Source organism: Rhinolophus sinicus, chromosome 2, assembly GCF_057876585.1.
Source record: "Rhinolophus sinicus isolate RSI-liver-muscle chromosome 2, RSI-T2T, whole genome shotgun sequence".
NCBI classification, from domain to species: Eukaryota; Metazoa; Chordata; class Mammalia; order Chiroptera; family Rhinolophidae; genus Rhinolophus; species Rhinolophus sinicus.
This window is the reverse complement of record NC_142502.1, coordinates 140,598,169-141,106,555: the sequence shown is the minus strand read 5'-3', so window position 1 is coordinate 141,106,555 and position 508,387 is coordinate 140,598,169. Positions and strand designations below refer to the sequence as shown.

Below are 508,387 nucleotides of genomic sequence, written 5' to 3'. Positions count from 1 at the left end.
TATTCATGGCAGACTTTGAAGTTTGTGTTGTAACTGCATTTCTCCAAAGAGGATTTATGTTTGCGTCTTCCAAATATCTGAAATCGTTAGCAACACAGAACTATTTTAAGATAAATTTTGACCTAAAGTTACTTAGAATCATGAAGGTAATGTAAATGTGGGTACAAACTTGAAGAAAGGCCAGCTTATTGTTGAGACTTCTCAAAAGAAAATGTTCTCCCTTAACCGAGTATTGACAGCAAGCTTCCTTGCTATTTCTATCTGTAAGGCAGAGTATTTTTTTAGTTCATTCACGTGTTGACTATGTTGCCTTTTAGGAGTCCCAGCTCCTTACCTGGGTTTTGTCTCCTATTCACTCTACCAACATGTGATCATCAAAATGAAAGCTGGTCCTTGAATAAGTGACTGATTCCAGGGTTGAGACACAAAAAATACAAGTTGAGACTGAAATATTTAGTTATATCAGAAAGTAAGAAATTGCTCAGAAAAAAAAGATGTCAAAAAACAAAGGAGCCAGAATGAAGGGATTCCCACTCCCACACCTGGTAAAATTTAGCTACATCATAAATAGTGATAGTGATAGAATATAATCCATGGAAAGAAATAAGAATCCATGACTCCATAACTGAGATAGATAGATAGATGATAGATAGATAGATAGATAGATAGATAGATAGATAGATAGATATAAATGATAGATGATGATAGATAGATAGATGACAATAGATGATAGAAATAGATTAAAAAAGAAAAAAATCTTCCTTACAATAGAATGTTCATAAATAAATACCAACTACAGAAAGAATGACATAATTAGATAATCTCCATTTGGCAACCACAATAGTAATGATTATATCAAGCAATAATGATAAGTACATATTGAAACCAATGGGCCAAAGGATGATGAGAAACAGGACATTTACAAAGTCTCAAAATATTATATCTCACTAGAGATACGTATTAATTCCAGAAAAAAATATATATAGTGTTTTCATAAGGGAGAAACTTATGCATAAGGGAGAAACTTATGCACCTTCAGCAAATAATCACACACAACAAATTGAAATCTTGTGCTTCTGCGTATGCGACACTGAGAAGAACACGACATCACTTCCAGGATGTTTTTGCCAAAAGTGTATAAGCTAAATCTAATCATGAGGAAACATCAGAAAAACACAATTGAGAGATTTTCTATAAAATTGCTGACCTATGCTCTTCAGAAATCTTCAAAACATGGAAAGACAAAGAGAAACTATAGAACTGTTCTAGATTAAAGGTAACTAATAAGACAAGAAAAATAAATGCAGCCTGTGATCCTGGGATACTGGATCAGGAGATTTTTATTGTGCTAATTGCTATAAAGGACATTATTAGGACAACTGGAAAAATTTGAATGAGGTCTATAGATTAAATAATAGTATTGCAATTCATGTTAACTATAATTTTGATTATTGCACTGTAGTTATATAAGAGAATGTTTCTATTTGAGGGGATATATATATATATATATATGCATATATATAAAGACAGACATAGGTAATAGATATAAATACAAGCATATACAGAGGTAGGTGTAAGCATAGATACAGAGAAGGGGACGAGGGAATAAAGCAAAGCAGTAAGATGTTAACCACGTGAGCATATGGGTATCTGGGTGAAGAATATATTGCAGGAATCTTTGTACCATTGCACTATTTGGAACATTTCCGTAAGTCTAAAATGAATTCAAAATAAAAAGTTAAAGAAATGAAAGCTGATTGGAACAGAGTCGAGAACCAGGATTGAAGTCAAGACCTGAACAAGCCCTAGTCTCCACTCTTGCCCATCTCCCAGAGTGAGGCTGTGCTAGAGTAGATGGAGGCTAAGGACAACCTGAATTTAAAGGATTCAGAATCCTTTAAATCAATGGAAGTGGGGAATGATGCTGTAGACTGAGTGAATTATGAGGCAAAGGACAACAACAGGAGATGCAGGCAGATGCACCAGTAATACTCATCAACACCAACAAAATCACAAGGATTTTGTAGTCAGCTTAGTAGCTGACTGCTACTAAGAACAGATGAACAGAAGCTCCTGGAGAAACAATACCTACACAATAGGTTCCAAACTACCCAGTTTCTTATATTAACTTCAGATTTGGGAAAAGGAAGAGCAAATAAATTAGTTGCAATTTAACATGAACTTGTTTGATTTATTAAGACTTGTTGACACTCTCTCAACACATATTGATATAAATCCTCCAGAACTGTGCTATCCAATACATTAGTCATTAACCCTGTGACGCTATTCTGATTTAAATTATTAAAAATTACATACAATTTAAAATTCAGTTCTTAGTTACACTAGCCACATTTCAAGTGACCAATAGCCACATGTGGCTAATGGCTAATAGGTACAACTCTGCACATAGATCTAAAACACTTCCATCATTGTAGAAAACTCCAAACATTCTGGAATTCTACAGAAAACATTATACATCACTGTCCTAGAACGGAAGAACTCTGTTCTGGAACTGAAGAGCTCATCATTGATGAAATAGTCATAATTTTTTTTAATTTTTTTCTTTGATTCATGGAAAATATCAGGCAAAACTTAGGAAGTAACCTTCAATAAAGCTCAAACCTTCCACTTCCTGTTGGATTCAATACCAGGAGAATTCTCTGTGCCAAATGGAGACACTCATCGAAAAGAAAAGGAGTATAAAGAGCCTGAATGTTGTAAACATTGTCGAGAAGCTTCTGACTGACACTCCCATGTCCTCTGACTTCTTAGTTGAGCCACCTTCCCCCCACCCTTCACCACAACACTTCCCTGTGGAAAATATCGTTCATGTTTCATTGGTTTGGCAAGAAAGACTTGACGAAGACCAACTTCCAATAATAAAGCATATGATATTAACCAAAGAAGTCAGGAAATTGACCTAAACCTCCAAATTAGAAGCTAAGGAGTTAGAGCTCTGAGTTATCAGAACTGGAAGGGGATTGTGAGATATTTAACTTTCAGAGCCTATGATCTCTTCATGTCAGAGTTGACTAAGGCTGATAGTTCCATGCAAGCTAAAATTAATATTGTCTGCAACCTCCAATGGATAGCTTAAATATACTCAAATGAAATTTAAAAAAATACAGTTTGATACCATTTATGCAACACTTGAAAGCATGCAAAATTATACTATGGATTGTCTTTTAATATGGTATATATAATAAAAGTATAAATACATGCATGGTAGTAATAAACACCAACTTCAAATAGTGGTTACCTCTAAAGAGAGAAGGAGGGAGAAAACATCAAGAAGAGAGACATGGAGAGCTTCAATTATGATGTTAATAGTTTCTTGAAAAAATCAGATACAGAGATGGCTTAACGCTAGAGTCTCAAGGTATCAGATATGTTATTCTTGGAATGTTTCTGTTTGTTTGAAATATTTCATAACAAAAGTTTAATAAAATAAATTCTACATCTTCCACATAGTATTTGTGTGATCTTGAGCTTATTTATTTATTTATTTATTTATTTATTTATTTATTTATTTTTGGTTGCAAATAAGACTAATATAAAACCTACTACATGGGCTGTTGTGAAAAGTCCAAGAGACACTAGACACCCATCAAGACACCTGCATGGCGTCTGGAAGAAGGCTTCAGGAGTGGCCAGGCATGGAACGTGTTGTGGTCTAAACCAGCCAATTGGACATGAGGAATACAGTCATGATGCCCTGCTCGAAAAGGAGAGGCCAGAGATGGCCCATTTTCCTTCGGACTGGAATGGATTGGAGGAGTGAAGCTAGGTCCGGATGCTCCAGTTAAAACAGAAAGGTTTGGATTTGTAAGGCTTTCTGCTTCCTTCGACTGACCAGGCTGACTGTTTCCACATCTGTCCTCAGGTCAGTGAAAGCCAAATATGTAGACACAAATGTACACAGTAGTTATTGCACACAGCACTTCAGGATCCCAAAGTCAACCCTGAACTGAAGATCTGCAGGGCTGACCACCACCTGTAGCAACGGGCAGCCTCCTGAGCAGACTGGTGATGGGAAACAGCTGACAGAAGAGAATCCAGTTTGAAATGTCTCCTGCCCCTCCCTCATCCACTCTGTATGGTGCCTTTGGTCACGCAACTCATGGTCAAGTGTCCTCTCTCCACCTCCAACACTTCTGACTGCTATCCTCCCTGCCACGTTTTTCCCCTACTCCCCCTGGAGTCCTCATTTCTGGGTAAACTTCTTTCTCTGTCTGTTTCACCATGGGCCTCCTCCTCCTGCCCTTCAGAGACCTGGCTTTCCCCTGAGGACACGTCCCTTATAGCCCTCGGCCCCACAAATCACAGGGCTCAGAGGCAGTTCTAGAATCTTCCTAACTTCTCCCACCACCCCCACCTCTCTCTTTTCAAGGATGTTATCAAACAACTTTTAAGACACGGTCCTCAGCAATTCTGATGCTTCCCAGAACTCTGACCTGGGCAATCTTTATACCATATATTGTCTTCATATCCAATCCCATGATTTCAATTTTCCTTATGAGCAAGTGACTCCCAAATCTGTACCTCCAACACAGATGTCTCCCCAGCATTCCAGAGCCATCTTTCCAAGCAGCTCTGGACATGACTACCCGGATATTGTACAGTTGCCTCCATTACACCATGTTCAACACTGATTCATCCTCTTTTTCTCCCCTATCCCAAGCATACTCATCTTCTACTCCCAGATATAACAAACAAGCCACCTATGCTCAGCCACTGAATCTTGACCCATCTTCTCCTGACTCCCACATCTAGTCAGTAACCAGGTTCCTTTGATTCTGCCTCTGAACAACTTTCATAATAGCCTCCTCCCTTTGCAGCCCCATTTTCCTTCTAAATCCATTATCCATTGCCTGATTCATGGCACAGTCATCCCCTGACTTGCTTTCTGGGCTCTCTGACTCTGGCCTAACATGCTTCCAATTGTGGCTCCAGAGTTATGTCCCTAAAACACAATACTGCTCATGCCACTAGCTTAAAGCCTGTTTGTAGAAACAAGCCCAAACTCCTTAACAACACCCTTGATCATCTAACACTTGAACAAAAAGGATGAGCTCTAGAGCCAGTCTGCTAGGGATCAAACCCCATCTCCCCCACTTATTAACTGAGGGAACTCAAGGTCATGTGAGTGTGTGCCTCAGTTTCCTCATCTATAAATGTGTATAGTAATTATACATATGAAACATGTTAGCTGCCATTGTTAACTTTCTGGTCTCACTTCTCATCATTCTTCCACAAGCACCCATGCTCTATCCAGGTATGTGGAATTATTACACGTTTTCTGAAAGCACCGAGCTCTCCATGCTTAGTTAGGGACATGCTTGTCCGTCTGCCCAGACTGCTTTCCCTCTCCCTTGTCAATCTAGAGAACCCTTATTTAAGCTTGAATATTAATTCCTCTGTGAAACCTTCCATGATTTTACCTTCCTCTATTCTGGTACATCACGTGTTATAGATCTCTATCATAGCATTCACCATAAAATCTTATTCTTTTGTCTCTATCCAACCCTCACCCCAACTATCTGACAGGAAAAGACTGTGACTATTTCATCTTTGTTTCTCCAGCATTTAACACAAAACCACATACATGGTAAATGCTCAATTGTGTGAATGACTTAAGTGAGGAACCTGGGCCTCAGAAAAGTGAATTGCTTATCCCACTCCGCGCAGTGCTTCTCCAATCTTCCGTATAACAGTAATGCCACAGCTAGAAGGGATGCATGGGCATAAAAATATATTGAACTACATCACTAGAATCCATCGCTGTCATCGAACCCAAGATCTTCCTATTACACCTATCAAAACTAACAGAGTTTCTAATTCAAGATAGCAAACTGCTAATTGTCTCTCCCTTATAAAACCTCATTAAAGTGACAGTAAAAATATTTAGAAGTCCAACACAGTAAAAAGAGTGGGAGTATCCATCAAGGGACAATGGATTTCAATGTTCTGAAAGACAGAAAACAGTACACAAGGAGCTAGCAAGAGATAAAACAGGGTGGAGAATGCTACAACCTATAGGACTCATGGAGGGGATGCAGCTAAAGAGGGAGACCTCTGCCCTGAACAGCCCCAGGGAGGCCCCAGGTGTAAGAGAATTGGGAGTAAAATGAAGGACCAAAAACAAGGAGATTAATGGAAAGTCTGTATGTAGAACTGTTGCCCCCCAACTTACCTCCTGCCTCCACCTCATGCAGAATTCCTAGCAACCTGGTATTCTCTAGTCACCCGCTCCCTGCTCCAAATAAACAAAACAGAGTGCTCTCTTTTAAGAGTGGAAAAGCTGGAAAAAACTAGGTGGCCAGAGTAGGGCATGTGGAGTCTCCTTGGTGGGGCCCAACTTCCTGCCCACTCTCCTGAAAGCAAAGCCTACTCGTAGACAAGCTCTGCCCCCAAACACAGGCCTCTCAATCACCTTGCTCCTTTTTTGGAGGTATTTGTTATTCTCCTCTTTTTATAATAGTTTTTAATAAACTTTAATATAATTTACATACCCTAAACCTCTTCCCTTTTAAGTGGGTTTTAGTATATTTACCAAGTTGTGCAACCATCACCACAATCTAATTTTAGGTCATTTTCACCATCCCTAAAAGAAATATGTACTGCTGTTTTAATAACAAGCCTTGTAGAACTATTTCACTCATTAAACCATAATAAATAAAATAAAAATTAAATTTAAAAAAGAAGGCAACAATTAAGGGTGGTTTTCTCTACGAAGCAGGACTCGTAGTGAGTGGCGATGGCATGAGAGACCAGAGCTTTTCATTGTCAACCAGAATTTCTGTAACATTGTCTGTTCGGTTTTTTCTTTTTTTTTTAACTGTGTGCGTGTATTGATCTTATGTTATCATTTTCTTTAAAAGTTACAGTAATTCTTTAAGCATGAACTTAATGGAAAGTGAGAGAGGTTGACTTTGAGGCAGTCTTTGTAAAAGCCCATCAGAAGCTCTTTAGAGGAGAGAATTGTCATTCCAGTACCACAGCCAATTTGAGTGGTAGGCAGCCTAACACCTGAGGGAGGCTTTGGACTCAAACTGGAAGATGGAGCTGTCCCCACAACAGAGATGCTTATTAGAGTTCCCTGTGGCATAGGGCCTGAGTGAGTCAGTCTTTGGGGTGGAAGAGGCAAAGGACCACGCCCCGGAACACATGAATGGCGTACGACCACCGTCAGAGTACAAGGCCAGGGCTTGTGTTGCGCAAAGGTGAGCATCCATGACCCAGGAGGAAAGAGAAATGTGGCATCTGTCATCTCAGCCACAATCTTATCTCCCCAAAGTGTATTTCTACTCCTTTTGAGTCTTGGTCCTTTTTAAATTCTGCATTTTCCCTCACTTAAAAAAAAACATGACCCCAAGTTGGACAGACTTTTTTTTTTAAGGCTAAAAAACAGTGTTGGCCACATAAGTGGTGTTCTCGCCTCTGCCTTAAGCTCTGTTTCTCATCTGGCTGTCAAAAGAAGCGGCCATTATTCTGCCAACTGTCTCAGGGAAGAAAAGAATGGAAAATGTGAGGAAATTTCCTTCCAAAATCCCAATGAATCCTCGCCTGAGCATAACTAATGAGAATTAGCTGCACAATGAACCACACTGGAAAAAAAAAAAAAGAAAAACGGAGTCATAATTCCTCAGTGCTTGATAGTATTCAAATTTATAGCAAGATGTCTCTTCCTGGAACCCAAAGATGTCGTCATGTGGTGGGGAGGGCTTCTCAAATGGAACTGAAAAAGTGAGTCTCATGGGTGAAGACCCCTGTTACAAGGCCTTGATGGAGAGAGTGGACTAGTCACGCCGGAAACTAAGAGGAATTTGAAGATTTGGACTTGAGACTAGAGGTGGTAAACTGTTCTCAACCTCCAAACCATGACCAAACCTGCCCAGTCATAACTGTCTCTCACTTATCCCTAAGTGTAAACCCCACTCTCCCTATTTCCAGGCTGTCAGAGCTGCAGCCTTTGGGAACCCACTGGGGCTACAACACATATGCTCCAGCAAAGCTTATCTCATTGATTTTTTTTTTTTAACCAGGACACCAGGGTGAGAACTTTGCTATAAGAATGGGACATAGGACAACTAAATAGGAGACCTTACTAGAAAGGAAGCCCTGGGAAGGAGATGTGAGTCCTGGCATTGGACAATACTAAATGGAACAAATAGCAAAAAGGAAAATGGAGCATAAGTGATACAATGCAATAAATAAATTATAGGGAAAATAAGAGACAAGTAAAATGATGCAATGATCTAGCTTATTTTTTCAGAATTTCACTTCAATCATTAATAGCCATTTTATCTTAAATATGTTACTTGAAAATCAGAAAATTTGTATATGATGCAAATATGCAACTGAAGTACTAAGAACAATTTTCAGAACATTCTTGTACATAAATAACCAGGTGAACCTCTTCTTCTAAACGGTGTCTTAAAATATGAATGTCTCTCTTCTGTTTTCTTTAGATGATAAACAAATACAGTGCAGAAATTTCGGGATCCGTATATCAGGGTTAAAGTCCTGGCTCTGCCATTCGTCAGCTATCTGACCTTCGGAAAGTCACTTCACCTCTGTGTCAGTTTCTCCATCTGACTTATGGTAGTAGTAACAAGAGTTAACACTTTATTGATCATTTTCTATGTATCAATGTTCTACACTCTACATGTATCAACTGTTTTTCATCTTCATGACAAATTCTTGTATATAATGTTATAAGTTGAATTGTGTCCCCCAAAATTCACATGTTGGAGAAGTCCTACCCCCAGTTCCTCAGAATGTGACCTTATTTGGAAACAGGGTCATTGTAGATGTAATTAGCTAAAATGAGGTCATACTGGAGTAGGATGGACATCTAATCTAACATAGCTGATGTCCTTATAAAATGGGACATTTGGACACAGAGACATGCTTACAGGGAGAATGCCATGTAAAGACTGGCATTATGCTGCCACAAGCCAAGGACCTACCAGAAGCGAGGAGAGAAGTCTGGAACAGGTCTTTCCCTAGAAGGAGTATCAGAAAGAGCATGGTGCTGCTAACACCTTGATCTCAGATTTCTAGCCTACAGAACTGTGAAACACTTCTGTTTAAGTCACTCAGTTTGTGGTGCTTTGTTACAGCAGCACTAACAAACTAATAAATATATACTATTATTATGTTTCCATTTTACAAATAAGAAAACCAAAACACAAGATCTGAAGTTCACACAGTAAGTAGCTGAGCTGGGATTTGAACCCAATCAAAACCTTTACTTTAACCTTAAGTACCTTAAGTACTAGTACTTAACTTCCAAGGATTGTCATAAGGACCAGGTGAGATAATTCATGTAAAATATTTAGCTCTGTGACTAGCACATATTAAGTACCTAATGAATTTAGCTATTTTGTTTATTATGATTGCTCCATGTTCAGAATTATACATTTAATACTCATCACAAATTCTTCACTTTAGATATCATTATCCCCATATAAAGGCACTAAGACAGAATCAGTGACTTGAGTGGGATTTCAAAACCAGTTCTATCTTGCTCCAAAACCCATACTAAACCATCTCTATTTTCTAATTATCAATCTCTATCTAACTCTATTCCAGAAAAGAATTTCAATAAGCCTTTGTTGGAAAAACTCTAACTAAGCTCCCTGATTAATCATGGTAATTCTTTTGGAGAATTGTGATGAGACAGGTCAAGATGGCTCTCCACCCTTAAGATGAAATGGGTCTGGCAGGCCATGAAGCTGCTTGAGTCTCTGCAGGCCTAAGTAATAGTTTACATGGGTTAGAAGAGAACCAGAGCTGGCCAGAAAACCCTACCAGAGGATATAAACTAAAACCCATTATGCCACTAAAAATAAACTGCCAGAATTGAGTAAGAAATAAATCCTTCCATTACAGGGCTTGATGAAAAAGTTCTTAAATAAGACCCAAAGGGCACAAACAATAAAGGAAAAGATTAATAAATTTCACTCAATTAGAATTTTAAAAATTATTTAAGCAGCGTAAACAGTATCAAAGAGAAAAGCCTACAAGATGCATTAGCAATGAATATACCCAACAAGAACTGGTACCCAGAAAACATTTTTAAAACTTCTAAAAATCAGTGAGAGAGAGAGAGAGAGAAAGAGAGAGAGAGAGAGAGAGAGAGAGAGAGAGAGAGAGAGAGAGAGAGAAACAGCCTATCAGGAAGAACTGGGACCAGACTTTGAGATCTCTGTCAGAACTATAAGATACAGGAAGGTTTGCATTTCACATTCTGTGACCCAAGAAGTGTGTAGCGTTAACCAAGTGGTGAGTGGGCCTACCCTTCATCCCAGCTATAGAAGCTCCTAAGTATGCTCCAGAGACATGAACTAGAATGTTGTCTGAAATATTATTTGTAATAGTGAAAAATGAAAACAATGCAGATGGATAAAAAATGTTGGCACGTTCATAAAAATGAACTAGGGCTAGTAGTATCAATGTGGTTGAATCTCATAAGACATGATATTGAGTGAGGGAAACAAGTTGTAGGGGGATACATTATGCCCCCATTTCTATAATGTTTATAAACATGTAAAATAATTCTATGTATTGTTTAGAGGAAAAAAGTGTATGTAATAAATCTATGAACATATTCAGGTGCTTCATAAATACCAGCCTCAGAACTAGAGCGAGGGGTGAGTAATGGGAAGCAGAGGAGGACACAGGTAATTTCAAATGCATTTTTTTATTTCATAAGCTAGATGATGTGTATATGAGTGGCCATTAAATTATTCTCTAAACATTTAGTAAATCTGATATGTTTCATTTAAAAATAATGTGAATTTTTCCTAGTAAGAATCCTAAGGGATTAAATTATCAAGATGGCCAAATAAGAAGTCCCTTGCTTGCATCTCTCTCTCAACAATAATTTGGCCTCCATCCACAGACAAAAGTGCTTTTGTGGGACATGTGGGATCCAGCATCATACTCCAAGGGACCCAAGAGGAGTCTCATCTACCTGTGTGTTGAGACTGTGTGTTGGGTAGACATACAGATGTCAGTCCTATCTGTGGACCCTACAGAGACCTGGGAACTGGCCCTAGCCTCCCTTGGCCATGATCCAGGAACCCCTAGAGAACACTGTCTTAGATAATTACCCACAAATGAGAGAGCTCTTGTGGAAGACCAGGAGTCCCATGGAGAAGTTCCAGCACACTATTAAATAAAAGAAATATATGAGTTTGGACACATTGGAAAGATTGGTCAGTCAGTAAAGTGTGGAAGAGGTGACTCTACTTCAAATGTGAAGACAACAACACAAGACTTCAAAGAACATGAAAAATAAAGGAAATTTGACACCATCAAAAGATCATAATAATCTTCCAGTAACCAACCTCAAAGACATGGAAATCCGCAACTTATCCAATAAAGATTTTTAAATAGCTATTCTAAGAAAACTCAAAAACACAGAAGAAAACATAGAAATAAAATACAACAAAACCAGGTAAATAATGTGTAAAATGAGAAGTTTAAGAAAAAGAAAACAGAAATTCTGGAGCTGAAGAACACAATAAAGTAAATGAAAAGTGCAATAGAGAGCATCAACATCACAATGGATTAAGTAGAAGAAAACATCTGTGAATTAGAAGACAGGAACTTTGAAATTATCCAGAGGAGAACGAAGAAAAAAGAATGGAAAAGATTGGGAAAACCCTATGTGATCTATGGGCCACCATCAAAAGAAACGATCTAAATTATTGGAGTCCCAGAAGGAGAAGAGAGGGAGAAGGTAGTGGCAAAGTTATTTTTAAAAATAATTGCTCAGTATTTCCCAAATCTGGAGATAGATTTGGACATACAAGTTCATGAAGATAATAGGTCCCCAAACAAACTCAGTGAAAAGATATACTGTCCGAGGCACATTATAATGAATTGTGAAAAATCAAAAACAGAGATAATCTTAAAAGTAGCAAAAGAAGTTTGTAACTTACAAAGGAGCCCCTATAGACTATCAGCATACTTCTCAGCAGAAACTCAAAAGTGGGGCAATATATTCAAAGTGCTGAAAGAAAAAAAAAGCAGTCAAGAATACTATATGTCAACATTGTCTTTCGAAAATGAAGGAGAAATAAAGACTTTCCCAGAAAAACAAAAGCTGAGGGTGTTCACCACTACAAGACCTGTCTTAAAGAAATGCAAAGGAGTTCTTCAAGCTGAAATGAAAGGACAGAACATATGATAGGTCACAAAACAAGTCTTTGCAAATTTAAGACTTAAATCATTCCAATTATGGTATGTGGATGGAAAAGTCTAATCCCAACAGTATGAAACTAGAAATCAATAACAGGAGAAGTGGAACATTCACAAATATGTGAAATTAAACAATATATTTCTGAACAACCAATGTCAAAGAAGGAACAAAACGGAAAATCAAAACATATCTTGAAACAAATGGAAACACAGCATACAAAACTTATAAGATGCAGCAAAAGTACCTCCAAGAGAGAGCTTTTATAGTGATAAACACCTACATTAAGAAAAAAGAGAGCGGCCGGATGGCTCAGTCGGTTAGAGCACGAGCTCTGAGCAACGGGGTTGCAGGTTTGATTCCCACATGGGCCAGTGAGCTGTTCCCTCCACAACTAGACTGAAGACAACGAGCTGCCACTGAGCTGCCGGAGGCGAACCCGGATGGCTCAATTGGTTAGAGTGAGAGCTCTCAACAACAAGTTTGCTGGTTCAATTCCCGCATGGGATGGTGGACTGCGCCCACTACAATTAAAGATTGAAAACGGTAACTGGATCTGGAGCTGAGCTGTGCCCTCCACAACTAGACTGAAGGACAATGACTTGGAGCTGATGGGCCCTGGAGAAACTCACTGTTCCCCAATATTCCCCAATAAATTTTTTTTTTTTAAATTTATAAAGAAAGGAAAGAAAAAAGAAAGATTTCAAATAAACAATTTAACTGTAAACCTGGAGGAACTAGAAAAAGAAGAAAGAAAAAAGAAAGATTTCAAATAAACAATTTAACTTTAAACCTGAAGGAACTAGAAAAAGAAGAACAAACTAAGCCCAAAGTTAGTAGAAGGAAGGAAATAACAAAGATCAGAGCCGAAATAAATGAAATAGGGACCAGAAAAACAATAGATAAGATCAGTGGAAATAAGAGCTGGTGTTATGAAAAGATAAACAAGATTGACAAACCTTTAGATAAGCTAAGAAAAAAGAGATGAGTCAAATAAAATCAGAAATGAAACAGGAGACATTACAACTGATACCACAGAAATACAAAGGATCATAATGAAGTACTATGAACAATTATACACCAACAAATTGGACAACCTAAAAGAAATGGATAAATTCAAAGAAAGGTGCAATCTACCAAGCCTGAATCATGAAAAACTAGAAACTATGAACAGACCAATAATGACTAAGGAGACTGAATTAGTAATCAAAAATCTCCCAACAAAGAAAAGCACAGGACCAGATGGTTTCCCTATGAATTCTATGGAACATTTAAAGAAAAATTAATGCCAATTCTCCAACTTTTCCAAAAATTTAAGAGGAGAAAATACTCTGAAACTCATTTTACAAGGTCAGCATTACCCTGAAACCAAAGCTAGATAAGGACACTACTAGAAAAGAAAACTACAGGCCATTAGCCTTGATGAATATAGATGGAACAATCCTTAACAAAATACTAGAAAACTGAATCCAACAGCACATTAAAAAGATTAAATAAACACCATGATCAACGCTATGATTTAACCCTGGGAAGTAAGGATGTTTCAACATACACAAATCAATAAATGTGATTCATCACATTAAAAGAATGAAGGATAAAAAGCATATGATCATATCAATACATGTAGAAAAAGCATCATCAATATATAACACAATTTCATGATAAAAACTATCAACAAATTGGGTATAGAAAGAATATATCTCAACATAATGAAGACCACCATATACGACAAGCCCACAGCCTACATTATAGTCAACAGTAAAAGGTAAAAATCTTTTCTTCTAGGATCAGGAATAAGACAAGTGTGCCCGCTCTCACCACTTGTATTCAACATAGAACTAAAAATCTTTCCCAGAGCAATTAGTTAGCAAAAAGAAATAAGTCATCCAAATCAGAAAGGAAGAAATAAAATTGTCTCTGCAAGTGATATGACCTTATGTATAGAAAATTCTAAAATTTCCACCAAAAAACTGTTAAAACTAAACAAATTCAGGAAAGTCACAAACAACAAAATCAACATACAAAAGTCAAGTGTATTTCTATATGCTAATAATGAAACATCTGACAAAAAAAATAAAGAAAATCCCATTCACAATAGCATCAACAACAATAAAATACTGAGGATAAATTTAACCAAGAATGTAAAAGATCTGTAAAGTGAAAACTATGAGCCTTTGATGAAAGAAATTGAAGAAGACACAAATACATGGAAAGATATTATCTGTTTATGAATCAGAAGAACTAATATTGTTAAAATGTCCTACTACCACAAGCCATCCCTAGATTCAATGCAATCCCTATCAAAATTCCAATGGCATTTTTATAGCAATTGATAAAATAATCCTAAAATTTGTATAGAACAAAAAATGACCCTGAATAGCAAAAGTAACCTTAAGAAAAACAAAGCTGGAGGTATCACATCACTTCCTTATTTCAAACTATATTACAAAGCTATAGCATTCAAAACTGTATGGTACTGGCATAAAAACAGACATTTAGAACAATGGAATAGAATCAAGACCCCAGAAATATACCTTCACATATACAGTAAACTAATATTTGACAAGGGAACCAAACATACTCAATGGAGAAAGGTTAGTCCTTCAATAAATAGTGTTGGGAAAACTGAATAATCATATGCAAAAAAATGAAATCTGACCCCTATCTTATACCACCCACAAAAATTAACTCAAAATGGATGAAAGGCTTAAAAAGACCTGAAACCATAAAACCTCTGGAAGAAAACATAGGGAAAGCTCCTTGACATTGTTCTTAGCAATATTTTTTAAAATCTGACACCAAAAGCACAGCAACAAAAGCAAAAAATAAATAAGTGAAACTACATTAAACTAAAGAGTTTCTGCACAGAAAAAGAAACAATCAACAAGATAAGAAAGCAACCTACAGAATATAAGAAAATATTTGCAAGGCATTTATTTAATAAGGAAGTCATATGCAAAATATATTAGGAACTCATAGCAAAAGGCAAACAACACAATTTAAAAATGGGCAGAGGAACTGAATACACATTTTTCCAAAGAAGACATACATACAAATGGCCAACAGGTACATACATGAAAAGATACTCAACATCACTAATCATTAGGGAGATGCAAATCAAAACCACAATAAGATATAACCTCCCACCTGTTAAAATGGCTATTACCAAAAAGACAAGAGACAATATGTGTTGGTGAGGAGGAGGAGTAAAGGGAACCCTTGTGCACAGTTGGCAGAAATATAAACTGGTTCAGCCTATGGAAAACAATATGGAAGTTCCTCAAAAAATGAAAAATAGAACTACCAAATGATCCAACACTCCCACTTCTCAGTATGTATCTAAAGGAAATAAAGTCAGAATCTCGAAGAGTTATCGGCACTCCCATGTTCATCACAGCATTACTCACAATAGCCAAGACATAGAAACAATCTAAATGTTCACCTGCAAATGAATTGCATAAAGAAGATGTGGTACAAAATAAACACAAAATATTATTCAAGAAAGAAGGAAGTCCGGCCACTTGCAACAACTTGGATGGAACTTGAGGGCATTATGCTAAATGAAATGTCAAACAGAGAAAGGCAAATCCTGTATGTTATCACTTATATGTGGAATCTAAAAGAGCTGAACTCATAGGAACAGTGAGTAGAATGATGATTGCCAGGGGCTGGAGGTTGGCGGAAACAGGGAGATACCAGTCAAAGGGTACAGACTTCTAGTTATAAGACAAAAAAATTCTGGGGATCTATTGTACAGCATGATAACTATAGTTAATATTGTATTATATACTTGAAAGTTGCTAAGAGAGTAGATCCTAAATGTTCTCACCAAAAAAAAAAATGGTAATTACGTGAGGTGATGGAGAAATCAACTAACCCTACTGTGGTAAACATTTCACAATATATGAGTGTATCAAATCATCACATTTGACACCTTAAACTTACACAATGTTATATGTCAATTATACCTCAATAATGCTGGGGAAAGAAAAAAAAAAGGAACTCCAGGGCCAGAGTTCCAGTGGGATCCTGGGAAAAGAATGTTAAGTAAAAGCAAGTAGTAACTTTTCCCTGTAGCAGGGCTATAGGCCCTGCCTAATACAGGGAGCTGAAGAAGGTGATGAAAAGTGTAAGACCCAAACGGCTTATGATCTAATGGAGAAGAGTAAAATCCGTGCCAACACTGGCCAGCAGTGAAGTAACAGCAGTGAAGCCACATCAACACGTGACAGTTGCCTGCCTGGACCACCTCACTGGCAGAGAGCTTCCTGGGATTTATGGCCACAGAGAAATGAACACAATGTTTTCCTTTGTAGCAAGCCCCTCACAGCCATCTGAGTCTCCCTTCCCCACCCACATCCCCATGCCTTTTATTGTTGGTCAAATTTTATTGAAGTTTTTTTTTGTAAAACATTTCAAACATATGGAAAAGTACAGATAATACTATACTGGATTCCCATATCTACCCTAGACTTAACAGATAATAACACTACTTGCATTTTTGTTTCAGATATATTTTGTAATGTATCAACATAGATGGAGTGAAATCTTCACTCCCTACCCTATGTCTTCCTCTTCCCTCCCACTTCAGGGCTAACTACTATGCTAACACCGGTATTTATCACTCCCGTGCATACCGTGGGATCTACAAACATATCATATTGTTTTGAATTTTTGATGTATGTGAAAAGTGGCTTTCAGACTTTTCTACCATACTCAGTGTAAGAGATACATTTTATATTTTCACCTTTCTGCACTCTGGCTGGGTTTAACGGAGAGAAGAGCTTGACTCTTCCACTTGTTCATGCTTCACTCCAGTAATGCTACAGAGATCATAGAGCCCACTTCTCGTTGGTACCCAGAGCTGGGCTGAGATTATTGTGGCCGTATAAAAAAGAAGATTGGAAAGGAAAAATGAAAACTGTCATTATTGGAGATGGTATAGTGGCCAACATGGAACATCTATGAGACTCTGTAGGCAGCATATTAGAAACAGTAAGAGTTTAGACAGGTTATCTTGACTGAAAAATAATATCAACGAGGTATTTCATCACCAAAAAAAGATTTATTCAGGAAAAAGAAAAAGAAAAGCTCATGCAGACATGGCAAGCCATGTGAACATTCTGACCAAGATGGAGGGATATTTAAGGAAGAGAAAAAGGAGGTTGGAACCATAGAGTTTTATGAAAAAAGAAGCTAAAACCTTAGAGCTTTGTTATAAAGGAAGCTAGAACCATAGAGTTCTTCCTGTAGGGTTCTCATGTGAATTTCCACAAGCCCTAGCTCCTCCCATAGACTCCCCTTCCGGATCATGTTTCCTTCAAGTTCCAGTTCATCTTTATCAGTTACTGTAAACAAGATCAATATACAAAATCAAAGCAGTGACAAAATTTAGAAAATGCAATTAAAAACACTAATTACAATAACAATAGCAACAAAAAAAACAATGAACTCAGAAATAAATATAATAAAAATGTGTAACATCATTATGGAAAAAGAAAATCAAACAATTTATTAAAAGATACAAAATAAGACCTACTGTGTTTCCCTGAAACTAAGACCCAGCTGGACAATTAGCTCTTAATATGTCTTTTGGAGCAAAAATTAATATAAGACCCGGTCTTATTTTACTATAAGACTGGGTTTTCTATAATATAAGACAAGATGGGGTCTTATATTAATTTTTGCTCCAAAAGACACATTAAGGCTCAGTGTCCAGGTAGGTCTTATTTTCGGGGAAACATGGTGAGTAGTTGGAGACAACATTGATTCATTACATTGATGGTGGCCGATGGTCAGGTATCCACTACCCATGTTCTCTACCACGTATGCCTGGGTTATACAATTATACAATTTTTTAAACTGCCTTTTTCCATCTCATGACTCCACTCAAATTCCTCATTCATTCTCTCCACTGTATGATCTTAAGGGGTTGCTCACAGGACCTCTGGGTCCAGTATTTCCAATTCTTTCCATTATCATGTCATTATAATAGAAAGATTATTTTGATGTTCTAGGCTGCCAAGTTGAGTGCCTCCCTTCTTATCCTCGTGATAACACTAGCTTGTATATTTTACAAGTGTGTATAAACCATACTAAGCTTCAGTGGGTTGAAATATGCAAGGACAAAGTGTGGGCTTCCCAATGTTCTCTTTCCAAGGTCTGGTTTTTGGAGTGTTTTTGTACTTTGGGGCTTTGGGGGAGGGGGATTATTGTTGGATTTTGTTGTTTGGTTGGTTGGTTGGTTGCCACCTGTTTTCCTCAGTTTGTCTACTTATTTTTATATCTGAATATGAACACAAATGTTTTATTATCAGTGTTCTCCCATTCTCTTTCATTATGTGTTATTCTTTCATTATGTCTCCTACTTTCTCTTTTCATCTGTTTAACCATTTAAACATCTCTATATTTATACTCTTTTTCAGAATGTTTTTCTATGATCTCAAGTTCGGGGTTATTGGCTCTCCCACTTATTGTGTCTCTAAAGTCTTGTTCATGGCAGATCTTCCCACCAGGTGTCTTGTATTTCTTTTACTGGAAACTCATCTTCAAACTGAGCTTGATTTTTCAATGTGAATCTCCTATGACCACAGTGATTTCCCATCTGCTTCTGCATGTGTCCGAGCAGTAACATAACTAGAACCATGCTTTATGTGCCTTTCTTAATTGGGTGTCCACAACTCACAGACGCATACATTCTGTCTCCAGAACCCCTCAAAGCTTAAGCTCGGAATTTCACTTTTTCACAAAAAGCATTTAATTTTTTCACCCAGAACCCAGGTGGAGGCAAAGATTCTTGGCCTCTTCTTGATTCAATGGCTGGATTTTTGCGGGTTTTTTTTTTTTTTTTTTTTTTTTAGTCCTCCTTTTTTAGGGAGTTCAGCTCTGCAACTACTCCATCTTTTTGCTTTCCTGTGCAGGCCCCTAGAGCGCTGGCCCAAGGCCTTAACGCTCATCTGCGCATGGGCCCAATCCCAGCCTAATAAGAGCACAGACACCCACACCCCTGGCTTGCTGCTCACCGCTCACCACTTCCGGCTGTTTTTCCATTCCCTCTTCAGTTCCAGTAACGAAACTAATTTGGTTTTCATTTTCATCCTGCATTTCTATGTATTTGTAGTAGGATGAGTTCCACGTTACTCCACTCCTTCCAAGTCCCCTTTTCCTTTACAGAGACCCTCGAAACCAACCAGGCTTTAAAACCTCTTAAAGGAGCCAGAAGCAGATGCCTGTGGAGTCTAAATCCTACCTGCAGAAAACATCTCTAGAATTTGGCCAAAATCTTTGTGAGAAGAAGGGACTAGGCCTGTCTGATTACTGACTGAATAATTTCTGCTTAAGAACCACTTTTCTGTTCTTGTGTTGGGATGGAATTGGAATGCTTCTTCCCTGCCAATTCCAGTGGGTGAGATCATCCTGACAAAGTCCTTGGGGAAACATTAAGTCAGGAATCGTTTACAAAAAAATGTATGTGGCATGTGAGACTCGATGGACTGTCTCCTTGAGAAACAGACCCAGTGGGGTCTCCATGTTGGTGTTATTGTTGCTTTGGGAAGAAGATTTTCCAGATTTTTGTTTTTATTTATTTATTTATTTTTTTTCAAGAAAAATAGCAAGAAGCCTGGGAGCTTGGCGCTTTATGGAGAGAACGCATACCTTCAGCGGCAGCAGGCTGAGGGGTCACAGCTGAGCATTCTGACAGTATTCCAACTTGTCTCTCTCAAATAGGATCGGTGTGGAAAGGAAAGAGGAGAGTCAGCAAGTGTCTCGGGAAAGGTGAGTCATGGAAAACAGAGGCCAGATTTTAAAGTACCTGACAGAGACAAGGCCCTGCCAGACATTCCAGGTGATGGCTTTCTTCTACATGGAAATGTGTGAAGCCCAGTAGGCACCACATCTATGCACCCAGACTTGAGAATAATCAACCCAAGACTAAATGTATAGAAAGCTCTTTATAGAATTCCTGGCCTATTGACTTACTGACATCTTCTTTCCATGGTATTTCCTTCATTGCTGTTCTTCAAAACTCAACACCCATCTTAGAATCTTCACCGGTTCTGAGGAAACCTTTGAGTAATCGGTTATCCACACCTCGGTGCGAATTTAACCCAATGTATTATCTGTCCAGAGATGTTGTCTCTTGAAAATTATAATCTCAGTGAGATAAAGATTTGTGTGAAATTATATGGTGCAGAGGAAAGACTCAAATAAGACCCTCCAACTCTAAATCTCAAGCTCTTTGCAAACCTCACCACTGTATCTTAGAAAGAGTAGGCTACAGCTTCTTCTCTGGGCTGCCAGGCCCAGCCAGGCCTGTGACCTTGAGCTTTCTCTGGCGAAGGGCACGGCAGCTCCCGGCAGGTATCAGTGATGAACATGCCCAGGTTCTATTTCCACCACCTCAGCCTCTGAATTACATCCCCACCAGTCAGATCTGCCTGCTGGGTCATAAAGAAAATAGGAATGATGCAAAAACTCACTTCTTTTTCTCTTAGGGAGTTCCACCTCATGGTGAAGTATCTTTGGGGAGCCATTAGCTAATTCCTTGCTATCCCTTAAGGAGAATTCAGCATCCCAGAGAAATAATCAAAGGAATTTTCCTGAAATAATTTCATTCACATCAATCCAAAGCCCTGTGTACTGAAGTCTTTTGAGGGCATTAATCTTATTAAGAGAGTCTCTTATATAAAGCTGTTCAAATACCATCCACAATTTCTGCTGAAGGATGGGTGTGTGGGTCCATGTTTGTAACACATGACCCCACACCCTGGCCACAACTAACTGATACCTGAGTGGAAACCTGGCTCAGGAGAAACCAACCCAGTGTTTGGGCTAAACCAATCCCATTCTCCCTTTCAAAAGAGGCCCAGAGGATAAGATGGAGATAGGCACTGGATCTGAAATTCCGGATCAGGCCAGAGTTGTGCCACGGGGAGCTGAGCCAAATGCAAGGTGCAGACAGATGCCCATAGACCTGAGAAGGGGGGCTGCATGCTCAACCTGAGGTCAGCCAGAGCCAGCAAGCAAAATTTATGAGGACTCATGTACTTCACCCTGTACCTAGATACCATATTGGAACAGAGAAGGGAGAGAGGAGAAATGCTGAAAGACAAGTACTTACCCCACAAAGGTAAGACACCTCACAATTGCAATGCATTTAATGTTGAATGCTGTGGCAGAAGCAGCTGTGCGTGGGGAGAGAATGGGCAGAAACATAAAGGGTAGCCCACCCGCTGAGAGAAATTAGGGACCACAAAACACCAAAAAAGGCCTTCTGGTTGCTACCTCTCCTTTCATTTTTTCTCTAGATGTTTCTGGTTTCCCTCCTTACTGCAGCTTTTTCTAAACCTATTCTACCCCTCACCCCTTCACTTTCAAGTGGAGATCTGCCTCCTCCGTCAATAAAATGATTAAAGCACCCAAGAGGAGGTCTGTTGATACTCTCCACTCTTCCACAAACTTCTTGTTTCATTACCCACCCATCCTTCTTGTTATCTGTTACGGAGGAAACATGTCTCCTCCTTTACAAAGCCAAGTCTTCCACATCTTGTGTTGATACTAAGACCTCGGCCCGCTGGGACCCCTCCATCAATGACCCACTCTCTTCAGCATCTCCAGTCTCTCCTTCTCTGATAGCACCTTCCTGTGCCCCAGGCTCTCCAACCCTACAATCCCCTTCCTCCACCCCAGTATTCTCTCCAGCTACTGCCCTTGTTCCCTCATTCTCTTCCTAGCTAAGCTTTTTGAAGGATTAGTCTACACTTCCTCAAGTCTCATTCGCCCCTGAACTCACTATGGCCATCATGTCTGGGAAATGACTCTGGGCGAACAAGGAGAGTTCTCAATTACAACATCTTATGTCCTGATTCCAGTATCCTCTTGCAATATTTCACACTGCTGACCATCCCCTCTCTATTGGTCATGGTCCAAACAGGATACAGATGGCACAGACAAACTTGCTTGCTTTTCCCAAACAGTCTCACAGCTCTATAAATAGTCCCTTGATTCACAAGGGATCTTGCAGTATACTGGGGACAGCAACAGAGAGAAGAGCTACAAGAAACAGAGTGAGCTCTGTGGAGAGGGTCGCCCAGCAGAAGCAAGGTCCTGTGGTGGAGGAAAACAGCCCAGGAAATACACACCCCAACTCACTCTGCTTCTTTTCTCCAACCTTTTGCCAGCACTCCCATCAGCTTAAACTCAACCAGAGTCCAGAAGGCAAGAAAGCCCGATGCTGCAATGCGCAGGGCAAAATGAGAAGAGTTGAGGGTAGAGGATATGGGCCCAGAAGAACCCAGCGCTCCCCCTTCCTCCTCCGACTCTCTTCTCGCTTGGTTTCTGTCACCCTCACTCTTCTAGTTGTTCTCCTAATGTTCTAACCACACCTTGTCAGTTTCTTCACTGGTCTCTCTTCTTCCGCCACCATCTTTAATGTCTTGTCCGAGACCCTAAGCCCTATTTTTCTTTCTTCTCTTCAGAAACTCCATTTCTCGTTCTTTCTCTCTCCTTTAGCAGTTTCATTCCCCTCAGGCACCCACTCTAACCTCCAAGGCAGTGATGAGCCAGGTCCGCACCTTCTCTGACCTCTCACTCATTGAACTCTAACCCCACTAGTCATTACCACACAGTTTCCCGTGAGAAAAATTTGCGTGCTTCACATGCAACATGTCCGAAATAAAACTCAGTCTCTTCTCCTTCAGACTCTTGTCCATGGTTCCCTCCTTCATGAACCGCAGGCACCTTTGACTTCATTTCCTTTACAGTCTTGCTATTCAAAGGACGGTCCAAACCCTGCAGTATGGACAGCTCCTGGGAGTGCATTGGAAAAGCAGAATTTCAGGCCCTACCCAGACCTACTGAATCAGAATCTGCATGTTTAACAGGATTCCCAGGTGGCCCATATACACAGTAAAAATTTGGAACTGCTAGTTTACAGCATAAAGCACAACCATTCCTCTTTCCATTTAACACTGTGTTATCACGTACCAGACTTAGAGGCTTAACATTAAAACAGAAAGAAGTAAACTCGACTGCAGACAGGACGCCTGTGGAATTCCCCTCTGCCTCCCATTCGCTGCTTTGGGCTTTGTCTTACGGAAGTGGCCTTAAGGAGCGTGGTGTGCTTGTAGACTCCTTACGGTTTTAAGAGACTCCTTAGCTGTTCCCTCAATCCTTCTTGCTTATACTCTGGGAGGATATCTGTCATACCTGACTGTGTGTTTTCAGGGTCCACCACCCCAAAGCCTGGAGCACAGTGGGTGCCCAGTAAAGACTGGTTATAAATGCTGCTTACAGGAGAACCTGAGGAACACTGCTCCCCTATCCCAGCTTATCCCCCAGAATCAGTTGTAGTCACAGGATCCCCAACACTCACAGGAGACACGAGCTCTACCAGAAGGACCACACCACGTCCTATTTCTGGTGGCAAACTGAGGCACCAGGATACTTTGGGCCTTGTCCTTTGAGTTGGAACTGCAGAGGTGAGGATACAATCTACTATATGATCCTTGCCAGAGGCCAGTTACACTGTCTGCACCCAGACTGCCTGGTCCAGCACCTGCGCCGTGCAGGGAGGCTCCCGAGCGATGGCCAAGCTCCTCCCTGCGGTTCTCACACACATTTTCCGTCTACTTCCTTCAAAGCAGAAAAACAACTGCCCTTTCCAAAAGGCAGGAATGTTAGGGAGGAGGAGGAGGTTGCTTGCCTTGAAATAAAGATCCAGATTCCCTTTCCCCAGTCAGAGAGATTTCTCCAGACTGGGCATCACCACGCAAGCAGCCCCAGGAGCTCAAGTCTGATGAGATGCCCTGTGAGTGCCAGCATCACGCGGACCTGTGAGTGAAAGGGACAAGGACGTGTGACAGGAACCTAGAGGGGGATGTAGGTGGAAGTGAGTCTGTCCACTGCACGCTGCCTGCAGGAAGAGGCCGTCATCCTCTCCATCACCCCCTCTCTAACAGGCTTCATCTGTGCAAATGCACGGACACCAACCTCAACTTTACTGATTTAAGGAATGCCTGCCATGCACAGGCACTGTGCAGGGAGCTTGGGGAGGCTCAACTGAAAAGACCTGACTGGGAGTCTGTCCTCAACTCTCAGTGAGCTCTGCCCTGGGCTGGGTACCACAGTGAGTCTGAAGGAACTGGACAACAGCTCTTGCCCTGGAGAAGCTCACATCTCATTGGAGGCAAGGCATAAGGCCCGTACACGGGAAATAAAGAACCCCGTGAGGCAGGATGTGGTCAGGAGCTAAACTGAGTGGCACAGATGTTAGCTGCTCTCACACTTCAGAGAAGAAAGGGAAGAGCTATATAGACAGGAATAGTCGGGAAGGCTCCGGAAGGGGCACCTGGGAGGCTGGGTCACTGAGGTAGGGAGGACAATTCAGAAGGGAAGCAGCACATGCCCAGGCATGGAGTGTGATTTGTTATGGCGCAAAGACATGGATGTCTGCTCGTTAGTTGCTTAATGGCTTATTTTGACTGATGATTCACTTTGAAAGCAGCCTGCCAGAGCTCCATGTGGCCTAGGAGCCTGGCAAGGTTAAGTCATCTTTCTTGCCCAGTTGTGTAAACAAACCACAGAGCAAAGCCAAACCATGGGGAGCTAGTCAGGCCAGGAAACGAAAGGCAGCCTTGGGAACCAGCATCCTCTCCTTCTTAAAAGTCCAAGGAGAAAACCTGGTCCTTCAATCTGTCTGCAACTTCACCAGCTGTGCTTAAAAACACTGAAATTGATGCTAGTGGAAAACACAGCTACAGACAAGAGAGGTGGGGGAACTACTCAAAGATTTGTCAGCTAATTTATCCATCTCTTAACTTGATTGATTTGACTGAATGATCAAAGTTCCCTGTAAGATGAAGTATCCTAAACCCAAAGAGAACTCTGGGGGGTGGCTCTTAAAATGGCTCCCAGAGACCCCCACCTCCTGGTATGCGTGTGCTGGTGTAGTGCCCTCCCCGTGAGAGTGGGCTGGACCTAGAGAAATACTTCAAATTAGGAGAATAGAGTCAAAAAGTGATGGGATGTCACTGAGATTAGATTATAAGACTCTTGACTTGTGCCTTGCTTGCAGTTTCTCTCCCTTTGGTTCCTCTAGATTGCTCGCTGTGATGAAGCCAGCTGCCATGTTGTGAGCTGCCCTATGGAGAGATCCACATGGCAAGTAACTAAGGGTGGCCTCTGGCCAACAGCCATCAACGAACTGAATCCTGCCAACAACTACTGAGTGCACTTGGAAGAGTTTCCTGCCCCGCTGAGCGTAGAAGTGACTGTGGCCCTGGCTGAGACCTTGATTGCAGCTCATGCTATCCTGAGCCCAAGGACCCAATCAAGCCATTCCTGACCCACAGCAATAGACAACAAATACACTCTCCAGTCAGGCTTTCGGGGGTAATAAATGGTATCCTATGTGTGTCTGAGCTAATGACCGATACAACCAGAAATTTCCCCCGAATCCAAATCTTTTCTCTCATCCTGTTAATTAGTGTGTCTCCAAGTTAGTTTAGTACACACATTGTTATCTTTGAGAATTACTTTAATTTGTATGTGTAGAAGTGCTGGGTGAAGCAGAAACGTTTACAGTATACCAGACTCTTTCTTCTGTAGGCAGACACTGTAAGTCCCTTTGGAGAAAGTCTTCTCATAGGAGTCAGTGGACCACCTGTTTGCAGCGAGTAGGCACCCACAGTCTTAGGCTGTGGTATTATTCAACATGTTTAATAACAGGTGTGGGTGTGAGAGCTGACCAGGACAGACATTGGCTGATCTGTCACACCCCAGGTAAGCCTGGTTCTGAGGACGGGGTGTGCCAGAACTCTGAGAGGCTCGAGAAGGCTTTCCCCTCTCTGAGTTCTTGTCACAGGCAGTGTTCTGGAAAAGGGCAATGCTGTGTGCCAAAGGAGAGCCTCGCCACATAGGCCAACCTGGTAACATGGACAAGATGGTCTCCACGGAAGATCAAATCAGGAAAGGACAACAAGGCTCCAAAGAGGAAGTCACCAGGAGGAAAAGAGGAAGCAGTTGTCACCTTGCTTGCTTGTTTGTTGGAGGGGAGATGATCTGGACTGGCCCCAAGGAGCTGAGGGTCACGGAGAAGGCTGGTTCCCATGGCCTCCTCTTCCAGAACCTCCTATCCTGGCACCACGCGAAGCTTTGCAGAACAGTGACTAAGCTTGTGAATGTGATCTCAGAGGGCTAAAACGAGGGCCCAGTGTGAACTTCCTGAGTTCAGTCTGAGCATAGCGTGTTGGAGGTAAGATACCCAGATTAAAATGTTCAGCATCTGAATCAACAGGTCTTGAAATCATGGGCACTCGACACTGAAGATATGGATTTCTTTTATTCTGGTAAGACACATAACACAAAATTTACCATTTTAACCATTTTTAAGTGGACAGTGCAGTAACCTTAAATACATTCACATTGTTGTGCCCCCATCACCAGAGTCTATCCATCCCCAGAACTCTTTTCATCTTGCAGAGCTGAGACTCTGTACCCGTTAAATGGTAACCACCTCTCCCTCCAGCCCTTGGTAACTTCAAGTCTGCTTTCTCTCTCTATGAATTTGCCTCTTCTAGGATCCTCCTAGAGTGGAATCATAAAGTATTTGTCCTTTTGTGGGGGTTATTTCACTTAGCCTACGGTCTTCAAGGTTTATTCATGTTGTAGTATGATCAGAAACTTCATTCCTTTTTAATATTTACTACTATTCCATTTACATATATACCACATTTTAGTCATCGATCAGTGGACACGGGTTGCGTCCACCTGTTGGCTATTGTGAATAGTGCTGCTATGAACATGGTTGTACAAATGTCTCTGAGTCCCTGTTTTCAATTCCTTTAGGTGCATACCTAGACTTGGAAGTGCTGGGTCATATGGTAATACTATATTTAATTTTTTAAGTAACTGCCATACTGTTTTCCACAATAGCTGCACCATTTTACATCCCACCAGGAATGCACAAGAGTTCCAATTTCTCCACATCCTCAGCAACACTTGTTTTCATTTGTTTGTTTGTTTGTTTGTTTGTTTTTCGTCATAGCCCTACTAATGGGTATGAGGTGGTATCTCCCTGTGGTTTTTATTTGTATTTTCCTGATGATTAAGTGATATTTAGGACAATTTCGTGTGCTTATTGGTCATTTGCATAGAAGATATGGATTTCTGAATTATCAACAGACAGATGCTGAAGTCATGGGTGGTTCCCACTGCTGCTTTCCCACCCAGTATTCTTCTCCTTCTTTCTTAGTAATACTCCCAGTTTTGTTCAGGTCTGCATTGTGCTTGGCTAGATTACTCACTTTCCACGACACTCTCATAGCTAGGAGAGGACATGGGACCTTGTTCGGAAATAGGAGTACTGGAGAGACGTGTGAGATCGCTTTTATGAAATGTCTCAGACTTAGTCAGCATCCTCCTTTGGGCTTTGCTTTTTTTCCCTTCTCCTTCCTCCTGCCTGGAATGTTGATATGATGCCTGAAGATGTGGTAGCCATATTGCACCAGGGAAAAGAGTCACACCCAAAGGCTGGCAAAGCAAGCCTATGAAAGGAGCCCTGTCAGCCCTAGACTGCCCCCAAACTCCATTACATGACAAAGATCCGCCTCTTGCTTATATTGGCCACCATCTGTTGGGTTTCTGTTACATGCAGCCGAAATGATTTATCACAGGTGTGCATCTGCTCAGAAAATTGTATAGAAAAGAGGACAAAAGAGAGCAGTACCCTGAGAAATGTTGAGGGATCACAGAAGGCAGCGGAAGATCCATTCAAAGCAGGGACTGACTAAGAATGATGAAGTGAATGCAGAAAACATGAAGTGACGATAGCAACTGAAAGAAGGAAAGGGAGCATTCAAGAGAGAATGTCACTGTGCTAGAAGCTGAAGAAACATCTAGTAAGGGAAGCTCTGGAAAGCCTGAATTCAACAAAAATGAGACCATGGGTCTCAGAGGAATGTTGGGGGAGAATCACATCGCCCGGGTTGAGGAGTGAATAGGAGTGAGGAAGTCTTTCCATATCGCGATTATGTAAATGAATATACAGTTGTTCAGAATTACCAAAATCCTCAAATGTAAAATGGATGAATTATATTGAATGTAAATAACACTATGCTAAATAATTAAAATAAAAATGTGCTCCTTCCTTTATAAAAATAATGAGAGTGAAAATTAGTTGTCATTTTTCAAGACCTATTTTGTAAAATAAAAATGTGGCAACCTTATGTGGATCCACAGATTTTTCCAAAGTTTTCAGGACTGAAAAATGGACAAGTCTCAGAGCTGTTGTATTAGTTATCTATCACTGTGTAATGAATTACTCCAAAATTTAGCAGTTTAAAATAAAAACCATTTATTACTTCACCGTTCCTGTGAGTCAGGAATCTGGATGGACTTAGTGGGGTCTTCTGGCTCAGGGTCTCTCACGAGGCTGCAGTCAGGGTGTTGGCCGGGGCTGCAGGCTCATTTGAAGGCTCGACTGAGAGAGGGTTCACTCCCAAGCTCACTTCCATGGTTCTTAGCAGGATTCAGTTCCTCACAGGCTGTGGGACAGAGGAAATCAGTTCCTTGCTGTCTGTTGGCCCAAGGCCTCCCTCAGTTCCTTGCTTCATGGGCCTCTGCATAGGGCAGCTCACAACATGGCAGCTGGCTTCCAGCAGTGTGAACAAGTGAAGGATCAAGAGAGGCAAGCATGACAGAACCAGAGTCTTTTTAGAGGCTGCCTTCCACAGCCACAAATCTGAATATGGGAGAGCCAGGGATAGCAGGGTGAGAGCCTTCGCGAATGTGACAGGAGGCAAGAAGAAGAGGAGGGAGCCGCCACACTTGCCTGCGTAATGTTGCTGGAAGCTAGCTGGGAGTGGGGAGGCAAATTGCTGGTTCTATTTTCTCCCCAAATTAGGGCAGCTGCCCAAAATGGGGGGCAGGTGGTAGGGTAGGAAGTTTGAGGGAGATGGAGCTACACGTCAAGGCTCCAAGCAGTTCACGTCCATAAGGAAAAGTGGACACTTATATTCACTCCCAAGGCAGATTTGCCCTTTTCTGAGAAAACTCCCTTGAGTGCAGCAAATCCCATGTGTGATCCCTGAGTGGAATTGTGCGGCCACTAGAAACGTGAATGTGTATGTTCTGAGCAGACAAGAGCTTCACTTGATGCTGACAGACTGATGCATCAGCCTCCATGTATGGATGAGGGCCAAACTCTCTGGGCTGCCTGTGCAGTAACTCTGTGATGCAGTCTGCAGCCCAGAGGGCAGCACTACCCTAACGGTCAGGCTGCTGTCCCTGCTGGGACTCGATGAACAACCCCACAGTCAGATGTCTTAGGAAGGGCAGATCCTGGGACAGGAAATGAGAGGATCTGAGCCTGGGCTGTGGTGAAAAGGCATTTCCTCTTCTCTCTGGGCCTGGGGACAAAGTAAAGTCTGTCCCAAAGGTGAACTCAAGTCTCTACCCTCTCTCCTGCTTGAAGGCCTCGGTGTGGGAAATGCAAATAGAGACCTCTCTTTGACGAGAGATGATGGCAGTTAGAACTCTGCAGGGGGACCCATATCCTCCTTGAGGAAGGATGGGCCTGGGTTCCTAAAAGCCACCACATCTGGTAAGTGGATACCCAGGACCCTCTGCATGTCACTGCCTGTCACTTGTCCAAGCCTCCAGTACGGTCCTGTTCAAAATGTCACCCTGACCTCAGCAGCACGAAGGGACATTAAGAGAAAAGCTTACCCATCCCTTTGCATGGAATAGCAGACAGGAGACCAATGGCCCTTTTCTCAGGCCAAGGCAGCCACATGCTGACGTGACATAGAGGCCACAGCCAAGACCACACATAACTGGCTCTTATATGACAGCACGCTGACGGAGGTTTGAGACAGTTGAGGCATACTTGGGGTGGGGGTGGAGGTGAGAGTCCTGCTGGGCAGTGGGCTGTGAAGTTGACCGAATGTGGGTTTATACCAGCAGGTAACTGCTGAGAATCACACACACCACTCAGGCATTTCAGGGGTGGACCCATCGGCACCTACAGTTGGGTGTGTTTAGTGCTCCTGACCCCCATCTCCTAGCACAGGTTCTTCCAGACAAGCTCTCAGCCAGACCTCAGACAAGCTGCTCCCTCCAAACCCAATGATGAGCTGGCCCTTTAAGCCATTCTCCACCAGGGCCATTGCTCATGGAGCAAGAAGGAGGCACTAAGTGGGACCTAGAGTTTCAAAGCTACCTCGATACCCAGGAATTCAGACTTGCTTTGAATAACCAAATCCAACTTTCAAATCAAGGCAAAAATCCCACTCACCTTGGACCCTCATTTCAGCTACAACCAGAGATAAAATTGCCCTGGTTACACCTCAGCTGGGACTCCGAGGCAGACAGCACGTTTACCTTCATGATACCAACATGCATTTCTGGTCTCTCCTCTGCTGTGGACTGAGAAATATCCCAGCCTCGCGAACCTCAGCTGTTTTTCTTGCGCCAAAAAAGGGAAGCAGCCAAAGAAAAAAAAAGAGGCATGAGAGAACAAATTTTAAAGAGAAAGGTATTTACAGATAGATTCACTTTGTTGCTTTCAACACCTGAACTACAGAGCCTGGAAAGCTGCAATTTTTAATCAAAAGTCAGACACGTAAGCTTCTGGCTTAGGAATGTAATTGTGTCAGCTGCCTGAATTCTCAAAACCAGCTCTGTGGCGATTTAAAATGATGGGTATGAGATGGGCTTTAGCTACCAACGAGTAAGAAAGAGGGCATAAGCCTTTGCAGAACTGTAGGAGGGCTTTTTGTGTGTAAGTCCAGCACCTAATTCAACACCCAGGGTGGTCATCCATCAGCCAGGAACCCCACTTCTAGGCTGCTGTTCTTTACACAGGAAGCCAGGACTGCGAGCTCAGCTCTCCCAGTCAACAGCCATTTCCTGGATCCAGTTAAGGAGACAGAAAGAAGCCACAGAAATCTAAACGACAGAGACAAACTCAGTTTTCGGTCTAGAGAAGGATGCCCAACAGACACCAGCTCATTTATTCCTGCCCTGACCCTGGATGGGAGACAGATAGCCACTTCTTGCAAGTGAATATTTATTTCCCTATTCAGAGCACTCTTGGGAATTTTCTGAGCAAGTGGGAGGAGGGAGCGGGTCCAAAGAACTGCCATGCTTGCCCAATCTCTGTGAGGTACTGTGGCCCCAGAGAATTACAGTTTGGTCTCTGGCATCACCGCTCCTTTAGCGTCTACCTATCACTGCCCCCCTGTGGTCACTACGCGCCCCTGCAGCTCCTGTTGCTTGGCACCATTCTCCGTTATCCTAGCCACACCCGGGGCTGCAGGAGGCAAAAAGATATGACAAGGCTGAGGCCCTTTGTCACACGTCCTTCCAAAGGCAGGTCTAGGTCGACTGCAGGATCTTTTGCCTGGCCAGGCGCGTCTGGAGCTCCAGGCACAGGTGGAGGTGGGAGGAGCTGAGGGAGACCTCTGCCTCTCCCCTCCAGAACCTGAGTTCCAGAACGGCAGGTTCACGCAGGGCCTAGAAAAGTGCCTCCAGCACAGTGGCTGCTCACCACGTATTTGTGAAAGAGGAGGGCGGGGAGGCAGAGGTGCGGGAGAGCAGCGGTGAGATGAAGGACTTCGCAGGCGGCTCGCCCAGTGCCTCCAGGTCTGCAGCTCGAGATGCTCCCTAGGGTGGCTCTTTGGTTTTGCTCTAGACGCAGCTCTGAACGCACCACCACCCCCAGCCTCCCAGAGCAATCACTCCCCCGCAGAGCGGGGGTGGGAGGAGGAAAAGAAAGAAGGATAAAGGTCGTGCCTAGTGGCTATATTTCTTTTCTTCCACCGACTCCCGCGGGATTTTGTCGTTTTGGACCGGCAGAGTAGGGCGGCACTGCCCTCTGGTGGCCTCCGCTCATCACAGCAACTGTTTTAATCCGGGGCACCAACCTCTCCGTTTTCGTAAGAGATTTTATTCTGTGAAAACTTGGCTGCTCTGTCCATTGAGTGACCCTCTTCCCGGTCACCCCCACCTCGGGATGGGTACAAGAGGGTCACAATAACAGTACAAAATCGCACTTTTCTGGTTCAGCCCCACCTGCAGAATTGTGGATACCGTGGACCCCACAAGTTGCAACCAGCTAGATCAACAAATCCCAGAAGATCTGGACCATTCTGTGACATTGAGTATATTCTCTTGCTAAGGTGATCCTGTCTCCGGCCATTGCTCTCCCTCTTTTCCCAGTACTCTCAGTTCTGAGCTCCATTATGGCCCCTGCCTGAGGCTCCGTCCCTCCAACCCCTTAAACTCTGCTTCCCTCAAAGTTGCCCTTGTCCTCTGACCATAAGCCACTGTCTTCAGAGTAAGTCGGCACTGTCTTCAGATGCGCTCCTTCCTTACAGCCCTGGCGCAATAGCCCGTCAGTATTATTCCACTGCCCTTCCCCAAGGTTCTCCAATTAGAATCTCAAAACTAAACCCCCTGCTATTTGCAAGGTGCCACTTTTTATAAAAAAAAAAAAAAGAACATTTTAAATCAACAGTTCTCTCAGATTGCCTCCAAGGGAGGCAATTCTCTCAGACAGCTCAGAGAAATTTTTAATTGGTCATAAAGGGGAAAGCAGAGAATGAGGTCACCTACCAGCTCTGTGACCCTGGAGGTAGTTGTGCCTATTAAAACAGCAAGGGATGAGTAGGAGAAGCCTGGAAGGGTAGGGCCTGTGGTATTCACGGTGGGAGGGGAGCAGAGGGCCTTGAAAGAGAAGAAACTTGAAACAGAGACAGTGGAGCAAAGGATGAGAGAGAGGACGTCATGGGGTGTTTTCACAGCCTCACCCACTCCAGGAACTGAGCCCTGTATCTCAAGGATCTGAGATTTGGGGTGACCAGAGAAAGCTTGTGGAAGCCACAGATGTGGCCAAAGACATGAATGGATTTGTTCCCAAAACACAGAGCAAAACTGCTGAGGACTTTCAGAAATGCCTGTCACTCAGGGTGATGGCAGACAACAAGTTGCAAGGGGCCTTGGTTGTGGGGGTAATGGAGCCAGCGGGTGGACCCCAGATCGGCTGCTCCTGGAGATACCAGGGGACATAATCGGGGTTCGTCTGGATCACTGGAGTCCCGGTGCCCTGGCATATGCATGCGTACGTCACGCACTTTGGGTGTCCTTGGAACAGAACCAGTTTATTCCTTAGGGAAATGCTGGAAGGGGCATCAGTGGAGAATTCTGGGGCTCACAGCTGGATGCAGACCCTTAGTGCTCCCTGTGGTTTTGGAGACCTCAGATAGCAGAGATGAGACAACTAAGAGACCCCTTTAGGCTGTTCTGAGCCTCTGGGCAAGTCTAGAGATTTGTCCAGATGTTCGGGAGAAAGAAAAATGCAAACGGCTTTACCCAAGCTTATGGAAATTCCTGATCACTCCATGTTCCTGGGAAAAGGAGGACTGAAAGCACTCTTTAAGTTCCTTAATGTGCCAGAATCTGGGACCCTGTGGAGATATGGGCATGTAAGATTCCTGAGGACAGAACTACCCCTGCTTTTCCAGTTATTAATGCATGATCCAATAAATCCCCTTTTGTGTTTCAGTTCAAGAGACCAGGGTTTTTCATTACTCAACCAAATGAGTCCTCCTGCAATACAGGAGCTTGACAGATAATGGGTTAACATCTCAAATGATCAGATAAAGGGGTGACCAAGGGGGCAGCATCTCAGGCAATGGCAGTATGAAGTGTGTTTGGTTGGGAGGGCTCTTAAGGGAGAGAAGTTAGTTAGTTGGAGTACGAGTTTTGTCGGGCGTGTGAACGGAATCAAAATGGCAGTCTATACTTCTGAATGCTCAGTGTGGGCTGCTCCAATAGACTTTCGATTCATGAATAAAGCCCGCTTTACATTTTCATATTGCAGGTTAACCTCTCTTCCCATCACTAAACACCTCTGCCCTTGCACTTCAAGATATCAGTACTTAACACTTAATTTTGAAGTGTACTAGGTGCCTGAAAACAACCACACACAATGATAAAATTCTATCCAAGTCCATATGGCATGAACTAGCTACACACAAAGAGAAGAGGCCCCTGTGGATTGAGTATTATTAAATATGAAGTATGTTTGTCAGGAAAAACCTTTGTTTATATAAACAGTAGAAGCGCCACCATGGTAACCCCCGCTTGGTTTGCTCTGCAGACCATAAAGACCTCCCAGCCAAATTCCCTCCTCCTTTTTCACTGCTAGCCTACATTTTTTAAAAACATCTCCAGCCAAAATTCCATGATCTGCCTACTTGGTTTCCAGGCTCAGAAAATATCATTTTAAAAGTGCTGGGGAACCAGTTGAAACCACTGCCAACGGTTCTAAATGAAAGCTCATTTCTCACACACAAAGACACATTTTGTTTGCCAACTACAGTATGCTTTTCCTTTTTTTTATGTAACCCAAGTTTCCTTGGGCTCCACCAGCCTGCAGGGCCAATGAAATCACATCCACATATGACCAGCAGTAACCCATATTTGCTCTGGGTTCTCCCACCTGTTCACAAAGGCCTTTCGCCTCCTAGCAAGTGCTCCCAGGTATTGGAGAGGGCATACTTAGATGTATGTGCTCCTGAATAAATCCACTGCTAGGCGCGGTGCAGCCTGTCCCTTCAGCTGTTTCCACAGGGTCCATCCCCTACCTCACCCCCCAAACCTCTGCACTCTCCCTGGAAGTCAGCGCACTTGGTGGTGTGGTGAAGCTATGGAGAACCCCTCACTTCCCTTTATGTTACATGCAATAAACACATCTCAAACCAGGCTGCGGTGCCCATACTATCTTATTGACATTTGTAGTGGAAGATTCCTGTGCCATCCAAAGAACCCAGCTGCCTAGCCAAGGACTGGTTCAACGGGTAGCACCTGGCTCTTCTCAGGAGCACCGTCCCATCCAGGAGCTAAGGTCAAAGTCATCCTTTCTCATCAGCAAGAGGCTGCTCAGGCCCTCATCCAAGGAGACCTCTGGGGGATGCAGCCCACCTGTTCAGACACATCCAAACATGTCTGGCCCCACTTATTCCCAAGCAGGGATCCCTGACCCAGCCACAAGAATGCAGCAGTGCCAGCCACCCCCTCCTTCTGCCTGCCTGAGGCAGATGATCTCGGCCCAACCACTGGGGAAAGGGTTGCTCTACTTCCAAGAGAAAAGTAAATTGACATCAGATTATTTTCCTACAGCTTTTCCCACTTCTTAACATTTGCCACATTGCATCCCGCATTCCAATTTTCAAAAGGACAGGAGCATTAATAATATAAAAGAAAGAAGTAAACTTAACTGGAGTCAGAACTTTATTACTTCCAAGTATATAAAGCATGAGATTTACGGCTGCGCATCATGTATGGCTTTTACCTGAAATGTTCTCCTTGAGACACCAGGGAAACCAGACCTGCAGATACAGCGCTGTTGCAATAATTCGAGTTCAAGTTATTTATTCAATTTGGTCAAATTTTGGATTTTCCTCTCTTTTTAAAACTTGCTTGCTTACTTTTAGCTTTGCTTACTTTTTAAAAGCTTTTAAGATTCTTAACAGAGAATTAGTAATACCTCCTCTCTCCTTTACGTACTTCCCGTCCACCATTTCTGATTCGCCGATTCTTAGGTGACCCGGGGCTTTCCAAAAGTTGCCTCATTCACATAACAAAAACAACTTTATGATGCTCACCACTTAGGCAATTCGAAGGGTTTTAGGAGTTCTGCGCCAGAAACCAGATAAAGACCAGATATATATTTCTTATTATTATAAATCACATTACCACAATACGCAAAGTACTTTTGCTCATATGACTTCACTCAGATTTGGATCTACGGGGCCACCGGGTGCTCCCTCCCATTCCAGGGTCCAAACAATAGACTTAAGTCGGTTGGCCCATAAATATAAAAAAGTAAATGATTACTGAACATTGTAATAAGCATTTTCTCCACTAAGGAGGCAGAGCGCATGGCTCACACACACTCTTGCCTGAGTTTGTACGATGGACCCAATGAAGCTATAACATCTAAAGATGATGTTTCTTAACGTGGGGACCTCTACAATCTACATCCAGATCATCTCTGGTGATTAAAAAGGCAAATTACTGGGCTGCAAATCTACCCAGTGAATCATAGTCTCTGCCGTTGTCCTGAGAATCTGTGCTTTTTAACAGGCTCCTCAGGCACATTACCATGTGAGAGCTACCTCCCAAGGCCTAAAAGGAGAGACGTCTCTAAGGAAGACCTGGTTTCTCTTATAGCAAAATTGCACTCTGCTTGGAAACAAAGCTGACCTGGGTACCAGTCAGACCCTTTATGAGCTAAAATCCTGCAGATTTAACTCCTAACTTGACAGCACCTGATAGCGCGAAGTCTCAACCGTGAATGTAGACAGCGGTTCTGGACCAGCAGAGCCATAGGCACCTAACAGAAATAAATGTGAATCCTCTCTGAAGGAAAGCACTTTCAACCTAGGCCTCAAAGAATTTCCAAAAATAACTCTCTGAGGAACTCACGGTGGAAATGAACAAAGCATGCAAAGAAACAAGGCACCAGGTGAGAACGATGGCAGAAACAAGACAAAACAGATATTGGAAATACCAGGTATAGACTCAAAATAACTCTGTATATCATGTTCAAAAAAGAGAACAACCAGGTTGAAAATATCTTTAAGGCAAAGAAAATAAATAGCGGCCAAAGTTGAAAAATAACCAGAAGAAACTTCCAAGCCTTTCTGCCTCTCTCTCTCTCTCTCTCTCTCTCTCTCTCTCTCTCTCTCTCTCTCTCTCTCTCCCTCTGCCTCTCCCTTTCCCTCCCTCCCCCGTCCCTCCCTCTCATTGAAATTTGAAAGTCAGTGGATTGACTATAATCAGGTACAAAAGAACTTTCTGGAGAAATGGACATGTTCTACAACTGGATTGTGGTGATTATTGCACAACTCTATAAATTCACTAAAATGTATTGAAATGTACAGTGAAAATGGATAAAGTTTACGGTACTTAAAGTATTCCTCAATACTTTAACAACTATTGTCAAAAAAAAAAAAAAAAAGCCTCAAAGAATTGCTTTATCAACAAATTTGACACAGCTAAGGGTAAACTAGTGAACTAGAAATTGCCAGGAATGATGCACAGAGAGACAAAAAGATGAAAAATATGCATGAGAGGTTGAGAGGCATGGAGGAAAAGGTGAGATGGTCTAACACACGTCTAATCAGGTTCCCAGGAGAGAGACTGAATAGGAATGTGACAATATGCAAAGAGTTACTAGATGAGAATTTTCCAATGGAATATCCATAAAGTCAAGTTCAGTGAATCCCAAGTAGGGTAAATAAAAGAAACCCACATGGAGAAACAGAGTAAAGCAGCAGAATACCAAAAGCCAGGAGGAGATCCTAAAAAGCACCATAGAGAAATGACAGATTGCTTCGAAGAGCAATAGTCTGACATCTCAACAGCCACCATGGAAGCTAGATGATATGCTGAAAGAAAATAATTGCCAACCTAGAATTCTGTGCTGGGCAAAATACATATTCAGACACGTAAGATCAGAGAGAGTCTGCCTCCAAAAGCCTATCACCAAAGGAAGTGACCCCAGACACAAGGCAAGAATCAGGAAAAATGAGACTAAATTTAAATGAACATTATATAAAACAATAATAATGTCTTATTAAAATATTGTTAATAACACAAGACTATTTAAGACTTTTATATCAAGGGAAATTGTGATTAAGGAAGAGGAATGAACATCACACAGAAATAGAGAGATTTGTGAAACTTATCTCCTCTTTGTGTGAAGAGAGTCTGTCTGTATTTCAATAGGGATAGTTGCTGTATGTTGGCCAGAATCATGATACTCTTTTTGTTCTTCTTTGGAAATTTAAATATGGATACAAAGGTGAGTATAGATGCCAGGTATTCCAAAGGGTGAACCATGCTAAACAATGTTTGTTGACTATTCTGTACTATCCACACCCTTCTAAGTACTTATCCACAGGGATCCATTTAGATATCCACCAATGAGAGCCATTTGTACACAATTTGGAAAAGTAGAAATAAATGTTCACCAGTGGTAACTGCAAATAGACTAATGGGTGTTTTACAGCTAATGTGGGGTTTCTCAATAGCTTCCAAGCATCTTTGGCAATCACCCACCCTGGTGCTATAGGTAGCTGACATCACCAGCAGTAGTCTCCTGCAATTCCTACAACTGGCAGATTTCACAATGGCCTCCCTGACCTGCGTTTCCCCAGACTTCTAATGCCTCTATATGCCCAAGCCCCCATATTAAATCCTTTTCTACTGGAATTGCCAGTAGTGATTTATGATATCTTGACCAAACTCCAACTCAGCAAGTAAAGGCACTGAAAGAAAAAATAAGAAGAACTATCTGGAGTATAACTTAAGTCAGCAGGCATTTTACTCAGCAACTGCTAAGCCCTTGAGCTCAGGCACTGAGAACCACGCATGTTGTTTAATCAGAGTCTTTGTCTACAGTCCTCCTCATATGATCTGTGTACCTGAACAGCACAAGAAAAGAGAGGAAGAACAAGAGTAGCCTGTTAAGTTCTGTCAAGGGATTATCCATTTCTATAATGACCCAAGTTTTGAGGCATCCTATGTGGGCACAAGCCAAGCCATGACAGATTATTTAATTATAAAAGTAACACTAAAAATCATCCCTATCTTCTGATTGTCAACATTCTCAGAGCCACCCTTACTTAGTTTCAGTATATGGAACCCAAACAGGTGAGAACCATTACCCTAGGAACACTACTCTTTGGGAAGGTCAAGTCAAGGAGACCGATGCATCTGCAAGTCAGCTAGCTTTTCTCTGTTCCGGGCAACTCGAGTTACTGTCCTTCATTTGTGTACTGTCACAGGAAAAACAGATTTGCAAACAAACAAACAAATTTGTCTCTACTGAGAAAACTGAAAGCACTTAGTTACTAATGCATCAGTAAAATCAATTCTGCATTCCGAGGCCAGAATGTTTTCCTACTTCACTTAAAGCATAAAAACAAAAGACTACATATATGATGAAGTTTCAAAATTATTTGTTTCTTTCAAAGAAATGTTTTGAATTTTAGTAACAACACATGAGTCCAAGTTTATAACCAAGAACATAAGAAAGAAATCCTATTAATATTTCTGACAGTGCCTAGGTTTCTACATAACAGCAGTAAAAGTAAATTCAATATTGGTTTTACATTTTTTTCAGAGGATAAATAGGAAATTAAGAAAGCAAGAGATAAAATTCAAAGAAAACATGCTCGGTATTTCAAAACATGTCTACCTACAAAGTCAACAGAAAGAAAAAAAAAACATAAATCAAACTGGCTAGATACATTAATGTCTAAAAGAAACAAATTTAACGCAATTTTGCTTGCCTGGAAACTAAAAAGCCTTTATTGTCTCAGATAATCTCCATCGCATTAGGGGCATTAATTGAAGACAAAATTTCCTAATGAGCCTATCTCACATTGCACTTGCCATAGTAAAACATCTATGAGTGGTGCCACATCGGCTTTTCTTAACGAGGACAACTGTCACCTGGAAGGAGCTGACAGCAGAAACAAACTGTAGTGATCCCAATACATCTAGATCGTTGCAGCCTGGATATTGTGTGATAATCTAAAATGAATGGACATCAGCCTTTAGAGCTCACAGATAAAGGATGTATTAGTTAAAATATAAGGAATTATTGGCCCTGTAGGTATAGTGGATCTAGAATTCTCAATATTACATGCTTTGGAAAATTTTTGGCAATTTTCCTTCTATTACTACTGTTTCCCCGAAAATAAGACTGGGTCTTATGTTAATTTTTGCTCCAAAAGATGCATTAGGGCATATTTTCCGGGCATGTCTTATTTTTTTCATGTACAACAATCTACATTTATTCAAATACAGTCATGTCATCATCTCCTGGAACATTGTCATAACGTACTAAATGTGTCTGTCTGGCTGACTATCTTAACTGGGGCTTATTTTGGGGGTAGGTCTTAGTTTTGGGGAAACACAGTAGACATCACCATATTTATCTCCATTTCAAAATGTACAAAGCTGAGTGACAGAGACAAATATTAACCCCTAAAGATGTGCAATGCCTGTGAGTTCCATGATATACCTTATTTGGTGGCTCTGGTTTTTGGATTATTGGATGCTTCTAAATCACTTGTTATATTGAAGAAATCTAAAGCATATAAAAACATGTCAATTGCTTTCATTCTAAGAGGCATACTGTCTTTTTAATTTTATATAAACATACAAATAGGCAGACTGATAAATAAGTGGAAATAACTATAATTTTATCCATAGAGCATTTCTCCCATTGTTTATAAGCTCTATTTTTTAATTAAATTTATTGGGGTGACAGTGGTTAATAAAATTATGTTTCAAGTGTACAATTCTATAATACATCATCTATATATTGTATTGTGTGTTCATCACCCAAAGTCAAATCTTTTTCAAATCACTGTATATTTGACACCCTTTACCCTTTTCTACCGCCCCCCTCCCCTTTCCCTCTGGTAACCACTAAACTGTTGTCTATAAATTTTTGTCTTGTTTTTTGCTTTCAGTTCTATATCCCACACATGAGTGAAATCATATGGTTCTCTACTTTTTTTGTCGGCCACTTATTTCGCTTAGCATAGTAATCTCAAGATCCATTCATGTTGTCACACATGGCAGTATCTCATCTTTTTATGGCTGAGTAATATTTCATTGTATATATGTACCACATCTTCTTTATCCAATCATCAAAAGACACTTCAGTTATTTCCATGTCTTAGCCACTGTGCATAATGCTGCAATGAACATAAGGGTACATACATCTTTACAAATGCTTTCAAATGTTAGGGGTAGATACCCAGAAGAGGGATTGCTGGGTCAGATAGTAATTCTTAATTTTTTGAGGAACCTCCATAATGTCTTCATAGAGGCTGCACCAATTTCCATTCCCACCAGCAGTGTATGAGGGTTCCTTTTTCTGCACAGCCTCTCCAACACTTATTACTTGTCTTGTTGATAATAGCCATTCTAATAGGTCTGAGGTGGTAGCTCATTATGGTTTTGATTTGCATTTCCCTAATAGCTAGTGAAGTTGAGCATCTTTTCATATATCTGTTGGCCATTTGTATGCCTTCTTGGGAGAAGTGCCTGTTCAGGTTCTCTGCCCATTTTTTAATTGGACTGTTTTTGTTGTTGTTGAGTTGTAGGAGTTCTTTATATATTTTGGATATTAGCCCTTTATGAGGGCGTTGTTTGCAAACATCTCCCATTCAATTGGTTGCCTCTTTATTTTGTTGATGGTTTCTTTTGCTGTGCAGAAGCTTTTTAGTTTGATATAGTCCCATTTATTTATTTTTGTCTTTACCTCCCTTGCCTTTGGGGTCAGTTCATAAAACCCTCTCTGAACCCAAGGTCCGTAAATTTAGTACCTATGTTTTCTTCTATGCATTTTATTTCAGGTCTTACATTTAGGTCTTTGATCCATTTTGAGTTAATTTTTGTGTATGGTAACAAATAGCAGTCTAGTTTCATTCTTTTGCCCATGGGTTTCCAATTTTCCCAAGACCATTTATTGAAGCTTTTTCTTTCTCCGTTGTACATTTTGGTTTCTTTGTCAAAAATTATTTACCTATATATGTAGGTTTATTTCTGAATTTTCAATTCTGTTACATTGGTCTGTGTGTCTGCTTTTCTGCTAACACCATGTTGTTTTGATTATTGTTGCTTTGTAGTATTATTTGCAGTTAGGAGTGTGATACCTCTAGCCTTGTTTTTTTCTTAGGATCGCTTTGGCCTTTGGGGTCTTTCTTGATTCCATACAAATCTGACGATTTTTTTGTTCTGTTTCTTTTAAAAATGCCATTGGGATTTTGATGGGGATTGCATTAAGTCTGTATGTTGCTTTGGGTAATATAGCCATTTTAACTATGTTGCGTCTTCCAATCCATGAATACAACGTCTTTCCATTTCTTTGTGTCTTCTTCAATTTATTTTAATAATGTCTTATAGTTTTCAGTGTCTAGTTTCTTCACAATCTTTGTTAAGTTTATTCCTAGTTATTTTTTCTTTTTGCTGCAATTGCAAAACGAATTTTTTTCCTGAAATTTAATTATTAGTATAGAAGATGCAAGCTCCATTTTTTATTCCACATTTTCAATCACACAGCCACACCTTATGTTAAAAAAAAATGTTTTAAAATATAAAAAGAAAAATATGGCTACATAACAGCATTCTCTATGAGAAAATATATAAGTGCAACAAAATCTGAGTCAATGAACCATGTTAATATGAAGTTCATAAATATGACTTTTCAACTTTGGACAATCTCTTGTATACATGCTAACCAAAAAAAGAAAATTAATTTATCTCATTACGTATATACAGAGGGTGCCCCAAAAAATGTATACACATTTTTAAAAAGAAAAAAACTATTAAAATTACACTGACGGTAACCACTTTGAGCACCTCTTGTAATTGCATTAGTCAAATGTGACTTATATTCATCTTTTGTTATCGGTATAGAGTATTACAATTTTAATCGTTTTTTCCTTTCTTAAAATGTGTATACATTTTTTTTGGCACCCTCTGTTATTTCCTGGGAAGGGGTCTGGTTAAATAACCTATAACCTGGCAACTTCTCTGTATATTACCACAAGATCAGTTTATAGCTCCAGGATGCTTGTTAAGCTAATAAAGCCCTACATCATTTTTAAAAGTGAGGGAGAACTACTTACCTTCAGATTAATGAGAGAAACTTAATAAGGACTTCTTCCCTCATCCAAAGAAAAAAATGAAAGAATTTGTTTTTCCTTAAATGTCACTCCAATGAAAAGTGGCCTCTTAACTCTTAGGGAAATTATTTCTTGGCACACAGTTTACTAATAGCCAACTGAGAATTTAAAGAAAATTGTTCACTAGGAGTAAAGCTGAATTTTACATAAAAAATGTGGCCTGTGGAAAAAATGATCCCTGCTGGTGTGGCAGTCCCAGGCTTTGCTGCAGAGCAACACAGAGTGAAAGAGAGTGGAGAGACTGAGCTCAGTTCTCCGGGCAGGCAAAACAGCACATCTATTCATTCAAACCACCCTAGTATTAGTTCTGTCTCCTGCAAAACATAGCAAGTGCTGTAATCACTAAGGACAGAGACTCTAGCTTGCTGTTTATAACAGGATCCTGTAAAAGGAATCTTTGTTCTATAATTAACAAATTGCCAGATACTACAGAAACTTTAAGTTTGGAGTATAGTTGACCCTTAAACAACGTGGGGGTTAGGGATGCCAACACCCCACACACAGTCAAAACTCTGCATATAACTTTTAATTCCCAAAAAAACTTAACTGCTAATAGCCTACTGTTGACCAGAAGCCTTACTGGTAATAGAAAGTCAATTAACACATATTTTATATGTTTTATGGATTATATACTGTATTCTTACAATAAAGGAAACTAGAGAAAAGTTATGAAGAAAATAATAAAGGAGAGAAAACGCATTTACAGTATTTATTGAAAAAAATCTACATAAAAGTGGACCCATGTAGTTCACACCTGTGTTGTTCAAGGTCAATTGTACATGCTGTCTTGCTACTCACCCACCTTAAACATCCTCCTTTGCAACTATCAATTCACTTAAAGTTACTAATCACACGGTGTACCCCGGAAATTTGCTATAAGCAACACATCATTGCAAAAAATTTTAAAAGACTCGAGAAAGTCTATGTATGGAGTATGACATCATAAGAGTAGAGCCTTTATCTAATAATCCTTTGTAAAACAACTTGGAAGTTGGAGTGCAGACATGTGGCTTTTGATTATATTTATGCAAGTATTTCATCTTTTTAAAAGTAACAATAATGAATAAACTTTTAACATCAGAAATTTTTACTAACAACTAAAGTAAACACTGGCTACATTCTTAGTACTATACAATCTTTGACACAACTACAATCATGTATACATTTCAAATATTGGCAAATTGCTTCAAAATGCAATTCTCACCAAGATCTTGGTAATTTATTCACAGTTCAGGATTAGAATTGCTGGACTTACAAAGCATGAGGAAGAAATTATGAAATGGCTCAGTTAACTAAACATTCATTTTAAGGAACAGAAAACTGAAGCAAAGCAAGGACTGTAAAATTTCCAACTCATGAGAAATACACACAAATACCAAAAGTTTTATTTAAACAACAAAAAAAATTTCAATCACAGAACATCTAAAAAGCTAACAGGATCATTTCTATATTCATTCTGAAAACTAGTGTAGTAAGAAAGGTAATTCAAGATTTTCCTAAAATGTTCTCATTAGCCATTATTTATGGTATATTCTATAGCATTGATATCAGGCTATTACAGACCTACAAGCATATATGGCATAACTTTACAGTTTTACTAGTTAACTATGATTTTTTTTTAACCCTGGGTATTAATTGGTTTGAAGCTAGCATTATCAGTCCTATTAAGTCACAGATATGAAGAATGTGGTCAAATTAATCAAGCTAGGGAAATACTGATATATTAACAATCCTTAAATATTATGGGAGAAAACTAATTTAAGGGTTCAAACTTTCAAACCTGAGCCTTGAACACTAAAAACAAAGTAATCTGAAATATGCTTTCATGAGTAAAACACTCTGATATCCTGGTATACAAAATACATGGATGTAAGACTAAAATACTTTTCTTTACCATTGCCTTCAATTTCTTTGGCCTTTACAGATTCAATGGAAGCATGAGTTATTTTTTCAAAACACACTTTTCAATGGCATTGTGCTTTTTAGAAAATTAAGTTGTAGGATACCCCAGATAACATTAATATGTCCCTTTTATTGCTATAGTATATTCTAATTTAAAAAATGAGAGGCATTCAATTATCAGGATAGACTGGGGAGGGGATTATCACTGTGTAAGGGGTGTAAATGTCTATTACATTGTTTTATACGCCTGAAACTTAAACAAAAAGAAGTTAAAAAATAAGAGGGCAGATCCAAGATGGCAGAGTAGATAAATACCATGCCTGCTTCCTTCCATGAACAAATAAAAATTACAACTAAGTTATAGAACAGTCAACCTGGAGAATCATCTGAAGTCTGGCTAAACAGAAGTTTTATAACTAAGGATATAAAGAAGCCACATCAAGACTGGTAGGAGGGGTGGAGACACATAACTGGCTAACACCAAACCTCCGTGTGGCAGCTAAGAACCGGAAGGGATATCTCAGCTGCAGAGGTTCCCCCCAGAGGAGCAAGGAACCCCAGCCCCACACTGTCCTCCCCAGCCCTGAGTACTGGTGCTGGAAAGAGGAGCCCCCCCCCCCACCCCAACATCTGGCTGTGAAAAACAGTGGGGATTCTGATCACCCAGGTGGTGATCAGAAGGGGACGGAAGGAAGCGGGGAAACCCAGATGTCCTCGTAAATGACCCGCACAGACTCACTCGCAGGCACTCACCTTGGGTTCCAGCGGAGACTGTAACTCAGGGGGTGTCAGAGACATATGGGGGGAAACTGAGTTGTGTGGTTTCAGAGAGGCTGGAAGACAGTTGGCATATTTCCTGGGAGGGGCTGGCGCCATCTTTCCTGTGTTAAGCCTGTCTCCTATGCTTACAGCCAAATTGAATCTGGCTGGTCTGGTGAGCGCCGAAGCTCCACCCTGCTGACTCAGCTGGGACCTCACCCCCACCCAACTCCTCCAACACCTGAAGCACTTTCTCCATGAGCAGCCAGCCCTGCCTGCGTTGCACGCTTTGGAAAACTATCGAGTCCAACAGACCCCAGGCAGGCGGCGAGTGGGCTCTGTGTGCTCTGAGACTTCTGAAGAGTAGCTTTAGACTCAGCACTGGCACAAGCCAGAATCTACACTAACCTGGTGACCACAACTCTTCCCACTCTGGTGACTCCGAGACCCTGCCTCACCCAATTTGCTTACTGCACAAAGCTTTGTCAGTGGCTGAACCTTAAGGGAGCTAGCAGATGGCAGCCAGCCTCGGGGTATCCTGGCATTTTGTGGAGCTACCCCAGACCCGATACTGGTGGCAGACATCCTAGGTTTGCAGCCTGGCCTCTCCCACAGGCCTCCAAGGTTAGTAGAGGCAGTGAAGCCATAGATCCCTTTGTAGGAATTAAGAAATACAAATTGGTTGTTACACAGTAGTCATGGGGATGTAGGGTATAGCATAAGGAATATAGATAACGATATTGTAATAATTATATATGGTGTCATATGGTACTAGATTTGTTGGGGGTGATGGATGGGAGGGGGTTGGGGGCAGGGTGTAAAAGGCGAAGGGATTAAAAAGTACAAATTGGTAGTTACAAAAGTCACGGGGATGTAAAGCAAAGCATAGGGAATCTAGTCAGTAATATGGTAATAACTGTGTATAGTGCCAGGGGGATATTAAAGTAGTCAGGGGATCATTTCTTAAATTATATAAATGTCTAACTACAATGCTGTACACCTGAAATTAATATAAAATAATATTGAATGTGAACTGTAATTGAAAATATTGAAAAGGGGGGAAAGGTGAAGGGAAATAAGAGGTTCAAATCTCCAGGTATAAAATAAGTAAGTCATGAGGATGTAATGGACAGCATGGGGAATAGTCAATAATATTGAGATTACTGGTATGGTGTCAGATGGTTGCTGGACTTATCATGGTGACCACTTCTTTACTTACACAAATGTTGAATAACATGGTGTGCCCCTGAAACTAATATAATACTGTATGTTAGCTATATTTTAATAAAAATCTTTAAAAAAATGAAATTAGAAAAAAGAGGAAAAAACTGACCCCAAAGGACTTTTTAAACTGTTTGTTAAACTTTTCAGCTGGTTTTCCTTCTTTGAAGAGTTAATAGAAGTAAGTGTCAAAAGCATATTATTACCAAGGAGCAAAAACATGGCTCCTTTCCTCCCATCCTCATAATTAACTCAGGCCAAGGGACAGATCTTCAAAAGGATAAGACAATACCATCTCAGAAACAACTTTATAAGAAACTGAAGAGAAAATCTGGACTGGCTCCCTTACCCAACAGCCCCATCTGCGTATCACCCTGTGTCAGTTCCCTTAGCAGTACTGATGCGTAATTGTTTTTCAGCTTTGCATTTAATGAGTGCCATTCCTTAGAATACCACAGATATATAGATCTACAGCCTGCGATAACAGCTTACTCTACAAAATGTGTCTCACCTTTTATGAACATGGCACATCCCCAAACTTGGACCAATATTTAAGTGAACAACTCCAATCACAACATTTAACCACCCAGCTCCATTCCATTTTTCCACTCTCTCTCACCCTGTCCCCTTCAATGACCCGTCTTCACTAGTGATGATGAGTCCACCTGGGGAGAAGTGGACTTTGCTTTAGACAACATGTGTTTTTTAGTTCCTAGTACAGCAACTTGCCCATAATAGGCTGACATAGTTATAACAAACTAAAAACAGTTAACATTAATTTTTTTCTTATCATTTATTCTTGTGGCATATGTGATTTAAAAAAGATCGAAAAGCGACTCCAAAGTAATAATAATTTACTGGGCCATGTGTTAAATGCTCCACATGACTCCCAGACTAAAATGGGTTAATGGCCTGAGGTAAGAAACTCTAAGTTATATACAAGTGAATTTAAACTTGAAATGTACAAGAAAGAACTTTTTATATAAAGAAATGCTTTTGTAAAATATCTTTCTTGAAAATCAGCTTTTCTTATCCTACATTACCTTGATTTTAACTGGGCAAGCACACTTATTAGCAGTTCGCCTCACTATGGTATCCTTTTTGTGCTCATAATTCATAAAACCATTGAAAAATCACTATATTAAATAGGGCAGGAAGAAAAAGGGACAGGGAAGAGAAACCACGTTTGGACAATATCACCTTTTTTTTTTTTTTACTATTGGCTTTGATATTTGGTTTTGAACTTAACCTAGCTTGAAGTGTGTTAGAGAAAGAGAGAGAAAAGAGAGAGAAGAGAGAAATTGATTGAAAACTGATTTCACGTACTAGTTTTCATTTAGAATGCTAACAAACTTCAGATCATTAAGAAATGCTACAAACACACACAAATCATTGCATAAAATGCTAATATAACAAACAAGAAATGACATTATGCATACACTAAAACTAGCAGGCCTAAACAAAATAATCTTAGAAACAATTAAAACACATAAATATAGCTATAGCAGCTATAGATGATGCAAACAGTAACCCTATATTATTTTTAAACACAATAAGGTTTCTGGTCTCCATCTATGAGAATCCTTCCAAATTACTACAAAACGTGCCAATTCTTTCTCTAATACACAAGCAGAATTCTGTAATTTTCTTGCAGCAATAGCTATTAGAAAATCTTAACCTCATCAAGAAGTTCACAGAACATGGAAAAGACTGAGCTTACTTAATTATGGTAAATATCTTACCTTCACAATTTAAAAGTAAAAACTTTTCAAAAGACTTGACCAAAACATAAACATGCTGTTCTATATCCCTCATGATTCGGCCAAAAAAGCTCAGTGAAGAAATTACAACTTTTTGAGTATCACACTCATAGTCTACTCTAAATATTTTAATCTAAATTATTAATTTCTATTTCTGACACTAACCATCTGAAGGCACCTCAATATCACTTTATATGTTCTTCATTCCTAAGGAAGTTTCAGGGGTAGAACACAGAAAATACAGAGAGGAAAAGATGTAGGAAGTAATACAGGCATACCTCGTTTTATTGCACTTTATTTTATTATGCTTCACAGATGGTGCGTTTTTTACAAATTGAAGGCAAGACCTTCCACCAGCAAAAAGATTACGACTCACTTTATTGTGATACTCACTTTATTATGGAGGTCTGGAACCAAACCCGCAATATCCCCAAGGTATGCCTGTACTAAATTTGATGCAATCCTTCATTAATTTCAGTGTAAAGCGTATATAGCTTTTTCTAAGCCTAGCCCACCATATACATTTAGAGTCAAGTGATTAGTCAAAAGACTTACAATATCTTCCAAACAGTTGCAAAGAACTTCCAAACTGGCACAAAGGTACTAGTTTTATACAAACAAGGCAGTGAAGGGAAGTTAAAATTAACTACAGGAAATTCTTTGGGACAAAGTTGAAGAGAATTCTGAATATATCAGTATTGATTTGAGATATGTGATAGCAACTATGTGTGGGGATTTCCAAGAACAAGATAAAATATGCCATTCAGCAGAGACACACACACACACAACTGCAGACACACGAAAATAAAAACCACTTTCAGGAGATGAAAAAACAAAGAATAGGACTATCCAACAGGTATATAACCCATCTTCAAATTTAAATCATATTGTCAGTTGTCCAAAGCAACTCAAATTTGAAGTCTGTGCTACGAAATTGTACAAATATTTTGTTGAAGGCTGGAGAAAACCAATGCACTAGTATACTATTTAGCTTCCTAAGCTGCCTTGCCCTACAAATAACAAGCAACAAGTTTGAGAGACTAAGGTTAACCTAACTTAGGTAGAAATCCCACCAAGAAATGTTTTCAGGTTTTAGTACACAAATTTCAAAATAAAGCATAGTAGCTTTATATATAACTTAACAAAACCTTAACTAAACGCCCAAGTACATTGCCACTGGCTTTAGATCTTCCAATTAAATGCACTACTCTTTTATTGGTCTGAATGGAATAGAATCATGGTAAAACAAATACCAATTACTTTTAAAACACACAGTCCTCTCAGATTGAAGTGAAGGGTCCAGAAATCCAACACCCAGCATCCCTTAAAGTAAATCAGAGCTAAATCTATTTCTGATACTGACTTGAATATAGATTCTATTTTCAAACTCCCCCACAAATTACTGTAAAAATATGAGGCAATTTCACAAAAATCACAAATTGAGTGGAATAATTATAACTGATATATAAATAAGGATTTACTTTAAAGAAAAGGCTTAAAGGAGTGATATTCTAAATCAAAGTTTTAAATACAAAAGGTGTCTTGTGTTGCTTTATTGCCCAGAGTGTCAGATGCTCCTTATTCTACAGTTACAGATTTGGCAAGATTCCGGGGGAAATCAACCTGCAAAAAAAGAGCAAGATTAAAGAGAATGTACAGACTGGGTGCGGGGGGAAAGGGGTTCCTACAAGCAAATTATTTTTGTTTATAAAAACAGTAAACATGTTTATTAACCACCTTTGTTATAGACTACAAAGAATTAAATTAGAAAATATAGTCGCATAACGTGTCTTGAAAAGACTTGAACTCAGTTAGGAAAAAGAATTCTAAAGGAGCCAGTTCAGCACACAAAGAGCTCCCATGGTCCTCTATCGAGGTGGCAGTCTTGTGCGGGGACAGTAGAAATGCGTAAGAACAGGATGTCGTGGTAGTCATTCTTGGACCTAGAATTCTAAAAGTCCTACACTGTGAAGTCCTAATGTGTGTGACAGTCCCAGTAGCTATCCCATTAGGAAATACAGAAAGAAAACAGGTGGAAATTTCCCAAGGAGGTAATCTCTAATAGTGGAGGTAATCGCCAAGACTTCTTTAAATTCTCTGGGTAAGAAAATGTTACAATGTAATCTACAAATTGGGCCATGCAAATATAACAGGTGACAGATACCAGATGGATTTCTCAAATGCTACTGTTCAATAGTTAGAAGGACAACTATCAGAGTGTACCCAGGTAAAAAGCCAGCCCAAGATCACAGCAATGGTCCATCACTTACGTCATAGCCTCTCAGCACAGCAAGGTGGAAAGCCAGCAACTGTAAGGGGATCACGCTGAGAATACCCTGCAAGCAGTCCACTGAGTGGGGCACCTTGATTGTTCTTTTTGTGTTCTTAATAGTCTCCGTATCTTCCTTATCACAAATCACCACAGGGCGTCCCTGGGAAAAGCACACACACAGTTACTGGTAAGCAAAAGGCAGGACTGTGGCAAGTGAAATGTGCACATTTTGTACTCCGCAATTTACATGTGGCCTCAGTGACACAGGCTTTATTTAAACTCACGATCCTATGTGGTCAATCAGACTGATCTCACTTACAGTCAAGGAAACGGAGGCTTTGCGGGAGTCAGTAATTTGTTTCAACTCACACATCTAAGAAATACCAGGCTCAGTACAGCTACTCTTGAGTTACAGTGAGGTTCTGGCCCAATAAATCCATCGTAAATTGAAAATATCATTAAGCTGGAAGTGCATTTAATCCACCTAACCTACTGAGCGTCATAGTTTAGCCTAAACATGCTCAGAACACTCACATTAGCCTACAACTGGGCAAAATCATCTGACACAAAGCCTATTTTATAGTAAAGTGTCGAATAGCTCATGTAATTTATTATACATATTGCTTTCACACCACTGTAAAGTTGAAAAATCTTAAGTCAAACCATCATAAGTCAGGGACCATCTGTACTTGAATCCAGGTCTGCCTGCCTTCAAAGTCCAAGTTCATAAGTATACATTGTGACTAGAGATTAATATCTTTGAGGATTTATAAATAAGGCCAAATTATATGAAAAAAAAACTCAATTAAGCACAGCACCCATAGCATGCATGTAAAATCCAGCTCCTCCTGAAATGTACACTTAAGAACATTAAATTAAAAGGGAGCCAGCATACCCTAATTGAGGAAGACAGGATTTGGAGACCAAGATCTCATTTTGGGTCTTGGTTTTGCCTATTATGAGATCTATGAGCTGGGTCCTGTCAAAACCCTTGAGAATTTCAAATTCCTCACATATAAATTTAAACATGTCTTACAAGTTACCTACTGGGCACTGGTCTATCCCGTTAAATGTAATTAAATCCAAATAAGCTTTAGTGACCCAACGCTTCGACTCTCAAGGTGTCCTCACAGCAGTCTCTGACTTACCTGCCTAGCAACCACCTGCTGAAAAGCATTCTGACACTTGGCGTAAGTGTGATCTCTCATGATGATCATGATGACAGGCATCAACTTATCCACCAAAGCCAGGGGGCCGTGTTTCAATTCACCAGCGAGGATGCCTTCAGAATGCATGTAAGTGATTTCTTTGATTTTCTAATAGGGAAGAACTAGATTAGTATTCAGTCTGTTTTTCAAAAATCCATTCTTAAGTAAATATTACACAAAACATCTGATGCCTAAAGTCACTGTCTATTCACCTAAAAGTATTAAAGGACCACTGATCTGTAAATATAACCAACAGGCTAATAGATCATTATTCCTATAATATCAACAAGTGATTAGAAGTTTTAAAACCTCATAAGAACTTTTCAAGATTTTAGAGTATCGTGAACGTCCTCATATTTCTTTGTAACTGTTCTCCTACTTGCTTCATGTGTGACCTGAATTAAATCCCACACCTAGAAAACTTAATCTTTATTTTATTCATCTGGACAACAAATTAACCCAAATTACTTGCTAAACCCAAGTTATCATGCTAAAATGTACTCTTCTTGATTTTCCCTTTTGAATTAAGTATCAATTAAGTGTTACACTTTCTCAAGGTAAACAAATCAGAATGCATAAAAACAAAGGCACTTTTAAAAGTTCCACCTATTTCATTCAATCTAAAAGTACGACTCTGTGCCAGGTTCACAAGTCAACAGACTGAAATTGTACGTTAGAAGACTTACTAGTGCCCCTTCAAGACAAGTGGCATAATGATAGCCACGTCCCATTATCAGGACCGACTTTTGATGATACAGTTCTGTTGCAAGATTCTGAATTTCATCGTCGATGCTCAGTACTTCCTTAATCAAATCTGTTAAAAAGTAACATTAACAAAATCTATGAAAAAAATAAACTGAACCGATATAATAACAACATATTGGTAGCAACTGACAAAAGACCGCTGTTTCTATTTTTCTCTGTGATATCAGTGAGGGATGTTTAAAAACACAGGTGCAAAAGTAGAAAGATTTGTTGACTAAAGTAAACAGCTACAAGCCACAGCTTCGAGGATAAGAAAAGAATTTCACCCATTACCAACTCCCTTGGACAACAAAAGTATAGTATGAGAGTATTTATACCAGGCAGCCGCTTCAATCCAAGCATGATCTCTTTGCGTCTCTCTTGCATGGAGATCCTGTCATCACACATCATAAGGGCGAACATCACAAGGGAAACAAACTGGCTGGTATAAGCCTGAAACACCACAAACAAGCACAGGAATTAGCTGCAGTTGCATTTTAAGAACTTGGAATTTTTCATTTAAAAAAAAGATGAAAATACACAGAAAATTCCTACTGGTTTTATAAGTATATATTGTCCATTATTTTTAAAAACAGCATTAGAAACAGTGGACTGAACCAGAGCCAAGGAAATCTATCACTATTCTCCTTTTCTGAATTTGAACAAATACATATTTCCAGATACAAAATAAAAGTTCCTTACAATGCACTGGATGCTCATGAAATCCCTAATACCCTGGAGAAGGGAAGGAAGAGAAACACGCCAAAGAAAGTGAGTAGAGAGTGAATCTGTTTGTGCATAACCAAAGTAAGTTTTTGATGTAAGTCAAAAGCAAGGGTCTGAAGGACTCTCTTTGACATACTTGCATTCATTTTGTTGGATTTTTTTAAAAATTGCTCTTCGATTTTTCACCTGTGCCTATTGCCTTTTCCTCACTCCCACCTTTTTTTTTTTTTTAAGTTTGGCTAAAACTTTTTGGCTAAAAAGTTCAACTGTATAAGAGTAAATAAAAACAGAAATAATCCTCATTCTTATTCCAGGAATACTTACATTAATAACATGCTATTAATAATATTTGTGAATACTGCCTTCTCTTGACTGTTTTTCTTTTTTTATATTGTTAAGAAAATTAGATTTTGTAACTTTTATTCTTAATTAACATAATACTTTCCCAGGATAGAATGCTTTCTTTCTTGCTTATTAGTGTATAAAAATCTCAAGCAGTTTTTTCATTTCTTTAGACCTCAGATGGCTCATCTGTTAAAGGTACACAATACTTACAAGATAATCATGAGATTTAAATGAAGTAAGTGTAAAGCATTCAGCATAATGCCTGACATATAGGCTAAAAACAAACTTTTTATTGATGAACTAAAAAACTTATGTAGTTCAAAAAAGATTTTCCTGGGGCCGGCCCGGTGGCTCAGGCAGTTGGAGCTCCGTGCTCCTAACTCCAAAGGCTGCCGGTTCGATTGCCACATGGGCCAGTGGGCTCTCAACCACAAGGTTGCCAGTTCAATTACTCGAGTCCCACAAGGGATGGTGGGGAGCGCCCCCTGCAACTAGCAACGGCAACTGGACCTGGAGCTGAGCTGCGCCCTCCACAACTAAGACTGAAAGGACAACAACTTGAAGCTGAACAGCACCCTCCACAACTAAGACTGAAAGGACAACAACTTGACTTGGAAAAAAGTCCTGTTCCCCTTCCCCAATAAAAAAAAATTTAAAAAAATAAAATTAAAAGATTTTCCTAAACTATAGAATTGTGGCTATTTTAAAACTTGCAGTCAAGCTGCCAAGACTTTTTTCATTTCCATTAGCTGTATGTAAATTTAAGATATGACTGTTTTGTCACATTCTCTGCATATTGAGAATTATCCTTTTAACAAATTTTTACCAATTTGACTGCTGGACAATGAACTTTACCATATCCTGAATCTGAAAAATTGAAATTTTATTCATGCTTGTTAGCCATTTAAGTTTTCTCTTGACAATTAACTTCACTGTTCTTCACTTGTTTTTCAACTTGGGTTTTGTTTTGTTTTTAAGTTGGTCTTAAAGAAGGTCTTTACTGTTACATTTCAAATGTTTTTTCCCAATTTGAGTTAACTTTTTATATTTATTGACACAGAAGTTTCATTTTTTTAACTTTTATTTAGTACTTTTAAGTTTAGACAGTCCTTCCATCCTAACATCAGTTAAGTATTATTAAATTTTCTTAATTATGTTGTTTTCATTATCCCTTGACTTTTTCTTTACATTTTCCCTTTTAGTTCATCTGAAATTTTAGTGCAAGGTGTTAATTTCTGTTTTTTACTTTTATAAATACCCAATTTTCCCTCCATTTCATCCCACCCTTTCTCTACTGGTTTGTGACATTTTCTATAGTTTAAGTGCTTTGATGTACCAGAGTTATGTTGTAGGACTATTGATTCTGTCTCACAAATCTGTCATTTCTTTACAAAACAATCTTCCTATCCAGAAATATGGTATTCCATTAATTTGTGTTAGGAATTTAAAAGTCTATGAAATTATATAATTATCATCTATTCAACAAATACTTATGGAGCACCTTACACATTTCTTGGTAAAGTTTTTCTAAGTATTTCTTCATAGCTATTGAAAATAGAATCCCCCTCCAAACACACAAACGCATATCTTTTCTAAGTAGTCCCTGTCAGTTTATAGAGAAAATATTTTTGTACATATTTCATATAAAGCACCTTATATGAATTCTTACTCATTCTAAGAAGTCTTTTATTTGATGTTCTTAAGCTCTACAGGTGGTCAATCATATCATTTGCAACCAAGGAGAATTTTGTTTCCTCCTTTCCCATTGTTTTACTTATTTTTTCCTATTAAACTCGATAGAACTAGAGCTGGGACAGCAAACATGTTTCATAGAGTGCCAATCCTAACTCATTTGTAGTCACAGTGAAACATCATGTTGAGAAAGATTCTAAGGCCACCTTTTTTACTTCACAGTAACATAGATAAAAATTTTAGGAAGGTTCCAGAAGAACAGCTAAGGCCCTCCAAAAGGAAGGTCCTAAGGCCTTCTGTTTTGCAGTTCATTCATTCATTTTTCTCTGTTATTTGCCTCTTCCTGCTTTACTGAGTTTCCTTTTTCTAATTTTTTGAGTTAAATGATTAATTTTCTTTTTGAAGATAAAGCATTTAATGCTATGAATTTACCTCTAATTATCACTTTGGCCACACACTCTAAATCTCTAAATTTTTACCCATATTGTTGATGGTCGTTATTTTTTCAAAGTCTTTTTTAATAGTAGTTCTGATATCCTTTTAACTCAACAGTTATTTAGAGGAACATTTTTACGTTTCAGGCATTTGAGGTTTTTATTCACTTTTATTACTAAATCACTAAGATTATTGTGATATGGTCAGCTACTGTGTGATGTATAACTTTAACTTTAGGAAACTTATTCTGAGTTGTGTGTGTGTGTCTATTATATGCTGACTCTCTATTACTCTTCTCTGGATAAGGGATCACTTCATTAGTGAATATTTTCCTGTCATAATGTAGATAATGAGCCTCCTGTATAATAAAACCACAGGCAGCTAATGCTCCTTACTTTCCCAATAGTTAAATGAGACTCCCTATTTCCTCTTACTGGACCTCCCAGCTATCAGGTGCTCAGACATTCCTCTACAGACGGTACCAGCCCATGTGTTCCACCTGCAGACAGGGATTTTTTTTTCCCATGGCACTGAAGTGGATTTTGGAGTCCTTTGCTTGCAGTCTAATAAGCGTAACTCTATTATAAGTCTACCTATTCCTAGTGAAATTTACTTTTCAATAAACCAATTAATCACAAAATATACTATCAGGACACAGGGAGAGACCCAGTATCTTGGACCCCTGAGATACCCAAACTGTTTCCAATCCAAACTGATCAGATAGTGAGTATTCCAGTTCCTCCAGCCCATAACTAAAAAAGTTATTCTACAGAGTAATGTTTCTTTGTTTGGACTTTAAAAAATCTCAACACTCGTTTTCAAGTATAGATATTAATCAGAGTAACCTTAATGCACACATTTTTCCATTGCATTCCTATTACAGCTTAATTTCATGTTTTTTATTTCATCAATGCATACCAGGAAACCAATTATGAGAAAAATAAGTTATACCTCCCATTTTGAATTTACTGAGGTTTGAAAGAATTTACCAGGAAAACGTTGACTCTGAACTTTTACACTTGGTTTTACTTTTTATTCAGCCAAAAATAAAGTTATATTGGTTTATTTTTAAAAATCAACAAAAGTCAGTACTGTGGTGAAATTCTAAACACCTGCAATAACATACAAAAATTACTGAACCTGCACATTTATACCCATCAATTCCTACAGCAATATCAAATTGTCTATGGTCTGATATTATGAGAAACTTATCTCTCTAACCCTGACACAGTTTTTCAGGCAAAGTTGGGAATTTGTAATCAAGACTGTAGAATTCTTGTGCTAGCTCCATCATGGGCCCAGAGATCAGGATCAATGATGAACTTCTTTGATCACCTATTAACATATAAACTTTATTTGCCAGAAACGGTCTATGACTAAACATCCCAAAACTTTTCCAGATTGTCTAAGGCTGTTGAAGAAAACAAAATTACTTTAGAATCCAAGAAAAAGTAAAGACTAAATTACCATACTCACTAAAATTTTTAAGGGAGGCATTTTTTAAAAGAAATTAAAGTATGTACTGTTAGAAGATACTTTTCTTATGCAAGATGTAACCATTAGGGAAAACGGGTGAAGAGTACATGGACTTCTCTGCACTATTTTTGCAACTTTCAATAAATTTATAGTTATTTCAAAATAAAAAGACTGTTTTTTTAAAAAGGATTTACAAAAAAAAAGAACTACTGATACAAATAACAACATGAATAAACCTCAAAAACTTCATGTTAAGTGGAAGAAGCCAGACACAAAAGACAGGCATTATACACTTCCATTTATAAGAAATGTCTAGAAAATGATATAACAAGAGGAGGTAATAGTAGCTGGCAGAGAAGTAGGAGTGAGGATTGACTATAAAGGAGCACAAAGAAACTTTTTAAAGTGAATAAGTCTTTTAAAACTGGATTCTAATGATAGTTACACAACTAAATTTACTAAGAGTATACACTTAAAAATTGGTGAAAGTTATGGTATAAAAATTATACCTCGATAAAGCTATAGAAGAAAGGTTAACAGTACAATCTAGGTGATGGGTATATGGGTATTCATGTAAAATTCTTTTAACTCTCCTGTATGTTTGAAAACTATAATAAAATGTTTTCATAAACTATAGAACTAGAAATCAAAAAAGTTGTATTTCCCCAGCAACTCACAGTTCAAGCAAGGTTTAAAAAAAAGGGAAGTCAACAGCATCCTCTCGGTTGGTGGGTGTACATAAACCACGTTGAAGCCCTTGTTTCACAATGTGTAGTGAATAAAGGGGCCCTGGATTCCAACCCCCAATCAAAGCTGTCTTTCTGGACACTGTTCCAAACATCCACAAGCTGCTGCTTAGGGCAGCTGGTTATTTATTCAGGCACAGAATAAAAACCCAAGCACAAACATCTTACATGTTTTAATTACCACATGGAGAAAATTCAGGTTTTAGCTTTCTGTAAATTACAGTGTTAGCAATATCAAAGTAACCAAGGAACAAAAACCTCACTCAGTTTTTACATAAGAATCACAAACTTTCCACAAAAAAGAAATTCTCCATGAGGTTCTTAAAAAGGAAAAAATATTCCAACGTGGTTATATACATGTTAATATCATCTTCCACGTGCCTTTAATTAGAATCAAATCCACCAATATCTAAGCATCTTATCAGACAATCAGCAAGAAATATTAGACTTACGCAGAAAAACAGACAACTGAAATTTTGTAATCGTAAAGTATACACATTTGTGGAGAGAGAACATCTTTTCATTTACACAGCTTTCTAAGATTCCTATTTTTATTGCTGTATTTATGCATATCCCAATTTCAAAGCATAAAGCAGTCTCACCAGGCCTTAAATAAAAATAAAGGTGCTTTTATAAATCTCCACAGATGTATTATAGTATCTAAAGAGAAACAGATATTGTCCTATAATACTCTTTTTTTTCAATTGCCAAATTCTATACCAAAGATGTAATCCTCTTTACAAACTTTCAAAGGTAATATGCATATTTGGGCATATTTATTAGAAACTATGAATACGTAAATTAAAATGTCAAAAATTATTAGAATTAAACTGCATGTTTCCAATTTGTTATTTTTCTAATTCCCTACTATATATAATAAAAGAAGGGAACGTTATGTATCCCACTGTGGCAGGCAGGAGGAATATAAGTGATGAAGGGGAACAGCCAGCAGAGACCTTTTGAAAATGGACTTAGGTATATACGTTTGTCCTTTTTTCAAATTTTTCAAATGGGGGGTGAGGGAGGGAACAACTAGTGTTTTATCTATTACTGACCCTTAAGTCTTCCAACAATTATAATGATTAGTAAACTATATGAGTTCTGTAAGTGTTAACAAATGAAACATAAGGTGCGGATTAGTCTGCTTCACCAACACTATGATGAAATAATCACGTGAGAACTAAGTCAAGAATTCACCTTGGTGCTGGCCACGCCGATCTCGGGCCCCGCATTAATGTGAACTCCACAGTCTGTCTCCCTGGATATGGAACTGCCGACTGTGTTTGTGATCCCCACAGTTAAAGCTCCTCTCTCCTTGCAGTACCGGAGTGCCATCAGGGTGTCTGCTGTCTCGCCTGTGGAGAAAGGAAGACCTGGAGCAGTTACCATATGCTGTTTCTTAGATGCAAAAACAAAACCTTGACTGTACTTTGAACAATACCATCTATTTTAAATATAATTTAAAGCATGTACTTAAAACAATTAGTAAAACTTAATAGAATTTTACTTTTTAGGGTTTCCTATCCTTTCTCTGAAAATTCAGTTATTTGAGTGTAAAACGTTTTAATTTTACTAATTCATAAAGAATTACATAAGATCAAAATACATGCCTATTTGTGAAGTCATCGGCAATACCATTTTATCTTTAAATAGCAGTTTTGCCAAGATAATTAGAAAGAATGGCTTTCTTTTCCTTCTCGTCTTTAAAATTAGCATACCTGACTGACTAATGAAAAAGCAAACATCATCTCGAAAAACTGGCGTGTTTCTATCCAGGAAATCACTGGCTAGCTCCACCATAACAGGCAACTCAGTCAGCTCTTCGAGAACTTGACGTGTCTGCAAAGAAAAGATGACTTGGTCAAACAACTTTACTTCAAATATTATTTTTCACTGACTTCTTTGGACTCAATGTATAGTTTTCACTTGTCCTAATTATAAAAAAAGGATATACGCACATTGTTAGAAAATATAAACACAGATTAAAGCATAAAAATAATCAAAATCCCCAGGAGATAAGCACTGTTAATGTTTTAGTACAAGTCTCTTTAGACAATTATCAATGCATGTATTCTTATAAGCAAATACACCCATGCGTATAAAATACTTTGAGAAGTGGAAAAAGCACTGTTCTAGGTTAGCGCCTGTGTTATCTCCAACTTCCCAATTCTTAATCTTGAAATGACAATTCATATAACTCCAAGTTACTGAGAGATTTCAAATAAGATAACAAGATATAAAAGACCCAGGGGAAAAACTGAACACTTCAAAAGTACTATGTATTCACAAATACCACTGTTCCAAAAAACAGTCAATACACTTTAGAAATCTTGTTAAAAAAAACTCACTACTTTCAAAGTTTGTAGTATGGAGGGTAAAGTAGGGGGCAGTATGCTTCAGCTCAAAGGGCACCTTAACGTTCATTTTACCAAATTTCCATTCTAATGAAATTCCTTCTACTCTAACATCAGAAAATTAAAAACAGTCCAAAATAAACTTTTAGGCAGCAAAAATTTTAAGCCCTATAGTTGCATACATTTAGCTGTTTCAATAACTGTGGAGACCACCTGCTTCTTGAAGCAAGTGGCCCTGCCCATCTCCTGCCCCCATCTCTGCGTTCCTCCTTCACAGAAGTAAAGGACTGCAAAGGTTTCCTTACTTCATATCCCTTTAACCTTTTTGCCACAAATGTATAACAAATCGTTTTGTTGTATAACTTTGGCTTGGCACTTTTTAACAATGTTATAACATCATGTACAGAAAGTCTTCAAAGATAAAATGTTCCTATTTTTAACTAACCTTTTGAATTGAGGTATTTTATTTACTAATTACACAAAATAAGTTACTGACACTAAAACGCTAAATGTTTTTCCTCAAACAAATGTAAATCATGGCTCTCCACCCCAAGTTTACACTATAAAAGTTACTGAAATTACATTCTTCAAAATAAAGAGTAATATACAAATCTAGCAACTTACCAGATATTTAAAAATAATATACCCCAAAAACATAATCTCAAGATATATCTGTGCTAAGGAATAGTTTGTTCTTTCAGTGGAAGCAACTCTTTATAAATAGACAGAATGACATATTTTCATCGTAAGAGGCTAATTTAATGTTAAATTCCATTGCCTGCCACTGTAAAACCCAAAGACAATTAAGAGTTTGAAAAGCAAGCTATGCTTAGAATGATTTCAGTTGATTGTTATTGTTCAGGATACAGAATATATACTTAAAAAAGTAAGTTATACAAATATGTCATTCACATTTGATCCCACCAAATAAAACTAAAAACTAGATAGAATAGAATTAATGACACTATTTAATTAAAGATAAACCACGAGGGGATTTCTAATGTTTGTTAACTATAGTAGCCTTGGCACCCACCAAAAACAAATAAACAAACCACCTTATATCTTCTCAAATTTCAAAATTAGAAAATTCTAACAAAACATATAACTTCTGCCCCAAAATTCAGACTTAGCATTAGATAAGACATTTAATCATTTTTTTTTATTTCTGAATAAAGGGCTCATTCAGTAATAGATCTAAACCACCATTAAATTAGCCAATCCTTAATTTACACTAATGTCTTTAATTCATTCTTTTTTCCCATGCTCAAAATCATCACTTTTTTACAACTCTTCCCTACAATATTCACAGACTTTCCCCCATAGGACCATGTAATTTTTTGGGCGGTTGGGGTTGGGGGGTTGGAGGGATGCTTTAAAGAGTAAAGCCTGTTGAGATGCAACAGCTGGGTGACCAGGTAGTTCCACTCACTAGTTAAATGACTGATTCCCACAAGTGTAGATAATATTTATGCCCCAGCGAATAAAAAATTACTATGTCATGAACTTTGGGAATCATCCTAAAAGTAGCAACTGAGTGTGTCAGGGTCTTCTGTACTTACAGGAGTTGACATCGGCAGCACATAAACTGTCTCTTTATAAGGAAACTATACGTGGATGTGATTTATGGGACTAAAAGACCATTATATCCATATGCTTCGGCACTGACAACCAACACACGTCTCTGATACAGAATTTCAACTTCCAAAATAATTTAAAAAACAAAGCCTGGCAAAAAGCAAACCTCCATTCTCTGCGGAAATGTGCCGACCAAGTAAACTCCTGTTAAGGTTCACACATGGTTCCAGCCATCTGTCTGGGGCCAGTGAACAAGAAGCAGAACCCAATGACTGCTCTTGTAGGAGGAGGCACATGCCCTGGAAACAAGGGTGGGATGGCAAGAAAAATTTTCCACTCTTTGCCTTTCATGAAACCAGCTGCAGGAGGTCTGCCTGGAGATCTAAGGACCTTTCTAAAGCAGATCTTCCACTAATAAATCATTCCACGCAGCTATTAAAATTTCTCCCCCCAACCTTCTTGATTTTTGTCATGGCAACATGAAAAGATAACATGATGTTTTCCTAAGGATATTTACATGGTGTGTTACTGGAAGCACTATGTGTCTGCAGAAATCTTCTAATATCCAACATAACACAAAGTTTTAAGAAGCCACTTACTGCCACCCCAGCATGATAACTTGTTCCACAAGCAATAAGAATGAGACGTCGGCACCGCTGGATCTCCTTAATGTGATCTTTCAAACCGCCCAAATTCACTGAAAAGAAAGTTCATGCATATAATTATTTAGGAAAGAACCATATGAAATAGGTAGTCACTTTTCATGGGTATCCACCACCAATCTGGGAAACAACACTGCTGTCTTAAAGAATTCACATTCCTCTTAGAAAGCAGACTTCTCCATAGCTTTGAAAAGTAAACTAAACAAGTTTGGGGAGACTTAACTGTAAGTCCCCAAACCTGTAACTAACCTTACTTAACACCCACCCCCAGTCCCACACCATTACACTATTTATCATACTCTAACTTGTTTGGTTATTTTTTTATTCCTTCCTTTAGATTAAAAGTTATCTTAAAGGCAAAACTATGGAGCGACGGACAGCACATCAGTAGATGCCAAAGTCTGGAGGTGGGGAAGGGGCCGATGACAAAGGGGCACAGGCATTTTCATGCTGATGGAACTGTGCTGCCGTCACTGTCGTAGAGGTTAGCATTATGACCCTGCTGTGGACGGTTGTGAAACTCACTGAATTATACATTAAGACTGGTGAATTCTATTGTATCTAATTACATCTCAATAAGCCTGCGTGGGGGAAGAAATGGTCTTAGTTAAGTTCATTTCCCCTCCGGGAGGCACCCAGCACAGAGCTCTCCACACAACAGAAACCCTCTCTCCTCAGTTCTTCCCACCTCAGTACACGCCATCGCCATTCACCTAAGGGCAGAACCCCTTGTTGCTCCCGCCCCTCCTTCATATCCACTCCGCAAGCAAGTCCTGGGGGCTCCACCTTCAATCGCACCTCTACTGCCATCACCGGAGCCCACTGGAGCTCATCCGCCTTCAGCAGCGCCCCCTCCACACACACACACACACACACACACAGAGGCAGATGCAGACCCTGGCTCAGACTGCTCCTGCTCCCCTCCTGGTCCCCACTGCCCTCCCTTTCCCTGTCGATTTACCCAGACAGGGCAACATCCTAACTGGCAACTGCATCTCAGCCACTCGCTCCTCCAGTGCACACTGCAGACTGGTACCCAGTTCACCTCAGTAAAGTTCTCATCACCCCTGGCTCCTAAGTCTCTCCTAAGTTTCCTAAAAGCTGTGCAATTTCTGAAAAAAGGAGGTACCCCCACACGCCCTCCACGTCATCTTAGAATGCGTTCATGGCCCTCCTTGACAGCTCCTCTCACCTTCTTTCCTAGACTTACTGTTCTTCACTGCTCTTCAAGTACTAGATGGGGCAGACAAACGAGGCTACATGTTATTCCACAGAGCTTGGTGGTGTTCCACTACATCCCCTTGGCTAATACTGTTCCACCCAACTGCAATGGCTGCATCTCATCTTCACCTATTTAACTCTTCCTTAGACCCACACCTGCCTACTTCGTGAAGCCTTCCTAGCCCCAAAGCCCCATCCACAAACAGCTTCATTCTCTTTCTCTAAATTCAACATTAACCTTTAAATATTTCAACATTAAACTTTATGTCTAATGCCATTTACCCTATTTTACCTTTGCTTAAATAATTACATATTCACTCCCCTTCTAGATTAGAAGAACCTCAAGGAGGAGACATCAGAAAAAACTCTCCTAAACTCTCCTACAGTCCTGGGTACGTTCAGCATGGCCCTCTGCACACAGATGCTCAATCCGTAACTCAGCCTTCAACAAATCCCTCCTACTGGAAGAAAGTCTGATGCTGCTCAGAAAAGAAAAAGGTAGAAAGACGGCATTTATTCAGAGAAATCACCCTCTATCAATTAGCAGGACGTGACATGAAAGACACTTAATACCATACATATGACACAGATTCAGAAAAAGACTTTTGCGTACCTGTTACTATTTCTCAAAACCTAATTCCTAACACTGAGAAGCTTAGCCCAAAGCTTATTTGTTAAAATGCTTATTAAACTTGCCATGATAATTGAGTAGTGTGCCAAAAACCTTACAGCAATAAATAGTTATGGACACCTTGTGACCACAGAATGTCGATCTTGCTTGGGCATCCCAGCAAGGTGCCCACATTCCTGTGACACAAGATAGACAATTTCCACACATAAGACCAGGGTTGCACTCTCACCTCTACCTTAAACACAAAGAAAGGTACAGGCTAACCCATAAGGCATTAGGCAAACACCTGGAAAACCCTCTGGGTAAGTTCAGACCTTTACTCATTTATAAATGAAAGAGAAAACCCAGACTAAGCAGATACGTGTAAGCTTCCCAGTGAGGGGACCAGTCTCATTCTTAAAATTCTCAGTACCCAGGACAGTCCCTGAGACACAGTGGGGCCCAACCAAGGTTTGTTGAACTGAAAAGAAGTTAAATGTGTTCAATGGCACACCGAAGGACTTTTCCTTCCCCAGGAAACTCACCCTAATACCCCTACAACTCACAATAATTTTCAAATGTGACTTTTTAGCCATTTTTATGACCACTTTATTGAGATATGTATGTCGCAGCCCATTAAGTCACCCTTTTAAAGTGTATGGCTAGTGGTTTTTAGTATATTCAGAGTTGTACAACCATTACCACGATCTAATTTTAGAACATGTTCATCATCCCCCCCAAAAACCCCAAATCCATTAGCAGTCACTCTGTTTTCCCCCTTCCCTCAGCTCCCGGCAACCATTAGTTATTATTCACTTCTTCTTAATCATGGTAAAATATACAGAACATGAAATTTACCATTTTAACCATTTTTAAGTGTACAGTTCAGTGGCATTAAGCACCCTCTGTTGTGCAACCATCACCACCATCCATCTCCAGCACTTTTGTATCTTCCCAGAATCAAACTCTGTACCTACTAAGTAATAACTCCCCAGCCTCCCTTCTCCCCAGGGACTGGTAACCACCAATCAACCTTCTGTCTCTATGAATCTGACTCTTCCAGGTACACCTCATATCAGGAATAACACACTGAGGACTTTTAAAAGATGACTGGGCCCACTGGTGGCTGGCAGCCACAGCTGCTCTATACGGCTCTCAAGGACAATGCTGCCAGGCTGTCAATGTCCACCCCCACAGGAGACTTGGAAATAATAAAATAATGCATGTGTCATTACCAGTATAATCATCGAAGTTGACTCTTCCTCTCATTGTGTTCACAACTGACTCTGGCTGCTCAAAAATCTCCTTCTGCATAAATGAACTGAAGTTACCTAAAGTAATATAAATTATATCATTAAAACAAAACTATGCCAAAGAATAAGAAATTTGTACAAAACTGAAAGTACACCTCCTTTAATATAATCTTAGTAAATAAAATGAAACAAAAGGTTATGCAGGCGAGAATAATATTCATATATGACATTTTACCTGATATGAAAAAAAATGAGTAAGGAGGAAACATCACATTTATTAACTTCATACCTAAAATATGCAGTTATAGAAAAACGGGAGTGGGACAAGCTTAAGTTTTGGAGTCAGATTTAGGTTGAAATCAAGCTATCTTTACTAGCTAAGTGGCTCTGAGGAAATTTCTTAAAATAAGAACAGCAGCTACCTCACCGCATTGGAGTGTGGATTCATACAGCAAAGACATGACATATAGCAGTTACATGGTAAACATTAGCTTTTATTCCCACCACAACCTCACCAGAAAGGAGAAAAACCATCACCACAGTAATCATAATAGTTAATAGCAGCAAACATTATGTAGGGCTCACTAAGTGTGTCAGGCACCGTTTTAAGGGCTTTACATATATTAGCTCTCTCCATCCTCAAAATGGCCTAATGAAGTAGGTCCTATCGTTCCCATTTCATATATGAGAAAATGCAAGCGTAGCGAGAACGAGAGGAATAAAGAACAGAATACAGACTGTGTTGATAAAGCATCTTAAAAATACCATGTACTATTTAAATAATCAATCTCTTTTTTAATGTTAGAAACAATAAACCATTAATTAGTTTGAAGGAGAACTACTGTAAAACTAGCAGATCAATTCTCCAAAGAACCATCCCTTTTCCTGGAGTTATCCCTTCACTAATCACGGGAAAGATTTCCTCACAGTGCGTTGTCAGGTTCCTACACTAGGACAGGAAGCAGAATGCATCCTTTCCGTTTGACCCCAAGCCGTAACAGACAAAAGCTCGCACCCTTCATGATCTGCTGGAGTTCCATCTGCAGAGAATGCACAGCTCTCCCAGGGTGATCCCCCGCAGTGCGTTTAATCCGATGGATGGAAAGCCGGCCGTCCACCACAGCTGCTACATCATCATCCTCAAGAAAGATGACGCGATTGGTGTATTCTATGACAGCACTGTACAACATTCAAGAAGATATCACAATCAATAATCAAGGATGACTGTTACAAATAAAACTACCATAAAGACACAAGGACCAAATTTAAGTACAAACTCTATCCTCCTGCACTATCACTGACAGCGTTCTGGTTATCAACGCCATTCCCCACAGGGCAGTAGGGCTGAGGGCGGTCACCGTGGACAATGAATAAAAGGATCTCTTTGCAGCAACATACACAGAATTAGATTACATCAAAAAGAAGCATGGTTGTTTCTTCCTCATTCTAGCCATCACTAAGTCCTTCGATTTTAACTCCTAAATATTTCTCAAAGCTTCTGTGTCCACCACCACAAGCCAGTGCAAGCTACCATCAGCTCTTGGCTGGACTGCTACAGCAACCTCCTACCGTGTCCACCCACACTCCCTTTACTCTCCCTCCATCCATTCATTCTCCATTTCTGCCAAAACGGTTACAAAAGGCAACTCTAGTCAGCATTTCTCCTTCACCCAACAAACCACCTGGCAGCTTCCCTCTGGCTCTTAGGAAAACAATAAAAGGCCTTACTGTGATCCCCTATCTCCTCCTCTAGCCTTACCTCCCACCAAACTTCCTCTCTGGTCCAGTCCTACTCCTGCCCATCCCAAGCTCTCACAGGCTGATCCATCTGCAGAGAATGAATGTTCTTTCCTCCACCTCTTCACTAAATTAACTCCTAATATCTCAACTCTCAATTCAAGTATCATTCCTTTAAAGAAATGTACCCATAGGAGAGTAAGTCACCCTATTAATTAACATTCTGTAGCTCTTGTCACAGCTGGAATTCTACACTTGTGTGACTACTGATTAAGATGTCTCCTCCATTAAGGAAGCGCTCCTTAAGGACAAGTAATATTTTTATTTTTATTCACCATTAACTCCTGAGCCCAGCACATGGCTTTGCTGGAGTGTTCAATACGAAGGTACGAGTGACTGAAAAATGTCTGAGATGCTCCTGCAACTTCCAGTTTATTTAAGCCATAACTGTCAACTCTGTAACAAACCTACTTAATGACAGTAATAACATATCTTAGCACTGACTACACACTTTATACATCTGTAAACATTAGAAAACACTAAAGCTTGTTTTCTCACGGAGATATTACATTCCCTGCAGTCCTAAACTGCATCATTTTTAGATCCCCTTAAATGAATGACTCAAATACTTGTTGACAATTTGAGTGATTCCATTTTATCCTCATTACTCTTAGCATTTATAAATACAACTTTTATTTATTATAATACATCATTTATTATTTACAAATACATCTAAGCATCCCACTGCATTTCCTCTCAAAATCTCTTCATCTAGTACTACTTCCTTTGCGAAAGTGATTATGCTGCCAATTACTTCTAAATTGAAAAGATAAGTGTCTACGTTAGACTAAAAGTACAATGGTTTAGCAACTATACTATAATTGGTGAAATACTAGCCATTCTACTCTCCTCCCTCTAAAAGCCTCTCCTCCCTCCAAAACCTGGGTAAAACTCCTAAAATAACAGAAAAAAAAAATACAAGCACTCAGAGTAAACACAATGGAACAAGTCTCAAGGACAATTATCTATCTGTATCTACCTTTGTAAACTGACCTATGTGCTTTGAATTGAGAGAAAAAGTGTTTGTCGAATCCCATCTCCAAAAGGTCACCTTCACTTCCTTTAATTAACAAAGTTCTCCTATACAGCATGACTAGATTTATACAAAATGACTTTCTGGTTTCCTGTAGCATGAGAAGTTTTATTAAAAATTCTCTTTGAATCAACTGAAGAAGCTTACCTTGCATCAGAAGCAAAGTAATACTCCACCGCTTTCTCTTCAACGGGGAAAAGGCAAGTTGTGCTGTCCACACGAGAGAGATTGCAGCTTCCTTTCTTATCTTTGCCTAGAGCACAGAGTTAACAGAATTGGCAAACATGTAGAAAACCACGGCCAGTATATAAATACACATAACTTTCTACAAAAATCAACAGAAAACCATAGCAAGACAAAATAATTTCAGCAACTTTTAAATGCCAGGTAAATCACCTTATTTCCATGCAATAAGTCAAGAACAACAGAGAAAAAGTGTAGTGAAATGGCAACTATCAAAGATGGCGTGGCAGATAACAGTGCTACATTATTAATATTTTTAATATAACACTTCTTTTCCAAGTAAAAGGCAGATAATTCATTAATATCACTAACTTTTGTTCAATCCAAACTATGTATAATCTAATCACAATTTAACTATATAAAATGTGATGGAATTAATACAAATTTGTATTTAATATAAGTTTAATATAAGTTTGTATACCTAAACTTATCATAAAAATTACATTTAAAATATCAAAATTGTGCAATGAAAAATAAAATGCAGACTACTGGCATAGCAATTTTTATCATCTCACAACAAAATTTCTCTAGATTTTAACAGTAAATCGGTATAACAAATCAAGATGTAGTCTACACTAATTATAATTCAAAAAAAAAACTAAGATACTTATAACTCTTTAACCACGCTATATCATATGTGGCACCTACCAATTAGGAGTGAAAATATTATAAACCCGTAACCTCTCCTTTCTTAAAATTGAGTTTTCTAACATTTCTTATAAGTCAAGATAAAGTATGGTCCTTTTGCAACGATAACATCCTTTCAATTGTAGCACTTTAGAATCCTGGCATCTCTACTTAATTCATCAAGTCACTAATAAAGATTTTTTTTTCCTTTTTGCTCATTCACAACTAAAGTCAACACTGGAAAGCATACTGAAGTTTGACAAATTAGCCAAACATAGAAAAAAAAATCTATTAATTGAAGACAAAAAAGCATCTTTCTCCAAGATTAGGACATAGACTTTATTTATAATCTACGGACAAAATGGCCAGAGAATACCATAAATACACTTGTAAAAACTCATATTGTGTCAATCCTTTAAAATGCATGTCTATAAAGACTTGGAAATAACTATTCTTAGAAACATACATCTAAAGTTCTCCACAATCCATTATTATTTGGTGTGGTTTCGGCATGAAAATAAAATAGCTCTTCCCATCCAAATTCAACAGCAAAAAAGATAACACATTTAAAAATATAAGTATAAGGTAACATCCTAGAAAAGATAATACTCGAGAAAGATAAAATAGATGAGTGTTTGCCAGGAGCTCGGAATGGGGACGAGGGTTGACAACAAAGTAGCAGCTGGAGGGAACTTTTTAGGGGATGGAATTTTTCTGAATCTTAATTGTGGTGGAGGTTACACAACTGCCTGTGTTTGAAAGAACTCGATAAATTGTACATCAAATAAAGTGAACTTTTTCCCATCCTCTAGTTTTCTTCCTGGAATATAGATGTGGTGTATGGAGCTCTGGTTGCCACCTTGGAACATGAGGATAAACAACACACTCCTGGGATGACAGCATGATGGATTGGAAGGAGCCTGGATTCCTAAAGGTTTTGTGGAGCTGCCATACCAATCCTGCACTGCCTTTGTGACAGAGGAATAAACTTTTGTCTTTTAAAAAAAGAATGAACTTTACTGTACATAAAAAGTGAATTAAAAACTAGGTAAAAGGATAGCCCAGCATCTACATTTTTTAAATCAATACAACCAGCTTTGGTTGTAAAATGCCCTAATGGAACTGCATTTCACTACATTCTTTCTCCAAATATATGTTATTTCATTCTTCAAGTGACAAGGGGTATTTACTTACAGTATTTAGAAGAATATGAGGTATCATTGCCAATTTAAACAAAAAGGATATTACTACTTGACATTTATAACTCTTACAATCTATAAAATGTCTTTCCATATATTGATTATCTCATCTGGTTTGATTTAAGTGGAATACAATTATTATCATCCACTTTACTTGGTCACCTGGAGAAAATACAATAGTAAAACACTGAAAGCCAGTCTAGGGTTCTCCCCTCTACATAGCCTCTTCAGTAAGAGGCCAGACTTTTTAAATTAAACTCTGCTGAGCTGCACACACTATGTACCTACTAGGAGCTAGAGAGATAAATGTCACTAAAACACAAACTCTGATCTCAAAGAGATCTGTCTTATGATAAATTTTTCTTCCAACTTCCTAAGACCTTAATCAATGTTTTTCTAAAAGCAGCCTAACATAATGTACAAAGTAACATATAGGTAATGTATACACGAGCAGAATTATTAACAGAAATCTGGAATTCTGAATCTAAAATCTGTACTCTCACTGGTAGACTTGTTTTTCTCTTGAAAAGGGAGTGAGGGGGATGAGAAAGATAAAAAATTCTAACATCTCAGGATTGAAGGTTATTTAAAAAAGTAACTTTCTGCTACAGATAAAATAGTGAAAGTAGCCACTATCTAAAAATGAATAGGTTTAGAATACTTTGCTAATTTTTTTTTTCAAGAAACCAAGAATTATACATTAATAATACGGGTTCCTATTTCCTGAATTTACCACTCCCTGTCTTACATAGAAAGCTTTTAGTAATAAGTAAATGGAAAGAGCATATTGTGGGGGTTTTGTCTGATTATATCAATAAAATGATCCAGAGTTTGCATAGCTGAAAGCTCTATAAAAAAATAAACTTCAAACATAAACAAAAAAAGAACAATAATTCCAAATTCAAAGAAAGCCAATCAAGATATTGAATGTAAATCTAAAAGTAAAATACCATGCATAAAATAAAATAAAACATTTAAACCTATGTCAGTTAAAAGTTAGGCTGAATTATTCAAACTACCACTAAGTTCAATCTGTAATAGCCTACCAAACAATGTTCTTTCCCTAATCTTAGCATCTTATTTATAATAATGTATCCTACCTGATTTTAATTTAAAGCAAAGGAAAAAAACTTTACAATTTCAATTACTTTTTCAAATCTCAGGAACTTTAAAGAAACAAATTACTAAAAGCAGTTTTCTAAATGCCAAAAGCAGACAGACAAAATATACTCTGCAAATTAGAAAAATGTCAAAATATGTTTCCCCATAAAATAAGCACATTTTTAGAGGCGCAGCACATTCATTCACTCCAAGAACAAAGAATTAGTAAAGAACGAACAAAAGAGGATAAGATTCCTCCCCATCCATGCAGAGTGCATTTCCCACCTCTTTCTCCCTGTGATCCCCACCGTGTGAATTTTGATCCAATCTGAGTCCTAGCTACGGATATACAACAGAAAAAAATTCTGCTCATCAGAGAAATCACAAAACAAATCTTTTTCATATCTAGACAGAACTATATGTAAGAGTGAACCTGACCAGAGGCATTTATTTCAATTTAAGGAAAACAATTCTTTGTGTCTACTGCAATTTATACATTTTCCCCATGGTATGATATAGGAAGTGTTTTTACCTGTTCTGTAGAGTATTGGAATGTGATCAGTAGACAGTTTGTGTTCACTTCGTACACCAATCAACAGAGGGCTGCCTCGTCTATTAGCACCAAATTAAACAGAATTAAACCATTTTTACAAATACTGCATTAATGATATAAAATTTAAATTGATGACAGAACACTCTTCAAATAAAAGTTCAAATTCTCCCTCCAAGCTCAACTTCAGATATTAACAAAATGACATAAACAGAATTTTAAAAAAATATTCAATAACAGAGGTTGGCAAACTATGACCAACAAGGCAGGTTTGTCTATTTTTACTGGAACACAGCCATGCCCTTTCTTTTACATATTTTCCACAGCTTTTACACTAAAAAAGTAAAACCGGGTAGTTGCTACAGAGGCCACATGGCCCAGATCGAAAATATTTACGATCTGTCCAGTTACAGAAAAGATTTGCCAATCCCTATTCTATAACAATACGCTTGAAAATTTTTTCCCTTTTCATGTTAAATGCAAACTTTCTTTCGATATATGAACAATATAGGAACATTTAGTGCCTTTTACTTAGTCACCCTGCCTTCAGAGGTAACTGTCTCTTATCACATCACGGGACTCTTCACTGTTCTAAACCAGACTTCATGATTAGGCTTAACTATCCCAGGAAAAGCAGTGCTGGTACAATTACCTAGGACTCTGTCTAGCATACTTCAAAAAAATATGGATAAAGTTAATGTTTTGAGCCTTAAAGTAGAGAATATGCAATATGCAAATTCACAAAGTAATGGTGGTGCCCCACTACAAACAAAAGGCCAGTTATAAATGCCAAAATGTATTTGATTTATTAAGGGATTCTGTTAAATGGAAAAGTGGTAAAACAACTGACAAGAAAGAGTATATAAAAATACGCTCACATGACTATCTCTAAGAAAGGGCAAAGCCTTTATAGTGAAGGGTCATTTATAGTGTACAGAGAATAAACTCATAATTCAAAAATTTCAAAGTACATATAATCATTAGTCATTACTAAATCTATATATACCTTGTGCCAACTGCTTGGCCAGGAAAATGAACACTTTTAAATACAAGGGCAAAAGCACCTTCCTATGGAGGGAAAATAAATGCATTAGTAATATATATTATAATCAATTATCAAATGTGAAATGCCTAAAACATACTGCCTTTAGCACAGGAATTTTTTGTTTACACAACTGCTCTTTTGCACTAGTGTATAAACGAGTATAAGTTTTAGATAGACACTTCCTCCTGAGTTTTGGTGTATCCAAGACCCACTTTTTAACCAAGCCTACTCTTGAAATAGGCTCAATAGATAATAGGCCCCAAACAGACCATTTTAAAAGTCACCATTGTACACGGTACCAACCTTTCTCAACAGATACATCATACCTTCTGTTCTATCCGTTAGTAAGGGGAGGACAGAATTGGGAAAGGTCCCAAGTCGGATCAAAACTCATTTTCTGGCCCAGTAATTTTTTACCAGTTAACTTACACTCTCTTTTTGACCTTGATATTGCAGATAAATATAAACAATCGTAATTATTAACATGCACAGCATACCACCTCCTCAACCCAACCTCCTCAGGTACAGGGACTAAAGAAATCAAGAATGAATAGAGGAGGAACGTGAGGTAGGAGAGGGAAGGAACCACCATAGAACACAAACTGGTTTATACTATGAGTAGAAACAAGAAAAGGCTGGGAAGGCACACTACTCTCCCTTGAGTAAAGGAATGAAGCAGGGCTCTATTTTCTCCATCTTCCTGTCTCTTCCTTCACTGCAGACATCATATGATTGGGTGGAAGTGGGACGTGAGGGTCGGACCTTCATAGAAAAGTAAAGGGCTTTTAAATGGGAAAGCTAGAGTTATGAGTGGGAAAGGGGGTGGAAATCACTATGCATTTAGACTTTTGTAGATCTTTGATTATCCTTCATTTTTAATTAGGGCAACTGGTATGGAATCAAAAAGAATACCACTTTTCTCTGGGGCTGGGAAATAATTTTCTATAGTGGCACAGAACCATGGAGAAGTCCCCATAAGGAAAAATATGGAGTTCATTATACGGGCTCAGAGACACGCAGATGTTATCCCAGAATAAAAAATGTGCGTTTCACTGAAGCTCCCCTTGTGCTAAGTTATTGACTGGAATAAGTAGGAAGCAAGAAAGTGATGAGTCCTCGACTGTGTGGACTGTGTGCATATTGTGTGTGGCATGTATGGGTGTGCGTGTGTGTGTGTGTATGTGTGTATACATAGTTTTGGGACAAACTGTTTGATTTTTAGATTACTTTTAATTCCCATGACACTAAGCTACAGTGAAAGAAATAAAATGTTTAGTGTGTATGGGAAAGGAGAGGTCAATCAGTCAAACAACACTCTCAAGTATTCAAATTGAATAGTTACATACATGGGAAACAAAAGTCAAAAATATTTAAAAATGAGCACAGTTCCTGCTTCTCAAACTTAACTTTAAGAGTTATTGTGATTAATGTTGGCAATAATTATTTTTAATAGTATGATTTAATACCAATTGTTGGATAACTCTCTCCACCAAGGTAGTAAAACTGGTATCTTGACTTTCCCGATTATCATACATGTACTTAACGAGCTTGGCAATTGTCTCTGTGTCTGTTTCAGATTCAAAGTCATAGCCTTTGCTTTCCTGTAATTAGAAGGAAAAAAATTGATACATTTGAGGAAGTACACAACATATCCAAATCTCTACAGAACTTTTTCCCCAAATCTCAATAACCAATTTCTAATCTTTTTTTACCACACTACCCCATTACCCACTGTTCAAAATTAAGGTCACCATTTAATTATAGTGAACCCAAAACAGTGAGGTATTCTGTGTAACTGAACATACACTTATAATTACATAAATCTATATATGCCACAATGAATTAAATACATTTTAAATAATTAAAATATAATGAAATATACAATACTCACAAAATACAAATTCCATAATGAATATGATGAGTCTTTATTTAGTAATGATATTATACTGTCCAATACAATAGCCATTAGGTATATGTGGCCATTTAAATTTAAATTGATTAATGTGAAATAAAATTTCAAGTTTAGTTCCTCAGTCATACTAGCTCAATAACCATATATGGAGAGTATGGAGAGTGATTACTACATTGGAAAGTACAGCTATAGGTATCCATCACTGCAGAGAGTTCAATTGGACAAAGGAAGGAAGGAAAGAAGGGAGGGAGGGAGGGAGGGAGGGAGGGAGGGAGGGAGGGAGGGAGGGAGGGAGGGAGGAAGTTAATTGTCAAAGATCAGTGTCTTTTTAGGTCACTTTACTTACCAAAAACTTTTTCAAGTCTTTGTAGTTGGTGATGATTCCATTGTGAATAACAATAAATTCTAAAAGAAATAAAGGTATTGATGACAAAATATTACAGGTCTAGTAAACATTATAATCATTACTGTTACGAGATTTTTCTCAAGTCAAAAATGTGTCACATGCTATACTTCAAGGTATAATCAAGTATTATTGACTTTTCGTTATCTGATTATCCTGAGGTAGATCAACAGCACAATTTATGTGGCTTAGGAAAGCACGCAATGTCAGGCAGATGGGTATAGTGGGGAAATACAATAAACTAGTGTCTAGAGACATCAATTTCAGTTGTGGCTAAACTACTAACCCAATGTCACCATGTGAAAGGAGCAAGTTCCCTGGGTCTGTTTTCTCATTTGCAAAATGAGAGAGTTGAACTAAATAACTATTATTTTCACTTCTTTGTTCATTCGTTTTATGCATATGACATTCCTAAGTTTAAAGAGAAAAACTTTCAAACTTAAACAACCTGATTTACACTAAATGCGTTTAAGAACCACAGCTTACAAAGTTAAAGAAGTACAAATTGGCAGGCACAAAATAGTCATGGGGATGTAAAGTACAGCATAGGGAATATAGTCAATAATATAGTAATAAAAATGTATGGTGTCAAGGGAGCTAGTGGAGGGATCACTTCATAAGTTATACAAATGTCTAACCACTATGCTGTACACCTGAAACTAATATAATATTGAATGTCAACTGTAATTGGGGGGAAAAGAACTAAAGTTAAAGAAGTTAATAAGAAAAACAAGTTATTCAGTTCTATAATTAAATTTATTTATCTGAGGTCCAGACAAATAAATCCTGGAATGTCAGATAAATAAATGTTAAAACAGCATTCCAAGATCAAATATATATGATAGTGGGATATTTTCATCTTTTTCGATTAAATAATTTTGGAAAATATAAGAATGGATAATCAAGAGTTGACAATATTATTTGTAGCTACTGACAGTATACATAAAGACTACTAATATGAATTTATTATTTAAAGTTCATGTAAGTGAGGAGAGAAGTTACCACTAAACTCAATTTTGTATTACATTATAAAAATGTTTTTAAAATACTTAACGATCTGACATTTTGTTCTGACATTAAATGAGCTTAGACTGAATGCATTCATTACAAACCAAGTAACAAAAATTTTCACTAGATCTTTAAGAAAGAAAAGATGATACCACAAAATAATACTACAAAAGTAAATCTTTTAAAAAAATGTTTGGGGGCAGCTGTTTGGCTCAGTTGGTTAGAGCGCTGTGCTCATAACACCAAGGTCAAGTGGTTCAATTCCCACATGGGCCAGTGAGCTGTGCCCTCCACAACTAGATTGAAAATGACTTGACTTGGAGCTGATGGGTCCTGGAAAAACACACTGTTCCCCAATATTCCCCAATAAAAAAAAAATTATATATATATATATAATGTTTAATGCTAGAACGTAAGAGAACTATAAATAGCTGATAGCTAACATAAAGCCTTAAATTTAAAGCCAAATTCTCAAAATATAATCTAGCTGTAAGTTTTCAGGAATCTTTTATAAAGACCTTGTCAGAATTAAAAGTTTGCGCTATTGTTAGCATTCTAATCCAATTCAATAATAATCCTGTGAAGCTCAGAAACCTAAAAAGGTAGCTTCTGAATTAAACTGTAAAATCTTATCTCAAAAAGGATACATACATACATACACAAACATATACATATGCTATATACTTGTAAGTATTTGCTTATTTTTAAAAACAGGAGACACTAAAAAAATTTGTTAAATTATTGTCTCCAGGGAGAGAAGGTATAAGGAAACTGAGATAGAAAGTAGACTTATTTTAATACGCTTTTTTTTAAAGGTGTGACCTCAGAACTATGCAAATATTTTAAATAGTTGTAAATAAAATTGGTTTTTAAAGAAAAATCAATCCCTAACACTCAAAATAAAGTAAAACATATTATAATAATGCTGTATCCAGCTGGTAGCACAACCACATACAGAAGGATTATTTATTAATTTGATTGTACAGCCCTAGAGAAAGATACCGTAAGGACAAAAAAATGAGTAAGAAAAATTAACAAACAACAGTAAATATACTGCTATGCTAGTGTTGGTTATTATTCTGTTTTATGTATATCATGTGACAGACAAATAAGTATGTTGCTAGTGTTAAGACCTATGTTTTTAGGTGTGATTGAAAGGAGATACAAAGATCAATGAGGCTAAGTAAAAGCCTTATAGCCCTGGATTTGAATTGGAAGTGTTAGTTTAAAATTATGTTGTGTTTTACCTTTAAATTTAAATGTGCACATGTGCACACAGAGGTACATGTATTTTCTAGCTCTGCCCACTGAAAAGGTCTAAGTGCGATGACCTGGCTTATAGTCTTTAAGTATCATTTCCACTAAAAGGAACTAGGCTGCCTTAGAGAAATGGTTGATTCCAGATCTGGGGCAGGAGTAGATGAGCATAGGACATCTTGGTCTACCAGAAAATAATGCAGACTTTTGAGCCTACTAGGGTCACATCAAAAGGACTCGGGAACCAACCTGAATAAGCTCCCAATGGCCAAAGATGGGAAAAGCTGTGCATCAATATGGATAATTACTTCAGCGTTTGAAACAGATGAAATATTTTAAATCCTTGAGTTTATAACAATTTGAAAAGGAACTCATTGTTCATGTTAGAACATTTGAACCACTTCATTTTGGAAGAATGGTAAATAAAGAGGAAATAAATCAAACATTTATCCTGCCTTTCCTATATACCCTGTACTTCAGGGTAACCACACAGTTGATTTAGAGAAGTTTCTCTTTATACAAGTATTTGAGACAATAAATGAAGGAATGATAGCATTAGACTACCACCAGAGGGTGGGAAGAAGAGACACGGAGGGTTCATCAGTTATCAGAGGCACAGGCAGAAACCAACAGACTGCTCACATTCCTGAACATATGTTGAAACTTTGACTCAACTTCTAGAGGGTTATTTCAGCTCTTATCCACAGAGAATAGCCAACCACCAGACACCACTGCATCCTGCTTATGCATGAACTTTCCAGGCTGTTGGCCACAACCAATCCAAAAGCAACAAACATTTCTTCCTTACCATACACCTATCCCAGAACTAGCCCCGCTTCACCTATTCCCGCCTTCCTTATCTATAGCCAATGTAAATTCTTCCAAATCAACTTACATCTTTTTTCTCCAAACTCACTGATAAAAGAGCCCCGTCAATCTCAGGATGGAAGACATGTTTGTCTTCTCCTAGTCTAGCCCTGCTGCCAGCGGTTTAGACTGTACATTTTAGGACCTGGTCCTTTTTCTGGCTAGCAGATGGCTCAATAAAGCCTTTTTCAGAAAACTTTCAACCTTGAAGGTTACTGTTTAACAACTGTATACCTCCAGATGTAAACAAACACCATACCAATTTATAATAAATAGAAGGGACAGAGAGACAAGTTAAATGACCCATGTAAGTAATTAACAAGATCTAAACTGTAGAAAACTCTATAGGATAAACAATAGCGTAAACTGCAAGGAAAAGGAAAGAAAGGGAGAAGTCTCTTAAGAGACTTCAGAGACACATCAATCTACTGAGTCCTTACCTTTTAGAAATACACATTTAATATTTACAAATTAAATGCTACAATAACTAGTTACCTGTGATACAGTTATCTATATGATATCTACTGGTTTCCAAAATAATCTGGAGGGGTATAGATAAACATGACTTATCATGTATTGATGTATGTTGAAGCTGGATTCAACAGGTTCTGTATATTCTCTACTTCCGAACATGTTTGAAATTTTCCACATTAAAATCATGAAAACATAAGTGCTTCCATTCTTCTCCCATTTCTGGCCCTCTACAATCATTCCACAGCATGCACAATCTGTCCGTACCATTATTTTTATCAGAGCGCTGGGGATGGCTATTGACAGGATTGGGTTCGCCATGTGTTGCCCAACGGGTATGAGCTATTCCAAGATGTACATCAAATTCTATATCCAAATCCATATCCTGTTGTTCTGAAGAAGATAAAATGAAAAATTCCAATATTAAATCATGCTGTAGAGATAACGCTATAAGCTATATTTAAATATAATTATTACAGTGCTGCTCACCTGGAATATACAATTATTGAAACTGAAGATCAGGCATATTCAAAATAGTAATTAAAAGACTTAGAAGAAAAAATTAGACATATAAAAGTAAATTTATTTTCTCAATGACACACAACCTTATGACAACAATTTCTTTGGTCCCCAGTAAACGTATCACATAATATAAACTGCAATTATGGAGAGCATCCAAAGTCAAAGAATAGGTCCCTGTGAAGAGAGCAACGCTATAAAAATATGGGGTTATAGACTAATGCTCCTTGATCTTGTAAAGCAGCTATCCTAATTCCTTTTCCCTATGAGCCATCTCTTCTTTCTTAAAAAAAAAAAAAAAAAGACGGTTGTAGTTATTTAATAGTAATGTCCTCCTTCTAATTTCCTAAACACAGAATTCATCTGGCTAAGATAAAGCTAATCAGATAACAAAGCTTATCAGAATTAGGTCTAAATTAAGAACAAACTTCTGAATAGGAAATTCCAAGCACTTTATCAGTCTTTGTGGTTTTTATACTGGCTAACCAGAGGTCATTCTAAAACACAAATCTGATCAAGGAATTAAAATCCTTGGATAGACTTCCATTGCTTAAAAAAGTGGCTTGCATCGGTGCCTACAGGACTCATTCTAAACCCAATCACAAGGCTTTGCCAAAAGATCCTCAAATTCTAACATACAGCCAGAGAACCATTTTCTCAAGATAAAGCCCTACCACCTTTTCACAGCATACAGGTACTTCACTATCTGTTCCCCATCTACCTTTCCATCCTCATCTCCCACACCTCTCCAATTATCCCGCAAAGCTCTCAACACACCTTTTACCAATACCAGCCAATATTTACTGAGAATTTCGTGCTAGGTTCTACCACTGTGACCCACGCCACCATCATCGCTCACCTGAACCACTTTACTTCAACAGAATTTTAACGGGTTTCCCTGAGTCCAATCTCCCATCTGTACAATCTAGTCTTTGCACACCAACCAAAGTGATCCTTTCAAAACGAGAGTTAGATCATGTCACTCCCCTACACAAAATTTTCTAACGGCTTCCCATGACACACACAGTAAAATCCTTCGTCCTTCAGTTCCTACGTGACCTAGCCCTCAGCCACCTCTCCAGCTTCATCTCCCGCCACTCTCCCCCTCACTTATGGCACTCTAGCCCCACTGACTTTCAGCTGTAAGCAGACCAAGCCCATACAGGGTCTTGGCACTTGGTGTTCCCTCTACCTAGAATTCCCTCGTTCAGACAATCACATGGTCTGTGTTCAAATGTCACCTCTACCATACTTTTTCTCCATAGCACTAATTACTACCGAACATTATCCATTTATTATCTGGCCCTCTCTAAAACAGTAAGTTCCATCAGGGCAGGGGGTTTGCCTATCTGGTTCTCTGTTTTGTCCCCAGGGCCTAGACCAATGGCTGGTATATAACAGGTACTCAACAAATATTCATTTGGTTATTGAATCCTCACAATATTCTGTGAGGTGGGTACTACTGTCTCCATTTTACAGAAAAAGAAACTGTGGCTCAAAGAGGTCACAGAATCTGCCTGCCATAGGTCATAGTGAATAGGAAATAGAGACAGGATCTGAACCCAAATCTGGTTGATTCCAGAGCCTAAGATTAAAACCACAATGGTAAACTCTGCTGTACTATTACATTTGTGACATGTTGCCAACCTGGTTTCCACCAGAATTTGAATACTACAAAAGCAACAGCTTGCCTTGTTACCTTTAAACCCTAAGCATTAATAGCTACATAGGGTAGATATTCAAATCTTTGTTGGATGGCTCAATCAATGAGTAGAAATAATCATCAATGTATTCTTTCCTAGCTTACCTGTGTTCTGAATAATTAAGGTGACCAAATAAATGACCTCCAGAAAAGTAAAGGACAGTTTATCACTGTTTTACAAGCTAATGTAAGCAATGAAAATATCTGACTAGGTTTTTAGACTGACTATAATTACAGTAGTATACCCCCCCACACATGTGGGCAAGCAACATTGGAGCAACAAGTCTGTAAATTGAGTCCATTCAAGTTCATGGTAACTACCAAACCTACTTATTTCACTGTTGCCATTTAAGAAACATGTACCTATGTTACCTATTCATTAAACTGATAGTTCATTCAATTTCCCAACAGTTCACGACATCTTTTCTATTCTCCTTAAGCCTCAATCCTACCTATAGTCCCTCAAGTTCCTCTTTACTCAGCTTTTCCCCCTCACCTCATAATTCTGTTTGAGTTGGCTTTTCTTTTACCTTTCACTCCTACGAAGGCTAACTCCCTACCTGGCCCTTCACCCTTCTGAGCGGTAATCCTTCAATAATTTCCTTGTTTGCATCTTCTATCTTCCCACCACCGCACACCCAAGGCTTGTCCTCTGCATACCTTTTCTCAGATGTCATCCTTCTCTTTTTTTTAATAGTTCAAACATTTAAATTTGCTGGCAATAGTAAAGCCTCAAATACCTACACCCAGAGATAACAAATGTCAACATATAGTCATTTGTGCTTTTTATCTTTTTGAAGATAGAAACTGTAAAAAATGCAGTTGATGCCTACTTTATACCCCATTCCTTCCGAGAGGATTCTCAAGTTGATGGAGAACCTTCCCCACTCTGCCTTCAAATTTCTATTATGCTAATAGATGTCCATAAATCATAGTATTCTTCTGTGTTTTGTAAATGGTCCTTACACTTTACATATCCTACAGCAGGTTGCTTTTTTCACCCAACATTAAGTTCCCAATAATTATCCATGCCCCTACACCCTACACGCAAAACCAGATTTAGTGCCTGCCTTTCAAAAGTTACATACGGTCATTCCCTATCATTACAATGTTATTTTCCCATTCCCTTACTGGTAAACATATAGGTTATTTCTAAATTTTGCTGCAATGAATCTTCTTGTCATGTCTCCTTGTCTATCGTGTTTCTTTCAAGTATATGCCCAAGAGTGGAAGTGCTTGGTCACAGGGTGTAGGCACCTCCCACCCAGACATTGCCAGATTGCTCTTCAAAGTGATTTATCAGTTAAGAATTCACCACCAATGTCTGTGAGTGCCCATTTCTCCATCACTTCCTGACTTTCCTGTAGGAAAGGAGGAAATGTTTCAATGTTGACATTCAAAGATGGTGATTCTGGTCACAATCTGCCTTTTGGCCTCCCACATTCATCTACCAATAAAGTAAATAAAAAGGACTACGTACTATTCCATCAACAAACTTCCTTCCCTGTTATTATCTTTACTCAAGCGATTTTCCTCAGAAGGTTCTCCCTTCTGACCTTCACTGTCCAGATATAATCAGCAGCCATTCCTTATGCATCCCTAGACTCACCAACTTGTGCGAACTCTCCCCTGAATCTTACAGCAATTGGTTTATTCTCTCCTGGAAAACTTATACTCAGCCTGGTATATGAGATATTTATACTACAGCTTCTGAAGTGTACTTGTTTAGGTGCCTGCTCTAGCCCTAGTTAATTTCACCCATAATACACACAAAATTAGTACTGATGTAATTTTTTAACAGGTACTACAAAGCTAAATGTTTAGTTTATGTGAAAAAAAATGACTAAATCCATCATTTTCCTCTTCTACCTGTACTCCTTTTACAAGGATTCTGATGGTATCCATTTGAGCAGGTACATAAAAAAAAATGAGGTTTCCTTGGTTTTGTGGAGGATTTTTTAGTTAATGTTTTTTCAATCAATTTACTTCAAAGTTTTTATTTTTAAGTTTCCTGTGAAAAAATAAAATGCATAAGCATAATATTATGTGTAGTCACACAACAGCCTAGCCAACTGTCCCCCCTGTGTCTTTCCTTAAGGAAAGAAGAGTCTGTGAGACTGTGCCTTTCTGGGACTCTGTTCCATCCTTGTGTTTACACCTTATGTCTCTCTATCTGATCTCCAAAAGATGGTTTGCAGCCAAAGACAGGTAAGATATCTCACGGGAAATACAACCCAAGTCAGGCGGAACCTAGTGGAGACCCCCAATGTGATGCCTTAGAAAAATATGGGAAGGGGCCTTGCCTCCCCTTCCCCCTGCCTAGGAAAAGCCACTGCTGGCTCTGGCTTTTCTCTCACACCTGATTGTGAGAGAAGTCGTGAGGACAATAAAGATCAGTTCTCTCCACTTATCTCAACGGAACTGTTACAATATAAGAGACTTGACCCTGAGAGGGTACATACCGTAATTAAGACATCATGGGACCTTGTGCTTCGACTGTTTACAAAGGGTGATTGGAACAAACACTTTTCTGCTATGATGTATGAGTCTCACAGACCGTGTAAGAAACAATGTTACTTTCTTATATTTGTATACTTACCAATAAAAACCTCCAGTGGGCTTTATTCTGGGCTCCAGTCCTCTGAGACTGTGAGGCCCCCTGGCCTTCGGAGAGATTTAACTACATTAAGTCTCTGTTTCTTTCTTTCTTAAAAACTTAACCCAAAGCCGCCCCTTCTCGTTTCCTCACTGGCTGTGTTGCACAGGACGCGACAATTATGAACTATATACTGAGAAGTACATCCTGTTTAATGGAGTGTGTATTCCTAGGCAATTACTTTATGCCAGGGAAGTAAAGAAATCGTGAGGACAAACGTGATACTGACCTGATCATATCAGACCTACTAAAAGGTGCAACATCCAGACTTACTATACATCCAAACGCGGTTTTTAGTCCAAACTAAAGATGATCACCAAGTGAAAACACATGAATAAGGGCAGCACTAAAAGTATCTAACTCATTTCCTTCCCTAATTAATATGATCATTTTTGAAACTCAGGTACATTTTAAAACCAATACAGACAATAACAAAACTACTTTTCTTCCCTGCCTTCAACTTTAAGAATCACCAAATGGCCCCCAAAGTATGGGAAGAAAGGTAATTTGGTAGGGAAGGGAGAAGGAAGAGAGGGGATGGGGGGGGGGACAAAAAACAAACTAAGTACATTACTGTGAACTTCTTCATCCAGTGCTTTGACTTTCCCTTTCTTCTTAATGAGCTGGATTTTGCAGGCATTGGCTTCCCAATCTTTGTCATTGCCTCCATCAAATCCCACACCTAAATCATCAAGAGGTAGAATAGCAAGATTTAAAAACTGGTTATTACTTAAGATTATCATTATGAGGCAAAATTTTTAATTAAAATCTTTTTCGTCTAATTAATTCATTTATTTATCAACTCAACACTTACTAAACACCTATTATACATCAAGAACCAAGACAGCTACTAGAGACAAAAATGCAAATAACTTAGTTCCTGTTCTCAAATTTCTAAAAGTCTATTAAGAAGACAGGCAAGGAAAGCATAATTGCAATACAGTGTGGTTTCAGGTTATAATAAAAGTACTATCGGTTGCAACTGGAGTACAGTGGAGAGACACAGAACGTGAGCACTCACCTCAGAAGTAGGATAGAAGGAATAAGGAAGTAGCAGGAAATACTCTCTTGAGATTCTACTTAATTTCCTAAGGAATTTGAAAAAGTTACCCTAAAGGTACTGGACAAACAGTGAGAAGTTTCAAGAAGAAAAATCACATGGCAAAAAGTTGAGAAAACTCTCTTTGGGAACAGTATAGAGGATAGACTGGAGGAAGAGAAACATGAAGAAGAAACCAGCTCTCAGAAGTTTCAGCTATAGCAAAGCACAAAGGAGGAGGGCCTGAACTAAACAGTGGTAATGAAGACAGATATGGGTGATATTGGGAAATAGAAATGAATGGATGTAACGTGAGAAAGTGAGAGAAGTCTGGGACACCTCCTTAAGGCTCACAGGACTTGAATGATTGTTGATAGAAAAGGAACACAGCAAGAACAGAGAGGGGAGTGGGTTGAGAACTCGAGTGTATTCAGTGAAGTCTGAACATGCACAGTTTATATTGTATTTTATTCAGGAGGCAGTGGAACACACAGGTCTGCAGCTTGGGACAAACATCTGGATTTTAAGTCGCCAATATATAGGAGGTTAATGAAGTCAGAGCTCACCCATGAACATACAAAGTAAGAAGATACAAAGTAAGAAACGTTAACATTTAAGCAATAGGTGGAAGAAAAGGAGCCCCCACAGCAGACGGAAATCATCACCATGTAAGGAAGAGAATGAGATGTGTTGTCAGAGAAGCTAAGGAAGGAGAGAATTTTAAGAACAAAGGAATTGACAAATTGACTTTCCATTAACTGAGGAAAAGTCATGGAAGATAAATGCCCATTACAACCGGCAATGTTAAGTGTACAGAAAAGAGTGAACATAGTAGGCCTGACACTACTATCCTTAGAAATGCCTGATTACAAAGTTGCCTTGGCTGGTACCTGGGAACTTGGATTTCAGGAGGATTCCCACCCCCCTAACTGATTAAGGGCTCACTGCACCTAAACTGCTGGTGTAACAACATGGCTTATGCTGAACATCCGCTTCCTTTCTAGGAGTCAGAAATTTTGGTACATGATAGACAGAGGGTGCCTATGTGACCAGCCCCCAATGAAAAACTTGGGCACCAGAGTGGCTAATGAGCTTCCTGGGGGAGACAGCTTACACCTGTTGTCACAATTTGCAGGGGCAATTAAGCACATCCTGTTGTGACCCCATTAGGAGAGGACTCTGAGCTTAACCTGGTCTCCTCCAGACTTCACCCCATGTGCCTTTTCCCTTTGCTGATCTTGCTTTGTATTCTTTTGTTGTAATAAATCATAGTCATGAGCACAACTATATGCGGAATCCTTCTAGGAAATCACCAAATCTGAGGGTGGTCTTAGGGAATCCCATTGTAGTTAAGGGAAAGAGCTAGAGCAGAACATAAAGTTGACAGAAAGTTATTTTTATTTGCTTTGCTATTTATTTAAGGTCGAAGACTCTTAGGCAAGTTTATATGCCAAAAGCCTGGAATCGATGGAGAAAAAAAATTAAAGTTACAGGAAAGAAAAAAGATACTTTATAAAGTAAGGCCTTTAAAAACTTTGTTCAACCAACAATGAAAATGCCCTAGATGATTTGTTTTTACAGCAACATTCTTTACAAAAGAAGATACCTATAAGAAGCAATGCTGTACATAAATGGTAATACTGTTGAAATTACATGAACAAACCCTTTAAAAAGGGAAAAATTCTTCATATTTTAGATTTACCCAAAACATAACAGACATTAATAAGGAATCTAGTCACCTAAAACAAACGAACAAAAAGAAAAACATCTCTATTTAGATGCAAGAATCATGCAAAACCCATTAATATTTTTTTTAAAGTAAATACCAGCAGAATCATATCCTCTGTACTCCAGTCTCTGAAGGCCTTTGATTAGGGTCTCCAAGATTTCCCGTCTTGTGCGAGGGACATGGTAGTTTAAGTACGCAAATATACCTGCAAATAAACAAATATTTAATAGAAAATTCTGTCTAAAAGATACAAATTAAATAATTATGACAAATTCCTCATTTGCATAATTATGTCTAAGATGTACAAAAATGTGAAGCTCGAGTCCATCTTTAAAAAAAATAAATAAATCCTCTCTTCAAACTGCCTGAAGGCAGTGAAACTTTTCCAAAGAGGAATTTCTCATTTATAAAAGACAGAAGCAAATATGTCAAAATAAATGTGTTTGTTTTTTTTCAAAGCAGCTGGTCATTTATCTGCTATTATTGCCATTTTGTCAAGTGAAATTTAATTTTTTAAAAACTAACCAATCAACAAATTTATGGTTTATGTTCTAAATACTGAACATTGTTTAAAGGAGAGCATTTCCTGAAATAAGTTTTCAAGCATCATATGGGCCCTATAAAACTATACAAATGAAATTATTTTTCTTACTTCCAATGACCATGTTATCAATAACATTTAGGAATAAATAAATATCAGTGATGTGAAAAACACAACCTGAATAATCTAATAATAGGGGAAAATGGACAAAAATATAGTCTTAAAGAAAATGGCTTAAATCACTTGTTCACCAGATACTAGCTAATGACAAATAATTGCAATACGTTTACAAACTCTTGTGAATTCATAGAAAAGGAGCAGTAATTTGGAAATGCAAAACTAGAAATTAAAGAACTAGTACATGTGAACTGAGTCAGAAAAGCAAAGTACAGGTAGTAAGCAGAACATAGGTAAAGAAAATCCACATCTTAGGAACAGCAGGATGGAAATTATCTGCGATCTTCCATGATTGTGCTTTGGCCATGATGGATATAGCTCCAGAAAAACTGAAGTGCAAAATATGAGGAAATATAAGTTCAAGTTGCCTATTTATGAAAGAACTTTCCTTTTTCTTAACTATATTACCCTATAATGCCACTGTTTCATTAGAGGATTAAATGAATTCTGTGGAGAACTCCAAAATGACTAGTCTTTATTTCTATTTGAAAAGATGTCTTTAGTTCTCTAAATAGATTGGTCCTACGGAAGCATTTTAGCATACAGAAATACCGCACTGTTAATATCCAACAACGAAGCCATCATACATGTATGCTGCCACCACGACCAGTACATTACGACTGTTTTCAAATAAACTATCATACCCTTCAAAAAAACAAAGGAAATCCACATTTTAAAACTAAAAGCCAAAATAACCTGAAACAACTGTTTGAACTTTCCAAAAAAAAGTAGTATAAGGCCAAGGACTTACAGAAATCCTGTATTTCATTCACATTAAAAAGAAAAAACTTTACAATTGTAAAGAATTTTTAAGTTATCACGTGTCATACAAGCATCTCACTTTCACAGCACTAGAACCTTGCATGAGATCTGGAGCTTTTTCTGTTACTGCTGTTCCTTCATAAAGTATCTTTAATATGAACAAACTAAACCATTTGATTGTAAATCCAACTTTTATGTGTTCTACATTTATTTCCCCCTATGGGTCACTGACCTTTGCTAAAAATTACATTGCACACAGAAAACCGAGTCTCAAGTATTTTTTTCCCCTTTTTCTGCCTCCCCCACCCCACTCCGGTTCAAGCAGCTGTATGTCAGCCTAGTTGTGTAGGACACAGCTCCCTGGCCCATGCTGGTATTATGCACCTTGCGCTTTCCCTGGCTGAGGCAGTCGGTCGCCCGAGGTTGGTAGGCGGCTCACAGCAGTTCTCGCCGGCTGCAGGCGGCAAGGCACGGGGTAGCCCCCGGCAGCTCACGCCAACCTCCCGCTGCTGAGGGCAGCCCAGCTCCAGGGAGAGCTGTTATTCACAATCTTAGCTGTAGAGGGCGCTGCTCACTGGCCCATGTGGGAATCGAACTGGCCACCTCTCAGTGTTAGGAGGAGCATGGCGCTTCAACCACCTGAGCCACCGGGCCGGCCCCAAGTAAGTTTTTTTTTATTAGATTATTAAAGGACAATACATAGAATATAAATCTTTTCCCAAAATGTTACTTAAATATAAATGTACTAAAGAATATTGATTCTCGATTAGTCTACTCTCCACGATTGTGACTAGCATCAGCTAAACAATCTGCTAAAGGAGGATACAACCTAGCTCATCTGAAGGTCATTAATTAATAAAACATATTGCACTGTCAAGACTTGTCTGTAATCTGAGGCACTCTGGAAAGTCCAGTGCTGCCAAATCCCAATTACTCAGCACAACCAGAAAATATCACTACTAAATCATCTATTTTTTTAAGAAATGTAATTATGATGGTAAAGTAATGCATCTAGAGAATTAAAGATTACACATAATCAAATACCAATGAAAAAATGTTAAACGTGAATGATATAAAACTGGCTGTATTTAACACAAGTTAAATACTCAATACTTTTTTTTAAATTTCAGAGTAATTCACATGTAATATTAAATTCAGTGTTTTCAATACATGTGACTTAACTGCATTCAAATTTGATATTTCTAACTTCAGCCTCCTTGGTTTCCACTCGCTTATTGTGTCAATCTTAAAATCTTGCGTACAATTTCATAGGAAAAGGGATCTTCTCAACCAATACCCACTTCCAAACAAACTTTAAAAATTGTGACTGTTTGATAAATAAAATTCACACTCAACATTTGTTAGCTCATAATAAAGCACTCCTGGAAAAAAAAAAGTACTCTTTTGTTAAAGAAACCTGCGAATTCTTTGAACTCATGTATATCCCCAAAAGTTTCCAGTATACCTGCCTCTGCTTCCCCTTCTGTTAAATGAAAGGTTTGACTGAGAGATGCTAAAATAGTTTTCATAGCAAGTGCTAACAAGTTACTAACTGGTAGTGGCTGTGGAAATCACCCACTAAAAACGATTCAGTGGCCTAATTTCCTAAACAGGAAAGAAAGCCATGGATGATTAGCAACATCTATTACCTAGGGAGTGACAGCATATGGGCCACATATTTCTTACCTCTGTCACTTAAGGACATCTATGGTCCCCTCCTACTAGATGGTCTATGATTTCTGAGAATTCTTCTCTGATTGCTTTAGAGACATTCCTGATGATTTTGACATTTTTTAGTACCTTTACAGACAGGACTTCTCTCCTCATTTGTTTGTTATGACATTTACATGATTTTGTTCTGTGTACACAATAGCTACCAAATTAAAACAGGAAACCTGGTGAGGGCCCTTATTATTTTCGGAATCAAGCAGCTCCTCAAACATTGTTTCGTTCAACATCCTTTCGTTTTAACACTGATGAGAAAACACTGTTTCCCAGTTGGGACCATTAACTGTGCGGAGTTCGCACGTTCTCCCCAAGTCTGCGTGGGTTTTCTCCGGGGACTTTGGTTTCCTCCCACACCCCAAAGATGTGCATATGAGGTAAACTGATGTGTCTACACTGTCCCAGTCTGAGTATCAGTGTGAGTGGCCCTGTGACAGAAAAGCATCCTGTCCAGGGCTGTTTCATGTCTTTCTCCCTGAGCTGCCGGGATAGGCTCTGGCCATGAGTGACCTTGAACTGGAATAAGCACGTTGGCAACTCATTCTTACTTGTTTTTATTCATCTTTCTTAAGCGTATGTATAGCTCATATTTATTTCAATGTTTAATATTAGAAATGTTTTGGGTCTTTATTTAGAAGGTTGGTGATGTTTTTGTGATCAAAAATATGCCATAGGATATAAACCCTTGTTTATATCAATTAGCCTACCATAAAATTGGTTTCGTTATTCATCTTTTCACTTAAAGTCGCAGTTTCCAAGAACCTATCCATGATATTAAATGAGGACTTACGGTATATTGTTAAACATTAAAAGTAAAACAACATATAAAATATGAGGACATGTTTCTACAAAACCATATTATTGCACCTAAGAAGATAAAGCTCTAATATTCCCTAATATGTTATTCAAATTTTCCATATTATCAAAAAAGTCTTTTATGGCTGATTTGTTCATTCTAGGATATAATAAAGGATCATACCTCACATTTAATTATTATGTCTTATTAGTCTCTTTGAATCCAGAACGATCCCCCTGAATGCCCTGTTTTCTCCAAGACAGTGACTTACTGACAAACCAAGGCCAAATTTCTTGCTGAATGTCTCACCTTCTGACTGTGTCTAATTGTTTCCACGTAGTGTGGTCTAACCAGTTCCTCTATTCCTTGTATTTCCTGTAAACTGGAAGGTAGACCTAAATACTTGATTGAGTTAGATTAAAAATTGGAGACAAGAATTATTCACAAGTATGTATGTATTTTATATTGTCTGTTGGTCCCCTATTAATGATGCTAAGATTCATCACTGGTTTAAGGTAAAGAGAGTCAGATCACTTACCCTATGATATTCTGAAACCATCTGCAAAATATTTTCTAGGTCTTTAGATATTAAGAATTTCAATTTTGATTTTAAGACATTCGTATTTTCTTTCTTTATGGTCCATATAATAATGACGCATTTCCCAATAGGTGGCATCATCATAAGTGAAACACCATATATCAAATTCCAATTCCAGTTCCGTTGCCCAAGATGCCGAAAGGGAAGGAGGCTAAGGGGAAGAAGGTGGCGCCAGCCCCTGCTGTCGTGAAGAAGCAGGAGGCCAAGAAGGTGGTAAATCCTCTGTTTGAGAAAAGGCCCAAGAATTTTGGCATTGGACAGGACATCCAGCCCAAAAGGGACCTCACCCGCTTTGTCAAATGGCCCCAGTACATTCCGCTGCAGCAGCAAAGAGCTATTCTCTATAAGTGTCTGAAAGTGCCTCCTGCCATTAACCAGTTCACCCAGGCCTTGGACCGCCAGACAACTACTCAACTGCTTAAGCTGGCTCACAAGTACAGACCAGAGACAAAGCAAGAAAAGAAGCAGAGGTTGTTGGCTCGGGCTGAGAAAAAAGCTGCTGGCAAGGGGGATGTTCCCACTAAGAGGCCACCTGTCCTTCGAGCAGGGGTTAATACTGTCACCACTTTGGTGGAGAACAAGAAGGCTCAGCTGGTGATGATTGCCCATGACGTGGATCCCATCGAGCTGGTGGTCTTCCTGCCTGCCCTGTGCCGTAAGATGGGGGTTCCCTACTGCATTCTCAAGGGGAAGGCCAGGCTGGGGCGTCTAGTCCACAGGAAGCCCTGCACTACCATCGCCTTCACACAGGTTAACTCGGAAGACAAAGGAGCGCTGGCTAAGCTGGTGGAAGCTCTCCAGAACAATTACAACGACAGATACGATGAGATCCGCCGTCACTGGGGAGGCAACGTCCTGGGCCCCAAGTCGGTGGCTCGCATTGCCAAGCTGGAAAAGGCAAAGGCTAAAGAACTGGCAACCAAGCTGGGCTGAGTGTACCCTGTTGGCGTTTTCTGTACATAAAAGTAATAAAAAGTCTCCTTTAAAATAAAATAAAAAAATTCCAATTCCAAACCTGCCTCTGTTTTTAAGACAGGAAGCACTACTATTACCAATAATCATTATTATCATTTTTGGGTTCACTATTGAAACGACAAAAAGGAAAAGACGAGGAATAGAGGAAGAAGTAGGAGCAGAATTTCTCCTTACATAACTGAGCAGGAACTAAAAGCAAGAAAAGGATGACACACATAGAGAAATTTTCTAAGACCAAAGTATGGTAACAGAGCTGGGAGAAGGAAGAAAGGGGATTAACCTAAATCATTCCTGGTTAGGAAAATGGGATATAACGGTGTTGAATCTGCCAGTTTTACACGCCAGCCCCTTGACAGTACTGTTGGCCCAAGACAGTCCACCTGTTAGGGTTAATGGGTTACCTGTAATCTTGAGGTAAACAGGAAAATATAATGGCAAATAACCAGCCTATCAGGCATGCAGAGCATGTGTACAAGGGAAGCAGTCATACCTCAAAATGGTGCTGAGTAGAGTAGAAATCACTAGATTGACCCCTTTTCCAGGTTTTTCAATTGTCTTATCTAACCTCCCAATAAACAGTTCCGCTTAAGGTAACTAAGTTTAAACATCAACTCTCCACTGCTCTTTGGTAATTGCTCCAATACCACACACAGTAGTTGTATGCAGCAGAGGAGATTTTCTACTCCCAAATCAACATGTGCTCCTGAAGCTCCTAAAGCACATGTTGGAGTAAGTATGTCCCTAACTGAAGCAGATGCTCGCACCTACAGGCATCATTCTCAGAAAACGGCAGCTTCAATTCAATGACATGAAAGCACTTACGAGTACCTTGCTTAACAAAATGTTCACACACCACCTGATCACAGACTTGACATACTTGGTTGAAAGCAATTTAGTTGTAAGTCGAGACTATTAAACCTGATTAAAATGAAAACTGAATGCAATTAGCTGATTAATCAAATTATTCAAGTTCCTATGCCTCGTTGAATTTATGTCCCGATGAATAAGAAATTTTACTTATATTTTTTCACTTGACAACTTCAATATTTTCAGACCCTAAACATCAGAATTTATAAGTGTTAAGTGTTCAGATTCATTATCTAAGTTTTATACTTTCCGAATTAAAATCCATCTACAATGCCATCTACGACAACTCAGTTTCATTTAAAAAGTTCTTCTTATATATAACACAAGTTTACTACTTAATTCATCATCATCGTGAAAGACCAAATTACACAAATGCTACAGAATGAATTTTGAAAATCTCCTCTTTCTACCTCCACACAGGGAAGATAAATAACGACCATTAATTCTATACACATTGTCCCAATCCTTCAGCTATGAATTTTTCTACACATATGAACCTAGAAATATATAGCTTTAGAGGGCTTTCTTTAAAACACATACATTTGATGACATTACATATATACCATTCTGTGCTTTTTTCTCTTAAGATGTTGAGATCATTCTCTGTCAGCATAACACATCTTCTCTATTCTATGTAATGGCTTTATATTAGTCCATAATAGTCATATTGTACCTAACCATTTCCCTATTAACTGAGGTTTTTCTACCTTTTTGTAGTTACGAACAATGCTGCAACTAAAGTTATACACATCAACTAAATATGTGCAATAAAACACAGTGAGTGCTACTATAATAAGGGAGGTACATTCTAGGTAAGATTCCTTTACAAGATGAAACATTAAAATAACATTTTCTACATTCCAAAAACACAAAGCAAAAACTATATGGAGTGACACAACAAGGAATTTCAATTATTTATGTGTTTTTTAAATTATTTAAAAAAAAATTTTCCCATTTACAAAATGCTGGTTCAAAGTCCCTTACTTTGTTGTAAGTAGATTCTGCCACCAGAAGGAGCTCCACAGCTCCCCTCTTGCTCGTTAACACTCTGGAACTCAAAGCGCTGTGTAAACCCTGAATATCTGTAGTTATACACACCCTCCCAGGCTTCCGACATCACCATCTTTCCTGAGAAAAAGCATGCACTTCCTTCTCACAAACCCTCTTCTCCAACAGTCCATCTCTCCCACTTCTCTCGGATCAATCACATCAGACCACAATTTTTCATCATCCTCACAAGCCAGTTCTTACTCCTGCATCCCGAGCAGGGATGCATTTCCAGTGAGGTCCATCCATTTCAGGTCCATTCACCCATTTCAGGTCCACTTTCATAACAGCCCTCCCAACTGATGACCAATCATGTTAACTCATAGTTTGTCTAACTTTCCAACTTTCCCCAGATATTATTCTAAAGTCTAGGCTACTCTCAAATCCCTATTTCTTCCTTTCCACCTTCTTTCTCAGTTTCAGTAGTCTCACTTTATAGTACTGAAGTCTTCATCTTCGTCCTAACAGTATAATAGCATACATACCTCTTATCCTTCTTTATAAGCTCCAAAAAGAGAAACGTATTCTACATACTACTCCCTGAACCAGGCTGTCCTACTCATAACTGTTGGTAAGCTATGAAGAAAAGGCTGTCCCATGACGTGACTGCCATCTGTCCCACAATCAGGACCCGGGCCAGAACAGAAGTTGCTTTCCACAAACCCCCCTTATTGATCGTAACTGATGTTCATTCTGACATAAATCAGTATCTCTCCTTTGCCTCCTGCCATGTGCTGGTTCCTAGAATGGATTATTGTCCTGATTTCGTCAATATAATTTCCATACCTGGTAGCACTCACGTACTAGTACCTGTGACTGTCCACCCTCTTTTACCCTATATAATTCTCTGGCGTCTGCCAAGTGACACAGGGATCCATTTCGTCCTACAGTCGCCCAAGACATGCCTTGTATGTATGTTTCCCTTAGTAAATTCTATTAATTACCAGATTGGAGTGGCCAGACTCTTCAGTCTTTCCTTGCCCCTCCACCCCCTCACGGAGGTAGATTTTTCAGTCTTGGGGCCTTTCCCTGGGTCTGTGTCTATTAATATTCCCGGTCAGACAATTAAGTTCACAAACTCATCCTAGAAAAAGTGCTAGATCCCTCATTGCTGAATATCACTACAGTCACCTTCAAAGTACTCCCCTGGGGAAGTTATGCACCGACGCCAGCGCCTAGTCCTCCCTTCAAAGCAATTTGGAACTCTTTTTCTGGAATGGCCATCAGAGCTGTCGTCATATTACCCTTGATGTCCCGAATGTCATCAAAATGTCTTCCTTTCAATATTTCCTTTATCTTAAGGTAAAGAAAGAAGTCATTGGGGACCAGATCAGGTGAGCAGGGAGGATGTACCAATACAGTTGTTTGTTTACTGGCTCAAAACTCCCTCACAGACAGTGCCCTGTGAGCTGGTGCGTTGCCATGATGTAAAAGCCATGAATTCTTGGCGAAAAGCTCAGGTCGTCTAACTTTTTCACGCAGCCTTTTCAGCACTTCCCAATAGTAAACTTGGTTAACTGTTTGTCCAGTCGGTACAAATTCGTAATGAATAATCCCTCTGATATCAAAAAAGGTTAGCAACATCAGTGCAACAAGTTTGGGAACTTTAGTTGTCAGACCTTGTAAGTGATTTCTCAACTTTGTAAATACAGAACTTTTTGTTAACATCAAAATATTCTGAGGATCCTACACAACATTGGGTTGAATTTTTATTATCCAACTTTCATCCAATTTACAGACAATGCTTAGAATATGAATCAATCAATGGATACCCTGTAATAACAACTTTATGGTTCATAGGTCTGGGACCACAGCTCTAGAACTCAACTTTTCAACTCTATCAGGGCCCTCAGTTCCCCAACTCTCCCTGCTTTGTTGGTATCCTTACCCCGCCTCCTCAACACAAACTCATATATGCAGCCTCTCTAAGGACATCGTTCTAGCCCAATGTAATGAACTTCTCTCGGCGGAATTAAACATGAATGACCTTTTTCTACCTTGGCAGACTCTGTCCAAGGCAATAGACTACGTTGGAACTCTTCTGCCTCTAACACTGTTCCTTGGCCTCATTTCCTGGCACTTCTATTTCTTTTTTCAAACCCGCTGGCAGTACTTCTCAATTAATTTCTGACTCCGCTCACTGTTGGGTAACATATGCCATCAATGATATCTTTCACAGGGCACTAGCTCTCTCCCAGCTGGCACTATTCCTCAACATAAAAGTCCTGCCCGATCATCCACAATGTTCCTGGCCTAACCAGTTTCTGAACTTCTGTTCATTCCACTTGTGGGCTATAACATGGCAATGAAAAAGGACTGTCTATTATTACCTACACCTGTTACATGTGTATTCACTGTTTCCTCAAATCAGACAGCAATTCTTAAAGGCAATTCCTTTGCTTTAATCATCTCTCCAGCGGGCAGAGTGCCAAGTATAAAGGCATCACCTCAAATATCTTCTAAATGTGAAGTCAAAAATCCCCAAACCACAGAGAGAGAACACTATTTGTAGAATGCTAAGTAGGGATGAGGTTCCATAATAAAAGATGTAAGAAATACTGGGTTAAACAAAGTTAAAAGGTTTATTTGTAGGTCTTCCTAGAATCTTTAATCTTGCTAATTGCAAATCTCCAAAAGCAGAATTTCCCAAACTTTTGTGTTAATAAAACTCTTTCCCACCTTCTACTGCTCATTATCAGCACCTATTAACTTCTCCCTTTCCGGGGAACACATTTGAGGAAATGCTTATTAAGCAATTAATTATTGTCTTTTACAACTACTTTATATCCAGCATGATCTTTAAGGATATGTTAATAGTACCATTTTATGACTTATCCTAGCAGCAAGTCTCAGCATCCCTCAATTACTCCCAAAGCCATTAGACAGTATAATTACAAAAAACTTTTTTAAGAATTCATTTCAGGATACTTTTAAATTGCAGCTCCCTCACTGCTTTTAAATATAATCTCATTTACAAAAACTCTATGTACGCTAACACTTATTTAAAAAAAAAAAAAAAAGCAAAATCTGTTTAAAAAATGTGGGTACCTGAAGCAACTTGACATTCTCTCACCAAAGGCAAAGGTAAAACAATTAAAAAAGAACTAGTATAATTTCAAAGGATCAAGAATAAGAGGAAGATAAAATAAATTTGGAAAGCGGACACACTATTAGTCTCTGGGAGGTTCACAACACTTATTAGCACATTAAATGTTCTATTAAGTCCTCCAATTAAAGAAACCAATTCAACATTGTTTAATCTGTTGCTCCCAAATTTACCTGACCATAGAATCTTTTTTTGTCTGATTAACACTTATTAACATCCCAATTCAACCTGGTAAACATTGTAACAGTTTAATCAGTGTATCAGATTGAAAAAAAGGCAGATCTCAGAACGGGCTAGCCCTCATTATTCTGCTTTAACATTCTGCAATGTTGAAACAAAAAAATCTTTTAGAAAAACCTGAATAGGCAGCAGGTAACCAGAAGTTAAATCTCTAAATTTTCCTATTGAATCTCATTCCCCACTCAATTTCTCTGCCTAGAAATTTTAATGATTAAAGATGTGGGAGGAAAACAAAGGCAAACTCTTGTCTTCACAGTTAACCTTCAGAATTTACATTAGTTCAGGATATAAATTAGTTCAGGACCATATTCCAGGAATCATGAAAAACTCCAGTCTGAGTTAAATGCAGGACCTCAGAAATGCCTCAAATACTAGTTCTTTCTTTAGTATTTATAACCTGTCTGTTTTCTCAGCAATAAAACTCTGTGGCATGGGGGTGTTGGCTAAGTGAAAACTCTCAACATCTAGTCTCCATCCTGCAAGCCCGACTCTACTCTGCACCTTTTCCAAACCAGATCAGATATTTTCTTTTATAGTACTTTGATTTCCTTTTTCCTGGAACAAGATGAAGAAATGACCTGAAAGCCAGGTATTTAACCAGGCACACACCTCATGATTCAGGAACAGTTAATTACCAAATGTAGCAAACAAGAGTAAACAGTTTGCAAATTCACTACTTCACAGCTCCAAATCATATTACCTGTTTTGTAAAACCACTCTACTAACTGGACATAGCAAAAATACAGTATATCTGATTCTAAAGTGAGCAACACTAATAATTTCAGCAAGCTGTTCATAGGTGTTTCTGTTTCTGCTTTTTAACCTACTCTAAATTTAAACCTGCTCCTCCTTTTCAGAAGCTGAAATTAGCATAATGTTAAATACAGGAAAAATATACACTGAGAACAAGGCACCTCCAGCTCAGTTCTTTTGCAAAAGGCTACAAAGAATAAGTTTCCCAGAGAGTTTAAATTCTACTAAAGTCATTATTTCCCTTTAAAAAGTGTTTTTTATTCTTCCAGGAGTAAGGTCAGTTGTAAATTTCATTAAGGTAAGAATAGAATTCTTTATACTGACAATGGCCAAGTTAATACCAATTTTAGTGCATATCAAGTCATTCCAAATATATTTCTGACAATCCCTTTTAGCTAACACTTTTAGGTAATATTGAAACAACTAAGTCTCAAAACAAGAGCCTAAACTTTATGTTTTAACTGTTCTAGGTAAAACATTCATTAAATGTAGACCAATATTTTTCCTAGGGAAGTCTTTTTAAGTGGGTGCACATGCGAGTGATCAATGATGTATGATCTATCGCCACAGTCACCTCTGGCGGCTTCCACAGAGGATCAGGTCTAAGCCCATTCACCAAGTTATTGATTGGCAATGGTTTCTGTTGAGACAGGGTGGAAGAAATAAGATCATGTGTAATGCCATTGTCTTAGCTCTAGTTATATTTCTGTTTTCTATTGGGCCTGACCGAAAGAAAGCAACTAAAAATAAATTAATTTTAGAAAGGTAAATACTAGAAGAATACAAGATAAGTCCAAGAGTCCTCACCTGATGTTCCACAGGTTGCCTCACCTGGTAGACTCTTGTGAAGACACCTCCCTCCACAACACCTCAATTCCCTCAACCAATACAATCCCCTTTCCCGATACAAACATTTCCCTTTTCTCTTGGTTCCCTTCTTCGCGCAAAACCGCCCCTTGCGGCCCCCCAGGTCCTCTATAGGGCCCGCCCTCCTCTCAGGTGCCTTCCTAAATCCACCACCCACCTCCAGCTCGTAGAGACCGGCCCCCACCCCCAGTACCAGCAGCCACCCCGGGACGCTCCCCGCCCATCATCAGACTTCGCACCCTCCACAGTCCCGCTCCCTCCCGTGCCTCAGGCCTCAGCGGCGCCCGCACCGCACCCCAGCACCACCCGGCAACACGCCCCCCGCCCGCGGCCCCTTACCGCACATGATGCAGGAGGCCCAGTCCGCAAGGCGAGTGGCGAACGGCTGGCAAGATCGGAAGCGCACACGAGCCTGTGGGGCGATCGGCGGGGGTTGGAGGCCAGCGGGGCGCCGACGAGATTCCCTCCGGGATGCGACAGCCTGAGTAACGACTGCCTCCTCGGCCTCCCGGGCTCGCCAGCAACTGCCTCCTGGCCCCGCCCCTCAGCGCGCACCGCGCCGCCGCCGCCTCCGTCCGCAGATCTCATTGGGTCACGTCCGCGCTGCTCACGCGCAGATCCCGCCTCCCCGCACCGCCCCGCCCCGCCCTTCCCCGGAGCCCACGCAGGCGCTGGCCTGCTGGCTGCGAAGACGTGGCAGCGGCTCGTGGCTGCATCCGCTTGGGGTTCCTGGAGCCGCCCAGCCCTTGGGCGAGCAGCGGGAGGTATAGCGCCGCGGGGGAGGAAGAAACTAGGTGGCTGGCAGGGAATGTCGGAAAGATAAGGAAAGAGTAGAATGGAATTGTTAACAAAGCAAATAGCGTTGGGGCGCGCGCCTAGTGCCGTCCAAGGCCCCAAGGTCCGGCACCCCACGAAGCGGGGAAAGAGGAGGAAGAAAGCAGGAGGCCTGATAAGAGGATCCTGAGGCACAACAAATCAGAGTGGGAAAGGGACATAGGCCGAAGGGGAAAATGCAAAGAATTGAGATGAGGAGAGACCAAAATTCTTGATTGCAAAATTCCATGCAGGTTCGGTCAGTCTTTCTTGTGATAGGCAATTCAGTTCTGGACTTAGCCTCTATTGTAATATAGTTGGCTTCTAGAATCCCTCGGGCACCCGATCCGCACCCCCATCCATTGCCTCCCTAACCCCCAGTTTTGTTTTTTTTGTTTGTTTTTTGGTGTTTTTTGGGGGGTTTTTTCCAGTTTTGTTTTTTGCCGAGGGGCAGGAGGGGAGACTTCTGCTCCCCCACCTGAGAGGACTGTAGGAATTGCCTAGATTTGACAGCCTGACGTTTGACTCATGAACGATTAATCAATTCTATTAATGTACCATTCCTGCCAAAAGAAACTTAATCAAAGAGAGATGATGTTTCTGAGAATTTATTACCTGAGCATTTGCTTTAGGAAGATTTAAATGGTTTCTTTTGTCAAATATAGGTGGTTACTGTAGCTCTATTAATGATTCTAGGATAGAATCAAGTAAAAACTTGTATGGCACACAGAACGTGGCATGGACTTCTGACCCCAGATATCTCATCTTAGCTCACACTACTGCTGTCTTCCTACCCCAACTTCCATCCCTTTACACTCCAATAACGCTCAACAGATAGTTTGAGAATTGGGCGAACATTCTCAAGTCTTTTGCACACATTGGTTACACTTAATGGAATCCCTACCCATCTCTACTTTAATGCTACCTCCTAGGGAAAACCTTTTTTTTTTTTTTATCTCCCCCAGACAGACTTAAGGACATGCATTAACTTCTCATTCTTTGAGCTTCCCCCTTTAAAGTAATATGCTTTGATATTTTATTATTTTTTGTACATTTCCCTATTAGGCTAAGTTTCTTAGGCTAGAACAAGTCTTAGCAACCCAACACCTAGTATAAACCTTACTAACATAAAGTAAGGGATCAAAAATGCTTTTGAGTGAGTGGAGAAAAGTCAAATGTTCTTAGCAGAATTGACTTCTATGGCTAGTTATATGATCAAATGAGCAAAGGACTTTTCAGTTTTTTCTTAGAGGGAAAAAAATGCATTTTTACCACTGGCCTCAAAAAGAGGCCAGAAAATGTCACATTTAACTAATAAAAGTATTTCAAAAATTTAAGTCCTTTAATATTTCAGGACCTTAAACATGTTCTTAAATCACCCAGAGCAAAGTTTAAAAACAAAACAAAACAAAACAAAAAAAAAACACTGAGCTGTTAGATAATAGACAACATGTTTCTTAATTCAAGAGGCAAAGTCTCTGTGGATATACATCTGAACCTCAAAACCCTCATCTAAGAGTTTCTGGTAAGACCTCAGTGATATTGCCAAAGAGTCAAAGTATGAGTCCAATGTTTGAGCAATACCTTTGTGCACTGCCAGAAAACCTGTCAATGCTACAAAGAAAATGCCAGCAGTACTACCAAAGTTATCGTGCTCAAACTATAATAACCTATTGTACTCCTGGCTTTCCTCTTCTGCTTGTTACTACTCCATCATGACTGTCAGTTTGTCTTGTCCATCTCCATGCTACAGCTATTTTGGAAGGTGCTTATGCACCAGTTGAGAGGAAGAAACTTTGAAGGCTCATATTCCCCAACAGTTAGTAGACACAGACCAAGGGAGAAGTCCCAAGACTGAAAATCTACCTCCATAAGCAGAGGGCAGGGAAAGACTGAAGAAAGGCTGGCCACTCCAGTCTGGCAATTAATAGAATTTATTAAGGGAAACTTACATACAAGGCATGTCTTGGGTGGCTGCAAGACAAAATGGATCCCCACGCCGCTTGGCAGGTGCCAGAGAATTCTATAGGGTAAAAAGGTGAAATAGTCGTGGGTACTAGTGCGTGAATGCTAGCAGGTACTGGAAATTACATGCTTGACCGGTACAGGACAATAACCTGTTCCGGAAACCAGCACATGGCAGGAGGCAAGGGCAGGGTGCTGACTTATGCCAGAATGAACATCAGTTACAATCAGACAGTCTGTAAGAGGGGTTTAAGGAAAGCAACTCTGTTCTGGCCTGGGTCCAGCTTGCGGTACAGTGGCACATCGCACAACAGTCTCCCCTCCACACTCCACCCCTCATGACCAGCTCTTATAATCTCATACGCCTCTCCCCCCATTCCAGGAAGAGCCCTGAGTGGTCAGTGAGGAACTTCAGTAGCAGGGAAGTAGCTTGCTTACTTGCCCATTGACTGCATTGGAGATACAGTTGGCAGCACATACAAAAAGACATTAAAAGAAGCAGTCTAGGTATGAGTAACAATTATTTCCAACCTGCCTCCCACCCCCACCCCCGAGGGCCCAAACCAGTGGGTTACTGGGTCATCTAGGCTTGGGGCCAGATCATTTAACACATTTACTTGAGTTTTCATATATGCTAACAAAGAAGAAATATTAACAGATTCATCTAGTAGAAAAACAGAACATTTAGTTTGGATGATGACACAGGTTCCCTTCCCCACTCCCGGAACTGGATGCACAGGAACAACAGAAGTCTAAGATCAGAAAGATAAATATTTGGTAGGGACTTAATTGGGAGATCGTCTCCTTTGGTGAGAATTACATTTGCAGCCTGATCCTTAGATGGTAATGCGGCCGTAGTCTGTGGAACCTGGCCAGGCTGTGTAAACCATATTTGTTGGCCAGGAGGAAGTGGTGCTCTCTGGCCTAAGGAGGTGAATAGGAAGGGAGTGTATCAGACTAGGACTGCTACCATCCCCTCTTCCAATGGTGCATGTACCGGTCCACATACGAGTATATAGCATGTCTCCATGGGTCCTGACCGCATTAGGCTGACAAGGTCCCCCGGGGACTGAGCAGTTCTTCCCCACCCAGGGCCATGAACTAACGGACCCATCCCACCAGAAAATCCCAATGCAGATTCCAGTAAATGGTCCCTGTTCCAGGGAATAGGGATTGGTGCCCTCATTGTCATAGGTTGGTTCATGGCAAGCGTTGGGACTATTGCTGTCCTTTGTTCTCCATACCTTTACCACACTGGGTGCCTCAGCCTGAGTTCCCAGCCTGGCATAGGGAGCAATAGGCCTCATGGGTTGGTCATTTAAATGTATTAACACTGGGAAAGCACCTTCGTCCACCTAGTCAAAGTAGGTTTTCCAATCAATACCTTGTCTATTGTTTAAGGACAGCATTTTTCCAATTCCACCAACCCAGCTGCCTGTGGGTTTATATGGGACATGAAAACTCCACTCAGTAACTACATTTACCAGATCACTATATTTTAAAGCCAGCTCTGCCTCCTTAGCTGTGCACCATCCTACTTGGACACTATGGTACCCACTCTTCCGGTGTACCCAATCTGTAGTGCCAACGGAGGGGTCAGTTGCTAAAGCACCTATTTTTCCCAGGGCATCTTCTCCCTGGTTACCTGGAGCTGTAGATGCCTTATGGGCAGAGACATGGAAAACATCAAGATCGGTCTCGGGCTTTTGTAAGCGAACCCAAATATCTTTCCACATCTCTTGTTCCCATAAAGATTTGTTCATAATCAGTCAACTCTTCATGTTCATTGTCGAAGCCATAGTCAATCCCTTTAAAATGGCCCAACTGTCAGTACACAGGACAGTAGACACGGTTTATATGTGATTATAAACCCACTGACCACTGTGATTTGTTCCTGTTCCCATGCAGATGGTATCAGGGGATGATTGGATTACAACTGCCATACAGGTGAGCGATTGCCCCACCTAGCACCATCAGTATACCAAGCTCTAGACAGAACTTTCCATTTCTTCTTGCAGGTTGTAGGGAATGACACAGGGAAAGGAGCAGGAGCATTTGGAGGGTCTGTATATTCAACAGGGTCTAGTAATTGTTGCATCTCTGAAGACAGGACTCTTTGACAGAGTACTCCTCTGCTGTAGGTAGGCATGCCTCTTAGTCTGGGCCATGGCAGAGGCATATTGGTGGAACATGCTGTCTATCCGCCCCTTGATGAGAAGGGAAGTTCTTACTGTAACTGCCTGCTCTTTGGCAAGACTCCACCTGCAGGAGCGCTGCATAAGCTACCAATAATGGCTGTTCCATCGGGGTGTATCTGATATCTGCCCCCTTCCATAATTGGGATCAAAATCTAAGGGGCACTCCTTTTGCTGTTTTTTGCCCTTATACCTAGCCCATGCCTTCCAGGGTTACTGAAACATCTAATTCAAATGGCAACTCCACCTGGGAGATTCCAAGGGCTTTAATCTGTTTACTCTCTCCTCCACATCAACCCAACCTTGAACAACTTCACCAACTCACTGTAACAAAGGAACCCTTTGTAATCATATGCCAGTCAAGACACTGAAACGGAAGAACTTTGGTCTGACCCGCATGTATACAGTGCTTTGTCTTAGCAAGACCTTTGGGAATAGGCCTGGAGGAGAAGAAAATAAATGATCTATTAAAGAAAAGGGACATCTGGGTCTAATTCAAACATCTGAGGAAATGGAAAGGATTTTCTCTCCTGACGAAAAGTTCTGAACTGGGGAAAAAACCAAAAAGCAGTGCTGGTTAGGGTGTGTCACTCATCATCTCTTTCTGCAAGCCCATTTCCCTGTCACAGATTAGTCCTGTCAAATCTACTGGCGCTCATTCTCCTCCTTGCCACGTAGCCTGTGTTTGCAATATAAACACATAATGAATCATCATCTTATACCCCTAAAATTAATATAGTGTTTTATGTCAACTATAACTCAATTTTTTCTTCTTTTTGGATAGCAAGAATATGGGGAACAGGGGCACATATGTTCTGGTTTTTAGGGAGTTTTGTGGAGAAATATACCCCATGGACAAAGAAGATGGTAGTATCAAAAAAAAAAAAAAAAAAAAAAAAAAAAAAAGCAGGTTGAGCCACTAAGGCCTGTGAGAAGGAAGTAATGAACATAAGAATAAAAGGCACCAGTAAGGGCCTTCACACCAGAGTGACCTTTCAAAAACACAAATCTGATCCTGTTTCTTTCTATTTCCAATTCAGTGGGTACCCTTTACCTATAGGGTTAAGTCCAGACCCCTATGCATACACATATGGTTCTTAAGGATCTCATTCCTGCCAGTTTTATCAGTATCATCTCCCACCCCTCTATTCAAGCATCTTATCATCTAGCTATACTGACTACTGCCAGGTCCCTAAAAATGAATACCACCTCAAACTTTTGCCTATTTGCACTTGCCCTTTTTTGAAAGGAAGCATTAAAAAGGGAACCAGATGTTAAATAGTTAGGGCCTGACTACAGAGGACTAGTCATCCACAGAAATGTGATTATAAAGGGACCAGAAAGTTCCCTTGTCCCAAACTACCTCTTCTCCTTGCCTATCACATGCCTAAAGTCCACTTGGACATATATATTTAATGCAGAACATCTCCGTACCCCATGAGATTTACATTAAATCATTGCCATCTATTAATACTGGAGAGTGAAACTATTTATAGGATTACTTTTCATTTCAGTATCAGGTGTGAAAAGGTCACTCAGGAAATGTAAGTTTTGATGGGGATAAAGTAAAGATAACTCTGAAATTAGAAGGCAGGCAGACCTGGACAGATTATCTCGGTTGATGACACTAGGCCAGAAAGGGCCAATATAAAGGCATGTGGAATTGAGTATGGTAATGCAGAGAGGGGGCTAAGATACGGAAGACAGAATTAGAAGTTGGTGATGAAAGGAAACTTTATCCACTGTGATGGTTAGTTTTGTGTGCGAATTTGCCTCAGCTACAGTGCTCAGATAACTGGTCAAACATTCTGGATGTGTCTGTGAGGGTGTTTTTGGATAGATTGACATTTAAATTGGTGGACTTTGAGTAAAGCACATTGCCCTCCATAATGTGGGTGGACCTAATAAAATCAGTTGAAGGCCTGAACAGAACAACAGACTGGCCTCCCAAGAGCGAGGAATGTGCCAGAACTGAACTTGGACCAACATCAGCTCTTCCCTGTGTCTGCATACTGACAGCACACACTCCTGATTTTGGACTTGCCAGCCTCCATGACTGCATGAGTCAATTCCTTAAAATAAATGAATCTCAGTATCTCTCTCATGTGATATATATCTTATTATATATATCCCATTAGTTCAGTTTCCCTAGAGAACCCTAAAACACACACTTAATGTTGATCTTATTGATCTCTTCAATGTTGAATATACTTATGTTGTCTTAGATTTCTAGAGAATAAAGCTTTCGATAACAAACCATAGAAAGCCACTCAAACTAACTGAAGCAAGGGATTTATTGGCTAATGGAATTGGAAAGGACAGGGATACAAACAGCTTCAGGCACATCTATACCCAGGGACACAATGTTGTCAGAACTCTCTTTGATTCTCCCTCTCTCTGACCTCATGGACAAGGAATGACCCTCAAACAGTTCTGGAATATCTTTACAGCTCTCGGTCCAAGGGGAGAGAGGCTATTCCTCCATCCGCATTTTTTATTTTTTCATCAAGGATTCTGATGGGACCATGTGAGTCACATGCCCACTCCTGTTGCAAAGAGAGCAGGACAGTTCCACAGAGCCACATGGTCAGCAGGAGGTAGTAGTTCTTCAAAGGAAAGTTCAGGAAGGTGTTGCTAAATGAATGAGGGACACCAAATAGACAAACAAAAGATGTCCATTGTATCGGGTGAACACGGCCTTGATTTGCCCTACCAGGAAACCTCCGGCTTGGGAACAAAGGGTACTGACTCCAACTTGAATACATTCCCCAATCCTCTCCAGGATGGCTTCAAATTTTCCCAGTAGGCAGAAGCTGGGGCAATTTTCTAACTCTGCCAGAAACTCATTCTACTGCCAAGAAATTGTCAACAAATTGGAAAGCATGAGATTAACTGGTTCTATCTACTGTTTCTGTCCTGTAGGATGTGATCAGAGCCGAATGGAGGTGGGCCATTTGGGGAGCTGCCTAGAGCTGGAAGATCACTAGAAATGTCAGGTGACAGAGAAAATGCTTTCTTTTAGGGGATATAAAAGTCAATGGTGCACAGCCTGCAGGCACCCTGTAGAGGCATCATAGATAAGGATGAGGAGTTATAACGCTGGCATTTCCCAAACGGATGTCCATTCCCACTGGATTGGAGAGCAGCCGGCTGCGGATTCTTGCATAAAAAATTGCCACACACGCAGTGCTTTGGCCCACGATGGTGTGGAACAAGTAAAAGGTGGAAAAGACTTTTGCCCACTAGAAGGTAGCACCTATGAAGACAAGGAAAGCTTCTCTCCTCCCTCAGGAAGGCATACTCGGGAATATGTAGGTCCAATTCCCTTAGGGCAAACAGGTAGTAGTGATCTGTACAGGCTCCGCAGCCAGAATGCCAGGGTTCATGTTCCTGGCTTTTCCATCTCAGTTGTTTGGCAATGGAACATGTACTTCTCTGTGTGCCTTATAGGGACATTCGTAATTACCAATCTAATAGAATGAAATGACTCCATAGATGTCAGGTGCTTACAAGAGTCACATAGTGAATGCTCAATAAAGTTTACTGTTTTCATATATGTTGCTCCTTACTGTTTTGGATAGCGCTGCATCCTAATTTTGGTAGTAAAAACTCCTCCAAGTGCGTGGCTTATTCTTGGCCAATAACCTTCATTTCAAATACCTATTGAAATGTCCCATATTTATAAAATGTTTTCAATAATACTTCATGTAAAAAGATTTTATATATTTGGGGGGTTAATTTTTACTTTTGTTTTGGCTAAACACAACTAATAGTGAATGATTACTTTCTTTGGGACTATGTAGGAGGAAATTATATATAATTTAAACATTCAAAAATAAAAGCCTTATTAAAATATACTTTCTAAATTAATCTTTGATTGAAAAAGTAGTTCAATTAATTTAAAAATGTTAGTTTTCATTTTAAGGTCAACATTTGGCACTGTTTGATACAAATAAAAACCAGTAAAATTATTTACCAAGTCCTCCATGATTTACCAGGCTCTTTGTTAGAAGGCAATCAGTTTCAGGTGACAGAATATCTAACAGAAGCTATAATAAAAAAATTAAAAAAACAAACACAAAAAAAACCTTTTATCCCATGTGATCCTCTGAAAATGGGTGGTTCCAGGGCTGGCTCAAAGGTCAATAATGTCCTCAAGGATCCAGGCCCTTTTTTTCCTTTCTCTTTGCCGTTCTCAGTGGACTAGCTTTTCAATATCACGAGTTCACTGTCAAAGCCTTAGACATCAAGTCTTCAGACTACAGTGTACAGAGCAGTAATAGAAATGGATAGGAAAAGTGATTTCTTTAATGCAGACTTACTCTCTCTCAAAGAAGAAAATCTTTCCAGAACTCACCAATAGACTTTGGCCAGAGCTGGGTCATATGTTCACACCTGGACTAATTTCTGGGAGGGAGGGAGGGAGGGAGGGAGGGAGGGAGGGAGGGAGGGAGGGAGGGAGGGAGGGAGGGGGGGGAGGGAGGGGGGGAGGGAGGGAGGGAGGGAGGGAGGGAGGGAGAAAATGACTGGTTTAGACCAGTTAGAATTTAACCCCTGGGATTGAGGTGGGACCTACCTTCACTGGGCACATCACAACCAAATGATAACTGAGTGGGTTCTTCTCAGTAAGAAGTCGGGGTATATGCTGGGTAGGCAACCAAAAGTTTCTCCAGCACTCTCCAAGCTGCCCACATCTTGCTTTTGTACCATTTCCAGCTAAGCACTTCCACTTTCCACTCAAGCCATTCTTAGTTTCTTAGTTTCCAAATACATTTCACAGCTTCCAGATTCTGATTACACTAGTCTGTGTGATGACAATATTCTTCCCCACATTTTCTCCTTGTTCTTCATGGCTGATTCCTTTTGTAGAAAACGTTTTCAATGCCTTGGCCTCTCAGTTCTATGATTTCCTCCCTTCCAATACTCTAATCCATCACCCACCTCAGCCACTTATTACAGGGCCAGACCTAAGACTTGTCATTAACTGCATCTCCTCCATAATCTGAAGTTCCTTTAGCTTCATCTAAAGGGCAGGTTACAAAGCAATTCCCAGAGCTTAAGATGAATTCATCTGTAATAGCTCAGAAAACAAATTATCCAATCCTACTATCTGGTTCTGTGAACCAAAGAACAAAAATTAAAACTTCAATTCTTGGCATTCACAACTAGTGCAGTTCTTCCTGTATCCATCCCTATCTTAACCTCCATAATTTTGGGAGCCAGAATTCCAGAGATGCAGTATATCCGTCTTTCCTTTCCTGATATTATCTGTGAACTGTTGTCTCTAAATTACTATAGGAAAATAAGAAAGGAGGATAATTTGCTGTCTAGGCTACCTACAAAAGCAGTACCCCTATGGCAGAAAGTTAACTGTCCAAATTTCTGGCATGGCACACATTATAGATCTCTGAGCCAAGAGAAGCCAGTAGAAGAAGGACGAAAGCAATTTCTCATCTTCTTTAAAGAGAGATTCTGCTTCATATGGTAAAACCTAGGCATGCTAAGGCAGTTTTCTTCACTTCAGCCTGCACTCTTAAAATTAATGGAAATTTTGTCTACATTCTAGAACCTGGTTCTTTATCAGTTTTCAGCATTATGATTTGTTTTTTTGAGTTTGTTTTTTTTTTGTCTCTTAAGGAAAAGTTATATGTTACTACATTTGGGGCTACTAGCTAGATGCCATTTTTAAAGCAGAATTGTTTTGTTTGTTTGTTTGTTTAGTTTCAGCTGTGTTTTGTTAACAAGGTATAAATTCAGTAAGAATAGTTTCAAACATCTCACGAAAAACTAAGCCATTCTAGAACATTTTAAAAAGCAATCTCCTTATGTACGTCTGTATAAAAATAAATACAAAGAATTAACCATGAGGAATGAAGAACAAAAATAAAAATATCCCTGGTTAATATCCACGTGTACAGAAGATAATTCCGGATGTTATAAATAACTCATATGAGGTAAAGCAAACATGCAATATTTATATATCATTCTATGACGAACAGGCATATTTTATTAATCCAAAAGTTCCTTAGCAGATTAATAATAAAAGTTTGGTATACATTATCAACAAGTCCGACTGCTGGGCCCAAAGAAAACTCAAAATTATTTTAAGGTGAGTTTGCTTCTTTTTCATCTGATTCATCATCCATAACCTAAAACCAAAAAACAAAGAGAATTTAAGAATTAAGAAAAGAATTAGAAATTGTTATTTTCCTGACTTAACAGTACTTGATTACCTGAAATACTCTATAACAATGCATATCAATCCAATAAGAACAAATCTACCAACAGCCCCAAAGCACAAGGTTTGCATCATAACCTGGTATCCTAACAATATAAAAGCAAACCGAATATTAGCAAATTAATTAAAAGCACTGGTCTCTCTTCCTTGTCTCAAAAGAGGCTTCTAATAGCAGAGTCTCAGCTAGATAGAGAAGATTATAATGATTAATTAATTGGTATTTCCTAGCCATAGACTAATGTAATTGACTTTTTTTGTTGTTTTTTCCCAAAGCATTTTATTTACTTAAATATATTCTGGGGAGCTATGCCAAACTGTTATTGCAAAAATATATATTAGAAAAAATGAATCCTTAAAAAAAAATAAACAAAATATCACATTGGCAACTAATTACTTTGGTCTTAGATAAGCATTCATTTGAAACCTTCGAAAAATGTGAAGACTTTCATTTCTGGTAAGTTAATAAAAATACTAATGAATACTTAAAGAAAAAAATGAAAAGATTAATACTCTTTTCATGAGTTAGTATATTACTCAGATAATGAAGAACAACTCCTTTGGTGAGGAAAAGAGTTATATAAACCTAAGAATTTTTTTTCTCTTCACCACACCTACTACAATTAAATGCCAATCCAAGTTTATAATCTCACTGCCAACTCATCACCCCACCCTGGACAAGCGAATAAACATGTTCCTTTGTCAATCCACTAAACTGTCTCCTAATGTAATTTTTTTAAAGCTTACAGAGAGAGGATAATGGCATAAAAATAAGTTTAAAAAACAATCTAGATGAATCTGGATCTGATCTGAGACAATCAATGGAAAAACAATTCTCTTAATTTCTCTTTTGGATTCAGTAAAATGGATATCTACTTCCAAGGATTGGATACTTTATACCCAATCTCAGCGACACCCAATCCAAAGAATTTCATCAATCAACTCCTATTTTAGGCAGAATATTCCTAATTTTGGAATATTTCCAAATATTTAATACAAACTACGTAAGAATATGTATAACACACAGGGCTAAGCGTTACAGAAGAACACAAAGACCTAGCTATGACTATAAGTCTCTCAAGGAACTTACCCATAGATACAAAGCTGAAACACACAGAAAGAGACTTTGGAACAAAGTAGAGCTTAATTCCAAGGAGGACTGATAAGGACTTCAAAGAAGAGATGGCATATATCTTTGGTGTGTGTGTGTGTGTGTGTGTGTGTGTGTGTGTGTACACACACACACATATATATGTATATATGTATATACATATATATGTATGTGTGTGTATATATATGTATGTGTGTGTATATATATGTATGTGTGTATATATATATATATACACACACATACATATATATACACACTAAAAGGACATATTTTTATACTATCCTGAGATGAGTGATTCTCAAAGGAGCTAAGAGATGCCCTCTCTTTAAAGGCACAGAGTTACCTGAAGAATTTTTTCAAATTTCTAATTTCCACACATTCTTTTCCCTTCTTGATACTCTCTCCATAAGGCCATGCTTCCTGATTGAGAATCACTGTGTATTACTGCTGTGAAAATGCTGTGCTATATTCCTTAGGTATCTTGGGGCGGGAAAAATGCTGACATCAGGCTATAGATAAAGCTCTATGACTCTACTTAGTACTCGTTTTAACTGTACAACCAAGTATGATTTCTCAATGAGTTTCTTGCCTGCACATTTAAGAACAAGGAGTGGATAAATGTAAGAACACAAAGTGGGTTAAGTATGATGTAGTGGAGCTGTTCCACTTCTAGATCTCATCCATAAAATTCTATGTTTTGAATCCTCTTTTCCTAATTTTTCTATAACTAGAGCAGCAGTATGCCCTCTGAGTCTCAATTTCCTATGCACAAAATGGAAATGACTCACTTAGCACACTGTATTGTTAGAAGATTAAATGAGGGAATATCTGTAAAAATGCCTGGCACACAGTAGGTATTCATAACACTAAAGTTAATTCTAAACTAAGGAGTCTTCAAGTCTGATAATAATTGTAACACAAAAACCCAGCCCTTGAAGAAAATGTCAGGTCATAAATTTCTTTTCTTCTCAAATGTTTGTTTATATTAAATCTAAATTGTCACATAATATTGGCATACCTGTTCGACGCCTTCTACTTCCGGAATATAAAACTGCAGCATGTTCTGAATTCCATTTTTCAGAGTAATGATTGAACTGGGGCAGCTGGTACAAGAACCTTGGAGTTTCAGTTGTACGATGCCATCTTCAAAGCCCTTATAGATTACATCTCCTCCATCTTCCTGCACAGTTGGGCTGTGGTCACATATATTTGTGATATATTCAAGAGAATAGAAGTTTTTGTCAAAGATTTTCAATACAACTCAAGGCTTAGATTTAATATTGGTAAAATTCACAGTTAGAGCTACTTTTACAATAGAGAAAATAACTGTGGCTAGTCTCATCTGTAATTTTAATTCTGTCAAAATTCATTCACACAAATATTTGCTGTATTTATTGCATTTTAATCTTGCTAATTAATAATCTTTTTTAAGCATTTAAGGTTTCAAATTTCTTAAAAATTATAGTGATTGTCTAAGATATACTCATTCACTTCTTTTGAGTGAACAGAGGGAGACTGACACATACTAGTTTTCTTCTTCAGGTAAACTTTTCATTGAAATATTACATTAATATAGAAAAATACATATCATGTACAATCAATTAAATTAATTTTTACAAAGTGAGCAAACATTTGTCCCAGACCAAGAAACAGAACACTAGCACCCCAGGAGTGCCCCTTGTGCTGGCTTCTAATCACTCCTCCCAACCAACGTAACCATTTTCCTAATTGCTAGCACCATTGCTCAGTTTTGCCTGTTTTTTAACTTTAAAATTTGTAAATATAAATTCCATTTAGAAAACATATAGTATTTACTCTTTTGTATCTGGCTTCTTTTGCTCCTGTGAGATTCACCCACATTGTTGCATGTAGTAGTAATTCACTCAATCTCACTGCAGCATGGTATCCCACTAAGTGAGTATTTGTCCGTTCTACTACTGATAGACATCTATCTGGGTTAATAATTGTCTGGGGCTTTTACAAATGATGCAGCTATGAAGATTCTTGCAAGTCTTTTAGTACACACATATATCACTACTGGGAATATACCTGAGAGTGGAATTGCTGGATCAAGAATATGCGTATGTTCAGATTTAGTAGATAATGCTAAACAGTTTTCCAAAGTTAGAAAAATTTACATCTCCACCAGCAGTACATGAGAGTTCCTGTTACTCCACATCCTCACCAACAACTGGTGTTGTCAATCTTAATGATTTTAACCATTCTAGTGGATTTGCAGTGATAGTTCTTTGTGGTTTTAATTTAAATATTCGTGACTAACAAGGTTGAGCACTTTTTCATGTTTAGTGGCCATATGATTACTGTCTTTTGTGGGTTGCTCCAGTGCTTTTGTGAAGAGGCTGCTCCAGTATCTATTTGATTTTCTGTCTTTTTCTTAACAAAGTATAGGTGTTTTGAAATATATTCTGTCATATATGTATTATAAATATATTCTACTCTGTGCTTTGCTTTTCATTGTAAATGGTGTCTTTTGATGAAAAGAAAGTCAGAATTTCATTGTAGTCCAATCTGTATGTCTTTTCCTTGATTTTTCTTCTGTCCTGTCGAAAAAAATATTTGCCAACCCAAAGGTCATACAGATATTCTCCTAGTTTATATTGCCTTTGTGATTTCTTTGTTGACCCTGGTCTTCCTCTGGTGTGCCCCCATTTCAAGGGTAAGTCCTCTAGAGATCCCAACAGAGACTCTGGATGTTTCTCGAGGCCCCACCTGCCTTAACAGTTCCTTAAGTCCAATTTTTGTCAGCCCCCCTCCGCTCCCCACCGCCCCAGCACCATGAGACTGCTAAAACTCAGTTTAGCTTTCCAACTGCTTTTTGTTTGACTTCTTAGTCTCTTCCCCTACACAGCTAAAACTAAGCAAGTGCCTTGTCAGGAGAACCTGAATGTTAGGCTTACTTTTTCTTAATCTCTCTCTAGGATCTTGGCCCTTGAAGTCAAAGCTTCATTGGTAACCCAGAATTTTAACTTTTGTCTTCCCATCTCAATGAATTTACTGAAAGCTAACATTTCTCTGATTCTTAGCAGTTGCCCCTGACCAGCTTCTCATACTCTAGCCTCACACCAAAACTCAGCAAGTGCCTCAAGGAAAGCTTCCATGTGCTTTCCTTCTCTACAGGATCTTATGTGCTCTGGCAGCTATCTAATGCCTTCACATACAACATTTTTTTTAATTGTATTTTGTCTAGCTTTTCTGGGACTTCTCACGGGAACCATTGGTCTGCTATAAGCAAAAAGTACAAGCCTGCAGTGCTATTATTCTTTATGGGCAATAGCCTAAAAATAGGTCCTCCTCTCCTCACAATCCTCCCAAATACTATGTCTTTTTTTTTTCTAAGAAATTTCGCATTATAGCAGTATCAAACCTAAATGGCGATGGTGAAAGATAAATTCCTTTATTGACTCTGTTTAGATAGATTGTTTTAAAATTTGAAATGAATATAGAGAATGTACAGGCTTTACATTCAGCTGTCATGGTTACCTACGGTGGTTTACATTAACCTATACCTATTTTGGAACTCTACTACAATCTCACAGACTACCAAAAGTACATGCTATAAAGAAAATTGGTTCTGCAGCATATCTGATCTCAAGTGGAAAGACCAGCACATACCGTATTCTAGTGTCTAACAATTCTTTAATCATTGCCACAACTTCATCATCTTCTTCAGATCCTAGAAACAGTTACAAATAAAACATTATCAACAGTAGATATTTCATATCCATGCAAGTACAAGTATTAAAACAGGATGATTTTAACTTAATGCCTCATTAAAAAAATAAAAGCACAGAACATGTAACTTGGTATGGTGATAAAGTAATTTGGGGGAAATGGAAAGATTATTCCTTTGATTCTCTGAAAAAAGATTAAGAAGCACTGATCCACTCAATATTTAGTAATAAAGATGAGTATATGGAAATAGCTTGATCCATAATACTAACAATGGTGAGGTTTGAATTTTTTGACCAATAAATTTGTAATCTTTCCTCGTTCTTAAGGATTGAAAAGAGGCAGAAAAAAAGAGATTGTCTTTTTGGAAACTTTGAGACAAAAAGGCATACTTTTGAAGTTATATCTTCAATTTCTTAGTTTTGTGGTTTTCAAAATGCAAATTATACTAAATATAGACGTGAAGAGCCTTATGGTAATTTCCAAAATGTTCTACAAATCTGAGCAAAAAGATGTTTTTTAATATTGCTTCATTTTTGTTTTTCTTTTACTTTTAAGGTTATACTGATTTTTACCAATGTTTTTTTATGGGCTTAAAAATATTTTTTGAGAAATTTATTTACGTTCAGAACTAAAAATGCAGATAATTCAAGTTACACTATAACAAACACTAGAGTTCTGGCAACAACATAAATAACTATCAGTGTTAAGTTATATTAAGTCTTTTTTAAAAAAAGAAGTAAAATATAATAAAGCTAAAATTCTCTAACATCAGCAAACCTAAGTTCCATTCCCCACCGTCACTTCTATAGGTAACCACCATCACAAGTTCAGTGTATATCCTGCTAGTACATGTTTACATACACAAGTGTACATTTACACAGATGAGATCACACTATATACACTGTTCTACACCTAGTTTTTTTTCTATTTAATATATCTTAAAGGTCGTTCCTTATCAGCATCTACAGATGTGCCTCAATTTTTAAAATAGGTACATACAAATTTTTGTATGGATTTGTCTTCATTTACCTAATTTCTTGATTATTTCAGTTGTTTCTAGTTTGCTATTTCTAACAATCCTGCAGCATACATGCTTGTTAAAGTATGTATCAGTGTACTTTTACAAATATATCTATGAGATAAATTCCTACTGGTGAGACATTTGGGTCAACAGACTTGTGTATTTTTTAATTTGGTAGATGTGGTCAAATGGCTCTCAAAATTTTGTATCAATTTTATGTATATACCCATCAAGAACACAAATAGCTGTTTCATGTACGTATTATTTAAAATCTGCATAAATGGTACATATGTAAGAGTATATAAATAAACATACCCTTCACTTTTCCTTTATCACTTAAAATTTTCTTTTATATCTTTTCACATTGATATCTCCCAAGCTAATTGCTGATATATTTTTAAAATATTTCAATGAATATGCTTCCACACATTGTCTTGTGTACATTTCTAAGACTCATTTATGGTATATATCTAGACGGGGAACTCTATCATCTATAGGCCATTGTGTGTGTGTGTGTGTGTGTGTGTGTGTGTGTGACACACACACAATACCTTTATGACATTGGAGAAAGGACAAACTTCATCAACAACAAATATAACAATCACAGCTAATATTTGAGCTCCATGTGCAGTTCTCTTCTAAGTGTTACACAAAATAACTTATTTAAAACAAGGTACAAAAAGCACAAACCACAGAGGAAAAGATGAATGTATGTGACTACATTAAAAAAACAAACAAAACTGTGCTTGCTTCGGCAACACACAACCACTAAAACTGGAATGATACAGCGATTAGCATGGCCCCAAGCAAAGATGACACACCAATTCATGAAACGTTCCAATTTTAAAAACAAAAAGAAAAACTTCTTAATGACAAAAGGCATCCTAAACATAGTGAAAAAGTAACACATGGTTAGGGAGAAGATATCTGCTATGAAAAAACTAACAAAAAATTAACATTCAAAATACTTTTTAAAAACCTGCTAAAATCAATACAAAAAAAGACATACAATGCAAATTTTTAAAAATGGGCCAAGATCATGAACAGGAAATATACTGATAAGGAAAATAATGACCAGAAAAAATATGAATTCAGTCTCAGTGTTATACTATCAAGGAAATGCAATTGAAACAAAATACCATTCTACACTTAACATATTGGTTAAAAAAAAAAAGTAATAAACACTAAGTGATGATAAAGATATCAGAAAGTCAAAATTTTTATACACTGCTAATTTGCATGTAAATTAGAACAATTTATGATACAGCAATTCTGCTTTTAGGAATACACTCTAAAGAAATTCTCCACATATGCATGAAGAGAGTGTACTAAAGATGCCCACTGCAGCAACATTTGTAATAGAAATTAGTACAAACAATTCACTTAAGCATAAGTAAAGGAACAAATTAATTAACTGTAGTTTACTCATATAATGATTATTCAGCTCTTAAAATAAACAAAACAGAACTGCATTTTTTTCCCAAAATGAATGCATCTTAAAATAAGCTCAGTGAAAAAAAGGAAAGTTAAAAATAACACGTTATTTAAATTTTAAAAACAAAAACTGCTATATATTCCCTAGAGAGACTTGTATTTGTAGTAAACATTTAAAAACCAACAAAGTTTACATATATATCTGGAAGTAGAAAGGGAAGAAGGATGGGGGTTGTAGGGCTTTGGCTGGATCTTTAATATTTTATTTAAAAATAGGTCTAAAGAAATTATAGCCAAAAATTAACATTTGTTAAATCTGAGAGGAGGGCAAATTGGTGAACTTCCTTTTCTGTATGTTTGAAATTTTTTTATAATTGAAAATTTTAGTTTTGTATAACAGATTCAATTTATACACAAGTTTTCAAAAACGATGGGCAAAACTAGTATATATAAAGTTTTGTTTCCTCTGGAATTGGTTCCAGGGCTAAACATAATACCATGATAAAAATCTGTATTTCCATGACGTCTGAAATCAAGACAAATGTGAAGAAAGTAAAACATTTTTTAAAAAAGATAAATATTAATTACCCAACACTTTACCTGTTTCTCCTGAAGATGTTTCCTCAGTGACTAAGGGTAAGCCAGATGCAAAGAAATCCATGATTGTTGCATAAATATCTGGTTTCAGTATATTCCAGTCTAACTCTTCACTTTCCTGTAAATATTTGAAGGAAAATGCTAATTTTCACCCAAGGGCACAGACAAATATAAAACAATACTTTGTATCTTTTAAGAATCTTTTCCTATACATATATCCTGTACTATGCAACAGTACCCATTTCTGAGAATACATGTCAGTTTCAGTTCTTAAAGGATCTGGCTTATAATGACTTTCAGAAGATACAATCTTAGAACATCTCTCATTTATTCATTCATCAAACTTGTATTAAGTGTGCTGTATGCACTATGCCCTGTATAGGGGATAGCAAAATGCTTAAAAGGTCTTTTTTCATGAGGTAAAGAGAGTTAAAATACTGAATGGATTCTCTGTGTTTAAAGATGACAAAGAGATTTCCCATTCTTTTAAATAAAATAGGATATAATTGCTTGATCAAATATATAGGATATCCCACACTATTAACACGTTGCGTACGGCAGGGTTTAAATCCCTTGTGAAGATTCTCGTGATCCGTACGCAACGTGTTAAAAGACCTCAACTTACATATATTAATTACTTAAGAGTATTGAAGAAATCCAATGACACAACTGTAGAACCAAAACATACAATGTGTTTTATCTATGGCTACTGGGCTGGAGGACTTGTAAACTGTCGACAAGACTGATATCCTTAAGAAAGAATCCATAACTATTTCTCCTCTATATCTGGCCAACCAGTTGATTCCACAATTCTTAAATGCTTAAATAGTACCAACATCTAAAAACAACAAGGCAGGATATATTGTTCTAGCTTTCTAAAGGAGAGCTCCTTAGGAGAAAAACACTATTAGATCCAGTCTATTTAGACTCTCAGGAAGCTGTTAGCTAGGGTCAATGCTTGAATGCTATTAAAAATTGAGTCTACATGCAAAAAGAAACTATTTTTGTCATGGATTAAGAACCAATTTAAAAACAGTACACAGAAGGGAAGAAAAATGGGGACTGCTATGGATACAAGAGCAAAACAAGCGAGATGCCTTCGTGATTGGGAATGGAAACTAGCTCTAGGTATCATTTCTTTTAATTTTTATTTTGTTCAATTACAGTTGACACTCAATATGATATTAGTGTTAGGTGTACAGCATAGTGGTTAGACATTTATATCACTTATGAAATGACCCCCCTGATAAGTCTAGTACCCACTTGGCACCATACATAGTTATTACAATTATTACTGACTATATTCCCTATGCTGTACTTTATATCTCTGTGACTATTTTGTAACTACCAATTTGTATTCTTAATCCCTTCATCTTTTTCGCCCAGCACCCCCATTCTAGGTAACATTTTAATAAATTATTTGGAAGATGGATCAGAGGGCTACCTCAAATCTTCAGTAAACAGTGGGCTCTACTGAGTAGGGAAATACTGGTAATAAAAATAAAAAATAAATTCTGAAGTTGTCTGAATGAATAAAAAGGGCAGCATATAAGCTGCAAATACACCTACACGTTTAGAAAACACCGCATAAAGAAGCCTCTGAATTATCAATTACAAATCAGAAAGGGAAACAGGCAATTGCCGAAGATACCAGGTAAATGGGACAGTCCACGATGAGGAAGGTAACTGAAAGAAAACAAATCAAATCTGCTATTCTACCTATTAAATATCAATGTGTGCCCTCACTTGGAATATTATTTATTAGTTATGTCATTTCATAAAGAAAAAATAGTGGAGCTGAAGAATTTTTTTAAAGGGTAACTAAATTATGAAGGGAAAGAAAAATAAAAGATGACTTACCAAAATGAATTTTTAAAAAAAGGAAAAATACCCTGTAAGATATAATCACGTTTTCATCTAAAAATTTTTTTATATAACATAGGCTGTATGTAAAAGAACTAAATAAAAATGTCTTAAATACAAAATTTCCTGTTTATAAAATGAAGACAAAAACTGGTTGTAAGAATTAACTTAGATAATATATGTAAAGCAGTAGTGCCATATCAAATATGTTGGATATATTAAACAAATGCTGGTGCGTTTTTCTCCCTCAAAAAATATCAGAGAAAGAAAATGAAGAATAATAAAGATAGGCCAGATGTCTCTAAAGTGGGAACGACTGGGGATCACTTAACACACCTTTGCTCACCATGATCCTACATTTGGGGGAGATCACTTGAAGCCTGAAAATTCAATTTAGAAAATTTTACGTCATTGTTTCCTTCTACAAAAGTCTGAGTGCATACTATGTACTAGGCATTGTTCTAGGTGAACTTAACAAGATGAACAATGTTTACCTTCATGGCATTTACATTCTAGTACAGAAATGACAGGTATAAAAACAAACAAACAAAATACAATTAAGTGATAAGTGCAATGAAGAAAATAAATAAGGTGAATGACCTCCTAGATGAAGTGCCACTTTTACCAATATGGTCACGAAAGGGCTTTCTGAGAATTTAGGACAAATAATACTTAAACAACAGGGGAAAACATTTTATAATTGGATATTTGTAAGAACAACCATAGCCACTGGGATTGCCACCAAGGAGGCAAATCATAATTCTCCTCCACACATAAATAGCTATAAGAGAATACTGGACTAGATGCAACATGTCACTAACACAGTATGGCCACTTTTATGGTGTACCAAGAACTCAGAGTAATCCTTTCTAATTGCTTAAGAGGAGTTGAATGAATATTTTTTATTTTGATGCAAAACTTGACACGTGATTAAGTTCAGTGCATACATGTCAATTAACAGGACACACAGTTCAAATTTAAATAGTTCATTTCTCATTAATCTAATAGACTTAAAAAGAAACAGCCTCTTCTAACAGGTATCACCTCAGCTGTTGGAATGGGTAGCATATTTAGCTTCGATTTTTGACATTTAGAGGTTAACCAAGCGCTGAGCACTGCACAGTCTACTGCTCTTATCTGTGAAGCTCTGAAGTGTTATTGCAGGATGGTAGAATGGGTCAGATGTCATGTATAAGTGCCCACTTTGAATGGAGATATTTATTCAATCATTCTGTTGGTGATATATATATGTGTGTGTGTATATGTATATATATGTGTGTGTGTGTGTGTATATATATATATGAGTGTGTGTGTGTGTGTGTATATATACACACACACATATATATATGATATGTGTGATATGATATATATATATATACACACACACATATATATGATACGTATATCAACAGGTAATATATATACATACATATATATACACACACATATATATGTATATATATTACCTGTTGATATACATATCATTCTGTTGTTGAGATATATAGACACATATATATATGTATATAAACATATACATACGTATGTATATATGGTGTGTGTGATTATTTATTTGCTTCTCTTTTTACTCTATTAATTTAAACTAAGAATTAGTAAAAATAATAACTTGGAAGCCTAAATTCTAGTCCTGCCAAGGTTGAGTCTTGGCTATGCTGTAGGCTGGGTATATAATCTTGGACACTACATTTAACCCCCTGAAGCTTAAGTTTATCTCTTTTGAAAAATGAGGGATATGGACTATAGCAAATTTCAAAGTGAAAATTCTACTAAATAATTAAGAAATGTGAGAAGTAAACTTAACTTGAGATTTTTAAAATAATGGTATGCATAAAATACATTAAGAATGGAACTCTGGAGAGGAGCATTTGACTTCAAAAACCTCAAAGTGCTTCACATCTTATATCATCTTATATTTACTTTTGTGACAGTGATGAAATCTGGTCCAAAGAAGACACTTTTCACTCCTTCAATCCTAAATAACTGCCTGTGGGGGAAAAGAGAGATAATAAATTGTTTTATTATGAAAAGTTTACAGATAAGCAAAGCAGAGAGAAAAATACAAGAACCTCCATGCACCTATCATCAGCTTCAACAACTGTCGACTCATGGACAATCCTGTTTTATCCTCTTATCCTACAATCAAACAATCCCATTCTTCGATATTTACCCAAGAGAAATGAAAACATATGTTCCACAAACACCTGCACATGAATCTTTATAGCAGCTTTATCTATTATAGCCAAAAAAAATCTGGAAATGTCCATTAACCAGGCAATGACTAAACAGCCTGTGAATATCCATATAACATAGTACTACTCAGTGATAAAGAGGAATGAACTACGGATACAAACAAGGATAGCTCTCAGAAGCATTCCGCTAAATGAAAGAAGCCAAACACAAGACTCTATGGTTCCATTTATAGAAACTCTAGAAAAGGAAAAACAGTAGTGGCATAAAGAAAATCAATAGTTACCAGGGTAATAGATGTGTTAACTAACCTTACTGTTGTAATCATATATACATATATATTCAAATATATACACATAGCAAGTCATCACATTGTACACAATATTTTACACAATACATAATTACACAATGTTTTATGTCAATTATATCTCAACAAAGGTGGAAAAACATTTTTTAAATAAAAATAAAAGTCATCGCTATTAAAAAAGTTACCAGAATGTGATGGCGAAGCAAGAGGACTGGATGCAAAGGGAAATGAAGGATCTTTTGCAGCAATAAAAAAGTTCTATATTTTTATTTTGGTGGTGGGTACACAACTGTATGTTTTATCAAAACTCACTAAACTATACACTTAAAATTTGGTGAATTTTATTGTATGTAAATTATACCTCAGTAAAGCTAATTTTTAGAAACCTGTGAGAGAAGGGGCACATTATAATTTGAAAAACCCTGTAAGACATTTTGAAGTGCACCTTTTTCCCCCAATCACTGATGTATATACTATACCTAATATATACACTCTAGAGCAGTTTCTTTTTTTAAACCTGAGGAATAAAAGCTGACGTACTCCAAAAAATGTTACAGTTTTCCTTTACTTAGTCTACCATTGCAGGAGAACTATCGGAATTACTGTTTTGATATTATTTAGGAATTTGTCTGAAACAATGTAATGGGTCATTTACACAACCCTTCAATATTAAATATACAAGTAGTCACAAGGTTCTAGGTTGGAACTTATGACCCAATAAACCCAAGCACAGACCTTTAATTAGGTCCCTTGATTGTCTCTGTACATCTGCACTGTTAGAAGAGCCTTTATTTCCAAGTTAAAGGAACATGTGAAGGGGACTGCTTTTGATCTATGGGCCATGTCATGGGCACTTGCTTTAGGTAAGAGTTCATAGTTTCTGGCCCTAAAAGAAAGAAAAAGCTGAAACAGGAGTTTCAAACATTATTATACATGCTTTGCCATTTAGGTTACTTTCCTTGGGACAACTTCACCTTGACAACGTCAAAAATAAAATATGATATCCAGAATTGAACACAATATCCCAAGTATAGTCTGACTTGTTAAAAGTACAAAGACTTTTGACCTGGACACTATGACTCTGTTAAAGTTTGATTGACTTTTTTGAGCACTACATCATATCCAAATGGATAAACAAAAAGGTCAGATCCTTCTACTCCATGATTGTGCTCCTCATTTAAAAAATTTAAATATGAGGCTTAATATTTGTTCCTGTTACATTTTATCTTATTTGTTTTAACCTACCATTCCAGACTAATGAAACTTCTTGAATTTCTCTGAATTTTGCCATCCAATACGTAAGCAATTCCTCCCATCTGAAAAACTAATAATTATATCTTTATTGTTGCTGATTAAAAAAAAGTATTGAATAAACGTGCCAACTACAGAGATACACAGCCCTTTTACATGTCACTAGAGACAGATTTACACTCTGCTTATATTTATTTGTCTTTTCCATAAGGACAGGAAGAAACAAGTCAAATGCCTCCCTAAAGTAAGATATACTACCGTCTACTCATTCATTCAATCAGTTACTCATTCATTCAACAAATATTTGAACACTTGCTGAGCACCAGACACTGCTAAGCACTAGAGATGAGCAACACAGACTGGTCTCTGTCCTCATGAAGCTTACATTCCAGCTTACAGCAAAAAAAGTCTCTGCTACAACAAAAACATTTTGCTTAACTGAAGATAACATAAATTCTGTGAATCCACAAAATGGGCCACTTTCAAAAGATTAATTTGAAAAAGGGCTTTTGCCAACTGATTATCTGTCAGAAATACTCTCCAACTAATCTGTAACTGAATTGATCAGGGCCATTTTACTTTTACATTTTTTAAAATACAAAATATGTGAACTCATACTTGACGTAAACATTTCAAACTATAAAGTGAAAATGCCTGTTTGAACGTCCCTCCCAAATCTACTGTTATCAGCTTGGTGTGCATTCTTCCAGACCTTTTTTGTCGGTGCATTTTTGTTTTGTTTTGTTTTTTTGTACTTATACACATAATAATCATATTGTACTCACTGTTCTGAAACTCGCTTTCTTCACTTAACAGTATGTCTCAGAGGTCACTCTATGACAGTAAATATGGGTCCTCCTCATTCTTTTTAGTATCTGCACACTATGGATGAACCAAGTTTATCTAACTCTTCCTATTGATGGATATTTAGGTTGTTTCTAACTTGTTACCATTACCAACAAGGTGATAATGAACCTCCTTGCACAAAACTTGTGTATATATGTGTTCTGTACAGTAGGGTTTTTTTTCCAATAAGTTGTGAAATTGATACACAATGATCAGAATTTTATCTAATAAAATAAAACAGAACAGAATAAAAGAACAAGAAAGGAAATATAAGAATGCATTACACATTGTAAGAGTGAATAATGTCCCATCAAACACTTGTCTCATACACATATGTATGTGTGTATATATACATATATATCAGTGTGTGTATATATACACATATGTATGTATATCTGTGCATGTGTGTGTGTGTGTGGTGTCTACTGGGTTGTAATATAAGACATTTCTTACTCTGGCTTGTATCAAAAAGTGTCAAAAACAAATGCTCTAAGGTATATTCTGAGAAGTAGCATGTTTAGATCAAGGAAATGTACATTTTTATTAATTAGATATTTTTAAAAACCATTCCTGAGATAAGCATATTTCTGGCTCCCCTAATGAAACATAAAAAGGCTGGATATAAAGAAATAGTTATCCAAGCTTTATTTTCCAACTATGCTTGGCAATTAGTATCAGGCTTAGGTTACCAAAAATTTCAATTGATAGTGACTGATTCTAATATTTCTTATTACAAATAATTTCTTCAGCTCTCAGTTAAAAAGAGTTTCATTCTAATAATTTTATTGTCTGTGCTTTATATTGATATATATTTAACATGTCTCTATCTAGTGAATTTGAAAACTGTCTCCACTAAGCAGTTTTTAAAAAAATCATTCCATATCTCATAATTATTATCATTTACAGTTTTAAGTGGAATATTTTGCAATGACTCCATTTTGAAACATCTAGAAATTCAGCTATCCTTAAAAAGAAAATGAGCAAGTTTTCATTGCTTATTAAAAACAGTTTTAAAGATTTAGAATGGAAATTTACTATATTATCATTTTGATGGATTATTTTTAAGTAAAAATACAAATTTTTATTTAGTCAGGTTACAGATCTCTCAAATACATCACTTTTCAGGACAAGGGTTTCCTACTATCAACTCTCAGTTTTCTTTATCTCTTACCCCAAAATAAAATAAAAGAACGTATTCTTTATACTGAAAAAATGTAATGCACATAAAAATGCAATAGTGAAATAAAGGTGCCTTAACTCCAAAGTCAGTTATTTGTGTGTGTCTTGGTGAAAGCAAATGAAGAACAATAATATACCTAGCCAGAGGGGAGCGAAATGCTGTAGCTGGTGTGGGAAAATCCATGGTCCTTGTCTCAAGAACTGGTCTTCCTGGAATAAACTTTAGACTGTTGGGATTTGGGGTATCTTGTGTTTGAATAAACATGTATCTCACTAAAAGAGAAAAAAGGAGAAAGAATGTTATTCTAGAAAAAAAATAGTATTTAATAATTTATGAACTATAAAGGGCTCACTTTCAGAGAACCAAAATAAGAAAAATTAGAAAAGAGAAAATAAGGATTTATTACCCAAGCTCACATGGTAAGAATTTTTAAAGACAAGAAAGAAATTTATCAATATATTTAGGATAACTATATTGAATCTTACATTAATTTTGATTAGATAGTTTTGTTACTCAACGGATTCTAGGAATATCTTACACTTAAGTAGGAAGACACGTAATTTAGGAGTCTTATATATGTATTCTATTTGGTGACTTAGTACCAACGGCTACCATAATCATAAATCATCATCACTGTGATATTATCACAGTAAAATGTTACATTTTTCTTCTTTCCAAAGTGCTAACATTCTTTTAAAGACAAATAAATTTATAATAATAACAACAAATATTTATGTGTGCTTACTATTTTACACGCGAGGGACAGGATCAAGTGCTTTAAATGTATTTAAACTTTTAACAACCTTCTGAAGAAGGTACTATTATTCTCATTCTACAAATGAAGAAACTGAGGCTTAGAGATAACTAACTTAAGTTACATAGAGTTAAGTAACTTGCCCAGTGGTATAGAGTTAGTGACATTACATATTATCACGTAAGGGGGAATTGATGTGACTTACTTTCTGGAATATTTTAAAATTATCTTTACAGTTTCTTTTCTTATCTCTTTCTCCTAAGGCCATGATTAGATTGAGAATGGATTCATTAAAGCAGTGAAGAAAGAACAGAATCTTAAATTTTGTACCTTGCTGTTATGACAATAGTTTATAGAACAAAAGGATAGTACTGGGTTTTACTAGCTTTAAAACTATTAAACAGGCTTTTATTATTTATTATGAAAATAAAACTTCTGATTAAAAAAACACCAATTCTGATCTTAGAGCGGTATACTGAAGTAGGTTAATTTATTGGGTGTTTAACATGTGCTGGGCATGGTGCTAAGCACTCCACGTGAATTATATCATCTAATCCTTACATCTTGCCAAGGAGGCACTGTTTTTATCCTATTTTATAAATGAGGAAACTAAAGCTCAAATTCACTCAGCTAGTTAAGTGACAGTGAGGCAGGACATGTAGTCTAGGAGATTTGACAACCCCCTCCAGAGTACAAGGGGAGGTATTTCACTGGTTACACCAGTAAGGAATTTAAAGTGTCCAATATCTGTAACTGGAGAAAACAAGAACCAGTTTCTTCCAGCTAGGATGATCCCCATGACCAGGACCTGACCTTTAGCTAATCATAATGTCATTATAATCTCATTTGCATTGCAACCCCCACATGCATCTGCCACGATGCCAGTTCTGGAGAAACCAAATAAGGAAGAAAAAGCAGGAAACAGAGGGTCCCCCGCAGGGGAGGAGATGAATGAACCACGTCAATGGGGACGTCACCAATTCCTGCCACAGGAAGGATAGAAACTCCCGATCATGACTTCTTCAGTATGACTCATTCTCAGAGTTGGCCCACATTTTCCTCTTAAGTGTGTACTTTCATTTTTTTTTTTTCTTCTTGGGGAATATTGGGGAACAGTGCATTTTTCCAGCACCCATCAGTTCCAAGTCATTGTTTTCAATCTAGTTGCGGAGGGCACAGCCTATTGGCTCATGTGGGAATCGAACCAGTGACCTTGGTATTATGAGCACTGTGCTCTAACCAACTGATGCAACCAGCTGCCATGTACTTTCATTTTCAATAAATCACTTTCGCTTTCCTACATCTCTTTCGCTTTGGATTCTTTCTTGTGCCGACAGAATAACCCAGTCACCGCAGCTCCAGGTTGAGTCCTCTTCTGTACATCCCGTGAGCCTCTGGTGACGACACAACCAGAATTCAAGCCCCGCCAATTTTCTAGCACTGACTTGCTTAACCACTGTGCATAATGCCACTCCACACTTATTACTGCCAAGCATAACAGGAAAATATAGTTAAAATCACTCTTCCTATCTTATAATGATCCTCATACCATGTATCTTAGGGAAGACAGTAAAGTATCAAAAAGCAACAGTTTTATTTTAAATTAGAGATTAAATCTGGCAAAACAAATGGTTGTTATGGAAGTGCTTTTCTAACCATTAAAAGAGAAAATACTAATTTGACAACTGAGAATTGTTTTTGCACCTTGTCGTGCAGTTCCAGCTAACTGTGGTTGAGTGATTTCCTTGGTAAAGTAGAAATTGAAACTAAACTCCCACGCATTTTCCTTAAATCACTGTCCTATAAAGGTATGGGTGACCAGGTAAATCCTGAAAAAGAGAAAAATTTCAAATGATAACCTCAATGTCCAAGTACTTGGTTTAAAATATTTATATCTGTAACCAATAAATGCCTCTGGGAATCTGTGTTACAAGGGAATAATTTTTCAGATGGAACATTAAAGAAAGAACTGTCACCACTTTCTGTAAATATAAACAAGATTCTTTTAACCCTGGTTCTGACTAATCATTTCCTGTAAACTTTCTTAATAGTTTATGGGTAACCAAAATCTCTGCACACATTAGGCACATTACCAATATTTGAAGAATTAAATCTGACTTTTTTCCAATCAATCCATTTGTGTAAAACTATACATGCAAGAAAAAAAAATTAGAAATATTTGAAGGTAAGAACTATAAGTATAAAATTTTTTTAAGAGAGCATAATCTATATACACTGTCTGAAGTACAATATATGGTATCACTACATAAACTTTCTCTTGACATGAACAAAGCTATTGCAAAAGGATAATCTGACCAGGTGTTAACAAAATCATTACATTTATAGTCTAAATTGGATTTAATTTGGTATTTCAAAAATGACTCCTGGGTCCATCATCCAGAAAGATGCCCTTGAAAGTATCATAAGGGTGATACGAGAATAGAAAGACTGATCTAAAATAATTTTTCCTATTATGCTTGGTGTTCATATATAAATAGGTAGGCATAAGTTCCCCCAAACAATACATTAGTACTGCTTAAGGTCAGTACCAGAGACTAAAATCAGCAGCTCTCCAAGTTGAAAAGCCTAGATGACCACAATTCCAGTCCTACAAAAATTTAAAGTCCAATTAAAGTAGCTTACCATGCTGAGTTACTCAATATTCATACCTAAATTATTCTGTTATTCAAGAAGACAGGCCAGGCACTCCTGTTCTTGCCCTAGTACACAGGGGAGGTAAATCTACCCTAATCCTACTCGTGCCATTAGCCAGAGTCAGCCACCTTCCAAAGTACCGCCACAGGAGGTATTCAAGGTAGTGATGGAAATGGACATGAGCCAAGAGCTGAATCATTAAGCAGAAGGTAGGCACGAACGACAGGAGCGGGTAGGCAATCATGTAACCCCAGGGACCACCGAGGTCCAACCGTGGGGGAATAATTTTGTGGTTACAACATCCTGAAAAGAGGGAAGTAAAATCCATCTAGAATTATCTGGTTTTTGACGCCTGCGCAGAACGTTAAAGCTTATCCTTGGTTTAACCTTGGCCTCATTATATAATAGTTACAATAAATTAGCATTGCGGTTTTAACCCTGACCCCTCCCAGTGTGTTTTTCTGTATGCATTATGGGTAAGGGCATGTGCTGAAAGGAATGGGTTATATAACCTACACATGTCAATCAAATGACCCAAGTCTATACATCACACGCAGAGCTGGCCTAGGGCCAACAATATAAAGCTCAAGCCCCAAACCCTGCTGGGCCACTGTCTCTCTTGACTTGGCCCATTCTTCCCATAGAAGGTATCCTAATGAACTTTCCTTTCTTTATACCTTCATGTTTGCTGATTCGTAATTCTTTACTGCAACGGCAACAGGACCAAGCAGTTACTCCGATAACAAATCCAATCTCTTACAGCTCTATAAGCACACATAAATAGGTATTTACACACAGACATATACACCCTCTTCCCAAGGTTTCCTAACCACATTACATAATAGTGGTCATATTTCAGTACTTTTCAAATCCTATCTTCATACCTATTGCCAATATTAAAGAAAATAAAAGCATGCAACATCAACAAGATTGTCAAAAAAAACAGTGATTCTGACAAAAAAGATAGAATTACATTCAAAATACTATGTTGTACAGTCTGGATGAAGGCTAGAAATTTATTGATTTTAGAGGTATTCTTATCAAAATGAGGGCAATAGCTTAAAACACATGATTCTCTGAAACACAAACTCATTTGTCATTTCTTTTTACCATGTTTTCACTTCAGAAATCATTTATTGAGCAACTCTTATGTTCCAGAGGATGTGTTGTACAACATCCTGAGATTTCATAGATCTATTATTAGACACTGTACTCAGGAGTCTTGAAATTTAATGCCAATGATATGTGTAAGCAAATAATGACAGTCAAGTGTGATGTTATGATAGAAAAAAATGCTGTGTTCTTTTCATAGGCATCTGAATAGAAAACTGAGAAATCTCTTCTTTTATGACCCACAAAATTTCATTCAAGCACAGTTTTATTAGCTTCTGAAACACTTTCTCTGAGAGGTAAAATTTTACCTGTGTTACATAAGGTTGCAGGTAGTGGGAAAAGTGGTCTTTGTACAAACTGATGCAGGGGCTGCTTCTTAACAGTGTATGGATTCATCATATGACAAAATCTGCATATGAAAACAAATAAAATGACATTTTAAGAGAGAATCTTTTAAGCTCAGTTTCTACTTCTCATACATAAAAAAACCATAATGAAAATAATAACAAAGCTCAATTTTCATTTTCCATCCATAACATTATTTCCACTTCCTTAGGCAAGCAATATCTACAAACCATTTTAAAAAGTTCAAGGGAAAATTTATAACCTTGATAACTGAGTGTACAGAGGATAGTGCAATATCTAGTGTAAAAAACAGAAATGCATATATCTGCAATAGTGATTTATAATCTGGAGGCCCACATTCTTAGCTATGCATGAAGGAGGCAAAAAACTACAAACTGTTTTTCCCCTCTTTTGAAAGTTTTAAAAACTAGGTAAAGAGTCACATGGTTTCAAATTTAAAGGGTGAAAATAAAATACTGTTTCTACCACCATGTTTCCCTGGAAAGAGATAACCTATGCTATCTGGATTGAAAGGTATTTCAATACTTCAAAAAATGTAGTAGAAAGTGTACTATTTTCCTACAAACTGCTAAAGAAGCCAATAATCTATATATGCTTTTTGATTGGAAACATATTAGTATTGTAACTTTGGTTATTTCTCTCTGATAGAGGAAGTACTGATTAGCTCTTTTTTCATGCCTTTTACATTAAAAACAAAGGGAAAGGAAAAAAAAAACAAGTATTACTGGAAAAGGAAATAAGACTTCTGTAGTGAAAATGTTTAGAAATCTGATGCAAGTTCCTTCAAAATCCAGTTTACTTTAAAATACTAGTTATCCATTACAATTTTCATTTCACAGGAGTCACTGAGGAATTTTAAGCATACATACGATTGCCTTTATTTTTTTAACATTGCTGATTCTTTTCATCTACAAACGCATTAAGGGGATTATCTTCATTTCTATGTCTCTAGCAGGTAGCACAACAGTCTCAGTTCCCCATTTCTAAAATGAAGTTAGTATTCATAGCTACCTCATAAAGACTGGGGCAAAGATGGATCCAGATAATCCATGTAAAGCACTTAAATCAATGCTAGGCCATGTAGTGTTCAATATACATTAACTACCACTGTTACGTGATTGGTGCCCAATAATTATTTATTGAATGAAGTTCAAGGTTTGGGGTGAAACATTTTTATCTAGAGCCCACTGCCTAAATCCTGAACACCTTGGAATATGGATAGACACTGGAAAATCAGTATTCTTGTCCCTTAAGCCCAGGGAAAAGGCAGCAAAATGGATAAATATTCTGAACAGAGATGGGTTTCAAGTAATAAAATAGTTAAGGCAAGTTAAATTATTCCAGGAAGACATTATTCAAACATAAGAAAGGCAGACAGGAGATGACTACTAAATAATCGTTATACAAACTTAAGAAATGCATTTAAACGTCCAGAGCATCATTAGCATTAAAACTCCTACAATGAAATCAAACCCTGTTAAGTCCTTTCCTCTTTTTGTTCCAGAAGCAAAATTGGGGTACAATACCTAACCAATATTGACAGATATCAAAGGCAGGGCGCATGGAAGGGGGAAAATCAAGGGAAAGCAGTAGGTTTAAGTGGTGGGGAGGAAACCTAGGGGTCTGGATTCTCATCCGAGTTCCATCATTTAGATGCTGTGTGACCTCAGTCAAGTCACGTCCCCTTTCTGGGCCTCACTGAGAAAAATGAAAAACATGAGACGAGGTCTTCTTCATTCGACATGGCATTCTGATTTTGTGTTTAAAAGGCAGAGAAAATGCACGTGGTCTAAAGGCTGGAGGGGACCACACGATTTAAAAACAGCTCTTCCGCTGGATCTCTACAGCCAGTGTCTGCGAGCCTCCCCACCGCAGGAACCCAGGCACAGGGCCTCCCAGCCAGGGGCGAGGCAGGACACAGTCCGCCCGAACTGGGGGCGAGGAGATGCCTCAGTGATAGACGCGCACCTCAGGGCTCAACCCCCAACTGCGGCGACCCGGGCGGGGCCAAAGGCTCAGTCAGACGCACTTCTCCCCACAGCGTTTGGGGGAGTGGGCGGGGCGGCTACCACGCTGAGGGCTAAGCCTAGCGACACCCCTACACGGAGCTCAGAGCCCGTCACCTACCGCCTGCGCAACTCTGCGGCAGCAGCCACAGCTCCCCGGCCCAGCCTGGCCGCAGCCGCCATCTTAGCCTGAGCCCTGATGCGTGGGACCGGTCTGTTCCTTCGCCGAGACGCGGAAGCCCCGCGCAAGCGCAGCAGCGGGCACAGACCGACCGGAGGAGTTGGACAAGGACCGCGGAGAGCGCCCTCTACCGGTCATAGGCGGCGCCGCTGAGGATGTGTTGGGCAGCCTTGCGCCCTGCTGTTTGCAGCCATTGCTTAACTACTGCGTCAGCCTGGACAAGGTGGGGAAAAAAGAATTCCCTCGGTAAGGCGTAAGGCACGCAGGACTGTGCACGCATGCGCGGAGCCGTTACATTGCTTTTCCTACTTGTTGGGTGCTGCTTTTGCACCGACAGATCCTGTGGTTGGAATGCTGTTCCCCATCTCTAAACCTGCTCCATTGCCATTTTGTAGGATCCAGCTCTCCTCCAGGCTCAGCTCAATGACTGCCTCAAAAGACTCCCCGGAGCATCCCCTCTGAAGGTTCTTGCCTTCCGCCAGCGAGCTGCTTTCCCTTCAATCAATTACCGGGTTGATGTGGACCTCTTTGTCTTACCCTCCCATTAGGCTGGGTTTGTGGACTTGGTCATCTTGGACCAACACACACACAGGACTCACCTAGTGCAGGGCTGCCCTTTGCTACATAAATACGAGTATTGACTGGTTTCCAAAGTATAAAGCCCATTAAGTATTCTTCCAGGACCTCACGGGTATTTGGCTTTCTCTAGGACAGCGGTTCTCAAAGTGTGGACTGGGTGCAGTAACAGCATGAAAACATGTTGGAGATGCAGTTATCAGGCCCCACCTTAGACTACTGAATCACAGTCTCTGAAGGTGTGGTCTAATAATTGTTTTAAGAAGGTCTGCAGGCTAAAGTTTGAGAACCACTGCTCTAGAGGATACACAGAGTACTGGTTTCTGGAAGAGTAACAACACACCTGTTGTTGGACAGGTTGAGGCCACACCCAAGACAAACCTGGTGGTTTCTATGGCCGGTGAAGCATCAAAGAGGGTGGGTGGATGGGGCTTCAGACTTGCAGCTGGCCTGAGCCTGGACACTGTGAGCTGGCTCTGCTTCCTCTCAGTGCAGTTTGCATTCTCAAGGCTGCAGTTTGGCTTCCAACCACTGTCTTTCTTCCATGACCCATTTTACCTCAATGCCATCCAAGGTTTGTCCTCTTGCTCTCTTCTAGACCCTGAATAAATGTGGTTCTTCTACCCAATAACAGGCCCCAGCCAGGGAACGATCTGTCTTCAACTTCTCCCTCTTACGGGTTCCTTCCCATGAGAAAAATCCTTCTTTGCTCCAAATCTCCTTCAAACCACCATTCTCTTTTCTTCCAAGTCAAATGGCATAAAAGAGTTGTCTTTGAACTCTAGAGAGTAATTTTAGAGACTGGATTAGTTTCCTATTGCTGCTATAACAAATTATTGCAAATTTAGTGGCTTAAAACAACAAATTTATTCTCTTACAGTCTGGGTATCAGAAGTTTAAAATCATTTTCACTCGGTTAAAGTCAAGGTGTCAGCAGGCTTTTTTCCTTCTAGAGGCTCTGAAGGAAGAATCTGTTTCCTTTTTTTTTTCACATTCTAGTGGCTGCCTGTATTCCTTGGCTTCCTCCATTTCAAAGTATCTCTTCAATCTTTGCTTCTGTCATCACATTGCCTTTTTCTCTGACTTCTGCATCTCTCTTAAAGGATGCTGTGATTATGTTAGGACCTCCTGGATAATCCAGGATAATCTCCCCGTGGCAAGATCCTTAATTTAATCACGCCTGCTAAATCCCTTTTGCCATATAAGGTATCATTCACAGGTCCTGGTGATTAGGACATGGATATATTAGAAGAGCAGGGAGGCATCATTCAGCCTGTTACAGTGACACAATTTCTTGTATGTGTTTTTTTTAATTCACTAACACTATAGTGTAATAATTCTCCTTGGGCAGCTGGATGGCTCAGTTGGTTGCCGGTTTGATTCCCACATGGGCCAGTAAGCTGTTCCCTCCACAACTAGATTGAAGACAAAAAGCTGCCACTGAGCTTCTGGAGGGGTGGCCAGATGGCTCAGTTGGTTAGAGTGAGAGCTCTCAACAACAAGGTTGCCGGTTCAATTCCCACATGATATGGTGGGCTGCGCCCCCTGCAACTAAAGATTGAAAACAGCAACTGGACTTGGAGTTGAGCTGTGCCCTCCACAACTAGATTGAAGGACAACTACTTGGAGCTGATGGACCCTGGAGAAACACACTGTCCCCCAATATTCCCCAATAAAATTTATTTTTAAAAAAATTCTCCTTTTCGTCCTAAGAAATGCCATCTAAACATTTGTTCAGTGATGTTATTAGTAAGAGAACTGGAGGGGGAAAAAATCAAATCAATAATATTGGGATGCAAGTTAGATATAATAAGACTTGGATAAGGCTGTTTATTTAAAAACGATAAATCTTCTAAGAAAAAAATCACCAGATTAAATCAACAATTTAGAAGATAACGTAGCAGAAAATACCCAATCAGAACAGCAAAAAGAAAAAAGAATAAAAAATGATGAGGATACTTTAAGGGGCCTCTGGGACAACATCAAGCATACCAATATTCACATCATAGGGGTACCAGAAGGAGAAGAGACAGAACAAGGAGTTGAAAACCGATTTGAAGAAATGATGGGAAACTTCCCTAACCTGGTGAAGGAAATAGACATACAAGTCCAGGAAGCACAGAGAGTCCCAAACAAGATGAACCTAAAGAGGCCCACTCCAAGACACATCATAATTAAAATGCCAAAGGTTGACCGAGCTTCGCAGAGAAGGGAGAGCTGTTCGATGTTGTGTGGGGGCTGTTCGTTAACAAAAGTATTCATGGAGAACACTGAAAACTCAGTGGATTCAAAATCCATTAAAAATTCAGAAACAAAGATTTTACATGGAAGCAAATCAATGAACTCTGGAATATCCTTGGACAATAGTTACAAAATGGATTATCCCGAAATGGGTTTATGTATAATAATCAATAATAAGAATTTTCATAAAAGTACTGGAATGGCAGCTCGGTCTGGTACAGATGTAGATGCAGCAAATCTCAGGGAAACATTCATGAAATTGAAATACGAAGTCAGGAATAAAAATGATCTCACATGTGAAGAAATTGTAGATTTGATGCACAATGTTTCTAAAGAAGATCATGGCAAAAGGAGCAGTTTTATTTGTGTGCTTCTAAGCCATGGTGATGAAGGAAGAATTTTTGGAACAAATGGACCTGTTGACCTGAGAATATTAGCAAGTTTTTTCAGAGGGGATTGTTGTAGAAGTCTAACTGGAAAACCCAAACTTTTCATTATTCAGGCCTGCCGAGGTACAGAATTAGACTGTGGTATTGAGACGGACAGTGTTGAGGAAGACATGGCATGTCAGAAAATACCAGTGGAGGCAGACTTCTTGTATGCGTACTCTACAGCACCTGGTTACTATTCGTGGCGAAATTCAAAGGATGGATCCTGGTTCATCCAGTCGCTTTGTGCTATGCTGAAAGAGCACGCTCAAAAGCTTGAGCTTATGCACATTCTTACTCGGGTTAACAGAATGGTAGCAACAGAATTTGAGTCCTTTTCCTTTGACTCTACTTTTCATGCAAAGAAACAGATTCCTTGTGTTGTGTCTATGCTCACAAAAGAACTGTATTTTTATCACTGAAGAAATGGATGATTTCTTTTTAATTTGTGTGTCTAGTAAGGAATTAATGTAACTGATCGCTGTATTTTCCCCTCATCTAAATTTAATCCAATACTGCAGGTAGAACTTTGAAACATGCCACTTTCATAGCAATAGAATTACTATGAAACTACCTCAAACTCAGAATCAGGCAGTTGAAATTGAATTTAGTTAGGAATAAATAAATGGATAGTAGTACAATCATGAGAGGAAGTGATTGTAAATTAACAGCTCTCATAATTAGCAAGTTTTAGTGATGCTATGCTATGAATTTTCAAGTAATTACGGAAAAAATTAAGCATTGTAGTAACGAATTTCAGTGATATTGATACGTCATCATTGAAGAATATGCATTCTAGTTTTCGTGAGCCTATGGAAATAATGATATGGAATAATGTATCCTAGACTTTAGGGATCCATGTGCATGACGAAGGGTTTGAAGACTTTGATTTTAGAATTTGGAGATAAATCAACTGTATTTTTAGATCATTTATCTGAGTGTGTGGTTTTGTGTATGAGTGCTGAGCATGTCTTTGTTGTAAAAAATCATGTTTAATATTGAAAAAAGAAACTAAATATTGTCCTTGAAAATGTGAGCAAACTCAGTTGACTCCTTTAAGGCAAAGTGGAAGATTAACACAGGGAGACGGAGTTAGAACTATGAGGTACTGAAAGGCAGTTTCACCCACCAGCAGATGACATCCTGTTGTTTGTCCCTATGTGAGCTGCTGAGCCTCACACACCAGCAACATACCTGAGGTTTTGTGAGGTAAAAACCTCAAACTGTCAAATTGATAGCATTGTGAATTTAAAAACTTCTGTAGGGACATACTGAAATACAACTTACAGATAAACGGTGAAATGGAAGGAAGAAATAGTAAATCAGCTAACTGGGCACGCCGTATTAGATGGGGGTTGGAGCTTGAGCAGGTACACAGCACAGCGTACGTGATGAAGGCACCACCCTGGACCACAGCTTCCGGAAAAGGACTGCTAAGTTCTTCCTATCTTCTGGTGTGCATGGACGATGTCCCCAAGGCAGGAATCTCCAAGAAAGTGAACCAAATTAGAAACTTCTGAAATGGAAACTTTCCAAAGATGGTGAGAGCCACAATAAAAACCATCGTACCCTTTGTAGTGAAATTTTGGAACATGTTACTTTCTCTTGAAGTTTATGAGCAAAGAAAAATGATACTGTTATAATAATACACGGTTCTCTGCAATGAAACGACCGTGACAGACAGGACTTTAGAAATCATCCAGTCTTCCCTTGGTGCACAGGGAAAGTGAAGACCAGAGAGGAGAAGCACCGCAGCACCCAGCATGTAAGGCCAGGCGCCATGCCTCCTCCCTCAGGGAGGTGGTGAGCCATCATTGTGGTGGTTTCTCACTGGTGTTCAGTCTCACATTTTACATGAGCTTTCTTTTGCTCAGAGAAAGAAACTCACGTTTATAAAAGAAACTCACTATTTGTTTTGACTATATCTAACCTTTCCTAAGTAAATGAGGCATGTAACGTTATCTTAAGGTGTATACCTGTGTGACAATTTTGTTAAGAATTGTTATTATGAATTTTTATTTCAAAATATAAATTCTAACCTAAAATTACAAAAAAAAAAAAAATGCCAAAGGTTAAAGACAAAGAGAGAATCTTAAAAGCAGCAAGAGAAAAGCAGTTACCTATAAAGGAACTCCCATAAAACTGTCAGCTGATTTCTCAACAGAAACTTTGCAGGCCAGAAGGGATTTGTATGAAATATTCAAAATGATGAAAAGCAAGGATCTACAACCAAGATGACTCTACCCAGCAAAGCTATCATTTAGCATCAAAGGACAAATAAGAGCTTCCCAGACAAGAAAAAGCTAAAGGAGTTCATTGCCACTATTACAAGAAATATTAGAGGGATTTTTTTAAGAAGAAAAAGAAAGGTCAAAAATATGAATTACTAAATGGCAATAATTACATTTCTATCAACAATTACTTTCAAGGTAACTGGATTAAGTACTCCAATCAAAACATAGCGTGGCTGAATGGATAAAAAAACTAAGACCCTTACATATGCTGCTTCCAAGAGACTCACTTCTGGTCAAAAGACACAAACAGACTGAATATAAAGGGATGGAAAAGATATTTTGTGAAAATGGAAACAAACTAACAAAAAAGGCTGGGGTAGCAATTCTTATACCAGGCAAAATAGACTTTAGAACAAAGGCTATAACAAGAGATAAGAAGGGGTATTTATCCAAAGAAACCCAAAACACTATTTCAAAGGGACATGTGCATCCATATGTTCATTGCAGCATTATTTACAATAGTCAAGATATGGAGGCAGCCTGTGTGTCCATCAATGGATGAATGGATAAAGAAGAGATGGCACATATATACAATGGAATATTACTCAGCCATAAAAAAGAATGAAAAATGTTTTCATTATTATGTTTTAGGTGTACAAAACAACATAATGATTAGACATTTACACACCTCAAAGTGATAACCCCAATAAGTCTTCTACCCATCTGACACCGTACATAGCCATTACAATACCATTGACTATATTCACTATGCTGTACTATTATATCTTGTGAATATATATATATATATATATATATATATATATATATATATGTGTCTATATATATGTGTGTGTGTGTGTGTGTGTATATATATATATATATATATATATATATATATATATATATATATATAAATTACAGTAAAAAAATGAAATCTGACATCTGGGACAACATGGGTAGACCTAGATGGTATTGTGCTGAGTGGAGTAAGTCAGACAAAGAAAGACAAATGCCATATGATTTCACTTATATGTGTAATCTAAAGAACAAAATAAACAAACAAAAGAGAAGCAAACTCATAGATACAGAGAACATTTGGATAGTTGCCAGATGGGAGGAAGGCTGGGGGCAGGTGAAAAACGGAAGGAACTAAGAAGTACAAATTGGTAGTTACAAAATAGTCGTGGGGATGTAAAGTATAGCATAAGGAATATAGTCAATAATATTGTGATAACTATGTATGGTGTCAGATAGGTAGTAGATTTATCAGGGTAATCACTTCATAAGTTATATAAATGTCGAATCACTATGTTGTACACCTGAAACTAATATAATATTGTATGTCAACTGTAATTAAAAAATTATTAAAGAAAAAAACTCCATAAAATGTAACAAAAAAATGGGGATCAGTTTGGTGTTTTGGGGGAAGGATCGGTGCAGCTGTAGTGTGCCCTAAATTGTGGATTAATCAAGGTCTTTGTATACAATGAAAACACCCTGTCCTTTAAAATGTATCCTTTACACGCTGCCCCCACCACTTTACTAAAATTGCTCATGCTGAGGTCATCAATAGCCTCCTGACAAATCCAATGAACACTTTTCTGTGTCATTTGATCACTCTGTGACATACACTACTGACCACTGCTCATTCTTGACACTGTTTTTCCGCCCTTAGCTTTGTCGTGACCCTTCTCTTTTTCCGCCCATGTTTGTGGCTCAGTTTTGTCCGTGGCTTTTTCTCTATCCATCCATTAAATATTGATGTTTCCAAAGGGTGTTTTAAATCCTCATTTCCTCACGCTTCATTCTCCTTCATTGATCTTGTGTATCCAGACATTCAAATACCACTCACTGATGATTTCCCTCTGTCAGAAGTCAATACTTCTCTCCCGATCCATCCAGCTAATGGGCATCTGGACGTCACTATGCTAGCCCATGAACAGGCACATGACATTTTGAACCACTGTGGCTGTTTCGCCCAATATTTTTGAATATAGATATTTTAACCGAACTAATATTGATGAATTTTCATGAAGAAATTCCATTAAGCCAATTTAACATTTGGATCACTTTACTGTGCAATGCATTCCCCCTTTTTTTTTTTGGTAATCATTTTCATTGGGATCCAGTTTTTCTATACATTTACAATAGAGATTTTTTCGTCAAATTTTGGTTCACTTCAAATTTTACGAATGGTATCTTTTGCTACTGAGTTCTCTTGTGGCCACTGTATCTGCTGAATTCAAATTTCCCGAGCCAAAATTTTGACTTAAATTTTGTCAAGATTTCATCAATTTTTAACCATGTGCAGTGTAAGCTATCTTGAATTTTACTTGAACTTATTATTTCTACTGTTAATATTCATGATAAACTAACTGAAAAAAGGAAGAGAGGTTATATTTAATTTTTGATTAGTTTATGAGAAAACTGTGATCAAGTCCCCTCAGGTAACCTAAGGTTTCTCTAAAGAGTGAAAACAAAAGTACGTCCTTGGGATCTAAAGGTCCTGTTCAAAAACAGGATGAGGATTATCTGATAAAACTATTAATTTCATTATATCTGACTCTAGGAATTCCATATTTCGCGATGATCATGGTCCCAAATCTTCAGCACTGGAGAATTGGGTTGCCTTCTGAAGGAAATACTATGATTCCTTTTGGGCCTCTAAGCTAAGCTTACATAAAAGTAAGTGGAAGAATTACTTGGGTCTCCTTCCAGGTAAGCTGACAGCTCAACTTAAGCCATCTAGATCTTACTACTCCAACAGAAGGAAAGATAAACTCAAGGAAAAATACATAAGGGGAAAAGATCTTTGTCTCTAAATTCAAACAGGTCAAAATCATCTGCTCATGGCTTTTTTCCTGGTTCTCACCCTGGTTCCTTCCATGGGGTTCTCAATTAGGGGGCAATATAAGGGCACCTCCTCCCTTGCTGGTCTCTTACCAACCCGTCTCAGGGCTGGCAAAAATGAGGGTGCTCACCCTGTGGGAGCTGGAACTTCCACCTCTGGCTTTCCCTACAAGAAAGGCAGCACTGAGACAGGTGAGCTCTGTCCACTTTGCAGAAGGTGGACTTCTGCACCTCAGTGGGAGTGATGCATCTGAAAGGGCTTCCCCCAAGTAGCCCGATTCACAGATAAAGAAGACTCTACGTTTGGTTAATGACAATTTGAAATAGAAAAAGTATAAGAACTTTACATTATAGAACTAGGTGGGCATATATTTATAAAGACAGTTCCATCAAATCTTCAATAAATCTTCAGAAAAAGTAGTCAACTTTAGTTTCACTCATGCATATTATACCAAAACTCTTTGGATCCCTAGATCTTCTTTGAATGCCATCTCTGTGAACTCAGCTCATCACCAATTCTCCCTGAATCATGGATGTCAAGTTTATTAAAGTTCAAATATTACTGTTATTTTCTCAAATTTGGAGAGGAAACAGGCAGGCAGGTTCTTCCTCACAGTATAATCCATTTCCTCCCAAGACGTTTGTTTTTAGTTTCTTATGTTAATGCTGGTCTCTCTCATATATAACATAGATATGTATATATATATATATTCATATATATTATATATGACATATGTCATATTAATGCAGCTCACATTCATATAACAGATACATTAGAACCTCACAGGAAAGTGCATAGCAGGGAGGTCTGTGGATTTCCCAGCTGTCTTTATGGCCCCATTATCTTGTATTATTTCATTTATGTCTCCACATAACATCTGGAAGAGAAAGTAGGTCTCAGAAAATGACAGCATTGGAAAGAAACCAACCAACCAACCAACCAACCAAAAGTTGTTCTCTGAAACTTAAAACTCTTAGGATGACCTGACGTAAGAAATAAAACAAAGTGTAAATCATTTATTTTAATTAGGTCCATTTTAATAAAGTGTATAGGAGTTTACAACTCAAACAATTATTCATAAAAACTATCAGATACATAAAATAGATCACACGAAGAGTGCAGTAACATAATCCAATAGTCTGCAAATCAGAGGTATTGCAAAAACTGTTAAGATTGACTTTATAAATGTCCTTTCCCATGTTCACAGCCCTTGAGATTGCATGCACATATTGTTCTTGAAGTCTGATGACCTCAATACTCCTTACAGCTAGGTCGACCTCCTCATTCAGTCAACTCAAAATCCAATCAGCAGAGGGAGCTCACCTCTTCTCCATGGAATGAGCATGGTCCTTGGCCTGTATTTGGTTTCTATCCCCTAAAAAATGACATTAAACGTTCCCTCTTTCAAAGCAACATCTCGCAGGCCTTGTGGTGTTCTGGTCACTGCTGCCCTCCCAACACTACATGTGAGCCAAGGATTCAGGACAAACCGCAGTGGGTTTCATCCTTGTGGATGAGAAGAGCATACTTACTGTAGAAATGAGGCTAAGGCAATGGCTGATTTCCCCCCAACCTTTATCTAGAATAACTTTAGTTTTTACTCAGAGAGCTGTTGGCAAAGGGAACCAAATTTACTCATGCCAAATCCCTACTGTCACCTTTGGTATTCTTTGGGTGCCTTTATTAGGAGGTCTTGTTAGCATCATGGCAGAAAACATGATACACACACACACACACACACACACACACACATACACTCCATTCACACTCCCCAAACAGGAGTTTTTGGTAGACTCAAGAGTACAACTGACTTGCCATTTCAGAGTGAAAAGGCTACATTGTCTTTTACTCCCAAAGTGTTTTTAACTAACATTGGGAAAAACCATTTCTGCAATTCCTTACCAAAATGAATCAAATAGATCCCTTTAAAGTGCATATAAGGTTCTATTATAATGCAATGCAGATTTCATTTACTTGATTTCAAGAAAATATTGTTACTATAAACTCAAAACACTGTCACACATATTGAAATTGCTGGGAAGTAGCTCAGACTAAATTTCTAATGTAATTTACAAGTTACGGGAATACTGGACTAAGCCACCAGTGTGCTGGTCAACATTTAGTCATTTTTATAAGCTATTCTCGAGTCCCTTCACACATAAACTTGCCCTGGGCCCTTGTTACATCAAGGTGAGGAGATGCCTTTGGGTTGTGTTTCCAGAGTAAGGCGGGGGTTCTGCCACCCTTCCTTCATCCTTTCTTCTAGTCCGTAAGAAATGGGGAAGGTGAGCCATTTCATTCTTATTTTGCATTATTCCAGTGTGGTGAGCTTATCACAGGCTAGGCTAAAATTTTTTATTGTAAACTGTTTACAATAGAAAGAGAGGCAAATAAAAATTAACATGATCATTCACTCATACCTCTCATCATCCACTTACTGGTATGGTCCTAATAGGGGCACGTCGTATGAGGAAATAAAGTGGGAACAAGAACAAGGAAGATGAGCCAGGAAGACTTGCAGGGATAAAGAGCAGGAAAGAGCTATGTTTGGAAGTGTTTAATGACGGTGTCTTGGGCACCACACATAGAGGCCTATTTCCTAATAAAAGTCAAGATGCAAATGAGGCAGGTAGGACCAGAAGTCTAGAGAACAAGGTGGCATTCTGGGAATCAAGACACTGCTAGTGTGGATTCCCACATTTGAGCTAAGCCAGCTTGTTGTTTTCAGCAACCTAGCGAATTTGTTTTGTAGCAAAAGGACACCAAAACAAGTCCCAATCAGATACTTTTTATTTTCAAGCATTTTGAAATCCCTCAAGTGAACTTCACAAGTCACAAGTTTGCAAATGTTCTGGTGGTTAAAAACAAAAAAGAACAACAACAAAAAAACCAAACAAGTTGTACTTGACAAAGGCATTGGAAAAACTAAGAATTTAAATTACATGATTTCACTTAAAATCTTCATGTTTACTCCATCAGGCAGGACTGGAGGATTAGAACTCAGAGGCGGTTACAGCGTTTACAGGTGCACCTGCCTCCTTAGAAGCTGTGGTTCTTTCAGCGGCTTTCCTATGTATCTTTCATCAAAGTAATCTGGGTTCCATATTTCTCAGTAATTTTGCAGTTTTCTCAAAAACTGCATCTGTGTGACCATCCCACAGTCAACTGGCTTATGTTCTCCAATTTCAATTCCAAAGACATAGCAGAGAATAACATATTTATTAAAGGGATCTAAGTGACTCCATTTTACGTTGTATACTTCCTACTACCCTTCTCTAGTTTCCTATATGATAGTTTCCTATTTGATGTAACACATACATAAAACCAGGATCTATGTTTTGATGACTTTTCTTTATGGAAGCCAAGTACAGCATAATTCAATTTCTATTGTCAGATCACTCTGGTGATTACACTTACTTTAAATAAAACTGAAATCTGCTAGTACTTCATGAGTGAAATGTCCACCAAACAACTAAAAACACTGATACACATGTATTCTAAAACTTAATAAGTAATGGGCCAATAAGATACTGGTATTTTTCCTGGAAGTTTAAAAGAAATCTTGGTTGCCACATGAAATTCGTATCTAATATGGGCACGTAAACACATACTCATTAGCCTACACATATGAAATTTTCAACTCAACAATGAGTGGGCCCAAAATGAAAGAAAGTTTCCCTTAAGTCCTGGCAAGCCTCTGCTTCAGCATAAAATTTTGTTCATTCCATTTTTCAGTCTAACAAGAATTTGGAGCTAAAGGGCTGAATGTGAGCCCAAAAAACAGATGTTAAATATTTTTTCACCAACATAAGGCAATTCATTAATTCAATAGTGCCTGTTAGTCAATTAATGTGGATTCTTTAAGAGTTCATCTGTGTATGTTGCAATTCAATGCTTTATTCTAAACATATTCTGGTTCATTGAGCTCCACTGAAATGAAAAGTCACAAATTCCTGCATTCCCTATCAAATGCGTAAAGCAAATAACACATAACAAACTAAAATAAGAAGTGCAGTATTTTGTTGACCATATATTTTCTTTTTCTCTTTAATTTTATCCGATTGCAGTATAGTTGTTGGAAACATGCATTTACTACTAATTCAAAGCACCCTGAGCACTCCCGATTCCCTTAAAACTAAATTTTCCAGATCTCCAGATTCAGGATGGCCTCTGGCAAGTACATTTTATCTTTCAATGATACATTTACCCTATATGATCCACAGAAGATCACTGCAGAATTCACTAGTTATTAGCTAATAATTAATGTAATCCAATAGTCAAAAAAGTTTCATGTAATCACTAAGAATACAAAAATAATCTGTGTTTATATTCATTTCCTATTCAAAGAAGGTATTTAGAGTCTCCAACCATCATAACTCTCCAGTGAGAATAAAAAAAGGTTACAAGCCCATGCTTGACAAATGATACAACTACATAATAAAAATCACCATGATTTTATTGATTTTATCTTGAGAACTAAAATGGCGACTTGATTAGGAGGGAGTGATCAAATAACCAAAGGAAAGACATTTTGCAAGGCTGTTATAGAGGTAATTCTGAATATTTGAAAGAGTGAATCAGAATGACCTTCCACTTTTACGGAGTTTCTGATTTGGGGTGAGAACTCTCCCTGAATATTCCTATCCTCTTAGCTCCTGCCTTTGAGGGCTTTAATTGATAATGACGAAAGGAAGAGTTTGGGGTGCCATATGCATTAGCCGAAACTATTCATTCAACTGGAAAGATAATTTTGCATACACTGTTACATAGGAAAATCAGAAATGATCACTGAGAGAAAGCAAACTCCTAGAATAAACATATAGCATTTAATAAAGTGAAAGACATTTGTTTCTGGCACAATGAAACCTCAGTTGGAGCACCACTGCTGGTAGCTCTGATCCAGTGCCAATTGTTTATTTTTTAACCTGGACATTCGAAATAGGTGGAGACAAAACAAAACTAGAAAAAGTCTTGAAGCAGCTGTTCATATTTTACTGCCAAGATCCCTGAACTTCAAATTTAAAGACTATCACACCTTATCAACTGCAATAGAGTTTGGCATCCACACTTGATTCTTGGATGAATTTCCAGGAATTCTTAAATCATTAATCTGGTTTGGTAAGCAACATTCCCAATTTCTCTAGCTAATGGGGAAAAAAAAATCACTAAAAATCACAGGAAGCTTTCAACTTGAAACATGGTGTAGCAACTCTTTCCATTAAGTTGAATTTAGTCTGAAGTCTTCCCATTGGGACATAAGTTTCATTTTAAGGCACTAATAATAAAGGGTATGAAAACAGCTAAGAATGAAATGGATATTTCCAGAAAGAGAAGACATTTCAAAAACACAAGTCAGTCATCTATCTGGCTTACTTCAACTTCTAAAGAGTAGGGAGAATTGAAAGGTTTTCATGGCTAACTGATTCAGCTCTTTTTCATTTCATTTCCCAAACTTATTTACAAGTTTAAGATTTCTATTTCCTCAAGAGGCAGTAGTGAAAGATGGCAAGGATTTGGAACAATCAAACAAGCAAGCAAACCTAGTTTGTAGCCTAGTCTCATGATTAATGAATTCCATAATGACAGCATGGAGTGTTGAGACCTAAGGTCTTTAAAAGACCACATACCCAGTGGCTGGAACTGTAACGAGGTGCTCTTTCCTATTGTCCTGAGGGGTAAATGTATAAGGATAATTAATTTTTCATGACCAGGCAAATGGAATTTGTTAACTACAAATAGCAAATTCTGGACAAAAATAAATCTATTCAGAAACCGTAGTTTCAGCGGGTTTGAAACTACACCTTCCAATGAATTCAATTTTGCCATGAGAAAAGAACTAAATAAAATAGGGTTCAAGTCAGTTAGTTCAGGAGACAAATGCCACTAAATGATTGACTGTGGAGGTAGGCATGCTGGGACAGGATTATCCTAAAGGAAGAACGCTTCCTGTACACACACACACGCCACACCCATACCTGTGCACTCATACTAATCTATAAAGTGGCGCGGACGTGGGGAAGACTCAACACTATGAGACATGAGCACAGATATCCCATCTGTTTGCATTTCTACAGAGGAGAAGGTCAGGCACACATTAAACAAGCACAGACACGCGTGCATGAGGGTCAGCCTGGCTGGCGCAGACTCAAACAGGTGCAGACTCCTTCTAGAGCTGCTGGTTTTACAGGAATGATTAGTATCTGCAGGATGACACTTCCTATGGATGTGCAGGATTTTCATCTTGCATTTCTTTCCAGAAATATCTCCTTTTCAAGAGTATTAAATCAAGTCCTGGAAGGACTAATCTTGATTCCTCAATGATGCCGAACAGGTCTGCAGGAATTAAAACTAATAACAATACGGCCCCTTTGGGGTTGGGGTGAAGTATTTCAAAAAAGCAGAGTTCTGGGTAGAGGTGGAGATGCCTGCAAGTCCAGAAATCGATATAAACAAAAAGAAATAGGCATAACTTAAAGGGGTTTTAACTAAGTATCACTGCTACTGAGTTTGTTGACTGAAGTTCTGCTCTGGTCCATAGAGCTGATAGACAATAACTGACAATAATTGATATATTTCTTCTTAGGAAGGCTCAGCTGGGAGTGGGGTGGTGGGTTATTGAGGGTGGGGCAGACAGAGGCCCAAGGCTCAGGTATTGCTCCTAAGGTTTCTGCTTGCCTGATTTTGAAGGAAAGGGTGCTAAAGCAAAAGGATCAGCAGCTGGCAGCTCCATAGTCCTGGAGGAAAGGGATGTGATGGAAACAGAGCCAGCTATGGACTGCTTGTTGGTTTGCGAAACAATTTTGTAGGCAGCAATGGGCTGGGCTTCCGGACTTGGCTCATCTTCTGGGCTATAGTGACGAGAGTATTTGGATAAAGACTGGGGGCGGAATGGTTTGCCAGCCATGGGGACTGAGACAGCTTCTTTCTGGGGCTGAGGTCCTTTGTTTCTGTCATTAGGATGGCCCCCCGATTCTAGGGAGGATCCCCTGGGTAAGACGCTGTCAAGATGGTCTGCTGCTTGTACGGAATGGGAGGGGAGGGTGGACTGTTGGGCGAAACCAGCCATGGAATACTGAGATGGGACAGAGGCATATACTGCTCTGTCAAGGCCTGAGAGCAGAGCGACATCATCTGTCTGGCTGAGGAGACTGGTCTGCGCAGGCAATTCCTGGGAGGTGCTCGGGGCAACTGTTAACTCCTCCATACTTTTCTTCTTGGTAAAAGGAGCTCTCAAGAACACGTCCTCTGGCTGGGAAGGAGCCACACTGCCCTTGGAGACAAATGGGGCTTTGGAGAAAATGTCCACATCATCAGCGGGAACCCTTGAGCTCCTGAAGGGGGCGGTGGCAAAAACATCTGGCTCCCCGAGACCATCAGTGGTTGGTTGTGGGAGGACTTGAAATTGATTCTTTCTTCCACCCTGCGCTGCCTTTGCTTGCTCAGTAGAGACTTCTGGCTGAGTGAATGGAAGGGCCCCTCCCAGCTTCCCCTGCGGAGGCTTGCAGCTTTCGTCCTCTTCTTCAGATTCCATGAGGAGAGGTCGAGACCCACTGCAGTCTAGCATGTCACCCTCGAGGTCAGTCCCTTCCTCTTCACTGCTGTGGAACGAGCTGTTGCTTGAGGGGCCATCCCTGGCCAAGTAGTCAGATTCTAAATTGTTCTGAGTTTTCATGTCAGGTATTCTGGAGGGGTCTGGATACAGGGGAAGGCCTTTAACACCCGCTGATTCTTTAAAGTGCTCTACAGTTATTACAGGACGGGGGTTGGGCTCTCTCTGGAGACCTAGAAAAGCACAAAATGCAGAATTAATGCGTAGGTCAGTTCAACTCTCCTTGAAACATTTAATGGTCAACCCGCGGCAGAAATATTGTGGGACCAAATAATAGATGTTGGAAATGGAAAAGGAAAAACAGAAAATAAAAGTCAGGCAAGGAAACTGCACACAAACTGGAACACAACCAATCACCGTTTCACATTTTAGAGCATGATAAGCACGATGCACAGGAAAGGAGATGGTGTTAGGCAGACATTGGGCATCACTACGCAATGCTCCTCCGCGCGGGGCTACGCACTGACTCCTGCTTTGCCTGGCAGTGGCTCATGACGGGATGAAAGCAAACCCAGTCACTATCTCCTCACATACCATGATGGCTCTGGATTAGGGAGAAATACTGTCTGGGGACAAACTCAACTCAGTATTTGACGTGGTCGTCTGCTCCACACCGCTGGTATCTAAGGACACCCCCCACTCCCGACCCTGACCAGTAGCAGGACGTGGCTGCTTGAGAAATGCAGGTTCACTGGATGATTTACATCACGGGCACTACTCAAATGCACGCCAGTGCTCCAAATACAAGTACTGAAGGCATTTTCTCGGGGCAGGAGACATACTCAAAATCATGTTAATTAAATCACCTTCAGCTGGAGCTTCCCTGGCATTTTTTTTTTTTTTCAGTCTTCTAAGTTTGGCAAAGATCTCCTCTGCTTAAATGAATCCATTATAAAGTTCTTGAACGACAAGGAATATGCATGGGAAATCACACAAGTATTTGCAAACTAATATGCTAGTCTATTTCTATCTAGGTAGAGGTGCCTCAGGGTATTCTGGCTTTTAAAATCAAATAGACAATTATCAGAATGCAAGACAGCTTACCTTCCAAGAAATATTAGCAGGTTAGAAGTATGTCATTGGGCACATGTTAGCAAGAGGGCAGGAAAAAGGCATATGTAACTAAGCAAGAAGAATCCAGAGAAAGGGTGGTTGGGGGTAAAAAGGTATCATTTCATCATGGGTTTCCCAACCCACCAGGATAAGAACATTTGGTGCAATGATTTGGATTCTCTAGATGACTTGGAACCTCTATACAGAGGTAATTCAATCATCACCTCCCCACATCACCCTCTCCCCTTCTATGCAAACCATTAGCTGTAGAAACTTCTGCTACATAACAATTATCCCGTTAAAGTTTCAGCTTGAATTAAGCACACAAAACACAGCAGAAGCAGCATCAAAATCAGTTTATTGGGAAACCAGTCATTAGAGACATTACATTGTAAAGAGATGTAGAGAGCTGAACATCTTAGAAGATACTGTACAAAAATACTATGCTTTTCTGAATCCTACAACTTTTTAGCAGTGCTTCTTTTTAAATAGTTGACCTTAAATATTGTTTCCAGAAGCAAAACAGGTGGGTTTCCCCCCATTTTTATTTCCCTAACATTGGAACGCATTTAGTGAATTCCAAATTAGGGTCTTTAAGTTAAATACTGTACTGGTGTCACATGGCTTTCTGAATAGTATTTGAATATGATTTGAAGAGGATAAATTTTTCCTTGCATTACAACTTTAATATATGTACCTGCATGGTGATACGAAAGCATTAGCGGATAGGAAATAAATGAAATACCTTATCCTTGCAATCTATGTGGAAAGACATAATCCTAACCTCTCAGGCAAGTATATTGATATTAGATCTGTCAGTGATTCCCAGATGATGATTTCTGGGAAGAAATTCAAATGACAGGGGGAAGATAAGTTTTCCAAAATAACATTTACCAAGCAGAGTGGTATGAAAGGCCCCCAAAATTCCTTGAACCACTTTCTAACATAGCATCAGCTGGACAAAGTTTTCAGTTGCTAAACTAAGGCACAATTTCTCATCTTCCAAAACTACCCTGAAAGTTGATGTTATTAAGCTGATTCTGTGGATGAGCAAAATATCTCTTGGGAAAAAATGGTAAATTTAGTTAAGCCAATGACCAACTCTGGCATTATACAGATCAATAATGGAAATGAACATGAGTTCGACTGGCGCTAGTGTTTATGGGAAATTTAAATTGATTTCAGTGAAATCAATTTGTGCGCAGAGATTGTTAAAAAGCAGCTACCTATAGAATCTGGGGCACTTTGGATGCCTGCAGTGTTAGATTACATTTTGAAAACTATAAAGTACCCAGCAGAGGTACCCATACCTCGAGTTGGACAGGATGGAAGAACATGCCTAATTTATCAAAATTACGTCTGTTAAAAAGTGGGTTCTTGGTCAAGTCAACTGGAAGCCTGCTAACTCAGAGCATTCTATAACCCTTCATGGTGAGCAACTTACAACTTTTAAAATTCGCAGTCACAAAAATACTGTAACATTGAGTTTGAAGGGAAAATTAGTCTCTTGTCTTTCAAAACAAAGCCAGGCCTATTTCCTATCTCTTTCAGCATGAATATGCTTATAGGTCTGGAAAAATACATTTAAAAAATCCTCCTGAGAAGGCCAAGTCTCTCAACCTGTCCATTCCTTTTTAGAAGAGGTACAGTGTGATGGAGGCAGAGTGCAACCACCCTCTGCTAGTCTCCAAGCCTGGCATTCTGGAGACCAAAGAAATTCTGGTAGATATGGAAAAGCGCAGCTATCCACATTCCCTCCGGGAATTTTGGTGGTGGCAGCACAAGAAACAAAGTAGTCAGGAGAAGGAGAGATTCTAAATAACTGTAAACAGAAGATAGATATTAAATATTGCTGGGAGTTAGAGGTCTTTTTTGGAACATGAGTGTGTTCTTGTGGGGAAAACACATGTCTTTAGGGTCAATAGTCCTTGTATATGAAGATAGTCTGGTATTATCAGGAAAATGTGTTTGAAGTAGTCTGCCAACTAGCAATATAGGATTTCCAGTCATTTAACCTCATGCTTTGGCCCAGTTCCTTTTGTACGATGGTGTGCATAGCAGATGCCCTGTGACCAGAGCTCACTAAATCTAGCCAGCTGCTCCTGTAGGGGAACGAGGGGGCTTAAGCCCAGGACTAGGCCTCACAGTCTGCAAAACGGTCTTCCTTATCATGAAGCCTAAGTAGGGCATTTTTCTAATTCCCCCAAATTTGGTCATATCTCCTTTTATTTTGGTTTAGCACATTAAATTAAGGAAGTAGTCAAAACATTTCTTTTTCTTGCTCTGATGTAGAGTGTGTGCCAGGTTAAGGTTAAACACAGTTTTTGACACTTCCACTAGGGATAACTCCATTTTTGAGGCTCCAAATTATACACCTTTCAGGAAGAGCTCACATGCTTCAGAGAGTAGGGAAGGAGTCCCAGAAAGAGATGACCAGGCAACTATCCTCACTAACTCCCGACTAACTTTCAAAGCAACAAAAAGTGCTGAGTGATTTGGGATAAGTTTACCCTGGGAATTCTACAGGATGGACATAGTGAGGGTCATCAGAGTGCTTTCTAGAACATCAAAATCAGAAGAACTAAATTTCAGGCTGGATATTCCTTAGTGCAATATATCATGTACAACCAGAATTTTTACTCTCCCCTATATTAAAAATTGAAATAACCATTACAGGGAGTATCAAAGACATATTTCTTGCCCAAAACTGAAAACAAAGACTTGGAGTATTGAGACACCTTCTCACATAGTTGACAAGTAGAAAGCAAAATAACCTTTCAGAAGAACTTGAGAAATGCAGCACCAACTGAAATTCACATTCTTGGAGCCAAAACAGGGAATCAGGAGATGTACATCAAACTAATAATTTCCATGACCTTTTGGCTTAGATGATAAAATTAAGCATTTGGTTCTACCATATGCTGTGCAGTTGCATTAAAACCCACGACTGGGGAATAAGGGATCTGAAGGGAGCCAACATTGGCTGGTGCTGTTGTGCCTCTCAAGCCAGTGGAGCAATTAAATGAGAGATTTCTCCCTGGGCATAAAACTGCTGTTGCCAACATAAAATGTTTAATTAAATTGGCCTGGGTATATCGAAGATTAAATTAGAGGAGGATAGCTGCAAATCTGTGCCCCACTTTACAACCCCTGTGTCTGGTTATATCAAATGCAGGCTCACAAGGGTTTCATTCTCCCTGACCACAAGATGGATGACTCATTAAAATGTCCTCGGCATGTCTCTCACCCGTGTCTGCACTTCCCTAGTGCACAGGTACTTATTGTTACTCAACAATGTGTTTAAAACTTTTTTGTAAAAGTGAGTTTTCAGCTGAGGAAAACAGCAGCTATTTTAAGTTTATTTATATCTCTGAACATCAATGCTCCTGTTTGAACAGGTAAAAGTCTTTATTCCCCTGTATGTTTACATAAGAAATTTGTTTACAGATTTGTTTTTTTATACAATACTTGCGTAGCAATGTTCAAATTTCACATTTACTGCATAAGGTAGCTTCATGTACCTCTGTTTGCTTTGTCTTCTTGGGGAGGACAGGATAAAGACCTGTGGTAAACATACATCCACATGACGAGGGCTGTGCAATAGCAGAGTCGAATGCTCGTAGGAAAAGAGTACATTCAGGACACTACCAGCAAGTGGGAACCAAGGGATTGTCTTCTAGTCTAGCAACTACCACCATTTGGTAACCTTGCATTACCCAAAGGACCTTTCTCCCCGACCTCAGTGAAAGGAAACCTTGGAGAAACAAAACAGTATCTTGTTACAGACTATTTGAAATGGAAGCCATCCAGGATTCATTGTGACTCAAAAAACCCAAGCACATCCGGGAACATTACTAGCAGGGAAAAGGAAAAGGCTAACTCTATGTTGGTAAAAATGATAGTCTCTAGAGAGGAATAAAAGATAACAGCTTTGTAATATCTGGAGTGTTTCAGGAAAGATTCTTTTTAAACATCCATGCGACAGTTTTCTCTGTTCTGCTTGGCAGCCTCTAATTTGCTTAATTCCTGTCTTTTTTTTTTTAATTGAGGCAATGTTGTCATTTTTATCTCCAAACTCGAAGTCAGTGGCTACAGGATCCTGGTAATCTATTATAGACTGAGAAAGTTAAAAACTCCTGCGGATTACAGACAAACTTCATCATAGGAACTTAATTTTGGCCCAAGGAATCTACAGCGTGCATGTATTTCAGATCCCTCCATACCTCTGGGCTCAGGTCAGCCCTAAAGGTCTGCTGCTTCCCATAGCACTGCTGAAAGCAAACCGTTCCTGACTCGGGAAGGCTGGGCTGGTTTGAATCAAAATGATCAACTATCTGTCAGGAGAGTGGGAAAAGGTATTACAAACAAAACTAGTATTTCATCTTGGGAAAAATAGGTTCCTTTTTTGGTTTGTTCCTCTATAATTACTAGCAATCCAAGTTCTATAGTTCTAATTCAGGAAAAGCCAAGTTCAGTATCAAATGACACAAAGTGACAACCTGTTTCAGAGGTATTTTAGAACACTTATCTTTCAATTTCTAAACTATGCTAAAGACAGGTAAATCACAGAATTCCCTTAGTCCGAATATTAAGGAAATTATGATCATTGTCACTTTCCATTGTAAGTTTCTCTCTGGGAATTTTCTATGGATTATTCTTTTTACTATCTTCAGTAGTAACCACTCTACATCTTAGGGTGGTGATTTTGCTTTTGGAAATAGTTAAATGTTACTCAGAACCAAGAGTGGTGGAAAAAGTAGGTCAAGAAAAAAACATACTTTCGGATGCTGAAAGCGATACCAATTAGATAATAACTCATTTTCTTATACCTTATTACCTTCCTTGATGTTGTTTCTAAGAAGAGGAGTTTCAAAAATAACTTAAATGATGGCAGCATCATTAGAATAAGTATCAGCTTCCCAAGTAAAACCAGATGTCTTTGAAGGGAACAACACTCAATTAGATGTCAAAATTCTGATATATCTGGTAAAGTAATCATTAATTATAATCATATTTATAAGTGTCCATTTAAATCTTATCGACTCTGAGGCCCGTGTTTTTAAAAACACTGGGACTTGAATTTGGCAATCTAGCTATTTGAATGCTCTAAAGGGGAAAAAAAAAAACAATTTATGATTTTTTTAAATATAGTTACTACTCCTGCACAGTTGGAATAAAAGCAAATCAGAAACATATGCTTACAGTATTTGCCCATTTTTAAATAGCAGATCATTGATTATACATTTTTAAAAGAATTGAAATCTGATATTGTTTTGTTGTATGCTGTGTGTGTGTGTGTGTGTGTGTGTGTGTGTGTGTGTCTGTGTGTATGTGTAATATTAAAAAAAGGAACATCTATATCCAAAACTCTGTGACGATTTAGGCTTCTATTTGGATAACCAAGAAAGAGCAACCCAGGTTAGTAAAAGTCCATAAAGTCTGTTATAATTCTCTAAAATGTCAATACTGCTATATAATAGAACTACATTAGATACTTGAAGAACATCAGGATATATAAATCCTTCATAGTCCTCTCAAAGCATAATAATATATACTTAGAACCCTAGAATCCCATACTCTTCAAGGTCATCTAGTCCAAATCCACCATTATAAAAACAAGAACAGCAGCTCTGAGAAGTGATGGTGCCTGCTGAAGGTCACACAGACGTGAGTGGCAAAGGTCAGGGTGAGATCCCTATCCTGCCCGCCCAGGCCTCTTCTCCCACCACCCTGCCTCAGATGCTACACCTGTCAAATGAACTGGATGGACTAGAGGATGGGCTCTAAGGTCCCTCTTATAGCTCAGTCTATAGTTCCACAGGTCTATCAACTATCAGCACACTACACTCATCTCAAATAAACGCTTTTAGCACAGGGATGATGCTTTATACCGAAAGGCCCCATTTACCAAGTCACTCACTTGTATTCCTTAATAGAAAAACAGTTCTCCCCTTTGAGGCCCTACTCCTACAGAATTTCATTCATTATTTCCCTCAGGCTTCTCCATCCAGTCTCTGGCTTCTCGTCGGTTCTTTTCATTAACAATCTCCAATAAGCTTTACTGAGCCAGAAAACTGGATAATGTATCTCAATGTAATTACGGGTAATTACACAAAAGGAACAATTTAGAGACACCTAATTTCTAAAGTGTATACTTCAAGGTTTCGAGAAACTGGATATTTAATTATATTTCTAACAGGTATGCATGGAAAAATCAAATTGGAAAACATAGGCATAAAACATTATTCTTATTTAAAAATAAACATTTCCTTCATTAGTTTATACATTCTTTCTATGTCAAGGAAAAAGAATACACTTTTGATCTTCAATAATATTCCTGTCCACAAAGGGGCAAACCAAGTCCCATTTTCATGCTATCCAATCACGGAGAGCTCTTCAAGGATGTCTTTTTTTATCCTTAGCAGGAAGGCTGTGCCTCCCTCAATTCTGGAAATGATCCATTATCCTCACAGAGGCCTTTACTTAGCTCATCTAGTTTCAGCTGGCACGGGAAGTATTTAAAGGAAGAAGGAAGACTGAAAGATTCAGACTTTTCCTCTGGTGCCTTTCAAAGGCGGCTGTCACATTGCTGGGGTCAAAGCTTGACCTCCCAAGTGCAGTGTTTTGCAGACTGTTGTAGCTGTTCAGCTCCCCCCCGCCGCCCCTTAAAGTGCAAACATGAGGAAGAAGAAACAAAAGTACTAGATAGAGAAACAAGCAAATGGACTTGGAATTTTATTTGTACAAATCTTATTAACTGTTTCCCTTCCGATCATGGAAAATGGCACTCAAGGAAGGGAACCACAATGGGCTTTTCCGTGCTCACCTTTTTTCAAAAGGGCGATTTTCTAAAACTGCTTTCCACGTAAGGAAAAAAATATATACTTCAGTGAGTAAGGACATATACAGAGGGTGACATGAGGCATGTTGTCATGTCATCGCAGGGCCCTTTATTTACTTTATGAACAATAGTCTAAGGTTAGTGAGGAACTATGCTTTGTTTTGTTTTTTTAATCTAGGAAGCCAAGGAAAACCAACTGAACATATTTCATTGGCTGCATCCTTCAATTCAAACATCAGCGAGAAAGAAAGGTAAGTAGCCAGAGTCAAGTTGTGCCCAGCTTGTCAGCATACTTATTTTTGATTATCTGAAAATAAACAACATGCTTAATCTACAAAGACAGAGGACCTGTTGAAAGCTTATAGCAATGCACAAGTCTATTCAAAATGATTCCATATGTTACACTGTAGGACTGCTGTGTAGTTATACAAGGGAAGGAGATCAAAACCCTGTACAGACACCTGATATCAGACTTGAAACGCCAAGTGGAAACAGAACTATTCAGCGTCTTTTATACACAATTTACAATATTTGATTCAAAATAAAAATCACAAGAAAAATACATCTGTTTCTGCTACAATTCCTTCCCCTCCCTCATCCACCCCCCAGTGAAAAGTCTTCTAATAAAAGGTATCATATTACCACCATTGTCTTGTTTTGGTCTAATTCTGAGATCCCGGCTTGGGATAGTTAACATGAAAAGGAATGGCAATACTTGGGATTTATGTAACGTACACATTTTATCCAAGGATCTCAAGCACTTGCAGTCACGTCTCCAGATCTGAGAATCACGGTTCAATGGAAGCCAGAGTGCTGGACGGATGCTGGACAGGTTGCATGGGGTGTAAAATCCCTTGGCTAAGTCAAGGTCAAAGTTGGTTAGCTAGAAGCTGGACATACTTTCTCTTTTCAAACATATACCATCAGTCAGTCAATTTTACCCTCTCTTAAACCACACACCCATCTCTGGGCTACTACCTAGAGTTAAGACCAACTGAAGAAGCCACGTCTTCATAATGCAGCAGGATAAAAAGCAAAAACAGAGAAACACATTCATCAGCATCTGGCCAAAGGAGACCGGGGCTGGGAGGATTGACTTGGGAGGCCATTCCTAGCGAGAATGAGGCAAAGGTATCAATTCACTAGTTTCAGTTACAGTTAAGCTTTTGGTGGAGTCGATTCCAGCAGAGGTGAAGCTCATGGCATCTAGTGCTTGATTTAAGATAATGCTGTTGAAGAAGGGTAATGAGAAAACACAGCAAACTAACAGGGAGGAGCTGGCCAAGGAGTATCTGGAGGGCCAAAGTGATTTTCTTTCCTTATCATTTCTATAGGAGAAGGCAAGGGGTAGGAGATAAGGGCTAGGGGGCCCCTTATTTGCAGATTTTTTAAAAAAATCATTTTTCTTATAATTCCGTAACGAAAATGTGTATTACGGTTATGAAGGTTACAGAACTGCATCTGCTACTGGGTCACGGCTACAGGTCTATGAGCTGATCCACCAGCAGTAAAGACCTGGCTAGGTTGGGAAGACTGGACTCAGAGCTCCCACTGCTGTTTCTAGAGTGCCCACCTGGAAGTGGAGAGATAGGAATTCAGTACAAAACACAGAGGGTTAAGGTTTAGATGTGCAGAGCAAGCAAAGGAGAAAAAAACCAAGACAAAACCCTGGAGAAGCAACAATTTACATTTGCAAACTCTTACACGTTGATTTTTAAACATATAAATAGGCATCCACCACCTCCCGCCAAAAGTTCTGGCATTGTGTGCACACCATACTATGAGCAGGACACCTTGCAAAGAAGATGGTATTTTCAAAAGAATATATATGCGTATTTTGCCTGAGAACTGCTGGCTGTACGCTAATTTCTTGATAACATTGAGTCATCTCCCTGATACAGTAAAAATCAATAATTTTTTCTTTGGGGAGAAATTAGTTAAGAACACTGCAATCAACACATGCTTTAAACAAATATGTAGATGGCACTACGCAATTCAGTGTTTTGTTAGCATGTTCAAATGATTTTAATCCATCAAAGAGGAAAAAGTATGCTCCACAAATGTCCAAAAGATGCAAATGATATCAAAGCACCATTGTTAATCTCTTTGGGAAGAATATTTATTCCAGATGGTTCTAATCATGATTTTTGAAATGGTTAGTACTTTTTTTTTTTTATTTGACACATGCCTTCAGGCTTCTACTGATTGAAGATCACTTTGTTTTTTGGCTTGAGTTACAAAAACCAGCTTTTAGTCCAACTATTACTTTTCCTCTCCCTAAAGAAACAACGTGGTAAGGCTTTAAGATACTTGCATCAGTATATCTGTTTGCATCTCTTATCTAAACTGGTCCAGCCCACAATGATTGTCATTACCCCCAATTTCCTTCATTAAATGTTGCTTTTTTTCCCCCTTGTAGATTAGATACACTACTATTTTGTAGAGAGCTGATGTCAAACTCTTCTCTTTTCCCCATGCTCTCTTTCTTACCTTGTGGGTTTTTGGTTATCAATACAGGAATAGGGTCAAACTCATCTTCTGCCACCTTGTCCGAGCCCTCAGGGACATCGAAACCTGAGAGGAGATTACTATCTTCCGCAGCTTAATACAGAACGCAAGTACACAAGCAGAAACAACAGAGGCAGAGATTAGCAAATGAGAGAACATGTCAGAAGCACCAAGTTCTCAACTGCACAATCATTGCAGTTTTTAAAGATGAAAATGTTTGTTTTCCTGAGTTGAAATAAAAGTTAAAAGTAGCAAAATCGGAAAACTTAGGGAAATAGAAAAAAATGCTGTAGAGCTGGCTATGTTAAGACTCTCATAAATGATTAGGAAAACGAATTAAAGGATGAATTCTCTCTACCATTTTAAGACCATTAATTGTAGTTATTATGAGGTATTTCTTCAATGTCAGTGATTCACAAAGGCACAAGAATTAGTCATTTATCTTACTTATTGAGCAAACAGAGGCCTGACTAACAATTTATTCGAAAAACTCAAAACCAGGGGCAGGGATAGGTCATCAGTCACTCTTCAGGAATCAAATGCTACATACAACATAAACAAAATGCTTCTGAAAGGACTCACTGCCCTGCAAAAGGGAAAAAAGGCTTTCAAACAACTCTGATGCCTCAGAGAATGTGGGGGCAGGAGATCACATGTGCTATTTCAAGCACAAGTCTGTCAGTGTTCTCCCTCCTGAGTAAGGCTACCCTACCAGCCAAGTGCTAGCTGAGCAGCTATTTTGCACGTACTGCTCCTCTGTAATTATACATTGCTGCTGACATTCTCCGGTCAGACATACTTGGTTAAAAAGATAACTTCTTTTTACATGCTCTATAAAAGCATAACCATTTTAATGCTATAAAGGGTAAAAACAAAGGCTCAGCTATTACCACTGCAAACCACAGGCTAATTTTTTTCAGTCATCTTGGGGAGGCTTCATGACTTTCCTTCAGAAAGGACTTAATCTGTTCCTTTTCTATGTATGTGCTAGTTCCAGAAAACGACTGCCACTACCCAAGCGCAGAAAGAAGCTCGGAAAGAAGCTTAGTGAATGCCTGCATACAATACGCTAGATGTCATGTCTAGCATTTTCACCAACTACTCACTGAATAGGACTCAATTTAAACTACCTCTGTCCAGCAGAATTTCAAACCAGTGTTAACCTAAGACTAAGACGTGAAAATGGTAGATTAGAAAGAGAAACCCAGTAATCAATCATGACTCAAAGGTTAACCAAAATTCAAAGCTTTCATAAACTCCATCTCTGAGGACTAACTTTTGAGAAATGATGCCTGTTTATCACTCTCCAAAAACTTTACATCAGATTTGATGAAACAATTTTGAATTCTAAGGCCAATCAGTCTCATATCAATAATTTGAGTCAGTCAGTGGCTAGTAGGTTCAGCCATCCCCTTGAGCTGAAGAATGTGCTTTGTCTTCACTAGATCACATGGATTATCTGTACTCCGGGTAACTTCCAGAAAGCAAAACCTCCACCAATCTGTTGTCTAAGTTTTATTAAATATTCATACTTAGAGGGACTGTAACACAGTGGCTGAGAATACCAACTCCAGTTTTCCACTTAAGGAGGGGGTTAAAACACTTCACTAGCAAAGACTTGTGGTAAGGAAAAATTTCAGTTGTTCATGTTTCCTCTCAGGATACATGTGGGCTCAACAAGAGGAAAGCATTTACCTTTATGGGCTGGAGCAGAGATCGCTATGGGGGCAAACTCTTCCAGAAGGTCAGTTGTAGGGTTAGAAAGCAGAGAGCAATCGATGAGGGAATCTTCCCCAGTGAGAGAATCTGACTCCACGTGAACGGCATCCCAGGTCAGTGATGGCATTAAATGGCACATACAACAATATCATGAGATTAGACCTTAGTCTTTAAGTCACTGCATTTACATGTTATATACACAAGCCAAGGCAGGAGAAAGAAGACCAAAAGAAATATGTTAAGCACTCTGGATTTCATCTATAGAAACATATATTTCTAGATTTCTTCGTAACACTAATATGTAAATAGTAAAGCATTTTTTTGCTCAGAGGTTGCTGGTTAAGCAAGTATGTGATTTAGATGCCAATAAAACTTGAACAATTCAGTTCTCAGCAAATGCCATTTGAGAAAAAGGACTTCACAACTAAAGAGTTTCACTTAAACTTGCCCTAAACATTCATGGAAAAAAGTTACTATAGGATGAGATATCTAAGCTGATTAGAAGGGGCTGTCCCTGGCTTATTATTAGCAGAATATGACATGATTAAACAGTACTTTCTAAAACTCAACCAGATTCCTATTCAAAATAGAACGATCTTGCCTCTTACTAGTGTCTTTAACTTTGAATTGCCCCTTTGAAAACATAATTTTGCTTTTAGTTGAAGAGCAGAAACAAGACAAAATTCAGAGTTCAAGTATTTTAACACATGAATTATTTTCTGTAAAGTTTTCTAGGAGAAAACAACGAAGTAAGCACAAGGAAAAGAAACCATATTGTCTTCTGTGTTCATTTTCTTTTTACCTGGATGAGTTAATAGTCATACTTCCTAGACTACTAATTGTTTCTGTTCCAAGGTAGGAAATCTGACCCTTTTATCAGGTAATTATGGACTTAACGAAAATGAAGGTTATCAAATCTGTATTTATGGGCGGTTAGGGAATTCTACTAAGAGCGAACTTTGATATTAGGGTGAAAGCAATGCTGGAACCAGGGGAGATTTCAACTTCGCCCACAATTTAACAGCAAATCACCTACGTATGTATGATTAAAGCTCTGTGCTGGCAACAGAATGTCCACATAGAGCATGAGCTCCAGGGATAGCACTGACGTTGTTAGATAATCTAGGAACAACTGCTCAGTAACTGGGCATCCTTACAGCTCAGCAGAGTTCTTTAATTAAGGAGATAGAACTTGCTACCAACGAAAAAAATCTTGACTAAAGACTGTAACCAGAGAAAGCCCAGGGATCCCTCCACAAAGAACCTGGCTCCAAAAAGTACTCTGCTTTTTAGCGAAGAAACACATCGCTCAGCATCTAGAATCTGGGGCTGTGACAATTCCGAGCATCCCATCTAGGAGGAACTAACCAGGCTGCAAAAACAAGCCCAGGACCACCAGCGGTGGGTGGCACACTGGCTCTGGGGGCTCCCCACATGGACCAGTCCCCGCAGCTGCACAGACTCCTGACTGACCTGTGCGGTTCGAGGTCACAGAGTCCGTCTGAGATGGGAGGCGCTGGGGCACCGGGGGCTCCAGTCCTGGTATCAAACTCTCAACAGCAACATCAGCTTTTTCTTTTGTAACAGAGCATTAAGAGAGGAGAATAAAGGGTAAGGGAAAGGCAGTCACAGGTTCCGTGGCCAGTTCTGTGCAGGCTTTCTTGTACAGGTCTCTAAGATGCCGGTTTCAGGCAAGATGGAAAGCGCAGTAAGTTACTGTATTCTGCAGCTTTGAGTGTCTGGGCTTCTCTGATTAAGCACACCTGTGTATTATGGCTCATCTCGGTGAGTCTCACTGTTTACAGATGAATGCAGAATGAGAGCCACCCAGGAGATCTCTTCACTGTCAGAAGAGATAGACTAAAAGACACTTTACTATCTTCTGGTAGTTTTGCTTTTCTTAAAGGAAAAACTTAGCCATCCCGTGATGTACCTGGGAGGTATCCTGCAGCTATGACATTCCCCAGCGAGAGGCGCATCTCCCTGTGGTGTAATGGCCTTTCTGAATTCTAGGACTCTGTGCCCCTGCAGTACAGGGGCCCTGGACCTTTGGTAGGTCTCGCCTGCCTTGTGGTTGGAGCACAGGGAAATGTAAGGGCAAGAAGACCAAGCCCTGTCCTGATTCTACTCCTGGTGCTTCCCCACCAACCGTGTGTTTTCTCAGTTACTGATACTTGGCACATAGAGAGGCCTTCTAAAGAAGAATCTGCTAAAGGTAAGGTCTAGCTCGAAACCAACTTTTTTCATGAAGCTTTGGTAACTAAATGTGAATTTTCCCAGAATTCTCTTCATTCATAAGAAATCACTTTAGAAATCTTGGGGTATCAAGAAAGGAAAAATAACAGTGTTGTGCTATTATTTTTATGAAGTTATGAAGACAGAAAACATTTCATTTGGGGTGATACCGTGTTTCCCCGAAAATAAGACCTAGCTGGACCATCGGCTCTCATGCATCTTTTGGAGCAAAAATTAATATAAGACTCAGCAGTATAGTATAGTATAGTATAGTATAGTATAGTATAGTATAGTATAGTATAGTATAGTATAGTATAGTATAGTATTAGTATAGTATTAGTATAGTATAATGTAGTACATAAGACCCCATCTTATAGTAAAGCGAGATTAAATAGCCTTGGCTTCTGCGTTAGCACAAGGCATTGCTCCAACACCAGGAGGCTTGGTGGCATTTCCTCACTGGGGCTAATCACTAGGGACCTGTTAACTGGTTAGTTATTCTTGAAACAGACACACACATCATGCACGACTGAAGAAACAGAGATGATGACTTTACCAATTACAGCATCGGAAGTGCTACCGAAAGGATCTGTCATAGGCAAGAGATCAGGGAGCAGAAGAGAAGTGTCAGGAGATTTGAGTCCCTCAATTAGTTTCTCTAGGTTGGGTAGAGAGGTAAAAAGAAAAGCAAAAATGCAATGAGATATTAAAACAAGCTGATCATTTTCTGTTTTCTATACAAATACATTCTAGGGATCAAAATTTTATACGGATTCATCATTAAAATGAATGTTAGTATCTTGTTAAAAATAGATTTTTAAAGTTTGCAGTTTAAAAATGATTATTTCCCTAATTGAAGTAGTCACTTAGTGAAGCATTCAAGATGCTGGTCTGGTTTTGTTTCTTTTTATTTTTATTACTATTATTATTTTAATTTTTATTTAAGAGTTTATTTGAAACAAACTGACATGCTGGGGAGCAAGATCTCAAATGCTCCTGTTTGTTTTTAATTTTGAGGCATAATTTACACTGAATAAAAGTCACTGATTTTAAGTGTACAATTTGATGAATTTTAACAAATGTCCACATTCATATAAGCACCAGTGAAATAATGATGGAGAATATCTCCATCGACCCCCAAAATACCCTTGTACCTCTTTCCAGTCAATGACTTCCTCTCACCCCGAGACCCTGGCAACGACTGATCTGATCTGCTTTCTGTTCGTACAGTTTGCCTGTTCTAGGATTTCTTGTAAATGGAACCATACAGTACGCAGTCCTTTCTGTCTGGTGTCAATCATTTACCGTAACGCCTTTGAGATTCCTCCGTGTTGTGGCATGTATCAGTAGTTTGTTCTGTTTTATTGCTGAGTAGAGTTTCACTGTACGAATGTACATTGTATTGATTCATTCACTAGTTGATGGACATTTGGTTTTTTCCAGTTTTTAGCTATTAAAAATAAAGCTGCCATAAACATATGCATATAAGGCTTTGTGTATGAGTTTTGAATCTTTTTTACTTGCATTTAGAAATGGTTTATAACTCACCCAAAGAATATATTAAACCATGCCTAAGTTAACTTCAACAATCCTTTATTGTTTGCCAACTGAGAATCTGTGATATGCTGGTACTCTAATTATTCTAAAGTCAAATCTCACAAGTCACTTAAGCCTGCTGATAAAAATTACTTCTGATATCTTTTAGCTAAGAAACAAAAGGACATCAGAAGCCACCAGATTTGTCACACCTGATAAGTTAATGTGTGATAATGTATACGTATTAAGATTCCTTCCGGAACAGTTCCTTTAGCCCTGGTCCATTAACAACTCTCCATTTACTTTTAACTTATTAAAGATAGAACATTAATTGAAACAAAATAATAAATCCGAGAATCCTATAGAAAGAAGGGAATTAAGAGATCATACCTCCTTTTACTTACAAGGAGACTGAGACCACATAAAATTCAGTAACTTGCCAAATGAAAGGCCTAGCAACAAACTTTTTTCTATCACAAATAAAATGCCATTAAGATAAACTGAAAGTAAAATGTTTGAGAAAAAGAAGTGACTGAGGTTCAAGTATGTGTATATATGGAACAATTTTAAAGAATCTGTAGTTTTGTAGGCCATCAGGAATCGAAATAAGGCAAAAGTGATATTCATTGAGGGACAGAAACCAAATTTTAGGTGATCTGTAATTTATAACTACTCAGATGAAACAAAATAATGGATTTTAGTGTCTTGGAAGCATGATTTGCTTTGGTACAATTAACACACTGCAGAAAAAGACATTTTAATATATGAAACCAATTTATCATCTTTGGAGTATATGGCACGTGTGATACCTTTGAATTTAATGCTACATTTCTCATTTATACCTGATTTATATTGAAGAAAGGAAGGAAACAAGAAGCTTCTCAACAGCTGGGAGAAAAACCCAGTGTACTAGCCAAGTATACAGTGTAATCACACTAGCATTAATCTGGCACTGTAAATATATCTTTGACAATTTTCAGTATAGTGGCAAAAATTAAGATGGTTTTCCCCAAAAGTCTCATTTTTCATTATTCTGAATACTAGTTTTTGTTTTATTCCTTCCAAAAGCTTCTCTCACTTAAAAAATAATTTGCCTCTTTCACTTTTAGCAATCACATTTGTAATCTTGTAAAACAATGGATAAAAAGACCCAAAGAGGTTCTGTGGCACTTTGTGCAAATTCCTCTCTTTCTCTGGATCTAAGTTTTCTTACTGATACCATGAAGATAAACTTAAAGGTACTATCCACTTCTAGATGTCAATCATCCAACATGAACGGAAAAGTAGGAAGTAGGATCTGGTTACCCACGTGATGGGCTGTTTAGAGATGAAACTGGAGATCTGAACTGGTAATAACTGCAGGGAAGGACACTTGGAGGGCACCATGGCAATACAGAAAGGAGGAAAGATGACTGGCCCCAAGGTAGCAGGTTAGGGAAAATACAGAGCTGACTAAACATGGTGTTCAACAAGCAAACTCAGCCCAGACAGGTACAGCCAGCAGAACAGCTTGAGGAGGTGGGGGAAAATCTAAACTCGTTCCTCGTTTGAAAAAAGAACCAGCTTTTATGGTTTAATTCCTTATTTAAAAAGTAATACATGTTTATTGTGGAAAATTTGGGAAATCCAAATAAGCCAAAGGATAAAAGTAAAAACTACCCATAATCTCATTTCTAGGGATAACTCACTATGAAGAGTTTTCAATGAATACTCTTCTAATCTTTTCCTATAAATTCTAGTCATTTGATAAATATTTAAGCATACTTATCTTTTCTTAGAATAATTTTTAAGAAAAGAATTGCTAAGTCAAAGAGAAAGTAAACTCTTAAAGGCTTTTGCTATAAACTGCCAAACTATGTTCCCCAAAGTTAGACTAATTGATATTCCCACTAACAGGATCTGAACGTGTCTGTTTTCTTATACCTTCACCAAGCCTGAGGTGGTGGGTTATTTTTCATCTTTACCAATCTGATAGCAGAAGTTGTAGCATCTCATCATTTAATAATTGGCTCTTCTTGGATTCATGATGATGATGAGCTTTCTAAAACATGTATTTACTGGTCATTTATATTTCGTCTTTTATGAATTGTCTGCTTATGTTTTTTTGTTGGTGGTGTTTTCTTATCACCACCATTATTCCCATTAGTATACTCAGTTCTATCTCAAGTCTCTAGGGTTTCCAAGTAAAAATGAGTCAGATTAAGAGTTTGGGGAAGCACTGAAATCATGGTTAAGGGACTGAGAAGGTGGACCCCTGAAGAAAAGTACATGCAGAATTAGTTAGCCTGCCCAATGAAAGTTGAGAGTGCTTTTAGAGGACAGGAATGTTCTACTTTAAAATTAAGGAGGGAGGTAAGAGAAAGCACCTTCCCCTCTTCTCTTAAGCGTAAGTGGTGTTGGGGTTTAGGGGAAGAGAGAAGGAAATAGTTGTTAGAGTTGGAGGTAGGAATGAATCCATTTCAGATTCTTCTTTTATACTTCTTCTCTCAAGACTTAGCTATTAAAAATACCAACTACAAGGCAAGAAGATAAGTTCTTCATAAACCAGTCTAAGCTTAAATAATCAAAACCATTTCCTAGCATGACACTGGGATATACTGAAAGTTGGGAGCTTTCTGTCTTTTAAAATGTCAAGAGAGGATGGGTATCTACTTATATAGGCAAATTAAGACTAAGAGCTTGCTTAAGGCCCATTCCAAGCCTAATTAGGAATACAGACATGAGGAAGGAAGCAGGATGAACTAACCAATATGGAAGAGCTTGATGTGAGCCCCATCAAAAAGGATGCTTTGGCTGCTACAGCTTGGTGGCTTTGGAAATTCATGTCTTCTCTGACTTGGGGTGTAAGCCCTGAAGTTTTGTGATGACAGATGCTATTTCTAAAATCTAGCCATTCTAAATAGTTCCTAGCACTGAGAAACCAGACCCTAAACCATCTGTCACAGCTGCAAGTTAGAAGCAGAAGTCAACCGCCATGCTCCATTCCAAGTCAATTCTAGAGACTTGAATTTGCAGGAAGATAAACTTTCCAGAGTAAAGACACGTATTATGATCAACCTTGGACTTTTTAATGTCACAAGACAGAAGCATAGAACTGAGGAAGGTGCCAGGCAAACAGCTGAGAGGAATGCCTATCTTTTTTTTTTTAATACTTAATATTTTTTTAAATTAAAGTTTATCGGGGTGACAATTGTTAGTAAAGTTATATAGATTTCAGGTGTACAGTTCTGTATCACATCATCTATAAATCACGTTGTGTGTTCACCATCCAGGGTCAGTTCTCCTTCCATCACCATATATTTGATCCCCTTTACCCTTATCTACCACCCCCCAGGAATGCCTATCTTGACAACAAACCACTAAGAAAACACAGCTCCTTTTGCTTACTTTTCAAGAGGCATTTTTTTTAAAGTTTTTATTTCTAGGAAGAGGCACTTATGGGACAACTACGCATTCTTGCTTAGTCTTGTAGAACACTGATGTTGAGAGGTTAGCATTAGGAGCTGCTACAAAAATCTTTTCCTCAAACTCTTGCGCACTGCTGATGGGAATGTAAGAAAAGTGCAATCACTATGGAAAACAGTATGGCAGTTCCTCAAAAAATTAAAAACAGAATTATCATAGCATCCAGCAATGACATTTCTGGGTACATACGCCAAATAATCTTGGGTCTTGAAGGGACCCAAGGGTCTTGAACACACTCATGTGCAATGAAGTATTATTCACAACAGCCAAAAGATGGAAGCAACCCAAGTGTCCACTGACAGATGAATAAACAAAATGTGGTATACATGCATAATGACATATTATTCAGTCTTAAAAAGAAAGGAAATTCTGACACATGCTATAGCGGATGAACCTTGAGGACATTATGTTAAGTGAAATGAGCCAGTCACAAAAAGACAAATACTGTATGATTCCACTTATCTAAGGTACCTAGAGTTGTCAAATTCATAGAAACACAAAGTAGAATGAAGGTTGCCAGGGGCTGGAGGGAGGGAGAAACTGGAGAGTTACTGTTTAATAAGTACAGAGTTTCAGTTTTGCAAGATGGAAAAACATTCTGTGTATGGATGGATGGTGGTGATGGTTGCAGAACAATGTGATTGTACTTCACGCCACCGAATCATCCACTTTAAAATGACAAATTTTGTATTATGTATATTTTACCACAATTAAAAAAGTATGAGTAAATCTTTCTACCAATTTTCAGAGAAAATGTCTCAATTCTTTCTACCGTATCTTAAAACTTTGGTACCCCTTATAGCTTATCTGTTCTGTTCTCTAATGCAAATAGAAGGCAAAAGAAACGAACACACAGCGTCTGAGCATCAGTGAAGTACTGTGAGATTCACTAGAGCTAGGCTTCATTTGGCAGCTTTGTGAGCACACAAATGCTCACGGTTGTGATTTTTTTTACACCAGATTTTCTAAGAAAATTTGTTTCATGATGCTTTGGAAAATAAAATGCTCCTTTAAAAAACAAGCAAATCCAATTATCCAGTGCCCCTTCACCCAGAGTTTACCAATCATTGTATCACGGAAGGTCAAAGTTTTAATTTAGAGCAAGTGTAACTTTTATAAGAGAAGAAATAACATTGTCCTAAGACTTTATGATAACTAGGACTGCCCCACTGGGAATCAGGATGCAGAACCCAAGTTGTTACAACATTTTCTATCTTTTTACTGATTTCAAGTTTACCAAGCAATTTCAAATACATGACTTCACCTGAACCTCATGAGCCGCTCCATTAAGATAGGTTTTCAAATCACCAATTTTAAAGAGGAGGACACAGAGTTTAAGTGATTTAACCAAAATCACCTAGCTACTGAGAGGCTAGAACCCAGGTCTTACAAGCTCAAAATCCACTTTTATATTTCCCTAAACCTTAAATTTAGCTCTCTAGTCAAAGGCTTTATTGACCCAGGAATCGACCCAAAGACAAAGAACCACTCCATGCTGGGGGCTACGGGCCCTGAAAAGGAGTGTGTGCAACAGTACGGGGACGATAGCACGAAGGCCTCACTCACTCCCTCACCGCCCTGGAAAATGAGGTCTGACTCAACATACCCACCAGTCAGTATCATTTGTGGGATCAAAGTAAATTACATGTAAAAATGTCTTAAAAGCATAAGATACTCAGTCATTAAAAGGCATATGTTCGAAAGGAGACGAAGATTTCATGATTCTTATTATTAGGAAGGGTGGCGGTGGAAGGTAAGCATGTATGCAAAACCAACCAATCGGCCAACCAAAACCCCTGACTGGTGTCCATTATGAGCTGGAGGTGACCAACTGGTTGCTTTGGGTGGGGGAAGGGGGTGAGGGGAAGGACGAACTTGCAGTTTGCAGATGTACCAGAGACCCTAACTCTCAGCCCTTTCCTCGCTCAGGCATTTAAAGATGCTAAGGAAGGATATTGGGACCTTAAAGAAACTATATAAATGAATGGCGCTATAGGTTGAACATTAAAATAAAATAAGCAAAGATACAGTGGTAACATGCCAGACTTCTCCCAGAGAGGTACCATGAAAGGCTGGAGGTGACGAATCTGCTGAGCCGAGATACTACACTCATTCTAGGGTTTGGCAGCTTCCTGACATTGTCGGCTGTGCCTTCATTTATACACCCTCAGGCAGTGGGTGGGACGCCTGGCTAGGGCATGGCAGAGGCACAGATGGAAGGCTATGAAGCCAGTGGTCTGCTGTTTGGGAACTGGGACAGAAATAGAGAGTAATGGGGTCACCGAAAGCCTGCAGCCTCAGGTTTTACTTGATTCATTTACTCGATCTGCAAATATCTACTGAGTGCCAACTCTCCCCAGCAGTGTTCTCAACACTGGCAATACAGTGGTAATTAAGACAGCATGGTCCCTCCCTCAGGACACCCTCATTCTGCGGGAGAGTCAGACAATGAACAAATGGAAATAAACAAGGTCATAATAAATGCTATGAAGAAAAGAGCCAGAGAGTGTGAATGAGAGTGCCTGTGGGACCACCTTGGGCCTTTCTGAGAAGAGGGCATTTAAGCCGAGACCTAAATGTCAAATGACAAGAAGGAACAGCAGCAAGTGCAAAGGCCCTGAGGTGAGAACAAGCTTAGTCTGTTAGAAGAAAGACTGAGGGAAAGAATGCTATAAGCTCAAGTTAGAGGAGTAGCCAAGGGCCAGATTAGTTAGGGCCTTCTGGGTTGTGGAAAAAATTCTGGATTTTCTGCTCAGTGATATGGGAATTAACTGGAGCGCAAAGCAGTGACACTTATGTTCTGATCTATGTTTTCAACAGATGAGTCTGGTCTGAGAGATCAGAAAGCAAATAAAAGACACTCCTGGAATTCTCTATTAGAATGTTCCATTTTAATGGATTTTTCCATTAAAACCCAGGATGGGGTCATTACTTAATTGGTATTAAAGTGTATACCAGGTATTAAAGTTTAGCAGGAATCCACAAGCATGAGAGAAATATGAAGGATCAGGGGATGGGAAAGATGACAGTAAGGAACAGGATGGCAGCCAGATGGCTCTAGTGGCCCCCAGGTTCATCTTCACTACCCTTCAAAACATATCTCTACAACCAGGAATTGATATCCGGGGACACGTGGTGCCTGTGCCTGGCCCTTCACCCCTAACCCAGACGGCTCCTGTGACCGCGGCAGAGGATGGCCTGTGGGCTTTCAGCCTCTGGCCTGTGCCAAGAGGCCACCCTCCAGCTTCCGCAGCCCATGGGCTATCTAGGAAAGAGCAACGCAAGGACCGGATGGGGTGTCAAAAGAAGAATGCCTCAATCATCCCTTTTCCTTGCCTAATCTTATGACTGTCACCACTGGGAGGAAAAAGAGGTCAGTGGGCCCCAGCTGAGTTTGCAGCCCATACCTTTCCAGCCTCTTGCTTGAAACTGGCCTAAGGTCCTGCAGGCATACCTGAGGATGCAACAGAGATTTGATGCCTTTCTTCCCTTTTCCTTACCTAACCTATACTGAATCATTCGCGGTGGTTTTAGGTATTTTTGACCCACATCCAGGTCCAGCAAGCGATAATGTTGCACCATCCTACCTTATCAAGGCAAGTTTTTGCTTCCTCTTCAGAAGGGTCAACAAACTGCCTAAAGAAAGAAAAATTGTCTTTGTACCCTAGCGACAGTCTGTCCTCGTAGGGAGAGGGTCTGAATACCACAATCACTTTCAATACTGAGGCAGTCGATCAAATACCTTTGACATTTTGGGAAAGAAGAAGACCCAAGCAGAGCCTATCGGTTTAAGACCAAGGAACAGCAGGGGTAAGAATGGCCGAAGGGAAACGCTCAGAAGCACAATGACCACCAGATGCTTCTAAGGAGCTGGATATAGTTCCTTTTTCAGGGAGCCTGACAGAGATGAGAAAGGGCAGCTCCTGTTACTCATGTCAAAAGGATGGGGAAGGGAGCAGGAAGAGAAATCCTTGGCATTCATGAACTCCAAACGGAAAGCTTCCAATTTCGTTTCAAAAGCTGTTTCAGTCAGAACCCACTTATCATTTCTTACGTTTTTAGACTGCTTACTTAAAAACCAGGATATGGGAGACCTAAAGGGATATTCAAGTTCATGCAGTCCAACTTACTTCACTGATGAAGAGTCAAACCCAGAAGGTTTTCAGGTAGTGGAAGAGCCCAGGCAGGAAACCCAGGTCTCCTGACTCCTATTTCCAATGAACTTTTATTATGTATTTCTATATTATTAAATAAAAGCATATTATAGGAAAATAGGAGGTGGATAGGAAGTCACCCATTATCCAATCATCATACCATAACCACTATTAGCATTTTGTCCCTTCTATCACATGCTGATACGTGTCCCCCCATATCGCTATAATCACATTGGACTAACAATGGAATTCAGATCCTTTTTATGGAGTGTCGAAAATAACTCTCAAGAGGCCCTAAGGAACGTTAAGAATCAAACTGCTTAACCTCAGATCAGTTCTATTTACCTACCTGGTGCATCAGGTACCTGAAGAGGAATGAAAGGATCAGATACGCTTAGAAGTGGGAGGCTAGAATCCACCGTCTGCCCACCCTTCCTTTTTTCAGCTGGAGATGGTTGGAGGGGAAGGAAGAGTCAAGGAAAGAAAAAGAGAAAAGCAGAAAATATCAAATAAATCTAGATGAATTCACCATCTATCAACCCAACAGCTCACATTATAGAATAAGTCTATACCAGAGGCAGAATAAAGTGGGATGAGTGGATATAATCCAGTGTAACAGCAAAGTACACATGGGACATATAACCTGGCTCTTGCAACATACTCTAAGATGTAATTAACGATAAAACTACGATATTCCTACAACTGAAATTCCACTTCTTGCTTAGAAGGTGATCCTCAGAATTCCTCTAGCAATTACTGTCCATATCACACATTTTGGCATGTAAACAAACATTGTCTTTTTTGTAATCTAGCACATATGAGTTATGCATATATTTCCTATGTACCCATTACCCTCTTGAGATCATTTTATCACCAAATGTCCAATATAATGCTACAAAGACAGACAGGAAGAGACAGAAATAGACTTCTTTCCTCCTGCTTGGTTAGACAAGCCCTAACCTCTGGACTACATCTAATATCCTGCTGGCATTCATTCTATATCTGGAAAACTGACAGATTTACACAAATCCATACACCCTATGGGATATCAGAGCCAGAAGGGATCTTAGGATGTTCCAGCACAATGTTCTTATTTTCCTGAAAATAAAGCCCAGAAGTTAAGAGATAAGCCAGCGGTCCACCAGCACACCTAGGATAAGAACCCAGGTCTCCTGGTTTCTACTTTACCATTCTTTATGTTGCATTTTAATATTCAGTTTGTTCATTAATTAAAATCACATTCTGCTTTCTATGAAGTGGATTTAAAAAAATTTATTTTCAAATAAGTATGGAAGTAAAGGAATTTGCTATACATAGAATCCTGTGAACCATCCAGACAGCTTCCCTCCATGGTGAGATCGTCTACAGCTGTAGTACAGTAGCATAGACACTGGCATAATACTGTTAACTAGACTTTATTCAGTTTTCACATGTACTCACTTGTGTGTGTGTGTATGTGTGTGTACATACAGTTCCTTGCAATTGGATCCTACGTACAGATCAGCATAAGCACCACCACCACCACCACACAGAACCGGTCCATCAAACAAAAGAACGAGTTCCTAGTTATACTCCTTTAGAGTCACACCCATTCCTTACTCCTGTCCTTGTCCCTAGGAATCCACCAGTCTGATCTTAAGCTCCTAATTTTGTCATTTAGAGAATATTTATTAAAGTGGGTTTTTAGCTAAATTTCTTCAAAAGCAGATGGAGGAAGATAAAGGTAAAATCACTGCTCTTAAGTCTCTGAAATATTTTTAAATAGGACACACTGAAATATATTAAAAGAAAAAGAACAAAGTATGAAACTGAATATATAGTAAAATTCATTTTTGAAAACAGTATATATACAGAAATAAAATTATGGACATAAATATAAAATGTCAGCAATGCATTCTTCTTGAGGTGGGGTCATGAGTTCCTTTATCTTGCTTCTTTGTTTTTTTTTGTCATTTTTCCCAAAATTTCACAAATAAATGTGTATAATAACTTAGCAACAGAAAACTATTTAAAATAAAGACGCACAAGGTCAAGTTTCAAACGTCTGTCTCCAGGGTGTGGATATAATTCATCAACAATTTTTCAGATTTCCTGATTATTTCTTCCTTTGGTCGGTCAGAAGGTTTAAAATTAGTGAACAGTCTCACCTTGATTAGGAGGAAACTTACAGAAAATGGTGTGATCCTGTACAAATGAGGACACATTAATTTATGGGATTTAGATATAATTTTCTTTCATTTGTAAAGCATGAAGGTGTCACAAAAAAAATTTGCACTTAAATAAAGATAAATACCAAATGTTCAATTCAAAAGGCTGGATAAAATGACAAAAATGTGAAGATGTTTTATAATGGTTGCAAAAGCTTAGTGTCACTGATTTACAAGATTCTTGAGATGCGATTATGACTATAGCTTCTGAGGTGGCTGCCAGATACAAATCTCTATTCTGCCATTCTCCAGCTGTGGCTTGGGGCAGGTCACTTAACCTTTGTGGGCTGTTGTGAGGATCACCTGAGATAATGTTAATGTGCAAAAAGCAGTTATCTGGTGGGTTTCGCCTATAGCATGTACTTAATATATGTCTGCTATTATTACTGTCATAACTTTACTCAAATACATGTTTTCACAGCTGCTATATAAAGTCCCTTAAAAAAATTCCTGCCATTTACAGCCTTCAAAATAAGCATTAAGGGGAAAAAAGGCAAAAGTAAAAACAAAAACTCTTTAAAAAACAGTTCATACACATATACAACAAAGCATAATCATGGGTGGTAAGTAAGAATTAGGCATTCAAGCTGGGAAGGGATGGAAAACGATTAGGGACTTCTGTCATTAACACCGGTGAATCCAAGCTCCTGGCTGTTGGCAAAAAGCAACCTTTTTCATTCATTCACCAAATCTGTGCCTAAGCAAACACTAAACATTGGGGTTCAGCAGTAAACAAGACTCTTCTAGAGCTTATTCTATGACCCCCGTTCCCTACCCAGTACCATACTAGGTCATCACAGTGATGTTCTATCTCAATGCTTTATACATTTGGTACATTTAGGCAACTGTGTGCCATTTCAAATGTTAAGCACTTGAAACCAGACCAAAATATCGAGAAATTTTAAAAATTATATGGACCAGACAACAAAGCTGAAAATGAAAAATAACACATAAAAAATTCAATATAATATTAAAAAGCATACCTCTCAAATAACTCCAACGCCTACTCCCAAATAATAACAATGAGAATATCATGTGACGACTTACAGGATATGGTTAAAACATCAGTTTTTTTTCTTACAAGGGAAGCACGCATGTATTAGAAAGCACTCTCAATAAACAGTGTAATCCTCAAAGGTTGGGGTTAGATAGGCAATTGGAAGGAAAAGGAGAACAGAGAATACTGGAATGTCTATGAAAAAGTCTTCCTGGAAATTGTACTTAGCCTCCTTCCTCATTCTCACACTGGTTGAAAATCACTGTTCCATTGGGAGAAAAATTCTACATACTTCATTTTTTAAAAAAGAACTCTTAAAAATTTTACTATATGCTCCTGTTGCTATTGACAAAGCAAATCTAAGAAAAACAGGGAAGTGCAATCAAAAAGATAAAAGGAAAAAGTAAAGACTTAGAAGACAGAAAAACAGTACATTTAAAAAATCTAAGAGTTGTCTTTGAAAGATAATAAAACAGCAAATTTCTAGCTAGAGTTACCAAGAAAAAGAGAAACACAAATACACACAATTAAAATTGATATATACAAAGAAAATATTAAAATATTATAAAAGATTTAAATGTATTGTTCTATTTTATTTTAAAAACTATTAAACTACATATGACTTTTCTAAGAAAATATTACTAAATTCGCCTCATTTTTTGGCAGACAACCTGAGAGAAGAAGTTCTGGAGCCAGACAGTTGGTGTCCCAGCCCTGCCACTTGACTAGCTACGTGATCCTAGAAAAGAGACTAGTCTGTGTTCCATTAGTTCAAGTGTAAGTGATACAGGGATGACGAACCAACCTCGAAGGGCTCTTTGTTGAGAGGGTCAGATAAGATAGTACTCACGAAGGACAAATGACAAATTGGGGAAAATGTTTGTAATACATGACATATGAAGAGCTCTTACAAAGTAATAAGAACAAAATGAACACAGAAAAAAGAAAAAAAGTCAAAGGACACAAACAATACAAATCCCCAAAAAAACAAAAATGGCCAATAACAATGTCTTCTGTCTACAACCTCTGATCTGGGTTCGTAAATGTAAAGAAAATTACTGTCATTCACTGTTGATAGAAATAAAAATTGTATAGCATTTTTGGGGGGTAGTATGGAAATAGGTACCGAAAGCCTTAAATACACAATATCCTTGAATATCTTTTGATTTAGCAAATAATCTCCTAAAAGTTATCTTAAAGAAACTGTAAAGGATATAAACAAAAATTTAGCTTCGAGAATATTTACATGGTGAAAAATTAGTAACAACCTAAATATTCATCAAAAGAGATGTTAAGCATAATGTTACTATTCCTCTATAAAGAATCATGTTGTAGATTAGTATATATTGACATGGAAAACCACTAATTACCATAGAATGTTTATATAATGAATAAGAAACTGGATGACGGAAAGTCCCTCCATAATACCCCAAAGCAAACACAGCACAGGCCATATTATCACAAGCAGTTAAAATATATCCAAAGTAACTGTGGGGGTAAAGAAGAAATCAAAACTGCAATTTAAAAACATCCATAAAACAATGAGAGTAAGAGAGCATTACATATCAAACATTATGGAATGACAGCTAAAGTTTGAATCAGAAGTAAATTTATGACATTAGAAAAATTACTAACACCCAAAGAAAGTAAGAACATATAAGGTTAAAAGCAGAAATTAATTAATATAATTAAAAAGATCAATTTTAGAAGTATATCAAATTCCATATCCTACAAAGAATATATTCAAAATCTCACATCCATTGCTGAGGAATTTATAACACTAAAACACGGACATCAAATTAATGTTTCAAAAAGGGGTACTTGGTTAAATACATTAGGATATATCCATACAAAGTAATTTAATGCAAGTATTTTAAAAGTTATATTTTAGGAACTTCTGTAATGACGTTGGGGGAGACATGCCAGATTTATTAAGTGAAAAAGTAGGTTTTAAAATATGACTATAAAGATGTACATTAGAGTCTTAAGTTGAGGTCTAAACCTGTGCACAAAATTATGATCACCTGTATTTTTGTGAGTTGGAAGATCTGTAAGTTTCATGAAATTCACAAAGATATCTGTGACTCTGAAAAGGTTAAATGCCATTAATAGACATCAAAATGGTATCCCAGTGCTAATTTCTCAGTGGTGAGTTCATAGGGATTTTAACTTTCTTCTCTATGCTTTTCTATAAATGACTAACTTTTACATAATAAATATGTATAATTTTTATTAATAAAGAGGAAAATTCATTTTTTATTATTGCTTCTATAACTTAAAAAAAGTCTCATTTAAAAAGCTCTGTCCTCTCTCCGTAAGCATGTACACACACACAAAAACACAGCTCAGCAGAGTCTCAGATAGAGGATAGAATATCTAATTCTTAGAATTTTTCAAGTCATTCCAAAGAACCTAAGCAATTACAAGAGACTAACAGAGTAATGTTCCTCAAATTTAGAAATATTTACTTAAAACATGTTCGTGGACTAGACAGAACAAATCCTGTATATTACTGCCAGATCATCCTGCCATTTCAATTAAAAGTGATTCTAGATCTTTCTTTATCCCTCTTTTTTTATTGGAAATCTTTTGGATAAAGGAAAATATAAGTTACCACCAGGATTTGGGTATCACTGCCATGCTCGAGTTATCTGTGGAGTGGAAAACAGTGTGAGGGTAACAACAGTGAGTTGTGTTTCAGGTGTTTGCCATACTTACCAGTTCCAGCAGAAAATGAGGAAGCGGCAAAAGCATCACCTTGGGTTGTTTGAAAGCCTGGGATCAAACTCTCTGCTGAGCCTCCAAGCTTCTCAGGATGTTTGCCTGGAGGGACAAATAGCACTCAGTTCATTCCAGCAGAATCCCATGACGCATCCCCAGGGCATTCTCTGAAATGCCTTCTAGACTTGACTCCTTTTTTTTACTGCATGATGGCCACACCTCAGCTATTCATAGGTCCTTGTCTAGTCACTGCAATAACTGAGAGAACAGCTCAGAGTCAAGAGACAGCACATCAGTTCTGCAAGAGGAAGAGTTCTGGAGATTGGCTACACAACAATGTGAATGGAATTGACACTACTGAACTGTACGCTTGAAATGGTTAAGACGGTGACTTTTATGTTATGTGTATTTTACCACAATTTAAAATAAATAACAGCAAAAGAGATAGCTAGAGCCAAAGCCCAAAGCTGCAGCACATTACTCAGAGCAGAATGCCTCCAGCCCTCACCCAATCTATTTATTTTTATATAATTCTAATGAGTTTGATGATTTGTTTTCCATGTTGGAAGCAGTGCAGGATAGCAAGTGAGAAGAGGGAGTGGTGAAGACGGCAGTAGTGAGAGGCTATGAGGGACAGGCACATGGGGAACGCCAAGTGCTGAACAAGAAGAGAGGCAAGAAATGATTCAAAACAGACACAAGAATTTAAAAAACTTGGGAGGGTCACTTAATTGAGTGCAAAAACACTCCAGTTTTCAATAGTCCTAAAGGTACTTCTTTTATATTCTAGAACAATAATTGGCACACATAACAAAGAAATAATTTGACAATGAGTCGAATTAAATCCTATGCTTTACCTTACATTTAAAAAGGCAAGAAAACAATACGAATTTTTAAAAAATATCTATAAAGTAATAGTAAAAGCTAAAATGTGTGGTCAAAGTTCATACAATTCACGCGGTTCTGCGCTCTTGTCTACACAGATACTCTTTTTGAGTATCTTACAGTAACAATTTCCCAGGGTGTGTGCTGTTGTTTTCGTGTGTGTGTGTGTGTGTGTGTGTGTGTGTGTGTTCTGCCTTCCAAATCAGACTGTGGGTTTGCGGGTAGAAATGACATCTTTTGATTTGATCTCCTCTCCATGGTCAGTCAATATAGAATTCGGATCACAGCGTCCACGTGAGGGCACACTCTCATGGTGAGCAGTTACAACTTTCTGGGACAGTGAACCCACCTAGGATGAGGGAATCAGCAGAGCCCTCCAAGAAGTGACCATGCTTGATATTATCATCCCCATCTATGCCACCCAACCTGCCCTAACAGTTTCCCATTCTCCTTGCCACCATCCACAACAGATTTGACTTCCTGAGAATGAAAAGACTTCAGTGCTCTGGTAAAAATACAAATTGATTTGGCATTCATACTTCAAAGTCAAGTCTTTGAGGGGAAGATAGACCCAAGCCCACATTTTCATACGCATACCCCTCTAGAGTTAATGTTCAAGAATTACAAAAAGACAGCAATTACTTACCTTCCCCCAGCTTGGCAAAATCCTTGTTTAGCAGTTCTTCAGCTGTGAGTTTGGAGAAATTGTCATCATCGAAGGGATTCCATGTAGAACCTTCAGAAGGATTATAAACGTTTTGCTGGGAGGTGCGAGGAGAGCCTGATGGAGTGGTAGTTGCAGACCTAGGTTGGTTCCCATCCCCATGAAATAAAAAGACATAAAAGTTGAAAAGGGTCAACCTATTTTCTCTTTGTTTTAAGATCAAATTCTTTTCTCAATCACACCATTACTTTCCACAGTGATTTTCTACAGGGCTTTCCACAAAGCAATCAGACAGTTTCCACAGATACCCTTTCCACTGTTTGCAATAAATGTCTTCCTTTTCTTCATGATTCACTACTTCTCTAATCCCTTACTTAGATTTTTGGTCTCATCTCCTTTCAATTCAGGATCCCAAGGCAACTTGTTCTTAGGCCTGTGGATCCTGAGGTGTCCACCATGACACCCATCGCTAACCCTGGGGGGGCTGGGACTGATGCCCATGCAGACTGCCTTGCATCTGTCAGGATCTAACATGTGTAGAACTAAGAGCCACCATCAACGGTCACCACCAGTTATAGAAATAAAGACGGTTACCACGATCGTGTGCTTCTAGGTATCATTACCTAATTTTATTCTAAAGTTTCTCTCTCTCTTCTTTTTTAAAGACTTTATTGGGAAAGGGGAACAGGACTTTATTGGGGAACTGTGTGTATTTTTCCAGGATTTTTTCCAAGTTGTTGTCCTTTCAATCTTAGTTGTGGAGGGTGCCATTCAGTTTCAAGTTGTTGTCCTTTCGGTCTTAGTTGTGGAGGGCACAGCTCAGCTCCAGGTCCAGTTGCTGTTGCTAGTTGTAGGGGACGCAGCTCACCATCCCTTGCGGGAGTCGAACCGGCAACCTTGTGGTTGAGAGCCTGCGCTCCAACCAACTGAGCCATCAGGGAGCTCAGTGGCAGCTCAGCTCAAGGTGCCGTGTTCGATCATTAGCTGCAGGGGGCGCTGCCCACCATCCCTTGCGGAAAATCGAACTTGGCAACCTTGTGGATGAGAGCCCACTGGCCCATGTGGGAATCGAACCAGTAGCCTTTGGAGTTAGGAGCACGGAGCTCCAACCGCCTGAGCCACCAGGCCGGCCCTCTTTCTTCTTTTTTTAAAGTTTATTGGGGTGAGAATTGTTAGTAAAGTTATATAGATTTCAGGTGTACAATTCTGTAATACATTATCCATACCTCACATTGTGTTCACTACCCAGAATCAGTTCTCTTTCTATCACCATATATTAGACTCTAAAGTTTCTCTTGATGCCCTTTGCACTTAGTTAATGACTTGAAGATTTTTAATTTTAGAGTGATGGTTCCAAGAAAGCTGAGCACTCATTGCAACCTTCTTTATATCAGGCACAGAGCTGTCACCAGATTTAAAAGGGTTGATTAAGAATGATCCTTGTCTTGGAGGAACTCTCAGGTTGGGTCAGCTAGACATACTCACACAGACATACACCTAAATAATGATAATGCAATGTGATACACGCTCAAAGAAACGTTCAGGGAAAAGTGCATATGATACGAGAGAAAGGGTCAAAGAAAAGGTAACCTCTGACATGGGTCTCAATGAATAAATAAGCACTTTCTTGGTGGATACGGAAGAATAGTGCAGTTAAGGGAGATGAACAAAGTGCTTGTGAAGATGGAGAATGGCACGTCCACCAATGCGATACAACAGGCCTTGGTCTGTTAGCCAGTGAGTTCAGATATCATCCCACAGACAATGGGAAGCTAATGAAAGATTTTCAGCATGGAGGCTTGGTTCGATTAAGAGTTTAGAAAATACTCTGAGAAAAAAAAAAAAAAAAGAAGAAGAAAAAAAAAAAAAAGAAAATACTCTGTAGAGCATGGAATGGACGAGAGAATAGAAACAGTGAGGCCAAGTAGGAAATTATTTCTGAAGATCAGTATGGTTTATGCACTACAGGCAAATTCGGTTTCTTATTAAACACAGACACACACTGCTACATACACATCTACACACATATGCAAAGACTCACACAGTAACCGCCCACGGCAGACTGTGCCCACGAAGTAAGAAGGATAAAAGGGAAGCATCACATACTTGGACTTATTGAGACTGGCCTCAGCTGCAGCTGCCTGGAGCAGCTGGGTTGATTTGCTGGCAGGGACCCCAAAGACTGCACTGTGGGTCACGTCACTGAGAATCCGCCTGTGCCCGGCACGTTGGGTCTTGGGGGATGATGGAGGAGTGAGAGATCCGAGTTTCTGCCCCTGGGTGGCAGGAGGTGGGGTTGTCTGAACCTTTGGCTGTTGTCTTACTGGGGCCTGAATCTGCTAGGAAGATAGATGAAAAATATTCCAAAAAAAAAAAAAAGGAAAAACAGATAAGCATAACCAAAAATACCACATGAGAGACAACATAGAACTCAAATGGCTGAGTTTATCAGTCACACCCAGAAAGAAAGAAAAACTAGGCTTTGACCATCTGAACTATAACTTTGGGACTGATACCAACATGGTGCTTCTCTGGTACTTATACATAAATTTCAATTTTCATCACCAACAAGATACAGGGCAACCATATGTTATTCAGTCCAGAGCATACGACTACAGAAGCTATTCCTAGCTCTAAAGATCTAGAACATATCCTTAAGGACCACTTTCTGCCTCACATAGAAACTTATTCAGCATGCCTCCAAATGGCAGACAGTAAGCATTCTACAACCACAGTCAGAAGCCAACGAAAGCATACCTCCAGCTAAAACACATTTGAGCTAAATGAGTTCTGCTAAGAGAAAACTGACTAATATAGTTCAGACTATTAGTTAGGAATAAGTTAGGTAGAATTCCACTGTGATTATAAATGGTAGTGCTTTTTTTGTTCTGTTGTTAACACTCTCTATGTCATTGATAGGATGGATCTACAAGACTCTTTCTGTGGCAACCACTGAGAAAATGTATAGCATTGGGACAGTGGCATTTTGTTCCGATTGTCAGTTTAGAAATGGCATTAAAGAAAGAGAGAATATAGTAAGAAGGAAGAAAAATGTAAAAGCCCTTGATGATTACTGAATGTCAACTGTAATTGAAAGATTTTTAAAAAAGAAAGTAAAATAAAAAAAGAGCCCTTGATGATAACTGAGAACACTGTGGACCATTTTCAGAAGGCGGGACAAAATGTCACCACAGAAAAACAAACAGTTTGGAATATCCTTGTGACCATATGGTTAGCCTTTCAGCATAACTCACGATCTACAAAGTGCTATGTTAAGAAAATGAACAAAAAATAATGTTCAAAAGGCCATCTAACACTTTTCATTAATTCTATCAATCCAGAGATAAAAAGACTTAGAATATGAAATGCCTCGGGTATGTACTCCTCCCCTCCAGTCTCTGATCTCAGAGTAGAGCTGCCCCTCCATGCTGCAGCTCAGTTCCCACATTTTGTGTCACCAAGGCGCTCAGAGAAATTAGGGAAACCGGAGTGTCCAGCTACTTAGGCCAGGATGCTGACAGCCTGCGATTTTCTGTCCTTCTATTTACTCAGACTTTGAGGTTTGTTGAGACAGGCTATGTGCATGTGTGAGTACAGTCATTTCACCAATGGGCTGAATGATACACTATAAGGTTCCAGTATCGATCAAACCACGCTCAGAGCATAAGGCGGCTGACGGCATCTCTGAGGGAGAGGCAGAGTGCTCCACGAAGAAGACCGGAGCTCCAGCTCCACACCTTCCTTCAGGGGTCAGGGTTCCAAGGCCAGCCTAAAGCAAGACCTACAGGGACCAGAGAAGCTTAAAGGACAGAACTAAATTTGCTTACTTCTTGGAGTTGAAGACATTCATTCCTTTGAAAAGGGTACTTAACTCTTGAGTCACTTAATTTCAAGAGTCCAGACTACCTGGAGAACATTTCCCATCCTCTTACCTAGAAGAGGTACCTGTGAGCGGCACCCTGAGGAACAGATGCTTCCATCATGAGGACACCTTACCCTGTCACAGCAATCGACTAAAACAAGCGGCTCCAACGTGTTCGCTACTCCTCACAACATGTCAGGCAGAGAGTTTCTTTCTATTTAGAATCTAAGAACGTGAGAGTTGAAAGGGACCTTAGGGAACTTGGATTCCACTCCCTCTCTTTACAGGAGACAGACCAAGGCCCCCCGAAGCTAAGTGCCCACACAAGGTCACAGGGTCAATTGGGGACCGAATTCATGTTTCTTGACGGCAGGTTAGGACTCTCTTTTCTGCCTCCTCATCCAAAGATGGAGTTAGGAAGGGGGAGGAGGGAGACAGACCACAGGGGAAGGAGAAGCAAGGCAGACGCAGATGTTCGTCTTGGTGAAGATTTGTTCCCAAAACAAAATACATAATTGTAAAAGGAGTATAATCACATCAAGGAATGTAAGGCTATAGACAAGAGGGGGGAAAACTACCCAGACTTCCATTCACCACTCTAACACAACTGGTCTTACCTTTTTGGTATCTTATATTTAAGTGTCTTTTCAATTACCTACTTTTCCCATAATTTCACATCTCTTCTAACATTATCTCATAAGTGTTTTCATTCTGTTGTACAAACTTTATAACCATGATTTTTAACGGCTGCAGTTGGGTTCTTGAATGGTTTAGGTTGCTTCCATTCTTTTGGCTACTACTAATAAGGTGACATCTGTGGCATGCGGCCACTTTCCTTTACAGATTATTGCTTTAAGATGGCAGTGTATACTTTACATTCATCCCCTTGCTTCTCTAGGTAAGTCCTGCCAAGGGTCACCAAGCAAAAGGCTAGTCAAAGGTGGGAAGCTCTTGGGCTCCTGGCACAAGCACGGTCTGCTCCTGTTCCCTCACTGTCCTCTCAACCAACTACCCTTGAGCAAAGTGCTCAAAGTAATTTTTTTCACCCAAGGAACATGGAGAAGGTTCCTAATTCATTCCCAAGAGTGGGAAAGCAGAGGGAGCTTTGTAAGTATGAAGTGCAGGAAGCGGCAGCTGATCATTTCATCCCCCAGGATGAGCATTTGTTACAAACCTTGAACACAGACCAGGACTCTCTGTTCTTGTCCCAGCTCTGCTCCTATCAGTCTGTGTGTCCTGGGTAGTGACTTTCTAGCCTGGGCCTTAGTTTCCAATTCCATTAAAGGAGGGGACTGGACTAGATAATTAGTATCTCAACTAGCACCAATAATTTTTTTAAAAATCCATTTTCCCTTAACAAGAGGAACTTAATCTCTTGCTAAAAATAGAGTAGCTGTCTATCACACGCCTGCAGGAAGGTTGAGTTGTTTCGGAAACGAAGGTGTGAAGACACTGTACACACACTTAGCTGAGACTTAAAGAAGGCAATCTATTTACGGCACTGCTTCCTTTTGAAGGGATGTAGGTTTTCTGGTTTAAGATGGGCGACAAAACTCTATTAGAAATCAGTCCTCAGAAAGATGGTTTCTTACTTTTCCTTCATTCGTCTAGTAGTTGGACTTCCCTGGGAAAAAGAGAGTAGCTGTAATACTCCATTGGCTGGGTATGTAAAATGTCTTTTTCTATCACCAGAAACTGATCAATCACTACCACTCAGAAATCAATGAGTACAGAATTAGGGGCACTTATTAAAGCCAAAACACGATGTGCACGAGGATGCTGAAACAAGAGGGGTCAATCAGGAGAGGATGTTGGGGGTCTGATGCTATACTCAGCCAACAGTTAAAAGTGGACATGCCCAACTTCTAAACTGACAAGATGATTCAAAAGTACTCAGATACTCTGGTGACCAGAGGGATTAGGCCACGGCAAATGGTCCCCAGCAAGCAGACCCTTCAAGGGTGCTGTGTGGCAGACATACGAGTAATTGAGGTCCAAGACAGAATAAATACAACACTGTCAGTACTCGGGGTAAACGTGGGGGCTCACATGAACCTCCAGAGACTGAAAGGGCCACAGTGGTCAAACTGCCCCTTGAAGAAGGGAAAGGAATTAACTCTCATCCTACTAAGGTCCTTCACTTTTCAACACAAGCGACAATAAACAGCTCTTTCCACCAGCCTACTTTCAAAGTGATAAATAAGAATGTTCATCTTCATCGGTAGCCTAGAACCATGTTTTCTAAAACCTCTCCCACCTACAGAATACCTCATGCTACGTAGGGTACATCAACAAAAGGGCAAATATTTTAACTGCAGGATGGGAAGCCGCGTGGCCCCAGTCCAGAGGCCACCACACCATCTGCTACTGCCTCTTTCCCACGGCCTCGCTGCGTGCTTGTCTCCTGCTTTTGCGCTCTGAGCCCTGGTTGGTCCTTACCGCTGGCTCCTGGGCAGGGGGCGGCTGCGCGGCTGCGGCCGGCTGTGCCTGGGGCTGCTGCACTGCCGCCACGGCCGGCTTCTGCTGCAAGGCAGCCTGCTGAGTCAGCAGCTGCTGCTGGTGCAGGGCTGTGGCCGGTGGCGGCTGCTGAGGCTGCTGCTGTGGCGGCTGCTGGTAGAAGTTCTGTATCAGCTGCTGTTGGGAGCCTCCTTGGGACACCACAGGGAACTGGGCAACTGCTGGTTGCTGAGTTGCTGGGTGTACTGCCTGAAACTGAGCAGAACAAAGTGACAAGAAATAACTAACCCATTAGCAAATGAGTATCCCTAGCACCAAGACTGTGGTCTCCAAATATCACTTCCATGAGAAGGAAACAGAGTTCCTTAGAGAAATGGCTGATTCCAGGTCAAGGGCAGCCTGAGCCTGGAACCCCCCGTTACACCAAATAGCAAGGAAACCATAAAGACTACTGGAGTCATAGCCAAAGGACCCAGGAGTCAATCTGAAGAGACTTCCCCTGGCCAAAGTTGGGGCAATTTGAGCATCAAAATAAACAAAATTTTTAAAACTACAATGTATGGAAACACATCAAATATGCTAAGATCTATGAGCTCATAATAATACTAAAATAAAACAAAACCCTCACTGTCTACCTTTGGATGATAACTAGGAACAAATTCATTCTGAAAACTGGTCAACACGGAGAAAGAATCACACATTTTTCTTGCCGTTTCTGTATAAACAGTACCTCGTGATAATCAAATACTTGATGAAAAAAGTTCCTCATAAAAAAATCCTAGCCCCTAAATGAAGAGGGAATGCTAGAATATCACCATTTTTCCATCGCTAAGGAATTAATGGACTTAGGAAATGATCAGCAATGGCTGCTAAGCTGATGGGGAACATTCATGGATCTTAATATTATTAAAAGAGAGGACAACAGACGCTATACATGCCTCTGGTGTGAGATAACCAGAAAAACAAAGAACAATCAAACTGAACTGAATACTGAGCAAGCCTCAGGAAATTACCAGTTTACACAGGGGATGGAGAAACATATTAAAGAGAACCACAGGGATGCCGTCAGCCAGATCCAGAATATGGAAAATTCTATGGACAAGTGACCCAGTTACTTCAAAAAAAAAAAAAAAAATGATAAAGGGGGGAAAAGAGAGGAAGAGGGTACCTATGGTTAGAAGGGAACTTAAAAGATAAAAGATATATTCATCATTATAAAATGAGTATGTTCATAGTAAAAAACATGAAAAAAGTATCAAGATAATGAGAGGAAAAAAGTATATAACAACTAAATACAACGTGTGGACCTTGTTTGGATACTGATTTAAAGAAGCAAACTTCAATTATGAGACACGAGAAAGAGTTAAACACTAATAGACATTTGATGATGAGAAATTGTTTTTTTCCTCCAGTATATGATAATGGTATTGTAATTATGTTAGAAAAAGAAAAACAAGGAGTCCTTAAAAATAAGCTCCCTCCCTGAGGTCCCTTAGTGAGGTAAAGAATTCTCATGGCCTGAGAAGAAAGGTGAAAGGGAAGTGATCCAGACTGCTCCATCACGCAATGCTTCATGGTACCTGCATGTGGGAGCAGCACTGATGTGATGGTTAATGGCTGTCTTCCCCAGGCAGGCTCCTGTACCTCGTGGGCCTTTCCACAGTGACAGCTCTGATATGCAAAGCGTGCGTCAGACTCTGACCACCTTACCTGTGGAGCCTGGGCCTGCTGTGGTGGCTGGTACAACGTGCCTGCTGGCGGCTGTGGCTGTGGCTGTGCTTGTGGCTGCGGCGGCTGCTGTGGCTGCGGCTGCGGCTGCTGCTTGAGGAAGAGCTGCTGCTGGTGCTGGGGTGTGGCCTGGGCCTGAGTGGGCAGGCCCTGGGCTGGAGTGGAAGGTGTCTGCTGTGGGGTGGGCGGAGCCTGTGGCTGCTTGGGCTGAGATTGTGGTAGAGGTTGGCTGGCTGGGGGCTGGGTTTTTGGTTGGGGAACAGTAGCTAAAAGGCCAGGCTGATTGCTGGATCCTGCAAGGAGAATGAACTCTATATAAGGGTGCAGAACTCTTCTGGACAAAACTGGCTTTCTTTCTTGCCAAAGCAAGAAACCAGGTGATAAGTGGACGGATCATCTTACGATCCATGTGCTCCTCACTGTCTTTGTACCTGGAAGGTCTTTCCTTCTTGCTAATCTGTGTGCTTGATATTTTTCAAAACCAGATTCAATACTTGCCTCCTTCAGAAAGTCTTCCCTTATTCACCATCCCATTTAGTCAATTACTCCTTTAGTCAGCATCCTGAGTATCTACAAATTCAGTTGGCCTTTGATGCTATTGTATATAAACACAATCTTTGCACTTTGCTGGCATGCCGCAGAATAAAAGCATCCTTTGATGTTTTGCATGCAGGTTACAAAACCTCAGTCTGGATGCCTGGCTATAAGTAGACGGCCACCAAATTCACCAAAAGCAGTGAATTGAGTTCAGTTACTTGATACTTTGGGTCAATCCGCTTTATGGAATTATACTCAGTCACCTCATTAGAAACAGAATACCAAAACATGGAGCGGTGACAGGTAATTCAAGAGACAGCATCACAGAAACAATTCTTCTATGTCAAAAAGAGGTGAGTCTTGCTTCTTTAAAGGCAAAGAGAAGTATATGAAATAAATAGGTAGGTATGGGATAAGTGGACCAAGCCACAACATCAGGGCCAAGACTAGAAAAAAAACAGAGACAGCAGGCTTCAGTGGTCTTGGAGATCCCCCACCGATTTCAATGACAGGCCTCCCCTTTTGCTGTCCTCTTGCTGTATGATTTCAATGGCAGCTCACCTTTTGTTCCTCAAGGAAAACTGTTATACTTTATGTGCCTCTCTGCATCCTACCCCTGAAGCAAAACCAGGCTTTCTAAGACTTCTCTATTGTCCAGGATAACAAGGAGGTAGACCAAATTTCAAACTACCCGAACTGACCTCCAGCCTGAGGTGGGGGCTGAACCGTGGCCCTCTTTCGAGGTGTCAGGGCCGGCTGGATGGGAAGGATTCCTGGGTTCGGCTGAGTCTGCCCGGCTTTAGGCCTCTGGCGGGGCGCAATAGAAGTCTCTGTGGTGGGAATGGGATCTGTCAGTCTAGACAAGAAAAAACAAAGATTGTGTTAAAGTGTGGGAAAATGGGGGAGGGGCAGAAAGAGTACAAGATTAGCTTTCCTGTCCACACTCATCCAAACCTTCCACGTCTGCTTAATCAACATTTCCCAGAGGATGTTATGTGTTATTAGACGTTACGAATACAGACTTCATGGGTAAATAACTTGTAACATACTGATTAAAACATTGAGCAGATTTCTTTCCAGCAGAACTTTTCCTGTGTGAATATGTACGGAAAACCTCAAAGAGGACACTGTACAAAATACAGTGTTTCTCAAACTTATTTGACCTTGGGACACTTTTACCTAGTACTTTCTAGGATTTCCCAGAATACACTCGGGTGATGATACAAAAAGGATGGTTTTCAGATGTAGAGGGAACTCAAACATGATTAGAACTAGCTGTCAAAATGGTCTCTCTACAATAAAAAGTATGTAAATGAGCTAATCCAATAAGACAACCATAAGGAATAATAATTCAAGATAATGGATTTGGGGAGTGTGACAAATATTCACATTTGCTTTTTTCCATGGTAATGTAATATTTATTTACCTGGGCATAGGGTCAACCAGAGTAAAAATCCCACTGCCCAGTCTCTCCTGCTATCAGATGCGGCCATGTGTCTAAGTTCTAGCCTTACATGGGATATAAACAGATTCTTATGTGGCAGTTTCTGCAAACCTTAAGAAACACCTGGTGCATGCCCTTTGTCTCTCTTCTTCTTTGGCCATTCCTTGATCCTGCTGCTTGGAGCAGGATGCTACCATATTGGTTCATGAGGTCATGGCCACACTGTAGGGATGGTAGACTGGTGGGGGCCTGGGGTTTGGGGGGAACAGAACTGCCCTTCCAGCACTGGACTACTTACTTCCAGACTTTGTTTACTTGAGAGAGAAAAAATAACCATCTATCTTATATAAGCCATTGTCGTTGTGGGCTTTCTGTGACTCACAGCCAAATCTAATCCAAGCTAGCACAGGGAGGAATGCGGAGTGCTCTGCTTGCTCCTTGTGATGCTGCTGAAGCCTGGGTGGTGATTCCCATTCATCTAGAGCAGTCCAGGCAGCTGGCCACTACCTAACACAGATCACCGTGGTCATCCTTTGAAAATGCACTTTAGGGAGTACAGCTGAGGTTACGGCCAAAACAAACCAGCTTCAGGAAAATTTCCAAACTATGTCAGACACAGCCTCCATGAAATGCAAAACAGGAAGCAGAGCAACTGGCCGCATGTCCCTCCCTGTGACACACCTCCAAGGTATGTCCACCCTGGCCCCTGAGACTTTGTTTTCATTGGCACCCTGCTAGACGGATGCTCCAATGCTAGGTGACGGACGGATAATGTCAAAGCTACCACATTGGGGGAAGCTGCAACCTGGGGAGGGAGGTGGGAAGGGAAATGGGGCAGATGCTGAGAAAGGTGTTAGAAAGATAAAGCCAAGGGTAGGAGAGGTGAACAGACTTCTGTAGAAAACCCAATGCTGAAAACTTCCACACTGGAATTCTTCTAAGGGTAACATCGTAAAGACATTGGGATTTGGAGCCAAAGAAAACTCTATTTGAACTCTAGCTCCCTACCTACTAACTGCGTGATAAAGGGCACGTCATGTAATCTCTTTTAGCCTTGGTCCCTTACGTGTAAAATGCAGAAATAATCCCTACATCATGGGGTGGATGTGAACATCAAATACATCAATGACTATGAAACACTTACAAAATGAAGAGCGGTCAAATGTCCGTTTGCATGGGCATCAACATGCTGTGAGGAAATACCTGAAGCCAGGATGTCTGGTTCTAAGTTGTCCTATCTGTGTGATCTGGGGTGAATCACTTAACGTACAGAGTAGAAAGCGTGGATACTGTGAGTTTGGTTCTTTCACTAAGTGCACATCAACTAACGAACTACCTTGGGCAACTTACAATTTTGAGTCTGTTTACTCATCTGTAAAATGAAAATAACCTCATAAAAGTTTTGTTTTAAGGGGAAAAAAGTCATTTATATAAAGGATCTAGTATGGTATCTGATATATATGATACCTCAGTAAATAGTGGCTACTTCAAGAATAAAGTGAAAAGGGCCGGCACAGTGGCTCAGGTGGTTGGAGCTCCGTGCTCCTAACTTGGAAGGCTGCCGGTTCAATTCCCATATGGGCCAGTGAGCTCTCGACCACAAGGTTGCCAGTTCAATTCCTCGAGTCCTGCAAGGGATGGTGGGCTCCGCCCCCTGCAACTAAGATTGAACATGGAACCTTGAGCTGAGCTGAGCTGCCTCCCTGATGGCTCAGTTGGTTGGAGCGCAGGCTCTTAACCACAAGGTTGCTGGTTCAACTCCCACAAGGGATGGTGGGCTGCACCCCCTGCAACTAGCAACGGCAACTGGACCTGGAGCTGAGCTGCGCCCTCCACAACTAAGACTGAAAGGACAACAGGTTGACTTGGAAAAAAGTCCTGGAAGTACACACTGCTCCCCAATAAAGTCCTGTTCCCCTTCCCCAATAATAATAATAAAAAAAGAATAGAATGAAAAAGAAAAACCCACCTGTCAGGATTGGGGAGCAAATATGATAACACAAATGAATCAATGTAAATTATAGCTAGGACGACTTAGATCCAAATCTCTTGGCTGTAAGGTCTGTGTATTCTGGCAGCATTATTGAGGTCCATACAAACTAACACTTTGGGCACTCCACAGTTTATAAAAAAGTTTCACAGTCATTGATGCTTTTGGTATTCACACCTATCTTATGATGTAGGTATTATTTTCTCCATTTTACACAATAGAGGACCAAATGTTAGCTGTTACTATGATTTTTATAAATGTATGTGCTTTGTGGGAATGGATCCTTGCTTAGCCTCCAGTATATACCATGTTTAGGCATAGTACAAATGGCCATAAACCCCAAATATTAAGCTATTAAATCAGCCCCAAAAGCCATTCCCAGAGGGGAGCACGGCAGGCTTATATAAGAAATAAACAGTTTACAAAGTAACAACGTGGATATAGTTTGCTAAATTTGTTAAAAACCAAAGTCTCATTACTTTCGAGCCAATCAGCATTCATTGTATAAATATTCAAGGTTTTCTTTGTTGTTTTTTTAAATGTAGAAGTTACTTTACTATTCTATTAAAATTCACATAATCCCATCTAGGGTATATTGTTGATAGTTTGCTGCTAATGTTTCCTTGCCATGGGAGTGTGGAGAAAAGAGGGGTATAAATGTTTCCGGAATTACCCTCAGAATCTGCCATTTGGAAGGCGTGGCAGCCATGAGGATGTGTCCCGAAGAACCTCAATTGTAAAGAGTGTAAAAGACCAAGTGACCCAAGGGCTGCACTCCTGAAATCCAGTGCTGTGCTTGCCACACTTCCCGTGGGCTGCTTCCAGCCTTACCATCCACAGGGATAATAAGGCAGGTCGGGTCCTGGGAGCCACGGAACTCTGCTAGCTGACTTTGGCTCGAGGACTCCCTGACACCTTAGGGAACCTTCCTAAATTGTATGGCAATTCCTAGGTTATTTCCACCCAACTTTCTCCTTCCTCTCTTTGGGTCAGACTTACGTTGCCTCCTGATGGCTCTCCCAGCTCTTCTGGTCTCCCTCCCTATTTTCTCTCCGTATTTACAGGTGCATTTCCCCAAGTAAAATCCTAGCTTCTATAATCCTCTTAGCATCTGCTTCTTGGAAGACCTTATGTTACACAGAATGTGATCAGCTCAGATCCACAGGCTCTTCTGCTGTTCATGGACTCAGTGCTTTGACCTTACATTCCTAACGTGGCCAGGGCCACAGAAAGTAAGGAAAAGGAGGTGGAGGCTTAGGGTGCTGAAGGAGGCTAAACAAAGGCCAGGACACCTGTTTAGGACACTCCTGTATTAGTAATATCTAAAGTCTGCTGTTGCCTCATCTCTGAATGCCCCTGCGCCTACTCCCAAGCAAAGGAAACAGCTGTGGAGTTCTTGATTCTCTTTCACATGTAGATCACTGTATTTCATTATATTCCTCCTTGTACTGCCAAAGAACAGCTTTTGCCTAGAGGAGACAGCTTGCTTTCTAGTTCTGTGCAGCCTCTGACCGTGGTATGAGAAGACCTGAGAGATACAAGGCACGCCCCCTCTCCCCCACCTGCTACCAAGCATGAGCACTAAGGCATTTCTTACCTGGCCTTTGGCTGGGTCTTCTTTGCAGCTGCCTCACTGGCTTTCACGGGTTCAGGAAGCTTTGCAGGAATAGGAGAGTTCTGTAGAATTGAAAGGGAAAATTTTTAAAAAGGACATCACAGATTTTTTGTGAAAGAATAACCAGCATAACTGGGCTGATGGGAAAATGTGTCGGGGTCTTCTAGAGTGGTTTCCTGACCCTGATCTCTGGTAGAGGGGAGGGAAGTTAACCAAAAGCATATCCCACAGGACTCAGCCCCAGTGAGGGAGGCAAATATCTGAGAAGAGGACAGATCAGCCCGAGTACAGCACACTCTTCCGCCATCATTCTCAACCTTCTGTACCGGCTAAGGTCACTGGGGCTTGTTCTCAGTTCCCTTTTCTTCCTACTGCACAGCTTAGAAGTTATGTTTTAAAAGGAATGGAAAGAAACGTCTATAACCTATATTACTATTTAAGCTCTCAGCTAGATCTTAGAGAAGTCAGAGCTGACTAGTGTGTCAAATCAGGGTGTGTTCAGTCTTCCAGGTAGAGTGCTGGGAGAACACCACAGCCACCGTGTGTGTCGTTGCTGAGCCAGCACCTCTTCCCAGCACGGGAGGCACTATTCAATCCACAAGCCAAGCAGAATTCCTCCAGCAAGGGTTCGCACCATCCATCTAACAACATCTCTCGAGGGAGCACCGCTGTCCCTAACCACGGGAAAACTGTGTACCACTGCTGAGCAAGTACCAAATGACTTGAGACTTGTGAGCTGACTTTTTAAAAAGTAGTTACCAACCTGAATGCTTCCAATTATGTTTCATGTTACTTAACTTTATGAATGGGAAAGTGGGTCAGTAAAAGAAAACACGGTCACATAGGTTACTGTACAATATCCCTGATTTACTGTGGGAAACCTGACAAACGGAATACTAGTACTAATAAAACGGTTCTTCACAGGGATGTCCCCTTTCCTTCATGCTTTCCAGGTGGGGTTGATTTCTGCAGAAAATGTCTCCAAGCTTCTCTTCCACCCTCCAAGGGTTCCTCTCCCAAGGGAGGAGGTGTAACTTGTTTGACTGATAGATTGGGAGGAAAAGGTGAGCACGTCTGGCTGGCGCTTGTCCTCCCTCCTTTAGGGAAGAGCTTGTCTCTATGGAATCAGGCGCTCACTGCTTAGTCATGTGGCTCTAATACCAGGGAGCCTGACTGGTCAAGCTACTGCTCTGACTCAGTCTTGTTAGTATTAAAATCAATATTCTGAGCTCCACCTGAATGATTCCCACATCTGATCTAAATGTGGGAGTGAAAGTGGAATGTTATTTCTCAGCACCCTCAATCCCCAATAACGACTTCAGAAGTTCATTATTGGACAAACAGGCAAGATAAGTTCAGATGAGCACTTATTTATCATGGCATCCATTAGTAAAATACTCGAGAGTTGGATCATACTAAAACATGAAAAATACGCCAAGACTATAAAAGGGTGTTTGCAAGAATTGTACTCTGAAAATGGTACGTGTAGAGTTTAGGATTACTAAGTGTAGAAAACATTCCTGTGGCCTGATGTGTGGGGGGGCGGGTAGAGGAAAGGAGGGTGAGTCATAGGTGGCCAGCAGCAGAAGCACAAGCAAGAAAGCTCTGCTGCAACGCAGGAGAAAAGGGTCAAGGGGCGCACGTTCCAGCCGGCAGGGGGACAAGTCCAGGGCCTTGTCTCAGGAAGGCAGCTGCCTAACCACCTCTAGGGAAACACCACAGTCACCTGGCTCTCAGTGAACTGGGAAAGTGGACAAGACAACAGTTTGGTCAATCTTTCAATCTTCACCCAACGTGCTCAACTCAATCCTTAGGGCATTTTTTTTTTCTTCAGTGTAACTGCCTCAGTTTTGTCATTAAATTCTATGGGGAAATTGGATTCTCTTTGTAGCAAATGCTTCATAGTTAGTTTTGCCTGAATGTCCCCTACTAAACAAAGCAAGGGGCATCTACATTCATTTCAACAGCTGATTAACACCCTAGGAATTTCTAAATGACAAGTCAATTATGTTTACTTCCCCTAAAGAAGCACCTTTCACATACCTGTACATTTGGAATCGGGCATTCTTTCTTGAGTAATTTAAATGAGAAGTAGGAGACCTGGTAAATATCCGGCCTTTTGTCAGGGTCTGGTTCCAACATATACCCTAAAACAAACATGTGAACTTTTTTAATAATACCCTAACAGTTAGTACATGAGCTAGGAAGCATCATTTCTCTATTACCAAAATTTTTTTGTTTTAAAATTTTTATTTCTCTTTTATTTCTATAAACGTCAGACAGTGCAATTAGCCCTTTCCCCCCCCCACTCAGAAAGGGAGGCTCTCCTGTGCTAAAATTTTTAAGATCCACAAGAAAATAACAAAGTTTTTGAATTGTAACAAAGATACTTGAAGTTCACACTCTGTGCCTGGCAACAGGGACTCAAGCTCTCAATATGAAAATTCTGGTACCTAGGAAGTTACATGGTCTTTTGCTTCTGGCCTCCTTAGTTCATGTGATCTTGCTAAACAAATGATTATTCTTGAAAATTATAACCCAAATTCAAATTTCATAATTTTATTTATTATTCTTCTATTGGAGACATAAGCTGTTTTCCAGTCTAGAAGGAATCGAAAAATAAATACATCTCTACTTTTATCATGATCTATATAGATCACTTGTCTGTTTCCAGCTGCCCTTTCTGAAGCTGGAAAAATTCTCAAGAAAAAAAGTCTTTAAGAAGACACACACAACACACACACACAAAACAACGCAAGGCAACTCATTACTCAAGGAATCAAAAGACACCAAGTTCAGAAAAAAATTGATGAGGCTGCAGTCTTGTGAAGGCCTTGCAGAACAGGCAGGATTTGAGCTGGTCCTTGAAGGCAGGACAGAATTTAGTCAGTCAGGGGAAAGCAGAGAAAAAGACGTTCTAGGTGAAAGAACAGTCTGAGCAAAGAGGGACTTGGAAAAAGGTAAAAGAATGCCTTGTTATAAGGAGCCAGAGGAGCCAGAAGGCAGAGCAGAGACTTCCTTGTCAGAGAGAACAGGGAAATAAGGCTGGCAGGGAGGGATGGAGCCAGAATACAAAGGCTCTGCAATGCCTCTAAGAATCTGGGCCCTACTGTGGCCATGAAGCTTACTGCATAGGAACGTGACAGGGTGGCATTTTACAAAATTAATCTTGTGATGAAGGTGTGTTGGATAAACTGCAGAGAGAGGGGAGAGGGTACAGTTAATCACCAGTACAGGCATGAGTTGACAGAGTCTGTGTATACTACCATGACAGTGATGAGAATAGAGAGAATGTAATGAAAACGGGAAATGCCAAAGAAAGAACTAATGTCACCTAGGAAATACTCTTTCCTCTCTCTTGAAAGGCATATCCAAAGAAAAACCTTAAATTTCAGTCATCCAGGCTTTAGTGATGACACCACTGATAGAAATTGAAAGCAGGACAAGAGAACCTTGAATTGGGAATAAAAGGACGTGGGGGTGGGGTGACAATAAATTTAATTTTAGACCTGTGAGTTTAGGGTGACAAAAGAATCTTCAAATAGTTTGTAAACTGAAATAGATCAGAGTTTAGAAAAGATGTCATGTTACAGACATTCATAGAGTTGTTTTGCCTAACATGAATTTGCTGCACAAGTGCTAAAAAGGAAAAAAATTATTACCAAAAATCCAATCATTCTAGCATTAAATTTGGCCATTTTCCCATTATTTCCTTCCAATCTCATTTGCAATTCTAGACTAGATATATGCTTTACCTCTGAAAACAATCCAAAACCATTAAACCCCATACTCCATTCCTTTAAATACCCTCCCTCTCTCTCTTTTTTTTAAATAAATGAAAGAGGCTGATTGATAAAACTGGCACACTATAATGGGGAGTCACTTAAAAGTTATCACTGTGTTAACTTGGGTAAAGTTACTTATACTTTCTCAGCTTCAGTTTCCTCATTTGTATAGTGGGGACAATTATATTTATTACATAAAGTGTTAAGAATTAAATGAGGTACAGGTAGGCCCTCAAAAATGTCAGATGCTCCGCCCCACACTGGCTTCTATTTTCTCCAGTGCATCCCCACCCAGGACACCAAACTGGGTGGCTCAGAATTTATAATCCATATGGTTAAAATTTAGATGCTACATGTCTTGACCGATGTAAAAAGGTGATTAAAAAAATAAAAAATCTCTGTTTCTTCAGCATTTTACTCAGGGGCTTATGCAAAGATTGCTTATCCTGCCATCTGGTTAAGGAACATTAGCACATATGCTTGCTATGACAACGCAAAAGAGTGGAGAATTTTAAAATCCAGTGATTAACCTAAATGAGAGGAAAAACCTAGTTCTATAGAGTTCTACAGTCTTAATTATGTATTCAGCCAATGCATTGCAATCATTTTAATTTGAATTGCTTCTAGTTTTGCAAAAATGAATTTCTTATCACTTGATATGAGTCAGCTGGACTCCTTTGGTACCAGAGCTTTCATACAGACTGCAAGAGAACAGAGCAGGACTGTACTGCTCAAAGCACAGTCAGGGTTTCTGCCTGAGTGGCTGACTCAGGTATAAAACAGAGTCTGGATTTCTAGCAAAAAAACCCCACCACTCTACCGTCACTAGACATCTTTGAGTGACCCACCATTACCATCTGATTTCTTTGTCTTTGCATCTAACCCACCACTCCTAGGATCTAATACCTTTATCCTCCAATTCATTCCTAGAGACTGAATATGAGTTAGAGATAAAAATATGAAACTACAAACTTGAAATACTTACTAATTAAGCAGTGCATGTCTTGAGAATATCGAGAGTTATCAGGAATTGTAAAGTTTCCATCACATATTGCCACCTGACTCTCCCCAAATGGCAAAGTGAAGTAGCATAATTTATACAGTAAACATCCAAGAGCCTAAAAAATAAAGACAGCAGGTTATTACTGGTGGTTTATTGACCATAACTACAAATTGGTCTACTGAGAGAGTGGCACAGTCCAAATTTACTAGCAGATATAAAAACTATGTACTATTAACCTATTAGTAACTTGAATTTGGAACCCAATGCCACTATTAAACTGCTGAGTTACACTAGTTACATCATTACCAAATTGTGCTCCAATAAAGAACAAGTATTTCAACTGTTTTGCTCTTAAGAACTAGTTAACACATATGTGACAACCACCTGAACATGGGCAGGTCACCTGAATAATGTTCGTAGAGCTCTAAAGTACTTTTCTTTGCCCTGCTTCAAACAGTAGCAGATCATCTCAAGAATAACCCTGAGGGATAAGTAGACAACGATATGGTATAGTGGCCACTCCTGCTGTGGCACTGTCTGGATTGAACTTGGGAGTTTACAGTCAAGACTGCTGAGATCTGAGATGTGGATAGGTTACTTGACACCTACCCAAATGTCTGCCTTCGTAGTGATGATTTTGCCACTGTACAGGTTGACCATTTCTGGTGCTCGATAGGACAGCGTTGTGTATCTACAATCAAGAGATTCATTTTTTGTTAAATATGTCAATGACATAATTAAAAACCAGGGGTAGCAGACATACAATTTATATATACATAAACAGAGTTCCCTGGGAGCAATCTGTAGGACAGAGCATGAAATGTTAGTGCAGATAAAAGGAACAGCTGTCCTTGGTATGCACCGGTGGCCCTCTAGCAGCAGTCCTAACCTAAGAGCATGAGGGGACCCAGACAGAAAGGCATTAAATAAACTCTAAAAACAACTTTTCTTGGGTCCTCAAATAACAAAATCTTCTCCTGAAAATCCTTGTTTTATGATACTATATTTGCTGATATGTTTTTAAAAATGGTAATCCCCTTTAATGTGGCTTGACACCTAGATGTTATACTGGTGAGGACACTGGAGAACAGCAGAAAGTGGGCCCTGGCTGGGTGGGAGGTGGATGGCTCTTTGCTGCCGGAACAGGGCTGAAACAAGTTTTCCTCTTATCTCTGGCTCAAGAAGAGAGGAGTCTGAGCTCATCTTCAAAGTGAGTATGTCTTGGTGACACCAAGCACGTGACTTGTGCTGCAGTCTCTAGAGCCCAGAGGTACTGTGGTTTAGGTCCACTAGGGCCTTGGATCAGAAGTTTTCATGCCCCAGGCGTGGTTGCCAGGGGTGATGCAGAAAGGATTGAGGATCAAGGTATGAGTGGGCACGTGACACTGGTGATTTACTAGTAGTAAGAGTGAGTGCTGCTGCCTGTGCAAGTCCAACACTCCGCACAACTGGGGAAAACGGGTCAGGTTCTCATTGGAGTCACATATCTAAAGAAGCTTTTCCTCAGGGAAGTCAGTGATTCAGTATCTGCGGAGATTTCAGTAGCCCTACTCACCACTAATGCCACTATCTTGCAGGTGAGCTCCTTACGAGAAGGAAGGAATAGCCAGCAATTCAGGGGTCAGTAGAAAGCACGCCCAACTTATTAACAATGTCATGGCTGTTGCGATCCCTCTTAAACGCATCACAGTATTTCTGTGGTGTGTGCACCATTCAGTTTTTTAAGGGCTCTGTGACGTAAACCAAAATACATATAGACAATGACCGCGGGCACACGGCTCAAGTGCCGTAAGGGGCCTTCGTTTTCCTCTGCTGATCAGAGGTTGTAAATGCGCTCCACAGCCTCACTTAAAATCAAACAACCCAACGGCTAGCATGACGCTCTGAGAAGAAGAGCCATGAACTAGCACCACTGTCTTCTCAACCCTGGCCGTCTCCTTCATAAGCTGAAAGGAAAGTTGCTGATATAAAATAATAGACAAAACTCCAAGAAAGGAGGAAAGGCTTACTTCTTAATCTCGTCTTCTACTGCATTGACTCCCTCATTTTGGGGATTCTGGAATTTGTTGGTGGCGCTTCCAAAGTCACACAGGACGTAGTGGCCTCGGTCATGCAAGAGGATATTTTCAACCTGGAAAACATTCCCCAACCATCCATTCCAAGATATCATTTAATAATGGGTGTGAAGTTTTGGTTCTCATTCACATAAACAAAACATTTCTGACAATCCCATTCATGTGCCCAGGAAAGTTATTCTCCTCCAAGTATCTCAACAGGGGTCACCCCAAGTAGAACAAAAGAGCACAATAACAGGGGAAAATGAGAGTGGAGGCAGCAAAAAGAGGCAATTCCACAATGGGAAAGCAAGAGTCCCATATTTTTAGATTTCCAGCCACATTTCCCACCTCTGCAGAAACAGTCCTTATACTTTCAAGCCTCTGAATCTTTCCACATGCCCTTCTTTCAGTATAGAATTCTCTCTACGATTCCCACCTCCTTCCCCAAATATCAAAATCCCATTGCTCTTTCAAATCCAGTTTAAAAGCAACCTTTTCTTTGAAATGTTCCTCAGGCCCCGACTCAAACAAATGGAGCTCCTTCTCTGTGCTCCTTTAATGCTTCGCTCTTCCTGATGTCAGTGATCTCACTCGGGTCTTATAAATACACGCATCAATTTCTTTACTACAAGAGGTTAGGATTTTCACAATTAAGAAATATTGCGTTTTAGTTACTTCGCAAAGCATGTAAAGGCCTGTGGGCAATGAGCCGTTTTCCTGTTAAAGTATTAGCCTTGCCTTTTTACAGGACAGATGAATTCTTTAGGCAGTGAGTTAGGAGCTCTGGGGAGAAGGGAGCTTACAAAGACCAGAACCTAGAAAAATCCCCGGTATCAAAGGACTCTGCCAATGAAATAACAAATCCAAGACAGCAAGCACTACTGTACTCAAGACATATTGATTAATTTTTGTTATAGGTGAATTGGGCTGACTAGGACGCAGGAGGACAGACTTGGCTGTGTGGGGGCAGTAAAATGGCAGCCAAACATCATGTTAGACCAGTAAGTCTGTAGTCTCCTTGTTTTTTGTCTTCAGACTTCCAAAGACTGATCACCTTTGGAAAACAAAGTTAAGAGGAGACCGGAAGTACCTCAAGGACAAGCACAGGTATCCAGTCTTCTCTACCAGTGCCTCACACGGTGTTTGGTACAGAAAGTGTTGGTTGGTTAGAATTAACTAAAAACCAGAAACACATACAACAAACATGTGTGTGTGCACGTGTGTGTGTGTGTGTGTGTGTGTGAGGGGGAAGAGAGAGAGAGAGAGAAAGAGAGAGAGAGAGAAAGAGAGAGAGAAAGAGACTGTCAGAAACAGGACAGGAGCCAAATACCAGGCCTTATTATTACTACCAGTTCTTTTAAAAATATCTGGCCAATGGTAACAATCTCATTTATACATTTTAATTTTTATAAAATTATATACTATATAATGTTAATTTTATGGTCTGTATACGCAAATCCAATACCTAAAGTTTTTGCTGCAAACTGATTCTATATAGTTGACTGTTTCTTATTCCTATTGAGTCTCACTCATGGCAGTGTTGTAAGAGGGTTTTGTCATTGTTGTTAACTCTTGTTCTTGGAATTCATCTGAGGAAAGCTTTTGAGGCCTGAGTTTAAGTCTATTGTTCTTGCAGAGAGGATAAGCTTCTGCACCTGGGGCACTAAGAACCTATAATCACTTTAATCTAGAATTCTGACCTTGAGTTTTTTAGCCACACAGGCAGTGTGAACTATGTCCATCAACTTGCGTGATTAAGAATTCTCAGGGGAGACTGGTCCCCCACAGACAAAGCTGAGGCAGGCAAAGATGTCTACCATCTACAGCTTTTTTATAAAGCTCATCAGTTTAATCCAGGCACACAAAATGAAAAAGTCAAGCCATCCTGAACATATACTCACTTTGAGAACGTAAAATAATTCCAATAAAACAGCTTAGTATTTCCAGTCTAATTTAGAGGTTACAAAAACAACAGCTACCATTACTGAGCTTTTACTATTATGAGTACTCAGCACTTTGCATGATTGTCTTAATCCTCATAATAACAGTATAATAATATCCCCATGTTACAGATGGGGAAGTGAGGCTCACAGTGATTAAGCCAGGAAGGGAACTTCAGCAATCTAACGCTACAAGGGACAGGCCGAAAGCAGGTTAGAAGCAGAGCCATTACCCAAGGCCCCCAGCCCCACCCTCGAACCTGGTAGGGGAGATGACTAGACTCATGCAGAGGACTGGATACCAGCTTACGGATGGGGCTACCTTAGTTCTTTAGGTTCAGAAGTGCCCCTATAATAGGAATCTAGTCAATGAAGAACCAATGTCTAAATATTGGCCCTAAGCATTCCCTATATTGCCTAGTTTCTCCTTGTGTTCAATTGCTCACTCTCCGCTAGTCAAATCCTGGCCATTCTTCAAATCCTTGCTCAAGTCCTAACTCCTCAGTAAAACCTTCCATGGCCACCCTACCAATTCTACAGTATTTACTGTCACTAGGAGGGGTTGACAAAAGTAAGCCCTTTAGGCCAAACCAAGCCATTTCCTATCCTCTAGTCTCCGGCTGCTTTCCAGCTCCCACAGCAGGATGAGCAGTTGAGACAGAGACTGTCTGGCCAACAAGCCTAAAATTTTACTATCTGGCCCTATGCAGAGAAGTTTGCCAATTGATGGTCTATAATTACATCTTACCCAGACCAGTATGTTACACACATAGGGACCCCTACATCCCTTACACAGCATCATTCAGCAACAATCCTCCTTCCTGGACTCATGTATCTTACAGGACTCATGTGAAACCTCACTTCTCCTATTATACGTGTGCAGTTCCTTCCTAAATCAGTTTCTATACTTCTAATGCTGGAACGTACAACTTAGAAAACAGAAAAGTTAATTCACATCAAGATACAAACAAGGTAGCTCTGGAGAACAAAATCACTGGGGAAGGGAGGAGAACTAAGTAGACAAAGGACAGGATAAAGGTAAGGTACACTGGGGTTTTTTCCCCCTACCTTAAAAACTAGGTTGGTCTTTCTGGTTCGTTTCAGAGTGGCAGCCGTCAGGAGTCACACTATATCCAACCTGGTCCCCACTTCAGCTTGCCTCCCTCCCTCCCACAAAGACAACATTGTATAAAACTATACTTAAAGGAAAATCAGTTAAACATTAAGGGTGTGTACAAAAGTAGACAAGAGAGCCAGAACTATCACTGCAGGCAAAGCTTATCAATGGCAAAGAAATATCAATGCAGGTAAAAACAGTAACGCCTGCTTTGGCTTCTTTGCAAGTTTGTTGGGAGGATCAAAAGAAATTACAAAAGTACAATCTCTTGGCAGCAGCTGCCTTAGCACTTGCTGCATGCTTCGCACCCTCTCAGCCTGTCCCTGTGACTTGTTACACCTGTGAAAACCTTCAAGATCAAGCTGGCCGCTGCCCTCAGTCATCAGCGCCACCATCATCAACCAAACACTTGACAGAGAGCACGGTGTGTGGCAACCACATTGGACTGGGAGTTCAGAAGACCTAAGAGCCTATTATAGATGTTCTGACCTTGGACAAATCTCTGAAGCTCTTTGGGCTTGTTTCTCGTCAGCAAAGTAAAGCTGATAATATTTATGAAGCAAGTAAGAGAATGTACATGAAAGTAAACTGTCAGTATCTCTATGTAAACATAATTTGTTACTACCATTCATTTATTAATGAAACACATTTGAACTCCTACTACATATCAAGTACTTTTCTAGGTTCTGGGGATAAGGCTGAGAACAAATCAAAATTTATACTCTCGTGGAGCTTAATGTCCAGTTGAGGACTATAAGAAAGTAAGCACAATTGCCCAGCAGCGATCGATGTTATGAAAACATTCCAGCAGGTTACATATCTGTAAGTTTAAGAGGGATGCTACCGTAAACAGCAGGCGGGAAAGGACCGTTCCCAGCAGAGAACAGGCAGCATGAAGGTGCTGAGATGGGAGCGTGCTCGTGGTGTCTGAGGCAGAGGCAGGCCACTAGGGCTGGAACTGCACTGGGCTGGGCACTGGTACCGCAAAGAAAGGGGAAAACGTGGCACTGGGCATAATGTGGGCTAGTGCTCTTATGAATGGGGAGATAAGGCTGGGCCTTGGAGAAGTGAAGACCTTAGATAAGCGAAACTAGTAATAGGAACAAAGGCACAGAGGCAGGAGTGATACAGCAATGGTATCAGCAAATAATAGCACTTACTACCTACTAGATACTACCTCAGGCACTTTTACTTACAGTATTTCATGCAATTCTGACAAAGCCTCATTGTCCCCACTTAACAGATGGGAAAACAGAGTCCAGGTGCTGAACGTGCCTTAGGTCACAGGACTGGCAGAGCAGGATTTGGGCTCAGGCTGCCTGACTGCTGGGACTACACCCTCACCCACTGCACTGATGTGCGTTATGCAGTTAAGGAACATGGACAGTTCAGAATGGAGAAACAGATGGGAGCAGAAGGAGAGAGGACCAGAGAAGCAGACAGAGGGTAAACTGAAGAAGGCTACTAGGGAACCACTCAACATTTTTAACAGTCAGCAGCAGATGAAAAGAGGTGTTTTAGGGAGGTTAGCATGGTGACAGATGAGGGAGAAAAAGAAAGAAGACAATGAGGACAGGTGCAATCGTCCAGGTGTGAGGTGATTAGGGCCAGGTCTAGAATAGGACCGATGGGAATTAAACGAGATTAGGAAGACAGAGAACCAACAGGATATAATCTGACACCATCTTCTGCAACCTTCAGATAATGTGCACAGTGATTTTGTTTTTGGCAACGTCCCTTTTAGGATGTAAGCCCAGCATCGGTTACCAGTGCTTACAATCCTCAGATCGTTCTGCTCTTCGAGAGTTTAATTACGGCTGACCTTACTTCCCAACCTATTGTCTTAAGCGTATTATTCAAGTTGTCATTCCCAAATTCTGCTTAGAGCTTTAGCTAAAAGGTCTGGAAAGCCACCTCCCACTGACCTCTACATCTTCACATTATTTCAAACAGATATGGCATTCAGGCATTTGTGTCACAGAATTTATTCCCACTGGAAATTCTGGAGGATTAGATGAATGCAGGTTTTCAAACCCGTGATTCTAAAAATAATCTCCATCCTATTGTATACTTCATGAGATCGAAAATCTCTTTCTGACAAAAGAGACATCCTGACTTTTTCAATTATTAAGTCTTAACCCTTTATCCCCTTTATTAAGTGCCGTGACAAACAGGATGGTACAATACAGCAAAATCAAACAAACCAAAACCAAATGGAAGCGAAAAACCTTAGCCTTTGTTGTGGGTTGATCACTGCATGAGCTGTGCAGGTCACAGCCTTTCTGGACAGAGGTCACCTCATTGGTCAAAGGAGAGGGCTAGCTAAGATGACCTTCCCAGTCTGTGACACCATGATCTGTAATAAAAATAATTTCTTATCTTCCCTCAGAGAAAAAAACATTTTAAAATGGGAGAAATAATCAAAATGTTAAAATAATGTATTTGAGGAAGGCCCTTCCTGAAAGAACAGCACTTCCGTTATGGTTATTTTTAGAACATGAGCTGCTTAAGGACCAGGACCGCTTACATACATGTTTCCTGTATGTAATTTGAAAGAAAGACCATACATACAGTGGGCAGGGCAAGAGGGGTTTTTCTCAGTGTTGCACGTGAACAAGCAGACCCCACAGAGGGTGGCACCAGCTCAACAAGGGAGTGCACAGCTGGTCTGGCCTGTGATTTCCCATGCCCCACCGGCTTTTATTCCCAGTGGTGCCTCCTCACCCAAAGGAAATCCTGCTCGTAGAGAAGCAACCAGGAGACCAGTGACAGGAGCATCAAGAACATCTTGGCTCTGGTTACCACGAGGACTGTGGTGGCTGGTTCCAGCAGTGACACAGCTCAGAGTGGCCCAGACTATGTGATACAGCAACACGGCAGGGCAAACAGGAGGTATGTGGGGACTTTTCGCTCCTGCCTCAGGCAGCTGGCAGTGCGGCAGGTAAATGTGACTGCCCACCGTGCACATACTAGTAGGAATCGACAGAATCTAACATGCTAAGGAAAGCATCTAGACGGCACAGAGTGTGAGATCTGGGGAGTTATGGAAGGCTTCATCAAAACAACCAGGAGTTAACAACTAAAATCAACAGTGACAGGAGTCCTCTGGAACAATCACAATCGAGGCCTCTTCCCAGGGACCCGTTTACGGTCACTACTTCCAAGGTAGAGGGGAAAGGGCACCACTACTAGTGCCCCGCAGCATAACTAATGGCCTTCAGTATCGATTAAAACACAACTACAGAGCCCGACACTGTGCTCAGCGTCGCTCTGCGTCCTGGGACCATGGAGCAGAGGCAGGGGACAGGGCCCGGGGGCAGGATGGAGATCGGAACGTGGCAGCCTTTTGCTCATGCCGCGGCCGCACCCTCAGACTCCAGTTTGCTCCACATCCCTCTACTGAGACATCTCATAGGCTGTTCAGTGCAGTGAACGGAGAGGTGGGGCTCCTGCGGCCTGAGCCCAAGTGCAGACCGACTCCGTGTCCCCAGGTAAGACACTGGGCTCTGTACCTCAGGTTCCCATCACTGGGTGACGCTTAGCCACCCCCTCTCAGGAGCACTGTGAACACCACGGGGCAATAACATGCCGGGAATATGGAAACTGGGTAGGCACTACTTACGGGTGTGAAATGATTATCATTTTGACCTCATTTAATCCAACAGATATTGAAAAAAGGTAAAATAAAGGAAGACTTTCTTGAAGAACATGGGACTAGCACTCCGTAAAGGATACTTGAGGGCCTCTGCCTCTCCCCTGGCTCTCACCTGCAGACCCTCTCAGGACTTACTGTGCCGGGATGTGCCTGACAGGACATGCACGCTCTCATTTAACCCTATCTGAACCCTAACAAAGCTGGCACTGTGTCTCTAGTTCACAGACGAGGAAACTGAGGCTCAGAGGCTGATTATACATGAAGCCACTTGGTTTTCACCTTTCATCATTTTGTTGTATAAAGTTCAGTATTTTACCTATTTCTGTTTCAAGTCTAAACAGTTCATTTACATCCTCTCACCAATACTTGAAACACCTTGAAAGTAAGACCAAAGAATTATGTACTTATGAAGTTGGACAATTAAGTTCGAGAACTTGTTGCAACGATGTTTTTAATCTTTTTTGATATCAGAGGGATTATCCATTACGAATTTGTACCAACTGGACAGTTAACCAAGTTTACTATTTGAAAGTGCTAAAAAGGCTGCATGAAAAAGTTAGATGACCTGAACTTTTTGCCAACAATTCATGGCTCTTGCATGACGACAACGCACCACCTCACACAGCACTGTCTGTGGGGGCGTTTTTAGCCAATAAATAATTGTTTATTCCTTCCCTACATACCTGATCTGGCCCTCAATGACTTCTTTCTTTACTCGAAGATAAAGAAAATATTGAAAGGAAGACATTTTGATGACATGCATGACATCAAGGGTAATATGACGACAGCTCTGATGGCCATTCCAGAAAATGAGTTCCAAAATTGCTTTGAAGGGTGGACTAGGAGCTGGCCTCAGTGCACAGCTTTCTATCGGAAGTACTTAGAAGGTGATGGTAGTGATATTCAGCAATGAGGTATGTAGCACTTTTTCTAGGATGAGTTCGCGAACTTAATTGTCCGACCTCGTATACTACGCTAGGCTCATATCTACTGAGATGTATTCTCCTTTTTCTACTCAGAAAAAGGGCTGACTATGGGCAGAGATACACTGGAAAAGAATGTCTAAGGCTTTTGGAGGTATGTACCTATCTTCCTGAAAGCTAACTGCTTCAGCACAGAAATGCCAGTATATATGTTCCACTTCACACCCACTAAAGATGGCTAAAATAAAAAAAGACATTAACAAATATTGGTAAGGATGTGGAGAAACTGGAACCCTTCTATACTGCTGGTGGGATGTAAAATGGTGCAGCCAATTTGGAAGACAGTTTGACAATTCCTTAAAAAGTTAAACATAGTTACCATATGACACAGTAATTCCATGCCTAGATATACACCCAAGAGAACTGAAAACGTGTGCCTACATAAAAACTAGTATATGGGTGTCCACAGTAGCCTTATTTGTAATAGCCAAAGTAGAAACAACTCAAATGTCCATCAACTGATGAATGGATAAACAAAATGTGGTCTACCCACACCACGGAATATTCTGCCACGAAAAGGAATGAAGTACTGATACATGTTACAACATAGATGAACCTTGGAAACATTATTCAAGGTGAAAGAAATCAGATACAAGAGGTCGTACACTATATGAGCCCACTTTACATGCAATGTCCAGAGCAGGCAATAGAAATTAGATTAGTGGTTGGGAGAGGGGGAATGAGGAGTGATTGTTAATGGATACAGGGTTTCTTTGGGGGATGATGAAGTGTTTGGGAATTAGATAGTGATGATGGTTGCATAGCCTTGTAAATATACTAAGATCCACCAAATTATACACTTTTAAAGGGTGAATTTTATGGTATGTGATTTATATCTCAATTTTTTTTTTAAAAAGCCAACAAAACAAAACACCAAAACCTCAAAACAGAAATGCCAGTGTGCTGCTGTGATGCTCAAACTTTAGAATATACAAAACCCACTCGGGATGCTTAGTAAGACATAAATTCCTGGGCCTCCCTGGCACCACCACCAAAATTATAGCCCCACAGATTCAGTGCGGAACCCAGCAGCCTGCATTTAACAAACGTGCCAGGAGGTTGCTGATGCAAGATATTAGCCATGAAGCACATTTCGCACAACACAGGTGTAACGGAAAGAAATTGTAATTTAGAATCAGAATTCTGGGATTGCTTCTTCCTAGTTATATGACCTCAGGCAAGTCATGTAACGTCTCTGCTCCTGAGTATCCTCAATGATAAAATGTAAAGAACGTCGCCCTCCAAAGAGGACAGGTACATCAAAGTGTCCAGTAGAGTACATGGCACACAGTCAATGCCCCATAAATGCTAGCGAATCCTAACTGGGTGCCAATTCCATACAACAAACATTGTCAAGTGACTATGATATGAAAGCCCCAGTGCAAAGGGATGGTAATTAGTTGAATAAATATTACAAATAATCAATTAATGGTTTTTGAAAAGTATGAAATCGACTTTAAAGACCAAGCATCAATGTTTACAAACTATCTAAATTAGCACATTACTTTCATGACCCCGGAAAAGTGAATTTGGGAGTATATCAGGAAAAAAAAAAATGTGTTTAAGCATTTGATGATTATAAAGAATTTCAGAAGGCTACTCACTTACGTCATGAAATTGATACCTGTACTATACTGTTATCTCTTTTTTTCCCTTTGTATTTTCTCCCTTCAAGTAGAATGTAAGCTTAGAATTTGGGACCATGCCTCAAACTTCTCTCACATCCCCACAGCCTTCGCCGATCCCTGGGGCAGGTAGAAAATACTCTGTAAGAAGACACTTAGTGAGACACTATGGTCTGTTACCTTCAGGTCACGGTGGATAATAGGAGTCTTGCACTGATGCAGGCGGGCAACAGCTTCACAGGTGTCACAAAATATCTGGAGCACTTCATTCTCTGTAAAACCTGTTTGCAGGCGTTGGTTCATCAGGTTGACCACCTGGCCTCCTGAAAGGGGTACAGATCGAAGGAGAGGGTGTAAACATTCAGCCTCATCACTTACCCAAGAGAGTGAATGGCTGTCCACAGAGCATCCTGCACCAAGCTAACAGAGCTCAGCGATCACTCATTGAGCCAGGGATAATACGCAGGTGTCTTGATTCCCAGCCTGGGATTCGTTTTCTTACAATCCAGTGCTTCCTCTAATGCGTCAAAAACACAGTGGCCGTATTTTATAAAGCAGCCCAGATGTGAGCTGCTCTCATTACGTCTTCAAGATCAGTTGTAGAAATGACAGTGGTCCCGCTCTTAGCTGCCTGGTTAAACTGTCCCCATTGTATATGAGACAAGGCCACAGCTTCAACTTGCCATATGTGTTAGCAAACATCCAGTTGCGCAACAGACCCCAGGAGAAGGAAGAAGACAGCTTTATAGTGTCTGCTTTAGGAAAAGCCTGGTCTCTCTGGGTTCACTACTTGCTGACTCGTCTGGAGAAACGCTACACCAACATTTAATCTCTAGGACCAAAGACTGATGGCCTCACTTACAAAATTCGCCAGATCCCTGGATACATTGCCTCGTCTCTAAACATTTTACTGTCCAAAAAGAAATAGGCAGCAGGAAACAAACTGTCAAGTTCAAATCTGGTAGTATTATATTTTACAAAATCAGGTTAACAGTTATTACAGTAAAGGCTGAAATTACTGGTAACATCACATTTTTGTGATTAGCGACATATTTAATTTATGAACAGGTATCTTTAAAGGCAAGGAAAATTAGTGGACATTAGGGTGACTACAAAATAGTGAGTCAGTGACCCAAGCTTCTAAGTGGCAGCTGCTTAGGCTAAAAAAGCCAAACCTCTAAACAATGGTTGTATGAAATGCAGTCAACTCTGAATAAATTAAGTCACAGTCTGGATTGCCCAAGATAAGTGCTGCTTGAAACTCCATGCTTTTAACTACTTAACTCCACTGTTAAGAGCAGCATGTTGTGAATGTAACCTTACTGGCAATTACAGCTCTCGAGCAAGGGGAGGAAGGTCACTCCCATTAAACGAAAATAACTCTTTTACTCCGTAACACAAGGATGGTGGTGTGGGTGGAGAAGAGAACACAAGAGTGAGGGAGTGGGGAAGCTGAATTGTTTCTTTAGTCCGTCTGGAGTTGGGTCTTTATCCTGTGCCTTCATCATTTGTTTTAAAGCATCACAAAGAACACATTCATTCTCATTCTCATACATGCTCATTCATATACAAGCACCAAACCTTCCTGAAGCTAACAAACATGGAGTTTTGTATTATCCACCACTTTGAACTGTTTGTTCAAAGAATAACCAAGAGGCGACAGATAGCAGGCTCTGTATCTTTTAGCCTGGTAGTTTTCCAATCTTTAAAACCAGAAAAACATACATTTGGGTACAGTGCAAATTAACTGAGATGACCACCATGCCCTTGACAAAGAAAGCATTAGTGAAATGAGAGCTCAGGGAACGGTTCATATACTCACCCCGACAGAAGTCCATCAGAATGAGCACTTCCCATACGTCACCGCTACTCACATTGTTGATGCTGGAGTCGATGTAACCCACAATGTTCTTGTGTCCTGACAGGTCCCTCTGTGAAGACGAGTTGAGAAACACATTATTAGTTACAGACACCGATACAGACAGAAGGAGCCAGTCGGTTCTGTGAGCACAGATAATGTACACACACAGAGACCACACTAACAGTGGTGGGAGGGAAGGCTAAGGAACGGGGTTAAAAGCAGGTTACCAGTGGTCTCTGAGATTCCTGGCCAGATCTTCGATAGCAATTCTGCAACCCTACTAAACCGCAGCTCTCTCCTAAAGTCAGGTCTTGAACCCAGTGGACACAGGGTGCTGACCTGCTTGCTGCAACAGTGCTCCATGTAAACCAGAAGCAAAGATCCCCATTTCCAGACACACTGTCAAGGGGATAAGAGGAGAGAGCCAGTATGAACTATTTAAATATGTGAATGTTTAATTCAGAAAAGTGAATATTTTTTTCCTGGTTGCAGGGACTCGTGTGAATTCAATTTGGCCTTAAACTGAGTTCATGCTGTTTTTCTACCTTTAGGAAATATATGAAAAGAACAACTGCTTTACAAAGTTTTGAAGGGACTACAATGGCATCTAGACCTAAGCATTTTACTTGTAATTAAGACTTTCAAGCCAACCAGCTGGGATATAAATAAGATGGGTCATGTTTCCAGCTCTCTGGTTGGAATTGCATATGATCTCTCAGGGGTGCTCTTGGAATTAATTTTGTTTCAGGACCCAGAGAGGCACTGGAAGTTGCCTTATACCCTGGCATACTTATTTCAACATCCATAGAGGTTAATCTTTGCAATGATGATGTTCAAAATCCAAGGTCATTAATGAGCAAAAAGTGAGCTAGCTGGGTTATTAGGATTTTTGCACAAATACAAAATAAGGTTTTATTTTTTGAACTAAAATTCTAAAAAATTATTTTACTTTTGTTTAATAAAAAGTAGGAGGGAGGGTGTGGAAAAAATGAGTTTCTGTAAGAATCGGCTTACATATTTAACATTTTGGACCACAGAATAGTAACTACCACCGCACTAACTAGAGATTTCACTGTTTACAGTAATAAATAAAGTCTCTTTTAATCGAAATCACATACCAAAACAAGAGGAAGCATCTCATTATCAAATGAACACAACTGAACCCTGTGCATAAAAGTTAAAACTCATTTTTAAAAAAGCTAAAACTCATTAGAACTTTCCTTTGAGCGAAGGATTAAGAATGGCTATTGTCTCAGAAAGGTAGACCAAAGGTAGAAATGTGCAATTGGCAATGGGGAAGTCGCTGGAGATCTATGTAAGGACAGTTTCAGAGAAAGGATGGAACGGAGGTAAGAATGGAATTGGACTTGCAAAGAATGGGAGTTGAATATGTATAGCCAGCGACTGTACATTACTCTTTCAGAACATTTTGTGCTTAAGAGAGGAACAGCAATGAGGGAAAGAATTTTTACTATGGAAAAGAATTAGGCACTGGACAGTGGAAGGAGTCAGGAGAAAAAGTTTTAAGATACAGGAGAGAGAGGCTGAGGATAATTGATGAAAAAAGTTCTATAGCTAGAAGAGGTAGGGATTCAAAGCACTGTTAAAGGGGCTGGTCTTGGAAAGATATTTCTTTCCTGGCAAGAAGGAAATAAAAACAGATATGCATATTGGTTTAGGATTGGGAAAAAAGGGAATTTGAGTGAGTTCAGATCTACTGTTCTGTTTTTGGTAGAGGGCAAAATCATCAAGTGTAAAGGAATAAGAAAGAAGCTTGATGAGAGAAATAAAAGTCTTAGAACAACTACTTTGGATATAACAGACAAGACAGATAACGAGACAGAAAAGCAGTCTCTGGAGTTCAAGTTTCTGCAAGGGAAAGTGATTTCCGGGCTCATGTGTTAGAGGACTAGCATTCTCTCTGCTTTTCAGTCTTATTATCAACTCTTCTAGAATTTGTTTCCACTTACACAGTCCTGGAAGTAGGCAGAATTAGCGAGAAGTTCTTTGAAACCAAAATGGAGGAGGATCACGTCCTCCAAATGCCCGCAAGGAGGAATGAAGACTAATGCTTCTACATTTAACTATGAAAAAGAATCAGCAATGTTGCCTGAGTTTGTCTCACCCCAAGAGAAATAATAAAGAATCAAGAAGAAAAATAAAAAGCATTTGGTGGAGCCAAGAGGAGGCCAAGATCTATTAGAGCACCCGATCTGGACAGCTAACATCTGCAGATGGCATCCTAGGACAGTTTGCCAAATTGTCTGCAATGAATTCAAGCCCAGATTCCTGTTCATTTTGTCTTCTGCAGAAATCCCGAGATATATCCATGCAGAAAAGATCACCTCTTTGGAGGGAGTCTATGACTTTTAACGACTTGATGATGCAGCAACCTCTCAGATTTTAGAATAAAATATCACTGGTTTATAACTGATAAACCAGATGGAGCAGATCTGTTTGAATGGCTGTGAAATGCAGAAAAGGTCGAGAGAAAAATCTTACTGCAAATTGAGACTGACTTGCATTTACTACAGTGGCATCAGTTCTCAGCAGCAATGGGCAAGAAGATGTCCCACCTTTCCCTGGTTTTAGTTAAACGACCAGCTCCAGGCTTATAGATAGACTGAACGTAAAGGGATGGAACCCACATGAGGGACACCTCAGTTACCATTGTTTACTCAGGAAAAGGCAGGACGTGAGGATAATGCTTTGATGCCCTTGGCTACAACTAGTATTTGGAGTATTGGGATATAAGTCTATATGGTGAGTCTAAGCCAAACCTGAGCTTTGACTTTGAGGTCAAATATATAACGTTGAGGGGTGAACACAATGCAGTAATATATAGATGATGTATTATAGAATTGTATATGTATCTAATTTTATTAACCCATGTCACCCCCAATAAATTTAAAAAATAAAAATAAACAACCATGCTTTAAAAAAAGAACCCTGAGTTTTAGGGGAGTGGGAAATGTTCAGTTAAACTATAGGTCAGATCAGTTTATATCATACGACTTAAACAGTGATAAACCTAAAGAGACTGTGTTATCATTTTAAACTTTATTTTTAAATTAACATTAAACAAGATTAATAAGGTGCTGACAACATGTTATTAGAAGACCTGCTTTACTAAATAGACATTTAAAGTGGTTTATAGTTAGCTTACTAACTTTCATATTTAACTGCTTGAAGTACTGAAAACCTTTTTTTCAAACACACCATTTGAAAATCAGCAAAATCAGGCCTTCAACCCAGATTATTAGGTTGGTGCAAAAGTAATTGCGGTTTAAAAGATTAAAAGTAATTGCAAAAGCCACAATTACTTCTGCACCAACCTAATACAAATTTCAAGTTTACTGGGGTCCTAGTTAATGATGCTTGCAGCACAAAACAGTGTTCTATCCCTAGCTTCAAAATCCCAGTGGAAGGAAAATTCCTATGTGAGAATCTTAAGGCCTTATAAGGAAGCGGAGGACTCAAGTCCTAAGCATATCTCTAAAAACCTGTATGTTCAAGAAAACAAAGAAGATAGCATTCTAAATGGCATATCAATAGTATCACTCACCTCAAAATAGTAAAAATGAGTATTGCATGTAACTAATTTACATATACATCATCCTCTCAGGCCACCCTTCCTTGCAATGTCAGTATAATACCTGCAAATTTCCAACTCTCATTGTGCTTTCATTTGCACACATATAGTAAGTTCTCAAAGAGGTATATTAACTTGTTTTGACCCTCCATTCAAATACTCAATGTTTTCTCATTTTATGACTCAGCACTATTGCTGCCTACTTCTAGAATCACGCTATAGTTCCACAGACCCTTTTAACCAAATTTCAGCTTCTTCTTAATTTAAAGATGCAGTTCTAAGGCCTGGAATTAGCTTATCCCTCCCAAAGTTGCTTTGTAAAAAAAGTCTTCTGCCTTGCTATTCCTGACCCTTTTTTTCTCCATTACTCTAAATTTCCTTTATAACTCTCTTCAAGGAGTTATTCACAGGTAAACAAAAACTATCAAGACCAGTGCAGTAGTGAAAAGAAACAGTCTGAGATGTGGGCTGGCCCTGGAGTTCTACTGAATGGCCAAGGTATCTGGGGTCCGTGTGGGTTTCTGCTACATAAGAAGTTCCAGGTATTCTCTTACTTATCCTCATTTTTACTCTCCCTTCCCCAGGTCTTTCTCATTAATTAATCCTGTACTTACTTGAATAGATCGTTAAGAATCATTTAGAGCCTGATTCTAGAGCAGTGCTGTGAGACTTTAATATGTACATGAACCACCTGGGGATTGTTTAAAAATAGATTCTAATCCCGTGGCTCTGGGAGGGGGCCTGGCGTGCTCCCGTCAGCCCAGTGCCACGGAAGGCAGCAAAGATCCAGGGCAGTGCTGCTGAGAATGTGGTCCACGAACATTTGCTGGTCAGTACACTGTTACCAGGCCACAAGGAGATGAGGAGCTTGTTCCACGACATACACCAGTCAAGTCACTGAGCTGTTTTCTTCTCCTAGTGAGACTTGACCTATGAGAAGAATCGTTCATTGATTTACAATCTGGCACAAGATCCTTTGAGTAGCACCCCTACATTTATATGGACAATTGATTTCTGATAAGGGTGCTAAGACAATTTAATGTGGAAAAGAATGGTCTTCAAAAACTGGCGCTGGGACAACTGGATATCTACATGCCAAAGTATGAAGTTGGATCCCTACCTTATAACATACACAAAAATTAACTCAAAGACCAAAGATCTAAAAACTCCAAGAAAACATTATGTGCAAATCTTCATGATGTTGGATGCTCAACACCATTAATCATTAGGAAAATGCAAATCAAAACCAGAATGAGATGGCTAGAATCAAATGCAAATTAAAACCACTAGAATGGCTATAATTAAAAACAGAAACAATACAAAAATGTCAACAAGGACATGAAGATTGGAAACTTGGTACATTGCTGGGTAGGAATATAAAATAGTGCAGCTTCTGAAAAACAGTTTGAAATTTTCTAAAATGTAGAGTTGCCACATGACCTAACAATTTAGACCTAGTATGTATATACCTAAGAGAAATGAAACATTATGTTCACAAAAACTGGTAAACAAATGTCCATAGAAGCATTAGTTGTAATAGCCAAAAAGTGGAAACAACCCAAATAGCCATCAAGATTCAAAAATATGGCATATCCATATAAAGGAATATTATGCAACCATGAAAGTGAATGAAGTACTGATACATGCTACAACATAGATAAACTTTGAGATGTTATGCTCAAGGAAAGAAGTCAGACACAGAAGGCCACATATTATGTGAGCCCTTTTATAAGAAACGTCCAGAACAGGCAACAGAAAGTAGATTATGGTTGTCAGGGACTGAGTGGTGGGGAAATGGGGAGTGACTGCTAAAGGGTACAGGGTTTCCTTTGGGGTGATGAAAAAATGTTCTAGAATGAGATAAATGGTGATAGGTGATTTTGTGAATATACTACAAATCAATTACATTTAAAAGGGTGATTTTTGTCTCAATTTACAACTTTTCTTTGTAATAATGCAAGTTGGGGAAAACATAAAATAAAACGAACACACAAGGGGAAAAGAAAAAGGAAACAAGATCCTTTGAATAACACTGTTTCAGAGCAACCAGATAGCCCATTTCTGAAGCCCTGCCTTTTGACAAGCAGTTTTCTTAGAATAATGTCAATTCCTTGGGCCATCAGCCCATCTTCAGATAGCCCTCACTGTTGGTCAGTTCTTCCTTACATCCAGCTGGAAACTTCTACCTCCTGATTCGAGACTGTCCTCTTCAGAGCAAAAAGAACAAGTCTAGACTATTTTTTCACTTTCTAAACAACTGAAATATGACTATTTAGATCCTCAAGTTTCTTAAACATACCCACTTTCTTTGACATAATTTTTACTCCCATCATCATCCTGGCTGCTTCCATGTTTAAACGCTTTGCTTTGTCTACATCCTTTTTATAAGAATGGCCCCAGGAAATGAATGAAACCAGGCCTGATCTGACTCATGCAGAGTAGACCTGCACTATCACCTTCTATTAATTTTATTAATGTAGCTAAACAATACATTCTTTTGGCCGCCACATCACACTACACAGTCATAGCGACTTGACTAACCACTAAGATACTTAAATCTTTCCCCACGCAGGCTGTTTTTTTCATCTTTGCCTTCCCAGAACTGTGCTTATAAATCCGGTCAAAATAAAATAAAAATCCAAGTAGTATATAACCTTACCTTGTTATTTCATCTCATCAGGATCAGTCCATTGCTCCAATTTGTAAGGATCATCTTGGATCCTGATTCTATCACCCAATGTAGCTGTTATATCTTTGAATTTTATATTAGGTACATAATTGATAAGTGTGTCTTCTATTTATTTAACCAAGTTATTCCTTAAATGTAAAATAACATAAAGCTAATGGTGAGCTGCAGTGCTTTTTTACTCAGAAGGTTACGTCCAGATTAATATGAAACCATTATAAACAGTAGCAATTACACCCAGCATCCAACTACACTCTCCAGCTTGCGCACAGATCTCTGGTGAGTGTCCTTACCCAGAGGACACAATGCAGACCCTGCGCCTGCTGCCCTGCCCTCAGCTCCCTGTCTAGAAACCTCTCCAAAGGAAGATGTGATGTTGACATGACGTGGCTTCTTCTTATTCAACCTGAAGGCACTTTGGATCCCTGCTTATTCGTCCAAGTAACTATAACACAGCTTAAAATTTAATTTAATCTTTACAAATAAGTAACATGTTAGCACTCAGAGAGTAAAAAATAGTAGACAATTATTTTCTACCTCAGTACTCGTTCCCCGTAGAGAACACTGCCCCTCTCTGTCCTTTCCTCCTTTCTCCCTATCCTCCCTTCCTCCCCCCCCCCCCATCCTTCCAGTATTTTTTCAGGCAAAGTCAAACAACATGTATTATGTACATGTACACAATTCTTACAATCTCTGAGAGAGGTAGGGCTGGGGTTATGGTCTCTATCGGACAGAAATCTGAGTCTCAGGGACGTAAAATCATCACAAAGGGCTTTGATTAAAAATGTCAGGAATTTTTTTTTTTAAGTTAGTTGAATACATGCACTTATCTCTGCATCCTTCTACAGCCTCACTAAGTGATGTAAAAGTGTTTGCTTTTTAAAAGACATAAACTGAAGACTTCTGCTTCCAGGAAGATGGAGTAAGATGTTTCTTCCCCTACTCCCGCTAGGTACAACCAAATACTTTGGACATTATATATAAAACAAACATAATAAGAAGAGTCTTAAATGTGAGAGAGAGGAAGGCAGACTGGCTAGGAATTTTGTGATCCAAGGAATGAGATGGTTGTGAGTTGCCTGGGTTTTCTTTTTGCTTCCTATATCCCAGGCTGGAAACTAAAGAAGCCAACAAGCTGAAAGCACCAATGAGCACAGACAGAAAGCCCCAATGAGAGTCTGTTCTCTCTCTAGCCAAACCTACGAGTGTGGCAACGTAGTAAGAAAGAAACTCATAGATACTAACCTTTCTTCTCCAGTCAAAAACCACAGAAAACAACTGCAGCCCTCCCCCAGCCAGGCCAACAGAGGCCAAGAGGGAGCCAAGATTTCCATCCTCACGGGGCTACAACAGATCATCCCCACCCACCCACTGGGTTGTGGTAGAGAAGGCTGAGTAGGGAATCAGGACCGTCATCTCTGTAGGCAGTAAGGGGATGGTGTCAGGAGGCAAAGCGGAAAGTCAGGACCTCACAACCACCAAGTCGTACGTAGGCCAACTCCCACCCCCATGGTGCCAGTGGAGGCCACAAGAGGAGCAAGAACAAGGCTCTCCTGCCTTCCCACCCAGGAAGTATCAGTGGAAGCCTACTGGGGAACCGGAACTTCCACCCCAATCCTAGTAAGGAAGAGCACCCCCTAGGGTGTCAATAGAGGCCCAGTGGGAAACCGGAACTTCTACCCCCACCTAGTAATAACACGGGAGTGCCCCCTGGACCTCCTCAAGCCCCTGCCAGGACAGAAGCCAGTTAAACAGGTTTATCATACCAAGAACCAGGAAGATCTCAAACTAAACGGGGGGAAAAACAACAACAATAGATGCCAATATTGAGATAACAGAGATGACAGAATTATCAAGCTATGATTTTAAAGCAGTTATAACAAACAAAAAAAAGTGTAAATCAGCAATTACAAACATGCTTAAACCAAAGGAACAAATAGAAAGCCTCAGCAAAAAAAATAGGACGTTTCATCAAAGAAACAGAAAACCTAAAGAACCAAACAGAAAGAGACAGAAGAAAAAAAATCGGGGGGGAGAGGGGTGGGAGAAGAGGGTAAGGGGGATCAAATATATGGTGATGGAAGGAGAACTGACTCTGGGTGGTGAACACACAATGGGATTTATAGAGGATGTAATACAGAATTGTACACCTGAAATCTATGTAACTTTACTAACAATTGTCACCCCAATAAACATTAAAAAAAAAAAAAAGAAGAACCCAGTGCTGACTCATAATAATAAAAAAAAAATCAGTGAACTGAAAGGTAAAACAATAGCAATTACCCAATATGAACAAAAGACCAAACAGATTTTACAAAACGAACAAAATAAATATGCATGAGTCCATACTGATATAGATAAATGACTGAGTAAATAAATAAATGTGGGAGAAGAGACAAATCTGTTTTGCAGAAGAATTCCAAATAATTCATGTTGAAACTCCACCCTAAAGGAGGGAAAACACAAATCCCTACTCCTTAAGTTGGGCTGCGCATAATGACTTTCTTTCAGAGTACAGTACAGAAAGCGGGGGAAAGAGCAACTTTGCGGTGGTGAAACCTGATAAACACTACCTGGGCCTGGTGATCAACATCAGCACCCACAGGGAAAGTCATGATCACACTACACACCCATGACATGATGTGATTAAAATGGCACTTCAGCTCTGTTATTTTCCTCCAAAATGACAACCCAGTCTAATCCTGTGAAAAACATCCAGACAAATTCCAACAGAGGCCACCCTACAAAATATCTGACCAGTATACCCCAAAACTGTCAGAGTTATCAATAATAAGGAAGGTTTGAGAAACTGTTACAACCAAGGAGAGCTAAAGGACACAAAAATTAACTAGGATGTGGTCTTATGGACGGAATCCTGAATAGAAAAAGATATTAGTTAAAAACAAAGGGAATGTATGTAAACTATGCACATTAGTTAATAATAATGTATCAATACTGGTTCATTGATTGGCAAATGTACCACACTAACATAAGATGCTAATAATGGGAAGCTAGTTGGGGGAGTATATGGAACTCTCTGCACTATCATCTCAATTTTTTTGTAAATCTAAAACTTCTAAAGAATAAAGTCTTAAAAAATAAAAAGCAAAGAACAGAACCTCAGGGAAATGCACAACTATAACAAAAGATTTAACATTCATGTGATCAGAGTTTCCAGAAGGAAAACAGAAAAGGGAAGCGACTGAAAAAGTACTTGAAGATATAGTGGCTGAAAATCTTCCCAAATTTTGCAGAAAACATATACCTATAAACTCAAACAACTGAGCAAATCCCAAACAGAATGAACCTAAAGAAATCCACACCACGATACATCATAACCAAACTTCTGAAAATAAAGACAAACAAAAATACAGAAAGCAGTCAGAGAAAAATGACACATTACCTATATGGAGAAAAACAATTTGAATTGGTCGGTATCTCATCAGAAATCACGGAGGCCAGAAAACAGTGGCACATTTTGAAAGAAAAGAATTGTTGTCTAGAATCCCACACCCAGCAAAAATATCCCTTAGGAATGAAGGGGAAATTAAGACATTCTCAGATAAAAGGAAACTGATGGAATTTGTCACCAGCAGACCTACCCTAAAAGAATGGCTGAAAAAAGTTCTCTAAACAAAAAGGAAATGATAATAAAAGGAAATCTTGGCACGTCATGAAGGAAGAACACAGTAAGAAAAAATGTGGGTAAATAAAACAGACTTTCTTTCTCCTACTGAAAGTTCCAAATCAAGTTTTACAGTGGAAGCAAAAATTATAGCTCTGTCTGATGTGGCCCTAAATGTATGTATAACAAATATTTAAAATAATTATAACTGGGGAGGGTTAGGGAGGGAAAGGTGGGTAAGATTTCTATACTTCATTTGATTTGGTAAAATAACACCACCAATAAATTATACACATACACTATATATGCGAATCATATTAATTCGAATAGTACTTAAAAGTTATACCAAAAAAATGGCCAACAAGCATATGAAAAGATCCCCAATAGCACTAATCATCAGGGAAATGCAAATTAAAACTACAATGAGATACCACCTCATACCCGTTAGGATAGCCATTATTAGAAAAAATAAAACAGAAAATAAGTGCTGATGAGAATGCAGAGATACTGGAACTCTTGTGCACTGCTGGTAGGGATGTAACATGGTACAGTCACTACGGAAAACAATATGGAGATTCCTCAAAAAATTAAACATAGAATTACCATGTTATTCAGCAATCCCATTACTTGATATCTACCTAAAAGCATCAAAAACAGGATCTCAAAGAGACAGTTGCACACCCATGTTCACAGCAAGAGGTAATTCAAGCCAGGTGGTAGAAGCAACTGAAATGTCCATCAATGGATGAATGCCTCAAGAAAATGTGGTATATACACACAATGGTATATGACTTAACTTTAAAAAAGAATGTTGTCATATTTTCTGACATAAATGAACGTTGAAGATATAAAAAGTGAAATAAACCAGTCATAGAAGGACAAATATGGTATGATTCCACTTACATGAGGTATAAAAAAATAGCCAAACTCATAGAAGCAGAAAGTAGAATGGTGGTTGCCAGGAGCTGAAAGGAGGGGAAAATGGTGATTTACTCTAGACAAATAAGTCCTAGAGATCTGCTGTACAACACTACGCCTAGAATTCACAATACTGTGCACTTAGAAATGGTTAAGATGGTAAATTTTAAGTTACAAATTTTGACAACAAAAAATTATTTTTAAAATTTATGATAGAATTAAAATGAAATTTAAAAAGTGAAATAAAACTTTAAATATTGACTTAGAAACATAAAAAGAAATCTTCAAAATTGAAATAATATTTGCTTAGTTGAGGATCTATGAAACATAGCCAAATGAGTTAAAAAAAAATGCCCACACAAAACCTGCACACAGATGTTTATAGCTGATTTACTAATAATTACTAAAACTTGGAAGCAACCAAGATATCCTTCAGTAGATTAATGGATAAATAAACTGTGATACATCCTTACAAAGAAATATTATTCAGCTTTAAAAAGAAATGAGCTATCAAGCCATGAAAAGACATCAAAGAATCTTAAAGCCATATTATTAAGTGAAAGCAGCCAATCTGAAAAGACTACATACTGAATGACTCCAACTATATGACATTTTGGAAAAGGCAAAACTATGGCGACAGTTAAAAAAAGAAAAATCTGTGGTTGCTAGGGGTTGGGGTTAGGGAGAGCTGAATAGGTAGAGCACCAGGGATATTTAAGGCAGTGAAATGACTCCTTATAATACTATAATGGTATTTGTTAAAACTACATTTGTCAAAATACTACATCTGTCCAAACCCAAAGAATGCACAATGTCATAGTGAACGCTAATGCAAACTGTGGACTCTACGCGATAACGATTTGTCAGTGTAAGTTCATTGGTTGTAACAAATGGACCACTCTGGTGCTAGGTGCTGATAGTAAGAGAGACTGGGCATGTGGGGGGCCTGGGGTATACAGGGCTCTGTACTTTGTGTTTAATTTTGCTGTGAACTTAAAACCACTCTAATAATTTAAGTCTTTTTTTTAAAAACCATACAAAGAGATACACTCAAAAACACTACAAATAAATCAAAATGGAATTCTGAATAAAGTTCAAGTAACCACAAGAAGACAGGAAAAAGATAAGAGATATGAGAAATAGTGAGAACGAAAAGAAAACAAAAAATAAAATAGGAGATTTAAGGCTTAACTTATTGGGCCTAACAAATAACTACATTAAATGTAAATGGTCTTAAATACACCAGTTTATGCAACAAACATTGACAGAGTGTATTAAAAATACAATCCACCTACTTGCTGCCTGTAAGAACTCCCTTGAAAATAAAACAATAGAGGCAGGTTGAAAGTAAAAGGATAGGAAGACGTACACCATGCAAACTTGAATCGCCCCCAAAACAGGAGTGGCTATATTAGTATCAGGTAAAGTAGACTTCAGAACAAAGAAAATTACCAAAGACAGGGAGGAACACTATAGTGTACTGACCAAAGGGTCAATCCACCCAGAACACAACAAGCCTAAATTTATATGCACCAAATAACAGAGCTGTACAACATGTGAAGCAGAACATGACAGAATTGAAAGAGAAGACAAACTGTGATTATATGTGGAGATTTCAACACCACCTCTCAACAACTGATAGAACAACTAGATAAAAATCAGCAAGGACATAGAAGAAAATAACACCACAAACCAATAGGATCTCATCAACATTTATTGAACACTTCACCTAACAACATAAATCACATTCTTTTCGAGTGCTCATAAAACATATACCAAGATAGGCCATAAAACAAACCTTAATTAATTTAAAAGAAGTGAAATCATATGAAGTGTGTTCTCCAACCACAATGGAGTCAAACTAGAAACTAATAACGGAAAGATAAAAAACTGCCAAACAATTCTAAATTAAACAACATACCTCCAAATATCCCATGGGTCAAGAGGAAGTCTCAAGGGAAATAAAAAAAAATACATTATAACTGAATGAAAAATGAAAATACACATATCAAAATAAAGCAGTGTCAAGAGGGAAATTTATAGCACTAAACGTATAAAATGAAAAAGGGGGAAGTCTCAAATCAGTAATCTAAACTTCTACTTCAAGTACCTAGGGAAAGAAGAGCAAAATAAACCCAAAGGAAGTAGACAGAAAGAAATAAGTATGAGATAAAAAAAAATCAATAAAGCTGAAAATGGAAAAATATAGAAAATCAATGAAACACAAAGACAGTTCTTTGAAAACATCGATAAAATTGGCGAACTTCTAATACGACTGACATAGAAAAAAAGAGAAGATACAAATTACCAACATCAGGAATAAAACGGGCTACACACAAACCTTGCACAGATCAAAGGATAATAAGAGCATTATTATTAGAGTCACTAACAATTAACTCCACATGCATAAATTCGACAACTTAAAGAAATGGACCAACGCCTCAAAAAAAAAACAATCACAACTCACCCAATATGCAACAGATAATCTGAATAGCCTTATAATTATTAAGGAAACTGAATTTGTAACTTAATAACTTTGAAAAAAGGAATAGCCAGGCCCAGATGGTTTTATTGGAAAATTCTACCAAACACTTAAAAAATAAATACCTATTCAACAAAATCTTCTCCAGAAAACAGACGAGGAGGGAACATATCCCAACCCATGTTATGAAGCCAGAATTATGCTGATACCAAAACCAGAAAAGACAGTTAAAAAACAAACAAACAAAACTATAGACCATTATCTCTCATGATTATAGATGCAAAAATCTTTACCAAAATATTACCAAATAAAATTCAATAATATATAAAAATACTTATAGACCATGACCAAGTAGGAATTATTGCTGGCATGCAAAACTGGTTCTCTATTTGAAAAGCAGTCACTATAATCTACCATAGTAAGGCTAACAAAGAAAAATCTCACAATCGTAGAAAAACAAGGAAGTCAAACAAAAGGAGTCAACAAATCTAAGGAAGGGAGGCAAAGGGAAATTCCAAGATAAGACTGTAAATTAAGACTAGAGAACAACCAACCCAGATTCCATCATGTCAGAAGACTGACAGAGATTTCTTCAAGATGATAAAATAGACGGAATACTAAATGTGCTTTAAAGTTTTAAAACAATGATTTCTACAAGCTGGGAAGAGTTTGGGATTAAATTGCTGAAAAGTACACAGAAAACTAAAACAAAACAAAACCCCCCAAAACAAAAAAAATCACACAATTATTAATTCCAGTGAAAAGAGAGTTATGTAAGAAAGGAACAGTAATTATAGTCCACTAGGAGATTCAGCAGAAATAATGTTTTCTTACATAATAATGTAAAAACTAATACTAAGATAACTAATATAACTGCCAAAACTTACGGCTGCTTTGGAAGAATGAGAGATGAGAATAATGCAAGTATTTGGAGAAAAGGACATGCAGGAGATGAAAGAGCTACATTTTTACTTTCTATATAACATAATGCCTAAAATGGAAAAAAAATCAAAAATTAGCATTATCAGCATGTTATTTAGAAATACATAAAATGAATCAACTAAAAGTTTTCGCCTTGGGACCTTGAAATGACACAGGAGGACCCCTTGGGGAATGCTTGATGTTTTTATAACAAGCTTAGTTCATCTATTTAAGTATTTAAGTTTTGAAAAAATATAAACTAAATTAAAAACAAAACAAAACCCTGACAGCTAATACATGCCTGGGCCAGAACTTGAACCCATGTAATTTAATTCCTAATTGGGTCCATTAACTTGCGAGCTCCTAAGGGGCCTGTGTCTTCTTATTTCCTCTACTCCAACGCCCGCCTCGCACAAAGTAAGCCCTCCAACATGTTTCTGAATGAGTGGGAGAAAGTTCAAGAATGGAATTACTTTCCTAACACCGGAAAATGAATGAGAAGGGCATTCCAGGCAGAGGAAATAGCAGAAGCAAAGATAGGAAATGGAGTGTGAAAAGATGAGCAAGGAAGGGGCACCCAGGTGGGAAGAATCAGAAAAAGAAGCATCCGGAAAATGCACGAAGTGAATGAAGGGAAACAGGGCGAGCGCAGTCATTTAGAGCTGTATGGCAGGAGAGTGGGAGGACACTGGCAATCTGAGGACAGATCCTCGGGCCCTGACTATACGTATATGAGCCTCAGGGTTGGGGTTTTGTTTTGCAATGATAACAGCAACTTATTTCCATCAACAGTGCCTCCCAATTATTTTCAGCTTTCTCAAATCCAAAGTTCTACCAGGCTCCTCAATTCTGAGTTCTTCTTTCAGTAACTCAACTACTTACTCTGAGCCATAGAAAGGGCAAACCCACAAGAGGCAGGCAGAGGCAAGGAATCTCTACAGTGCCACAGTCACCCACTTTTTAGACCCCTTTCTGCTCTTTACAAAGGAATCATCACCTCTTGATGAACACAGGCATCTGTTATTACCATTATTCATATATTCATTTCATCCAAAGTTTATTAAGTATTTATGTCAAGCAGGGCGCTGGAATACCAAGTTTCTGATTTTAAATAACTTACTTTCTGATAGCAGAATTACTTATAAAATAACAAGATAAGCAATACAATTGGCATAAAGAAAAGCACTGCGGAAACACAATGGATGACAAGACTATTTGAATTTTTTTACGTGAGGTGAGAGTAAGAAGCAACTGTAACAAACTCATATGCATAACCCTTGCTGCATGATGCTTGAATCATCATAGTTGTTTCTCTTGTAAATCTACTCACGAACTTCAAGACATCGTATTATCTAATCCATAAATAGTTTAGCACTTATCTCTAAGAGATAGGGACCCTTTCTTTAATTATAGTACAAATCTGAATCTTGAAAACTGAGTAAGTTCTTAAGATGTGAGGTACAATTAACATAATAAAACGCACAGATCTTAAGGTGTTCAACTGAGTTCTGACAATTGTGTAGCCCTGTGTAACCACTACGCAAAACAGAACGTTTGTATGGCCCAGAAATTTCCCACATGCCTTTCTTTTTAATTTCCCACACCCAGATAAACATTTCTTATTTCTATTATCAAAGTTATTTTTGCTTTTTCTTGGACTCTTATAAATGGAATCACAGAGTATATATCAGTAGGAGGTTTCTAGCCCAAAAAAAGGGAAAAACATTTCAGGTGGAAAAAAAACTACATGAACAAAATAAAAACGTGTGGAAAGATATGTCCACAGAATGCTGAAGAGCTCAAGAGGGTTGAAAACTGGGATTGGTAGACAGCATTAGAAGAGCCTCGTGGGAAACCTAGGGTTTCTGGATCAATTTCCATAGTTAATTCTGGGAACCAAGTTGTGAAATAAACTATTCCCAATGCCCCAAACGATTTCTATAACCTAAAAATTGGTCAGTTCTCTCAAGATGCTCCCTTCTTCTCAACCCTCCATCTGAGAGTGACCAAGGCAGAAGCAGAGTCTTACACCCCATGTTCACCCCATCTTGTGCAGAGGCCATCCTGCCATCTCAGGGGAGGGAACCAGCCCCCTTTGGTTTTCTTATGAGGGCACAGTCTCTCCCCTGGCCCATTTTAAATAAGCAGTCTCCAGACTGAGGAGCAGCCTTACCATTATCTGGATTTCTCTCTTGCACACCTGGAGATCATGCTCATTGTTGACAAACATGCGTTTCAAGGCACATTTCACTCCATTGCTTGTCCTCACCAGAAACACGATAGCAAATCCACCTGTGAGAAAAACAAACATACAAACTATTTTGAGGCATCTTCAAAACGTCACTCAGAGGCTATGGTGGCTACAGGTTGCTGTGGTTACTGTTGATGGCACTGATGCCATTGGCAGCTAGTCCTGGTGCTGCTCTGACTTAGAAGGCGCTCTCAGATTCTCAGGACTCAGAGGTGTGGCTCGGTGCGACTGGGTGGCAAGAATTAGAGAAATTTCTCCTGAACACCTATCTCAGGAGAAAGGAACAGTAATTATCTTCCAAAGAACCTACAAATAAACAGAGGAACAAAAAGACAAGAGAAAAAAAATACTACATTCCAACCACTGTCCTAGGCACTTTGTGCTCTTGTTTAATTCTAACTACCATGTTTTCCCGAAAATAAGACCCAGCCGGACCATCAGCTCTAATGCGTCTTTTGGAGCAAAAATTAATATAAAACCAGGTATTATATTATAATATTATATTATATTATACCCGGTCTTACATTACATTAAAATAAGACCGGATCTTATATTAATTTTTGCTCCAAAAGACGCATTAGAGCTGATGGTCTGGCTAGGTCTTATTTTCAGGGAAACACAGTACCATCCTGTGAGGCTAGGTGTTATTTTTCCTTTTAAGGCAATAACTACTAGCTGGAGCATTCTTAAATGCTTTGAATTTGTTACCCCTTAGCGTTCCCCAAATCCTTAGAACCCCTAGCCTTGACCTCACTCCCTAAACCTTGCACGAGGTGTTCGGTGTGACGGTTGCTGCAAAGCTGTCAAAATTGAAGGTTTGGGGATAAGCAGCAGTTATACTGGCCACTTAGTCCATCTGCCTTCTTCATAATTTAGCTTGAACTATCCTGTGCATTGACACTGCATAGCAAAAAAAGAGAAAGTTACTGGGTTACTCTTTGCACAAAGGTGATCACTACCTGGACGAAAGTGAACCCCGAGGGAAGCCATCAGTACGGAGCTTGAGTTGAGGTTACAGCACAGTGTTGGGGCTGGCAGCCACACGCAAAATTGACAGCGAGCAATGCAGTGATTATAGAGACCTCAGGCCTGAGCTACGACTTGGGTCCTGACGGCCCCTCTAGTTCCTCTGAGACCCAGTGGCACTTCCATACCTGTCTATTGATGTTTCTGGCATTTCCTGCTGTATCTTTACAACAATTATTCCTTTTCAAGTCAGTTTGAGTAAGTTTCTGTTCCTTACAACCAAAGAGAGCTTTAATCATAAAGCACTGTTGCATGTTTTCATAAAATACACACAGAAGTCTGTATTAAAAAAATTGTAATGGACTCAAATATTCCACTGTGTATTTTGATAATAATTTACCAGAGACTGCATGTTTGTATATTTCCTATCACTATGTTGTTGTTCTTCAGTATTTAGATAAACACTAAAATGTACCATATAATCTTTCATTTCAATGGTCATCTCTCTAATCTTTGTACTTCAATAACATTTTCCATTTTCTTGTAATACTTTAAAGTATACTTACACTGCTCAACTGTCCATTGTAATTCTAGAATTTTGAGTATCTACCAAAAAAAATTTTTTAAACCCTCGCATGCATTCACAAATAGAGGTCTTATTACCAAAAAGAAGAAAAAATGAATTCCAAGATGCACATTTTTTACATTTTAATTTTCAGGATATCTGAAATTTTCTTGTAATAAATATATACATTGAATGAAGTACTATTTGTCTTCCTTTTCCCCCCAAAAAGGCTATTAAATTCATGATGTGTCTTATACTCAAGTAGAACTGGGGAAAATGATAGTATAAATTATAAAATGTCTATGTATGTTTATAACTGTTTTGTAAACAGTCCAAGTGGGTATTCATTTTATAGATCCTTTGAATTTTAAAAATCACAGAACTACAGACTTTGCACCAATAGTGCTTCTAGAGAGCACGTAAGTCCAAGCACTTTGCTTTATGGGTGGAGGAACCTAGTGAGGCGTAGGAGTCCATGGCTAGTTATGGGCAGAACCTGGAACAGTGTCACTCTCCTGATGGCCCCAAAAATGTTCTTTCCACTTCATTTATCTTGGAGAAAACTGTGCAATGCCTCTGACAGTGCTGATACTGTTGCAGAACAAAAGCTGGGAGAACAAAAGTTGGGAATGGCTATTTCCTACAGTTCTGTGATTCATGGCACCACTCAAGGATAAGGCTGTGCTTTCAGAAGCAGGCTGATGATGCAGCAATCGGAGATAGCTGCCACCAGATGGGAGCAGTGTAGTTTTCTTTACCAGGAAGCAAGATGACCCTTGGAGCCAGAACTGAAGAAATGATGCCTACTGCACGATCTACGCAAGCACAACTGGTTGAGAAGAGCCAGCCCGGCTTCTCCAAGTCTACGACCATCATACATCTAAAGACAAAGCAATGAACCATGATGCTTAACACAGAGAGAACCACGTTATTAAGCATCTATGCCCAGACAAGAGCTTATTTGCAGGTGAAGAGCATTTAAATCAGTGTTCCTTGAACATGAGATCAAAATCAAAGCCTGATAGAATTTGTCAATTTAAAAATGTTGGCCGCGGGAGGCCAGTTTGCTCAGCTGGTTAGAGCGTAGTGCTCATAACACCCAGGTCACCGGTTCAATTCCCACATGGGCCAGTGAGCTGCACCCTCCACAACTAGACTGAAAACAACAACTTGACTTGGAGCTGAGATGCGCCCTCCACAACTAGATTGAAAAAAAAAAAAAAAAAGACGACTTGACTTGGAGCTGATGGATCCTGGAAAAACACACTGTTCCCCAATATTCCCCAATAAAAATTAAAAAAAAAGGTTGCCCACTATCACTACGGAGTTGACCAAATGGAGATGCAAATTACTAGGTTAGAAGGTAGACGGGAGATAGCACCACTCAAGATAACTTCTCCAGCACAGGTTCGCCACGTGGATCAGGGTAAAAGGATTCTCAGCCACAGCTAAACAGAGTCCAGGCTATTACAGAAGAAGGCAGCTGTAAGACTGTCAAGAGAGACGCTCATTTCCGATTGAGTTACATCCCGAGAGCTTGATTAAACGTAGAAATCTAAAGCTGAGTTGGGGATGGTTTGGACATAGGTAAGAAAAACTAACATTCTGTAGACCTTTGCCAGTCTCTCTGCCTACTGTCATTTTTTGAAACATTGAGCTAATCTCCATGATTTTACTGGAATGCACTTTTTTTGGCAACCCATGATTTACTGAATCACAAAGGGAAAAGGATCTGATCCATTATGTGAGGTAAGCAAGAGAAATAGGCAAGATAACTGTTGGCCTTTTAAATATGTAGGAATGTTTTGTTTTGTTTTACTTCCACAAAGAAACATGTTTTCTTCCACTTTCCCTAAAATATTGGTCTAACTTTCTCCTCCTAATTTTTGATGATGTGGATGGGTACTTATCACTCACTATGAGTTTAGAGATTTCGTTTGTTTGGTTGCCCTCTGTATAGTCATCCCCTAGAGTAGTGCCTAACATATCATGGGCACTTGACAATCAATTAACTTTCCTCTTAATGTTACTACAGAGAATACAAAGGCTACGGAGAACGGTGAAGACTGTGGGAAACTAAACTGTATGGCCCACATAAAAGAACAGCTACCACACAACTCCAGATCATTGTTGCTTTGTAGGAATATGAGCCCAGTTTTGTCAGATCTGCTAATTTCTAAAGATAAACTGGAAACCCAACACTTTAGGTGAAATCTCCAGATTTGAACATTGGCAACCAGTCACATTTTTAAATTAACCCTGGTCAGATTGCCACTGCAGAGGCTAAAGAAAACACACCTGAGAGGCTTTAGAGAGTCTCTGAGCCTATAGCTTTCTACCTCGGATCTAGTCTAACTCTGTCCTTTTACTGATGGCCAGAGAAGGGAAGCAATACAACACAGCCAGTGTCACACAAAGTTAAAAGATGACTTCAAATAAAATCACACACACACACACACAGAGGGTGCCCAAAAAATGTATACACATTTTAAGAAAGGGAAAAAAATGTATTAAAAATTGTAATACTCAATACATACTGATAACAAAAGATGAATGCAAGTCACGCATACACATTGTTTTGGCACCCTCGGTATATATAATATATATAAACTCATACGTTAGTTATCACAGTTCTTTCCTTTCTTCACTGAAGATGAGTTTATGAAATATTCCCCTCCCACTCCCAACCAGCATTTGTATGTGACTTTATACTTTTTTAAAGGCATTTCAAAATAAATGATTTCATTTATAGTTCCACAGTAACTGAATGAGGTAGGTGAGCTACCTACCTACTGTCCCCTTTTCCCAATAGGAAAAGAGAGGTACAGAGATTAAGGTCCTTTCACAAGAACCCATAGAGCTAGTCAGTGGTAGAGCTCAGACCAGGTCCCTCATCCTTTTTTTTTGGTTGTCCATGGTTTATTGAAACTATTACAGTACAGCAGGAAGATTCAAACAGCACCACACGGTGTTTCGAAATTCATCCCACCTGGAGGCTGAGTGACCTGCAAGTTGGACAGACTGCCGAAGTCTACGAGCTTCAGCGTTTCCTCATGTCCGGATCTAGCTCACTGATTCCTGACCCCGGGCTGAGACCTCAGCAACAGAATTCTCTCTCCTTTCTCTCTCCTCTTCCTGCAGCTTGACAGAAATAGCTCTCGCGGGGCCGCTCCGAATCCGCTTCATCAGATGTGTGACACAGCCTGTCTCTTGTTGCAGAGCTTCTTGCTGGGAATAATGGTGGTCTCCTCACACATGCGCTTGTCGGTGTGAAGTCTTGATGATGACCCGGACCGCCTTCTTCATGGTCTTAGTGCAAATGCAACCCTTCTTGGCGGGTCACCGGTGAAAGAGCAAGGTCCCTCATCTTTTAAAATCGACTTTATGTATAATACAGTGCATCCTTTTAAGTGTACAGTTTGGTGCGTTTTCATTCTTGTAACCATCACCACCATCAATCCATTGCTGCAAACAGTTCCTCACACCTCCCACTCCTCCTCACACCATCTCATGTAACTTCTGACCTGCTTTCCATCCTATAGATTAATTTTGCTTGCTCTAGAATAAACAGAATCATACAGTATGTATTGCTGCATCAAGCTTCTTTCATTCAGCACATTTCTAAGATGCACCTTCAGTGATACAGATATTAGTAGTTTGGGTTTTTTTAAAATTGCAGACTAGCAGTCCATTGTATAGATTTTCCACAATTCATTTATCCATTTACCCATTGAAGGACATTTGAATTGTTTCAAGTTTTTGGCTATTATTATAAATACAATGTTCATATAGAAGTCCTCTTTTGTAGACATAAGTATTTATTTTTCTTAGGTAAATACTTAGGAATGCAATTGCTGGGCCATATCGCTAAGGGTATATTTGGCATATAAGAAACTGCTAACCAGTTCCCACAGTGGCTGTACCATTTCACACACCCAACAGCCACATATGACAGTTCTGGTTGTTCCATATCCTCACCAACACGCGGTATGTTGGTCTTTTTACTGTAGCCATTGTAGTTGAGTGTGCAGTGATAGTTCATGGTGGTTTTAATTTGCATTTCCCTATAGATCCTTCATCATTTAAACTCCTAGGATTAGCTGCTTCCCACTACTGTCACGATAAAAGGCTTTAATCAGCAAAGGATCAAAGAGTCACTCACGAAATTACTGAGATACCTTGAAGTTCTACCTCTCAAGTAAAGATGACAGAATGCCTACTTTTCTCCTGGGAGAAGGCAAGTGAGAATCTGTAATACACAGTTATAGACTCTCTAAAATCGCTTTCCCCTCTGCTGTCAACGAGCGATTATCAACATCATTCTCATGACTAAAACTTTTTCAACAAAACCTTCTCAGAAGCCTGATCATGATATTCAACATCAGCAACGGGGCTTCGGAAGAACTAAGGGTAGTGCCTCTCCTGGGTTGGTCTCGGAATCATGCTAGATGGCACCAGACCCCCGAGACTGTACCGATTGAATCAGGACACCAGTGACTTCCTTCCACTTGGCAAGGAAAGTGAGGAATGGAGGAGGTAAGGTGAGTGGGAAGGAAGAAAAACACCAAACTGATGATCCGAGCAGTAATGTGCAGAGCTGGGAGACAGATGGGCAGACAAATGAGGACGATTAGACCAGGCAACAAAGAAGCCCATCGTGGCGCTGAGGCAGGGCTTCTGGATTTGCTGCCAAAGAGGTTTGGGTGGATATTTTAAAATCAAGCCTAGATTGTAGGCACTAAAATCTGCTGCCTGCTTATTTCTTGCAGGTTAAAGGAGACTTCATTTGCTAACATCAGTCCCATCTACACTTTGAGGAATAGCTTCCGCTTGTCTGAGATGAAATAAGGTTTAACCCAATGAATTCTGTCTACTTCATGCAGTTTCCTTTTGAATTACCCGAGAAGAAGAAATGAGCATAAAATACAACTGCATTCTGAGGCTTTTCTAAAAAATCAGACAGAGAATCCAGTTCAAGTAGAATTTTTCTGGAAGATGGAAAAGAAAGGAAAATACCAGTCAAGTTACTGAATCCCTTTGGCCTCCATTTCCTCAATTGCAGAAATTAAGACTAAATTAGTGGTTTTAAAACTGGGTTCCTCGAAGCCCTAGCATTACGGGAGGTATTTCAGTGACCCCATGAGGAAAAAACGACTCCGTTCAAGGGGAGGACTCTGCACACAGCTTCCTTTATCTGTTTAATATTAATTCTGAAAAAGAGGCTCAGAAAAGGGGGGGGAGGGGCAACTCTGTTTTAAAGGAGAAGAAAAAAGTGCCCAAAGAATATTTTGTAGCTCTACATAAAAGTATTTTATAAAGAAAACAGGAATACACCACTGCAAGTCATACAAATAGCCCTCACCTGCACGCCTCTTGTAGCTATAAATGTGCACAGAGCTTCTGGGAAGGGGGGCAGTGCCACCACATCCATGCTACTTTGACACCACGCAGCATTCCTTTGGAGTCCAACCGGTTAGGTTCAAACCCTGGCTCAGGTAAGCCGCAATCTCCCTGCGGCCTGTCCTCTCAGCCAAGGGCAGCGGAGATCTACCTCATAGCTTTTTGGAGGATTACATGATGAGCAAAGCACTTAGCACAGAGGAGCTATGTGTTGAATACAAGTGCTCGTTCCCTCCTCGTCTCCCCCACAAAAAACAAACAAACAAAAAAAACTCCTTTGTATTTGTATGATACCTGACTTATCATAAGGTTCTAAATCTGGAATATCTTCTTGAGATCAAGGGCACAAACCCAAATGCCTAGAGGGGCCAGATCGATCACCTAAAGGAGAGAGAGCATCCAGGTATAACAAAACATACACAGGGAATCTGATGACACAGACTCACTGCCGGGGATCCCACTCACGGGGAGCGGTGGAGCTGTGCACACGTGAAAGTGAGCGCCCCAGCTCGTGGGGAGCCATTTCTCAACCTCAGTCGCTGTTGCCACGGAGGGAACGTAGGCTGAGGCTTGCCAGGTTTTTTGATTTCCAAGAGAAGCTAGATTTTTAGGTAAAATTTCTTGATTTTTAAATCCAGGCAACAAACTTAAAAAAAAAAAAAATCTCTTAAACCCTGTGAAAGTTCATGAAAACCTATTTCTAGGCTAGGACTGTAGGAGACAGCCCTGGTCCAATCTTTATGGGAACCCTGTGAAGTAAGCAGAGCATGTATTACAATCTCCACTTGACGGGCTGGAAAAGGAAGGCACAGAGGACAGCCTAAGTGGCCTCCTCACACTGCCCCTCGGTGCCAGGGCCAGGGCTAGAATCCAGGCGTGCCAATTCCTCACCGCATTGCCACCCCCACCCTTCAGCAGCTCACTGTGCAGGAACACCAAGGAAGGAACGAGAAAGACACGGGAAGGACAGGAGGCTGACCAAAGCTCTGCCTCTCAGCTGACCACGTGGAAGAGTCCTCTGTACAGTGAGAACTTGGCCACAGTCTGCAGTGTCTGTGAGCTCCCATCGGGAGTGACGTCCAAGAGGCTTGCAAACACCCACCTACAATTTATTCAGATCGATGACAATTTTGCCAAAAGTTTCGGCAGGAACAAAAATTTTCAAAACTTTACAACAGATGGCAAGGAGCAAAGCAAAGATTTCACGGGAGAAAAGGTCAATTTGAAGCATTTTGTCAACACTGATTTCAGTGGGGACTTGGGGTTTGTTTTTTTAACGTCAATCTCTCCTCACTTGCCTCAAATTAAAAATCACCATGTGCCAGCTCCTTCTGGGGAACATGTCAAAGCAGTCCTTTTCCTAGGCAAAAAGCACACCCAGATGGGATGACTTGAGGTATTCAACTTCCTCTCTCCCCATCAGGAGCTGTGGGCACAAGTCAGAGACTGGCAAACCTGGCAGTAGTACAGAAACATCAATGGAACCCAATCAAGGCTACAGCTCAGGTTCAACGTGTGATGGCTAGCAATTGGTTCTTCCTTTCCAAAAATGGCAACAATTAGGGAGCAGCTCCAGTGGAGGGGGCCCTCTTTAGGGGTCTGGCAAAAAATCTCCAGGAAAAAAAACAGACATTTCCAGGGAAGGTACCTGCTTGCCTACAATAAAAGGTTCGAATTTTAAGAAATCAACTTGGCTCACACACACCAGAGGCTGGTGAATTACTGCCCATAGAACCAGAGCATACTGGGCCTGGCCTGTCAACAGCTAAGACCGACGGAAAGAGGACCTTCCCCAGAGCTACCTGGCCCATCGTCACTGCACTGATACCATGGGGTTAACTAGCTGGCAAATGTCTGTTACCATGCGGTTAACTATATGGCAAACTGATGAGAGACATCAGTAGGGCCATATTCTTTGTTCACTGAAACCCACTGAGCAGCTTCCCCATGTCAGATTAAGCCATTTTCTATTCTCTGCATTACTAGGGTGATCTTTTAAAAAGAGAAACTGAGTATCATTCACCTGTCTGAAACTCCTCAGTGGCTTCTCATGCCTCTTAGACTAAAATACCAAATGCTGACCATGGCCTTCAAGACCCTATGTGATAGGACGTGATCTCTCTCCAGCATCATTCAAATACCACAGCCTTTCACTGCTCGCTCTGTTCCAGCCACAATTGCTCTTTCTTCCTCAACATTGCTTATACTCCACCCTGCCTCAGAATTTCTGTGCACGCTTCTCCCTTTGCCCTGTTCACCTCACTCCTGGCCTGACCATCTCCTACTCCTTCAGGTTTTAGGCTGAATGTTACTTGCTTTGACGAGCCTTCCCTGACTACCCCTGGCCCCCACCCTCTTTTTCTGATGAGGTTATGTCCCTTGTTATACACACCACCCTCTACGTTTCCTTGAGGCATGGCATATGTGGAGTATAATTATGCAGGTGGGTAATTCCTGATTTGATGCTTTCTTTCCCTGAACCCTGTCAACGGCCCAAGGGCAAGGACAATGACTGACTCACTGTGGCCTCTGTCACCCAGCACAGGGCCGACTACAGAAAAGGTACTCAAGTGTTTGTTATACAATTTGTTTGCCCCGTACTGTAAAAAAGTACACACAAAAAAAAAAAAATCCAAAAACAAAACTAAACCAAAAAACCCACAACAACTAAAAAGCTTCTGCACAGCAAAAGAAACCATCGACAAAATAAACAGGCAACCAACTGAATGGGAGAAGATTTTTGCAAACAGTGCCTCTGATAAGGGGCTAATATCCAAAATACAAAAGGAACTCATACAACCCAACAACAACAACAAATCCAATTAAAAAATAGGCAGAGGACAGACATTTCTCCAAAGAGTCACTAATCATCAGAGAAATGCAAATAAAAACCAATGAGGTATCACTTCACCCCAGTTAGAATGGCTATCATCAATAAGACAAATAATAACAAGTGTTGGAGAGGCTGTGGAGAAAAAGAAACCCTCATACACTGTTGGTGGGAATGCAGACTGGTGCAGCCGTTATGGAAGGCAGTGTGGAGGTTCCTCAAAAAATTATGAATAGAATTACCATATGACCCAGCAATCCCTCTCCTGGGTATCTACCCAAAAAATCTGAAAACATTTATCCGTAAAGATAAATGTTTATGGATATGTGCTCTGATGTTCATTGCAGCTTTATTTACGGTGGCCAAGACATGGAAACAACCAAAGAGTCCTTCGATAGATGAATGGATAAAGAAGTCGTGGTATATATACACAATGGAATACTATTCGGTGGTAAGAAAAGATGAAATAGTGCCTTTTGTGACCACATGGATGGACCTTGAGATTATTATGCTAAGTGAAATAAGTGAGACAGAAAAAGTCGGGAACCATTATGATTTTACTGATAATGTGGTATATAAAACTGAAGACAACAAAAGAACAAGACAAACAAATGAAGAAACAAAAACTCACAGACACAGACAATAGTTTAGTGGTTACCAGAAGGAAAGAGGGGAGGAGGGTGGTAGATGAAGGTAAAGGGGATCAAATACATGGTGTCAGAAGGAGAACTGACTCTGGGTGGTGATATATAGATGATGTATTACAGAATTGAATTGTACACCTGAAACCTATGTAACTTTACTAACCATTGTCACCCCAATAAACTAACTTTAAAAAGAAAACACACACACACCCCAGTCCCAGCCTTTCAGGAAGTTAGAATCTAGTTTGGTACACATTTTGAGAGAAGGCACCTTGGTGATAAGGTAATCAAGCCCTCCAGAGAAAAACCCTGAGCACTCAGCCTGGCATAACTGAGAGCTGCATGAGACTGGGGCTTACTGGACAATAGCCTGGGGCAATATGCTCACGGTGCAGCTTTATGGAGAGCTTTACAGAAATCTCTGTGCTGTCACAGGGTGACACTTGTCCTATGTACGATTCCTTCTTTCAAAAACACTTGAGCTGGAAATGAAAACACTCTTCAGTTGAGAAGGGAAAGAAATCAAACACCCCATGCACAACCCTGCCTCATCCCTCACCTGAAGGAATGGAGAGTCTCTTGGGCATGACTGTCTCAGCCCCTAAGCCACTGGTGCCAGCATTCTTCTAATAAGTGGTGTGCACACAAACAGAGCAGCCGAGGTCAGCCAGAGGCCCCAGTATCCATGCCCAGATTTGTCTGCCCCCCACCACAGACACCCGCGCTCTGGCTCTAATCGTTCCCACCAAGACTTGATGTGTGTTCCTTGTCCACATTCTCCAAAGGAGAACTGGGCTTTTAAAAAAGCCAAAGTTTGGCTGATATTCTCTCAGCTCCCAAATGTTAATTCCAGAGCATTCCACTTGAACTTCATGCTTCAAAAGCTTAGTTCGTTTTCTGCTTTTGTAGTAAGATCTGGTTCACTAGCTCTGTTCCAGAAAGAGCATCCTGTTCCAGAAAGAGCATTTACTAGGGTGGTGATTTGAGCTTAGCAGCCAGGCTGAAAGCTGAGTTTTCTGTTCTACTAAGATACCGGTATGCAATGACTTCAAAAATACACAGTATAAAAGTTTTCAACTGTTTAGATTTCATTAGAACTGGTCTTGGGACACAACTGCTTTTTCCAGGTCATCCTAACCTGCTTCAACCCTCCTCGTTGTGAGGGAGATGAGTTCTCATCCTGGAAACAGGATGAAATTTTCTCAGCTCCCAACTATTAATTCCAGAGCATTCCAATTTAACTTCATGCTGCACAAAGGCCTTTCCTCTGAGGTTCAGGATACCTGACTGTACCACCCATCGCCCTTAGGTGGTGGCCCCTCACCGAGGACTTGTGCACGAGGTCAGTTGCCTCCCCGTCCCGGCTCCGGCCATCACCCAAGCTGATTTCCCCGAGCCTTAGCAAGTCCATCCTGCAACTGTCCAGAGTCCATCCCCTCTCCTCCATCCCTGATGCTCCTTTACACTCTCCTCTTCTTACCAGAAGAACTGAAATCAAGTCCTAACTTTCTGCACCTTGGATCGCTTTCTCTTCTAAAATTCGTATTTAATATCTCCTCTTAAAAGCTTTCCTTAGTCCCCTAAAGCCAGAATGAAGACCAAATTCCTTAACGCCACAGCACATAAGAACCTTTATACTTTTCCCCACTTTGTTATGAAAAATTTCAAACACAGTAAAGTTGAAAAGATCGTACTGCAAACATCCATACACCCACCAGCTAGAGTTTACAATTGTTAATATTTGCCAAATTTGTTTTATCACATATTTATCATCCATCTATGCAAACATCAACTCATCCTATTTTTGATGCATTTCCAAGGAAGTTGCAGACCTCGCTCGGCGCACTCTCCCCTAAATACTTCAGCCCGCTTTGTCTTTAACGAGTGTTCCGAGTTCATGGTTCTTTGGGGGGTAGGGTAGAAGTAAAATCTATTTATAGTGAAATGTATAAATCTTAAGTGTATTACTGGATGAGTTCTGATAAATGCACACTCATGTAATCCAAACCCTATAAAGATATAAAGCCTTTCCATCACATACAAAGTTCCCACATGCTCCTTTCCAGACAATCCCACCCGCATAGCCCCCTATAGACAATCACTGTGTTGATGTTTTTCATTAACTACTAGTTTTGCCAGCTTGAGAGCTTCATATAAAAGGAATCATAAGACACATGCTTTTTTGTGTAAGGGTCTTTTACTTATGATAATAGTTTATACTGTTAAGTGTACAGGGTAGTTTATTACTTTTATTGCTGACTAGTATTTCATTATTTGAATAAATCTGTTTATCCTTTCTCTTAAAGACAGACATTTGGGTTATTTCAAACTTGGAACTGTTATGAAGAAAGCTCTATATGCATTCTTGTACAAGTCTTTTTGTGTCATGTTTTTATTTCTCGTGGGTAAATACCTAATACCCAAGAGTATATATAAGTGCTGGGCTACTAGGTAGGTGTATATTTAATTTTATAAGAAACTGCCAAAACTTTCTCCAAAGCGGCTGTATTATTTTATACTCCCATCAACAATATTGCCCGGTTCTGGCCCAAATCCATCTCCCAATGCTCTCTCCTCCCCTACCACCAAGGTTTCAGAACTCGAACTTTTTTGCTGCTTTATTCCCAGGACACTTACGCATGCTATTCCCGATGGCTGGAATATCTTGTCCCAGTCTTCTGCTTGATAAAAGGAGTTAAAGATTGTTAAAATAATACCTCTTCTGTGAAGTCTTCCCTGTCCCTGACAATGACCCCCCCAGGCTTTCATATTCCAGTCCCCATGTGGTACCTCTATTGCTGCACTCAGCTCGATGTATCATGATGACCTATGATATGCTAATCTCTCCAGCAGACAGGCTAAGGCAAAGAAGGGGCCACTCTTTTCTGCTCTGGTAGAAATGATACTTGTTATGTTATCATCATACTTTATATTACATGATACTTTATAAAGTATTTTTTTACATGAAGTATACTATAGGATACTTTAATGTTATTATTAAATACCAGTTTAAGGACTTTGAATACTGTGAAACCAAAAAGACAACATCTTACATTGTTCTCTAGGTGGGGGCACTTGAAAAATGAGTCATGAAAGAAAATTTAAATGGCAAGAAGTGCTTCTTATTTCTCTCCGAATCCTCAGGGCTAGCACAGTACCTGGTACATGGCCGATGATTAATAGATGTTTCATAAGTTAATAGCATATGTAATAATGTCGTTTCCCTGCTTATAATTCTTCTCTAGCTCTCAACCATCTACAAGATAAAATCCCCACCTTACTGTGGCGCACAAGGCCCACACTGAACTGGGCTCCTGCACTCGGTGTTGTTGCTTGTATTCTTTACCTGGAATGTCTGCGTTCGCTTTAATTAGTAAACTTGTAACTGTTAAGTCCAGGCTCACACCAGGACTCCTATGTGAACTTTCATCTAACAGAACACCCACCTCGTATTCCTGTCTTACCCTGATTATATCTCCCTCGTCTGCATATCAGTCTTTCTCACTAGGACTATATTTTCTCAGAGGGCAAAGATTTTACTTTATTTTTATTCACTGTAGGGCACACATTGGTCTAGCTTACCATACCCTCCACCCCATGCCGAAATAATTGTTATAAGTGTTATATCAAGTGACCCCCTTCTCCTAGCCCCTGCTCACTGGACCAGGAGTGGGCAGCTAGCATCCGAGTGACAACCTCAGGAACTGTAGTCGGATGGTGCTGTGCAACCATACAGCCTAGACTGGTGGCTCCTGTCAGTCACGTGCAGGCTCACAAATAAGCAGAGAAGGGTGTTCTCCAAAAAAGGCAAGCGAATAGAACAGACACTGGAAGAAGAAGCTGCAGTCCAAGACTATGATTCTCCAAGGGGAGACAGACCGTGAGAAGAGCCACCTGATAACTTTCCAACGCTCACAAAATCCAGCTTCACATCCTGCTGTTGGGTTCCGAAACGGTCCCCTCTACTTATCCAATAAATTCTATTTTTCACTTACTCTAATTTGAATTAAACTTCTGTTCCTGGCACCCAATGACCCTAAGATACTTTCCAATAATATTATATGTTTACAGACTACACACGCTCTGATACAATCGAAGTTCTAACAATTTCAACCATTACAGACTCTTTTAACAAAAAGTATCCATAATTGTGTGTTAAAACAAAGCACTAACAACTGCAATGGAAGAATGAGAACTTTTAAGTGAAGGACTAGATTTACAGCAAAACAGAACCTGCATTACTACACAAAGATCTAAGGAAGAAAGTGGTCCAAAATCTACTGGGGAAAGGACAGTGACAAGGTCCCTGACAGGGAAGCCAGTCTGCTCTGTAACCTTTCCCGGGCTCCCAGGTCAGGGGCAGGGAGTCGAGCACACAAGATCCCTCATACTCAGTGCACTCTTTATCTGGGGATGGTGTGGAGAGGGTTTTTACCTGGAGTTACCAGAAAGTAATCATAGAGAAGAGGATTTGGCCCTCTGATGGGAGGAAACAGACAGGGTGAAGTCTTTCGTATCAACTGAAAAAAGGACTCAGCCACAGAAACACCTGGAGAGGCCTGCCAAGAAGGTAAGTCTCCAACCGGACCAGGAGCATACAACCAGTGGCCAGTGCACTCAGCGACTCATGGGGGAAACTCCCTCTGCGTCAGGATGAGCGGGGGTGAGCAGAGTGAAGCACTTGCCATGGGCACAAAAAGACACAGTCAGTAGTAAGGGTCTTTCCTTTTGACCCAGGCTGCAGTATGGCTGGCACAGCACTGTTAAGCTGATCCTGTCTTTGTTTTAACATCTTGTATTTTGTTCATCACGGTTTCTTGCATTCATTTTTATTTATAAATATTGCATTAAAATGTGATGTATGTTGATTTCTGAGGTTTTCGGTGCCTCTTTTAATTCTGCACTTGAAGTGTCTTCCTCTAGTCCTGGCTCTATGGGAAATTGTTCTCATCACGGCAGAGAAACCTGCCCAGGGATCGATGTCCATGCCATCTTTCCACCCTGCTCCATGGGAGGCCTGAGAGGTCAAGACATTCCTCAGGGGAGGCGAAGGAACTCAGTGAGGGCCTCCAATGGATGCAGGGGTGGGAACCAGGAAGAGACACAGAGCTGTGCAGTCAGTTCTTGGCTCTCAGTTGGAAGTAGCGACGTAGGAAAGCTCCAAGGATAGCCTATTCCTAAGCACCCGTGGGCACAGATGAGATCAGACTTGACTCAGGCACCAAACAAACATAAAGAAACTAAGCTCCACTGACACAGAGACCAAGCGTTAACAGCCTAGATACCAAATGAGTATAAGCTCATCAATTAAATGGATAATAAATCAGTACCAACCAAAATAGAACAGAGAAATATGGGTTAGGAAGAAAGGTAGGTCTTCCAATAACCACAGTCTTGGACGCTTCTGGGTCAGGGCAGAAAAGCCAGAAGCCTAGGGAAAAATACCTGAAGCTTAATTAGGAAAGTGCTTACTTACTCAGGAGCCAGTACAAGGAACCAAGAGAAACCAAGATGTCACAAGGTTCTAAGAGATTTATGCCAAACAAGGAAGGGAAGTAGATCTGAAGAGCAGAGGACCCCACCTGACCTGGGAGTAAGAGTATAATTCTACCCAAGTATCCAGTACCACGGTAGGGCTATACCTGAGTAAAGTTGAGAAGAGGGAAAGGAATGATAGCTGAGTATTCCCTAAATTGAATGAGCAAGCAGTCTGAGTTAGGCAGGCTTACCTTCTGGTAGGGCTGTCAGCAGGCTTGTGCCTCAAAAGCAACACAGAAATATGTATAAAAAGCCCAAAAGATCTTTTGACTCAAAAATTTCATTTCTGGAAGTCTATCTTAAGGAAATAATCCGAAATATTCACAAAATGTACCCAAAAAATGCTCAAAACAAAAAAATTACACGTACAAGAAATGGAAATTACTTAAAAATCCAGTAAGAAAAGATTTGGATTTAATGCAATCCCATCAAAATCCCAATGGCATTTTTAAAAGAAATAGAACAAAAAATCATCAGATTTGTATGAAACCACAAAAGGCTCTGAATAGCCAAAGCAATCCTAAGAAAAAAGAACAAAGCCGGAGGTATCACACTCCTTGACTTCAAATTATACTACAGAGTGACAATAATCAAAACAGAATGGTATTGGCAGAAAAAAACACAAATGGAACAGAATTGAGAACTCAGAAATAAACCTACATATATATGGGCAAATAACTTTTGACAATGGAGCCAAAAACATACAATAGAGAAAAGAAAGCCTCTTCAATAAGTGTGCTGGGAAAATTGGAAAGCCACAGTTAAAAGAATGAAACCAGACTGCAATTTGTCACCATACACAGAAATTAACTCAAAATGGATCAAAGAAATAATAAAATGCATAGAAGAAAACATAGGTACTTATGGATCTTGGTCTTAGAGAGGATTTTTTTAATTTGACCCCAACGACCAGGGAAGCAGAAGCAAAAATAAATGAATGGGACTATATCAAAGTAAAAAGTTTCTGTATAGCAAAAATACCCATCAACATAACAAAGAGGCAACCAACCAAATGGGTGAAGATATGTGCAAACAACTTCTCCAATAAGGAGCTAATATCCAAAATATATAAGGAACTCATACAACCCAACAACAAAAAACCCCCAACAATCCAATTAAAAAATGGACAGAGGACCTGAACAGGTACTTCTCCCAAGAAGACATATAAACAGCCAAGAGATATATGAAAACATGTCCAACTTCACTCGCTATTAGGGAAATGCAAATTAAAACCACAGGGAGATACCACCTCAGACCTGTCAGAATAATGATTATCAACAAGACAAGTGTTTCCTGTGTGTCCCCAAAAATAAAACCTCGCCGGAAAATCAGCTCTAATGCGTCTTTCGGAGCAAAAATATAAGACCCAGTCTTATCTTACTATAATATACGACCGGGCCTTATGTAATATAAGACCGGGTCTTATATCAATTTTTGCTCCAAAAGATGCATTAGAGCTGATTGTCGAGCTAGGTCTTATTGTCAGGGAAACAGGATAATAACAAGTGTTGGAGAGAATATGGAGAAAAAGGACCCCTCATACACTGCTGGTGGGAATGTAAATTGGTACACCCATTATGGAAAACAGTATGGAAGTTCCTCAAATAATTAAGAATAGAATTACCATATGACCCAGCAATCCCTCTTTGGGTATCAACCTCCAAAATTTGAAAACATTTACCCGTAAAGATATAGTAACCTATGTTCACTACAGCATTATTCATGGTGGGCAAGACATGGAAACAACTGAAATGCCTTCTATAGATGATTGGATAAAGACGACGTGGTACATATGTGTATACAGAATGTAATATTACTTGGCAATAAGATGAAATACTGCCATTTGTGACACCATCAATGGATCTTGAGATTATCGTGCTAAGAGAAATACGTCAGACAGAAAAAAACAAGAACCTTATGATTTCACTCATATGTGGAATATGAAACAGAAAGCAACAAACAAACAAAACTCATAGACATAGACAACAGTTTAGTGGTTACCAGACGGGAAGAGGAGTGAGGTGAAGGCAGAAGAGGATAAAGGGAGTCAAACATACGAGTATAGGTACTTGACTTTGGGTGATAAACCCACAATGCAATATACAGATGATGTATTATAGAACTGTACACTTGAAACCTATACAATCTTATTAACCAATGTCACCCCCATAAATTTAATAAAGTTTAAAATTTTTTAAAAAAGACAAAATCTTCTACACCAAGGAGACACAGACTTGAAGTAACATTAAGAATGAAAATTATTTAGTGGTATTGAGGGGCGCATGAGGAAAGTACTAATTTGAAATGAAGGAAAAGCTCTGCCCTGAAAAAAAAAACCTAATACTTTAGAGTTAATTCAGTGTCTTTATGGTTGATGTTTGTTACGGAGAAATTTGGTGTATCAGAGCTGTTCTTGAAAGAATGAGGTAACAGTGTTCATTGATAAATTATCACCATACCCATCACAACTGACCATTTTGACCTAATTTTCCTGTCTATCATCCAATCCCTGCACATTGGTGCAGGTATTTCTCCCTAACAATTTCTACTACACCCTATATCACGTTGTCTATTTGGGAACATGAGCCATATTTGGAGTGTGCATTCGCCACTGATATCGGACAAATAAGCCAGAAGCAAAATCATTTCTTTGACTCTAGGATACTAAAATGAAACAAATTGCTTAGAAATAACAAAATGAGGCTTAAAAGGCTAGGATAAATATTCCCTGCATTTTCTGAAAAATACCAATATTAGCCATCAAGGACATAGGCCATCTAGTTCCATTAGCATCACTGTATGAGCCATAGTTTCCTTATAGGTATGTACAATACATGAATTAATAAATGCTAATACAAAAGAAAAAAAGAGAAGATTTGGTTAAAAAATTCAAGTTTGTTCATACAAAAGAACATTATGTAGCCGTTAAATATTTAACATTTTAATAGGTTAAAATGCAAACAATATATTCAATAAGAAGAACAAGATAACAAAGCTCTAAATTTATTAACAACACAACTATGTAAAAATGCACATGGTAGCAAAACAACTAGAAGACAATACAACAAAATGTTGTAACTGAAACAATCAAAAGAATTTTCTAAGACTGAGATACCTGTGGATGATGGGATTATAGATGATAATTTTCTTCTGTATCCTTTTCTCTATTTTACAAATTTTCTATAATGACCATATATTATCTTTCTTATATTAAAAAACAAACAAACCTGTTAGTTGTTTATTTTTAAATAAAAACCTGTCCTCCAAACCTGGGAAGGCGTTTTAAGAAAGCAAGTCTCCAAAAAGGACCAGGAACACACCTGCACCAACCAATGAACTAAATTAAATGCAGAGAAAAAGTCCTCTGCCTTTTGGTGTAACTCAGGGCTGGTACTAACATGAGGGGAGAGAGGCACTTGCCGCGGGCACAAAATTTAAGGGAAGACCAAAAACTCAGTGATGAAGATCAATAATATTTTAATGTATGTTAAGTGAAAATTAATGCAAAAAAATCCACAGTGACAAATTCCACATTTTTAAATAAAGTCAAGATCAGTATTGATTTTTTTCCCTTTGCCTTAGGCTCCAATCTGGCTGGGCATAGCGCTGTTACTGATCCTGTCTTTATTTCAAATTCTGACATTTTGTCCCTTGTAGTGTTTTGCATTACTTTGCTTCTATGCTTACTGTAATCCTGACTAGCTAATTTCCTGGAGAGTTTTTCCACCCCTGCAATCACAGTTAGGCATGAGGTGGACCAATGCCTGTCTGGTCTGATGGCAGCGCTAAGCAGGAACAAAAGATGATGGCCTAGAGAGGGAGGAATCCGGTCTAGAGAGTTCCCAGGGACTGTCCTGGTTCCCCTAGACCACAATGCTAGCCCAACTTCTTTCCCGTGACTTGCTGGGGTTAAAATAGGAAAACTTCTTTCCATTCAGAAAATACGTAATATACAATGACTGACAGACATCCCCACCATAAAAAGGAGCATTAATTCTTAACGGAATACTATTTGTAAATATTTACATGTTTAACAATCATGCTTGCGTTTAATGGCGGTATAAACACATATGCACACATAAACATTCAAAAAGCAAGCGAAGGAAAGTGAATTATAATAATCAGCTCAATTAACCATGCTTATGAGAAGTTCACCAAGGCCTGAGTCTGGCTACCTGGGGACAGGCATTGGCACAAATGCTCAGAAAAAATTTGTCTCTAGAGCTCAGGAGCTCAAGCCCATGATCACAGAAGCACCACCACCCAGGACAGCAGTCTGAAAAATTGGTCGGGTAATAACACAAACATAATCTGAATATAAGGAGAAAGAAACGTAACACACGCTGTAACACTCCATGGCGTGAAGGCCCCATGGTCTATTCTCAGTCAGACCTTCACATCTTCCAGCTACTTTATGGCCTATCCGTTTAGGACACATCCCAAAATAGCACCGCTGAGCTTGAGCTCTGTGCCAAGCACTTTCACGTGCATCATCTAATTGCATCCTCATGACAATCCTGTGAGGCAAGTATTATTATCTCCGTCTCTCGATGGGGAGCCACAGGGTCACTGCCAGCAGCAGGACCCTCAGAACATAGGCGTGTGCCCAGTGCCGCGGATCTGTGCCTGGCAGGCTCATTTCCTGAAGCCCACCTCCAAAACATGCTTCCAAAGGCTCCTCCAGCATATTCTACTGGGATCATCTCATCCAATTATCCATCATCCATCAGAGACTCAAGTCCCATTTTACCAATAAGGAAAGTGAGACACAGCAAAGCAAAGAATTCACTGAACTTTCCATTGTCTGACCCCTGGCACCGCACACTGCAGAATGGGCCACTGGACTGTCCTGAGGAACCAGGCTATTCTGGAGAATTTACTCCCCCGCCGTGAGGGGAAAATGGTGCCCTCACACTCTTATCAGGTTCCATTCTAGGGAAAAACCCCATAACGAGGAGAGCTGAGGGACAACCTAGGAGAGTGCCAGGTAACGACTAGCGTGTCAGCTTCCAGCACATCTTCTACCTTCCAGCACAGTGAAGATCATTTCCCAGACCTGCCAGCAGAACGAGACTGTGGGAGGGATTTCAGCTCCAAGGTTTGAGTTACATTCCTTCCTTTCAGGCCCTAAACCCCTCTTCTCTTCTCTTGTCCTTTGTATTCACCCTAACAGTAGGAGGCAGGGTGCAATCTATACTCTGCCAAAGGACAGGAGCCAGGTACTGGCAAGGGCGCTTTCTGTATCCCCACCACACTGGCTTCCACGAGAGGCATAAGGGCCACAGACCAAGCAGAGGCACATTTCAGTGGGGGCTGGCAGCTTAGATCGGGGAGGCAGTGAGGATGCTGGAGATGGAATTCTTATTCCTAAATGTGAGTTCTTTTCACCATCCTTGCATCTCTTTCACCTTCATCTTCACTCAGGCACCCTGGGGAGTTCAGGCTCTGGTGCAATGTGGTCTCAGCAGGAGGGGAAGGCCTGTGTTAAGGAGGAAGTAGTAGAACTCACTGCACTTCGCTGCCATTCCCAGGGCTGTAAAATGGAACACAGGGCCTTACCTCCCAGCTTTCAAGCAGTAATTAATTAAGGCAAGCCCAGCGTTTTTGGATGAAGTGAAAAATGGTTCGCACTGGACAAACAAAATCAGACCACACACAGATCCTAACAGAGCTATAGAGTATGTGATGGGGTTGTGGGAACTGTTTTCAGTGAAATTTCGAACAGAAAGATGCCTTTGGGCTTTAATCTGAATGATGAATATTAAGAGATGCTGACCGGTCCGAGCCTGCTTCCTTGCAATTAGTGATTCAATCCTAAGGAAACCTGAGTCCATGCTGAGCACATCTACAACCTGGCTCAGACAAGAGTTCAAATGCAAGGAGATCCTGTTCCCGGGTGCACTGCCTTCCCCCCAGCTCCCACTGATCCATACAGCACAGCTGTCCTCTTTTGTTTGTTAAATTATTCTCAGGGTCAAAAGCATCATTTAAAAAACAATCTCAACACTGAAAGGGGACTCAACGCCTGCCTTTCCACCACGCCTACCTTCCAGCAGCTCTCAAGTCCTAACAACTCCAGAATCCACTCAGTGCCCTCAACTTTCGCACCCCTCCCTCTTCTAAGTTCCCTATATGAGCCCTTGCCCTGCCTCCCCCACCCCCTCCTGTCTCTGGAGCCCATCAGTACCCCTTTAAGGACTTCACTCCAGAATTACCCCTCCTCTCTTGTATTTTCAATTGCTCCTCCCTACTGACTTCTCCCACCAGGATTAAAACATGCTCCAAGTCTCTCTGATCTTAAAAAGAAAAAATGAGGAGGGAAAGAAATCTCTTCACCCCTTTCTTGATCCAACTACAGTGCTTCCCTGAAAATAAGACCTGACCAGAAAATAAGCCCTAGCATGATTTTTCAGGATGACATCCCCTGAACATAAGCCCTAATGCGTCTTTTGGAGCAAAAATCAATATAAGACCCGGTCTTACTTTTGGGGAAACATGGTAGCAACCACCTCTTTCTTCTCTTTCACAACCAGACATTTTTAATTGCCTATACTCCTCTCTCTCCCCACCTACCTCCCATCATGCAGAAACCTCTTGTAATCTGGTTCCTGCCCTCTCCAAGGCCCTCTCTGTGGTTCAATCCAGTGCACCACTTTCCAGATGTTATCTCATGTGACAGTCACGCAGCACTGCTCACTGTGACACCCTGCAATCAAGCACTCTTTCCACTAGGCTTCCAAAGGAAAGGGCATTACATGCTCAGTTCTCCTACGTTTCTGCCCACTTCTCGACCTCCTTTAGAGTCATTCATCCGCTTCCTGTTCCTCAAATGCTACTGGTTTTTTAAGATCAGTCCTGAGTCATCTGTGTTTGGCTCGATAATGCTCTGTAGGTGAGTTTATCCATTAAGCAGTTAAACATAGTTCAATTACATTCATAATATTGACAACTCTCCCCATCGGTCCAGACTCACATCCTGGACTTTCTCAATTAACCTGACAGACATTGTCACTTACAATTTTCATAGACACTCCCAACTGAACATGTTTAAAACTGAAACCAAGCCCTCTATGCCCCCATACACACTTTTGAAACCTTCTTTCCTGGGTTCCCCATTATCGTGAATGTGACGACCCCATTTCCTATTTCAGCAACTCCCTCTCCCCAATATCCAACTAATTAGTGATTTTTCTCCGTCTCTGTCAAATCTACTTACTCTTCCCATACCCCCTGCCACTGCCTTATTTCAGATCCTCCTCGTTTTCCTCCTGGAATTACAATTGCTTAGTGCGTTTTCAGAATAGAAGGCTGTGGTGTGTATGTCCAACTCAATGATTTACCTTCCTCTGGACATTCCCTGTCCCACACCAGTCACGTCTGACTAAATAATACTCTCACCCCACCTTTGCCAGAGTTGATGGGACCAGTACATCTGACTCAAGCTTGGGCCAATCAGAGTCTCTCTCCCTGAAAAGTGGAATTTGGTATTAAGTCCGCGCAGGCAACTTAAATTGTTAACAAGTGAAAGTGGAAGCTATACAGTAACCATATTAAGTCACGAGGATGAATGAGCAGACAAAGTCCACCTGCAGAGAAAAAGAGAAGACCAAAGCAGGAGCAGGAAAAAATTTAAATTAGAAAACCAGACATAAGAGAGCCAGAGATTCCCGAGAGGCTTCTTGTTCCTAACTCGGACCCTTCTCAAGGGTCCGCAGCACCCTGGCCCCCAGGTCCCATGACACACCTTATCTTTTGAATATTTTCCCTTTTGTATTTCAGCTAACTTAAGTGCGTAACTATTATGTGCCTATAAAAAGTCTTGATTAACACATGTGGATCAACTCACTTCTCCTCACTGGGTCTCAATTTCCCATCTGTAACACTAGAAGACTGCACTAGATCAACTCTATGAAGGCAGGAATAACATGCTACCGTTTTCAGGCAGAGACCGTGTTATTTCTTCCTTCAGTCTGTGCGCAAAATGATGGTCACTACCTACCCAAGGACAGCCAAATGTATATTTTATGAATTTTTTTAATAACTAAGTTTTAAAAAGATTCTGAGTTTAAAAACAAACTAATAAAAGAATCTATTTTTAACTCAAAGACAGTGTTTTGTGCACGTCCATTTTCAACCCATTTACCATAAATGTACGTTTTTAAATTACTTCCTCTTTACTTTCTACATTACTTCCCAGAATGAAAACATCTCTCTGCAATTTCGTAGCTCTCAGATGGCACTCCACAGGTAGGCCAGTCCACTTTCAAATGGGCCCTTTCTGAACAAATTTAGAGAATGCTTTTCACTATTCATTCTTACATTATTGCAGAAAAAAAATAGATTCACTTTACAATGCGACATTGTATGCAGTGCACTAAGTGTTTTTTTAAAAAAAACAAACCTTTTGTCCTCTCAACTGTCTCTAGATAAATTAATAGCCACTGATTAAGTATCCAATACACAAAGTACATATTACATCACTGATGAAGTACTTGGTAAATAGCTAAGTGCTGATAAGGAGGCTGATTCAGCAGACCCGGGTGGAGCCCTGGGATCTATTTTTTTGAAAGCCTCTCAGACAGACACACCATCTGCCAGTTTGGGGACCACTGCCTCAGGATCAGGGGCATTTCAGATCGTTCTGAAGTAAAAAGTAAAAGCTGCAGTATACTGAGAACACTTAGAATAGAATCAGAGTCTCTACATTAAAAACCTTTGTGTGTGACTAAATTAAAATAATCGCTACCAGTGGTTTAGGGGTGAGAGAGGCCATAAGGAAGTTTGACCACACTGGCTAACTGTGTCTAAGGAAGGAAGCCAATGACTTTGCAAATTCCTGTTCTCCTGAAAATATCTACCACTGGGGAAAGCAAAGTATACCATAATCCACACTCTAAATGGCTATTCAAAAGCTTACTGAGAAACTTCTTTCCCACAAGTCTGCTCAAGTGTGAATGCTAGGAAAGTTGGGGAAAAAGAGAAAGGATATCCTAAGGTTGTTAAAGAATCAGGGCCCAACAAGAAGTTGCGATCAAAGCGAAAGAGGAGGCAAGCTCAGTGTGGAAATAAATCTTTCTGCTCCAAAGCCTTTGCAAACTCACAGGAAAAAATGCTGGTGAAGCATCTGAGAACTATTCCCTGCTGCTCTGAGGGCTCTGCTGAGAGTGAAGACAGCAGTGAGGAGCCCCACTTGACGCCCAAAGGGTCATGTCCCTGCACTGTGCGGTTTTGTCACTGCCACTGCCACAGAACTCCTGGCAACATTTCAAATAAATCTCCACATGAGATACCAAGGGGTAACAGAAAGAATAACAGGCGAAGAGTCAGGAGACTTAGTTCTGGTCCAAGTTCCACAAATGACAAGCTATGACCTTGAGCAAGTCACTACACTTCTCTGGGCCTCCATTTCCTTATCTAAAAAACAAGTGTGGCACTGAATTAAAGGGACAGAAAAAAAATCTCTGACCTTTGGAGCTGGGTATTTGCCATGTTTTGGTGATCCTTTAGGGATATGAAACACCCTAACCCACCTCATAAATTCTGTGCAGGAATATGAATGATCAATTCTTTAAGAGACAATACTGCTTTCATACTGGAGGGTAGGGAGTGGGCAGTAGAAGGAAATTAAACGCAGCTCTCTGATAGGTGAGAATTAAGGGAAGTCATTGGCAAAACATGACTTCCTTTGGGATGTTCACTCTTTACCACTCCAATCACTTGGCTGGTTTTCCTGATACAGGCAAATCTCGGAGATATTGCAGGTTTGGTTCCAGACCACCATGGGAATAAGGCAAGTCATAGTCCTTTTGCTGGTGGAAGGTCCTGCCTTCCATTTGTAAAAAACCTAACATCCGTGAAGCACAATAAAATGAGGGATGCCTGTAACAGGCAAATTTTCAAAAATTGAAGGCAAAGAGATTTCCTGTTAGATTCTCCTAAAGCGTGTTTAGAAAGTTGGATATTTTCCTTGACAGTCACTCACTGCATGCCTGATGTCCAAGCAGTGTATCAGAATCCCCGTGGGTCTCAGCCTCCTGGCTCACAGTCCAAAGACTCCTTTCCAGCTGAGTACAATACCCATAGCACATCCAAAGTCACACTCCCTCACCTGCCACTTTCCTGAGAGACATATAATTTTTTCATCTGATTCTTGGCCCAAAGTCCCTTCAGAGGCAACTCATCATGTGCTCTAAGCAGAGTGGCTTGTGTTTCAATTCTACGCTGACTTAGGCCCATGTTTTTCAGGAACCTGGATTTAATGGTTTCATCCATAGTACAAACTACCCATTAAAAAAAACAAAGTGGATTTTTCCCTCTTTCGCTGAATGGAGAAAAATGTCTCAGTTGGTTCTCCGCATAGACCTTGGGTTTCTGGCCGTAGTCTGACAGCCACCTTCACCTGACTGCTCCTGTCCTGATACGTGGAGTCGTTCCTACAGAATAATTAAACTTCTACCACTGCTGTGCATGCTAATGGGTCCCATCTGCTCAGGAGCCCTCCAGAGCTGCTCCATTCTCTCTCCCCATACCCTACCCACCTCCTTCAAGAAAGGCACTAGTGTTTCTAGTGTTATTTATCAAACACACACACACACACACTGCTCCCGTAACAATCTCGCATCCTCCTTGAAAAATGCAATCAGGGAATCCTAACCAGGCAAGCGTGACTCCTAAGCAGATGGCAGGCCTCATAATTAGGTCATTACATAATACCTCTTCTCTAACCAGCTTCTCTCAACTTCACTCGGAGACCCTGCGTTGATGAGCTTTACACTGTGGTTACTTTAATTATAATTCACTCTTGAGAACACAGTAATACCATGTTTTGATTAAAAAAAAAAAAAGGAAAAGGGTAAAAGAATGTGGGAGATGTAAGAGATAGATGTTGCTTTTGGCTTCAGTTTTGAGTAGTCTATGCTTGTAAACTCTCTGCGTTGGTTTCCCAACCTGTCAGACTCATGCCAATCCCCAGTTGCATTGGGACTCATATGAACGTTCTATCACGTGATTTGATTACTACAGGATACTCTATAATATTTAGCTGTCGGGTCAGGCTGTCAACAACTCATCACAGAACTAAAGATGCATCAGATGGTGTCCACCTGCAGGCGGCAACTGCTGCCCTCAGTAAAACCCCAGGTCAGTATCCAATCAGGTTTAATCTTTGATCTCCCTCAACCTCCAACTCCCAGCACTCACAGATCTCATTTATATCCCCTCCCCTCCCAAGAAATCTAAAGCCTTCCAACGCTCTCCCAAGGCAGCGTCCCCACTCTTGTCTCGCTTCTGGAGTTATCCATGCTCCCTTAACCCTACATCAAAACTGCCATTCTTGCCAATCTGTTAGTTTCCAGGAAGCTGGGGCCTATTATTTGTATGCTGGTCTAATTAGCAAGTCATTCCCACACACGGTCTCATTTCCTCATAACAATAAGTCTTAGTTATCACTTTGTAGATTCAAAAACTGAGGCCTAGATAGGTAAGTGTTACCAAGAAAGGAAGGTACACAAAAATTCAAGCTATAATTTAAGATTTACAGAAAAGACTATTCTATTAAAAGGAGAGATCAGTGATCTCCAATTGGCATAACATGTAATGAGAGATATTTCTGAGCTGAAGGGCCACCTTCCCATACCACTTCTGGCTCCCCAAGAAACTGGGTTAGCATTTATGCTTGGAAAAGCCTAAGTTTTCCAAGTTCTGACACTGGTCTGTGACAGTGGCTTTGTGGCCCCTGGTTCCAGCGAGCTGGCTCAGCACCCACTGTCATCGCAATTCTCAGACTGTGGTGCCTATGCGACCCTCTCTAGAGTCCTGTCCCAAGTCCTACATCTCTCCTGGATTGTTAATCCAAGCCTTGATTTCTAAAACCCATTGAGAATATTAAAAATCAAATGTAAGACTCACTTATCCAAAAAGTAGGCCTGAACTAGATCAAAAGCTTTACAGATAACACAGCATGTAGTAGTCATGGGCCACAGAATGACATTTCGGTCAACAACGGACCACATGTCCGACAGTGGTCCCATGAAATTACAATGGAGCTGAAAATGTCCTACTGCCTAGTGATGTCAGAGCCGCTGTAAAGTCCCTGCATAAGGCATTACTCACATGTCTGTGGTGAGGCTGATGTAAACAAACCTATTGTGTGGCCAGTCATAAAAGTATAGCACCTACAATTACAGTAGCCGGCTATACCATCTGGGTTTGTTTAAGAATACTCCATGATGTTCACACAACCATGAAATCACCGAATGACGCATTTCTCAGACTGTATCCCCATCCTCAAGCGGCACGTGACTGTACGAGGAAAAGAACGTGACCTTTAGATGGGAACCAGAAGGTTCTATGGCTGGATTTCTAGCAACAAAATCTACTTGTTTATGTAACCTCGAGAAAGTCACTTAACTTCTATAAGCCTCAGTTATTATCCATGTTTTGCAGACATGGAAACTTTCTCCTACAAGGCTATTGAGAAGCATTAAAGAAAAAAAATACATAAAAGGGCCTAGCAGTAGCGGGAGCAGTGCTGGGCGCACACAGCCCTCGTCCTTCCCTCCCAGGGGACTGCCCTCTGCTGCGTTCACTGCAGTCCCTGAGGGGTCTGGAGAACCTGAAAACGCCGCAGCCCACAAAAACAGATGAGTCACAGGACTGTGAACTAATCCAAAAGCACAGCAAAGAGATCGGAATGACCACCAGCAGGGCAGGTTTTGTCCAGGCACTGAATTTCTAAAATAATCATTGTGCAGTTTTTCAGGCCTTTCCCAGGTGAGATGCTTCAAAATGAATTGAGAACAAAGCAGTGAACTGAAAAGCTGTGGGCCCTGTGGATCTAAGGCAGAATTGGTGGTTGAATACCAGGCTGGTAATGATGCAGAAAGGCAGGCAGGAAACTTCTAGACCGAGGAAGCCAGAGGCTTTGGAGGCCACTTACCACCACAGTGTTAACAGGAACCATTTACACCACTTGAGGGTGTAAGGAGGGTCTGGGATGATAATTTTCGAAAGCTTTTGTAACATTAATGAAGTCTGGAAGTGTGGGTTCCTAGTGTGCTTTGCTTTAACTGACTATGTGGCCCTTAACTAAAAAGTCTTCAAAGGCATGAAAAGTACTTTCTTTGAATTTTCTCAATCACCTAGAATAACAAAGAGTCAAAACTGGGTAAATGTTGGACTGAATGAAAAAGGAAGATCTGATTTCTGAGCTCTAAGGACCTGTTTCCTCTCACAAGAGGGTTGGAAATATCTCCAGGGCTCATACCCATCCCATCGCTCTCCATAACCAGACAGTTTTGCAATCCTAACAGCACATCAGAATCAAATTGGAAGTCCTAGCCCAGATCCCGCCTAAATCCAGAGTCCTTGGGGCGGTGGGTTTTTCCTTTTTCAAATCTTTACAGGTGACACTAACAGATGGCTTGTGCTGAGAACTAATGCACCACGCCTTCAAATGCAGCAGTCTTAGTGCAACGAGGCAACCGAGGCCTTCCTCCGTATCTCCTGCCTTTCTGCCCAAATCAGCAACTTTCATTTTCTCAAGTAAGCCTGCCTCATTCTAAGGAGCAAGGCTTTGCAGTTCGATCCGGGTTCAAATCCCACTGCAAGCACTCTGCAGTAATGTGACCTCAGTGCATTTATAATGAGGAAGCATCAGCTACTCCAGAGAGGTGTTAGGAAGATTATACGAGACAGCGTCATAAAGCACCTGGCACACGTCCAACAGGAGCAGTCGACAAGTGGTCATTTCCATCTCCCTTCACCCCCTCCGTCCCTAGTAATTCCATTAGGTGGTGTCTGACCACCTGCAGTACAAACTAAACCCCGGTTACAGGAATTTTGGATGACATAAAGTTTGCTCCATTTTCAGTATTTGTCAGGAGCATCAGTTTCTCCATCCCTTACGTTAAGAGGGAAAACTAAACCTATCCTCTTAACCACCGTGTTTCCTGGAAAATAAGACCTAGCCGGACCATCAGCTCTAATGCGTCTTTTGGAGAAAAAATTAATATAAGACCCGGTCTTATTTTACTATAATATGAGACCAGGTATAACATAACATAACATAATCTAACACCAGGTATAATATAATGTAATATAATACCAGGTATAATATAATACCAGGTCTTATACTAATTTTTGCTCCAAAAGACTCATTAGAGCTGATGGTCCAGCTAGGTTCTTATTTTCGGGGAAACACAGTAATGACTCTCTATGTGTTACAATGGCTTGTTGTCAACAATAGAGGGCTTCAGATGATGCAAGTATCCAGAAGTCCTACCTCTGAATGGTCAAAGCGAGGCCTAGTCCTGGGTGCCTGTGGCATCGGAGTATATATGAAACCATCCCTGGTAATTCTGACCTTTGTTTTATAGTTGCTACCATAACTACATGCTTTTTTTTTCCCACGCAGGTTTTTATGATGCTTCCATTAAACAGGCTGGTTTTATTGCGTTCTTCCACATTACTTATTTTTATCAAATGGCACATTTGATATGTAGATTGAGCTTTATTGTTGTTAGGACTATCCCAGTACATAACGTGGGAGAATATTTTATAAAGAGCTCAATCTGGATCCTCCAACAGAACAAATGAAAGAACTGCTATCAAAAAGTCAACCTCTGATTTTCCAAAAGCACTTTGTTGCTTTTTAGATACTTTTTAGAAAAGGTGGAATCCGTCTGGAGGGACATATAAACAATATGCTCACACAGTACGTAGGAAGTCAGTCTTCTTTGGTAACCTAATCGCAAGGTCGTCACCAATGTCATCTGGGGTTAAAGGTCAGAGTACAGATGAGAAACCAGGCAAGAGCACACATTCCCAGAAGGCAGTATAGAGAAACTGTTGTCTGATCAGAATCTGTATACCCATCCCCAGATTGCTATTCCGCAGTGCCTATCCTTGGAGGACAGAGCCAGGGCAGGAGTGATTCAGCATTAAGCCATCCCCACTAACCTTGTACACTGCCTACTTAATATAGCAGGCTTAGATGTCTCAATACTTTAACTGGCAATTCTGCACATCGCAAGTATAATAATAAATGAGAAACAGTTTTTAGGTTTGCACAATTTCCCTAGTTAGGAATCCCAATACATAACGGGTGCTATTCTTGTCTTAACCACCTATGAACTAGATATCGCTGGAAAGACTTCTCTAAGGCTCCATTTTCAGCTGCAAAATGGAAATAATTATATCTATCCCAATAATCTTAAAGTTAGTAGGAAGATCAAATGAGATAAAGCATAAAAAGGACCTAATGCAGTATAAAAATGTGATGTCCCATCAAATCTCCACTCCTACCTCCCCAAGAAAACACAATCTGTTGGAGAGATGAGACATGAAACAATGAGGTGGAAAAAAGTAAGCCTATGGAAAGACAAATGTTATCTGGAATTGGGGGGAAAGTTTCTTGGGACATATGGAATTTTGGATGGATTCTGAAGGACTGGTAAGATTTGGAAAGAAATCCATTGTGTATGTCCAGATTTTACAGAGCATTTACTTTAACTATAGTTAAAATATTTATAGTTAAGCAGTTAACACTACAACTATCACTGCAATTTTATTACTCTCAATGACTGTGAGAAATAGATAGATTTAAGATGTAAGGTAGGTAAAGGACTCAATTCAAAAGATCACAGCAGCAAAGCAAAAAATGAAGTACAGTTCAGCACCCTATGTTACCTGGCTCAACTAGAGCATGAAATAATAGGAAATCAATCAAAACTAGTCAGGTCTACTGACGCCACTTAAATCTTCCAGAGGACATTTTGCCCCGTGTCACCAAGGTATAGAAGTGGCATTCCTACAAGTCACAGTGAACCAGGGCAGGAGAAATAAGACCATGTTAAATAACTTACAAACCACTTTATTCTGGAACCAGGAAGATTGGCACTGGTTCTGCATTTCAAACCACAACTACAGGCAATCTAATGGAGCTTAAATAGGAAAGTTGGGGCACGAGATGTCATCAAGGGATCCGCCGACAATTTTCCTAACACTTTATTAATAATGCCCAGCTGCCCTTTCCCAGTTCTTTTACCCTATAGAGGGGTAGTAAGAGAAGATTGGGAAGTGAAGCAGAGGAACCAAGTGACTTATAGAATCCACAAACTACAACAAAAGGAAGACTACTTCAAATTCCGAGTTTCTCCCATCTCTAGACTATAATACAATTCTCGAGAAATAGTGCACCAGGGTATTTCACCAGCCAATGAATGGTCTGCTCTCCTGCCAGTGTTTCTTACTGAGGAGTGCCTACATCCCCTTCAAGATCTGTCACCCCACTGTTGCTCAAAAGAGGGCAACTGTGGACCCCAGGAGCGACATTTGATATCTGGAGACATTTTGGTTGTCATACCTTGGGGAGTGCAGGGGTACCTACTGGCATCAAGTGGGTAGAGGCCAGGGATGCTGCTAACATCCTACAATGCAAAGGACAGCCCCCCACAACAGAAAATTATCCAGTCCTAAATGTCAATAGTGTCGAGTTTGAAAAACCCTGCTCTAGGCAATGATCTATCACGTATACATAAAGGGTGCCAAAAAATGTCTACACATTTTAAGAAAGGAAAAAACAGTATTAATTGTAATAATATATACCGATAACAAAAGGTGACTACAAGTCACTTTTGACTTCTGCAATTACAAGAGGTGCTCAAAGTGGTTACCATCAGCGTCCAAACACTTCTGATTACGGTGAACTACTGCTTGAGCATAGATAACACCTCTTAAAATGTGTACACATTTTTTTGGCACCCCCGGTATATCCTATGATTACATGAAACCATATCTGTTAACTCATAAATGTTGTCAACTATTTATAACAACTGAACATACACCTTTTTAAAAAATCCATCACAGAATTTCTGCAACCTGTAACAGAAATAGGTGCATTTAAGTACTTTTAAGGATTGTAGGCACTTCTGAACCTGTTATGGGGCCAGATGACAAAATTCACTTATCCTTCAAAAGTTTGTATTTATTCATGGCTAGCCTATGTATTGCTCTCTCAAGAGTTGGAACACTGAATTCATTAAGTGGTGTGTAGGAAAACAAAACTGTGAACTGTTGATAATGAAAAACATGAGTAAATTGTGACATTATTTGATTAATAATAAGCAATTACAGATACTTAATTTAGTTACGGCTCATTCACACCACATCACTGAAGAATCAGTTGTTTTGAGGTTTTCAGCTGACCCTTTCAAAAAATGTCAACATATTTTAATTATTTTGATGAAATTCTTTTTCAAATGTTCTAAACCTATTTGGGAAGTTGAAGCCAATGAAGTTCAGCCAGAAGAAAAAATATAGAGAGAAACACTGAAAATGTTCACACTAGATTTTTATTATTTACCGATGATGTGATTGCCTACTTAGAAACAAGACAATTAGCTAAAAAATAACTATCAAAGTTCAGTGAGAAAGGTAATTATAAAATGAATACAGAAAAATTTATAGCTTTCCAAAATTAAAAGGCAGACAATCCAAGTGCTTGCTGAGAATGTAGAGCAACAAAAACTTTCATACATTGCTGGCAGGAATGTAAAATTGCACAACTTCATAAGAAGCTATTTTTCCAAATTTAAGCATGTATTTACCATATGAACCAGCAATTCCACTCTTACAAAAGTGAAACAACTACCTACACACAGACTTGCACAAGCATGTTAATAGCCAAAACTGGAAAAATTCAATGATCCTACAAAAGATGAATGGATAAACAAATTAAGAAATATCTATAAAATGGAACACTATGTAGAAATAACAAGGTATGAACTACCTTAATACTGATACGACCAACATGGATGAATCTCAAAAACATAATGTTGTGTAAAGCAGCCGGAGAGAAAGAAAGGCACACACCATGCACCCTAATTAAAATGTAGAGACTATCACGCTGCATAAAAAATAAAGATCCAATTATATGCTGCCTGTAAGAAACACACTTTAAATAGAAAGATACAAATAGGTTACAGTAAAAGGATGGAAAAAAAGGTGCACCATGCTAACACTAATCAAAGAAAGCTGCAGTGACTATATTAATATGACACAAAGTAGATTTCAGAGCAAAGAATATTATTACAGGGTCATTTCATAATGATAATGGGGTCAGTTTGTCAAGAGGACATAACACTTTTAAATGTCTACATACCTAATAATAGAGCTTCAAAATACATGAAGCAAAAACTGCTAGACATGCAAGGAGAAATGGACAAATCCATAATAATAGTTGAATATTTTAATACCCCTTTCTCAATAATTGATAGAACAAGCAAGTAGAAAATCAATAAGGATCTAAGAGACCTGAACAACACTACCAAGCAATGTGACCTAATTGACATTTATAGAATATTCCACTTAACAACAGCAGAATACACATTCTTTTCAAGTGCCCACAAAAGACCAAGATATGCCATATTCTAAGCCATAAAACAATTCTCAATAAACTTAAAAGGATTTAAATTAAAGTATATTCTCTGACTACAATGGTCTTAAATGGAACTCAATTAGAAATCAATAACAGAAAGATCTCTGGGGAAATGCACAAACATTTGGAAACTAAATTCTGCTAAATAACCCTTGGGTCAAATGCAAAATCAAAAGGGAAATTAAAAATTTTGAGCTGAATGAAAACTTCAATAGGTTGCTTTGTTTTTGGATAAAATTATTCTAAGTTGCATCTAGGATGCACTAGAATACTGTAGCAGTCAAGATTGGGGGGGTAGGGGATAATGAGAGGATAAGGGGGAAGCTGGTCCCACCAGGCATTAAAATTTAAAAACATATAATTTAGATATAAAATTATAAAACATTGTTGTAAGAATAGACAAAAAATACAAAGACCTCAAAAACATGTAAGAATTTAATACATATTGGAATTATCCAATAAAAATTTTTAGTACTGCTAACTAGTACTAAAAAAAAAAAAAAATGGTCAAGTCAATTGCCTCTATTACTCAAATACCAAAACAAACTCTAAATTGACTAATTAGGGGTCTCAAACTCAAATGTCCACAAGGACCATCTAGGTAAAACAAAATGTTCAAGTTTAAGTATGCAAGGTGTAAGACAAATTAGACGATACCTGCCTTTTCTAACAGGCATTTAAACTCCAACTTTCAAAAACTATAATGGGGAAAAAACCCCACCTCTTCCAGCAAGTCAAATGTAGCCTATTAAAAATATTTGTAACTTCTGATTTAAATGGAAAAACTAAAACTACAAAACTACTAAAAAATGTTAAGGTAATACTATAACCTTGAAGTAGGAAAGGTTTTCTGTAAATATAATATGAAAGAAGTAACCAAAAATTGTATTGATTTTTTGCTCATTTAAAATGTGAAATTTCTTTGTGGCAAACAAAACCCATAAAAATAGTTAACTACAAAAAAGTTTTACCATAACAAAATTACATAGACATCACCACAGTTCTATCCTGAGATTCACCCATTTGGGTTCTGGGAATTAGAATCATTTAAACACCTGTGCTTCAAATTATGAGGCATTTCTTTTCATTCATGAAAACTGATTTGGATTTTGTATACTTCATGAAGAGATGTCTTAAGATGAGAGTTATCATGCTTATACACTGAATAGTTATGTGTTAAGTTCTTCTCCTAAAGAACCAATAGTTTGCTAGTTTATAAACCATAATAATCTCATATATCACATTCCCTAAGATGTATTTTTTTCTCATTGACATCTCTAGCTTTTACTGACGTGTGCACTTTTTTGCATTAAAGATTGATTCACATAAACATTGATTTAAAATAATTATAAAATCAAATATTGGAAGGAATACAGTGGAAAGGACACTTAAATATGGTGATAGAAGTACAATTTGACAATATACATTGGAAGCCCTTAGAAAGTACACGTCCATTAATCTAACAATTCTCCTGGAACTTTATTCTGATGAAATGTGGAGGTATGTATATTTAAAGACGCTTTATGCAATGTTAACAACAAAAACTGGAAACCTACATACCTAACAACAGGGGACTGATTAACTAGATTGTGGTATATCCACACATCCTCAGAAAGGAACATCTATACTCATATGTGGGAAAATGTGCATGCTATATTGTGTGAAAAAAAGCAGGCTTCACAATGTGGGTATAGTTAATGCTACTGAATTGCACATTAAAACAAGAGGGTAAATTTTATGTGTTTTTTACCACAATTTAAAATTAAGAAAAATTCAGGTTTCAAAGTTCTCACACAAATTTGGCATACATATACATCACGTAGAAATATATATCAATGTAGAAATATATTATGTACTAATTACATATACCTCGTTTTATACATAGAGAGCTAAATACTAATGTGCTAAGAGTAGTTAAATCTATGGGTGATAAGATATTAGCTGTTTTTTATATTTTTTCCTTTATGTTTCTGGATATTTACAATTAATATGAATTAGCTGTAAAAGTTTTCAAGATAAGCTCTTATTTACATCTTGATGTTCCCAAATTGTATACTGGATAAAAATGTCACCTTTTCTGGTTAACTGGTGAAATTATTAGAAATATTAATGACCTGTTCTGTACTCAACACTGGGATGCCCTCAGAAGCTACTGGAGTGTGGAATGCTACTTCCCTCACTCATTAAACAGCTCCAGACGGCAATGCTTTTAACTCGTCTGCCAGCTTTTATGCTTTTGTATGTTACTCGTGGCTCCTGTCATTTCTCACTACTGTCAGGCTGGTGTCTCTCTCCACTTTAATTTATTGCTTTTAATTCAATAGTAAACCAAAAAGTGTAAAAATTCATTAATAAAAAAGAGAAGGAATGAAAAAGACTGAGGGAGGACAGAGCATCTCTCGTAAGGTACAAATTACAGTGGGCGTTTTCGAGAGATTTCTGCCACCCAAAGATTTTCTTTGGGAAAGGGAGGTGAAGCATTGGTTGCTTCACCTCCCGAGCAGGTGAAGCAGTGGTGTATTTCTAAATTCGAATCTGTTTTAGCACAGATATTCAACTATCCTCTACCATGTACCCACATGCAATGACATTCACAAATAAGACATGCGTCCGTGGATAGTCAGGGTCTCGTGCAAGGGCTAGTTCTAGTAGGAGCCTCCTGTGGGCTGTCACTCCTCAGGGTAAGAGCTGTACCTCCACAGCATCCCTTGGCACTCAAGAAAAGTCAAAATTTGAGGGAGTCAGGTTATTGTGGGGATAACCTTGAACTTATTCATGTGTTTATATATGAATGTATTTCAAAATAAATGATTGAAGTTCAGTATTTTACATTTAAGAACATGACAGAGGCGTGTGGTGACATCATGGCAGAGAGCTGTTTTCAGGGTTACAACTCTCAGGAATGTGAGGGATGAATAAGTGGGACATTACCATGTCCAATTAATATCATATCTCACCTCATTGATATCTCATTAATAGGAGTTACCAGCTTTCCCCAAAAGGACCCTGGTGAGGTCAGAAACTTAGAAATGCTGAGAAACTGTGCTCTAAAAAACACTCCAAGTAACTCTTGAAGGGGGCAAGGGGAAGCGGGAAGCTTCCCTATACCAATATGGACCCAAAGAGACCAACTGTCTTTGTTTCAACTTGCCATCTTAACCTCTAGTTCAACTACAAAGCTGGAAGGCAGTGTAACCAGAGACCGGAAGCAGACACATAGCTACTAAGAAGACGTGCAAATTAACATGGAGCCAGCAAGCATGTGGCTTACCTAGTGTCACTGGTGCCTGAAGTCGGCCAAAGGGAAGTGCCACCAATACGTTACCACCCTGCTCTGAGCTTCTGGTTGAGCCATTTCACAGAAAGGCTGTGTCCTCACCCTTGTGGCGCGCACCTGTGTGTGTGCCTCCAGCATCCCTATCCATCTGTCACTCCAGGCTCCTTCCCCAACAAGTCTTTCTTGACTCTTTTTTTGCTTCACTCATCTCTCCTTTCTTTAACTTCTATAGCATCTAATTTTAAGAACTGGCTATTGATTATATACTGTTTCCCCGAAAATGAGACCTAACCGGAAAATAAGCCCCAGCATGATTTTTCAGGATGACATCCCCTGAACATAAGCCCTAAGGCGTCTTTCAGAGTTAAAATTAATGTGAGACCCGGTCTTATTTTCAGGGAAACACGGCATCACTTGGTATGTTAAAGATTTCTCCATATTATGCATAGAAAAAACTGGCTTCTGTGACTCATCTAACAATCGGAGCCTTAGCAAAGCACAGGGTATGTAACTGTGACTCAGTCAGTAGACAGTTGACTAGCTGGACCTGGTAGCCAGAGCAATGCCTGCTCACAAGTGATTCAACACAGAGGCAGTTCACTCTGGCCTCCAGCATCTTAATCAGAAGCAAAGATAAGTGGACAAAAGGTCAAAAACAGAACACCACCATAGGCCAAAGACCCAAAGGGCACTTGTGTGACCAGAGAAAACTAGTTGGATTATCTTGGGCCCTGGGTGACCACACTAGGAGCTCAAAGATTACAGGACACAGCCCAATCACTATTCTTAAGATTATGACTAAAGTGAAATTAACCTATGTAAAGACCAAACTCAAAGACCACATGCAATGGCTAAAAATGTGTGGCTGATCTGCCCAATGGGATGAATGCCTCACGTTCTCTTGGCTTCACTTTAGCACCAAGGGAAGCAAAAGCCTGTATTTGCTTTGATCATCCTTCATTGCTGCCTCAAAAGATACGGTGCATGCTAAAATTAGTGAGTCACAGTTTGATGAGGAACAGGATATTTATACAGTATTATCCCACAAAATGCTTATGACAAAGTAAAAAACAGTAACTTCACAGTGGAGAAGCCTGGCAGAAACCGTCTAACCAGGTGATTAAAGTGAATCACCAGTGATAGGACAAATAAACATCACATGTCTCTTGATATGCTGCACTGAGGTATTCCAGCCAAAAACACAGAACCTGTATCTAATCAAAGGGAACATCAGACTCACCAAATTAAAGGACATCCTACAAAAAGGAACTAGCCTGTACTCTTTAAAAATGTCAAGGTCGTGAAAGACAAAGTAAGATTATGGAGCTGTTCCAGATTAAAGGAGATTTAAGAGACATGACAACTAAATACAATGTTTGATCCTGGCTTAGATCCTGGACTGGGGGAAAATATTTTTCTTTTGCTATAAAGGACATTGGTGGGACAATTGGTAAAATTTGAAAAATGACATAACAGTATGATATCAAAGTGAATCCCCTTGTTTTGACAACTGTACAGTGGTTTTGTTCTTTAGGGAAATACATATTGAAGTACTTAGGGGAAAGGGGATATTTTATCTGTAACTATCAAATGGTTCAGGGAAAATTATGTGTATATAGATAGAATGAAAAGCTAACGTAGCAAAATGTCGGTGAATTGGTATATGGGAATTTTTGTGCTATTTTTGAACTGTTTCTATAACTGAATTCTTTCAAAATTTAAAGTTTAATCTTAAAAAATGACCAGATGAGTTAAAGACTGGGCCTTCTGACCCCAAAGACCCAGGGTTCCAACACCGGTTTCTCCCGTGATGGGAGTTACAATGATGAGCTGGAGGAACATAGACTTTGGAGCTACGCAGATCTGCGTTCTAAACACTGCGCCTCGCACAAACTCAGCTCACAACAAATGATATTTAGTATCTCAATTTCTTTTTTATTAAATTTATTGGGGTGACAATTGTTAGCAAAATTACATAGATTTCGTATCTCAAATTTTTAAACCTCCAAAAAATATGGAAGGCTTCCACATTTATTTTACAGGAACAAGTAATTTTATGGAACAAGTACAGCCCCAATACCAAAACTCTGACATTCGATACAGGAAAAAAAGAAAACCATAGATTATCCCATTTATAAATAAGGATGCAGACAGACTCAATAGAATACTAGAAAATGGAATCTGGCAGTAGATTAAAAGAATAATTCACCATGGCAACCCCAAGTTAGTTCAGAAAGGTAAGGATAAATGGATATATGAATATCAAGAAATCCATTAAAATAATTCATCAGTTATGGAAGTCAAAAACGAAAAAGACTTGTAAGTTCATTAGAGACATTTTCAATATTTAAACTTATCTTTTCCTGATTTTTAAGTGTTTTATTTTTTTCAGTGGGAATATTTGTAACTTTTCTGATTATAAAAAATAATTATGATTATTGTGAAATTTTTCAAGTAATGGAAAAATGTGTAGAGTAGAAAGTCTCCTGAATAGTCCATGATAATGTGGAGTAATAAATCTTTCCAGTTTGTGAAAGCATATTTATAAGTAGATAGACAGCAAGCCAACAAGCAAGAAAAAGAGGAGAGAAAGAGAGAAACTCCATTCTGAGAACAAAAGGTAAGCTCTGCCCTCCCCTCCCATTACTCTATTAGAACTGAGGGCTCTCAAAAAGCATACCACTGATAAAAGGGAGGCCATATGTATTCTCCCTCTCCATCACCTGCCCCCTTCTTGCCTAACCAGTCACCACCGATGCAGAAGTAGCAAATCTACTTGTGAGTCACTTCAGAGAAGCTCTTATCACATATAGGTCCTCTCCACTCAGATACTATCCATCCTCAGTTACCAATGGGTTCTGTGTAGGAAGATAGGAGGATAAATAAATAAATAAAAGATTTTAAAAGAGACAATATTTAAGTATAAAATTTTAAGGTAAAGATGGAGACAATAAAAGAATTAAAGAGATCTTATGCAGAGGAACCCAAGCTAAAATCTTCATCATCATCACCATCACCATCATTGTCACCATAATCACCATCACCTTCACCTTCACCTTCACCATCATCTGCTTTGGGGACTACATAGTGTAAAAAACACTTTATTCAGAGTACACTTGTGTTGAAATTCTCTGGTGTTTCAGGGGTTGGCAGTAGTTTTTCAGAACTTAAGTAACAGACAACATCATTCAAGTAATGGACAGAAGAGGAAGAAGCAAAGAAGTGGGAGCCCCCTTTAGTGATGCTGTTCTCTATCTGTGGCCAAAAAATAAGGCATTTTCCAATAATAAAGGGGCACAGAATCTAACAGGAAGCAGATCCACTTCCAATTCCAAATAACCTGCCCTGAAAAAGGTAAAGCGCCGTCTGAAACCAGGGAAGTTAAAGAGTCTGATCTCATCCCTTCAGAACAACCAGGGCTCAAGGTTACGGTAACCCTACTCCCCAGTATTATTTTGACTAACTTCAGAACAACAAAAGCTGCCTTTGATGCACTTCAATGCCCAGCCACTTCACCAGAGAATCAGATATTAAAAATTAATCAGGCTGGCAAGGCACCATTCGATGTCAGACAGCTCTCTACATATGAGATGGGGCGCGGGGTGCACTTTGACTCAATGCTGATGTTTTGTTGTCATGAACGTCTACAGTTTAGATAGTGGCCTATTTCTTCTGCTCGTATGTGTAATTCCATTTGGTCACCTCTGCTGTGACTGAGCAATCAAACTTCCACTTGGCCTCACTATTTACTAGTTCTCCTACTCTCCAACTGCTCATCTCCTTCCGCTGGTCTCGCTGCCTCCAAATTCAGGTTGCTTACTCACCTTCTTCTCTCCCATGGACAAAATTTGCTGGCGAAGTTCCAGACATCACCTCTATTCTGACGCAGGCATTTGCAGGAGTGGAGCAGGGAGAGAGGGAGCTTCCAGGCCAAGGCACAGACTTAAGAAACATGCTGAGGATGGATGATTAAGAAAGTGGCAAGTGGTCCTGTGTGGATGCAGCTTAAGTTCCAATACATCTACCTCTAGGCTCTGCTTCTCCCAAGTTCCACACGCTAACCGCACACCAGGTTCTCCGCACGGGAGTCTTCAGTTACCTCAAACCTAACACATTCTGGCCAAAACCTTTCTCCTCTTATACTTGAAATGTTGGCCACCCTGCATTCTGTCAAGCTCAAAACCTCTGTCCAAACACACTGTATATCACCAATTTGCATCAAATGGTTCCAAAATGGTCCTGAATCCACTCCCTACTCTCAGTTCCTACTCCCACTGCTTGCAGCTGCTCCTTCACCGGGACGACTGCAGAACCCCAATGTAGGCTACCCAAACGCCCCCTCTGCCCTCAGCCAGCCCAGTCATCACATCAGTGTGAAGCCTTCCCCACCCCCAGCAGTTTGTCCCCCCTTTTTCCTGCTCTCACAGTGCTCTGTAGCTCTTTACCAGTACAAAACCAGCACATAGTATGAACGCTATTTAAAACATGTCTGTCTCAACACAACAATTCCTCAAGGGCAGGCCACCATGCTTTATAACTTTCCAAGCACCTTACGTACATCGTATCTGAGCACTGCATTTCACAATAAAGAGATACTCTCATCAGTCTCCCTGTTCCAGCTTCCCCTCTGCCAAGTGTTCCTTCTTATGCTGTTTTCTAAGTTTTTATTTTGAAATAATTACAGATTCAAGGGAAGTTGGAAAAATAGTAGAGCGGACCCATGTACCCTCCATCCAGCTTCCCCCAATGGTAACATCTTACATGACTTTAGGATAGTATCAAAACCAGGAACTGGACACTGGCATAATTTTCAGACTTTATTCAGATTTTGCCGATTTTACCTGCACGTGTGTGTATGTGTAAGTGTACGTGATGTCTATGCAAACGTCACACGTAGAGATTCGTGTAACCACCACCACAGAACTGTCCCACACCACACAGACCCTTCACATTGGCCCTTTGTAGTCCAACTCCTCCTTCCTGCCTGCCATTTCCCCACTCCCCACCATCCCTAACTCCTGGCAACAACTAACATGTCCTCCGTCTCTGAAGCAGATACTTTGAACAGTGTTCCACTGAGTGCAGACTGACAGTCACAGATCTCGGTACGGCACCCGGGCCTTCACAGTGTGGTCTGGATCTACTGCTCCAGCCTATTCCTTACCTTCACCCCCAGACAGCAATACAAGACAACTTACTGCTCTAGGAACATGCTTTGTACTTTCCTGCTTTTGTATCTTAGCTTGTAATGTTCCTATGCCTATTACATTCCCTCCCTGGTTTTTCTATTCCAAAAAACCATCTTTAAAGGCTCAGCTCAAATGTCATATTGATAAAAGGCCATTCCTGACTTCCAACATCCCCAAGCAATTGGTTTTTTTCCCTTCTCTGTGATCCCTCTCTTCCAGCAATCAGGTCACAGAATTGTCATGTGTCCACGTCCTCCCAAATTTACCATGATCCAACTAAACAGGGGTATGTTTTACTCACTTTTGTCTTCACAAGACCCAGTGTTTTGGTTCCACAGACTTTCACAAATCCTTCCTTTGTGCTACCTGTCACTAGCTGCACTTAGTGCTAGAGATGCAAAAATAAGTATACTCCTAAGGGGCTTATAAGCTGGTACCTCAGTGCCTGGCTTACTGAGGATACACAACAAAAGTTTCTTAAATGAGTGAATGAATGAATGAATCCTGAAGATCTGCCTATCACTTGACAACATTTTTAAGACTTAATGACATATATTATCCGTGATCCTGATGCTACTGAGTGACACCGGAAGCCACCAATCATTGATTGTTCAATAAATGCTGGCTGAGAGACACTCCATGTCAGGTACTGCGGACACAGCAGTCAACAAAATTGACAAAAATCCCCGCCCTCGTGGAAATTTCATTCATGTGCAGGGAGAAAGGAAATAAAATACATACATCAATTTAAAAGTAGGTTAGACTGTAATAAGTGCTATGGAGAAAAACAAAGCAAGAAGGATGATAGGGCGTATGTATGTTATGGGGAGGACAAACAATTTTAAATTAAAGGTCAGGAAAGGTCTTCCTGAGACGGTGACGTTGGAATAAAATCATGAAGGAGGTGAGGGAGCATGCATGGGGCTCTATGGAGGAAACTGTCCCAGACAAAGGGAAAAGCAGGCAGGAGCACATCAGCATAGTCACGGACTAGCTAGCAGGCTGGTGAGTGTTAGGAGATGAACTCGGAAGGTAGAGGATTGTGTGCAGGGGGTGGGGTGGGGTGGGGTGGCAGAGGTGAGATCGAGTAGGGCCTTGTAGGACCCAAGGACTTTCCCTTGCTTACTAATGACACTTTAACTCTTTATCCTTTCCACCTGTCTTTCCCATGTTATTTGGCCACTCTTTCCCACTCCCACAAGCCCCCAAAATAGCACTCAGGGATAAAATAATTTATCAAACACAGTTAATGACTGCTGCTAGCTACCAGAATATAAAACCTATTGGACATGGCCATAAAAGCTGGGACTATAACTTCTAAGCCTTCTATATTACACTTATACTAAACCAACCCATTTCTAAACTCAGTAATTCTTTTTTAAAAATCTGATTTTTCCTTGCATCATAACAGTAATACAGGAGAAGCTCTCTCTTTTCCAACCCAATCAATCAGGCCAGTGGTCAGAATCACTGAGGGTGTGGGGACAGCTATGACCACTCAGCTTCCTAAGAGCAGTGTTTCCCAGAAGGAGCGAGGACGGCCTGTTCATCTCATCACGTGCAGCTGGTTAAGGAAACTTCTATCTTACAGAACACGTGGCTAAAGCTGTAACAGGAGGACAGGTGTCCTCTGCCCCAGTTTCTTTTAAAATAAAGTAACATAAAAATAGAGGAAAATCTGCCTCTGAGCTAGAAACCCGGAAGGATGCCATCCAACCTGGCCAGAACTTGGAGGAATTACTGCTAGATACTGTGTTTCCCCGAAAATAAGACCTACCCGGAAAATAAGCCCTCGCATGAGTTTTCAGGATGACATCCCCTGAACATAAGCCCTAATAAGTCTTTTGGAACAAAAATTAATATAAGGCCCAGTCTGACGTTCAGGGAAACACGGTATAGTCAAGATGAAGCAGGACCACAGAGGCCTAGCAAGCTTTCTGTGGAGAAGCAATGTGTTCCAGCAATCAACGCAGAACACACAAGAGCGTGAGGGCAGCACACACACAACTGCTGCCACACAGGCCAACGCCCACACCAAGGGCTTCCCTCAGAGCCATGGGCAGGCATTATCCTGCCCAAGCCCTCGCCCAGGCCCCCGTGCCTGGCAGATGGAATGGCACTCGAGGTTTGGGCCCTGGCATGGGCATCCTCAGTATCAACTCAGTCAACCTAAAATGTCCCCTTGTTCCTTCACCTGGGTTTGAAAAAGTCAGACAGACACAGTTATCTGTGTAAGGACCCATCTTTCAAGAGATTCTGGTGATGGTTGAAAAACTCTGTTCAGATTAAAGGAATCAATGTAACTATGATCCTCAAGTAGACTGTTATTTAAGAGATTTCTAAACCAGAAACAAACTGAGTGGAAATTAAAACTGTGAATGCCAATTTAAATAGGAACAGAGGAAAGGAACACCAAATTGAGGGCTATAGAAAATCCAATTGGTAAAGTAAAACAAATTCCTCAAAAACTCAGAGGAGAAGTTAAAGAAGATAAAAATGAGGCAGTGATTTATTTTAAAAGTACAGGATAAAAAGCACAACAAGTTAAATGTTTGGGCTTAACAAAAAACTGTTAGAACTAAAAAATTCAGCAAAGTCGCAGGATATAAAATCAACACACAAAAATCAGTTGTCTTTCTATGCACTAATAATGAACAGTCCAAAAAGTACATCAAGAAAACAATCCAATTTATGGCCACATCAAAAAGAATAAAATATTTAGAGAAAATAAACTAAACTAAACCAAACCAAGAAGGTGAATGTCCTGTACACTGAAAACTACAAAACAATCCTGAAAGAAAATTACAGAAGACAGAAACGGAAAGACATCCCATGTACATGGATTGGAAGGCTTAATATTGTTAAGATGTCAATACTACCCAAAGCAAGCTACAGATTCAATGTAATCCCTATCGAAATCCCAATAAAATAGAAAAACGCATCCTAAAATTCATATGAAATCTCAAGAGACCCTGAATAGCCAAAACAATCTTCAAACAGAACAAAGTTGAGGGTCTCACACTTTCTCATTTCAAACTTACTACAAAACGATAACCAAAACAGTTTGGTACTGGCAAAAAGACAGATATACAGACCAATGGAATAGAATAGAGAACGCAGAAATAAACCCTCACATACATGGTCAAACAATTTTTCAACGAGGATGTGAAGACAATTCAAGGGGGAAAGGATAGTCTTCTCAACAAATGGTACTGGGGAAACTGGTACCCATGCAAAAAAAGAAGAAAAAAAGAGAGTACCCTTACCTTAAAACATATTAACTCGAAAGGGAACAAAGATCTGAACATAAGAGCTAAAACTATAAAACTCTTAGAAAAAAATCACAGGGGAAAAGCTTCATGACTACGGATTTGACAATTATTTCTTAGATATGACACCAAAGGCACAAAAGAAAAAAAGACAAATGAGACTACATCAAAACCAAAGACATTTTTGCACCAAAGACACTATCAACAGAATAAAAAGGCAACCCACAGAATGGGAGAAAATATTTATAAATCATATATCTGATAAGCAATTAATATCTGGAATATATAAAGTATTCCTGCAACTAACTCAACAATAAAAAACAAACAACCCTACTAAAAATGGACAAAGGACTTGAATAGACATCTCTCCAAAGAAGATTTACAAATGGCGAATAAACACATGAGAAGATGCTCAACATCACTAGTCATTTGGGAAATGTAAATCAAAACCACAGTGAGAAACCACTTCACACCCATTAGGATGGCTATTATATCAGAGAGAAAAGAGGAGGGGAGGGGAGGGGAGGGGAGGGGAGGGGAGGGGAGGGGAGGGCAGGGGAGGGGAGGGCAGGGGAGGGGAGGGCAGGGGAGGAGGAGGAGAGACAATGAATAACAAGTATTAGCAAAGATGTGGAGAAACTGGAAGCCCTGTGCATTGCTGGTAGGAAAGTAAAATGGTGCAGCTGTGGAAAATGTTATGGCGATTCCTCAAAAACTTAAACACAGAATTATCATTTGATCCAGAAATCCCCCTTATGGGTATTTACCCAAAAGAAGTGAAAGCAGAGACTTGAACAGATATTTGTATATCCACGTTCATGGCAGCACTATTCACTACAGTCAACAGGCAGAAGCAAGCCAAGTCCTCACCAACAGATGAATGAATAAACGAAATGTGGTACATCCATATGATGAAATATTATGCAGCCTTAAAAAGGAAATTCTGACACCCACTACAGCATGGATGAACCCTGAAGACATACTAAGGGAATAAGCCAGTCACACAAAAAAACAAGTATTATATGATTCTACTTATATGCAGTACCCGAGTAGTTAAATTCATAGAGACAGAAGGTAGAATGGTGGCTGCCAGGGGCTGGGGAGGGGAATAGAAAATTAATATTTAATGGGTACATAGTATCATTTGGCGAAAATGAAAAAGTTGCGGAAAGGGGTGGTGGTGATGGTTGTACAACAATGTGAATGTACTTAGTGCCACAGAACTTCACTCAAAAATGGATAAAATGGTTAATTTTCTAGTATGTATTTTTTTACCACAATAGAAAAAAAAAGGCTTGCGTTTCGGGTCAGCAGTCCCTCTACCCAATATTGGATAACTTTGTGGCCTCGGGCAAGGTGCTTAGCCTCTCTCAGAAGTAGAACGAGGTAATAACAGCATCTACGTCATAGGGCTATGGATAATTCCAGTACAGCACTAAAGGAAAGCTCTTATTATCAGGAAGATGACTCCTCGTATCAAGAAGGCACAGCTGATGCCCCGTAAAGGACTGCTACTGTATTTTTTAATCACTACACAGGGAAGGATGCTTCCATGTTTGTTTGTACTGTATTTGATTGACAAATGTCCTTTCTATGATTTCCCTGAAAGGCCCTGGCCCCCTTCACCATTCAGTCCTGCTAGGACTGAACCATGCGCTGTGCAATTTTTACCCAGTGAGTCTCCATGCTGCTGAAGGCGTCAGGACACTCCGTGGAAACATTAAGAACTGGCACATCCCTACCAAGGTGGCAGGTACGACCCAGTTTATACAAATCAGCTCACTGATGAGACTTCAGAGCCTCTGTGCCCACTCTGCCATGACGTGAACTTCCCAGATCTGTCAATGTTTTTGTCAGTCTTAAAGTGTCATTTGGAGTGGTGCTGACTAGGCTTCTGGATCTTCAGAAGTATTATTCTCCTTAGGGGAGATTTGCATTTTAACCAAGTAATTTAACCACAGATGATGGCCGCGCTCTACATCTGGGGGGAGACCAGGAACACTCAATGGAAGTGGGTGATTCAAGGTCTCAGGAGCCCACCCTCTCCCCAGGTCGAATGGTCCCCTGTAATACAGGCACATCATCAAGGAAAACGAGATGCACGCATTTGAAGGCACATGCGTGGTGCAGTCCCTACAGCTCCTAGAAGCCCATCCCAAATCACGTGGCCAAAGATCAAGAATCCAGGAAGGGGGAGGGTCACTGCAAGGCTCCATCGTCTGAGTCAGCTCAGAAGACAAGCAACAAAGAATTACTTACTAAACATTAAAATTACTACAATACATACTTCTGTTTGATTTATCGTTCATGATGCAGACAGAAAAACATCAAAGAGAAGTAAAGTACCACAGAAAAAAAATCTGACAAGGAAGGAAAGAGGGAAGAGGAAGGGCTCGCGGAAGGAAGACAGACGCGGGGTCACACAGGAACCGGTTCAATAGGTGTGAGCTTACTTTCTGGTCAAGCCAGGCCTGGTGAGGCCACTGCAGTCATTCCCTATGGAGCTGGAATTTCAAGCTAAGAGCTTCCATGGAGGGCGACAGCATATTGCTGGTGCCCAGGTGAGAGTTTCAGCCATGTCACTCTCTACAGCACCTTGTCTCCTTCCTCTCAATCATTAAAAAAAGGCTTTCCTGTACTCCTTCACCTATGGAATGGGCTGAGTGGTCCACTTCCTAACCCCAGAAACCTGTAAATGTGACCATATTTGGCAAAAGGCTCTTTGCAGATGTAAGTAAGTTAAGGATCTCAAAATGAGATCATCCTGGATTATACTGGGAGGCCCAAGGTCCGATGACAAGTGTCCTTAGACCAACTCAGAGGAGAGACACAAACAGAAGAGAAGACGGACGCAGACTGGGGTGATACAGCCACAGCAAAGGAACCCCTGGATCCAGCAGGCGCTGGAGGAGGCAAGCAAAGATTCTCCCCTAGGCCTTTGGAGAGAGCATGGCCCTGCCGGCACCTCGACTTCAGACTCCTGGCCCCCAGAACTGTGAGAAGATAAATCTCTGTAGTTGGAAACCACCCAGTTTGTGGTCATTTGTCACAGCAGCCCCAAGACCCCAACCATGGGAGAAAAAAACAAACAAAACAAGAAAACACTTTCCTGCACTCCCTCTTCATGGGAACTACCACCAACATACTTCCTTCTGGGAAATCTTCACTTACATAGTCCACCAAGGAAACTCCGTGTCCGCTGGCATTGTGCTTCCCACGGGGACTGGACCTCAGGGACTCCACAGAGAGAGGGGCTCTGCCGGCCAAAGCTTATTTAGCCCTGCCCGTCCCCAGCCCCAGCCATCTCACTGGGCTGATTCTTACAGAAGACACTGATGGGTGGTAGCACATGCAATGTTGCTTCTTAACCAATTCAAAAGGAAATATAACCATCCCATCCATATGGCTCAAAACAGAAGGACAGAACACAATGGAAGATGTTTTAAGAGTCGGCTTGGGGAGTTTCTAAAAGAACCGAAACACGAGATTTCCCCAGTGGACACAGGACAGGGACAAATGCCACAGGACCAGTTCTCCCGCCGCCTAACTGCTGAATCTTGTATTTCTCTTCATGTAAGTTTTCCCCTGTGTTTTTTAAACTACAGATTTGCCCTTATGTGAAAAGAACCAGGCACACACCAAATTGAAGTGGAAGCCAAGAAATTGTAACAGTCAACCCTGCTGTAATAGTTACTCCCTTATTCTGCTACATCACTTCCAAGACTTGACAACCTAGTGGTGGGACTTGAATAATGTCAGCCTTCTGGGGACCTATACTTGTGCTGCTTATCACACTTTACACAGTGCTTTCAACAGTGCCCTCATGATATATTTGTGCCCTCAAAATATATTTGTTGAATGACCAGTCTGTATCAAAAGGGAAAGTACTAAAATGGTCAATTTTCTTATGTATATTTACCGTGATAAAAATTTTTTTTAAAAAAGCCATAAGGAGATACTACTTCACATCTACTAGGACAGCTATCATTAAAACAAAACAAATCAAGAGTTTGCAAGGGTATGGAGAAACTGGAGCCCTCAGACACTGCTGGTGGGATGTAAAATGGTTCAGCCACTGTGGAAAACAGTTTGGCAGTTGCTCAAAAAGCTAAACATATAATTACCATATGACCCAGCAATTCCACTCCTGGGTATCTACCTGAAAACATAGAAAAAGAATTTTGTTTTTCAAACAAAAACTTGTACACAAATGTTCGCAGCTGCCTTACTCACAATAGCCAATGATAGAAAACAACCCAAATATCCACCATTGGATAAATGAATAAATTGTGGTACATCTACAAGATGGAGTACTGTTCAGCCATAAAAATGGATGGAGTACTGATACATGCTACAACAAGAATGGACTTTAAAAGCATTATGCTCAGTGAAAGAAGCCAAACACAAAGACAATCATGATTCCACTTATATGAAATATCCAGAACAGGTAAATCCTTAGAGATAGAAAGCAGACTGGTGGTTTCCAGGGGCTCTGGAAGGAGGCCATGGGGAATAACTGCTTAAAGGGTACAGCTTTCCTTCTGGGCTGATGAAAGTATTTTGAAACTAGACAGAAGTGGTGGTGGTTACACAACATTGCGAATACACTATTAATAAATGCAACTGAACTGTTCACTCTAAAATCATTGCATATATAAATTTCACCTCAATTAAAAAAGAATGAAAAGGGTGAAAGAAATCCAATTTTGCCATTTAACCACAGAATGTAAAAAATACATATAAAACATCTGTTTCAATGACTTAACTACACCAGGGTCTAAATCAGGGTTTCCCGACCTGAGTAAAACTGAGTTTGGGCTGGATGGCTGGATATAATTCATTCCCTGCTGTGAGGGGCTGTCGGGTATTCAGCAGCATCCCTGGCGTTTACCAGTTGATGCCAGTAACACACACACACACACACACACACACACACACACACACACACACAACTTTGCCAAGTTGTGACAACCAAAAATGTCTCCAGCCATTGCCAAATCTCCTTTGGCAGGCAAAAGAACCCCCAATTAAGAACCACTGTTCTAAATGAAAAAAGGACTTTCCAAGCAGTTACTAAGAATTGTTTTTTTCAATCCCATCAACCTGCCAGTGTGACTCACTATTTCCTGCCAACCCTACCAGCCACAAATGACTTATCTATGAATTTCCGGCACCTGATGACAAGGTCCTTTCTTCTAATCCCAGATTCCCCCAACCACTCACAAGTACCCCAGATATGCTGCTTTCCGCCTGCCAAGGCAGAGATTCTCCAGGGCCCTTCACCCTGTCCCCAGGGCCTGGCTCCATCTTCACTAGCGCTCCTGACAGAGGTGTCCTGAACGTACAGGTCAAGGCAAAAGCAAACCTACCAGTTTTACACGTAGGACAGAGCCCTCCTGTGCCTGGGCCCTCATTCCCCAATCTCAGTGGGTAATTAAAGAACAACAAATGTCCCACCTACCATCCCATAACTGAACAGGGTGACAGGTGAAATGAGAGGTTGAAAGCCCCTATCCCTAGAAGAGATGACTAAATTTCCGAGTTCAAGTATCTCTAACCTTGGGGAACACAATCAATTCAAGCCTAGTTGTTCTGACGTCAATCTTTCCGAAAGCTCCAAAAACTTGAGAGGAGAAATGGATTCTAATCCCATCTGAACCTATATAGCCTTGAACAGGTCATTTAATCCTCTGCACACAGTTTACTCCTTTGCAAGATGTGTGTTAGGCTGCTTGAATTCTAAGTGCAATGCATTAACTCAATACCTACTTCCTAAGTACACATCTACTAATTAAGAGCATATGAAAAATAAGGGAAAATCTAATCATATCCTTAAGAAGTCCAAGTTGGGTCAGAGGTGGGTAAAGAGTAGCTTGAGAGAAAGAGAGAGAGAGAGAGAGAGAGAGAGAGAGAGAGAGAGAGAGAGATCAGTAAATCAATCAATACAACAAAAATGAAAGAAGTATGTGCCAAGTGCCCTTGAGTATCTGAGAGAAGAAACATCAGAAACAACAATCACACGTAAAGTAAGTCCACAGGTCCTCTCAGCAGCACCCCGTATCTGTGTGGGGGGTGAAGTGAGGAGCTTATAAAGTATTAGGAGTATGGCAGAGAGACCTCCCAGCTATTCTGGTTCTTGAATAGCTGAAAATATGCAAGATACCATTTCTAATACACAGTCAGCACTTTTGCTCACACAGTCAGACCTTTTCCTTTTACTAGAGGCCGAAGAGCAAAAACTCAGGGCAAGTGGTCCTTAAGGGCTTCCCTAAGAGTTCATTATGTCCAGTGTAACCAAAGAGAACCCAAAAGGCAACCCATCTGAGCAGGAGGGCCTAAAAGCTACAGGTGAGCAAACAGTCTCAACAACAGAACACAAAAGGCAAATTCAAAACCTGTACTGAGGATGTCTCTACAGTGACCATACGAGGTTTTTCTTCTCAAAGCCAAGACCCAAGGGAAAATGTTTTTAAATATACATACATATATATGTAAATATAATACATAATATGTACTTGTAAATATATGAGTAATTGTAAGTAAAAGGAAACTTTATTCAAATAACTACCATAAATTATATTTGCATAACAATAACAACTTAGCTCCAGAATCTGGCCAAACGACAAATGGCCCACACGGCTCTGGCACCAGCCAGCAAAGCTTGCCTCACCAGCCAGATTCTCCTACCTCAAGAACCTCAGGGAGGAGGTCAGAATGTTCCTTGTCCTCCTAAATTGGTTTCGGATTGATTATAACTCCTCGCATATCCCACCCTGATGTAAACACCGCTGCCCCTCTGAGCTCAGGCCACCGGGCTCCTGTGGCTTCCACCCTGCCTTGCCTTTTACCTCCACCCTCCTACTCACTTCCCAACATTCACTGAAGCCTCTGGCATCCTGGCGTCCTTTCTGTCAAAACTCCTGCCATGGTCCTGGGTGGTTTCAAAATCCACGAGGGTGATTTATTTCTATACTTCAGCCTCTAAGTCTCTTCACTACAATGACCTATGATCCCCTCAACCCCTACATCCATGGCCACACCCTACACTTGTCAACACAAACCTTAAATGTCAATCATCGCTTTCTGACACACCTCTGAGCCTTTCGAGTCTCTCCTGCCCTCACTCTGACCTCGTGTGTGTAAGCTCATCCATCCTCCAGGCTCCGACTCTTGCCATTTTCTCCCAAACACTCAACCTGCTCCTTAGACGGTCTTCCTCCCCATTCTGGCCCCATAGCTGACGACCTGGACTACTCCTTTGATTCCTCTGCACTCCTGGCTTCGCATCACATCTGCCCAACCCTGGCTCAATGTTAAGTCTACCTATTCGGCTCCCAACCCCAGGCTCCTGCGTTCTCCCTGAGAAAAATCACACAGCGTACAAAACCGCATCGTCATCCACTCACGGTCTTCACCCTGGCCGGGGTGCTTTACTTGTCCTTGGATAGCTCCCTCTCGCACACCTCTCGATGACAAACCCAAACCCTGAGGTGTCCCCTCAAGCCCCATACTCTTCACCACCCTCCGCAGACAACCTTGCCTCCTTATTCCAGAAAGCTGGGGCATCTGGCACAACTACCATCAAATTGGGACCTGAGAATACAGATGGACCTGATAGGGCGACTGGAGGAAAGGTTTTTTACACAAGTAACGGAAAGAATGGAGCTGCAATTCAAAAAGATGAAGACTCCTCCAGTCTCCTCTGGAAACTCAATTAAGGAAACTGCATTCACTCTTGTTCTAACGTCTCTCTTTCCCCCTCTGTCTCCTGGTGCCCTCCCATCAGCCTGTTAGGACGCTCAAGCACCCCCCGATCTAGCTACCACACTATCTCTCCTTTCCTCTTCTTACTCTCACTTTTGGAAGACAGTCTAGACTTGCTGCTGCCACTCATCAACTCAACATCACTCTCCTCAGACTGCTCCGCTGGAGGCCAAGGCCATCCCACCGTCCAATCCAGAGAACGTGTTCCACCCTCTATCCTACCTGAGCCTCTGGAGCGTCAGGTCCTCTCCTGTAACCCAGCTCGGGAACTCTGTTAGGATCCCACCCGTGCCAGACACTGCCGTCTACTGACTCCTCACATCTCTCTGGAGAGTCTTTCTCCGTATCCTTTAAGGGCTCTCCTTACAAGCTCTCCCTTAAACGTCGCTAAATCTCAATTCCATTCTCAGCCCATTTCTCTTCTTACTCGCGACTTTCCAAACTTGAGTACAAGTATCTCTGCGTGGACAGCTCCACACAAACCAATTTCATAATATTTAACTTCCTTAAGTCCTCTTTCCTAAAAATGGTGTGTCCACATTCCTCAAAGCCCTTATCCCACTTAGCATAACTATATAAGTACATTTTTTAAAAGGCATACCCTTCACCTAATTCTCACTGCGGTACAGAGTGTGAAAAACAGCAGAGTTCGGGGTATAAACCCATAGGACTTCCTGTTTTTCTGACACATACATTTCTGTAAGGAGGAAGCATGGTGTTCTACGCCTCATCACAGAAATGTGATGTTTTGGCTCACGCTGGGATGCTCTGAATTCAGGTATATAGTAGAACAGGGTGGAAGGAAGGAGTAAAGACCATTTTAACAGACCCCAAAAGAGATGAGCAGAAGCCCTAGCTGAAGTCCAGCTGAGCCCCCAGTCGACCTACAGAACACGAGAAATAATTAACTGTTGTTGGTTTGAGACACGGGGTTCCAGGGCAGTTTGTCACACAGCAATAGGTAACCCAAACACCCCAAACACACTACAAACAGATTATATCAAACTCACTATCTTCCCTCATACCTGTCTTCCCTCTTTCACTCTTTCCTCTCTTCCTGAGTAACAGCTCAGTTAGTGCCACTTGTCTCATGTACCAGGCACTCAAACTGGAATCACTCTCGATTCCATGCCTCTCCTTCAGCCTCCAAATCCTGACGATGACCTCCCAAACATTCACCTGCACCCTTCTCTGTTCCCGTTACCTCTGTCACTCAGAGCCTCACTGCCTTTTAATGTGGATTGCGGCAACAACCTCCTAAAACACTCCCGACTCACCTCCCTCATGTCACCTCCAAAAATCAAACTGAACTGAAAATCTGAATGCTATCTCCCTCTCAATGGCTTCTCTGTTGCTCAAAGATAAACTTCAGGCTCATAGGGTCTCTGTGATCTAGCCCCTATCTTTCTCCTCGGGCCTTTCCAAGTATGACTGCAGACAAAAACCATGAAGGAAAAGGCTGACATACTTTACATAAAAATTAAAAGTATCTGCAAAGACCCCAACTTAACATAATGTAAACGACAAAATAGAAAAAAAAATCTGCAATGTATATATAAAACAAAGAATCAATATCTTAAATTGGTAAAGAACTTCTATAAATCATTACAGAAGATGAGTGCCCTAACAGGAACACGAGCAAAGAAACATAAACAAAGAATTCACCACAGGGGAGAGAGAGGAGAGAGAGACAGAGAGACAGAGAGACAGAGAGACAGAGACAGAGAGGGAGGGAGGGAGGGAGGGAGGGAGGGAGGGAGGGAGGGAGGGAGAGAGAGAGAGGTAGAGGGGGAGGGAGAGAGAGAGAGAGGAGGAGAGGGAGGGAGGGAGGAAGGGAGGAAGGGAGGGAGGGAGTCCAACCTCATAAACAAGATACACTTCTGGCAGAAGTATATATTGGTTTAATCCTTCTGGAGGCTATTTTGTAATATGTATCAAAAGCTAAAATATACATATCTCTTGATCCAGACATTTTGCATTTAGAAATTTATTTTAAGGAACAAAACAAGTACTGAGAGGCTTAAAAAATACTCATTGTGGTTGTTTCATAATAGCTATAAATAGGAGATTGGTTAAATAATGTAAATCACAATACATCATCGTATAATGGACTAAAACTGATGATGCAGACATTTAACACAGAAAGATAGGCTATATTACTAAGTGAGAAAGCAGATTATAGAAAACGACGTAAAGTATATTCTTATTTTTATAAAAATACACAAGTCTGGGAGCTACACATCAAAATGTTAACAATGGTAATCTACGGGATTATGAGTAATATTTTCTCTTTTTGTCTGGCTTTATCTACTATTACTAGGGATTAATTTGTATAAAAAAACTTTTATAAGACTTCTTGGTTGCTTTCTTCCACATCACCCAAAGATTACATATGGAACTAGCATTCATTTCATTGTTTCAAGTCTTCCAGCCCCCAACCCAAATACTATTTGCGAGTCTCCAGCAGGATGGGAGATAGACACACTTGAGATGTAAACATATACAGAATTAAACAGTGGATTATAATCCCGGTAAGTTCTCTGTGGTTTCAAATAAACAGAAATTAAATGACTACAATAATATTCTAACGGTGCCGAGAACATTGCCTTACATTCAGTGTGGAGAGGGGACTGGGCAGGCTGGGAGAGAGTGAGGGAAGAGCTAGTGAACGAAAAGGAAAATGGAGACAGGTTAAGTCCCTATGGCACTGATATTCAACTTTTCACACAAATGGTTATAAACACATTCAATGAATAATAAATATCTAACGGCAATCCGTGATCTCTTCAGAACTTAACCTTTCTAGAACATAAAAACCTGGTTTCTGTGCCAAGAGGCAGAAGCCCATGCTCAGCAGCTCATGTACTTTAGTCAGAGACGAGACCCTCAAGCTCACTAAGAGCACACACAGTTCTGCCAAGATTGGTCATCTAGTTTCCAAGTCCAGAGATTCAAAGTGGCAGACACTCACTAAGTCAGGAAGGTACACAGAAGAGGTGACAGCTGCTAGTTTCTTAAGAAAGGAACCAGAAGACACTATAGAGCACAAACATGAAATTCAAAATGCACAGCAACCCAGGGCCATTTTATTCAGGAGCAAACTGTCTTACTCCTATCAAGCAAAGAGTCTAGTAGATCCGTAACAAAACAATATTCTCACAACAATGCATTTGAGAAATAAACAAACAGTAAGATGTTCGAGTTTGGAAAGCAAACTCACCATCACCTAGTCATTTTACAGACAAGGAACCCGATGGACAGAGTTGGGAAGCAGTGTCCCGAGGACAGGGCATGGTGGCCACCCGACAGGCTCAGGCCGGGAGTACTCTGCACCCACATCATGCTGCCTCTGGGCCGTATAATCCAGAAGACAGGAAATATATCATGCATTTCAGAAAAAGTTCTATCCTAAATAGTACATCTTTCAAAAGTGATAAACCCTCAGAGTTCAGAAGACCTGTCTTTCCATGCTGAGTCATCTCAAATGGGTTCTCCCTATGACCAAACCATTCTTATCTGCCCTTTGTCAGCCCTTCTCTCCTAAACCACATTCTTCCCTACTGTCTTTAAACCCCCAATTCAACTGCCAGCCAGCCGCATTCAATAGAAAACAGAAGCCATGAAGCGGGAACTCCCTCAACGAGCCAAACCTCACGAACTTCTTCTTCTCCGGCCCGTTCTGTCTCCTCTTCCTTCCAGGCCAGTGAACAAAGCGCGCTTTCTCCTGTCCAGTCACCTCTTCCACTTGAGTTCCTGATTCCATCCCTGACCTGCCATCACCGCCTCAGCCCCATTCCACCGCTGTACTGTATTTCCAACCTCTGCATCCACCTTCACTCATTTCACTGCCACCTGGACTCAACTCCATTGCTCCATTTAAACTGCTGTAACAAAGTGCAGGAATGATCTCCACTTTTCCAAATCCAGTAACCCTTTCTGATTTTTAACACTCCAAAGTATCCACACCCTCCTCCTTTTTTTTCTTTTTTAAAGTTCAGTTTCTAGTTCTTTGTTGTTATGAAATATGATTTTTGCATGTTAACCATGTATCCATTGACAATGCTAAATTCGTTGATTAGTTCTAAGAGCCTTTTTGTTTTTTAAGATTTTATTGGGGAAGGGGAACAGGACTTTATTGGGGAACAGTGTGTACTTCCAGGACTTTTTCCAAGTCAAGCTGTTGTATTTTCGATCTTAGTTGTGGAGGGCGCAGCTCAGCTCCAGATCCAGCTGCCGTTGTTAGTTGTAGGGGGTGCAGCCCACCATCCCTTGCATGGGTTGAGGAATCGAACTGGCAACCTTGTGGTTGGAGCCCACTGGCCCATGTGGGAATCGAACCAGCAGCTTTCAACATTAGGAGCACGAAGCTCCAACCACCTGAGCCACCAGGCCGGCCCCCCACATCCTCCTCCTTTTAAATCTACTTAGTGTTCATTTTCATCACTCACTCTCCTGATTCTACAGCTTTACCTTCGATTATTCCTTCAGCCTCCTCATGTCTTACTTCTTCACTCAACTGGTTTTCACGGAGCTCGCCCGATGTGCCAGACACGACATGAGGCACTGGGGATATGGCAATAAATAAGTCAATCAAGGTTTCGGCTTTCATGGAGGTGAAATTCTAGTGGAGGGAGATAAACGATAAGCAAGAAAATCAGTTGATACACGCTACCTGGCAAAATAAAACATGACGGTTTCCTTATATGGGATGGTCAAGGAAGGCCTTTCTGAGGTGAGATTTAAGTGAGATCTGCGTGGCAAGAAGAAGCCAGCCATGGAAAGGGCAAGAGGAAGAACATTCCAGACAAAGTCCTGCCAAGCCTGACACTAAAAAGGAAACAATGCTAAATGCTCACATAAGCTAACAGGAACTGTGGCCACCAAGCACACTGGTTGAAGTGAAGAGAGATACATGCTCTTACAGGGCTTCGTAGGTCAGTTTGGACTTTATTCCCAGTGTGCTCCTCCTCCTCTACCTGCCCCGTACATACTGATGCCCCCAAGGAATCTGCCCACAGCCCACTCCCACAGTCTCCTTGTGAGACCGCATTCCATTTCAGTTTTCATTAATATCACGAGGTTATAAGACAACTCCCAAGAAACTTTTCCTAAAATCCGGGTCAGTCTTATCCACCAGTGTCCTGTATCCACACTGGATTTCTATCGGTGCTTCATGCTTAAAAGTCCCAAACAGAAGTCATTCTCTTTCCCTCATACATTGTTCTTTCTTCTTTTTATTGACACCACTGTCTACCCAGTCACTGAAGCCAGAGGCCCAAGATTTATCCTAGCTTCCTCTCACCTCCAACATCTAATTATTAACAGTAGCTTTTCTAGTTTAAGGAAAAGATATGGAAGAAAGTGAGTAGAAAAGGAATGGAATCTTCCATCTCAACTAACAATGACACCTCCCAGTATGGCTCACACACAGGCCAAGGTTAACAATCCACTTCAGGAATGGTGGAGAGCTTGTCCTTTCAGCTACACAAGTCTAACACTTCCACCTAATCAACCCCGCCCCAATCTCCCTCCCAAATGGTCTCAACAGAAACTACACAACTTAAAAACCATGCCTGAGCTAAAAGAGATCTTCAAGATACCCGGTGACCTCCTTCTTTAAGGAAAGACATCCTCAGAGAAGGGAAATGATGTATCCAGATCATTGAGAACATACACAAAAGAAGTGATGATCTACTTCCCTTTCCTCATATATTACAGTTTGTTCATATTCTATGAGCTCACCCTAGAACCAGAACGTAAATATATAGACTTGGATATTATCCCATCATATCACTTTAAACTCACTCCAAAACTGCTGAGTGGGTACACAGGCACTTAACCCATGTTGTTATTAATATGTTAATAACAACATATTAATATGTTTAATATTCTAAAACTATGATTTTAAAAGAGAAAGAAACACTTCACCTTCTAGGAAAGTCTGTATTACCTAAGAGTAACTTTTTCCAAGTGAAATAACACCACTGGTCAGAGAGCCACTGAGAAGTGACCTTTCAACCAGGTCATGGAGCTCCCAGGGCAAACCACCAGGCACGACTTTACTGATGGTCCCTCTTTTTACTTCTTTGAAAGTAGCAAGAACAGGGAGAAACCGGTGCCTGCCTACAGTGTAAGAGCTACAGTGATCAATTTCAGACACCACCTTTCTAGACTCAGTTTATAATTGCAAGTGCCATATTTATCAACCTTTTAAAAACCATATCCTCCTTGATAAATATAAAAGTGTCATGTGCTCTCCCGACCCCAACCCCCTAAGTCTATAATATATGCCTCTTAAGAGGGGATACAACTCATCCTCTTTGAGGTTCCCTCCTTTCCTGGCTGGACCTGGGGTCAGCCTGTGCTTTTTCAAATTACACATTCCCCTCCTATCTATCTGTCCTCTGCCCCCACGCTCACTATTCCAAATATAGGTTGAGAATCACTGTCCTAATTTACTGTGGGCCAACAACCACCACAAGCTAGAAAATATGAGTTTTTCATACTTGACCTAACCCTCTCCATCTTTTTTTTTTAAAGATTTTATTGGGGAAGGGGATCTTTTTTTTTTTTTAATCAAAGTTTATTGGGGTGACAATTGTCAGTAAAGTTACATAGGTTTCAGGTGTAGAATTCCGTAATATATCATCTATATGTCACAATGTGTGTTCACCATCCAGAGTCAGTTCTTTCCATGACCATATATTTGAACCCCTTTAAGTAGATGATAAAGGGGACCTTCTTCATCTTCACAATACAGCATTTAAACAGTTTTAGAGTTACTGTATATAGTTAAGGTGCTTATACCTTATATCTCCACTTTTGAGATTGATAATATTAGATACCCATAATTGAATCCAATCATTAAAGACAGATTTACATGGTTTTCTGGAAGGTGTTTTACTTTGCTTTGAATTTTTTCAACTTGACCAAAAGCCTAGAAGATGCAATAGTTCTTATCATTGTAATAAAGGTCCCAAACATAAATCTACTATATTATTGGAATAGGGATAAGAGAGGTCTGTATATCTCAGATCTGTCTGGTCTCTAGTGCCTGGCCAGTGAATGTGAATTAGTACTGATTTACTGTATTATTCATTCAGTTAATTTATTCTCCAGTACCCACTGTTGCACTGTTCAAATTTAAGAGTCCTGAATTGGATACAAAATAAACCTAAGGTTTACACCCTGTCCAGGAGATACAAATGAAGTAGATAAATAAACATTGAGATTATGGGCCCAAAGAGTCAGCACAGCCAGCAAGAGCCACAGGCATCCAGAGGACAGAGGACGGACGATGACTCGGGGAGGTGTGGTGAGTACTGAGCTTAGGCAGGACAAAGGCCAGGTGAGGAAGGCGAGGATATCCCAGGCACGGAGTAAAGCAGTGGAAAGAACTAAATTTGTGGTACACGGGAGATGAGGAGGGCACAGGCCTGAATAAAACAGAAGATCTGTGTGAGAGCACAGGAGTTTGAAAGTTGGATAGGCAGCTGGTGTCAGGAGTTCCTCAAGGGCAGAGGGGCCCATCATACTACCGTATTTCCCCGGAAATAGACCTAGCCGGACAATCAGCTCTCATGCGTCTTGTGGAGCAAAAATTAATCTAAGACCTGGTCGTATATTAATTTTTGCTCCAAAAGACGCATGGGAGCTGATTGTCCGGCTAGGTCTATTTTCGGGGAAACACGGTAATAGCACCCTATCTACCTGAGATTCTCTCTCTTCTCCTTATTCCTCATCCTGGACTTTGGATACTCTGATATGTAGCTATATCTATATAGCTATATATCTAGCTCTAGAGATCGCCAACACTCTAGCTCCATTAATTTATATGCACAGCAAAACAAATATTACCTGATAACAACAAAATTCATGCACCCAAATGTTAAGAGTTACATTAGTTCATCTAATTCTTATAACTACCCAGAGTATTAGCTGCATTTTGTAAACGAGAAGCTTGGATCTTAGCAAGTTGCCCAACATCACACGGACAGATCCAGGATTCAAGCCGAGGGCTGCCTCCCTCCAATTTCCATGCTTTTAAATCACCCCACACGATGCTAACCTTGAACGTCTTCTCCTAAGGAGACCACCATAGTGTCCTTATTCCAGGGGGACAGGGGAAGAAAGACAGCACTGAATATCAGGTTTTCCCCCAATCGTTACTGAGTTACACCTTCTGGTCAAACCAAGATTTTTTCCATATCCAAAAGGCCAGGTGGAATTATTTCTTCCAACACTGCCCACCCCACCACCGCCAAGACTCGTAGGCTTCTAACAATAGTGGAGGACAAAGGTCTAAGGAATAGAGAAGACTACCTCCAGGGAAAATTAAACAAGTCTAACAAACCTGTAAGATAATCAGCACTTCCTGACCCTACAAGATTCACTCACCGAGGAAAACAACGAGTCACGGTACTAGCAGGAGTCCTGCCACCTCTGTAAATGCGGTGCAGGCCCCAATCCTCCAGGAAGGGCCACCTGACGAGGCCTGAGCCCTCTTCTTTCTTCCTGCCTCCAAAGGGTAATAAAGTCTCCATTTTGTTTTCCAATTTGTATGCTGAGAACCAGAGGGACAACGATCTTTCTCTCATACTAAAGGCCCCAGCACAATAGCTATAAATATCCTTAAAAGCAGGCAACAAACAAACTGGATGGCATTATATACTTTCTCCAAGATTCATGTACTAGATGAAAGACATTATTATTTAAGATCATTGTCATTACAAATGATAATCTAACATTAATGCTATGCTTGGCCTTCTATTATAATAACATAGGGATGCCATAAACTCTTTCATCCAATAATCTCTCGGCTCTTCAGAAGTCATAAATAACAAAGCTTCAATTGGCATTGCCATCCATTGTCTGCCAAGGTTAACTCAGAGCCCAAGGAGAAAACTGACCAGCTCAATCTGATTCACTCACAGCAGACATCAAATGAAACTCCAGATTTTTACTCTTTCAACTGTTCCAACGTGAGAAACTCACCCTCTGCCAAGGTAGGAGTCTCACTGATAAGGACTCCTCTTTCCTAACAATTGTCTGTTACTGAGCAGAAGAACTGAGGTTGTTGCAAGTATACATAATAAGCTAAATAATAATAAAAATAACAGACTAATAATAATAAAGATAATGGAGGGAGAAAGGAGACACAAAATGCTGCAGCCAGTGTTGCCATAATGTGCTAATATTCATTATTCCTGAGCGATTCAAAATGACACAGAATGAAAAGACTTTTTTGCTTTGGGTATAAACACAGAATGTATGATGTATTGATGTAGGCAATTTTGTTCCTCAAAAGAGACCAACGGTGTTGCAATACTTACTTCAACTTTACTAAAAATATAACATATGCAAACGTGCTGAACTAGATAAGTTCCCTAAAACACAGTTCCTCGAAGAACGGGTTCCGGAGAAAAGACTCTTCTTTTAAGAGTCTTAAGATTGATTGTTAAGAACAATCCATCTTCACAAAATCTTTCCTAACCATTTCAGTCCTCACTGTTCTCCTTCCCTTCAGCTCCTCCATAATTTGAGACTACACTATACACCCCACCATTTCAATAGCTAGTACTGTGTGGGGTGCACTGTTTTCTTGCATGTTGGTCATATCGTGTCAACGAGGAGGCAGAAGCCAAGTCTTCTATTACTTCTCTATTTGCCACGCCATCTCAGACTGAGAATGTCCCAGCTGCTCAAGACACCGTGCCACTCCTGGCTAGCAGGACAAGCTGTCTCTTACACACTCCCATTCTACCTCCATCCTCTCATGGTCACAACATCCCTACCGAGGTAGGAAGGACATCTATTACAAATGAAGCAGTGGCTCGCATTGGTTAAATGACTTTCCCAAAGCCATACTGACTAGTAGAAGTGAAAGAACTTGAACCCGAGACCCCTAACTGCAAGTGTTAGGCTCTTCCTGAAAATTCTTCCCTGCACAAAGGATTATCAGTATCGTCTCTCATAACATTCTGATCTTTCATAACCCTGCCCAACTGAACCTATGAGCAATTCAAGTCAGAAAATGCTCCCATGACACTTTGGGATTGCTTAGCTATGGGAATATGGGGAGAATTTTTTAAAGCTCATAATCCGTATCAGTTAGTGGTAGAGCACTGTTATAACCTCCCTCAGCCAGAGCCTGCAAAGACAAAGGCATGCCATTCTACCTCCTTTGGTTTATTGGTTTACTTCTGGAAGTAGCTATGTCATACAGAAAATGATGTAAAGATTCTCCCCCACTTCTTCCACCTCCCCCACCCCACTCCGGTTCAAGCCACTGTTTCTCAGTCTAGTTGTGTAGGACACAGCTCCCTGGCCCATGCTGGTATTACGAGCCTTGCTCTCCCCCCCAGCTGAGGCAGTCGGTCGCTGTTCGTTGGTCAGCCACTCACGGCAGCTCCCAGCAGCTCTCACTGGTTGCCAGCCACTCACGCCAACCTCCAGCTGCTCACGGCAGCCCAGCTCCAGGGAGAGCCCTTGTTCACAATCTTAGCTGTAGAACAATGTAGAACGTGGGCTCACTGACCCATATGGGAATCAAACCGGTGACCTTGGCGGTAGGAGCTGGCACTCCAACCACCTGAGCCACCTGGCCGGCCTGGTATAAAGACTTTTAACCACAATAGGTTAAGAAAGATGGCTGGCTCATTGAGTCTGAGAAAATTAACTTAAAAATTAAGTGATTTGCCTGAAGTCAAACAACAAATTAGACCCTTCTGAGACAGCCCTAACTCCTCTCTCTCGCCACATTGGCCAACCCACTATGTTGTGCCACCTTGGTACTTCTGATATTTTGGGCTGGATAATTCTTTGCACAAGGACACTTAGCAGTATCCTTGGCCTATACCAACTAGATGTCACTATTAGCCCCTCCTTGTGACAATCAAAAATGTCTCCAGACATTACTAAATGTCACCTGGGGATAATCACCGCTGGTTGAGAACCACTGCTCTAGATCAGTGATCTCCAAACAGAAGTACACAAAACAATCCCCTTGGATATAGAAAGAAAATGACACTCTCTGTATTAACTTTTATCTTAAAAAATATTTTATCTTTACTAATATTTAATATATGGCACAACACTAGTGCTCCCATTCAGTCCATAGGTCAATCATGCGTCTCATACAAATCTGATGGAATCCTGAGGAAAGAATGGACGCTCCATAGCACAGGCTGAGATGTACTGCAGTTCATGTGCTTGCTTAAGTGGATTGACTAATTACATTTGTTTTAAATTAATTAACCCTCATAAAACAAACAAGGGGCTTATAAAAAGATTCCTGCAATGAAATCTTAGATTAAAGATAACACAAACATAAATGAACAAGAGAATGGCAGTGCCTCATTTCTATTACTGGTATATTCTTCATCAGCCATATTATTAATACAATGTAGAAACAATCACAATCTAGTAAGATATGACAAGAAGTTCACCAAAACCTTTGCGAGATTATTTAAAATATGGATTTGCATCCACTACCATAAATAACGAACTACATGTTAAGTATATATTGTGCTTTTAATAGCAGACACAGCTAATGACAGCAGGACATCGATATAACTTATAAATAAATAAGCATACACATATGAAGGGATTGCATGTTTTCTAACTGATAGTGCTATTCTATCCAAAAAGTTTAGAGACTATTGCTCAAACCAACTATTGCCCAACAGAACTTCCTGTGACGATGAATTATTCTCTATCTCTGCTGTCCAAGACTAGGCACTAGCCACATGTGGCTGTTAAGCAACTGAAATGTGGCTACTACATCCAAAGAATTTTTATTTTATTCTCTCTGCCAAGAATGTTCTCTCGACCTTGACCATCTAATAAGTTCTTATTTTTGAAGACATACCTCAAATATCACCTTTCTGTGGCTTTCCCTGATTACTCCTCACTCTGTAAAATTAACTGCTTCCTCATGTCTGTTCGTCTAGCCCTTTCACATCCTTAGAGCTATTGGCTCCTGTGTCTCAAGTTCTGTAACCGTGAGCTCCAGGCAGAGCCATGTCTTGTTTATCACTGCATGATGACCAGCACATAGTGAGCGCTCAGTAACAATTACTGAATATGGCAATGAATGAACCAACAAACCTCGATCTCCCAATTTATACTACAGGGCTCCTTCCACTGCACCAAAAGATGGCTCCAGAAAAGTAGACTGAAGGCTACTCTTAGCCACTTCCAAGTGTTAGATGCTACTGCAGCAGACAATACCATTCTATTATTATTATTGTTTGGCTCTTTCAGATGCAGATGTCTATTATTTCTTAAACAAGGACAGGCTCTGAAAGTACATATCCTTTGAAGGGTACAAGATGAAGGTAGATGGTGTTAGTCCCCTTTCTGAAGTGTCAACTTTCAAATACTGGAAGTTAAAATGACTGCTCTGATGCAGTAATATCTTTTCATGTGCACTTTATTAATATTTATCAAGCTTTTCCGGTGTACTCTACATGCAGTTTTTGCTACTGAGGTACAAGTGTACGACTCCCCCATACCCTCCCACTCAAAACCCATGTAAAACTGTTTCTCTCTCTTCTCTCATCAAATGAGCATGACTTAGAAAGACTAAAGGAAAGACTCTGACCATGCAATTGGATTTCGTTTCTGAATTCTAGATTTGGCTATATTTAGCAAAGCTATAACCGTCATCATGCCCGAAGCCAGGAAGAAGACACCATTCACAAACCACCCCCTGAAAATCTGCAGTTGCCACTAAAAAAACCAGACTTCCCAGAAGGCAAAGACATCTGAAGTAGCAGGGATCAAATTGGTGTTTGCGTCGAGAAGACCTCGGGTGCTTATAACTAACCTCTCTGCCTGGCACTAAAGCTCTCCATAATCTTTTTTCCTTTTCTTTTTTTCTCCAACATACCTTCTGCTCTGATCAAACATTCTCATTGTCTTCCCTGACTCCTTTCTGTAACACTGGTCATCTCACTGCCCCACCTGTTTCTGCTTCAAGCTTCTTGCTTCTCTTTGAACCCTCAGGACCACTCCTTCCCCAGACACTAGCCACTCCCTTGCCCCACAAAGAGGTGAGGCCCAGAGGGGAGCAGTACGTAGTGGATACCTAATTCAATAGTTACTCAAACGGCCAAGGGCCACTGAACAAAACAAGCAGCAAGCAGAGCCAGGGAGCAAATTGTAAAAGAATTGCCTTCTACCATTCCATGTCCCTCTTTCCTTGATTCCGGAAGAGAAACTTGTACTAACCAAAATAACACTGAACTACTCAGTATTCTCGGAACTCATTCTTTTTCACCACTCTGTACTTTTGCTAGTCTCTCTGTTTAGAAGACCTTGGGTAACCCTCATCTGGAACATCTGCTGGGCAATTTCCATTCCTGTTCAAAGCACACTTCATCTGCAAACCCTCACCCCCGGGCCCTTTCTCTTTACCATCTCTTAACATCATTTGACCACCATCTTTTATCCACCAAGCGTCATGCTAAGTGATGGACACTTATCTTTGGGTTATTTGTTGGCCTATGAGCTCCGTAAGAGCGGGATCTAAGTCCCATCCATCTGGTAGCTTTGGAACCTAATACAGTGCCTGCCGCAAAGAAGGTACCAGCAAACGTACACTAAATGAATACATGCATGCATCATGTTGATCATACTGGTACCACCAACACGTTAGAATTATATGTCATATATGTATATTGTGTGTGTGTGTGTGTGTGTGTGTGTGTGGCTGTCTTTGGGTTTTTTTTAGGTGGTTTCACACACATTTTTAAGCACTGCAGGTAGTAGGTAGGAGAAATTGTTGAAGTTTACTGATTTGGAGACTTATTTTTCATTACCTTTAGACCTAGATTCCTTTAGTGTAGGTGAGAAATTGTTCAGAAGGGCCACCTGGTCCACCTTATATAGAACTTAAGCAGTTCTGGAATGTTGTCTTCTACACAGCAGGTATTCAACAAACATTTATTTATTGTTTAAAGCTTAGATGTAAGGCCTCATACAGCTAAGGAGGTATGATAAAAGCATAGCTTCAGTCCTTCTTTAAGCATTGCTCCAATTTTCCCATTGAGCGCATTCTGGAAGCTTAAACCAAATCATTCCTTGACATTACATGCCCATTACATCAGACATGATCTAGCATCTCATTGTGGCATCTTGCTGAGAAAATTAGAGAGAAAATACCCTCCCCTGTACCGAGCCTAGATATAGCCACATCCCTCTGAACTCCTGACTTATGCTCCTCACTTCCTGCAAACAAGCCCCTGCTAAACTACCGTGTTTCCCTGAAAATAAGACCTAGCCGGACAATCAGCTCTCATGCGTCTTTTGGAGCAAAAATTAATATAAGACCCGGTCTTATCTACATAATATAATAATATAAGACCGAGTCTCATATTAATTTTTGCTCCAAAAGACGCATGAGAGCTGACTGTCCGGCTAGGTCTTATTTTCGGAGAAACACGGTAGTTAGTGAAACTAGGCGAGCAGGACTGACGCTGCAGATGGAGGGCTGGCAGCCCAGCATTCTCCTGTCTTACCCCAGCACCTCCTCCTTGAGATTCCTGCCATTCCACACTGTAACGCATAGACGAATACCCACGTTAGGGAAAAAGGGATGATCAGTGGGATTTGGTGGTAATAAGAGTCTGTGTTTGAAACCCTCAGCTAATATACTTAATGGTGAAAAACCGAAAGCCTCTCCTCTAAGATCAGAAACAAACAAGGATGCCCGCTCCACCACTGTTATTCAACACAGTATTTGGAAGTCTAGCCAGAGCAATCAGGCAAGAGAAAGAAATAAAAGGCAACCAAATTGGGAATGAAGAAGTCAAATTATCACTTTCTGCTACATAAATACTTGGTACACTGGCTCCTACATAGCCACACACTTCTAATAGCCACAAATTCAAACTCCATTCTAGTCAGAGAACATAAAGAGGGCACCATTGCCATCCCCAGCTTTACAGGAGACTGTCTTGTTAGTCTTTGCCCATGACGTCATCACACCTGGTGGGTAACTCCTATCCATTCTTCAGTCAGTCACTTCCGGCACAAAGCAATTCTTGGCTCTCGAAAATAGGGGGCCACCCTAAATGTACCTCTATGATTGCACATATCACTCTATCCAAAGTGGCTATTTTCCATCTCTCAAAGGAGTTTGTAAACTCCAGCTTCTAGTTGTGTATCGCATTCCCAGAGCCTAGCGCAGTGCCTGGCTCATCACAGACACGCCATAACTGTCTGTCCAATGTACGAATGAAGGAAGGCAGAGCTGCAAGCCCTACATTCCTCTAAAAATATAACGCATGATGTACAGTTCTCAGGGATGAATTCTGGGGAAAAGGAGGGCAACCTAAATAACAAAGACCAACTTTGCCTTTTCTCTTTCCCATCACTCAGACTCTGAGGACAGGCACTGCTTAGGGTAGCACCATCTACAATGAGAGAATATCCTAGCTGAACAAAATGCTCCTGGGCTCTAAGGTCAGCAGAGGCCATTCAGAGAGAAGGAAAGAGCTCTGTGCACCCATCACTCCTCCTGATTTCTCTCACACACACTCCTTCATGTCTCCATCCCACTGCAGTCAAGGGTTTTGGCACAGGGATGAAAGAGACACATCAGACTCAAGGGTGCGGATCTGGCAGCAGGCACAGAAGCATCTCCCATCCTGCACCAAAGCCCACAAGGAAAGATCCAAAGGGACAGTGACTCAGGCCCCACATTAAGTCTAGCTAGAGCAGTACTGAGGATGGAAAAGAGCAACAATTTCACAAGGGCACCGTGAGACCTTTTTAAAAACAGTGTTTTTAAAGTAGAGGCTTTAACCCTAACCCCAGAAAACTGGGCCCAGCTGAATCCACTGTTTAGACAAGCTGAGAGCCAAACACAGCTTCTTCCTCCTCCCACTGACCTGCCTGCAAGACTCACTATCACAGGCATTTCCCAGGCCCAGGTTGAAAAATCTTGTTTCAACCTTAGCTTGCAAAAAGGTTCCTTCCCCAGCTAATAAACTGTTTCCCCCCACCACCACCATATTGCAGTAATAGAGGCCTCCCCCTTCCCCCATCCCTTCTCGGCTGATAACACAACCTACAGCAAGCTGGCCCCATCCAATTAGTTTGAATAGCTTCATGCCAAGAAAATTGCTGCTTTTATTAAAAATAAAAGCACACTAGGCAGGCAATGGGCTGTGAAAAGTATGAGTGTGGCATAATTATGAAGGTCGAGGTTAAGGTTACGAAAAGAGACATGCGAAGATTTCCAGAAAGCCTGGGGAATAGATATAGATTTAGATATAGATATGGAATTTACAGAGCAGATCTTAATAACACCTTCTCCAACAGAGGAAAAGCAAAAATCATGATGCCACTCTCAAGTAATTCTTCCTGGGGGGGGGGGGGGGAGGGGGCGAGGAGGGGTGACTAAAACAGGAGCAGGAGGAAGAGGGGCCTACTGGACTGATTTCAAAATAACCACATTCATTTCATGTAATTTCTGTTATCTTAGCTACATCCTGGGGACCTGATTACAGCTGGGTCAGGAAACAAACCCAGTCAAATCCAAGAGCCTTGGCTCTCAGAAAAAACATTCCCATTTTCTGAAAATCCTGTCTTTCTTCCAATGCCTGCTCTTGGCAGTGGGAAAGTTGGGTAGGAGAAAGAGAAGCAGAAACCCTCCTCTCTTCAGCCCTCACATGATTTCAAGTTTTAGAATGACAAGCCCACTACCCTACCTTTGATGTGAAGCTTTGCACTTTCACATATAGGTTTTCTCATCTGCTCCTCATAATTCAGTGAGGCACACAAGATTTGGCTTGTCAATGTTTTTTAAAACATAAAAAGCCATTGAGGTAAACAATTTGGGGCAACCTTCCCCCACCCCATAAACCCTGTCACTTTCACGTCTGTTTTAAATTTCTCAAGGGCAGTGATTCACAGGGCAAGGAAAGAGGGAAGGGAGGGTCAACTGGTCAAAACCCATTCATACGTTCAACAACTAGAAACCAGAATCTTGCTGCATCAGCCCAAGATTTTCATTTACGGCGCACTGCAAGAGTCCTACCGTACCTTCCGCCAACACCTCGTCCACAGTGACCTGCTGTCGCCCAATGCCAAAGACCCTTCCGATGTAGCCACTGCCCAGGCCCGAGGTGCTGCCCCCTCCTCCGCTGGAGCCGGAGCCCAGGCCAGAGCCGCCCTGCTCTCGCCGGGAGTCGAAAAACTTCTTCATCTTGCGAATAGGAAGCAGTAAAGCAAAATACCGACAGCTTCTAGATTTTTTTTAAAAGAAAACAAGAGATCCAAGGATTTCTTCTCGGATTTCAGCTCGGAAAGGAGCCACCCGAATCCGGCCGTGGGGGTGGGGGCTGAGGGAGGATGCCTACAGGAATATGCGTGTCAATCGCGCAGCGGTCCCCTCCTCCTCAAGAGAGCGATTCGTGTAAGTTTAAACCTGTGATGACAGAGGAAGAGAGAGAGGATGAATCAGTAACACACTTGAAAATTCAACTGCTGAGTCCTAGAGGAAGCAAAAGCCATCATCCTGGGAAACGCTTCATGCATTTCCTTAAGGAGAAAAATCTTGGAGCTGAAAACACGTCCCCGACCCCAAAACCCAGGACCCCGTGCCCGGGGCTCAGAAAAAGGAGGGATCCGGGCCGCCTTGGGCAATGCCGACCCAGCCGAGCACTGCCTCCCCCTCTTCCCTGGTCTCCCTGCCGCCCCGCGAGGCAGCATCCCGGTAGCACCCACTTGAGATGGCTCGGCGGCCGGCGCCCAGCTACCAGCCCCGCAACATTGTCACGGCCGCCGGGCCGGCCTGCGACACGGAGATGAGGCGGCGCTGCAGCGAGAGCCGGGGCCGCGTTCGGCACCCGCCCGCCCGCCAGCTGATCCCCGGAGCGCCCGGCGGAGACTGACCCGCCGCCCCTCCCCCGCGCGCGCTCCCGCCCGGCTCCATCCACCCAACCAGGAAGTGAACCGCCGCCGGAAGTGCCTCTAGGGGCGGTGCGGGGACGGCTGGGGCCCTCCTGCGGCCCGCCGCCTTGTCGCGACACACGGGAAGGGGTCGTCGGAGAGAAGGGGACCGGGAAAAGGGGGTGTCAGTGCGGAGAGAGTTTTAGAAAAGAACGTTGAAATCGCCAGACCCGCAGAGCACCATGGGAAAGGTAGTTCGGCGCTGCCCAGGGGGGAACTACAACTCCCAGGATGCCCCTGGAGAAGCCAGCGAGGCGGAGGCGATGGCAGTGGCCTCTTCGGCCTCGAAGGTGGTTAGTGGGGTGGTGCATTTGTGAGGATTCGGTTATTTAAACACATCCGGTAAAGAAACTGCCAGGGACTAGGATTTCCACCCTGCTGCATGTTCCATCCTCCTGGAGCCATCTTATTTGCGGCTTGATCTCCCTGCACAAGGGATTGTGGGGTTTGTGGTTTCCAAACTGATCGAGGCTGACACCTGAAGGACGCCGCTTAACAGTTTAGCCCCTAGCGGGTCCTGCGGGACTTACCGACGTCACCTAGGCAGAAGGTGGAAGACAGAGGGTGATCGGGAGAATTTTGCTAGCAGTTGATACGAGGCCACACCCTAACATAAATAAAACCAGTGCCCTTCCGCCCCCAACCTCAAAAGACACTTTTGCTCCCAGATGTTATTGAGAACCGGTTCAGCCATCAGCTCTGAGCTAGGCGCTGTGAGAGTGCTTAATAATACAGTGTCTCATCTGAGAATCTACAGGCGAGACTCAAACCGAGATTATTACTTTACCTTGATAACGCCTGAATGCTGAGGGTGGGAGTGGACAGTGATTTGAATCGAGCAAATGCAGAAGATTTGGAAGGCCGGGTGGTACCCTTATCCATTCCTAGATTTCCTGATAGATGATGCTGAATTAAGGTAGTGCCAAATTCCTGCCCAACCCCCCACCCCAAATCCGTGATTTTTCTAACTCCTGAATCTAGGTTATTTCTCACCTCTACCCGCTCTCCTTGGTCCCTAGTTTTGCGACTACCCTCCTAGCTTGTGATTCGTCCCAGGATTTTTTTTCCCTTTTTTGGGGGGGGCGGGGGCAGGCATTTGAGAAGAGGAGAGAAGTGTGCTCCAGGAAAAAATGGTGCTTGCTTTCTCTAGTCTGAATAGTGAACTGGGCTGTGTGTGACTGGGCTGGCAGCAGCGTCCTTGCTACTTCTCCTTCCTCCTCTTTTTCTCTTCCCTCTTTTCCTTCTCCCTCCTCTCCTCCTCCTTTTTGTTTCAAGCAGTGCCATTCTAGTTAAACTTCCCGTGTAGAGACAGCATCTTTTCTTCAGAAGGGAGTCAATGTTGTCACCACAGTTCACAAATGCATACAGCCACCTCCAGGGCAGAACGCAGAACCTGCTAAAACAGTCCCTCAAAGCAAGCCCAGGGAGGAATGTTCTCAAAATTCCCTTAGAAGGCTAGAATTTTGTCTAAGGAAGTTTGGAATAGGTCTTAAAATAGATAGGTAAGCTCATTTAGAATTAGATTCACTGACCTCCATCTTTCTCTGCATCTATTGATCTTGACTGACTTTTTTTAAAGAAGCTCTGTTGGGTCCTAGAATCTGTTGCTATCTCAGTTTTTACTTTTCTAGACTGTCTTTTTATCAGACTAGGCCAGACTTAAACAGATCACAAATCTCACTTCTGAGATACAAAAACTTATTTTTATCCAATAGGATTAAGGTATTTCGTGAACACCCACCTGGATGCTTTGATCAGAATCTGAGGGAGGAGGTTATAAAGAAGAAGAAGAGGAAGAAAATCATTAAAAGACTATATAGCCTTTTGCCTTCCATTCTCTCAGAGACTAATAATTATAATGACAAAATCGCAGTTTTTAATGCTTTGCGTATATTAAGTTATTTAATCCTTACAACAACCCTATGAAACAAGGTACTATTACTCTACTCATTTAATAGATTGCGGAACTGAAGCATAGAGATAAGTGACTTGCTCAAAGTCACAGCGATAGTAACTGGCAAAGCCAGAATTCCAACCCATTTTGTCTTCAGAACCCAGTGCTTAACTAGCTACATGAAACTGCCTATGTCAAAAGTGCTAATATAAACTGATTAAAATACTTGAATACAGTCAGAAACATCTACCAGCAGGATGGGACCAGGAGCCAGGAAACCTCTGCCACTCCAGAGCTGTGCTCCTAAAACACTTAGATCTCTGGACTGTTTTCTCAGCCATAAAAGCAGATCTCTCTTGTAACTCTTAGTAATTTTCTAGTTCCTGAATACAAAATAATCACAGATCAGCCATTATAATCTCGCAACTCCTACCACACTTACTTTCTGTATAATTTGTTCCACCTGCCTTTCACTCCTGTTCAACTTTTTATGTATATTATCACCTCAACCAAGTACCTCAAGGTCAGGAAACAGTCTTCTACTTATCTCCTTGAACATCCAATAAAATAGAGTGTACCTTTACCAGTACTTAAATAAACCAAATAATTGACTTCAAATTTGTGACACAGAGGGAACAATCTGATTAAGGTGGAAAGATTGATTTGAGGTATTCTAGACTACGTGAGCTTTTGAATTTGGTCTAGGAGATACTATGGTTAAACACCCAGTTGAAGGGAAGAGGACAGGAAACTGTCCTTTACTGTATATCTTCCATATGCCAGTTACTGTATTAAGCGCTTCACATATCATCTTGTTTAATCCTCATGGATGTATCTGTGCAAAGTAGATTCTATTACCCATTAGAGTAGATACTATTATACTATTATCCCCAATTTTATGGATGAACAATAAAGATTTTGTGAGTGGGAGGGTTTATTAGGTTTGGAGGAAATGATTTGACCCATGGATGGCTAAATTCTGTCATTGTAAACCCAAGGGTGGCAAATGTGTGGTACATCCTTAGAGGAAATCAAAGGGAAGGGGATCAACATTTTTAAAGACCTTAACGAAGGCCTCCACTGTGTTAGATATTTAATCATATCATTCAACCTTCACAAGACACTTAGGAGGTGTGCATTGCTTTTATTTTATCAATGTGGAAATAGGATGAGCAGGATTAAAGTAAGTCAACTATTGCTACACACATCCTGCAAAGGGCAGAGCCAGAATCAGATCCTGACTGACCTCAAAACCCACATCATGGGGCCGGCCCGGTGGCTCAGGTGGTTAGAGCTCCGTGCTCTTAACTCCGAAGGCTGCCGGTTCGATTCCCACATGGGCCAGTGGGCTCTCAACCACAAGGTTGCCGGTTCAACTCCTCGAGTCCCACAAGGGATGATGGGCTTCCGCCCCCTGCAACTAAGATTGAACACGGCACCTTGAGCTGAGCTGCCGCTGAGCTGCAGAATGGCTCAGTTGGTTGGAGCGTGGGCCACAAGGTTGCCAGTTCAATTCCTCGACTCCCACAAGGGATGGTGGGCAGCGCCCCCTGCAACTAAGATTGAACACAGCACCTTGAGCTGAGCTGCCGCTGAGCTCCCGGATGGCTCAGTTGGTTGGAGCGCATCCTCTCAACCACAAGGTTGCCGGTTCGACTCCCGCAAGGGATGGTGGGCTGTGCCCCCTGCAACTAGCAACTGGCAACTGGACCTGGAGCTGAGCTGCACCCTCCACAACTGAGATTGAAAGGACAACAACTTGACTTGGAAAAAAGGCCTGGAAGTACACACTGTTCCCCAATAAAGTCCTGTTCCCCTTCCCCAATAAAATCTTTGGAAAAAAAAAAAAAACCCACATCATTTTCACTACACCAAGTAGCCATTCTATGTTGCCATCTCTTAGTCCAATGGAACTTACTAGAAATGCAATTATCAGGCCTCACCCAGATCTACTGAATGGAAGCAGGGGGCACAGAGGCAACATTCTCTTCACCATTTTCTACACTTTAGTTTCCTTACAGATGCCCCTTAGCTTATCTACTTTCTTTTGATTCTTTTTGTTGCAAATATAAAGTAGATGTGTTTTACAGAAATTGCCTTTGGTAAACCTTGTTCAAAAGGGTAGCCTTCCTGTGCATCTTGAGCACTGAGTTTTCCTTTTATAATGCTGTAGAATTTTTCATAAACCTATGAGGTTTTCTTTTCCTGTTTCATCATCCTTAGATAACGCAGTGTTGTTATGAGGCGTAATCTTTTCTGAGTCATTTAAAGAATTTGAATGCATTGCTGGGAGAAGCTAATGCATGTCTAGCCAGATGCTTTCTTAAGTTGGGGCTCAGCTCAGCCTTTTCATTTGAGAAAAGTCTGTTGTATTGACTGAATTGGGTACATTAAATAATTGAACTAAGATGTACTTGTTATGAGTGACATAAAATATAAATTGAGGTTCCTGAAATGGTCAGGCAGAGCAGCATGAATGTCCCAGGCTCATCCTTAGTGAGGCACGTATTCTTGAGATCTTCTTGCCATCTGTCCATGTCTTCTTAGTTGAATTTTGACCTTAGGTGCATACACCTAGGTTCTGTGCCTAGGGAACAAGAGGAAGCTAAACATCATCTACACAGACATTAAATGTAAGACTGTGATCTCAATTTTTCAGTACCATTCGCTGGAACAAACACTCATTAAACACCCACAGTGAGGGTGTCCTCTTAGAGGTATTATTCTGCTTTCTTAATAATGATGATACTCAAGAAAGTGTGGTGTGTAGACTAGTGCCAGTCTTTTAACTGTTTATAATGGGTCCATGATGACATAAGTACAAAAATTGAGAATAGACATTTAAAGTATATAAATTACATATATGATTCTGCACCCCCAATTCCAGTGTGTGGGTTTTCAACACCAGCTGGGTATCCTACAGTTTTACTCAATTCTGACACTATTTACCTGAAGATAGTGTCAAAACCCACAGCTTTAGGACTTAGTCCTGTAAGACTGCCCCCCCCCACCCCATTTCAGATGCCAATTGCAAGACCAAGTTGTCACCTGTGCTTCTGACCAGCTGGCTATAGAGTAGAGGTGCCAGTGACCCCCTCCTTGAGTTCCATTAACTTGCCAGAGCAGCTCACAGAACCCAAAGAAAGATTTTAGTTACAGCTCACCAGTTTATTGTAAAAGAATAGAATTCAGGAACAGTCAGATGGAAGCGATACATAGGGCAAGGTACATGAGAAGGGGCTTGGAGCTTCCATGCCTTCTCAGAGAATACCGCTCTCGTGGAATATTCACGTGTTCACCAATCCGGAAGCTCTCCCTACCCCATCCTTTTGGGGGTTTATGGCATCTTTATTGCCGTTGGCATGATGGACTAAATCCTTGGCCACTGGTGATCATTCAACCTTCAACCCTGATCCCCCTCAGAGGTCAGGGTGGGTGGGACTGAAAGTTCTAGCCCTCCAATCACATGGTTGGTTCCCCCAGCAATGAGCCCCTGTCCTTAAGTGCTTTCTAAAAGTGACCTCATTAACATAAACACAGATACAGTTAAAAGAAGTTTGTTAGACCATCAAGACACCTTTATTGCTCTTATCATGTAGGAAATTCCAAGAGTTTTAGGAGCTCTGTGCCAAAAGCACAGATAAAGACCAATATATATATTTCTTGTTATAAATCATAGAATCACAGGGGACTATTAATAATTATGCCAGGATAACAAACATTAACTGGACTACCCAGACAATCTGGAACATATGGTCACCTCATCCTTAGACTTCATTAGTGATGGAGCCCTGTGGACACACCCATCAAAAAATCTTTCTGAACCTTTGTTTTTCTGAATGTAATATACACTAACTCCTAAATCCCTGGCCCCATACACTTGATGGGACAGCCCAGCAATTACACTTGGACCCCTTGTGCCCACTGTTCTTGGAAATTGACTTATGATTTGACACTGTGTCTTACCCACTTAGAATTGGACACTGCAAATATTTTCCAAGTAGTTCTTTTTGCTGATGGACTTGGTTTAACAGGGGGCGCAGAGATTAGACCACAGTTGAAATCTACAGGCTTTCAGCTGGGCCTCTGCTAGGAGCTTCTTGGGATGCTTGACTTGGGAATTATTACAGTGGTCTTCCAAAGTTTTCATTGACATAACACTAAGTTCATTTTTAATACCCCATGTTCTCTCATATGTTTGAAAGTTGACCTACACAAATTTTCACAAATCTAAATAATTGCAAAGGATATAATTTATGACTTCTTATAAATACTATCATTTAAAAATAACACTGTTCCATCACTCTTTTCAATTTATGCAATGGAAACTAAGTACCATATATTCAATGAACTATAAATACTATCATCCATTTTAAAATATTTAAATTCTTCTTCAACACCTAGGAATTTCACATTATTCTTTTCTAGAACACATACTAGTTCTGATAATTAAGTTCACAAACTTGTTGCAACGATGTTGCTAACCTTTTTTGATATCAGAGGGATTGTTCATTATGAATTTGTATCAGCTGGACAAACAGTTAACCAAGTTTACTATTTGGAAATGCTAAAAAGTCTGTGTGAAAAAGTTAGACAACCTGAACTTTTCGCCAACAATTCATGGCTCTTACATCACAACAATGCACCACCTCACAAGGCACTGTCTGTGAGGGAGTTTTTAACCAGAAACAAATAACCATATCGGAACACCCTCCCTACTCAACCTGATCTGGCCCCCAACGACTTCTTTCTTTACCTGAAGATAAAGGAAATATTGAAAGGAAGACATTTTAATGACATTCAGGACATCAAGGGTAATACGACGACAGCTCTGATGGTCATTCCAAAAAAAGAATTCCAAAAGGTGGACTAGGTGCTGGCGTGGGTGCATAGCTTCCCAAGGGGAGTACTTTGAAGGTGACCATAGTGGTATTCAGCAGGGAGATATGTAGTACTTTTTCTGGGATGAGTTCCGAACTTAATTGTTGAACCTCATATTTCTAATTTCCCCACAGAATTTTATCCTAAAATAATATAACTAAGTGCTGGAAATGTCTTCATTGATTGCATCATTATATTTCTCTACAACAAAATAAACTTAAGTTTTTTATTCCCTGTAAGTATAAGTCTCTAACTGTTAAAAAAATTTCTTTTGGTTATCATGACAGTTATTAGCTTTATATAATTGATTAACACAACATAAATATAATACAAAGTTTTATAAATTGACAAAAAGTAAAAATATTTTGGGAATGTATTTCTTCACAAGATGAATGGGGCTTTTAAAATTTTAGTTCATTAATTCCATCAGTTGTATGCCTATTTTTTATTTTTATGTATGTAACCACTGGGAAAACTTGTTAAATATATAAGTGGATGGGACTTGAAAAAGTTTTCTTTTAGAAGCACCACTTATTTCTTTGCCCTCCTGAGATATAAGAAGAAGAAAATTCAAAGGGATCTAGTCTCAAAAATTACTTTTAATAATATATAAACTTTAACTAGATTGATCTTTTTAAAATTCTATCAAAGGCAAAAAAAGAACACTGCTACTTGCAGAAATTTATTATGCAGTTATTGGAGCTATTCACCTCCTCAGTTTCTGGAAAATATATTTAAAAGGTTTTAGCAAGATTTAACACATGACTGCTATTCTTTCCCTTAGAGGCCCAATATTCTCAAAAAGTGTTGAGAAAATAAAAGCAATGATAATTTCAAAGCACTCTTGCCAATATAATATTTCTTAATAAAATGCTATTTTTATAATGTGATTTAAACATATTTTTGTCAAAACTGTGGAGATGGATTTTAGTCATTTCACTTATGAAAATGTATGTCATGTAATCTAATTAGTAAAGTCAGTCCTCTTTGTCAAATCAACCAGGTAAATCAGACCCACTTTGTGAGAAAAGTCTAGCTTATTTTATTCCCCTAACTTTATTTTCAATACAAATATGATAAGCAAATTGCTCACCAAAAGTCATATATGGTAGTCCCAGAAAATATTCAAATTACATTTAAAAGAGTCAGTGTCACAAGCTTCTCCTGTCGTCAAAATTGGAAACATCTTTGAAAGACACTGTTAAAAAAACAAAAAGACAACCCACAGAATGGGAGAAAATACCGGGGTGCCAAAAAATGTACACAAGTGGACTCTTTGGTCAGCGTTGCTCAAGCAGTAGTTAACCATAATCAGAAGTGTCTGGACACTGATGGTAACCACTTTGAGCACCTCTTGTAATTGCAGAAGTCGAACGTGACTTATATTCATCTTTTGTCATCAGTATATATTGAGTATTACAATTTTAATACAGTTTTCCTTTCTTAAAATGTATATACATTTTTTTGGCACTCTGTATTTGCAAATCATATATCTGATAAGGGATTTCTATCTAGAACATATAAATAACTCTTACAACTCAACAATGAAAAGACAAATAACCTAATTTTAAAATGTGCAAAAGATCTGAATAGATACTTCGGCAAAGAAGATGCACAAATGTCTAATAAACACATAAAAGATGCTGATATCATTAGTTATTAGGGAAATGCAAAGCAAAACCACAATGAGATACCACTTCACACCTGTTAGAATGGCTATCATTAAAAAAGACAGACAATAACAAGTGTTGGCAAGGATGTGGAGAAATGAGAATCCTCATACACTGTTCGTAGAAATGTAAAATGTGCAGCCAGTGAAAATACAGTCTGGCAGTTCCTCAAAAGGTTAAATGTAGTATTACCATATGACCTAGCAATTCCACTCCTAATTATATACTCAAAAGAAATAAACGCATATGTCTATACAAAAACATACATGAATGTTCATAGAAGCAATATTCTATATTACACTAGTATATAGAATATATATATATATATATATATATATATATTAGTATATTATACTAGCCAAAGTGTGAAAACAATCCAAATGTCCATCAACTCATGAATAGATAAGTAAAATATGGTATAATCCATGCAATGGAATATTATTCGGTAATAAAAAGGAATGAAGAATTGTTATGTGCTACAATTTGGATAAACCTTTAAAGCGTCATACTAATTGAAAGGAGCCAGTCTTGAAGGACCACATATTGATTCAATTTATATGAAATATCCAAAATGAGCAAATCTATAGACAGAGAATAGATTAGCGGTTGCCTAGGGCTGGAGTTGGTGGGGGAGAGGGAAAGAAATGGAGAGTGACTGCTAATGGGTTCAAATTTCTTTTTGGAGTGATGAAAATGTTCTAAAAATGATTGTGGTGATGGCTGCACAACTCTGTGAATATACTAAAAACCACTGAATTGTACACTTTTTTCAAGTTCAGCTGTTTATTAATCAGTATAAACCCCAACGTAATACACCAACATGATTTCATGCATTTGGAGGGGAACTATTTCCTGGTTAAGTGGAAAATTGTGCAGACGGCTTCCGGAAGACCATCATTTGAAGCAGCTTTATAGTGAAACATTCCATTTAGAAGACTGGACCTTCTTCCTTCAGTTTGCTGTAATCTACATTCACTGAGTAGAACTTGTATTGATCATTGGGACCCAGTTCATTCCAGGGTGCTAGGTTATTCTTTCTGTCCCAACAGACATCTGGATTGAACAATGCTGGGCACAAGTTACACAGCGCTGCTCCAGTACCTCCAGCTCCAATAAATACAAAGAGGGGATCAAGCTGGGATGCTCCTAGGCCTGACGAGGACCTGGAGGTACATGGTTGCTTGCGGCAGAGGGCTCCAGTCTGGAAGTAGAGAAATACCTAAACTGTACACGTTAAATGGGTGAACTTGTGGTATGAGAATACCACAATAGAACTGCTGAGAAAAAAAAGAAAAAGTCCCATAAAAGCATTATAGACTAAGATTTAGCCTAATTTACAAAGTACACTGTCCTTAGAGGATGCTGTGGTAAATTTATATAATCTCTCTCTCTCTCTCTCTCTCTCGCTCTCTCTCTCTCTCTCTCTCTCTCTCTTCCCCCCTTTCTCCTCCCCCCCCCATCTGTTTTCTCCTTTTCTCCTCTCCACTCGGCATGTTATTTATTCCTTGTCATTGTATCATTGTCTATTGACACAATAATGCTGGTAACAAACCACCTGAAGACTTACTGCTCACAACTCTGTGGTTGCTGAGCCATTATCCACGGCTTCTAACACTGTCCTGGCACAGAGGTGTCCAGGATGTGTTTGCTGAATTGACCTGAGCCCTTGTCAACACTTCAGTGAGCTGCTGGCAGGACATGAAAATAGCTACATAGTGAAGTGTTGGTTGCTAGCACCTGTTGCGTTTCCTACCTGTGCTAGCACTCTAGCTAACATTCTCTGGAAAACCTGGCCATTTGCAGGAGGCTGAAAACAGGTATTCAGAATTTTTAGAATGTGGGCTTAATTTCAGATACAAGCTGGGCTCTACTTGAATGAGAAATGGATTCTGCTGTCTTTCCCTGCCTTTTTAACATTTCAAGTTAAGTTCTTACACCCATCCATCCATATACAACTTTCTTGTTCAGAACGTCATCTGAGCACCATCTCAGAATTTTCTATTTTCATTCCTGTGTGTAATCAATGGGAACACACTGGGTGAGAAATGGAGAATTATAAATTGATAAGAGCAAATTAGTGACATTTGCTTTTTTTCCTGAGTAAGCTAACAAAGGAAAATGTCCCTAATGTATAGAAGTACAATGGACATTTTATAGGTCACCCTCTCCACAAAAGTACCCAGTGATTTGTGTCTATTTTCAGGAGGAAAGAAATATATTGCTTCTAAATTTTAAATTGTTAGGTTTTGGAAAAGTTTTCATAGGAACTGATTTTCTGGAAACATTGAGGTACGTAATACCATCAGCCCTTTCTCCTGTAAATTATTAATCTGAACTCACTATTTATTTTCTGCCATCCTTTTATAATCAAAAACAATCTGTTCTCCAACTTGATAACACTATTGATAATTTTTTTAAAATCTCATTTCAAACATTGCACCACTCTAAAAATAAGCCATTTTTATTTTCTATAGTCTTCCTTCCCAGTCTTGCTCCATAAAAAGGTATTCTTTTTAATATAGTGGGATCATAGCATAGTTTTGCATGCTGTTGCTTCTTTTAGGTGGATGATGTAGGACTTCAAAATAAAACGTCACATGAGTCTCATGACTTTATAGTCATGCTGATAATATGCTATCACATATACATTCCCATTATGATACATAAAAATTTTTATTTCTGTGTGTATTTTACTGTATGTAAATGTCACCGCAATTTAAAAAACCATTTGAATTTTTTAAAATTGGTCTTTCAAACTAGCAGAGTTCTCAACCAAAATAGAGACGAGATTTATTTAGGGCCTTGAAACTAAACAAAATTGAGGCACCTAGAATAGTCAAATCATAGAGATAGAAAGTAGAATGGTGGTTACCAGGAGCTGGGAGTAAGGGGAAATGTGGAGTTATTGTTTAATGGGAGTTTCAGTTAGGGAAGATGAAAAACGTTCCAGAGATGGATAGTGGTGACAGTTGCACACAATGTGAACGTACTCAGTGCCACTGAACTTGTACACTTAAAAATAATTAAAACGGTAAATTTTATGTTAGGTAAATTTTACCACAATAAAAAAGTTTTAAAAAAAAGTAAACAAAATTAATTACTAAGTAATAATAACATTTGCTGCCTCAAATTCATTTTTAAATGTGACAACATGTAAATAATGCATTAAAGTTAAAATGCATTAAGTTTCAGAATAATAGGTTCAGAAACAAGTGAATAAGAAATTTCCACTTAAAAGTAAATTAAAAATTAAACTTAATGCATGTGATTTGTAGACTTATAGGAAATGAAGAAGAGTTTAAAATTGTGGATGGCCCAGAATTGGTAATTAGTTAATTTGTTCAAAGTAAGTCTCAGTCCTGTCAGGCTGCTATAACAAAATACCAGCCTCTGGGTGACTTATAAACAACAGAAATTTATTTCTATAGTTTTTGAGGCTGAAACTCCAAGATCAAGGTGCCAGTATGGTCAGGTGAAGATTCTCTTCTAGCTCGCAGACTTCTTGTATCCTCACATGGTGGAAGCAATTAGGGAGCTCTGTGGTATCTCTTTTATAAAGGGCACCAGTCCCATTCATGAGGACGCCACTGTCACCTCCTAATCACCTCCCAAAGACCCCACCTCCAAATACCATCACATTGGGGGTTAGGATATTATCATACGGATTTTGGGGGGACATAAACATTCAGTCTATAGCAAAGTTTCACAACTGCAGTGAATGACAAAGACATGAAAACCCAGGCAATTTTTACTACACAGTAAAAAATGATTTAGCTTTTCAATTCTTTTATGGATTTGGATTTTTAAAAGTTAGGTTTTAAATATTACATTGTGTTTGAACTTGTTTTAAATTCAGTAAGTATAATCTTCAATTTTTTAAATTATTATTCTGTTTATAAAAGTATATGCACTGTTTGTAGAAAATTTGGAAAATAAAGCACACAAAAATTTTAATTTGCCCATACTCCAGCAAATAGATACGTGTTAATATTTTGGTGTAATTTCTTCCAGTCTGTTTGTTATACACATAGTTGAAATTACTATACATAAAATTTTGTGTCCTTTTTTTTAACTTAATATTATATGTCTTTAACTAGTTATCAAAGATTCTTCAGAAATATAATTATAAATGTCTTTAGGGTCTTTTGACTTATGACTGCATCATAATTTGCTTAATCATTCCTTTATTGTTGGACGTTTAGGACATCCACAGTTTTTGTTATAAGTAATGCCGTGATCTGCTTATTTATGTATAAAGGTTTTGTCTGCATTTCAAATTATTATTTAGAAAGGAGTTCTAGAAGTAGAATTCCTAAGTGAAGATTGTAAATACATATATATACTATTATTTTACCTAGTGTTTTCCACTTTCTAGTATTAATGAAATACTAAAAATCATAATAAAAAAATATTTAGTAGCTGAAACATTAATTTGAAACAAATCTTTCCAAAAAATGGAAAGATACAATATAGTAACATTAATTTATATTAATTTTGAGTTGATAATTTTACATCTTGATCAATTCCTATGAGAAAACATATTAAGTAATTTTGTAACACCTAAGATTAAGCCAATATATTACTGTTAAGTGATGTAAATGTAAATTCTAGGAAGGTATTAAAATCCATAAAGGGTTACCAAAAGGCATACACCCTGTTTCCTATTGTTGCTATGAGTCACTTTTACAATCTTTGTGTAATGATTTTACTGGAAGTGTTGTTCCAGCTTTCAAGTACCCATTTGTATAACTTTAGTATAATTCTGCTTTTGAGTTCTTTGTCCATCTTAGGTGCTCAATGAATATTGATACTGCTGTTATTATTGTTGTTTTATATCATTATAGTCGTGCTCGCCACAATTTAACCACTTAATGTGTATTATTTTCACATTTTTTTATTAGTTTCAGGTGTACAAAACAACATAGTGATTAGACATTTAAACACCTCACAAAGTGATAACCCCAACAAGTCTATTACCCGTCTGACATCGTATATAGCAATTATAATGCCATTGTCTATGGCTATGCCACCCTGAACGCACCTGATCTTGGAAGCTAAGCAGGGTGGGGCCTGGTTAGTACTTGAATGGGAGATTATAAATGTTTTTTAAGATTCTTGGTTTATGTTGCCAAATTGCTTTTGAAAAAGATATTATAAATTTATACTTTTAACAGAAAGATGTTATCACCACTGAGTAGGAATAAGACCTAATATTCATTAGGCACTAGTTTTTACTAGATACTGAGCTAATTATTTAATATAAAGCTGTACTTTAAAATGTTTCATATCATTGGTGGAAAAAAATTGTCTATTGTTTTAATTTCATTTCTTTGATTACTAGTGCTGTTGAGCTATATTTTATTACTAAGCCATTTGTAAGTATTATTTGTAAATCATTTGTTCCCTATTTTGCTATTGGGAGTTACTGTCTTTATTGGTTTCTGTGAGCTCTTTATATATTAGTATGCTAACTCCTTGTCATATTTGCTATAGCTATTTTACAAGTTGTTTCCTGTTTTTTAAGTTTTCCTTATATTTTACATTTCTATGTTGTCAAATCTATTGAGTTTTACTTGGTGATTCACCCTTGCTTTTTAAAAAGTTTAACTTTATTTAATGGCTCAGTAATCATAAAGATACATCTTACATATCTATGATACTGTTTGCAGACACTATTTCAAGCTTTTGCAGTAGGAACAACTAAACCAGATTCTTGTGCACATGTGTTACTTTACATAACTTTATATCTTTTACATAACAGTTCTTTTCAAGCTTAAAAACAGTTCTTTCTCAACAACCTATATTTCCATCCATATGGAATTGACTAAGTATATGGAACAAGCAAAATAAAAAGGAAAACTATGGAGTTCTTAGAAGTCATGTTAAATACCTACATATGATGACACAAAAATATGTCAATGATCTTATTAAGGAGGAAGGAAGAGTACAATGCTGCAAATAAAGAACATGCCACTGGTGTAAAATTAAACAAAGGAAAATGTCTGGCAAAACCTTACCCAAATTCTGTCAGTGTTTATTTCTGGATCATGAGATTTCAGGTGATTTTTATTATCTTCTTTGTGCTTTTCTGGCTTTTCAATATTTCACAATGAGTACGTATCATTTTTACTAAGAAACCAAGTTTTTTTTTTAAAGTATGAACAAAATTTTTCAGAGTAACAATAATATTTGCCTATTTTTTCTGCTCTTTTAATTACATGAATTTTCCTACCATTTAAGCAATATCCAGAAAGGTATGTACATTTCTACAAACAGGTTAAATATACAAATATATCAACAAATGTATTTGCTAAGAAGCTTGGGACTTATAAATACTGGATAAAAACTGCTAGTGAAAGGAACTCTTAGGTGAGCTATTCTTCTAATCTGAGGAACTTCCTACTGCATAACTTTCTGGATGACGTCGTACAAACCTCTTCCTGCATCTGGGACTGTTTCCAGTGGCTACATGTGTGAGCTTCCCGTTTTTGTTCTAAGTGAGTGATGTTTACTGGACATGGAAGTCCACTAACAAGATCTCAGTTCAGATAGCATTGTCAGGGCAGGAAAAGAATGATTGTGAGATGGATTTGGCCAAAAACTTTTACTTTCTCCCTTACGATTATCTTATTTTGATAGGTTGGCTTAGTTTTGTTTTGAAATTACCTTTTGTGAAAAACTTAACAAGAATGATATGGGCTGTCGTCTTCTTTCTCCTCGTCCTCCTCTCCTTACTAAGACAGTCAACTCAAACCTTTCTTCCCAGTTCCTCCACATGTGCCTGCTACAGAGAGTAGATGGAGATGGCCAAGAACACATGGACAGGATAGCTGGGTATTTTACCATTCTGTTCTCTTAGATCTAGAAGAGACTTACAACACTTAGATGTGAACAAAAGAGACAAAGCTGATCAGTGGCAGAACAAAGTGGAAAACTTAGGTTTCATATCTCTTAGATCAGGGCCGCTGGGTTAAAACACAAAAACATCGTTAACATTTTTTTGGAACTGTGCATAAGGGCAATCTAGAGAGTTCCAGGTCAAAGAAGGTTTATAACAAGAGTTGGTTATATTAAGAGGCTGTTTTATGTTAAATATCAGCTAAGTAAAATTAAAGAACAAAGCACCTAAATATACTGGGTTCTTCCACTTTTGTGGATCCTCTTGATTGTGATTTTGTGATATCAGAAGTACCTACAGATTTTTTTTCAAAAAAATTCAAGATGAAAAATTGTCAAGTCCAAATTAATTGAAAATTTAAAGACTAATATATACCATGCTGCACTTGAGGAGATAGGGAACTTGTTGCAAATTCAAGTAGGCTATGGTGTCACAACTTCTGAAAGGTCAGAAATCTTTTATCAAATATCTTTCTTACCATTGCCCTTACCTGTACTCGAATACACAGAGGACACAGTCATTAATATCAGAAAGGGTAAAGCTCCAAATGAATTCCAGTTATCCTAAAATTCCAAGGTTAGGTGATGGCTGTCATTTGGGTGTCCCATTCTTTTTTAGTAAAGCCTGAGGAATAATATGAAGTAAAGGATGGAGCTTGTAGCTTGGGGCCATTGTCAATGGGGGATATAGAGAAAATAGAACTCTTCCATTTTCTTTCTCCTTTTCTTTTCTTTCTTTCTTTCTTTTTTCTTTTCTTTTTCTTTTTCTTTCTTTTCTTTTTTTTTTTTTTTTTTTTTGACTTTCAGGGCAAGAACATTTCTTCTCCACATGGAATAAGTAAGGTGAAGAGGAATAGAAAATCGGAATGAACTTTGGTAAGGGAAGATGGAAGTCCAGGATAGAGTAACAGAACGTGAAAAAGCCCAGAGTTACTCTGAGTGAGTGTCAGCCCCCAGCTTTCAGGAATAATGTCTTAGGGCCCTGATAAATGTGGAATCATTAAACAATTGTCACTGATCTTTGGGGCATCATCGAAAATGGGAGACATTTCGAAAGACTGGAGACAGTGGAATATTCTAATTTTTAGGAGAAAGAAGGCAGAGCCAGAAAATTTGTAGACAGTTTTCTATAACATCAATCTCAGGCAAGACTCTATAATGGATTACTAGAGGAATAGTAGCAGACACTAGGTGAGGAAGTAATGATTAAGACCCAGAATGAATTTACTAAGAACAAGTCAAGGCTGATTTGTCCACTTCCCTTTTTGAATGTTACCAGCCCAGTAGCTCTGGGAAAGCCCACATACAGAGTATTTTGTCTTTGGATAGATATTTAATGAGGATTTTCATGATACTCCTTTGGATAAGATGGAGAAATATGAATTGGACCCTGGCCTACTGGGTGAATTAGTAACCAGTTGGTCATACACACATGATGCTGACTAGCAAATTGCTGTCAAGCTGCAAGGAAGTATATAATGATAAGTCCCAGGGCTGTGTCCTTCATCTGTCCCTCATAAATTCTTTCAGAACATACAGAAGGTGTGCTCATCAAATTTATAAGTAACTTGATGTTGGAGGTATGATGAATACTTGGATGGCAGAATGAGAATCAGCAGGTTAAACCTAAAAGGATACAATTTAAAAGTAATGACTATGAGGTTTCAGGAGCTAATTATATCAGTAAGAATGGGTTATACTGTACTTGTTTTAGCAGTAGCTAAGAGTCTTCGCCTAACTCGAGTCAGAAGTATAATGTGATTGCAAAAAAAAGACTAAGATTTTAGACTGTATCCAGTGATATGGTGGTAAATGTTTAACAACTGGCTCTCTGGAGGGAAAGAAACACCTTGATTTATATAGCACTTGCCAATTTCTGTAGCGTAAATATTCCCACCATGGCCAGTTTCAAGCTACCAACGTGATGTCACTGAACAGAGTTCGGAAAGACATGTGCGCTATTATATAATATTTTTACTACACAAATACAATAGATGTAAATAATCTCAAGAGAAAAGATAATAGTAAAATGTAGTACAATAATTACGAAGTCATGAGTTTTAAATATTTTATACCTTTGTTTTTAATATAACATATGTAATTATAAGTTTATGTACCTTAACTTTTGATTATGGCTGTGGTTAAGAATTGGCTCACAAAATTCTTGAACCTTTAACACTCAGCTTTGGGAACTTTGTGCACCCAGGATCAGCCTGTGATAACAAGAATGGAGGTAACTGGAACAAAGGGCGTGATAAACTTCTTTTTCTCTGCAATTGCCAGGCCATACCCAGATCATTACATTCCAGACACATAACTTACAAATCAAACTGTTCTGAGCTCAGAGCAGAGTAGCCAGGATGACGGAGAACCAGTCATGGATGTGTGGAACCTTGATAGAATTAGAGCTATTTAGGCTGGAGCTCAAAAACCTGCATGCAGGCTTAGGGTGAGAGGGACAGGTGAATGAATGCTTGTTTTCAAATATTTGAGAGACTGTTGTGAGGAAGGGCTAGGGCTATAATCTACAGGTAGAAGAAAGATACAGGGAGTCAGATTTCTGTTCATTATAAGAACTTTCAAAGCCGTCACAAGTGGAATGGGCTGAAGGTCATCCTGCAGAATGTGGGCAACCACCGTTAGCGACCATGTTGGGGTGGATGGCACAGGGCTGGATAATCGCGAAGGTCTCCCCTCTCGAAGGTCAGTGGTTTCCTGAATTTTCACCCAGTGCTTTTTATCATGCAAAAGGCATCCCCTACTCCTGGTTTTGTTTGCCTCTTATTAGAAGGGTGGTACAGTACACTTTAAAACACACACACACACACACACACACACACACATTTTATTAAGGAAAATTTCAAATGTCAAAAAATAGAAAGAATAATATGTATAATGAAAACATCACCAAGTTTCTACAATGATCAATTTATGTCTAATCTTCTATCTTTACCCACACCTACCACCCACCCTGTATTGCTGTGAAACAAACCCCTGACATCATATCACTGCATCCATAAATACTGCAGTATGTATCTCTAAAATATAAGAAGTCTTTGAAAATATGCCTTGTATCACACTTAAGAAATTAATATTGATTCCTTAATATCATCTAACATCCAGTCAGTGTTTACATTTCCCCAATTGCCTCATAATTTTTTTAAATTTGAATTTCCTCACATCAGGTTCTAACTAAGGTCCGCACATTGCAGTTGGTTGACGTGTTTCCTAAGTTTCTTTTAATCTATAGTTTTTCTTTTCATTATTTCATCCCCTTACAATTTATTTGTTGGAAGTGCAGAGTCATCTGTCCTGTAGAATTTCCCATTCTGGATTTTTCTGACTGCTTTATCGTGATGTGTTTAACATGTTCCCCTGGTCCCTATACTTCCTGTGATCAGATCTATGTTGGATTTGGGGGAGCAAGCATACTTCATGGATGTTATTGTGTATTTCTCATTAGGAAGCCAATAATGTCTGGCTCTCTTTGCTGTATCAGCAACCAGTGATAAATGTCTAGGTCCATTAATTCATTAGGAGTTGCATTCTAGTTCTATTATTCTTTCTTCATTTATTAGTTGGAATACTTCTATAAGGAGAAATATCCGTCCATCAACTATTTGCACCCTGAAATACAAATTATACAGGAAATGCTGGATTATGTAGCAATTTTCAAAATGAGTTGATTTCTTAGCATCTGCCAAACTTGACCAGTAAGGTGTTTGATTTTGTTTTCTTTTAAGTATTATTATGAACTCATGGATTTTTGATGTATTTCAACATTGCCATTATTCTTCTTAATATTCAACTTGTGCCATCTTTGGCCAGTAGGCGTTTATTCAGGTTGGCTCCCAAGTTTTTTAAAACATGATCCTAGTAATTGCATTGATTTCTAGTATGACAAGATTCCTTATATTCCGGACTCAGCTCATGTATTTTCTGTCACAAATCTGGAATTATCCATTTCTCCAAAAAGCCCTGATTCCTTATAATGGGAAATGAGATTTAGAGACAATACTCTGGGTTCTAGGGTCATCAGGCTACTGGGTTGATCATGATTTCTGAGCCATTTCAGTAGAAAAAGTTTGGAAATACTCTTCTAGAGAGACTACATCATGAGTTCATATGACATTTTCAAACAGGACTACAAGATGTTTTCTTAACTTCATCAATGTTACGTTTATGTTTTTGTTCTCCTTTATTAAAAATCCCAATTCTCAAAGACATCAACACAATTTTTTATCTACTTTTTTCAGAATAAACATGCAACTGTCCTAAAATTAGTGTTTCAATACTATCACCAGTAATATGATTACTGAAATCCATTTTACATTGCTATGTATTTATTTTTGCTTTTAGGATATATTATAATAATGAAAATCAAATTAAAGTCATTGGAAGTAATTCCCTTCTACGTGGTTATTCCATCAACTCAAAATATACATTTCAGTTCATTTGTTTCATTTTGATTTTGGTTTTTAGAGATTGCTTCTCAATTTAAAAAATTATAAAATTATGTAAAATGCTTACATGCTTCCGGAGTGAAATCCACAACACCAGGTGTGTTCAGAAGAGTATGGCTTCCACTCCTGTCCTTGTTTCCACCTTGTTTCCTCTCTCCCACATCATCTTTTAAAAACCAAAGTTTCATGATTTATTCTTTCATTTAAAAAGGAAAAGCAAATATTCTCATATATCAAATTCTCCCTTCTTAGATAAAACAGTAGCATACTACAGTCACTTTTTTTTGCCTGCCTTACTTTGTGTTCACTCACCATGTATTTTCAGGATAGCACTATACAGTGCCCGGTGGTTTTTACAGTTATATAGTCCTCCATTTTGTGGATTGAACATACTGTTATTGTGATGTTAGACACATCTAATCAAAATAAGAATTTAAAGTATCATAATTTTATAATACTTTAATTTATTACAATGTTTAGCATGATCAACTGAGATAAAATTTAGACACCTCTCACAATTTGCCCTCAGTTCCTCTCTCCCACCTGAAGAGTGGCCCTGCTTGTTTGTCCAGTTCCTATAGCCTGATCCCTTGGGCACCTTCTCTAGCCTAAGCAAATGTCCTATATTTTTCAAACAATTCCCTCAGACATCTAAATTAGCCCTTTCCTTAAAATTAGTCCATTCCTTAAATCCCTACTCTTTCTTAGGTGACAATGCATACTGAGCAATTTATTTAAAAATAACTCCTGTACAAGCTTTACCCACCTAATGAGTCACCTCTCCTGGGTGACATAAGGCACTGACTTTAAATGTACATATGAGGTCTGACAATTAAGTTCGCGAACTTGTTGCAACACTGTTGTTAGCCTTTTCTGCTATCAGAGGGATTATTTATCATGAATTTGTACCAACTGGACAAACAGTTAACCAAGTTTACTATTTGGAAATGCTGAAAAGGCTGCGTGAAAAAGTTAGACGATCTGAACTTTTTTCCAACAATTCATCACGACAATGCACCTGCTCACACAGCGCTGTCGGTGAGAGAGTTTTGAGCCAGTAAACAAATAACTCTATTAGAACACCCTCCCTATTCACCTGATCTGGCCCCCAGTGACTTCTTTCTTTACCCGAAGATAAAGGAAATATTGAAAGGAAGAGATTTTGATGACATTCAGGACATCAAGGGTTATATGACGACAGCTCTGATGGCCACTCCAGAAAAAGAGTTCCAAAATTGCTTTGAAGGGTGGACTAGGCGCTGGTGTCAGTGCATAACTTCCCAAGGGGAGTACTTCAAAGGTGACCGTCATGATATTCAGCAATGAGCTATGCAGCACTTTTTCTAGAATGAGTTCAAGATGTAATTGTCAGACCTCGTTTATCAGGGCATCACTTCTTGCTTTATTAAGCACCATGTTTTCGTTGATAGTGCTTTAGTATTGTTTATAAAACAAACAAAGCAGCTCATAATCAAAATATATCCTGGGACCTCATTGGGAAGAAACATCCTGAAATAACTGACAAATAACAGTGGTGGTAAATCATATGTACATATGTGTGCAGGGGATGGAGTTTTAGCAACAGTTTTCTAAACAGATTTTTCTGACTGCATTTTCATGATATGTTTTCTACTATAATATTCCTTTTACCATTCTTTGTGTTAGTAACAAAATACAAAAATTACAAATACTCTGTCCAGGAGAACCGCCACCTGTACCTTCATCTTCCCTGTACAGTCCTTGCACTGAGAAACAGATGAACCCCACAGGATAAAGACGGGAGTCTACTCTAGAGGCAGAAGAATAAAAAGAACCAGATTCAAAATTATAGGCTCAACGTTCAAATATGAGAAACCTCAGTAATTTCACACACACACACACACACACACACACACACACACACGTACACGCACACACCTACACACATGCCTATAAGCCACAGAAACCGAGAAGCTGCCACTGAAACCCAGAGAGCTGTGGAGCACAATTTGAAAAGGCCTGGGACAGAAAGGTTTGGAGTGACCTTCCTGAGCTGTGTAGATGTCATACTTTAAGGACAGAAGTTTGCAGAATAGGAACAGCTAGCAGAACCAGAGCTGTTTGGCCACAGTAGCTGGTCTTCCTGGCATATGTAGACCTTGAGTAGAAGTGGGATTAGTTACTATCCAATAACTATCTTCCTTAAGAAAAGCCCAGAATATTAACTCAGATGGGACTACTTTACGGAGATTTAATATATAAAACTCTAAACTTAAAAATATAAATTCGGACACGATGATTTGCATTATGCAATTTACTACATTTATAAAATCAGGGAATTTAGACCTGGAAGTGTCTCTGAAGAATGTAGCACTTTAGGCCTGTATGCATGTACTGTACACTTAGCTTGGAAATCCCTTTCTCCATATCTTCGCATTCTAACACACTCCTGCTCACTTTTTAAGACACAACTCAGTGTTACTACCTATCCATGCTCCCGAACACTTAGTACATATCTCTTGTAACAAGATCATATGATATTATAATTATTTGTTTATTGCTTGTTTTCTACTAAACTGTGAGTTCCTTTGGAGGAGAAGCCAATTCTTCCTACCTCAGTTGCCTGGCCTGATGCCTGGGCATAAAAGACTCGATATTTACTTTAAAAACCACTTAATCCCACCCAACTAATATAAGAAACTGAGACCCAAAGAGTTTCTTTAAACTCAGTAATGCAACAAGTATGCTGAGTATCTGCTGTGTGTCTTGTTTTTCTGTGTAAGGCTAAATGTCTTTAGTGTATTTTAAATGTAATTCAGAATATGCTTAATTTCCTTTTGTCCAGAGATCAAAAGATAAATACCAGCATCTTATGAATCCTTAAAGAAAGATTAAATTATGTTCAGAATGGGTTTACATCAATTAATTTTATTATATTCTAAGTGAGCATCACCCAAGAATACTGTCTGTGGAATGCTAACTTAATTGTGTGTGTGTGTGTGTGTGTGTGTGTGTGTGTGTGTGTATTCAGGAAGTGGAACTGTTGTTGAATGCTTGACTTAATTTAGGAAACACTGAATTAAATTAAGTTAGTTCATTCCCTGAACTCTCAGCATACTTAATAGTGATTAATTATATCTCCAAGAAGAACATCTAATATGCAGTGTTTCCCAAATTCATTGTCTAGCGAACTCCCTCTTTTTAAATTTATTTTTATTTTTTAAGATTTTTATTAAAATATAGCTAACATACAATATTATATTAGTTGCAGGTGTACACCATAGTTAATTCAACATGTATATACCTAAAGAAGTGATCACCATTAAGTCCAGCAACCACCCAACACTGTGCCACGCTATCCCAATATTATTGACTATATTCCCCATGCTGTACATTACATCCCCATGACTTATTTGTTTTCTACCTGGAAAGTTGAACCTCTTATTCCCCTTCACCTTCCCCCACCCTTTTAATTAAAAAATTAAACAGTTGACATTCAATATAATTTTATATTAATTTCAGGTGTACAGCATAGTGATTAGACATTTATATAATTTAAGAAGTGATCCCCCTGACTAGTCTAGTACCCACCTTGCACTATACATAGTTATTATCATATTTCTATTATTAATATATTCACTGTGCTTTATTTTACATCCCTATGACTATTTTGTAGCTATCAATTTGTATTTCTTAATCCCTTCACCGTTTTCACCTTGCCCCCAACCCCCCTCCCATCTATCACTCTGATAAATCTAGCACCCATCTGACACCATACATAGCTTTTACAATATTATTGGCTATATTTCTTATGCTATAACCTACATCCCCATGACTACTGTGTAATAATCCATTTGTACTTCTTGATACCCTCCCCTTTTCACCCACCTCCAAACCTCCTTCCATCTAGCAACCATCAAAATGTTGTCTGTATCTATCAGTTTGTTTTTATTTCTTTTGTTTCTTCATTTTGTTCTTTAGATTCCACGTATAAGTGAAATCATATGACATTTGTCTTTCTCTGTCTGACTTACTACATTTAGCACAGTACACTCCAGGTCCATCCATGTTGTTACAGATGGCAGGATTTCATTCTTTTTTATAGCTGAGTAATATTCCATTGTATCTATGTACCACTTCTTCTTTATTCATTCATCCATTGATGGACACCCAGGTTGCCTCCATATCTTGGCCATTGTAAATAATGCTGCAATGAACAAATGGATGCACATATCCCTTCAAAATAGTGTTTTGGGTTTCTTTGGATAAATACCCAGAAGTGGGATTACTGGGTCCTTCTTTGTCTCTTGTTATAGCCTTTGTTTTAAAGTCATTTTGCCAGGTGTAAGTACTGCTACCACAACTCTTTTTGTTTGTTTGTTTCCATTTTCATGAAATATCTTTTTCCATCCCTCTACTTTCAGTCTGTATGTGTCTTTTGACCTGAAGTAAGATTCTAGTAGACAGCATATGTAAGGGTATTGTTTTCTTATCCATTCAGCCACCCTATCTTTTGATTGGAGAATTTAATCCATTTACATTTAAAGTAATTGTTGATAGATATGTAGTTATTGCCATTTTATTATTCATATTTTTTATCCTTTTTCCCCATCATAAAAAGTCTCTCTAACATTCCTTGTAATACTGGTTTCGTGGTGATGAACTCCTTTAGTTATTTTTTTGTTTGTTTGGGAAGCTCTTTAACTGTCCTTTGATTTTAAATGAAAGCCTTCTTAGGTAGAGTAGTCTTGGTTGTAGATGCTCACTTTTCAACACTTTCAATATTTCATGCCAATACCCTCTGGCCTGCAAAGTTTCTGTTGAGAAATCAGCTGACAGTCTTACGGGAGCTGCCTTGTAGGTAACTAACTTCTTTTCTCTTGCTGCTTTGAAGATTCTCTCTTTGTCTTTAACTTTTGGCATTTTAATTGTGATGTGTCTTGGTGTGGGCTTCTCTGGGTTCATCTTGTTTGAGACTCTCTGCACTTCCTGGGCTTGAATATCCATTTCCTTCACCAGGTTAGGAAAGTTTTTTGTCATTATTTCTTCATATAGGTCTTTCAATTTCTATATGACAGACCTTTCATATAGGTCTGTCTCTTCTCTTTCTGGTACTCCTATGATGCAAATGTTGGTATGCTTAGGGTTGTCCCAGGAGTCCCTGAAATTGTCCTCATTCTTTTGGATTCTGTTTTCTTTCTTTTTTTTTTTGTTCTGTTTGGGTGTTTTCTGCTACCTCATCTTCTAAATCGCTGATTTGGTTCTCTGCTTCATCTAATCTACTTTTAATTCTCTCCTAATGTATTCTTCATTTTAGTTATTGTATTCTTTATTTCTGACTTTTTAAATGTTTTCTACCTCTATTTTTATGTTTCCTGTCTCTTTGTGGAAGTTCTCCTGAGATCGTTGAGCATCCTTATAACCAGTGTTTTGAACTCTGCATCTGCTAGATTGCTTATTTCTGTTTTGTTCAGTTCTTTTTCTGGAGCTTTGTTCTGCTTTTTTATTTTTGGACATGTTTCTTTGTCTCCCCATTTGGCTGCCTCCCTGTGTTTGTTTCTATGAATTAAGTAGGGCTGATACGTCTCCTAGTCTTAGTAGAGTGGCCTCATGTAGTAGGTGTCCTGTGGGGTCCAGTGGCACAGTCTCCCTGGAAGGCAAACACATCCCACACAAAGGACACACCTGGAGCACTAGAGCCAGGTACTCCAGGTGTGTCCCTTGTGTGTGTTGTGTTTGCCTTCCTGTTATAGTTGAGCCTTGGTTGCTGTTTGCATATCAATTGGAGAGATTGACCCTCGGGCTGATTGGTTGTGAGGACTGGCTCTGACTACAGCGGAGGAGCTGTTGTGCAGGGGCTGACCCTACAGAGCAGGATTCATTTAGCAGGGCTCTGGTGACTGCCCAGTCTGCCCTTTGGGTGTGTCATCCTTGGAGGCAGCCAGGTGATGCTCTGTCTCAATCCAAAGTTGACTACTGGGCGTGCCAGCCCCAGGGCCTCCTGGGAGGAGACCCACCACAGGCCAAGTTCAGCCACAGCCTGTGCCCTGCCTGGGGCCACCTGGAACGAGCCACAAAACAATCTGCAGATGGCCGCCACCCACACTGGGCTTGGCGGTGTCTCTAGAGGCCAAGCCACAAACCAAGGCCAGCTGTTACTAGTGCCAGGCTTAGGGCTACTCAGCCAGAGCTACAGAACATGCTCAAGCCAGATGCTGCTTGTTTGGGTGTTGTGAACCTTTGAGAGATTTTAGGAAAGTCTGTAGCATGAGCCAAGGCAGGCCATTTGTATGGAAAAGGCATTGGACTTGTCTTGGGTGAGCCCAAAAGTCGGGTGGGGCAGAGTCTCAGAATTGTCAGGGCAGGGCAAATGAAAGGTGTTAACTAGATTGATGGAGACTCAGATATGGCTCCCACCTGCATAGGTTGTACCCTGGGAGGGGGAGCGCTCAACAAAGAAACAATGGCTTCCGCCAGCTCCTCTGTCCAGGAGCAAGCTTCCCCTCCAGCCCTTACTTTGAGGCCAGACAACCCAGTTCCTTTCCGTAAGTTCCTGGCATCTTTCGAGCTGCTGCCCCAGCGCTGGATCTCAGAGTGAGTGAGTTCATCAGTAAGTCTGTATGCGGGAGCTTTAAGAGAAATGCCTGGGACTGCAGCTGCCCTCTGTCTCACTCAGCTACAATCTCTGCTGGTTTTCAGAGCCAGAAGCTATGCGGACTTCTCTCACTGGCACTGAGACCCTGGGCTGGGGAGCCTGGTGTGGGGCTGGGACCCCTCACTCCTCAGGGAGGCAGAGGCCTCCGCAGACAAGATATTGCTCCTGTCTCCTGATTTTTGATAGTCACATGCAGGTGTGGGACCAGCTCGTTCTGTGTCTCTTCCCCTCCTCTCAGTCTCGAGGTGGCTTCTTTTGTATGTCCTTAGTCGTAGGCTTCAGTTCATCCAGACTTCAGGTGATTCTCAATGACGTTTGTTCTGTAGCTTAGTTGTAATATTTTTAATGTTGTAAGAGGAGATGAGCACAGTGTTTACCTACTCTGCCATCTTGAGTGGAAATCTTTAACCCCCTATTTTTTGTTACACTTATGGACATACTACAGAAATGGTATTCTGAGAAACCCCAGGCGGGTTGCAAATGCTGTTGTTCTTTGAAAAGTGCACATCCATGTTTAAGGAGGACTTCAAAGGCAAACAGGGCATGTCAAAGGGCCAGTGATGAAGCTCTAGGGGGAGGGAGGTAGCTGGAGCAGAAGAAGGGAAGATTTGGAGGAGAGGCCATAGTGGGGAGACTGGGGAGGTAGCAGATCATTGTCTAGGGTCTGAGAGAAGAAGAGGGGTCACAAGCAGACATTTGAGGAGTAGTTTTCTTGATAAGCTATTTGAGGCATTTGAGGAACAAACAGATGGGTTTTAGGGCAAGAGATAAAATGTATCACAAAGAGAACAGAAAACACTTCTGCGGGACCATGCAGCATGGCTTCCACCCTCCGGGGACTCCAGAGGACATAGCCCTCTGCCTACAGCTCCCAGTGGGCTGCCACACATCCTGTCCACCGTGACTGGAGGAGCAGGAGAGAAAGGAAAGGAAGCAGGTACAAAGCAAGTAACCAGGTGGTTTCATCCACATCTGTGAAACCCACTCCCATAAGGCTCCTGGACAGAATTGACCTTGAATTTAACAAGGGGCTGTAGCAATGGGGGAACAAAAGTAGATCGAATGATAGCCAGGGGACAGGCTTGGCTACATAATTTGCAAGACCCAGAGCAAAATGAAAATGTAGGTCCCTTGTTTGAAAATTAAGAATTTCATGATAGTGACAGCAGCACATTCATTACAAGCACGGGGCAAGTTGTGGAGCCCTGTGTATCTGTGTAGGTTGCACACCCATGAAGCTAGCCCTGCCACAGAATTATCACTAGTCCTAAGACCGCATTTGAATCCTCTGGCTAATGCGGCCTGGAGAAACCGGGTTATACATGTGTTACATACAAGGTAGATCTCCTCTCAAGATACTCAGTTATCATGGAAACCGTGTTTACAACTCATTCTGGGTAAGCCTGACTTTGCTGTAAGATAAATCTGTGGACACATTATATTTCAGGAGCATATTTAATGTGGAAACACAGACTCATTCAAGCTCTTCCCATATATAGGTCTCACATCACATACAACATCCTTTCTTTTCACGCCAAGACTAAAGACAGATTTGCAGCTGCACAGCAGACATGTATAACCTTTGACTGTGTCCTGGGGTTAAATACCCGTATTTAGTTGGTGCTGAGGCAGCACTCAGCACTCATGCTGAGTTCTCTCAAAATGAAAAACAAATTCCGGTGGAAAATCCAGGCAAGCAATGTTATTTTCTATTTTTGGAGATGGGGGAGAAAAAGAAAGTTGTAGAAAGTGTTGTAACAAACAGCAGAACAGCACACCATGAGTGTGAAATAAAACAACAGCCACTCACTCTTGTTGGTGAGTGGATGGAAACAACTAAGTGAAGGAGAAACCATTGGGAAGAGCTGGCATCCCATTGTGAGAGGACATTGGCCTCCCAAACGGGGGAATGAGAGCATGAGTTACCTCACCCTATAAGATTGATCTCCATCCGAACAGCAGTCCTACCTCTGAGATCATTCTAAATTTGGGAAAACAGTGAATACGTGGGGGGATCAAAACCAGACCCCAGGGAGCTCCTTGACATTAACTTTTATGGAGCTGAAGAATTGTCCTTCAACTCCCTCCCAGTCCTGTGTGGTCCCCTTCTGCCTGTCTCTCTCCATGTCTCTTTCCAGAGACCTCTGGTTCACTAAAGACAGAGCTGAGTGGGATAAGCTGTGAGGTGTAGTTAGAAGGAGACTATGGCAGCAGAGAATGATTACCAGAGAGCTTGGGACAAGGGGGTGTCACCTACAGAGAGGATGGACAAACTCAGTTGTAGTCTCTGACCAGGTGGGAGAGTGCGGGATTGGGAGACGGGCAAGAATGAGCTACTATTGCCTCCATTATACAGGTGAAAGAACTGAGGCTGAGGGAGATTTAGAGAATACACATAAGTGGTGGTCCTTGGAGTCAATTCCAGTCCTTGTTCCTCTAAGACTCACGTCCTTTCTACCATATCAAGCCTTTTCCCTGTTTCTCAAGACTGTGATATAAACTATAAATGCTCTGCAAGGGGGTGGTTTTGAGTTATAATTCCAATTAAGAGGGAAAGAAGTAGAAACTATTTTTATGATTTGGAATATTGATTGAAGGAGTCAGCATCCTTCAGAAGGAAAGAAGAGGATAAAGAGAAAAAGGTGGGAGGAAAGTTAAACAACAAAGACTGGAAAATATACTACGCTAATGTCTTAAAGAGCTAATGGATTGAAGGAAAGATTCTGGGATGGGAAAAACTAAGATAACACATCGTGAGTAAAGAGGAGAGTGTGATGTTCTTTGCTGAACACTAGAGCTGGCGGTGAGAACTGGGGGGTTGTGGAGTTGGGGGACTAGAGTTCATCTTCATTTTGTAGATGAGGACATTGGGCTAGAGTCACACAGTAGGTTGGTGGCCAAGCTGGGGCTAAACTTTGGTCTCCTGGCTTTACGGGTCCACCCTGAGAAGGGAACCAAAGGACCAAATTTCCTCTACTTTGCCCACCCTGAGAAGGGAGCTAAAGGACCAAAGACGGAAAAGTTAGAGGACACACATATAGTAAGAGGTTTAAGCTTACCACTTACAGTGAACAAGACACCCCTAAAAACTGAGGGTCCCTGAGTGAAAAGAGGTGCAGGGTTGAGGTGATGGAAATGAAGGATTTGGAACTACCATTTTCAAAGCAAGAACATCAATCACAACCAAGAAAAATGTATTTTCAAATACGTGTTGAACTTTCAGTATGAAAATTTATTTTTCAAATAGGTACTGAACTTTTAGTACATGCTGCGTGTGTACCAGGAACAAGGAGAGCTGCCAAAAGTTAGAAGATGGCGACCTTCCCCAGCAGCAGGAAGGCAAAACTTCCAAAGACATCCCAGTGCAGTGTATGGTTATAGGTGGTTTTGAATTTAGATAGGTAAGTGAGCACCCAGGGGGATTTGAAGGAAGAGAAGGAAAAATGGAAAAAAGTTGCAGAAAGGCAAAATAATATTTAAGGTTATAATTTTGAAATTTGACCTATTAAAAAGGATGGTTAGATACAATATCTAAATGCAGATACATCTTGTAAACTCATAGCATCTGAGTACAAAATGTTACATTTCCTTTAAACTTTGAAAAATTAAAAATGGGGGAAAATTATAAATGGGAGGGAAGAAATCCAAGAACTACAAAAAGGTTTAAAATTAAGTCTTACTATCACTACTCCTCTCCCTACTTTTAACAATTTATTTATAACTCCATAAAAATATGTTATGATTATATAAAAATTGTAAGTATATATCATACACACACAGTGCACGTACTTTTAAAAAATGTATATACATGGGCCATACAGTACACACTCTGTGGAACTCTATTGCCTCGATTACCTAGTAATATTTTCTCAGAATTCCATCTACTTTTTCAAAATCTCTGCAGAGATATTGTATCATTTAACCATAATTTACTTCACTAGCTTACTGTTGTTGAGCATTTAAGTTGTCTGAAATTTTTGCTGTTACAATGGGAATGAATATACTTGGCTTGTGTGTATAGTATATTGAACATATATTTGAATGAATATATTTTTGCTTGTGTAACCTAAGGTAAATGTTTGGAAGTGGAATTGCTGAGTCAAGAAGTATGTATTTTTATCCAATTTTTTTAATAGTAAAATACACATAACATAGAATTTACTGTCTTAACCATTATTAAGTGTACATACAGTTCAGTGGTATCGAATACATTTGTATTGTTGTGCAACTATCACCCTCATCTATTTCCAGAACTCTTTTCATCTTGAAAAACTGAAACTCGATACCCATTTAACTGTAACTCTCCATGACCTCCTCCCCTCAGCCCCTGACAATCACCATTCTACTTTCTGTTTCTGCGATTTTGATTATTCTAGGTACCTCCTGTAAGTGGAATTATATAGTATTTGTCCTTTTGTGTCTAGCTTCTTTCACTTAGTATAACGGCTTCAAGGTTCATCCATATTTTTGCATATATCAGAATTTCCTTCCATTTTAATGCTGAATAATATTCTACTATATGTATAGGAGTATGTATTTTTAACATGCTGACAGATATCCTGAAATTGTCCTTCCAAAGGATGCTACCAACCTATACTCCCACCTCAGTGTGTAGATCCAACTGTTACACACACACACACACACACACACACACACACACACACACACACACATATACACACACACCAATGCTGCTTTTGATTATAAAACTCCTCATGTTTGCCAGTTTGCTAGGTGGGAAATGGCATCTCCTTATTGCTTTCTTTTGCATGTATGAGTGAGGCTGATCATCTTTTCACAAGTTTATTAGTTACTTGGTTTCCTTTACATTGTTCGGCCTGTTGATATCTTTGGGTGGGGGGTGGTGGTGTCTTTTTCTTAGTGATTTGTATGAGCGCCTCTGAATTAGGAATTTAGTACTTTTAATACTGATGCTGCAAATATTTGTTCCCAGTTTATTTACATTTTTTAATTTATACATAGATTTTTCTTGCTATTTATTTTTTACTTTTTATTACAGAAAAATCGAACATATAAAAAAGTAGAGAAAAGTACCCCATGTATCATTACCAAGTTTCTCTCTTAACCTAAGTCATTCTGAAGCAGATCCCAGACATCATATCATTTCATCCGCAAGTATTTTAGTATGTACCTCTAAAGAAAAACATTTAAAAAATAGAACTGAGAAACTATTATCACATGTATGTAGTATTTTTAATATAAAAACTAATGTCTATGCAAATGGATCAATCATTTTTCATTTGACTTCTGTGTTTTATGTCATGCTTAGAAATGTCTTCACTACAAGATTATAAGTGAATTCACTCATGTTCTCTTCTAGAAATTTTTTTACTCAAAAAACACTCAATAAGTTTAAAATGATTGCTCAGGCCACATAGAGTCCTTAAGCCCTGGGAAGAGGCAGAGTGACAGAGTAACGGGAGCTAAGAAGGGTTAATTCCTTTGCCCTCTTCCTCACCTGTAAAACATCTGTTTCCAAAAAGCCCCCTTCCAGACCCAGCTCCAATGTCTCTGACCTCACGACTTGGGTCAGACCCTCCTCTGGGTGGCTTCTTCTTCTTCTTTTCCTTCTTTTCCTTCTCCTTCTAAAATAAGAGTATTATTGAAATATAGTCCACATACCATGAAATTCACCCTTTCAAAGTGTACAGTTCAGTGCTGTTTAGTATTTTCACAGTTGTGCAATCATTGCCAATATCTAATTTTAGGTATTTTTCATCACCCCCAAAAGAAACCTCATATCCATTAAGTAGTCAATCCCCATTCCCCGTCTCTCCCCCACCCAGTCCCTGGAGGCCTAATCTACTTTCTATCTTTATGGATTCCCAGGACATTTCCTATCAATGGAATCATACAATATGCGGCCTTTTGTAGCTGGCTTTTTTTTTTTTTTTTTTTTTTTTACTGCTAGTGCCTTTATAGTTTCATTTTAACATTTTATTATATTCCTGCTGGAATTCACTTTGATAAAAGAAGTGGGGTTATATAGCTTGATTCCCCGCCCCCCCAAATAGTCCCAGTACTGTTTTTTAAATAATCCATTTTTCCTCTCATGGATTGGAAATGTCACCATGATTGTTTACTAAAATCTCATGTGTATTTCAGTCTATTTCTGGATTTTTCTATTTTATTCCATTGATCTAACTATTTTCTAGAACCAAACTGTTTTTAATTCTTATAACTTCAAAATGCATTTAAATATCTAATCTGAATGCCCCTTCCCAATAACTTTCTTTTTTATTAAAGTATAGTTGACATATAATATTATATTAGTTGCAGGTGTACAGCGTAGTGATTTGACATTTATATGCTTTACAAAATGATCACCATGATAAGTTTAGTAACCAGCTGACACTGTACCAAGTTATTAAGATATTACTGACTATATTCTCTAAGCTGTACATTATATTCCCATGACTTATTTATTTTTATAATTGGGAGTTTGTACCTCTTAACCCTTCCACTCTTATCACCCATCCCCTCCATCCCCAGCAGGGTTTTTTCTTGTTTATTTCTACAGAGGACAGCAGCATCATTTATTTTAATGTTAATAATTTTTTAGATATTTTGATTGGGATCACATTGAGTATATAGATTGATTTAGCAAGAAATAATATCCCTTAACAGAGATTTTACATTTTCTTTATATAGTTCCTGCCCATTTCTGGTTAAGTTTATTTTTAGGCAAATCGGTGGTAGGATTGCTTTGTAAATGAGATCTTTCCTTCCGTTGTATTTTCTAACAATTTATCAGTTTGGAACATTAATTTTACAAAAAATAACTGCAACTTTAATAAGTTCTCTTATAATTTCTGGGTCAGTTTTTGCTGCACAACAAACACCCCAAATTTAGTGGCTTAAAACAACAAGTGTGTGTTATTTCTCATGGCTCTGTGAGTCTGGTTCTTCTAGTCCGGGCCAGCTCAGTTTATCTCTGCCGTCAGTTGGCACCTCAGCTGACCTAGATTGTCTGGGATGCCTCACTCATATGTCTGGTAGTTGGTTCTGTGTCAGCTGGGGCAATGGGGATGACTTAGCCACGCGTCTCTCACCATCCAGCAGGCTAGTCTAGACTCAACGCATAGAGTAGCCATCTCAAAGTTCCTTAAAATGGTTAAGAGAGCAAGTGCCCATACACAAGCCCTTTTCAAGCTTCTGTTTGCACCAGTTTGGTAATGCCACATTGTTCTAAAGAAAGTCACATTGTCCAACTCAGATTCAACGTGTGAAGAAATATACTCCACTTCTGAGAAGAGCTGCAAAATACTGTAGTCATTTTTGCAATTTCCCACAACTTTCTAACATTTTTTTTGGCCTATTCTCTTCAGGTGTCTAGTTATTCTTGGATATCGTTACAAATAATAAAACTTTCTTATCTTAAGAAGTACTTTAAACTCTTAAATTCTTTTCTGACTAATTATACTGGTTAGGATTTCCAGAACATTATTAAAGTATAATGTCTTCTTTAACGGGAATTAAAGTATGGTGCTGGATCTTTATAATGGCAAATAATAAAATCTAGCTACTCCTAAGTTACTAAGACTTTATGCCTTTTTCATTTTGTTTTGTTTGTTTAATCAAGAATGGATGTTCAATTTTGCTAAATGGCATTTCAGTATCTACTGAGACGATTGTTTTTCTCCTTTATTAATATAGTAGCACATTGATACAAATTCCTAATAACATACTATACTTGGATTTCTGGCATGAGCCTCATTTTGTTGAAGTGTGTTTTTTTACATATGGTATAGAAAAATTACGTCTCTATGGATCTGCCTATTCTAGACATTTCATATAAATGGAATTATACAATATGTGGCCTTTTGTGTCTGGCTCATTTCACTTTGCATGTTTTCAAGATTCCTCCATGTTCTATCACATATCAATACATCATTCCCTTTTATGACTGAATGATGTCCCATTGCAGGTATATACTATACACAGTAGGTGCTTTTATGGCATCTACCAACTTGATGCTGACGTCCTCTTCCTTTATTTGCTTTTCTAGTGAATTGCATTCCAGATATTCTGGTGTTAATATATCCTTTCATTCTTGGATAAATCTTACTTGCTAATGATCATTATTCTTTAAATGAATTGAAAGATTCAATTTGCTGGTATTTTATTTGGAATGTTGGTATCTTTTCACAAATGAGCTTAACTTGTATTTTAAATTTCTTCTGCATTTCTTATTTAATTCTGGTATAAGAGTTGTGCTAGCACAGGAGCTATTGTATAACACAGGAAATATTGGCTCCTGGAAAGTTTGGTAGAATCTCATCATAGATTCACAGATCTGGGTGTTTTTTTCTTTTTTAGGAAGTAGATCTTTGACCATTTCAGTTTCTTCAATGGATATTGGTTTATTCAATTTTTAAATTTCTTTTTGGGCTACTCTAACACACAAATAGTAAAGTTTACAAAACAGCTTGATGACATTTCACAAAGCAACACCAGGTCAAGAAATACAAAATTGCCCATACTACAGAAATCCCAAATATGATTCCTCCCAATCGCTACTCCTTTTCTTTTCGAAGATAATTATTGCCTTAACTTTTGTGATAATTATTTCCTTGCTTTTCTTTATAGTTTTACCTCCTAGGTATGGAACCCTAAATAATATAATTTGGTTTTACCTGTATTGAAACTTTATAAAAATGGAATTATATAATATGTATTCTTGTGGATCTGGCCTCTTATGTGTAGTTGTTATTTTTTTTTACTTTGCTGAATAATAATATACCACTATGTATTTGTTTATTCGTTCTTATGTTGATGGACTTTGAGGCAGTTTCTAGTTTGAGGTGATTGCAAATACAGCTATTTTGAACATTTTTGTGTATGTCTCTTAGAGAACATGTGTACATATTTTTGTTGGGTATATTCCTAAAAGTGGCATTGTTGGGTCGTAAGTTATACCGTGTTTACCTGAAAATAAGATCGGGTCTTATATTAAGTTTTGCTCCAAAAGATGCATTAGGGCTTATGTTCAGGGAATGTTATCCTGAAAAATCATGCGAGGGCTTGTTTTCCGGTTAGGTCTTATTTTTTGGGGAAACATGGTATGTAATTTCAAATTTATTGAATGTTATCAAAATTTTTCTGCAAAGTGTTGTACCAATCTACACTCCTCCAGCATGTAAGAATATCTGTCGTCCACATCCTCACCAGCATTTGGTAGTGTTGATCTTTTAATTTTAGCCATTCTAGTGGGTATATAGTGGTGTCTAGTTACAGTTTTTATTTGCATTTCCCTGATTATTAGTGATGTTAAGTATCTTTTCATATGTTTATTGTCCATAGACTGTCTTTTTTTTTTTTCAGAAGCATCTGTTCAAGTCTTTTGCCCATTTTTCCTTTGTGTTGGCTGTCATTTTCTTATTGGTTTATACGATTTATTTATGTATTATTCCATACATGAGCTCTTTGTAAGTTGTAAGTGTTCCAAATATCTTCTCCATATTCTCTATATTTTAAGGAATAGACATTCTTAATACTAATGTAAAATTTAAATGTTAAATTAATGTCAAATCTATCAATCTTTTTCTTATGATTAGTTCTTTTGGTCTTCTTTTTTTAATTTAATTTAATTTTTTATATTAGCTTCAGGTGTACAAAACATCATAATAATTAGACATGTATACCCTTCACAAAGTGATAACCTCCCCAAGTCTACTACCCCTCTGACGTTGTATATAGCTGTTACAATGCCATTAACTATATTCCCTATGCTGGTCTTCTATTTTTAAAGTCTTTCCTTACCTTTAATGAGGTTTTAAATTTTAATGTACTCAAATGTATTGATCTTTCTCTTTATGGTTAGTACTTATTAAGCAATCTTTCTCCACCTTTAAGTCATGAAGCTCTTCTATACTGCCCTCTAGAAGCTTTATTTTTTTGCCTTTTACGCTTAAGTCTATGATGCATCTAGAATGAATTTTTATGTATGGTGTAACGTGGGAGTCAAATCTCCCCCTACACTCATCCAATTGTCCCAGCAGCATTTATCAAAAAGATCATCTTCTCTTTATTGCTTTGCAGTGCCTCTTTGTCATAAATCAAATTTCATATATGCATGAATCTGTTTCTGGATTTATATATATTCCATTGGTCAATATGTCTCTCCTTATGCCAAAATTATTTTTAATACATGTAAATATACAGAAGGGGAAATCCTCCCACTTTGTTCTTCTTAAAGATTGTGTGGGTTATTCTTGGCCCTTTGCATTTCTGGCTTATCAATTTCAAAGATAAAAACCTTGGTTGGATTTTGTTGGCTGCCAAATTAAAAAAAAAATACTGGCTCTTCTGAATAACCATTTGAATATTATTTCTTGGTTTCATGGGTCACTCATCAGCAAACATATATAGTGTGCCTTCCTTAGGTAAAGTATCTGACCAGGTTCAAAAATAACTCTGGTATGAGCTGAATAATTGACCTTCACAAAATATGTTGCCTTTGGAAATTACCTCCTTATATAAGCAATCTCTAAGGAGCATCATAAATTCCTTCCTCTCAATAAAACCAATAGTAATTATAGTCTCTTTCTAATCTTCAGAGGATAACAGAAATAACTTTAGAACTGGAAATGAAAATCAGTAAAAGGATACAAATTATTTACAGGGTAAGACTTTCCAGGTACAAAATGTACCCACAAGGTTCTTAGTCAAAATCTGACAGATCTTACTTAGACCAGAGACCTGTTTGCTTAGATTCAATTCCTTCCTGCATTTCCTCTTTCCACTCCTGTCTTTCTTCTCTTAGCTTTAATATTTTTTTCAAACCAACGCTTTTCTCTTTATCTGCCCACATTGCTTTACCTCCAGCTCTCTCAGTCTGTGTTTTACCTGGTCTCTTTTTAACTTGCCTAAGTTCTCAAGATCATCTTCCCAAGTCATTGAACATATAAGCTTGGGAGATTTTGGATATTTTAGAGTAAGTACCTGGAAAGCAGTTTCCCAGAAATCTACATGGTGATTTAGCTAGGTACTTCACAGTTCTGACTCCCATTTTAAACAGGAGGGACTGTCCGGAGTTCAAGGGCAGAGCTGGAATGATAATTCAAAGCTTTTGGGTGGTCCATTTTGCAATTAACTACCTCGCTTTGTTACTAATATTATTACAAATCACTCTGTGGTTCAGGTGACCTTATAAAGAAAGCACCAACCACTGCTTTAACCATTCACTTCTTTATGAGATGTTTTTTTGCTTTTTAACTAAGGCATGCTTCCTCTGCAAATCTTGAAAAATATAGAGAATTTAAACACTGGTCATATTCTTACCACTTAGACATTATCACTCTTATTATTTTGGCATACAGTTCCAGGCTTTTTTAATGCATAGCTGATATTATACTAATATTACACATAACTTTATTTTCTGCTTAAAATTATAGTAGTCCCCCCTTATCTGCAGTGGATATGTTCCAAGACCCGAGTGGATGCATTAAACCATAGATTGTACGAAACCTGTATATGCTATGTTTTATCCTGTGTGTACATACCTATGATAAAGTTTAATTTATAAATTAGGCACAGTAAGAGATTAGCAATAATAACTAATAATAAAATAGTGCAAAACACTATAATAAAAGTTATGTGAATGTGGCTGCTCTCAAAATATCTTATTATTGAGATCTGTCAGACTTTGAATTAGAACTTATTGTACTGTACTCACCCTCCTTCTGTGATGAACCGCAAAAATCGATCTGATAACTGAGATGGCTACTAAGTGATAATAAGTGGGGAGCATATATAGCGTGGACACATTGGGTGATTCACGTCCCGGGTGGAATGGAGCAGGATGACAAGAGATTTCATCATACTACTCAGAACGGTGTACAATTCAAAACTTATGAATTGTTTATTCCTGGAATTTTCCATTTAATATTTTCGAACTGCACTTGACCATGGGTAACTGAAACCATGGAAAGGAAAACCATAGATAAGGGGGGACTACTATACATCAAAAGCAGGTTTCCATGTCTTTAAATTTTTAATATCATTAAATGACTGTAAAAATATTCTTTTGAATCATAAAGAAGTGAACAGTTTCCTTTTTATTATATTGTAACTTATTTCCAATTTCACCACAATAACACTGATCTGAAAAACTATATACATGTCTCTTTGTATTTTGAATTATTTCCATAGGCAAAATTTGATCTTATAAAGGACTTGTATCCAGACTATTTAAAGAATTCTTACAAATTAATAATAATAATAAACAACCCAATTTTTAAATGGGCAAAGAATGTGGACAATTTACTACAGAAGATATACTTAAGGCCAATAAGCACATGAAAATATACTCAACAACATCAGTGGTTTGGGAAACACAAATTAAAAAGACAATGAGGTAATACTACACATCTACTTGAAGGGCTAAAATTTTAAAACTGACAATGCAAAGTGTTGGCAATGATAAAGAACAACTGGGATTGTCATATATTGCTGGTGGGAATGCAAATGATGCAGCATTTGGAAAACAGTTTATCAGTGTTTTCAAAGTTAAGCTACATTTACCATACAACCCAGCAATTCTCTTCCTAGAAATGAAATGAAATTCAACTCCCAAGAGAAGGGAAAATATATGTCCACACAAAGACCTGTATGTGCATATTCATAGTACTTAGTTCATAATATCCCAAAACTGAAAACACTGCAAATGTCCATTAACTGGTGAATGGATAAACAAATACAATGTCTATACAATACAACATTTCCCAGGAATAAAAATGAATGAGTTACTAATATATGCAACAACAAAGATAAATCTCGAAACAATATGCTAAGAAAGGAGGCCAGACACAAAAGACTACCTACTATATGACTTAATTTAAATGACATTCTGGAAAATGCAAAACTAGAGTGCTAGAAAGGAAACTTTTGGGGGGTTATGGAAATGTCTTATATCTTGGTTGTGGTGGTGGTTACATGACTGCATACATTTATTAAAACATTTAAAATGGGTGAATTTTTGTTGTATGTAAATTATATCTCAATAAGGCAGATTTAAAAAATAAGGAATGATTCTGAGTTGCATATTTTGTTTGTTTGTTTTGTGCTTGAACAACTGACCTGAAGTAGAACCTGAGAACAAAAGGGAATTCAACAAGAGAAGTAGTACTTTGAGGGGTGAGGGAGATGGTGTCAGGATAATGACTTCTGTTTTTGGAAGTGTTAATGAGGCTGAGATAATGAGGGCACAGAGAATAAAAAGAAACCTATAAAAACAAGAAGAAAAAATAACTGTAGTGCAGTTAAACAGGAAAAAAGAGCATGGAATTAAGAAAAGGCAAGACTTGGCTTTTGTTCATAGGCTATTTTTGTCTCAATTTATTTTCATTTTTCTCCCACCTTTTTCTCTTAGTATTGCTTTTTCCTGGGGCAGGGGCAGGGGGTCTCACATACTGTGTGTGACCACTCTATGCTTCTAAAATCTCCCTCTAAATAGACTACACACATGTATTCCTACACAAACACACATACACGCACGCGCACACACACACACACACACACACACACACACACACACAATCCAACCAAATAAGAATAGGGGGAAAAGTAAACCAAGAAAACAAGAAGGTAAAGAAGTTCAGCAAGTGCCCCAAAGTGCATTAGCAGGGAGGGTTCACTCTTGGTCCCCTACATTTTAAGGCGAGTAGCAGCAGAAAACTACTAGGTTGTTTGTCCCAAGTTTAAACAGCAGAATAGGAAAATAACATTAAAAGTTCCATTAGGACCTAGACCAAAATCTTTTCCTTTGGGTGTGTTGTGAACAGTTAAAGATTATTGGTGGCATTTTTCCTTCAGCCTGGGGGGCAACCAAACTAGTCATGATCCTAACTCAATCCAACTGGGAAACTCTAGAAACCTTCAGTAACAAATATGCAATGGTTCTGGGCCTTTTATTCTGTGTCCACCAAAGGCAATGAGGCTGTATTTTTACTTCCATCCTATGAATGAGGAAATTAAAATTCAGAAAAGCCATGGGACCTACCCAGTCCCTCACAACGAAAGATCAAAGGACAGATGTTAGGGGCAGGATCTCCATTTTGGCATTTTGTTTTTAGATGTGCCTACAAGAGGTAAAAAGGGGAAAAAGAAAGGAAGGAAAGAGGGTAGGGGAACACCCTGTATTTCTATTTCCATATGTTTCCATGAAGACCCTTCCAGTCTGCTTTTTGGAGGGGAAGCACTATTAGAGTTCTCTCCCATCCCAGTCACTCATTCTCCCCAAGGAAGAGGCCATTTACCAGAATGATAGGATTGGGAGAAAAGTCACTCTATGTGCAATGATGTGTTGCTAAATGTGTAGCATCCAGCTTTGGGGCAAGGGGAGGAGACCTGACTTGTGGCATGTGTTCGTTTCCATGGTGAAAACACCCCACCATGGCTGATTTCAAGCTAGCAGAGTAATGTCAACCAGTTTGCAAAATTCCTGAAAATGTAACATCCCACTCTCATAAGCCATTATGTGCTGACTCCAGCACATCAATGCACACACAGCTCAGCTCCTCGCTATTCACAGACCTCTGATCTCTGGCCCATTGTGGGGGTTGCTCCTCTATCCCTCCATTGTTCCCCATTCCTCCTTAAAGGCATCAGCTGTTTCCCCTCTTCTCCTGGCGCACCTAACTTTTTAAGGAGTTTAGATTTTTGAAGAGTTTAGCCTTTCACACACACACCAAAAAAAGAAAGAGAAAAAGAGAGAAGGAAGAAGAGAAGGAGGGAGGGAAGGAGGGAGACAGGGAGAGAGAGAGAGGGGAGAAAAGAAAGAAGGGAAGAAGGAAAGAGAGGAACAAAATGGAAGGAAAGGAAAGGAAAGGAAAGGAAAGGAAAGGAAAGGAAAGGAAAGGAAAGGAAAGGAAAGGAAAGGAAAGGAAAGAAAAGAAGGAAATGTGTTCCAGCGGCTTTTGCTTTCTACCCTACAGCACACACTTCACCTTAGGAAGGAGCAGAAAGGGCTGGCTACCTGCCTGGAATAGGATAAAGGAAAATTCTAATATAGAATGAACAAAACCCAACTTCAAAGAAATGTGCTTTCTGCTGCTCAGTCCACCACAAGAGAGTGGGGCATAGACAGTCTTAGGTCTACAAATCTCTCCAAATGAGTTCCCAATGACAGCAGTGCCTGGTGGGTGACATCTCTCCAGGGTTTTGAAGATATCTGAGCCTAGATTCTGAGCACATTTCTGACCTCACTGTTTTGGAGGCTCTTCTCCTTCCAGGTCACCTTCCTACAAGCCCTGTCTCTTTCCTGCCTGTTGAGGCTGGGCTCTGGGCTGGGGGTCAAGGTGAATATGTGGGAGCATGGTGACTGGCAGCCCCATCGAAATCCCATGGAATGGGGAACTGACTTTCTCCAAATGAGGGGAGCATAGTTTCCATAAAGAAGGAAGGATGCTGTGAGGACCCAAACCACCCACCACAGGACTTCAGATATAAATGAGGTGATAAACACAGGCACCTACTCCTGACAATCAAAGCAGGGAGAAGCATAAGATTGGATACTGGGACTTCAGTGAGGGAATGTGACTGAGACCTCCCATAACATTCAAGCCTTCTCTAGTGCCAGCATCAGGGTGTGAACCCAATTCAGCCAGCCTGCTGTCTACAGTGTGTCCATTGCTGGGCCCACTGCCACCCCTGTGGACACAGTCTTTATCAAACATCAGCACTTTGTTTCCTGGGACCCAGGCAGGGTTAAAGGTTAGCTGGGCTCCCACTGACCTCGCTGTGTTGTCCACTCAGCTCCTATAGATGGTTGAGTGTTTACATTGGGCCAGATCCCTGGGCTGGGCTTTAATTTGTGGTGAGATACCCTAGAAGGCAACCATGATTCAGCCTGAGCCCAACAAAAGTAGCCAGGCACCCACGTCCAGACGTGCCCCAGTCAATTGGTAAGACACTGAGCCTACTCCTGGTCTGGATCAGAACCACCGACATTTTCTCCTTGGATTTCTCTGGGCGTGTTCATCGCACCCACTACTGACCGTTTCTGGATCCCCGGTCAATTCTGTTCATATAACCTAATTCAGGGCCCTCCGGGGTGACACAGTGAAGTCAAGTAATAGATGTGAAGATGCTTTGGATAGCAGAAAAAGGAAGACGGTATACTCGTACATGCAATTGACCATTATTCTAAAGCCAAGATTGAAGAGGACAGAACTAAATGCCCCCCTTATCCTCAAAATTTGCCTTCACATGCAAAATTTTTCAGTATGAATTGTTTTAATGGGCAGAAATTAATTGTAATGGGCTGAAGTGTCCCCTCATCCCCTCAAAATTCACAGGTTGAAGTCCAAACCTCCAATACCTCAGAATGTGACTGTATTTGGAGATAAGCCCATTAAAGTGGCAATTAAGTTAAAATGAGATTAGGGTGGGCTCTAATTCAGTATGACTGGTGTCCTTATAATAGGAACGTAGCACACGGAGACACATGGAGGGAAGACCATGTGAAGACACAAGCAGAAGCCTCTTCAAGCCAAAGAGCGGGGCCTCTGAAGAAAACAGCCTTGCTGACAGCTTGCTCTCAGACTTCTAGACTTCGGAACTATAAGAAAACAAAGCTCTGCTGTTTAAGCCAGACATTTTTGTGGCAGCTCTAGCAAACTGATACATCAGTCTACAATACATTTAGCTCAGCTATTATAACCAAGTTTCAATGTACCTAAAACAAGGCCCTGCCTCACGTAATTCATGGACTAGAAAGAGGAGATAAGTAAATACAGACGAGTGTTATGAGTGTTATTAATAATGGTACCTATTATGTGCCAGATACTTTGCTTAGGTTGTCTTTAATCCTCATAACAATCCTAAAATATTGTTACAGATAAGAAAGTAAAGGCACAAAGAGGCGTAAAACTTTCTCAGGGTCACATACCGTGTTTCCGCAAAAATAAGACCTAGCCAGACAATCAGCTCTAATGCGTCTTTTGGAGCAAAAATTAATATGGCCAAGTCTTATTTTACTATAATATAAGACCAGGTCTATAATATAACATAACATAACATAACATAACATAACATAACATAACATAACATAACATAACATAACATAACATAACATAACATAACATAATATAGTACTGGATCTTATATTAATTTTTGCTCCAAAAGATGCCTTAGAGCTCATTGTCCGGTTAGGTCTTAGTTTTGGAAAAACACAGTAGTTATTATAAAGCCAATAATTGAATCTATGTCTATCTAACTCAAAAATCTGTTCCCTGTTGGTTCCTCTGCCTCTATACAGAGGGCAATGGGAAAATGAGGGGAGTGGGGGGAAGGGTTAGAAGATGGTTGTACTAGGCATCGGTGGTCTGATCTTTTTTCCTGATAACAGCACCCTCTCTTTGATTGAACCGCTCCCCCAAAAGGAAGTACCCATTGTCCCTCCCCAGATCAAGAGGGACGGTCCAAGTTCTGGCCAATCATAACTTTATTCCTCCAGCCCCGGGTCAATGACTGGGTGTGTGCCTACAGCCAAGCTAATCTTAGATTTTCCCAAAGTTTTATAAGCTAAACCCCAGAGAAAGAAGCCTTCACTCTCCCCTGAGATGACCAAATTGTATGTAAGCCATGAGTTCCCTATGATCACATTTTCCCTTAGCAAGAGAGAATGAGATCAGCGCATAAGAAGCCAAAGTGTGTGTGTGTGTGTGTGTGTGTGTGTGTGTGTGTATAGAGAGAGAGAAAGAGAGAGGAGATAATGGTATCATTTGAGTGTCTGGATCCAGCCATTCCTGATGCTGCCACCATCTAGTCTTATGTGAGTTAATACATCCCCTTTTAATCGAAGCCAGTTTGTGTTGCATTTCTGTCTCTTGAAATCAGGAGTCCTGAGAAATACAATATCGGTCAAAAAAATCTTCACAGATGAGGTGACCCAGGAAAGAAGGGATTCGCCAGACAGACAAGAAGAGAAGAGATGCAGAGGTTGAGGTATGTAACAGCAGCTACACTTGAGGAACTGCCCGCAGATCAGAACGGCTAGAGCTGAGATGAGTGGAGGGCTGGAGAGATGGGCAAGAGCCACATCAGCGAAGGCCTTAGTGCCCTGCTAAGACATTTGGTCTTTATATTAGGTCAGTGGGAAGCCACCCAAGAGTTTATAGCAGTGGTGGGCCATATTCAAATTTGTGTTTCAGAACATCACTAAGGAGATGAGTCTGAGGAGACTGCTACAGGGATCCAGGTGAGAGATCAGGGTGAAATGCCCCCCAAGTTCTTGGTTTACCTATTGGCTGGGGGCAGGGCAGGGACACAAAGGATTGCATTTTGGTCACTGTGAGGTTAACATTTGAGTGGAATGGTCCAGTAGGTATATTAAAAGAGATGCTTGAGTTGAAGATTTTTTTTTTTTAAGTTTTTTTCAGTCATTAATTCAGCTATTTATTGCAGGTCTACTACTGGCCAACCACTGTGCTGAGAAGAATACAGTCAAGCCCCTGCTCTGCCCTCCGCCCCCCCATTACATCTGGTGAAGACAAAACAGATAACAAACAAGTAAACAAATAAATAAAAAGAAACAAGGTAAGTGCCTGATAGATAATCAAGAAGTGTCATGTGACAGAGAGGAACTGGGGGATGGGGGTTGCGGGTCCAGCATGTTCAGTGGTCCACTGGTAGGAAGAGCTGAAGCCCTGAGTGTGGGGGAGGCAGCCACAAGATGAATATTCTCGAATGCGTGCAAATATGAACGCATGCATTAAAAACATCCATCCATTCTGTAAAGTTGCCTTCTTTGCCTGGCTTTGCCCTCAAGGCTGGCCACGAGATGGCAAGGGGCTTCAGTGCAGACAACTGAGGCCGGTGCTCAGGAAACTCCCCGCCAGCACTTCTTTGTTCTTATCCAGCACCTTTTGTCCCACCTTCCCAAGGTCCCATCCTGGCATCCACCCTTTCATTGTCAGGACTGGCTCATTGACGTAAGTAGGTGGCATTTGATCATTATCCCTACATCATAAATAAGGACAACAAAGGCATCTGTTTACAGGGCATCAGCCAAAACCATTTTGTGAGTCAAGGGCTCTTACTTTAAGTTGAACCAGAAATACCTGATGTCTGGTCTTATTTTTCTGGAAGTACCAGTTGCTGCTTCTTTTTATTACAGCTGTTTCCTCTTTAACTCCATGCATCTGACTGAAAACTTAGTTTTTCTTCAAGGACCCTAAACTAAGTTGATGTTACTTTATCTCACTTCCTTCCAGACCTACCACTGAAGCCAACCTGTGTTTCTTCCCAGGATACTCTTTCAACTGAAGTTCTACATAAAATTCAAAACTATACATTACAATTTATTTCCTTTTTCAGGGGCCTTCATATGATGGTCCAAACTTCATGAAGTAATGAAGGTGAATTCTGTATTTTCAGGTTGCCCAGGTAAGGGTTTTGTGAGTAGCATACTTTCTTTTTATAGAAAATGAATGGTTTTCTGAAACGCTGGGAAAGTTCACTTTGTCATCTGAGGGGGCTGACTGTTTGGTACAGTGAGGGAATCATCATTACCTTGGAAACCTGGTCAGTATAATAAAAAACGTATCCTTCTTGAGAAAGTCTTTATACAAACTAAAGAAGATTGGCATGAGATTAGTTTGAACTGAGTTTATACATAGGAAGATCAAAATCAGGCAGCCTAAGGGACTTCTGGCTATGGCTGGGTAAAGAGGTTGGTGAATCCTCTTGGCGAAAAGCAAGTACAAAACTGGATAAAGCTGTAAAAATGAAAAATAATGTGTCAAGGCTCTGCAAATTGACAATAGGTAGAAAATAAATTGAGAAATGTTTATTCTTAAAAAATTGCTAGACCTTTGGATATAAACAGTGGAAGTCCACAGTTGTATCAGTTATCTATTGCTGTGTAACAAATTACTCCAAAATGTAGTAGCTTAAAACAATAGACATTTATCATCTCACAGTTTCTGTGCGTCAGGAATCCAGGAGTAGCTTAGCTGGGTGCCTCTGACTCAAGGTCTCTCATCTGCTTATAGTCAAGTTGGTGGCCAGTTCTACAGTTGTATCTGAAGACCCATCTAGGAGAGGGTATGCTTCCAAGCTTACTCAGGGGGCGGTCGGCAGGCCTCAGTTTCCTGCTGAATTTTGGCTGGAGGCCTCCCTCAGTTCCTCACCAGATGAAGTTTCAGGTGTATAGCATAGTGGTTAGACATTTAAATAATTTATGAAGTGATCCCCTGATAAGTGTAGTACTCACCTGGCACAATACATAGTTATTAAAATAGTATTGACCAGGCCGGCCTGGTGGCTCAGGTGGTTGGAGCTCTGTGCTCCTAACTCCGAAAGCTGCCGGTTCGATTTCCACATGGGCCAGTGGGCTCTCAACCACAAGGTTGCCAGTTTGATTCCTCTACTCCCACAAGGGATGGTGGGCAGCACCCCCTGCAATTAAGATTGAACACGGCACCTTGAGCTGAGCTGCTGCTGAGCTCCTGCCTGGCTCAGTTGGTTGGAGGGCGTCCTCTCAACCACAAGGTTGCCGGTTCAATTCCTCGAGTCCCGCAAGGGATGGTGGGCAGTGTCCCCTGCAACTAGCAACGGCAACTGGACCTGGAGCTGAGCTGCACCCTCCACAACTAAGATTAAAAGGACAACAACTTGACTTGGAAGGAAGTCCTGGAAGTATACACTGTTCCCCAGTAAAGTCCTGTTCCCCTTCCCCAATTAAAAAAAAAAATCTTTAAAAAAAAAAAATAGTATTGACTAGATTTCTTATGTTGTATTTTACATCCCCATGACTATTTTGTAACTACTAATTTGTACTTCTTAATGCCTTCACCTTTTCCACGCAGCACCCCCCAACCCACCTCCTATCTGGCAATCATCAGTTTGTTATCTGTATCTATGAATCTGTTTCTGTTTTGTTTGTTCATTTATTTTGTACTTTAGATTCCACATGTAAGTGAAATCATATGGCATTTGTCTTCCTCTGTCTGACTCATTTCGCATAGCATAATACCTTCTAGGTTCATCTATGTTGTCACAAATGGTAAGATTTCATTCTTTTTATGGCCAAGTAATATTCCACTATATATATGTACCACTTCTTTTTTATCCAGTCATCTATTGATGAGCACTTATGTTGCTTCTGTACCTTGGCTATTGTAAATAATGTTACAATGAACATAGGGGTGTGTGTATCTTTTCAGGTTAGTGTTTTCGATTTCTTCAGATAAATACCCAGAAATGGAATTGCTGGGTCGTAAGATAGTTCTATTTTTAATTTTTTGGGGGAAACTCCATACTGTTTTCCATAGTGGCTACACCATTTTGCAATCCCACTAACAGTGCATGAGGGTTTCCTTTTCTCCACATCCTTGCAAACACTTGTTGTTTGTTGACTTACTGATGGTAGTAATTCTGACAGGTGTGAGGTGGTATCTCATTGTGGTTTTTATTTGCATTTCTCTGATGATTAGTGACGTTGACCATCTTTTCATATGTATTGGCCATCTGTATTTCCTCTTTAGAGAAATGTCTGTTCAGATCCTCTACCCATTTTTCTAAAGTGTCTTCTTTAATAATTTCTGTTCGGAATATAAAATGAGAATTACTTTGGAAAAATTTGGCAGCTTCTTAAGCTAAGTATAGTGACAACCTAGCAATTCCATGGTTATATATGTATCCATGAGAAATGAAACTATATGTCTACACAAATACTCAGAAGTATTTATTCACAGTGGCATTATTCATAATAGTAAAAAATTGGAAACAATCCAAATGTTTATCAACTAGTGACTAGACAGTGATGGTGTATCTATATATTATAATATTTCTTAGCAATAAAAAGGACTGGATTACTTATGCATGCAACAAAGTAGATTAACTTCAAAAACATTATGCTAAGAAAACTACATATTGTATGATTCCCTTACATGAAACTTCTAGAACAGGCAGAACCATAGAGACGGAAAGCTGACCAGTGGTTGCCTGGAGCTGATGGCACAAGAAGGGCCTGACTACAGTGGACAGGAGGGAACCTTCTGGGATGACATAAGTGTTCTAAAATGGCATTGTGGTGATAGTTGTATGACTGTAAAAACTTACTCAAAGGCAGTGAAGTATTAACAAAAACAAACAAGAAAATGGACCCAAGAAGTCTTGGAGTAAAGGTAATGTTTTTTTTCTTGGCCTGGGTGGTGAGTGTGTTCACATGATGATAATTTGTGCATATATATGTATATATATATATCAAACTTATTTGGTTTTTTACTGCATACATGTCATACTTTAATAAAAATGGAATTAAAAATTAGCAATTCAGACAGTCTAAGTAATTCATTGATGAAAGAAAAGTCAGGGCGAAGGTTACTGTATTGCTGATGTCTACTGGCCCTATAATAAGCAGTCAAGAGCACTCATTCTATTTGTAAATTAACATTATTTTCCACCCATGGTGTGTGTTTAGCCTTCATTTAGAAGGTTATCATATCACATTCTTTGGTTTATTTCTATCCTTACTGACTCTTAACATGTTCTGAATCCTATGATACAACAGGAAAGGTGGATGTTTCTCACACAAAGTTGTTTTTTTTTAATTGCAATAAGCCTGCATATAGTGAAGTGAACAAATCATACATGCACAGCTAAGTGAATTTGTGCACATATATACACCTGGAGAACTACTATCTAGATAAAGATAGAGAATATTTTCAACACTCTAGAGGTTCCTTTGTGTCCCTCTCAGTCAGTAGATCCCCAGCAAGTATAGCCAAATACCAAGATCCACCAACTATTACATCCTGACTCTATCACCATCGATTAATTTTGCCTGTTTTTGTTTGTTTGTTTGTTTTTTGGTTTTTTTTTTTTAAGATTTTATTGGGCAAGGGGAACAGGACTTTATTGGGGAACAGTGTGTACTTTCAGGACTTTTTTTCCAAGTCAAGTTGTTGTCCTTTTGATCTTAGTTGTGGAGGGTGCCGTTCAGCTTCAAGTTGTTGTCCTTTCAATCTTAGCTGTGGAGGGCGCAGCTCAGCTCCAGGTCCAGTTGTCCAGTTGTCGTTGCTAGTTGCAGGGGGCGCAGTCCACCATCCCTTGCAGGACTAGAGGAGTTGAACCGGCAACTTTGTTATTGAGAGCCTACTGGCCTATGTGGGAATCAAACCGGCAGCCTTCAGAGTTAGGAGCATGGAGATCCAACCACCTGAGCCACCGGGCCGGCCTCAATTTAGCCTGTTTTTGAATTTCATATATGGATCTAGATACTGTGCACTGTTTTGTGTCTGACTTCTTTCATTCAACATCTTGTCTGTGAGACTCATCCATATTGTTACATGGTACCAGTAGTTCCCTCTTTTTCATTGTTGCATTATATTCCATTTTGTGGTTATGTCACAACCTACTTTTGAAGCACATTGGGTTGTTTCTAGTTTTTGACATCACAAATAAAAGCATATGTTTTGAGTGGATGTAAGCACTCATTTCTGTTGCCACCTAATGATATTTTACATTAGGTTTTAACAAAGTAAAGTACAGCATTCAGACCAGAGTAGGCCCATGACATTTGGACTTATAGTATCCAATCTCTACCATTCAAGGTTAACTCCCCCAAACTATGATAGTTAGTAATTTTGAAAACAGAAAATAATACTCATTTCACACGTTCATACGAGGTCTAAATGAGAAGGAATCTGTGAAGATCCCAGCACAAATTGAAATCTATCATGTCTTTTCTTGCCATTATCAAAGACATCACTTCAGTAGTGAGTGGGCCCAGACTTCTGTCCAGCCTTCATAACTACCAATTTAGAGAATTGTGGGATTCTCAAAGAACTTTAAACTATACACAGATAAAGTAAAGGACCTACAGCAATTAATATTTTTTCTATAGAGTCCTAAGAAGAGAGAGGGAAGAGACAAAGATAATGGATTTGATAATGACTCTGAGGTATTGGACCATCTTAGAAAAAACTGTGAAGTAGACTAGGTGCCTTTAAGGACCTCGCCCACCCACGCTCTTCTCTTATTTGGACAATCTTGTTCCCTATGCCCCGCCTCCATCACTGCCCCATCAAAGCTTTGTTTCAGCATGGGGTGCCCTGGGCCCTCATAATGCCTTGGATTGGTACCACATCTAATCTATTCATCTCAGGTGATGCCTAAACTCTGAATCTGCCTAGATCCCTACAGTGTACACCCTTGGGACTTGGCTTTCTACCAGGTGACAGGCAAACTGAGAAGCTTGTACAATATGTGATCCCTTCCCTCTAGGATTTTACAATAGTACTCCTCTAGGAAGAAAGCTGAAATTTAAATTAGTTGTTTTAATGGTGAAAAATCTGGCTGGGGAAATGTTCTCATGGTAACTACAGGGCTGTGTGTCTAGCTAGGTCTGGCAGAGCTCACCACTTCTGCATCTTACTGCAGATGTTTGGTTTGGAAGAGTCCCTTGGCTTCTGGAATCCTCTCTCACCACGGGGCTCCTCTGTGGGAACACAGAACTCATCAATCACATTCCCCAAATGTCAAGCTCCTGCTGTGTGACCCCAGGAGAACCTTGCTTGCCATCTGCATCACTGAAGCAAGGACTACACATTTGCTGGATAAAAAGCTTGAACTGTTGGCAAAGGCCCTCCCTGATGGTTAGAGCTCCCAAAGAAGGCTACTATTGGAAGATAAATTGCAATATAAACGTCACCCCCATGTCCTGGATGTTTGTCATTTCACCCTTCCTTCTCTTTCTTACAGTCTCTTAATCTCTTAAGAGATTCTTTGGAGATATAATTCACTAGCCAGAAACTAAATTATATTTAACACTTAACTAGATGCTATTTCAGCTATGTTGAGCCAGTACTTGAGATGCTAAGTCAGAACTTGAGCTCGCTGGAAGAGGTCATAGGGTCATTCAAGTTCAGACTTGAATGAATGATTGACGTACTTGCCTTTCCAGAACCAGCCACTGCTTTTAACTCTAAAGCTTTAAGTCTGCTTCTCCTTTGCCTGGAATTCCCTCCTCTCTCACTCACCAGTCCTATCCAATAAACAGGGAGAGAGAGAAGGAGAGGGAGAGGGAGTGGAAGAGGGAGAGGGAGAGGGAAAGGGGGAGGGGGAGGGGGAGGGGGAGAGGGAGAGGGAGAGGGAGAGAGAGAGAGAGAGAGAGAGAGAGAGAGAGAGAGAGAGAGAGAGAGAGGCTTGTACAATATGTGATCCCTTCCCTCTAGGATTTTACAACAGTACTCCTCTAGGAAGAAAGCTGAAATTTAAATTAGTTGCTTTAAGGGTGAAAAGAGAGAGAGAACTGAGTGGCTTCTGCTTATCCTTCAGGACTCAAGTTAGGCATCATCTCTTTTGTAAAACTTTTACTGATATCCCAAGTCTGAGCTAGCTATCCTCCCCCTCGCCTCCTTTTTACAGTTGTCTAATAACTGGCTGATTTTTCCAATCTTTACCAATTGGCAATAAGCTCCCTAATTGTCATTATAGTCCCTGTGTGCCAGGCACACAGTAAGTGACCAATAAATATTGATGTAGTTAAATGAATAAATGGATCGTTAGTGCTACTATTGTGCTCTGACTCTCAATCTGGTTAAGAAGGAGCCCCCTCCCCAAATAACCAAGTAGACTAGAGAATATTTCCGAAAATATAATTCAATTCAATTCAATTCAATCCATAATTTGCTCCATATGCTCAAGGTTGGCCCTGGGGGATAGGGCATAGGGAAACTAGCAATATTACTTGTAAACTCTGTCTTCAAGGAGCTTCCCATCTTTTTGAGGGTGGTCCTAGTGTTGGTCACCTCCCCGCACCACCTCAGATCCTCTCAACCCCCCCTCCCGACTCCAGCAGAGGTCTGGTGATCACCTTCATGCAGGCTCATCCAACTGCACATGTCCAAAGGCTCATGGGTAAAAGAGTACGGTACATCCATGGAACTTCAAGAGGTTCAGAGTAGCTGAAACACTGCATTCATGGTGGGGAGGAGCAGAGGCAGTAATGGGAAGAGACGAAGCTGGAAGGCTCAGCAGTGGCCAGATCTTGAAGGACCTTCCAATCCTGCAAAATATCCTGATAGCAAAGAGCAACCATGGGAGGGTTTTGAGTAGGGGAGTGACTTCATCAGATTTATTATTTTTAGAAAGATTCCTCCCGGGATTATTATTGGCATGGAAAATTGAGCAGAGGAGGCCAAAGAGGGAAACAGTAAGTCCAGTTGGCAATTACATGTTCTGAATCTGACTGCACATGAAAATCACCTGGGGAGCCTAAAAGAACTATCTAGAGGTGGGATTCAGATATCTTTTTTTTTTCTTCTAGTTCCCCAAATTCTCCTGTGCAGCCACTGTGTTAGAGTCCTGGAAGATGTTCAGTATGGCTGGAGTGTAGAGGGACATGGGGTAAAGCAGAAGCACGCAAGGAGGGGGCTGCAGTCCCCATGTCCTGTGGTTAGTGTCCAGCTGTTCTATTTTCTCAAATTTGCACTAATGTTGTCCCAACTGATTTTTAAAATTTGAATTCGCTGCACAGAGGGTTTTAGGGCAGTGAAACTACTCTGCATGATACTATAATGGTGCATACATGTCATTATACATTTGCCCAAACCCATAGAATGTACAAGACCAAGTGTGAGCCCTAAGGTAAACTATGGACTTTGGGTGACAATGATGTGTCGGTGTGGCTTTATCAACTATAACGAATGTACCATTGGTGGGAATGTTGCTAATGAGGGAGGTTATACATGAGTGGGGACAGGAAGTATATAAGAAATCTGTGTATCTTCTGCTCAATTTTGCTGTGCACCAAAACTGCACTAAAAAAATACTTTATTACAATTTGTGATTTAATTGCCAATGTTAAAAAATATATAAAATTCACAAAAATATCCACATTTCTGTTCTCTGAGAAAGTTGGAAGATCTGGCCACACTGGGTTTGCATGCCCCCATGGCAACAAACCAAGTACCAGCTGCCCACTTGAGACGTAGCGTGCACTCCCCTGGCCATCACAGTCCCCACCCCTCTCTGTCAATTCCCACCAATGCAGCCAAGTGTCAATCAGTTGCTGTTTTTCATCTCACACCCAGCCAAGTCATTCATTTAAGTTAATGGCCTAACCCCTATTGGGATTAGAGTTTGGAACTCAAGAGCTAGACTCTGCACGGTGGGTAGCCCCGTTAAGGATTTTGTTTTCTACCCTAGGAGCAGTGCAAAGCCATTGGAAGATTTTACACAGAGCAATAACACGATCAAATCTGTGATGTTAAAGGTCAGTCCGGACTGTTTAGATTCCAAGTACAGGAACTGTTTTACTAGGTAATGAAGACAAATCAAGACCCCTCAGCTTCCCCCTTTTACAGAAAGAAACTTTATTACATTCTTTTAATACATTTTTAGTAAGACTGGATACTTTTCACCAATTATTTATCAGAAATAATGGGCAAAATAAGATAGGATGAAAATAAAATTGAACTAGAAGGCGAAAGATCTGGATTTGAATTCTAAGGGACTTTCACACTGATGCTTTTGCCATTGCTGTCCTCCTCTGTAAAATGGAAATAAGCACATCAAATTCTCCTACATGCTTCATAGGGTCATTGTGACGATCAAATAAAAAATGTATAATAAATGCACTATAAACTGCAAGTTGATTCATATGTGTAAAGAATTATTATTATTCATTCATTTACCAAACTCAAACCCATTTCTGCTGTGTTTGGCCTGTACTAGGCTTGGGATTATAAAAATGCATGAGACAAGCCCTATAGTTTACTGGAAATACCAGTGGTGTAAAGAGGTAACCATAGGTATATACCCAAAAGAATTAAAAGCAGAGACTCAAACACATACTTGCATGCCAGTTTCATAGTAGCATTATTCTCGACAGCCCAAGGAAGAAACCACCCAAATGTCCTTCAACGGTTGAATGGAGAATCAAAAAGTGGAATGTACACACAATGGAATATTACTCTGCTAGGAAAAGGAATGGAGTTCTGATATATAGATAAACCTTGAAAACACTGTGCTGAGTGAAATAAACCAGACACAAAAGGACAAATATTGCATGATTCTACTCATGTGAAATATTTAGAACAGGCAAATTCATAGAGACAGAAAGTAGGTTAGAGGTCATGAGGGACTGGAGGTGAGGGTGGAACTGAGGAGTTATTGTTAATGGGTATAGCGTTTCTGTTTAAGGTGGTGAAAAATTTTGGAAACAGTGGTGCTGGTTGCACAACACTACATCTTTAATTATGCCACTGAATTGTACACTTTAAAATAGATAAAATGGCAAGTTTTATGATATATATTTTTACCATAAAAAAGGAAAAATAAATAAATACATTAGAGTTCAAATAAACACACCAGAAACAGAACAGAGTAAACCTAAAGAATGTATGAGGGGAAAAAAAGAAAAGTAAAAGCAAAAATTAATGAACTAAAAAACAGAGAAACAATAGAGAAAGTCAACAAATCAAAAGCTGATTCAGGAAGGGAGATACTGAAATAAATAAATAAAAAGAAGTAATTATAACAAAATATGATAAGTACTTGTATTAAAGAGATGCATTCATAAAGTGCTATGAAGAAACTCTGAACTGTGGAGGAAGCAGGAGAAGGCTTCACAAAAGACCTGCTTTTTGAACTGTGAACTTGGGAGAGGAGAGTAGGAGTTTTCTAGGGCACAGAGCCATGGGGATGTGTGTGTGTGTGTGTGTGTGTGTGTGTGTGTGCACCAGGCACAGGGATTCTCGTTCCAGTCACCACTGTATGCCCTTCCTAGACCAGTGTCTCAAACTAGGGTGTTTAAGAAATGCTTGCTAGCTTTATTTACAGTGGCCAAGACACGGAAACAACCAAAATGTCCTTCAATAGATGAATGGATAAAGAAGTTGTGGTGTATAAACACAATGGAATACTATTCGGCGGTAAGAAAAGATGAAATAGGACCATTTGTGACAACATGGGTGGATCTTGAGATTATAATACTATGTGAAATAAGTCAGACTGAAAAAGCAGAGAACCACATGATTTCACTGATATGTGGTATATAAACCAAAAACAACAAAAGAACAAGACAAACAAATGAGAAACAAAAACTCATAGACACAGACAATAGTTTAATGGTTACCAGAGGGTAAGGGGGGTGAGGGGTGGGAGATGAGGGTAAGGGGGATCAAATATATGGTGATGGAAGGAGAACTGACTCTCGGTGGTGAACACACAATGTGATTTATAGATGATGTAATACAGAATTGTACACCTGAAATCTATGTAACTTTACTAACAATTGTCACCCCAATAAACTTTAATTGAAAAAAAAAACAAAAAAAGAAATGCTTGCTAAAGGAATAAACATCTTCACTGTCTCGGTTCTACAATGTGTCTTTTGTCTGTCCATGGATTTTAAGGTGTAAAATTTCCTAAACCCTTTACCTATAACTTTTGAATTTGAATTCCATACTAGTCTTTCATAACAAGGTAGTATGATGTGATTTTCCTAAACATACCACATTAGAAGTTCCCAGCCTTTTCTCCATTTCACCTAAAACGAGGCCTTCAACACCTAGGCCTAAATAGAAACCAAAATTAATAGTGCCTGTTGAAAAAAAAACTGAAATTCACAGGTACCTTAAGGATACATATGAGGGTGGGATGTGCCCATCTTGTGCCCCAGCTTTCAGGACTCGGTGATTGCTGTGGGCATTTGAGATGCCAAGAGAAAGTACTGTTGCTTTGTCGGGTCTGCCCTGCATGGTTGTGCGGGTTGTCCACTGCACAAGGACTCATGGAAGAGGTGGGGAAGAAGGCAAAAATACAGCCTATACTCCTCTTACCAAGCCATGCACCCTGGACTTTGTCCACCCAAATTAAAAAAGCCTTTTTCAACTTGGCACAAATGCATCAGTGAATATGAGCCAATGGCAGCCCCATGTCCTTGGCTGTCATCACTGTTGCTGCCCTGGCTGGAAGAGAGTCCGTGCCTGAGAGTCTCCTGCCTATCTCCTTAAAAGAGCCTCCTCTATTCTCTTCAGCGTCAAAGTTTCTATTCAGAGGATCTTTTCAAACCCATTGATGGATGACTAATCCACCACTGACAATCCACAGATGGAGAGTTATCTTCTGCCAGGAGACCTTCAGAGTTCTGTAGAAAAGCAAAGATACACTCCTTTTTCCCAGGCTGCTTTTGGCTCTGTGATTGCTTCTCCTGCCACTAGATGGCATCCTCGCCCAGGTACTAGAAACTGATTCTCCTGAGGGCTGCACTGAGGAAACAGGAAGCCGGGATGCAGGGGCTGCTGGTGTAAAAGGACCTTCATTTGATCCAAGCTTTTTTTTTTTTTTTTTTTTTTTTAATTACCTGATTAGGAAATGCCTTATCATCCTATCACGCACTGTTATTAAATGGAGTAACAGTTTCACAGCACTCATCAAGCTCATACAGACCCTCTTTTCTTGCTCAAGCTGCAGATGTTCAAATCCTATCCATGGGACACAGGTCAATCCATGGAGAACTCATCTTTCTGACACCTGGTATTTCTGAAATATGCTAAGAAACCTTATTGATAACATAATAGGGTATTGATTTAATAAATTCTGACTCCAGGCAACCAAAGCTATTAATCATGTTGCATTCTTTGTTTCTAAAAATTGGGGCATAATTTACCTATCCTTAAAGGCACAAATTTGAAGTGTACAGTTCAGTGAATTGTTAATAAGTGTATACACCAGTGCAACCAGAACCCCAATTAGGACATGGAGCATTTCCATCATGCTGGTAAAGTTCTCTTGTCTATCTTCAAAGTCAATGTCATGACCTGAAGAGGACTCAGGCCCAGAGGAGTGCAAAGGTGAGTTGAGCAGGGAGTACATGGCCTTGAGGATAACGTGCCCTGTAAGATGCTAAATACAGCTCTTAGTTATTCATTGCCATAAATTTTTGTGTTTTCCTGGTAAAGCAACAACTTATTTTTAAGAAAGAAATGACATTTCAGAACCTGCTTGTTTTATCCAGCATTTTAACAATATAATTTTCTTCCAGCTACGTAAATATTAATACATAAAATTCTCTAAAATATGTTTAGTCATTGCTTCATGATTTGGTTCTTGTGAAGTTCTTTTACTCTGCAGTTGTTAGGCTGCAGCTGAGAAAAATGATCAAAGTTGTTCAGTGAAGACCACTAATTTGTTTTGAAAATAATTTTTTCTGGGTATTCTTTGGCTCAGGAGTGGAATTCACTTGTCAGCCTGCACTAGCTGTGATTTTATTACTGTGCTAGAGAAATGAGATGATTTCTACTGAGAGATGATTTCTTTATTGTAAACTCTTTTTGGAAGAATAACATGCATACAGAAACAGGCACAGCTCAGTGAATTTGCACAAAGTGAGCACACCCATGGAATCAGCACCCAGATTAAATAACAGATTCCCAGAACCCCAGAAGCCCTTCTACTCACTCCAGAGGTAACCATTACCCTGACTTCTTAGAACGCAGATGAATTTTACCTGCTTCAGAACTTTCCATAAATAGAATCACATACTAGGTGCTGTTTTGTGCTTGGCTTTCATCACTCAAGTGTTTTATTTGAGAAGGACATTCATGTTGTAATTTGTTCTTTCTTTTGCTCTAGTATTCCTTGGTGTGACCATACCACAATTATTTATCTGTCTCACTATATACAGAGGGTGCCAAAAAAATGTATGCACATTTTAAGAAAGGAAAAAACTGTATTAAAATTGTAATGGTCAATATATACCAATAACAAAAGATGAATACAAGTCACGTTTGACTTCTGCAATTACAAGGGGTGCTCAAAGTGGTTACCATCAGTGTAATTTTAATATAGTTTTTCCTTTCTTAAAATGTGTGTATATAGTTTTGGCACCATCTATATTATTTCACATATAAGTTGTTTCCAGTTATTGGTTATTACAAATAATGCTGCTATAAAAATTTTTGAAAATATCTTTTGATGCCCATCACCTGCACATTGATGGGTCATAGGACCCACATTTGTTCACTTAAATTGATGCTGCCAAACTGTTTCCCTGTGTGGTTGTACTAATTATACTCCCCCCAGCCGTGTATGAAAGTAGTACTTGCTCCAATTTGACAGTATTTTATATAACTAATCTGTTTCATTTTAGACATTCTGGTGTGTTCAGTGGTATCTCACCAGGACTTTAATTTGCATTTCTCTGATAACTAATAAAGTCAAACACTTTTTCACATGCTGTATTGGCTATTTGGAGATCCTCTTTTGTAAAGTTATTCAAGCCTTTTGCCAATTTTTTGCAAAATACTTGCACGGGTACTTTACAAAACTTTTTAACTTTTTACTTCTTTTTAACTTTTCACTTTGAAATAATTTCAGACTGTGGGGACAGAGCCCCAGAAAGCAGTTTCCAGGCTTTCGGCCTCACATAGAAAGGTGCTGGCTCAGGTAGTAAATGGCCATCAACTGTGATTGCATGGCCATCAGCTGTGGCTACTTGGCCGTCAGCTGCAACCAGTGAGCCATTGGCCACTAATATAACTGCCATGGTTTTGCTAGCAGAAAACGGGGGCTAGAAAGACGATGGTGGCTGAGCTAGCAAGCGCGGATTGCAGTTAGCACGGCAGACTGCAGCTAGCGAGGGGAGTCGGTCAGTTGGCAGAAAAGCGGACAGCAGGTCGCACGTTGTGTGAATCCAGCCTCCAGTGAGACTATAGTGGTGTGACTCCCCTACTTATAGCTCCGTGGATGTTCCTTTTTGGCTTCACTATATCCTGCGTTCCTATGTGGGGAGCGGGAGCAGAGACCCTGCAGGCCACCCTGCGCAACACGGACTTTTGCAAAATAGTACCCCAAAAACCCCATATTCCTTTCAGCCTGCTTCATATCTTGATCCTACCTAACTATAGTCCAATACTGAAATCAAGAAATTAACATTGGTACTCCTCTACAGATCTTATTAAAACTTCATCTGTTGTCTCACATCTTTTTCTGGACCGGGATTCAACCCAGATTCATACAGTGCCTTTAGTTCTTATGTCTCCTTAGTCTCCATTAATCTGAGATACTTCTTCAGTCTTTGTGTTTAATGACATTAATGCTTTCAAAGAGACTGGGCTGGTTACTTTGTAAAATACCCTCAATTTGTGTTTGTTTAATGCTCCCTCAAGATTAACTCAAGTTATGCATCTTTGACAGAGTGATGATGTTATATCCTTCTAAGTGAGTGATAGCAGGAGGAACATGATGTCAATATGTCTTATTAGTGGTGATGCTAACCTTGATCACTTGGGTAATGCAGTGTCTGCCAGGTGTCTCCACTGTGAAGTCACTATTTTTCCCTTCGTAGTTAAGTAAATATCTCTTATGGCAGTATGTAAATATCTGTTTCTTGTCATTCTTTTGTTCTATAATGTTTTTAATTTATAGTCTTATTTATATAGTCTTATTACTTCCCTTTTTGATAAATGTATTGTAAATGTCTTAGCCCACTCTAAAGGCTTGCTTTTTCACTCTCTTCATGTCTTGATGAACAAAAGTTCTGAAGGTTAATATAATTAAATTTATCATTGTTTTCCTTCATGGTTACCACGATTTGTGTCCCATTTAAGAAATTTTTACGTTTTCCTCAGAAATCAGTTCTCTGGATATTTTGTAGGAGAGAAAGGATATTACACAATGAAATTTATCTGTGATCAGTAGGTTACAAAATGGAAAGTGAGATGCCAAGAGGTTTCAGACACTGAGATAGAAACTAATAAAAATTTACATGCTGGGAATTAGATTAAGCTGGTCAGTGCTCTACCCAGAGGTAACTTAGAATTTTTAGTAAAGGAAGAGCTTACTAATGAGATATCGGGAAGTATTCAACCAAAAGGGCAATCAAAGAAAAATATAATGAGGCAGTTCAAAAGTCATGTAAACATGAAAACACAGTACTTATAATATTTCTGACTTAGTGAACATTTAATAAACATTTGTTGTTTGATAAAAAAAGAAAAAGCTCTCCCTACCCCAAGGTCATGATGACATTCGCTTATGTATTCTTCAAAAAACTTTATTGTTTTTCCTTTCATGGTGGATTCACAATCCATCTGCAACTGATTCTCTTTAAGTAAGCATTGAGATTCATTTTTTTCCAGTTTTATTGAGAAATAGTTGACATGCAAGCATCACTGTATAAAATTAAGGCAAAGAGCTTGATGGTTTGATTTACATATATTATGAACTTCAATATTTTTTCACACCAAATTGACCCAGCACCATTTATGAAAAAGTCCTTCCTTTCCCCACTGCACTGCCACCTTTGTCATAAATCAGGTGACTGTATGGGTGAAGATGTGTTTCCGCCTTCTCTCTTCTGTTCCATTTGTCTTTATGTCTATCTTTGTGTCAATACCATGCTGACTTATGTTCCATATTATTAAGTCTTGACATCCTTACTTTTCTGGCTTTGATCTTCTCCTTCAAGATAAACTTGGCTATATTTGGCCCTTTGCATTTCAGTCTAAATTTTAGAATCAATTTTTCAACTGCCATATGCATATCATAAACCCTTGATTTGGATTGTGTTGAATCTGTAGATCAATTTGGGAGTATTACATATTTACAATATTGAATTCCAATTATGAACATATTTCTTCTCTCCATTTAATTAGACCTTTATTTCTGTCAGTAATATTTTTATAGTTTTCAATGTAGTGGTTTTGCATAGCTTTCATTGATTTGTTCCTAACTACTGATGTTTGACAATTTATTTCTAAACTATGACTACATGAGAAAAGCAGTGATTCTTAGTGGGAGGTAATTTTACTCCCAGGACACCTTTGGCAATGTTTGGCTACATTTTTTTGGTTGTCACACTGGGGATGGGGCTACTGACATCTAGTGGGTAAAAGCCAGTGATGCTGTTAAACATCCTACAATGCCCAGAAATCTCCCACAACAAGGAATTACCCGGCCCAAAATGTCAATAATACATTACATACGTATTTTATGGATTTTTGTATTTCCTGTGGCATAGTGATCTACAGTGACATTTTTATCATATTAAAGTTATTATTTACTATTGCGGTATGAATAAAACTTGACATTTTCAGAAGTTCATAAAAAAGATGTTATAACTATTGGGAGATAAATCTCCATGGGTTTTGTGTTTCTGTACATCTTCCAAGCAAACGGCATTGACAGTTTTGTTCAAGGATGTTTGAATAACAGGCAGCTTTGGAAAGATAAGGACAGAGACTCCCTGTAGAGAGATTTGGAGATGTCTCTCCCTAGAGGTATTCCAAGGTAGCAAAGCTGGAGACCTCGGCCTTATCTCCCTGGAGAAGATTTGCTTACATTTCAGGGTAGAAAAGATAAAACCTCTCTCTGGATGGAAGGGCAGTGTTGTTAGCAGTCTCCTTATAAGATTAGGAGATTACTAGGTTCATTGTTCCTCAGCTACGACACAGATCACTGTGTGCCCAGTATCCACCTGGACCTGCCCCTACACTGCCCCCATGGGGCTTGGAGGCTAAAGGGAACCTAGGTTGCCTGCTGTACTGTGAGTAACAAACTGTCTAAGTCTATTTGGGCTTGTTGTCTCCTTACCGGCTGAATCTATAGAAGTGTATTAAGATGATCTAGCAGCAGCAGTAATCTCTGCTGCTTAGTGATTGTTTGACAGTGACCCATTAGTAAGACCTATCTCCAATGTAGGAAGGGGAAGATGCACCGCTAATGTCATAGGTGTGTTTTCTCTAGTGATGGTGTAGTTTAGATACGGCAAAATTGTGTCTCAATCAAAGGTTCCAAAGACCTGCCCTTTAAGTAGATGGGTTTGAGGTGCTGGCCTGAGACACGCAGAGGAGCCAACAGCCACCATGCCGCTGTCTATCTTCAAATTCACAACTTAGTTGTACTCTGATCAAAGGCCTACCTGGGTCTACCAGGCTGCCAAAGGAATAGTACAAGGCTTAGTTTGATCCCACTCAATACTTGAAACTTATTTCCTGGAGGCTGGGTCCCAGTGCTGCTCTTGGGGTCCTGGGTCCCATACAATGACTGGATCTTTGTTACTTAATGAGCTTCAGCATGCCTGGCTCCTTTCCTCCTTCTTGCATGAAGTTTCTCAGACCTCTGGTGGACCATTCCCACCAACTTTCCAGAGCTACCCAGACTTGCCTGAAACTAGCAGGGGCCACAGCCTCAGTTCGAGCTAAAAGCCCCTACACAAAATTACAGTAGAAGATGGGCTACCATGGTAACTTTCACCCTGTACTATTTGCAGCTGCTGTGATTTTGTGATTACTAACTTAACTACAGCCACTTCAGACCTGGAGTCTTTTTGAAAACAAGTGAGGCCATGTGGATTCCTATAATCCAAGCTAATTCTCATAATGATGGTTCAACTTCACAAGGCACATATATGATCTTCAAGACAGCAACAGGAAAGGTACAAGCTAGAAGAGCAAATGTTTAAAAAAGTCAACAATCTTGAAGGAAAAATACCTTTCTCGGCAGTGACCATGCTTCTGAGTCAGATGAGGGGTAAAGGTGGGGCACACATCTGGAGGCAGTGATCTGCAAATGCGTTGTCATTTGACTGCCAAACTATGCTGAAGCTTATGTTGATATCATGCAAATTATTGACCGCCCTGTGGTCACATCAGGTTGTTCTGGTTGAGCTACTGCAGCTCACAGTTACCAAAGCAAGTTTTGGAGAAGAAAGAAAAGATGTTCCCCTTTCGAAGCATAGAAAAGGGAAAATAGCTAATGCAGCTGCTTTTTCTTCGCTATAGTTCCTGTAGACTATTAGACTACCTCCTGTTGGGGAATGGCCTTTGCTCACTATGTCTGTCTGTTAGGCCAACATAGAGTTCTGAGATTTTACTATCTAGAAGTGAGATACAGTGGACAACAGCTCTTTCCAAACACCAGTGAAGTTCACTGAATGAAGATTATTACAGTATCCAAAGGTTGTGCTAATCTCAGGCATGTGACTCATCTGCAGCCACACTCGCCTTAAATTCCTTAGCATCTTAGACCGGAAGTGAAACAAGCTGTGTTGCGACCTTCTCCATGGAGACAGTTATCTGCTGGCTCAGGTTTGAGGAGATAGGGAGAGGGGAAATGAAGTGCTAATAAAGGTAGTTCTATCACTACCATTGGGCCCAGGAAGGGGCTGTCCCAAAACAGACCTGTCTTCCTGTCTATCTCTTTCTCACTGTTTTTTCCCTCACTCTCAATTTAGCAGGTTGGAAAAACAGGTTTTCTTCAAGAGAATCCCTTATCATGGAGAAAATAAAATGGAACAAGCATTGCTAAGAGAGTCACTTGAAAATGGAGTCAAGAGACCATTGAAGAAGTGGGGCTTATGCACGTCTCATGTCTCAGCTCTTGGAACTATTGTTAAGTTCCTGAACTGTTGCTAAACACAGCTCACAGCCAAACACAAACATCCTGGATCAATGATTGCTACAAGGATATATATGGACTTTACTTCCTCCTCATCATGGTGACCAGCCCATCTGCATTCTTCTCCGTAAAAAGAACAAATCCATTTCAACAGCCAGCACCCTCATTTACATACTAGGTCTAACCAATCCTAACTGACCTAGCCATATGCTTCATTTACTAGGAGGACCTTAACGAGAACAGCCTGTATGGTTTTGCCCTTTATAAACCCTGCTTTTCTTGCCTTTGGAGCACAATTTAGGTTGCTACCTGAATCTGTGTCCTGGATTGCAATCCCTCTTTGCTCAAATAAATGCTTTTTATTTTTTATTACACAGCCTATGTATTTTTTGTTAACACCCTCTTGCAAATCTTTCATATTTTTTTTCATTTTTTTTTTCAGCAAACCTAATACACTGCTGTGACTTGTGATTGTGATGCCCTATTATATAACCTCAGGAATCATTGGATTCTAATAGTCCCCAAATCTGTTTGTGCCTAAAACAGCACTAATTGCCTGACAGCAAGAGGGAGAGAAAGAAGAGATAGAGAATTGATGTTCTTTTTACAACAAATCTTGTAGAACTATTTGCCTCTTAAAACTATGTGTGCTTGTAACTTTGATAAAAATAAAAGCTATTAATATATTTTTAAAAATTTCGAATATGGGCTGAATAGAAGGGACACAACTGAAAATAGAATTAATGAACTTGTAAGATTAACTCTAAGGATTCTCTCAAACTCAGCCAAAGGATTAAGACAAAAAATCAGTAATGAAAGAAAGGTTAAGTGACATGGAGAATAAAGTCAAACATTCTTACAGCATCAAATAGAAATTCCAGAACAAAAGAATGGAGATAATGGAAGAAAGATAACATCATAGAAGCACGTTTCTGAGTTTGGAAAAGATTCAAGCCTTCAGAGGAACAGACCTAAGAGTGCAAGGCAGGACTAGTGAAACAGGTCCCACTCCTAAACACATTCTTTAAGGGAAAGAGGAAATCTTAAATTTTTTGGTGAGAAAAACTAGATTACCTACAAAGGAACAAGAATCAATTTGACATCAGAGTTTTCTCTGTTACCAGTGGATTCTGGGAGACAATGGAGAAATATCTTGAAGGATGGTGTCAAAGTTAATTTCCTTTAGAACCCACAGACATGGCATTTATATAATTAGGTGATAGCAAATACTATTGATTGGGGAAGGGAGTGATTGGTTAGAACTTTTATTATTGAATTTTAATTTTATTTGACTGTGATCAGAAAAATAGCCAACACTAATGTAGAGCTTATGATGAGCCAAGAAATCTTCAAAAAATTTTATATATATTAAATCATTTAATCCTTATGTCACCTATGAGGTAAGTATCATTATCCCCATACTACAGGTGAGAAAACTGAGGCATAGAAAAGATAAGTGGCATTCTTAAGGTCACCAGCCAACAAATGGTAGAGCTGGGATTCAAACCCTATTTTGATTTTGAAATTTAATGAGGTTTTCTTTGCTAATAAATATTTTGTCAGTTTTTGTAAATGTTTAGTATATGATTGAAAACAAGGTGCTTTCTCTGTAGAATATTGAGTCCAGTCCGTAATTCTGCTAATTCTGCCTCCTGAATAATGTTATTCTGATTACTTCTGTTTTTTGGTTTGTTTCATCTATGAAAGATATAGCAGAGGCTGTTTAAAATTTATTTCTGCTTTATTTTATAAAACAAAAAAATAGTTTCTTCTTTTACCTCTTAGATGCTATATGTCTTTCTTATGTTCCAGAATTTTTTCATACTTCTACATACTTTTTTATGCTTACTCATCTTTGAATGTTAAAGTTTTATCCACACTTTGCATTTGTTCCCAAACAGGATGAGCTCATTCTTCTTGGCTCCCAGCTTGTCTATTTGGATGCTATTAGGATCTTCTTCTCATATCTTAGGCTGCAGGATTGGTTACCTTCCAGCAGCCTAAAAGGATTGTGGAGGGAGCCAACTGGCAAGGAATGTCACCCCTGCAAGATTTCTTCTCAATGTTTTACGAAGCCACTGTCCCAAGGGGCCGAAGGTTCTCTGGCCTTTGTTCTCATGTCCTTTGTGGTCAGCGGCCAGACTGGATGTTTACATCCTCAGTATCAGAGAGGAGCTTGTAAATCAGGGTAAAAACTCCCCTTCTTTACATGCCATGGGCCATTTCAATGGGTATTGAGAAGGAAGATTCAGAAGTCTGGGCTAACCACCCACTTTTAACTGAAAGTGTTCTTGGTTAGCTATTGCTCCATAAAATAACACCCCCATTTTGAGGTAGTCACATGTTATTGTTACCTGTCATGATTCTGGTGATTGACTCGGCTCAGCTTGGTGCTTCTCACTCAGGATCTCTCATCTGACTGCCGTGAGACAGGGATGATGCTGGAATTATTTCAAAGGCTTCCTCATTTACATGTCTGGCAGTGGCACTGGAGAGTTCAAACGTCTGGGGCTAAAACAGCCGGGGCTTCTCTGCCTCTATCTTCAGGTGGTCTACATGTGGTCTCTGTAGCTAGCTGGCTTCGGGCAGCTGAATTTATTATTACATGGCTGCTCAGGGCTCCAGCGGCCTATGTTCTGAGTCAGAGAACTAGATGGAAGCTGTATTACTTTTTAAGACCCAGCCTTGAAAGTCATATAGGTTTACTTTTGTTGTGCATTCACAGAAGCCCACCCAAGAAGCCCACTCAGATCCAAAGAGAGGGGACAGAGATGTCATCTCTTGACCTGGGCTAGGGGGCAGGGTTTTTAAAAGAGCATGTGAAACTGAATATACTGTTGCAACCAATTTTGAAAACTACAATGTGCCACAGGAAGTTTAATACAATTTTGTTGAATTAATAAATGATTGTATACCATCAATAGTAATACCAATTGATACCTACTCTATGTAAGTATCTACCTCATAGAGCTGTTTTGAGGATTAACTGATTAAAATTGTATATCTAAAGCACTTAGAATACCAACTGGCACATTGTAAGTGCTTATACAAATGTTAGCTATAGTCTACAGTTAAGGAAAATTAGAAATCAATAACTGTATTGTTAATAACCACCTTTCCCCGCTATTCAAATTTCAGTTGTCCATTCTGCTATTCTTTTTTTTTTAACCTTCTTGGTTTACCTCATTTTGATGGAACACACCATTCGAAAGCTTCTTAAGAAACAGTATATGGAAGATAAAATTTTTAAAATCTTGCTTGTCTGAATATATCTTTATTTGCTCCTACATTTGACCAATAGTTTGGATTGGTCTGAAACTTTATGTTGGAAATAATTTTCCCTCAGAATTATAAAGGCATTATTCCATTGTCTTCCAGTTTCATGTGTTGCTATGGAGAGATCTGATGCCATTCTGGTTCTTGATCCTTTATATGAAACCTCATCTTTCTGCCTGGGTGCTTGTAAGATCATCTCTATGTCTTCAGTCTTCCGAAATTTTATCATGATGTTCCTTGTTCTGTTTTTGTCCATTATGCTGGCCTCAGCAAGCACTTTCAATGTGGAAACACATGTCCTTTAGTTCTAAAAATATATAATTGAATTATTTAGTTGATTTCTTCTCCTCTGTTTCCCAAAAGTTCTGGACTGGATTTCTAATTTTCTTATCCTTTCATGCCTCTTTTTTTGCATTTTGTCTATATATTCTAGGATATTTCCTCAACGTTGTCTTCCTACCACTCTACTGAGTTTTTCATTTTTTGCTATCACATTTGTAGTTTAAAAGAGCTCTGTTTGGTTTTCTGAGTGTTCATTTTTTGGAGAATCTATTCTATTTTTATTTTGTTTCATTTTTCAAAGGAGGTCAGTAATAGATTGTTCAAAGTTTTTTTCTCTCCATATATGGTCTCTTTCCCCCAAGTTTCTTTTTTTTTCTTTTTCTGTTCTACGTTTCCTGTCATATTCTTCCTTTAAATTCTGATGTCCTTCAGCTGTCCACTCTTATTTAAGAGTGCCAGGTTTAGCAAAACAAAATAAGACAATAGAATACTTAGTTAAATTCAAATTTTAGATAAACATTTTTTAGCATGAATGTGTCCTATGCAATATTTAGAACATAGTTATAATATATAAGTATTTCATACCTTAGTAAAAAATTATTTTTTGTTTATCTGAAATTTTAACTTAATGAAGTGCCCTATATTTTACTTTACAACCCTCAGAGAGATCTAAAATGCTGCCTGCAAACTTTGTACGCGTGTATATGTGGGTGGGGCTTGACTAAAGTGAGTTCACTAAAGGGTTGCTCCAGTTTCATTGAGTAAGATGATAGTTTCTTTAGATACTTACTCCTCCCCAAAGAAGAGTACAATATTCCAAACTCCCCATCTTAGCTGCCAGTATTCTAAGAGCCAAGTGAAGAAAACTGAGTTGCTCAATATTTATCATATTAAGTTTCATATAGATCTTCAATTTCTGTATAGTTCCCCTAGCCTCACGTGGTAGATTAAAGGTGGTGGCAATTTTCTCTGTGAGTCCCCCCCAGTCAGGAACGGAGCCTAATTGTCCTTCCCTTGAACCTAGGCTGGCCTTAGTATTAGGTCGGTGTAAAAGTAATTGCGGTTTTTGCAATTATTTTTAACCTTTTAAATCGTAATTGCTTTTGCACCAACCTAATAATTTGCATGACCTACAGGATGCAATAGAAATAACATTCAGGGGCTTCCAAGCCCAGATAATAAGAAAATCAGTAACTTCTTCCTGGATCTCTTGGAGTATCCTTTGTGGAATCCCTGTGCCTTCATGTAGGAAATCTGACTACGTGGAGAGTGTCATGTGGAGGGAAGACGCATAGGAGGTCTGACAATTAAGTTTGTGAACTTGTTGCAACAGTGTTGCTAACCTTTTTTGATATCAGAGAGATTATTCAATCTGAATTTGTACCAACTGGACAAATAGTTAACCAAGTTTACTATTTGGAAGTGCTGAAAAGGCTGCATGAAAAAGTTAGATGACCTGAACTTTTCGCTAGCAATTCATGGCCCTAGCATCACGACAATGCACCAGCTCACACAGCACTGTCTGTGAGGGAGTTTTTAGCCAGTAAACAAATCACTGTATTGGAACACCCTCCCTACTCACCTGATCTGGACCCCAGTAACTTCTATCTTTCCCCGAAGATAAAGGAAATACTGAAAGGAAGACATTTTGATGACATTCAGGACATCAAGGGTAATACGACAACAGCTTTGATGGCCATTCCAAAAAAAGAATTCCAAAATTGCTTTGAAGGGTGGGCTAGGTGCTGGTGTCAGTGCATTGCTTCTCAAGGGAAGTACTTTGAAGGTGACCGCAGTGATATTCAGCAACGAGGTGTGCAGCACTTTGTCTAGGATGAAGTTGCGAACTTGTCTGTCTTCATAGGTGCTCTGGTGGACAGTGCCTGCTGAGGCCAGCCTTCCAGCTATCCTTGCCAGTATATCACATGCTGGACATGTGAGTGAATCCTCCATACTGGCCTCTCTGCCAGCTGAATACCACCAAGTGACCTTTGTTGATACTACATGGAACAGAACAATTGCCAAGGCAAGCCCTGTCCAAATTCAGACCCACAAAATCATGAGACATAATAAAATGGTCATTGTTTTCTTTTTTTTCTTTTTTTTTGTTTGTTTGTTTTTGGGGAAGGGGAACAGGACTTTATTGGGGAACAGTGTGTACTTCCAGGCCTTTTTTCCAAGTCAAGTTGTTGTCCTTTCAATCTTAGTTGTGGAGGGTGCCGTTCAGCTTCAAGTTGTTGTTCTTTCAGTCTTAGTTGTGGAGGGCGCAGCTCAGCTCCAGGTCCAGCTGCCGTTTTCTAGTTGCAGGGGGCGCTGCCCAACATCCCTTGCGGGAGTCGAGGAATCGAACTGGCAACCTTGTGGTTGAGAGCCCGCGCTCCAACCAACTGAGCCATTCGGGAGACAGCTCAGCTCAAGGTGTTGTGTTCAATCTTAGTTGCAGGGGGCAGAGCCCACCATCCCTTGTGGGACTCAAGTAGTTGAACCGGCAACCTTGTGGTTGAGAGCCCACTGGCCCATGTGGGAATCGAACCAGCAGCCTTCGGAGTTAGGAGCATGGAGCTCTAACTGCCTGAGCCACCGGGCCGGCCCCAATGGTTATTGTTTTAAGTCACCAAGTTTTGGGATAGTTTGTTAGGCAGCCTTCGATAACCAGAACATCTTAACCACACCTGGAATGTCCCATGCCAGAGATCCTCTGCTTTATCCCCTCCAGAGAATGTTTCCAATCTTCTGCCCAAGTTGGGAGGAGCAGTGCCAGCTGTGCAGTGTGGGAAGGGGTGGAGGAGTCTGATGGCTTCTTGTACAGACTTTCAAAAAAAATCCTCCTGTTTTTACTATATACCCACTTTCAGAAGTACCTGGTGTAGCAAATTCCTGGGTATCCTGAGATATTCTACAATATCGTGTTACTTCTCACCTTTCCCTACTCCTGTCTTAGGAGTCAGTTTTCTCAAGTCTGCGAAGTCCATTATCACCTGTCTAACTACTTTCCCGTTTCCAAAGTTTTGTTATTTTTTCCCTCTCTTTTCCCCTTGTCCTTATGAAATTAAAAATAAAACAAAACAAAACTACTATTGTTTTAGGTGGATCTCCAGAGGGAGCTGAAGCAAATACATGTTAATTCTGCTGTCTTTACTTTAAGGGCTCCTTTGAGTCTTTCATTTCAACAGTTATATTAATTTTTAAAACACCTTGTCTTAGATCCGGTTCCTCGAAGCAGAGCCTGAGATAGGGATTCTTGTGTAAGTACCTTAGCGAGGGAATATTCTCAGGAGAAACCTGTAAGTAAGTGAGAGAAGTAGGGTAGCGTACAGGAGGAAGTAGAGCAAAGATGTGGTTTCTGCTGCGATTTAGCCTCACCGTAAGCCAGTGGGAGCTCTGGAATATGAAGGGTATCACAGGTTTATCCCTGGCCTTCTGTACCCCATTAATGTTAGCTTCTGACTGTGGCTTCCCAACCTGGTCTAGTAAGTGATCTTGTCAAGGTGCTAACAGCGTTTGCTCCATTTCTCATCTTTTTTTTTTTTTTTTAAGGTAGCCAATTTGTTTTTGTTTTTGTTTTTAATTTATTGGGGTGACAATTGTTAGTAAAATTACATAGATTTCAGGTGTACAATTCTGTATTACATCATCTATAAATCCCATTGTGTGTTCACCACCCAGAGTCAGTTCTTCCATCACCATATATTTGATCCCCCTTACCCTCTTCTCCCACCTTCCACCCCCCTTACCCTCTGATAATTTGTTATTTTTAAAGGGATGCAATAATCTCTCTGATCTCTCTGAGATGAATTGTCTGTATTTCACTCTTTTTTCTGTTTGTCTTGTAATTTTGCTTTCTCCTTAGTTCATACACTGAAGTGCAGAAATTAAGTTTTCAGGCAAGAGAAAACCAGGTCTAGAATCCACATCAGTTTGATCCTTGCTTTTAACTATGTCATCCCACCTCCCTTAGCTACATCTGAATGAAATCACTTAATGCTACCTCTCCTGCTTTAAAGGTGCGAATAGCCACTTGGATTTTGGTCTGTTGGATAGCAAACACTTCCCAAAGCTACCTACCCTTTGTTAAATAAAATCGGAATTTGCCTGTAGATTCCACGGATTCATTCTGCAAGCATTCACTGAGCACCTACTATGTGCCAGAAACAGTACTGGGCACGGGTGCAAAGACCACCCAGACTCAGTTGGTGCCTTCAAGAGGCTTGTGTCGGGGAGACAGATACGAACACGTTAAACTGTATTAGAAAGGGCGAGTGCTGCGCGGAGGTGGAACCCAGTAGTTGCTGATTAGCACGAAACCCTGGTAATTTAACAGGTGAAGGCAGAAAGATCCGGGGTTCCTACTAAGTCCTATCCCCAAAGGTTTCCCCAAGGAAAGGGGACTCGGTTTTCCTCTAGGGAGATGTGGAACTATTAGGAACTTTTTGGAATGCATGTTTTAACGCGCAAGAGGGAAACGAAATGAGCCACTCTGATTTGACTTTCCACTTTTCCGGCCGGTTTAGGCGTGAACCCCGATGTTGACCGAGTAGGTGCAGTTTTCCCAGGAGGAAGATTTGACTCGCCGCGGGACTCCGGACTCCAGCGCGGAGCTGGGCACGGCGGGCGCAGGGCGGGACGGGAGAGACCCGGGGGCTGGGACTACGGTACGCGCGGATTGGGGCGCCCAGGGCCTCGAGAAGTGGACAGTGCAGGGGCTTGGACTCCGCGGGACAGGAGCGGGCTGGGCGGTGCGGGATCGGACGCCGGGAGAGCGGGACTGGCCGCCGCCTAGGGCGCAGGCACGTGCCCTGTGCAGCCCCCGGCCTGGGGGCGAGGCGGTCCCGGGCCCCGGCTCCAGGTGCGCTCCGCTCCGGAGGATTTTCCGGTCTCGTGGGCAGAGGGACAACCAGGAACTCAGGCTCAGTCTCCACCCCGAAGTGGGGCGGGTCCGCCGGGGATAAGACCCGCTGCCTGGCCGGGACAAGGGTGTGACCTCCGTGGCTACTGAGAACAACCGCCGCCTCTTCTCGGCAAGAGAGGTAAGGGGTCCCCAGTCGCGGGGTCTTGGGCTCGGGGAAGGGGAGCGCCTCGCGGGGACCGCCCGGCCTGCGCCACGCCGCGCCGCGGAGGGGTTCTCGCCGCCCTCCTGCGAGCGTGACTTGGGCAGCATTGGGTGGAGGGGGAGGCCGCGGGCGGGCCGGGACTTGCTCCCTGTGGACAAGAGGGAGGCAAAAAACGGCCTTTATCTAGAAGCAGCTCCACAGCAGTTTATACAGCTCAGGATGCCAATCGGGGGCCACAGCTGTTATTTATTGAGTTCATGTGCCAAGCACTATGCTGGGTTTGGTCGTTAGAAACAAAGGACTGAGTTAATATTCCGTGGAATTTACTCAGTCCAACACCCAAATTTTACTTTTTAATTCTTTCCTTGCACCTTTTAAGAACTTGACTCCTTTCTCCTAATTTCTTACCTTTTCTATCCTTCTGGAATATCTAATGCCATCAGCACAATGCCTGACACATGGGGATGTGTTATTATTTAATGAGATCCAAGTCCTCCGGTGGCTCAGTTTCATTATTTTGTCATGGCTTTTACCAGCTGGAGACTTTGGGACCAAAGAGGTGATTGCTTTTCAACAATTTGCCCAACTTTAAGTGCTCCTAAGTTGATGCAAGTGTTCTGTGAGTTGTTTGGAGCAAGCAGAAGAGAAAGGGGACAGGAATCAGAAATGGGTAACCATTGCCACCCAAGACCTATTTACTTCCCAGAGCCCTATCTAGCCAAGGCCAGAGCCCCTACATTCAGCTTAGGTCAGATTTCTATTGCTTTGGGGACATACACAGGTACACACACACACACACACACACACACACACACACACACGGTCATGTGCAAACCCACAACTACTGAATCAAGTGTATCTATGCATTTCCTTCCTAGACATTCTTGCATTTGTTAGGGATCATTTTTCTCCGGATGCAATTTATAGTGTAACATGCACAGTCACCGAGCACATCAGCCCTCAGTAGCTGAAGGCTGAGCTTCCTGGTCCTCCCCAGACTCATGTCTTATGGCCCGTTTCTTTGCTTAGTTCTCATTTGTTTTCCCCATCGTGCTCCTCTTGTTTGTAGACTAAGCCTGCTCTTCTCCAAGGGAGATGGAGGTAAGTGTGGCAGGCACTGCAAATGGTAAACGGTGGCCAGGGAGTACCTGAAGCTTCAGGATAAATAAGACGGGAGGGGATTTTCCTTGGGTGTCAAATTTACCGAAATATTTGAGGATAAAAACACTTTTTTATACAATCATAGCTACATTCTGGAGTAGAATTCAAAGTTTATATACCTTTTTAATCTAAAACAAGAAACGTCAGAAAAAAAAAGAAGAAAAAAAAAAAAAGAAAAATCACATGGGCCTTCAGCTGTGATTTGGCTCAAATCTAATCCTTGAGGGTTTGCTTTCACTGCAATTAGGGCTACTTCTGGAAGCAGTTTGATAGGCGCTCCAGCGTCCTCCCTGGAGGGACTTTGAGTAACAGTCATCTTAGGTTACTCCTTTAATCTTTATTTCAACCTGAAGTGGGGTTATTAACCTTGTTTTACAGATGAGGATCCCAAGGTTCCAAGTTGTGGTCCTTGGTCAAGGTCGGACCACTTATAAACAATGTAGTCTCTCTGTCTTACTGTGGCTCCATCAGTGCTCAGTTTATAGTGAGGCGAGGTTTGGGTTTGTGGCTTCCTGGCTTATTGACTAAATCTTGACCAAACATTTTTCTCTTCCTCTTTAACTTTCTTCTTGTCAAGCTGACATGTGAGATATGGTTGAAAGAGCTGCAGCTGTTTCAACTAGAGAGGGTAGATTGAGGTGGGTGTGGGGACATATTTTAATGGCCCTAAATGCTTGAAGGGCTTGGCTTGTGGATAAGGGAATCAACTCATTCTTTGTGGCACTGGGCAGAGCTGGGTAGGAGTTTTTTGGATGGTAGCTTCTGGTTGAATTTAAGGAGGTGACTTTTGAAACCCGTAGGCTGGGTGGGCTTGGAGTTGGCAGGAGCTTTCTCACCAGATGTATCTAGGCAGGGGCTCCACATCCACTTTCTGATGGAGCTGTGAAGGGTAGAAGGCTAAACTGACGACTTCTAAAGCCATAGTTTCCAAACTTCAGGTACATCTCCAGGAAGCCTGCACAACATGCAGATTTTTGCCCAACTCCCCAAATTTTATATCTAGAATGACAGAGTTGGGCCCAGAAATCTGCCTATTTAATAAGCCTCCTGGATGATTATAATTCAGGTGTTTCTTGGACAAACTAAGCGTTAGAAACACTTCTATGACTATGTGTATGCCTGATAAAGCATTAGCAAAAACACAGGACTTATGTGAATTTAGGCCTGTCGTCATACTATAAATTCTAGGTAATATGGTAAATGCTGAAACTGTCCCCATTCTCAAACTCTTTATTATACTTATCACATCAAATTTACCCTATAATTTTGCAGTGCTTAACACCTCTACACCAATATGGAGCTCCAACAAAATATTTTTTGTTTGTTTTTATATTTAATTGAAACCAAGGTGGCTCACTATAATTAGATTAATTTCCCTAAGATAAATAAGTACTAGGGATGTGATGTACAATATGATGACTAGAGCTAACACAGCTGTATGATATATAGGAAAAATGTTAAGAGAGTAAAGCCGAAGAGTTCTTTTCACGAGGAGAAAAACATTTTTTCTCCTTTCTTTTCTTTTTTATTATATCTATGAGATGATGGACGTTAGCAGAACCTATTGTGGTGATCATTTCACAATATATGTAAATCAAACAAATAAAAATAAAGTTTAATTTCCCTAGGAATTTAGGATTTTTATTTAAGGCCTGTTGTTGGTTTTATGAGAGTAACTTGTTAGTGTTCAGTTATGTTTGAACTGGACTGAGAGCTTTTGCTGTGGGAACCTGAACCACCACCTCTGAAGAATTCTTTTTAAAGGTTCAAGATGTTTGAGGTCAGTAAATTGCCATACTGCTTCTTGGTCTGGACTGCTAGGCAAAAAAAACAAAAACATAGCGATGTTTTATTCATAATCAGCAGCAGAGATCAATTCCAGCTAAAGGCTTGACTGTAAATTACTCTGGAAAAGACCTTTAACTTTCCCCCTCAACACCATTAACCCTTTAAGCCCTAGATATAATGCAGCGTGAGCAGCCTGACTTGTCACAGAGCAGGCGGTCCCACGAATGGCCAGTGAATCACTATGAATTCAAAACTCTGGTTTAAGGCACTCACCTCCCCCTACCTTTCAAGAGGTAACAGTAAGTCATTATCAGAAACTAATGTAGAGGGACCTTGTGGTGAGTGGGAGCAAGGTCCCTGACTTCTGTGTAATTGAGCCATCTCCCCTGGAGGAGATCCTGTATAGATACAAGCCCAGTGCTGTAATCATCCCTCAGCATCCTTCCTCTTACTCCTCTCCAGGTGACTCAGGAAGGCATTTTCTGGGTCCTGCTTAGCATCAGCTTCTGCTACTGTTGTTTATTGATACTGTGTGACGACTTATTGACTCAGTGGTTCTCATCTTTGTCAGAGTCACAGGCCCCTTTGAGAATCTGATCAAAGCCATGAATCCTGTCTTGAGAAAACTGAACACACATTTGACATTTTTCATACAGTGTCAAGGGGCTTACGAACACCCTTCTAAACCCAATCATGGACACCTAGCAGGTATGAAAGCATCATGTTAAGAATGGCCCTGAAATTGGGCAATGCTTGTCAGATTAAAAAATGCATTCACCTTTGTTCCAGCAATTTGAATTCTAGGAATTTATCCCAAAGATATATTAGGACATGTGCGTAGAGACATGTGTACAAGGTTATGTACATTGCAGCCTTGTTTGTTGCAGCAAAGGGTTATAAATGACCTAAATATCTGTCAGTAAAGGGCTGATTAAATTATGGAATAGCCATGGAGTGTGATATTACGCAGCTCTTAAAAAGTGATGCAGGGGGTGGCCGGTTAGCTCAGTTGGTTAGAGCGTGGTGCTGGGAGCACCAAGGTTGCCGGTTCAATCCCTGCATGGGCCACTGTGAGTTGCGCCCTCCTTAAAGAAAAACAAAAATGATACAGGTTGGTAGAAGTAGATATAGGATGATATTGAAGATACATTTAAAAAAAACACACCAAAATATAGGTTTGCATGGTATGCTACCATTTATATAAGAATAATGGAGGTTATCTATATTTTTATATGCTTATTAAGCACTAAATCCTTCTGAGAGGATACACAGGAAAATTATAACAGTAGTTGCCACAGGGCTGGGGGTGATGTTATTATAGACTTATCACTATAGACCTTCTTATACTGTTTGTACATTTTTATCATGTAGTATCAGTTTTTAAAAAATAGAGAGTTACAGATATCACCTGCCCATTCTAACATTGTGAAGAGGAAGAATGAAACAGATGAAGAATGTAAGTTATCAAATTTTCCACCCTCAAAATTAATATATGATCATACACTTTCTTATTTGAATACAAAGAGCTAACATGCAGTTATGCTTCAGTTTCCGTGAGATGAAGTATCAATCACTCATTCTTGTCATACATTTCAATTTGATTATTTATTCATTTGGCTATACCTTAGCTGGTTCCAAAAAGAATGTAAGATGCCATGAATTGCATGGCGGGGAATGCTCTGTATTGAAATGATCTAATCAGTTCCACATGTCTTTAGCTGCAGAAGCAGATAGAGGAGGTAGATGGGATAAGTCACAGCCTGTAGAGTAGATCGACCTGCTAGGGCAGGGCCCTTTGTTAGAGAAAATCCTAGCACTGGTATCAGGTCAGGGGCAGTGAAGGGCCTGGCCTTAGCTCAGAGCCTGGACCGCGTTCCTCCCCCCCCCCCCCCCCCCCCCCCGCAGCTAGACTGTGCCTTAGTCTGTGAGGTCTCTGCCTCTGCATGCTGGAACCTCCGTGCTGCAGGTATTAGGAGCTAAGGTTCACCAAGTGTTTCTATGAACCTGACCTTGTGCCAAACTCCTGCAATGTTATTTTATTAAGTTTTCACCCACTTTAGGTGGGTTCTATCATCCCCATTGTACTGATGAGGAGACTGAGGCACAAAGGGGTTGGTTGAGTAATTTGCTCAAAGTCATTTACTAGCAAGTGGAAGAGCCAGGATTCGAACTTGACAGTCTGATTCTGTGTCCTGTGCCACTTTATTATAACGTATAATGAGCTAAAAGTGCAGAATCAGCCAGAAAAGGCAGGGCGGGGAGATTAACTATGGAGCTGGACTCTTTTGGAAGAGTAGGGTCTGTGTCCACACTACTTGTCCAAGATGAACTTGATGTTGACCTGGGTCATTCTAAGTATCCAGGAGATCCCAGCTGATAGGTGAAAAGTGGAGAGCAGATGTCCAACCAGGACAATGTGCCCATAATTCTGGTAGCCCATCCCCGTGGGAGCAAGACTTAGGGCAGCATCTAAGGCAGAGAGGCAGCTCACAGCACCTTGGGGATGGGTCTTCAGGAGCTAGGCAGGATGTCAGTGGCCCCTGCCAAACAGACAAAGGTTCATTTATTATATAATATGACAGACACTAGAAATTCAGGGATGGAACACACAGTCCCTGTCCTTGAGGAGATAAACTAGCAAATCAACAAACCAAAAATTGTAGGACTGCACAATAAATTATGTGATACATTATGCACAGACTGCCCTAGAGCAAAGGGGAGGTGCACCTGACTCCATCATGGGTGGTCAGAGAAGGCTTCCTAGAGAGGAAACCTTTACATTGAGGGTAGATGGGAGAAGGAGGGCTTATGCACAGGCATGGGGATGAGAAAGCAAGACCATGGCACACTGGAGGGGTAGCATGTCACATAATCAGAGCAGGGCTAGTCCCAGACGGCAGAGCGGGAGGGCCCTCAGAAATCAAGGTCATTCTGTAGGTTTGTGGAAGACAGGACCAATTAGAATTGGGGGACAGGTCCTAGAGAGTTCAAGGACCCCATATTAAGAACTGCTGGCTTGGATTGTAAATCCTTTTATTTTGCATCTGCTCCAGTGCTTAACACAGGTATGTAATGAATGTTTTTGACTAAAACGTGCTGGTTCCCAGGAAGGAAATCAAGGCTGAGATTCAGCTTTGGAGAAACAAGACTCTTTGCTTCCCTGTCCTACACATGACTGACTGTTCAAGGTTCAGCTTGGACATACCCTGTTTCCCCGAAAATAAGACCTAGCCGGACAATCAGCTCTATTGCATCTTTTGGAGCAAAAATTAATATGAGACCCGGTCTTACTTTATGATCCCACCTTATTGTGTCTGATTACAGGCCTGTGTCCTCCACTCAGCTTTGAGCTCCTCTGAGGACAGGGATCACATAGCCCCTTCTGGCCCGACATATACTGGGTGCTCACCAAAGATGTGCTGAATGAATGTACCATTTCCCATGGATGGAAAATTTAGTTCAACCTTCAAACCCAGCCTGCTACAAAATGACCCAGTTTTGAAAATTCCTTTCCTGGCCTTAGTTTCCCACTGCTCTCTTAATGTCCTTAATCTTCAACCCAACTCCAAACTAAGTACTCTTTTCCAAGTAAGTCTTAACCATTCATAATCATAGCTAAGGCTTCATTTTGACTGTATTCTCTGCCTGCTAAACTCTTTTCCTATTGAACTCTTATTGTCCTTCTAAGCCTTAGTCAACTGAGAGCTCTTTCGATCTCTGGAGGGGGGGATGACTGTGTTGTATCCCCCCCACACTGCAAATCTGGTAATAGTTACCACATGCTGCTTTGCCGTTGGATTAGTTATGCACCTGTTTTGTTTCTCTTACTAACTTCCATGCTCGAGAGCGAGATCATGTCTCCTCCTTTGTTTCCTCCCACAATGTTTAGTACCTGATGGGGACAAAATAAATATTTAGGTAAGGATTCTGAGTGTCTGCACACACGATGAGCTGCAGTTTTGGAAATGGGGTCTCATGCAGGGACCACCTGCGTGGCACTCAGGGCCTGGAACAGTGTGTGGGAGAATCATGGGGGTTCTTACTGAAACCTGATTAAATAAGGCCTGTGGGCCCCACCCAAGATTTACTCAAGTTGTGCCGTTTAGCATCCCAAAACTCTGTAGTATTTCTGAATGCTCCCAGGTGATTTTTGTGCACACTAAAGTTTGAGAACTTTCCCCAAGTGCCATGGTAGACATTTACAGTCTGTATTAATCAGGATCCTTTTGAAGCCACGGCTTCAGATACAATGTCCTGACAACATCCAAACACAGAAGAAAGGGAGGAGTTAGCAGGTTGTCTTTTTACCTGGGGGAAATTTCTTTCTCAAAGCCTTTTGGCAGGTTTGTCTTTATTTCTCATTGGCCAGAAGTGGGTCACATGGCCATTCATAAACCATATGTGGCAGTTGGAAGGGGTTTGTCTTGGAACAATCATTATTTCCTCCTGCAGCAAGTACCTACTTCTTCCTTTTCCAAGCCTAGTCCTTAAAGTCATGAAGGTTCTCTTAAAGAGGAAGGAGCGTAGAATGGAGGTTGAATGTTGTTGCAGAAACCTGGCTCTATAGTCGCTATTCTCTGAGCTTGATGCTAGAATAAAGTAGCCCTCATAGACGGAGTTAAACCTGGAGGGCAAAGCAGGGACTGGAACTCTGCCCTTAGTTTTGGATTCCCGGCCTGCCACCTCCAGGCTGAACAGTCAGCACTCGCATGTGGGAAGAGAATTGAATTTGGAGTTCCACAGACATTGTGAAATAATAGATCGGGCCTACCAGGAGTGATGCATGTTTGCAGTAAATGGTTTTGAGAACTCTACTTTTAATCTTTGGCAAACACATATCTTGAAACATATTTATGCAGGTATTTTTTAAAGAGTTAATGTTATAACCTCCCCCCGTTATTATAATTCCTCCTGTTTTTTCTTGTTGTTGTTGTTGTTTTTCCTATTCCCTCATACATGATAGAAGATCATGAATGGGAATCTACACTTATGAAATACTCATTGGATGGTTTGGGAACCTTTTTAGGCATCAGTAGTTGGAATCTAGAATCATTACTCCAGAGCAGTGGTTCTCAAGTTTAAGAATGTGTCAGAATCACCTGGTGGGCTTCTTAACCAAATTGCTGGGCCCCACCTCCAGAGTTTTGGATTCTGTAGGTCTGGGGTTGGGCTGGAGAATCTGCGCTTTTAACAAGTTCCCAGTTGGTGGTGATGCTGTCGGTCAGAGAACCGCTTTCACAACCATTGAGGTGTGTGAACTTCTTTTAGGTTGAAATACTGATGTGGATTTATTGAAAAGATAAACCTAATGAGAAGTCAATCTGCACATGGCACGGTCTACCCTTTCCAGGTTCTTTGTGCTCCCTATTAAAGGTGCCCTGGGGCCTTCCCATCAGTGCTATGCTTTGAGTGGACACTTCCTTGAATCTGGGCTAGGCTTATTCCTTGGAAGTGAGAGGGTGGAGGGACACCCACACACCCTTCCTCCAGGCCAAGCATGCTTGTCTGGACACCAAAGGTGGCCCTCAGTGTTGGTCTTAAAATCCTTCTTTCAACTTAAAAGGAATGAAATTCTGATACATGCTCAAACATGGATGAACCTTGAGAACATTATTCTAAGTGAAATAATCCAGACACAAGAGGACAAATATATGAGTGCACCAATATGAGGTACCTAGAATGGTCAAATTCGTAGAGACAGGACGTAGTTATCAGGGGTTAGGGTGAGGGGGAATTGGGGAGTTAGTGTTTAATGGACGCAGAGTTTCTGTTTGGGATGATGGAAAAGTTCTGGGAATGGATGGTGGTGATGGTTGTGCAACATTGTGAATGCAATTAATGCCACCGAATTGTACACTTAAAATGGTAAATTTTGTTATGTGTATTTTACTACAGTTAAAAACACATTATGCTTTTATGACTGTTCTGTCTCCCAGTGGTATGCTGGAGCGTCCTTTGCATCCTTGTATCAGCGGAGTAGAGCTGATGGTTAAAATTTCAGGGGTTTTGTGAGCTGATTGTTAAGTATAGCCATTGTTAAAAAGTAAATAAGTAAATTATATGAACTTAGGAGTAAATAAATTATATTAAAATATAAATATTTATAAATGTTATATTTAAAAAACAATTCATCACTTCCGATTTTACTACCATTTGCTATTATATATGCTCTTGAGGTTATTTATGTCTATCATGTCTGTGCAGTGGAAATACTACACAATGGTGCACTACTGCCTGTCCATTCCACTCTCTAAGGTCAGTGACAACACATTAGTAACTTGAAAGCAGTCATGTTGGAAATATTTACACCAAAGAAATGCCTATGAATCAGGGATTTCTTTTCTTAGAGAATCAGCTGTTAAATTTATCAGCACATCCTCGTCTGACCCTGTCTTACAGATTGGGGAGGGTGGGAGTAATTTTGTAGGAATAAAGCCCCAGCTAGTTAGGATCTTCTAGCGAAACTTTTTAAATTGAATTCTAGCCTTTTCTAAATAGCCCTGCCTTTGGGTGTTTTTGCTGTGCCTGAAGAAGAAGAGGCTGTGGCCAAGTTTAGTGGGTGGGAAACAAGATGAGTCAGTAAGAGAGTTGCGTTATCCTCCCGGGCAAGAGTTTCCTCAACTGGGAACATGAAAGGGGTGGGAGAAAAACTTGTAGAAATTAAATTCACTATTCTAGCAATGGAAAACAGATACTTTTAAAAAAAGTTTTTATTATGGATATTTTTCCAACATATAACCAAGTAGAGAATAACAAAATGAACCCCAAAGTATTCATCACCCAGCTCAATAGTTATGAACATTTCACCAAAAAAGAGATTTTTCTAATCATTGAAGTAATAAAAGGGAGGAGTGCAAAGGAAAAGATGGATAAGACTGATTTAAAATTTTTCTTCCAAATTTTTACTATATTAAAAAGAGAATATTAAATTATGAAAATACTTAATAAATTTTAGATATAAAATACTGAATTTTATAATATTTGCATCATTTCTATAAATGTTAGTAAAGTACCAAGATCTTAAATATGGGCAAAAAATGCAAATAGGTAATTCATAAAAAAGAATACAAACAGAAAAAAAAGAGAAAGATTCAATGTTACTACTACTAATTTTAGAAAGCAAGTTAAACCAATAGTAGGGTTCAATATTACACCTAAATATTAAATTATGAATAATAAATAAAGCAAATATGCTTATGGCTGCTGGGCTTTGAATATTCTTATAAATCTGGAGGACAACTGGAAATATTCATAATCACCTTATATATCACAAGGAATAGGTAAAAAAAAGAATAAAATATCTACAAAGGTAATTACTATAAAGGTTGTCATGGTATAAAAAACATCAACAACTAATAGTAGGGACATTGAATAAATTATAATATATCAATATGATGGAAGAACATAAACTTAGTAAAATGATAAATGTGGTGATTGTGTGTAATGTGGAAAATTAAGAGGAGAGAGTAGAACACAAAATTATCTACATACTGTGATCACAACTGTTAAAAGGTTGGAACAAACAGAAAATGAAAGTAGATGGTAAGTTTACATTGTTTTAAAATGTCCTTTTCAGTGCTTAGAGTTGATTTAATAACTTACAAAATGAAATGAAAGGGGGAAATAGACGATTGCTAAAGGCCTTATAGTCTCTAAAATTCTATGAAAGTTAATTTTTTCCATTCGTAGACATTGCACAGATCCATAATTTTCAGCATTGCAGTGGAGCAGTCTGCCTCCACCCACGTTCTTTCTGCGGGTTGGGAAATAAGTTTGTCAGATCATCCAGGCAACTTAAATAACAGCTGGAAGGAAGAAGTTAATAGTCACAAGTAAAATTAGCACCAACTGTCCAGGGTCCATACTTAATTGTTGCCATCATAAAATCCCGAGGTTGCTAAAACAAATGAAAGGAGACAATATATTTTCTGCCATGTACATTTATTATCCTTAATATTAAAAATAAATAAATAAAGGTTATTTTTTAAAAGCTAACCAGCATATTCTGTTTCATCTTTTCTGTGATTTCTTGAGGTGTTAATATTACATTTTCTATCACTTCTGCAGATAATCTCTATTTCTTTTAGAAGGATTCATGCTGGAGGATTATATTTTTATAGGGGGAAAAACAGTTTAGTTGAAACCAAACAGTAGTGAAAAGAATGCTATTTAGATATGATTTCTTTTAAATATTCTATGGCTTTGTTCCTTTTTCCTTGTTCTCTAGCATTTTGTCACAGTGTGTTTTACTTTCTTTTTTTTTTTAATAAATAGGGAAATGAAGGCACTAAGAAGATAAACATTTTTTTGTTGTGAGACTTAAAGTGATAATCTGAATATTCATGTAGTGTTTAGAACGGTATCAGATACGTAATAAAATAAGTGCTCAACAATAGCTGTAATAATTATTAAATAAAGTGAGATATGTCTAGAGCAGTGCTATGCAATAGAAATATAAAGTGAGCTACAAATGTAAGTTTGGATTATCTAGTCACATTTTAAAAAGTAAAAAGAGAAAAGTGAAATTAACTTTAATAATAGCGATTATGTTACCCAATAGATCCAAAGTATTATCATTTCAACATGTAGTCAATATAAAAATTACTAATGAGATATTTTACACTTTTCACACTAGGTTTTAACAGCCTAGCAGCCTGATATGTAATTTACACTGAGAGAACATCTGAATTCGAATACTAAATTTTTATCAGAAATACTTGATATTTAGATTTTATAAAATTTAGTTTTCACATAGTTTAACATACCCAAATTATTTCAAACATACTTAAAAGTTTTCCAATATCTGAATTGAGTACCAAAAAATAATTTTCCTTAAATATTTGCATCCATGTTGAAAATATTGGTTCATCTTTTTTAGAATTAATTTGACTTTGAAGCTAAAAGCATAACACTTTTAAAACTGCATCTAAGTCTTATTCCAATTCGGTCTCTCTTATTCCACATTAGTGACATGCCTTGGTTTTAAATTTTAAAATATGTCCATACTTGTTTTTTAAACTAGAAAATAATTTGTGATACTTAAAATAATAAGTATCTAAATTTAATTACAAATAATTTTCATAGATGATCACTGTTAACTTGTTACATATGTAAAAACATACAAATAAACACATTAAAAGTGTTGCATCAGTGCAAAGAAAAATATTCAAAGTGAATAAATCTGTTGACACCAACTAGGTTGGTGATATGATTAGATGTAATACTCAAAAAGATGCAATGGGCCTGACGTGTGCACTGCACCGTGCAATGTTTAAAGGAAAAATATTTTATACTGCTTCAATTTTAAAATTTAATTAAAATTAAACAAAATTAAATATTTGGTTTCTCAGTCGCACTGGCCACATTTGAGTTGCTCACTAACCCACGTGGCTGTGTACCTCGTACAGTGCAGCTATAGGAACTATATCTGTCAAAAGACAGGGTGAGCAGAACGTCTAAGTCCCACCCTGTGCACCTTTTTGTGTTGACATCAGCCTTAAGCAGGAGAGAAAGTTGTTTATATGGTGTGTTGTCCAATTCCCAGTTTCAAGCTGGTTTTCTCTTTGTTCCTCCCTGCCTCTGACGCAGCATCTTTTGCTACCCCCAATGCTGGTCCTCTGAGCTAAAAATAGCAATAAACTTAATATATACCTATAGTACTTCCCAGCATGCATTTCTGCTAGGGTTCTTCTCATTGATGGTGTTCACTCCCAACATCTCTTGGCTGGTTTGGGCATGACTAGGGTCAGTAATAGGTCCATCTCACAGCTCAACTCAGGTGGTAGGCTGGGGTGGGGTTTTCTAGATGGATTCCCCACATCAGGCAGAGCTGGTAGAGAGGTATAACCCATCTCTTCTCTTCTCCCCTCTCCTTCCTCCCCCTCCTCGTCCTCCCCGCCCCTCCCCCCCAATCTGCCTTAACTTAGTTTCAGTTCTTCTCAGCTTCTGACGAGATAATGTCAGTCCTAGTCTTTTTTGTTTTGTCATGACTTTCTTCCTTTGCTTCCCCATGCCTACATGAAGTTTTTAATGAAAAATTGAGAGAGGCTGCATCAGAAATAACAAGTTCCCCATGTGATTCAGAAATCCCCTGTGGAAGCCTTTTAACAGTTCTGTTTTTGTATTTTTCTGCCAGAGTCAGCTTGAATTCTGGAAAAATTTGTAAATAGAACCCTGTCCTCACCCACTGAAGGAGTGGCTGATCCAGGGGGAGGGGGAGATGCCCACAAAGCTAGAATATTTGCATAGCATGGGAGGCATCGGAATCAAATGGGACACTTGAGAGCAGTGTTTATTGTCAGCTCACTTCCAGATCTCCATGGTTGAGCCAGTGTAAATCTACAAAGGAAAACTCAGCTGCTTTTCCTGCTCGTCTGGAAAGATGTTTCATCTCTTATGGCAAATAGAAGTGGTCATGTTGGTGAAGAAAGGACTGGGCTGCGTAATACCTGTTTTCCTACCTACAGGCAAATAAGACTTAGGACAGCAGGAAGCCTGGCTGCATGTTTGGCTTTCTCACCGGACTCACTGCAAATCCCTTCCCTCCTTGTACGGTAGTCCCCCCCTTCTCTGCAGGGGATACATTTCAAGACCCCTAGTGGATCCTTGAAACTGTGGATAATACTGAATCTGATATATACTGTTTTTTCCTATACATACATACCTATGATGAAGTTTAATTTGTAAATTAGACACAGTAAGAGATGAACAACAATGACTAATAATAAAATAGAACAATTATAACAATATACTGTAATAAAAGTTATGTGAATGTGGTCTCTGTCCCTCTCTCTCTGATAACCGAGATAGCTGCTAAGTGACTAACAGGCAGGTAGCGTGTACAGCGTGGATACACTGGACAAAGAATGAGTCACATCCTAGGCGGGACAGAGTGGGTTAGTGCGAGATTTCCTGACGCTATTCAGAACTACACACAATTTAAAACTTATGAATTTTTCATTTCTGGAACTTTAAATTTAGTATTTTTGGACTGTGGATGACCGTGGGTAACTAAAACCACAGAAAGCAAAACCGTGGATAAGAGGAGACTACTTACTGTATTTTAGTTTCTTATTCAGGTTTAGTCTGTCTATTTCCTTTCTGTATCACAAGGATTTTGTAAAGAAAGATGGAGTGGATTTTAGAGTCTCTGGGAAAGATTATATGAGAAAGACCAGATACTAGATTCAAGGTTCTTTTTTTCTGATGAGGTGCTCCTCTTGTTATATCCCTAAGACTTCTGATTGCTGAGGCAACAGCTATCAAGAGTACTGGTTAACCTTGGAACTTAGGTCTCAGGATATGATGGCCTGTAGTTTGTGATTCATAAGGAGAGGCCAGAGGTGACCCAAGTGCAGGTGGACATATGAGACTTCCTGGTAATAGAACAGACGAGAACTGGAGATAATGCCCGTATCTTGTGATCAACTAGTTGGGGTTCCCGCTTTAGATTCTTACTTGCCTGGAATGGTTTACCTGTGGTGTTTCTGAAGGAGGAACATGGAATTAAGTTACCTTTCATGTTTCCTTGAGGATATTTGACTCTAACAGAACTCTGAAAATGGATCAGGAAACATGATATAAACTGTGGCAAAACCTAACTGTGCTGGACAGATTTTTTTTCTTTGAATAATTGTTATACCCGAGGAGACATGATTTTACCCATGATGCTGTATGCTGTGCAAATCTGTATAGATTTTTGGATTCCACTGAGTTTGCCTTAGAAGTTTGCCTTAGAGTGGATATTGTTTGCCTTAGAAGTTTGCCTTAGAGCGAAGGGTAACAGCTATATGCTTTCCCTGAGAGGCCACTGCCAACCTATAAAACTGAGGCCATAGCCTCTTAGGTTATATATATATATATTTTTTTATATATAAAATTTATATATATTAATTATATATTAATTATATAATTATATAATTAATATATAATATATATTATAAAATATATATAAAATTTTATTGAGCTATAATTCATATACAATAAAATGCACAGATTTTAAGTGGTTAGTTCAGTGAGGGTTTTTTAAGGAGTTCACATTTTTTAAAAAAAAATTTGTAAAATATACAGAAAATAAAATTTACTGTCTTAACTATTTTTAAGTGTACAGTTCTTAAGTATACAGTTAATTATTTTTAAATACATTTACATTGTTTTGCAACCATCAACACCATCCATCCACAGCACTCTTTTCATCTACAAAACTGAAATTCTGTACCTGCTAAACTATAACTCCTTATTTGCCCCTTCTCTCACCCCCTGGCACTACCATTCTACTTTCTGTCTTACGAATTTGGCTACTCTAAGTACCTATTTTAAGTGGAATCATACAGTATTTATCCTTTTGTGTCTGGCTTATTTCACTTAGTATCATGTCCTTAAGGTTTATTCATGCTGTAGCATGTGACAAATTTCTTTCCTTTTTATGGCCTACTAATATTTCATTGTATGTATGTACCACATTTTTTTATCCATTCATTTGTCATTTGACACATGGGTTGCTTCCATGTTTGGGCTATTGTAAATAACACTGCTGTGAACATGGGTGTACAGATATATCACTGAGTCCCTGCTTTCAATTCTTTTGAGAGAAAAAAATACACACACACACACACACACACACACACACACACACACACTGGGGGTGCCAAAAAAATGTATGCAAGTGGACACTTTAGTCAACTTTGCTCAAGCAGTAGTTTGCCATAATCAGAAGTATCTGCACCACTTTGAGCACCTCTTGTAACTGCAGAAATCAAACGTGACTTGTATTCATCTTTTGTTATTGGTATATATTGAGTACTACAATTTTAACAGTTTTTCTTTCTTAAAATGTGTATACATTTTTGGCACTATATATATATATATATATATATATATATATATCCAGAAGTGTATATATATCCAGAAGTACATATACCCAGAATATATACCCAGAAGTGGAATTGCTGGATCATATAGTAATCATTCTGTTTTTCAACTTTTTGAGGATTCAGCATGCTATTTTCCATAGTGGTGGTACCATTTTACACTCCCACCAGCAGTACACAAGTGTTCCAGTTTTTCCACATCTTCACCAACTCTTGTTATTTTCTGTTTTGTTTTATAGTAGCCATTAGAATGGGTATGAGGTGAGTTCAGTGAGTTTTGACAAATGTATACATCTGGGTACCACTACCCCAATCAAGATGAGGACCATTTTGATTACCCCCTAACATTCCATTTCGTGCTCCTCTGAACCCTCTGCTTCATCACTTCCTCCCCAATCCCTCACCCCAGGCAACCACTTGTGTTCCTTCTAGCAGTATACATTAGCTTTGCTTGTTTTAGAATTTCATATAAATACTTTGCTTGGCTTCATTCACTCAGAATAATGTTTATTTATCAATATTGTCTTTTATGGCTAGTGTTTTTTTTTGTGTGTTCTAAGAAATCCCTGCCTACCTCAAGATAGAGAATACATTCTCCTATGTGGGTGGAAGATAAACCCCAGTGTAACTGGAGTAATCAAAGCTATGCTAAGGTTTCTTTAGAGAATACCACGGGGCTCAGAAACAAGTGAGAGGAGACTGGGGAAGCCTGGGAAGGGCCACGGGGGAGAACAGGCCTCCAAGGAAGCCCAAGGAGCCAAGGCAATTAATAGCGTTCCTCTGGCTGCAGGAGCATCTCGTTTCATTAAAGTCAGTAGGCATTTCTTGTAGGCACACAGGGTGCAAGTCACTGTTAAGAATTAGAAGCAGGAAAGTGGGGGTCCAGGATGGGAATATGGTAAGTACCAGGGAGAATGATGTCTTAGAATTTAGACCACTGTGCGAACAATGATTTTGTCAGAGGACAGACACACACAGAGGACCTCATTGACTTGGTGGCCAAAAGAACCATAAGGGAACCCTGGTTTGATATGTTGGTAGACATGAAAGCCTGAACTCTGTACACCACAGCTGTTTTTAATGTGAGTAGAGTTGGTAACCCACACCTTAACTCACTAAACAGGTGCTGCTAGAATGTGAAGCTGTGGGGGATCCTTGGAGGGAAAAGGAATAAAAAGAATAGCTAACATTTGTTGAGTACGTATTGTGTGTGCCTTTCTAAGTACTTGACGTGATAAATAACTTGATTACTCTTTACTACAACCCTATAAAGTAATTATTGTTATTAATTCCATGTTACCAATGAGGAAATTGAAATACAGAGAAATAATAACTTGCCTCAAACCATACAGCTAGGAAGTGTGTATAAGAGGTTTCTGAACCCAAGTGTTGGGGCTCTGAGCTCCAGCCACTTTGTTGTGAAGGAAGGGTGGTGTGGTCTTAGAAGGAGGACATCCTGCCCCTTCGGAATGGCCATCGTGTGAAATTAGCAACCAGGCTGTGAAGTTGGCTGCACCGACCTCAGATTTGGACCTACCCGCTGCTGTTTCTCATCAGAAGGATTCTCTCTTCCTAGTGGAAACCTGTACTACACACAATGCCAGCACCTGCCAGACCTCAGACAGACGAGCAAACCTAACACGTTATTACCACACACATTACCCACCACTTAGCTGTAGACAGGGCTGTTTCCTAGCTACAAAACGAAGGGGTGGGCTGGGCACGCTCTAAAGTCTTCTTTACCCTGACAATCCAGCAGAAACGAGCTCTCTTAGGGGCAAACATCCTCTCTCCCCGCATTTCTATTCCTGCTTTCTTTATGTACATAAATTTCAGCCTTAGAATTGCTCTCACCTGTGGTTAGCCTAACATTTTGATCTAGAAAAGGGTTAAAATCAAGTCTGGAAGAGCAAAAGAATAGTTGTGTGTTAGGTCTGGAGGGGCACTGCCTCTAACAACATAAGTAACTGCCATCTAAGGCTTGAGAGAACATGCCAGGGCTGTGCCAAAGCCATAGCTTTAAATGAAAGCCCATAATATTTTTGGATCATAGCAAAAGCTAGGGGAGCTATTTCTGGCATTCCTTCTTGCTCTCCCTACTGGTGCATACTGGTTAATATTTTTATTATATTAATATGGTTAACACTAGTATAAACATAATCAAACAGGGTCACTATTTCTAATCTCCTTTGAGACTAGCTCCAGAGCACAGAACAAAGAGTACAAGGCCAGCTTTCCCGATACTGAGCCACTTAGCAGTGGCCGGGCCTGCCCCGTGAAGGAGTGAGTCCTATGACCAGAGGAAGGATGACTCAAGGTTGTGAGATGACCATTCACAAACACTGTAAAGAAGCCTTGCACTGAGAAGGAAGTTCAACGGAGTCATCAACAGCCTTCAGGGTATTTTTTTAACGAGAGGCTATTCTTGAACAGACAAGGCATAGAGGATAATTTTCTGTTATTGCATAGAGTGTATAAGTAGAAATTAAAGTGTGCCTTTTAGTGCCTAGAACAATACCAGGCATAGGGCAGGCATTCAGATAATGTTTGTTAAATGAATGACCATGAAACATCAGTGAAACTATCGTATCAGTCTCATGACTGTGAGCAATAATCAGTGTTACGAGCAAGCAGCAGCTTGTTTCTATGGTCACTGGCCTGAGAGGAGGGGAATCTGGTTTATCTACAATGAAAAGGCAGAATAGTTCAAAAACCCTACCACCAACAAAAAACCAGCCAACTAGAGTTCCAGAGTCTCCAGTTCCCAGGTGGTACCAAGAGTCCCTCGGATAAGAAAAGAATATCACTTAGGAAAGTCTGAAGCACTCTACTATGCAAACTGAATACAGTATCCAGAGAGCCCAAGTTAGGGTAGCTACATATAATTTATTAGAATATGCTTTGAGTTGTGCCCTACCCGAATTGTGCCTGGGGAAACCCAGGTATTAAGTGAAGTAGAAATATATTTAGCAAGGCAAGCATTGAACAGGGTGCCGGACACAGCCATCTCCCCATCAATCATTTCGGCCATCTCAGCGCTCTTTTTATTTTTCTAATCTCCATGACTCCAAAGGTTATTGAGTAAACTAATTAAGATAATGTAGAGGAGTATTTAATAATGTTCCTTTCCTCCTTCCCCCGCCAAAGGAATCATTGGAATAGAGTAAACAAAGGAATCATTGGCATAGAGTGAAAACTTTAATAGACTGCCTGATACAGGGATGCTAGAGAAGGAGTGGGGATATTGTCAATTATATGTAAAATATGTGTTTTAAAATTATTTGTGGATCAAAATTATTATTACTATTGTCCCCCACAATGCTGTGAATAAGTAGCTAAAATCTGAACAAAAGTCTGTCAGTAAGTTACTTGCCAGGTGCTGAGTTGGAATAGATTCTTTTCCAAGGTTACTTAGGAGGCAGGCTTCCAAATTTGTCTGCATTCATTTAGCTTACACACTTGGCCTTTGAAAATGTTTATTTCTCTGGACTCAAACTCCATCACTGCAAAAAAAAAAAAGAAAAGAAAAAAAAAGCCACAAAAAACAAACTTACTTTACCTTTAGAAGAATCCAAGTTCCAAGGAAAAAGAGTTGCTTTCATGTTCCTATTTCGTAGACAGTTTTGAAAACCCTAGTGCTCAGTCACACCCTCCACAAATCCGCAGCCTAGAAGTTTAAATTTGTCTTTCTGTGGGATGTAAAATGAAACCATGTACCAAAGAAAAATGGTGAATGACTCACTCACATGTGTTCTTCTGAGGAAGCGAGAGATTCAGTAAGAATGTGCCACAAGGACAGCAAATCCCTTCATAATGAACGTTATGGTTTCCAGTCCTGGGATGTGGGTCAATGTTACGAATCTGAATGGAGGCCCCAAATTAAGTCGGGATCTTAAGAACAGCATCCAGTACCAGGGTGAATTTATTATGGTGCCACATTCAGCAGAACCAGAGAAACTGTATTCATCGGCACATCAAGAAGGGATTCAACACTTAGGGACAGGTTCATATTTATGGGCTTACCACACACACGTACTCACACGCAAATACACACACTGCTAACTTATTTACATTAAGAAATAGAATAGACAGGGCTATATGGGAAGCCACACGCGAGTCCAGAGGTTGCTTGGCAACCATAGAAGCAGAACAAAGGTTTTAGGTGGCTAAAATTCATCTTCACATATCTGACTCTGAACTCTTGGATCCTGGAGCCAAGCCACTCTTTCCTTAGGACATGGCTTTGATGACTATGTCAGAGTAAGCCTCTCTGAGGACTTTGTGTGGAGCTTGCATTGCCAATGGGCACACTTTTTCTTTAAATATGCTAATACCTTTCAGCAAGTTGGCTTTAGCTCAGGAGCCATTTTTTCTCCTTGAAATGAATTTGTATATCTTTGTTTTGATGGTTATTTGCTGATTTTACTAGTCTAATGCTCAGGGAACAATCTAATTTGTCTGCTTTCCAAATTCTGGCTGTGTGGGGATGAATGTACCACACAGATGCCTCCATGTATGGTGTACTGAAATATTACTTGAAATCAAAGGTCCTCGTTCCATATACCTGCCGTATGCCACAGGGACATAAGGAACTTTATACTTGAGTCAGAACCTGGCTTGTCAATTTCTGGCAGTGATACAGTAGGGCAATTTGTGGGATGGTGTCATAATTACCCTTCTAGACATTCAACTGGAAAACAATATGGATGTGTTCTCGACATACCTAATTTTTCTTTACAAATCCATCATAAGAAATGATTCCTGCAAATTTTTGTAATCTTACCTGATATAGGTTGAACTTATTTACAACTTATTATATCCTTACATCACTTCTATTGGGGTAGGTCTCTTATGTTTAGTTCCCAGGTTTCTATTCAGTTGCTCTAAAACTGTGTCTTAAAAGCTTCAGGAGCCCTACCATGAGCCCTCCTTTTAGAGTTCTGATATTATAAAGAAGTTGCAGTTTTCCACCCACATACTGCCTAACCCTTAGGTTTTTTTTGTTTTTTGTTTTTTTTTTAAATGTTACAAACATGTGGTCCCTTCAGTCTCCATCTTTCCATCTGGAAGAGTCCTGGTGCTTTTAGGGTCATTTGAACCACACCCCATCTTGAGTGTGTTTGCATTTTACAGGGGTCAAAGCTGAGCCACAGTTGCTAATTATTTTGCCCCACCCATGAGCAGCCAAGGAGCTTTTCAAACCCCAACACAAAATCTGAGCCATTGTGCACTTGTTCATATTGTTCAGTTTATGGAATCGTAGGCCGACCTTCAGAGAGAGGAAATAAATGAATCAAGGAAGCTGAGGCAGAAAAGGATTCCTGTCAAGAATCCTTGGTTCTGCAGGGCGGTGGGAAAGGTGAGAGGACTTACAGGTGGAGCTTCAGGGAGAAGGGCCTTTTGTCCCCTGGGAGCTGACCATTTGTGCAGTTAAGAAGGGGCCTACAGCAATTTTGTATTTGGGGGAGGGGTTTGAGGGGTTCCTTGCTCTACTTTCTGCTCCTCCCCCATCCTTGCCAAGAGTTACTAAGACTTGAACTGGGCACCAGACGTTTGTGCTAGTAAGCATTTTTGTGGATTCACTTTACATGGATTATCTGATATCTAATGAAAGAATCAAGGAGTACCATTTACTGCATTCATTTCTCTTATTTAGAAACTTGTTCGGTCCTAGTAAATAAAAAATATACAGTAGCTGTCTCTATATAAATTGGCTTATACTGCGTGCTATCCAAGTTTCAAAATAAATTGTCTGGCTAAAAGCACCCTGTATTCAAGTATGATACATTTTTTCCTTTAGTAAAATATTTCTAGCTCGTTGAATATTAACACTCAGTATTTCCAGAAGGCTCTGCTCAAACAGTCTTTCCACTTCTTGATGTGGTCAAAAGGACCAGGAGTGTTTGTATTATTGTCTGGCTTTTGTGGGAGGTGTCCCCATTCCCTGCCTCCTTATTCCATTCCCTTCCTTCTCACTCCTTGTCATTTAGTCCAAAACTGCATGGAAGCAAAGGGAGGGCCCTTAGTTCTAAAAGCTGCGTCTGCCAGGTTGTCAACCAATCAACAGCAGTTCAATCCAACTCACATATTACTTATATTAAATATGGATATGGGAGTATTTTGATAATTTACATGATATGAAATAGGGCCTCCAGACAAAGGAGTGGCTAAGGCCCATTAAAGTCTCAAAAAGTCCCATTCACGGCTTCCCTAGTACATGCTGGGCAACTGAGAAAGACGCACCTGTTCCAGCCCCCATAGTTGGTCCTGGCCCTTCTCCATCCCCATCTCATGCTACTCTGACCCTTGTTCTTGAAGCTTTTGTCCAGCCCTCAAACATGGTAAGTTTATTCCTGCTTCAGGGCCGTTGCACCAACTGCTCCCTCTGCCTGAAACTTCTCCAGAACTTTGAATGGTGAGCCCCTTCTCATTCAGATCTTAGCTTGAATGTCATCTCCTTGGAGATGGCTTCCCTGATTGCCCTGTCCAGGCCAGCTCCTTTCCAGTAACCTGATTCCATCATCTTCCAAACCAGGGTTCAGCAAACTTTTTCCGTGAAGGGCCAGATAGTAAATACGTTGAGCTTTCTGAGCCACACAGTCTCGGTCACAACTACTCAGTTCTGCTGTTGTAACTTGAAAGCCGCCATAGACAAGATGTAAACGAGAGAGAGTGACTGTGCTCTAATACTATATTTATGAACACTGAAATTTGCATTCATATAATTTCATATGTCATGAAATATTGTTCTTTTGATGGTTTTGTCAGTCATTGAAAATGTAAAGACCATTCTTGCCTTGCAGACTGCACAGAAACAGGATTTGGCCCATGAGCTGTAGTGTGCTAACCCCTGCTCCATTTCCTGTTGTATTTCCATCTTGCTGGTATCTGCAATTATCTTATTTACTCATTTGTTTATTTGTTGTCTGTCTCTCCTGGCATACTGTCAGCTGCGTGAAGGCAGGTTCTTTGTCTTATTGTCTCCATCAAATACAGCAGTGTCTGGAATGTGGAGGTGCTTCATGAATATTTGGTGACTGAATGAATAAATCCATATAGCCCATGCACCACTAAGTCCAACAAAGAATTCTGCCATATCTCTCTCATGTGTGTCACACACACCCTACCCATGTCTTCGCCTTTGTCTGTCTGTCCCTGTAGTAGTATCTCAAGCCTTCCTGACCCTTTGTCTCTCGTTCCAGGCTATAGTACCTTGCTAACGTCTGTCTTTTGTTGTATCATTTCTCTTCAAAAGCCAAAACCTTTTCACAGTTTTCCCGTTGCCTACAGTATAAAGTCCAGCTCCTCAGTTGGGCTCTTACTAATCAGTTCCCTGCCTGCGTTTCCAACCTCATTTCTGAGTCTTCCCTGGAATGAGCCCTCTGCTCCAGCAGCCTTGTCTCTTCACTGTCCCTGAAGCCACTGCTTATTTCCACCTTTGTTCAGGCGGTGCCCCAGAACCAGTTGGCATTTCGCCTCAGGAAGGCATTCCCTTGTGTAACCTGAGGTAAGTCTGCAGTGAATGATGGGAAACGGGAAGAATGGAGCTGAACCTGAGGAAAGCAGGAAGGTGAAAAATGAATGTGGCCAAACGTGAATTAATTGATAATAAAGTGGGTTAAGTAGGATTTAGTTATTTTGGAGGAATAATTGAAAAGTGCTGTTTGGTAGGGTTGTCTGGGCCAGCGCTTTTCAAACTGCTGTGCAGACAAATATTTGGGGAATCTTGTAAAAATGCATATTTTGACAGTGGGTCTGGGGTAGGGCCTGAGATCTTACATTTTTAATAAACTCCCAGGTGATCCCCATGCTTCTGACTCTAGGTTGATTCTTGGAGTATCAAGGATCTAACTAAATGCTTAGGAAAGGAGCCTTTTCCACGGGACTTAGATATGGAAACAGGAAGTGAATTGGCCTGCCCCTGAGAGGACTGCCTATATATCATGAGAAGCTCCCGAGAGTCCCAGCCGACAGTGAGACATTTCTTACATTCTGAATGACTGAGTAGACGTCTGATAATTCAAGTCTTCTTGATGAAGGAGGGGTTGCTGAAGAGAACTAAGGAGTGTATAAGGCTGCAGCTTAAAGGGAAGAAGCACCTTGAAGTCTTGAGATGGTGGCAATGAAAGTGGTTATTAGGAAATGAAGAGTCTAATGTTGCTTGGGCTGCTGGCCAGTCATTCTCTCTCTCTCTCTCTCTCTCTCTCTCTCTCTCTCTCTCTCTCACACACACACACACACACACACTCACTCAGTGTAGGCTGGAGTGCAGTACTTTTTCCTGATGCTGCTGGATTACTTCTTCTCTCTAGGGAGGCACCTCTTCTGATCTACTTGTTTAGACTCTAGGCTTGTCTTGAGTACACATAATGTCCTTCAAGGAATCATTTCTGTAATGTGTATCTCCCAACAGAAAAGCAGATAGGAAAGTATTTTGCTGATGTAATAGACTTACCTATTCAAACAGTTTCTTTTTAAATTATTAGCCTGGCCCTTGTATCTTTGGCTGATCAAACAGCTGGCCTTTTGATGAAATTGGGTGTTATTTCCCTGTGGTTTAACTTCATGCGAACTGTAAGTTATCCAGATTAATGATTTTAATGACATTTCCCTCATCACAGTTATTTCCCCTCTGTTTTATCACAGAAGACCTTCTGCTTGTGTGACTGAACTCCGACCTTGACGCAGAGTCATGGCCATGGTAAGTTGGGGAGTGCCTCACCCGACCTGGTGCCAGCCGCAGACAGGTACAGGGTGCTTCCTCAGGGGCTGTTGGCTTATGTAAAGGATTGTTTGCTCAACAGAGGTGGGGAGGAGGAAATGAAAAGGCAGTTTCTTTTTTTTTTTCTTTTTAACAACACCATTTTAATTTCTTTCCGGGGTGGTGAGTAACTTGACCCTGAAAATTAATTCAAAGAGAATCTTTTGAATGCTTCTAACATCCTGAGATACAGAAACAAGTTATAGTTTTCTCTCTCCAGAAGCACTGCATGTTCATTATGGAAAATGGAGGCAAAGAAAGGAAACACTGAAAATCCTGTAGATTCTACAACCAGGAGATGAGTGCCGTCCAAATTTTGGTGGAACCCCACCGTTACAGGCTCATCAAGAAGGGTGTATCTAGTCATAGGAGCTTGTCATCTGCCGTCTGCTTTGGGCTGTGACCAGACTCCTGGGAGCTTGGTTATCTGATCTTTGAGACAGGCAGGGAATCAGATCCCTTAGAGAGCTCCATAAAGTTCAATGCTGAGGTGGAAGCTGAGCCTGTTAACTGCAAACATGGCTACGCCTGAAGCCGGCCATCTGCTCTCCTTCTCCCACCCAAACGAGGTTTCTGAATAGGCGGGTGATTCTGATCCTCACTCTTTCAAGAGGGAATAATAGAAGTAGAGTCTTATACCTGGAGAGGAACTAGAGATCCCACCAGTTCTAGATGCCTTCTTTTAGGAAGGTAGATGTGTAAACTATCCTGAGGAAATAGTAATGTACTCTTAATTATTTTCAGTTAGGTATTTTAGAATTTTCTTCATCATCCCTGCCAGTCAAAGGCAGACTCATGTCTGCCCCAAATCTCTTAGACTTTAATTTAAAATCCATTTCTTCTTAACTGAGTCTCCCTGGACATGGCGAACACTTATTCAGAAATGTTTACAGTGCCCCTATTTTGTGCCAGACATGGTTCTTGGCGCTCTGGGGACTTAAAATTAATGGGACACTCTTCCTGTCCTCTACAAGCTCACAGCCTTCCTACAGGTGATGACTGTAACCAAGTGACCCTTTAATGTACTTTCCACTCGAGGAAAATTATCTCAGTTGCTCTCATCTTTCCCATAATGACTATTATTTATTGGACAGATAAAGGATATTTTTAAAGGAAAGGAAAAGCACACGTAAGTCACAGTATTGTAATTCCCAATTATTTTCCATCATTTTACTTTAGACTCTACTCATGTGTATAATGGTTTTTAAACAGTAGTAATAAGAGCATAAATAACAGTTAAGTATGTATTTAATCTTCTCTATGGTAATGTAGCTTATTAAAATTATTTACATGCTAGAAATATGAATTTTTAATTTTCTTCTTAAATTAAAAAAATTTCAAATCACTGCAGTGACTATATGATACATTTCTAAAAGGAAAACATGTTTTAATAGATACTATATTCAAGTATTTTTAAAATTTTTTATAGAGATTTCATTTACATATAGTGAAATGTATAGCTTTTAAGGTTACTGGTAGGTGAGTTTTGACAAATATATGTACCATGTAACTTACTCCTCTATCAAGATAGACCATTTCATCTCTCTAAGAAGTTCCTTCATGACCCAGAAATGCAACCATTGTTTCGATGGTTGTCACCATAGATAGTGATTGTTTTGCCTGTTCCAGAACATCCTATAAATGGAATCATAGAGCATGTACTCTTTGTGTGTGGCTTTTATTGCTGAGCATTATATTTTTTGCAATCCGTCCATGTTGCTATACATATCAGCCGTTTGTTCCTCCATTCTTTTTTATTGCTGATTAGTATTCCATTACATTGTGTTCTAATCTTTTTGACTTTTATCATTCATTATTTTAATAACTGAATATTTCATTAATTGTATAATACACCTATTTCTACGATTCGTTTTTGTCATTCCTCCCCATATCCTCCCTGTTTTCTTTGCCTGCTGCCACAAGAAGCCTTTCTGGGGTAGAATCCCCTGCCTTCCCAGAATGGGTAATGGTACATTATGCCCCGGAATTTAATCGATATGGATACTTTAGAGCAAACAGGAACAAATTTCCCAAGCTTATCTTTTTCCTGGAAAAAAAGAGTCTCTAGGAATGCTAATTGATAAGCTGAACCATGTTTGCAAATCCCTGTATTGATTCATCTTGTTAGGTATTAATTTTAATCCCATGATAGTATCCCTCAGCAAAGCAGTTTGCTTTAAAGTTGAATGCAGCAGCGTTTGAGTACCGTTCAAAATGTTTTCAATACTGGAGTTCTAAAAGAACATTGTGAAACATTTGGCTAAGAAAGCTGTCTCATGGTGGGCCAAGGGCCGACTTAGGCCATGTTGGAATTTTGACAGAAAATTTCTAATTTGCTTATTACTGCCGGTATGTAGCAGAAGAAAAGAAGTAAAGTGCCTGTGTTAATTTCTTAGGGCTGCCATAGAGACGTACCACAAACTGGGTGGCTTAAAATAGTAGAAACTTGTTGTCTCACAGTTCTGGAGGCTAGAAATCCAAAATCAAGGATTGGCACATCCATGACCCCTCTGAAACTTGTAGGAGATTCCTTCTTTGCCTCTTTCTAGCTTCTCGTGGTTTGCTGGAAATCTTAAGTATTCCTTGGCTTGCAGCTGCTTAACTCCTATTTCTCTGCTTTCACTGTTATGTGGTGTCCTCCCTGTGTGTCTCTGTCTTCACATGCTGTTTTCTGATAAGGGCACCACTCACATTGGATTAAGGACTCAACCTACTATAGTATGACTTCATCTTAATTTGATTGATTATATCTACACTGACTCTTTCCAAATAAGATCACATTCTGAGGTACTGGGGCTTAGGACTTCAACATATTTTTCTTTTTTTTTTTTTTTTTTTTTTGGTGAGGGGAGGTACAATTCAACCCATAAGTGCCTATAGAAATTAACGTCATAGATTTCTACATTCCTCTCATGGGTGTATGAGTGTGATAACTAAGTGCTGGATGCTGACCGTGTCTAGGAGCTGAAAGCCTGGTCTTTCAGCAGATGAGGCCCACCCTCTCTGCTACCTGAGGCCTTTGGATGGGCTTGATGTGGGCCAGAGAGGGCCTGAGAGGTCCAGGCCAAGATGGACTAGCTCATAGAGCTCAAGTCTGACTTGCTAGAGAATTGTCTACGGGTATAAAAACCATCCATTCCTTTAGATGGCCCATAGTACATCCTTGGAGCAAATTAAATCATTCAATTTAATCTTTACTATTTCATCCTTGTCGCTGGATCTTGACCCAGATTCTCAACTAGTGTCTGCATCACCCTACAGCAGCCTGAATGATCTTTTAAACATGTATCTGATCATCTCCCCCATCCCCTTGCTTAAAACCTGTCAGGGACTTCCCACTGCACTTAGAATAAAACATAAACTCTTCACCTGGCTTGTGAAGGCTGCTTTGTTCTGGCTCCAGCCCACCTCTCTACTCTTTCTTTTTTCCTTTCTCTCTTTCTCCCTTTCCTTTCCTTTCCTTTCCTTTCCTTTCCTTCCCTTCCCTTTCCTTTCCTTCCCTTCCCTTCCCTTCCCTTTTCTCTCTCTCTCTCTCTCTCTCTCTCTCTGTCTCTCTCTCTCTCTCTCTGTCTTCCCCTCCCTCCCTCCCTCCTTCCCACCCTTCTTCTTTCCTTCTTTCTTTGAAAACAAATTTTATTATGCAAAAGTGTAAACACATACAAAAGTAGACCGAATATTAAAAACAGTCCCTTTGTACCCATCAATAATTATTAACTCATGGTCAGTGTTATTTCTTTTTCTCTTCATTTATTTCCCCCCACCTTTGTTATTTTGAAGCAAATTCCATATTATCTCATCTGTAAACTATTTCAATACGTATAAGATGAAAACGCTTAAAAAAAATCAAAGAATCCCAATACCATTATCATACCTAAAAATATTAGCACTGATTTCTTAATGTCATCAATATCAAGTCAATGTTTAAATTTCCAATTGTACCATAAATATCATATTGTTTTTTACTGTTTGTTTGATTCAGGATCCTAATAAAGTTCACCCATTGTGATAATTGAGATGCTTTTTAAATCTCTTTTTTAGCTATAGTTCCCCTCCATCTCTCTCTTTTCTAATTCCCCTTGAAATGTGTTTGTTCCCAACCCTGTGGCGTGGGTTAACATTTTCATGCCTCTTCTGTATGCGGTAAGTTGTCTCTAGAGGCTTGATCGGATTCAGGTTTGATTTTCCCCCCTTTTTGTGTGTGGACTGTCGTGTAACTTGATCTTACCACTCTCCTTTGCCCACCTACGTGAGCCACACTGGCCTCTGTCCTGCTGCTCCCGTAAAAGCTAGTTCCAGCCGCTGGGCCTTTCCCTTAGCTGTTTCCTCGGCCTGCAACACTTCCCCCCATGATTTTTACACGGTCAGCTGCTTCATGTGATTGGGATCTCAGCCTAAATGTCACTCCTCAGAGGAGCCCCTCCAGGACCTGTCTCTCTGCTCCATAGCACTTCTCACCACCTGGCACGCGGTGGAATACGTATTTGTTGGCTTGTGTACTGTCTGTCCCTGCCTCCCCTCCCCCCTGAACAAGAACAGTCAGCTCCATGGGAGCAAGAGCCTCATCTCTCATGGTCCCTGCTGTAAACGCAGCACCTAGAATAGTGTCTGGCCCGTGGTAGGTGCTCAGCAAATGTTTGCTGAATGAGATGCCTCAGTGTCAGTAAGTTGCTGCTTCTCACTCGTGTCTTTCTCTGTGCTCAGGCAACCAAAGGAGGCACCGTCAAAGCTGCTTCAGGATTCAATGCCACCGAAGATGCCCAGACCCTGAGGAAGGCCATGAAAGGACTCGGTAAGTGTCCCACTCTGTCATGTGCTGTGTGTCACAGAATCACTCAGAGGGTACTGTGTCCACTGGCAATTATGAGTAGGTCTCACTCTAAGAAAACACAGTGGGAACAAGTTGGCTTTCCAGGACAAATTAGATGGAAGGGCATTCATTACTCACTTTTACTACAGAATTTTTAATTTAATGTACTCATTCTGTATTTTCCCAATTGTTGGAATATGTTTTGCATCACCACATTATGAATCTATATCTAAAAGTTTAGCAATATATTTGTTTTCCAATTAGTGCTGGGTGTGTACAGTGCCATAAGGTTTACAAAGCACTTTCACAAATATTATCTCAATGGACATATACAACGACCTTGTGATTTAATGAAAGCAGCTATTGCTAATGGTATTTTTGCCCCATTTGATGCATGTGAGACCCAGAGAAGTGAAGTAACATAGTAAGTCCCATAGTAAGTAGAACTTAGCCATGAGTCACACTCAGCAGAGCCCATTGCCAAGGTCGGACTTGCCCACTCTAAGTCCACATTCTTTCCCTTGAATCCCTCTACCCGTTGCTGTAATGGGCACGGCTGCAGTCCCAACATGCAGTGTGTGGGGTTGTATGTGAGAAGGCTGTGTGTACACAACCACAAGGGATTGTCTTCCAGTGCGTGATCCTCCAGTTAGCTTCCCGAGGGCAAAGGCCTCATGCACAGTCGTGCAGAGTGCACGGTGAGCTACCCTGGCCTAGTTCCTTGCTTGGGTGGACACTTGGCCCGAGAAGTGCCCCCTGGTTTAAAGCTTCTATTTAGAATCTCCTTGAGATTCAGATACAAATCTTGACTGCGAGTTCTTAGTTCCCCAGTTGTTCTATCCAAGAAGAGTTCATTTCACTTTGCCCCTGTGCTCCTGAGAGCAACAATAACAATACTAGTGACATTTCTTAAGTTCTATGTGTCAGGCAGAGTGTGAACATGGATTATCTGTTCTAATCCTGAGACAGTTTGTTGGTGAGAACATTGAGATTTAGGGAGGTTGGCTAACTTGCCCAAGGTCCCAGAACTAGTAAGTGTTAGAGTCAGGATTCTAGGCATTTCCAGGTAGTCTGACTCCAGAGCTGGCATTTGACCCACAGGGCTATCGTGCTGCCCACCTCCAAACAGAGCACTGTTCTAAATCTATGTATCTAGTTCCTCATTTTCCCTTTTTCATAAATAAAATGGACAATGTACTGGGCCCACTCTTTTCTTTTCAGGTCTATCCTAATTGTTTGGTATATGTCAAGGGCACCATAATTCAGAATGTGGTCCACATGGCTTTCAGAATTCTCAAAATCAGAGTCAGGAGACGTTGGACACAGCCAGTGCTTTTCAGTGCCTGCTGTGTGGGGGCCAGTGCAAGGTGGACAGTTGGAGGAGATAAGGTTTGTAAAGCCTAGTCCTTGTGGTCAACTCGTCCATGGATGCTAGGTGGCTAAGGCATGTACAGAAAAAAACTATGACCAGTTCATACTATGATAGCGATAGGAGGGACACAAATAAGATCCCTTTAGGGTTCAGAGAGAAGATCTGAATTCCCACATTTCAAGGTAAAACATTTTGGAGAATGTAGAATTTGAGGTGGGCCTTGGGAGATGAGTTTCAATAACCAGAGAGAAGAGAGAATGTGCTTCAGTAGAATGGACTAGCATGAGCAAAGACATAGGATGAATGTAAGCATTGTCCCATTTTCCAGGTTAGCTAAGGCCTAAGGGCGTCACAGTAAATACATGGAAAGGTGGCTTATAGCAAGAGGCTTGCAAAGCCAGAGTTGGCTGTTGGGCAGGTACCAAAGGGAAGTCGTAGAGGTGCTATTGAGAAGGCCACCTATAGACTCACAGACATGGAGTTTTGGGGGGGTGGCCCAGAGGCGTTGGCCAAGAAGCAACCGATGCCAGAATCACGATGCGAAATGGAGGGGCTTAGGGAGACATAAACCGATAGACTGGTAGTGAAGGAGGTCAGGAAAATGGAGTGCAGTACAGTTGGGTCAAGTACAGTGATGCTAGAGCTAAGTCTATGGATTTGGCTGCCTGGTCTTCTTTTATGTGGCTATGTACAGTACTGAACGGGATGTTGTAGAGTCTCAAATGCCAGATTACAGTGGGTGTAGTAAATCCAGCAGACAGTAGGGAGCCATTGTGTATTCCTGGACAGGGAAGGGACACAGTGACTTTTTCTTTATAGGAAAATGAATCTTGCAAAACTTTGGAAACACTATTAGATGGTAAGAATACTAGTTAGCAGACTTTTGCAGTTGTTTAAGAAGAAACCATGAGATCCTGAATGGGTGTTGGTAGTAGTAGGAATTAAAAAGAGGGGACAGATGCAAAAAAAGATCACAGAGCTAGATTTTGCATGTCTTGGCAGGAAATTTGAGTGGAGGAAGAAAGGGTAAAAAAAAAACCCAAAGCTATTTTATGGGTTCAAACCTGACTGACTGGAATAAGGGTGGTACCTTTCCCAGAAAGCAGGTAAGCAAAAGGTGATGAACTTTCTCTCCCCAGCTGAGATTTCTGAAGAAAAAAAGAATGGTTGTGTCTATTACCCTCTTTTTTTTTTTTTTTTTAACAGAACAGAAAGTAGGTCCCTAGGGTATGTACACTTAAGTTCTATAGTTTCTTCCCTACATCTCACATTTTTCTGGATCTCTAATCTTGCAAGCAATAACTGTGATGAATCTGTATTTTTTCATTTCTCCCTGAAATATTTCAACAGAATCTCTTCTGTAACCCATCACAACTCCCACACAGTATAAACAGTGAGGAAACGGAAAACTCACCAAACACACATGAACATCCGGCTGTTACTAAGACAAGGGACCAATTTGCAAAACCAGAATAAAGCCCCCCTGTAAAAGCTGCTTTGCTGCAAGAAACAGGCAAACAAAACTTAGGACATTTCTAATTTGTAATTCACATCATAAAGTTTTGGTAGGAGATTGCAGCATGGGAATTCATTGGCAGTTATAAAAAAGGAGCCATCTGAGATCAGGAAAGGCAGTTTGGAAATGAAAAACACAACTACAGATATTAAAACGCAGTGAATGCCATGAGCAGCCAATTTAGGCCCTGCAAAGTGCCAAGTGAGTGAATTAAAAGAGAAATTTGAATTGTTTCAAAACTCAGAGAAAATGATAAAGAGATTAGAAATGAGAGACAAGGCAAGAACATGGAAATAGATACAGAAGATCCAAAGGACAGGGTAAGAATTCCAGAAGAGGAGGGAAAGCATGGTCCCAGTCAACATTTATTTCGTAGGTGTTGGGCATTGTGCTCAGTAATTAACTTCATTGTTCTGTTTCACACTTGCAGCAGCTCTAAGCTCGTGATCACTCACATTTATAGATGAGGACCCTGCTGCTCAGAGAAGTTAACAGTTTTGTTCAGTGGTTAACAGCTAATGAAAAAGAGAAGCGAAGACTCAAATCTAGCATCTGTTTCCCCCCCAAAATAGACAAACCCTCTGACCAAACCTCTTTTCTTAGAAAGCTCACTGCATGTATTTGGGTGACCCCGGTTGGTGCAAGGGAACCCATTTTCTCCTTCCTCTCTCATATGACTCTCACTCACTGTCTGTGCTCCCCCACCGCCAGGCACCGACGAAGATGCCATTATCAACGTCCTCGCCTACCGCAGCACGGCCCAGCGCCAGGAAATCAGGACGGCCTACAAAACCACCATCGGCAGGGTAGGCCTCAGTCTCTCTGATCTATCATAGATTTTGCGGTGGCCCTGTGTTTTTAAAAGACGGATTTGTTGCCATGTTTAAAGATGTTCTTGGGGAAAAAAATGGTTGCAACATCTTCCCTCAGCTTTCCTTAGCAAGAAGTGATTTCAGGGAGCTCTTGATTCACGGAGCTCAAGGCCAAGCTTGGTCTCTTCCTACCCAGGTCCTCGCAGGGACTCGGCTGTTGAATGAACTCAGCCAGTACCCTTTTGAGCAGCAGACAGGGCTGAGCTCCCAGTGTTGCTTCCCTGACCCTGAAGAGGCTTCGTTTAGGCCACTGTGGATGAAGACCCTCCAACCTGACGAAAATATTTAAATCCAGTTTATTTTAAATGATGTTCAGTTCCTCACCAAATTCTAGAATGGGACTTACATGTTTGTGTATATGTACATAATTGATCAGCTTCTGCTTTCAGAGGTGGTTCCCTCACCATGTTTTCCCCTTCCAGTTTGAATCCCACACCCCTCAGGAATCCTCTCTCTGTCTCTGTTTCAGTGACACACTTAACCAGCATCATTACACCCAATCATTTCACATCACTGAAAACCTACCTTTGTGATTAGCAAGAATCTTTTTATTGAGGAAACATCAGTGAGGGTCTCCAGCCTTGAGATACTCTCCAGCCAAACAAACTATGGGTGCTTCTCAATGACAGGCATTAAATTGCTGGGGGACAAGGCCGGCTCAGCTGTTACCCAGAGCATCTGCAAGGTGACCCTCGGCTAGGCACCCCAGTACGGAATGGGGTCATTCATAGCTCGGACTATCTTCTGGGCATTTTAAACTCCTCTTCATCCCCAAAGAAATTTAATGAGCACAAATAGGCACGAACGTGCATGTGATGTGTGACCTAGAGACCTAAAGCCTGTTGCCACACATATTTGGGGTTGATTACGCTGCTTCAAAACTAAGCTAATCTCATGGCAGTTTGGTAAGATGACCCACATTAGTGGATGAAGCACTAATTTTTTTGTTCATTCATTCATTTGATATGTGGCTGTAACATAAAAATATGCACAATCGATTGAAATACTGTAGTATGTATGGAATCAGAGTTGTGAGGGTCAGAGATCTGGACGTGCTCCTCATTGGTTGGTTGATCGTATTCAGCAGGATCTTAAACTCTGACCTGTCTTAGTAGGAAATGTAGAAAAATGTCTTTAGAATTTGGTCCTTTGTCCAAATAATTATATTTCTGATTCGAAATTGAGCCTTAAAAAAATAATCATGAATGATTCAAAAGATACAACTGTGTATGTCACAGTAGAAAAATAGAAACGGGGACTGGTTAAAGAAATTATATTGCATCTAACTGTAGGAATTTCTGCAGCTGTTAAAAACGTCATAGGTGAATATTGACTTGGAAATACATTCAGGGTATATTGTTAAGTGGACTAATACACTTAAGTCAGAGTTGACCAACTTTTTGATCTCGGGACTCCTTTTACACTCTTAAATCCTTGAGGATTTTTTGTTTTCTGTGGGTTATAGCTATTGCTATTTACTATATTAGAAATTAAAACTGTAAAGTATGTATTTGTTTACTTTTTAAGAAATCAATAAACCCCTCACAGGTTAATATAAAGAACATTTTTATGAAAAACAGCTACATATTCCAAAACAAAACAATTTTTTAGCGAGACAATTGGCATTGTTTTACATTTTTCAAATCTCTTTGATGTCTGGCTTAATGGATGGCAGCTAGCTTCTCATATCTGCCTCTGCATCCAGTTTGTTTGCAATATGTGGTTTCGGTTGACGTATATGAAGAAAATCTGGTCTCGCACAGATGCGTGGTTAGAAAAGGGAGGCGTATTTTAATAGCCTTTTAACATGATTGTAGATAATGTCAAGTTGCCTTTGGAAAACTCCACTGTACAACTGTGAGAGAATGACAGTGAAAAGGCAAATAATGTCTTAGTGTTATTATGAAGACAGTTTTGACCTTGAAGGTCCCCTGAAAAGTTCTCGGAGACCCCATTTCTTTGAGAGTGGCTAGTTTAAGTTACTGTAGCAATTAAGCAAGCTGCTCTCTCGCACTGCAGGACCTGATAGATGACTTGAAGTCAGAACTGAGTGGCAACTTCGAGAAAGTGATTGTGGGGATGATGACGCCGACCGTGCTGTACGACGTGCAGGAGCTGCGAAGGGCCATGAAGGTGTGTGCTCCCCTCATGCTCTTTGCGCTGTTAGTGCAAACGCTGACGAGCTTTCTCAAGAAACTGTGATGAACGCCCTGTGAGAATGGGATGGATGAGGGATAGGGGAAGGTTCTCCTGCATTTATGACACCTTGAAAACGTGACACTACATGATAGCAATTGTGACTGAAAAGTTGTTTTCCAGAAAGTTACGGAATCATTCACTCTTTCCTGTGGCTCTGTAGGGAGTGATTGTAGTGCTTTTGGTGCAGCTCCAGAAACTTCCTTTGCCATGTTAGCTACTTTTGAGATATGAAACTTTACACCTGACACCTTGGGGGTCTCTGGGTCTGCTGTAGGCTCAGAACTGTCATAAAAAAGGGGGGGGGGGTTTCTCAGTCTCCCTACATACCAGATCTACGGTGCCTTAGCTCAGGGTCTGCCTATTTTTAATGACCAAGTATGAAATTCAAAAACAAGTACTGTCCTCAACCGTATCAATAAATACTCAGTCTTGTGGAAGGTTCTGGGCTAGGATCTTGGAAAACAAAGAGGTAACAGCCTTTGCCAGAAGATTCTGTCCTTCAAAGGAAAAGTACAAGAGGGGATCAAGGAAAGATTAAGCCCCCAGAGGGCAGAAACTGTCCCTAACCTAGCACAATAACCAACACATAGAAACAGCCCATAAATGTTTATTATAACAATAAACTATAGTAAACACATTGGAATTTGAGCAGGACAATTAAAAGTGAGCCAATCCTGTAGTTAGAACCCTATGGGTTGTCTTTGTTCTCTGCAGATTCTTGGTTGTATTCCTTCTCTGTCCGGGACATGATTTTGTAAACTGACTCATAAAGTCCTGTCCTCTGGGTTTCCCATTTAGGGCGCTGGCACCGATGAGGGCTGCCTGATTGAGATCCTGGCCTCCCGGACGCCCGAGGAGATCCACCGCATAAGCCAGACCTACCAGCTGCGTACGTAGCATCCTCAGTAGCCCTGGCTGAGGTGTCACTGTGACCTGAGAACTAGACTAGCAGATTTGGGGGGGGCCGAGGGGCAGGAAGGGTTGGGGGTTACCCACTGATCAAACTGACCATGAGGGATCCTCCCTTCCAAGCTCTGCTTTCAGGCCGACCTCTGTCTAGGCAAGTGATTGTTGGAGTCGCAAGACTTCTCAGGAGAACATGTCACTACGTTGGCTACCCAGGGCAGTGATTTATTACCCTGAAAGCTAGGCAGCTGTTCCTTGTTACCAAGTAGAGAATCAAAGGTGCTTGTTGAAAAGTGGGGACACCAGTGAATCTTAGCATTCCAGGACATGGCCTGGAGGGGTTTTCTCACCCAACTTACCTTCAGGCTGGAGTGTGTGTCCTCCAGCCACGTCAGAATGATAGCCATTTACTCCCCTCTTAAAAAGGTATGCATAGAATGATTTAGATGCATACCTTTTTGCCCTAAGAGTATAATAAAAAATACACAAAGGTTTAAATCCCACAGTGTTTATTTGGTATTGGTTACCTTAGCTAAAAATGTCCAACAATTTAGCAGATTGGCTAAACAAAACATGGTACACCCACACAATGGACTATTATGTAGCCAGCAAACTGTATATTAAAGGATATTATTAAATTACATTAAAGGGTATGGTATATGGATAAGTGAAAAAGACAAATTACAAAATAATATGCCATCATCCCATATTTTTAAAGAAAAAAAGACACTATATGTATATGAGGGAAAAGAGAAGGATATTCACCAAAATGTTATCAATGATTATTTCTGGGTGATTAGATTATGGTGAGGTTTTGTTGTTGTTGTTGTTTGTTTGTTTGTTTCCCCCACCCCTTTGTTTTACTTCTTTATTTTTTCCTAAATTTTCTTTAGTAAACATGTACTACTTTGGTAGAAATAAAACAAAAAAAATAATAATAGTTTTTTGGTTGTGTTCAGAGCAGCATATTCTAAACTTGGGAGTTTGGTTCTAGCACCGGATCCCCACCTCTGCTGAATGCAGGAAGTCTCCCCCTACCAGCTGTGACTGTTTGGACCTTATCTAGGAGAAGCTCTTGAGCAAGTGATGGGGCAGAGAAGGCACATGCCAGAGTTTGGGCTTGGCAGTTCCCTGCTTGTCCCCAAACACGGGTTCTGAGACTCCACTCTATTTGCTTGTCAACGGTTACTGTTCTCTGCGTCACTGAAAACCACATTCAGAACAGACCCCTGGACAGTAGGAAGAGTGAGGATTGCAGCCCCAGCCTTCTTCGCCTCCCATTTTAGAGAACAGGAACATCTTGTTTCCATTATAATGACAAGCTAAACGTATCTTGACCATTTTACCAGAGTTCAGTTTTTGAAAAACTACGGTATGTGAGGTGGGAAGCCTCGTGAGGAGCTGCTTCAGTACACGGGCTGGTCTCAGAGAAAACAGAAGGCTCTGGACTGTGTCACAGTGTTGGGTAGGACTCTATCCTCATGTAGCTAATTTTACTTTCTTGCTAGAATACGGGCGGAGCCTTGAAGATGACATTTGCTCTGACACATCGTTCATGTTCCAAAGAGTGCTGGTGTCTCTGTCTGCTGTGAGTGGCCCCCTCTGTGTGTTGCGTCTGATGGGGGTTGGGTTTTGTTGACATGCTCACTGTCCCCTTTTCCAGGCTTTCTCCTCCTTTCAACCTTCCAAATGTGAATATTCCTCAGATGTTTTTCTTGGGCCTCTCTGGTGTTTTCTCTTCTCTCCTTGAGAGACTCTGGCTAGTCATGTATGCCCATTTGTTCCCATTTATATATATATATATATATATATATATATATATATATATATATATATATATATATATATATAAATACCTAATACATTTCTGATACCCTTATTACTCAGTGCATTGAGAGTTAATGAGGATGATTAAGAGGCAGTTCCTGGGCTTTAGAAGTTTCTCTTGTCATAAGGGACTATATCAGGTCCACAAGTTGCTATAGTAAAGGCTTGAAAAGTAAGTGGCCAAGGAGAGGCACTGAGTAAAAGGAAAGTTCCAGGAGAATTTTGGTTGCAGAAATAAAGAAAAGTCTTCATGGCAGAGATCAGGTTGAGAGAGGACTTGGAGGGTTGGTAGTACTTCAAGAAGCAGAGGTGTGGGTGGGTGCATTCAGGCAGGAAGAACACTAAGAACAGTCAAGAAGGCAAGAAACACCTAGTGTGATCAGGGACTAACTGGCTGAGCAGTCAGGTTGGTAACTCTAGGAACAAGGGGAAAGGATGAACTGGGATTCTATGTTGGGAAGAGTTTATACTTTCATTGGAGAGCAGTAGGGAGCCACTAAAGGTATTGGAGCAGTAGAATGATGTGATTGGAAATGTACTTTTAGAAGAGTAATGTAATAGTCGGGTATAAGATTAATTGTAATGGCAAGGAATTGGAGGCTGGGAGACCAGGTAGGCAGTTACCTCAGTATTCTATGTGAGAAATCAAGAAGGAGTGGGCTAGTGTGGGAGCAGGGGTGCCAGAAACGAGCAGATGGATACATGAGCTATTTCACGTGACTTCCCAATTGTAGCTTTATCCCCGACCTCCTTCCTGAGTGTGAGACTCATTTCTCACTGCTTTTTAGATGTTTCCTTTTGGATATTCTGCCATCACCTCAAATCAGTCCTCCTACACTAAACCTGAACTCATTTTCCCTCCAAACCAGCTCTTCTTCCTGACTTGTCTTTTTCTGTTAATATGGTTGCTGTTCAAAGCAAATCCCTGGAAATCATCTCCAACTCCCACCTCGTTCTTTCTCTGGTATTTACTTAATCATGCAGCCTGCTTTTCTTATTTCCTACCCATTTTTTCTTTTCCTCCCAGATTTGCCATTCTGCTGAAACATGCTTAGACCATAGACTATTGAGACAGAATAGCAATAAAAACAGTGTAACAAACCAGAGGAAAATAGCTTGTTTTGCTGCTCTTTAGCATTCATCTAAGATGTCAACTCTGCCCTCCCAGTGCGTTGGTGTTGGTGAGGGATGGGGCGCTTTCATGTGCTCAAGCCCCATCTCTGGTCCCAGACTCTCTATTCTTCTCTGTTCCCAACCCCTATTTGGCAGAATTGATCAATGCAGATTTGCTAGTTCCAAAAGTATGAGTCAGCTGGGAGGATTAGGGGGAGGTGAGGAAGGGGAGGAGATAGTATTTGAGGGAGCAGTCAACAGGCAGCATTCGTTCTCCTTCCCTTTCTTATGTTGCAGAGACACCCATACAATAAGGGCTCGCCCTCTGGTTGGTAATGTTCTCTAGGCTCAGATCAGAGCCACAGGAATCATGCAAGCCCACTCAGGGGACATCGGTCCTCTCTCCCTAGGCTGGAAGTGTGACCCCTTGTGGCATTCTGTCTAATTGCCATGGCCTTGGGTTCCCGGACATTGTCTTAGCCACATCTTCATGGCTACTCTCTCATTCTTTTTGGTTTGTTTTTCTCATCCCCAGGGTGGCAGGGATGAAGGAAATCATCTGGATGATGCTCTCATGAGACAGGATGCCCAGGTGAGTAGAACTGTAGCTTCTTTCTCTTTTGACAGTAAGATAGGCCTTAGTTGATGAAACCCTTCTCTCATATTTCAGTGTATATTGGCCAGCTGGGATATGTTATTAAAAAGGATTCCCACAGATGACCTTTAATAGCAGAAGTTGCTTACAAAAAAATTGATAAGGACTATAATGTACCAGGAATAAATTGCTCACTAAATTCTTTATTTAATTTAGGATTAAATTAAATCCAACTGCTCAGCCAGTAGTTCCCTGATCACACCATGTGTTTTCTGCCTCCTTGCGTGTTCTTAGCGTTCATTCTGCCTGGAATGCACCTGGGGCTTGGGGGTGGCACGAGGCATCATTATATGTGTACCTCTGGATTCTAGATTTCTTCACATTGGGACCGTGGTGTGGCTTACCCCAGAGAACCATGGAGTGTCTTCCAAATCATTTGGAGATGAAGAGACCTGCCTTTGTTTGATTTACGTTACATTTGTACTTCCCCAAAGAGAACATTTGATAGGACCTGTGTAATACAGGTTGGCACAGTGTGTACCCTGTTGGGTAAAATTAATACTAACCCCAAGAAGCAGTTGCTTCCTTGGTACCAACCCCTGGTCTATTTATGTGGCCAGATAACACTAATAATAGCTAATAAAAAGTGAATCTTTATTAGGTACCAAGCACTGTGCTAGCTCCTGATATGAAGTATATCACTGCATCCTTGCAATAACCCTATGATGTAAGTACTGCTGTCTCCATTTTATGGACAAGGAAATTGAGGCTCAGAGAAGTCAAGTTCCTTGCTTAAGTTCAGACATATAATAAATATGGGATATGAACTGGGATATGAACCTAGGCAATTTGGATCTAGACCCTGTACTCTTCACGCTCGTGCAACCGTAGAGAGGGACTGGTCCCATTCAGTATGTGCGGTATGAACCTCTATGGATTCTGTTGCTTTCGCTAGAAGGAAGAGGGGTATGTGTCATAAGAGTTCTGAGGACTCAGGGAGGCCCATCGCTTACAGGAGACATAGGAAATTGCCTTCAATCGAGAAGATTTGAGGAGGGAGAAGGCGTTGAAGACACTGGAACTCTTGGATGCTTATGTGAATTTCAGCTACCTCAGGGAGAGCATTCTGGGCATGGAGGAAGGAGCCTCCATAGCCTAGGTGAATCTTAAATCAAACGAAGAGGTAGTGAGGAACTTATTCCTGAAACATGATATTCACTATCAATTTTTTGTGGGTTTACTAGGAGCCAGGCATTGTGTTGACTACTTTACATTTTTTCCTTACGATGAATTGGGAAGTAGATATTATTACTTCTGTTTCAAAGATTAGGACATTGATGGACAGATTTAAATAACTTGTCCAAGATCACAAAGCTGGTGGAATTGGGCTCTTTGAATCCAGGTCTGTCTGATTTTTTTAAAAGCATGCAATTCAGCAAACAAATATTTTTCAGCTCTTCAAGGAGCATAGTTCTCTTGGAGGTGACCAGGTGAAAAAATGCTTCTAAACAAGTTTAGGCTGGGGAAATAGAACAGAGGGCATAGAACTCAGAATAGGGTTTTTCTGGATCTTCCAAGTCCTAGCAAGAGACAAGGAATTTAAAAATAACTCCAGCCAAGGTTTCAGTTCTTCCAGGATAAGACAGTAGGAAACCTTGTCCACCTTTGCTCTTTAATTTGCATCAGCAGCAAGGATATCATTTGCAGACTCTGGGTATTATAACTGGATTTTGATAGAAGAAAATAAATGAGTTTGAGATGAGAATGATCAGAGTAGGTAGAATTTGGTAGTAAATACTTATAAAGGGTAGAAAATTTTAAATATAGAGAGGCTATTATTTAACCAGTCCATTTTACCTGTTCTTGGGACGAAGCTTACCCTAAAGGAAAGAATAGGTACAGTTCAGTAGTTAACAATAGTATAATAGTTAACTGTATGCGCATTGTGCAACCAATCTGCAGAATTTTTTCATCTTGCAAAACTGCAACTCTTAATCCCATTTAACAACTTCTCATTTTCCCTTCTCCCCAGCCACTGGCAACCACTATTCTACTTTCCATTTCTATGAGTTTGACTACTCTAGATGCCTCTTATAACTGAAATCATACAATATTTGTCTTTTTGTGTCTGGCTTATTTCACTTAGCATAATATCCTCAAGGTTCATCCATGTTGTAGCACATGTAGGAATTTCTTTTCTTTTTTAAGGCTACGTAATATTCCATTGTGTGTATAGATCACATTTTGTTTATCCATTCATGTGTGGATGGCCATTGGGGTTGCTTCCACCTTTTGGCTATTGTTAATAATGCTGCTATGGACATGGGTTTGCAAATATCTTCTTAAGATTTTGCTTTCAATTCTTTTGGATATATATCCAGAAATAGTATTTCTGGGTCATGTGGTAATTCTATTTTTAATTTTTTGAGGAACAGCCATACTTTTTTCTATAGAGGCTCTATCATTTTACATTCTCACCCACATTGCATAAGAATTCCAGTTCCTCCACAACCTCATCAACACTTGTTATTTTCTGTTTCTTTTTAATAGCAGCCATCCTAATGGGTGTGAGATGATATGTACAGTAGTTTTGATTTATAAATAATGAAGTTAAAGTGACCAGAATCAAATTCTTGTATTCCTACCTGGTTGGAATAGAAGCGATTACTGATGGGTCCTGGTTCTACTGTGAGACCTTCTGTAGCCCCGAACAAATCACAGATTATTCAAGAGCAGTGTTGTCCAATAGAACTTTGTGATGTAGAAAATGTGCTACATCTGCCCAGTCCAGGATGGTAACCACTAGCCACATATGGCCACTGAGCACTTGAAATGTGGCTAGTATGACTGAGGAGTTGAATTTCATTTTTTATTTCATTTTTTTATTTAATTAAAATTTAAATAGCCACATGCAGTCAATGGCTTCTGTATGGGACAGCCCAAGTCTTCTTTTTAACTCTTTAACATTCCTTTTAACTCTTAAGGTAGAACTATGTACTCTGCATGTACAGAGCTGCTGGTGTATGCCCCTAAGGCTAGGGTACCATTAGCCTTATACCTAAGGAAAAATCCTAAGTCATTACCACGCATCGCCAATACCGCTTCCAGCTTCATCACCAACAACATAAAACTAAGCCAGCTCAACTCTTTGTGAAATTCTGGAAATATTTGGATATGTCCTGGCACTTTCTCTATGGTGTTTTAAATTTGTGCTTTGTTTGGCTTCAGGACCTTTATGAGGCTGGAGAGAAGAAATGGGGGACAGATGAGGTGAAATTTCTAACTGTTCTCTGTTCCCGGAATAGAAATCATCTGTTGCACGGTAAGGCACTTGCCTCGTCTTCCAAAGAAACTGTTTAAAAGACACTGAAAACTATATTGCCCATAATTAATTGATAACCTTTTCCCCTGTACGTGATACAAAGAACTGGTTGTCCTGATCTGTCTTACATATCTTACCTCGGAAATGTATGAGTGCAACGCAACGACGTGCATGAGGGCCAATTTCTGAAAGATTAATCATGAATAATTAGCAGATACACAATGTATTCATAGAAGTTTGGCATTCCTATTTACAGGAAACTGACCTTCATAGTCCTTTTTCTAAAGCAGCTCAATTTAAATTTAATTACATAAAAAAACATTTTCAGTACATCAGCAAGCAGGAAAATAAAAATGTTGGTTGACATTTATTCCCGTTTAACATCCAAGCTGTAAAACTAGTAGAAGTGATTTCTTTAGGGGAGATGTTGCATCAGACGAATAGTGGATAATTTCAAGTTTTATTTCCTATGTGGAATGTTTCTAATTTGCTTCTGATAATGCTTGTCTTCATAAAGTGCCTTTAACTTCTTTGGGGAAAAGATAAACAATTGTACAATATTCGTTGTCAGGTTTATTTTCTTCTTGTAAACAGCAATAAAGGTTTAATAAGATCTTTCATCTTTTTTATAAGCTCTTTAAGTCTTTATGCTATGTCATAATTTTATAGACCCACTGTGCCCTTATAATCACACACAATTTACAAAACTTGTAGGAAATTTGAGAAGAATGAGTTTTCTAAATTGAAAACATAAAGTAGTTGAAAATTACAACACATTGGAAGTTGCAATTATTTCAGATATTCCACAGTGACAAGAAATAGGTGATTACTCCTGTTAATAAATGTCATGGGCCACTATCTGATGCACTTTCTGACTCAGCTTCTAATTTGCCTTCCCTGGCCGAATTACTAATAACACAAGTCTCCCCCTGGTGGTACTTTCCGAAAACTGCAGGTCCTCAGAAGCCGATTTCATGCAAATCCATTTGCAACTTTCACGTCCAGGCGCAAGTCAGTAGTTAGGCAGTTATAAAATACTATATGCTTGTAAGTCACTGGAAGAAAATCTTTTAAGCACTCTTTGTATGAAGAAAACTTCATGAGTTTCTTACCAACCAACAATAGTGACGATTCATAAAAACTGAGGTTTTGCTAATACGCTATATTCTATGTGCAGTGCTAAGCATACTGTAAATATTGTTTGTTTCAATATTCCAATGGAGCAGCTATCATTTCCCCCCTTTTACAGTGGAAAAAACTGAGGCTTAGAAAATGTGTCAATTAGATTTTTTTTATTCCAAGCAATATACGAGGTGTGATCAAACAATATGGTAAATGTTTAAATTTTTAAAAAATTATCACAGTAAAAGACACATTGCCATTACTCTGCCTCAAAATACTCCCCCTCACTTCGAACACACTTAACCCATCGTTCTTGCCACTTTCTGAAGTAGTTGTGGAAGTCCTCTTTCGTGAGTGTCTTTAGTTGAGCTCTCCTGGCTGCCTTAATGTCCTGAATCATTTTGACTTTGGGAAAGAGCCAGAAGTAACACGGTGCCAGATCCGGTGAATAAGGTGGATGAGGATACACTGTAATGGTTTTATTTGACAGAAATTGCTGTACCAGAAGCGATGTGTGACATGGAGCGTTGTCATGATGGAAGATGATTTACAGCACACTTTAAAACATACCTTCTCTCAACCATAGCTCACACCCCACTGACTGTACTGAACAAGTTGAAACTTGTCACATACTGTTACTAAGGTTTGACTTGGTGCTTCCCGAATTGAAGAGCCCTGCCTTTCCATTGGATGGCACTCGGCAGCGGCATTCACTGCATTTTGTGATCACAACTGAAAAGCTCCATGATCACACATCATTTCTGGTAAAGCAGTTTCTGTCAAATAAAAACATTATGGTGTGTCCTCATCCACCTTATTCAACAGATCTGGCACTGTGAGACTTCTGGCTCTTACTCAAAGTTAAAATGACCGTGAAAGGTAAACGTTTTGAATCAATTCGGGACATCAGGGCAGCCATGACAGTGCAACTAAAGACAGTCACGAAACAGGACTTCTAGAACTGCTTCAGAAAGTGGCAAGAATGATGGGATAAGTGTGTTCGAAATAAAGGAAAATATTTTCAGGGGGATTAATGGCAACGTATCTTTTATTGTAATAATTTTTTTTTAATTTAAACGTTCACTCATACACTGACTCCAACTTAAGTTTTGTTTTTTTAAAAAAAGGGAAATATAGAACTGGACTAGAGGGAAAATGAAAAATATTGGTGGCTCATTGCATTGAAGGGAGAGCTAAACAACTCCAGGAAGAACAGAAATCAAAGCAGTTCTGGGGATCTCAGTAGGAGTCATGGATTTTATTTCTAAGGCAGAGTTTCCCTAAGTCTGGTCTCCATGAAAAATGCCGATTCATGAACCCCTACTTCAGACTGGCTGACTTAGAACCTCTGAGAGGACACCCATGAAGTTTAACAGGTTTCCCATATGATTCTTGTGTTTTCTGAAGTTAAAGATGACTCAGTGTTTTTGGCCATCCCCATGATCTACTCGATTAAAAAATTCCTAGGAGGGTAAGACTGACTGGTCCTGATGGGTGAACTGCTCCCTCATTTGGTAGAGCTTATGGTGTATGTTGTGGGGCAGGGTTGTTCCTGGATTGACAGCCCTGCGAGAATCATACTGTTGGGGATGGCAGCACACCAAAGAAGGTGATGTTAAGAAGATAAGTAAAACATATCCATTCTAAGAAGGCTCCAGGAAACAGCAAGAGAGGAAAATATGTTCATCACATTAAAAAATACTTGGCAAAAAAAAAGAAATGTAATTATGTTAAAGTCTATTAAAAGATGCAACCAGCTGTTATCAAATGTGACGGCAGTTTTGAAGAAGTTGAATTGCTCTAGTTTTGATGAGCCAAAAGGAAGATGAATACATAGGTGATTGCCAAAGCCAAAAATTACAAAAAGACACATTCAGCTTATTAAGGAAACAATGAGAAAAGCAAATCTCCAGAGGTTATTTCCATTTTGTGTGAGAAAGCAGGGTCTCCGATAAGGGAAAGGACTTGCCTGATGTCCTCCTCTCCTCCGGCCCTTTCCACTTACCATACACCTCCGGGTTCTCACCCACATTGCTAATTAGTTTCCTCTTGAAATATGCTGAAGAATACATAGTGCGGTCTAGTTAAAAGATGTTCATTCTGTCCATAAATTTTAGTTTATTCTTTTTTTTATTATTTGTAATTCCATTCTGTTATTGTTTGTAGTGTTTGATGAGTACAAAAGGATATCACAGAAGGATATTGAACAGAGTATTAAATCTGAAACATCTGGTAGCTTTGAAGACGCCCTGCTGGCCATAGGTAAGCTGTTAAGGGGTGGAGAGTAGAGAAACAAGTGCTTACAGATTTTCCTCCTTGTCACCAGTTTGTTGTCATGGGATGTAGAATTTTTTTTTTCAGGGATGAAAAAAATTGTTTAAAGCACTCATGATATGATCCAAAATTTTAAACAAGAAATATTATCTATAACCTGATTGTTGTTATACCATGTGGCTTTATATATTTTATATCCTCTGTGCCTTTATATCTCAGGACATGGGAAAGATAATCCATACGAGCTGTATCTTGCAAGTCTGGTTAGAACAAATGGTAGAGATGGCAATCATTTTGAAACCATATGCTACCCTTGGCTTTAATGGCCTTTATTAATCATTTCTCCAGGAAGTTGACAATAAACTGAGGGTACTTCCCATCTGTGAAAATGCTTTCAATATCGCCTATGTTCATAAAACATTGTTTGGCTAAAATGTTTCTGATAAAGCATTGAGAGACACTACTTCATACCTTATAGAAAGAAGGAACTGTCACTTTTTTCTCAGATATTTTATCTGTAATCTTTTCATTTCTGTTTTTTATCTCTTGACAGTAAAGTGCATGAGGAACAAATCTGCATATTTTGCGGAAAGGCTTTATAAATCTATGAAGGTAAATGGCCTAATTTTTAGCATCTGAATGTCTCTGATATGTCTTGTGTCCACCTTCAAAGCTTACTTATATCCCCCAGGTTGGCCAAAATCAGTCTGAAATAGTTCAATTTATTAAATACTTCACTGAGTGTCTGCTAATAATAACACTAGATAATATTTACTGAGTACTTATAATGTATGATTATCGTTCCTAATGCTTTATATATACAGATTAATTTTATCCCCACAGCAGCTTTATGGGGCAAGTATTGTTATCCACCCCCATTTTACAGATGAGAAAACTGAGGCATAAAGAAGATACGCAATTTGCCCACGGTCCTCAGTGAAGACGTAAACGAGCAGGGATGCAACAACTGGCAGTCCGGTTTCAGATCCCAAGCTCCTAAGCCTGCACAGTACTCTGTGCAGGCACCCTTGCTGGGAACCATGGGAGGTGCAAGAAAGGTCAAAATGTAGTCCTTGCTCTCAAAGAACTTCTAGCTTTGAAGGGGAGCAGGTATGTGCAAAACACCAACAAGAACAAAACAGAATGTAATACAATAGTTGAGGATCCAAATATGGTAGCAACACAGGGGAAAGGGTATTTTTCCCCCACCATTTGTTTGTTTAGGGGATGAGGATCAGAAAAGAATATAGTTATTCTTTTATATAGTTTTTATATTCTTTTATATAGTTATGTCTAGTGTTATTATTAGCAGACACTCAGTGAGGATCAGAAAAGAATAAAAGTTATTATGTTTGAGCAGGACCTTAAAGGAAGTTTTATATCAGAGGATTTTGGTAAGGTTGGGGAGGGAAGGATGACATCGGAGGAAAGAATCATTGCAAGTAAGAGAATACAGAGTATGCCTCTTACAGACAGGCTGGAGAATACAGGGTATGTCTCTAGAATGACACAGAGTGGTCTCCTCTGGTCAGAACATGATGTGTTGGAAAAGTAAGCTGCTGAAAGCCTTGAACACCATCGTGAGGAGTGATATTCCACAGGTCTCTATGGTGGAGGTACAAAGGGCAGCAACCAGGAGAGTTGTCCGTCGTCTTGTCTTGACAGACTAAAGAACTGCACTATCTGGAAACCAGCTAGTCTTACATGTGGGCATCTTGTTTTCTTCCTTAGGGCTTGGGCACTGATGATGACACCCTTATCAGAGTAATGGTTTCTCGGGCGGAAATTGATATGTTGGACATCCGTGCAAACTTTAAGAGGCTCTATGGAAAGTCTCTATACTCCTTCATCAAGGTACGACATGGGAGCCGAGCCTTGCCCAGGGGAAAGCTCTGATGAAAGGCTGGGGTTCTGACCTGGGTACTTAGACACTTCTTATCCTCTCCTTGGCTGATAGCATACCTTTTAAAAGTGGTACTCTAATTCAGTATTTCCAGTCTTTCTCCTTTCACACAGATATTTAAATCTCTGCCAGGTTAGAACCTGGCAATGTGTGCCTTGTAAATATAGTAATTATTTCAGGTTGACCCCAGACAGAAAGATTATATTTTAATGAATATGTTTAAGAGTATAGTTTCTTGGTCTACCTGCTTACAATGAGAAATAAGCAAACTGAATCAGTCATCCAGAACCCTATCCAGGGCCAGCTGAGGTATGTTGAAAATATGGGAAAGCATGTGAGTTATCCTGGATTGCTGTTCTTTACCTGGTACCAGACTTCTAGGCATCCCAACATGGCATGGGAGTGATGACAAATGATTCACATTCCTGAAAACCCTTCATTACTGGGATTTTGCTTCTTGAGGAAGCCAGAAGTGTCTCATGAAGTCAGGACCCATTTCCCTAGAAGCTGGTGATGCCTACACAACAAACTTCAAATCAGGGTTTGATCTGTGAGTTAAATACTCTGAATCCCACTGAGACCTTGGAGAGGTACCACTACGAGGTGATTTGAGCTGCAGATTTTCATGGTAGCATTATTTATTCAGGAACTTGTTTCCATTTCCGTACAGCCTATGAGGTAACTTTATTTTGCAGAGCTAAAGTATGACTAACTGTAAGTGAAAGACTTTAAAGATTCAAGGATGACCCTAATGAAGTTACGGGAAAATATATTTGTAACATATAGAGTTAATATCCCTATATTAAGAGCTTCTACAAATCACGAAGAAAAAAGAGAAAAACCCAAAGAGAAAACTGGGCAAAGGATATTAAACATGCACTTCATAAAAGATGAAACAAATATTCAATTTATAAAAAATGTTCAATCTCACTAATATTCAATGAATTGCAAATAAAAACAAGTCATCACTTTTCACCTAATACCTTCACAAAATTTATAGAGTTCATAACCAGCGTTGGGAACAGCTTGGGGAAAACTCATCATCTCTTATGGAAGGACTATCAACTGGTCTAACTTTTCTGGAGACAACTGGCAATAAATGTTTAAAAAATGAACTCTACCTCTTACTTAGCCATTATATGGTTAGGAATTTCTTTAGAGAAAATAAAAGTCCATTAACCCACAGAATGGGAGAAACTATTGGCAAATCACATCTGATAATGGCTTACTATCCAGAATTTATAAAGAACTCCTATAACTCAATAACAAAAAGATAACCCAACTTAAAAACAAGAAAGGATTTGAATAGACATTTCTCCAAGGAAGATACACAAATGGGGAATAAGCACATGAAAAGATGCTCAAAATCATTAATTATTAGGAAATGCAAATCAAAACCACAATGAAATACCATACTAGGATGAATATAATCTTTTTAAAAAAAAAAAAAAAGAAAAAATGTTGGTGAGAATATAGAGAAACTGGAACCTCATTCAATCCTGGTGGTAATGTAAAATGGTGCTTCCTCAAAAAGTTAAACATAGAATTACCATATGGCCCAGCAGTTCCACTCCCAGGTATATACTCAAAAGAAATGTAAACAGGGACTCAAACAGATACATGTACACCAATGTAAACAATAGCCAAAGGTGGAAACAACCTTTGTCCATCAACAGATAAACAAAATGTGGTATATACATACATCAAAAGAATGAAGTTTCTGAAACATGGATGAACCTTGAAAACATGCTAAGTGAAATAAACCAGACAAAAGGACAAATACTGTATGATTTCACTTACATGAAATATATAGAATAGGTAAATTTATAGAGACAGAAAGTATTAATAGATTTTGGTTACCAGGGGCAAGGGTTGAGGAGGAAATGGAGAATTACTGCTTCCTAGTAACAAAGTTTCTGTTTGGGGTGATGTAAATAAGGGTTTTGGAAATAGTGATGAAGGTTGCACAACATTGTGAATGTAATTAGTGCCACGGAATTATACACTTAAAAATGGCTAAAAAGGCAAATTTTATTATATAATATATATTTTACCACAATTTTTAAAAATCTATGAAAGAATCTGAATAAAATTGCTTTATGAAATGTGAAAAGTACAGTAAATATTATATTTTCACTGTAGCATTATTTGTTATTTACATTGTTTTACATAATTTATATTTGAATAATATGACATACTTTTATAGTGTATAATTTATTATAATTATTTTTATTAACCAATCGGGGATGACTTAAATAAATTATGGAAAATCCATGCAATGTAATACTATATAGACACTAAAATGATGGGGTACAAAAATATGTATTGCCCTGGAGAAACATCAATATAAGTAAATTTATATTACAATGTTTATATATGTAAGTATGTAAACATATGCACATACACACATTCACACAACACTGGAAAGACTAAAAATAAGGAATGTATTGCCCATTCAATAACAATTGTCAAAAGGATCATAATAGAAATATAAAATATGTAAATAATAGAAAAAAATGACAGAAGGTAAAAATGTTAAGTTACAATAAAAATAAGTAAACTCTCAGATAAGGTAAAAATATAAAATCCAACTCCATGTTGTTTATAAGGAAGAAGTACAGAAAACATTTGACAAATTCAAAAAAGAAAGTAGAGATTACACTATAAGTAAAAAAAAGAATTTAAAGAGAAAAAGCATTAAATAAGAGAAAGTGGATCACTTTGTATCAATAAAGGCAGGAATTTACAACAGAGTAAATTCTCATGAAACTTTAGGTGCCAAATTGTATGTATTCAAATATATAAATAAAAAACTTGATGCTCTGAAAGAAGACACTGGTGGAAATACTATGCTAGGGAGACTTTAACATATTCTTATTCTTTGGCAGATCAGTGAGGCAAAGTATAAACAAGGATATATTAAGGTTTATTTTAATAGATAAATATTAAACCTTTGAACCCTATAAACAGATTCCATCTTTTCTAGTGCCCATGAAGCACTAACAAAAATTGATCTGTTAATTCAGCCATAAAATTTCTTTGTAGACATCATAGCACCTTCTGGAAGGCTATTTTGCAACCCACATCAAAAGCATTAAGAAAATGCATGATCATTTATCCAGTAATTGCCATTTTGTGAAAATTTATTCTGAGTAAATCATCAAGAAAATGCACAAAAATTTAACTATGTTTATTGCAGCAGTATTTATAAGAGTACAAAATTAGAAACAACATAAGTATCCAACAATGGGGGTGTGATCCAATAAATTATTTTACCTGTGTGCAGTGGATAATTGGTAATCATTAAAGAATGATGCTGTAGAAGAACATTTAATGAGTTAAAATAGGGAAATATTCAGGCTATATTAAGTAAAACAGAATACAGAAGAATACTGCAGTCCCATCACATAGGAATCTACTTGCATAGAAAAAAGTCTAGAAGGATATACACAAACCAAGATGTTAAGAATAGTAATCTCTAGCTGGTGGAATTATGGATGATTTTTATGTTCTTTTATGTCTTTATTTTCTCCATTAAACAAGAATTACTTTTGTAATAAAAATAACACGTGATTAAAAAAACAATCTCAGAAAAATGTAGACAAGCTTAAGAAAGTTAACCTAGATGATTTTGAGCTGTGTATTCCATTTGAAAACTCATTTTTCAGGGAGGAGGGTGGTAGATGAGGGTAAAGGGGATCGAATACATGGTGATGGAGAACTGACTCTGGGTGGTGAACACACAATGTGATACATATGGATGATGTATTACAGAACCATACACTTGAAATCTATGTCACTTTACTAAAATTGTCACCCCAATAAAATTTAATGAAAAATAAGTAAATAAGTAAAATCCATTTATCTGACTGTAACTGATTTCCTTGTCCTCTAGGGTGACACATCTGGAGACTACAGGAAAGTGCTGCTTATTCTCTGTGGTGGAGATGATTAAAATGAAATCCAGGAAAGATAAGAGGATTCCCAAAACTTTGAATTTTTTTTAACTTCCTTTTTCTACATCGCTATTAGCATGATCTCAGAATGCTTATTTCCAAATTAAAACGCCTACAGATGCCTCCTAGGATGTACACTTTCTGTATTATTATTCATCTATAATTACTCATTATGATGTTTTAAAGCGGTACTTGGCATTTCAAAGCTTATAAAACCTAAGAGGAGATTTAAAATTAGAAATAATAATGTACTCCATGTTTTTAACAGACCTCTTCCTCATTTGTGTTTCACAGAAATTGGAATATATTAAATTACTCCATGTTTTCTTCTTGGTGAAAAACTATTGAAATGGAAGACTGGAAGTCTGTTCTAAAATCACTCTTCTTCCCTGATTCTGTTTTTAGAGTGGCTAGTAATTTCTTGATTTGAAATTGTGAGCATCTAGTTAGTAAGAATATTTATCCAATTTGCTATTTCATATAGTTTGAAAGCATCCACGAATGTCCTTCGTTTAGGTTTTGTCAATAACGTTAGTTAAACTTTACTAAATTTGGTGTGAGTTACTTCCTCTATCACATTTTATGTTAAGATCACTTACTCTCTCCAGGTTGGAGTATACCAAAATCACCAACTTGTCTGAATAAATGAAATTCTAACTGCTTATACAGATCATATATGTGTGGTTACCAAACATAAATGCTGAACATTCCACAATATTATGGTTAATGTCTTAATCCAGCTTGAAGATGAATGGAAAAAAATTAAGTGTCAAACCAGGTATTCTGGTGATGTTGTGATGCTCTGAATTGTACTTAAAAGGAAATTTTTTGTGCTAAAAATAACTTTTTAAGTTATTTTGGATTTTGTTGATTTGCAGTAATTTACATTTGCACTGTGCCTTTTAACCCTAGAATTATTCTGACGGTATATCTCGATTTAATTCCAAAGTTCAGTTTGTATACAACATGGAAAAATAATTTTAATAAAACTTGGTGTCTTTAAAATGAGGTATATTCTTTCTCTGACTTTTTCATTTGTGAGTTTTTTCATCCTAGACCCTGAAAGGAGGTATTTTTGCAGGACTTGTGTTATTCAGTTTCTATTAGGAACTACAACATTAAGAAAAAATAACATATTTAGTCTTATGTGCACCTGCTGCTGTAAGACTAATGCTCACATATACCAAATGATATTACTACTTAATGATATAAAATAATGTATATAATTTATTCTCTGAAAATGAGTGATGCTCTCCATTCTACTAAGTAGAACATTTATATTAAATATTTGTCCTTTTTGTTCATTATATAATACCTATTGTACTTTGGTGGGTGAAATATAAGGATTTGTTTTTTGGTTTGTTTCTACTTGCCTATTATAAGTGCTTGAGCTATTGGTGAAAACTATTGCTGTGAATACTTAGTCATTTCAGTTAATTACAGGAAACAGTACGGTTGCTTCGGTACCTACACAGAAGAGTATTGAATTTCCAAATCAACTTCATTTGGCTTTGGAAGCATCACAAAGTTTTTGGTAGCTTTCTCTTTAAATTATATATGGCTTAGCCAAAATTTTAAAACAAATTGCATTTATTGACTGGAAGCTTTCTAGAGGGGAGGATAAAGCCACCCTAAGGGAATGTTTGTTAATATTGAACAAGCATCACGTTGGAATACAATTATGAAGCAACTTTGTGTTTCTCTCCTACTGTCCATTTCTATTTATTCATTGGGCCTAGTTCTTCTGTCTTTAGATGAAAATTCAGATAGAGGATAGAGTCATGACTTTTCTGGTCATTCTTAGATTATAAAAAGTCCTATTGTACAGTCTCTTAAGGTCATAAAACAGTGTCATTTCGGTAATTAATATGTCCAGTCAAAATTCCAAACTTGATTTATAGTTGAGGCTTCTCTCATTCAGCTCTGGCCTACTGCCAACAGGAAGCTGGCTTTTGGGGAAGGGGTTATGGTGGGTTTCTCTTCTTTCTGAACCCAGGCTTTCTTCCATACCCTACCCTCCACCACCCCCAACTTAGACAGGGTTGCAGGAGGAGGAGGGAGGACAGTAAAGGGGAGCCGGAAAGTTCTTACCTGTCAGTGCTGTGGTTGTTGATGGTCAGCGCTGTGTGACGTTGGCAGATGTCTAAAGCTGATTCTTGTGAGCACTCTCCTGGTTTCTTTTATCAATCCACCAGGGAAGAACTCATATTCGGTTCCTCTGGCAAGGCAAATGCAGTTCTCTTTTTTCAGCCCCTAGGCATTAGATGATACCTTCAGGCTGTCTGTGCTGAAGTCTGTCCTTCCACCTGGGCCTCTTGCACAGGCTCTTAGGTGATCCTCAGCAGGATGTCTTATGGTGCCCACACTTGTTTTGTGGTAAACACTTGCACATCCTTTGCGCCTACAAATTCTGGCCATGCAGAATGGTCCTCTTGCAGCAGTCATTCTCTGGTCTTCTCCTACTCCTTCCCCTAAACTGCCTCCGCTAGCCTCTTGCTTCAGATTTCTCAGGGTGTCAAACACCAGTCCACTGGGTCACCCAAACTACCTATACTGCTGATGGGAGTATAAATTGGTTCAGTCATCTCAGAGAGCAATTTGACAACAGTTAAAGTTGAAAGTTCCCAAGAAATTTCACTTCTGGGAATCCACTTGATGAATCTCTTGCACATGGTGTTCATTACTGCTCTTTAAGAGCATTAAAGTAGAAACAACCTAATTCCTCAGTAAGAGGAAGGATAAACAAATCATGGGTTAGTCACACAATGAGCAGTGAAAATTAACAAGAGATTTGTCTGTTGGATAAGTCTCAAAAGTATAATTTTGAGAGGCTAAATGTGCAGAATGATAGGTATAGTATAATTCCATTTAATTATATGTCTAAGCATGAAAAAGAAAATACATTGCTAACAGGTGTAGGTATAAGAACAAGCATGGGAATAATATACACCATTCTCAGGTTAGTGGTCACTATAGGGGAGGAAGAGAGACAGATTGAGATGGAGATGGAGTTTCTACCTATCTATTTAAAAGAATGAAAGCAAGTATAATAAATTGTTTATTAAAATTTATCATAGTTGTGGTGGGTCCATATCATATTACTCTGAGTAATTCATTGTAAATATTTCACTTAAAATATTGCATTAGACATAATTTCATTATAAATATTTTATTTAAAAAGTAGCGGGAGGGGGTCAGGGAGTGAAAGCTGGCTGTCCAGACTCCATAGCAAGGGCTGCATACTCTAGGCAGACACCTTTAGTATTTGCTCAGATACTTGGGTAAGTTTTGTTCGGGCCTCCAGAAGCACTTTAAGCCCTGACAATCCCCGGTACAGACCCTATTCAGACGTCTCACTGTCGCTGGGTGGAAAGGAGTACAGGGAACGTTTGCCATAATCCGTCTAGGAGAGCGGAGACTTGATGTTTAAGAAATCCAAAGATTTAGCAAAGCTCCACCTTCTAGTTCTTCCCTCGGAAAGCCAAGCCCCATTTCTGCAGTGCGTGACCCCAGCACGTCGTGCCTCTTTCAAGGAAGAGCTCAAATAGCACTCTATCTTCTGGCCCCTAGCACAGCATAGGGCACGGTGGACATCTGGAATTCAGAAAAACCTTTGCAAAAACAATGAATGAGCTGTAATTCCCAGTCTAGTTAACACAAAGGGGAGTGCGAAGTAACGTTAAAAGTTAGGTGGGCCCCCAAATTTAGGGTAGAACGAGAGCCAGCAAGACCCGGCGAGGCTGGCCCCGTGTCGGCCGGTTCTGCGCAGGCTCCACCCGCCACGCACACCCACCTTTCCCCGCCCCTTCCGGAGGCTCGTCGCGCGCATGCTCGCTGCGGTCCGCGCTTTGTTGCGAAAGCGGAGGGGGTTAAGGTCTTGCGGTCCTTACGCGCCGCGCGGATAGACGCGGCGGGCGGGGCGGAGGATGGAGGCGGTAGTGTCCGCTGCGACGGTTGGGGCTGCGCGTGAGAAGGTGGCAGTGTAGGCACCCGGGCTGGGTGGAGACCCGAGGCAGCAGCCGGGTCATGGCGGGAGACCGGGTCCGCTGGGCTCCCTGAGGTGCGCTCCCTGAAATCCCAGGGAGCTGTGGCCCATGGGCTTGTTGAGCAGCCGAGTGCTGCGCCACCAGGGGCGAGCCCAGCAGGAGCCCGGTTCTGGGGTGGGGGGCTCGGCCCGGAGGCTGGAGACTGGCGGCGAAGCAGCCGGCCACGGCTTCTATTATTGCCCGGGCAGCCGCAAACGCAAGCGGAGCAGCGGGGCCCTCTGCTACTGTCACCCCGACTCCGAGACAGACGAGGATGAAGAGGAAGGGGACGAGCAGCAGCGCCTCCTCAACACCCCGCGAAGGTACGTGGTGGGATGCGCCCGCACCTGTTGGGCGGCATCTGCGGCCCGGCCAGGGGAAGAGCCAGGCGCCCGGTGTGCTTGGGAGCCCCGGCGCTCTCAGCCTCTCCGGAACAGACGTGTCCTTGGCAGGGTAAATGGGGGAGCCGGCCTGATGCAGGGCGGATGGGGAGCGTCTTGGGAGACGCCTGATGCCCGGGATTATAAACCACAGACGCTGCCTGGGTGATGTTATAGACCCAAGATGAAACTGAGAAACGCCAAGCCTAGACTTGCGCCTAATTAAACCTTAGACACGACCGGCTGGTTGGTCTTCCCGTAATACACCTTTGTCCTCGCTGAGTGGGTGACACTAGAGTAAGTTGTTTTGCATCTGGTTGCCTGAAATAGTACAGACACGCAAATTTAGTCTGTGAGATGGGCACTCCTGTGGTCGTCCACTCAGTGGACGGGGAAATGATTACACACAGTTCTCCTTAACTGTAAAGGTAAAGTTTGTCAATAGTGTACGTGTATGTTCTTTCCTAGAAGCAGTCTTGCAGAGTCTCTAGTGCTTGAGCATTGACCGTGGATATGTGTAAAGCTGTGCTGCAGCATGCTTAACTTTTTTTCGAAGATTTGAAAACCAGGATATTTACTTGTGAACTAGAATGCAGTTTATAAGTAGAATGTGTTTTCACATAATCTGGTTGCTCTGTTTGTTTTTAAAGGTCATCAGTGGGATCACATGTAACTTTTTAAATAAAATTTTTTTTAATTCCAAAATTTTTGCGACACAAACCTCTGTATTGTAAAATAAAAGCATTGTAGATAACTTACGTTAATAGTTTGATTTATAAACTCTTTCATACAGTTTTATGTAAGAAGGTTTGTATTTATTCACAAAAATGGATCCACATTGTCAAATTGTTCGGTTACCTTTTTGAAGAGTCAACGTAGTGTAGTTCCAACAGCTCAGATTCTGAGTTCTAGTCTGTATTCTGCACGTAATAGCCTTATTTCCTCATAAGTAAAATGGAGACACTAATACTTGCCTAATATTTGTAGGGTTTGACAAATATTAGAATGCATACAATGCACAATGCCTGGTACAGAAGTACTTGATAAATATTATGTCTCCGTGATGGACTGACTCCCCTTATCGTTACAAAATGCCTCTCTTTATCCCTGGTGAGATAGTCCCTACCATTTTCTTTTGATAAGTGTTTAAAAGGTGTATCTTTTTCCATCCTTTCCCTTTTTACCTGTGTCTTTATATTTAAAGTAGGTATCTTGTTGATAGCATAAATTGGGTCTTTTTTTTTTTTTTACATCCAATAGGATGATCTCTGCATTTTAATTACTTTTTAGGCCACTTATATTTAATGACATTATTGAAATATATGTGCTAGGGCCTATTTAAAAGAAAGAAATCACACAGTAATTTGAACAGGGAAAATTTAATATAACCATTTTTAGCAAGTAACCAGAAATAACTACTGAAGGTAAACCACTAAGGTAAAGAGATCTCTAAAAAATACAGGAATAGAAAATATAGGGAGCGGTTACTACTAGGGCTGAGACAGAATTCCCAAGGAAGGAACATATTTAGAATAGGGTCACCTTTTCCAAGCTGAGATTCAGAAGTTGGATGAGATATGGCTGTTGCCCATCAGATGGAGGAGAAATTTGCTTAGATGTGGTAGGCTGAGGCTGGCAAGCAGGAAACTGCTTGCTAGCATGCCGACAAAACTTGCTTGGAGCCTGTCTGGCTTACAAAGCTGAAAATATTTACTGTCTAGATCTTTACAGAAAAAGTTTGCCAACCCCTGGACTACATGAGTGGACTGGAGTGGAAAGTCTTTAAAGCAAACCTTTATTAGAAAATGCACATTGGAATTTAGTATATCAATGGAAGATGCTTGGCTTATTTAGCCCAGTGTGGATGAAGGGAGCAAGCAAATACTAAGACCTAGAATTTTGGCACTGATGTGCTTCCTGAGGTGGTCTGGTGTGCTAGCCCACTTCAGCCAGCTACTCCATGAAAAGCTTTGGCTTCCAGGCCTACCTTCCACCTCATACCTTTTGTCAACTGCATGTTTTATTATATGTTAACAAGACTGTTCAAACTCAGCTGTTCTGCAACCAGATCTTGAGTGTTTTATCCGTAGATTGTCTCTAAAACGTGAAATCTAGCAAACAGTATCTGTTACAATAACTGTAAAAAGTGTTCACTGCAGAATCAAGTCGTGTGCTAGGACTACGGTATAAATCACACTTAATAGGCCCAATGTCACAACTCTGTTTTTCTCTTGGAGAAATTTTCTAACATTCTGTCAAGTGCATTAAGTCAGCCCTGTTCCCAGGCCCTGTTATCTTATTGAGATAATGCCTTTTTTTATTGCTTTTTTATTTTCCTAGAGTTTCTGACTGCCTCCCCCCACACCCTCTTTGTTGACAAAAGAATAATTTTCCTTCATCATATCTTCAGGGTTTTTTTATTTTTCCAAACACACCTGTATGGACTCCACTTCTAAACCCAAGGCCTCCCTCCTGGGTCCCTCCACCCTTCTTTTCCAATCTGGATCCATTGCTCTCTAGGTCTGAACTTATCCTGGGACTCACTGTTTTTTGTAGCCTATATCTTTCTTTCTCACTCATTTTAGGGAACCACATGCTCAACTATTTTCTTAAGAAAGGGTACAAAAGGAGGTAATCTGTGCTTATCTAAATGTAAATTTAGTCTCTCACTTTATTCTTTGACTGGGTATGGAAATTTAATTTAAAATAACTTTTCATATCTTTGATGATATTACTGAATTGTCTTCTAGCCCACAGTGTTGATGAGAAATACGATCCTGGTCTAATTCTCTTTTCTTTTTAGGTGACCTTTTTTTTTCCTCTCTCTCTCTTTGATATTTTGGCATTTAACTAGAATGTGCTAAGTGTGGGTCTTTTAATGGTCTTGGTACTTGGTGTATACTTACAATCTAGAGACTACTTTTGTTGGAAGAAACTTTGTTCCATTATTCTCTTCCATAATTTCCTTTATTCTCTTTCTTGGACCCCTCTTAACTGAATTTTGGATTTCTTGGGCTGTACTTCTTTCTCTTTTCTTTTTTCCTTTCTAAGTCTTTTTTGGTTTATGTTTGAGAAATTTCCTTAACTTTGTCATTCAGCCTCTCTTTTGGCTTTTTAATTTCAGTAACCATTTACTGAATGTCTAAGAACTCTTTTTTTTTCTTGTTCTGAGTAATCCTTTATTAGCGTCCTGCTATTTTATAAATGTAATAGTCTCAGATCTCTAGATGTTTTAATTAAGAGTGTTTTTGTTTGTTTTTAAGTTCTCTTTTCCCTGAATTATGTTTCCTCGGACCAGTTTCTTTTAATCATCTTTAATATTGCTAATTTTCCTCAGGTTTGGTGGTCCTTGGTTGTCTGCTTACATTTAAGAATGAGCAACTGAGGTGTGTGTTTGTGCGTGGGGGGGTGTGGAGGTGTGTGGTGTGTTTTCTTTTGAGTACTTAGATCCATTTCTATTAAACCTCTCCTTTGAGTAAGAAGACTGACTACTAAGTTAGATATGAGTGGGGCATGCTTTGTTTTAGAGCAGAGATTCCCAAACTTTTTTTGTTTACAATACCCTTAGTGCCTCAGTAATTTTTTTGGTGGTGCCTCTGGTTCTAAAGAAATACCTCATAGTTAGGTCCAAACAACTTGATAGTAGTGGATTGCAGGGTATCTGAAAGATGTTGCTGTGTTTCCTTCAAATTTAAAATATTCCACATGCTTACCTGAGTTTGCTGTGGTGCTCCAGGTGCTTTGGCACAGTTTGGGGACCATGATTTAAGGTGAATAGGTTGGGAGCTACTAGGCATTTCCCATAAGCTAGAATGAGGATTGCGTCGTCTGGGCACCAACACCAACACTATAAAGTTTTAGGTCTTCTTGATAGATTTGTTCTGTTTCTTTCTAGAAAAACCTTGGAATCTTTGTGCCTGAGTTATTTATACTCTGTTCATAGAGAGTGGAGAAGGCCATTAAGGGAAGAAGTTTCCCCATTTTCTGCCTCACTTCCAACTTTTGCCTTTTGTTTCCCCTGAGACATCATCCTCCCAACACACACACATGCACACGCGCACGCGGGCTCTGAAAGGCAGATGGGCTTCAGCCTTCATCCTAGACCTTCGTGATATTTTTAGGACTGTGGGTTTCAGTGCTCTTTCCATTCCAATTTATTTTCTAACTTCCAAATCCATAGACTTCTCTCATCGGGTGATAAGCTCACCCTCACCTTTTTACTATTGTGGGCTTGTTCCTTTCTGTACTTTTATTCTTTTAATGTAAGTTGGGCAGAGTGCTATCAGGAACCGGAAACTGCATTGTCTCATTTATTTCTCACAGTAGCCCAATGAAGTGGATGCTACTGTATCTTTATATCTGGGGTAACTGAGCTGTGGGTGAAACTGGGACTCAAATCTAAGTCTCTCCACCACCAAAGCATGTGCTAATTTTACTGACTGTTGGAAAGAGATGTTAAATACACTGGTTCAAGATACCATCCGAAACAATTACTTCATTTTTAAAAAGATTAAATTTTTTTAACTACTAGGAAAGCTGTCAAGATTGGCCAGAAATCAGCCTCTACCTAAGGCTTCTCTTATTTACTGGACCATCTCAAGCAATAATTATCAAACTTAAAAAAAAAAAGAAAAAAAATTCGTGTAAATGAAATCTTACACAGAAATCCAAGATGTTTACAGATAAAATATGTGATGTTGCCCTGGTTGAACTTTGGTTGGGATGCCCAGCATTCACTTTTTGCCTGTCCCTTGTGGCCACTAAGACACTTTTCCATTGAGCATAGTTTTGAAAACCTTTGGTCTAAGGCTGCAAATCAGTTGTCCAATGGGGGGAAGGACGGGGGCATTTTAACTAGATTTTAGAATACTTTGGTACCGAAATAAGATGAAATATAAATTATTTTTAAATGGATGGATGAAATTTTTGCTCATGCTCTCCATTTTGTAGTTGCGTAGTGGTATTATTGCAATTGTATTGAGATCCTCCATAGTGCTGATTTCTAAATAAGGAAATAAGTAAAAATTACTCTGACTTATTTATTGAATGGGTAATTCACTTAGTTCCAAAATCAAAAATTGCAAAAAGATGTACAGTGAAAGGTCTCCCTCTCATGCTACCCCATCTACCCACTATTACCTTTCTTGGGAATAGAGTATCCCAGGGATAACCACTATTGTTAGTTTCTTATGTACTCTTTCATACATGAGCAGATTTAAATATATAATAAACATCCCTCTGTCCTTTTACACAAGTTGGCTCTATTTAATAAAGTTGAACAAAAGGAGTATTTTGAGTTATATGTAAAATGAGTAAAACATTCAGTTTTCCACATATATAACATTTGCATTTCTTTTAACAGGAAAAAATTAAAGAGTACATCCAAATATATTTATCAAACATTATTTTTGAATGGTGAAAATAGTGACATTAAAATATGTGCTCTAGGAGAAGAATGGAGCTTACACAAAATATATTTATGTCAAGTAAGTATTTTATTTTTCTATTTGAGTAACCAAGGTAGTCATTTAGAAAAACTCAAACTTTTTGTAAATTAAATTTAATGGGGTGACGTTGGTTAATAATATTATATGAGTTTTAAATGTACAGTATTATAATATATCATTTGTGTATTGCATTATGCACTCATCACCCAGTTTAGTCTCCTTCCATCACCATATAATTGACCCCCTTTATACCCTCTTCTACCTCCCCCCATCCCCTTTCCCCTCTGGTGACCACCAGTTAGTCTGTGTCATTGAGTAAAAAAAACTCAAACTCTTTTAAGTCATGTTCTTATTGCATTTCACAGTAATCTTTTGCGTGAACAGTGGGTAAGTCCTGTCTTGATTTAAAAAAGCCTTGTTTTCTTAGAAATATGGCTAACCTTGTTAGTGAAGATTTGTTTGGTCTAGAAAACAGATTTTGAATTTGTCATACCAGCTTAGCAATACCTTTTTATTTTATAATAATAATCACTATTTCATTAAAGTGCTTATTTTAGTGCCTTCTGTTGACAAAAGGGAAAAAAGTTACAGAGAAAAACGTTTAAATTGCTGAATTTGTTTATTTTGCATGTGATTTTTTTAATCGGGTAAATTCAGCTGAAATGTTGCTTTGTAGTTAAGAGTAAATGTGAATGGAAAGTTCTTGACACTTACTCTTCCTTCTCTGCTGGAAAATGCAGTTAAATTGAAGATAACACCAAAAAAGTATATAGCCTAAGTCATTTAGCTTATACACCGTTTTTATTTGTGTTCTGAAAATATTAATTATCATTAGACAGATTCAAAACTTTCAAAATAAAAGAAAATGTTGCTCTAATGGCTCAAATATTTTATTCACTTATTTTTTCATCAAATTTGTCTATTCTTTCTTCAAATCATTGTTCTAGGCACTGGGAATATAGCGTGAACAATTCAGTTCTTATCCTGTGGAGCTTATATTTTCCTTCTCTTTTTCATCATTTGACAATAATTACCAGTAAAACAGTATAGTTTAAGATTTTTCAGTAGAAATATTTGAAAGGAGTTTTTTTCTAATGTTTTCATCGTAATGTTTTTTATTAATTTTTTGAACAGTTTTGCTTCACCTTAATGTGTATAGATAGCCTGGAGACTATATCAGAATATTGGTGTCAACTTGAGGATATGGTCCACTGTACTTTCTTTTGAATCTCAAAGCAGTTTTGTGAACTTAAGGGTGAGAATGCCTCTGGCTAAGGCTTTTCCTCTCAAGAGAAATAGATTGATTGTAGCTCAAGCCACATGCTAATATAGAAGCTCCTGAGGACAAAAGCAATGTGTTTTATTTATGCTATTCTTTATTTTATGCTATTTATGCTATATTTACAGTGCCTTATATATGCTAAGTACTCAGTAAAATTTTTTAAATAAATTAGCTTGTATTTGATCCATTCCAAAATCTAATAAGAAAGGTGCTATCTAGAAAGTAACTAAAGACTTCATCCATTCTTCTACCTTTCCAAGAATTCAGGTCCATTCTGGAATTTTCTGATTAGATAAAACTAAATTTTGGATTTTCCCTAATTTCTTGGTGATCATCCTATTAATGTCAGCTCGGGGCTGGTCTGGACCGTTTACAGCCAGTGAGGTGCAGAAAGGATTTAACAGTTTGAGAGCTTTTAGTCTATTCTTTTCCTCAGTACATTTTTATATATTCAACCTTGTGTGTTGTCATATGTTTATGAGATACTTAAATTTATAAGTTTGAAAGTTATAATATTCAGAAGGAAAACATACATGTAATCTACTCAAAAATTCTTTTAACTAAGTAAAAACTTAATGAGGTTCAAATAGTAGTATAGCAATTCAGATAGTGATATGAGAATTTGGTTTAGTTTTCATTAAATTAGTACTAAACTGAAAATATTTTGATACACCTGAAAGTGTCCTTATCTCAATTTCTTTTCTCCTATAGACATTTGGCAATTCTTTTTCTTCTGAAATAGTAGAATGGATTAGTTTCCATAAGACAGTTGGCTTAAATTTAGAAATGGGGAAATAATTTGGAAGACAGAAAGTACTGGATAATTGTTGATTTTTTTCTTTTTTTTTAAGTCTGGCTACTTTTCTAGTATGTTCAGTGGTTCTTGGAAAGAATCCAGCATGAATATTATTGAACTGGAGATTCCTGACCAGAATATTGATGTAGAAGGTAACCACCACCATAATTATTACCACTATGCAAAATCATAAAAACACAACCTTTATATTCTTTTGGTAGAAAGTAAATATTTTCTTCTAATCTTGTAAGCTAGAAAAAGCTCCATTTAATACCCCAAGGCAACAACATTATATTGATTTACTCCATAGTTTATCAGTTCTGTTCTGCCTATCCCTAATCTTTTTAGTCACGTGGGCCAAATCAATCTGTTTACTTATGTTTATAAATAATATCTGCCTGGGATATGGAGGGTGTAGGGTGAAGGAAGGAAAAGTGTGACCATTTATTTTAATTACATAAAAAAGCTGGTAAATAATATTTATTATTCCCTATATATGAAGACCTTTTCTGGGAACAATAGGGTACAAATCTTATAATCAGTATTGATTTAGAGCTGTTCTTAGATGAGGAAGCTGAGGCCTAGAAGATTTAAGGGGCTTATTTTAGGTCTCAGAGCAGTTTAGTGAACCTACGTCAGACTGTAGTTCTCCTAATTGATATTCCAGTGCTCCTTTTGCTCCCTCTTTGATAGCCCAAGTGGAAGTACCCAGTACTCAACCACATAGGCAAAGAGAAAAGTTAAGAACATTAATAAAGCAAATCACGTAGGGCATAGATGAGAGGAGCAAAGGAGAGAAGGATGAGCAGGCGTAGCTAGCTGTGGTGGCTGGGTGGGAGTGGGGCATGGACGGGACCATGAGCTATTCCACACTTCCCAGTGGGGAAGCACTGAAAGCACCAGGGCTGAGGTTATCATTGTGTCTGTGTGCTGCACTTAATGATTGGTCTCCTCAGGGTTTCTTTATAAAACTGTTTCCGACTGCTAAGGTCAAGATTAGATGTAGAAGAATCCAACTCGATTTGGTAAAATAAATGGAAATTTATAGCATTACTATTAAATTAGCATCATCAGTCAGTAACCATTACTAGCATTTTAATTAGTGATACTTCTCTTATCCTTTTAAGTACATATTAGATTTAGACATATGTCCTAGTGTGTGCAGACAGTTGTTGTTATTTTTATAATAATCTTATACATAGATAGTTATTTCATTCTACATGTGTACTTTTGCTTTCAGCCCTGCAGGTTGCATTTGGGTCACTGTATCGAGATGATGTCTTAATAAAGCCTAGTCGAGTTATTGCCATTTTGGCGGCAGCGTGTATGCTACAGTTGGTAAGTATGCACATTAGTCAAACAAAGGATCACAGTTGTATCTTTGTTTGAAGTATCTATTCCAAAAACAAAAATTTTTACAATTTTTATAATAAAAATGAAATGTATAAATATGCCATTTGTGATGTCACTTAAAATGCTTAACCCAAAGCAATTTATTATGACTGAAAGGGTCATGATGTCTATGTAAGATGAATGCAAGCTATTTCTGTGTAGATACATAAGAATGATTGTAATGTAGACAAAATTTACTTGTCTAAGTCCATTTACAAATTTCTATTCATTAATGACTTATCTTGACTGTTATGAAACAGATAGCTTATAATTACTAATTTATTTAGCTCATGGGTTTGAAAAAATCCAGTGCTTGCTATGTAAACTTTTTCTTAATTATGAAATAATTGTGTATAAACTACATAAATGTATGTAATCTATTGGTAGAATGACAGATTTGTTCATTCATCAGAATTGTATTGAGCGATGTGCCAAACTAGGTATAAAGATCCAAAGGTAAATTCAGATATAGTCCCCACCTTCAAGAAGTTCACAGTATGATGAATGTGAAGTCGGGGAAGGAGGGTTGATATGCAGACCCAAGTAAAGGAAGAGCTGTCCAATATTATAGTATGATAATAAACATCCTGTAGGATTTAGTGGATGCACAAAGCAGTTAGTTCAACCTGGTGGTATCAAAGAAGGAAGTTGTGTTTGAGGTTTTGTCTTGAAAACTGAAAATATATTTCTTTTGCAAAGTAAGAAGAAAGGGAAGGGAAGAGCATTTCAGACAATAAACTAAGACCTAGAGATATGAAAATGGAGGATTAGAGAGTCTGAGTGGAACATGGCTCCAGCATAGAATATAAGGTTTGGAGAGAGAGAGGCAGAGGCCAGATCATGAAAGTCCTCTCTGTACATTTTAAGAAGTTTAGACTTTATATGTAAGTACTTTTGGAAGATTTTAATCAGTGGAAAGACAAAGTTATGTTTCAGAAAGAATGCTTCAGGAACAATGTGAAGAATGGATTGAAGGAAAGAAGAGTATAAATCCTATTGCAATAATCCCAGTGAGGGCCTAAATTAAGGTTCTACAGTAAGGTCAGCTAAATAAGCTATTGCACTAAGAATGGAGAGGAAACTCTTGAATACCAGAGAGGTTAAGCAGGGATAATCCAGCTTTACCTGGTGACAGATGAGATATTAATAGGAAAGGGGAGGAGTCTGGAATGACTTCCAGGTAAGTTTAAAATCCTAATGGAGTCAATGTTTTATTTTGATCTTTAGAAAAACTTAAGTTCCCTTTTATGTGGCATTTGTATACTGTTTTATTTGAAGCATTAGTTAATAGTTTATGTTAAATATACTTGGATGAAGTCATTTTATTTTTAAAATCTTTTGATCCTTTCAGTATTTATTTCTACTAAGTATACTTTATTTTCTAACTTTAGTTCTGTTTTGGTTTTGTTCTAAATCCACTTCCTTCATTATCTTTATGACTTGCCTATTTAACTTAATAATATACTTGCATGAATATATTTCAGAAATTTGAGTAAAAAGTGGCAGTATTCTTTCCATATATTGAATAATGTTAGTTCATTTGAGATCTTCTGTATAAACCTTTTAGATTAAATTTCAGTGTAAATGTAAAACAATAATATATTTGATTTAGGTGCATCTCTTAGCTGTTGATAGGTATTTTAAACTTTAATAAACACTTTCTGATGATTAATAGTTTACTTGCCTAGCCCATCAATCACATAGTCAGCTACCAGTAATTGACTATGTAAAGAGGTCTTAATTCTAAAGGAACTGGCAAAACAGACAGAATAATGTTTAAATTTGCAAAGGTCTCAGGGAGGGGAAGAATAGAAAAAAAAGAGAATAGCAATATTCATCTCTACCTTTTACTGCTTTTACCCCCTCTCTTCCATTTTCAACTCCAAGTATTTAGTTGAATACTTGCTCAATTTTTCCAGTATTTTTCCTGGACTTATAAAAAACTTAGGCTTGCTACACTTAATGAGCTTTCTTTCTTTTCTTTCTTTTTCTTTTTTTTTTTTTCACTTTTTAATATATAAAAGCACATATTCAGACCTAATTTTTCCCCACATGAAATGGGCCTTTCCAGTGCTTATTTATATTTACAGGATGGTTTAATACAGCAGTGTGGTGAAACAATGAAGGAAACAATTAATGTGAAAACTGTATGTGGCTATTACACATCAGCAGGGACCTATGGATTAGATTCTGTAAAGAAAAAGTGAGTTACCCTTTTTGTTTTTTCTTCCATCCCACTTTTGGGAATTTGGCTGCTTTGGTTTCTGAAGAGAATGTATAGCTATAAGAAAGAAAGAAAAAAGGATAAGTGAATGGAATTTAGTTATTTAAAAGTCCTCTTTTACATTTGGACTAATTAGTAAATTCCTCAAAAGTGTTGTCTTTGTACGTGATCACGGGCGGGTTATACATGCTTAGAAAAACTATGGTCACTCCTTCCAGTAGATTTTTCTATCAGATTCTTTCAAGTAGTAAGCATAATAGATGTCATATCAGCAACTATTGACAATGTTTTTAACAATTGAGAATTGCAGTACCCATTTTCAAATAATAAAGACAGTCATGGAAATCTGTAAACCCCTTCATAAACCATTTAACACAAACTTGAAATGAGGTTTTCTCAATTAGAAATGCTCTTATTAATATAAAGGGAATATTCCCATAATGACTGCTGACAAAAGTAATACTAAATTTTAAATTGTTAAATTAAAAAAATTGAGCTTGTCCTAGCAAGACTAATGTTCTGTTTTTATTTTAACTGTAAGTCCTACTTAATAAATCATAAATATATGGTGTATAATGTAATTCCATGTTTTAATTTCAGGTGCCTTGAATGGCTTCTGAACAATTTGATGACCCACCAGAATGTTGAACTTTTTAAAGAACTCAGGTATTTGAATTTTAAATAACTTTCTAATTAATCATTCTAAAATACTGTTTTTCATTTATCAGAGTATGCAAGATATATTTGTGTAAAACAAAAATATATTGCTTATGAAAAAGTGAACAATTTAATGCAACATATCTTGACTGCATCCATGAACTGAAGAAATGTTACTCAAATTTCTTTGTTGTAAATGATATATATTATGTCAACTGTTTTAACCAATTTTAATAGAAAAATTCAGTGCTGCTATAAAATTTTAGGAAAGTCTCAAGTGCTACCTCACTTTTGTTGGGCTCTTAGAGAATCTGAAAGTTTCATTTAAAAACGATCTTTACCATTGAGAAGTTTGAGGAAATAGTTGTAAACTTTTTTTTTTTAATGGATGGAATTTTTTTTTTTTAAACTTTTATTTATTTCAAGTGTGTTTTTCCATGACCCATCAGCTCCAAGTCAAGTAGTTGTTTCAGTCTAGTTGTGGAGGTCGCAGCTCACAGTGGCCCATGTTGGGATCGAACCGGCAACCTTGTTGTTAAGAGCACCACGCTCTAACTGAGCTAACTGGCCGTCCCAATGTTGTAAACTTTTTGATAAGCCTAATGAAATTAAATTCACAATTAGGTTAGTCTTTTGAATTAAGTCTGCTTATTATTCCTTCCTTCCTTCAGTAAATCCTTCCAGAATGTCCACTATGTATAAAGGTCCTCTGATAGGGGCCATAAAGGATTCAGAGATGATTATGTCATGGTCTCTGCCCTCAAGGAGCTTATTTGTAGTAATGGGGGAGTCTGAGAAATTCAGGGTGGCAATGATCTTTTAGAGGCCAGTAGGCTTTACAGTCATTTTCAGACTTGCATTTCCTTGACAGTGGTGCTTCTGAGACAAGGGTACAAATGTCCCTAGTAGTAGGTGACATTCCAATGGAAATGTACAAAGCCAAAGAGTTTATGTTGCGTAGCTTCCTGGGATGTCAGTTTTTACTGATTGGGGTTTGGGGGATTGGGTGGCATGGGAACTGAGAGAGTTAAACACATTTACGTTTAAATACATTATGGAATAGAGAAATTTCAAATTTTTTTGACCTTTCAAGATAACATACAAGAATTAATAGAAATGTTATTTTTATGGCTGGACCACCTCCTGGATTCCTGGGTCCTTTCCTTTTCTCTGCCCTTAAGAGGTTCTTTGGTAGGAAAGTTTGAGAGGCATTATTCTACCAAAAAATCATTACTTAGCGATGTCATAGCATAAACAAAGCTCTGCAGTATATTTGGTTTCAAAATCATTAGAAACACTTTAATATTTTTCTTTTATAATTTCTCATTTAGCTTTTTCAAAAGGAAGATAGATCATACTGGTCATCTTTAAAATGCAAATGCTCTACTGGCTTTTTTTGACTTAAAGGAAAGACAGAAAAAGAGGGACCGGGAGGAAAACAACTCTTGGTACATTTTTACTCCAAATTTAACCTAACACATATTTCTTGATCTTACACTCTTTAATAATAATAAAAACATGTTTTATGACTAAGCAATTCTCTTAAGCCTAGAGTTTAAAGGTTACTTTGAAGATACAGCTATTTCAATGAATTTTGACAAGTTTTTGTGTTTTTTTTTTAAACATTGAATGAGGAGGAAGGAAAAGGGAAGGCTGCCATTTTATCAGAGAATACTAAAAGTTATCTTATTTTGGGACCTTGCTTTAACTTGATTAATTAGCAGGCCGAAGCTCTTCGTTTTCCTATCAGTACAAAAAAAGACCTTTCATAACAGACTATCTGAATGATCCGTGTATTCAAATAAGTTGTTTTCTGTCTAAGATTCTTTGTCTTGGGTAAAAAGACTGAGGTAATTTTTAATTCCACATTTCTTTGGGTAAGAAAGATACAGTTTTCAGTTCCACCACGCTCTTTTAGCCTGTGCATGAAGATAAATTCACTACCTCTATTTTATTTTTTTCTAGTATAAATGTTATGAAACAGCTCATTGGTTCATCTAACTTATTTGTGATGCAAGTGGAGATGGATGTATACACAGCTCTTAAAAAGGTATTGACATAATATGAGTGTGTCAGGCTATCACCTCAGTATTGATTATAATAGTGAAAAACTGGAAAGAGCTAGTGTCCAGTGATAAGGGAATAATGATAAATATAAGAAAAGTAAAACGAAATATGTCAAAATGTTAAGTAATCTTTACATTTAGTCATTTGGTATCATGAGTGATTTTAATATTGTTCTTTAATGCTGTTCTTTCCTAGGAATACATTTCTGTTTTTTCCCAGATTTTTTTTCAACAACAAACATGTTATTGTTATGTTATTTACATAATCAGAAATGTTAAATGTTTTATAGTTGACTCTTCAACAACTCAGGGGTTAGAGGCACAGAAACCACCCCCTCAGTCAAAAATTTGACTCCGTAAAAACGTAACTCCTAGTAACTACTAATAGCCTACTGTTGACCAGACACCTTAGTGATAACATGCAGTCATTAACACGCATGCTGTATGTTACATGAATTCTGTATTCTTACAGTAAAGTAAGCTAGAGAAAAAATGTGAAGAAAATCATAAGGAAGAAAAAATAACATTTACAGTACTTATTGAAAGAAGTCCATGTATAAGTAGAACTGCACAGTTCAAACCCATGTCGTTCAAAGGTCAGTAATATATGGTTTTCAGAAATGTTTTCAGGGTGAAAAGGGAGAAGGGATTAAGAAATACAAATTGGTAGTTACAAAATAGTCATGGGGATGTAAAGTACAGCATAGGGAATATAGTCAGTAATATTGTAGTAACTGTGTATAGTGCCAAGTGGGTACTAGACTAATCGAGGGAGGGGGATCACTTTATTAATTATATCAATGTAACCACTACGCTGTACACCTGAAACTAATTAATATAAAATAATATTGAATGTCAACAGTAATTGAAAAATAAATAAATGTTTTTCAAAGTTGAACTTTAGTTGAATTCATAGCTATCTGAGGAAATTTTCACGTACTTTTTCTAGAAAACGTTGAAATTCTTCTTTTAAAGACTTTATTTGCACTTCAGGCATATGTTTTATGTCATCCTTTTGAAAGGTTTCAACATTTTAAATGTAATTTTAACAACTCTCTGAAGAGACAAAATGACTACTACTCTTTTTTTATTGTTTTTAACTTTTTAGTAGTAATTATTATTCTATAGATACTAAGACTTAACATTCTTACAGTTACTAAGAGGCAGACTTGGGCACAACCCAGGTATTATCAGTCCTAATGTCTTGCTTTTCCCACTGCATAATTTTGCCTTTAACTTTTTGTACCCAGCATGGAGTCTGCATTTAACACAGTAGTGAAACCTGGGAATGAGACACCTTCTAGTGTATCATTGTAGTTGTTTGTTTTTATGGTAAGATGAGATTCTTGTACTATTTTTCTTCAAGGAAGTTTAGTAACTGGGTTATCTGATCATTAAAGAAGTAGTAGGCAGCTCATTACTAGCTCTGAGCCACTGGTAGCATTCATTGTTTCCTATTGTTGGCACTGCTTTTGTGCCAGCAATGATAAATGCTTAGTGTGTGCCAAGCACTATTCAAAGTACATTACACATATTGTTTTACTCCTACCATATGAGGTAGACATTATCATGCTCCTTAAACAAAGGACGAATTAAGGCTCAGAGAAATCAGGTAATTTGCCTAGCTATTAAGTAGCAGGGTCAGGATTTAAAAGTCCATGCTCTTCACTTCTCTGCATACTGGCTCAACAGCAATAAGACAGTAAGAAACTCCTTTTTCCCTTGTTTAATTTCTTCCTTTTATAATCTCACATAGTACATAGTGAAATCAAGTTCATCGGTGAGTAGAATAAATTAGTATAAAATTGCTAATGTATACATATTAAACTTTTACCTTTTAATAGTGTAACTACAGTGTGTTTGAGACCATAAATACTTTCAAGGATTAGTTTATTCTTTATCACATGCTCACCTAGTTTTTATCATTGGACAACAATTAATGCCATGATTAATTTAAATCTTGTAAGCATGTCATTTAATCTACTTCTTTCAATTGCTTGTAATGAAAAGTAAGTTATTTAGGTATTATGTTTTAAGGTGGCAGCAGTTTGAAAAAGTAAAATCGTAAAAAGATATAATCTTGTAATTTTTTTTTCTTATTTACTTTTTAACCTAGTGGATGTTCCTTCAACTTGTGCCTTCTTGGAATGGATCTTTAAAACAGCTTTTGACTGAAACAGATGTCTGGTTTTCTAAGAAAAGAAAAGGTATGCCTGAAAATTTTATTGAGAACTTGTTAATTTTTGTTTTTTTAATTGAAATTTATTAAAATCAAGCCCTGACTTATTTATAGACCTAGAGAATTTTAGAGCTGGAGAGTACCTTAGTAATTATCTAATTCAGCCCATTTACACTGAGAAAATTGAGGCTAGATAAGAAAAATGCCTTGCTTAGTAATTACTGAATTATTATTCCTTGAGCGAACACCATATTTTTATCCCCCAAATTACTATTTTTCCCATTTTTATCTGACAGAGCTTAGTGATAGCATTCGTCTTTTGTTAGACAACACTGAATTTTCCCCCAACAAATTAAATCCTGTGTTTCAGGTAGCAGTTCTTAACATGGGGGCTTGGGGGAGCTATGAACAGGCTTTGGGGTGTCACTAACCCCTAAAAGTGTATGCAAAATTTTGTGTCTGTGTGTGTTGCATTTGGGGGTATTGGGAGGGAGCTTCCATAGCTTTCATGAGATTCCCAGGAAAGTCTGATCTAAAATTGGTTAAGATCAACTGCCATAGATCTTTCTTATCTAGACAAAGGTGGAGCATGCAATATATTTATGTTTTTACTTTGCTAAAACAGATACAGAAAAAAATTTTAATGGCCCTCAAGTGCAAGGAAGTAGATAAATTACAATCCTTAGTTCATGATTTTCCTAATTTACTGTCATTTTTGGTCCATGCTTGGCTACCTTTTGTTTATTTTTAATAATACATTGAACCCCCAGAAATTAATCTTCAAGTACTAGATCATTAATAACTTCAGTCTACTCGTGTGCTTCTTTCCTTTTGTGTCCTTCTTTCTCCAACCACTGTCTTGAATTTTGCATTTATTATTTCCTTGTTTTAAAAAAAAATAATGTTATTGCATTGTGCATGTATGTCTTGACATACCCCTTAACATAAGGGGCGTGCTGCTAAATTGGATCTCTGAAAAAATAATCCCTGGTTTGTAGCATTTTTTTAAATTTCCATTTTACAAATTCTCCCAACATGGCTGATTTCAAACTACCAACATGACATCACTGAATGCAGAGTTGAGAAGAAAGCATACCGTCAACTCCTGTGAACCAGTTCTAGCCAGCTTCAGCACACCCCTAGACAGCGTATCATTTTGTTTTAATTGTTATCGAAGTATTTCATATTGTGGTCTTGATTTTCATTTCCTTAAGATAAAAATGATTGAACAGCTCTTTATGTTTATTGGCCATATAATTCCTCTTCTGTGAAATGTCTGTTCAGATCATTTTCCTATTTTAAAATTGTATTTGTCTTTTCTTAGTGATTTGTAGGCATTCTTTATATATTCTTGAGAACCAATCCTTTGTCATAAATATGTGTGGCACTTATCTTCAGTTTGTAGATTATCTTTTTTTACTTTCTTAAAGTTGTCTTTTTTTTTTTTAAGGGGAACAGGACTTTATTGGGGAACAGTGTGTACTTCCAGGCCTTTTTTCCAAGTCAAGTTGTTGTCCTTTCAGTCTTAGTTGTGGAGGGCGCAGCTCAGCTCCAGGTCCAGTTGCCGTTGCTAGTTGTAGGCACAGCCCACCCTCCCTTGCGGGACTTGAGGAATCAAACTGGCAACCTTGTGGTTGAGAGCCCACTGGCCCATATGGGAATCGAACCGGCAGCCTTCGGAGTTAGGAGCGTGGAGCTCTAACCGCCTGAGCCACCTGGCCGGCCCCTTAAAGGTGTCTTTTAATGAATAGAAGTTTTAAATTTAGAGCTCTTTGTGTCTTGTTTAAATAAATTTTGTAGAATTATTTTATGTAATGAGATTTTTTAGCTTAGAGCCAGATAAATTATTTTTCTATCAAGTTCATGAATCAAAAACATGTAAAGGACCATATCAATAAAATCTAACTTGATTTACTAAAGGAACAAAATACTAAACTTATGCCTTAAATTATGCTTTAGTGTTACATTATGGTAATTAAAGAGGGGTCAGAAAAATTAGGGATCAGAGAAGAAAATTTAAACAAGCAGAAGGAGAGATATAAAATCTGAAAGAGATAAAGGTAGGTGGAGAAGCTAAAAAGACAAAGGGACTCAACAGAAACAGTAGATGTTAGGTAAACGTTGACATTAACTTATGCTTATTTGAGCTCCAAAGTGATGTGTACCACAGGAAATCTATCGAGAGAGAAATGATTCTGTAGCCTAAGTGGCAGAAACGAGAAGAAGCTGTTGGTCCACTTCTGGTTTTCTCACTGTAGGCTCTCGTTCCCGGCCTTATTAGTGTAAAAGTATACAGTTTAAGATAACTTTTCAGGGAGCCATTTATTGCATAAAGCAAAATATATGTCTAATGCTCTTATTTTGAGGTCATTTCCCATAGCTTAAAAATTATAAAGATGATGAATACTCGAGAAATAGGACAGAAAAATCACTTGTGGTCCCCTCATCCATTATAGTTTGGTTTATTTATCTTAGGTTTTCTTAATTATTAGACTTTTCAGATATATATTGGTGAGGACTACAAGAAAAAATAGAAATTTAGAAATTTTTTTGCAATCATATGTATAGATTGCTATTGAATTTGGCCAATGCAATTAGTATGGCCACATTTTGGTCAGCTAGAATCTTTAAAATGCATTTTTTAAAATTCCATGAATCCTTACAAAAGTAAATGAGTCAATCTCTTCTATGCCCTTGAAGAAAAGGCTTCATGGGATAATTTCCAGATTTCTATGAGGCAATCTAGAATTAGATTTTTATAACTTGAGTTCATGTGATGGAGTACCTAAAATAAGCACCTAAGCACCTATGATAAGAACATAATGGTATTCTCAGTACACCCCCATGAAATTGGCACATTTAATTCAACATATGAAGTAGAACTAATGTTATCACTAAAAAAAACCAAAAACGATAAGACATGTAAATCCACAGTTCCATGCCTGTTATATAACTAAACAAAGTTAACTATTAATTTTTAAAATGAGTTTACTACTTTCTTGCTTTGTTTGCCTGTAGGCAGGTGCCAAAGGAATACAAAAAATGTTTGGGATAAAAATTTGAAAATTGTGAGAATTCTTTTCATTAACTTGACTGTCTTTTTGCAATTTTCAAGAAAAAAATTATTTCAGTGGGCAACACCTCCTTTCTGGTTCACAGCAAACGTGTGTTCCATAGCATAGTTTGAGACATGATAGTCTTCCGTCGCAACGCTCAGCTTTTTTTTCCCTGTCCTTAATTGCAACAGGGTTCAGTAGTAGGTCTCCCATGGGTAGATCTTGTTTAATAGAAAACAGACTAGGGCTTATGCCTGAGGCCCTGTTTGACAGCAGTAACTCTAGACCTTTCCCTCCCACTCACAAAAGCACACTGGAATGCAACTGGGAGTAAGTATCTATTTCTAGAAATAACCTTAAATTCTCCCTAAAAGAAAAAATTTATATACTTCTTAAACGAATTATTTTAATAATAAATACTACCTATGTGTTGCAAATCCATGGCTACAATGTCTTTAAAGTATTTTAATAGAGAATTAATGAATTGGCAAGTGTTCATCACATGTAACTAAAGCATAAGTTAGAAGAATCCCAAGAGACATTCGATATCTTGCAAAGACCCTTGAGTGAGGCATTTGGGCTCTCGAGTTCCACTGGAGTGTTCGTTCATTGCCTTGGAGAGGGGATTCTGGAGAGACACCATAATCCTAACTATCCTTCTCAAGCATTCCTTTCCCACCTTGCTGCACTGTAAGCTCCAAAGTTAATTTCCTGCGGCTTTTTTCTAAATCTCCCCAAGTTTTTATCCACACAACTAAGGTTTATAAAATCCTTGAAAACTTTGAAACTAGCTTATTTGTATTCTAATAGGGGTGTGTGTGTATGTGTGTATCCCTGCCCATAAAAACATTTAAGAATAAATTAATAGATTTGAAAAGAATGACTATTTAATTTAAACTATTTTTTTTATAGATTTTGAAGGTGTGACCTTCCTTGAAACTGAGCAAGGAAAACCATTTGTGTCAGTATTCAGACATTTAAGGTTACAGTATATTATCAGTGATTTGGCCTCTGCAAGAATTATTGAACAAGATTCTCTAGTACCTTCAGGTAAGAGAACATGATGAGATTATGATTTTAAGTAATATCTTTCTGATTATAATAGAATATGTTTTGTGGAAAAATTATGCTTATTATTAAAGGAAAATATGTATAATTATAATTTTTATTCCATTTAGAATAATTTAAATTAAAATCTTTTCTCTTTACTAATAGTCATCTTAATCCAGGATGCCAAAATTATTTGAGTGTGCATAATTCATCTGACAATTTAGAGATGGTTTATTTCCCATTAATTAGCTATTTTTATATAACTTAATAAAGGAATAATCTATTAGTTTTCTGTTAAAGCTTTTGTAAAAACTGAAATATTTAGGTATGTTTCTCACAAATGAAAATTAATATGAATTATGAAAGGGAAACTATTAGTGCAAGGATATACTTTTAACTAAAGATTTAAATTCTAATTTAAATGTATATAATCTAAGTAGAATCTATTTTAAGGCAAAGCAAGATGGTATTTACCATTTTGAAAATCATTAAGCCATATTGTTACAGTATATTTGTAAAATATAAACTACCGGCTTTATTGCTATTTTAAACTTGAATTTAGACTTAGTAACAATTTTATCATCATCTTAAAAATTTGAAATCCTTTATATTCTTCCGTGTTTCTTATGATTATTCTTATTATATTTATTTATTTTTACATTTTAGAATGGCTGTTTTCCGTGTATAAACAGCAGTGGCTTGCTATGCTCCGGGCAGAACAAGACAGTGAGATGGGGTAAGTATGTTACATCATATTGTTCATTAGGAAAAAAAGAAACCTTTGGTATGAATATTTTAAATGCATTCATTATATTGAAAAATCAAAAGCTGTTAAAGTAGAGAAGATCGTGTGATCAGCCTTAATTTTTATATTTCTATAACATTATCAATCTTGTAAATATTTATTTTTCTGATCAATTAGTATAATGGCATGTTTTAATAGTCATTTGCTATATTAGTGAACTTGAGTAATGCATATTGTTTGACCTAGTGTTACGATTTTCTTTTAATGTATTAAAATATTACTTGGAATAATGCTTTCGTAAAGTATGATTTTCATTTTATGTATAGGTAAAACTAATTTTCTTACTTGTGGTAGTAGTGTCAAATTCTGATTAATAGGTTTTTTTGAAGACTTTTGAGTCTAAAATGAATTAACAGCATCTGGTTACAGATGCCGTCCCCAAAAGCATATGAATCCCTGTAAAATATTTATGTACTTCCTTCATTTTAAGGGAAAGAAAATGATCTGTTCTTTCTTGTAGAAATACTTCCACATTTATTATTTTATCTTTATGCTAGCTCCTTGGTTTGGGCAGCATTTAGGGATAATCCATCTGAGATATAGAAGAGACCTTAAGAAGTTTAATTTTATTGCCCCTGATCTCTTTTAACAATTTTTATATGCCAAAGAACTCCCTAAAAAACTGCCTAGTTGTGTTTATTCCAGTGATTGTAGGAAAGTGCTGAAAACTCATGATAATGATTATGAGATTATCCAGGGTTCTTAGTTTCACTTTATTTATAATGTATATCCCATCTTTTTCTAAATACATTCACAGCATACTTACTGTGTAGAAATATAGTAAGATGGTTGAAACAAATAATAAATCAAAAACTTAAAAATGAAAGTTAATTAATGGAATTCATATTTGAAGCATTTTGTAATATATAATGCATTTTATTAGTCATTCTACTTCTTGTGTATATTCGGTTTTTAATGTTGGACGTTCTTCATTTTGTAATTCTCATCTGTATCCTTATTGAGTTTCATATAGAGGCTCACCTAAGAGACTGAGCTAGAATATGTGGTTTTCTTGTTTTCAGAAGTATGTAATCATATTACCCCTACTGAAATGCTCTATCCATAGTTAGTAAACAACTGCTCACTCCTGCAGGGCTACTAAAGTGAGAACTATATTTAAACAATGTGATCTTATTTTTATCTATACCACAAAAAGTTTAGTTTTAAATCTAGTAGCATGTTTTTCTGTTCTTTTTAACTCAATTCTTTTTCAATTAATAGTTTCCTATTTTCTGTGAGATTTCATGTTTTATATATATTTCTAGGCCTCAGGAAATCAATAAAGAAGAACTAGAGGGAAATAGCATGAGGTGTGGTAGAAAGCTTGCCAAAGATGGTGAAGTAAGTATGGCTTGTGACTCTTAATATTCTCATACAAATTATTGTACTATTGGTGCAAAATACACTTTCAGTTACAATCATGGCACCTGTCCTACCTCAGAAGAGCTTTTTTGATACAGTTTCTGTACCATGATCTCCTGGACAAGGAGTTACACGCTCAGTGGTGATTGATTATTCAGCCTTGCATCAGAGTGGTGAACTTTTTGGGTCCCTTTAAGTGATATGAGAAGGGTATCCCCTCAGCAATCCTGAAATTAAGATAAGAAGTTATATGGGAGCTATTACGTAGTCTTAAAAGTAATTTTTTCTATTGTACAATTACCCTAAGTCAAAGACATTGAAACCCTTTGGTAGCTACCCATATTAAGAATTGTTTTTTCATTACCACCCAATGTAAATGTGAAACAAAAGTATTATAATCAATACTTACTGCTACTGTGTCCAAAGATTCTATTTTCTATTTAATTTTTTAAAAAAGCTGATTGTGACTCATTAAATTGATTTCACAAACCACTAATAGAACATGAACTACATTTTTAAAAACTCCACCCTAACTAATTATATTTTTCATCTTTAACAAAAATTAAGCCTAATGTAGATAACCATTTAGTTATTTTTCTCCCAAATTTTCCCTCATTGTAACTTTTTAATTTTTAAAAGTTAATTATTTTATGTTTGCTTTCATAATTGTGACAGATGTTCTCCCTCCTTGTCGCTGCTCCCATACCTTGTCCCTCCCCCGAGCGTACCTGATCCGCAGCTCCTGTGAAGCACATACTTCTATGACACCACTCACTACCCTCACTGTGGCCGTCGTTCACTGGGTTCACTTCTCATCACTACTGTTGTTATTGTCTTGGTGATTTCAGTATCTCTGTTCCCTGGCCTTCCTTCCCTCTTGATCTCATGCTCCCCCCTCAGGAACCCATTTCTTATGAGTATATCCTTGATTTTTGCATCACTCATTAATACACCCCTTTCAAAATCTCCATTTTCAAGCATACCATTTTCAGACTTTACCTCCTATTATCTCTCTAGCACTCTCCTGGCTCCAAAAGCTTACTAACTCCACTGGAATGTACAGTACATTGTTCATATTACTTTTTTCCTGTCACCCTCTTACTATATCCCTACTCCTTTCTTTACTTGACGCATTCTGTGTTCCATCTTAAAATTGGATTCTGGCTTACACTCTTAACTTCTCTTTCTCCTTTTTTCACTCTGTCAAACTTACCTGGTTAAATCCCAATTCTTGTTAAATCCCAACTTTCCAGACATTCCATGCCTGTTTCCAAACAGATGAATGTGACTAAAGAAAACACCATGCCCAAGTTGATTTCCTTGTATTTGTAACTGTAAACAGTAAGCAGGCCTTTAGTGTTACATGGCGATCCTCCTACATTTCCCTAGTGAATGTATCCTCTCACTCTTTGAGTAACTCTCATACCTTCTCAAAAGGGCAATGGTACCACCCTCATTCATATGTGATGGTCTTGCTTCTTTCTTCATTCGGAAAATAAAAGCAATAGGAAGAGAATCTGTACATCCTTCCATCAACACTTCTGCCAATCTCTCTGCAAGTGGAGCTGTGTGCTGTGCTTTTCCTCTTACTGGAATGGATGAATTGTCTGCTTCTATCCCAGTCCATCCCCTCGTGGACTCCATCCCTTCTCACCTGTTCAAAAGCTTGGTTCCTACAGTTATCCCCTCCCTCTCCTGCATCCTCAGTTTTTCTCCTCTAATAGATCATTCTCATTTAGCGTATAACATGATACAGCATGCATCACCCATCTTAAACCATTCTCTGACCCCACATTCCTCTCTAGCTACCATTCCATTTCTCTGCACCCCTTTGAAGTAAAACTCACTGAAAAAGTTGCCTGTATTTGTTGTCTGTACTTCCTGTTTTCTGATGCTTTCTTGAATCCACTCCAGTTCATTTAACCCCAGCAAATTCCAGCGAAACTGCTGTGCCATTGTCACCAGTGATTTCCACATTGCCAAAGCCAGTAGTTTTTAGTCTTCAGAAAGCTCTTGGCAACATGACACATCTGTTCACTCACTCCTTGGAGATATTCTCCATTTGACTTCCAGGACAGCAGACTGTACTGATTTTCTTCCTACTTCATTGGCTGCTCCTTCTAAGTCTTTGCTAGATCCTTCTCCCTTTTCTTGACAAATGTTGGTGTGACTAAGGGCTCAGTACTTGGACTTCTTCCCTCTGTATGTTCACTGCTAAGTGATCTCACCTAGTCCCAGAACTTTACACTAATGACTTCTAACTCCAGTTTCATATATCCACCTACTCTCTTGACATCTTCCTTAGGATCCTAATAGCATCTCAAATATAAAAGTCCCAAGCTGAACTCTGATTTTTCATCCTCAAACTTCCTCCTTCCCAAATATTCTCCAACCCATAAATGGCTCTTCTGTTCATTCATTGCGTGAGTTCCAAACTTTGGATTCTTCTTTCTTTCATACCGTACCTGGTATCCATAAGAAATTCCTCCAGGCACTACCTTCAAAATACATTCTTCACGTGTCTACCACTAACACCCACGTCCAAGCCACCATTACCTCTTGCTTGGGCTTTTGTAGTAGCCTCATAACTGCTCCCCTGATTTTTATTCTTGCTCCCCTACATTCTATTTTCTGCACAACAGCCAAAGTCATCTTTTTAAAACGCTAGTTAGATCATGTCACTTCCTTCACTAAAAGTTCCCATTAGCCTCATCCCACACTTAGAAGAAATCCAGACTTTTCCTTACTATGGATTACTAGGCCCTACATTTTCTGTGCCCTGATTCTCCGAACTCATCTCCAGCTTCTGTCCCCCTCAGTTATGGCCCTAGCCACGTAGCCCTTCTTGCTGTTCCTCAGATATGTTAAGTGTGTTTTTACCTCCAGAGCCTTGTACTTGCTGTTCTCTTGGTCTAAGTCACTCTTCCTCAGATAGCTACCTGGTCCACTCCTTAGTTGACTCAGGACTCCACTCACCTAGCATCCCCTTAGACTTTCCCTGACCACCTGTCTGAACAAGCAGGCTCCCCACCTGCTAGCCCCCACTCCTCTACCCTGTCCCCCTCTCTTGGAATTCTGTTCTGTTCCCATCTCTTTCATTCCATTCCATGTGTATTATTCATCTACTCCTTTTCACACAAACATGTACACATATTAAAATACACAATCTCCTAGGGCAGAAACTTAATTACTGCTATTTTTTCAATGCCTAGACAGTACCTGGCACTTAATATGTTCTCAATACATATCAGTGAACTATTGAATTAGTGTTGTAATTCAGAGTGCCAACCAAACACTTGAAGCCCTAACTTTACTTCACTGTACCACACCATCTTACTTAATAGTCCTTCACTATTAGGTGATAGAATAAACAAAGTTGTGAACCTCATGATGGTACTTAAAATACCTCAGTTGTGTATCTGTTGGTTAATTACTTAAGACATTTTAGAGTCTTTTTGAAGCAAGGTATATTTTTAATGGGTTCTTAATTACCTCCATCTAGTCTCCTAATTCCCTAAGATATACCTACTTAGAGTTGCAGTGAAAAGCCATATTACTTATGATAGAATTACAGTGTGAATATATAATGAAACAGATCATAAAGAGGCAATAGTAGGAAAGTATCTTAAGGAATAATGATCATAAAGGCTGCTATTCTGGCTTTGATGTATACTATTCCTGTGTGGTAAACCTTTATATATATATATTCACAGATATATTCTGTGTGGTAAGCTTTAAGGGAAAAGCACTGACAAAAAGTAGGGAAATATATGGAAATACATGGAATGAGTTAAAGGGAAAAAACATTTGTTTGTTCTTTGATTTGTTAGCATGATAAACTGAAGTAAATCTTTCTCTTTTGTATTTCTTAGTACTGCTGGAGATGGACAGGTTTTAACTTTGGCTTTGACCTGCTTGTAACTTATACCAATCGATACATCATTTTCAAACGCAATACACTGAATCAGCCATGTAGTGGATCTGTCAGTTTACAGCCTCGAAGGAGCATAGCATTTAGGTAGGTTGAGTTTCCCCCTCCCATTCCACTCACTCCAGAAGAAGTGAAATAAAACCCTGATAATTTACATCAATAATAGAACTTTGTTAAGATTCCGTGTGTGTGTGTGTGTGTATGGTCTTGCAAGGAAATGATAAGGCTCCATTCTTATGTAATGTGTTAATCAAAATCATAAGATCTATATGTAGTTATGTCAGGGAGAAAGAATAGGCTGGAATACGAGTGATGCAGAATTGATACTGGGCTTGAAGCTGTTGTCTTGCTGTTATTCTTAGCAAGTAAAAGGTCCAAACTGGAAATACAGCAAGGTGTATTTCCAGGAAAACATGTCTGGTATTTATTATCCTTCACTTTCTGTAGAATTTATGTCTAACTTTGCCTGATAGTTGAGCTGGCAGTATTTTTCTGGAGAGGGTGCTGACAAATTGGAAAATCGCCTAATAAACACATTTTTTTTTAAAGTCACATATTTATACTTTATATCGTATACAAAAATTAATAAAAAATGGATCAAAGACCTAAACATAAGAACTAAAACTATAAAATAACTGTTGGAAGAAAACGTATATGGGGAAAGCTTCTTGACATTGGATTTGGCAGTGATTTCTAAAATATGACACCAGAGCACAGACAAAAAAAGAAAAAGATAAATTGGATTTCATCAAAATTAAAAACTTCATCAAAGGACATTATCAACAAAAAAGCAACCCACGGAATGGGAAAAAATACATGCTAACCATATATCTGATAAGGAATTAATACCCAGAATATATAGAAATTGCCTAAAACTCCACGACCAACACCACCAACAAAAAACCCCCACCAGATTAAAAAGTGGGCAAAGGTCTTAAACATTTCTCCACAGAAGATACACAAATGGTCAATAAGCACATGAGAAGATGCTCAATATCACTAATCATCAGGGAATGCAAACCAGAAACACAAGGAGATACCACCTCCCATGCATTAAGATGGCTACTGTCAAAAACAAGACAAGTGTTTGTGAGGATGTGGAGAAATTGGACCTTTGAGCATTGCTGGTAGGAATGTAAAATGAGGCATCTCTTGTGGAAAATAATATGGCATTTCCTCAAAAATTAAACATATGATCCAGCAATTCCTCTTCTGGTTATTTACCCAAAAGATTTGAAAGCAGGAACTTGAACAGATGTTTTGTACACTCATTTTTATAACAGCATTATTCACAATAGCCAAAAGGTGGAAGCAACCCAAGTGTCCATTGACAGGTGAATGGATAAGCAAAATGTGGTGTCTGTCTACAATGGAATATTATTCAGCATTAAAATGTAAGGAGATCCTGACAAATGCTACAACATGAACCTTGAGGACATTATGATAAGTGAAATAAGCCAGTCACAAAAGTACAAATACTATATGATTCCACTCACACGAGGTACCCAGAGTAGACAAGAAAGTAGGATGGTGGTGTCAGTGGTTGAGCTCGGGGGAAATGGAGAATTCGTGTTTACTGAGTCCAGAGTTTCAGGTGGGGCAGATGAAAAAGTTCTGGAGATGGATGGTGATATGATTATAGAACAATGTGAATATATTTAATGCCAAGAACTGTGCACTTAAAAATGGTTAAAATTGTAAATTTTATGTATATAGTACCACAATAAAAAGACATTTATAAATTGTTTTAATATCATATATGTATAATAGCACAAGCTTGTAAATCTAAATGGAATCAGTTTATAGTTTGAAAAGGCTTTAAAGTCTTTTATCAAACATAAAAGACTTATCAGACTATGAAAGAAAAATTAATATTAAAGTGAGAGGGGGCTTGTTTGATCTGTAGTTTAAAAAAATCCTTTGTTTGTTTTTTTATTTGTGGTTTTTGTATCCTAGATTACGTTTGGCCTCTTTTGATAGTAGTGGGAAACTAATATGTAGTAGAACAACTGGCTATCAGATACTTACACTTGAAAAGGACCAGGTATGTTTATTTGCTTTTCTGTTGTTTCATTATAGTATTAAAGATTGGTTTGAAAGATATTTTGAAGGTGAAGGTGGAAGCACCATGTTCACTTCTGCATAATTTACCTCATTCGACTGTAAGTGTTAATTAAGACAAAAAACACACACAATTTGATTTAAAGGGCAGAGAAAAGCTTATAATAAGAAAATGATTGTCTATCCTAAATATCATTTCAAAAAGTAATGAATTTTGTTTTATCCATTGTGTTCATAAATGCAATTACTTATACATTAATAGCAGCACCTTGAAGACAACCCAGTATTCTCCATAGCTGCTGCATAGTAAGAGAACGTTAGCCTCTAGCACAATAAGTTTCTAAAATGACAGACATCTGTAATGTTCCTATATTCTCTCTAAAGCTATTTGTTTCTTCATATTTCACATGCATGTAGAAGTTTCAAAATGTCATGATGAGAAAGTAAACCATTTTCAAAAAGTATAAAATATTGATGTTTACGTATTTCTATTAAAACTAACCACCATTACAAAGGACATACTGGTTTATTAAAGTTCAAAGCCAATAGTTCACATAAATTATTAGAAATTAGCAAGTTTCTTCAGACTGAAAAGACTGTCATAGAACATCTGAATTTAGCATTGCAAGGAAACCTAGAAGTGGTCGTTCTAGCCTCACATACTCTGAGAGAACTCCTTGAACTGCATTCTTCCAGAGGGTCCTCCAACCATTGTTGGAACTCTGGTAACAATGCGGGAGGTAGGATTTGAGGAGTTAGGTATATAAGATGAAAGTTCAGATCTGCCGCTGTTGGAATTCTCTATTGGTCGCTCTTGTGCCCTCTGGAGCTGCATAGAAAATGGGTATCTTTACTTTCTACCTGGAACTTCATATGAAAATACTGTTGTGGCTCAAAGCAGCCAGAGACTTAAAAAGCACTAGGCCAGCATAATAGTTATATTCCAAGTATTCCTTGATTTGTTCATTCAGCAAACATTTGTGTCCCTACCACATGCTAGAGCTCAGAGTATTATGTGACAGAGGGAGAAGTCTTTAACTCTTACTAGGGGGTTGGGGGCTGGTGTGGTTATTGGGGGAGAAGGAGAACAGAAGACAGCTCAAGGAAATCCTCTCCTGGAAAAGTTGGAAAGTGAATGGACACCTGAACCAAGCCTCAAATGATGAGTAAGATGGAGGGAGGGAAGCATGTGTGTCGTTCAAGGAGCTAAAAGGTTTAGAAGAGTTCGGTAGGACTAGAGCTAGGGTGTGATAGGTTGTGGATGGAGTTTAGACTTCTTCCTGAGATCTGTAGAGTTATGGAAGCATTTTAGTCGGGGAGTTGTATATGTGTGTGTTTCATATAGGTTATAGATGTTGTGAAAAAAATAGAAAATATAAATAAGTGGAAATAAAAATCATACATATCCCACTTAGAGATGATACCAAAATTAGATCTTACTGTTAACTACAGAGAGTGCCAAAAAAATGTATACACATTTTAAACAAGGAACAAACTATTAAAATTACGCTGATGGTAACCACTTTGAGCACCTCTTGTAATTGCAGAAGTCAAACGTGACTTGTATTCATCTTTTGTTACCGGAAAAATTGAGTATTACAAGTTTAATGCAGTTTTTTCCTTTCTTAAAATGTGTATACGTTTTTTTGGCACCCTCTGTATTTTGTAAGCTGCTTTTTTCCCCACTTTGTTGTACATAGCTTTTCTTGTCAATAAATACACATCCACAACATCATTTTTATTACGTACTACATGATATTAGTTACTTTGAATATACCATAATTTAAATAATTCTTCCTTTTTTATTTTTCTTGGGTTTTTTCACTATTGTAAAAAATTTACGTATATCTTCATATATTTTTCTGATTTTTTAAAGGACAAATTCCAAGAAGTAGAATTCTTATCAGATAGTGTATACATTTTCTAATAGCCAAATTGCCCTCCAGAAATACTATCCAAATTATAGTCCCTCCAGCAGTATAGGAGAGTATACCCAACATAGTATATTATTCTTTCGAGTCTTTTCCCCAGTATAAAAAGTAGAAACAAATTATATTTGTTTTAATTTTCATTCCCTTGATTACTGGTATAGTTGGTTTTTTGTATGCTTATTGTATATATTGTGTAAATTGATACTTTGTATTGTTTATGTTTAAATTTTTAAGGTTTGTTTTCTTAATTTTTAACAGCTTTTATATATTAAAAGTAATAACATTTTGTGATATGCTATAGTTTTCCCATTTTTGTTATTTGTCTCTCAAACTTCATGCAGTCTATCACTTGAATGATTTCTTTTGGTGTGATGCTTAGTCCTAATTATTAGGATTATATAAATAGTCATTGTACTTTTTCCTACTCCTTTTATTTTTTACATTGGAATATTTTTATGATATATCTGAAGTGTATCAGATGTATCATTGTATTTGAAATGCCATTTTTATCATGTACTAAATCCTTATATACTTGGTTTCATTTCTAAACTTTATGTTATGTTTTATTGATGTCTTTGTTGTGGAGGCAACAATATATTGTTTTAACTAGACTAACTTTAAAATTAATTCTAATTCTAGTAATACAAACCTACCTTCATTGTTCTCTTCAAAAATCTCTGGGTTCTTTGTGTATAATTATTCTTCTGCAGGGGTATAGAATCATTTTGTCAAATTTCCTCTGAAAAATTCCTATGAGGACTTTTGATTTACATTTGTTAAACATGTAATTTGTGGAAAATTGATATCTTCCTCTGGAATATGGTATTTTCTACATTTATCTAGGTTTTCTCTTATGTCGCTAGAATTTATCATTTTCCTCTATGTTATTCCTGCATATTTCCTGGAAATACAATGCTTAGTATTTTATATTTTAATTGCTAATATGAAATGAATCTCTTTTTTTCTAATAATTTTTGATAACATATAATGATGAGAACCTTAATACCTTAATTTAAGGAAGGTAGCATTGGGGATGAAGAAATTTGACGGGTTCTAGAAATAAAGCAGAAATAAAGAAATATCAATGGATTCTAGAAATAATTGCGTGCAAGGATGAAAAAGAAAGTAGTCAAAGATAGTTCCTGATTTTCTGAGTTGGGCAACTTGATTTACAATAGTAGTTTTTCCTGAGATTTGAATTATAGGAAGGAAAATGAACATGACTTAAAGATGAGGACATGAGGAATTCGGTTTAAAGCATATTTAATTTGAGGGCATTAAGGTGAAAATTTGATAGGCTAGTGGGTAAATGGGTCTGGAAGTTACAAGCAATGCCTGAGTTAGAAATAATGATTGGATGACATAAACTACAGGAAATGTGTAGAGAATATGATAGGTTGGAAACCTAGGGAACACTGGTATTTATGGGGTGGACAAAAAAAGTCACCTGGTGAGACATTCAGGAGCTAGGATGGGAAGTCAAGTTAATAAATATGCCTTCACCCAGGTTATTGCTACAAACTTTGACTAGGCCAGGGTAACTCAAGCATCTAAAGGCCACCTATACTTTGATATCATACATCTCTGCTAACCCTATTAGCACCAGCAGCACAGGTGATTGCCTCACCTGACACTTCATCTTACCCATCTTATTCACATTTCCTGTTTTGGAGAATATTTATTTATAATATATAGAGAGAGAGAGAAAAAGAGGGAAGGAGGGAGGGAGGGGAGGTGGAGGAGAGAGAGAGAGAGAGAGAGAGAGAGAGAGAGAGAGAGAGAGAGAGAGAGAGAAAGATTGTGTATTATTTATATATAGAGATAATGTGTGTATATGAGGGACATTTGTATTCCCTACCTTCTTTATCCAAATTTATCTTATTGCTCCTCCAACACAGAAGCTATGTCCAGTTGAGCCTATGTCAGTCATGCAAATGTTCCAGTTTTATTCCCTCTTCATACTAGAGCACATGCTTCAGTAAAAAATTAAAAACTCTAAATTTAAAGTGTTTAGTATATTCTCTAAAATATATAAAATAAGGTGAAACTAATGCATATTATTGCAGAGACTGTATCCATATATTCAAAAAGTAGAAGTTATCATTTCAATACTGCTGCTTTTACTCTGATGATGTATTTTGTTTACCAAGTGCTGCTAGTAAAGGGTTCCAAATAGGTCTGTAGCACAAGTGATTTGTGGCTCTCAGACGTAGTATCATCTCCTGTTTCTGGGATTTCAAGGCATTGTCACATGTATCGAGGGAACTGAACCTGAAATTGATTTTACATGATACTTTATGTTCCAACAGGCAAATAACATGTCTGTATTAGAGGCAGTGGGAAATTTTAGACAAGAGTGGGAACCATGTTTGTTGGTGATAATACTGACCCGCAACCTTCATCCCAATTATTTGCTATACATAAGAGCCATCAGAAATTGAAGCCAAATGAAAAGTCTACATATTTCTGGACTCTGTCTGTTCATGAAATATGTAGGTACTTGATAAGAAATGTTTCAGTAATGAAAATAACTACCATAATTGAGTACTTCATGTATGTCTGGCTTTGCTGAGCCCTCTATGTGCATCGTCTCGTGAAATCCTATGATATAGGTATTCTTGTCCCCATTTTACAGTGAGGAAGCTGCAGCTGACAAGGTCAATGACTTGCCCAAGGTCACACAGCTAGTGGGTGGGAGTTTTGAGGTTTGAGCAGTAACTCTCAGACTCCAGATGCATACTTTTAACCACTATACTCTCTTCTTCAGTTCATTCAGTTCAACAGTTTGCTTTTCTGTTTGTTTTTTTAATATTACTATCTACTTCTCATTAAAGCAACCAATTTGTTTTACAGGAACAAGTAGTGATGAACTTGGACAGCAGGCTTCTGATCTTCCCTTTATATATCTGCTGTAATTTCCTGTATATATCACCAGAAAAAAGAACTGAAAATAATAATCATCCGGAAAATCCAGAAAACTGAGGATCTCATCAGTTGGAAACATTAGCACTTTGAAAACTTTTTTGGCCAGCTTTAATTTAATGGCCCTGTGGTGTTCACATCTAAGGTGACTAACAATGACAAAGGCCTTATGAACTGTGCAGATAATTCAGAAGACTATTCTTATCCTCATCACATTTCTATGCATATATGGAAACAAATTTTAAAGCCAAGAAAATATCTGTCAAACCATCTCTGTTAGAAAGATGTCAATTCATACTTTTAATTTAGCATCAGTAGAAACTCACTGTAGGTAAATTTCACATTTCTCTGCAACCAAATGTAGATTTAATTTTTAGCTTAAACTTTGATCCTGCCTAATGTTAATGAATCTTCATTATTGATCTGTAAATTTATTTGTCTAAAAGAATGCTGAAAGAGTAATTTGAAAGATCAATTATAAATGTTCTTTCAATTGGTGCATTTAAGGCTGCTTTAATTTTTTTCAACTGCTCTTTATGATTCCTCCTCCTTATATCCTTCCAATATGTAGTTGTTTTTTATCATTAAATACTTTTTTTGTGGCTTTGGAGACTAAGCTGAGGAAACTATTAACTTAAGCATTCTTATGCTATTTTATTTTTTCTTTTAATTTAGCTTTCCTAAGATTTTAACAACAAAAAATTCAGCTTTAGACTTCCAAATGAACTTGAATGGGGGGGAGAAAATGAGTTTGATTCTGAGTATATTCCTTTGCCTTACATGGTCTCTTTTCTTTGACATTCTGTACAACTTTGTTATTAGGTCATAAGATTACTTATGTACCAAATATTACACTTTAAACATTTTCATATTCTCTGCTCTTTAGAATTATTTATGTTCAAATTTTAGTTGGGAATCCTATTTCCTACTTAAGCTCAGGACTTTATAACCTCTGAATTGAGTGCCTTTGAGTTACACATGCTAATAGAAATTTCATAGTAAATGTAAATAAGGTTGGAGAATGTCATATAGAAGCTGGTAATAAAGCATTAATGTAAAAATAGAAATTATTTTTGTCAAAAATGAGATGTACACTTGTCATGATTTATATATGTTGGCTTCTTGTGTTTACTGCTATTTTGAAAATAGCCATGCTCATTGTCTTTCCATTCAGAGTGAATACTTTTTGTGGTTAATGTATATTTTTTAGTATGTTTTAAAAAATGGGAATCACTTTTATGTATCTGTACAAACAATGAATACCCATTTGGAAAAAGAATAAATAAGCTCTTACATAAAATGGACCAAAAAAAAAACTTAGTTGAAACCAGAATTTTTTTTCTCTCAAGTTAGATATTTTCTAATTAGATTTAACTTTTGGGATTTATTGATAGTGTTTCTTTCCCAGTAATATGTCTATACATTTATAAATGGCTTCCGTCCTTTCAAAATATATCCTCCTGATCAAAGGAAGCTTTTAAATGCCTCTCCCATCTCTGCCCCCAGAACTGTAGTTTAAATGTTTCTAATACAATAATTTGGCTGCATCAAGAGGCTACATTTCTTATTTTTATATGTGGCTATAATTATATCTCATAAGAGGCTTTTATTTTATCTTATAGCATCAGAGCTTCCTTGCCTTTTATATATTAAAAAATATAAGTATCAATCTTGAGTTATTTTAATAGTTGAATTTTTACAAATCTTGGGAGTAAAGATAAAATTTTGAGTATATTAGTGAGTAAAATTATTTCATTTCACTTATATAAACTAACCAAATTGGAATTATATATGTTTCTTGTCCATTGGTTCTTTCCTGGCCAAATTGCTTGTGTCATCCACAAACAAAACCATAATTTCTTCAGTCACAAGTAGGATTTGTTGTCATTTGAGAAATTGATAATTGTCAGCTAATACTTCACACTAATAGCAAAGATCTGCTTTTGTTTTCTTACTAAATACTTTTCACTTTTTTCAATAGACATATTTTCAATAAAGTATTAATAGTGTCAGCTGACATATAAACTATATGAAAGCTTTTGTGTTTGTCAGCATTTGCCTTATAGCCTTTGCCAACTCTTTCTTAAGCTGTTAGGGCTAGACAACAATACCCAGCAATAATCCTGTTAGCTTGGCTATCAGTAAAGAAGAGATCCTTAAGAGAAAATGTTTCCGAGTCTCATACTAAATTACTAAGGAGAGATATGAATGTACCTTTCCTTTTTAAATACACATGTATGTATTTGGCTTGAAACTTAACAACGCAAAGTTAAATGAACAGTGGTAGTCACTAGCTTTTTTACCATGTGTTTAGCAGCCAACATTTTATCAAATTTCAAGGCTTTGAATAGTATTACCATCATTCATGAACAATTTTCAACATCACATGCAAAAATAGGGTTATAAAGAGTCACTATGGCTATCTAAATTTAAGTTAATTAAAATTAAATACAACTTAAAATTTACTTCCTCAGAGACAGTTGGCACATTGTAAGTGCCTAGTAATCACATGTAACTAGTGGCTACCATATTAGTGCAGATATGGAATATTTCCATCATTGCAGAAAGCGCTATCAAATAGATTTGGGCTAGAGTATTGGACTGTCAATGTTGAAACTATGTCAAAAATTGTATTCCCTTTAAGATGAAACTACGTAAAGAACAGAAAAAATAAGAGAGCCAAGAGTGCAAATGATAGATAACTTGTCAGTCACCTGAAATTATATGTTGACTCATAATTTGAAGGAGTGTGGATCTAATCGCTTGACTGCATTACAAAACAAAAGTCCGAAATTCTTCCCAAGATCCAACTTACAGGGGTGTAAAAGCAAAAAGCCTCAAACATCACTCACTGTTAACTAGTGGTTAGATTACATCTAACTGGGGGGGAAATTACTGAGTCAATAGCATGCATCCATATATAGTGACAAAATAGAATACTTTTGTAAAGGCTGGTGATTTTATATGAAACAGGACTAGCAAAGTTAAAACAAAATTTAACCAAGCTAGAGATAGTACATTTGCAGAGAATCACTGATGGTTAATGTTGATTTTTACATAAAATACACACATTTTATTTTATTATTTTATTTTATTTTTTTACCCTAACCCCTAACCCCTAACCCTTACCCTTACCCTAACCCTAAACACATATTTTAAATACAGTTTGTTTTTATTGAAAATAACTGGTTGGGGAAGAAACATAAGCAAGTGTAATCACAAGTGTTGACCTTACTCCACCCTCTTCACTCAAATTCTATCTAAATGGCCTTTAGAATGAGAGAACTTCAACTTAGAATGTATTGGAAACAGGATTTTCTTCCAGATGCAATGCTGAAGATATATGGTCCTGGATAATCTACATCCTGAGAGAGAGCAACTTGAACAGCAAGTAAATAACAAAGCCCTAGCAGAACCAATTTCTATTGCACATGTTAAAGGGGAGGAGCCATTTGGAGACACACCATTTCTTCTCCTGGCTAAAGTTGATATACCTTTAAGGAACTTAATCCTTTGGTTTTTTTTCCCCTTTCTATTCTGGATCTTTTTTTTCTCTATACTGATTCATTCACACCAATATTTAAATGGGCTTAAGTCTCTCCCATCTTTTCACATTTACCTCCATTCAGTGCCATATTTTGCCCTGCCTCAGCCAAACTGCAAAAGTTCTCCAAATTCTTCCTCTACTTCAAAAGCCATTCATAACTACATTAAAACTTCCTGAGTCAACACTTTGTTGCTCAATCCAATAGGTTCCAGGTGTTTTGTTTGTTTGTTTTCATTACTTTTAACTAACATTATAAATTAACTACCTTGTTCTTAGCAGCCTTTTCTCAAACTTCTCTGATGTCCCACTCATCCAGTTTTCCTTCTGTTTCTCTGGACACTCCTTAGTCTCCTTTTGGGGTTCTCCTGGCCGTCTCCAGGCACTTTTCTCACCTGAGCCTGCACCAGCTGATTTCATGCACTCTAATGGTGTCAAGTGAACATCTGTATTCTGATGATGCCTTATTCTGCAGTTCCAGTCTAGCCCTCTCTCTTCTGAGCTCCAGATACACATCTAGTTGGCAGCTCCTCTTGAGTCTTAAACATGGCACCTCAAATTAGCATGTCCAGATCTGAATATATCTTCTTTTATATGCCCTAATTTAGCAAATAATGCTACCATCCACTTAGTTTCACAGACCAGAAACTTGGAAGTCATCCTTGAGTCCTCTGTATCAAAAAATCACTAAGTTTTTCCAGTTTCACCAGCTACTCAAATTCAAGCACTTTCCACAATACCTACTGATACCATTCTACAAGCCACCATAATTTCCAATCTAAATCATTGTATCAGCTTCCTATTATATTCCCTCTCTAGTCAAGACTCATTACCCAAAGTGTACTCTGAATAAACTCAAATATGATTCCCTCCCATCCTTAAACCCTTCAAAGGTTCCCTATTGCCTTTGCCTCAGGACAACTCTATCATAGCTTCCAAGTCTATTCTAGCCTTGTCTTTACATTTCCACTCCTTGCTCCCCGCGTAGCAGCCATACTTTCAGTTCTCTACAAAGCCCATCTTCGCCCTTGCCTCTTACCCTTGCACATGCAGCCTCCTCAGCCTCAACAATCTCTTCCCACCTCTCCCCACAACAAACCCCATTTCACCTAATTTCTACTCACCTTTCAGGTCTTGTTTGGACATCATTTCCTCCTGGAAACTTTTCTTGACAACCTTTGCCCTCAAAACCGGTTAGGTACCAGTCTTATGTGCCCTCATAATGTTCTTCCCCTATGGATGCACTTTCATACTGTGTACCCTTCAGTGGCCAGCAATCTACTCAAGAGCAGGTATCTTTTTTCACTGATTAATCCTCTGGTACATACCGTAGGTGTGTGATAAATGTTTGTGTGCATAATTGTACTAATCACGCCTCTTTATTTATTTTCATGTTTTGACACCTGCGGCCTTGCTGTGACTGTCTTTCCCAGGGCTAGCTAATTCCTACAGATAGCAAATGTTTGGCCTTGGGAGAGTGCCTGTTATATGCACACCAGCCTACATGCTCCACTACTTTCTTTACCAAACTCTCACAAGCCAGGCAATGTTCCTCTGCCTTAATGACTCCAGGACCAGGTACCAAACAACTCTGAACAGCCCCTGCATCCCCAAACCCGCTGAAATTATTCAAATTCGCCAATCTTAAACCTTACTCTGCCTCTGCTCTTCTCTCCTGCAAAAACCACAATGAAGTCTCTTATCAATGCTTTCCCCTGGCTCCCGCTGCCTCCCGACCCACCCTGGTGCTTCCTCGTGTGGACTTAAACTGCTTGCAAATGCCGTCTTTAGCATTGGTTTGATATGAAATATTTTGTGCATGTGGAAAATGACTGGAAAGAAAAATGGGGAGAATGAGAACTGTGTTAGGGTGGTACGGATTTTTTCAGATTTCTATAATAACATCAAGTAGCACACTTTAATGCCCACCGTGGACACAAAAGATGGGGAAACCACCGCAAAAAAACCCGGGGGGGTGGGGCGGGGACTGGAAGAGCGGAGATGACAACTTGGTTCTCACCGGAATCTCTGGGCTCAGAAGTGGCGGCATCAGGACCGGGCTGGGTGACTCTGAGCTGGCTTAGCGCAACTTCGCTTCTTTAGAAGCCGGAACCCTCGTGAGTCGTTTCGACGTTTCCCAGTCGGCGGTAAAAGCTCAGTCCGTTCCCGGCCGTCCCAGAAGTTGTTGCAGAGTCGCTTCCGGGGCGGTGTGAGGTGGAGGAGCACCCCGAATGGGTCGCAGCCGCAGCCGCTCCCCACGGAGGGGTGAGTCCAGAAGCAATTCCGAGAGTTTGGGGTTCCGTTGGAGGCGCGTCTTTTTGTTGTTGTTTTTCCAGTACGAGGGAGGCGGAGAGGCGGGCCATTTACTCCTGAGCAGAAGAGCGAGGGGGGCGGGAGTGGATGGGGGACGCAGACCTGGGCCCTCCGGTTTGAAGGCAGTTTTTTTTGTTGTTGTTGTTGTTGTTTTTTAATCTTCTAAATGAGGGTTTCTCTCTTTGTCCGCCTCCCACAATAACTTTGGTGTGCTTGTGGCTGTGAAATTTAGAATCAGACTACGGTTCGTTCCCTCGCTTAATATCTGGGTGACCATGTGCAAGTCATCCGACCTTTCTGGGTCTGAATTGGAGGTAGTATTACCTACCTTTAAAAACTGGTAGGAGAAATAATGTCACGTTCCATAACACTCAGCATGCGACACTGACTGATCCTTAAATGCTCAATGTTAGCAGTTTATAATAGGGAAATCGATATTTAGAATCTTGCGTCCAGGGAGCGCACCTCGTAATGTCTTCTGGCCCCCAGTCCCGTAAATGAGGCAGTGCGATGTAAAAAACATCTAAATAGACCCTCGGTTATGCCTCTTCGGTAGTAGTTTTTACTACCTTCAACTAGTCAGGACTTGATTTTCTTCAAAGTTAAATGAGGCTGCGATCCACATATGGCTATTGAGCATTTAAGAAATGCTCAGTCAATTAAGTTTCGTTTAACTGTAGAATACACGCCGGATTTCCTTGATTTAGTCCGAAAAAAAAAGTAAAAATCTCGGTAATTTTTTATATTGAGTACATGTTTAAATGATAATAGTTTGGATATATATTGGGCCAAATAACATATGCTGTTAAAAGTAATTACACCTGTTTCTTTTTACTTTCTTAATGTCACTACTAACAATGGCCCTCATTATATTTCTGTTGGACGGTGCAGTTCTAGATATTTGAGGTAATTTTCGGCTTTGCAATTTTGTGTGTTTGTTGTATTAGAGCGTAGGCGGTCCCGGTCCGCTTCCCGGGAGAGAGAACGCAGGCGCCGAGAAAGGTCCCCCCGGTCCCGCGAGAGAGATCGGAGAAGGAGCCGCTCCCGATCCCCTCACAGAAGACGCTCCAGGTGAGTGCAGAAAATAACCAGAGGTTTTAGCACAAGTCCCAAAGAAACTAGTCGTTGCCCTTAACTTTGTTTTTATCACTTAGAATAAGGGGATTTACAATTGCATTAAATAAGGGGAACTTAAGTCCACCTTATTCTAAACTTAACATTTCCATTGGTAAATAAGGTTAATAATAGCTTCTATTCCCAGAGTTGCCTTAGGAGTAAATGAGAAATAATACATGAAAAGCACTTAACATGATGCTTGGCAAGAATAAGAAATATGTCCTGTATTATTGTTTTGTTTTTTATTAATTTTTTGGTGATAACAGTTTATTCAAGTTTATAATCAAGAATATAAGATCTTGGAAGTTTAGAATGGACTCTTGATTCTTAATAAGTATCCACTGTTAAAGTCAACTTTTTGTGTGTTTGTAATTGTCAAAAAACTGGTTATATTTTTTTGCCTTACAAAAATTTTTTTAGCCCTAGCTATACTGAGTGAGACTGATCTTAAGCAGTAAACTGTGTCTTTTGTTTTTTGTTAACAATTAGGGCTTAGGCAGAACCTTATAACTCATTCTTCTAGAGGGAATGGACTCTTGGCTCTCTGGAGCCTGGCTCTTGTTCAGCCTTTACGTTTCAGGCACTTATATATTTATCCTTGCTGATCAATACAGTAGCCAGGTATGTCTCTCCTGACATCTTATTAAATGACTTATTAAATATTAGATCCCCAAGACGACACAGATCTACATCTCCTTCTCCTTCTCGACTGAAAGAAAGAAGAGATGAGGAAAAGAAAGAAGCAAAAGAAACGAAGAGCAAAGAACGTCAGATTACTGGTAATGTTATCAGATAAATAACTCTAGGAAAAGTACAGCCTTGTTTAGATAACTTCATTCATGATAAAATTATAAAAGTATAATTTTTGAACATTGAAATACATTAAGTTTTTTACAGTGTTCATTGCATATGGTTTTGAGATTTTTGTTCTAATTGTACCTTAATGAGTTCCTGGTTCTCTCTGGTGCTCCTGATATAGGGAGGACAGTTAAAAACATGAGCATATTCTGTTTTGGAAGTACCTTTTTTTTTTTTTTTAATTTTATTGGGGAATATTGGGGAACAGTGTGTTTCTCCAGGGCCCATCAGCTCCAAGTCACCATTGTCCTTCAATCTAGTTGTGAAGGCCCCCCCATCCCATGCAGGAATTGAACGCGCAAACTTGTTGAGCGCTCGCGCTCTAACCAACTGAGCATCTGGCCGCCCCTGGAAGTACCTTTAAAACTAGGATCATGGCCGGCCCGGTGGCTCAGGCGGTTAGAGCTCAGTGCGCCTAACTCCAAAGGCTGCCGGTTGGATTCCCACATGGGCCAGTGGGCTCTCAACCACAAGGTTGCCAGTTGGATTCCTCGACTCCCACAAGGGATGGTGGGCAGCTCCCCCTGCAACTAAAATTGAACACGGCACCTTGAGCTGAGCTGCCACTGAGCTTCCGGATGGCTCAGTTGGTTGGAGTGCGTCCTCTCAACCACAAGGTTGCTGGTTTCGACTCCCGCAAGGGATGGTGGGCTGTACCCCCTGCAACTAGCAACGGCAACTGGACCTGGAGCTGAGCTGTGCCCTCCACAACTAAGACTGAAAGGACAACAACTTGAAGCTGAATGGCACCCTCCACAACTAAGATTGAAAGGACAACAACTTGACTTGGAAAAAAGTCCTGGAAGTACACACTGTTCCCCAATAAAGTCCTGTTCCCCTTCCCCAATAAAATCTTTAAAAAAAAAATAAACTAGGATCAAGTCTGATACTAACTTCATTAATTCACTGTGTTAATTAATTTCAAGTTCTCCAAAATATGTCAAAACCCACAGAAAGTAATTACAGAATTTATATTTTTAAGTAAATACAGTTAAGGTGCTACATTTTACTAAAATAATTGATTAAAGTATAAAAATTTCCTATTGTTATTCATTCTTGAAAAACAAAAATATAGAAAAATGTGTATCTGCTTTCCTAAACTTCCTTTCTAGAACCCTGAGCTCGTGGGGTCAAGTTGAATGCCACAGTCAGAGGCATGGAAATATGATTCGATTATAGACGAATGTCAGAGCAGAAAGGTTGAAAGTGGTCTAGCCTAAAAGCTCCAAGCATGTCCTTTTAAGCAGCCTCTTCCAATGGAGGGTGGAGAGCACATTCCTTCCTTGCACCTTAAGTTACATTCTGTCCGATTGAACATGAATTTTTTTTGTTAGACTCAAGTCTTCAGCTAATTGTTTTGTATGTTCTCTGCTGACTTAATTTATTGCCACCACTTTATATATATAGATATATGCTGATAAAGTTTAAATATTATCACTTATTTTTGTAGAGGAAGACTTAGAGGGCAAAACAGAGGAAGAAATAGAAATGATGAAATTAATGGGATTTGCTTCCTTTGACTCCACAAAAGTAAGTAAAACACATAGCCAGTTAAGCATTCTAGTTTGAATTAATCCATTATGACTTCCATTTTCATATTCTTTTACTATCACTTGTGTAGTTTCTTCCATTAATATAAGTTTATTTCATTAGAAGACAATAACTATCTGTGTGAAGGGCTTTGAGAGCACAGAGAAAGAAGCACTGAGGTGCCATTGGAATCCAGGGAGTGTTTGCCTAGGATGATGTTTGAGTTAGATCTTGAAGGGCCAGTAGAGGTAATCAGACAAAGAAGAAGAGGAAGATCATTTGAAGTGGAGTGAAGAGCTCAGGAAAGTGCCATGTAGGCATGAGGGAACATAGTGTATTGTGCGAATTTCAAATTTCAGTAACATAAAAGGATGCTGATGGGCTAGAAATAGAGGTAGGAGGGAAGTCACAGAGGGCTTTTAGTATCCTTAGCCATGCTAAGGAATTTAAAGTTGATTCTTTAGGTGTTGAGAGGACGCTACAGTTTTTAAGAAAAAGAATGACAGGATATGTGTGTGTTTTAGGAAGATGACCCAGAGCAGATGGAAGGCAGGTTGGATTAGAGGCAGAGAGAACTGCTGAGTCATGCAAATGAAAGCTGATGAAGGCCTGAACTGAGGAATATTGAGAACCATTTAGCTGTCAGAGTTAGTGCTGGTGATGGTGGGAGTGGGAATGAGTAGAGCAGTCATTGATGACTCTGAGGGGACAGGCTGAAAGACTGGGTGGTAGGGTTAACCAAGAAAGGGTTTTGGGAAGCGGAAGTGCTGTGAAACAGAAGAAAGAAATTCAGCTGCCAGATACAGATGACACTGGGTAGCTTACATGCATAGTATATCTCATAGCTCAAAAGAGGTGTGGATTGGAGAATGAATGCTGTCTAGCCTTGATCATAATACTGGAGAAAATAAAGAAGTCAGAAGTTGGGAGGGATTTTGGATTGAGAGATGAAGGCAGGGATTATAGGGAAGGAGAGGGAAGAGGGAAGAGAAATAGGAGAGAGGGGAGTTGGAGAGAGGAAATGGAAACGGGGAAGGAGGGAGCTAGTAAGGAAAGACACAGGGAGAGTGTGTGGAGAAAGAATATATTTTAAATACTTTCTTTTCTGGAATTTTAAGTCCATTTAGTTTTTGCACATGGAAATTAAGATTTTTGAGAAAAAATAATCCACTTTCCCTAATCTTGTGTTCCACTAAATTGTGAATGGAGTGGAGAAATTTAAGATTCTGTTAAAAGTTTCTAACAATGTGATTGTATAGGGTTCACTTTTTTGTGGGTTTTTTTTTTTTTGTTTTCTTTTTTTGTTTAATGACAATGTGTAAACTAAGTACTGCAGCATGACTATTTTGAGGTGAGAAAATTAAGAATGAGCTCTTATTCTCACAAATGGTTATGTGAACCCCATTTTAGAATTTAATGCAATTTTTGAATCAGCTTTTTTTCCTTGAATACACCAAATCTTTGTTGTCCAAAGAGTATTTTGTAAGTGAAATGATTTATTAATGTATATTTAGGGTGAATAAAAATATCTCCAAAGTAAAGCAACCATAATTTTACTGTTTTTAGAAGAATAGAGAGGGAACTTATGAGAATTTTCTTTTGGGGTGAGTGGGGTTACTGTTGCCCAATATTATGTTTGATATTTCCTGAAAATCAAATATAAAGATGAAGTCTCACTTTGCTCTTAGATGTAGTCTGTATGAAGATGATGTTTATAAAGGAAAAATTAGGTGAGAATTCATAGATCCCATAAAAATTGTGGAGTACCACTAGAATAAATAATGTGTTGTTGTTTTTTTATGGCATCTACAAGGGTATTAATTTAGTTTGTAGGCAGTTAGCTTCATGACTATCAGTTATAGTTTCTCAGCTCACTTGTGTTTTTCCATCATGTGTATCTGTGATATTTGATCATTGATCTACGATAGGACCTTTTCATATACCAATATAGTCAGTTATTTTCCCTTCCATTTTTACATTTAAAAAAATTCAAAGTGTAGTTATGTTTATTAATAGATAATTTTCTAGTCCAGCATATAAATGAAAATAGGGCTAATAATATACAACTCTGTAAATAGTTTTCAAAAATCGGTAAGCCTTTAGGAATTGAACTTAGTAAAAAGGTTAGCATTATTTACTTTTTTTCCAAGCCAGTCTTTCCAAGTCATGCCTACCTTTTATTCTTGAGAGGTCAGAATCATAAAACTCAAGTAATTTACCCAGTATTCTCCCCTCACCCAAAATGTAGTCAAACAGCAATAGAAAAGTAAGACCAAACATATTTATTTTAGCTCCTCTTTAAATATGTACCTCACCTGTATATGCCTTTAGACCAGAGAATAAGAATCCTTTTTTTCCCCCCAACTCGAATATCTAATAAGTAATATCTAATAAGTACGCTACATAGAGTACACTCCTATGTGTAATAATTGGGGGGAGGTTGAGGGTCACGTGTTTTGTGTGTGTGTGTGTGTGTGTGTGTGTGTGTGTGAGAGAGAGAGAGAGAGCGAGAGAGAAAGAATGAGAGAGAGATATGACATTAATGGGTAACCCTCATTTAACAGTCATTTTCTGAGCACCTGAAGTGCAGTGGTCTAGGATGTGAAAATGCAAAGGTGACTCAGTCATATCCCTCCATCAAGAAGCTTGCAGTCTCATAGGGGAAATAACATCAAGTATATACATCATGATAATGCAGTTGGAACATGGGGGGTATTGTGAGGAAAACACAGTTAACATTCTATGGGAGTTGGAGAAAAGGGTGCTTCCTGCCAGCTGGATCATTTGAATGGGGCCTTGAATGAGAGATAAGAACCAAATAATTGAAAATGGGATGGGAGTTGGGAAGGCAGTTCAGGCATAAGGAATAGTAAGTGGTAAGTTAACTTGTTTGAATCAAAAGACCCATAAAGCAATTAATGAAAAAGAGGTTAGATGCCGCCTAAGAAAGGCCAAGATATAAGTGACACTTAATATTAGCATATGTTGTTCTGTGTTCTGATTCTTGATTTAAAAATCAAAATTGCAAGGCCTGTGCAAGAAATGGGATTTATATGAATGGTAACTGTTCCAGCCATGATTTGAGAATACTGTGAGCTAAGGTCATTAGTTAAATTTTGTGTGAATGTGAATTTTTCTGAATAAAATATTCATAAATTGTTTGTGGTTTCAAGAAATTCTTTGACCAAAAAAAGTTAGGATCTGCTGCCCTGTTTCCCTGCATACCTTGTACGTAATGTATAAACCGTGTATGTTTGTTGGTTTGAATATTGTATTAACTGCTATGTGTGAACAGAAAGTGGTAATACTTGGGAGTTCATGGAATATCATCAGCATCTGAAATTTCTTTCATTGGGCTACGGCATTCTTAGATGGATCTTGCCATTTAAGTTTGTAGGATTCAGCTCTTTGATCAATGTTTTCTTCACCGATAACTTCCCTGTTCCCACATGCATGTATCCTTCCTGTTTTTTATATTTGTTTGTTGCTTTTCTCCAGGGGAAAAAGGTGGATGGCTCTGTAAATGCTTATGCCATAAATGTGTCTCAGAAGAGGAAGTACAGGTATGCATAACCCCCATTATTACATTTGAACCAATGATATAAATTATATGCTTGGGAAAGAATTTTTTATGGGGTAATCATGTTTGTAGGAAATGTAGCAGTTTTCCGTTGCAGTCCCTTGTTTTAATCTTCCTTGCCTATATTCTGGTATGTTAAAACAATTTCCAATTTATATGTGAACTAATAACTGTTATAGAGAAGGGTAGTTGGCTTAAATGTTTTAGGACTGTATAGATAGTTCTTCAAAACAGTTTTTTAAAAAGTTTTTAGACTTTAATTTCAGTATAATAAGTTTAAAATAGATCCCTCCTGAATAACTTACCTAGATTGATTATGTAAGGGTTTCAACTGTAAATATATTCTTCCGTTACTTATAGGCATATTTTATTAATACCACAGGACAAACTAATTCATACATGAAATCTCACTGAATTCCTAATGAACGGAAAAGTCAAGACATCTTCAAACATTGCCTGTTTCTCTCCCGATATCACTGATAAAAGACTAATGTTCCAATTAATTTAGAATATGAATAATGTGATTTGAGAATTCTGTGAGTTAAAGAACCAGAATTATCATTGACAGTCCTTTATAAGATTACCATCAGATAAGGTTTTATGGGGAAAACTTAGTACAGTGTCCAGTCGGATTTACTTGACGGGTATCTATTTTGGAACTCTTTTCTGTTTTCTTAAACTATGTGTTTAGTGTTACCTAAAATAAAAATGGATGTTCTGTTGATTTTTTTTAAGTGTGTAGAATCGTCCCAAATCATTTTGAAAGTATATTTCTATACTTCTGTTTGGATTTTAAAGAAACCTAAAAGAGTTTAGATTATCTTGAAAGTGAAATAATCTCTTTTAATTCAAGGTTAAATAACCTTGAATACTTCTTACCCTAGACTTTGCCATTTTAATGGTGATTTATAGATTTAATCTCTAAAGCATGTGATTATATTTTTATGAATCTGGAATTTATTCTTAATAAACATTGAATTTTTTCTTCTTATCATAGGCAGTACATGAATCGAAAAGGGGGATTCAACAGACCTTTGGATTTCATTGCATGAGAATTGAAATGTTGAAGAGTGATGTTCTTTTCCCTCATCTTAGTCAGAAGAGTGGATTTTGTATTTTGTATTTCATATGCATCAAAAACAGGATCACAGTCCTCCCTCCTTGTAAAGTAAGAAAATTTTATTTATGATATGTGCAGTTCACTTACCTTTCCTCAAAAGAAAAAAAGGTTAAATGTTACATTTTTTTCTTTTAGGAAATATCATTTGGGGCAATCATCAACCCCATTTTTTTGTCTTTATTCCTGTGGAAGCTGTAGGTGTTTTCTTCTTGGATGCTCATTAAGACTTTTTAAAACACATAAAAGTAATTTGGATGTGAATTTCTCAAATAAAGCAATATTTCTACCCCTTTGTATTTGGTAAATATTTTATTACTGTATAGAGTATCTCCCTACACATTTTATTTTTTCATACATAGATTTAGATATCATGACTCTTAGTTTAAAAATTAGAGTGAAAAAGTGTAACTGGATTTTTATATATTCTGGTGGGTTTTTTTCTTCAATAACACTTACTACTTTCTCCCCATTTTAAAAGCAATACATGCTTATTATTTAAAAAAAAAGAAAAACTTGAGAGAAACCAAAAAGTAAAAGAAAAGCTAAAATCACTTGCAGTCTACCCCCAGAAATAATTAATGTTAATATTTCGGCATATGTCTTTCCAGGTTCCTGTGGGTGTCTATTTCTCACTCCCACCCATGAAGTCAGAATATATATGCTGTTCTCTTTTGCTAATACTTTTTTCCCCATGTGCTGTGAATATATTTTTAATATTCTTTGGAAACAGCTTTTAGTAGGTACTTGGTTGCACCATAATTTATTAGCATCCTTTATTGCTGAACATTGGCTTTGACTTTCTGTGAGTAGTATCCCCGTTACATTTATCTTTTTAGTTGCATTATTTCCTCAGGTTCAGTTCTTAAGATGTGGCATTCCTGGGTGAGATAAAGGGCTGTGTATGCATGTTTAAAGGCTTTTGAGATAGGAAAAAAATACATATATATAGATATATATGTGTATATGTATATGGCTAGAAAGGTAACCACTGACTCTCATCAGTAAAGTATGAGCATTCCCATTTCATACACGTGCACCAATATTTTGGTGTAATCATTTTTTTAAAGCTTCCAATCTAATGGGTAAAATAATGGTATTTTGTTTTAATTTATTTAATTTCTAGGAAGGATGAACATTTAAAAAACGTGTTAGCCATATATATCATATATATTTATTTCTTTTGTGAAATGCTAATTCCAAATCTTGGATCCATTTGTCTTTTTGTAAGCTTTTCCTTATTTGAAGGAAGCTTTTTTTATATTGAAGATAATAACCATTACCCATTCTGTTTCACTTCTCACTGATATTTGAGGCTCTGTGGTTAGATTTTAAATGGGGGTTTGTTTTTTAAGTAACTAATACAAACACATGGAACACAATTCATGTAGCACAAAGGGTATTCAGTGTATCCTTTCAGCGATATTCCATATGTACACAAACATATATATCATATTTTATTGTTCTAATGTAAGCAAACTTTACACACTATTTTGCACCTATTCTTTTTTTTTACTTGTACGTCTTAAGGTTGTTTCTTATCAGTACAGGTAATATTGCCTCTTTTTTTTTCCCTAAGAGCAGCAATTATAGTCCATTATAGGATAGACTATGATTTATTTTTAACTAATCCCCTATTGATGGAAATTGAAGTTATTTTTAATCTTTCACTATTAAAAATTCTATAATCACTATCCTTGTATGTACATGATTTTATAAGTGTCTTAAATCCTTCATTGCATCTGAAATTTGACCACCTATTTTATAGTTCTTTAAAAGCTTTCCTGGCAAGTTATTCCCTATAAAGAAAATAATAGTAGTCTGACTGCGTTGTATAATACAGTGTACAGAGCACATTGGTTCATTTAATCATTTCCCTGTCCAATCTTCTTCTTGAGGCTTCCCCATCTCAGTAAATGGCCGCTCCACTTACTCCTTTGCTCCAACCAATATCCTTAGGGTCATCCTTGACTCCTCTTTCTCCCATGCCCAATATCTGATTCATGCCCAATAGCAAATTATTTTGGCTCTAATCTGATAGTATATTTTGAATTCACTTTTTTTGTTGTACAGATTTATTGAAGTATAATTGACAAAATTGTAAGATATTTCAAGTGTACATCATAGTGATTTAATATATGTTGAATCTGACCACTTTCACCACCTATTCTAACCTATCACTATATAATTGCTCTTGCCTGGACTACTGCAGTGGCCTCCTAATAGGTCTCTTTCCTTCTCTTGCTGCCTCAATTTATTCTCCATCCAGCAGCAAAAGTGAATCTTTTAAAATGTGCTTCAGGTCACCTTGCTCCTCGCTGTGGTGGTTTTCTGTCATTTAGAATGAAGTCCAGTCGTTACTGTGGTCCGCAAGTTTCAACAGTCTGGACGCTAGCATTCATCACCACTATCTAATCCCAAAACATTTTCATCATCCCAAAACAAAACTCTTCACCCATTTACAATCACTCCTCATCCCTGCCTGCCCCAGAAACCACTAATGTACTTTGTCTCTAAAGATGTGTCTATTCTGGACAATTTCATATAAATGGACATTTCATGTAAATGGAATCATACAATATGTGGCCTTTTGTGTCTGGCTTGTTGCACTTAGCATAATGTTTTCAAGGTTCATCCATATTGTAACATATATCAGTACTTCATTCTTTCTTATGGCCTGAATTATATTCTTTCTATTCTATGGACATAGACATTTTTATTAATAATTCATCAGTTGATGGACATTTGGGGTATTCCACTTTTTGGCTATTATGAATAATTCTGGTATGAACATTCGAATACAAGTTTTTGTATGGACATGTTTTTAATTCTCTTGGCTATATAACTAGGAGTGGAATTCCAGGGTCATATAGTAGCTTTGTCTTTAACTTTTTGAAACACTGTCAAACTGTTTTCCAAAGCAGCTGCACTGTTTTACATTCCCACCAGCAATGTATGAGGGTTCCAGTTTTTCCACCTTCTCTGCAGTTTCCTTTCTTCTATAGCTTATCACTGCCTGACACACTCTATATTCATTTATTACTTTCTGGTTCTTCCACTAGACAGGAAGAAATGGAGCTTCTGGCACAGAGTAAAGCACTCAATATCTGTTGAATTTGTAAATATAGTTCAGTGAGCTTTTTTCACTTAGCTGCTTTCCTTGATTCTTTTTTTTTTGGCAGGATTTTTTTTTTTTTTTAATAGTTTCAGGTGTACAAAACAGTGTAATAGACATGTATCATTTATATCCCTCACACAGTGATAACCCGCACCCCTTGATTTTTATGTTAACCTTTAGTTATCCAAGTAATAGTTGGACACATTGTTTTCCTGTAAAAATTTTAAAACATTATGACAAAGCCCTTTTGAACACTACCCCATAATCCTGGTCCTGTTGTCCCTTCCTCACTGAGAATCCTTCACACTGTTTCCTTCCAAACTTTTGTCTATGCATGCATGCATGTAAGAATTAGAAACAAGAATACTTTGGGCTTTTTTTTTTTTACACAATATGCTATAGGGATTTTTTTTTTTTAATTAGTCTGAGGTGTACAAAACAATACAATAGTTAGCCATTTCACCCCTCACAAAATGATAACCCCCCACCCCAATCTACTACCCCTCTAACATCATATATATCTATTACAATTCCATTGACTATTCCCTATGCTGTACTCCATATTCCATGACTAATATTTATATATATATATACACACACATATGTATGTGTATATATATATATATATATATATATATATATATATTACATTATAGTTGACATACAGTATTAGTCAGCTTCACCTTCAGGTGTACAGTGCAGTGGTCAAGCATCTATACCATCCATGAAATGGTCTCCCTACAAAATCTTTACAACATTATTGATTATATTCCCCAAACTGTCTTTCATTTCCCCGTGGCAATATTGTAGTTACCAATTTATGCTGTCTAATCCCTTCCCTTTCTCCCTCATCCCTATCCCCATCCCCTCCCTTCTAGCAACCCTGTTTTTTTCTCTATATCTCTGAGACTATTTCTGTTTATTTTGCTCATTTATTCAGTTCTTTAGATTCCACATATAAGTGAGATTATATGGTAGGTATTTGTCTTTCTCCGACTGACTTATTTTACTTAGCATAATGTTCTCTAGGTCCATCCATATCGTTGCAAATGGTAAGATTTCATTCTCCTTTATAGCTGAGTAATACTCCATTGTATAAGTGTACCACAGTGTCTTAATCCAGTCATCTACTGATGGGCATTTCAGTTGTTTCCAAGTCTTGGTTATTGAGAATAGCGCTGCAATAAACATAGGGGTGCATATATTTTTTCAAATTAGCGTCTTAGATTTCTTTGGATAGATATGTAGGGATCATTTTACAACTAATTTAGTTAACACTGCCTTTGATATCTTTCCATACCAGTGTATGTACCTCTACCTTTTGTTTAACTGATACATAGTGTTTTGTGCAATATATATACCACTATTTGTTTAGCCATTGCTGTTTTTACAATCACAAATATTTGTGGAGTAACTGATTTTTGCAGAGCAGTGTTTTTAAAGGCTTTTAAAACTCAATGTGATATTGGATATCATAATACTGGAGTGTCCAAAGTAGCCACAAAGAAGGGGATTGATATTATTGAAGCAGAAAATTCCAGTCCTGATTTTTCCACTTCAAAGAACAAAGTCAGTTCCTCAAGAACTTAATAAAACAAAACTCATTTTAATGTCATAATGGTTAGGAGATGTCAAAATCAGTTATAAATAAGGTTTTTTAATTCCAGTTTGGGAACTTTTTAGAAATGTAAGGATTATAATACACCTTTGCCTTGCCACTCTAAAGTACTGAAGAGGCATCTGTCAGAACCTCTGTCAGAACCTCCGTAGCATTTAATGACCCTGCTGCTCACTCAACATTGGCATTTACATACTACACTATACCCACCTGCAGACTGAATCTTAGCTTTCTAAAAGATGTAGTAAAGATTATCTGACTGATAACAATACCTCATGTCTTTGTGCTTTCCCATTTTCAACATTTTCTTTCCCAATTCTATTAGGTTATCTTGATGCTTGCTTGGATATATATAAACTATTGTCATCCCATGTTAATCTTATTACAGATAGCTTTTTATGTAAAATTCTGGTCATAAAATTCAGGTTCAAACATTGTGGAATTCCCAATTTTTATTTTTGGGGTTGTTCCTATCAGTCGATGTTTATGTAATGTCTTTGAGGGGCAAGGTGCTGAGGGTCACCACTTCTACTTTGTTTTAGGATTTTCAATTCTTCAAAACCTGTACCTTCAGATTATCTTATTTTACTTGTCATATACATTGTGTAAAATAATATCTAAAAAAGACAAAACCTTTTATTCATACTTACTGCTTGATTTCCAGTAGATGGCACCAAATACCCTTTAATAATACATCTTCATGATACGACTTCCTGGTTGGTGTTGCTAGCTAATGGATCATTTCTTCCACCACCACCAGGGAACAGTAAGGGTCCATTCTTTGGTCTAATTCTCTGATTGTTATATAACTTTGTATTTTTGTTTGGAGTTTAAGATATACCTGTTTAAATTATTCATTTGCTATTTCTGACTCAGATTTCAACCTTTTCTCCTTTTTTAATTTTTTATAAGTGTGATTTTTTTCACTCAGTATGATTCTAGGGGGAGGATCATGAGATTGAAATAAGACTGGGTTTGAAAAAAAGAGTTGAGGGTAAGAGAGAAAGAATAAAGAGATACGTTGTGTGTTCATAATAAAATCAAAGAGAAAATATGAAAGTATACAAAATCCAAAATTAAGATAATGAAATCAAAGCATTTTCACTATTCAGTTTTGATACTTTAGTAGAATGATATTCATTTCATTATGATTTTCAAATTTGTTTTACAAATAACTTGCAGTTTAAAAACATTCCTTAAAATTGTTATATCCCCATTCTCATTCCTAATTTTTTGTGCTTTCTTGAAAACCTTACCTTTAGTGTATTTACTAATGTTTTCAAAGAATCAGCTTTTACATCCAATTAATCATTAAAACCAGAAAATGTTTCCTATATGTCAGGTATGATTTACTATGTTTATTCTGCTTATCAATTCTGTCAAGTTTATTTAATTTTAATGGGTTTGTCAACCATTAAAAAGAACCCTTTTAAAATTTCCAAGCACAATTACCTTTAAATTATTTTCTTTTTCCCGTGTTTATGACGCAGTTTAGAAATCTATTTCTTAACTATCTTGTCTTTTAAAACTGCCAATGGGAGCATTGGTAGCATAGGCTCTAGGTGAAACAGATCTAGGTTCACTTCCAATCTGTGGACCTCAGTTTCCTTATGTGCAAAATGTAGATAATTAACCTACCTATATTGAGGAATAGAGATAATGTATGTAAATTACAAAAGTAAGCTATTTTCATATATTTGCAACAATAAGCTTTTTAAAACCTTTGTGAAATAGAAGATGCCAAGAAAATGTGTATACACATTATAAGAAAGGAAAAGACTGTATTAAAATTGTAATACTCAGTATATACCGATAACCAAAGATGAATACAAGTCATGTGTATACATTTTTGGCACCCCAGATGTGTTCATGCTTCATTCATTTCTGTATTCAGGACTCTCAACTTAAACCAAGTTTTATTTCTACTTTTTAAAATGGAGATACAAGTATATTAACAGTGTAACTTGAGTCTCGAGATACTTTTCATCTTAGAAATCTTGACAGCCTTGGGGAACAATCCTTAAATACACTTTTTAGTTCTATACACATTTATATTAGTACCACCACCACCCACACCCACACATAAACACACCATTTATAGTCGTCTTGAAAAGGGAGTATTCTTTTCAATGTTTTCATCTAGAATTGAAAGACCCTAAAACAGATTCAGATCAAAGAATCTCAGGATTCAACGTCATTCTGTAGGTACAGGAAGTTTCTCAGCTTTTAAAACCCACTTCGCGTGACGGTAGTGAGGAATGTGTTTGGAGAGGGGAGCTCAGTGCAGTATACAGCCCGATTCTAGCGTTTTCTGAGAGAAGAAAAAACGCAACGCTGGGAAGCGAGCATTTAACATGATTAAAAGCCAGGCTTTTTCCCTCAAACCCTACAGCCACGTGGCGCATGCCTGAGCCAGGAGCCCACCGGTCACTTGCCGGGCTGCCAGCATCGCTCTCCCTTCAGAGGGATTCGCTGCGGGGCCCTCAGCCGCCTGGATCCCGGGAGGCTTTGGAACCTCCGGAGCCGCGGCCGCCAGACCCAGATCTCCGGCCCCGAACCCAAGTGGGGCAGACTGCATAGGCGAGGCGCGGTTTCAGCCTTACACTCGAGGGACGCCCGGCAGGTACCCGGAACTTTTCCCGGGGGACAGGTCCCGGCAACAGGTCCGAGGCGGGGAGGGGCCGGGTGGAGTCGAGCTCCGCGACAGCCGGTGAATCAGTGCAGCCGGGCGCCCGGGTCGCCCTGCCAGCTGAAGCCAGATCCGGGGAGGAGTAGCCTGGCTGCTGACCACCGGCCACTCAGATCGCTGGGCCTGGAGAAGGGTGATGTCATCGTAGCTGGGAGGTTTCGGAAGACTTCACCAATGGGAGACTGGCGAAGTGGCTCGCTTTCTGTAGCTCTTGGCCAATACTAACAAAGCAAAAGGGGGCCCGGTTGTCGGTATAGAACCAATGGAAAACAGGGAAGGAGCACGAGGCGGAGTTGCGAATTCTGTCACCAATTGGAAAGGGGGGGTGGAGCCTGGGCCTTGTCAAGCTCGACCTACCAGCGAGAGGAGCGGCCTCCAGGGGGCGGGGCCGTAATGCCCTCCCCAATCGGACAAGGCCAGGGGCGGGGCAGTCTTTGGGGTGTCCAATGAGGAACGCAGCCGAAGCGGGCCTGTCAAGAGAAGGGACTGGGGGCGGGGGGATGGTGAGTCGGGATAAACACTCCGCGGCGGTGGTGGCTGCTGCTCTTCTCTGGGTTCTGTCACGGTGTTGACGGTGCCCAGCTCACCAGCCCCCTCCCCCTTCCTGCGAGCGTGATCGCCAGAGAGGCTGTCTCAACCCTGCTCTGCCGGGTCCACAGCAGGGCGCGGGTGTCCGGCGGCGGCGGCGAGCCCGTGGGCAGTGGGGGTTGGTCCCGTGGCTCCGGCCCCCGGTGCAGAATGGCGGCGGCGGTTCGGATGAACATCCAGATGCTGCTGGAGGCGGCCGACTACCTGGAGCGGCGGGAGAGAGGTGCACGGGGACGGGAGGAGTCCGACCCGAGCAGGGGCTGGGGGTCTCTCAGGGGCCCCGCTGCGGGTCCGGGCTCCCGGCCGCTCCGGGGGTGGTTGGAGGCGCGGAGAGCGGGACCGCGAGCGCTCCCAACCCCTCCAGCTCTCCCCACGCGCGGTCCGAAGGGAGGTCGCCCGCTGCCCCAAAGGCAATGAATGGAAGTAGAAAGGGGGCCGCTGCACCCCGGGGTCCCGAGGGTCGCCCCCACCCCAGTCCGTCGAGAGGGGTGCCCGGGGCCCCCTCAACCAGGCCCCTGGCTTACCTCACCGGGCTGGTCCCATCCGGCCCCCAGGTGGGCCTGGCGCCGGGTCTCCCAGCCAGAGGAGCAGCGCCTCCCTGTCCTCCCACCCGCTGCTCACGGTGTTTGCCTCGCATCTTCGCCTGAGGCTGGTCCCACTTAACACACCTGCTGGACGTTGCCAATGGGAAACCCAGGCTCCTTGCGCTGAGCGACTTGCTGGGTGTTTCTCAACAATGAGCAGCTGGAATGCTCCTTACACCTGCTCCGAACTGAGGGTGTTCACACAATTTAAAAAACAATTATTGTTCTAAGAATTCCACCTTGCTCCATTTAATTATTTCCACAATAGTCTTTTAATGAAAAATAAGTAAATTTTTAAAAGGAAGTACTGTGGAGGGGAGAGAGTATTGGATGTCCTAGGCTCATTCATTAACTGGATCCTCCGGTTTTCTAGAAGCTGAACATGGTTATGCCTCCATGTTACCATACAATAACAAGGACAGAGGTGCCTTAAAACGGAGGAACAAATCCAAGAAGAATAACAGCAGTAGCAGGTAATTTGGTAAACATTTCTCTTTCCCTTTTTGATTATACTGCAGATGACACAAACTGCAGCATGAAAGTTACCTGTTGTGATTATAACCCAGTAAATTAAGTGGCGATCATGATTCAGTAATGCACACAAGGTCTTAAGCCATTGGAGGAGGCAGCCCTTCTGATTTGGTTGAGGAGATTGAAAAGAAAAGAGAAATGGATATTATCCAGAAATGGATATTATCCATTTCTTTTACTTTTCATAGTGAAAATTTTATAAACATGTTAAAGTATTTGACTTGGCATAGGTGGTAGGATTTCATATTTGACATGTAAATTAAATATAGTGGTTTGATCATCTAATTTGTCATATCTATTTATAATGGCAAAGAGGAATGAGCCAGGTTAAAATCTGCCCTTTTGGTGATGGAGGAACATGTAATATTAAAATATTAATATGTCACAACTCTTTTATGTTAGCCTTACAGTTCTTACTTCCTGGTGAGGTTCACAGGTTTTATTTGGTTAATGGCCAGTGAAATCATATATTAACGCCCTGAACATAGTTCCTGGTACATATGACTCCTCCATTAATGCCATTGCCCTTTTTCCCCCTCTTTTCTCTTAAAATGTAAGTTAGCTAGGAAATCTGTTTTATTAGATCCATTCAATTATACCTTTCATTCCAATAAAAATTATTGACATTTTCAACACTGACTTAGAATCCTTATCCCTTTCCCATCCTCATGAATAACAGCCTGCAAGTAACTGTATTTGGTTAGTCTCTGGTATAATACAGACCACTAAAAACCAGAAGGCTTCTACTTAAACGTACCACTCACTTGTTCTTGCTGCCTCTTCTTTGATTCACTCTGTTGTCCTTAGTGTTGTTAGAACCACAGGATGTAAGGAGCACACATGTGCTGAGCACTTGAATAGGAAGGCACCTGAAGGATGAACCTGGTAATTAATTACCTGGTGGTTTTTCCATTCCCTCCCATCTTTAGCATTACCTGAGGGGGTAGCCAATAGATCTGTGCATGGGTACTACGAGCCTTTAAGAACGATGTTTATACTGACTTGGATTATGCAATAGTATAAAACAATTTAGCTGTGTTGCATTTTGTTTCAGTATTAATTTTTAAAATTTTGTTTGGAAGAACTTTGAAGCCCTTTGGTTTATTTTTCTGAAAAAGTGTAGTCCATTTATTGCTTTTATTCTTGTTCACTCATGATTTGAGAGGAATTGTCCTCATTAATAGTCAAGGCTTAATCCTTAGCACTTTATTTTTTCCTAAGTTTCACAGGAAAGTTGTTGTGGGGTGTTCAGTGGTAGGGAGAGGGAAAAAAGAGGATGTTGTTGAAGAGAAGTGGCTTGGTCTCAGAAGGTGATTAAGAAAGAAAAATAATGGTAGTTGACAATTATAAGCCAAGAAACATATTCTTTTTTTCTCTTTAATATGAAGCATTATTCCTGAAAAAAGATGGCTGCAACTCCTGTTTTTTTGAAAAGCTCTATTCTGTTAATGGGTTTGGTGTGCTTTCCATGGTTAGAAACAAGAGGCTGTCACAGTTGTCCATATTCTTGACTAATAATGAATTAGTATAATATTTTCAGTCAGACCATTTTCTTAAGAGACCATGATTAAACCTGGAGTTGGCTCCAAGCAATCATTTGAAGCAAGAACCGGTTATTTTGTTTAAATGTGATCACATCCTTTATGACCTGTTTGGAATGACCCCTACCTGAGCAATGAGACATCTCCCCAGGGAATGCAGTAAGATCCCTTGATTTGAATTAGACTTATGTCCAAGGCTATGTATGGTCAGGATTTTGAACTGAGGTAAGGGCTATAGAGAGATTGCTGCTGGTTTACGTAACCATTGGATAACAGTTTATTCTTGTTAATTCATGTTGAAATGCTGTTCTCTTTGCATATAGAGTCCGGAGGGTACTTTTCCTTGGACAATAAAAAATAAGGTTTAGCCACAATATCAAACTTCCTTGGAACTGGAAATGCAGATCTTAAATTTCTCTAGTCGCTTGTTTAAAAAAACAAAAATAAATGAAATTGTGAACATTGGTTGGTTTGGAATCATCCACAGAACAACTGGACTACAAGGAGATGGAATCATTTTTCTCTTTCCTACTGATTTTTGAAATCAGTTACTAAATATTTAGAATTAAAATCCAGAGTTTTAAAAATAACGTTCTGTTAACTTGTTAAAGCAGGCTTTGGCACTCATGTGAAAGAGGAAGTTCAGGACTTGCCACCCATTTATTTTATGAGACAGTGGCTATATAGGTGACCTGACATGGGGAGTCTTTTTAAACCTATTCTCAGATACTCTGCAGTTTGGCTTAGTTATCTTTTAGTTAGAATATATATTTTAAATGGTGACATTTCACCTTCATTAGTGATTGCAGAATTATCAAATCTTTTCAGTAATCACATGGAAAATAATTTTGACACAAGGTATCCATGTATTTTTGTAATGCTTTAATTAAAACTATAAATGTTGACCCATCAACAGAATTGGCAGGAAGTCTCTGAACTGATCATTTTTTGAAAGGTCTGCTTTTTATTAAACACAAACTCAGTTTCAGTAAACCAAATGCACCTCGGTAATGCCCGAGCCATTAGTTATAAGTCCCCTTATAAAAATCACCATGTGTTCAATACCCTTAAGTAATCAAATAAGGTCTGAAGTTTCTAGAACTCTGTTCAAAGCTAGGAAGGAGTTGTGCTTCCTATGGAATTTGTTTAAAAGTTTATCTTGAAGACTCAGAATTTTTTTATATGTATTTTCAAAGAATGCAAAAATTTTTGTTAAGAGTGCCCTGTGTGCTGTTATTTTCTCTAATCAGCGACCATGTTCTTTTCAAATATCCACCCTCCTCTCCTCCTCCACCTTCTGAGTATGGTCCTTGTCTACAGGGAAATCGTGACCAGCTGTTGTCATATACTTTCATCCATTTAAAAAATCTGTCAGACTTTGAACTTGTTATTCCCTGTTAAAACTGAAATGCCACGTGCTTTAAAGCCAAAGGTTTGCAGTTGCAGACCAGAATCTTGTTACCTGTGATATCCTGCTAGTCACTGAAGGAAGTAAACCTTCAGAAAAACATGACTGGAGAATGCTGAGGGATAACCAAGTGAATCAACTTAAAGCTTTTAAGTTAACCAATCTGAAGGTTCACATATCCTTTATCTAGGAAACAAATATTCTAAAACTGAAAATATTGTCATTATTTTCTTGTTTTTCCTCATGAATAAAACTTGGTATCCCAAGAGCCTCGTGGAAGAGAAGTTTTAGTGCCAGAGTGGAAATTTCACTCACTCACTCACCCCGCCCCTAATCTCTAGTGTGAATGAACTTGGTGGTTGCTCCTCAGATATAACTAAGTGGCTGAGCATTCATGGAAGTAGTGATCCTCCATTTATCTCCAGGGCCCAGTAAGATTCTGATTACGGCCCCACAGAATTCATAGCCTGAGTGGGCGAAATCTCCTGAACTGGTTAGACTGCAGAGAATCTCCATAAGGTCAAGATTCAGTGCCTTTATAACATTGGGGACATTAGGGGCCCTCAAGTTCATAGCTAGTCAGGGAGGTATTGTGTGAGGAAGACACTGACGTGGCCACCTTAACTGACTTCTTGTGACTTTTGTGGAAACCTGTCCATAAATTCTGAGACCAGACCTTCTATTCAAGGACGGGTATAAACACACTAATATGGTTTCACGTCCACCTCAGCTTTCATCCAAGGCTCTCTAATCACTTGTACAGTTGCTACCTCATTGATCCACACTTGTTCAGAAGATAATTGGCAATAAGTTTTATTCCCATTTTACAGAGGTGTTAACCAAGGACAGGATGGTACAAAATTTTATTCCACAGTACCAGCTGGACTCCAGCTGGCAAAGCTGGACTTCAATTTCACCGTAATTGCTGCTTTAACCAGTCTGTCATCTTTATGCTAAGCTGGGTTTTGAAGCCCCTTCCTAAAATCGTTGGGTAGCTATTCAATCGTAGCATCTTTCAGGAGGTTGTACATGATAAATTTGTTACTTCAGGGAGTAGAAAGATTGAGGGGTTATTTTTATCCATTTAAAAGAATCCTGTAGTCAAACAACTTAGCATAAAATTTGGGTGGCTACTGCACCTTAGAAAAAGCTGCGGAGCTGGGGTGGGGGTGCCACCTGCACTGTTGTACCCTCAGCCTAAAGAAAGCTTTATGGAATTATATAACCGAAATTCACATCGCACTGTGCAGCTGTTTTTCTCTTTGTATAAATAGACCCCTTTTATTTCCTTTCTTAAAATGGATTTTCCACTAGGGAATGCATGCCTCTGAGTTTGTCACTTCTCCTTGAACTCTGTTTTAGATATTTACATTTATGTAATTCTCCAAAGGGACTAATTTCTTTAGTAGAGCCCACTGAGGTGTTTTTTTTTTTTCCTCGTTCTCTGTCTTCTCTCCTACCAACTTTGGAAAGAAAGAAGTTAAAATAATTTTGTTGGTGTTGTAGTCCTTTAAGACAAAAATGAAAATAATCTTTTTTCATATTGTTCCCTCTTTCAGATCAACTCACAATGAAATGGAGAAGAATAGGTGAGTTGGGGATTTGGGGGCTGCAATGGGGGAGCTTTGATACATTTCCTATTCATTAAGATGAGACTTTTGTTCCTCTTGACTCCTCCCACAAGTAGCACCTGATTTAAGAGTTCACTCTGGGCCCTCTAAGCGGAAATCACTTAGGTAGGCGAGGGGCTGGCCAGTTCCAAAGACCACTCCCCCAGCCTCACCCCTGTAGCCTGAGGGAATCCCTTTCAGTGTGACCATTCCACAAGCCAGAGCATATTAGGGCCTAGCTAGTGTTTCCACAAATTGTGTTGTTTTAAAACAAATTACATGCTACTGAATATAATTGGCAGTGCTGTCTTAAATCACGTACGTACACAGATAGATATACATACACATGCCTGTGTGTGTTTACAGTTTACTTGTGAATAAAGATTCTCAAAATTCAGGCAAATATATGCATAGCAGAAATTGGCCTGCCATCCTCACGGGGCTCCATCTTGTTGCAAGCCTGAGCTGACCTCTCTCACCTGGATTGCCTCTTGCTGCTTATTTAAAGCTTTATTTTCCAAATCAAGTTTGCCCCACCTTCAATGATGTAGCCTGTGGTGGTTTTCAACTCTGGTTGCACATTAGAATCACTTGCAAAGTTTTATTGTAATGTTATTTAAAAGTATTTTTAACGATAAATACATTATACGTATACATTAATACATTCGGGAAGAAGAGAACATTTTATTTCTACGGATTTTATAAAATAACTTTTTATTATAGAATTTTTTCAAATATACAAAAATAGAGTGAATAATGTAATCATATCCTATGTATCCATCACCCAGCTTCAACAATTATCAACATTTTGCCAATCTTGTATAATTAAAACCACCTCACTCCATGGAATATTTTAAAGCAAGTCTATCTCTAGTAAAGACTTTGTACCCCAAAAAAAACATAACTACTTGCTTTTACCATGCTGAAAACAAAAATAATGATAATTCTTTGTGGAGCTTTAAACACACACACACACACACACACACACACACACACTACCCACACCTCACCCCTAGCAATTCTGATTTAATTGGTTTGGGTTGAGACTCTGCCCTAGTGTTTTTTTTTTTGTTTGTTTTTTAAGGGGAACAGGAATTTATTGGGGAACAGTGTGTACTTCCAGGACTTTTTTGGGGAACAGTGTGTACTTCCAGGACTTTTTCCAAGTCAAGCTGTTGTCCTTTCAATCTTAGTTGTGGAGGGTGCCATTCAGCTTCAAGTTGTCCTTTCAGTCTTAGTTGTGGAGGGCGCAGCTCATCTCCAGTTGCCATTGTTAGTTGCAGGGGGCGCAGCCCACCATCCCTTGCGGGAGTCGAACCGGCAACCGTGTGGTTGAGAGCCCCCTCGCCCATGTGGGAATCGAACCAGCCGCCTTTGGTGTTAGGAGCACAGAGCTCCAACAGCCTGATCCACCGGGCTGGCCCCTATTTTTCTTTTAAATCTCCCCAGGTGAGTCTCACGTGCAGCCAGGGCTGACAGCTACTGAACAAGCCTCATTCTGATCTCTGAACTCCCTTCAGTTTGAAATACGGGCTACCCATCCAGATTGAATGGCTTTCTTGGTGCCCCGCATGAACAAGAAGATGATATGTAATATGGCTCTGTAAATATATGTGGTTGTATCATGCAAGCCCTCCTCTGAGAGTCAGGATCTGCAGGACATGTTATGTCAGTGAAAGGGCAGACCAGAGCCTTCCTAGGAAGGTGAATCTTAGAAATAGGCGAACACGCAGCATTCCTCCACTGTGGAATTGATTGAGTGAGTGAGAAACAGAGACAGTAAGTGTGCCTCCCTGTACATGTGCTTCTCCCCATGTCTTCTTCCCTTTTAATTTCTCTGTGATGTGACTGTCTGTGTTTTAAGTCGGAGCTTCCTGTATGCTTTAGGAATTTATATATCATGAACTGGAAACTCAAAAGTATCTCTTCTTAAGGTGGAAAGGGAGTAAGACATGGCTTCTCTTTTTCATGTTTACATCCTCTCCCATCTTCCTGCGTTTGGGGTGAACTGGGTAAACTGGGAGTTTTTCTGCTGAAAAGTCTTCTAGTTCTCCTTCTCCCCTCTAACATTGATTTAGGCATTTATTTTCATTATTAAAATTTCATCCTTTCAGGTGAGGGCTCTTAGGCTTACCACAGGTTTGTGCCTTTCACCTCTGCGGGAATGCCGCAGAATGTCGATTTTATCATTTATTAGAGCAGTTCAAAGATGTTTATTTTCTGCCTACAGTGTCCTAAGACCTTGGCTCAGCACTAGGTAGTCAATGAGTTCACACTGGGGTGTTCAATCAGCGCGGAGCCCATCTTAGAGAAATGCAGTTTGTCTAATGAGAAAGGCGCAGAGACAGTTTCAGTGAACATACTAAGCTCTGAGACTGGTAGGCACAGGGGCTCTGGAGGCCACGATTCTAGAAAACTGGACTTGAAGTCACCACTGGGCAAGCTGCTTATAACTCCAACTGCTTCTGTATGACTAGTCAAGTTTTGCTTGTTGAAGGGTTAACTTATCTAGTTTCCTTATTGTCCTTTGTTGTTTGGAATTTGGTCTTCTAAGGTCTTGATAATTCTTTCTCTAGTCTACAGCATGTGAACAGAAGAGAAGGAAGTAAGGACTCAAATTGACTTAATTTAACAAAGCATTGGTTGCTGCCGTTCAGGGGAGGAAGTTAAAATTGTCAGGTTCTTCTCCATTATTAGTGTGGGTACTTAAAACTTTAGTGTTTTGAGGTCAGTTGAACAACTGCTCTTGTAGTCTCTCTGGTTTTAGGAGCTGAATGCCATAAAACAATACTGCTTTGCTAAATGCTACTCCACCTTAGCCATTTTTCACCTTAATATCACGTAAAAACGATTGGCATGGCTCTCAAAAAAAAAAAAAGTAGCAACTTAGGAAAAGAAGTTCTAACAGTGGGAATTTTCTTTTTCTCTTTGATATTGCGGAGTTGATTATACTTGGGTTAGTTTTTTTACACAGAAACCTCTTCTGTGGCACTTTAGAGATTCTGAATAATTGATATTCGTGGACTCCACCGTTTAAATAATCTTGGCATTGGTGGGAAGAGAAAAGACTTTGAGAATGGTGGAGGTGGGAGGTGCTGGTGGCGGCAGTGGTATTTTCCATTTAATAGACTTGGTCTCCGTGACCACCCATGATGCTGGGAGTACAGAGCCCAATAATGACCTGGCCCCTGGGGTGGCTGGGTGTAGTATCACCGTCGATATCAGAGTCTGCCATTGGCCTAAGCTTCTCTGCATTTTAACTAATTTTGTGGGTCTAGCCTCCTATGGAAACACCCTTGGTGTGTGTGTGTGGTGTGTTTCTTTTTTAAAAAACTAATCTTGTAGAAAATTTTGAGAAATACAGAAAATCATACAAAAAATAAATCATCCATAATTTTAGCAGCCAGAGGAAGCCAATGGAATTTTGAATTGTCTCTTTCCAATTATTTTTGGAAAACAACTTTAAAAATGTAGTTTAGTGTAGAAAATTGGAAAGTTCAGAAAAGCACGAAGAATATAAAAATCACCTGTAAAAGACCTTGCAGCAGGAACAACTTCTAACAGTCCTAAGTTCTATAGCCACCTAGACGTTTGTGAAGACTTTTTAAAAATCAATATGGGATCATATAGTAAATAATTTGCATCTTCTTTTTAAGCTACATTATGAACGTTTTCCAATATCATTAAATCTCCTTTTCTAACATTACTTTTAGTGAATGCCCAGTATTACATCATAGGGGTGTGCCATAACTCATATAACCAATCCCCTGTTTTAGGTTCTCCCCAGTATTTTGCTAATATGAACTTAATCTACCTTGGAGATAAATCTCTGTCCAACATCATAATTATTTCTTTAAGGTAAATTTATAGTTGTGGAATTAATGGTATACACCTTGTTATGGGTTTTGATATTGACCCACCAGGCAGGTTATAGGCTATATTTTCCTTATACCTTCACAAGTTTATAATTTAAGACTTTTATGAATTTGATAAGTAAAAAACAAAAACACAGAGACAACTTGTTTTGATTTGCATTTCTTGTATTACTAGTACAGTTCAACAATTTTCATATCTTGGTATGTGTGAGAGAGAATTGCCTGTTAAAACATAGCCCAGTTTTCTACTGAGGAGTATATCTTTTTCTTTCTTTTGAAAAGATTCTATAATACAAAGGATATAGTATATGAAAGAGATTGCCCCTTTGTGTATCACATAACTTGTTAAATTTATCGTTTATCTTTACAGAATCAGTCTTCTCTCACTGAAGTTGCTGCCTCTATTTTATACTAAATTATTGTTTATGGCCGAGTCTGTTTCTAGACTTGTTCTTTTTCACCGATCCATCAGCTCTTCCTCTTTTAATCAGTTACATTTTATCATGCACTTCAGGATCTCGTAAGCAAATCTTTACTCTTCCGCCCTACTTTTCTGATTTTACCATGTTCTTAGCTATTTTCATCAATTTATGTTTCCTGATGATTTTTGTAATCAATCCAATTCCCCATCCCCAAAGTTCTTTGGGGATTCTCAAAATCAAAATTAAATAATTCCAATATAAATTAACCTTAAAAAGTTTCCATTTATATATTAGATCTTTCCATCCAGGATTTGTTGTGTCTTCATTCAGATCTTTCTGTCTTGTAGTGTTTCCATGTAGATCTTGCACATTTATTGTAAACGGTATTCCTGGGTTTATGTATTTTTAATTACCACTGGTTTCCCATTGTTAATTACTACGTAATTATTATTGGAATATAGGAAATCTTTTGTTTTTGTTATATGCCCTTTATTGGTGATAATTCTGTTGCCTTCTCTTAGATGGAATTCCTCTGGTTTGAATGCCTTTCAATAAGCCCTTCAGCAAATGGAGATGAGTGAATGCATAGAAACTGCAGCCAGTGCATCAGGAGTCAGGTGCTAGAATGGACTCTTTTTTCAAAAGAAGACTCTAGTATCTCCTTTAATAGCAGCCACTCATTTTTCTGGAATGGTTTATGTACAGGTCTTCCTGGAATTAGACAGCTGGTCTAGAGAGATGACCTCTGCCAGCATCTTCTGAACCCCATGACAAGAGATTTTTGTGTGGGCTTCATGAGGAGGACTCAGCCCCCTGTTCTAAGCTGTTATTTTCATTTGGTGGCACTTTAGAGATTCGGAATAATTGGTGTTCATGAGGACTCCACTCTGAGGATATGACACAGTATTTCAGTGGCATCTGGTCCGGCATGTGAAACCATTTTAGTCAGATCTCTCTTCTGGCAGGATACTCTAATTCGTTGCAGGTCCCTATGTTTTTTCTTTTGGGCTTTTGGCTTTTCAAATGGCCAAGCTCCTTATATCAAAGGGGTTAGGGGCCTGACTTTTGCGTGGGGCCTGTTGTGCTATGCATTGCACCACGCTTACTGCTTCTGAACTCCCTTGACCACATTCAGATTTCACTGTAGGATGTTGTAACAAACCCACATTGCTTTGTTGCCACATGAGGGCTGGGTATTACAAAGGAAGGACACAAGTATCAGTGTGCAAATCTGGTCTGTGTTCATAGAGTAGAGCAGCACTCGACTTGCACCACTAGAATCCAGCTTTCCTAAACTGTATACTTCTTGGGTAGATGGCATTTGCCCTTGGAAAAACTTGGAGAAAAGATTATGCTGGTTTTTCGACCAATTTCCAATCCCCTACCTGGAGCATTGGGCGCACTCCCTGACTTTTTGTCATAACAGTAATTGTCTAAGGGTGACACAGGGCTGGCAAGTACTAATTATCATACATATTTTGTATTTTTTTAAATGGGACTCTAGTGAGAAAATCTTAGTGAGACATATGTTTCATCCTTTTAATAGAGAAGTGATTTTATAACTTCAAAATGTAGCCACCAGGAATTGCTGCCTTGTTCACTGACGGCCATATTCCCATGCAGCTAGCATACGAGTATGGAACGACCTTTGTGTTTTTTACAGAGATTACTATCACAATTTTGAGAACTCCTTAAAACCTCCCAAAGTTTTAATTAAGTTGGTAATAATGATGCATTTGACAATTTTTTATATTTTGCAAAAAGGAGGAAAGTACTTTTTTCCCTCAAAGCATGACTTGCAGCCCTCATCTGGATTTTTTGTTTAACCCAGTAAGGCTTTGTCCTCAACCCAAAATCTAGAGAAGGTTAGAATCTCTTGTGACCTATAATCACTTTTAGGAAGTAATTTTTGACCCCTTAAGATTTGTTTCTCCTTAACTTTATACTAAATAACTTCTTTTTCTCACTATATATTTCACACATACGCATATCTGAAATTATTTTTATTCACCTCCAGTTATGCTATAGGATTTATGAAGCTATATAATTGGCTAAGTCTGTGTCCACACAAAGATAAATTCTTCTTTGGTTAATAATCTTCAGCCCAATTTTAATGAAAACTAGGTGAAAACTAGGTGACACACTGGACTCGGTGAGGTCCAGTGTGTCATGTTCGTTAAGTAGGGTTTTCCTCAAAGAGAAGGGATAAATTACGAAAGATACCAGATTCTATTCCTAGGTCAGCATCCGCAGATGCATTATTATTTTTAGGCTAATGGGTTAATATAAAATAGAAGACTTGGTCTCTTCCATTATTTGGTAATGAAAGAAACAGAACAATTAGATACATAGGAGATTTGCCGCACATGAATGCATGAATAAATAAATGTGATCTATTTGAAAAATAAAAAAGCTTATGATCGACTATGAAAGCTTGACAGCCTTTATGGAGAAGTTAAGTCAAACAAGATGTGGGTGAGGAAAGTGAAGGAATATGTTTGTTAAAGGGCAAAGGGAGCTCATTCTGGAACTTTCGGTGGGAGCTGATATTCGTAATGATCTGAAGATCGCTCAGATAAATAATTCTGCAATAATTTGTTTACATGTTTGATTACTCCAACTGGTTGTTAAGTACCCCAAGGCAGGGACTTGGTCTCACTCAACGTTACATCCCCTGCACTTAGGTAGGAAGGTAGCAGTGCTTAGTAATCCTTTGAGAGATGTTAGCGGAATAAATAAATGAGCCAAGTGTATGTTTCAAGATTTCTACCTGTGAACCTAATTACTTATCTACCCTCTTCACTGGCTGTCATCCTGTTCACTCTGCCCTGACCTTATAATTCCTTTTTGTGTCTTTTTTCACTTCGAAAATCTGAGGGAGAGCATTCGGTCACACCTTCAATAAAGAAGGGTAATCTCTGTTAACAATGCCTCCCTCACAACACAGACACACACATGCGCACACCTGATTTGATACCCGTCCCGGTCTTGACTACATGCAAGTCAGGAGGAACTTGAAGGGCAACACAGTAAATTCAGGGGCACTGTGTGCAGAGAGCACAGCCTACCTAGCATCTTACTCTTTGCGTTTCATCTATTCCGCAACCTATAAACCTGCTGGCCTGAGAGACATGGACAGATTCAAGGAAGCTTGAGTCTGGAGGCAGAAATGAAAAGAGCAGCATTAGGAATTGTCTGAGAACATGCCGGTGGGCCTGGGCGCCTTCCGTCAGTGCCAGAGCCCTGGCAGGTACCGCCTCACACAGCCCCGAGCCTCTTCATTTATGGCTTCCTTCACTTGCATGTTTAGTTTTCTGCGGTTCGTGGCTGACTAGAGTTAAGGAAAAGTAACAACAGAACGGTGTGGCATCCAAATATATTTTATATTTCAATCTTTATTATATTTAGAATTTATTTTAATGTTAATCTCCCCACTTCCCTGCCATTGTCTGACTAATCCATTCTTTTCCCCAAGAATTTGCAGTTATCTCCCTTATATGCTAAATTCCTAGGAATTTTTTTATTCTGTTCACTTGATTTGTCTTTCTAGTCCTATATTAATATATACTGTTTTTAATTATTGAATCTTTATAACATAGTTAATATCTAATACAACACATTCCTCCTCATTCTTCTTTTTCAAAAAAGTGTGGCAGTCTCTCACACATGTATTCTTCTAGATGAAGTTCAGGCTAATTTGCCAGCATTAAAAAGAACACTGCTGGGATTTTTTTCCCCCTTGGAATTATGTTAAATGTGTAGGCAAACTTGGTAACATTGACATCTTTACTTTGAGAGTTCATGTCTAGGAATGTGCTTTGTTTCCGTTTATTCAAATTTTTGTTCGTCTCTCAGCATAATTTTATAATTTTCTTCCCAGAGAGCCTTCCCAAACTGTTTTACGTTTGTTCTTAAGTGTGCTATCCTTTCTTCTTACTATTGAACGTGAGATATTTTAGGGTCTCTGGATATGGATACACATCTAGAGATGAGCTTGGATTTCCAAGATCAATACTTTTTGCCCGTTTTTATTTTCCTTTGGCCATTGCAGTAGAGATGTAGAAGGAAGACCCAGAGCATTTCAGACACTTCCCTCCCAACCCTGAAGTCCCTTCGTCCTCTCTTGTGTACTCATATATGGATGGCCATGGAGTCTCTCCTTTTGCATGCAATAGCTTTATAAAATCCTTGCTAATTTTTTAATGTAAAAAATAGTACCTTTAGCACAAGCAAGATCTGTATCTCCATAGAATACGGATTAGATTTTCCATGAAAATTTTTTTATATATATATTAAGAGATTTATTATAAGAAATTTGCTTACATAACTAAGGAATGGCTAGACATATCTGAAATCCATAGGGCAGGCTGGAATTCCTGGGCAGGAGTTGAAGCTTCTGTCCTCAGGTGGGATTTCTCCATGAAATTTTTTTAATGACAAAAGATACCTAGTGTTTTGTGTGTGTTTTTTAAAGGAAAAGTTTAGTGAATTAGATTTTATCAGACAGCCTCTATTTACCTAGTGAGGCACTCAGAGTTCCCTACCGATTTAAAAGGAATATTACAGTGCCATAGTTCTCTGTTTGCTCCCAGTAATTATCCTTCTATAGAGGAAGCGAGGCCTGAGAGAAAAGCTGCTCCCATATATGGAGCCTTCACCTGGCCCAGGGGCTTCCCTACCTTGTTTTAGTTAATACTCACAGTGGCCCTCTCAGCTAGATATTGTCATCCTCCTCCTCCTGCTGAGGAAATGGATACTACATGGAGTAAAGAAATTTGCTCAAGGTCACACAGGGAGTAGGTGGCAAAGCCAGGAACCTAAACTTTTACTCTTAATCACTAATCACTGTACTAGTATTTGGTTGTATAGTGATTGACAGATTCAGAATTAAAAAGTATGAAAAACAAAAATAAAATTTGAGATACTTAAAAAAGAAACCTACTGAAGAGAAGTTATAGTTTATCTAATTTAGTTATAGCCACACTTGATTCTGAGCGTTAGTGATTATAGCTCAGATCAAAGATTGGTTTCTTTATGCTACTGTAGACCAAAGGTATATCAGTCCATTCAGAATAATGAAAGAGATATTTCTGAAGAGTCAGCAGGTGAAGATTGTCAAAGTTCATGAGCTAGGTACAAAGCAGTTGGATCAGGGCAAAAAGAAGAGGCAGTTGGGGGTAGGAGGGAGCCAGGATTTGGCACAACTCTTTTCTGCCGGGGGTGGGGAGCTGGAAGGCAGCTCTTGGCAGCAGCAGGGGGACTGTCTGAAGACGATAGGAAGGGAGGAGACCCACAGAGACGTCAGGTGGAGGTATTGAGTGGCTTCCTGTTGGAGATATGTGGCAAAGCCCTGCTAGTTCCCCAAAGGGGAGCTAGACCTGGTTCAAAACGGGACACTCAGCCCCTCCTAGAAGACCAGAGCTAGTGGCAGGAGCCTGGTCAGGACTGAGGAGAGAGAGCTGAGACAAGTGCTTGTTTGGGATCTGGGAGCCATGGATGCTTGGACCTGGCTGGAGGAGCCCAGATGCCAGGGGCAGAGAGCGTGTGTGTGTCAGGGGGAGGGGCCTCAGTGGGAGCTGCTATAGAGGTCTGTTTGCTTTTTTATCTGGTTCAGAAATTGAATTTCACTACTATGTGATGGAACTGAGCCTACTTCATATACCTCATCCCTCCCTGTGGTTGGCCCAGGCACCGACCCGGGGGTGTCTGCAGGCGGGTGACAGGTGGGCAGCAGGTGGGCAGGGCAGCCACCAGGCTGGAGGAGGTCAGGCAGGCACTGCCAAGGACAGAGGCTGGCTCTGGATGCTACAGAAATCCAGAAAGCGCTTCAGTCCTATTTTCATAGAACGGGGCCAGAAAATACTGAAGGAACATGTATTATCCTCAGATCGAATTAGTCAAATTGGTTATTTCTAGTTTCACAACTGGGAGTGTTCTTTGGAAATCCACATTTGGGTAGTGAAAATCATACTTTCTGGGCTAGACTCCCTGTGTCACTAGAAATGACGATGCATGGAAAGATGACTTTTTTATTATATTTTTACCAGTACACAAACTTCCTAAAAAATGTACATACTCATATCTGTAGATAAACCCACATAAGAAAAAGACTAATAGGACACTGTTCTGAATCATGCCGTCTTTGCAAATAATAAGTAGGCTGAAAAATGTCTAAATCTAATGTTAATTTCTGAGCTTTTTTTCTAACTTGACAATTAGTCTAAACTTTGTAGTAAGAAATAATTTGGATAACGATACAAGTGACTGATTGTGCATAGTAACAGGCTCTGTTTCCATCACTGTCTTTGAAGATTATCATCATCCAAGGTGAACAAGCACATCTTACACACACACTTTGCTTTTCTCCCCACCCGGCTCCACCCCCCACCATGCAGTAGTGGAAGGAACAAATCTTTAATGCGAGTCTTTGCCTGTGACCGTAACACATGGACCGGTTTTCAGAGCGAGTGAAGTCTTATAAAATAGAAAGGCATTTGTATCATTGCATCTTCCTGGGTCAGGAATGAATGCTGTTCTCAAGCTTGTCAGGATTTAAAGGGCCCTAGGAGACAGCTCCGTCAAGATGCAGACGAGGAAGGAGGCCCAGAAGCAGATGAGGCAGGAGCTCAGAGGGTGTCTCATGTTAGATGCACCTCCCCGCTTCCCGAAGTCTTGATATGAAGGGTGTGAATTGACGTCCTTGGTCAGTACCGTACACATTGGCCTGTCTTCAAGCTTTCGGAAGCAGTTTTCTTCTTTTGGTCTGCGTTCCCAACTTTTGTTAATACAGTAAAATTTTTAACAGGGAGGAAAAGGACAAACTAAGCTGTAAGGCTTCTCCCGGTTCATCCGTGAGTAGCCTCCCAGGCTTTCAGGAGCTCCGCGCCAGGGCATTGTGTGTGGGTGGGGGCCAGGTGGCTAAAGCCACAGGGCCCTGCGTACTGCTGAAGGTGCAAAGATGGAGTAGAGGTGGACTCTGTCCTCGAGGAGCTTAAAGTCTAGTTGCCTAGACGGCATCATCCATTCAGCACACACTGAGCACATGGGAGGGGAAGGCACTGGCAGCGCGGCAATGATTAAGCTGCAGCCCTCGCCTTCTAAGGAGTTTGCACTGAGTGGTTGAGTAACACTGCCCAACGGTTCAGGCAGAACAGTGAACTTGCGGATGAATAGTGTAGACAGACAAGTCCTCAGAACATGGAGGAGTCAGCATGGCTGGAATGGCCCGTGGAGGCTTTCAGGAGGTGGTAGGCTGAAACAGGCACATTGAGTCTTGGCTTTTTCTCACATTCATAGAATCTGCCAGGTTCTGGAATAAAGCCAAGGTTTCAGTGACATTATTCCATTTCCAAAATTTTAGGACCCCTTGTACTTCTGGGCAGTCTGTGATGAATGGCTGTCTCTCCAGTGGGTCACTGGCTTCTGCCCCAGCTAACCTTTCCCCTCTCCACTCTCCCTTCCACTGTGCCTTTCTGCGGGGATCACCCCTCTAAACATGCGGGGATCACCTCCAGCTGTCCAGCATGCTTGTTAGGGTAGCAAGATCAAGGATGTGCTTTTTCATCAGTTTTAAAAACTACATTTAACTTTTTGAATAGCAATAGTTTACATGGTTGAAAAACCGAAAAGTATCACAAATCATTTAGTAAAAATTATCCCCCTTTCCTTGTCCCAGGCGGACTATTCCCTGACTTCTCTCTACCCAGGCATTTTGACTAGTTTCTTATGTATCATTCTGCGTGTCATGTCCATACAAAAAAACACGAATACAGATAATTTGTCCTCCATGTTTTACCCAAAGAGAGCATGTTATATGCACAGTTTGATATCTTGCCTTTCTCTACTTAATATATCTTTCGTAATAGCACATTCTCATTTCCTTTTCATAGCTGCATGGTGCTCCACTGTGTGGAGGTACCACAATTTATTCAACCAGTTCCCTACTGATGGTCAGTTGGGTTATTTCAATTTTTGCTATTTCAAATAAAGCTGTAATGAATAACCATACCCATACGTCACTTATATGTTTAAATACTAGCTATAGTAATGAAACAGTTATAGTGATTTAGTGGTCCTGAATGGGGAAAGAGAAGTGTGGTGTTCAAAGAAGCCAGGGGTGGATTCTTCCCCTGGCATGTGGTTATTTTCTGAATTTGGATGTGTTCTCTTTGCTCACATCATTCCCCAGAAACCGGGAGATAACCTGAGAAACATGCCCAATAATAGCAGATATTAGTCCCTACTCCGACACCTGTTTTATAAATAGGCTTAACTGTAGAGAATCCTGGAATTTGCCTCCGCTTGGTTTTCATCAGTGTTGTCTGGTTTCAAAAGGTGTTTATTTGGCAAGAAGTTGTTGGTGGCATCTGCCATCACTGGACCTGGAGAATTTCAAACTCTTTTAGAACTTGTTCTTTAGGGGTGCCCTCTGGCCCACTATAAAATTCTCAAAAGCTACTGTGATTTTGTTTCTGTAGACGGGCCCATCTTCGCTTGTGCCTGGAGAAGTTGAAGGGGCTCGTGCCACTTGGTCCTGAATCAAATCGACACACTACACTGAGTTTATTAACAAAAGCCAAATTGCACATAAAGGTAAGTGTACCCTTGCGATGCCTTTTTATCTTTATTCATCCAGTACGGGTTTGTTTGCTGCTATGACGATAGCAAATGTGTGTCTGCAACACGCTCCTCCCTCTGAGCTCTCCGTCCTGAATCACGGGCGTCCCAAAGCCAGCACGTCCAGACCCAGCTGGGTATCTCTCACCCCTGGGTGCCAGAAGTTAAGTGGACCATCCAATTGTCCATCTGACTGCGTAAGCCAGAAACTCATGCTTGTTACAAGGCTCGTCCTTGCTCGCTCTTGCTCCTCAGCCATCTACATCTAAGTCGTCTCCGAGACATAAATATTTCAAAATATTTCACAGCCTTGTCTCCTTGCATTTTCACCCCGTCGTTGACTATAACAAACTCCTCAAGGCCTGCCTCTGAGCCGATCGCCTTGCTTCCCAAGAATACTCCTTCCAAAGCTCAAATCAACGTGGCACCCTACTTAGAACTCCTCTGTGGGTCAGGCGCAGGACATTCCCTGTCACCAGGCCTGCCCCATGCTCCACCTGACCTGGCCCTCAGCTGTGTACAGTGTCACCTCGGGCTGTTACACCGCGTTCTCTGCCCCAGCCCTTTTTCCCGTCGCTAGCACTAGTCGTGCTCTCTGACCACAGGCCTTTGTACATGGTGTTCCCTCTGCTTGGTCTGCTTTCCCCTCCTTTCTTCACCTACTTAACTGCTTGTCAGCCTACAGAGCTCAGCACAGATGTCACTAGCTCAGGGAAACCTGCCATGACCTGGGGACCTCCTTCCTGCTGCAGGTGGTGCTATTACTGGGTCGGTCCATCTCTCTCTCTCTCCCTCCCTCCCTCTCTACCCACCTGTCCCCACTTGTCACAGTTGACATCTGACAGTGATTTATGTGATTACTTGGTTGTCTCCATCCTTACAATGCAGACTCCGTGAGGGAGGGGACCAGGTTTTTGTACGCACCTTGTATCCCCAGCCTCTCCCCTCCAAGGGTCTGGTAGAGAGTCGGCCTCAGTACAAAGCTGCAGTAGCAGAGGGTGAGTGAGTTACATTCAGACTCCTCAGAACCACAGCCCCAGTCGCTGTGCAGCATGTTTTTATAGTCATGACTGGACAAATGTCACTTTAATTATGGCTAGTAGCCTGAATACATGACAACTCTGGGGGGGAAGGAACCTCTGTTTAGAGCAAAACAATCAAAATTAAACTTCTTAATGATTTGAAGAATATGAGAACTAGAGAACAGATTTGTAAAATCAAGTGATCTATGGAAATGTGTCTTCTAAGCTCTTATGTTGAACAATTTGGAATCCAGATGTCAAAAGGGATTGTTATTTCCTGCTAACAAACAGAAGTTAATTGAGATTTGGCGTGACACAAAAACGTGCCTATGTAATTGGGACATGGCTGTGAATCAGCACGCATCCGATGGACGTCTGTTCCTTAAGCTCCCATCACCTGCCACGCTCTACTTCAGAGATCAGGTATTCAGGTATCACTGCAGACGAGGGAGACCAGGTTGGGCCTTCCTGCCTGCAGTCTTTTCAGTATCAAAATTGAGGGGTACTAGGATGCTGGAGTGTCAGCTCACCCTAGAATTCCTGTGACAGTCCAGCTACTTACAGCCTGTGGATGCTGAAAATGTTAGACGAAGACAGGAGTCACTGGCCAGTCAGCTTCCTGTCTCTGTGAGAAGCTAGACAAGTGACACCCCAGATGGCTTCTAAGGAAAAGTGGCCCATTTCCCTGCTAGAGAGGAAGATGCCGGGTCATTGTCAATTTTGAAATCTGCCTGTGAGCTCCAACAACTAACTGCCCCTTTGACTTGCAGAAACTTGAAGATTGTGACAGAAAAGCCATTCACCAAATAGACCAGCTTCAGCGAGAACAGCGACACCTGAAGCGGCAGCTGGAGAAACTGGGCATTGAGAGGATACGGATGGACAGCATCGGCTCCACGGTGTCCTCCGAGCGCTCCGACTCCGACAGGGGTGAGCCCTCTCCCTGCGCCCTCCCCCACACGCCCCCACCCACCCATCCATCCACCCCGTCCCTTTTGCTCTCCCACCTGCCAGCGGCAGAGCAGAGAGGGAACTAAGAACCTGCTTGTGATTTAGAGAAGTCGAGTCATGTGACCTCCAGGAACGAGGCCCTCTTTCCTGGTAGCAGTTAGGCAGCCGCCTCCAAAGCAGGGCTTGACGGGAGCAGCCTTGATTTTCAGCCTGAGTTTTCTAAAGCCTTCACCGCCGTCTCTCTTGTCCTTCCACAGAAGAAATCGATGTGGACGTTGAAAGCACAGACTATCTCACGGGTGAGTTGGACTGGAGCAGCAGCAGCGTGAGTGATTCTGACGAGCGGGGTAGCACGCAGAGCCTCGGCAGTGACGAGGGCTACTCCAGCGCCAGCATCAAGAGAATCAAGCTCCAGGACAATCACAAGACGTGTCTTGGTCTATAAGAGAGAGTGGTCGCTTCGGCTGCCCCCCGGATGGTTCTCCCTGTCGGATCTGATTAGGTAGTGTATTGGACCTGCCCACAATCCCCTTGCACGTAAACTTCAGTGTACCACCTTTACCAAAATCAGCTTTGTAAACGTCTTCAAGGAAGTGCTTAGGATTGTGGGTTTCTGATTGCATCCACTAGTTTCTCTTTCTCTCCATAAAAATTCGTCTCTGAGAGACTGTACATTCCAATCAATTTGAAACACCCAAGAATTCTTAGACTGAATAAGCAACTTTCACATCTCAGCAATTTCCCCCCCTTATTTACTGTACCATGTAGCCTACCAGACCTTTCTTAAAGTTCTCTGGCTTACCGTGTTACTCGCCTAGCAGAAATGTACGAGTGTGTCTTGTGCTTAGGAAACTGAGGAAACAAACTTCTAAAGCTGAGATCCCGGTCTCAGAACTCCAAAGTAAGCCTTGAAAGCGGCATTTAAGAGCACTTAACCGTGGACCTCACCCCCGTGAGGAGTCAGGAATACCTCCAGCAAACACACACCCCAGCTCCTTCCCCTCCCCGCGTGTGGATGGGAGCAGTATTTCTCACTCTAAAATGGACACCTGGAGAGCAGGTCTTTGGGGTTGCACAGCTGATAAAAGTTCCAATATTGTTTGTTCTCACAAACAAAACGGTACAATCTATTTTTGTGCGACGTTCTTGGGACCACGCTGTGTATGGCTACCCCCAAGGCCATTGCCCCTCAAAGTTTGTTATGCTACTTGTCTCTGGAACATTTTTTTTTCCTACCTCAGAGATAAATGAGATCTCCATTTCCACTTAACACAAAGTGATTATGCCTCTTTCCCCGCCCCCCCGAATAAGTGACATTTGGTCCAATTCTAATCTATTTTCCTATTTAACTTTCAGCAATAACTGAGCTTTGGCACTAGTTGAGCTAGTGTCCATCACCAGTGAAAGGAAAAGTCCACATTTCTACTCTGTGTTGCAGGTGAACAGGAGGGGATGGTACAGTGTTACTAGAATTCCTCTCCTTACTGATTATTTTTGGACACACCCAGAAACTTCTTTATGGAGGCTTTTGGGTAGATAGTGTGAAAGGCTGATGTTTCTTTTGGGCTATGATTTCTCCCTTAAGTGGTCTCCCACTTTGTAGCATTTTTATTTAAGCTAAAACAGAGCACATGTATATGTACATAAGACACATTAAATCTATAAATACTATTTATTCATTTTATATAAACTAATGTAATGGAAAACAAATTCTTATGACTTTGTGCTTTTATAGATGTTCTAGAAACTTTGTATGTAGGTATCTACCAAATTGGTTCATTCCCCTTAATATTTTTGAGGTCTTGGTGTCTTCAGCCTTTGGCAAATCTTTTTCATTGAATTTGAATCATTTGTAAAGTCTGTGACACTGAAACAGTGTATGTCACAGAGTGATGAGAACATTCCTGAAACCCACAGACGCACTGCAACCTAAGGGCTCAACGGCTGAACCAGTAGCGGGCGGCCTCCCTGTGCTCCACACTGGCCTGAGGTCTCTGGCACCCCATGGCCTCACCACGCCTCCAACCCCCCCACCTTCCACACAACCAAATGTTCAAATGTACTCTACACGGAAGCTCATTCTAGATATGAGGAGCAGTGTAAACAAAGCAAGATTACTTTTGCGTGTTTCTCTTTTTCATGATTCTTTAACCCATTAAAAAAAAAATTTAATTGGAAGTAGTGGATTGCTAAATGATCCCAGAGTCATATGGTATAACTCTTCTGTTTTTGTTTTGTCCTGTTTTTTATTTTTTCCTTCATTTCAGCTTTGGGTGGGGGAGAGGGGCAGGTGACACAAAGGATTTTTTTATTGTTGGAATCTTTTCCAATTACCAGCTGAAGATTTGCACTGAAATACAACTTGTATGCCTTTTGCATTTTTAAAGCCTGCTTCCTGAATTTAAGCAGAGTGATAGTGTTCAAAGAGCCAGCTCAGCCTGTAACATTTTTGAAAAAGATAAATCTGCACTTTGAGGTCCCTTTTGAATGCCATTCGCTAGACCTCTCAAGCATTTTGTTTAATTGCTACGTTCAAGCGCCTCACAAGTCCATGATGCTAGATGCTGGATGGCATCGAACTCAAGACTTTGCGAAAAAGCTTGTGGGCTTGCATTGGGGGAGGGAAGGGAACAAAATCTGTGTATTTGTTTGTTTAATTTAGAAATACGGCATCTGAGAGGTGGTGCCATTTTCTGTGTTTTAATTGTTGTGCCTTTGAGTTAAACTGCATTTTTGTCTTTTGGTTGAAATATGAAATGTACTGTCCCAATATAAAACAGTAATTATTTGACCTTTGCACTCTTTGTCTGGTCCTTTTCAATTTGCATAGAAATGTGGAACTTGATAGATCGCTATATTTTTAATGCGCTTGTGATAAACTGACACCAGGGTTAGACATTACTTTCAAAGCTCGAGGTAAACTGAATCAGCATGCTAGATGGGCCTCTCTCTGACCAAAACTGTAATCTTCAGGACCAGCAAACTCAGCCCAAGGCAGCTAATCCCACCTCCCTACGCGGCTGGCTAATCGGCAGCCCCGACTCACCAATCTGTCCTTTCATTCACTGAGCCACCAGCCTGACTTATGAGCTATACAGTCTTTTTGGTTGTTTTGGGTTTGTTTTTTGTTTGCTTTTTTTTTTTTAAGCAA

The 508,387-nt window shown here is 39.3% G+C and overlaps 9 protein-coding genes and 2 non-coding genes across 29 annotated transcripts; 8 read left to right on the top strand and 3 right to left on the bottom strand.

Moving 5' to 3' along the window:
- Nucleotides 1–47,685: 47,685 nt before the first annotated feature.
- On the bottom strand, nucleotides 47,686–100,127 carry GFPT1 (glutamine--fructose-6-phosphate transaminase 1). Of its 2 annotated transcripts, XM_019718397.3 has the most exons (20): nucleotides 99,903–100,127; nucleotides 87,207–87,314; nucleotides 84,916–85,023; nucleotides 79,732–79,857; nucleotides 75,805–75,863; nucleotides 75,013–75,147; nucleotides 73,508–73,569; nucleotides 72,484–72,563; nucleotides 72,237–72,290; nucleotides 68,929–69,034; nucleotides 66,967–67,130; nucleotides 65,934–66,029; nucleotides 62,805–62,902; nucleotides 59,995–60,115; nucleotides 59,474–59,631; nucleotides 53,195–53,309; nucleotides 52,799–52,926; nucleotides 52,053–52,220; nucleotides 50,903–51,064; nucleotides 47,686–50,255 (listed from the first exon to the last, which is right to left on the bottom strand). In XM_019718397.3, the coding sequence occupies exons 1-20, from the start codon at nucleotides 99,907–99,909 to the stop codon at nucleotides 50,211–50,213; spliced, it is 2,100 nt and encodes a 699-aa protein (XP_019573956.1). In that variant the 5' UTR covers nucleotides 99,910–100,127; the 3' UTR covers nucleotides 47,686–50,210. The 2 variants fall into 2 exon arrangements, with proteins under 2 accessions (XP_019573956.1, XP_019573958.1); XM_019718399.3 differs by lacking the exon at nucleotides 72,237–72,290 and having other exon boundaries at nucleotides 99,903–100,096.
- LOC109438500 (large ribosomal subunit protein eL8) lies at nucleotides 91,810–92,709 on the top strand. Its single transcript, XM_088796113.1, has one exon. The coding sequence runs from the start codon at nucleotides 91,841–91,843 to the stop codon at nucleotides 92,639–92,641; it is 801 nt and encodes a 266-aa protein (XP_088652239.1). The 5' UTR covers nucleotides 91,810–91,840; the 3' UTR covers nucleotides 92,642–92,709.
- A 10,364-nt stretch (nucleotides 100,128–110,491) lies between the features above and the next one.
- Nucleotides 110,492–133,452, bottom strand: NFU1 (NFU1 iron-sulfur cluster scaffold). 3 transcript variants are annotated; one of them, XM_019718421.3, is made up of 8 exons: nucleotides 133,295–133,452; nucleotides 131,110–131,210; nucleotides 126,416–126,551; nucleotides 122,426–122,492; nucleotides 118,631–118,745; nucleotides 115,516–115,576; nucleotides 112,901–113,075; nucleotides 110,492–110,685 (listed from the first exon to the last, which is right to left on the bottom strand). In XM_019718421.3, exons 1-8 carry the CDS (start codon nucleotides 133,354–133,356, stop codon nucleotides 110,641–110,643), a joined length of 762 nt encoding a protein of 253 aa, XP_019573980.3. In that variant the 5' UTR covers nucleotides 133,357–133,452; the 3' UTR covers nucleotides 110,492–110,640. The 3 variants fall into 3 exon arrangements, with proteins under 3 accessions (XP_019573980.3, XP_074188200.1, XP_074188201.1); XM_074332099.2 differs by lacking the exons at nucleotides 131,110–131,210; nucleotides 133,295–133,452 and adding an exon at nucleotides 128,738–128,846; XM_074332100.1 differs by lacking the exons at nucleotides 126,416–126,551; nucleotides 133,295–133,452.
- LOC141571955 (U6 spliceosomal RNA) lies at nucleotides 117,339–117,443 on the top strand. The gene has a single exon (XR_012496991.2). It is a non-coding gene; the product is annotated as a U6 spliceosomal RNA (small nuclear RNA).
- A 2,654-nt stretch (nucleotides 133,453–136,106) lies between the features above and the next one.
- Nucleotides 136,107–137,677, top strand: LOC141571559 (caspase-3-like). 2 transcript variants are annotated; one of them, XM_074332102.2, is made up of 2 exons: nucleotides 136,107–136,673; nucleotides 136,786–136,995. In XM_074332102.2, exons 1-2 carry the CDS (start codon nucleotides 136,110–136,112, stop codon nucleotides 136,855–136,857), a joined length of 636 nt encoding a protein of 211 aa, XP_074188203.2. In that variant the 5' UTR covers nucleotides 136,107–136,109; the 3' UTR covers nucleotides 136,858–136,995. The 2 variants fall into 2 exon arrangements, with proteins under 2 accessions (XP_074188203.2, XP_074188202.2); XM_074332101.2 differs by having other exon boundaries at nucleotides 136,109–137,677.
- A 5,022-nt stretch (nucleotides 137,678–142,699) lies between these two features.
- AAK1 (AP2 associated kinase 1) lies at nucleotides 142,700–300,371 on the bottom strand. 11 transcript variants are annotated; one of them, XM_074332105.2, is made up of 23 exons: nucleotides 300,244–300,371; nucleotides 299,660–299,727; nucleotides 299,343–299,545; nucleotides 228,335–228,453; nucleotides 211,899–212,007; nucleotides 210,257–210,399; nucleotides 200,709–200,830; nucleotides 199,309–199,390; nucleotides 198,682–198,814; nucleotides 195,955–196,058; nucleotides 193,894–193,973; nucleotides 189,564–189,718; nucleotides 188,308–188,618; nucleotides 186,580–186,852; nucleotides 182,385–182,617; nucleotides 180,261–180,418; nucleotides 178,727–178,831; nucleotides 173,154–173,249; nucleotides 164,206–164,307; nucleotides 162,888–162,989; nucleotides 161,391–161,501; nucleotides 159,678–159,788; nucleotides 142,700–149,466 (listed from the first exon to the last, which is right to left on the bottom strand). In XM_074332105.2, exons 3-23 carry the CDS (start codon nucleotides 299,503–299,505, stop codon nucleotides 148,343–148,345), a joined length of 3,936 nt encoding a protein of 1,311 aa, XP_074188206.2. In that variant the 5' UTR covers nucleotides 299,506–299,545; nucleotides 299,660–299,727; nucleotides 300,244–300,371; the 3' UTR covers nucleotides 142,700–148,342. The 11 variants fall into 11 exon arrangements, with proteins under 11 accessions (XP_074188206.2, XP_074188205.2, XP_019574013.3 ...); XM_074332104.2 differs by lacking the exon at nucleotides 300,244–300,371 and adding an exon at nucleotides 300,027–300,217; XM_019718454.3 differs by lacking the exon at nucleotides 300,244–300,371 and adding an exon at nucleotides 300,027–300,217 and having other exon boundaries at nucleotides 299,343–299,727.
- Nucleotides 300,372–371,954: 71,583 nt separating this feature from the next.
- ANXA4 (annexin A4) lies at nucleotides 371,955–426,047 on the top strand. 2 transcript variants are annotated; one of them, XM_019718517.3, is made up of 13 exons: nucleotides 371,955–372,652; nucleotides 397,141–397,195; nucleotides 401,957–402,044; nucleotides 405,662–405,756; nucleotides 407,842–407,955; nucleotides 408,820–408,910; nucleotides 410,436–410,515; nucleotides 412,403–412,459; nucleotides 415,691–415,784; nucleotides 419,073–419,168; nucleotides 419,734–419,792; nucleotides 420,912–421,034; nucleotides 424,979–426,047. In XM_019718517.3, the coding sequence occupies exons 2-13, from the start codon at nucleotides 397,187–397,189 to the stop codon at nucleotides 425,036–425,038; spliced, it is 966 nt and encodes a 321-aa protein (XP_019574076.1). In that variant the 5' UTR covers nucleotides 371,955–372,652; nucleotides 397,141–397,186; the 3' UTR covers nucleotides 425,039–426,047. The 2 variants fall into 2 exon arrangements, with proteins under 2 accessions (XP_019574076.1, XP_074188214.1); XM_074332113.2 differs by lacking the exon at nucleotides 371,955–372,652 and adding an exon at nucleotides 395,946–396,001.
- TRNAP-GGG (transfer RNA proline (anticodon GGG)) lies at nucleotides 376,620–376,693 on the top strand. The gene has a single exon. It is a non-coding gene; the product is annotated as a tRNA-Pro (tRNA).
- A 2,837-nt stretch (nucleotides 426,048–428,884) lies between the features above and the next one.
- GMCL1 (germ cell-less 1, spermatogenesis associated) lies at nucleotides 428,885–463,693 on the top strand. Its single transcript, XM_019718526.3, has 14 exons — nucleotides 428,885–429,387; nucleotides 434,807–434,930; nucleotides 437,025–437,121; nucleotides 438,210–438,307; nucleotides 440,452–440,564; nucleotides 441,186–441,251; nucleotides 443,208–443,292; nucleotides 445,425–445,515; nucleotides 449,456–449,593; nucleotides 450,260–450,329; nucleotides 451,664–451,739; nucleotides 455,633–455,778; nucleotides 457,648–457,735; nucleotides 462,537–463,693. Exons 1-14 carry the CDS (start codon nucleotides 429,134–429,136, stop codon nucleotides 462,663–462,665), a joined length of 1,575 nt encoding a protein of 524 aa, XP_019574085.1. The 5' UTR covers nucleotides 428,885–429,133; the 3' UTR covers nucleotides 462,666–463,693.
- A 4,561-nt stretch (nucleotides 463,694–468,254) lies between these two features.
- SNRNP27 (small nuclear ribonucleoprotein U4/U6.U5 subunit 27) lies at nucleotides 468,255–483,930 on the top strand. Of its 3 annotated transcripts, none has more exons than XR_012496395.2 (7): nucleotides 468,255–468,414; nucleotides 469,410–469,533; nucleotides 470,245–470,357; nucleotides 471,887–471,966; nucleotides 475,465–475,529; nucleotides 476,544–476,714; nucleotides 483,792–483,930. XR_012496395.2 is itself a non-coding variant. In XM_019718550.2 (6 exons), exons 1-6 carry the CDS (start codon nucleotides 468,381–468,383, stop codon nucleotides 476,596–476,598), a joined length of 471 nt encoding a protein of 156 aa, XP_019574109.1. In that variant the 5' UTR covers nucleotides 468,255–468,380; the 3' UTR covers nucleotides 476,599–476,952. The 3 variants fall into 3 exon arrangements, 1 of the variants encoding a protein (XP_019574109.1); XR_012496394.1 differs by lacking the exon at nucleotides 483,792–483,930 and adding an exon at nucleotides 476,802–476,952; XM_019718550.2 differs by lacking the exon at nucleotides 483,792–483,930 and having other exon boundaries at nucleotides 476,544–476,952.
- Nucleotides 483,886–508,027, top strand: MXD1 (MAX dimerization protein 1). Of its 2 annotated transcripts, none has more exons than XM_088796112.1 (6): nucleotides 483,886–484,022; nucleotides 485,634–485,733; nucleotides 490,300–490,329; nucleotides 503,125–503,239; nucleotides 505,056–505,215; nucleotides 505,494–508,027. In XM_088796112.1, exons 2-6 carry the CDS (start codon nucleotides 485,657–485,659, stop codon nucleotides 505,679–505,681), a joined length of 570 nt encoding a protein of 189 aa, XP_088652238.1. In that variant the 5' UTR covers nucleotides 483,886–484,022; nucleotides 485,634–485,656; the 3' UTR covers nucleotides 505,682–508,027. The 2 variants fall into 2 exon arrangements, with proteins under 2 accessions (XP_088652238.1, XP_074188218.1); XM_074332117.2 differs by lacking the exon at nucleotides 483,886–484,022 and adding an exon at nucleotides 484,039–484,899.
- The last annotated feature ends 360 nt before the right edge of the window (nucleotides 508,028–508,387 follow it).

What these genes read in the sequence shown, in the direction of transcription:
- ANXA4 (XM_019718517.3), top strand. An exon ending in TAGAAATCATCTGTTGCACG is followed by an intron (nt 415,785 to 419,072) that starts GTAAGGCACTTG and finishes TATTGTTTGTAG; the next exon opens with TGTTTGATGAGTACAAAAGG. An exon ending in AGACGCCCTGCTGGCCATAG is followed by an intron (nt 419,169 to 419,733) that starts GTAAGCTGTTAA and finishes ATCTCTTGACAG; the next exon opens with TAAAGTGCATGAGGAACAAA.
- NFU1 (XM_019718421.3), bottom strand. Translation starts at nt 133,356, where the DNA reads ATGGCGGCTGCGGCCAGGCTGGGCCGGGGAGCTGTGGCTGCTGCCGCA. An exon ending in TTTCGCTCCCCTCTGGCTAG is followed by an intron (nt 122,493 to 126,415) that starts GTATATTATTGT and finishes TTTCCCCCACAG; the next exon opens with GCAGTTATTTAGGATTGAAG. An exon ending in AACATCTTCAGGAGAAACAG is followed by an intron (nt 115,577 to 118,630) that starts GTAAAGTGTTGG and finishes AACTGTTTCTAG; the next exon opens with GATCTGAAGAAGATGATGAA.
- MXD1 (XM_074332117.2), top strand. Translation starts at nt 484,827, where the DNA reads ATGGCGGCGGCGGTTCGGATGAACATCCAGATGCTGCTGGAGGCGGCC. An exon ending in AAGAATAACAGCAGTAGCAG is followed by an intron (nt 485,734 to 490,299) that starts GTAATTTGGTAA and finishes TCCCTCTTTCAG; the next exon opens with ATCAACTCACAATGAAATGG. An exon ending in GCGCTCCGACTCCGACAGGG is followed by an intron (nt 505,216 to 505,493) that starts GTGAGCCCTCTC and finishes GTCCTTCCACAG; the next exon opens with AAGAAATCGATGTGGACGTT.
- AAK1 (XM_074332105.2), bottom strand. Translation starts at nt 299,505, where the DNA reads ATGAAGAAGTTTTTCGACTCCCGGCGAGAGCAGGGCGGCTCTGGCCTG. An exon ending in GTAGAAGACGAGATTAAGAA is followed by an intron (nt 199,391 to 200,708) that starts GTAAGCCTTTCC and finishes TCTTGATTGTAG; the next exon opens with ATACACAACGCTGTCCTATC. An exon ending in CACTTCCGATGCTGTAATTG is followed by an intron (nt 162,990 to 164,205) that starts GTAAAGTCATCA and finishes CTGTTACAAAAG; the next exon opens with AAAAAGCTGATGTTGCTGTT.
- LOC109438500 (XM_088796113.1), top strand. Translation starts at nt 91,841, where the DNA reads ATGCCGAAAGGGAAGGAGGCTAAGGGGAAGAAGGTGGCGCCAGCCCCT.
- SNRNP27 (XM_019718550.2), top strand. Translation starts at nt 468,381, where the DNA reads ATGGGTCGCAGCCGCAGCCGCTCCCCACGGAGGG. An exon ending in CAAAGAACGTCAGATTACTG is followed by an intron (nt 470,358 to 471,886) that starts GTAATGTTATCA and finishes TTATTTTTGTAG; the next exon opens with AGGAAGACTTAGAGGGCAAA. An exon ending in TCTCAGAAGAGGAAGTACAG is followed by an intron (nt 475,530 to 476,543) that starts GTATGCATAACC and finishes TTCTTATCATAG; the next exon opens with GCAGTACATGAATCGAAAAG.
- GFPT1 (XM_019718397.3), bottom strand. An exon ending in GTTATCATGCTGGGGTGGCA is followed by an intron (nt 60,116 to 62,804) that starts GTAAGTGGCTTC and finishes TTTTCTTTGCAG; the next exon opens with ACACGTCAAGTTCTCGAAGA. An exon ending in AGCAGGTGGTTGCTAGGCAG is followed by an intron (nt 51,065 to 52,052) that starts GTAAGTCAGAGA and finishes TGCTTTTCCCAG; the next exon opens with GGACGCCCTGTGGTGATTTG.
- GMCL1 (XM_019718526.3), top strand. Translation starts at nt 429,134, where the DNA reads ATGGGCTTGTTGAGCAGCCGAGTGCTGCGCCACCAGGGGCGAGCCCAG. An exon ending in GAACTTTTTAAAGAACTCAG is followed by an intron (nt 441,252 to 443,207) that starts GTATTTGAATTT and finishes ATTTTTTTCTAG; the next exon opens with TATAAATGTTATGAAACAGC. An exon ending in TATACACAGCTCTTAAAAAG is followed by an intron (nt 443,293 to 445,424) that starts GTATTGACATAA and finishes TTTTTAACCTAG; the next exon opens with TGGATGTTCCTTCAACTTGT.
- LOC141571559 (XM_074332101.2), top strand. Translation starts at nt 136,110, where the DNA reads ATGCCAAAGGTTGACCGAGCTTCGCAGAGAAGGGAGAGCTGTTCGATG.